Genomic DNA, 520,886 nt, shown 5'->3' with positions numbered 1-520,886 from the left:
AATGAAAGGAGGAACGGGAGAGCCAAGGGATTCGTGGCTTCAGGAAGAATCCGAACTGCTCCTCTGCTTCTCTGTGCTGTGACCATATTATGTGGCACCCACTTAAGGAAGTGGCACAGATGCTTCTCCACTGCATAACAGCTATCACCCCCAAATTTTTACTTTCTTCAGAGTCTCTAAATTTAGAGCTTCAGCTTTCCAAGCAAACTGCAGTCATACAAAGAGGTGGAGCCACGCACTGTCTCTGGGAGAGCTCACAAGTAGAGCAGGGGCAGCACCAATATTTGGACAGGAGATCATCAAGAAAAGACTGTGTCCTGCAGGAAACATTGCTGTCATCTAATGGCTGGCTTTGCTCTTGGGTTTGATCAATGACCCACTGCCATTTGGGGTCTGCCTGGTGCATGGCAGGGAGAGGTAGGAGACAGCTGTGCTTTCCAAAACAGTGCTTTTTTTAAACAACAGGAACCAAGAAAGAAATATCTCAGATCCCATGAAATGCTACTGCTTGCTTGGGTCGGCTTTACTTGTAAGCAGTAATTGCACCATCAGACCAAGACCAAGAAAATCATCCCTATTAGCCATTTATCCAATGACTCCCTTCTTAGTTTCCTGCTCTGAAGTGCTGCGTGGCATTTGACTGTCCTTTTCAAGAGGTTCTTGCATTGCAGTCCTAGTTACTTGGGTCAACATAGCCCTTACAGAGCTGTGACACCAAAGGTCACAGAGGACCTGCCATTTACAAACCTTTCTTCATTCAGGTGAATCTCAAAATACTTTCAGAAAAAAAGAATTAATGAGCTGTGCATCGAAGAACAACCATCCCATCCATGGGATGCAGTCCTCTCTGGGGTGACCTCCCTTGGCCAAGAGCACGGCAGGACATGGGGGAGATAGCAGCTGCCTGAATGCACAAGAGTATATATAAAGGCAGAATTTGCTGGGATTTGGCCAAGATGCTGGGCCTTTGTTATAAGAGTTTTAAGCTCATATCATCCCTTTAAATTAAATTGGCATTCACCAGAATTCACTTGCTGTCCTATGTGGAGAAGGTATGATCCCTTCCACTTTGAGGCATAAAATTATCTCCCCGTGTTGCTAAATTGAATGCGTTTTCCTACTGATTTCCGAGTGCCCTCCCCTCTTCTCTTCCAGTTATGCTTACTTGAAGGTCCAAGACAAACAGAGCAGAATAAATCAGGAAGTCTCTTCTGTGTTTAGAGACAGGTTGAGTAATGATTACTCATGAAATATGAAATTCATCTTTGGGGCTTAATGTACTTATAACGAAGTTTTGCAGGAGCTTGTTGTTGAAGGCCCTGAAATTATTGTGGCGAGGAAACAACATCCTTTATCCTCTGGATCTGATAAGAACTGACACTGCGTCATTGAGCATATTCCCAGCTTCATCCTAATCTGTTGCTTTCAGGGCACCGAAGGACAAAAGTGCTTTCAGACGGCACTGATAAAGGCTGCCATAACATTTTAATCCCTCTTGCCTCACTTTTCTAGTTAAAATGTCATTTGCTAAAGAGACCAGAACCTGAGATGGTTCCAAGCTGTACACACCATTATAACTTTCTGAGCAAACTTAGTGAAAAAACACATTCCTCAGCTAAACTTGCTATTGAAACCTTCTTGCTGTTATACATGCTATTAAAAAAAGGTTTCCCTTTCCACCCTCCTTGTCTCCTGCTTCTCCCAGTGCTATGACCTAACTACACCTTGGTGACTGGATATATCCAAACTGCACTCATCTAGTTTTGGGGACTTTGCACCCATCTCTAGTGATGGGCTGATAGCTGATTTTTTCCCCCCCAGCTTCTGATTTTTTATGACTGCAGGAGTGCTCTGGAGCAGAGGCTGGGCACAAATACAGAGATATTCAGAAATCTTTGCAAGCAGGAGGACAAGCGGCCACATAGGGAGGACATGGGTCTGGATAGGCTGAGACACAGTGGGTTTGCACATCACCCACTGCTTCAGTCTCAGCTCTGTTTGTAGGTGGCTCTCAAGGGAGACCTTCAAGGTGGGGTGTGAGGGAGGCAAGAGAGATGCAGATAGATATCTGCAAATATTTGCAGATAGATTTTCCATCAGGCATCCTTGGAGAAAACACAGAGATGTGGATAAAGCGGTGACCTCGGGGCTGAGAGGCTGGCATGGTGGGCAAGGACACAAGGTGAAGGACCTTGATAGCATAGAGATGGTATCTACACCTCCAGGGATGGAGTAGACAGAAGCGTAGAGAGAAAGATAAGCATGTCAGAGCCTATGGAGACCCCACAGAGATGGAAGGGAGGAGGAGGAGTGATGGAGAGGAGTTGGTCATGATAGCCAAGGACAACACTTCTTATCAGCTGTTGTGTCTATTTGCTTTCAGAGAGTCTCTAGAGAAGGAAGTCATGGAGAAAGATCTTCTATCTTTGTCCCCTAAGTGTTTCCAGCATGGGGACAGGAGACACCAGCTGGCTTTGTGCCCTCAGATGCATCCCACCCTGTGCCTCCCAGGGGTCTGTGACAGAGATGCTGAGGTTGGTCTGGGTGGAGGGAGATGGGAAATGCCTGTGTGTGAAAGCACCTGTAGAAGCACTAAAGCCAGGTGGATAGGGATGGGACGCTGACAAATGGGGACACCATTGAGACAGTGAACAAACTAGGAACACTGGGGAAAGTCGTACTCCCACCCTGCCCGATGGACACACTCCTGTACAGCCCCACACAACCACCCTTTGGTGCAGACCAGCACTGGCAATGGGAGGGTGGCAAGGAGGTGCCAGCTCATGCCCCATGAGCTGCCCTCATCCTGCTGTCCCACTGGGAGACAGGCTGGAGCTGTGCCTAGCCCCAGAGCAAGCAGATGGAGCAGCTTTGCCTAAGATTCACAGATGTCAAAATAAGCAAGATTTTGAGGCAAAAGATACCCTCTACAGACCCCTTTACAAAAAAAGGTTGTTATTGCCAATGAAGAGGAATTCAAGACAGATTGGAAGAACCAGACATTTTGGAGCCTTGATCTTCCTCATTGCACGCAGATGATCCTGAGCAGACTGAGGCAATGCACGCCTTGGCACTGGCAGACACATTGGTAGCAGAGGGTGAGTGGGTGAAATCTAGGAGCAAATAACTGAAACCCATCTGGATTAAAACAAGTATCACCTTCCCTTCCAGAAGGTCTCGCATTGAGTCTTGTTGCATCAATCTCCTACATCCAGAGCAGAAAGGGGCACAGCTCTCGTGACTGTCCCTGCCAGCAGAGATGTGACACAGCCAGGTGTCCCAGGTCTGAGCTGGGGCTCATCCTGGACTGAGGACGTTTAGGCACACAAGGCAACGTGTTGCTCTTGGACCCTGGTGATAATGACAGACAAGCCTGGAGAAAATTACAGCTTTACCGTTTTCAGGAAACTGGAGAAAAGCTGTGATTAACAGCCTGGCGTGCCAATGTCATTCCCTGAAATCCCAGCTGCAAAGTCTCCTGGACTCCTCATACCTCAAGGGAGCAATTGCAGATGTTCTGGGAACAGAGGACGCAGGATTGAGCGGTATCTAAAAAAACCCAGGAGTCTATGGCAGCTCAAGCAAAGTCTCAGCTGCAGGGAGCATGCTGCAAAGCAATAACATCTCCCAACAATGCGATGCCTGATCTCCTGTGTGGTCTCCACCATCCCATTCCCACCCCCCTGGACCTGCCCCTAGGGTACTGGTCTCACACACCCATTTTCCTGAGGCTGGGAAACATTGAAAGTGCAAGCTGTGCACAGAGCAGAGAAATGAGCCAGTGAGTGATGAGGCCCATGATAATTTTCAAGCCACAGGCATCTTTCCTCACCCCCCTATACAGATGCTGGGATACAATTCAGCTTGCACATTAAATCCCCCAAATGCAGACATCCACATGCCTCCATGCGCACCGAGTACTTCAGCTCCCATTACAGCCTAGATTTTGCTATATAAACACAGCTGTGCAGTGTCATTTAAGACACTGGGGTCCTAAATGTTTAAAATATGTTCCTGCATACCCCGTCCAGCAAGAGCATCCCATGGGCTGGCACATCACGGCGGATGCACACAACCTCCCACTGCTGCAGGGCCACCGAGCAGAGGCCACAGAAGAGGTTGTGATGGACCAGGTCAGGTAGCACCAAGATGGTTTCTGCCTTTGAAGCCTCTCTGGGAGAGGACAATGGGAGGAGGATGTACAAGGGTTAATGTGGGGCCTGCCTTGCCCCCTTCCACCAAGAAATTTTATGTTTATTTTCCTCCAGAAATGTAAAATAATAAATGTTTTCCTGGTTCCCAGAGGGAAACAGCTCCTTCCGCTTGTTTCTGGACTGAGGAGTGAGAAGGCTGTGCAGGTGGTAGGAAATGCATGGGAAGGGGCCATTCCTCAGCACATCCCTTTGGGACCAGGAGCACATCCCACTGCGGGGTCCCCAGCCCACCCCTCCGACCCACACAGCCCCCTCCTGCGCTCCCCTTTCCACTGAATCATGCAGGTTGTGAACTATTCAGAGGAGCACAATATCCCTGCAGGCTGCACGATTAAACCCTTCCAGAGATAACAGCCCTGCTGTAAATGTTAATGTTGGCACATACTGACCAAATGGCCAAGTCTTAAAGGACATGGTTCTGTAAAACACTGTGGAACCTGAACGCTCTCGGAACCCATTGTGTTGGGGATGCTGGAAAGCAGCACGCACCAGGGCTGCCCCAAGCCCTGGAAGGTGATGGAGGCTTTCAAACACACCTTTAATCTCTTCTGGTCCACACACAACTGCAGCTTTAATTTAAAAGCATCTTTTGAGCCAGAGGACCCTACCCATAGTCTGGGTATAGTTAAATAATAGAAAAGGACGAGAAATTAGGTAGCAAATGTATATATTAATAATAAATAGAGAAGGAGGAAGAATTTAACAAAAGCAAAGGCAAGAGTGAAACCAACAGATGAAATGTGAAGTGGAAAGGGACCCCGGACACCACAGACAGCTGTGGAGGAGAAGGCTCAAGGTTCTCCTTGGCTTCATCTACTGGGGCTCTGTCATGAACCAGAGAGTCACTGGCTCGATCTGGGGTCAGATGCAGCAAGCACTGTGCACATTACTCCATGGGGACTCCTTGCACGAGACAGAGCAACTTGGGGAATAAAAGCTGGGAAAGCCTCACCTGGCTTTTAAATCCAATGTCTCTCCACAGCTGCGGGATGAGTGGGAAGTTTTCCACTTTGTACAAGTGGTTTTAACTCCATCCATTAATAACCTCCATACGCTGCTGGCTAGCAAAATGTGCTCATCCCTGCAAGGCAGAGCTCTCTGTCTTACACAGCAGGGCAGAAATTTAAGTCATCAGAGTCCCAGCATGCCTGTGTCACCTGGGACCAGCCACTGCACCTCAGCTGGGCTGCAGCATCACCAGCCCTGGGATGACCACATCACCCTCAGCATCCACCTTCATCAGCACCAAAGCATCAGGAACAGCCAAGAACTGCTGAAACATGCACTGCAAACATAGGGCAAAGCAGCCCTTCCGATTCCACACGCTTGGTGCTTTCCACATTAAAAAAAAAAAAAATACAATGGTTTAGTGGGGTAGCAGAGTGATAATCCCTATCACAGGACAATCCATGGGTATAAACAAGCCTGGTCCCCAGGGCACCAGCGCTGTACAGAGTAAAGGGGGACACAGGAGCAGGAATTTGGCTTGGAAAAGTCAGAGAGGAAAAGACTGGGAAGAGAAACCATTGTCCTGACTCCATGAGCCAGCACACTCCGCTCCCTTGGACTGGGGATTCGGGACTCTGAAAAAGGCCCAGAGCACATCTGCAGCACAGCATCAAAGTCACAGCAGGAAGGAAAGCACATGCAAATACTCAAAGCTGCATTTCTGGGCGAGAGGAGATTCTCTGTCCCTGTCTGTAATTCAAGAGAGAAAAGGAAAAAAAGGAAACCGCGCGACTATTTATCTGTGCTGTGGAAGGAAACACTGCTCAACTTCCCCCTTCTTGTTGGGGTTGTTCAGCCTGGAGAAGAGAAGGCTCTGGGGAGACCTTCTTGTGGCCTTTCAGTGCTTAAAGGGGGCTTCGAAGAAAGATGGGGACAGACTTTTTAATAGGGCCTGTAGTGATAGGATAGGGGGTAATGGTTTTAAACTGAAAGAGGGGAGATTCTAAAAGTCAGGGCTTCTGGAGTGGATGGAGAATCATAGAATCACAGAATGGTTTGGATTGGCAGGGACCTTTAAAGTTCATCTAGTCCAACCCCCCCTGCAGTGACCAGGGCCATCTTCAACCAGATCAGGTTGCTCAGAGCCCCGTCCAACCTGGCCTTGAATGTTTCCAGGGATGGGGCATCCACCACCTCTCTGGGCAACCTGGGCCAGCGTCTCACCACCCTCAGCGTAAAACATTTCTTCCTTAGCGCTAGTCTGAATCTTCTCTCTTTTATTTTAAAGCCATTACCCCTTGTCCTATCGCTACAGGCCCTGCTAAAAAGTCTGTCCCCACTTTTTTTTTTATTAGCTGCAGGAATGACAACCCATCGCCAGGGCACTTGCATTGCTTATGATCCCACGCTGTTTCGCAATGTTCCCCTGTTCAATGCAGAGAGTAATTGCAGCTCTCCCGCTTTGCTTTTCGTTCGAGCACACTCCAGCGAAGACTGGCGAGGTCAGTGGGGGGAGAAATGAATGCACGGTGCACGTCGCGCGGCTGTCATAACAAGGATCAATGGTGCAAGCACCATTTATCTAATGCGGCTGTATAAATCAAGCCAAGGAGAAACAGGAACCTTCAGGGAAATCCTAGGCATAGAGTAAGAGGAGATTGGGAAGGAGTACCATATGGCACTGATGTATCATGAAGCCCTTTGTTCAGTAGAGATGGATGAGAGGGAGCAGCAGAGATGCCAGGGGATAAAAGAGAGCAAGCAGCTGATTTGCACAGGAACTCAGAGGAGCACAAACTGTGTTGTGTGTCTGTGTGTAAGTGCCTGCACATGCTGGAGACACCTTCCTTCCCCACCAGACCCCAGTTACTAGTCTTCAGAACCACTCCAGCTTTGGAGAAAGGAACTGTATGAGCCTGAGAAGGACATCAAGAGGAGGAGGGATGCTACTGTGCCTTCTCTGTGCTCTTCAGCCAAGCTTTTGAGGACTTTGTCACACAGTCCTCAGCAAATGACCTCTGTGCCCTCCTGAGCTGCCTGATTACTGTATCGCCTCTAAACCCACATCCTACGGTAGACAAAAGGATTTAGGATCCCTTGGACATGTGCAGAGAAGGCACAGAGGGAAACCTGGGTCTATTCTGCAAGAGAAGTGGTGTAGACAAGGTGGCTTTGAGCCAAGTGATGGGCTGAGCACTGCAATGGCTTGCCAGGGTGACCTTGTCCTCTGGACCAAGGGAAATAGTCATATGCATCAGCGGAAGGGACGTAACAGGGTCTTCAAGACATTCCGACATTCTGAGCAAAATGGTCCACCTTACAGCAAATCCTGGCCCCATAAGCCAAAGGATCTTGGGAAGAACAATTTTTCCTTTCGAGCTAATCAGCATCACCCTCAGTGTATCTGGAGAACCCAGGATCTTTCAGAGAAGGTATGGAACATGCCTGGAGCTTCTGAGAGATGCTGGGAATCTGATGAGTATCCGCTGCTCCCAGTAAGCTTCAGCAGCCAAAAGCTGAGGTCCTTGTCCAGACACTGTAAAAACCAAACTCTCTGAAAACAAAGGTAAGGCTGAATTTCTTGTGCTGTGCAAGGCTTCAGCTATATTAAATACTCAATAAAGGACTCAGGACTCAATCTTGGAGCTTCCCAGAGAAAAGTCACTCATCATGGCTGAGGGTCCTGTGAGCTCTTGTTTGCAGAGGGCAGGCTGGGATGCTCTGCATGTTGCTTGGAGATTTACTATGAAGAGCAGTCGCTTGAAACCAGCATGCCCTGGGTAGCCTGAATCCACCTGCATTTGACGTTAATGTGGCCACAGTCAGAGGCTTTGAGGCCAGGGCAAAAAATATCTTTTTACTTTCTGCTAGATTAAGCAAGCAGAAATGCAGTTTGATCAGCTAAGGCCACAATTAAAATGTTGGACGGATGACAGAAGGAGCAAGCCAAGTGAAACACAGGCAGGTCTATAAAGATTTCTCTATCTATCAATTACCAGCACCTCTCTGGATAAGGACTGATGGGTTTAATGTTGTGACTATGGGAAAAGTTGGTTAAAAATTAATCCCTTCTGTGATTCTGTGTAAAAATCCCTGATGGGGGTGGCTCCATGGCAAGGAGCAGAGAGAGGCTGTCACTTCTCTGCTGACCCCTCTGGTGCCCCTTCACTCCCAAGACCATCTGGGCTGCTGCCTTTGGGTCTATTCATCTCATAGCATGGATGGTGGGATGGGTCTGCTGCAGACTCATGAAGGCCATGGGTCTTCCCAGCCTCCACCAGGGCCTGGTCCACCCTCTCTCATCACGCATACCACCAAACAAGGATTGCTGCTTGCTCTTCTCAAATGCTTCAGACCTCAAGAGTGAGGACATTCAGATACAAGCAAAAAAGCAACACTCACACAATAAGAAGTCTCCCTGTTGATGGCCTCATCACTTCTTTCTTATATCACCCTTTATCCAGAGGAGAGCCAGACAAGCAGTTTCTCATGCCTATAGATCATGCCAGTAAAAAAACCCCTTTCCAGTTCTTCTAGGCTAATGCATATATGGTGTTTATATAGTAGGAGAGGAAACCCAAGTGGAAAGAGATTGTGGTTGGGTGGATGCCTCAGCCAATACTGCCTCAAGCTCAGTGATGTACCTGGCTGCATGTTCAGTATCTGATAAACTAGGGTCAAGGCTTCCCCTATAGTCTGCAGGGAGGGATAGGCAGAGGATGGTCTACACACACGATCTTGAGGCAGGATGAAGTGGCCTCCAGACCTCTCTGCCCCTCCCCATGCCCAGGAGAAGAAGCCAGATGAGTCGAGATGCCAGCACTGAGGTGGCCCAGATCTCACTGGATGTTCACAGAACAACATCTCCATGGTCTATATTTTGCCTGAACAGGTTTGAGTGACCCAAAGTGTGAAATACCCAGAAATTCCCTGAGAAAAACATTTCAGAGCTTTATTTAGAGTTTCCCTGCTCCCTTCCAGCACTCAGCTGCAAGAGGACTTGGGGCTCCATCTAGAAGTGAATATTGCCAGCTGCTTCCCAGTCTCTCTATCAGTCATATACAAGTCATCATTAAGTCTCAGCATCCATCAAGTGAATGGGCTATAATAAACCGAGATGGCCGTGAGAGCAGAACACGCAAGCAGCTTGTGGGAGAAGGACTCAGCAGAGAAGGCAAGAAAGGAGTTGGGATATTATTAATTGTACTCGGATTTCTTTACAGATAGCAATGAGAAAATAAACTCTCAGGGAATTATTGATAATGGCTCTGCAATCATGGCATCGTGGTTCACAGCAATAATGACCCTTCACAGGTCAAGAGCAAGGGCTTTGTGGGGCTGGAGGGACTCATGGGTAAGGGGTGGACTGGGTCTCTGTCCCTAGCTGTATCGATGTCACCTTGTCATTGGATAAGTCACTTCATCCCTGATGGCTCCAGAGCCTCCTGTGTAAATGTGGAGATAACAGTTCTTCCTCAGTCCTGCGGCACCTTCTGGGTGAGCTAGACAATCCAGGCTTTTTGAAAACTAGATCATCCTCATGAAAATAGATCCTCAGGTCTGGGTATCCCAAGCCCACCTGCCTGGCCGTTTCCCACTGTGTCCTGGTCTGTGTGAAGGTGGGCACCTGCCAGATGGTTTCTCCATCTCCCAGGGGTATCACATACACTGTCTTGCAAGCGACAAACTCCAAAGGAGCCTTTAGGGACCAAAATACCTTGCTGCAGCTTTAACGAGACTGATTGAGCTTAACTAGTGGGGAATTGGACCCCTTTGCTCTTGACTAACCTCTTCTATCACTCCAGCTGTGGTGCTGGGCACCTGCAAACTCACCATCAAAAGAGAAGATCTGGAGCCCTGCTCTATCAGGAACTGTGCAAGCCCCAGGGCTTATCTTCTAGGAAGGAAGCCCAGATCCCATTGCTGCCTTGGTGCAATATCTATGAGTAGACAGGGCTGCAGACATCCATCCTTGACCTTGGCTGGGGGAAGCTCATGCCCAAAAAGCTGTCATTCTGCCATGAGATTATTTTCTCTCCTCTGCTGGCATTTCTTAATGGCTATTTTATTCTTTCTTGTCCAGAGGCACAAAATGCAAATAAAAGTGCCGGTGTGCTGGGTCCAGCCCCTGAGGAAGGGCAGATTTATAAGGGGTAGTATAAATGTGTGCATGTTCCTATGAAGGGGGAAATAGCCTTTTCCATCACATAACACAGCCAGAAGTCCGGTGGCCTTCCTTTTTCCCCCTTCCCCAAATTTCAGCTGTGGCTAGCCCTCACCATGACTGCAGGGAATCACTGTAGTGCTGTGGCTGCACGGACCTTCTCGGTGCTGTGATTTATGCATGCATGTGCAAGAAAACTCTTACATGAACACGAGCGTGCATGAAAAGCTTTATGTAAGCACAGACCAGCTTGGAGCAAGAGTGAATCCTCTTGAATGGAGCAAGCAGCCAGGATATGGGACCTACAAGAAGCCTCTGCCCTTGGTGGCTGGCAGATGGGGACCTGCCAGGATGCTCAAGGGCATCTCAAACTGCACTGGACACCTCTGGTAGGACACTGGACTGGTATTGTTTATGCAGGGGAATCTGAGGCCCCAAGGGTTAAATGCACATGCTTGGTAGTTACAACCCGAAAGCAGCATTGGAAACTTCTCCACAGCCCTCTGCCTCTCAGCCCACAAATTTATGATCTTTCTGCAGCTCGTTTTCACTGCAACCCACTTCGCTGCTCAAGAATGGTTGTCTGAACTAAATCATACAGCAAACTGTTTAATCTGTGGTAAACCCCTGTGCAACTGCACTTACTCACTGCTAAAGGCTGTGTCTCTTAGTAAATAAGAGGAGGGTGAGAAGCACAGCCTCCGCATGTCTGCAGAGATGAACTTGCTTCCTTCCCTGGCTGACAGGCTGCTTCCAAACTGCTTATCTGGCTAAGACGTCTGGCCCGTGCTGTCCTCCAAACCACGCTCAGGCATGGTCCAGAAAAAACACAACAGCATTCCAGGAATCAACTAACAATGAAGCAATCTAGAAGATAATGAGCAAAGCTTGGAGCTCGTGGCTCAGCCCTGGAGCCCTGGCTAGTTGCTAGTGCAGAGAGCGCTACAGGGTTTTAGTTTTGAGATAGTATATTTCACTTTCACGTTTGTTTTCCATGAAGGGAAGAAGCTAGATCAAGGATACCTAACTTCGGGGCGGGGGGGGGAAGAAAGGAGATGCTTCTGTTGTGCCCTGAAACCAATGTGTGTCTTTTAGTCTTCCAGACTGCAGCATTGGTTCCTCTGGGAATCACCTCCTTCCCAAAAGTAAGCTACAGTCTCCCTCCAAATCAAGCAAAATTAAGTCTTTTGGTCAGAACAAAATCATCAGCTGCAGGTGGGATTAGACAGCATGGCCACAGCATTGCAGGGAAATTCATCTGAACAAATACATCATGGAAACATCTCTGTCAGGGCCACTGTCCATGGGGCAGCCTGCAGTCAAGGAGAGGACATGGACATTTCTAGGTTGGGATTAGCATCCTCCCAAAGCAGGAGTCTCAAATGATGGCTCAGACCTCAGGTTGCCCTCATCTCCCTTGACCACAAGGACCCAGCTGAGAGTTTGACTTGTCCTAAAGGAGTTTCCCAGCATGTAGGACATGTGCATGGCCCCCTCTCCCTCTGGGCAACGTTCCCACATCCTCATCCGTCAGCCATCCAAGAATTCAGAGAAGGAAGTGTTTCCTGGCACATCTATTTGTGCCCCATCGTTGCATCCTGGAGAGGAGGATGAGGAGGGTTGGAGTGCACACAGAAGGAACAGGCGATGCTGAAGACAGTCTGATTCTGCCAAGACAGCTTTGGCATGGCTGCCTGAGCTGGTTTCCAATCCTGTACAAAACAACCTCTTCTCTTCATGACTTCCGTAATCATCTTTTTTCTCTATACTAAAATGGGGATGTGAAAACCCACAGGGAAAAGTAATTTTCTTTTTTGCTTAGTCTCCTCATGTACCATGGGGAGGGCAGGGAAGACTTCCCAGTAAGCTGTTAAGTGTCTAGTGTCTGTCGGCTTGCAAAAGCATCGGGATAAAACTCTCAGCTGGTGAATCTCCAGAGATAACAATTTGGGGCTGCTGGAGACAGGGTATGCTACTCTTTGGGGTGCTTTCTCACTGCGATCCAATCCTGTGTGCTTAATTCCCCATAGACTTCTTCAGACACAGAAATAATAAGCGAACTCAAAATCCTGAAGCCAGGAATAAATTGTGACATGGGCGACACTTGTAATTGAGATTTTCTTATTTGCTGTGTTTGATTAAAGAGAGCTGTTAGTTTTGGGCATAAAAGGTAGGGACTCCAAAAACCCAGGGGGGGAAGAAAAGAGGATAAGAAGATGATGGGAACAGAAAAACACAAGATCAAGGAGAAGAAAGACACAGGAGAAATCTTGTTCAAGTACCAGAGATAAGAGAGACAGAAAAAGAACGAGTGGTTTCACTTATGACTACATCCATGTTTATTTCTCCCCTTGTGGGGCAGAAATACGGGGATTTGCACCCTCCTGGAGTGAAACGTGGCAGCTATTTAACGCCATAAAGTACCAAAGAGGAAGGCAGCATGTCAAGAAGAACTAAAACTGACTAGGAAACTGCTTTTTTGTTGAAATAAAAACCCAGGGAAACACAAAACTTTTCATTAGAACTTACACGGCTGCACTGCCAAGAGGTTCATGCTCCAAAAAGTCATGAGCCTGCAGCCCAGGGCACCCCCTGTGAGTCCCATGGGTGCATCCTGTTCCTGCAGGTCCAGCCTGAAGGACTCCATCCAAGGCCAAGCAGACATCCATGTGCCATCGCAGGTGGTGCCAGGTGTGAACGGGACCCTGCTGGGACAGGAGCTCAATCTCCTGCCCTAAGATGTCTTCCAGGGACATTCCTAACATCTGAGAGGGGTTCATGGGGAAATCCAAGTCAGCAGGCCCCAGGGCAATGATGAGTGTAGAGAAGAAAAAGGAACAAGAGGAATGGGGAAAGATTCCCTTTTTGGAAGATATAGAAGAAATGTGTGTCCTTGCTCCCTGAGATATTATTCACTCACATCAAAGCATGATGCTCTTTGCCAGCACGCAGTTGCCTGGTGATTTCTGAGTGCAGGGTTATGGTAAGCAGTCGTTGAAGAGCCTTTCTCCTGACTCAAGGGATGAAGGGAGGGGGTTCCAGCCATTTTCCACTACCCTTTGGTGCAGGTTTTGGGCTGGGCAATCTCCCAGGGTCCCCTCAGCTCTATATGCATGCGGTGCTACGGTCACAGGGATGTCCTTCCCACTGCGTTGGGCTACCTGGGAGAAGGTATGGCGCTTTTTCCTGCTGGTTTGGAATCGTCTTTGTCTCAGCTGCTGTGAAATGGGAAATTTTTTGTGTCCAGCTTTAAGGAGAGAGGTTGTCACAGGGTATATGCACTCTCCTGAGACTTTACCTTGTTCTTTTTCATCATTTTTTTTATTTCCAAGTGAATCACACAGAGCAGAGCCTGGCTATGGTGCTCATGGTTGGATGGGCATGAACAGGAATGGTGATGATGCTAGAGGCTGTAAGGTCAAGGCCAGTCTAACTAAATCCTCAATCTTGTACAGACTTTTCCAACTCAGGTGACCTTTTTGTCTTTGTATGAAATCCTTAAGACCGACCTCATTGCTTCCAGGTGGAAGTTAGAGGCTTTGCGACACTACAAGAATAAAAATACTCCCTCTGCTTCCTCAGCCAGCATTTCCACCTGCTTTCATTATCTTCCTGGCTTCTCTCTATCATGTCTCCAGCCAACTCTGAGCAAGTCTGTTCTCTGAATGCAAACAAGATCTCTGTTATAGATTAGTGGAAAGAAAGAAGAAGGAGAAATCTTGGTGCAGAAGAGGTTTGTAGGGGGTTTTGTGTCTGGGCACTGGCCTGTGTTGGGGCCAACATGTCAGCTATTACGTTAGGAATTTCCAGAAATAAATGCATGGTTTCAGCTGGAGCCAAAATCTTCAAGAGCCCCCTGAGATGGCTGCTTTGCACAGAATGATACTGGGGCTTTTACCGTATTGTGAATGCACCACAAAGAGCTTAGCTTATATGTAAATTTTGTCCCTTAGAAATCTTAGTCTTGAGAGAAAACAGACTGAAGACTATAAAATTTGGTGCAGTTTGTAAATAGCTTTTTTTTTCCCTTTAGATATCTTCAAATATATGGTATGGTTGTAATGACAAATGGTATATCCTCCCCAGTAATCACCCTGCTCCAGCAGCCCGGGCAGTTGCTCATAAAACTTCCAAACTCATTAGTTCCTTCTATCATCACCAACAAAACTTGGGTTCAGTGATTTCTAATGGTTTCCTTTGTGAACAGAGACTTGAATCTGACCTGCTTCGTTTGTACAACTGTCAATTGCTTCTCACTGATGGTTTTCTCCTCCAGGTCACTTATGTCTGATTCTCTTTAAGCTTTGACAAATGCGAGGGCTTCTGGCACAGATGAATGGTGCATCACACTTTCGGATAACTCGGGAGCATCTTAATTGCCTTCCTCTTGTCATACATCCTCAGTCTTCCTTTCTGTGACAGCAACGTCCTCAGTAATTTCAGGACTGTCACTATGGCTCCCCAAGTGAAACTGGTTCTGGAGAACCACAACCCATTTATCTCCATGATCTTGCAGCATTAAGCCTTGCTGGGAAACCTGTACAGTGCAATTCCCAGAAGCAGCATCCTCTTGGCCTTTCACTACTTAAAGGGGGCTTATAAGAAAGATGGGGACAGACTTTTTAGTAGGGCCTGTTACGATAGGACAAGGGGTAATAGTTTTAAACTAAAACAGGGTGGATTCAGACTAGATATAAGGAAGAAATTCTTTATGATGAGGGTGGTGAGGCACTGGCACAGGCGCCCAGAGAGGTGGTGGAGGCCCCATCCCTGGAAACATTCAAGGTCAGGTTGGTCGGGGCTTTGAGCAACCTGCTCTGGTTGAAGATGTCCCTGCTCATTGCAGGGGGGTTGGACTAGGTGACCTTTGAAGGTCCCTTCCAACCCAAGCCATCCTATGATTCTATGATTCTTGCAATATGGCTCCTGGAGTGCAAGAGCAATACCACCCTGTGGCACCCATCAGGCTTTATTTACCCTTTTCAGGCATGCACAGACCTCTGGGTGATCCCTCTGCGGCTGACACAGTGAGGAGGTGACAGCAGAAGTGGCACTTTGCCTCTTCCATACTTACAGACCACAGCTGGACCGCTGGGTCCAGTTTCAATGTCTCACTTCAAGGACAACCCAAAGAGCATTCGTGTGACAGTAATAAGAATAATCAGAGGCAGGGAAAACATGAGCTATTGGGAAGCAATTGGTGTCATTTAATCTGGAGGAAGGACGGCTGCAAGGAGACACAATAGCGGTCTTAAATTATGTAAAAGGTCATTGCAAAGAGGGGGAGAATAAATCCAGGGACAGGACAAGAAGTCATGGACTGATATTATAGCAAGGGAGAACCAGCTAGAAGGAGAACACAGCCTCGGGCTGAGTGCTTGTAGAGGGAGGGAGGTTTTTAACCAGGTGTCAGCCAAGAGGGGTTTCATTGCATCGACCCTCTTTTTGGGACAGTGAGCGTCTACCTGAGGTCTCCCAGTCCCTCCCAGTCTTGTTTTCTGCTAGTCTGGCCTCACACATCCCAAACACCCATAATGGTTTGCACTATGTTTGTTACAAACAGCCCATGAGCTGAGCACCATATATTTTGGGGTGACCCAGCCCTGGGATGTGCTAAGAGGAGAAAGTTGTGCAGGAGCCTGGAGGTGCTGTCAGCTGTAGCTGCACTCTTTGGAAAGTAATTTTGAAATGATGGATCTGTTCTTGTGTCCGGGCTCTAAAAGAGCAGAGAAATAAATGGGAGAGGCTGCAGGGAAGAGTTATACAGATGATTCAGGAGCTAGAAAAGCATGCACTACCGCAAGAGATGAAAGAAGTCCTGGCTATGGAGATTATTACAGTAAAGGTTAAGAGGCTGTTAAATTGCTCTCTGTGCTTGCCAACGAAGACAGAGGATGCCTGATATGAAGGGAGGCTTACCTCTAGCCAGCTAATGGCTAGCAGATAACAAGGGCCAAATACTGCATGTTCAAACTGCAAAGAAGCCACGTTTTTAACATTGAGGGTAATTAGCCACTACAACAGATTACTGAAGGATGTGGAGATTTTCCATTACTTTGAAGAATTATGCATTGCTCTCAAAATGCCACAGGCACCCTTCTTGATCGTAACAGCTCCTCGTGGTCTTATGAAAATCACCGAGGCCATGAGCACCTCGAGGCAGGAGGAGGGAGTCTCCGCCGCTGCCTCTCCCATGCTAAACCCATTGAGATGCTCTCCAGCCGCAAGGGCAGGCAGCATGGCACAGTGGTGCCCACGCCGCTGAATCCTCTCCTCCCCAAAACCTGGAGGGTTCGTCCACTTTGCCACCCAGGAGCAATCCCTGGTCTGTGCCATCCTGCTCTGTGTCCGAGCATTATTTGGAGAAGACCTGGCTGGCACAGGCTGGAGGGGAGCTAGCAATTAAGCAGCGTGGATAATTGCGGATTGCATTTCTGAGAAGTCTGTAAGCACTCACTAACCCTGAAGGAATTGGATATTTCAGCATCGTTTCAGTCACAGACCTACACATGTCCTCCCTGCTTCCCTGAGGATCCTTCTCAAGTCTGTTTTTGGTTAAGCACAGATGTTGGAAGCTGCAAGTGATGGAAATCCCCCATGGAGGAAGAGGAGGAGGTGGGATTTGCCTCTTCAGGGAAAGGCAGAGGAGAACCAAGGGGTAAAGGGGCAGGGGATGGGACAGATAACAGTATGTCTGTTTTGGGGCAGTACCGCTGCATTCTTGCCCTCTTCTTCCCTTGGCATCTCTTTAAACATGGAACATTGGGCTGGGAAGACCTTGGTCTCAACCATGCAGTTATGCCTACAGGGCAGGGTGGGACAGAGTGGTGTGGTGAAGATGGGGATGTCCTAGGATGAAGAATGAGCTTGGACAGAGGAGCAGGACTGCAGGGCAGAGCAGTGGGAAATGAAGGACAGGGGACACATTGGGGGATTTGAGCTCTGGGGCAGGACAGATAAGAGCTGTGGGCTGCAGCTTTGGTGGGGATTCAGGTAGGAGAGGTGCAGAGTATTAGCAGATGGCTTCCTACCCAGCAGAGATCATCAGCTAGTGATGGACATGTACAAGGCTCCTGCTTTCCCCTCTCCCCACTGCCAACACCAGCTCCCCTCTTCTTTCTGTTGGAAATACAGCAGCCTCGCTCCAACACAGTGGATTAAAGAGCCACACAGCAAAGTCCTGATGCGAGTTAGATGGAGAGGGGCCATCTGTCCAGCTGGGCTTTTTTGCCAGCATTAATTGCACGGCTTACTTACCTTTTTTACAACTGACATCTCAGTTTTGAGTCATTCCAGCCACTCTTTTTCTCCGCATCCAAAGCCAAACTGGATGGCCCTGCCGCAAAAGGCAGAGCACAACTTTGCTTACAACTTCTTAACCAGGTTTCGACTGTGTCCATCATCAATTAAAATGGAGATGAAACCCGCCAAAAAAGTCATTAGCAGTTTAGCAGAGGGTCAGAAAACAGGTCATTGACTTGCTTTATCATGGCTCCGAAATTCTCCTAAGAATAGAGCACTTCAGATTAATTGGGGGAAAAATGGATTGGAAAGTTGCAATTAAGTTGATGTCATAATTTTGAAAAAATCAGGTGCTCTGCTACAGCTGTAGTTGTCCTCTCCCTGACTTCTAATTGGTGTTCCAGTCCCAGTTGGCTGTATTGATAAAATGCTGCCCATACGAAAAGTATAATTAGCATTGGTTTAAAAGGTACAAACTTCTTAAAGAAAAAATGATTAAGAACTAGACTAACTGCAACACTTTTTTTTTTTAACCTTCTAGAAGCTTTGGGTAATTGTAGCAGCTCTATGCAAGAGTGAGGTCAGATAAACAGGGGAGAAGAGCATGATACTTAATTGCACAGACACTGGAATAGTTTGGCAGCGACCTCTCAGCTACCTCTGGTGACACCAAGGAACTCATTAGCTGGGTTATCATTTAACCTTGATCTGAACAGTGCATAAACATTTTGCAGCCCTCTAAGATACAGAGGTGAACGCAGCTAGGAGGCAGACAGGGAAACCAGTATTGCTGGAAGCAAGTATTTCTGTAAGACAGGAAACAAGAATTTCTCATGGCAAATGGGAAGGAAACACAGCCCATCCATAGCTCCTTTGGATGGATCTTGCTATTAACAACCCTGCGTGAGAGGCTTTTTCCAGCCTGGATAACTTATAGCTTTCCAGCACCGCATTTACCTTGCTCTGCAGAGACAGCATCTGACCAACACATACAGATTGAAGTTTCTCATCAAGCAAGTCTAAAATAGCAAAATATAGTGCTTCAGAGGAAAGCAGACATTGCTCTCTGTGCCTCTGCTTTGACCAGCATTTGCAATATGTGGCGGCACAGGACAAGTCTGTAAGGTCCTGGAATGGGTCCCTGCTTCCTCGGTGCTTGGAAGATGGAGCAGTGCTGAGCACAGAGCAATTTGAGGCACTGAGGAGCCTGTGCTGGGGAAAAGGGAGGAGAAACTGAGATTCTGGGCTTTTAACAATGTCACTTTGCTCCCTCTGCATTAGAGACAATAATCCTTAATTGCATTTAAATTAAAGGAGTGAATCTGGAAGTGGTCTGTGTGGACCCTGATAACTGCAAGCTTGCAGAGAGAGATTCCCTTTGCTTGCCCTGAGCCTTCCCCAGGGGCTTTTGCTGAAATGGCCCATCTCAGCAATGCCACCACTTCTTTGGGGATGTTTATACCCTTCAAACCACTCTGCACAGGCATCAGATTCTCCTTTGCCATCATTCACTTGAGCTTTACATATTTAACTCTTTTAATCTTCCGCCGATAAATCACTCCCTTCTAACTCTTAATCATTTTCAATGCTGTCCTCAAAAATCCCTTCAGCGTGATGACACCCATCGGGTACCGAGTTAATTAATAGATGGCAGATCTCTTCCAGCGCTGAGCTGCACTTCTGGAAAACAATCCGAAAAGTGCAAAGGAAAGACAAGATCAGGTTTAACTGTTGGATGGGGTAGCCACATCTGTCTCAAGAGGAGAAGCTGAGGAACAAGTGGAAGAGAAGAAGCCTGTATTCATCTTGGAAGTGGCATGACCAAAGGGGCCATAGGCTCTTGCTGGCATACAAGTGGATATGAGCTCTCTGGACCTGGGGCAGCCCCCTAAGTTGAAGGTCAGACCTGTGGTGCAGAGGTAGTGGAGAGATCTTTTTGGGACAGCAACCGTAACACCACTCAAAGTTTTTTGTGGCACGGAGCAGGCTAGGGGATCTCATTTTGGTGGAAAAGATGGGTACAGTTTGGGTCTAGTGTGTAGGCACATCAATGGAGGTGTCTAAGAAGAAGTGCCTGTGTGTGTGCTCGGTGTCTAACCTCCTGTTGTACTCAATGCAGATATAGTCTGCCCAGAAGAGGGCCACAGAAATAATCAGAGGGCTGGAACACCTCTCCTATGAGGAAAGGCTGAGAGTTGTTTAGCCTGGAGAAGAGAAGGTTCCGGGCAGACCTTATTATGGCCTTTCAGTACTTAAAAAGGAGTTTATAAGAAAGATGGGGACAGACTTTTTAGTAGGGCCTGTTACGATAGGACAAGGGGTAATGGCTTTAAAATAAAAGAGAGAAGATTCAGGCTAGATATAAGGAAGAAATTATTTGTGATGAGGGTGGTAAAACACTGGCCCAGGTTGCCCAGAGAGGTGGTAGATGCCCCATCCCTGGAAACATTCAAGGTCAGGTTGGACGGGGCTCTGAGCAACCTGATCTGGTTGAAGATGTCCCTGCTCATTGCAGGGGGGTTGGACGAGATGACCTTGAAAGGTCCCTTCCAACCCAAACCATTCCATGATTCTATATAGTCATTGCTGGAGTCTGGAGAGCAATTCTGCTCACCCTAAATTAAGCACCTACCTCCCAATAACCCTGTCCTCCACTGGACTCAATTCAGCTGCCCTTAGCATCCTGCTTTGCATCCAGGTCTCTTGCACACCTGGGGCATCTCCAACACAGCTCTAGACACCCATGGATGCCATTAAACCCCTTGGCTCAGTCCAGCTGCCTGTACATGAGCATCTGAAACCATGTGAGACCCCTGGGGTATCTCAGCCATCCATCCGCACAGGGCTGGCAGAGAGGACACATGACCTCTGGCGACATGCGCCATGCTAGACTGGCTGGAGGCCAGGTGGGACGCAGGAGAACATCTCCTGTTTCGGTGTCTGCAGCTGGGAGCTCACTGCCAGCCTCAGGTGGGATGCAGCTGCCTAAAGCCAGGTACCCAGCATCACTCATGGCCCCGTGGAGTGTCCCATAGCCCCTCTTTCCCTGCTGCTGTCTCAGATGCCCTGGCAGGTTCACTTTGGCTTAATCTGGGGCACTGCCCTCACCTCCCTGGAGCTGAGCTGCTGTGCATCTACACGGTGCAATGAACAGCAGTGTGGGGCTGCGCTGAGCACAGGGAGCAGAGGGTCAGAACTGGGAGCCTGATCAGATTTCCCCTGCGATAACTCATCCTTGGAATGATTCCCTTTCTCCCAATACATATCCACCTCTCCTTCCTTGAGAAAGAGAGGAGGGAGCTCAAAGCAGGGCTTTGCACCGTGGCCAAGGAATAAGTGGGTGTCACATCTCTGTGTAAGGCCAGGAATGGGGTAAGGACACTGGAACAGATACTGCTAAGAGGAAGATTTATTAACCTCTTGTTTCCTTTTTTCAGCACTCTCAAAGTCACCTATGCGCTTCTGTATCACTTCCAAAAAAAAGTTGCAGGTGCTGATAGCATCTGACATCTCTCTGATTTAGTGACAAACTGCTGGGGAAAGAAAGCAGAGATAAAGAAAGCCAATTCATCCAGCTATCCCATGCAGGTAGGTCCTCTGGAGACTACAGAGCTTCATACCCTTTGGTGAAAATCATCCAAGCAGCCTCACCTGCATCAGGACCTTCAGGGCAGAGCTCTGTTATAAGCCCCTTGGCTGCAAGGAAAGTCCCTGCTCGAGCTTCTGGCCAACATCTCCGTGGCCTGACTCAGCCCTGCCTTCCCTCTTGCAAGGTGCAGCTGGGAAAAGAGGGGCTTCTGCTATGCAGTGGGGGTCACAGCATGGGGAGGAGGCTGTGGATGAGCTTGCTCCTCACATTTGCACCACGTGGTTGTCCGCAGTGATTTAAATGCCGTGGATCTGGCCTCAAATTGCTTGGTGCCTGGTATCAGGCAGGATGGGGAGGTGGAAGGAGATAAGCAGGGCAGTTTTGTGCATTGGGGGAGTTGCGGCTGCACCAAATGCTTTTACCCCTTGAGTCCAGGATGCTTGTTGGGCTGTCCATGGTGGCCACCACCAGCTCCAAGATATAGATGGAAATCTCCCTGATCTCTCCCCAGCATCCGCCACCTGTGCTTTGCTAAGTCCCTCCTCAGGCTCCTTCGAGCTTGCCGTCCACCCCCAGCTTCCCTGCCCACGCAGGCAAAGGAGCAGCAGGCAGGTCCTGCGTCTGCATCCAGGCTCTGCTTGCCAGTCCCAGGGAGGCCCCTGGGTGGGCAGGTAAGATTCAGGGCAGGGCAGGGCTGAGCAGATGCTCCAGCCAGCTCCTGGGATGTGCCAGAGGTGTTCGTGGCTTGACAAGACACTGACAGGGAGAGACAACAGCAGAAACAGAGCATTCCCATCTTCTGGTAGGTTCATTAAGGAAAATTGCCCATACTTCGGGGGAGAGAGCCAGTCTGGTGGCTGGTTTCACAGCTAACTAGCTGACAAGCAATTGTAGAAACATCTGACAGCATCTCCACATGTCCCTGTAAGATCCCTACTGTCATTCCAAACCTTTTACCCTTTGATGAGTATGAGAGGAGGAACATGTCCATGCAGATGTTATCCATATGAATAAGACTGTTGACCTTGCACTTGACAACTATGCAGGCATTAAGTCCATATACTTACTCTGTGGGCTCAAACTGGTACAGATTATAATCTTCAGAAACCGTGTGTGAAGCAGTTATGCTTTTTTCTGGTAAAAGGAAAAAAAAAAATTCCTCAAATAATAACAGCCAGGAGAAAAACTCCATGGAGAGGTCAAGGACGGGGAGTTTTGCCGGGGACTGAAAGCAACCACAGAGGCTGAGTAGGTGTAAGCAAGGCTGCAAGGCACTTGAGAGCTAAGGACAGCCAAAAAACCCACTTAGAGCACACTCTGGAGAGAGCTGTGGGAGAGCTTTGGGGATTCAGGACTCGCTAGTACTGAATACTGTGCAAGGACTTTGCCTTCAATATTCAAGTTGAAAGCAAAGGATATTTAGGAGGTCCTCCTCTGCTTGGCTCTTCTTGGTCACCCCTTCTTTGCAGCTCACCTCTCATGACAGCAAGTCAGTGCAGTGAAAAAGAAAATGATCCAGGTTAAGAGAAATCCAACCTCAGTAATCTGATTTTCAGCAGGAAAATAACTCTAAGGGGGGTATGACACCCTCAAAGGTTTACTGGGCCAGCAGTGGGCTGGTGAGATAAGGGTGCAGGGGCGGTCTGCTTTAATCAGCCCCTGGACAAACTGCGTGTGTGCTCACACCCGTGCAGAGGAAGAAGATGGGCTTTGCAGGCAAATGGGGTTACATCAGTGGCATGCCTGGTTCTCCCATCAATCTTCCCTCCTCTCAGAAAATAAACACCAAAGTAAATATTGGCTCACTGGTCAAATGGAGAATGGGGCTGTCTGGGCGTATTGCTCCTGTTTGCGTTGTATTTTTTAAAGAGATATGTCATGATGCCATCAGAGAAAGCCAGAAATAGAGCAGGAGCATTTCAGGTAGGCCCGGGTCGATGCATGAGAGGTCTTGAGAGGGGATAAGCAGGGGATCTCAGCTGGTGGGAAGCAGGGAAGATGCATGCTCAAGGAAGGAATAATTATCTATCCTGCAGAAGTTAAGTGCTGTGGCATGGACATGGCTCAAGGCGGCCGTTCCCAGAGATTCCCACTTCCACTTGCACCTCCAGATTCCTGAGCCCGCTGTGGACTCTGGCTGCTCATTGGGAATATCTGCTCTGAGGGGAACGAGGAGGCAGGAGCTGTGTCCTCTCCTCCTGGGCCACTGCTGCCCTGAAGGGTGATGTCAAGCCTGGTTATATCTCATTTAGCTGTTTCTTCTCCACTCTTACCTTCTGTTTCTCTCCACTTTAAGACCTACATGGCAGGTGGTGGCTGCTTCTTTTACTCCAGATAGAGTATTGGGGCAAAACCCAAAGAAAAAGCCTGTTAACAGCTTTTGGGATGGAAGCTGCCAAGCTGATGGAAAAGACTGCAGGACTCCTTGCAGGAGTGGGTGGACAGCCATCCCTGCCGGTGCATGCTGCTCCGAGGATGCACAGCACCTACATCCCAGATGGGATGTGCACTTGGCTGCTTCAACACCACGATCTTAACACTTGGCTCCCAAGAATCCTCCTGATCTCTTGATTTCACAAGGGATCACTGTTTTCCACAAAAATGCTATTGCTTTTGCTAGTGTTCCCTGACTCTGACACTATTTTCTCCTTTCTCTGGGTACCCTCCAGCCTCGTACCTGGTGGAAAGCTTTCTTGGTAGTATCTGCTATAGAAATGCTCCTGCCTTTACACACTGGGATCTTAAAGTGTCCGGGAGAAACTCTTGAGGACTGGCAACTGGACCGTCCTCGAGCCCCTTTTCGGACACCACATACCTTACAAATACGTCCAAGCCAGACATGCACACACCTTCCTCCTCTCCCAACAGTGTTTAACCAGGACAAACCCTCCCTGGCTTCTGTCACTAAAGAGGGCAGCAGGTCCACATGCGCTCTGCTGTTTGTATTTGACTCTGACCAATATTTGCACATGGCTGCATGACGTCTCATCTGTTTAACCCTTGAGCTGTTGCAATTGGTGCTATGTCTCAATGGTGGTTTAGAGGCAGACTTGGTCTCTGTCCAAAGCAGAGCCGTGGCTTTTGCAGGGACGCTAGCCTGTTCTCCCCAGGGAAAAGACAAAAGATGAAGACAGAGATGGTGATTGGTTTTGTGCCGGCCTCTCAAGTTATGATATCTGAGTAAATCACTTCCTTCCTATCTGCAAGGTTTAATGAGAAAGCAGGCAGCTAAACATCACCTCTGTTCACCATGCAGGGCTGGCAGGTGGGGTACGCAACCCAGGGGAAGCCTGTCTGCTCCTGGAGTGTCTGCTGGGTGGTGGGCTGGATGCTACAGGGCATCTCAACCAGCATCAGGTACTGGTGTTTAGACAAGGAAGACCCAGGATGAGGTGTGCCAGTCCTCAGCCCACCTGCACACACTGCGTACCGTATAAAACAACCCCATCACCTCTGTTAAAACTTTTGCATTTGGGTGCCCACCCTTGGTTTGCATTCGCCTCTCCTCCCGTCTTCTGGGAGGCACCAGAGGACGATGCTGCAGCCTTGGAGCACTGCAGTGCAAACCCTGCCCTGGGAATGCAACACCCTCTCCCTCCAGTTTATTAAACACAGGGCTGCTTCAGTGCTGTGCTTTGAAGAAGGTGGCTTAATCCTTATCAACAGAGGAGAATTTCATCAAACAAGCAGCAGTGGTGAAATGGAAATGCAAAGATACATAATTCATGATGGAGCGGACACAATTTAATAGGTGTGCTCAGTGGCAGCCAGGCTTGCCATCTTGTTCTTCACGCTGAGGATGATGTCAGGTCATATGGGATTAGCCAGACACAAGGTTTTTTGAAAGCTCTTTGTTCTCCCAAACTCCCTCTGCACATTCAGAGCCCTCAGCTCACAGCCCTGGTACAGGATGAGCTCCGTACCCAGAGTTACTTGCAGAACTTGCTCCGTGTCAGAAAGAAAAGGGCTTATTTACACATAAATGAGAAAGGCAAATCTCCACAATAGATGCCAGCGGTGTCAAGGAGTAAGGTGTTATTGGCAATTTCCTTCCCTGCTTTGCAAAGGCGGAGATAACTCTCAGCTTCTCCCACCCTCACCCCACGAGGGCAGGGATATGGCCAAGAGAAATGGCATGAATCTACACGGTCTCTGCAATCTCATCACACGGGACAGCTTTATTCTGGGACTGGGATGTGCACAGAGAATACGGCAGAGCCTTGGTGCTGCCTATGCTGTGGGTTCAAGGGACTGGCAGGCATCCGTGAGCATTGCACAGGGCAGAGCATGCACAGAAAAGTGCCTAATTCCTGTCTGGCCTTCCCAGTTCCTTCTCTTGGCTTCCTAAATAGCCATTGCCATTGAAAAAAGAGCAAATGTCTCCTTGTCCTCATCGCATAGATGGGACCCAAAGCACGGTGAAGGTGCAGGATCACAAGGGATGTGGATGACCCCATGGAAATGTGAATCCCAGGGGAGTTAGCCCTCCCAAGCCCTGTATGGGAGACCCACCACTGCTTCTTTTGGGCATCTTTCCTGCATTAGGGGAGGCAACCTCTGGGTTTTTTCCAATGGAGAATGTGGGAAGGATGAAAAACCCAGTTTGGTATCCTCCCCCCTCGTCTCCAGTTTGAAGTACCAAAATAACCTTCCAGGTTCTTCCCGACCCATCCCGAGGGAGGAGGGTTTCTCCTTCCCCTGCTTAGATTCGAGCCAAAGGCAGACTGATGACAAGTCCCTGCAGGGAGGGACGGTGGGGTGGGAAGGGGAGGACCCAGCACAAGCCACCCCACAAGAGCTTCCCAGCACTTCATCACCCTCAGCACTGCTCCCCGGAGACAGGTTCTCTGCACGAGACAACAGAGCTTTTTCTTTTTTTCCCCCCTTTTTATCTCCAAAAGGTGCTTAATTCCTCAGGTAGTTATTGAGAAAAACTTTAGCAAAACAGCCAGGCAGAAGTGGAGCCAGCAGGGAAACCTGGCCCTACTTAATCACACCACACCTTTTTGGCAGTGACAGGGGTGGCATTTCTTTGGGGAACGAGCTTCCTCCACAGCAGAAGTAAATTCCTGTTAACACTATCGCTGTCTCCAGCAGCTGATTCATTGCAGCCTGCCCAAATGAGTTTCACAGAGTGGCCAAGCGCACATCGAGCACCCTCCCAGCTGGGTGTCTGTTCTTGCTGAGGGCTCGAGAGCCCTCTGCTGTCCACCCATCCAGCCCCCTGGACTTGTAGCACATGGGATTGGGGGCTTGCTGCTCCTCACCAGCCCTGGCCACCTCTCCAGAGCCTAAGGCTGAAGGTCTGGGGCTGACATGGTCAGTGGAGATCGGTGTGCTAGGAGAGATTCATCAGGTCCCCAGCAGTGCTGCTTTAAAAATGAGTTCATGTGGCTTCAGGACATCTGAGGATTTGGCAAAGGCAGGGAAGGAGACTGATGGGGCTTTCTGGTGTCCAACAGAAAACCCTCCAAGGCCACCGAGGTCCAGGTGGTTCTTTCTGCTGCACAAGCATCATGTTCCTATGTACCCAGCCAGTCTCCACCGCTAATCATCTGCAACAGCTACATTCCAGCCAACAGGATCCTCTACAACAAAGAGCTGATGAGCCTCTCTGGGCCATCAAGATCATCCTGGACTTGGCAGACACTGTAAGGCATTCTCCTTTGGACATGCAGAAAGGTCCCTCTGGAAGGCAAGAATGCTTCTGTGCTCCCCACCTTGCTCCAGTCACCAAGGCTTTCATGGCTGGGAGTCTGCCCCCAATGTCAAGACTCAACTGGAGTACTCTCCATTTTGCCTTCTGCTAGATTATCTTAGAAATTATATATGAATATTGAATACACTATTTATCTACAGCATAATAAATGTGTATAAAATGCTCATATTACATGTAGAGGTGCTATGAAAGTTGGATAATCTACACAGCACAAAGGTTGTAATCTCATTCTGGTTATTATATATAACATTTTAGCTCATTTATATACACACAGAAACCCTACAAGACTATTATTGCTGTGGATGTACTAGTGTTACTACAAGTCTTCAGCAACGGAGATCATGGCTAGCTGGAGGGCAGGGCAGGTTTGGCTGGATTCAATAATTTATGTCTGTATAAAACTGGCCTAAATGGTGAGAGGGAGGATTAAACACAAAGTCGTCCCCAGAGCCAAAATTACTTGCTCATGCTGGCTGCGTTACCTTAGACAGCAATGAGACTTTCACTGTTTGTTTTATTAGTAGTCCATAAAAGCCTCATTATACAATTCCACTGGTAATACATTATTTATATATGACACCTCCTTATTTGGAGCGATTGGCTCCCTTTTCTGGCCCGTTTTGGGTGCGTGGGGTTTCTGTCCCTCTGGAGCTGGGGCTGCTCCGTGGGTTGAGAGGTGATGTGCCCTGCTATGCCCAGAGAGACCTGCGACAGGATGCAGATGCTCCAGCCCCACGGCCAGGACACTTCCAGAGCCCACATCTCCCCAGCATCAGTAGGAAGATGGCAGGAAGGACGCAGGGACAACCCCTGTGAGATCCCCTGGCATCTCCTTTCCCCCACGCTATCACTGGGCAGGCTGCAGTGAGTGGATCCTCGCAGAGATGCTTTAGGAAAAGGAAATATCCACATTCCTATGTGAATAGCAGGGTTTGCTGTTGTTTCCAACTAGACATGGAGTAGCCCTTCATTTTTACTAGGACATTTTTTTGTATAAGTAGCAACAAACTGGACCCCATGGCTGAGGTGACTCATCCAGACAAATGGGCAGCCTATAGGTAGAGTGCTTCCAGAGCCAAAATCCTCCCATGCCTTTGCTCGTCTCTCAAATCCCAGTCTTGGGAAGATGCCGGTTTCTCCATCTCAGCATCTCAGCATCACTTAGTCATTTGGGTCAGTGATGGGAGCAGGAAGGGGGTTCCCTACCATGGGAGCAGTGACAGGTCTGATCTCTGGGGATCTACCGGGACCACCCCATCAGCCAGTGGGGTTGTGTCCCTGTCGGGAATTGGGGAGGGAGTATGGAGCTATATGGAGGGGAAGGAGAGTCTGGGGTCTCCTGTACAGGCACTGGCCACTTGTGCATCTGGGATCCAGTGCCTGCTTTTTGGTGGGAATCTCATTTCATTAATCCAATGGTACTGAGATCTTGCAAAGCTGGTACCTGAGTCTGGGCTTAGGTTGGAGCAGACATCTCCACGCCAGCAACAGCTCTGAACATCCAAGAGCCCCTGAACTTCACACTTGCTTAAAAATCCAGCTCTGCTTGCAGTTTTCCTGGCCAAACCCAGCTTTTCCTAGCAGGTCAAGGACACCTTTCCCACTCACATTGGGCCATGTGCTGGGCCACCATTTCTGAGGTCTGGAGTCAGCCAAACCAGGCTGAACAAAGGGAATTTTGTCTCTCCTGCCTCTTGCCCTGCCACAGATCACATCCTGAGTGCTAGCCAGATACGTCCCACTGATCCCAATTACAGTCACTTCTCCAGCCTTGCACCAAATCCAAGCTTGTGCCTTCACTTTCAGGTGCTGCCTGGTCCATGGCATGCAATTTGCCCTCTCAAAGGTCAGTTCCTACCCTCCTTCCTCCTCCTCTTTCTTCCCCTGCCCCTGCTCTCCATCACCCACCACCTAGGGAGACCATCCACCTTGTTGCACAGTGACTCACAGCTGTGTTTGCACCCCAGCTAGCACAAGGTTTTGTGCCTTTCCCTTCGCCCATCCCCAAGGATGCATTTAACGCTGTTAATAAGAGCTGGGATTAGAGTACTGTGAATGAACAGGATATTCCCCCTCACCTGGGAGGTCCTGAGTATCTTTCCTCAAGGAAAAATGAAGCATATTGCAAAACAGACACTGTTTTGGGCTCTGCCCTCATTGAGATGCCCCCACACCAGATGCCACCAGGCAAGAAGCAGGTCTCCAATGTTGGAGCCAGGCTGTGGCTTTGCTTCGGCTGCAGAGAGGAGAGGAAAAGGGGTGAGTAACTATGTTTTGCCTCCTCTGAATTTTGCTGATTAGCATTCAAAATCTAATGAAACTGGAACGAGGATCTGCTCTTGCTTGTACGTTGTAATGGATCATGATGCCGAGGTGGCTGGACTCTGTATGTGGAAATGGAGGGTTGTGGTAATGTGACAAGAATTAATGAAATGTAACCAGACTTTCATATAATTAAAATCAGGAATTGCTGGAAAGATGGCTCATGCAAAACGATGGGCTGGGGGTGGGCAGGGTTGATTAAAACGGGTGACTGGCTACAAATGATTAGATTAAAATCAATTAACTGTAGAATTGCTGTCTGGCATATGGAAGGATAATTCAGTTACATAACTGGCAGCGGGATTTGCACTTTGCAAATGTTGTTTCAGTACATCAGACCAAGCTTAGGCAACCTGGTCATTTAACAGGGCACACTTCTGATTTCTGATTTTGAGGGTGGGATTTGCTAATGCAATGCAAGGAAGAACCCACAGCCCCGGGCTGTTGTCTCAGCAACAGTGGGCGAAGAGCGAGAAAGTCCGAAGATGGCTACAAAACCCTATGATGCCCTGGTTATTTGTAAACAGGAGCTCTTTTCATTACACTTTTAAAGACTGGTTGGATTAAGGAAGCATTAGAGGAATTCAGTGCGGGTCGGCTCTCTATCCTCCCTCCTCCAGAGAGCCTGCTGGTGGTGGTACCCATTAGCGCTAATGCAAGCGCATTAGCACATTGAAAGGATTCCTGTGTTACAACATCCCTGATGATTTCATTTCTTCTTCCTTCTTTAAACCTGCAAAAGTAAGGGGATGAAAGCCTGCAGAGTGAAAGCAAATAGCTGCTGGCTGCAAAGCAGCAGTGCCGCAGGGTGAGTCTCGGTCACCGGTCCTGATATCCTGCCAGGAGCACTGCAGGCGACCCTGTAACACCCTCCTGCTTTGGGGTTTAGAGATTGATGGTTCAAATAAACCCTACATCATCTGTGCCTGAGGAAGGTAGCCTCAGATCCTGTCCCACCTCTAAGGCTCCTCATGGCACTGTGGATGAGCAACCAGGACTGGAAATAAACCCCTGGAGCTACCTGCCCAAAAAGCAGTGCTTGTAGACAAGAAGCATTAGATTTTAATAGGTTTTAAAGTTCCTACTGAGATCATGGCTTTGCTCATCTTGGATACAGCGGCACTGAAGTCGGAAATACGCCTTTGTCATACATATCTGGCTTTTAAGCAGACATTTTCACCAGGTGCTGATCTGAGCTTCTCTGTGGCCAGAGCAAAGGCACTCTCACATCATGACATATCTGTCATCGACATTGCTATGGAGGTGCACGTGCAGGGACAAATGTAGCTTCACTTCAGCTATTTCTGGTGAGCTGGACTCCAAACACATTTTGTTCCCAGAGCCCTGAGCTGCACCCTAGAAATGGCTACCAAAGCATCAAAGTGGTGCAGGAAAATGTTCAAGTGGTGCAATGAATTTGGCCCCATTGCACCTACGTCCTCAAGAGGGGAAAGCCATTGGCCCTACTAACTGCAGAGCACCCGGCATGGTCTCTGGGACGGGTCATTGTCCTGCCAGGGGATGGCAGTGGGTTTTGCCCCCTCCTTTCCCAGAAGATCTGTCCTGGAAGAGCTCTGGAAATCTCCTACACCAGCAAAAATACGTGTGCTTTGTGTAGAAGAGGCAAAAGTAGATTTAGGTCAAAAATTACTATGTATAGAGCAGAGAAACATCTCCTGAACCATCTGCCATGCACCAAAGCCAAACTCTGCTTAGAGCCCGCTGAGGCTTTAAAAAAAAAAAGATTGACTGGCTGTCATTCAGAGCTTTCAAACCACTTCTGTTCTTTATAAGGCTGTTTAAACATGGCTCCACTAAGCTGCTGTCCATCATAAATAAGCTCTTGGTTCTTGCTGTCAGAAAATTAACCCTACTTCTTCCTCTGTACTCCAGGAAGGCTGTGTCCAGCGTGCGAAGAGCTCCTTGGTTCAGGTCCTCATGTCTAACCTCAACTTTACCAGCCTGAGTTGAGCACATCTTCCATTTTCTGCTGCACTGCCCAAAGGTCCTGGGGAGACCTTTGCAAAAGGCACAAAAACATTTTATTTAATGAGATTAATGAGTAATCTCCAAACAAATCCTGCTTCTCTGCCCTTTGCTTATTCTTGTGTTTGATTATTATGCATTGGTGCAAAATCCCTCTTTTCCCAGCTCTGTGGCCAGCATGCTCTCCACTTTATCTCTCCGTGCCTCATCCCTATCCCATCTGTTTCTAGATCTCAGCTGAGATCTTTCTTCTTGCTTCTTTTTCTCTTTCCTGTGACCAGCATCAATGCAAAATCATCTGGATGCCTTTTCGGGGACATCAAGTGCCACGCAGCTGCACCCCGACGCACAGCCGTGTTATTGCTGTATAAATCCCTCCCCGCCGCGTGGAAGGTCTGCAAATCACCAACACTGCAGGCTTCAGAATAAAATCTCTTCCATTATGGAGAGATGGACAATCATTTCCCTTCCTGAATGAGATGCAGCAGATTTATTGTCCTGACTCAGCTGGCAAGTTTATGTGAAGGAGGTAAGGTCAGGACAGAGTTTATAAACTCTGTCGATATTCCTGCTCTAGGAGGTTTTCTTCTCTCTGACAAAATAGTTCAGCAATGCTGGTTCCTTATTTGATGCCTTTAATAAAGCCAGAAGGACACAGATGTCTTGAGATAATGCACTCTTCTGCATTGAATCAAGTAGCGATTCACGCTGTGGAAATGTCCATGTGGTCTCGTGGTTGATGCTGGAAAATCACTCAGTTCTCCCCATCGCATGGGTCATACCCAACCCCAGATCTGGACAAAAACTATTTTCTTTTCTCTTCTGAAATTCTATATATCTGTAGTTTTTCCTGTTCAGAATAATTTCTAAAAATTTGTCAGGAAGCCAAATGATCTTGTTCTGCCTTTGGTTTAGGGAGGACAATACTCTGGCCTGGTTTGGGACTTTTTTTTTTTATTATAACATGCTTAAATTAAAACCCTCAAAAGCAGTTCCAAAAGGAAAAACGAGCCTGTTCCATTTCAACTTTACAAGAACACTCCACTCTGGGGATTTTTCAATGATTTGTTGAAATTAAACTTATCTGTAAAATGTTGCTCATTGAATGAGCCCAAATTCCCCTACAGGCACAAGATTGTTATGAACATTTCTGATTAGCTCTTTCACATAGCCGTATTTAGATGTAGCTGGCATTATCATGGAAATAGGTCCTGGAACATCTCCTACCAGGGATGGCAAAGCTCCAATGGGTCACCTTGTCTCCCTCTCCATCTTTCAGTCCCTTGTCCTCCCCCACAGAGGAAATCCATGGTCATTTTGATTCTGCAATCTCTTGGTCACCTCCAGGTGGGCAGACTTATGCTACATCTTTTTCCCAACTACAAGGTGGCTTGTAGAGGATATCTTCGCTCTGGCCAGGACATTTGCAGGGCAAAGACCACTTCTAAAGGCAACCGGGCTTGATTAAGTTGATGGGCTTCAACCCAGGTGGAGGGCCAAGGAGAAGGTTCCTCTGTGTCCATGATACTCCAAGGTAGATGCCGTGCATGGGCTCTGCAGGTTGCTATTTCCCAGACAACCTGATACCCCAAGAGTCCCATCTGCCTTCTGTTCTACCCCTCTCCTCTCCATGTGGCTGCCCAGGAACCTGCACCACAGAACTGTGTCTGAAAATACCCTCTGCGAAAAATACGGTCTCTTGCCAAATTGGGTCATGCAACCAAAAAAAACCCTTCACCAGACCAGGGACTGGGTGGGAGGCATGGCCAGGGCATGCCGGGATAGGAGATTTTCCAAAGGCTGAGTCCATTGCTCACCCTGTACTGCTACCATTAGCTCAATCTGTCTGTGAAACCTCACCGGCAGAAATTAAGGTCTTCTTGCAAAGCTCACAACAGTCAGCGAAAGGACTTCCCTCTACTAAGTGGCTTTGGGCCAGGCTCTCAGCTTTAGCCCCAGTTTAGTCAGGGAGCCACCACCATGGACATCTAGCATGCTTTTTGCTCTTGGATCACCAAACCATGGGTATTTAGCATCCCTTTGCTCTCAGGTCACCCAGTCATGGACATCTAACATGCTTTTGCTCTCAGGTCACTTTGGAGCACACTTTCTATTTATAGACATCCCAGAACAGCTTGTGGAGAAATAAACACCTGACACCTTCCAGTTTCTGATGTTTGCTAATGATACTCCAGCAGCTCCATGCTGAACAGCTCAGCCAAGGAGAAGCACACCTCTCTCCAGATGGTGAGAGCTGCTGTCAGCTCAAATAGGGAAATCGCAGCTGAAATGAAGATACAAACTGGCATGTGGCAAGGTAGACATCGAAATTATTTGTGATCGGTGAGGTCTGTCACTACCTATGAGCAACAGCCCAGTGATTACCTGTCATAAACCAGCCCTTGCTGAACTTAATTGCAAACCTGTTCTAACATGTTTTGAACACGGCTGTTGGCAGGAACAAGGAAACAGGCAGTTGCACAGAAGGGCCAGCAAGCTTTCCGGAATTAGGGGACACCGGGTTTCCGAGAACTACAGGAGGTCCTGTGGAGGATGTCAGGTCCTGGGTAAACACAGGGCTGAGTCAGTGCTGGTGGCTTTGAGTTGGCAGTGCAAGGGGGCTGGTGCCAGCTCAGCATAAGCTCAAGCTCTTGGGAGATCTCCTCTTCTTGTCTTTCTTTCATCTAGGGTGAATGAGAAGCAGAAATTAAGCAAAGCTCGGTTCTACTTTTGTCCTGGGAATACCTGTAGCTTGTGTTCAGCATGCACCTGGGATGTTGGGTGAAGCACAGGGCTATGATTTCCCACCATGATCCCAGGGATGGCCTATGATGTTCAAGAAAACACTATACCCTTCTGACCACCTGATGTGCTGTGCTATCATTTCTGCTTTCTTCTGCGGATGTTTGACTCCACAGCAAGTTTGAGCCTTTGGCACTACTTCCAAAGCAAAGATGCAGGTAATCATGATACCGTAATCATGATACCATCATTAGGGCAGGTCTCACCCAAAAGAAGTAGCCACAGCTGCACAAGTCACCCTGTCACCAGGCAAGTGCTTGCAGAGAAGAGCACACACATGGGGAAGCGCAGAGCTACAGCCAAAGAGGTCAGCACACGTGAGATGTCCTACCATGTCAGCCTGGTTGCACAACTCCTTACTTAAATAACCACGATGAAAAAGAACAAGTCTTTTTCTTGCTACTGTCTTCATCTTCCTGCAGAAGGTAAACTTCCCCAGGTTTCTTGCCCAAGATTGCCTGTATCCCTGGAGGTAGGTACTACCAGAACTAGCTGCTGCCCGTGGCACGGCCAAGATGCATAGTGCTTTCATTGGCCCCATACTTGAAAACATGCCCATTTCACATACGGCTTGAAACCCCCCCAGTCCATCTCTGTCTGGCATGATGGCTCGTATCAGCGAACAGCCATCCAGCAGGAGATGGGGCATCCCAGGAAGGCTCTGTTTATGGAGATGCGCTCATCTCCCCTTGGCAGATAGGCTCAGCAGTGTTTGGAGAACATTGCCACTGGCAAGCCTGCAGGTTTGGGGACCAAACCACTCACCAGCCATGATCACAAGCCTGTTCCCCCATCTGGTGCAGGCAAATGAAAAAGACACTCGTTCAAACCATCTGTGGAGCTTGCAGAAGGGAAAGCGCTGGTACGAAAGGGCTTACAGTAAGTGTCATCCAGCTCCAACTCTTCTAAGAGAGAATAGGTTCTTTATGGGATGGAGAGCAACTCCCCGATACCGTGACTCACCAACCCTCATGTTACGCTTCTTATTTACACTCCCCAGTGCTAATGTTATCATACTTAATGGCTTACAAGGTACTATTTCATCTCCTAAATATACACCCCCATTGTACTGCCTGAACTCCCTTCATTATATCATGAGCTGACTGCAGGCATCAATCGTGGCTGTGATAAACAGAAACTGCCCTAATATAATTTCACAGGTTGTGAAGAGTCTGATCTCAGCTGTGCTGGAGCCAGATGGAAGAGGGAGTGTGGAATAGAGACTTGCGCTCTGTTAAATATATGTGACATTTAATTATGATTGCAACAGCTTCTCTCTCATCCAGGGTAACAGGAGACTGAATTCTGCAAATAAGAGGAAAAATCTAGATAATACAAGCTGTGCTGCTTCCAGACCCAGGCTGGGCATTCACTGGTGCATTCTGCAGCACAACCCTGTTCCCAGGGGATTTATTATCTCAAATGCTGCATCATGCAAACACAAGAGGCTGCTCAGGTTCAGAAATAACCTGAGTCCCTGATGAGTGTGTCCAGCTTTGTAGCCCTTCCAGGACGTGGTGCATAGATCTCCAGGTGGTCTGGCCACAGAGGCCTCCAGAGCCATGCAAAACTGCTGGGAGCTTCTGCATCGCCTCTCCAGGCTGGGGCTGCACCGTAGCCAGACCTGAGCAGGTCCCAGATGGAATAGCTGCCTGTGGGCAGAGAAAATCGGCCCTCCCGGACTCAAAATGGCATGCACATCTCTTCACCTGTGACAGGGTTTAGCTTCAAACAAGACGAGCTGCCCATGGACAACGGGGGGTCAACTGTATTGCAGTTATTTCTGTTGTTGCAGTGCTGAGGAGCTGCCCTGGGGACTCGATCCCATCACCGCATGTTGTACAAATGCTGGATGGAAAAGTAGTGTTGTTTTAATGGGCAGGTAATGTCCCAGATGGATGGAGGTGGCATCTGCAGCCAGGTGGAGCTACAAGGAGACAGTCTTGGTCATTGGTGGGAGCTTTGGTCATGTATCCCTGAGAACCCAGCTGCTGTCAGGACTTCAGGAGGCATCACAGCTCAGGACTCATCCAAGGAGGGACTTAGAAGAGACCAAGGATGTGGCTGCACTGAAGTTTATGCAGAAAAGTGAAGGAAAGCATGGAAGAAAGCATGGAGGAAACTCCAGAAACTCAACCATGCCCACCACCTCCCAGGCCAAGCTGAGCCAGGCTTTCCATGCTGGAGAAGCAATGGTATGCAGAGCAGGTATAGACAACAAAGGGGCTTAAACCAAGGAGGAGCCGCTCACGGTGCTTTGGCAAGGCAGAGCAGTCAAATCAGAGCTTTGGGAAATGGTGCAGCAGCGTTATGGGTTGGCTCAGGCATGGTGCACCCTAATTGCTGTTATGAAAGTGCAAGATGATTAGACCTTGATACAGCTCCAAATGGTGGGGAAAGACGTTGCAGAGAATGAGTGTGTGAGAGCAAGGCACTCCTGGAGGTGAGAACTCAACTTTTCTGTGGTCTGGGGTCACAAACCCCTGAATAAAGGGTGATACTTTCTCTGAATAATATCTTCAATTATTAATGTAGTTCTTGACTTCTTTGTTTTAGGGCAAAAGCAAGACCAGTGACTTCTTGTCTCCCAGCTTCTCTCAGCCTGCCCCATCTTGGTCACCTGCTTGCAGTAACGTATGTTTAATGAGAGGTTGGGTGCTGGGTAATCAAAAGGAGCACGCAGCTAAAAATCTTATTGACGAGTTTATACTTTGTACTGATATCCTTTGTTAAATTGAGGTCTTTTTTTGCCAGGTGGAAAGCACGAATATCAGTAAACAGAAGCCCATTTAATACCAGACTTTTAGCAATGGATAAGTTTCTATCCAGCTCTTGAATTCTGATAATGATCTCCTCCCCAAAGCCCTGCTTTCCAAAATAATAAAGCCCTTTTCTCCAACAGCACGGAGCTTTTAGGCAGCAAACGATTGCTTTATGGGTGGAGGGTACATAAATAGGACCAATTTGTTTCATGCCTGGAGGTATATTTCTTTTCTGGCAAACAAATGTCAGAAAGGCAGTGTGTGAAAATACAGTTTTCCCGCATGTGGGCTGTTTCCCTTCCAGCCACCCCCTGCCCCCGCCCTTGCACTGCATACATACTAACAGCCCAGTCCGCTTTTGGAGCAGGTACGACATCGTATTTATGGGAAACTGGAGAGAGAGAGAATTTCTCCATAGAACAAGGCAGAGAAGTCCTGGAGGAGCTTTTCCTGTACAGGAGGTCATTAAAACCAGCCTGTTCCCACAAGCATTCGTGCCTTGGGTGAGCCCCTGAATACAGGATAAGCTTTCTCTGACTGTGGAGTAGTGGGATCACAGAAGGCGAGGGGCCAGGGTTGTTGCTTGCCACCCAAGGGCACAGCATCTTGCATGGGAGGGACTTGAGCATGGTAGAGACTTTGCAGTGAGCTGCTAAAAATCAGCGTGATGGAGAGAAATAGCCCCATGCACTCGTATCGGGTGCTGCCTGTGCTGATTCCCCGGCTTGATGAAGAAAAGCTTCCCCATTACCATCTGACTAGCATATACTGGTAGATCAGAACAATACCCAAAGTCAGAAATAAATGGGTTGAATAATTTAGTGGTCTCTGGAACATGGGAATGGCAGAGCGCATCGCCAGAAATAGGAAATCACGGCTAATAAAGGCAAGTGAGAGTGGAAAATTCATTAAACGTTTTTCAGACAAGAACATTTTGCCACTCGCAAAAAAAAAAAATTAAACTAGAAATGAGAGAAATTTTGTTCTACAGATGGGTTTTTTTGATAGGAACTATACAAAAAGCTGAAGAAACATTTGATTAAAGATTGGGAGAGAAAAGCTATAAAAAATGAAAAGAACAGTCTCTAACCTTAATTTCAATTTTCTGAGGCCCAAATCTATTCCTTTGGGTCCTGCCTGTGTAAACAAGCCTGGGAGTGGTGACTTTTGGGGTGCAATGAATTCCTAACCCTGAAGGTAGCTCACACCTGGGGGGTTACCCTGCTTGGGTGACCTACCTGGGGTGTGTTTGAAGTTGGGCACTCTGCACGAGTCTCAGAGCCATCATGTCCTTCTGGAGTCCCGGTCTGCTCGCTGTGATTTATCAGTTGTCATCTCCCTCCATCCCTCTGCCCTTCCCCAAGCTGTCTCTTTGCTGTCTCTGCAAGGGAGGTTTTGCAGATTTTCTACCACTGCTGCACCCTTAGAGAAGTGGGTTAGACTCAACCCGTGCTGAGCAGAGTCACATTTGCTCCCACATTTTGCAAAAAATGCAATAGAGAGAGGGAAGAGGAGTTGTCCCTCTGCCCTTTAGCTCCCCAGGACATCTCGCATCCTTACCCAGCCCTGACCTTGGAGCCAAAGTCCTGTTTTCCACGTTCATAGCACCTATTACCTGCACATCCCCAAGTGCTCCGCTGCATTAGTTATTAACCGCAAGCCACTCACAGTGATGCAGCATTTTGGGCTGATAAATCAAATGTCAGGAAGCTCTAGGAGACCCCGCAGTGCTCCCTCCACCATGCAGCACTGCTGGGAATCAGGGCAGCCAGATTTCATAGTGTGGTTTAATGGGGACTGAATGGGAAGACTTAGATTTTTAGAGGTAATGAGGCTTCTTGGTGGTAACTTAACCCAGAGGCTGCTGATGCTTGTGGTTGTTGACTAAAGTCAATACTGGAGGTATATGCAAGGGATACATGTTCCTCCTTCTCCATAGTGAGAAAGTCCTTCATAAAATCACCCAAGATTTTCCTCATCCAGTAGCCCACCGTAGCCCAATGCCATATTGTAAGGTGAATTGTGCTGGTAACATCCCCATGTCCATAGCTGTCCTCTCCTAGCAGGTTCTCTCTCCTAGCAGGACCAGCTGCACCATTTTCCACTCTTCAGCTGCCTTGGAGATCTCCAGGTCTCTTGTTTTCCCATGCTGGGCATAGTAAGTCCATTAAATCTAAGTGAATTCAAGCCACAGCGGCAATTCCCCTTGAGACCTTTGACAGGGAATGTAGTTTCGAAGGGGAAAAAATGGATTTAAAAGCAAGCAGTGTGCCCACCTATCCCCCACAGCTCATGCTGCATCCTTCGATCCCCCACCACCACGGATGGGTGCGGAATGTCTCTGCCTGCTTTCCTAGCCCACCCAGCTTCCCTCCTGCACCCCTCCTTCTGCACAGGCAAAGCTCCTTCCCTCATTTCTAAAGCAATGCAGGTTCTTCTCGTTTCCCATATTCCTGGGCTGATTCCTGTCCCTGCGGTTGTTTCCTAACAACTCCCTTGCCAGATTTCTTTCTTTCCCTTATTGTTTCTAGAGGTCCTTACCTATCCTCACCCTGTGCAAGCCAAACATCAGAAAGGTCTGAAGTCACCTGCAGTCAATCTCACAAGGGGACAGCTTGTGCAGCACGTCCATGACCACCCAGGAAGACCTGGGGAGGTGGATGGTTGGGCAGAGTGAGGGTACCCATCTGGCATTACTGTTTACTTGGAAATAAGGGACAGGTTTGAAATCCTTCAAACATGAGACTACCTGACACTGTGACAGAGCTGACAGCCATCCATTGCCTCAAACCTGCTCATCTGTGTCCCTGATGTTAATAAAGCGTATGGTCCCCATCCATCTTTCTAACAGCCCAGGTCCAAGCTGACTGCCTCACCAAATCCTTTTAGTTCCTGAGCAGCCTCCATGAGCTCCCGTTTGCAAGCTGAAGGAGCAGTGCATGGGTCAGGTTCATCCTCTTCTTCCCATGCTTGCTACAGCGTTGTTTCTGCCCTGGGATGGCCACACGCTGCTGGTCTCCCTCTGGGATGACACAGCCTCGGAAATGATGACAGTTCCCTATTGGGATGCATCTCAGTTCCTGATTCTCTGCAAGAGGGAGGTATGGCTTTTCTCCTCCAGATGATGACCTTGAGACAAGATATCAACCCAGGATGAACCCCAGCTGCTGCTTCAGCCCTGAGAGGGATCTCTTAGGTTTACCTGCAGAGGCTATGCATATGCAGAGGTATTTGCTAGGAGGATTTGGATAAAGAGATGTCATCAAGCAATCAGTTTCCAATGCAGGGCATTGAGTGTCTGAGGCTCATGAATAGCGCCTTACAGACCTTACAGACCCTTTTTCATGTATTATTTCTCCATTTTCTTGTGCTTCTTTTTTATCAGTAGCTCTCCCTGCTCGCCCATAACCTCCATCCCAATCGCTGACACCTCTAGCACCGGGGAGCCAAAAGTGATGGCAGGACCCTCACCACCTATGCACTATGCATCTATATTTGCCATCAGCATGTATGCGTATCTGTTCCAGCTCCGTCACTTGATGCTTTTGGGGCATTTTGACACAGGTCTCACCTCACCGTTGTCCAGGAGCAGAGCACTGGTGTCCGCTGAGTACAAGCTTGCTGAGAACTTGTTAACAGGAAAATCCCTCATTAAGTGCAAAGATCATAAGGATCCTTCTCAAAGTGCCAGGGGGTTTACTGGCATACCTAGCAATTATCTGCACTGTATTCTGTTGTAGGAAACTTTCTCCACGTCTCTATCAGATACTACCACCATTTCTCCTCTCTCTTGTCCTCTTCTCACCCACAACCCTTTCTCTGAACCTGTAAGTCTCTAAATTTACTTTCAGTTCCTGGCTTTAACATCAGGATGGGCCATTTGTACCACCCTTTCCCTCTCTGTGTTTGCAAACTCTACTGATGCTGACATTTATAAAATAAACAAACCTGGCTAAAAGCTTCTGGTCCTTGCAAGAATAATGATTACAAGGACCTGCCTGTGACCAAACTAACCAATGTTTGCAAGCAAAATACCTGTGAATAATCCAGAGTGCTTGCTGGCAGCTTTGTAAAGACAAACCAGAGCAGTCGTGGGCTAGAAACGAGAGGTGGTACAATTAGACCAGGTAAAAGCCTGGAATAAAATCACCAAAAGACATGAAAATGGGTCCCCTAGGGGCAACAACTTCTGCCTTTGCAGTGAGAGGAATGGAGGAGCTTCATCTCAGCTGGGGCCATGAACTTCCAAGAGGTCATGGTTTGTGGTATAGGAATGAGTGGGAGGTTTAATTGGTTGCAGATTTATTTTTTGGGCTGGCCTGAGGGAAAATGAGAATTTCCATCCCTCGGGAAATTCCGACACCCACCTTCATCCCTTATGGAAATGTCAAAATAGAGAAACTCCCCATGGAGCATAAGGACAAAGACAAAATATTAAGCAATAGCAGAAAGTCTAGTTGTTGCTTATTTGGTCCTGAATGAAACCAGTCTATCTGCTCCAGCAAGTCATAGGAGTAGAAACTCAGGTGCTTCATAACTTTTTCTGGGCTTTTCTCTATTTTTCAGAGCACCCCACATAGTCACATGGAGCTCGCTGCAGACCAGCCAGGTCCCCTTCCTGGTCTGCAAGAGGGGAAAAAGAAGAGCACCAAGCTCTTCATCTCCTCTGATGTCCTCACAGCAAATATTGCTGATAAAAGTCAAACCGACCCAAAACAAAGGACTGTGATTCAGCAGGCAGAAGTGACTCAGGTTGGGTCACCTCAGCCTGCAGTGAAAAACTTCACTTCTCTTTCCATGCTAAAAGTGAAAACATTTCAGCACAACACAAGACTCCGCAGGGACGGATGGGATGTTTCCCATCAGAAACGTCTCTGGTGGCACCATGGCTGAGGGGCTCTGCAAGCTGAGCTGCCTTGTGTCTCCAAGGCTGTTGGTGGGCACAGGTCATGATGTCTACACGCACCTCTTTGGCTTCCTCCTGACGGGTGACCCTGAGACCTTTCCACCTGGAGGACAGTTCACCCGGGGTAGCCCCATGGTGGGGTGTTGGTAGATGGAGCAGTGGTGGCATTCTCCCCATGGGACGGTGGAGAGAAATGAGCTCTGGTGCATCCATTCGCCTCTCCAACATGCTCCCAGCGTTCATCCACGCAAATGCAGTGAGTCCTTGGGCTGGTTGCATTTCCACCAAAGAGAGATTAAATAGGTCACATCCCCTGCTGAGCTTCATTAATATGCACAAGGAGCACAGATCAAAAATAGCCTTCTCCCGACCCCCCAGCAAGGACCTGCCCCTCTTGGGCAGCGGTGGCTGGTAAGTGACAGCAGAGCTGTGGGGAGCTTCATTAGTTAATGAGGCTGAAAGCTGAACTCTCCTCCTTTGCCTGGCTTTTAAGTGAATATTCAGGGCCTGGAGCAGTTTCGGGATGAAAACCATCCTTTTTTTTTTTTTTTTTTTTTGTAAAACTTAAACTGAGGAGGATTTACAAGGTAGATTGTACTCTCTGCTCAGCTCTCTGAAAGAGAGAGGAAATGAGAAGGAGAGCTATTTCCCCAGAAAACTGACCCAAAATGGTATAGATGTGCTAAAGCCAAAGCAGGTCCCCAACCCATCCCTCTGCTGTGTCCCCAAATTTGGAGAGACCCGTTCTGCTCCTTGAGCGGCTGCAGGAGGGGGAGCAGGGTGTCCGAGGTCCCTCTTTCTACCCCACCTACTGATGGAGAAAATAGTACATCTTACATTTTTGACCTTTTTCAAGGAAAAGTGATCTCGTGGTTAAAAAGACATGGGGAATGAGGGAATTAGGGTTTTGCTCTCAGCTCTGCTGCTGGCACTGGTATAGCACGGAGCTCTCCTGTGCCCCTCAGCAGTAGGGCTGTCTGCTGATAGCTCCACTTCCAGCCAGCAGGTCTACAGGTGATAATGATTCCAATTTAACCCAAACCAACAATGACACTTTTTTTTTTAATAAAAAGGGAGCTGCATCTCCTAGATGTTCCCAGGAAAACATGTTCTGGGGACAGGACAGGACAGAGGAGGATGCTCTGGGGGAGACAGAGCAGCTGGAGTCCAAACAGTCCAAGCCTGTGGACTCTCCATCCCTGGAGATATTAAAACCTGGGCAGGACAAGGTCCTGAGCAGCCTGAACCTACCTTGTCCTTCATTATTTGGTGATGCTGTGATATTTCCACCGGGGTCCCTGCCAGGTTCCCGGGAGCTGGTGGTGCCCAATGACCTGGGCTGGAGATGGCACCTGAGTGTTTGCAGCACTCTGCAGCCCCAGCCATCAAATGGGACCACTGTAGGTTTCCCTTGGAGAAGGCGTTCACAGAGCAGAACAAACCAAGTTCATATGAGCTGGGTGGAAAGTGCCTTCTGGTTTCTATCATCTCCTGGCAAGTTTGTGAGATCTTTTCTCTCCCTGGTGCTGGATGGGGCTGTAGATCACCTGAGGCTGTTCTGGGTTTTTTTGCAGGCAACTGGGCAACTTTCTTTCTAGGCAATACTGAGCTCTTCATTATGTGCAGCCACCAGGAGTGGGGTGAACCAACATGTGCCCTATAGCATCCCCAGCTGCACCAATCTGCCTTCATCTCATGTGGCCCTGGAAACTGCCTCTGACAAAGTGCATTGCTGTATTACAGGGGCCAGGCAACAACAGCGGTGTTTTCCACCTTCAAAGGACTTTATTTGAATCCAGGAGCAGAGTCATCCCTCCCTTCAGGTGAGCTCTGGTCAAGCATTCAGCACTCCTTTCCTGCCCTGACATATGAAGTGACTTAAAGGTCCTGGTTGAAAAGAAAGTCTCTTTTCAAATAAAAAGTGACCTCTTCTTGTCTTTCCTCCTCCCCGCAGGACCTGAGCAAAGACAAAACCTTCTGATACCTCAGCAAGCCTTGACCTGGAAACCAGCAAGAAAATGCGTTTTGCATGCAGCAATGCCTTGAAGGATCAGTTACAGGCATTGGAAAGAAATGGGGGGGAGGAATCGAATGGTTAATGTCTCTCTCTGAGCCAGTTCCCTTTGCAAATAGCTATTTGCACACTGATGGAGGTGGAAATGAGAGCTCTTCATCAGCAGTCAGCAAAGCATCCTCTTCCCTTGGTCGAAATGCTCCTAATTTCTAAGCAAGGCTGGTGCTGTGGGTGTAATTTTCCTGGCAATGCTGCTGTCACAGGGTTGGTCTGACCTATCTCAGACCAGTTTCCCGCCTAGAAGAGGATGGAGGGGATGGGTGAGAGCTGGGCACTGCTTGCACTGTAGGCCCTGGTGGTGGTTCCCATCGCTGGCACTAAATGACACCAAGTGGGTGATGTTTGCCCCATCGCCTTGCACGAGCTCAGGGTGGACTTGAGCAGTGCAAAGGCATGTGCCAGCTTTATCCGGGGCCTTGAGCATCTGCAGGCAGTGCGGATGGCACAGCCCCAGGTCTGGGTAGCCCAGGAGCTGGTTGAGCTTTCCTCTGTGTGGAAACTGCTGCCATGACTGTCAGTCTTTACTCAGGAGCTTGAACACCAGTGTTTTGGGGAGCTAGATGCTTTGGGCACCCTCCCTGCTGGCAAACACAATGCAGAATATGGATGTATTGCCGCTGCATCCTCTAAAGTGCACATCAGTCCTTTCTCTGCCTCCTGAATCCTCTGGAGATGATGCATCTCCATGGTTGTCCTCCTCCCTCCTCAGTGCTTCTCCCTCACTGCTCCCTGCCTCATTCCCTATGCTGAACACGCATGTCAGCTCTCCACCTCGCTTGTCATTGCAAACACACCAGCGACCCACTGGGCTCCCCCACCACATGGGCTGGATGGAGGAGAGCAGAAGAGTTTGATCTGCCCTGGGAAGTGAGGGATCTTGCAAGTGCTTGTGCAGCCCATGCACGTAGAGCTCCACCAAACCACTCTGCAGAGGCTGCTGGCACTCCGTCAGATAATGAGGATTTCCTGCCTGGGTTATCAATAACTCCAAATAGCTTCTGAAGAGTTCCCCCTCACGCTGCCTCAGAAACACACCAGGCTTGTTCAGCACCAGGAATCACACAGGGGTGCTTCCAAGGACCACGTGTGAGCTGGATGCTTCACAGACCTCTTTCTTTGACGACAGCATCCCCAGGTCTGGGAAAGGGAGGGAGCCCCAGGACAAGGTCAGGGAAGGAAAACCAGCCTCATCCAGCACCTGCTTTCACTAGCAGATGCAAAGCAAATTGGTGGGACCAGTAAGCAGGGAAATTCAGCCTGGAGAAGACAGACCAGGCTGTTGCATGACACCTTGCTGAGGCCAACATTGGAAATGATGCTGCGTTCACCAGGATGTGCAAAGCATCAGGTAGACGAAGGGTGGTGACCCCCTCCTCCTCCATCCCCGTGTACCACCACAGCTGTCCCACATTGTTTCTAGGAATAGATATGAGCCTTGGCAGAGCTAGCCATCAGAGAGGTGGTGAAGCAGGGTTTACTCATTCCAGCTGAGCAGGGCTGTTTGGGCTTTCAGCTGCTTTCAACCAGGCTCAGCAAAAAAATTAGAAGTCTGTGTTTGTAATTACCTGGGCTTAGCATGCCAGTGTTCACAGCAAGTCATAGATCTGTGTATAGGCAGAGTTATGCCTTTATTTGCTCCATTCTCTGAATTAATGTCACAGTCCATTCATGCCGGGGGGGAAAGAAAGAGAAAAGCAATGCTTCTATCCAACCAGCCCAGTTCAGCTGGGCTAAACACCTTCCTTCCATCAACTCAATTCAAAGCCTTCACCTGCCATAGACAGTTCAGGTGCAGACTTCAGATTTCCTGCAGGGTGAAAGGGACCAATTTTGGCAGGGAAGACAGATTTTATCCCAAGTGAAACCCCTCTGAAAAGCTCACCCTGGGGCCAGGTCTGTGTGCACCCTGCTAGGTCTAGGCATGTTTGCCACCAGGTCCAAAATACAGGTGCAGAATCAGGGGCAGAAGAGGATGGAAGAAGATGCTCACGCAACCGCTTGGATGCTGCACTCCAAGCTGCTCTGTGCAGTTTATCCGTGCTTTTGCCAACCCCAATGAATGCGGTTTTCCCAAAGGGACAAGTATTGGATTTGTGCTGCTCCTCAGCCCCTATAGGTGATCTCCCTGGGACTGCTGTTCGCATGGCGATGTGCCTCTAGCTCCAGATGGGCAAGGTCTTCCACCGGCATTTTACAAGGAGAGGGAGAGACCCTGCCCTACACAATATCCAGTCATCTTCCTCTTCTCCCCTTGTTTTTCCCTGATCCAATCAATGATGTGCAATTTTCTCCTCTTCCTTCAGTTTGGTCATGGCAAACAAGTTTCTTATCCAGGCTAGTGGTCTGCAGCAGAGCAAGGAAAAGGCACCTGGGCTTGCTGAAGCTGGGAATGGAAAGCTCGGGCAAGCGTCAGCTGAGCAGCTAGGTCCAGGCAAATGCATTTCATGGACTGCTCCATGTCATGCAACATATCTGGGCTCAGGGACAAGATAGGGGCAGACCTAAGGAGAGGAGAGATGCGATCTGTGTGTGTCTGTGGCTTATGGTTTGGAAGATGTGAGGGACCAGACCAAAGGGACATCAATCCCCCACTCTCCATGTGCCTCCTGGACCAACCTGAATCTCCATGCGGGAGCGTGAGACCACACACCTGGACTGTCATAAGCTGCATTACAAAAACTTGGCTTAAAGCAGCGCTCTGGGAGTCAGGGGATTATATGAGAACAGCGGTCACCATGCCAAAACTATTATTCTCTCTAGTCCTCCTGCTTTCAGAGGAAAGCCTGAGAGCATGAGACACAGAAGTTACAAATTGGAAGTCAGCAAGAATTATTTCTTCAGTTTTCAGGCCAGGCTGGTGGCGGCAGGATATGCTGCCAACTCCTGTCTGTGCCTTTGGGGAAATGTTTGCCTCCAAAATTTATTGTCCAACGTCCCCAGGAGTGCCCAAGGTCACATCAAGTCTCCACGCTGCCCCGGGAGCCCAGCAGCTTCGTTGCCATCCCTCTCTGAAGGCAGGTAGGGGTCATAAATTAAACCTTGAAATGAAATGAAAAACTAAACCAGGAGCAGATCTATGGTGAGTGTTGGGTCTGTATTTGCTTTATTTTCAGTGATTACAAGCAGCCACCCCAAATCCTGACCCTTCCCTGCAGGACAGAAACCCCCAGCCTGGCCCAGCACATCAATAGCTGCATACAACCACACCTGAAATGACCATCAGTAAAATCACTTCTCACCCAACTCCCTCCCAGTTACCCTCCAGCTGGGGACTGCAATGAACATTTTGGGAATTGGCACCTTGCACCAGGGAATGGAGACGATTCCCAGCTCCAGCTCATCACTGAAATTCCCAAGGGAGCAAGGTCAGCACTCGATCCTGGCCCCAACACACCAGAGCAGATGGCCCAACACCATGGTCACCCTGCCTGGCTTTATCCTTCTTGATTTATCACCTAAGTAATATTTCTTCCTTCACTTTCTGTCTAGAAAGCTCTTTCTGGTCACTCCTGCAACTGACTTTTGGACTTCACCCCCCAGGTCTCATATTGAACCTTGCTGTTCATCTCCCGAGCCAATTCCTACCTCTTGAGCCACCAAAAGTCAGACAAAGCCTGAGGGCACAAAGCCTGGCAAAGCCCCTGAGTGAGGTGCACCAAGAAATTATTGCCTTAAGTGCTGCCAGCTCCCTTCTTGACAAGAAGGAGCTCTTCCAGCAGCTTGTTTTCATGTTTCTTAGTTCCCAGCTAAATAAAGCAGCAAGAGGCATCACGTGCATCCACAACACATTGAGGTCAGGCTCGTTGCTGAAGACCATCCTGGGAGCACTACAGTGATGCAGTGCAGAGAGCCCCAGGTTGTCCCCAGTGCTGCTGGTGGCACCAGTGCAAAGCCTGACTGAGATGAATAGACCCAGTCCACTTGAGAAAGGAAACCTGCAGGCAGCTCCATCACAGATGGGTCACCATGCAGGTGAGAAAAGGCCTCTGATGTTTCCATCATCACTGAGATTTCCCTCAACTGTGTGAATCCTCTTGCATCAGACTCCAAGAGTGCAGCACCAAATGCACCAGCTTTGGATCAGAGGAGAAAAGTGGCCAGATGCCTCTTTAAGCTCTCTTGGTATGAGCATGTGTTGCTTCCAAAATGATCTTTGCGGAGTCCCATGGACATAACGGAGAGCACAGTTTAGCCCCTGTGTGTCCAGCTGAAATATGTGTTTGGCTCTTCGACTTTCCTAGAAAAGTTTTTTTAGTTTCTTGACTAACCACCTAGCTGGTAGGGAAGGAGCACAGCTAAAAATGGAGACAAGAATTTTCCACAGCAGGTACATTTAAATGTAATCTTCCAAGCCATAAATCAAAGTTTAATCCGACACGAGAGTACAACTCAAGTGCTCATCAATTCGCCTTCCTTGGTTACACGTGAACGTGAATAGAAAGGGCTCCTTGATTTATCCAGCCTGGAGAAGCTGTACGGTGTTTCTTTTAATAGCTGATGCTTTATCTATCAATTCCCCACTCCCCCATGTCTATTCCTGAGCAGTTGATGAGAATTTATCGAGATCTATACTCCACCGCAAAGCAGACCCACTTCCCATTACAGTTCTAATGCACTGGCTTTTGTCAAGGGAAATGCGAATATTTATCAGCCCCCAGATATATAGACATCAGAAAAATAAGCCATTACATTTTAAAGCTTCTTTTCATTGCCTTTTTTGTGCCACCTTTCTGAGAAACCAAGAGCAACAGCCTTCTCGCACAACCGTGCTGCTTCTGCAAAGCAGAAGGAAGGGCTGATCGTACCCGGACCTGAGCACAATTCCCGGGGGTCCCATCAAGAGGGAGGGGGCTTGTAGGAAAGTCCTCACTGGAGGGGATTTTAGCTTCAAGGGACCTCTTTACAACATGCAAAGCCAATTAACCAATTAGCTGGGCCAATCTGCTAGCGGAGAGTTACCATTTGAGGCTCACCTCACAGCCAAGGTGCAAAAGTTGTTTTGGGGGCTGTAGCTCCATTTCCCCCTTTAGCTGTCTGAGCTGTACCAACAGCTCCTCCAAAGCCCAGCACCTTCCTCACTAAACTTTGACTTTAGATTAAATATAGGAGCTAAGTATCATCAAAGTCTATCAAGTATTAATTGCCCTCTGGGGATGATGCCATTTCTGTGGCCATCCATCACTTCCCTACATAATCTCAGCATGTCCTTTGATTTCTTCAGCTTGCATTTCCAGTCCCTGGCCACCTGCCTTATCTTTCTCTTTGCCCATCTTCCTCCATCCCCATCTTTTTCATTAGCAGCACATTGCAAACATGCTGAATTCCTCCACCTAACTGCCTGTTGCACCCTGCTGTGCAGTAAATTGCCTTTGGATGTGGGATCCCAGGGACATATCTCTCCCAGAAGGGTCATGGTGCAGCTCTTTAGGGGCAAAGCACAGCACATCATCCCCATTTCTGGGACGGTTTCCATCAGGGCACCTGCCAGCAAGAGGTAAGATCACTGGGCGCTTCATAATGAGTCCCCTGCGTCCCATCTGTGCATCAAAATCCAGTGTTCAGCTGTTATTTCTATTACCCAGCATTTAAGTTCCTCATTAAGACATGTTAACTCCCATTTAATTCCCTCTCAGGATGGCAAGTGCTCATGTTTAATGAACTCTCTGCAGAGCCATCTGGGGAGATTTAAAACAAACCCTCCAGCAGCTGGTCAGGGTGTGATTAATGATGGCTGTGGACTCAAGAAGAGCAGAACCAAGGGAACAAGAGCTGCAAGACTTCCAGAAAGAGGTGCCTTGGTGAAGTTAGCTTGTTCCTTCCAAAAACCAGGACAGCTCATAGTGAGGGATACAGCAGCATTGTGCACCATCTCTGGCTGCTTGCACCGAAGGGTGAGGAGCTCCAAGCAGAAATGATGACCTAGGAGGAGTGGATGAAGCCCCGCAACAACTTATTTGGGGACTGGACACACAAGCATTTTCAAGCAATTGAAATAGGCAGACTGGCTTCTGTGGTCCCCCTAAACCATGAAAGTCTTTTTCTACGGCCACCCTCAGAGAGGAGGATACTCTGGGGTATATACCTGAGCCACAGTGCCATGGGATGTCCCTGGGAGGGAATCCTCACCTAGATGATACTCTCATTTCCACCGCCTAAACTCCTGAAGGTATAAAGAAAACCCAAAGATGCCTCCAAACCTTTTCTCACTTTGTTCTGCTGTTAAGTAGTTAAATCTTTACATCCTCCACAATATCCCTGAAGGGTCCCTAATGCATCTGTCTCAGGAAGAAGCCTGTACTGAAAAAATCGCTGTACTCTTCCATACCTGTACTCAGGTCCATAATCAGTAATCCCCTCTGCTATGTGACTGTCCCTGCCGTGTCCGCTTCCTGTCAATTAGCCAGGGAGGAACCAGGGTTCACTGAAAACATCTTCCAGCTTCGCGCTTGCCACCGTTCGCAAGGAAAGCTCTGACAGCTCAGGAGCCATCAACAGAGCAAGAAATAATTTGGCAATAATCCTATGTCATGAGCAAAGATGACAAAGCCGCAGTCAGCTCCTGACAGATAATGTAGAGAAATTCATTTAACAACTCATGGCTGCTTACAAATAACTTTCCTAGCACCTGGGGCACACTCCATATCTCTCTACATGCACACTAGGCATTTATCAATTTTATTCCCTTTTTTTTTCCATGTTAAAACATTCTTCCTGGCTGTTTCTTGCTGCACTATATTGTCTGTACAGCAACAGACCATGACCATGCTCCTCTCCTGCTGTTCCCTAGCCACAGTCTTCAGGGGCTTGCCGCGTTCAGCTGGTAGCACGGGGGCACTGGCTGGGACATGGGACATTTGCTTTTCAATATGTAGTGGTCTGAATTTGGTCCTTTGCTGCATGGATGAAGCTGTTAAAAATCCTCCTCCAAGTGAAGACTGCCCCTCAATTTCCAGAGAGGTCATTAGACTTTACTAGCAATGGCATTCACCCAGCACTTTGCCGGGGAATACTGAAGGTCCAGAATGTCAGGCCATTATGTTAAGGCCATAAAAATACGGCTTTCCCCCAGATAAATCGTATTTCTATGTCAGAAGCCAGCAAGCAAGGGAAGTTGTTTAACTCTGCAGTGCCTGGCAGCTGGGTCACCTTCCCGCAAGTCCAGCTGCAAAGCCAAGTGCAATCATCCCTGCCTTTTCCCTTGTGACCCCAAAAAGTTTTCCCCCCCATTCTTGTGCAGGAGCTGTAAATCCTTTCGATCCACTTATCTGCTTCTTCTTCCCCTTTGTTATCTCTCCCTTGTGTAACCCAGGCTCCAGGGGAGGAGGCACTTCCAGGCGTGCCCCTCGCATTGCAGCCATCCATCACCCACTGGCACTTCTGGCTCTCCTCCCCTGATGCCCATCAGCATCAGCTCTCCCTCAATACACAAACACTCTCCTTACTGTCATCATCTGTTTTCAGAGTCCAAAAGACTCCTCTTAAAGAGCAGCAACCACTGGGAAAATGGCCAGCACAAAGCAGGGATGGGATGGACAGGAATAATCCAGAAAAAGACGGGAAGAGGTGGACCACAACCGTGAAATTCACAGTGCTGTACATGTATACAAGAACCTTAGTATGAAGGTGATGCTTAGGTATTACTCGAATGCAGCTGTGTCCTCCTTGTGCTCCTCCTTCACTGCTCATGCTATAAGGGAACACGACGAATGAGGCTTAATTATGATACCGACCCCAAAGAGTTTCCAGTCTACATAAGACAGTCAAGGAATAAGAGAGCAGAATTATCTCCATTTTACAGTTTGGGAACTGAGTCCAGAAAGATTGCACAGTTCTGATCACACCGTACCCCACTGACAGAGCTGGAAATTGAATCGTATCTCTGGAGTCTCCAGGCAGTGCTTTACCTGCAATTACCCTCCCTTCAAGTGTCTGAATATTTGTTTCAAGTCCTACCTCTAGAGTTCAGCAATTGAACTCGTGGTATCACTGAGACTTGCCGACGGTTTTCCTCCAAGGCAATGGAGGTCTCAGGGCTAAAGCTACAGTCTCTTTATGTCTGCTCATGCGTGAATCCAAAGGCAATTCTGCATTAAAGGGGTGTTTTTGCCAAGGCAGAACTCTAACTTGCAGATTGACATCCTCATTCATGGCATAAACCTCTTTGCTTTGAGGCTGTTGGCTGATGCAAGGGGTCTCATGGACCCCTTGGATGAAACCAAAAGGAATCTGTTGTCTAATCCCAGCTAGGAGATGGCCTCCTTGCTCCTGCTCTTGCCTTCCCAGCTGCTTTCCACTCCACAGGCTGTGCTCTCAGTCTCTCCCAGACCGGAGTGGAAAGGTGCTTATTTGGCTGCTCTGTTCCCATGAAACACACCTAATACAGCTGGGTAGCACTTCATACACGATGTGTGCTGGATAGGAGTGAAAACTGAGAGCCAGGGAAGCTGGAGGACATTGGGAACAAACCAAAGGAGCCTCATACTTCCCACGGACCCACAGGCATGCCGGCCAGGGTGATGGAAACCAGCCTATCTGGATCATCTTCATTATTTTGCAACTGTCTGCTGTTAAAATCTCCTTATCCGTAGATCTCAGAGGCCAGCCAGGACTGGAAAAACAGTGCACCGTGTAAACAAAAACACATAATCTCCACCTTGGAGGTTTTCTGCATCTCAGGCTGGATGTGACAGTGTGCAATCAAATGTGATGGGGAAACAGAAGGACGTAGTCATCAGGCACGGGGACATGAGGATGCACAAATCAGCTGTGTCTACAGGAGGAAACCAGATGGGCTGTCTTTTGCATCTCTTAGAAGGTAGCGTATGATGGGACTGAACGTGTTATGTTAGGAAAATACTGGGCAGAGCTCAGTGTCTGGGAAAAAATCCTGCACAGCCAAGGATCTTCTGGGAGCCCTCCATCCCCGATGTCCCAGCCAGGCTTGGCTGGGGTTTTAGCAGAAGTCCATGGGAACAAAGAAATGGAGCTCTAAGTCAGCCAGGAAATCCATGCTGGGATAAACGGGCCAACACGCCACCATTGACCCTGTGCTGGGAGATCCTTTCTGCAGAGGGGTCTGTTCACACCAGTGTGCCCAGGGAGGAGTTTTGCACCTGGTAGGTTTGCACCCAGTCACCCCCACAACTCAGGAGAGGGGGTAGTGACCAGGAGAGCACTGGAGAGACATCATTTGAGGTGGTGGCATGTTTCCCAGCATACATACAGATCAGTCCCTCTGGCTGTTGATGGAGCCATCAGACTGATGCAGCACTTTCATTCCCTACAGTTAATTACTCCCTTCTTCCTCATCCCTCTTTATAATATGGAAGCCTTTTTTTTTCGCCTCGGTTGCTTATTCATACCTTAATGGCACTTGATTTTCAATGGGCTCTTAGAGCCCTTTTCTGTGCATAGTCTGCAATGGTATTAGGCTTTTCAGCACTCCTTTGTTCTTTAAACAACCTTTGCCTGCTTTTCCTGCAGAGGCATCTAACTGTGCCGGGGTTACACGGCTCCTGTTAGTATTACCATCCAGCTGAATGTGGCCATTCTCAAAACGAAACGAGAATAGCAGCAAAGTCTTTGGAATATATAAACACGCTGAGGTGAGCCCCTCTTGGTTGCTGCTCAAAAGCATTTGCGTTGGTGTTGCATGCACTCAACAGGGGAATCGGTCTTCAGTGTTTATGGCTGAGCAGTAGACCAGCCATGGCTTCGGTCGGCCCAAAATTGCTTTCCCCTTCCAAGGACTTCACAGTGAAGCTCAGTGCCGTTTAATTTCACAACGCAGTGTTCAACAGGAAGGTGTAAGTGCAAGCAGAGGCAATGAGGGTCAGTTAATAATAGACCTTGATGGGAAAGATCCCAACAACCTCCTGAATGGAGGGTTTGTGAGCTGGGTCTGATGAGATTGGACTGGCAAGGTCCTCTGTGCCCGGACCCTTCCCATGCAGCCCATTTGGATGCAAACAAGGCATCTCTATTCCTGCCCAGCTTTTTGCACGTCTGCTCTGTTCATCTTCCCTCTCTCAGAGGTGTTTTCTGAAGGGATCTTGTTTGTTAAGCCTCTACATTTCCTTCCTTCTTTATATCAGATGTTCTGCCTGACTTCCTTTCCTGGATGACAAGGAAGAAGTGATAGTGAGCTCTCTAGTGAATATTGATACTGGTATTTGTTATTCCATTTAACAGGCAATCTTTCTTTGAGACATTTGTTTCCAAGGCAGTTAGCTGTTGCTGTAAGGCCTGGTGCACCTCCAGCTTTCACATCCACCCGCTAAAAAAAGCAATAGCGTTTGAGTCTCATTCATCAATACTTTGTTGGGTTTTTCACTGATCGGCTCTTTCCTGCAATGGCAAATGCACCTGCAGCCCTGCAGGTAGGTGTCAGTCTCTCCTTCACCACGTCCCTGTTAGTTTGCACTGTGGCTCCTCTGGTCTCCTTCCACGTGTTGCCTGTGAGCCTGGTGGCAACCAGCCCCAAAACATCTGCACCGGTGTCAGGAAGAGCCATGTCTGGGGTATCTGCAGGGCTGCAGCCTGCTCTGCCCCACCATGCCCTCTCCATCCAGACTGGATGAAAAAAACCTTCAGTCTTGGCTGAGCCAGTGCCGGTGACCAGCCTCATCTGCTCCTGGATCTCCTGGAGCTCCTCAACTCCAGCTGAGACAGCCACTAAGCATAGGTCTGCAAGATACAGGGGGGTTAATGGGTGAGTTCAGACCTCAGGTTGAGCTTGGACCTTTGTCTGCCTGCCAGTGTAGACATACATACGCTGTGCGTGAATTTAGAAACCTCCCGTGCGAGCAAGAATTGAGCCCTAAATCTGCCTTTGCACGTACCCATGGATGTTGTTAATTTTCAGGGGGGCTGACACAAGACACGGGTGAAGAGGCAAATCCTACAGGGACAGCTGAAAGGCCCATCGAGACTAATGCGATCTTAAAGCTTACTCATTGAGATTGTTTTTCAGTGCCCAAAGCACAGATATTTTAACTTGTTCCTCAATTTGTTCCTTAAAGCAGTTAGCAAAATTCCTATTATCAATCAGTCCGTGGCAGCCTATCCAAAAGGCATGGCCAGGAACTGCGCATTAATTGTGAATGCTTTGCTGAATTTACTGCATGGCAGGACTGAATTTTTCACTCTGAGATGAAGCATGAATACGCTGTTTGGCAGAACCAATACTTTTCTAGATTGCTAAGAAATTGTCGGGGCTACAGAACCCATGTGTGGAGTATTACCACCTCTCTTGGGCAATGCACAGAAATATATCAGCTCTTTTACTGTAGTAGAGCATCCGTGGATCAGCATGGGAAATAGTCTGGGGATAAAATGGGACTACTCTGTGCCTGCAACAACACCTCTGCATTTGCCACGCCAGCTCCAAGGAGACCGTTGTCCTTCCCAGAGATGTGCCCACAAGATGTGCTGCAGTCAAATTAGTTTTCATTAGTTTAATGGGAAATGAGGTAACTGGGCAACACTGTAAGCGAGAGGTAGAAAGTCAGAGAACCAGCTTGATCATATAGTAGGGATAATTTTTACCTTGCTTAGATGCAGATGGGACGTACAGTGAATATCTGGTTGCCCTATAAGGATTAAGATTATTATAATAGCGATTAGGAGGAAGGAGGATTTAGCTTTCCTGCAGCTCTGAACCCAATTTCAAGCAGAGGCTCCCACCTGCGGATGCGCAGATTTTACCTCCTAGTAGGCTAACTCCTTGTCAGGCCTCTGCAATAATCTTTTCTGCTAATTCAAAGCATCTTTTCCTTCTTTTTACATTTACTCATTGCTTTCCTGCAGTTTCCATATAAGGATCAAATGCAAACGTTTCATACCACTGTATTACATGGATTTTCTGTGGTCTTTATTTGCTTGTGGTATTGAAAACTCACTGTTTTAGGCAAAGTTCCTTTTAAGGGACCATCTTGAACTCCCTCAGTTTGCAGATCAGGCCTAGGGGACACAAGGGACAGAAGAAGTAATAAATGGGAGACATAGGAAAGAGGGAAACTTTGGGATATGGAAAGGGAATGGTTTGGGTGGAAAGATCCTATTACATCATAGTACAGCTAATTAGTACCTGGATACAATAAGCTAAACTGACAACCAGCATTCTCTTAAACACCTGCAGCTAGCTATGCCTCACCTCTGTTGTCACCATCACTGGAGCTTTCCTGGCTCCCTCCTTCCTCAGCACAGCAATAAATCAAAACTTGCTTTTAACACACCCTCCTCTCCACAGCCCCCAGCAGAAAGAAAATGTCGAGGATTGTTAATGCACCCGTCTTGGCAAGGCTTTCGTGCCTGCAGTGTTGCACCTCAATGCAGGGAGAGGTGGGGAGGAGGGCAGCCACCTCCCAAGGACACTTCTGCTGTCACTTGAGGGCAGGTGACCGCTCTGCCAGGATGCCGAGCCTGGGGATGCATAGGAGCATCACCTCCTCCACATCACGTGGAGCAGAGCAAACCGTGGCAACACTGGTCACCCTCCCCATTCCTCTGTAGGTCTGGGAGACATCCAAAATGAAACAAGGGTGGGTTGGGGTAAGATACCCCCAGGGAACCCGAACTGCATGGGGCATATCACCTCTCTTGAAGCAAGGGAAGCAGGACAGTGCCAGCCAGAAGAGCCTGGCCCACCAGATGCACCACCATGGCCACCATCATGTCAGTCCCAGCACAGCCCAGCTCGGAGCAAGGCCACCCCTCTTTGTAACCTGCCCTCTGCAAGGGCAGCTGTGGCTGTCTTATAGCCAGGGGACTCTGCTATAATATATTACTGTGTTCAGGTTACTGCGTTCAGTTTTGGGCCCCTCACTCCAAGAGAGACATTGAGGGGCTGGAGCGTGTCCAGAGAAGGGCAACGGAGCTGGGGAAGGGTCTGGAGCACAAGGCTGATGGGGAGCGGCTGAGGGACCTGGGGTTGTTCAGCCTGGAGAAAAGGAGGCTGAGGGGAGACCTCATCGCTCTCTACAGCTGCCTGAAAGGAGGGTGTAGAGAGGTGGGGTCGGTCTCTTCTCCCAGGTAACAAGTGATAGGACGAGAGGAAATGGCCTCAAGTTGCACCAGGGGAGGTTTAGACTGGATATTAGGAAAAATGTCTTCACTGCAAGGGTTGTCCAGCATTGGAAGAGGCTGCCCAGGGAAGTGGTGGAGTCACCATCCCTGGAGGTATTTAAAAGCCGTGTAGATGTGGTGCTTAGGGACATGGTTTAGTGGTGGACATGGCAGTGTTAGGTTTGTGGTTGGACTCGATGATCTTAAAGGTCTTTTCCAACCTAAATGATTCTATGATTCTATGTACATACTCTTGCTATAACATATGCAAACTGGGTCTGGGTGAAGAACTTTCTCAGCTCAGAGGGACACCATGTGCTTAAAAGCCCTTCAAAGACATTCAGCTCTCGGGATGGGGATTGTCAGGAGCTGGAGCATCCCTTGGTGATCCCAGCATCCCAGAGTCACAGACAGGTTGAGCTTGGCAGGTACCTCTGGAGGTCACCTTGTCCCCTGCTCAAGCAGGACCATCTAGATTAGGTTGCCCAGGACTATGTCCAGTGTCCCCATGTCCCCTTGCTGTTTTCTCCCAATGTTTTTGTCACCATCTCACTACACCCTGCCCATTTTAATCCCCGGGTTCCTTGTTGCACGGCAGCTCACATCCTTCCCTCTGCTCACCATGCCCACCACACCCCAAGGAGGCACAGCACATGGCTGGAGGAGATGTGGGATGGAGATCTCCTGCACAACCTTTCTTTCACTGTTAAACTGATTTTTGGAAAGTCAGCATGGGCTGGGGTTAGCAGGGAACGCTCAGTGAATTGCTCTCCTTGGAGGTGCCATGACTGCTCATAACAGATTGCTGCATGGGGCTTGCAACATCTCTCCCTCCCACCTCTATCGAAGGATGCTCGGCTGGCTCGCCGTGGCTCTGAGAGGCTCGGACATCATCTTGGAGGAGGCAGGGTGTGTGGTGTGGCACTTGCCCTGTTGGGAGCAGTTTGCTCTAAAAAAAGGTTTAATTAGCAATAGTCATTGTTCATGCTGAGAGGTTAATACGGTCCCTGTATGGGTTATTCATGAGATTTTAGAGTAGCTTCCATCAAAACTTTCTTTTTTTATTTTCAGCTCAGCCTGAGCTAAGATTAGTGATGGCTGGAGAGAGTGGAAATGGGGGGTCGAGGGGTGGCATGGGGCTGCAGAGCAATTCATTACAGCCAGGGTAAGCCTCTGCTCTGTGCCAGGGTGCCAGCCCCTGAAGGAGACATGGTCTTTAGGACACGAGCCCATCTCCCTTCCCTCTCCACAGGCAATGCCCATGTCCCAGACCCTCTCTCCCAGATAAGTGTTACCATTACTTCCATTTTTCCCACATCCAGCATTGCCAATTTCTTTTTCATCCCAAGTGCCACGATAGACGCTTTCTTTTCTCCTCCCAGCCTCCTGGGAATTGCCCACCTGCAACTGCACTCCAAATCCAGCCCTGATCCCCTCAGCCCCGGGACACCCAGCTGAGCCCTCAGCTTGGGACCATCACAGAGCAAACTTCCCTGACAGCTCAGCTGGCACCACGGCACAGGTCCCTCTGGTCAAGAGCAAGCCATACTTTCATGGAGATCCTAAGGTCCAGCGAACACCCTGGCTTCTGGTTTCTGAGCCCCATGGCTGGATCTGATCTTGGTGAAGATCTCATTTACCCAGTTCAAAGTGGGGTCTCAAAGCCCAAGGATGAGCACAGATGGTCATCCTGGATCAAAAGGAGTCCCCCCCACAGCTGCCCATGGAGCCCCAAAACCAACTCCAGTTACTCAAAGCAAAGCACAAGCAAAGACCTAGGAGACAGCATGCATCGTGGGAACACCCTGTCCTCATCCTTCCCTGGCATCAGTCCCTGGTAGATCAGGACAAGCCCAACCTGGTTCCTGCAGCTCTCCATCTTCCTTGCAGCCCTACATCACCCCTGCAGCTGCCACCATTGCCGTGAAGCCTCATTGCAACGCTAAAATCACAGTGAGTCGCTTGGCCAGACCCAGAGCACTGCGCTGAGCAGCAATGAAGCCCTACATCCCTTGGTGGGGGATGCCAAATCCAGGCTGAGTGTGAGATAGCCTGCTCCGGCCTCAGCAAGGTGCAGCTGTGCAGAGGTAGGACTGCAGTCAGCAGCACACGATCCCCTGAGCCAGGGAAATGCAGCACTGTGTCCTTTCACTGCTGGAGAGAGAGCTGGGACCTCTCTGGACACAGAGTCCAAATTTGCCCCTCCCTGCTAAAAGGGGCCCCCGTGGGCTCCAAGCTCTCAGGTGGTAGCACAGAAGCTACCACTGCTGCCATCATGTCACGGATAGGCACCAAGGTGACACCGTAGCATCACTTATTATATTATTACTATTTTCACTATGTGACCCAGTGAATAATAAATCAGCTCTTGGGGTCTGGGCCAGCACTCCTGTGATTCCCATCTGAGCTCTCTACCTCCTCCTGGGCTGATGGATGCTGCAGAGGAGGGGAGCCCAGGATGATGCTTTGCAAGAAAACCCAAGGGGTCTTACCTTTCGTGGGAAAGCACCTTTAAATTTTGTTGTAATTGTACCTCTTTCCCCACCCCGTGTGGCGTACGGCGCTGCTAATGAAGATTGAATAGAGCAGCAGTGTCTGCATGTGATGATGCAGAGGACGGTAAATCTGGCTGCTTGTACTACGCACATGAACAACAAATCTAATTGCCATTTCGGAGCGGTGATTAGCGCTGCAGCAAGCTGTCAGCCATGGATGCCAAATAAACAGGGCTTGGCAAAGCTGCCCTGGGAGGAAAGTTCATGAGGGAGCAAGAGGGGAGGAAGAACGGAGCAGCTGATGAGAGCAGGAGGGATGCGAGATGCCGCAGGGCTGAGAAGCGGTGGCCTTTGCCCATGGTGCCACCTCCCATGGGAAACCTCTCCTAAGGGTGGTGCAGGATCACAGCCCACCCCAACCTCTCTCCTTCCCATGCCGTGCAGCGTTATGGATGCCGATGAGATTTAGCTATCCCTAAACCCAATTAGGGGGAAAGGAAAAGCAGCCCTGGGATGCATCTCCCCTTGAGTCACCACGCTGACCTCAGCCACGCACGAGGCTCTGGCTCCACTCCTCTGCCCCTTGCGTCTCCCCTCTGCCTGCGAAGCATCAGGGATTAAAGGAAACTTTATTAATGGGCATTACAGAGGGCAAAGCATGTGGCAGGAGATGCAGCTAATCCTGCACGGCTGGAGGGAGGAGGGGGCTGTGGCGCACAAATCACAGCATCTATAGCTTTTTAAACTGTTGGATAAAAGATGTAGCCAAGCATGTAACAATTGAGGTTAAAATTTCATGCCATACTCAAGTAAACCACTTTTTCCCCCAAAATAAAGCTTTTACATTTGCAAACCCCTCCCATTCATGTTGGCATTCAAACCACAAGCTGCAAAACTTAAAGTAGGGAAGGGGTAGTGTTTATTTCCCGTAACTCACTGTGCTCAACATCTCCTGCACTTTATCAGCACATAAGACCTTGACATTGGATAAGAGGCTGGACCACAGACTCCCAGTGTGACCCTGGAAAAGGTTTCCGGGCCCAGTTCTTAAAAAGCATTGCTTTGACTGGGGGTGAGTCGGTTGCCTTAACACCTTGAGGATGGGTCCTTATCCTTCATGAGTCTCGCTGTTCTCCAGATATTTCCCCTCCTTCCAGGTTTATGTAGGGTATGCTTTGCTCGTAGCAGTAACACGCCAAGAAAATTCCTGCAGAAGTTAAATTTTGGCACCCAAGCAAAATTTTAGGAAAAGATAGCAGCTCCCCAGTGGTTTTGGTGTGGAGGTGAGGGCATTTTCCCTGCTTGGATGGGCTGAGAAACGGAGATGTTTCAGACGTTGCTTGGTCAGAGTTGCAGGCATGCTGTTTTTTCTAGGAAAAACAACAAAAACTCACCTCCTGGAGACTTTTTTGGGGGTATTGGTGTTTTTCAGTGAGATGTTGCTACTTGTTGCCTGGAAGGGAAAAAGGAGCCACGCTCCTGACTGGCAATGAATAGCTCCAAATGCTGTGTACCTCTACAAATGCAGACAGGTCAGGAACTGAAGGTCTGATCTGGCAAAGTCTGAAGTTTCAAGCAGTCCCACGGCGCCTGGGAAAATTCTTTAGGCATGTGCTTATGTCCCCTGGGTTTTCTGAAGTGTAAATGCACCTGAAGTCAGGCCAGAAAGGGTCCTTCATGCATCCTGGAAATGTGGAAATGGCTCCGTAGAAATGCCCATGCCTTGGCACAGGGACACAGGTGACAAAGGTGACACGGGTCTTTCCCAAACGCATGGGTTTATGCACTTGCACACCCTTGGACCAGCCACAAACACGTGCTACTCCGTTGGAGGATGCTCACGTGTTCCAGAGGCATCGCTCCCTTTTAAGCAGCCTCAGCTGATGGCTAGCTCATTTATTTTTGTTTATCTTAATTGAGCTGCATATGATTGAAGTCAGCTTCAGTTAAAAATATCCCATGTCTTTGATCAGCCCTGAACCGCTCCCTGGCCACCACTGAGCTCTCACTCCCCATGGGTGTCCAGTGTCTCCTGCTTGTGTTGGCATGTCCCAGAGCGAGCTGCATGGTCCTTGGTAGCCCCATCGCAGGTGGCCCCACAGGTCTACTACCACGTAAAAGCGTGGCCAAAGTCCATGACCTCTTGCTCTTCCCCCAAAACCTTGGGCATCAGAGGCTGAGCAGTTTGCTAGTCCCATCTCCAGCACTTCAACTCCTTGCTGCTCAGCCTTACAGGAAAGAGCATGCGTTTTTCGTCCTTTACAGTAAACAGAGCCTTAATCCAGGCCTTTAAGTCTGTCTAGATTTCAAAATAATTACAAGCAGCCTCCTAACTTGTACGAAGTTTGATTTAAGCCTTAATTTAATGGTTTATCTGGAGAGCAGGAAGTAAGCTGGCTCTGCCAATTAGGAGCCATCTGTTTTCTCCTAATCTTTTGCAGGCTTCAGATCAGCAAACAAGAACCACCACAGCTGGACCATCACTTCTGCCAGCCGCAAACAACCCACCGGCTCTCTGCAGGAGGCTGCCTCCAGGGACCATGTCCTGGGGTCTTCAGGAATGAATGGTTCCTTCCAGCCCCGGGGATAGTGGCAGACCATGGCAAGGTGTGGGTGGGTTGCTCTGGAGAGAGGTCAAGGACCGGCATGGGTCGGTGCTGGAGGGGAGGGAGATGCTTCCTCAACAGAGACGATGGAGGTGGTTGCTTTGAGCAGGACCCTACACCCTGATGGTACCTGGAGAAGGACCCTTAGAGGGTGGATGGATGGGACAACTCTGGGCAAAGAGGGATGGACGGATTCCTCCTGCAGAAATAGCTGTTTCACACATTCCTCCTCACAGCAGCCCAAGGAGAAGATGCCAAGGAGCATCTTTCAGCCTGGAGAGGTGATCATGGCTGGGAGAGGAGCAGAGCCGCCAAACACTAAATAAGTCCCCTTGCCCAGAACAAGACACCAGGGACAACCATGTGTCCCCAAAGGCCAGCACAGGGAGGTGGCCTTCCCTGCTCCCATTCCCTATGCGCAGCAGCCTCCAAGTGAGGACAGATACTGGCAACTGGACCTGGCTCTGCTCCCAGGCCAGCTGGTCCCACGCCCTTGGTGCATCACCAGAGTCGAGCGATTCTAGCAGCTCTGAAGTTAATAATAACTCTGGACGTGATCACATCAGGCTTGCTCATCCCTAAAATCTTCTCCACGTAGCAGGGTTTTTTTAAAACCTCTATTCTAAGCCCAGCATAAAAGCTATTTGGGGGTTGCTGAGAGTTATCTGCCCTCCCTGGTGTAGGGACCCTGCGGAGATGACATCTCCCTTAGCTCCAACGTCATCAGCAGAGAGGTCCCCCAGGGAGGTGACTCAGAAAATGTCTTTGAGAAGTCAAAAGTTGGGGGCTCTCCATGCTCCCCCTCCCACGCAGCAGTTTCAGAGCAGCCCTTGCTTTGATTCTCAGAAAGTTTCATCACAACCTTGATGAAGCTTGTTGGGGTTTTATACGCCAACCATTAAACAACAATAAAACAGCAATAACAGAAAGATCATTTACCAGATGTTATCACCTCCCTCATCCGCATTTTCTCCTGCAAAACGTTCTGGCTGCAGCATTTTGCTCAGGTACCACCTCTGCTGCCCTGCTCACCATGGCACAGGTCTCTCCGGTGGCAGAGGAAAGCCCACCCTTCTTGGGTGCAAGGCATGAGGAGCAGCAGAGGGAGAAGAGCCAGGGCTCTGCCCCAGCCCAGGCTCGGGAAGCTTTGGAGGGTGGTTGCCTTGTGGGATGTTCATGACTTTGATTCATGGTGCTAGGGATGCTCCTGCAGGAAATATCAGGTTGCCAGCTCTGCTGAGTCACACCACGGCTTTCAACAGCAATCCCTCCCTGAAAACGCCTTCCCCACCCAGCGGGGAATCCTCTGTCCAACAACACCTCCTACCCACCAGTTTTTGCTATACATGGACAAGGGCGATGGCTATCAAGGGCCCAGGAGACCGGTCAGGGCTCTCCAGCCTGCCGGCTGCCACCATGCTCTCCTCAAGACCTCATAAATGGGAACTCTCGGTGCAATTTGGGCTGAAGGACAAAGACGTTGGCCAGGGACGGTGCAGGAAGGTCAGGGAAAGACTTGCAGGAGGCTTGGAGACATCGTCATGGATGGAGACAGGCAGAAAAGTTCTCCAAGCATGGACAGGGCACAGCCTTCGCCCTGCCGCTCACATCTTGCAGACCAAAGGCAAAAAAGTCCAAGCTCACCACACCTCTGGCTGGTGCTGGCTGCTCTAAGCACGACTCCATGAGTTCCGTGTGGGGTGTCAGGGCAGCTTGTCCACCCCACACCCACCCAGAGCTGTGCTGCAACCACCTGGTGACCACCTCAGGTCCCCAGCCACCCTTTTGGGGCAGCATTTATCCCCCTGAAAGAGTTTGCATTGCTGGGCTGACTCCTGCCCACAACCACGCAAGTCTAACACCTTCTCTTTCCACTCGCACATCGCACCTTTCTCCCAAGTTGCCCCTTGGGGAGGAGCTCCCCAATAACATCCACAAAACCAGCCTGCTGCCCTTCTGAACCCCCCTCTTCCTCGCAGTGCCACCAAGGACAGAGTGTCCAAGGCCACAGCATCACTGGCAGGTCCCTCCCTGTGCCACCTTGCAACGTGGGACAACACCTGGGGTGGCTTCATGGACTGCTCTGCTGGGACACGTTTTACATCACCTTCATTCGAACAACTTGTCCCCTGGGTGAAACTCAGGGGCAGGTCTGTCCTTGCTGGGCTTTAGTTTGTGAGTCTCCTAAAATGCATTTTAAGCCAGCAGATCACTGTGGTTCATAAAAGAAAATGGGATTTATTTTTCTCCCCGGGTTTTTGCTGGGGTTTCAGTCAGCAGCGCTAAGCCAAAGCCCTTGATGTTTTACAGCTCTTACTAATGCACCGGTGCTTCCCAAAGCAAACTATTTATGACCGTGCCACAGAAGGGAAGGTGGAAGGTCCCCACGGCAAGTTATTTATAATCCTGCTGATCGCTGGCCTCTGCTTTCCCCCCAAGCATCCCTTCTGCAGGCAGGAGGCAGGAGGTTTTAAACATTGCAATTAGCTCTGTTGTCACTCCTTGCTCAGAAATCATCATCAAATCTCCCTTAGGAAGAATTTGCCATAAGCCTCATCTGCTGAGCCCAGGTTCATCGCAGGTGAGCTGCTGGATGCTACACTCATCATCCCTCCCAAATTCAAGGTAGCCCTAAATACCATGAAAATCCTGTTGCCCATGGGAGATGAGGAACTATGTCTGAGCTATCATTTAGGGTCTCTGGGGAGTAACGGGACACTTAGGTCTCATGTTCTCCTTTGCAGAGGTCTTACATTAGGTTCTCCTTGTCTCCAAGGAGGCCACGTTTGCCCAGTCCCCATCCAGAGCAGGACTGTCACCGGTGAGGGTCACCCCCCATCACCTTCTTGCAAGAGGGAGTCTCAGCATGGCCATGGCAGCTGAGAACATTTTACACTGCCTTTTTTTTTCCCCTTTCGACTCCGTAGACCACTTATGCTGCCTGAATAATGCAAAACCAGGTCCTACCACAGTGTTTCAGCAGCTGGAAGACAGAAATACCCTGAGGAGGCAGGGTGCAGAGACCTCCTCAACTCATTGCACCCCAGTTTGGGACTGGCCACCAGCTTGCTGGGTGGGAGGAGTCCCTGGAGCCTTTTCCATAGACCCCCCCCTAAGCACCGCTGGACCTGGTGTCCCCTGGAGAAGATCCGGGCAGGACAACGACATCCCCATCCATGCTGTGGGATGCAGCATGGGGCAGATAGGGAAATGTTTTTGCAGGTCTGTAGCACTCCAGGGACACCAAATTTGAGTGGCCACCACTGAGCACCCCAAGGGAAGCCCGGGTGGGACTACACGACACCTTCATCCTCAACTTATGCTAAAACCCAGCTCCATGACCCAGCAAATGCAGCACAGGCAGAGATGGGGGAGGTGAAGCTGCAGGATCCTGCCATGTGCCTCCACTTTTTATCCTCCATTGTTATTTTTTAACTTTTCCAAAGCAGGAAGGAAAAGGATTTGCCACAGCCTCCAGCCCATCTGCGCTCACAGCTCCAAGCACTGATTTCCACGACCCCAGGCGGGGAGGTCCATCGCCATCACCATCATCATCACAGCCCCATGGGGGTCGAGGTCAGCCTCTTCCATGCCATCTCCCATCCTGCAAGGATGAAGAGGCAAAACCCCAGGAGCAGGTTGCACCAAGCGGGTGTCCCCGTAGCAATGTCCCCAGATGACAGCCCTGTCCCCAAGGATGCCCGTCCCTCCATCGTGTCCTCATCACACCCACGGGAGGAGCTTTGAGTTCAGCTCTGCCATCAGACATCGAAACCAGGACTTCCCAGCTCCATGTTCATGGTGCCTGGGAGCCACAGCACCGAGCTTTAATTAAATATTCTCAAGGTACCGTGCGCTATCGCAGGTGAGTGTGTAATTTGTCATGTCTCCATTATTAATTGTCACCTCCGATATGAGTAATGGTGGCCCCCCCAGTCCCAAGCTCGGGAAAATTTATAGCTTTTTATTTGCTTGGTGTAGTGGCAGGAGCTCAGCTGGCTGGCGATGAAAAATATCCAGGGGAAGCACATGCCAGAGCCGCAGAGGGAGCGCGCGGTGGCCCGTCAGCTGCTTGCTCTCTAATTGCATCACTCCCCTGGCTTCCACTTGACTTGATAATTTGGGATGCTACAAGCAGCTTCGCATCAGCCATCGCCTGGGTATAAAGCTCAGCCCGGAGCGGCGCGGGGTAGCAGGAGGTTGGCTCCCCCCATGAGCCCCGCCGCCGTCCCGCTTGCCCTCTCCAGCAGACCACGTCATTAGCGTGGTTTCCAACCCACTCGTTAAACTCTGGAAATGGATTTTGACACCCTGAAAAGCATGAAATAATAGTTCTCCAAAGCAATACAAAAAGATAAACAGCCCTGAAGGGCTCTGGGGGGGGTTTCTGCAACGAGGAGAGAGACGATACAACCAAGGAGCACTTTGGAGCCCTTCGCCTAATTACCCGTCCCGCAGCAGCCAGAAACTGTCGGGCAGATAATTAAACAGCATTGCTGTTATCGGCCAGCTTAGCCGCACCAGGAGAGGGGGAATCGGTGATGGACGGAGGTGGCTCTCCACTGCAGCCCAGCAATCCTATTTATTATCTTTTTTGTATGTATATTAATGGCCTATGTTGCCTTATTAAACATAGCACTCTTACCGATACAGACTGGGCCTGGTCTTGGTGATGGGTGGGAGAGATGCACTAGATAAAATGCACATGAAATTTTATGGGGACTTTTTTCCCCCACTTTTGGCAGCTCAAATACACGAACGGGGTCTGTTTGTCAGGATTAAGAAATTCTTCTCAACACAGAGGTGGGTTAAGACTAACTGGACCCCAACCACACCTCCAACAGCCTTCCCCTCTGCTCCTGCTCCCCTCCAGGCTTTCAGCATTCCCAGATGGGGCCTCCCCTACCTGTGTCTAGGTCCTGCTACAGACCCATCTCATGAGGGTTGGATGGAGATGGGCAGCCCCATCCTCCAGCCAAGGTCCCACCTTGGTGTTTCCATCTCCAGCACACACTGCATCCTCCTACCAGCTCGGGGGCTGCACGGCATGGGGAGATGTAAAGCCTACCCCAAACACGGGGCACCAGAAGTGCCAGCAAAGCAATTTACTCCAGGACACGTAGCTCCTTGGTCCCCAAACCCTCTGGCTCCCTACAGCTCTTTTTAGCAGGTGGAGAATTTATGAGATCCTTGAGATGTATCGCATCTGCATGTCTAGGTCAGCAGCGCCCAGCACCAGCCAGACATCAAGCATCACCTCTTTGCAAGGGAGAAAACCTTGTGATCACCCCATTCCTAGCCGATGCTGCCGTGCCACCTCATTAATTACCTCCTGAGCCCACACTTGCTGTAGGGCTGCCATGGGGCCATGGGACCCACTGGCTGGCCAGCCTGCTCGCTGCCGGAGCCACAGACAAGAGCAAAACCAGAGAAAAGAGCCCAACCAGACCATGACGCACTGGATTTGCTGGTACCTGACCCTGCAAGCCTGGAATCGGGCTGGCACAGCTCCCAAATCACATCTCCGTGGCTCCGCGTGAGGCTCCCATGAAAGCTGGGTAGATGAAGAGCATATCCCTTTCCTCTCTCCTGAAGCAGAGCCACTTCTGAGCTGTTTGCAGCCGGTTCATGTATTAATGCCAAGCTTTGGCAGAGCAAGGCTGCGGAAGGAGAAGGGCTCGGAGCCGGCAGCCCCGTTTTCCAAACCCCAACCAAAGTGTCCTCACTAGGAGGACGGTGGACCCTGGGATGAATCATTTACAGCTGGTAGCAAGAGCGTTTGCTTTTATCTGGGGTTGTGAGGACCCTTTTGAAGCAGCATGGGACCCCCTGATGTGCAAACACAGACTGAATGCCTCTGATCAGCCCCAGCCCACGATTATCCTGTAACCTCGGTAGCACAAGAGTCCCCTCCCTAAATGATCCCATGTCACATCCATAAATTCATTTAATCTCCCTTTTCTCTCAGCACCTCGGGTGGGTGTCCGTGTCACCCCTTGGGACCATGTGTGGGAATGATCCTGTTTGACCCCATCGTGATGGGGACAAGTTCCCCCCCGCCATGCCAGGGATGGGGCCACCCTGGGTCACAGGGCAGTGACTTTTGGGGACCACGTCCAGCTGGCATAGCTCCCCACTTCTCCTACATCTGAGGGGGATAAAACTTCCCAAATCTGGGGGGTCCCAAGCTTTCCAAGGATGGAGAGTGCCGTGGAGAGGACTCTGACTCCTTGGGAGGGTCAGCCCACGCAGGCAGAGGAGCACTGCAGGCAAAAACGCTGATGCAAGCAAATCCAGCACGCCATCGGGAGGAAGACTGTGCCCTCCGGACTATTTTTGTCTTGTTTTTCTTAACTATGGAGCCACTGATCTATGATATTGTCGCTGCTGTGACTCTGCAGTTAGAATTGCATCAAGCCAGAGTTGGAGAGAGGGTTGCGCGTGGGACTCGGGGGACCGGTAATGGGAGAGAGCCCTTCACCTCCTGTTTACACTTTAATGCCCATCCAGGTTATTCATTATTTATTGCTAATGTATTTATAGAGCATTACTAGTACGCACGGTGCTTTGCAGACATTTGGGGAAAAGGTCCTCTCTCCTTCGGATGTCGCGGTATAAATAGAGCGGTTAAACACAACACGGGCTCTGCTGACCCGTTGCCTTTGTACCCAAGCCCTGACGAGCCGGAGGGGCCATCTCTCCCCTCCTGGGTCCTGTGGCTTTTCCATGGGTGCTTTTTTCCCTGCTGGGCTGCTGTAGGATTTGCGCCGTGCATCTGTTGGATCCTGGATACACAGCAAAGCCAAGCCTGGCTGTGGGCACCCAAAGCACCTGCTCCCTGACGCCCATTAATCTGCACCCTTGTTCTCAACCCGGGGGCTGCAACACAGCGAAGCAAGCTGGCCATCACAATCCAGCGCTGCATGGTTTCATTTATTTGGGGTGAAAAAACACCCTGATGAGTCCAGGTCCCATGCTCAGGGGGTCCCGATTCACTGCCTTCACTTGCCCCCTGCCTCTCTCTCCACGGCTCATCAGGAATCATCTCTGCAACCAATTCATACCACGATGACCACGACCAGCCCCAGCAGACCAGCCCATCCGCAGCTGCATTTGCAAGTCCATAATGTTTAAATGCAAAATCTTTGATACCATCTCAAAATATGCACCAATTAGCTCAGCGGGTCCAATTCCACCCTGCTGTCTGGATGCCGATGAATCACTTAGCAGAAGCGCGGCAGGCTGGGACCCTGTGGGACGGATGGTGGCTGCACTACAAAATGACCTTCACCATCCTCTAACCAAGTGGCATACGGGATGGGTGCTACCAGTGGGACATACGGACACGGGAGATGTGGAGCAAGAAAAGGAGGTGGCATGAAGCACCCGGCCGGCGGTGGGTCTTTGCCAGTGACCACCGATCCCGGGGATGAGCTGGTGCCTGCAGCGATAACCACGGCCAGCCACAGCTCGCAGGGACATGCCGTCCCCACCTTGTTTTGTCTGCCCATCCTGGCCTGCCTTTCATTTCCCACTTCTTATCTGCTCGTGCTGAGCAAACAGGATGGGGGAAGGTGGTTTCTGCCGGTTCATGGGGAAACAGCTTGGCCGTGGGACTGGGGAGTCCCAGCCTGACCTCCAGCCCCAGCGCCCATCACGTCTTTGCACCATCCCTGGAGCAAGACACAAAATCTTGGACTTATTCTCTCATTCTCCTGCGTCCTGGGGTTTCTCATTCTCATTCTCTCATTCTCCTGCATCCTGCATTGGACTAAAAGCAGATTTTTACAAAATCTTTTTTGCAATCCCAAGGTGCAAGCAAGGGAGAGAAATCACCTGGGACAAAGCAAAACCTGAAACAGGATCTCTCACTTCAGTGCCAAACCCCGTGCAAATACAGGTGGGAGGATTTTTCTAAGTGAAAGAAGTGTTGTTTCCAATGGCTTCACGTGAAAAATGTCAAATGAAAATATTCCTCATTTTCCAGCATTTTTCCAAGGATCCTCTCACAGAGAAATGAGCAATTCCAGTGTCACAGGCATGAATTTTAAAGGGATGCTGCAGTCGGCTGCTGCCAGCATTTGCTGAGCAAAGGTTAATAGCTGGGTTCAAACACTGCAATTTACGGATTATAGGATTTCTTAGCAGGGAAAGGGCTGCTCTTACACTGGCCAGAGAGCATCAGTCTGCCCCAAAACACATGGCCAGGGCAGAAAACCACCAGTTGAAAGGGACCATGAGGAACAGCAAAAAAAAACCCAAAAGGGACCCAGAAGGGAAGTGGAGATGCCCCATCCAAGACGGCAGAGGAGGCAGAGAACCGCTGCAGGTGGTGAGCTCCACTCTGCTCCTTCCCCCTCCGTCCCGATACATCTCACGACAATATCGCAACCGGCACATCGGCTCTTCCCCACTGCCGATGCCCAGGGCAGCACAAGGCTGTGCAAGAGCATCCCCCTGCAAAAGCAATTCAGCCTTTGCGCTTGCAGAGCAAGACTTGAAAATGTGCCTGGGAGAAGCGCAGAGGCCAGAAAATGAATTTATTTTTTTTTTTCAGTCATCTCTTATGTTTTCAGATCTTCTCTTCTAACCATGCCTGTGTGACGGGGGGGGGGGGGGGGGGCAAAGGGTCGTGGTTTTAGTGCTGTTAATTGCCAGTTTAAGGCTGGTGAGCACCAAAAGCATTTCTGCGCCATCCACGATCTCCTGCTCCGCTGCACCCAGCACTTTCCTGGGACGGAAACGCAGGCAGGGAAACGCTGGGACCTTGGGATGCCTTACACCCGAAGCTGCGGCTTTCATGCTGCCTGCAAACCGCATGGAAAATGCAAGCAAAATCAAGTGGATTATTACAAAGCCTGAGACCCCGGGGCGATATGGGAGGAGGAGGAGGAGAGCCTTCAGCCTTGTTTCACAGCAGCGGGAAACGAGGAGGGATGGAGAGGGAAGGAATGATGCCCTTACCGCAAGAAGGCGCTGGCCAAAGCATTTAATGCCTTTTTGTTCCAGCCTTTGCTAAAAAGCCATCTGCAATCAGCCAACAAGAGCAGCACCAGCGGCAAAGAAACCAGGGCGGGACGTGGTGGGAGAGGAGCTGGGAAGCCCAAAGGGCTTCAGCTCTGAAGCAGAGCTGTGCTTGCACGTCCCCGGGGTGCCAAACCGAAAATAACATGGGCCGCCATTGAAGAGGGGGAAGGAGAAGCAATATCGCGGAGCAGGTGACTTTACACTGGTTACTGAAGACACAGCACAAGTAATCAATTCTCTTTGGAAGACTCCAGAAGATAACGAGGTGATGAGTAACGGTCTGTATTGATTTGTAGGAACAAATCACATCATCCCAACCTAATCTCATCCCGCGACATGGTGATGGACTCCTGGCATCGGAGCGATGCAGACCTCCTTGCCTTTAATGGCAAGAAGTCTTTGAGGCTGCTTCAAACGCAGAATTATGGTCTGGGGGAGATGCTGTAGGAGGACCCAAAACTGATCTGAGTCCAACAGGGGGGCTTGAAGGGGAGCGCATGTTTGAGGGGCTCCAGGATCCAGTGTGACCATTAACAACTGGAAATGAAGACCATCAACCTGGTGGTCAATGCCAAGATGTCAGGACTGAGACTGCAGACTGGTAAAAGGGGTGGAAAACTGATCTGCGGCCATCCAGCAAGGACATGGGGATGTTGCTAGAGGGGAGATGAACACGCAGGACCAACAGGAGGGATGGCAAGAGGAGACCATAAATCCAGAACTGACCCATCCTTTTGGAGATGGAGGAAGATGGGGGTGTCCTTCTGCTCCATGGGGGCTCAGTTTAGGGTTCTGCACTTCAGGAAAGCAATGACCCAAATGGAGAGAAGCCATAAAACAGCGGCTGCAAAGAGAAAGAGGGAAAAAATTGTCCTCGACAGCTGCATCTGAAAGGACAGAGGTCTGGAGCTGGTTTGGGGCTGGACCAGGCTGAAACGAGGAACAGAAATGCTACAAGGTGGAAAGGAGAAGAAGGACAGCAAGGTGCAGGGGAGGAGCAGTTGCAGACCCCAGCACAGCCCCAGCCCCAGCTCCCTGATGGTTCATGGCTTTGCTGGGATGATGGTTGCGTCCAGCTCCCATGCTGGGACTTCATCGGCCCACCCTGATCCAGCACCAGCTGTCCCTGGGGAAGTCCAGGATGTTTGCAGCAGGCAAGGAGGGCACCATCGTCCCACCAGGCAGGAGTCCCCACGTCCCCAAAGCCACTCTGCCGCATTATGGCACCAGAGCACACATCCCCTCCAAACCCTGGAGCATCTCCACCCTTCAAAGTCAAAGGGTTCAGCTCCCTTTCAGCTGCAGAGAGCCTTGTGCTCTCCCATAACCTCTAACGTCACTCACCGACCATGTTTTATGGCTTTTGGAGAGGGAGCGAAGGCGCCCTGCCTCAGCCTTGGCTTTTATGGCAGATCCTCTTTCCCCGAGGAGCCACAGAGAAGGGCTAAAAGGTGCCGGGATTTTTGTAGCTTGGCGGATGAGGGTTTGCCAGGACCTCCACGCAAAGCGGTGGACCTGGCCCACCGCCTGGCTTGTTTTCCAGAGCGCTATTGATTCATTAAATATAGCAATTAAATGTGATAAATGGGCCCCAAAGTGCTATTTTGGGGGAGAGGAGGCTCCATCCATGAGTGCTGCAGCGCTGGCTCAGCACGACCCACTGTCCACATCTGGCTCTCCCCACTCCCCCTCCTTCGGTGCGAGAGTGGATGCTGCCCCACGCTTAAATATTTGATGGCACACAATTATTTGACATATTCCCAAGTCTATTCTTCTCCCCCTGCCCCTCCCACAAGCTCCTTTGCTTTCTCTGGCTGCCGTTAGACACTGTCGCTTTAAATATAGGGTTTGCCCAATTTCTGGGAGCGCAGTAAAGGGTGGTTGGGAGCAGCTCAAGCCATGCAGTCACACCAGCATCCAAAATTTACCTGGTCCCTGCAAAATTCAGGAGAGCTTCAGGGAGGAGGAATCCCAAGATGGGAAAAAAATCCTTTGCGAAAAAGGGCAGGATGAGAGATGAGGGCAGGCAGGAGGAGAAATTCAAGATCTGAGAGAAAATGTGCCGAGGATGGAGTTTATTTAATGCAACCCCCAGCTCAGGTCTGCAGAGGTATTTAGGCACCCAAAGAGGGTCCAGCACCCAAATCCTGCTGCTGACCGTGCTGCTGTGCATCGCTCCAGTGTCCAAAAATCCCATGCCCACCCCAACGCCATCGGCAGCCCCCTGGGATGGCGGTGAGATGAAGGCAGGCTTTGCAGCGGAGGTAATATCTTTTATTAGCCCAGCGGGTACAATAAAGAAAAAATAAAGCCGGGAGCGCACAAGGGGCCAGCGCTGCGTGCCTGATGCTGGTCAGGTTTTTTTCCAAGCCGGTCTAATAAAAGCGATGACCTCTCTGTCCCTCAGCATTGCCTCTCCCGGGAGCACGGGCCATCCCGGTGTCTGGACCCCATGGCTCGCTGCAAAGCCAGGGAGGGGATGGGGACCCACGAGGGATGATGCGACCGAGTCCCGAAAAGCAAAAGCAGCGATAACTTGGAGGCAGCGGTGACAATCCTGCCTGCGCCTCTCTCCAGGCTGTAACACTCAGGGATGCTGCGGGGTGTCCAGCTTGCGGGGCAGGTCGGGGAATGGGGACCAGGGCTGGAAGGGGACTGGGAGAGCCCCTAAATCCTCCCTGGGCTGAAGTGGGGCTGAGACAACCCCCAAATCCTTCCCGGGCTGGAGGGGGGCTGACACAGCCCCAGATTCTCCCTGGGCTGGAAAGGGACCGTGACAGCCCCCATCCAGGGCTGGGGTGGGGGGGACTGCAGCAGCCCCCAACTCCCCCCATGCTGGGAAAGGACCGGGAGAGCCTCCAAATCCTCCCGGGCTTGAGGGGGACCGGGACAGCCACAAAACGCTCGCCAGGGCTGGAGAGGGACCGGGACACCCCCCAAATCCTCTCCGGGGCTGGAGGGGGACCGGGACACCCCCCAAATCCTCTCCGGGGCTGGAGAGGGACCGGGACAGCCCTCAACACCTCCTCGGTTTGATGGGGACCGCGACATCCCCTCATCCCTCCCCGGGTTGGAAGGGGACGGGTACAGCTCCCAACCTCCCTCCGGGGCTGGAAAGGGACCGCGACATCCCCTCATCCCTCCCCGGCCTGAAAAGAGACCGGGACAGCCCCCAACCTCTCTCCGGGCTGGAAGGGGACCGCGACACCCCCTAAATCCTCCCCGGGCTTGATGGGGACAGCGACATCCCCCTAAACCCTCCCCAGGCTGGAGGGGGACGGCGTCAGCCCTCGCCAGCCCCCCGCAGCGGCGGGGGCACGGTGGGCACCGGCGGTGCCGAGCCGAGCCGAGCTGAACCGAGCCGCGCCAAGCCCAGCCGAGCCGCACCCCCCCCCCTGCCCGACGGCAGCTGCCCGCGGCGCTCCTCCGCCCAGCCCGCGGCGCCAGGCAGCCCCAACCCGTCCCCCTTCCTCTTCCTCCTCCTCCTCCTCCTCCTCCTCCTCCTCCTCCTCCTCCTCCTCCTTCCTCCCCCCCCAGCCCGATTTGGGCAGCGGCGCGGCCGGCGCTCCCAGCAGAGCCGCCGTGTGCGGGAGCCGCGCCGGAGGCAGCTCAGCCCCGGGGGGGGCTGAAGGGAGGCAGGTCCGTGTGTCCCCCCTCCACCCCTCCATCACCCACCCCCGCCCCCCATCCGCGCCCCACCGCTCCCCCGACCCCCCTGCCCTCCCCCCCAGCCCTGCATGCCCGGGCAGCGAGCATGGCCCGCAGGCAGGCGCGGGCAGCGGGCAGCGGGCGCTGGCTGCCCTGGCTGGGGCTCGCCTTGCTGCCGCTGGCCGTGCCCCCCGCCGCCGCCGCCCCCGGGGGCTGCCCGTCCGCCTGCTACTGCGTGGCCACCCCGGAGCTGGTGCAGTGCCGGTACGAGAGGCTGGAGGAACCGCCGAGGGAGCTGCCGGTCAGCGTGCACAACCTCAGCATCGTCGGCAGCAACCTGAGCGTGCTGCACCGCGCTGCCTTCGCTGCCCGCCCGCTGCCGGACCTCCGCCTGCTCCGCTTGCACCACGATAACATCCAAACCATCGAGGACATGGCTCTGCAGGGGTTGCCCGCCCTACGCACCCTCGACCTGAGCCACAACCCGCTGCTCTCGGTGGCCGCCGGTGCTTTCGCCGGCGTGCCGCTGCTGCGTACGTTGCAGCTGAACCAGGCGCTGCTGGCTGCCCCGTTGGAAGAGCAGCTCGCCTTGGCCCTCCACAACCTCAGCTTGAGGCGCTTGGAGCTGGCGGGCAACGCGTTGCGGGCGCTGCCGGCCACCCTGCTGCCCACCGGCCTAGAGGAGCTGGACCTGCATAACAACTCGCTGCAGCGGCTGACGGCCACCGAGCTGCGGAGCCTGGATGCGCCGGGGTTGCAGGGGCTGCGGCTCACGTTGGGGGCCAACCCGTTGAGTTGCGACTGCGCCCTGCGCCCGTTCCTCGCCTGGCTGCGTGCCACCACCGCCCGCGTGCCCGATGCCCGCAGCCTGCGCTGCACCGGCCCACCGCCGCTACGCGGGGCCACCCTGCTGCGCCTGCGGCCCGAGGGGCTGGCGTGCTCGGCCACCGAGGGTGGTGAGCCCGGTCGGCTGGAGACAGCCTCTTACGTCTTCTTCGGCATCGTGTTGGCCCTCATCGGCATCGTCTTCCTCATGGTGCTCTACCTGAACCGCCGCGGCATCAAGCGTTGGCTGCACAACCTGCGCGAGGCTTGCCGCGACCAGATGGAGGGCTACCACTACCGCTACGAGCAGGATGCCGATCCCCGCCGTACCAGCACCATCGGCACCCCTGGCCTCTGACAGCATCCCCGGCGTCTGCCCGCCATGCTGCCCCTCGACGCCTCCGCTCCTGGCATCCACCTCGCCCCATCCCCATCCCCATCCCCTTGCCATGGCACCACTGAAAATCAGCTTCTGAGGACGAGCCAGCCTTGGGATGGGTGCTGGGGTGCGTCAGAGTGGGGAGCACCCTCCCCGGAGGGCTCCGGACCGACCGGCTCTCCCTGCCCGTGCCCTAATCACCCCTGTAGTGCTGATTCCCGGCAGGGGACCGGGCTGGATCCGTTCCCCCCATCCCAGCACCTGCGGGCAGGGGGAAGCGCATCCGGATCAGCCCCGCAGGATGCCGGCACACGCGGCCCTGGTGCTCCCGGGAGGATTATGAGCTGCTTCTCGTGCCTCCTCTCCAGCGGCAGGTTTCTTCGGCGGACTGCGGGATGCCACGCTGCCGGCGGGGCTCGGCACCGCGCGCACGTGAGTGTTTGCTTGGCACATCCCGGGAAGCAGCGGGCAATACCTGAAACTGTCCTCCTGGATGTTCCTGGAGCCTGGACTTGACTTTGACCATGTACAGCTCTCTTTCCTATTAGATTTCTATTTGACAGATGCAAAACTTAACTTGATTTCTTTTTTTTTTCTTTTTTTTTTTTTTGTTTGTTTGCTCCAAACACAGAGGAAAACACACTGTCCAGCCGCTCCCCCCGAGAAGCCATGTGCTTTTCCGAGCCCGTTTATCCATTTGGTTTTGTTCGATGACATTTCCAGCTCTTTCCAGGCACAAACCGATGCAGCTGTGTAGGAAACGCCTCCACCGGCTGCGTGCATGTTCCCCAGGGCACGTGGGGGCAGCCCTTTTCTGACTCTAAAATATATCCTAGACTAGGCTGTCTCAGCACTTTGTAATTTAAAACGAGTGAAGCAAAAGCTCTCAACCTAGTTCACCCGCCCGTGTTTGCTTTAGAACCGTGCCTGTTACTATATCCTAGAGCAAATATATTGAAAGCTGCATCCACTCTATCGTCTATTTTCTATAAAGCTTCTTGCAATGATTTCCAAATATCCCTGTCGTGGTTTAACACGCTGAGGCGATGCTATTGCGGTTGGTTTGCCGGAGGAAGGTAGCTGTGGGCTTCTCTGTAGTTTTGCTGGTGCTTAGAAACTTCTTTTCCTGGGCTGATTTGGTGGCCAGGGATGCAGAGAGGTTTTGCACGGCTCATGCACAGAGCTCAGGCTCTGCCAGTCCTGATCCTTGCCTGGTAGCGGGGCAGAGGCTTGGGAAAATTATCCAGGTAATAGGTTTCTAAAGCAGTTTTTATCTCCTGGGTAGTTTGGTACCTAATTCATGAGACACCAGTGCTGAGCATCTACAGATGCGGAGAGAGGCAGCGCGGGGCTGCGATTCGCAGCATTTCCCAAAATGAAGCTGTAGCTTTTGCAACGTGGCATCTTAAAATGCTGAATTTCAGTGCCAGGCTGAAAACTTAAGTGTTGAATTTTGATACATCTGTGTTTGCCTTTCTCCATACCGGGAGGCTGATACAGGCGAGCTGCATCCTCACTGCCCCGCAGCCGTGCTGGGACGAGCGCCGGTGTTTGCCCGGTGCTTTGGGATCCTTGATGCGGGGAGCAGCAGGTACCCGCTGTATCGGGTTTGTAAATGAGAGTTTTCTGGGATTTATGGTCCCCGAGCCTGCGTGTGTGTGTACTCAGCTGGCAGGCGGAAAGCTCTGCTGGGGGAAAGCACAATTATTTCCATCCCAGGCATGCCCGGAGGCCCTGGGAAGGATGCGACCTGGTGCAGGGTCCTTTGCATTTTACCCCTTTACATTTCGTCCCCTTGCAAGCCCAGGGTCAAGGCAGGCAAGCTGGTAGGGAAAGGGGGCTGGGATGTGTGCAGAGCTGTGTGTCTGAGCTGTATTCAGGTCAGGATACGGCACTGGGAGTCAAAATGGGTTTCCTGGGTGCTCTGGGCTGGTCCTGCTGAGCAGGGAGGTGGTTCCCCACCAGAGCTGGGTCCTGACTCTGACCTGGTTCCTGGGGAAGCCCCAGAGACCCCCACGGCTCAGCTTATTGGAGAGGAGTTGCTCTAGCAGAAACCTGTTGCATTTCAGGGACTTCTTCCTGAGGTTTTCTCCCTATGCTAGGAGCTTGTGGCCTCTGGCCCCACCTCACCACCCCACGCAATGAGTTACCAGGCAGGTTTATGGGGGAGAAATCTCGGCCTGCCCCTCATCCTCATCTGCTTTCCCACCTCCTCCTTCAGTTTCCCATCCTCATGCAGCCAAAACACAGCTCCAGAGCAAGAGAAAGGCAAAAAGGGGTGGATTTTACAAGACAGCCACTTCTGGCAGAGCACACGGTGCCGGGAGCGAACGCTGCTGAGCATCGCGGGTCATCCCAGGCTGCGATTCCACTGGAGCAGCATCAATTCGTGGGGATGGTGCTGGGAAGTCCTGGCGAGATTTAACATCTTACAGTGAGGAGAAGCAGCACCTGGAGGGCTTTGCGGGCAGATGGGTGGTTGTTGGACCGGGGAACACAGCACCTGCCTGGCAGCGGCCACCGGTGCCTGGCGATAGATAACGGGAAGGAAATCACCTCTGGGCAGACAGAAGAGTGACCAAACACATCCCGGCCCCGAAGCCCTTTGGGGCAGCCGGCATGGGCAGCGGGTTGCTCTGGCTTTCCCCGAGGCCGAAGGGAGGGATGCGGCAGCTTTTGGTCCCTGGGGATGAGGAAACTCCTCCTTTCGGCACCGAGCAGCGGGAGGTTCAGAGCATCATGCTCCCCATCCTCGCCGGGTGCACCAAGACCCCGGGGTGCGTGCGCCAACCCCCTCCGGGGAGGCAAAGCCCCGTCGGCCTGGCAAAGGCGACGTGCGAGCGTCAGTGGTGGGTGGTCGGGTAGATAACCAGCTGTAGGAGTGTAATTCTCGTGGCTTGTTAATGTTAATATTATTCTGTACAGCACATACCCCACGCATCACACACCAGCAGGATTAGGGAACCTCTGGATTAACAAGACTAAGACTTGCCACTGAGCCGAGACTCAAAATGCGCTTTTTGGGTTCCCAACGACTGCTGCGTGCTTAGAGAAACCCGGCTGCCGTCATGTTTCCGTGCAGTCCCTTTCTGCAAAGGGCTTGGCAAGGGGGATGCAAACCTCCCAGCACCCAAGCCTTCGGCAGCAAGCTGCTGCCTGAGCAGAAAGTTACCCCGACAGCTCCTCGAGCCAAATGAAATGCAGGATATAAACAGCATCTGTGATACGAATCAAGCGAAGGATGCTCAGAGCCCTCTGCGGTGGCTCGTCACCAAAAAACAGGGGAAAAAAACAAAAATGTCTATTTATATGCCCTGCTTATGAGATGCTTATAAGCCACCAGTGCTTTGCAACCCATCATGGTCTTTCAGATCTACTTTTCCTTCCTTATTTTCTGAAGAACTCAGCTGTTTCTTGGGCCGATCCGGCCAAGAGGCAAACAGTGAAATTCAGCCAAGGAGGTGGATGTGGGTGCAGCCGGAGTTGGGCCAGGCAACCCTGCCTGCGTCCATCCTCCTCCTGCACGCACCCTTGTGGGGTTTAGGTGCTCGTGTCGCTGGACCAGGGCATCCTGGGTGTGTTTTGAGAAGCATTTTTGCTCAAGTTTGGTGGAAGTTACTCCGTGGCACCCAGAGCTGTAGGAGAGACACTGAGCACGGTCTCATTTAGCACAGAAGAGGACAAAAATACGGGCATGGCGATTGCTGCCTGATTTATCAAGTGGAAATAACTGTGCTGGAGCATCATCCTCATCCCCGCTGAGCACAGGGCTGCAATGCCCCAGCACTCGGGCAGGGAAGAAAATCAGCCACCGGCTGCCTCCCCCTTCCAAAAATACACAGAATTAATAACAATTAATTCTCCCCCAGCAGCTTCACCCCTGAGAAGCTTCACACCAGGCTCCTTCCTCCTCCGTTAGCAGGGATTAACCCAAACCTACAAAGGGGGGAAAAAAAAAAACAACCCTTCTGCTTTTCATTTATTCCTTTAGGAAGAGCAAGTGGGAGCTGTTACCTTCATGCATTGGGAAAACTGAGGCAAAAAGCAGGGCCAAGTTCCTGATAGCAGGGAAAGGTTTGGGCAGAAAAAACACAGAAATGGATTTCAAACCTCAGCAGAGTTCACTCAAAACCCTGGGCAGCTTTGGGACCTTCAAGCCTGGGATGGTCCCCACTCTGTCTGTCCTTCCTCCGGCTCAGAGGTGACCCCTGCACCTTGCCAAAGAAATTGGGATTACATAGGATCCCACCTATTTATCTGTGAGTGCTTTTAATTAGCTGTGTTGGGATAATGCTGGAGGACGGGGTCTCCCGGCGCAGCTGAGCACTGACCCGCTCAGCGCAGCGATGAGCGGCAGGGAGGGGGCTGGAGGTGGCAGCGCTGCAGGGCTGCCCTCCCTTGCCACACAGGTCCCCAGAGTGGGGCCACCTCGTCCCTCCTGGGGCTGGTTTTTCACGCTGGCATGGATTTTCACCCGAGCCTGGCTCCAGGCAGCGCCGCAGGGAGCTGGCATGGCACCGCCCGGGCAGATGGGGAAGGACGCGTTTCCACTAATCTGCCCCAATGTGGATTATTTTTCAAAATAAACCTGCTTTCCCAGCTGCTTTAAGCAAGTTTTTGGCATGTTGGGGACAGGTGGGATTCTGGGGACAAGGGAGAAGCTGGCAGGGGTGGAGGCGATGGAGGGGATAACATGTCTGGGGGGTGTCCCCATGCCACCAGGCTCCCATCGTTTGCTTGGAGAGTGGGGACCAGAGCAGCTTTGAGGTGGTTTTGGCAGCGCATCACCCAACGCGTGGGGCTGGGATCATCCCATGGTGCTCACTGCGGGTGGGGTGGGGGGGTCTTTGCTGAAGTTTTCCCCTATTAAAAGCCACTGAGAAATAATTTACTTTGAGGGACTGGTGTCAGCCCCAAAGCCCATCTCTCCCCACCCCACCTCCCATCTGAAGCAGAGCTGGCATCTTCTACAGCTCCCATTGGGATAAAACAGCACAGAAAATGCCTCTGGCCATGGATGTCGAGGATGATCCATGTCAGCCGGTTTCTGAGGGTTTGGGGGGGGTCTCAGAGCCAGGGTGAGCAGGACCAACCCAAGGCAGATCAGTATTGGTCCGTCATCCTGCATAAGGATGCACGGGCACAGATAACCCCGCGGAGCCGCTCCATCCTCCCAGCACGTTTCCCAAGCACTCGCCAGCCTGACATTTACAAATACCTATTTTTAGATTATCTTCATCACTTCTAATTGTTCAGGCTCCTCAGCCTCAGAGGACACATTCTCAGCTCGGATAGAGACAAAACCAGTTCCCTCCCTCTGGTCCTTCCCCCTCCTGCGGTTTTACACCGGTGTGACCGGCCCCAGCCCTTGGCCCAGGCCTCGGTAACGCTGCCACGTTACAGCTGCTCACAGCTCCGTTCCCTCCCCATCACGGTACGATTTGCACAAGCCTTCCTGCTTCAAATGAAGCCCCTGAGAAGAGAAGGACCTTTCCGTGATGCCCTTTTGGGGGAGCTTTCCATGTTCTTCACAAAGAGGAGTCAAAACCATCTCTGTAATGCACAAAGTGGAGAACCTGCACCCTCAACTCATGAAGATGCTCCTCTGCATGGGCAGGGGGGACCTCTGAGCCTCCAACCCATGGAGATGCTGCTCTGCATGGGCAGAATCAGCCCCTTTCCCTCCCCATGGGACAGATGTCTGGAAAAGAAGGGCAGTCCTTCGCCTTGGGATGGCCCACACTGACAGCCTCAGAGGTAGGTTTCCATACACCGCTTGCAGCCATTTGGCAGGCTCCCAAGCTCAGGCCTGGGAGAGAAGAGGAGCTGGGGACCATGAGCACCCCGGGAGCTCAGACCCTGTATCCCACTGGTTGGTGACCCACAAGCAAGGTCCATCACCCATGGACCAGAGCTGGTGCTCGGGGGACATGAACTGAATTTGGCTGTACCGCTGGGCTTTTGGGTGGTGTTTCTCTCTTGCTCTGTGCCTCAGTTTCCCTTTCAGGGAGCAGCACAGTTGAGGCCCCCCCCCAGACCCCAGGGAGCGAGTTTTGGGGGCTGCGAGCCCTGCTCCAACCCCAAGCCCTTCAAAGGGACTTCAGGTGCTCTAGTGTGCTCCGTAGGTTGCTGCATGCACATAGAAATCACTCGTTAGCTTTCCCCCATAATGTGATGGGGGGAAGCAACCCTCATCGCTTCTTGCTGCCCTGACCATGGGGGATATACGAATGCTGGCCCACGGCCCCCACACCAGCACCCAGGGCACCAGCTGTGTCCTCCCATGGTGAGATGGGTCCAACCAGCGAGACAAAACCACGAGACACAAGCTCCAGAGACGGCTCACAAACCCTGGGAGAGCTGAGCCCAAGGGACAGGCCACGCGGGCTGGGCTTGGCACCTTGGTAATTAATTTAGTAACTAAATTAACATTTAAATTGACAAGACCTGAATGCAAAGCCAGACACCGCTGTCTGCCAGGACTCACCAGCCTCCAGCGACCACGGCTGCTCCCAGCCTGATGTCCCTGGGTGCCGGTGCTCAGCCAGGAGCATGGATGGACCCCAGAGCCTCCACACGATGCTCTGGTCCCCCAAACCACTCACACGTGCCCCGGAGGAGGCTGCGTCGTGCTGTTCCTGGAAGAGATGTCCCCATTTAGCGGGGATAAGGGCAGCAGAGCCTGGCCCCGGGGTTCTCCTCTCCCTTGCTGAAGCACACCCCGCTGCTCTGCACCCCAGCCCCAAACCCCGGGGGTCCCTGCACCTTGAGGAGGGGTGCAGGAGGCCAGCTGGGGCTCTGTCCCTCTGCACGGGCTTGTGGTGACATCCAGCGCCGGTTCCTGCAATTACAGACTACAGTGGAGCCTACAGAGTCTCAGCCATCAGGTCCTGTCCCTCCTGGTCCCTACCCTGCTGTGTCCGTGGGCGATCCCACTGTTCCTCACCCCCAGCCCAAATAAACCCCTCCATCTCCACGTCCTTCTACTGTTTTCTCATTTAACAACCAGTCTGAAGGCTTCAGGGGTATGGTTAAGTCTCTCCCTGGAAAGCACCATCCCTTGCGCTGTCAGCACAGCACAGGGAATAATTCGGAGGTAATTCTGGTGAGCTGGCAGGAGGAGAGCGGCCCCGATGTGGAGCAGGGGGGCTCTTCAGCCTTGGCAAGGAGGGGGGGCGGGGGGGGGAAAAGAACAATTCACATGCAGACTCCCCTGGGATGAAGCCTGCAGCCATCACTGAAGGGATGCGGGAACCCTCCTGGACACGCTGCTGTCCCCCCAGGAACCGTCTTACATCAACCTTGACGATGCTTTAAAGCAGCCTTTAAAATATTAAAGCGGAGCTGGGGTGAAATCAACTCATCTCGGAGTTTAACAGTGAGCATAAGAACCCCATAAAGTCCTGAGCAGAGGGTGATCTCCTGAGGACAGAGGGACCAGCAAGAGGATGGTCCCTCTCCCTCACCAACTTTGCTGGTGGGACTCTCTATATGGAGCTGAAACTTTTCTTTTGGGCAAGTGCCACCCCTGGGTCAGACCTGCAGGGTCTCTCACCCCAGCTCGCCCGCAACAGCGGCCGCTCCTCCTCTCCCCCAGTCCCCTTTTCCCCACCACGGGCTCACAGAGCGACCCTCTCGCTCCCCTCACCTGCTCCCTTCTGGGCTGTTGCTTTTCCTGAAGCATCTTCACCCTCAAGACACCAGCCTCTCCTCATTCTGGCTCATGTCCGCCTGCCTTATGGCCCCAAACATCCACCTAAACCTGCTTAAGAGTATACCTGTGATGAACTTGCACCTTTCCCGGAGCACGGTCCCCTTTACATCATATCATCCATCTGTTTTCTCTCCCACCTTCATGAAGATGAAGACAAAGTCTGTGTCACCCTAGCTAAAAGATGTCAAGCATAGCCGGGAAGTGTCCCTTGAGGGGGGAGCTGTAGACGTGGGGCACTTTCTTCCTCCGATTCCTGCCTGGCTTAAAAGGAGAAAGAATTATTTATGTACGCGTCACCCATCAGACCCACCCTCCCGTTTCGGGCAGTCGCTCTCTCCTCTAATTCCCCTCTCTGGCTTGCGCAGCAGCAGGTCGCTCCCCAACTTGGTGCCCTGACCTTGGCTCTCTTCCCATCTGCTCCGTGGTGGCATCAGTGGTGACTTCAGGTCACAACTAGCCTGACAGTCCTTGGTGCTCTGCCCTGGGACAACTTCAGTGCTGAGCCCCTTGGAGACAGCGTCACAGTTTGACGTCATAGATGTCATTTAGTGTCATCAGAAGGATGAGCCTCTGAACAGCTTCAGGAAACGCTGTTGTTCCTGGGGCTTTAGGTATCCGAGTGGCACACGGTCGATATTCCTCCTGCACCAAGTCAGGAACAGTTATCCACCAGCTCCGTTTTTGGGGCAACAGTGTTTGACTAAAGAAGACCAAAGAAACATGAAGGATTGCTACTACGAAGAGAATATTTTATTACTTATAACACTTCATTCAGCTAAATCCACATAGCAATACACACAGAAATACTTCAGAAAAGTGCAAATTCTCACTCTGTATTTGTAATATGCCCTAGTTTTACAGAAGAACAGACACTGGGTAAACAAGAGTACAGATCCAGAACTCCCCCAGGATTTCCAGACAAGGAGAACAACCCAACTTCAGACACTTCAAGAGTAGCTTTGTACAAGGTGATTGAGCACGCAAAGGGCGAGGGAGGATGGAAAATGTGCTGTGCACCAGGAATTTGCTATCAGGATGGACTCTGATCATCTAGGCATCACCATCTTACTTGGGGAGAGAAGAGGGCAAAAAGGAGGGGAAAGACAAAATTAAGTGATGACAATAATAGTCTTAAAATTAAAGAGAACATCCAAGTGCTTTCTAAAGCTTTTGGAAATGCTTTCTAGAGCAGACCACATGTTCCACCTTGCCCCAAATGACAGAAACCATCGTTCCACCTGGTGGCTTCTCCCTCAGTACTCTGATAGCTTCACATAAAACACACTCCCTTTAATAAAACAGGAGCTGAAATCCCTAATACTTCAGGAGCCAGACAGAGAGGGGACACAAAGTGCTACCTGAGTACCGCTAAATCAGGGAATAACGCCAGAAATTTCAACATGCAGGTATCCTCCAAGTAAAGATACAGCAACAGCTTGAGAGCAGTCGAGAACTGCCTAAGGCAGGTAAGAGCCCCAGGCAGTGTGTCACCTCAACGTCTGAAACAGAAACACATAGAAATTTAATTCTTAATTTACTCTGTGGATGACACAAATAAGCATTTCCCTTCCTTAGAAGGAAGAGCTGGGTATTTAAAGTTAAGGACATTAGGAGACCTAATCAGGTCCCAGTTCACAGGAAACGTGGTTCCCTCGAGTTGCATCCTGCTGGGGCCCCGGCTGCGGGAAGGGCAGGTAAAGCAGAACTGGCTCACCATCCGAACGGGACACCGTGCCAACAGCAAACAGAAAGCAGGGGCTACGCTACTTTGGGCTATGGCTAGAGCTGTGCTTGGAGCTTCCAGTCGAACCCTCCTGTGTTAAACACGCTCCCTCCTGCTCTTCCACGCAAGAGTTTGATTCACTCGCGCCGTGGCAGGAAGCATCCTTTAGAGTTGCAGGAGGAGAGACATGAATAGCACTTGAAGCTATTTAAACCACAGACTGGATGCTGTATCACAACTAGAGTAAAAAAATTCTGCCACAAGCTCTGTATCGTAGGCATTTAACCTTGCCTGGCAAGTCCCCTGTACTTACAAAGGTCCTATCCTAGGCCCACAGAAACACAACTTTACCACGTATCTGAGTGAGACAGAGATGAAGCCTGTCACATCAAAAAGGGAAAAAAGACAAAAACCAAGCCCTCCTAATTTTATCAAATGCTAAAACCAAATCATTGGCTGTATGATTACAGTTTAAACCAACGACTTGCTGTAGACCAACCTTTGAAAAGGCATATTTTAACTGGAAGCGCCTAGTAAACATCCACAACATACTTTGATCTATTATCTGCTTCCTACTCAAGCTTGAAAAGCCTTTGTTCTTATCTGAAAAGCAGTAAAGAACAGCTGACAACTGAAAGAAGGCTGCGCACAAGCCCAACAAACTCTAACACAATGTATAACAAAGTTACAGGGCGATGAAGTAAGAGAATTACCGTCCTTCACAGTAACAGAAGTAAGGGAAGCAAGATCAGAGGGAGGAGATAAAGGAGGAGTTCCACAAATGGAACAGTATAAATATATCAAACAGTTCAAATACAGTAGGAAAACAACGGTAGCAGCGGTTTAAAAACAGCAATAGTTATTATACCCTTAAGATACATTCAACACATTGTGCCTGTTGCTGTCATTCCAAAAGCACTACTACGTCTATAACTTACTGCTCAAATCTATCGACAAGAAGAATCCCAGGTAGTTAACTCCCTGTGTTTGTTTTTTTATCAAAGATATTTAGACTATGAACAGTTACCAACTTCTAAGAATGCCGATTTGAAAACATAATCACGATTTTCTTCCATACTGCATTTATAACACTTGCCTACTGATATAAAGCAGATCTCTCTGGGAAATTGCAGATCCCTGCTCTTTGTAAGAGCACAAACGTAACTCACAAGACGTAACTCCTAACGCTAACTGCTACAATATACACACGGCTGGCCTCATCACACACACACTACGCTTTTTACAGTGTTTACCTTTGTTCAAAATTATGTTCCAAGTCACTTGTTCTCTTCTGAACTACCGGTAGGCTATTTAAAAACAAAATCCAAAATGCCTAAGGCTTTAATCTGCTGTCAGTGGAACAAACGGCAAGACTTCCTTCAAATTCAGTGCAGTCGGGATCCAGATCTGCACCTTTTCGTGAAAACCGAAGCCAAAGCAGCAGTCAGAAATGCCTTCGCACCTTCTGAGACCTACCCAGCACTGTACAATAACATGAGAATACTCCAAGCGTAAAAGCTTTCACCCATTTTCCCCACCACATCAGTCAAATGTACAATCAAGGAAAAAAAAAGTTTTTTGGCATTAGATACATTTCACTCAACTGCAGAACAATTTGGAAATATCTTCTCTTAAAATAAAAAATAAATAAATATCAGCCGCAAATAAGAATTTGTGCAACACAGACCTTCTGCAGTACACGTACATTCATATACAGCAAAATACTTATCCACGGTCATAGTGCAAAGCTTCTGTCAGCATGAAATACCCAATACCTGCACAGACACAGAAACCGTGGTGCTCTTTAAAGCCGTCTAGATGCAACACATACAAAACCACTCTGCGCGCTCTATGGCATCAAGCTGTAAGGGTATAATAAGATGGAGGACAAATTTTGAGATTTAACAATAGTGGCAAAACAACAGCTTTAACTTAAGTGCATCTTGGGTTCTTTCTCATGTAACCTTCACCACAGAGGTTAAGTGTTCAGTTTCATATATTTCTTTTATCTAATTACTGTAAAGTGATAGCAGGGAGATGTCCACAACATCACTGACTTTATTCTGAAGGCTTATATTAGCAATTTAGCAGCACACATTAACAAGTATTAGTCTCAGTTAATCAATATGCAGTTTTTCTTGAAGTGTTGTTTCAGTTAAAGTATCTTCCACAGCTTTTCTGTGCCAAAACATGGCTTTTATTTTCTGAAATCCTAGATATCTACATAAGAATTTCTGTATTGGTCTATTTTTTGGAAAAAAGTGATTAGCAGTAGCGCTTTCTGCTCAAGCAAAGGTAGGAAACAGGTAATGGGAAGTTGTTAAAAAATTGACCTAAAAAGATAAAGAATAATAGTATTTGCAAACAGCTGTTCTAACAGAAATTAGTTTAAAAGACGTGACCAAAAAAAAATAATGATTTAGTAAAGAAAAAAAAAATCAAGGGTGTCAGCATCTCACCTTCACTTTCTCCCCCCCCCCCTTTTTTTTTTTTCCTAAATACACAGTATGAATTCAAGCCATCAAAACAAAAAAGTCACTAACTGGACTTTTCATACACAGTTACTAAATTTTTGAAACATTCATTAAATAAAAAAAAACCTTAAGTGCCTTCAGGGATGTGGGACAAAAATGGCTACAAAGCCTATAGTAGTTAGAATGAGCAATTTAACCAAGCAACGAACAAGTTTGCTCCTTTGGAAGCCTTGGAAAGGCACTATGTAATTCAAAACCCAGACTGCAAGCGGAACTGCATGTGTTGCCACTATCGTTTCACTGTCAAGTAAATATTTTAAGATAGACATAGGGAAAGATACAATGCAGCAAGAGCACCTTTAACAGGATACTGAAGTAGCTGAAAAATGTCATATTGAACAATTTGCCTAAACAAGAAATGCTAAGCACTGAACTCTACTTCAACATTTTTGGAAATTAAGACCGGTAACAATGATACCTACATTCATGCACAACAGCTTGGGAAGAAGCAGGCTTTGTCATCAGTTTGGAGCGATCACTTCCTTCCAATACTATGACTACCCTGTTTTAAAACCTTGTCACGCAAAAGGTTTTGGTTACCTGAAATTAGTTTAAGACAAGATCTACTGGCTAAGATCAGCTGTCTTAAACCCACTAGGGCAGCTCATTTGCATTGGTGGGGGTTAATTAATCTTTTGGTCAAAAGGACAGGAAATTGTAATAATAAATTCCGTCCTTTTCTCTCACTTCTTCTCCTTATCCCAATTTTCTAGCCCAGACTTTGGTGAAAAGCCTGACAAAAGAATGCTTCTTCGTTAGAGAATAAAAATGTAGCTGTTTAACACACACACACGGATTAAACTGAGTTCTGTTCTTGGTTCCTTTGTTTCACATGACGCAGTGCAGGCAGTCACTTCTTTGAACACCAGGTGCAGGAGATCTAAGCAGAGCGCCAAGTCAGTCCATTCTTATCAGGTTCAAGAAAATTCTCAATCAAAGCTTCAATAAGTTTCTGAAGTTCTTCTTCCAGCATGGTTCTGTCACTAGAGAGAGACCAATACCATGTCAGAGGTTTGATAAACACCAAGCATCTATTAAAAATAAAATAAAAAGCAAGATCTGATGGTGCTGGACTAGCTCTGTTATGTTTCCCACAAGCATCAACGTGTAGAGACTCCAGCCTGCTTGCTTTAACAAGCTACTTTTTGGTAAAGACTATTGCAATATTAATTTAAATCAATTTAATTAAATCACAGAAAAAAATCGCCACTAGAGGGCTATAGGCGAGCAGAGAGGACACAAGAACTAATGACTGCAGAACCAATGCAAGACCAGTCAGGCACAGACTGTAAATGGATTAAAAAGAACGAACGAGCTATTAAGAGAAGAGGTAGATACCCTATATTCTTCTCTACACAGCATCCAGATGCCCATCTAGGGTATCTGATTGTATTTTGACAAAAATGCAATGTAGGGGGATTGAGTAATCAGGCAAAGTGTCACAGCTCACAAGAGGACACTGGAATATACTGATCCTTTCCCTATTTAAATGCCCAGACATTCGAGTAAAAAGACAACATCCACATGCACAAATGCGTTACAACACTCCTTTAAAAATGCATAATCCCTCTCCTACCCTGAAAGTCGCACTGGAAGGAGAGGAACCCAGTCTGTTTTTAAAGTAAATAAGCCTGTTTTGCCTCTTTTCCATTTGCTTTGTTCATTTGTGGAACTGGCAATTTATCACTGCCCTTCACGTCACCACTTCCTTTTAAAAAAAACACCCCAAAAATGGTGCAATAAAACTGACTTTCCTGATGCTCAGCTTTTAAGAATAAACAGCAACTCAGAGAAATATTTGCAAAGCTATCATGGCAAGGAGTGCTTTCTGAGGTTCCTACAGCCCATTTTATGCCCTGAACCAAGGAAGCTTGAAAGCTTTTCAGTTTCATGTTCCAGATAATAACTGCCATTAACCATAGGTATTACTAAAATTAAAGGTCGATGTGTTTTTCTGACTTACCAGAATGAACAGCAGCAGAAGCCCAAATGATGCATCAAAGCATCGCAGGTACTTTGTTTTTCTTCCCACTACTCTTACTCGTCTGGCCCCCACATGTGGTAAGATGAGGTTAAGGGCAATATTTCTAGCATTTATTTTTTCCTTGTTGGTACAGCTGCTTGCCTCAACTATATCTTACCTTTTCTTCAGCATTTACACCAAATGGTACCTTGCCCACTCCCAGGTTTATGGAATCATGTTCCAACTGAAGTGAGAATTTCCATACCCGTGTAAACAAAGAAGTGCATTCACACACCAGACAATCAGAAAGCTCTCCGACCAAATAAATCCAAGCTTCTGGCAAGAGCTGCCATTCAGAAAATTGGGGTGTAGAACTCCTACCACTTCTCTGGCCTGCTGTTATTCCATGGTCAATTCAGAACAATTTAAAAACATGATTCAAAAGATGGGCCGTACATGTGTTAGACACTTCATGTAGCAATAAACCATGTTTTAAAGAATACTTCAGCAACCCATGGAAAGCTGTCTAGGCACAGATCTGCATATCCCCTCATGTGCACATTTTACAAGCAAAGGCAATCTACCACTCACTATCCACTGGCTGCCTAAGTCTGACCTAAATATTCAGTGATAAAAATGTGCTCACCCTGAATTCCTGACAATAAGTAGAAATAAATATCAAATCAGAGGCCCCTTTATGTTATTTTCAATTCTCTGCTCCACAGGAATGTTGGGACATGAGTCTAAAAGGAGGTGTACTCACGCACTTTAGGTTAGGAATCCAGTTTAAGAGCCTGCTTCTCTCCATTAGCTAGACTGAGAACCTAGGCTCCTCATTCGCACTCCTGATTTCAATGGTGTAAACATACCCTATATTTTTTTCCTCCCTTTTAAACTGGAAGCAGCTCAATCCAGGTGGCTGCCAGAAGGGGACAGACCTCTAGTTACCCTCCAGTAGCTCAGAGCAACACAGCAGATTCCCAAATGCAACAGGAATCCACCTGGGTTTAAGCACACTTGCCAGCAGCAGCACAACTTTGTCACTTTTTAATTCTAAGGGAATGAGGAATTGGGTTAATAAAAGAAGTCTCCTATTGTAGCAGATGGTGAAAATTCAATTCTTTGTCTTATCCACTACAGCAGGGATCCCTTATGAGCAGGAATGTGCATCACTCTGGCCAGTTTAACAGGTTGGAACAGTCAGCTGAGGCTCAGGTCTCCAAGGAGGCAGCAGAGGAATCCCTCATCAGGCGGGGAATCGATTCCTGCGTACTGACCTTTCGGCCCAAAGGCATCTTGCAATGCACGCATGCGGACCTGCTACTGACCTCTGTTCAGGCAGCGCGCACATCTCTGCGTAGTACTTGATCTTTGGTTCTGTTCCGCTTGTCCGAAGGGTGGCAACACAACCATTTTGAAATGTAAAAGTGATCATCTGACTGCTTTTACTCACTGGCAACACCTACATAAACAACAACATTTTACTACAAAACACCCAAAATAACACAAAAGTGGGTTTTGGTTTGTTTTTCTTTTAAAATATAACATTCAGTACATACAAAGCTAAATAAACATGCTGAAATCCCTTGCAGTATACATCCACCAGCCAATGCAACAGACCACAACAAGTCATTTCAGCCTGACAGGCCTATCGCCTAGATCAGACTCCATATTTCAGGATAACGGGCCTGCCTTTTACTCCCATTGGAATTCCAACATCTGGAAGCCTGCTAGAGAGCTTAAAAGTTGCAGGAGCATCAAGCTCACTTCAACTAATAAAGTTCATTCATTGTTATATCAAAATAGTCAACACAATAGCCAAGCCATTCCACATTTAAGCAGTTTTCTCCCCAGTAAGTGTTGTTGATGGTAATTATACTGCCATCTTAGTTGACACAGTACTCCTTTCTGCATAGTTCTTGGCGTATTTAACTTTCAGTCTCTTCAAAAACAGAACCTCTTCTGTAAAAATACTTTGTAACTCACCGATTTCTTATTTGGCTGGCTGCTATCATAGCCAGTGGTAATATCGCGTACATGTAATATATTGTAAATACCACAACATTTTGGATAAGACTGAGGGGCATCGAAGTTCCGAAGTTTCTCAAATATCCTTTTGATAGTAGGAGGATCATAGCACAAGAAATAGGAAGTCTTTGATATGTGATATCCATACCTACAAGCAGATTAACATTTTCCGTTACAAGATTCAGAAGTTTTCTGCACATTTGGAATCTAAAAAAAGCCCCCGTTTGGAAAAGCAGTAACAGAAAAAGAATGCAGTTCTCACACCTGTGGAAACAAGTATTTATAGGCAAATGTTTGGACTCTGAAGCAGATTTCACTGCGTTACTCAGATCATCTTAAGCTATTTTTAAATTCAAGCAAAGGTTTCAGTTCCAAAGAAATAAAAGCCAACCATTTGGCTAAGTGCAGCCTTGGTAGCCGTCAGGAAATGAATATGCAGTATCATTCCCACACCATCAGAAATCGCCTGCTGTAGCCACGCGAGCAGCCACAACAACAGATTATTTCAACAACCTCCGAGGAAGGTGACTGATTATTTCATCCAAGTTAAAACTACTATCCCAATCAGACCCAACACAAGCACTCCCTAGGTGCAGCAGCCATGTTTGCACATTGAAATTTAAGTTGTTCTTTACTATATTCCACTCACCCCTCATTCTACGGAGGCCCTTCTCTGCAGCTTAAAAAATTAAGTGTGACTGGAAGATGAATCCTTCTGTTACCACTATCATTGACAGCTTTTCAATTCAGCTGTGCAGAATTGTTTTTGCTACAGTTTGCATACAACAGGGCAAACTCCCAAGAGCCATAAAGAGATAAATGCTGACCATCGTTTCTGCTTCCTCGTTCCAAGTTTCTAAGGGCCACAGTCTGTCTTTCTGCTGGGCCAGCAGGAAAAGGAATGGCATATATAATTTGCTGTAACCGTGCCACCAGTTCCGTTAAAAGCACAGGAACTTCTGCTGATGAACTGGGCTTATTTATACATGACTTAATTCTGACACAAACATGTTCCTCATTTTATTGCAGTGAATTGTGTCCATAGCTATTGAACGCAGGCCATTCCTTAACCTCTGCTCTATTACAAATCTCTGCAAGAACAGCACGTGATCTTCTAACAATCCCCAGACCGTGTTTAAGTGAAAACAGTAAGTGTTTAAAGAGAGGCACACAGATGACAACTAAGATATCGCTACCCGCCAGAAGGTAAGAGAATAACATAGCATGAATCAAATAAGAGAGAAAAGTTTGCCCTGGTGAATCCATATGCAAAATTTGACTCTTTCACAATTTATTGCAGGAACACGATAGAAAGGGCCTCTTCAGTCCTTTGGGAGATATGGTATTCAAGTGGTATCTGTAATACTGAAGTGCGTAGTCCATCATAGCATCAGAAAAAACAACTTACAATGAGAAAACACCTGAGGGACGCATTAAAAGTATTTACTAGATTATTCCCAGCTCCAAAATAGTTAAGTAGAACATACTAAGGAAAAATACAACTTACGTTTCATATATCTCAATGAGTTTCTGTGCTAGTGTTAAGTTCTTGCCCTCCAGGTAGGTTGCCATTTCAGCTATGACCACAGCTGCGCTTACACCATCTTTATCCAACACTGATGTGCCACACATGAAGCCTAGAAATAAAAAATTGATCGTGGAAAAATAACCTGATATGCTATTATACTGATTTACTTGATTGAAGTTTTAACCTTCTTCCTGTAGAAAAAAATTGGCCGATACAGGGAAGCTGGTTTTATTACTGCATATGCATTCCCCTTTTCTAAAAAATCTCATTAACTTAGGGGTTATAGAGCTGGAAAGAGACCTGCTATAATCAGTTAATTCCAGATTGATAACATCTGCTCTCTGAGGAGATCTCTCATAGTACAGTGCTAAACATAAAAATTTGCTTGTTTTGGGCAAGCACACCGATACTGCAAAGAGTCTTGCTAGTAATTTGCATCAAAGGAACCCAGACAGATACAGCCTTGGTAACCCATAAACCAGTGCTCCACAGTACAGCCAAGACGCCTTCTTTCTGAAGGGATCCATGAGCAAGATCTTAACTCCTTATGGTTAAAAGCTTCTTTAATTTTATGAATGAAACTGGGACGGGCACACACCCTCTTCACTGCGTGCTTCATTTTCAAATGCCATATTTACGTGAATACACTGTCCCAGAAAGCTGCCATTTATCCTAAGTAGTGGAGAATTCCTATAGCCGAAACGTTCACTACACAGTTCTGTACAGATAAGTGGTGTCAGCAAGATTACCAAGATAAATAGTGTGCTCAAGGCAAGGTCAGCAAGAATATTCACACACTTCTGTAAGGTATTTAATGCTATGCCTGCACATGTCTGGATTCCTCACATATTGTTCTGAAGTATGAGGTGTACAGCTCCTGGAGGAACTGCAGTACTGGTGCGATGGATAGCGTGACCGAAGCAAGCCATGTCCCAGCTCCACATAGCCATTAATAGCAAGTCCTCAGAGAGAGGGTCTGTAAGATATTAAACTGATTAAGAACAGATCCTGTGCTTAAATCTCAGCTACAAGGCCACAAAACGACAGTAGTTTGGCTCTGTCATCTCAGGAATTTCAACCTGTATCAGAAGAGGGTTGTATCAGGAAACTGCACAAGGCCAATACCAGAACCAGAGATTCATACATCATTTATTATGACAGTTGACAAGTGGATTTGATGAGAGCAAAATACCAATACTAGTAACTACAAGAACAAAAATAAAGTACTTCTGTGTTTCATTTCGTAACTAAGACCACTCCTTTTTAGTCGTATTCCCCCCCACAGTTCTCCACATTTTAAAGTGATGGTAACATACATACCAATAGACTCTTCAAATGCAAAGAGAATTTCTTTTCCATTATCTAGGAGATCTTTTACTCTACTTCCAATCCATTTAAAACCAGGGAGCGTTTCCTGAAATAGAAAAAAAAAAGTGCATTAAATACACATTTTCAATTTAGTTTCAAGTAAAAGAAGAAAGTGTAGCCACTATTCCCTTCACTTCCGGGATGCTTCAGACTCAAAAAAAAAAAAAGGAGAGAGAGAGAGAGAGAGAGAAATAAAGATTATGCATTCTGAATTTTAGGGTCAATGGGAAAGACTGCTGCAGAGTCAAAACACTAAAGTTTAAGGACATTTTATTGATTTTCTTGAAATAATTTCCCTGAATTTAAATCTAATCAATTGACAAACAGAATAGGGATAGCAAAAACAAACATTAGACAAGTCATATCTTCAGTTTAGCTTATGAAACTGAGGCAAAGAGTCACTGGATAGTATTTTACTAGTGAATACTCAACTGGGACATGAATATCAAATCAAGGAGTAGGCGTGCTTGAGAGAGTATGGTTCTCTGAGATCAGACAAGATCTTCTGTGTGCTTATCAGATCAGACAACAGGACAAAGTTATTCAAAAGGAAAAGTTCCAGAAATATAACCAGCAATTTTGGGTGATGGGAGGCAAGAGCACTGCTTGTGCTCTTCAAATCATGGAAAAGCAGTCAAAAGCTTACAAACAGTCCTTCTTGGAGAGAAGGAAGGTACAAAGAGGGGAAGCTTTTAGAGGAGACCAAGGGGTTCTGTAAATTCCTAGCTTTTTTTTCAGTCAAATGTGTCCTTTCCAGGAAAAAAAAAAAAAAAAAAATATATGAACAGTATTTAGTGAGACAATGAAATTCACTACAAGGCAGTGATATTCAACCTGATTAAGCATATCTGGACAGTCACTTCAAAATGGTTTTCAGACCTGCTTTCAATTTTAGTTTTTAATTCCTCGTTGTTTGGCAAAATATTTTTTCCTATTGCATATGGATTTAATTAAGACATGTATTAAACAAGACCTGGATCTTTGTGCTAAGCTTTAGAGCACTTGCATCTCTTATGGCTAACATCCAGTAGTCTCAGAAATCAGAGCAAGTACTTAATTTGAATGCAGGAACTAAAATAATAACTGTCAGTCTGCAGGGGCACCCCCCCATTTTCTTTTTTAGAAAGTCCTTAATTAAACTACATTAAAGATCTGAACATAAGAGTTCCTCTGTCTGTCACAATTTGAAGTAAAACTAAACTTAAAATCTACTAGTGATCTGGGCACCTGAAGGAACACTGTGTAACCTGTAAGTGTTTGTTCCAAATCCATCAAGAAGCACTCCATTTTTGTAGTAAACACACCAAGATACACACACTGTCATTCTCTCACACTGAAGAATTTCCCTCTAGGAAAATAACCAAGACAAAGGCATTTCTATTATATGTAATTTAGGTTTTAATGTGTGTCACCCTGTTACAGCCTCCTTGTGGCTTTGCATAAGTTGATCTCTCAGTCTGTATTCACTGTAACATGCATTGAGAAACACTGCCGATGCTGAAATCAGGCTTGTCTAGCTAAAACAGCATTCCCTGCAAGTTGGAACACATAAAAGCTCCCAGCCAAAAGACTGGAATTCATCTGTCTATTTTTCATTTTGTAAAGTCATAAGTGGGGGGGCTAGATGGAGAACATGGCAATTGGATTTTACTCTGCCAAGAAGACATCATAAAAACCACACTTACTTCAAAGTGAAATCCCTCTTTAAGTGCAATTGCCCTCAAAATTTTCGAGGAGACCGTGGTCGCTAACATGTAAACATTCTTCACATCAGCATCTTCGGAGCAGTTTTCCTTCCAGCAAAAAAACATCCACCACCCAAACAAAGCTGCTAGCTCGTTGCCAGTGAACACCTTCCAGCAACCACTGCAGACAGGATAGAAAATATAAGAGCTCTTTCAGGTTTCCCAGGAGCATCCACTCAGGGGGAGATGTTTTCTGCAGTCACTGGAACAACAGGAATCTGAGCACGCTACTGACAAGCTGCTCTATACAAAGCCACCGTACTAACAGGACTCCACGTCTATCACGTCTCAATGATTTACAAGCCCAGTGCGTTCTGTTAGCAAGCAAAGATACCAATTAATATCCTTACTGTCAGCTTTAAAACAGCTTAGGTCTTTTTAATTTATCAAACAGAAGTACAGCAGTCTATACAGTCTATACATTGCAGTCAGGCAATGCCTGCGCAACTGCGCATTGTAGATAGTTACTTACACAATGATCAGAATTTTGGCCTGTTAGTGGAAGAAAAATAATTTCTATTCAATATGAAGAAGCCACAGAAAAAACAAACAAACAAAAAAACCAAAACAAAAAAGCCCACAACAGCTAACTGTCCCAAGGCAGAATTTGTTTGCCTAATAGAAGTGAAAAAACAAAAACAACAAGATTTTACTGTCTTTAGTAGCCACTCAACTTTTCAGTTAAGTTTTATTTGGCCCTTTACTGTAACACCTGGGAAGTATTTAATCTAATCTTTTCCGAGTTATTAACTGATTTGACTTAACACACATTCTTTCAGGTGGAGCTATACCAAAAGATGAAGCTAGCAAGAGAAATATCCAAATAACTAAGCCACAACAGGAAAGAGTGGGTTGAAGGTGTGTGCCTGTCAACCATTTGGGGGCATTCTGCAATTTTCACTACCTCTTCTGCAGAAAGAGATAAAATAAAGGTCCCATCACTTACTTTTCCTGCTGCTCTGCCACTGCTAGTCTATCTGCGTCTGGATCAGTGGCCACTACTACTTTAGCATTTTCTTTCTCTGCAAGCCTCAGTGACAACTCCTGGTGGGAGAAAAAGAAGGGGGGGAAAATATAAAACCACAAGAGCAAATAAACCCATAGTATTCCTACTTATAACATGCAGCGAAAGAAAAATCTCATATGGATTTCCCACTGTATTAACACAGCTGAAGGCCAGGTACTCCCTGTTCTCTTCCTCTATTTGTTTTTCAACACAGTGTCATAGCTGAACAGAGGAAAGCTCATAGAAGTCTGATGAAGTAGAAACAAAAATACCAGCACAGATTCTCCTTCTTCAGGATTCGGGCATTTGACAGTAGAGAAGTCTGGATCTGGATCTTTTTGTTCAGGTACTGGAATGGGGGGCTGAAAGCCAAATGCTTTGAAAGCCAACTGCACATAGTCGTGTCCAACTCCGTGAAAAGAGGTATGAACAAACTTCAAATTCGTTTGCTCATTTAGCTCCCTGAGAAGGAAAAAAGAACTTCAGTAAGATTTTAATTATTTAACAAGACTAACCCCATGTGGGAAAGCAAAAGCAAAAGAAAGTGCAATTACACTTTGTACTATTCTGCTGATTTCTGCATTAATTTCAAACAAGGAATGAGTGAAAAGTGCTCATTTGGACTTTCACTAGAAATTGCTGGTTTAAAGCTCCTTCTCCTGGAAAAAAAAAAAAGAGATATTTACCTTTTGCTGAATCAGCTGAAAGTCTCCCAAGAATGAACTGTTAATTTCTGCATCAAACTCGAGCTCTTCCACCACCCTGAAGATCTTACTCTGGCTCTACTCTACCTACATTATTCATCCTCCTCCTTTTATTCTTGCCTTCTGCCCCACCTAACCTTTAAGCTTAATCTTCTCACCTCTATTCCATGCATGTACACCTCACCCTTACTTCGAATTTCTGCCTTTTATTCAGAACTCTTTGAGCATATTTGTTTGCATAAAATGGTTCACATCAGGGTGCTTTACTGTAGCCTAGTGTCCAAAGGCAGGCTGCTTTATTGTCAAGAAGCATGGTTTAGTCCTAATGATGGTGACCATCTAATTGAATGACACATCAGAGAAGGGCTGGGGTGAGACAGAATGGGGAGATGACCAAACATTACTCCCACCACGAAGAGGACAGAGCAATGGCCTCAAGCAGACAGTGATGTCTGTGGCAGAGTGGAGCACCCAGCTTCTGTGAACCGTGAAGACAGAAATCAAGTCACTGATTTGTGATGAAAAAAAAAAAATCACTATAGGCAGGTCCAAAACTTAAAATTTTGGAAGACAGCCCAATCCCTACACCCAAATCAAAAATGTTTATGTATGGTAGCATTGCATGTTTTACTATTGAAGTCTATCTGTCAGTCAGTTTTCCACATGTAACCCAGAGCTTAGTTAAAAACACCATTTAAGTACATTTTGTTCTATACAATACCTATGATAACAGATCTTTTTCAGATCCTCCATGTAACAGTCACAAATTTTCTGCAGAGGATCCTGTCTAAGGGGACTGGTGTCCACTAGATTCTCATTCCAAGAGCCATTCCATGGTTCAACGCACTCTTCTATACATTTTATAATTTCCTTATCGTGAGGAGAGGTGATCTGTGCTCCGTTTTCCCAATAAACCTGGTATAAGTTTAAGGAAAACAAGGAAGAACACAGTTTATTTACAAAGATTATCAACTTCATAAATTCTTTTAGCTATAGAATTCTGCATACTTCCTGCTTCTTGAAGTCACACAGAAAAGGCTAGCGTGAGACTGGCTCAATTCTCAAAAATCGTTTGGAATCATATAGTTTACGATTTTAGTTATGTAATGATAGCTACTCAGCAACACAACCTATTTTCAAAAAAGCTGGTATTCAACTATTATGACTGAAATCATCAGGACGTGAGAAACCGAAACTGGGCACTTACATTTGAGAGTGTTGTGCAAACTGTAACAGAAGAAAAACATTACCTTCCACATCGTCTGGCATTCCTTTTGAAAAAGAAGCACAACTTGTTTTTGAAACAGAAGCGAAACAGATAAGCAGTGTGCCAAGGTACATGTTTTTCCATAACTGAACAACCGTAATCTTTCAGCTGGAAACACTATCAAACCCTGAACTATAAAAAGTCTTTGTTAAAGAATTATTTAGATGCCAGTTTTCCCACCGTTTGTTTCCAATAGCATGGTTGAGTTCACATTGCAGACTTTCTAATCGGACCAATGTGTCTCTCTCTTCTTGTCCGCTGGCTTTCATGAAACCCATAGGTACTCAGTATCTTCAAAACTATGGGTTTGTCAAGTTTGGTTAAAATTGTCCAAAACCTTCAGAAGCTGCTGAGTTCACAGCGGAAGTAGTGAAAGATAAAACAATTCTTGTGAAAGACTAGAAAAAACTATATCCTGACAGAAGTAAAATGCTTTGTATCAGAAGACACAAACATAATAGCTTCTTGATAAATGAAGCACCTGGAAAACCGATGTGGCTTATTTTCTTATTCATTGCTATAGCTAAGCAAAAGTAAAGGCTGGTGAAGTACTTTACAACTTGTTCCACAGAGGACAAGTGCAATCACCTCCAAGAGTTATCTCTGTGCAGAATAAGATTGGTTTTCCTATCATTGCCATTACTCACTGACCTGTTCCTAAGCTTCTAGAATGCTAAGTTTAGTTGGAGTTTAGAGTTTAGTTCAGATTCTTAAATTTTAGAAAGGAAATACTGTGTTACAATACTCCATAAGCAGCATTTGCTATTATGGATGGTTATACTGCTCCAAGCTTTCAAAATGAAGCCACCCGCCTCTCTCTCAATGCCCAGAAAAACAACCTTACAGGGAGCAACACACTACGACAAAGTTTTATTAACCAGCTTTTTAATTATTAATTAACTTTATTAATCAAAGTTTTATTAATCAACCATCACCATCTTCAGCACACTTACCTATTGTGTGGATTAATTCACTTAAGTTCTCGCTTAGTTTTAAACCCATTTTTAAGCCTAAGAAGTGAACATAAATTGCTTAAGCATTTCTTCAGCTGCTGATTAGACTCTGTGGAATGTCACAACAGACGTGCTCAAGATACACAAGCAGTGTGGTCTTAAGTTCTAGTCACAGAAGAAAGCGCGTGTAATTCAGGTTATAGAAGGATGAATTACTTGAAATAATTTCTCCTGATGTACACACACGCACGCTCCAGAAGCTGCCAAATGCCAAAGCCACGTAGGTAATACTGAAAAGCAGCTGGCTGCGACATGCTGCGAACTTCAAGTTCGAGCCTTACCTTGTAGCCGTTGTCCTCCTTCCGGTTGTGGGATGCCGTGATCATCACACCAGCCACAGCTTTGAGCTGCTGAACAGCATAGGGCTACAAAGGAAACCCAGAAATGTCGATTTACTCAAGAGTTCCGCAGCAGGCACAAATAACATTATATTATTAGGACAGTTATGCAATAGGATGCTACAGGAGAAGTGGCTCTTAATGCTTCACCAGTTTATTTGAAAATTGTATACATGAATGCTCATCATTCTGTCTCCTGTAGCTAGTAATAGAGAGAAAGCTTGTTCTGTTGCATAGGAACATTATTCTATTTACTAATTACATAAACACAATTAACTGGCCAACTAAAGAAAGCCTAGACTCAGATTACTCTAGTACTTGAGAAAGAGAAAACAAGTTGAAACACAATGAAGGAATTCACCAAAAGGCTTGTTGAAAAACAAGTTACAGGTATTTCCAGCTAAAGAGCATCCAGTCCTTTTCAGTCCTCCCCTCAAAACAAGACCCACAGCATACACAGCACACTAGAAAAGCTTTCAGAATAGAAAACAAGGGTTTAAAACCCTGCAAGAAAAAGCTTCCATGACTAGAACAGAAATGTCTATTTTTTGAGATATTAAAAGTAGAGGCAATCCTTCATTTCTTCCACTATAAGCCATGTAAGTCTTATGTCCAAAAAGACACAGTCCCTATACATGTGCATATACTCACACACACATAAATAGCATCTTTGACCCTTATGACACCCAGGTGTTTAAGCACAGAATAAAAGAATAGCAGACTGCTTCACCTGTAACTAAGAGAGCAAAGCCTGGACTGCAATAACTATTGCCCTCGCATAGCAGCCTAGGGTGAAATGTGATTTTATTGGCTATCCGCACACAGAAGAATTCAGTGACATTCTTCCTACAGCCTCCTTGAAGAGCCAAGCGTACCAAGCAGCCTCTATTTTTCTGTTTAAATAAAGGAATTTGAGTAGAAAATTGCTAGTTCATATTTTTAGTAAACTTCCAAATACTCCCTTAACTGCATGGCTCTAAAATATAAAAGAGAAGATGACTCACCACAAACGGTGTAGGGACATAGGTGGAAAAGAAGTATACAGGTACATCTTTAGCCAGCAGGACTGCTGCAGTGAGCTTTGCAAGTCTACCAACACAAAAAAGAAAACATTCAGTCAACCCAACTCCCCACAACAATCCAATAGCCATACGGCATTACTGTAACCTTCATTTCACTTGTTCCTTAAATCCCTTTATTGTTTTTTTGGCTTACACTAAGAGGAGTGTCCTACAGTTTGTACAGTCAATGTAATACAGCTTTCAGGCTGTAGAATCTGAGACAGCGCTTTTATTTGCTGCTTGAAGAGCACAAGGCACTTCAGTCAACCACGTAAATAAACCAGTGATATCAAAAACAAAGATACAGAACCTACTGGTGTGACACTCGTCCTTCAATCAAGGACAGAACCAATCTCTCAGAAAGTTTAAAGTGCCAGATGTCTGGAAGAGCAGGTTTGGAAAAGAATCTGGTATCCCACACAGCAAAGCTTGTTTGCCAGCCTTGTTCAGCAGCTTCAGACGATATCCATGAAGCAGATCTACTCCTAAAATATACTTCTGCAAACCAGCACACTCTTATTTGAGAAAGTTTAGAAACAGTCACGGCACCCATGTTTTTAAACCTTGCCTTATAATAAACTTTTCCTTTCAAGCAGCAGGGAAACTCATTCTCTTTTGGGTAACTGATATGAAACTGTTATTTTCAAGTCAGGTACACACAGCTCAGCAGTTAATGGGAAGTCTCAGAATCAAAACAGATGAGAGATTAAATAGTGTAAGTTTGCCTTGCTCACTTGCTTTTACAGACAAGCATTAATACTTGCTTCCTTATCTCCCACAATGAGTATACTGTAGTCTAAGTTTCAGTTACTTAGAATTTCACTGTAGCACCTATCAAATGTAACCTGAAACCACTTAAAAGAGTTTGAGAGCTCAGCTTGTAGTTGAAGCTACTGAAATTTTGCTTGTGTATCACATCGGTTCATGTCAATTTAATTACAGGATACAGCCGGATGGTCTGCCATCTCCCTCAGGACTGAACTGATGCAAAGAAAGGGGCGCTGCTGCTCACATAGTACTGGATAAACATGCTGATCCAATTGAAAACACTCTTTCGGAGAGGTTCAATTTGATTTTAGCACTACTGTAACTGCATGTCACCCCAAAGGGACAAAAGAAACATGTAGTTGGGAACTGATTTTCTCCTTTGACATGTGAAACACGACGACTGCACTGCCATCAAGCCTGAATTCCAGGCTTTGTGTGGCTGAAAAGGAATGTTTTTCTTACACTTCCACATTTTTAAGCTGTGCATAACCCAGACAATTTGGGCGACAGCCTTGCAAATGCAGTGTAACAAGTGTTTAAAACCCTTATGCCAAAGCCTGGTGGATAATGTGCCACACACATCTGAAGACCAGACGGGAAGGCATGGAGAGGCAGACTTCAGGGGAATGGGAAACTCCTAGAATACAGTCACTAGATCCTATGCTCTATCATACCAAGAACTTTTACATCCCTAGAATATTAAATGTTGACAAAAATAAAAAAGAAAATGACATTAGTTACAATAATTAACTACAATAACTGCATTAACTACAACGATTAACTACTCTAACTAAATAATAATTAGCTACTGGGTTGGCTTTTTTTGTAAAGCATGCCATTACCACATGCGTTTTGCTCCTGGAATGACAGGGGATTAGGAGTCCTTATAGAATTCAGCAAGCAGTTCTTTTACAGATCCTCTCTCCCCTTTCCTTGCAAAGAGCACAATTTGGCGTCACTGGAAGTTTACATTTTAAGCATTCTGGGTAAAATATTCCCAATGTGGAAATACACTGGGATCGCAGACTAGCATAAGGGTACCAAAATACTGGGTTACAGTAGGCTGCAGGTAGAATTCTTCTCCCCCAAGCAAGCTTAAATCAGATGCGTAATAACAATAGTGCATTAACATTTAGTGATTTCAAGCTAGATGTTAGTATTCTGAATTTACCTTCACATTCAAATTTCTCTCCGGGCATAACAACTTCTTAATGTCTGCCTAATGTTCTTGTGCATTTAGACTGTAAATTCTTTGGTGAAGTGACTAGCCTTACATTCCACATTTGCTGGCAACTGCTATTATAAAGGCTTTAGTCCATGCCTCTCTTCATTACTATTTAAATGGACTAAGGGAGGGGAAAGAGTGTGCACAGTTTATGACAAAAATATTCTGATAGAATGGAATGCATTTAAAGCCACAATTTAATTTCTAGTCTTGCAAATGTAATCAATACTCATACTTCTTACTGCTGCAGTTGCTGGTCACCTGACCTCGTGTGTCATATCCAACAACAAAGCCTCTCTGCTTAAAGTCTGAAAAACACCTCTCAAGATACTTGTAGATACCCTGGAAAGAAAAAAAAAGAAAAAAATGGTAGGTAAGAATTAGCTCTAGTGCAGCACACACAAACATTAAAAATGATCTTTCACATCGGATGTATAATGTCAGTAGGCAAAATACAGCTCAGCAAAAACGTCAATAATTATATGCGCAAAAGCAGCATATTTATTTTTTCCCCAAAGTGTTCACAGAAAGAAAGCAAGCAAAAAGAGAAACAGTTGTGGGAAACAGAAGCGGTACAACAATAAGTGACCAAACAGTATAAACAGAAAGCTCGAGCCAGCAAAATCCTCAAGCAGCAAACACTTGTTTTCAATCCGTACTGTGCTTTTCTGTATTCAAACCATCTTCTTAAAGACCCAAGGGAGAAAAATCCATTTTTTTGAAAGTCCATCCACTGAGGCAAGATAAGGCTAGTGCTGCTGGTCAGTGCTAGTCTTTACCCTTGTGTTCACAGTAAAAGTCAGACACCTTTTCAGCACTGCTTCCAAAGTGTTAGCTCTAAATTTGCATTAACAGGATGCTTCATCCTTACCCACTTTTTCAAACAAAAGTTTATTACTAGTGACCTGCTCCGGGTGGACAGATTAAAGTCCTCGATTGATATACTATGCAGATACAGTAGTGCAAATACAAGCTGTATTCTATACACCAAGGCAGAACATTTCCAATAGCAAGATACCAGAGAAGACCCCTGTGCAGCGAGAAGAAAGGGGAGCAGATGAAGGGAATAAATTTTTAAAACACATTGGGGGTGAGGAGAAATGAGCTGAAGCATACACAGGAGAAAAACAAACAGCCTCTCTGTCAGCCACCCCTTCTTTTCAAAGCAGAAGGAGATAGGCGCTCTTTGAAAGAGAGCATTAGATGGTGTTCCAGCTTCACCTTCCCTGTGGCCTTCACGTCCATTCATTTCCCAGTTAGAATATCTCTGGAGATCCGTCACAGAAACAACCCAGGATGGATCAGCAGTTTCAGACAAAAAGATGGAAGCACTACAGTTAGCAGAAATTTCCAGAGGCTACAGCTCATTACAATCAGAAAGCAGCTTTCCCCAACACAAACACATCACTGTGAACTTACCATAGCCAAGCTTATCCTAAAAAGGCTACCTCCGATGAGGGTACAAGTTTCCTCTTGATAGAAGGAGCGGGGGTGTTTTGTACTAGAATTAAACAGATATTTTTCCCCCCAGTATTAAGTGAAATTCTTTGCAATGTTCTTATCTGGATCTGACTCACTATCACCAATAAGCAATCTCTCAATTGGAAAGCTAGCCTGACTCCTACCCATAAAATTCAGTTGAGCTCAACTTTTTTAATGGTTCTTGCCCTTTCCACCAAAGGATGTGCTTCAAAGCACGAACAAGTGGATACTGGCATCTCTTTGGAGAACTATTTCAGCTGCAGATGCAGTGTGTCTATAGGGGGATTCGCAGAGAGAGAAAAAAAACAACTTTAAAATAAAAATAAATCTTTGAATACCAACAGAACTGGAAGCTGCGCCATGGCGTGATCGCCAGCTGAAGTCACCTTCACGCTGAACTGAAGTGTGTTGATACACAAACCTGTTCACACCGCCCTGACAACTTATCAAGAACTTTCATTCACAGTTGTAAAGAGATAAGAGAGAGAGGAATGGGGAAAACTCGTTCAAGTTTGACTAGAACAGATTGAGTAACATTTAAAGAGATGAACGGCAGATTTCTTGTCAACAGATCTCTTATTTAGGCTAGCGGTATCTTGAGGTCAGAGCACATTGCAGAGTTTTATCTGAACTAGTTCCTCAAACATCAAGAAACTGCACAAAAAAGACAAAATTTATGGAAGATGCAGGACCATATTAGCCAAACCGGTACTGGTTAGAAGCAGAAAACAAAGAGGGGCATATAAATTTTTCAGAAGCAGCATGAATCAAGGTAAGTTCAGACAGAACAACTAATACTCCTGTCCACATAAGAAAGTCAACACATTACAAATCACTCTTTACAAACGTAGAACTGTTACACAGGATTTCCATTTCCCACCTGTGTAATGGAAATGGAAATTCCATTTCCATTACCTTGACAGCGGAGGCATCCCTTGACCTTTTGGCAACCCTGGGATCTCTAGCATTCTGCACATCAAATTTCTTCCTCACCCCTTACTTCCCAATGACAACCATCATAGCCGGCTTGGCTTTTTGGCTCTTTCCTAGGACATCCTCTTAAACCAGCTTCACTGTTTGACACTAGATCAAAGATTTCATATGAATAAAAACTGGAATGTCTTTACTTTCTGCCATGGAGAAGTTTTGCTTGAAATTAAGACAATACGATATGCAGTACGAGAACAAAACACCTTAAGCTTAGCCAAATATCCCACAGCTGAAATTAGTCCGGCCCTACAGGACTTGTTTACTAGGCAAATACCTTTATTAAAGCTGCAGGAAATAAAAATAAATAAAAAATGACAGCAAGAGGAAGTGAATGCTGAGTCTCTCCACTATGTGAACCCTCTACTCAAGTTCACACCTTTTTTTTTTTCCAGGTGCCATTCTCCCTTTCTCAGAGGGCAGTCAGTAACTCCAACACCTCTTGGGATAAGTCCTTTCTGTAATAAGTTTCTCAATTTAAAGAATTCCTATTTCCAAGACTCAGGTTTTGATAGTGTCCCCATCTAATTTCTCCTGGGATAGCTACTGCTTCTAAATTGAAGATATCCACGTCAACATCTTGCCATTACATACTTGGTGATAATTAATAACTTATTAGCAAGTGTCAGCATACAAATGTGTAACCACCTCAGTGGATCCAAAACAAAATTGTCTTTAGGTGCACTGAAGTATTACAAATATTTACACCACTGCACTGCACAGTTCAGGTGATTTCCCTATAGAAAACTCAGACAGATCTAGCCTGCTTCTACTGCCATGTTTTAAATAATCCTCTTGCATCCTCTTATCAATTTCAAAAGAGAAGTGAACGGAAAGTGATGGTATCAAGAATGGGATGGAAAGATTTTTGGTTGGTGAATCAGGAGAGATAGTAACAGCTTTATGAAGCCCAGTGTTTAAATCTTTCAACTATTATCTTTAGCTTTGCTTATATAGCAACAGGAAACTTGTAGCAATGATGCTAAGATGGCTGGTTTTGTCATTGTGGAGGTCAGTGATGGGCTACTTACCTATTAATAAAAACAATTGGTTCAGCAGGATAGAAGCAATACTTGAGCAGGAAAATCCAGGCTTTATGCATAGAGTCAAAAGCAATTTCTGGATGTTCTGTACCTTTCTGGATCTGACTTTTCATGATATCAATAGAATCATGCAAATGAAGAACACAGAATGCGCTGAAGCATGCAACTTAAATAAGGTTTATTTTAATTGAAGGAAATATTTTAATTACACTGAAGTCTACTTTTTTGAATGGCCATTTATTCCTGTAGCAGGTAAGGCCAAATATAGAGACAGGGTTGCCCATTTTCAGATTAGGTTCAGCAAAACTGTTAATGGCCTTAGCTCCTGAAACAAGTGCAGTCAAAAAGACAGACATTAAACCGGATGCAGTTTACTTCAGAAACAAGTTTTAATCTGCTTCCCAGAGACTGTTTTCTCTAACTTGATACCTGGCTTCAATAAACAACTAAAAATAGAAGCTCCACAGAGGGAGCAAATGAATCCAACCCAGTTTGTTACTTTCAGAAACCCGTAGTGCCCATGAAACCGAACTTGCAAACACATTCCCTGCTGACCAAAACGAAACTTTTCACTTTCTGCCAAGAATGCGTATCAGTCAGCCTATCCAAGCTCAGTCACGCTTCCACGAGACTGGAAACACAAAGGCAGCATGCAACATTCAGGCGCTCGGTGCATGAGCAACTCCAAACTCAGACTGCACAGGCCAAAAAGTAGGGTGACTATTATTAACTTCCTCTGCATCATCAAGATGTTTACTCTGCTTCAAAGTGGACTTGTTTAAAGCAACTTCGCTAGTCTTAACAATTCCATCACTGGCAACAAACTCCTAGTTTTTAATTTTTTAGTTTTTATTTTTTTCTTAATCTCTTCAGCTCGTTCCGACTGGATCAGTGGAGACCACCTGTACCACATCAGTAAGTTTTGTTCATACCATTACAGTATTTGTAGCAGATGAGTTTGACATACTCAGATCAGTAAGGCTTGAATTAAAGGAAGCATCATTCTAAGGTGTGTCCAGTTTAGAGGTTAGAAACCTAAAGAAAACTTTCTGTTAGACCCAAGACTAAACTGAGGAGGAAAAAATGGCCAGATATAAGGCTGGGTTTCAAACACTACCAATGAGTTTCAACATATTATTTCTATTCTTTTCAAAGCCTGTAAACAGCTATTGGAATTTGGTTGCACCGCAGAAGTTTGGGCTCCAGTTGTACAAGTCAGACATTATGTCAAACAGCTTAATAAAGTCCCAGCTGTTCCAAGTTTTAAGCACACCACTTCGCCCTGAGCTAACAGAAAACAAACTATTTCAGTCATGTCTACTGAGGGACTTGTATCAGAGCATCAACCTGCAGAGAGACGACTATTTTAAAATGTTTAAGTACACAGTATTAAATGAGAGATTTTATCAACCCTTTGTAAATCATGTAATAAAACACCTTTTATCATATGGCTGAAGCTCCGTTTATAAAAAAAATACTTGACAAAGTAGATAAATTCAGTAGGTTTGTCATAACGAAAACTTTTTATTGACGTTCCAAGTACAATGGTTACAAATACGTCAGTTCATTATGTTTTCAACAGTCAAGACTAAAGGTGGGAACAGATAAGATGTTTAAGTATATTTAATACACACAGTCCAAATCAATTTGTATTTTATATGTTCACAAGGAAAGGTAATACAGAACATCCAGTTTCTGACTCATGCTATTCATTTTCAAAAGGATTCAACACTTCTCTTTCCTTGCCTCCCACTACCTTCACTGGGGTGAGAGAAAGCTATATTTTGCAGATTAAGAATCCAACTGCTTTTTGCTTAATGTTTACCATAATAAAGCATGTGCAAGAATGACTATCAAAGTCAGGAATGATAGTTTAACAGGACTACAGCCCTAGATAAATCAATGTTCAGATGCAGACTCTTCTTTCACATGCTCAAAGTCTAGATAATATCAGATCAATTTCAAATGTACTCTGAATTAATTTCTTATGAAGTTTAATTGTGAAGATTAGCTATTTTATCTACCTGTTTTGGGGCAAAATTGATAGAGGAACACATCACCTGAAAAGTACCCTGGTACTGTACAATAAGCAAATTTAAGAACAAATCCACTATGAGACAGCAATATAGAAAAGGAGCATGGAGCACTTTTGATCAAAAACTAAATCAACATCAACTGTTCCTTCCCAAGGTGTTTACCGAAAAGGTGGGGAAAGAAATGAGACAACAGGGGACCAAGTTCTTTGAAAAAGAATATATCATCTGCCCTTGAACAAAACAGTGCTTCAAAGAAAAGCAGAGATGATTAAGCCTTATATTAATCAACAGGTTGATTCATGCAGACAGTCACCACGCATAAAACTCATTAACACTGCTTGAAGGAGAAGCAGGGAGGGAAATGGAGAAGAGTCCAATTGTTTTCCAGCCCTCTTCTGGCATGCAAGACCAAAATCAACAGAGGAAAAAAAAGAGGGTAACAGATATTGAAGAAACAAGTCCAGAAAATTGTATTTCTGGTTGTTAATCAACTTAAACAGCTAGTCAAAAGAACCTAGGGAATCAAGGAAAAGATGTGTCAGAAGTGAGGAGTCTCTGCCACCAGTCTTCCCCACCACAGCACTGACACCATTCATGACTCCATGGCAGCCTCTATCCAGCTCCTCAACTCCACGTCCCAGCTTTTGTGCCCTTCCAAATGTACATCCAGTGCCACCACCAAGCAGAGCCTAATCTCTGGCAGAGGAGCAGGAAATTAGAACTACAGCCTCCCTGGCCAAAACTTTACCCCACACATGGGGTAAACCCATGCACACCCATCCCATCAGACCCTTTCCAACAACACTAATATACAACTATCAAAATGGCAGTCAAAAGCTACATCTAAGTTCCAAGATCTCCCTGTCTGTATCCAAATCAAGAAGTCCATCCCAAAATACTCTACTCCAAACTTCAAAGAATTAGTCCTCAAAAAGATCAACATCTGTTTCCAATGTTTTCTTAGCAACTAATTCTATAATGATATCTCTAACCCAAATACACAAATATTCAATCATAGAGAAGCCATGAATCATCCACCTCTCTGATACAATATGTAACACAAGATTTGCAGTTTGAGAGTTTAAGTTCGTATCTCAAATTACTTTCTTGCATCTCTACCTAGAAAAGTGCCAAGAGCTACAGTAATGCCAGTGCACTTAACCACAATATTTGCTACAACTATCCAATCCAGTTGTAGGTAACACAGCTAGTGTTACTGGAAGGATTCCCCCGAAGTTAAACAATTTACAATACAGATGTTCTTCACAGTCAGTCTACATTTGCTTTTTCATCTTACTTCCTGTTCATTTTCTTAGTAAAATCTGCTTTTCTGGTATAGTTATTCACAACTTCGGCTAAAAATGAAAGAAAAGGCTTTTCTGGTTGAGGGTGAGTTTGCTTTTTGGGTTTTCTTGGGCTTTTTTGTTTAGTTTTTGACAAATACTAAAAGCTGTTAAGACAGCTAATTATTTCTAGCTTCAGAGCAGTATAATAGACTTTAACTACTGGCCAAATTCCAGTGGAAGTGATTATATTCTGCCTCCTAGGATGTCCAATTAAACCTGTTCAAGCTACTTCGTCTTCCAGCACTAAACATTTCATGCTATCACTCTGCTGTTGAACGGCTGTTGTGTTTCACCCTCAGCTTGTATTTCAGTGGTACGCTATAGGACCCAAACTTTTACTGTGAAACCATTCAGTCGTCTCCTATGCTACTCTTCAGCTTACCTGTGTTGACTGGATCACCGTAAGATCATTAATGTAGCAAAAGCCTGCTCCCATCGCAGAGCGAAGACCAGCAGTCCCAAAGGTCAGCCTGCAGCAGAGACGATCCCGTAACTCTTTATGCTTTCCATTTTGTAACAAGTTTTCAATCTGTTCTTTTGTTTTTTGGTTCTGCAAAAGAGATTAAGGTCTTCATTTAGTTCTTGAAATCAGGGTCGGAACCATATACTTATTGTTTTTAAATAATTCCTAGTTCTGTAGCGCAAGAAGTTCTTCCTAGCCTAAAAAATGCCTGCCTGCACAAACTAGCCTTCATTGTAACTCTCATTTCTATCATATTCTCTTTTCTGTATCATCCTTATTTAGAAAAGATTCAAGAGCTCTTGCTGCCATTGATACGCTGATGTGTTTGCCTAGTCACGAACACACTTTCCAGCTACATGAAGCCTGTAAGTGAGAAACACAGACTTTAGAACAGGTTTTTCCAAGGCAGGTAACACAAGTGAATTCTCAATCTGTGCTGCTGGAAGACAGACAAAAAATCCTAACTTCAAAGCAGTATTTCCTTCCTCCCCACCCACAGGAAAGGTCTGTAAACAGGCACAGTAAAATAAAGCTGACATTGTAAAACCAAAAATAAAGCTGACATTGTAAAATCAAAAATAAAGCTTGTCTTTTCAAGTTACGTTAATTGTTAGTGAGGTAGGCACAAGAGAGTCAAAGCCCCTATTTACCACAAACTCTCAAATAAAGATGGGTATTTCTCTCTGTCGGAGAATCCCAGCCATTTTTGACACTTTCCCAGCTCAGTATATACACTTGATAGGAATGGGTTAAAAAAAAAAAAATAACTCCTAGTCCTGAAAGTAAGTATCATAAGCAGCATTTTAATAGCCACTTTCACTACTCTCCAAACTTGGATTTTTAACTGTACTTAGAAGGTTCTCAAGAATCTTGTCAGTAAACCCCACAGAATTAAAAACAAATTTCTGCAATTACTTAAAAGTTCAGAAAGAACGTGTTTGACACACGGTATGTGATACAGCCACTAAACACAGAATTCTCCAAAGAAGTCACTGGATCTATCTTTAAGAACTAGCATCTTTCTGCAGGAAAAAAAAAAAAATCTGCTCCCAAAAGCAGTCCTCATGTCAGTGAAACATACCTTTATTGTTGGTCTTAGAGAACACAAAGATAGCAGTCGCTTTATGATTTGTCCCCAAAACCAGCAAAAACATACACCCGCTAAGCTACTTGGAGGAAACATTTAAAACCAAAATACTATGTAAATCAGTTAATTCGATGTATGGCAATATATTAACAGTCTTATGGCTCATATGGAAGAGCCAGAGACATTCTCCCTTTCTGGTATCATTGTTAGCTGACTGTTACACCACTTCACCTACACTTGCATAGCTTCTGCAACCAAAAGCTCCCTGCAGTTACGTTCTGATGTTCGTACAGCACGTATCGCAGCAGGGACTTGCGTGTCGGCTGCTCTGCCATTACCTGAAAGAGGCCGTACGAGGTCAGACCAAAGGGCCGGTTAGTCCAGCACCCTGACAGCAACTGTCAGCAGATGCCTAGAAAAAGGCATCAGAACAGCGCAATCACAGCAGGAATCTGGGGGACAAAGGTGCAAGGGTGATCTCAGTATTTCCTAGGTAGGGAGTTCCTGATCTGCATGGGATGGCTCCTTGTACCAACAAAAGGGATACAAACACCAGACAAGTCAGGACAGAACATTTTTTAAAATGTTGTCATCCCAAGCCTTTATCATGTAAAGTCCACGACTAAAATGAATGGCCCCCGACAAGGGAAACGTTTGGCTAAATAGAACAGTAGGGAGCAATTCTGATCTGAAACCCACCCCATTTTAAACAGAGTCATTGCATTTATGAAAGAACGTAAGCGTTTGTCACTTCCATGTATAGAGAAGACATTCACTACCATTCCTCAGTCAGCTGAGGGAGTGATTATGCACATCTCTGACAGGCTTAAATTGAGTATTTACCTTAACATAGGAAATGCTACGATCCTATGAATGTTTTAAAAGTCAATCCTAGGCAGCACACAGTATGTTATGTAGCAGGGTAGGTAAGTGACACTGATTACTGAAGTCTCCCTCTGTTCATTCAGTATTTTCCCAAACTCGCATTACTGCTGAAGCTATGAACTTCCAAGCGTACAAAACGCACATACACACAATTTGTTCTTCATAGTTACTCTGTACCCTTGACTAATATTAAAGCTAAAAAACAATGGGACGAAAAGAGGGAAACTTTCATATTAATTACCTATGATTATTAGAATTATATAGTCGTGGTAATACCAACCACACTATGCTGGACATGCCTGGGGAGACCTGGGGGGAAGTGAGAGGTGGTGAGTCCAGTTTGACAAAGAAAAAGAATGACAGAAGAATATCAATGTCTATTCTTTTACAACATGTACTAATAGGGAGCGATTCACCCATCGGATGCTGTTTTGAAAGAAGTGGATGAGTAAGTACCCATATTTTATAACACAGGGATTTTGAAGGCTTTATAAATTCATTTGGTCATCAAGAAACTCAGCCTGTCTACAGACATCCAGTTTGGACAAGCCACTTCACAGCTATAACAAACACAGCGCAGCCCAGCCAGGCTTGCCAACACCACAGACAGTGGAGAAGGCGATCAATACACAGCTGTAAAAAACAACAACTCCAGCTGTATGTGGTACAGCTCAGGCTGCACAAGTGCTTCTCAGTTTCATCTTACTTCTTGATAGAAATAGCGTAAGTATTAAGACTTACTAATTGTAAGTACTAATAGATAAGTACTATTACTAATAGTCTTACTTTTCAGTGCTTCTTCAGAAGCAACAGTGTTGCTTCAAGCAGGGTCCTAAGAAGGGTTAAAAAAGGCAAATGGAATCTGAAAGGCAAGGGTGAAGCACCCCTGACATTTAAAATAGAGGTCAGCCAGCTTCAGCTCCCGCACTGCTTGCCACAAGGCAGCCTCTGCAGCACTGGGAAACCCGCTCTGCGCAGAGGGAGGATCTTCAGGAGGATCTGAAAATGCTGGGAAAAGCACAACGATATGGGCTGCACCAACTTTCATTAGGGAAAAAATATTCAATAAATCTCGTTCAAAATCTGAAACTATTTCCAGAGCTTGATAACAGATCTTGAACACTAGCAGGATGAGACATGTGAATTTAAAAGAAATTTTAATTTCTTTGTGCCTTAAAATATAAAGGCAAGCCATTCTTGTTCAGGCTCTCAGATGGCTCTGCAACCAAAATGAGCCATTACTCACAACACAGCTAAAAAAGGCCTAAAAATAAAACAAAAACAATGGGGCACAACCAATATTAAATCCCAGAAGTAAAAGCATCTCTTTTAGCTGTTCACAGGCATTCAACCAGAAAACAAATGACTAATCTGAAAAGAGTCTGAGGCAAGAGCACATGAAAACCTCATTTCACACTATCATAACTCAATACATAGTTTTGATTTAAAATAAGGTTATTAAATTACACAGCATCTTTAATAGCTTTTTAGGATATGCTGTATTGCTTGCCTGCAAAAATAGAATAACGTGTAGTACATTACACAGTTTATGGTCTGGAGTTTTGCAAAACTGAGGCAAGACTTTCCTGAAGCAATAGCGCAAACATTTATTTTACAAATAGATTAACATGCATTTTTGATTGAAGCTACCTTATTTTTTTCCTAGGGAACAAAAATGAGTCAGCCCAAAGAGCGTCCAAATAACATTTTAATTTGCTCAGGTCGCACTCAGTTAGCTAAAATTTCCTGCGATCAGAAAAGAAGAAAGGAGGAAAAAAAAAGTTACAAGCTAAAGAAGGAAATATCAAAGCTTTCCACATATGACCTGAAACTCCTGGGGCAACAGAAAGAAGGGATTTTGCAAGACTTGGTATAAATTCAGATGTGGTGATGATCTGTCTCACGCTCTGGGTTATGCATTCAACAGCACGAGAAGAATTACCTCAAGACAGCTGTTAGCACAACCGTCCGTGGCACAATCCTTACTGCTTTTCATTGTTTCCTGCCTTTCATTTTTTTCCGGGTTGGAGCTTCAAAGCCTATGGACCAGTTTAGCTTCTTGCCCCATACTGCTTGGGTATGAACACCATTTACCATGCTAAACTGAGAATTTCGAAAGGCACTGCAGTCAGGTGGGGCTAAAAGATAATGACAGCGTCCACTGCTGAAGTTTAACCCTATTGCAAATTCTCAAAAAGCAGGCTTTTTGCTGTTTTGCTTTGCAGTTATGAAAAAGTAACACACCTGAAGCCCTCTCAGTAACTCTTACAAAGGTTCATTTTTCACAGCGAAATAGTTGTAATGTTAGAACACACAAGAGACATTAATATTAGAGACTGGGATTATGAAGAAGAAAGTCTAGCATGCCTTTACGCAAAGAGTATTTTCTGAAGTCATTAGTGTCACTGCACCGTCACTCTCTCCATCAACACTAACTTTCCTGTCATGTGAAGCAAGAGGCACTAGGAGGGTATATCAGATTAGTCAAGCTACGCAGCATCCTATTGTATTTCTAAATTCCAAGGAAATATCATCAGTCCCACCTATGAATGCAATTAGGTGACACTGAGGCAAGAGGCTTACTAGCAGCTTTAAGTAGTTCATTGATGTATTCAAAAATAGCTATAACAGATCACTGCTTAGAAAAGAATTTCTCAAGCTTTGGAAGCCAAGCAAGGCAGCAGCATGAAGTTAGCGCCAAACTCAATTAGCTTTGAAACACAAAGTCAGACAACTGAAGTGCCCGCTCTTAACCGCTGCCTGGATTAGTATGTCAGTAAGCTCCATTAATCACAACGCAGAAGCCTAGCGTAAGCAAAAGGGAAGTTCCTTAGAGATTATCAACTACAGTGTTTGGACATTATTTTTAATATCCTTAAAAAAAACCAACAACACACACTGCCTAAAGCCTCCCATCTGAAGCAGAAATAAACTAGGCTGTTTCATACAAAAATAGTAATTCCTTAATAAAAGCAATGCTCTAAGGCATCCTTGCATCCCCAATGGCTCTAACAAAGCAATTCAAATTCTCATGGATTTAGTGATTTGAAGAGCCCACAGAATTTAATGCTTCTTCTAAAGTCAAGCAGTACGTGGATGTCAATGATATGAAAACAGCATTTCTTTCAGTATCCGCCAAGCATGCCAAGTCTCTGCACTGCTGGCCAACACGACTTTCTGGAAGAGCAGCTGAAGGACTTGTGGACAGCGGAGCAGCTCAGGGAATGCAGGTCGGGGTAGGGACCCCAGCCGCTGTGCCAGCAAGTGCAGCATCACTGCTGGAGGCACGGAGGGTGGGAGACGAGGGCAAAGGCGCTGTGGTGAGCTCAGTGCCTGGTAGCCTTATTCCACCAATGCGACTTGGGGTCTTTTGTAGGGTCCCCCAGAAGCACGGGTGACTTGTCTGGTATGGATACCCCAAGGGGTTCAGGGGCTGACTGCCAGGTACTGGTTTCTCCCTCATTGACCTGTGAAGCTGAGCAGGGAATACCTCAATAACTAGGCTGAGGTTGCTATCCCACATGAGGAAGTGGTCAGGGAAGGGACCATGGCTTTGGTGGGGTCTGCCTGCTGCGACAGGAATGCACGTGCACAGGCCTGAGCTCAGCACCGGGCAGGATGTCTGGCAGAAGCCGCACTGACTCTTCACAAAGAAGGGAGAGACGGACCCTTCAAAGCCTCTGAGCCCCATGCTGCTACTGGTTTTCAGAGGATTACTTACTGGTGGAAAAAGCATCTGGCAGAGAGCAGGGTCCTTCAAGCCTACAGGGACCAACCTCCCAAAGGCAAAGAGGGCAGCACTGGGGATGGAGGTGAGACCCACCCACAGACCCACACCCTCCAAGCACACAGGGATGGGGGAAGCTCCACTGCCAGAAAAACAGCTTTCCACACAGCTGACAAGCAGCCACCACACCATAGGGCCCCACCTCTTGCAGCTGCACACACACACATATATATATAGGTCCAGAGGCAGGACAAGGCTGCAATCAAGAAGGAACAGATGCTGTTCCTCCTGTGCCGGGTGGGGAAGGGGTCCTGGCCACTGCCAGCAGTGTGCAAGGAGGCAGCAGATAAGGTGACAGTGGCCAGGAGGGCCCTGGAAGGAGAGGCTCATGCTGCCAGAACATACCCTGTTGGGGCCACAAAAGGGACAGGGAAAGAAAGAGGTGCCTCTGGCTGGTGACTGGGCTAGAGTTGGTTTTCTGACTGTGGCTCTCACTTTTCTTTTCCCCTTGGTCCAGCAGAGAGAGGATAAGTAGGAGAAACAGCACCAGTTCCCTTGGTCTCACCTCACGGGGTGAGTGCTCCAGCCTCCAACCATCTTGGAGCCCCTCTGATGAACTTGCACCAGTTTTTCAACACTTACCTTGTACTGGGGGGCCCAAAATCAGACACAATATCTGGATGCAGGCTCACAAGTGCTGAGTAAAGGGAAATAATTCCTTCCCCACAATGGTCCAGGATGCTGTTGACCTCCTCTGCTGTCAAGGGAAGGCCGCTGGCTGCTGTTCAGCATGCTGCCTAGAGACTCCCAGGGCCTCTTCAGCAGAGCTGAGCCCCAGCTTGCATTGCCACAGGGGGTTCCAGACATTAATCTACCATTTTAAGATGTAAATTTGTGAAGCATTCTTCATTTTTAAACAGCTTTGAGGCTTGCCATTTGATACGTGGGAAGTAAAAAGCAACCAGAGGTCAGGCAATGTTTTCCTATCCCCTTTTAAGGAGACTCTACCAAGTCCATTCAGGGAGTCCTCTCATGCTCACAGAGAGCAGGGTTTTACATTACTAACAAGCTGGGACGAGAGAGAATTAGACCATCAGAACCTCCCTTTCAGTACTTCAGATTCACTGTCACAAAGAAATGGAAACAATAAATGTTTGGGACAGAGACAGACAAGCTGCTGCATGGGTAAGAGTCCAAACGTATTTTTTTCTGGTGCTCATGTAAGTGCAGAACTAAGTTCTGCATTATTTTTTCCTATAAAATTATTACACTAATATATATGCATGCCATCTCTAGAAAGCTAGTAATACTTCACCATAAAACAGTCTTTTTGCAAGTTATCCACATTGTTTCTGACTAGTTCTCAATCAGGAGCTTGACATAACCTGTATTAGTGGTCCTGTGGAGTTAAATTTTAAAGTGGTTATAATGGCTTTTAAGCAGAGGGAAGGAGATGAGCCTGTTGGAGATGTGACGTATAGTTTAAACAGCTATGTATAAAAATTTACCACCAGAATCAGAATACGACAGAACTGTGGCGTTATGTCCTGCAGCAATGCGGAGCAGCTGAGACTCTGCAACACCAACACGGTTAAGAAAGCCTTGAGGTTTTGTTAAAAAAAAAAAAAATATATATATATATTCTCTGCTGAATTCAATGTAATGCTGCTTCATCTTCAGTTTTCCATGTACTGCACAGTTGCCTACTGAGACAGAATTACACTTTTTTTGTAGTTCATCAGGATACATAATCTGAAACAACTGGAGAATTAAAGTACAAGGGCATTAGCTGAGTATTTCTTACTGGTTCTTTCACTCCTAATCATGTTAATAATGCGTACTTACTGCCACAGTTAGGTTTCAAAGCTAACATCCTGTCAAAGTAAGTGGCAGTTTACAACTCTCATAGCAATCTTTTTTTTGTTTTCCAGACACTCTTTGCATACGTAGCCTGGACAAAGGGGGGAAAAAAGGTCTCAAATTTGCTTAGAATTCAGCAAATTTGACAGCCACAAATTAAGTGCATCAAGCTTTGCCAGCCAGCCTTTGGTTTTTAATCAGCAATTGTTTTAAGCTTTTTTCCAAATAAAATCAGGGTCAGTCCCTAAGATCCAAAGACATCAGAGTATCTATTTGTAGGAACTCCTAACGAAGGGAAACGGAGCATTGCCCGTGGCATAGCTAATCACCTTATATACACAACTTCAGACCAGCAGTGACACTTGCATCAAGTCCTCATTTACAATTTCTCTTAGAAATTGTAGGTTCTCGTTTCTTCTTGTTAAGCAAGAAATGTTTGTTTTCTAGTCAGCAACTGCACCAACATTTTTATGTTTCTTCTTGCTTGAATGATCCATGTCACAGTGATGCACCAGCCCTGATGATGTCACGGCCATGTCACAGCAGGCAGAACATCGGTGGTGGCCCATGTCACAGGGGAGCTGGTGACAGAGCCAGCCCCAGATGGGCACACCAAGGGCTGTGCCAGGCAGGGGAGGGCAGGATGGCTGTTCCTCCTTTGCTGCTTCTCCTGTGCATCACAGCTGGACACCCAGAGAGGGATGGGACGCTCCTGTGCTCTCCCTCCAGAGATAAGTATCCTGCCTGTATCCCATCCCAGTCACGCAGGGAGCTGGAAGCTCCTCACAGCCATGGGCAGAAGGAGCTCCACATCCTTTTACCCTGGAGAGCTGAGGGCTGGGCCCCACCTGACCTTCTGGCATCATCACTAGTGATGCAGTGGCCAGACCACTTGTGGTGGCCCATGTCACTGGGGGGTGGGTGGCACAGTTGGCCTAGGAGGGGTGTCTCCTGGCCATCTGGGAGACATGGGATGGACAGCCGTGGCAGGAGGCTGGGAGATCCCCAGGTGGGGAGGTCTGAGGTGATGGAATATGACTGCTTTGGTTGTTGGTTCTCCCCTCTGACAGCTGCAGCCCTGGATACGGACATAACCAGACCAGAGCCCCCACTACTCAGCCGGAGAGTGCTGCACCTTTCTACAAGGACATTGACCTAAGGACAAGGAAACGCACACAGCCCCAGTCTGTACTGCATCATGGACCTACAGGCAGCTGGAAGCTCCCCACAGCTGAGGACAAAGGGATCTCTGCACCACTTACCATCTCCAAACTCTATCATGGTCCTACAGGCAGCTGGAAGCACCCCACAGCCGTAGACAAAGGGATCTCCACACCACCCTCCATCTCCACACCCCATTATGGTCCTACAGGCAGCTGGAAGCTTCCCATAGCTGAGGACAAAGGGATCTCTGCACCACCCACATTCTCCAAACCCTGTCATTGTCCTACACACAGCTGGAAGCTCCTCACAGCTGAGGACAAAGGCAGCATCTACATACCCCGTCACCTTCTCCATAACCCATCATGGGCCTACAGGCAGCTGGAAGCTCCCCACAGCTAAGAGCAAAAGGATTTCTGCACCACCCTCCATTTCTACACCCCACTACAGTCTTACAGGTAGCTGGAAGCTCATCACAGTCATGGACAAAGAGAGCACCACACCACCAACCACCTCCACACCCCATTACAGTCCTACAGGCAGGTGGAAGCTCCCCACAGCCACGGACAAAGGGATTTCCATACCACTCACCTTCTCTGTACTCCATCATGGGCCTACAGGCAACTGGAAGCTCCCCACAGCTAAGGACAAAAGGATTTCTGCACCACCCTCCATCTCCACACGCCACTACAGTCTTACAGGCAGCTGGAAGCTCACCACAGTCATGGACAAAGGCAGCACTGCACCACCAACCATCTCTGTACCTGACCACCCACCACCTCCACACCCCATCATGGACCCACAGGCAGCTGGAAGCTCCCCACAACCATGGATAAAGGGATCTCCACACCACCTACCACCTCTGTATTCCACCACCTCTGTACGCCATCGTTGTCCTACAGGTAGCTGGAAGCTCCCCACAGCCACGGACAAAAGTAACCTCCCCACCGCCGTACAACAGCCACGAACAGAGTAACTTCCCCACCACCCACCTTAAGTACATAAAGTTCCTCAAAATAAAGTTCCTGATTCATGAACCCATTGGCTGGTTCTCCCAGTTTGTGCTGTCTTTTTTGGAAACCTTTTGCTGTCCTTGTTTCCTTATATTTATGCATCTTTAAATATGTGTGTGTATATATGTATGCGATATGCACACATATATAAACATACATCTATAAAGTGTACCTATGAATAAATCTGAGAGCTGCACAGAGGAACCTGGGTGGGTGGAAGGCACCAGGGCTGGGTGCTGCAGGGCTCCCCAGGAGCCAGTTCCACAGGCCAGCAGACAAGTCACCTCTTTGTATTGGGCCAATACAAAAACAAGAAACAAAAAACCTTACATAACTGCTTTTTTACAGTCATTTCCACACGTCTTTTTAAATAAACAGGATTGGAACTTACTGTAGTAATGCTTTATAGCTCACTGCTGCTGAGGGAGGCAGTTCTCACTTTCCCCAACTGCTCCCACTAATGTGCTGGCCCCTTTCTTGTGTCAGGAAAAACATTTATGCAGCTGCAGTGAGTCTGATCAATAAATCCACTCCCTTCCCCCCCCCCCGCCACCCTGGATCCAGAACAACTGCATGAATATTGTGCCAGCTCAGGCAGGTAGGGAGGGGAAGTATAGCAGCAAGGAAGGGTGAGACTACCTTCTTTCTGCAATTCTCTCATGATCTGATGCGGAATAAAAGCCATCCATTTCCCCAAACATTTTAAAATCATTAGACCACCCCAATATGTGTAGACCAGCAGTTAAAAAAACACAAGAGATCCTACATCGTATAGAATACTTACATTTATGAACTCAGAGGTACCTAAGACAGGGAAGTTCCAAATTATACAAAGCAAGTCTTAATGCTCAAATCTTATTTCTGATATCTGAAAATTAGAATGTGTAAACACAGAACGGCAATACCCTTTGTCACCTTCATGACAACACAGACAGCAATACAGCTTATTTATCAATACAGACAGGAATGCCATGAAGTATAAGCTTCAAGACTATCATGAAGGACTTCATATAGTTTAACATCTTAGAACAGGCACTAAAGCACAGTACTCGTGTTATTTCATAGCTTCCCCCATTTCAGCAAGTCGTGTATGTGCTCTCAGTAGTCTTGGTTGTACCAAGAGGGGTTTTATGCCCTAGTCCACCCAGAATCAGCTATTTGAATACTTCACAATTTTATCTCCCATGTTTTAATGTTAGAGCTTGCAACACATACATGTAATTTTGAAGAATTTCTCTTCTTGTTTGTGGCCAATTCCTAGACTTTATTTTCCCATTTTTATTCTTAAAAATTCACTTAAGTCTTAATAAGAAAAAATATTGCAAGTTGAATGACAGAAGCAGGTTATTGGTCTCTAACTACCAAGTCTGTTTCTTCTTGAAGCACATCTTAAATGTCACAAAAATTAAAAGAACACTCAGGAACACTCAAAAAAGAAAACCCCAAACCAACTAAGCCACTTCGTTAGCAAGCAGGAAACTATCCATGCTACATCTGCGCACTGAAAATAAGCCCATGAATTAGTATGCTAAAATAAGAGTACAGTGAAAGGGGCCTGCGCACACAGCTCCTGGAGAATTAATTTAAGTTTTTCCCCCATGTGATGTTCTAACAGTGCCTTTGTAATAAGCACAAAACATCCCCTTCTCCCAGGTACGGTCCACCACAACAACCACAGCCCAGGAACAGCCTGTGTACAAACAATTCTCCGTATCTTCATTCAAGATGGGCAAAGCTACGCTACGCTGAGCACGCCCAAGGAACAGGATTCTTGTCAGCCATCCTACAGGGCTAATTAATAAACCAGCAGCAAACAGCTTGAGCTTAAGTGTCATTTTTACAGTGTGAGGACTTACTGAGGGAAAGCGAGAGGGCACCCATTAGCTACTCTGACTTGTAGGCAAAGCTGTGAATCTTTCTTTGGGACTAGGTTTTTGATTAAGTAGACCAGGATCTTAATCATACTGTTCTCTTCCAGATACAGCTGAGCCAGTATCTGACCCTCAGACTTACACCGAAACCTCCTCTGCTGCCAGGTACACCAAACGCTCAGCTACTGTACTGAGCACACCTCATTTTTGTGCCGCTCTGTGTAGCACATTCTTGCTGCTCTATAAAGCCATGTAAGACAAGCACATAAAATCATTACTACAACCCAGGTCCAAAATTCTAACATTTGCTCTAAAGAGAAGCAGTTTTCTGGGAGACAACTGCTCTGACACAGCTTTCTATGCAAGCCAGACTCCTTTAGGAGACTCAAGGCAGATGTGGAAGTACAATAGGAAAGTTAGAGAGCGGATGAAGAGGAATTAAAAGGAGAAAATATAGAACAATGACTAATTGTTCACATAGTTTACCAATGAGGACCAAAGACAGGCGCCTGTCTCAAAGAAAAAAGTAAAGACACAGCAATTAAGGAGAGAGAATAGGAAAAGAGGGAGATTTAGTCAGTGAGCTTCCTTTAAGCCAGTTGCTAGAAGCATTAAGGAAGATGCACAATACTGGGGAGAGAAGGGAGGAAAGCAGAAGGATCATCAGTCAGGTTTCTCCCACCCACCCACACCCCAGCCTGTAATCAGTTACAGTTTTAGAAGAGGTTAACATGTATACCCAAATCAGAAAGGATGAAGAGCACAGGTCTAAGAATTAATTACAGCAAGTAATTTTCAATTAAGTTAGAGGACAAAGGCTCCCCACAGCTAAATACAGCTGTGAATGTAGTGCATAGATTTTTCCTTAATCAGAGGCAGCAAAAATCCCTACGGCCAAGGAAATTGGGGGTGGGAAAGACAGCTCCTTGTCAAGCCATTTGATAAGCAGCAAGCCTACATTTTCTAGGTTTGTGGTGAAATACAAGGGCATCAACCAAATAATCCCTCCTCACGCCGTACTTGCTGGTTTCTCCTCACCTTCCTGTCCCACAACACCTTCACCTCTGATGTTTGCATCCTCTACAGAGCGACTGCGAGTGCTTCTGAACCACCCATGCCCCCAGCCCTGCAGCCCCCACTCCTGCAGCAGCACCACATCCTCCTTCTCTGGGCAACTGTGAATTTTCAAAATTCACAGGAACGCTCTTTGAAATCTCTCCAAGCAATAAGTTCAAGCATCCTTGTAGGAAAGGTCATGATTATCACCTAGGGAAGCAAGGGTAAACAGGTACAATCAAACTGGCTCTTCAGTTTGCGTTTTATTGGTTAATTTTGACCTTAGACAGAGCTATAGAAACAGTAATATTTCACTATTGCTGCTTTTAATAAAAATATTTTTCCCCAGTAACCTTAACATTAAAAAGTTCTCCTACTTCATACATTTTTAGGATAAACATATATTAATTTGTTTAAAAAAAAAAAAACCTTTCAATACACTAACCAGAAGTTACACAAAAAAAATTACTAGAGTTCAATCTGGGTTATCAAGTGTATTCTCAGGAATGCTATTTCCCTTTTCTACTCCTTCCCTTCCCCATGCCACTATTCCCAGATATTTTCACAACAGCAGCTCTGAGTGCAGAACGTGCAGATAGCAAGTGTTAATTCCTGCAAAAATGAAAGAAGAGAGCATATTTCCAAGTAGCAGAAAGCTCATCTAAGGGCTGGCACGTAGAGTTTACTTGTAGCCCTCCTGCTTTGATCCTGACAGGACGAAACTAAAGAGGAAACAAAATAAACACATTGACAATTACTCTCATTAAAGGAAAAAAAAAAAAAAGAAAAAAGAGAAGCCACAGACAGAAACCTAAATCACTGGTGCACAGGTAGTTCACTCTCCCGCATCTCCAAGATATTTTTTAAAGCATAGGCCATGACATTTGGACAAAGCAGCTGAAAAAAAAGAGTAACCCTTTCAACAATGAGTTAAGCAAAATAACCTCCAGTACCATATTATTATGGCCCCAAATTTGCTGTGGATGGTTTAAACTAACCAAGCCTGCAGTCCTCTTGACACCCTGTTGGAGGAGGAAAAGGAAAGGAGCATGCCAGAACTTAAGACCATTGGAGCCCATTTCTTTCCTGGGGATGGTGTTACATTCAGGAAGCTAAGGAAAACAAAATTATACCATTCGACTCTAACTGCATGTTAAGCCATTAAACAATCCTTCCTCTCTGATTTCAGAAGACACGCATTTCTGTCTTAATGAAGAAGCGGTAGCAACACGAAGCAGGTGTCGTACTTCATGTGCCAGTAAGATGACATCATACCATCCCTTCGTCAGGTACAGCCGCTGGATGGCTGCATGCCTCACCTTCCCGCTCTCACAGGTTAAGAATTTCTCAGTCACGGCAGCCTTTTCACATTTAGCCGGATGCAGACAGCTGTTTTTCGAAAGGCACCTGCCACCCCCGATCCCGGGGGAAAGAGCCCCGCCGAGGGAATGCGGAGGGCCTCGGGGAGGGAGAAGGGACCAAAGGCCACCCTCGGCACCGGGCAGGATGAGAAGGCGACGGCATACGCGATGGGACCGATGACAAAACAACCCCGGGAAGGCGGAGAAGCCCCCACCGGGGGGGGGCGGGGGGGGGGGGTGTTCCCGCCGCCGCCCCCCGCCACACACCCACCTTGTCCCAGCTCAGCCACTGCCACACCGCCTTGTCGAGCTGCGCGTCGCCGGTGCTGCGAGCGACGAGTACGTTGGAGTTGACGTCCCCGGGGCCTCCGCACTCACCCATGTCGCCGTCTGCGGGGGTCGCGGGTGGAAGCGGGGACGACGACAGCGGCGGCTTTACGCTTCTTCAATTCGCGACGCCCGCCGCGGCACCGCGCATCGCCTGAGGGAGGGGAAGAGCGAGAGGAGGCGGGCCGGTGCTCCGGCGCACGGGGAAGGCGGGGGGCACCCGGGGCTCCCCGCGGCGGCCGTTATTTACCTCAGCTCAACGCTCCTCAACGGCGAGTAACGGCGATCGCCGCCTCCGCCGGCAACGATCGGGGCGCGTGCCCGCCCCCGCGCGCGCCCAAGCACCGCCCGCCGACGCCGCTCGACAACAACCGTGGCCCCGCCCCCGCGCCGCGGCCCCGCCAATCCCGCTTCGCCCCCCCCACCGGAGGGGCGGGGGAGCGTGTGTGTCGTCCCCCCCACCAGCGGCCGGGAGCGCGGCAATGCATGACGGGAAATGTAGTCCAACCGCCGCCGCGGGATGCAGAGGGGAGGGGCTGGCGGGAGGGGAGAAACTACAACTCCCGGCAGCCCTCGCGGCGCGCCCAATTCGCCTCAGAGTGAGGGGAAGCGGACTGGGCTGAGGGTGCAGCGGCTTTTCTTCCCTCAGCCGGCCCAGCTGCGAGGGGCCCGTCCTCTCCCGCCGCATACCCTCTCCGGTAGCCATGTCTCTCCCTCAGGAGCCCCGGCTCCGTCCTGCCCCCGCCCCGGGCTCCCTGGGGTGGTGGTACCGGCCCCGCGGGCGGGCAGCCGTGGGCGCTCAGTGTCACAGAGCATTTGGCCCTCAGGAGGCCTGAGCAGGGTCAGGGTGGAGGCAGAGAGGGCTGGATGGAGGCTCCTTCCTGTTGCTTGATGCAAACAAAAATGTCCAGTATATCTCTGACCGCTTCACTAAACACGTGCTGTCTGCCTCCTGGATAATCTATATGAGGAAAAGCTAAAAACCTCCCTGGCTGTGCCCCTCCTTCAGCCTCCGAGGCAGCCTTTATGCTGCCAAGTGCATCATCTGTTCCCTCTGAAAGGATAATGGAAACGGCGCTACCCCAGGGGATGAGCTCGTTGTTCAGGAGCATTTCCGGAGCATGTCCAGATGGGCTTCGGCAGCAATTAAGTTGCCATTAGGAGGAAAATTGTAACCCCTGTCTCCCCTTCCTAGGCCCTGCTTCAGTTCTAATTGGATTGCCTGTCCCCAAGCAAAAGGCCACGGCAGTGACCACATCCCGCAGCGCATCCTCATCCCGCAGCGCATCCTCATCCCGCAGAGCATCCTCGTCCTGCAGAGCATCTTCATCCCGCAGAGCATCCTTGTCCTGCAGAGCATCTTCATCCCACAGAGCATCCTCGCAGAGGTTGCCATAGTGATAGCAGGCACTGCAGAGGGATGCAAAGCTTCGGGAAGATGGGCAGAGGATGGTGGGACTGCTGCCCAGGGGACACTGGACATGAAGAGAGGTATAAAACGCCAGGGTTGTGAGCGGCACAGGCTCCTGGGGGAGGTGGAAAGAGGGACTGAACGGAGAGGAAGACACAATGGGGGACGACAAAGACATGGGGAGGCGGTTTGGGATACCCAAGCAGCACAGCAAAGGATGTTGTTGAAAACTGTAAATCCATCATATAAAAGCTTAGAAATCTTGATTTAACATCCCTCGCCTTCGAAGGTCTCAAGTCAATGTCCTGAAGGGACCTCTTTCTTGGCTGCAGACACAAACAAATCCTCCGGTCCAGAGGTCTGACTCAGTGTGGGGAGAGGAACCTTTAAATTGGTTTAGTACAGTAAATTACTGATAGAAGTCAACAGAAGATAAAGATAAGAAGAAGGAAGCAAGTCAACATGTCTTCTGTTATCACTAAAGGACTCTCCTAAGGTGGTTTCTGGTATAGGAGAAGAGTCTGGGCACTGATAAAGTTAGAGTGAGGAAATCAGACATAATAGATGAATCAAACAGCGAGTGGGATACTCTGTCTCTGGATGGATTTGGGGGATCCATCCTTTGGTACTGATGCTTGGAGAAGGAGTGGGCCTGCGAGGCAGTAGGAAGGGCCTCTACAACCAGAGCTGCCATGTCATGGGCCTTGCAGGACCACAAGCCAGAAGTGACCCTGCCAGCCCAACCCGAGAGCAGGACTACACAGCTCCACACTTCCCACCAGCTCTGGCTTCACCCCATGGGATTCTGTACCCGATGCCACCCACCCCCCATGTTGTTTCCTCTCCCATTCTTATTTTTTCTCTTTTTCCCACATCTCCCCATAAAGAGGTGTCATCTGTAGCAGCGCTGATGCCATCCTGTGCCCAGCAGTCTGATTCAAACCATGTCCCAAACAGCCAGATGCTGGCACATTTCTCCAGATCTCAGAATAGCCGACAAGGGTGACTCCTGCAGTGAATTTGCACCTGAGAGTCAGCATGAGGCACAGCACCTGCTTTTCATAACTTTGCTGCTCTTTTCTCCTCCTTTGTGTTTTGTCTTCAAGGAAAGAAGGCCAGAGCCCAGCATAACGGGAGCTTCAGCCCATAAAACCTTTGTTTTCCCCCCCAAAAAGGACAACAGCCATGTTAAATACCTCCAAAGCCCGCCAAACAGGAGCATTTCTTCCAAAAACTCTGTAGCTATTTGGAAAGGCAGTAAGAGATGTTGTTAAAAGGAAACTTCATACTTCAAATGCTTTAGTTCTTGCCTCCTTTTTTTTTCCGATGTGCTTAATGAAAGCTTGAAATTATTCTGAATGGTGATTTTTTTGCCATCAGAGCAGGCAGGCTCTTTCTGCACATGCAACCTTGAACCTCATTAAGTGGTTTCACGCAGGACAGTGGCAGCCATGCCGACACCCTGCGTTATCAGTGCTCAGCTATGTAACTATGATTAAAAGCAGGATTTTCCCTTCAGATATCTATAAAGGAGAATTATCATTCTCTCAGATGTCAATGCTCCTCCATTATTATTTCCCTGAAGAACAGATAAAACAGCCTCATAGAAGATAAAAGTCTCCACCTGTTATTTCTTTACCAGGAATAACCCCAGCGTGGAGGGGTTGAAACTTCTCAGGATCTCGCAAATGCATCCGAAGTCAGAGTGATGATCTGGCTTCCCAATATTTCCCTGTGAGAGGACTTTGGTTAGCTAGCTCTGAGGAACCACAGTGCATATAGCAGATGCCAGGCAGCTCAAGCAACTCCAGAGCAGGGCAATCATATAAAAAGATTATAGGTGATATGGCTTAGATCGTGCTTATGGAGATTTGCTGTGTTTGCCTGGAGAAAACACTGACCTCACGGGAGATGACAACTAAGTCCAATGTATTTGAGGGTTAATCAGCCACCAGAAGATTTTTTAAAGCTGATTATGTTGCTACAAACAGAGTCCCATCTGCTTCCATGCTGTCGCGGAGAGCGATAACGAAGAATCCAGCATGACTCTGGACTGCACTGCACTGGGGCCCGGCACATCATGGCTCTCCCTGGCACTTTGGGGTGATTGCAGAGCCTCCCCACACTCACTGGCCATGCATGTTGCCAGCAGAAATCTCTATTTTAATCTATTACTAATGACAAAACGTCCAGTCCATCTGGCTGTGGAGGAAAGCCACAAAATAGAAAATTAATCTTCAAGTGAAGGAAAGCCAACATTTGTAAGTTTTCACCCTCATGTATCATTTCGCCTAATTGAGGCACAGCATGCTTAGACCAAACTGAGCAGCAGCAAACAGTCTCGGGGGCTAAAAACCACGGGAGAGGCCACATTGCCAGCGATAAATATGAGCCAGGCTGGGAGGAGAAGGGCTGTCAGGCTGCTGGCAGCCGCCAGTTCGTGTGCTGGGAGCTGCCAGAGCCAGCGGGGACCGTGGCGGGGCTCAGCTGGGGGGAATGACTTCTTCCTAGACAAAGCGAGCGTGTGCATCCACACAGGCATATGTATGACTGTGTGCATGCGTTGCTCCTGCCTTCAGGGAAAGGCCAGACTCTCTGTGCCGCTGTTATGAAACCCAGAGTTCCCACGTGTAGCATCATTGCAACCATGAAATGGCAGGTAACTGTCTGTACCCCCAAAACGAGAGTTTTCTTCTCATATAAGCAAAATCATGTGAGTTAATAGAGACTCATTAATAACACGTAGCTCCCGTTTGGGATTTGCAGTTATGCAATGCAGGGGTAAAGAGTGTATCCATTCTCTTTTACATGGTTAAATGTATCCGTCCTCCTGGCAGGGTTGGGTTTGCAGCGTCTCAGTACCCCTGAACAATGATGCACATATTTTGTTCTTACCAATGTGTTTAATGTTTTTTTCCACAGAAGCACTGTGATATCTAAGCACACAGTGATATCACTGAATATCAGAAATAAAAACCATCTGTACGGTCACGTTAGCATCCTCAGCGATCTGGTACTGCAGGCCAAATCCTCACCCACAACAAACCGGATTAGCTCTGTCGATCACACAGCTCTGCTCAGCCCTGTGCCAGAGAGCCTCGGGGCTGAACCCAGCGGGTACAGTGTTTCCATGGCAATTTTACCACACACAGTTTATTCCAGATCTCCTGCAAACGGCCCAGGGCTCCCATGATATTCCAGGTTGTTTTTCTGCCCCCAGTTTCTGCAGTGAGACGGAGTCATGCGGGATGAACCCAGCGCATCCTTCCAGCTCGCTGCCGAGCCTCTCAGCAGGCACTGTGCATGCCCTCGCTCTGCGGCACATCTTTTGTTTTATTATTTATGTATCTTGAACGCCCTGTTCTCCTGTGCCTCTTGGGTTACCTGCTAATAACACAGCAACTCTCATCCTTTCATTTCCCTCTCTCAGAGTAGTGTATTGCCAGAAAGGCAAAGCAACTCTAACTGCAGGCAGGAATGACATCCCTGCCGGTTGATAGCATGCTGCACAGGGAGGGGCGGGTGCCTTTTGGGGCCTGAATGCTGTTTTTAATCCAATCTGGGGTCAAAGCAGCCAAAGTGCTTTGTCCTGAAGAAGCACAGGCGCTCTGCAGGCAGAGCATGAAGAAAGGGAGTGGGCTGGCAGGTGGGAAGGATGCAGCAGGGACTGCTGAGATTAGGAAATGGCTTTCAAATTCTGCAGCTGCCCCTGGCTTGGTGCTTCCCGACATCAGCCCTGGGAAGGCCTGATCCTGCACCCTCCGGCACTGACAACACACTCCTCAGCTTCCTCAGGAGCATAACATCCTAAATATCCACGCTTTAAATGCAGTATGTAATGTGCAGCTCAGAGGTGCTGGAAAAACCTCTGCTGTCAGCCCAAATGGAGGGCAGGGAGCAGCTCTCCTCGCTGTTGCCGCAGTCTCGGCTTTCCGGTTCACGGGCCCCGCCGCAGCTGGCGAACACAGCCAGTGAGATCTTTCATAACGGGCAGCTTGGAGCCAAAAACACACCACAAGTCCAAATTCTGCCTGTGGACACACGTCCGATGCAGCAGCCCTGAGCCGGCAAGCAGAGAGGAACTCTGGCTTGTCACCTCTTCCCACCCTAATCTTGTGTCCTAGCTGATAAAAAACATTTTATAGGCTCCGGTGACTAAGCACTTAATCTAGGACTTAATCACGTAGGGGCAACGGTATTTACCGAGGCCGATTAGCGCAGTGGGTTAGTGTGCCAGGCGTAGATGTGGGAGAGCCGCGGTGAGCATCCCTGTCCCCAGCACCCCTCTGGAGTAGGCACTGATCCAGCCCTCCACGTCCGCCCTTCGCTCAGAGCACGGGCTCCTTCCAGGGCTGCTATTTCCCTGGGGGAAATTTCAGCGCCTGCCACTCACTTGGGCCTGGCTTTGGTCACCAGTCCCCTCGTATACTAACGCCTGTCCTTTACAAACCAGAAACCAAACACAAACCTGGTTATTTTTAATCCTCCCCTCTAGGTATTAATAGCCCATGTGCGTGCTCTGCAGAGCAGTTGTCCACCGGCCGCATCCATCTGCAGAAAAGAGGTGTGATGGGGCGATTACCTCTGGTGAGAGAACAAGAAAGGAGGATGGATCAAGCTTTTCACCCCAATTTATCCCCTCAATTAATCCCGAAGTACGGGGTAAGTTGTGCAGAACTGAGAAAATTTGTACTGACAACTTTCTGCAGGGGGAGTACATGAGATCCCGGGTGTCTGGAATTTCCCGATTGTCAGTAAAAATAAATTATGCCTTGATCTTTACTAAGAAATGCTGCTTTTTTCTTACCGTATGATGCAGGTTTTGTAGGTACCCGTAGGGTAGTCAAGCTGAACTGAACTGCCCCGTGATTGCACAGTCCCAACGGTTACTTTTATGACCAGACTTTTGAGAACATTGCTATAGTTTATCACAAGCACGTGGCATATGATCCTTCAGCTGGACTGACCCCAGATCTCCCTTTCCCCTCACCTCGTTGAGAACAGGGGAGGAAAAGGAAAAAGAGGATCAGAAAAAGGGGACACACAGACCTGTGTTGCTGGAACAGCCATGGTGCAAAGGGGGCCAGGGCCGTGTCTTACCCATGAGCACAAGATATCATGTAGAGAGGGTCCAATGTAGCCCCAAATCCTGACTCTGCCTGCTGAGGGCTCCTCTGCTAACTAATTTGGCAGCTCTCAGTGCCAATTTGGGAGCGCACGCAGGCAGCTGTGCCATCACATGTGCAGGCCACCGCGGTACCAGACACCAGGGAAGGGAGACGGTGCTCTGCCCAGAGGCTCAGAAAATCAAAGTCTCCTGTACACTGCATTTTTCCATCGTGTGCTTTAAAAAAAAGTTTGTAAAATTACTTATCTGGGTTAGGCAAGAGCGGGAGCTACGCCCAGTGCCGCTCGGCGAAGGGCTGTGAGTGAAAAACGTTGCAGCAGCAAATATCAGAGCTGCTTTAGGGAAGAGGGACACGTCAGAGGTGGGTTTTGTGCCAAGCATCACCTGGAGAAGAGCCGTCAGGAACCCGTGCTCCCTGTGCCGCCACAGGGATGCATCCCACGCTGCCAGCAGCATGCAAACCCAACCTCGCAGAGGGGCTGGAGGGGACTAGCTCGGACAGGCAGAAAATAGAGAGGGGCGGAATAAATGTTTTTCATGCCTGTGCATAATTAATTTGGTTTCCCACATCTTTATCTAAAGCATCTGATACCAGCCCAGTGTGAGAGAAGCAACTCGGATGGATAGACATCCATGCAGCAGGATGATAGAAAACAGAGGAAAAGGCCCTCGGAGGACTTCAAGCAACTGATCCTGCATGGCAGTTTCTGCAGAGCTTCCAAACGGGTCAGATTCTTTGGTTTAAGTCACTTTTGTTTCTTTCACCCCTCTTAAGGGTGTCACTCCAGCCGTGATGCTGCAGGGCTATCAGCAAGGCAGGTAGTAGCAACAGGCTGCGTCTTTGGCGAGAGGAACTCGCCAAAACTCGAGAGGAACTTCTTATTTAGAAGAAATGGATGTGTTTCGGACACTGAGGGTTTCTGGCCTGAAGGAAGAGCTTGTGTGTCCAGGAGCAGCTCTGTTCCTGTAATAATGACTTTGTCACCTCCCAGAAAATCTTTTTAAGGTAGCATAGGCAACCCCATCTCTGAGCAAGGCTGATTGAGTTACCTCGCAGGAGGATATCACATCTGCTCTCCCTCCAGAGGAAGGTGGGCAATAATGAATAAGTAATGTCACTGCTTGAAACCGCTCATGTTTCCGTTGGACACTGTGAGCTGTGCCCGCAGGGCTTTCGTCCAACACCCGCAGCACTGAGCCCCATGGCCTTGTACCTGCACAGCCACGACATCGTTACAGCTTCATGTCTGATTTCTTGTGGGTAGTGATTTCCACTGATGCATGAACCGCCCTTAATCCCCTCCCCAGCTTTTCCACCCCTCGCTTTGTAGCATTTAGTTGTAGCTCTATGCATGGAACAAATAGAGCTCGTTAGGACTCCTTAGTAGCTAAACAGTCATTTAATTAGCAAATAAACCTCACCCAGTGGTATCTATGCACCAAACCTATCAGCCAAATTGTGCTGCAGTGTCTGCCCCAGATCACAGCGTGCTCCAGCCAGAACAAGGAGCAGAACCAGCAAGAACGGCCGACAGGGAGGGTGAGAGGGGCCTGGGGAAGTTACCCCGGGAAAGTACAGGGGAACCCCCCACTGCAATGTGGAAGATGCTTGTCCAGCATCCATCTGCTGTAGTGCAAGGGATGCTTGTCCGGCGTCCGTCCGCTGCAGTGCAGGGATGCTCATCCAGCATCTGTCTGCTGCACTGCAGGGGATGCTCGTCCAGCACTTCTCTGCCCTGCCATGAACTGGGAGCGCTTTCCCTTTCCCTCCCCCTTTTTTTTTTTTAATGTTTCCCAAGATTAATTTTCCCCATCACGACTCCTGTCTATTGTGGGCTGCAAATAAGCATTCGTGCATGTGAGCCTGGCTCAGCACACCTGACGGGAGAGCAGCACGCCCTTCCCGGGCCAGCCGTCTGCTCTTCTCCTGCACGCTGGCCCCGCCAGCAGTGCAGGATTCCCACCGAGCACCGACCGCTGTCTCGGAGAAGCAGCTCCCCTTGAACACACCTTCCCATACCTCAGTCCTGCTGTGCCGCATATTCACTGGCCAAAACCAGTATACCACAAACTGCCGGAGGCACCTCATGCTATTAGCTAAACATTTACTGATACCCGCTGGCATCACTTGGTGATACCATCGCTATCAGTCCCTGCGCTGCTACCGTTTCACCTTGCACATTTCTTATCAAAATGCCCAGCATCAAAGCAGTCCCAGGAACAGGCCTCCGCGATTCCCATCACTCCAACAACCCCACCATTGCTTCACTAAGCCAAGGTCAGCCTGAATTTCCTACACACAATGACATTTCGATATCCTTTTCCAAGTATCAGGCAAACTGCTACAGACTTTATCTCACCCGTGATTCATTGCTGCGTGCCAAGGAAAAAAATTTTAAATAAATTGGCCTCCCATGAGCCCTTTTTTTTTTTTCTAGCTGCATTGCTTAAAAACCCAGATGTAGTCAGTTATGGTTTGCACAGTTCGATTTAGTCATTCAGCCAAGGCCAGCGCTTCCCCAGCTCTCCTCTCTGTGTGCCTGGGTGCGTCTCCTCGCTGTGAAAACAAACCGCATGAGCATTACCCAGAAATGGTCTGCTGCTGGGGCTGCAGCACAGGGAGCGAGGCCAGAGCCCCATTGGCTTTGCCGAGGAATCTCTGAGCTCTGGGATGAGCACCTGATTAGTCACAAAATCCTTCCTCCATCAGCTGAAGCAAACCCATTTTGGGAGGCTCCCAAATCTGTCCTTGCTCCCCATATCCCCCTGTTTCCATACCCCTTTGAGCATCCTCAGCAGCCCAGCGCAACCCCCTGCTGAGGATGAGTTTGTCAAGCCAACCTGGAGCCATGGGTCCCAAGGGGACACCAGGCAGCCTGGAGCCATGGGTCCCATGGGGACACCCAACCAGCCCAGAGCTGTGGGTCCCATGGGGACACCAGCCAGCCTGGAGCCGTGGGTCCCATGGGGACACCCAGCCAGCCCGGAGCTGTGGGTCCCATGGGGACACCAGCCAGCCTGGAGCCGTGGGTCCCATGGGGACACCCAGCCAGCCCGGAGCTGTGGGTCCCATGGGGACACCAGCCAGCCTGGAGCCGTGGGTCCCATGGGGACAGCCAGCCAGCCCGGAGCTGTGGGTCCCATGGGGACACCAGCCAGCCTGGAGCCATGGGTCCCATGGGGACACCAGCCAGCCTGGAGCCATGGGTCCTGCAGGGACAAGCCCAGCTGCTTTTGCCTCGGGGGTGCCGGGGTGCCCCAGGGAAGGAGCAGGTGCCCGTGGTGCAGGGACCCCGAGGCAGCTGCCACAAGGTGGCACTGGCACCTTGTCACCCAGCCTGGTGGCATCCAGCCCGAGGCCCCAGGGTGGGGGCACCCAGGGCATCCCCCCAGCCCTGCTGCAGGCTCTGGTCCAAATTTAACCGTGGGGACAGACAGGAGGAGCTGCCGATGGACAGGAAATCGGGTGAATAACGATCACCGCAGGAGCTATGTCTTGCAGGAGCGTTTTCCCCCCTTAGGGTCTTCTCGATTAGGGAAAAGCAGCATTTTACTTTTTTTTTTATGACATTCTACCCTGTAACAGACTTGTCCCACCCCGATTGTAAGCAGCAGAAGGGACTCTGGGGTCACTAGATCCATGCCAGCCTGCCCCTCTCCCAGGAGGGCCGGTGGCCATCGGGAGAGGCAAGAAGACCACATCACCGCGGGGTTTCGGGGTACCACACTCACCGTTCAGCACCTGTCCCATCACAGGGACCCCCATCCTGGCCCTGGCACGAGCGGCTGCTCCACGGCTCATCCTGCCGGAAGAGCCGGTATTAGAAGAGGACAAACACCTCAGAGGTGGAGAAAACCCGAGCGCAGCGTGTGCTTACATAAACCAACCCGGCGGAGAGTTACTGTCTCAGCTGTCCCCACCTGGTCCGATTCCCCTGATTTATTTGCAGGTAAAGGGTTTATTTTCCTTTCCCAGCACTGCAACTGCAAGACAAACACGGTGAAGCCGCTCGAGGTACTTCCCGTTTGGGCCAGGTGCCAGGGGACGTTAGTGGCATTTGCTCCCGCGCCCCCAGAAAGCCCCACCGGCACCGCGTGCCTGGCTTAGAACTCACAGCGGGCTCAGCCCCAAAGCGGGCAGCCCCTGAGGGCTCCCCAAAACCCCCCTGCAATGGGTTTTGTGCCCAAACCAAGGGCATGGAAAATCAGGAATCGGTTGCTGAGCTGCTGCCATCCCGGTGCCTCTGGTGCCAAGATTTCCAGCCCTACCCCAAGCACTCTCACATCCAGTATTATTTTTTGGATTAGGGTTTGGCGTCACTGTTTGGGCTCAGGCATTGCAGTTGTGTTTAACCTTTGAATGCAGGCGGAAAGGCCCCTATGGTTCAGCTAATCTAGCTGCAATTAAAGACATTAATTATGCCATTATTAACAGGTTAAGACGTGCAAGGGACTGGGTCACCGGCACTGTCCCACAGCCTGTTTTGAAGGATGGGGACGTTTACTGTCCTGGCCACTGGCCACTCCACGGGCCAGTCCCAAACCTGGCCAGCTTAATAGCAGAACCAAAGCCAAGGAGCCCAGCAGGACCCGAGAACATCCCCTTCCCGTCCGCCGCTGCGCCCTCGCCCCGTGGAAGACACCTTTGGGACCTGCGGTACAAAAGGCCAAAGCTACAGCCGACAGCAGGAAGGAAGCAGGAAAAACTTCGGCATCACCGTCCGGAGCCCAGAGAGACCTTCGGGGACACACAGAGCCAGATGCCTCCGGCCAGGCTCGGGCCGTGCTCGCAGCGTGTGCCCACAGCTCAAGCGACGCTGCCCGGCCGGCAGCGGGGAGAAAGCATCTCGTGTCCTGGGACAGGGGCTGTGATGCCACCAAGGGCTTGCCCTCGATGCCCCCTTGGCAGCACACAGGGAGCAGGTTTAGCCCTTACAACATCCCCCGAGCTCCGGCAGCCAGGGCAGGGCACCAGCACGGACGGGTGCCCCATGGATCACCACCGATGCCGACTTTGCTCGGAGAAGAAGCAAATGCGACCCCACTGGAAACCGCCACCTCCTTTAATTCCCCGCCAGAAAAGCGGGGCCCAGCCCGGCTCAAAAATTACAGGGTTTTAGCACCAGAAAAGCCCGCTAGCCCATGTCACGAAGCTGCTGGGAGCCCACGGAGGTCAACGCTGGCCAGTCTGAGCAGGGAAACGGTGAATTTTCCTCCTTGAAGGTCCCTGCGAGCCTCAGCAGGCCTCGGTGGGAAAGAAGCTGCCTCTGCCATCCCCGTCCCCCCAGGGCTCAGCTGAGGTGGGTCTGCAGGACCGGGACCTGCCCGTGGGTCGCGCCCTGCCAGCTCCTGCCGGACAGGAGCTGTAGCCCGGCCAGGACACCCCCACGCTGCTCACACCAGGGCTGAGCACCTCCCTGGGGGCACCGGGGGGGTTTCCCCAGCAGCTTTGGGGCCGGGCTGGCCGGCAGCGCTGCCCCATCCCGCGGGCAGTGGGATGCGCAGCAGCGACGTGGCCCCAAACCCACCAGCTCCTGGGGAAAAAAGCGTGAGGGCCGGGTTCAGATCATGGAGACCCTGTTCTTGATGTAGACGTGGTACGGGTCGCTGCGCTTGTCCACTTTGCGGGAGCGGGTGTAGCCAAGGATGAGGCTCCCCACCGTGGCGGCGAAGAGCGTCATGACGAAGAGGATGTACATGTAGGCATTGTCGTTGCGGCTGGGACGGCCGGCACGGGTGCTGGCATTGCGTGTGGCAGCGGCGGTGGCGGCAGAGCGGTCGGCGGGGCAGAGGATGACCCCGTACAGCGTCTGGTTCAAGGCATTAAGCACCGTCTGGAGGCTTTGGTGCCAGGTCTCCGTCCGGTTGTCCTCCTCCATGTCTTCACCCAGCCTGCGGGGAAGGACAGGGGGGCTCAGCCGGGGCTGGCCCCATGGCGGTGGTGCCCCCACGATGATGCTTGGGATGTCCCGCCAGACCCAACGATGACCCCAAGATGGTCCTTGAAGCACCTCCTCTGCCACACAGCAAAGGTACAAGCGGGGGCATCCAAGCCCTTTGCATTCGCGGCAGCCCCCTCCCCAAATTTCACTCTTTCCACAGAGAGAATAAAGCCCCCGGAGCTTCGGGGCAGCTGCCTGCCCCCCTCTTCTCCCCAGGGCTGGGGACAATGGGGGGACACAGCTGTCCCGGGGGGCCGGGATGGTTGAGTTCAAAGCCTGCTTCCCCCAGGGATGTGGGGGGACGGTGGGCACCACCCGTGTCCTGCACCCCTGCAGGGTGCGGAGCCGGCACCCGAGGGACCCCGGGGAGGGGTGGGGGCTGTCTGAGATCCCCCATCCTAAATAACAGCGCCGGGACTGATCCTGCCGTGCATCGACCCCGCTCACTCCAGGCCAGGTCCCCCGGGGTGAGCGGGGACCCCCTTTTTTCCCCGTTGGTCCTAGCCTGGGGCCAGGAGCCGCAACCGCCCTGGCAAGGGGGGGCACAGCTCCCCACGCGCCCCCGTGGACCCATCCCGAGGGATTTCCCTCCCCGTGGGTCCCAGACCCCCTCTGACCCCCCCCCCCAGGACACAGTGCCCCTCTGCCAGCCCACCCTGGACCCCCGCGTGCCTTCTGTGCCCTCGCGCACCCTCGCACCTCGCCGCGGCCTCGGAGTGAGCGTGGACGGGAAGGGACACGGGGACGCGGTGCCCCACGTGTGCCATCCTTCGGGACACACCGGCCCCACAAACCGCTGTCATCCTCCCCGAGCGTCCCCCCGTCCCCCTGCTCCCGAGCACCCCCCGCCCCATCCACAGGCAGCTGATCCCCCCCCTCCCAAAAAGGGTCACCCCAAACCCAGGGTGCACCTCCCAGGACGAGACCCCAGCAGCCAGGAGGAGGAAGGGGCTGAGCAGCCACGAGCCCACGGGGATGGGCTCGGACCTGGCCGTCTTCCTGACTTAGAAACAAGTTTGAAGCAGGAGGAGGCTGAATTTGGGAGATTTAGGGCAAGACCTGGGTTTATTCCCAGGAGGGGACCCACAGACGGGGGGGGACCCCGCGCTAGGGGGGGTGTAGGGCCGGGGAGGGGAAGGGGGGGCCGGAGGGGTGCGAAGGGGGGCTCACACTCACCGGGGTGCCCTCCCTGCCTGCGCTGCTGCCAGGCTGAGCCGGGACTGGAGCATCGCGGGGCGGCGGCGAGGGATGCCGGCCGGGCTGGGAGTGCCGCGCAGCCTCCTCCCCTTCCCGGGGCAGAGCCACCTGCCCAAGCCACCCAGCCCCGACAGCGGGCCACCAGCCTGTCCCCAACCCCGCGGGTCCCGCCGAGGCCCCCTGGCCCCGGCCGGATACCGGAGGCCTTACGGGGCCGGGAGAGCCAGACCCTGCGTTTCCCTCCCGGCACACGCTACCGGTCACGCTTTCCTGTCCCTCCTCTGTCTGTCCCCGCTGGCCCCAAGCCCTTGCACCGGGCACCGAGCCTTCATCCCCGCTCGCCATCCTCTCCTGGAGCTGAGACTGCTCCGTGAAATGGGGTTTTCCTCCCCGTCCCCCCCCGCCCCGAGCACTCTTCCAGCCCCACTGCTCCCAGCTGCACCCCTTCCCCACCCGAAACCCCTGGGGGCTGTGGGGTGGGGGCCTGCAGGCAGGCACCCACGGGTGGCACACAGGGAGCCGTCAGCGCTGCACAGCGGCAGAGGTACCCCAAAGCGCGTGGGGCAGAAAGAAGGCCCAGAGCAGCGGTGAGGGGCTGCGGGTGGGGGTCAGGTCCTGCTCCGAGCAGGGCACGGGGACTTTATTTGCTATTTTCCATTTCTCCTGACCCCAAAGCATCCATCTGGCTGCGGGGCTGCTCCCAGCCGCCCGTGATCAGTGCCTCTGGCACAGGCTTCAGGTCTGCCAGCAACAGGGGACTCAGAAGTGGCCGTGGCCATGCCACGCACCAACGGGGGAAGGTTTTGGAGAGCCCAGACCGGGCGCTGCCCCTCCTGCCCACGCACGGGGAGAGACGCAAGCATCCCCAAGGGGCAGCAGGCAGCTCCGGGGAGCTCAGTCTCAGGTTGGCTTCTTACCCCTTAAGGAACCTGTCGATTAAAATCAGTTTATATGTGTCTACCTATAGGTTTGCATTGATGGGCACAGACCCCGGTGCCATCGGGACCCCAGGGTGGCTGCGTCCTTTCGCCCAGGACGGCTGCTGCGAGCCCACGCGGACGCTGCAGCCGGGGCAGCGATTTCGGAGGAGCTGACGCCACCTGCACGGACCCCGGCGACATCTCCTCCAGCACCACGGACCCGGCAGGTCCCCATCGCGCAGCCGGGACACTCGATCCAACGCCGCGTGGTCCCACGGGGTCCGGGACAGTCATGGCTCCTTTCCTGGGGCACCCCAACCCCTTCCCCTCCTCCTCCCGCTTTCCCACCGCGTCAGCATCGCTCTGGCAGCCTTTTAACCGCCGTTTACAGCCTCTTCTCAGCGATTTTTCCACCCGCCCCAACACCACAGTGAGGATCTTTGCCATGCGAGGATTTCTCCGGGCACAGGGCAAGAAAAAAGTCGTTATTGATAAAGTCTTGGGGTAAATGAGGAAAGGATCAGCAGCCGAAGTTCCCAGCAACTCTCTTTATACAAAATCGGCCTCTTTTTACATGGTGGCGAGGGAAGGACGTTCAACCAACCAGTCCTTCTTCCTCTTGTCCATGAGCGTTCACCCAAATTTTTGAATTTTTGGGGGGAGAGAGGCAGAAAAAACATACAAAAGTGCCCATTTGGGCATTTCCCCAGCAAGAGATGGGGACGTGGTACCCTTGGAGGTCTCAGCTGAGGGATGGAGACCCGCGAGGCTCGGGAGAGCAGCCCCGACGGAGGTTTGGATGTTTGAGAAACAGCCCGAACCTCTGTGCCACCGCTGACGCACAGTCTATAGGCAAAGGCACGAGAGCTCTTGTCTCGAAATACAGCCCCAGGCGGCTGCCGTGCCGTTCATCGGCCGTGCCGAGGGTTTGCCGAAACACCCAGCCAAGGCGCCGTGGCTCTCCTAGTCCCCAGGGTCTTCCGAAAAGACCAAGGTGCAGTCGAACACCTCCTGGAAGGAGTCGAGGAAGGGCTGGAGGACGTGGTCGACGGTGACATGCCGCCCCAGCTCGCGGCTCAGCGAGGTGACGCCTTTCCCCTCCAGCCCGCAGGGGACGATGTGGTCGAACCAGGTGAGGTCGGTGCAGCAGTTCAGCGCCAGCCCGTGAGAGGTGATGTGGTTCCCGCAGTGCACCCCTGCGGGGGCCAAAGCACCCACCCGTCAGCACCCGTCCCCACGGACGCCCCGGTGTGAGATATTTAGTGACCGCGCTGCTCAGGCCACTGTAAACCCCCCCCCACGTGCCGTGCTCCCCACTTCTGCCAGGGAAAACCCCTAACCCCCAGACAGACTCCCCAGATTTGGTGCAGATGGGGTGCAGCGTGTCCAGCTCCCTCCACCCCGGCCCCGCGTCCCCCAGCACCTCCCACCGCTGGAGTTTCAAGTGGGCTCGGACACGGGGCTGCGGTGCAAAGGGGGGGTCCAGGCTGCGGGACCCCGAGACCAGGCTGCAGAGCCCAGCTGGGGGTGCAGGGCTCCAGGAAGGGGTGCGGGACGTGGGGCTGCGGTGCAGGGCCTGCCCGGCTTGCAGAGGAACAGCACGGGCCTGGGGAGGAGGACAGGGGAAGGGGACAAGGCTGGGGACCAGGCTGCAGGCACCTACTCCTGGCTGCAAGGGCCTAGGCGCAGGGGTGCAAAGCGCTGGGCCCTGCTTCTGGGTGCAAGGCCCTGGCTGGGCTGCAGGGACCTGAAATTGTGCTGCCCCCGCCCCCCCCCCTCTCCTCGGGGCATGCTCCCCCGGGCAAAACCCACGCGTGCATGCTTCCCGGTGCACGTCTAACCCCGGTGCATGCCCCCCCCGCTGCGTGTCTCCCCCCGGTGCATGTCTGCTCCCGATGCATGTCCCCCCCGGTGCATGTCTACCGCCGGTGCATGCCCCCCCTCGGTGCATGCCCCCCCCCGCGGAGCATGTCCCCCGGTGCATGCCCCCCCCTGTGCATGTCCCCCCGGTGCATGCCCCCCGGTGCATGTCCCCCGGTGCATGCCCCCCCCCGGTGCATGTCCCCCGGAGCATGTCCCCCGGTGCATGCCCCCCCGGTGCATGTCCCCCCGGTGCATGTCTCCCCCGGTGCATGCCCCCCGGTGCATGTCCCCCCGGTGCATGTCCCCCCGGTGCATGTCACCCCCGGTGCATGTCTGCTCCCGGTGCATGCCCCTCCGGTGCATGCCCCCCGTGCATGGCCCCCCGGTGCATGTCCCCCGGTGCATGTCTCCCCGGTGCATGCCCCCGGTGCATGCCCCCCGGTGCATGCCCTCCCGGTGCATGCCCCCCCGCCCCGCCGCGCTCACCGATGGCGCAGAGCTTGCTGTCGCCCATCCAGACGCCGGTGAAGGGCGGCGGGAGGGCGCGGGCGGCGGCCAGGCCGAGGCGGCGGCAGAGCCGGAGGACCAGCGCCTCCAGCGCCGCCACGTAACCCCGCAGCGGGAGGCGACGGCGGCGGAGATCGAGGACGGGGAAGGCGAGGAGCTGCCCGGGCCCGTGGAAGGTGATCCGCCCGCCGCGCCGCGCCGCCGCCAGCCCCGCGCCCCGCGCCCGCAGCCGCGCCGCCACCTCCGCCTCCGGAGCGCCCCGCAGCCCCCAGACGTAGACGGGCTCCGCCGGCTCGCTCAGCACCACGCTCTCCCCGGGGACGGGGACGCCGGCGACGCCGGGGACGCCGGGGCCGCCGGGGCCGGTCCGCGCCGCCCTCGCCGCCCGCAGGCAGCGCTCCTGCACCCGCAGCGCCTCGGCGTAGGGCCGCAGCCCCAGGCGCAGCACCCGCACCGGGCCCCGCGACATGGCGGCGGGGAGCGGCACCGGGAGAGGCGGGGAGCGGGCAGGCAGCGGGCAGGGAGCGGGCAGGCAGCGGGCAGGGTAGGCCGCGGCCGCCGGGGCCGCCGGGAGGCGGCGGGCGGGGCGGGCGGCGCGGAGCTCCGGGGGCGGTGGCGGAGCCCCGGGGGACGGGGCGGAGGGGCTGGGGCGGGGGACAGCGGGATGGGGACGGGCACGGGGAGAGAGGATGGAGGATAGGGATGGGGGATGGGGACAGGGAGAGGGGACGGAGGTGGAGGACAGGGGACAGGGATGGGGATGGGGACAGGGGAGAGGGGACGGAGGTGGAGGATAGGGGATGGGCACGGGGGATGGGGACAGAGGACGGGGGACAGGGGACAGGGATGGCGCGATAGGGGACAGGGCAGAGGGGATAGAGATGGAGGACAGGGGACAGTCACGGGGATGGGGGAGAGGGGACAGGCATGGGGGATGGGGACAGGGGAGAGGGACAGAGCGATAGAGGATGGTGGTTTGGGGCTGGGGCTGGAGGACAGGGCCTGGGGACATGGGACATGGCCCGAGACAGGGCACAGGGAATGGGGCCTGCGGTGGGGGGTGGAAGACAGGGGATGGGGACAGGGGACAGGAGACCGGGGACAGGGACGATTGTGCCTGGGGACAGGGGTTAGAGATAGGGGAGGGGGAAAAGGCAAGGGGACGAGGTCAGGGGCCTGGGGGTGGCTGATGGGGCGCAGGGCGGCAGGAGGGGCGTGGGGAGGAGAGACAGGGCCCCCCTCGCCGTAGGGTGTGGGGCGCAGGGCACCGGGGGGGGACGGGGCGAGGGGGGGGACAGCGCAGCGGCGGCAGGTGGGGTACGGGCAGGGGGCGAGGGCAGGGCACGGGGACGGGGACGGGGACGGGGCGTGCCGGTGGGGCTGCGTCGGGGTGGGCTGGGCAATCGCAGACCTGCTCAAAATGGGGTGAAATGGGGATTCTCGGGTGGCACCTCAAGGTCGCGGACCGTAAAGAAAGTTGTCGTACTGCTGAAGCGCTGGTGTGCGCCGCAGTCAGTCACCCCGCGACTTCGAAAGTGATAAAATGTTCCCATCTTCACTTTTTATTACAAACGTAGAAAATATGCAAGCCCGCTCGGACCGCTAATGAGTCAGCCATTAAAACCTGAGCAAACCGTTCCCAGCCCGCCGTCCTTCCAAGTCACCGACCGGCTTAAGCGTGTGAAAGCGTGTTTTGATTTTATAGAGCAATCGACTGTGTTAATAAACTCTTGTTTTTATCAAAAATACGCCTCGCTGGTAATCTACCCTTTGTCGCCGCAGGTAATTCAGCTGTCGCCTGACAACAGCGTTAACTTCTGTGCGGGTATTTGCAAGGAAGGGAAGGCGCTTCCCTTTGTTTACTCAGCTTTCTCGATGAAAAGGAGCAAGCGCTTCAATGGATTATAAAATTAATATGGCCTGGGGGAAAACAAAAATGGGGAAAAAAACCCCATAAACCCCACCGGGCTGTTGTATCAGCTGGGAATCGAGCACACGGAGCAGCTTGCTTCGGGTGGGATCATCGCCTCGACCACCGACTTCAGGAGAGCTGCTCCGCGTCTCTGCCCTTGGCAGGAGAGACCCGTATTTTGCACCAACATTGTGCCTGTATCGAGTTATTTCCTTTTTTTTATGATTAAGCATCAACTTCTTGCTGGAGATGAAAGCCAAATGCTCTTCCTTTTTGGCTTGCCGCGACGCTGCATACGTAAGATGAGGAGAGTTGTGTGTAATAGGTCCGGGATCCTCGTAAATAGATGACAGAGATGAGCGTGGTTGCGTCGCTGGGGTATTTACTGTCAATATCCTGCTTTTGAAGCGGGGAGGAAATGTATATGGACGGGAGCCACAGATGGCTCACGTTTTATCCTTCTATCAGGGTTTGAGTATTTCTAAAGTGGGTTTTTTTTCTTTGTAATAGGGTGATTTGCTGCTCTGTCATACCTTTTCCTTTGGGTACCTGAAACGTTAGCCAACTCTCTTGAATCCTCACCGACTCCTTTGATTGCAGAGCCCCTTTTTCTGGCACGAGAGCCTCCCTCGGGGAACTTTAGAGCTAATGGGAGTCAGGGCTTAATGGCAGGAAGGGGAGGGGAGGACAAAGGTGGTGGCTGTGAAACAGGTGCCTGGCAAAAGGGACCGTCACAGCCCACAGAGAGCTGCAGACGGATGCAAAGGGCAACGTCTTGGCTCCGGTGAAGTCCGGGACAAAATTCCTGTTGACTTTGGCAAGGCCAGGATGTCACGGAGAGGTGACGGAGCTGTCCCGGCATCACAGGCAGAGCCAGGAGCGGAGTGCCCGGCCTGGGCTGCCCCTCGCACCTCCAGGTACGGCAACCGCCTCCCCACACAGCCCCACGCCTCTCGGCAAAATCCCATTTTATTTTTTCCAAGCGCGTTGTACTCGAGGGCCACAGCAGCAACGGGGCTAACCGCCGCTCTATGTGCATCTACTAATTACATGACTTATTTGAAGCGTGCAGGAATTCAACGCGTGAGCTAGAGCCCAGAAGAAAAAAGCCTATCCCAAAGACATCGGAGCGTCGCTGGCTGTTTCTGGAACCGTCACCGCGTGCCTCCCTTCTCCCATGGGGCTGGAAGGAGCTCAGAGGTCACCTCCTCCGTCACCCTCACCCCGGTGGGGATTGACCTCCGTCCCTGCTGACATCCAGCTGGGTCTCTAAGACCTCCGGTGATGGAGAGGTCTTCTGGCCTGGTGCGTAAGGAGGTGGTGCTGGGAAGCCTTAAGCTGTGGATTTATTTTTTCTTGATACCTATCAAACCAGTTGCATGCCTGCAGGTTCCTGCGCAATACCTTGGAAGGGTCAGCCAAATTCCCTACGCAGGACACCAGCATCAATCAAGTCCTGCAAGCACCAGCTACCAGTCCTGCAGTTATTTGGAAGGACAAACATGTTCACTGCATCTTATTCCATAATAAACCTTTCCCTGAGGGTGCTGGGAGGGAATCGCTTGGGCTGAGATCTCCAGTTCATTCAGGCAGGATCTCGGTGGATGTGACCCATAGGCAGAACCGCTCCTGCCTCCCGGATCTATTCATTGACTCAAAGAAGCATGTTCCCGAGGCTGTGACGAAGGGGAAGAAAAACAAGGAAACGCACGTGTAAGGCCGTGCCGCGGGCTGCGTGCACCGCGGGGTGCATTAAGGAAGTAGTTAAGGAAGCTCCTTGCTGCGCCTGGGGAGACGGGTCAGAGCTGGTGTGAGTTTCTCTGTTGGTTGTGCTTCTCTCGGTGGTCGTCATCTTTTGACCCATCTTGGAGGCGATGTGGCAGGCAGCTCCGCTCCTCCGAGCTTCCCGTGCCGCTGGGAGCTGGTGTTTCCACTTGCAAAGCTCAGCTGCATCGCTTGGCCTTCACCGACCCCGGTGAAGATGCTCTCGTCTCTGGTTTGTCCCCAGCTGCTGGCCAGCCACGCTGCCAGAGGTCACCCTCCCCGCTGGTCAACCAGCACGACTTCACAGACCTGCCAAAACCATCCCGGTTAGGTTAAACGCTCGTCACAGCATTGTTTTTAAGAAGGATCCTCTGGAAGAGCTCAGTTAGGGAGTGGGCTGGCATGCAGTGGTGTTGGCAGGTCTTTGGGGACAGCAGCCCCACAAGGGACACTGGGGACATGTCCAGGTGAGACCCCCCCTGCAGTGCTGCGTCCAGCTCGGGGGTCCTCAGCACAGGAAGGACATGGAGCTGTGGGAGCGGGTCCAGGGGAGGGCACAAAAATGGTCAGAGGGATGGAACAGCTCTGCTGTGGAGAAAGGCTGGGAGAGTTGGGGTTGTTCAGCCTGGAGAAGAGACGGCTCTGGGGAGACCTTCTTGTGGCCTTTCAGTACTTAAAGGAAGCTTATGAGAAAGATGGGGACAGACTTTTTGGCAGGGCCTGTAGCGATAGGACACGGGGTGATGGTTTTAAACTAAAAGAGGGGAGATTTAGACTGGGTCTAAGGAAGAAATGTTTTACGCTGAGGGTGGTGAGACACTGGCCCAGGTTGCCCAGAGAGGTGGTGGATGCCCCATCCCTGGACACATCCAAGGCCAGGTTGGACGGGGCTGTGAGCAACCTGCTCTGGTTGAAGATGTCCCTGCCCATGGCAGGGGGGTTGGACTAGATGATGTTTGAAGGTCCTTTCCAACCCAAACCCTTCTGTGATTCTGTGATTCTGTGGCATTTCTCCAGAGCTGCAGTCCAGATGTGTAGAGATTAGAGCAAGGCCATCTGCAAGGGACGGCCGTTTTAGTGCACTGAGGGTGTTTTACCTCCTAGTCGTGCTGATTTGAAATCACTACAAACTTCATCTGTCACATCAAATAACTTGTGTCTTGGCTACCCAACCCAAATAACTTCGGTACAAATGATAAGTAGAGCCAAGCCTCAAATTGTCCTAGAGTGGTAACTCTCCAGTGCACTTTCACACGGCCTCTGACTCGAGAGGTGAGAGCAGAAGTTGCTCGGACGGGTTGTTACTCATCTCTGACATCTGGGAGTCAGACCTGCTTGTCGGTGCGTCCTGTAGAAACTCGGCTCTTTTGAAGTAACCTTGTTTTGTTGACTCTGCTTTTCATACCTTGGGGGAGCTGATGCTTAACCTTCAGAGCATTAGCACAACAGAGGAAGAAAAAGGTGGAGTAAGTGGATATTGATAGATCTTGAAATATTTTATCAAGGATATCAGGATCCGTTTTACCAGTGGGAAAACAGGCAGAGAGAAATCATACTGCAATCATGGTTGTGCCACAACCCAGGGCCAGGAGGAGAGCCCAGTCCTGAACCCGCTGCCTGCAGCTCTGTGGACCACTGCCGATGCTGTGCCAGACTACACCGCTCCGGCAATCACAGTACAGGCAGGGACTGATGCAGGCAGGGGCTGATGTGGGCAGAGGATTAATAAAATGAGCACAAACTGGACAGGAGTTAATGTTGCGGAAACAGGAGTGTGTGCTCGTGGCTAGCCTAGCAAGGTGCGGTGCCGCCATCCTGGTAAGTGAAGTTCTTCACACCCCAGTCTCAGCTTCTTCATTTTTATCTCTACCCAACAAGAATTTTGAGGTGCTTTTGATTTGATACTGTTCTCTTCATGCTCTGTGCAAAGAAATGTGAAAAGTGACAGTCGGGATGGTAAAAATTGCTATTCCTTCTGTCTTCTCTTTCTGCTGCCAAAAACCTGCCAGTTCAGAATGTTTTTCAGGGATTAATCTCCCGAGAGAAGTTATTTCTGCTTTGAAGCAGTCGTCTCTTTTAAAAGGTCTTATTTCAGACACCAGACTGGAAAAAAGATCATTTATTCCAACCGTCAGGGACCAGACCTGGTGCTTTTGCTTTCTGTGACAAGGAGCAGATGAACCCATAAGTGTCTGTCCGGGAGCTGCGAGCTGCAGCGGCAATAAGGGAACCTTGTTTCAGAAGACATCTCAGAAACCCACTCCATTTTTTCTGGCACACACAGATTTGCAGCAGTTGCTGTTCTAGTCTTGTTTAAATTAATACTGTTCTTTAAAAATGTAAAAGAGCGTCTGCGTTCTGCTACTCTCAGGTGCAGGTTTGCAGTTTATACTGTCTGTGTATTTGCTATTTGAGTGTCACTAAGGAGAGCGGGGCTGGCGTCATGAGGGACAAGTATGGGTCTGAAAGCACTGCCTTTTTCCCCAAATCTGAGCTAAAGCAGGGCTTAGAGGCCACGAACCCGCCACAGCATCCTTCCAGGTAGCAATGTGATGGCTGCTTCTGTCTTACTAGCTTGAGATGCTGATTTCTCCTCTCTCTTCCTCACCACACCAGGACTTCTGCAGGTCAGGGCCAGCTCCTCTGAATTACGGCCACCTCCTCCCGCCCTCCCCGCTCCCCATCCTCCCTCGCTGACAGTTTGGGGTGGTCTGGGGAATCTTTTCATAGGCATCCCCCCGCCCCAGCAAACCACTGCTTGCTCTGCCTCCGCCAAAGGAGTCCGTGCAGCACTGGGGTGCACAAGAGCCCCAAACGCCATCCGATTTACCGCAGAGCCGGCAGGTCACTCTTGCATCGCCCCTCTCGCGCAGCCAGCCGCAGGCACACGCTGTGCAGCTGGGAGTCAGCTCCTGCGGGAAACGCTGGGATGGATCCCTTTAGGATGACTGTACTTCAGATGATCCTTTTTCCCTGCGCTCTGTGATCTTCTGTTGGAAAACGAGCCAGGAGAGGCGTGAGCTGTGGGAATCCGGGACCCAGACTAGGCAGAAGGCTAATGAGGAGTCAGAAGATGCGAGTAGCCACGTGTGATGTGGAAACAACCGTGTTTGCCTTTATTTGTTAAACCTTTTAGATTCTGAATGGATAGAGCTTTAAAATTTTAAAAATGGTGTTTAGTAGTGCTCGATATCTTCAAGGCCTTTTTAAACTCAGAAGCATAAATCTTCCGGCATTAATGAAGTTCCTACTCTTCTCTTTTCTTCCATACTAGAGACCTGCTGCTTCTCTCATTTCCATGCTGCAAAGCAGGTATCACAGAGGTTTGTAGGATCATAATTCAGGTTGGAAGGGAGGTCGGGAGGTCTCGGGTCCAACCTCCTGCTCAAAGCAGAGTCAGCTCTGAGATCAGGCTGGGTTGCTCGGGGCTTTATCCAGCCAGGTCTTGAAAACCTCCAAGAACAGCGATGCACGACCTCCCCGGGGCCCTGTCCCGCTGCTTGGCCATCCGCATGGAGAAAAAGCTTCTCCTTCTGCCCAGTCTGAACCTCTCTTGTTTCAACTTATCTAGTTACCTCAGAGTATAAAGCAGGGATGAGTGAGATCAGAACCAGATCCCATGGCATTTTCATAAACAGAAAAGCAATCTTCAGCTAGAATAAACTCATTCTTACCCTTAAGCCAACCTGCAATACAACACCAAGACATACACTGTGCCCTGAAGGTGAAAAGTGTAATTTTACGGTTACCAGGCACGTTAACCCAAGTCAGGAAATCACCCAGAAAGCTCAAAGCAGGAAACTTAAAGGAGGAAAAAACAAAAGATGAAGAGACTTTTCTTAAAAAAATGCTGATTAATGTATTAAGACCTGCACACTCCTTCCGTAAACCGAGCGCAAATGTCAAGCCAGGAGCAAAATGTCGCCGAACAAGAATAGCTATAGTGAAACGAAGAAAGAGAGAGAACAAGAGTGTGAGAGAAAGTGCACGGGACTGCAGGAGGAAGAGGATGTATATAATTTTGTTACCAGCAAAACAAACATGATGACAGCTGAGTAATGCGATTGTTGTGACCATGAAAGACTCCAGCACGCTGCGGGGCCACGTGCATCACGTGAGTTTATTTTAACACTTATTAAACGTGTGCAATTTCCTTCCCCGACCTTTGCCAGGTAAAAAATTGATGCATTCAGGTGAGGATCTGTATCCGCCCGGAGTTCTCATGGACTCAGTGGCTTCTCCCAGAGCAAGGTGCACTCCTGCTAAATGTGGCTACCATCTGGTGGCATCGCTGCGTGCCCTCCCCAGCCAGCGGTTCTTCTTTGGGGTTCTGCGCCTGTTGGAGCTGTGCAAGAGCACAGTTGCTCCTGGGATCACACAACCCCGTTCACCCAAAACCCAAGCTATTTGTGTATAACGGGTTATTCTTCACCTTGCTCAGCTCTTTAAGGCATTGCAGCAGGTGATTTCAGAAGTGCCGGTGCACACCATGCAGTGGGGATCAAGGGGAGTGGGCCCATTTCAGCCACAATTTGCATGAGCTGAAGCTGCTGTGAAGCAGCAGTTGTATGAGGTTCAACAAGGCTCAGTGCCGGGTCCTGCACTTGGGTCACAACAACCCCATGCAACGCTACAGGCTTGGGGAAGAGTGGCTGGAAAGCTGCCCAGCAGAGAAGGACCTGGGGGTGTTGGCTGGTCAATAGGCAGCTGAACATGAGCCGGCAGTGTGCCCAGGTGGCCAAGAAGGCCAATAGCATCCTGGCTTGTGTCTGACATACTGTGACCAGCAGGAGTAGGGCAGTGATCGTGCCCCTGTACTCGGCACTGGTGAGGCCGCACCTCGAATGCTGTGTTCAGTTTTGGGCCCCTCACTACAAGGGAGACATTGAGGGGCTGGAGCGTGTCCAGAGAAGGGCAACGGAGCTGGGGAAGGGTCTGGAGCACAAGGCTGATGGGGAGCGGCTGAGGGACCTGGGGTTGTTCAGCCTGGAGAAGAGGAGGCTGAGGGGAGACCTCATCGCTCTCTACAGCTGCCTGAAAGGAGGGTGTAGGGAGGTGGGGTCGGTCTCTTCTCCCAGGTAACAAGTGATAGGACGAGAGTAAATGGCCTCAAGTTGCGCCAGGGGAGGTTTAGACTGGATATTAGGAAATTTTACTTCACCGCAAGGGTTGTCAAGCATCGGAAGAGGCTGCCCAGGGAAGTGGTGGAGTCGCCATCCCTGGAGGTATTTGAAAGACGTTTGGATGAGGTGCTTAGGGACACGGTGTAGTGGTGGACATGGCAGTGTTAGGTTTGTGATTGGACTCGATGATCTTAAAGGTCTTTTCCAACCTAAATGATTCTGTGATTCTATGATTCTATGATTCATGCCACCACTCCATTGACACTAGGGTGTCGATGGACATCCTTATGCCCGTATAGGGCATAAGCCTACAGCACTGTCAGACACAGCAGTGCCACCATCCTGCTGCTCCTCAGCAGCAGTGTTTGTGTGACAGAGTGTCGAGCTGGTTTGGGGGGATTGATCCAGACTAAAATTAGTCCAGGAAAAAGTTTGTTTTAACCTAAGCTGGTTTTTCTGACCCAGTTCCCAGCATGGCTGCACAAACGCTTGTGCTGGCGGTAAGGAGGAGACAGTGGGTGGTGGGAAGCAGGGTGGGAAGAGCAGCAGAAGCTCTGGTTTGCAGAAGCTGAAGAGTAATGTAGCTTTCGCTATTCCCAGCAATAGCAGCAGAGCTTCATCGCCCAGGCTGGCGGCGCGCAGCTCCAGGGCTGCCAGGCAAGCATGGTGTCCAACTGTCATCTGCTGACTCAGAAAGGGAATTGCATGAGAAGAGATGATTTTGGAAACGCGGTGCCCATACCGCGATATGAGATCGATGCATTCACAGACTGCATCAGCTGTCGTTGCTGTTTGGCCATTTGCAAGCTCCGTTAAGTAGATGACCCCTCTCATGACTGTAGTGGGTTTTTTTTCAGAATTGCTGTTTCTTGCTGCCAGTTATCAACCCTGTTATGGGTTATTTCCCCCCAAATCTACTAACCAGCCTTTTTTTGAACTTGAATCTCACTAGCAGTAAAGTAAAGATGTACAGAGCTATCAACGAACCCATCTTCAGCCTATTCCCAGAGCTCAGATCCTGCAGTGCAAGGGGTAGCTTAAATTTTCTTATTACTTTCTTCTCCTAGAGTATAAGAAAGGGAGGAGGGAAGGAGTGGCCCTGTTTTCTCACCCTGGGCACAGTACGTGACGTGGCTGAGCTGACGCCTAAGAGTTTGCTCCCGATATCTCCTTGCCTGCTCGTCCCCAGGATGCTGTAGCTGTGCACTGCCCTGTATTGGGGGAGATGCTTTCCTGCTCATTCTCATCTCTGCTTTATCAGTAGTCATTCTTCAGAGGATTTTCATTATTTCCTAGCAGTTACTCTTGTTTATCTTGTTAATAGCCTGTCTGCTTGTGGAAACAGATCCGCATAGCTGCTAGAACACAAGCTGTTCTCCCACAGCTCCTTCTGTGCCCATCTTACTATTGAATAAATGTCAAATACTCCATGCTAAGGCACACTAATTATCTTGAAATAAAAGACGTCAAGAACAGGAGTCCGTAGGGGAACTATGCCATCAATCTTCCCATGCAAACAGCCCTGAGAACATGCTCGGAATGAGGTGTGGGTATTAGTGAATAACCTAAAGCCAGAAATGCCAGCTCCTAATGTGACTCAACATGGGCAATTTGTCCCGATGCTTTTGAAGACGTTCACGTTCAGTTATCTTTGTTTAGATGTGCTAACATGTGCTTGGTGGTAGCAGAGATTATATTCTTCTGGCTGACACATTCCCAGTTGGTTACGCGTGCCTTTTTCTACTACGGTGCTTAATCCTTGCATTTTTATTTTTTGAGAAGGGACTCTTAATACAAAAGTACAAAAAATCTGGGCACAAAAGACCATACGAGGTATAAAAGTAAATCTATCTGCTCGTACCATTAACAAGGCAACATTTCTCTTCATGAAGGCATGTGTCACTGTGACGTGCCACGAAACATGTGAGCGGTCTGGGAACCAGCTCCAGATTAAGACACTTAAATTTAGGTGTCTCCACACATGCTGGGTGTCTAAAACTCTCCATGTTGCTAGTGGAGACAGCAGTCAGTGCTGTCAGCGGTGCCAGGAGTGAATTTGGCTAACTACGATAGGCAGCGACCGGCTGTCAGCAGTCACGCTGCTGTTCTCCGCTGGTTGGCAGAGGGAAGATGCATTCCTGCTCATATATCCTTCTTCCACCTGAAAACTTATCTTAGTAGTTTCTTAGATGCCTCTCCCTTGTCACTCTTTGAGCATCTCAGGATGTTTTTATTGTGAACACGCACAGAAAAGAACATAGAAAAGACGATTAAGCCATGCAAGCATATGCATCTGTCTCAAATGTAGCTGTCTCCTGAGATATCAGTTTTTATTCTAGTTTATGGACTTGCCTGTACTGATTCTGACCCTTGCAAGCCTAGAAGCAAATTAATTGTGTTAGGTTTACGGTTGGAACTCGATGATCTTAAAGGTCTTTTCCAACCTAAATGATTCTATGATTCTATGATTCTAATTCCCACTGTTTTTTCTGATGGTGTTTGATCCTAAGTCTTCCAGCTATGATTATCCATTTTGTGTCGTTAAGGATGGAGTCATAGCCTTGATTCCTTCCTTAACTACAACTCCCCCATCCCACAGGTTTCCTACTGAAAAGATCCCACTAATTCTACCTGGTTATTTGTAATTCATCTTGGTGGCAGAAAGGACGAGGGTCAGGCTCTGCCTCTCCTTATATATCTGTCTTAGGACTTTCATTTCGTAACTGAAATCCCCCGCTTCTACTCAGATGGGACTAATTTCTGCTCCAAAACTGGATCTTCAGAAGCCTTTAATAGATTTGATAAGCTCCCAAAGGAAATGGGTGCTGGTACCGAGATGATTTTTGGACAGATTCAATTAACTGTGCTTTGGCGCTGGGTTCTCTACATTTCTGTTCTCCCTTCAGCATTGCTCGGTTGCTGAAGGAAGTCCCCCCTCATACGGCATTAATTAAAACTTTAACAGAACTCCTTTCACTCAAACTCCTCCTCAGGCCAATGCTTGCCAGCTACTATATAAAACAGATTTCCAGAGACTCTGCCCATTCTTTTTTGGTTTTTTGGAAAGCATATGTGAAACAACCACTATTATGAATCCTCAGGCTCAGTTTCTGCTGGTGCTGGTGGTTTTGGCTGTGGGCAGCTGTAAGTACAAGACATTTTGTTACTACCAAGCGATCTTTGAAAGAGTCCTTTATAGTGCTTTGAGAAAAAAAGGTTGGGAGTCGGGATACTTGGGCTTTACACCTGGGAGCATTGAAAGATTCTTGGACAAATCACATAACCTCTCTGTCTCCCAGCGTCGTCATCTTTGAAATGGGGATAACACTTCTCTACTTCTTCAAAGAGGAACGTATGTTTAATGTACTTTTTTCAGAACCTAAGAGGGTACTGCAAATCCTATACAAAAGAGTATATCAGACCCTTTAAGGGAATACTCCCAAAGTATTTTCAGATCTGGCATTAGGATTCATACACCCTACCTTAAGCAAGTGCAAGGTTTGATGTCTAAATCTGAGATAGTCGCTCTACATAAATTTTCTGGGCATTGAAGAAAAAGACACTCCTCCAGGGGTAAATAGCATAGATAGGTTCAAGGAAATGCCCCCCGGAAGCACTTTATACATCTCCCATTGTGCAAGAGAAATCCCAGGCACGTATTCTTCAGCATCTGTCAGTTTGCTGCGTTACAATGAGATTATTTCTCTTGTTCCCATTTAGCCTTCTTTTTAAATTACTTTATGTATTTTAGCTGTGAAAGATCATTTACAAGTGTGACCATCCAGGGAAAGGAGATGGGGTAAGTTCTAGTCTTCAGCTCCTCGTTCAAGTTAATGAGCCAGTCTGTAGCTACTCGGCTCTAGTTTAACGTGCAAGCTCATAACATTCACCGCGCGCCAGAAGGCTCTGTGCAGCTCCCCGGTCAACTAGTGCTGTCCTTACGCTATTTCCAAGATTAGTGTAGCATTTGGTAGAGTTATGATGCAAAAAAAAAATGGACAAAGTCATCCAGGTTGCAAGGAGATGTTTTAAAGACCATTTTGTACTGTGACGGGTGTTGGTGCTGGCACTGAAAAGGGGGCTGTGCGTACTACCAGGGTGATTGCTGCACACTCTGCCTTCCTCAGGAGGATTTGCTGGGACCCAAGGACTGCTCTGCAGGGTTTGTGTGAATCCCCACTGCTGCACCTCTTTCCAGATTTCCTTTTCTGGCTTTTTCACAAAAAAAAAAAAAAAAAAAAAAAGAAACCCCGGATTCTCAGAGAATAAACTGGGGCTCCCAAAACCACCAGGGCTGGGAAGGGACTTAATTAATTTACAATGAGATTGCTGCTGTCTACAGTGATATCAGGGAGATGCATCTGGTTTAAACCTTGGATCTAGTATGTACAACCTGAAAAGTGGCAATATTTGCCAGGTTGAAGGGCAAGCGGAGATAAGATCACAGACAACAAGTCAGGTTATCACACCCATCCCTGGTTAGCTTAGCTGGAGCATGAGGTCCACGAGTGTTCAGTTACCAAGCTGTTTGATCTCCACTGATCATAGAATCATAGAATTACAGAAGGGTTTGGGTTGGAGGGAACCTTAAAGACCATCTAGTCCAACCCCCCTGCCATGGGCAGGGACATCTTCAACCAGAGCAGGTTGCGCACAGCCCCGTCCAACCTGACCTTGAATGTTTCCAGGGATGGGGCATCCACCACCTCTCTGGGCAACCTGGGCCAGTGTCTCACCACCCTCAGCGTAAAACATTTCTTCCTTAGATCTAGTCTGAATCTCCCCTCTTTTAGTTTAAAACCATCATCCCTTGGCCTATCGCTACAGGCGCTGCTAAAAAGTCTGTCCCCATCTTTCTTAGAAGCTCCTTTTATATCTTGAAAGGACACAAGAAGGTCTCCCCAGAGCATTCTCTTCTCCAGGCTGAACAACCCCAACTCTCCCAGCCTTTCTCCACAGCAGAGCTGTTCCATCCCTCCGATCATTTTCATGGCCTCCTCTGGACCCGCTCCCACAGCTCCATGTCTTTCCTGTGCTGAGGACCCCCGAGCTGGACGCAGCACTGCAGGGGGGGTCTCACCAGAGCGGAGCAGAGGGGCAGAATCCCCTCCCTCGCCCTGCTGGCCACGCTGCTCTGGCTGCAGCCCAGGATACGGTTGGCTTTCTGGGCTGCAAGCGCACATTGCCAGCTCATGTTGAGTTTCTCATCAACCAACACCCCCAAGTCCTTCTCCTCAGGGCTGCTCTCCATCCCTTCATCCCCCAGCCTGTATTGATACTGGGGGTTGCCCCAACCCAAGGTGCAGGACCCTGCACTTGGCCTTGTTGAACCTTATGAGGTTCACATGGGCCCACTTCTCGAGCTTATTGCAGCTGATGACTGCAATATTTGGATGGCAATCAATGCATTCAGAGCATAAAGTCACAAATGGGATCAGCGCACTTTGGTTCTTCTCCTCCTCCATCCTGATCTGATGTGCAGCCTCAAGGAAATCTCATAACTTACCCCAAGCCTCTTTGTATCCCGCTCTGTGGTGCTATTTTGGGGTTTAAGTGGTTCTGTCTGTCACATTCACCATTTCTTTTTACTTTAACTGTAAGAAAAAATTTAAAAGGGCATTAATATTAAACTGCTCCATGCTTTGGTCACAGGTTGTAGTTTTTATTTCTTTCTTTGTCGGCTGCTGTGTTTCAAGCACTGTTGGGTAGGAACATTTTTGCCCGAGGACTTGATTCACGAGGTGAAATTGCATAATGACTCTTCATCAGCTCTGGGCAGAACTGGAGACGCCTCATACTAGCGACAAGAATAACCAGCGAGTCCGAGAATCTGCAAAAAATCATTGCCTTTTCGTAACGAAGAGCAGTATGTGGGTAATGATTTTGACCTTTCTCCTGCTGCTTTTGAAATCAGAAAGAAAATCTCCGACTTCACGGCGTGAAAGGTTCTTGCTCAGCACTTGCTAATTAATACTTTGCAGCATCACTAACGTTAAGGCCGGTGTCACGACCTCGGGCACCTAGAGGAAGATTACTCCTTCAAGATGTTAAGGCTAATTTTGTCATCTTTCCTTGCAAACCAGCAGAGTCTGTCTCTCTACTTCTCCTCTGTTACAGCTCTCAGCACCAATACAGGAACGCATTCATCTCACACACCCAAATTTCATTTGAAATTCTCCTGACGAGTGGTTCAATCCCATAAGCCGTGGCACTCCATAGGGACCTCTCAGTTTCCCAAAGCCAGTCCTAGAGACAATATATAAATCGGGAAAAAGCCTAATGCTCATCAAGGTAATGTTTCAATGATCTCTTCATCAGAGGAATTCACTTCTGACCCTGAAAGCACACTTTTCATCTCAGCACTGCGGCCCACCTAAAAACGCAGCGAGCAGAGGAAACATGCATCAGTTCTCTCCCACAGAAACGGATGTCGTGGCAGTGTTAGACACTAAGAACTTATTTCTTTTGTGTTGCTTTTACCTAACTGTCAGTAAAATGAAGCAAGCCATCTGCATGCAGTGTCAGGGGAAACAGGTCCCTGCCGTAACAGTTTTATTTTCCCAGTGAAGGGAGAGGTCTATGGGATTGATTCAGGGTTGTTTCATATGTTATAGACTATTCCTGACCATTTAAATCTTAGGCTAATTTGTAGGCAGAACTTTGCTAACCTAACTAGATGGTATATGGAAAAGAAACAATTTATTGAGCTAAAACAAGCTGATAAATGTGCCGGAGACAGAGGGATTCAGGTCGATGAGGTCCAGGGATGGTGGGAGATGCCCAGCCAGCCCCGGCGTGGGACCATGCTATAAACCAGCCAGGACAGGTAAATAAGAAACATGGCAAATAAAATATAGTATCATCCTCACTGAAAGGAAAAAAAAGACAACTCAACCACCTCATAGATTTTGTCAGATTTTAAATTATCTTTATCACAGAGAAGTACTTGGAAAACAATATAGGTATATCAATGAAGTCCTCAGCTTGCTGTGAAGCCATATTAAAAACGGGACGCAAATGGGATGGGATTGGGAATTAAAGATTGGGAATCTCATGTTCCAGCGTTTGCTATTTATCTCAAAAAAAAAAAAAAAAAGAAAGCGTAGAGTAATATTTAGCAGGTGCTGTGAGAAGTGCTGGAAACGGTCACCAGTGGAAATATGGGGACAGTTTAACTGAGAATAAGAACGGTTTTAAATAACAGCTCAACCTACCTTTTAAGAACAACAGCATTTATCTTGGGGAGGGAGCGGCAAGACTCCAATGCCTGGTTTGCCTCTGTGATTCCGGTGAGGATCAAGCAGGGCTGAAAAAAGCTGAAAATGGGAAAAAGGGAAAATTGGTGATTCCCAACAAGCGGGTGGTTTACCCTCCCTTGCTCCGCGCCATGGCTCATCCTGCCCTGGATGTCAGGGACAAGGCGCTGGGTCAGCCCACGGCTGGGAGGATGGAGGTGAGGAGTAGCGGGATGGCGGGAAGGCTGTGGGTCCATGAGGGGACGGCGTGGGGATGTGTGAGGGGATGGTATGGGGCTGTGGGTCTGTGAGGGGACAGCTGGGGCTGTGGGTCTGTGAGGATAGGGTGAGGGGAGGGTGCAGGGCTGTGGGTCTGTGAGGGGACAGCGTGGGGCTGTGGGTCTGTGAAGGTTTGGCGTGGGTCCATGAGGGGACAACGTGGGGCCGTGGGTCTATGAGGACAGAGTGAGGGGACGGCGCAGGGCTGTGGGTCTGTGAGGGGACAGCTGGGGCCGTGGGTCTGTGAGGGTAGAGTGTGGGGACGTGTCAGGGGATGGCACAGGGCTGTGGGTCCGTGAGGGGACAGCGTGGGTCCATGAGGGGACAGCGGGGGGCCGTGGGTCTGCGAAGGTACAGCGTGGGTGTGTGAGGGGACAGTGTGGGGCCATGGGTCTGCAAAGGTACGGCGTGGGTCCATGAGGGGACAGTGTGGGGCCATGGGTCTGTGAGGACAGAGTGAGGGGACGTGCGAGGGGCTGTGGGTCTGTGAGGGGACAGCTGGGGCCGTGGGTCTGTGAAGGTACGGCATGGGTCTGTCAGGGGACAGCGTGGGGCCACACGTCTATGAAGGTATGGCGTGGGTCTGTGAGGGGATGGGATGGTGTGGGGCCGTGGGTCTGCAAAGGTTCGGCGTGGGTCCATGAGGGGACAGTGTGGGGCCGTGGGTCTGTGCGGGCAGAGTGAGGGGATGGCGCAGGGCTGTGGGGCCGTGGGTCTGTGAAGGGACGGCGCGAGGCGGTGGGGCGTGGCGGGCAGAGCGGAGGGGCGTGGCCCGGCCGGAGCGGGGCGGGCACAGGGACCACGCGGCGCACAGCGCGCTCCTTTTTGTCCCCGCGCGGCCGCCGTCGCGCCCGTCCGCCTCTCGGCGGGTTGCCATGGCGGCGGGCAGGCGGCCGCGGCCCTGAGCTGCGCGGGAACGGCGCGGGGCCCCTCCCGCCCGCGGCCTACCCGCCCTGCCCCGCCCCGCCATGGAGGACGAGCTCTACCTCGAGAATATCGACGAGTTCGTCACCGACCAGAACCGCATCGTGAGTCCCGCCGGCGGGGCTGCGCGGGGGTGGGTGGGGGTGCAGGAGGCCGCCGCCGTTGCGCGACCCCTCAGGAGGGAGCGACACCCCTCCCCCTTCCTACCCCCCGGCGGCGTGGCTACTGTTGGGGGAGGGGTCAGCCTACTTGTTTTGGGGGACCCCCTCAGGCTGGGCCCCAAGCCCGGCTCTGGGGGTGCTGGAGACGGGGCGGGGGGGGGTGCAGTGCCACGGCCTGGCACCGTGTCAGCGCCTGGGGCGACACCGGTGCAGGGGCTCCCCCCGCCCTCCCCAGTCTCGGTTCAAACAGCCCAAACCCGCAGGGAGCAGCTGCTTTCCGTTGGCAGTCGGAAGGGGAGGCAGAGGCTGTGCCCCCTCCACCCCCCCCCGCCATCGCACCCACCTGCGGGACACGCGTGGGTGCCCTGCCTCTTCTCGGCAGGCGCAGAAGAAAGGAGGCCTCCGCAGCTGTAGCTGCCTTGCCCCTCAGGGCTGTTTGCTCAAGTTTTACTCATCTTTGGGGTTGTAGGTGCGGTGCCTGGCTGTGTTTGCAGTGTTTGCTTTTCCACAGGTCACAACGTAGAGTTGATACGAGTTTTTTGTCAGGTTGGACAGGAGATGGCTTCCTTGTCAGGATTTTTTTTTTTTCCCCCCTTTGGCTTTAAATTAATTTAATGTCTCTGAAGAGGCTTGGTAATGGTATTAGTTATATCACAAGTAAAGAAGCTCTCCCCCCACATTCCTTACACTCCCTAATAGATGAGCTGGTTTTCCTCAAAAAAAAAAAAAAAAAAAGCACTGTAGTGACAGCAGTGTTTTAGCTCAAGGTATAAATGACAGAAGCATATGAAACTGTTTTTTTCCATGAAAGGTTTAGGCAGTCTGGACCACTATTTCAGCTTAAAAGTAAAATTACTACTTATCGTCTGTAGCCTCTTTTTTAGGACAATTCAGAAAAATGGTAATTGTGCATGACTGTTTCTCTCAAAATAAAGATTTCTGCCTAGGCAGTGATACAGTAAAGTTGGTGCATCTTGTCTGTCAAAGCAGTTGTATTAACGTGACCTGCCTATGTCATTATAGTTTATTTCGGTAAACTGCTAGACTAATAAAAGTTTAATTAAGCTCCTGTATTTGAGACAGGAGAGGCCCTAGCCTGAGGATTAGTTTAAAAAGGCGGGGCGGGAGGAGAAACAGGTATAAAAGACATGTCTTGTCTAAATAATACAGCAAGTCAGTGGCAGGGCTGGGGTTCGAGCTGTAGTCTCCTGCGATTTAGCACACTGTGCTGTCCGACTTGTGATGCAGCCAGACATCCCTGTGACAGATGAGGGAGGCAGAAATCCGATAAATCCTCCGTAGTTGTTTGGGAGAGCAATAAGAGCTTCTCACAATTAAGGATTGCGCTGTTTGATTTTTTTTCTCTCTGTTGCGAAGCTAAGCAGTGGGGGTGTTTTGAATGTTTTTTATTTATGTGATGGCCTTCCAAGAAAGCATTCACACAAACACATCTTTCTGGGTAGGTAGTTTGTTCAGGTCTCAGGGATTCAATCTACTCATTAAGGTACAGGCGGGTGGGTGTCCATGTGCTCTCACTTCTAACAGGTTTTGCTGAGGGTTTCTTGGAGCGGGGGGGGGGTCTAAAGAGTTTGACTTGCCCATGGAACAAGCAAAGGATGGGACATTTAACAAGTCCAGAGACCAAGGTTTTCTTACTAACGTGGGTGGTTTTGTTTCTCTTGTTACAGGTAACGTACAAATGGCTAAGCTATACTCTGGGAGTTCACGTCAACCAGGCTAAACAGTAGGTATTAGTGCATCCCACAAACTTTTTGTTTTGTGGCAAAGCCTTGTTAATTACTGTTTTCATGATTGTGGTTAGTGTATTAAAATTCTCTCTCTGGAAATATTTAAAAATCCTGCATGTCTTCTCAGGTACGGTCGGTTATGTTATTCAACATGCCTTACTCCTGTAGGCAGATCTTGCCTTGACTCAATGGGAGTTGTGCTCTAGAGAGCGGTGCTCAGCTGGACGCCTTATGCTGCTTTATATCATAAATACTGAGGTCAGAATAGATGTTTTAGTATTCTATTACTACAGAAATGTATGTAGCTCCTTTCATCCTGAAATGCGGATGTGTTTTCTGAACTTGTCTTCAGTCCTGCAAACAGAGCTATGCCTTTGTGAGACTCTGCCACTGCATATCCCAGCTTAGGATGCCGTACGTTATCCACGGATATTGCTGGCAGCAGAGTCAGGAAAATGCAGAACAGCTCATATGTGTGGCAAATGCTCGTCCGCTCTGATCACCCTGCTGCGTAGTGCATGATGCGTTATTAACATGTACTGACCAGGCTTGATGGGCACAGGTAAATGTTTGAAGGCTGGGGAAGTCAGCTGTGCTGTCAGACATTTTTGCTTCTCCAAACTTAGTATAAATGTGTAACCTTGTCTTGGTGTATTTTGAATAATAAAAATTACTGTAACCTTTTAAATATCCTATAAAACAAAGAACGAGCTCCCAAGGATTCCGGGGCTGTTGCTACACAGCAAGGTAAAGTTAGGCATAAGATTTGAAGGTTGCATAAGAGTGTCAAGTCCCATAATACAAATATTTTCTCTCCTTGTTTCTGGCTGTAGCTTGGACCTAAAGGGGCATTTGCTGCGTACTCAGCTGCAGTGTACTGAGCCCAGCTTCACCTGTCTTGTCCAAACTACTAGAATATCAACTCTGGCATCTAATGCTATGAAGAGATTGTTTGGTCTCTTTCCTCCGGGTGTGTGTGAACAATTTAGATGATGTGTGAATCTGAGTGTGCTTCAGTGATGGTGTAGACCTGACTGGAGAGCTCTGCTGGGAACAGTTCTTGTCATACAGTAAACTAGAAGGAGCCAGAGAACTTTTTTCTGTGAAGAAGATGGCCCAGGTGAAACGGAGGCACCTTCTCAAACCCTTGAAAGCAACCTGGAGATGGAGAACTCCTGTGACATCTTTGTGCTTAAAACTCTCTCCTAGAAGCTGGAGAAGTGCCTGATAACACAAGTGAATTATTTTAGTGAGTTTTGCTGGCTGTGGCAGCATGGTAATTGCAGTCTGTCTCCGTGGCAATGAGGATCTTCAAGTATTTTTACCAGATAGCATCCTCATGGAGTGTGCGGTGGTGTCTCTGCCCGGTTACATGGGACACTCATCATAAATCAGTGGTATAAGTGGGAGCTGAAAGCTTGAGTCTTAGCTCAATCTCATCATCACTAATCATGCTCTTTCCTCCTGTTTCTGATCTGACCATGTCAGTGGATGTAACTGGGATTGTATATATACACCTGGCAATGTGATTATGTACCAAAAATCACCAGTTCCTCTGTCAGGTGTTCCAGAACGCTGGGTTGTAACGAGGGAAACAGCCTTCTCGAGGGGAGACTTTGGAACAAGCTGCCCAGAGGATGTGAGACCATCTGCAACCAACTGTTAAAGCTTTGAGAGCTTGTATTCATTTCACCTTTGGTTTATGTAGTTGTTGGACTGAGATTCTTCAAAGTGGCAGAGGAGGAAGGTGTCTCAGTAAGATTAAATTAATCCTGGTTAAAATAACTGTGCTTATGTGAAATGTTTCCATGTCAGGCTGGCTTTGCTCTTTTTATGTAAGCTTCACGGAAGGGGTGGTGACGGGCTCTTTCCGTTCTAGGTGATTAACACTGGTTTCTTTTGTGCAGGATGCTGTACGATTATGTAGAGAGGAAACGGAAGGAGAATTCAGGAGCTCAGCTTCATGTCACCTACTTAGTAGCAGGAAACCTCTTCCAGAATGGACACGTTGTGAGTGTTTTATTTCTCAAAGGTGTCTGTGAGCTCTTTGTTCTTGTCTCTTCCATCTTGTTTTGTAATCTTTGGGTCAAAAGCTGAACTTGCTCTCTTTTTCCAGTAATGGGCACAGTGTGCTATGTTTTTTGTACGTGTACAAAACAAGGCACTACTTCTGTCCCAGCATACAAATGGTGGAGAGGAAAGATCAGTTGGTCATGGTTTGGTAATACAGTGCTGAATAATGCACCAGGGTTTTTGTTTAATGAACTTAAATCCTGCTACCAGTCATCTCTCAATCCTATCACTAATATTGGGCAGCAAATTTTCTAAAAAAGTCTGGAGGGGCCCTTGTGAGATCAGCTAATCCGTTTCCCAGAATCTGCTGTGGAGTGGAGAGTAGTGTTTGGAGAGAGCTTGGAATTCAGTTAGAATAGAATAATAATAAATAGAATAATAAATAAATAGCTGAAGTTGTCTTGGTAAATAAAGCAACTTTTTATCCTGGTATACAAGAGAAACATAAATTTATTAACAGTATTTTGTATTTAAAACGCATTGACTTATTAAGCAAAGGAATCACTACTTAATGTATTATTTTTTTTTTCCTTGTTGCTGCTTGTCAGGTTTTCAAGAATGCCATCTAAAATTTCAGACAGATACCTCAGGGGTTTTTGAAAGAAGATGAGAAAACTGAGTGCCTGTTTCCCTTTGCTCTCAGAAGAATTCAATAGCCAAACACTAAATGCCTTTGACGTTCCACTAGGTGTCTATTCGTATCTTTAGATACCCAAATATCTCTTACAATACAATCACAGTCTTCATTTAGAATTAGTACAACTCAGGGCGTCCTGGCTTTTATTTGTAGACTGGAAAAAAAAAAACCCAACAAACCTTTTGTTGTTTTCCTAAATACTAAACTGGTTCACATGCATAGAATATTATCTTTAAATCTCCAAATCTGCCTGAAATTGAAGGTAATTATTTATTGCATTAGTTCTGTATAATGGAATATATTTATTTAAAGCTGTACAGATAGCGTCACATTTATAGCCTGAGTTTAACAGGTTTTCCCCCTGATTTCTTTCGGAAACAACAAGGTAGCATCTCTTGGCTCACTAGAACTGGCCAGAGGTTTGTCAACACATTCTATTATTTTTAAATTTGCCATAATGTGTTTAAAATAAACAAGTGAATTCTGATGTAGGAAGAAATAATATTTTTTTTTAAACAGTGTCTTAGCAGCTTATATATTTTTAAAACCAGGTCTTCCAAGGTAAACATATAAAGGGCACTTTTTTTTTCCTTGTTTTTAAATATCTTATTTTTGAATACTGCAATAGCAGTGCCTGCTAAGAAAGGTGACCTGCAGGTGCAGTAAGTTGTTAGGGGCAGAGATGAAGCAGTGGGTTCAGAGATGAATTCCGGAGTTAGGAATGCCACACAGGAGGAGTTTAAAGTTCCTCAGACTGGGTGTCTGAGGGCTAGCTGGAGCGGGTGGGAGAAGAGGTCAGATCTGGAAGATGCTTCCAGAAGATGTGCAGGCATTGGGGCAGCGGGTGGGTATTATCTGGCACAAGGCAATTTTGGGTAGGAAAGGGATGCGAGTGCTTCAGACGCAACCCTGTGCTTGCTGGTAACGCTGCACTCCTGTCTGCTGTCAGTAGGTGTAGCCACAAGGCTGTGGATTCAACTGCAGGACTCATCTGAAGGGAGGTACAGATAGAAATCAGTGACAAATAAATCTCATCATGTCTTAAGCACTGCACGCTCTTTACTTGTAACTTTTTATCTGCCTTGGTGAGGGACCGAGACTCTCAATCTTTCTTTACTATTTCAGGTTGCCTACATTTTCTTGCCTCTTACTCTTTTGCTGGCTAGTCTGTGGTATCAGTTAAATACAAAATTAATGGTTGGATTTTGTCCAGTCTGTCTCTCTGGATACTCTCTGTATTAACCGCAGCCTGTTAAATGTCATAGTGCAGGTATAGTCCTTGAAGACTGGCTGTAGAGCACATTTCCAGAAACATTCATTTCTGGCTTTTAAATTAATGCTTAAATTCTCATGGTGTTTTGCTTCTTGGGTGCCATGTCTGTGCTACAGATTGCTACGTTAGTTTACTGGCAATCTAAATATACATGGGTGATGTGGGCCAGTGCAGCAGGTTTCTAGCAGTTGGGTCATCAGCGATAGTTTGCTTTTCTCCAGCGTGCTGCGCAGTTGTTTAGTTCTCATTTCATCTGTGTCTCATCTCCCAGTGTCAGGAATGGAGGACAGAGGATTTCTTCAGGGTTGTAGTGATCTCTAAAACAGTCTGTTAGAAAAGTAGGAAGACAGAGCTTTAAAAACTAGTGGCTGATGACTGTTTAAAGGCATTGGCAGTGTTCTTGGCAGCTCTAAAGCCGCACCTATAACGGGTAGACTTTCTTATTCAATAGGTAACTGAAAATATCAGTCTTATGTACAACAGATCTTTTCAGATTTTAAGATTGCAATTTATTTATTTTTGCAGTGCCACAAGGTTGCGGTAGTGAGAGAGGATAAACTCGAAGGTAAGCAGATCATGAAAATTATGGGGTTTTAACTTTTTTCTTTGAAAGAACAGCAAAGTGAGTAAAGCTCAGAACTTGCCAGCTGCACGTAAATGCCTAGTCAGGCTGCTGGGTTCAGGTGTGTACTTCTTGTACTAGCTTTTTCTCAGAATTTTGAATAGCTGAGCCAATGGCTGTGTAACTTAACAGACTTGTGATTTGGGTCTGATTTTCTTTTTTTTTTTTAATGTTGAACTTTTTAGTCAGTGATTCTTTTCCACCTCCCTGCCACTGACAGACAGCTCCTCCTTAAAGGCAACAATATCTGAGTACTGTACAGCAGTGTCTCACAGTGTTTTAGAACAATTATGAGCCTTCAGGCTCCCAAGGATGCTGAAGCAGATAATTCTACTTATTGGTTAAATGCAATTGCAGTCTTTGTTTGCCCTGAGTGATGTGGGTATTAGTGAAATGTCCCACAAGAACGTTCTCACTTTCGTCTGGGTATTTGCTTTCACAGTAAAAGGTGAAAAAACCCACCTCTGTAACACTGCTTCCTGCAACTGTTCTCCATCCACTGTCAGTCGTCTTACCATCTTTCCAGGTCTGGTCCTGCTAATGAGATCTGATCCGTAGGCTCTTCGTTGCTTTCAAATAACATCTTTGGCATTTGAGAACATACTGTGGCATTTGTGACCTTTCATATCCATGCTAATGATCTAACTTTGTTTGAAAGACTTGCCTTATTTTCCTTTTTGAAATCTGAAGTGGATTTCTGGCTAAAGTTGTCTTCATCAGGGTAGTAGATTGTCAAGCAGTGCAACTACTATCTGTCACATTTGTTGAATTATGTGTGCTGCGTAAAACTCTGTTTTGCTGCGGAGGAAAGGGTTGTTCATGGTTTTTGTATTAGACGGCAGGCCAAAGGTATGACTTACATTTGGAAGAGGCTGAGATTTGTGATGGGAGTAGGGCTGCCTAGTCGAGGACTGGCCCCAAGAAATGATTACTGTGTGTATTTTTGCATTGCCTAGAAGCTCTGTCTCAGACCAGGGCTGTGTGGAAAGAATGATATAAGCAATGAACAAAGAATTCCTAAAAACCAGCCCTTATCTCAAGGGGGGTAACAGTCTAAATAGCATAGAAGAGACAAAACATTGATTCCAGCAGACTACTGGAGAAGACACTGTGATGCTAGTTGATACGGTGGACGCTACCTTAATGGCAGAGAGCAGTTCCAGCAGGGTAGAGTTATGACTATATATTTTCTTCCTTAGCTGTAGGTAGTCATATAGATAGTCTGGATCCCAAACACGGGGTACTTTGAAGGTAAACACAGAGAGATTGCTCTTAATTCAGTTGTATAAGAACTAAGAGTGTACCGTGGAAAACATGTTTGACAGGCTTGTGGAGTCTGTTACCTTGAATTCTCAATTAGTGAGCATTGGAAGAAGGTACAATTAGACATTTTTGTATTCAGGTCCTTGCTGTCAAGTGGTCTGTCAGTCTTTCTCCATCCTTGGTAGAGCCTGATACTTAAAGTGGACCCCTGATTCCGTAAAGGCTGTGCTAACTTTTTTTTCTTCCCCCCCCGCCCCCCAGCAATGAAGTCTAAACTAGCCACGATTGCGAGTGTGCATGTCTACAGCATTCAGAAAGCCTTGCTCAAGGACAGCGGACCACTCTACAACACAGACTATGATATTGTCAAAACAAACCTGCACAACTGCAGCAAGTGAGTTGCGTCTTGATTTTTCTTCTTATGTTATGTGATTTGAGACTGATGAGATGTTGCTACATAGTGCACTTCAGCAGAAGTCAATAGTTACCAGATATGCCCGGATTTTTAGAAAGCTAGAAAAAGATACCTTCTAAGTCATGCCAGACCAGTCCCCAGACAGTGCATTGTATGATTGTTTTGTAAGCCAAGCTATTTCCAACTTACAGTTTCCTTGCTCCGTTACTCCAATGGACGGGTGTTCCAGTACCTTTCTTCTCTGATGGCTAGAAACCTTTTTCTCATTTCCAGGCCACACTTCATCATGACCATTTTTATCCAGTTCTCAGTCACACAGGAAGAGTAAATTGAAACAGACTTAACAAAACATGAGTGATGTGCTCAGCAAAGCGCTAACATGAGTTTGCCTTCTGTTTTGTGAGACTGTGTTTTCATCTGCTGGACTCATCCACCTCTCTTGAAGATGTCTTACAGGAACTCATATCTATAAGATGAGAGCTGAGGCGTAGGGCAAGCATACAAAACAGACCAAGCAACACAAGTGCCCTTCATGGTTGAACTAGAGAAAGCTTGTCCTGGAATTCAGAGGGACTTCAGTCTCCAGGGGTCATGGTCTCTCCTCCTGAACAGTGCCTGGCAGCTGTGGCTTTTCATTTACATGTTGTTTTCACCACAACAGCTTCAGCTTGATGTAATCAGTACGTACAGTGCCATGACCAATCTGGTTTAGAAGGGGGATGCCTGAATGTTGTGTCATAGAAAGAGTATAGAATTTGAAAGCAGAAACGTAGCTGTCTTCAAAATGTGGACAAGAGAGTGGCTGAGAAAATGGTGTCCTAGAAGCTGTGTGTTTCAAATGTGAATGTCAATACCATGGTAAGTGCTAGAAAACCCTGCTTCAATGAAGACACGTGCCATAGGTTTGGCTGCAGTTGCCTTGTTCCAATTTGTTTACTCTCGGGCACCCCTGCCTGGTGATACTTGTGTCTTGGAGGACTCTGCCTTTCAGACCTGTACATCCAGAAGGTTTGGATAATTTGGATTCTGAAGTCGCTTTCTGAAGCCTATGTGTAAATCCCTGCCTGGCTTTAGAGCAGAATTTCCCAAGCAAACTAAAAAAATTCAGCTGCTTCATTTGTGACCTGGCTGAACTAAATTCAGACTGACTGTATTCCCTCTCCCTTGTCAACTACAGGAATTGTCTTTTACACTTGGGGCAAGATTCCTGCAGTGCCTGCAAAAGACAGAGGTTTAACTATGTGCATATTTATAGCAAACAGAACCTACTTATAGCAAACAGAGGCTTCTTATACTTCCCTGTCAGTCCATATATCTCACAAGCTCTGGGGCAAGGATCTGTATTCTCTTCTGTGTTTGTATGGGACCTGTTATGCTGTGAAGACGGTGGAGGTGGCTAGATATTGTACTAATATAACGAACTGGATTTAATGCATGTTGCTAATGTCAGCTTTCCAAGTGGAAGCAGCTTCTTGCTTGCAGAGCATAGTCCAAACATTGCTTATTTTTTCAGTGATTATTCAGTGAATTTTTGGATCAAGCCCATAAACTATAGTCACACAGCAGCATTAAGGCAGGCTAACTTCCCAAGCGCCTGGAATGTGTCAGGTTTAGATGTGCTTGCTGCACAGTCAATATAACCGTTGACGATAAAACATTTGTAATCTGGAGGGTTGATGGTGTTGCTTTACGGGTGTGTGTGGAGTAGGAGTGAAAGCTGTCCAGAGGGTGGTGTTGACCATGTTGAAAACAGATTGACAGTGTAAAGAAAGTAGGAATACTTTTCTTCAATGTCTTCTTTCCTTCCTTTAAAGGTTTGAATGTCAAGAGGTGGCTGCTGCAGCCTAGAAATGCTGTAGAGATGGTGTTGTTTTGTTAACATGTTACAGTTCCTGATCTGAGTAGAAGTGGACTGTGCATGTGAGCCACTAATGCTGAGGCACGGAAATTAATTGGCAGAAGACTAGTTTATTTCTTATGCAAATAAAAATACGCTGTGTAATTCAGTGGATTGGAAGGCGTGAGTCTGTGCTCTTTTGTGGCATTTCTGTAGGAAATCTGGAAAGCCTCGCCTGTGATTTGCACAGCGGGGAGTAGAGTTCAGTTATTTTTGGGTACTGCTATTCCTGACTGTCAGGGAATTGTATTGTTAGCTGTGAACACATCATTTAGTTCTTATATCTCCATATCCCCAAACAGTCACGTTTCAGACTATTACAAGCTGAGATGTATCTCTGCCTACTAGTGATTACATGGAAATGACTTTATATAGTTAAGTCTGAATGTCATGGATATCTTCTGAGCCATTTAAGTAGTTTAGTTTCAGTTGTGGTTTACTTACCTGACCAGTATGGTTGTGGCTGCTTGTTGCAGCAGTAGTGGACTCAGTCAAAGCATCTGAAAGTTGTAAATGTTTTGGATCATCAGACAGCCATGCGATTTATGCTGTGAACTTTAGAGAGTGTAACCCGTTTAGGAATAAAATGCAGCCTGCTCCATCTCCACCCTGGGTGTGGAGACGGGCTTTTCCCCCCCATGAAATCTGAACAGCTTGTTTAGCATTTGAATGCTCTTGCTCTTGCTGACAGGTTCAGCTGATCTTTTCAGTAGAGGTCTCCATCGCTCTTGTTCTGTGCCAGCCTTTCTTTCTTGTCCCATGCACAAGTTAAATTGCTCTTTTTCCCATAACAGGAGAACACAGGACCAGAGAAGCAAGGCACTACTGGGGAGGAAGCCGAGGTGAAAAATAAGAAGTTAAAAGGCTAATTAAATTTTTCACTCCATCACACAGGTTTAGTGCCATTCAGTGTGCCGCTGCAGTCCCCAGGACGTCGGCTGAAGTTTCTCAAGCGCAGACGTCTCTGCAGGCTGGTTCCCAGACACAAAGTGACACGGACGCTGTCAGCGTGCCTGTGGTCAATGGCCATGGTCCATCAACTACTAAACAGCCCTCGCAGCAGCCCAAAGGGATCATGGGAATGTTTGCAGCGAAAGCAGCTTCCAAACCCCAGGACACAAATAAAGAAACCAAAGCAGAGGCTAAGGAGGCCCCAGGTGTAAGTTACCTCACACCCTTTGGCAGCCCTCTGGGTTAATAGTTTTAATGAACCGCTCTTCTATCAGGAATAGTGTGGCCAGCAGGAGTAGGGCAGTGATCGTCCCCCTGTACTCGGCACTGGTGAGGCCGCACCTCGAATGCTGTGTTCAGTGTTGGGCCCCTCACTCCCAGAGAGACATGGAGGGGCTGGAGCGTGTCCAGAGAAGGGCAACGGAGCTGGGGAAGGGTCTGGAGCACAAGGCTGATGGGGAGCGGCTGAGGGACCTGGGGTTGTTTAGCCTGGAGAAAAGGAGGCTGAGGGGAGACCTCATCGCTCTCTACAGCTGCCTGAAAGGAGGGTGTAGGGAGGTGGGGTCGGTCTCTTCTCCCAGGTAACAAGTGATAGGACGAGAGGAAATGGCCTCAAGTTGCACCAGGGGAGGTTTAGACTGGATATTAGGAAAAATGTCTTCACTGAAAGGGTTGTCCAGCATTGGAAGAGGCTGCCCAGGGAAGTGGTGGAGTCGCCATCCCTGGAGGTATTTAAAAGACGACGTGTAGATGTGCTCAGGGACATGGTGTAGTGGTGGACTTGGCAGTGTTAGGTTTGTGGTTGGACTCGATGATCCTAGAGGTCTTTTCCAACCTAAATGATTCTGCAATTCTAGCTTTGCTCTTACTCAACTTAAATAACCTTAAACAGCCATAGTGCAGCCTTGTCCGCTGCTTCTAGTGCTAAACTTGCTGTCCCCTGGGAATGCTCAGTCACTGTTGTGTAAGTATTTATATAGTACAGACGTGCCTTCTGTCAGTCATTTTGGGCAAAAATATATTGTGCTGCACTCTTGATCTATCCACGAAAGTGTATTTGCCATAACTTTGATGCTTTGACATTCCTCCTTGAGCCAGATCTCCAGCGAGTATAAACCAGCATAGCTGCATTATTGAGACAATTGTTCCATTGTCTTCAGTTACGCCAGTACATACACCGGTTGAGGATCTTGCTCTCTCCATTGTGCTTAAAAGGATTTGTTTTGAGCAATAAATGAAATGTGAGAAGTCCAGGTCTTAAAAGTAGCAAGGTGTTTAAACTTGATCTGTGAGGGAAGTTTCAGACCTTGACCTGTGCGAGACTAAATTGTTTATCTTCTCAACTGCTGTTTTTTCCAGGATGGGATTATGTTTTAATTTAAATTAGTATGATTGTTTTTAAAGCAATGTGGCCAGTAAAGGGGTACAAAAATGGTAACATTCCCTGCATGTGGTTCGGCTTTTTTTATAACAGCTGAGTAGACCTTGGTTCATTTTTCTGATTTTTATAGTGAATTTAGAACTGGTGAAATATGCGTGTTTGAGTGTTTTGGGAACTTTATTTTCACGCAGAAAAAAGGCAACCAGACACTAAATGGGATTAGGAGGCCAAGCTCCCTTAGGTGGGTTTTTTTGTGTGTGTGATTTTTCACTTTGGTGGCGGCTATATTAATGGAATAAGCAATGATATTTTTTGCAAACAGCTCAGCAGAACAGCGTACGTGCCAGAATAGCTGGATAAATTCTTCATGGTTTGGCCAATCTGTGTTCTTTCCTCTGTCGATTACTGTGAATTGAGGCACTGATAGTTTGCAAAAAGAACAGTTCTTTACTGGGAACTGACCCAAGTCCCAACCACTTATTTCAGTAACACTGTCAGCCATCAGATGGGAACGTGACCCAAGTTAGATTTGAAGGCCTAGCTAAGGAGTTGTAAGTAACTTAGTCTCAACCCTTTGATGCATGTAATATCTAGTATCTTCAAATTCTCCTAAACAGATATTGAAGTCTAAGATGCTGACTACTCAACAAATTATACATATTTATTTTGCTTGTCCAGAAGCAGTACTATGCATATTGAGGGCTGTGTTGCATGATGAATTCCTGTGGTTACTCCTCTGTTTGCTTCTAGGTGTCTGCAGTAAGCAGCAAACCACCAGCAAAGAGCAACATAATGAACAACTTTTTTGGAAAAGCTGCCATGAGTAAGTGCTTTATAACGTGCATCTGTTTTCAGAAACCATTGTGGTCAGGGCCCAGCGTGCTGTAGTTTAAAAAACAAAAAAAATCCTGAGGGATATTGGAATTCTGTCTTTTTTTTGGCTAAGCAGCAATTAAACCCAACAGTGATAACAGGTGTCTTGTTATACAGCTGTGATAGGAGGCATAAACAGAAAGGAGCAGAACTCTTACTTCCAGCTCCGCTAAACTTGTTGGATTTTCTTTATATCCCCTCTTTTCTCATAGTTTTCCATACTATTCTTCTGCTCTTTTGGACTCAGAGGGGTTAATGTTTTTGTATGCAGCTCTTCAGGCAAAAATTAAAAGTTGTAAGTGGAATTTTTCAGACAAAAAGCTTGCTGGATGAAGATCAATTAAAATGACATATTTGTGCAGACTAACCCAGGAAGGATTTTTAGTGCAAAAGAAATCTGATTTAAAGCGAGTACTTCTGGCTGGAAGATTAGCTATTGGTAAAATGTTTGCCAAAACCTGTTGTGCAGGGCGTGTTAATGATGCTTGCTTTTCATCACAAATCCCTGAGGAGTCTATAGTTAGATTTAGGGTTAATTTCTTTACTGAAAACTGAAGAGCTAATAACTGGAGGATAAAAATGAGGGGTGGCCTTCCCCTTTGAGCAAGGGTTTGGACTAGGTGGCCTCTGGAGGTTCCCTTCTGACCTAAATTATCCAAGTCTAAAGAAAATATGCTGAAGCTTTTAAACAGACATTGGAAAAGGATTATAGGACTTTCTTCAAAGACGCCCTTATAATACCAAGTACAAGAGGATTCAAAAAAAGAGTTACTGGGAGAGAGTAAACAGCAAAGTTCACTTTCTAACAGACAGCTGTCAGTTTGCAGGGTACAGTTCCAGCACGGAACACACAAGGCACAGTACGGTTGGGCATCTTTGCATTCCTGTTTTTGTGACACTGAGGGAGCCGGGGACGCTTTCAGCCTAAGCCTCACAAGCCTAAGCACAGTTACTTGTAGTAACTCAAGTAAAATTCTTACGATCTGAGAAGAGCCCTAGACCAAAGTTCATATGCTGAAAACCCAAGAAGTTGAACTTGTGTGGTAAAGATAACCCAGTGGTGGTGGAGAAAGTGTTGTGGATGCATTTCCACGATTTCCAATGGGGTTCACTTCTCTGCTGAGTACTGTCAGGGAGCACTTCAAGGAAACTTGTGAGGTGGCTGCAAGGAAGGAGCAAACCAAGCAGAACTGGAAATGATTATGCGTATAGAAGAGATAGGGTGATTCCAGGAGTAAGATTGATTCCCTACACGTTGTATGCCTCTCCTGGCTTCAAAGATTTCACGGTTGCCAGAAAGTCCTGAGTTAACAATAATTGGGTCCTTCGGCTCTCTGCTGTTGATCATAAATAAGAGAGCTGTCATTCAAGTTCTTATGTATGAGATGTTTTCCCTTGCTCAGTGAAGCAGCCAGCCTGTTCTCCAAGCAGTGTCAGAAAGGCATTGGCGTGAAGTCTTCTAGCCCTCTCGGCAGCCCCCGTTCCTGTCGACAATATAGTTGATCTCATCGTTGAATACCTTTTCTTCGCTTGGGCATCTTGTGCTTGGGATGATACAGGTTTCAAACTTGTCTGCTCCTCTCTTCTGGTGGGGTGGGTGTGTGTGTGTGTAAAGCTGCTGAATGAAGCTCACAGGCTGTACTTAGGTGTTAGTGTGCTAACAGCACCACCTATCAGGTTGATAAATATATTATTTTGCTGTCCACTCCCACCTGCTCTCTCTTCTCTGGTACTAGATTAAGCCTTTTGAAGCAGAATTGTCCTTGTTTGTGGTGCTGTGTAGGCAAAAGAGGCTGGTTCTTGATCATGTTGGGGTTGGGTTGTAATGAGAAGCCACTACATTACTGAAAATGCTAATCATGGGCTCTAATGTTATGCAGGATGGAGGCTGCTCACACCTTCTGTTGCTTTTCATCAGGCCTGATTCTCCTGTTTCTGGGCACTTCTGTGCTTGACTAAACCTCTAATTTAGAAGGGATGAACTGACTATAAAGATGGATGTGGTGTTATGCCAAGGGGACTGTCTAGAAGAGGGGCTCCCAACCCTTCTGTGATGCCTTTGATCCTGGTGACTGTAAGGGGTTCTTCCACTGTCTCCTAGCCCTCTTCTGCAGAGTTTAACTGCTGCAGCACACTCACCTTGCAGTTCAGGAACAGAACCAAACTGGTAAATCAGCTAGAAATTTAAGCATGCCCTTTTTTCATGTATGACACAGCTTGGTCGATCTAGATCCCGTAATGCTTTTATATGTCATTTGTAGTGTTTTCTGTGTTCTTGGTGCACAGTGTTTTGTTTAGCCAACTCCTCTGTAAGTTGTCATTCATACTGAATGCCCAGTGTTTGTTCTTTTTTTAATGGTTTATTCACAGATAAACTCAAAGTCAACTCTGTGCCTGAGCAGCCAAAGGAGGAGAAAGAAGTAGTCAAGCCTTCAGTTCCTGTAGCAGAACCAGAGTCATCCCCTAATACTGTAGTAGAGAAACCTGGGAAGAAAACAGAGCCTGCTAGAATTCAACAAAAGGACAAAAAAAGGTGGGCCACGCCATTCAGGGTGCCTGTAATCTGTTAACCCGCATGTTGATGGCCTGCATGGAGCTGGCTGGTCATACAATGCTGGCTCACCTCCTGTTTCCAGCTACTAAACTGCATTAAACCTGGCTAAAATGATCTCTCTTGGAATTCTTTCCTAATATTTCTTTTCCATTTAGTGCTGTAGGTGCCTCAGGGCCATTTGTGCCATTGCAAATGGGAAGGGACACAGTCCAGGTAGTCTTCAGTGGTAGGGGGTGGCTTTCCATGAGACAACCTCACGCTGTGAGCAGACTTAGTGTAGACCCCGCAGGCAATCTGTGGGGGCTGGCAGGAGCACCTGTACTGCAGGGAAGGTAGTATATTCCCAAGCTTATATGTACACAGCTTCCAGCACACAAAGTTCTGCTTGTTGATTTCCATAGCTAATGTACTGCTGCTTTCAATGCCACTGGTTTACTTTGGGCTGAGACTCCAAGTAAATTTTAAGTTCAGCCCTTTGTGTTTAATCCAACCCAAACTGACAGAGACAAAAAATCATTACAGTCTGATGGCTCTCTGGTGGCCTATGAGTAATTAATTGGTGGTCTCAATCCGTTTCTAACTAACTAGGTAAGCACACCACCCAGCCCACCATCGCAGTTAGTGCTAACTGGTCTTCTTATTGATAGTCTTATTCAAAAAGCCAAGGGCCTGGAAACTGCATGTTGGCAGTGTGGTGTTGGGAAGGCCACTTGGGCTGTACCAGCTCTATGAGGATACGTGGGCCTTTAGCCTCCAGGCTTGTTAGTCTGACACGTCTCGCCAACATTAAAAAGAAAGAAGCTATTTTATTTTTCCAGTAGTCTTTAAAAATGGCTCCAGGATTCTGAGACACTACCTCATAGTCAGTCAGTGGCAAGCAGTCTGTCAAAAGAGCTTCTGAGCGATGCTGTTGGGGACATTAGTGTTTGGGAGCCTGAGCTATAGAGACAAGATCAGAAATGCACTCTTGCCAGGTTGCTGTGGCCAAGCTAGGTGAGGTACTGGGCAAACTGTTGAACTGCAGAGGGGCTAAAGAAATCCTCCTTGTTTTGGAGAACTGGATATGGGTAAGGATGAGAGGCTTGAAAATGCTCATGCACCTATGCCTGATTGTATAGGTGAGTATACTTCAGCATATGTGATGCTCATGTTTTGAAGACATACAGAGGTATTTGATGTCCTTGCTAGCAGTACTTCTATCAGGAACGTGCTTGTCTAAACATGCCTGACGCTTTCATGCATGCACAAGGGATAACACATGTTCATTCCTTTTTTCTTTTCTTTTTGTGGCAGTAAAATGAAGAGGGTGGACAAATCGGATAATGAGGAAGAAAGAGATCCTGAAAATCTAAAGAGAAAGAGGAAGCGAATTAAACAACTTCAGTCTGACAGCAGTGATGAGGAAGGTAAAAAGATGTGTAAACAACCAGGCATGTAGGTCAGGGGCCTGATTTCGACAATATTGCTATCCGAGGCTGTTGGTCAACAATTGAGGGAATAGTTTAGAGGACTAAAGACCGTGCAAATGGCTGTAGCTTGAGCTTTCTGTTTATCTTGTGCTGCAAGCACTTGGGCATACGGTTGAGATGCCTCAGTCATTCAGTCTTTGTTTTAGCTTAGCTCAGATCTGGCTGTCTCCTCACCAAGTGTGCTGCCAGTCACACTGACGTGTGGGAAGGGGGTTCTCAAATCTCTTGTGAAAGGTATCACGCCTTCCAGAATTGTAGGACTGGTCATAACCAGTTTATTTGGTGAGTAAACACTTGCAAAGTGACCTCCCCCCTCCCAGGGTCATTTTTAGTGTCTTTATTCTGTCTGTTTATAGAAATGGTTTGGAAGACAGCATTGGAAGCAAGACTTCCAAAAAAAAAAAAAGATAATAGAGAAACTGGAGGCAAAACAGTTGAGCCATATCCGATGCGACTCTGCGTCTCCTCAGTGGCTGTTGGCTTTGATAGGAGTAGGGTGCCCAGAACGTCGCAAGATTCGGGCTCATAATGAGGAACAGCAGGGCCGGATTCCAAAGAATTTGGATAATTGAGGTGACAAATGCCGTTCAATATAGATAACTGGAAAATAAATTGGGATCGAGCTAGGGAGATGTGCTAAGTGGAACAGTCATCCAACAAGCTGATCAGGCAAAGAATTCGGGGATCATTATGGACAAATAATTGAAACCACCAGTTTGGTGTACAGCTCCAATAAAAAAAGGTGAAACAGCAAATAGGTTGTGTTAGCAAAGAGATGGACTCCAGCAGGAGAACTGAAGCTGTTTGCTTATTTAGTGTGGCTAGCACATGAGAAACAACCATGAAATGAAGAGAATCTGTAATACAAGTTAGAGAGGCAAATGCTGTTGGATATCTGAGCAGTCTCCATGCCACCTTAGCCTATTTTCATGGTTTCTCTTCTGCCCAGCATAATTTCAAGTGATCTCTGTCATCAGGCATCCATCACTTCTATTCGGACTATTCCACGAGATGATAAATCTCTCAGGAAGCTGTTCTTCATGATCAGACTTAATTTCATCACATTCCTGTGTGCAGCTCCTTGTTTGGCTATAAAAAAATATATATATGCCCACACTCTTTGGTATTTATTTCTTTAAATGTTTGTAAGCTATTATCTGGTCTTTCCATTTACTCATCATTCAGCCTACTGACAAGCTGCGTTGTTTAGCTCTGAAGAGGGAAGATTGAAATCCAGCCCGTTTAGCCACTTGAAGCGCTGCTCCTTGCTGGGCTGGAATCTCTCAGCTCATCCGTTCTCTGCTAAGGAGAGCAGGCAGAAATGAGCCCCGTGTTTCAGGCGCGTGGTAGGGCTGTGCGGAGAGGCTGCTCTTTGAAGCATGAAAGCTTGTTGGTTCAGTTGTCTTGTGCTGCCGTGAGTTGGGGACCCCCAGCCTGTGTTCATGACAGTGCTCTGAGCGCACAGCAAGCTGAGAGGTGACCACAGAGTCTGCTTTCCTTATCCATTTCTGTTAGAACTCTTTTCATGTCCAGAGACAGAGCAGTGCCTTAAGACTGTCATAAATTGAGCAGCGCTTTCTAGAGTACTACAAACTCCTGCTTGCTGCATACTCATTTTGATTTTGAATATTAGAGTTCTCTGCTCTTTCGATTAATACTTGTATTACGTTAGTATGTGCTAAATAGTTAATGCCTTTGAATGTGGTGCCTTGTGTTTTCGTTTATTCCAAGGTGTGGTCCAGAGACTGCGCGTGTATTCCTACCTCAGTGCACGCAGGTCTGTTTAGTTGTTCTCCCTTGTTTTATTTGTGCTCTTAAGCACAAGTTAACGGCATTTGCAATTAGAAACCATGGGTCTGGTCCTCTGGTCAGGTTGGGGGCCCAGTTGTCTTATTAACCTCATTCTCAGTAGCTTTAGACATTAAAAACAATACAAGTAAGGCTACCTACCCGCTCGTCTGTGGGGAGGGTTGGTTTTTGGTTTACTCCTATTTAACCTACTGGAGATGTATGCAGAAAGTTTGACTTTCTGTTTGGACAATTTTCTTGTCACTGCTGTTGCTCCTCCTGCATTGTAGTCCTCTTTGTTCCTTCCATTATGTCAAGAATTGGCTCTGTGTTGTGTATTAGAATTGTAAATTTATGCAAATTACAGCTTGTGTATACAAATTTGTATATTACTCAGATTAGCTTAGTACTATTCCCTCTTTCAAAAGGGAAAGATGAGAATCGAGAGAGCTTCTCCCTTCTTCCTTTTTAAGCTAATGGCTATCTGAACCACCCTGATGAGGTCTGCATTCAGCCATTTGGTTCTGCCGCTTGCCGTTCTAAATCCAACCAGATGAAAGCAGATAGATTTGAATTCTTTGAAATATTCATACAGAATCCAAACTGGTAATATTAGATTCAGTATTCAAGTATAAGAATGTAAGTTGGATGAAACAAATAATTAAAAACAAAAGAAAAATGTACAGCAGCTGGACTTTGAGAGCATTTATCCTTGGAAAGGTTGGAAACAGGTTTCTCCAGAGAGCAGGGGCACTTTTAATCGGCAGCATCAGTGAGCAAAATGGGGCGGCCTGGAGTGACATTGTTCCACCCTGCATCCCTGTGGGAGCAGGGAGGAAGGCACCATATGCTGCACAGCATTTGGAAATCGCTGCCAGACAGGGCACGGTTCATCCGCCACCTGCGTAATTCACCCACAGATGATGGAGGGGTAAGTTCTAAATATGCAAAATGCAATATGGGAAGCTGCACTACCAGAGCAGATATCAAAGGCTAACAGTCTAGCTGCTGCTTATGCTAACACGCCGCGCTAACCTGGCTGACCTCCGCTCGAAGCAAACGAGGAGGTGCTTGCCCAGGCTTCTCCGCGCAGCTCGAGGAGGCACGGCCTCGGGCAGGGGTGCTAACCTTTCCTGCGGGTGCAGCTGCAGATACAAGGGGACGCTTGTCCGCAGCCATTGCTGTGATTGGCGTTCAGACAGGGCTCCACCTGTGTAACCGCTAGTAAAACCACTGCCCTTTTTCAGGCAGACTTAGCGACGTTTTGTGGGTTTGAAACTGGGTCCGTACGACTGATGCGAAGCGCTGTACGGGCGCTCTTAACGTCGGGGCAAGTCTTTTGCGTTGTTCTGTATTAGTCTGCTCTTAATGTACTGAAATTAGCCCAAAATAAGCTCTTCTTACATGAGTGTCAGCACATTGTACCAAGTTGAAAATACAGAGAGGGCATAAGGCACAATCCTCTCCATTTAAATGATTTTTCATTAAAAGATTATATTGGTATGAGGGTGCCTTAGTCACTGCAGGTTGTTTTGCTTCCAGTGCCAGAATAAACTACACAAGCGTGTCCACAGAGGACAGGAGGTTTTGGCAGCTTCAGCTATACCAACACAGGCAGCGTTTCGCAGTGTTGACAAATGTTTTACAGCCACTTTGGAGGGTGATTTCAGTGGCACTGTAACCTACAAACTCTATCGGTTTCGGAGAGCCGCAGCAGAAGCACTAAAGCTTCTCACAGTTTTTCCAGGCAGGGTCAGAGCAAACCGAACAAAGCCAGGATTTACATCTTTGGTACATCCAATTGCCCAACTTGTATCCATTTCATGCAGCTGTTGCTGTTGAGTAAACTGTGGGCAGCAGCTAGAGGTTGACTCAGGAGTTATCACATGTCAGAGGGCTGTGTTGGCTAGAAGAGGATAATAAAGTAATAGAGACGCAGCTTGATGGTAGTCTGAAACACTCTGACGTGGGGAGAAGGTGCCTTCTGCCTGCCAAAACCTGGGAGAACTCATTTAAAGGAGGCTGAAGAAAAGCCAAGATTTCCCCCAAGCAAGCATAGTGGAGTTGACGTGCTGAAAATACCTTCAGCAGCCTCCGCTCAAGTACGGCAGAGGTGGCAGTTTTTCACCAGGCTGGTTTTCAGCCCTCTTAGCGTATGCTCTCTTAAAAATATTGTCAAATTGATGTGGCCAGCCTGGGTAGTTTGTGAAGCAGGTTTGGTGCTGTGCAGTATATGGGCGCTTCAGCCTGCAGTTGCTGTGAGACTATGATAAATATTGAGAATTTTGAGTTCCCTGCAGCTCCTCGGCTGCGGTCCTGGCTGCCCCAGCAGTTAGCACCTTAGAGCAGATCCGTTGTTTGGTTTTATCTTTGCACAGCTGCCAGACCCAGCTCTTTGGAGCAAGGTGAAATACCGAGTCATGTTATCCCACTCTGTTTGCATTTCTGTGCCTCGCTTACTGAAGTAGTTAGGAGGCTGAGTCCTTGTTTGAAGAATGTAATTTATTATTATTTAGCCTTGGCAGCCAACCACTGTTTCACTTGAGCCCTTCTTAACCTATGAAGGTCAGTTGGCTGCATGCCTGGCACAGTCATAACTCTTAACACTGACCTAATCTGTTGGGACAGCTACAGATCCAGAATTTGTGTTACAGCGACAGGATGAATGCAGGGCTACAGCCAGCAGAGCTGGGAGGAGAAGCCAAGCAGGCACTCTGTCCTCCCATCCAGCGTCATTGTTGTTATTATTAAGCAATAGGTCAGATGAGGAGTTTTCTTCCCCCACATTCCTAGCTCTCCCCCACATTTGAGGACTTGCATGGCAGCGTTTCTCACTTGGAGTTGGAGAGGATTCCTTAAAGCTGTTTAAATTAGTCACGGTGCCTGCTGTGTGGTGCAAGGTGCTGCTCCTTCCCCTCTTGCCCTGCACTGATTTTTCTTCGCTGTCCAGTCTCTGTCCCTCTGCCAGCCCCACAGAAGAGTGACCCTGGCTTTCTCGTTTGTCTATAAGCCCTGCTAGTCTTGCTAAGGCCCTGTTTGACATTGCTGGTAGAGGCTCCAGAGCTGATTTTGCTCTGTACAAATTTGTGAAGGTGGCCTTGACCGTTTCAGTCAGTTTTGGCATTGAAAGGATTCCACTATCTCTGTCCTTGCACCCAGAGGAGAGCATAGATTATGACAGATGAGAGAATGGGCTGGGTTTGGGGGTGGTTTGGTTTTTTGTTTGTCTTTCAAATGAAAGATTGGGGTCTGCCTTAACAATGTTGCAGGGCGGGTAATAGTATATTGCACTTAGTTCTTGGACTAAGGTGGTTTCAAGCTAATAGCATTAATTGTTTGGGATGTGTAGCACCACCTGTGAAGTAATGACTTTTTACCAATGGGGAAGAGGTAGAGAAACTAAGGTCATCCAGTGTTTCAGGAATATGTAGTCTTAAATCCTGACTCTTACAATTTCTAAACAAATTACAGTCCCTCTTTTTAATGAGCAAGTGAAATATACGGCTAAAACATGCCAGTTTCTGTGCCTCTCTTTAAAGTTTCATTTGGTGGAACTGATTTTGGCTTACCAAGAATCCCAAATGCACTTCTCCCATCCTATCCCACCCTCCACCCTCCTTCCTTTGGGAACTGCAGTGCATAGCACCTTAGCACAGGGTGAGCCGTCTGGCTGGAGGCCGACCGCTTTGAACTATTTGTCCTGACTTGAATTAAACAAATCTGAGTGAGAACTCGTAAACCTTGATCTAAATACAGGTTACAAGCAATTGCTCAGAGTTAAATTAAATGACCTGAGACAAAAAGGTAGCTGCAAGGGTGCATTAGACCCGCTTGCTATCGAGATGTTCATTTTCTTAGCAGATGTCCCACCGTCTCCCACACCTGAGGAAGAGAAAGCTCCATCTCCACCTCCTGTACCTGCTCTGAAAACTGAACTGGAGCCTGCATCCACAGAGGTAAGAGCACATTAGGGTGATTAACTTCTGGTTTTATCCAACTCGATGGGGATTGCCCAACCACTTTTCAGATGCTATAGGGGAGGTCCTGTTTGCTTGTCAAGTCCATCACGTCATCCTGCTTGAAAGAATCCACCATGTTCACTAGTTCATTCATTTTCTAGACCATTATTTAAACTCCAGCTTTTCTGCTGACAGTGCAGTTTTCTGTTTTCTTCTCTTTTTCCCTCCTAATGCTTGATGAATTGTGGCTCGTATTTGAACACTCTTCCCTCTGAATCTTGGCCTCAGGAGTCAGGGCAGGGCCAGAAATGAAACCAGAGACTCTTGGTATTCAACCTTGTATCGCAGGGAAGCTGCTGCGTAAGGGAGGTGGGCTGCGATTGGCAAGAAGTCGACCTCTGAGCTGAGAAAATACATGTAGTTTTACTGAAAGTGCAGCTGTCACGGCAGGAGTTCTGGTGTCTTGCACACCGTGTTATTTCCTCATTCTTCGGAGGTATGATGGCACAACCCTGGTGCCACCTCCTCACATAACTAAACACATTTCAAAATATCACATGCCCCAGAAGAGAAATGTGCCCCCTGTACTGGCAGATGGGAAAGCTTGCTGCCTCATTTAAGTTGTATTTTGTCTCTCTGAAATTTGTCCCGGTAGGATAGGGAGTACTGTGGCATTAGCAAAAATGAGACTAGGATATCCTGCGAAAGGACAGAATTAGTTATCAAATCATGCTCAGCTTCACTAGAAAGACTAGATTTCACCCTTGGGGCTGATGCTTTTATGACCTGTGTACGTGCACAGGGCCTTAACTCTTGATTTCTCACAATACTGCAATGTCCTTCAGGTTTCAGCTGGAGGGAGGAGGAGGAAACGGAAGCGTGTGCTGAAATCCAAAATGTTTATTGATGAAGAAGAAGGCTGCATGGGTAAGACTAGCTGTCTCCTACACCTCAGTGGAACTAACTTTATTGAAGATGTGTTGAAGATTTTTGCAGGCCAGCCTCTCCCAGGCTTAGAAAGAGGTTCACAAAATCACTTTGTTATTCAACTTCAACCTCATGCTCCCAGATTGAGGTAACTGCTCTTTTGGTGAAGGCCTGGGTAGGGAGTCATGGAACTGTGTCTGAATCCTTATTCTTTTTTGATTATTCACAGATTTTCTTTCAGTTCTTCTCCCTTCCCTCCTGCCAGCACGAACACCACCTTCATTTGCTCTCCTCTCCAAAGACACAAACTTTTAAAGATGGTGCAGAGAGAGGTCTGGGTTTTGGGATAAATTCTGGGTGGGAGAAGTTCAGTTTGGGTTTGTTTTTTTTTTTTTTCTTTTGGGGATAAATCCAGAGCTGTGCAGCAGAGCTTGATTATATGTTAATATAAACTTTAAGTATCCCAGATAAACAAGGAATAAGTTGGGGCTTAAATCCTTGAGAGGGTTTCTGTTTCTGATAAGGATTGCTCTGCTTTCAGGAGGGAGGAGAGTCTCTGCAGAAGTAGTAAGAGCCAGAAGCTTTGAATTCCAGCCTGACTGGACACTGCTTCCTCCTGTGACCTGGAGAAAGCTGTGTGACACCACTGTACTTGTTTCCTCCTCTGTGTCCTGACATTGAAGTAGAGCTGCAGGAGTTCAGAATCTTTGTCTTTTTTTTTTTTTTAAAGGTGTTAGAAAATTTAAGAGGATGGAATGTGTTTTTGTAGCACTGTTGTCAGCTCAATTGTATGGGATGCTTAACATTCTCCAGCCTTGCTGATCTGAGTAGATGTCAAGGGAGCTCAGCCAGTTCTAGGAGAAGATCTGTTGCCGTTGTACAGGTTTGTCATTGTGCATAAGCGTAGATAGATACAGACTTGCTTGGCCCAGATTTGGAGCTGTCTGGATGCGAGTCAGCTTGTGTCTGTTTGCACCTGTCTGTATAGTTGTATCTTATGTTTCCTATTAACTTTGTGTGTCTCCTTTAAAGAAATATAAAGCTAGCACTCAGCAACTGGCTATGCTAGTAACTGAAATCTCAAGTACTGGATTTTTGTCAAAGGATTGGACTTGCACAAAGTTATTGACTGCTTTGGCTAGTTATGTTATGGGGTGTTTTGCTCTCCCATCCCAGATAGGACCATTAAAACACTTGGAAGGAAAATGGAACAAAAAAGCATTAGCTGGGGAGTTGAGTTGAACAAGGTCTGCATCCAGAGCTCGCAGTAATGACTGTTCCGGGTTCAGCTTCCAGCAAAGAGTGCTCTTCTCTTTCTGTTCGGCCCTTTCCAAACGTACCGGGGCTGGGAAGATTTGTCTTTCTCTTCTCTTCACCCTCAAGGGGTTTAATAGTCTCTTGTGAAATCCAGACCTTTGGTTTTACAGTTCATATCCACTACGGTTTTATGAAAAGGGAAATGCAAGCCCCTGTTGTGCCTTTGGGAGACAGATCCTCTAGGAAAGAGAAAGGGATGGAGCTGGGATATTGAGGAACTGGGTAGGGAGGAGATGCTGCTTTTCGTACTAAAATCCTACCAGTCTGTTGTGCAGAACTTGCTGTCTGGTTATTGTCTGGTTTCTCTCCTCCCTTCCCTTCCCCACACTTTCCATGCACAGGCCTAATCATTTGAAGGCTAAATAACTTGCAAATCTCCTGGGCTAATGTAAATTGTTGTTATTCTTTGAAATATAAGGGGTTTTTTCCACTTTCCCTGCTGTCGTCTTTTTTTTTTTAAACAAGGACTAGGTTTTAAGAGATATTAAATCCTAATGTTAGGATTAGGCTGTACGTTATATTTCTCCGTGATTTTAAGTGATCATTTTCACAATAGCTGCAACAGCAAGGAATTGGTGTCAAAAAGCCAAACTAATGTAGGGATTAGCCCTGAGGGAAATTGAGCAATTAAAGTATCTGTGGAGTTTAGTACAAGGCATGTTACCATGCATCAGCTGGGACTCAATTGAGTGCCTGCTCTTAGTCTATAGCAAAGGGGAATTACTGAGGTTTAAGCTAGTGTATTTCTACCTTGCACTCTCTAAAGCTTGAAAGGATGCACATGGACTTTGTTTGTTGGAATATATATGTGTACATTGTAAGTAAATTCATCTTACAGCACTGGTTTAAGTTAGAGCTCACGTAATTTGAGTTACCGTGATTTAGTGAGTCTGGCTGTGAGCTGAGCATCAGTAACTATCTGTGTGCCCATAGCTGCCGCAAATACAGAATTTTTAAGTTCAGCTGAGATCTCAGTAAAAGAAAGCTGATCTAAGCTGTGTTATCTTGCAATTGGAGGGGATTCAGTGCACGCTTTTGGAGTTACCAACAATTACTGACGGGGTGACAATGTGATAAGCTTTCAAAGCTCAGTAGGTGGCCGGTGGTCTGTTAAAGCTGCTCACTGAAAAGCCAGTTGCCCCCGAAGGGAGGTTAGCTCGGTTTTACAGTCCCTGTTTGAGCATCCACTAGCACTGTGGGGCAGGATTTCATACCATTCCTCTTCCCGGTCTCCGGTTACGTAGAAAACCTTATTTAATTTGATGCATTAATACAAGTGAAAGCCAATTTCCCAGAAGACGGGAAGTTAGGACATCTGTTTAAAAGAATACAGTTGCTGAAGAAAAATGGCTTACTAGAAGAATACCAGAGCACTGCTGGGAAAGCTGATACAACAACATTTACTAGTATCTTATGATGGCTTTCATCAGTAGAGCTGACTCCAGTTTAATTTCCGTGAGCGTTGTTTTATATCCCTTAGCTTTCCATCACCGGATGCTGACAGCAGTGAGCTGGCAATCCCATTCAGTCATAGTCCTTGATTTCAGTCATGGGTTTGGTTTTATTTTTTTAAGGGATTTCTTTATGATTGCCCTGCTTGCCCACCTGTATAGAAAGCAGCTGCCCCCAAGGTTTTGTGCTCCTTCTCTCATCTCTGAGGTGTGCTACGTTTGCTTCACTCTTCCCTGACCATCTGATACGCGTGGTGCTGGTGAAGGAAGGCTGGGTCTGTCTCTGGGTTGTCTTGTCTGGATTTCAGGACAATCTGATTGATTTGGCCCTTGTGGAAATCAGGCCAAGTCAGAATGGTGGTTTTTAACCGTAAAATAGATGTTCCATCATCTAATGCTAAACTACGGATTCTGATCTCATTCAGATTCGACGCTTTCTGATAGCTGCTTGTCAGCCTCTGCAAGATGAATTCATGGTCTTCAGCACAGTTGGGCCTTGTTTCTAGAAGAGGGCGTCACTTGAATAGCTTTGGAAAGGGAACTGTCCTCTCGAGGGCCTTTCCCAGTGGGGAGCCTTGGGCTGCTGCTGTTTAAGGCGTGCATGTGGCCTGTGAATGAATGTGTGTGGTGCCACCAAGCCATTTTGAAAGAGCTGGATGACACTAAAGCTTCCGAGTCATTAACCTGTGATCTTACACGTAAGAAAGAAGGGAGGCAGTTTGACTCAGTGTATGGAAAGCCAGTCCAGTCATCTGGATCTACTGCATAATCTTGAGCAATGGACTTAATTCCTGTATCTGGCATGTACTCCTTGAACCAAAAATGCTCATTTCCAGAAATGCAGTGGGAAGGCTGCGGTGGGGGAGGTCTCTGCTCTTTGGTACTCAGGCTTAACCTTCATCATCTCTTCTTCTTTTCTTCTAATCAGTGACTGAGAAGGTTTACGAGAGTGAATCCTGTACAGATAGCGAGGATGACTTTGCCAAGTCCAAGCCGCCAGCTGCACACAAACAGCCTGCGCTGCCTATGAAGAAAGAACCAAAGGAAGAAAGGAAGAACCTGAAGAAAGGGGCAGCAACTGCCAACAGAGCCAACAAACAGATCTCCATCACGGGGTTTTTTCAGAAGAAATGAACTGGGTCTTTCTCCCGGTCCTGTTGGCAGCTTGGGAGCCGGGCTTTTTTGTGTGGCTTTCTGAAAGCTGCTGCGTTGGAGGAGAACAACATGCAGTCTTCAGTTATGTAAGATATCTTGCTTACTGTGTAAGTAAGCCCTCTGGACTAGATTTTGTATCGGAGAGAAGCTTTATTTGTTACTGCAATAATTTTGATTGTCTTTACTAAGCAGTATGGGAATCACCAGCTAGAAGCAAAATCTAGAGGAACTCTTGGAAGACTGTTAATCTATTCACATGAAATTTTATTTTTTTAAAACGGCCTTTCACCTGTTCAGTGCTGAAGGCCTGTTCCGTGAGTGGTAGGTGGACTAAATTAGGACTTCAGTTGTGGCATTTTTTTTTCCCTCTTTTTACACCCCCAGCTCTCCAGATTGATCTAAGTGTTCACATTGGTTAGAAGCTGTAATGTAGCAGGTCTTCAGGCATACACACAAATACTGAACATCTGCTTCAGCTTTAACTGAATGAAATGAACTTAATTTTCCCCCTAAGACTGGTAAATAGTTTTTGCTCTGCCTTTCATAATCTTTTTTTGGACAAAGCAGTGCATATAAAATTCTCTTACTCTTTTCTTCCTTGAACATATCCTCTGTAAATTGCTCAGATGCCTAATTATAGACCGGGACACTGTTGGTGCTCTGTCTTTGCAAAAACATCTCGGAGGCTTCCCACACAATTGGCTCCAGTGTAACTGGGGGAAGGCTCCGCTGCTATTGGGAAAGCAACTGTATCTTTAACCTTGAAAGTTAATGAGTCAAAGGGAAGGGTGATTAGAGGGCACTTCTGATAACACCAGTCAGGTAGCTGCTGTCCTTGTCTGTGAAGAATTGCACGCTGCTTTTTGGTTTTGTAGGTTTTGGTTTGCCTGAAGTTTTTTTACAGGCATAAACCAGACAACAGAAGAGTTGTTTTCTAGGACATCTCGTCATCTGCCTGCTGAAGGAAGTGTGTCACAGCATACGGTCCTGAGGAACCAGTTATTGGAGATGAATAAAGCACTGCAGTCCCGTTAATCAGAAATGAGTCGTTGTTTTGGATGCCTCCTGGTTTTCTGGTGCTAAATTTGGTAGAGATATGTAGAAGGCCAGATTTTCCAGAGGATGGGTGCTGAGCATTTCTGAAGCTTGGCCTGGTGAGAGCTCCCAAATGGGCAACTGGTGTCATCAGTGGTTGTTTCTGAGTGGTGTTAGGCCAACGTACGTATGGATATGTATGTACGTGTTGGTTTATAAAGTGTTTGTCGTTGGCAGAAAGGTAGATAAAGTCTGAAGAGTGTGAACCAAGGAAGAAATGTCTTCAGGCACCCAGGTGAAAGTATTCCAGCCTGTGGCCAGTAAAAGGGCCAACCAAGTGTACGTACGCAGTCGTTCTGACCAGGAGATCAGGTTGGTGCCTGAGAAATTTCAGTACACACCTAAGACCAACAGTTGACTCGATTAAGTCACGACACCCTAGGCAGCTTGCACCCTCGGCAGATGCGAGAGGACCTACCTAAAACCAGCAATGTCTCTGGGTTTGTGCCCGTGCTTGTGTCGTAGCGGGGCGGGTTCAGCTGCTCACTGCGTGGATCGCTGGTATGGGGGGTGTTCAACCTCATAGCTGAGCACCCTCCCCATGTCGCTCCTCATAAGTGTTAAGAACTTAAACTCTGGACTTTCTGAGCTGGAGATGTGTAGGAAAAATAATGGGAAGATGGGTGAGGGAAGGCAGAATTGGCACGGTACTCACCAAACACAGAGCTTGCTGCACAAGCTGAAAAAGGTTTCCTGCTCTTGTGGTATGGTGGAGTGACGTGGGCAGCAGAGGTCCATGGGGAAAGAATTAACAACCTTGTTCTGACTTTTATGAAGAAAATTTAACTGTTCAAAAAAAATATTGCTGTAGTATTTCTGTTTTTTCTTGGTACAATTGGGGGTGTGTTTTGAAAAGTAATAAGTAACAAAGCCCATTAAATACAGATTTTTTTCTTTTGTCCTTGGTATTCATTAAATTATGTGCTACATCCTGATTTCCAGTGGTTGCTGTGACACTTGACTGCGTGGAAGAGTTATCACTGGTGAAGTGGGTAAAGAGTTCTTCCATCGAAACCAGGGCTGGAAGCATTAAACGGAGCATTTCAGAGCATCTGAAACGTGGGTGAGAACATCTCAAACTATCAGGATCTGTATCGAATTGACCCCTTGAGTCTTATTTCTATGGCAAATGTTGACAGGACACGGTGTCCCAGTGCTCTTGCACCTCACCTCTACCGTGGTCTAGCAGGAGCTCGCTGCTCCACCCCGACTCCCCCTATAACCAGATCAACGTCATATGCGACTTCCTCAGGAAAATGACTTAATGTCTGAAGAAGCAGGACATAGGCAAACTTCAGACTTCCAAAAATCATGATCTAATACTCCCCCCCCCCCCGCCCCTCTCCTGCACTTCATGGGCTGCCAGCCCCAGGGGGGCCTCAGGTCCCTAGATGCCCCCTTGGCGAGGCTGGAGCATCCCCGGGCGCTGTGTGGGAGCAAGGAACGGGGCTGGGTCCCCGAGCTGCCGGTTAAAGAGAAGGTTCCCTCTTGCTGCCGTGGGCAGATGTCACCCATTTGGCACCCGGTGGCTGGTGGGGGGGGAAATGGCTGTGGTGCGGTGGCAGCTCCAAGCCAGGCACTGGCTCTCGGAGCAAGGAGCCCATCTCCTGCCTCGCAGTTGGCTCAAGACTCGGTATCGGTGGTGCTCAGGGTCCAGAAACCTTGTCCTGGAGATACAGATCTCTTTTAAGGACTTCCTCTCCTCTTCCCCCTGCATCTCCCTTCCAGCAATGTTTACACCCTCAGAAGAGCAATGCCTCAGAAGAGGCAGTGGGAGAGGATGTTTGTCAATTTAATATTCTCTTCTAAATAGTGCATTTCATAGTGTTTCTTTGCTTAGGCTCCCTGAAAGCCTTTTTTTCAGATGGAGGGAGCTTCATCTTTGTTTTCCAGGTGGGGAGAGAAGCTGAAGACATTGCACCATCTGATGCTCTGGGGCAAAACTGTTGATGCACCAGGCTCCTGGTGGCCGAGGTGCCTCTGAACCAGCAACTGTGTCTACCCTGGGAAGGGGACAGAAATGCTTCTCCGAGGGATAAAAAAATATCCCTATCCCTTGTTTGGGAGACAGCTGAGCTGATTTACAGACCTCCCTCCCCCAGGGCAGAGCCTGCTCGGAAAAAACCCTCTGTGTTTCCTGCTCTGGGGTTGCCTGGCCTTTATCTAGTTAAAGAAAAACAGAGGAGGGATCTGGGGAAGAGCTGCTGGGTGCTAAGGTCGGATAACAACCAGCGAGCAGCACGGCCGAGCCGGGCAGGAGGGTGTCCCGGCAGCGTGTGGGGAATTGTTTTGCTCTCCCAACAGGCGATGCCAGCTCGGCTGCAGATACCGGAGAGGGGAGCGCGGAGCAGCAGGGCCTTATAAGGAAGCAAAACGCGGCTCGGCGAGGCTGAGCGCTGGCGGAGGGGAGAGCGGGTGCTTGCCAATACCGTGCGTCAGTGCCTCGCTTCTTCTCGGTTATGGGGAGCGGGCCGCAGCACCCCGGGGTGCACGTAGGGTGCTGCTGGGCTGGATTCGGGGCACCCTCTGCCACACTGGGGCCTGGAGTCACGATGTCTGCAGCCCTCGATGCCGAGATCCTCGTGGAAGCTCGATGGTGGCTCTCGCCCCATCTGTCCCTCCCAAGCGCTGCCCTACGCAGTGGCTGCTTCAGCTGGGGAAGGATTTAAAAAGCATTAAAATCAGTGGTTAAAACCAGCCCCACACTGTGCAATGCCGCTGGCTTTATCTTGCTTTGGGGTTTTTTTCCAAGGCACACAGAGCTGCGGGGAAAAGTGTTTGTGCACAAGACCCTGTGTCTTTTCTACTCTGCTCTCCTGAAATCAGTCCCTCCCCGCTGGCGCAAGGGTTTCAGCCATCCTCCATCGGAGCAAACAGTGAAGCCGCTCGTGGCCGTAGCCAGCGGCACGGGCTGCTGCACCAGCATCCCCATCCCGAGGAAACTGCTGCGGAACCGGCCGACATCGGCTCCTTTGAGCCTTGGAAAAAAGCACTGGAGACATGGGGAGCTTGGAGAGCGCTCCCAAGGAACCATCATTCCCAGCCCCTTAGGGCTTATGATGCTTTAAAGACCTAAAACATCCTTCCCAACACCCAGAGCTGCCGATTCATGATCTGAGGACTATGCAAGGGTAAAGGCAGGTGGCTGAGATAAATTCAGGGTTACAACTTGCTCGTACAAATGTTATTTCAGATATTTCAGTGGCTTCTTTCAAGACGATGGAGATGGTTCTGCTGCTCCCTCTTGGCCGATGGGCAGGGACTGGGTTGAAGGACGAGGTTAAATACAGGGCGGTGGGGCTGAAGTCCAAGTGAGTTATGGAAACCCCTCCATAGGAGATTCTTAATCCTTGTCTCAGCTCCAAGTGTCACACCAGGGCAGGGAAGAGTGGTCAGTGCTGTCCTTGGACCAAGATGGGCCACGTTGGCCTCTGATGAGGTCCAGTTCACCACCCATCCCATGTCTCTGACTATTTTAAGGAAGGCTGTGGTTGATTCTGCCCATGTTCATGTCCCCTGGCACCAGAGATGTTGAGTTTCAGCAGAACTTCTTCCAAGGTTGCTGGTGCCATTATTTGATGTTTTCAGCCCATGTCCTACCATGAACTGTGCACAGATTGCATGCCTTAATGATTTGATTTTTTTTAAAGAGGTTCCCCCTCTTAAACCACATCTTCTGCAGGGCTTGGAGGAGGGGGTTTGGTGCCTGGAAGCTGCCTGGAGCACCCCAAAAGCTCCCAGTTTGGGAACTGGCAGCACACCAGGGCAACTCACCTGCAGGAACCCTGAGCCTCTGCTCTAATTTTGGAGCTGGATCTCACATCAGAGCTGGCCTTGCTTTGGGGCTGTGACTGGAGACCTCGAGGGGTCCCATCCAGCACCCAGAAGTCTGGGAATTAATCTGGCAGCTGGGCAAAATCACGGCAACAATATTTAAGCCCCTGTATGGTGTTCTTTGAGGTGGGGCTCTTCCCTGCGGGGTGTCCGCTGGAATCGCCGCTCTGTTGGGCTGCGGCGTGGCGTGTTAGACGTCTGCAACAGAAAACCACAGCAAATGGTGCCCAGCCGGGGCCGAGGGACGAGTATGAGGGCACAGCCACTAAGAGCCAGCCCAGAGACCATCACCAGGACCTTCAATTTGGTAAAGAGGGGAGTGAAGCCGCAAAATGCGAGGAGAAAAAGCAGCTGTGGAATTTTGGAGATGGTTTTGCCGCATCCCCCTCCCACGGTGGTACCGCATCCCACCCCTGTGGTGGATATCAATTGCAATAGCCAAGCATCCCCTCCCACCCACTGACTCATGAGGACACCAGGACCACGATGCTGGGGGAGATGAGCATCCCCCAACCCCAGTACTGACCTCCCCGGGACCCTCAGGGCTGAGGACCCCCTTGGGTGCAGAGCATCCCCCCTGGGTGCTGAGCACCCTTCCTCATGGCTGAGCATCCCCCAACCTTGGTGCTGAGCATCCCCCTTGATGCGGACCACCTTCCCTCGGCGCTGAGCGGCCCCCCCAGCGCTGAGCCCCGCCGCCCTTTTACGCAACCCCGCATCTCCTTGCGGCCACGTCCGTGGCCTGCGGTGGCCCGTGATGTCCCCGTCCCCGCGAGCATCCTCGCCACCCAGCCCATCCCAGCGCTTGTTTACTCCTCACGTCCCGCCGCGTCGCTTCACCCCAGCGCTTCCTGGGCTGGTGTCTGAAAATAGATATTTTTAACCTTTTAAAAATAGAAAGTCTCGCAGAACAGCAGCTCCTGTTTTTCCATTCCCTTCTCATTTCATCTTACGGCGAAGGAACCCGGGCCGGGCTGCGCCGGGGGTGGCGGGAGCCTGGTCCCGTAAACAGGCTCCTGCAAAACGGGCGCTGGGGACAACACACATGCGTCTTGCGAAGGAAAAGAAAGGAAAAAGAAAAAAAAAAAAAAGAAAAAAAACCCCAAACCTCAATAGAAAAGCCGTCCACCTTTCGCACGGAGCCTTATTTGGTATTTTCATGAAAAGTTATATCTTCACACTGTAAAAAGTGCCACTTATTACTCATGCTTTACTAGGTAAGTGTATTTTCCTTGGCATCAAGTGCACTGGTTTTTTTTGTGTTTTTTTTTTTTTCTTCACTACTCCCGTACAAACTATTTCGAAGGTCTCATTAGTTTCCCCATCAGAACTGGCGCTTTTTGCCGCTGTCTGGAGGACTGGTCTATTAAACCCGAGACAGAACCGCTGTTTGTTCGGTAAATATTAGCCTTGACTTCGCGGGACCGTAAAATTACAGCGCGGGTGTCCCGCGACGGGGTGCACAGGGCAGCCTTTCAGCACCGGTAACCGGCCGCTCCGGTGCCGGCTGCTGCACGGACATGGATGTCACCCCATCCATGGACACGTGGACGTCACCCTGTCCCCGTGGCACTGCTTGTGCATGGGCATCACCCACCCCACGGTCACTATGTACGCGTGGGTGTCACCGTCGCTATGCACGCACAGTCCCCTTGGTCACAACGTGCACATGGACGTCAGCCTGTCCCCATGTCGCTAGTGCATGGACATCACCCCATCCCATGGTCACTACAGATGCGTGGATGTCACCCCGTCCCCATGATGCTGTGTGCATACATGTCACCCTGTCCTCATGGGCACTATGGGTACGTGGATGTCACCCTCTCCCTGTTGTCACTGCAGACACACAGGCATGTCACGCCATCCTTGCTGTTGCAACACACGTGTAGGTGTCACCCCATCCTCATGGCACTGCTCGTGCATGGACATCACCCGTCCCATGTATGGGTGTCACCGTCGCTATGCACGCACAGTCCCCTTGGTCACGACGTACACATGGACATCAGCCTGTCCCCATGTCACTAGTTCATGGGCATCACCCCGTCCCACGGTCACTACAGGTGCGTGGATGTCACCCCGTCCCCACAGTCACTATGCATGCGTAGATGTCACGCTGTCCCTGTGGTCACTGCATACAGGTGGACATCACTGTGTCCCCGTGTCACTACTTACGCACAGACATCACTCTGTCCCTGTGGTCACTATGCACGCATGGACATCACCCTATCCCACGGTCACCACATACACACGAGTGTCACTGTCACCACACACACAACAATGTCAACCTGTCCCCATGACCACTGTGCATACACATGGACATCACCTTGTCCCCATGGTCAATACATACACATGGACATCACCTTGTCCCCATGGTCCCTGAACATACATGGATGTCACCTTGTCCCAGGATGCCTGCATACAGATGGGTGTATGTGTCACCTTGTCCCCGCAGTCACTACGTACACATGGACATGACATTGCCCCAGGATCCCTGCACACGCATGGACATCACCTTGTCCCCAAGGTCACTACATGCACAGAGACATCACCTTGTCTCATGTTCCCTGCACACACACAGACATCATCCTGTCCCCAAGGTCACCACATGCACATGGACATCACCTTGTCCCATAATCCCTGCACACACATAGATGTCACTTTGTCCCCATGGTCACTACATGCCCATGGGTGTCACCTTGTCCCAGGGTCCCTGCACGCATATGGACACCACGTTGTCCGAGGGTGCCCGCATACACATGGATGTCACCTTGTCCCCGTGGTCATTACATACACACGGACATCACCTTGTCTCAGGGTCCCTACGCATGGTCATCACCTTGTGCCCATGGTCACTACATGCACACAGATGTCACCTTGTCCCAGGGTCCCTGCACACGCAGGGGCACCACCCTCCACCTCCATCCCCCCAAGAGCCACGCACCCCTCCTGACCCACCATGGGGGAAAACAAGGAGCCAAAAAGCCTCCCCGCCAGCCCCGTGCCCGTCCTGCTGGCCACCGCTGCCTGCCTCCGCCGCCCCACGGCCGCCTGGCCCCGGGCCCGGGGCTCGGCGCAAGCCGCGGTTCCCAGCCGCTCTAAAAGCCAGCTTTGTGTTTTACAGCCGGGCCCTCGCTTGGCATACGATTTTAATTAGAGTCTGGTTACACGGCTCGGCAGATGTGGAATGTATTTCTTAGCCCAGGTGGAATAAATCTATTGCCATAAAAACCAACCCCCCTGTTATTAAATTCCCCCTTCTAAATAGCCCAGTATTGAGATGCACGGCCCCCCCGGCCCCCCGCCCGCACCCCCTCAATGCAAACCCTTCTCTAAGTGCTTAATGAGCTTTAATTTTATTATATTCCCCGGCTGTATGAAACCAGCTTCTGGTCCCGGTGCAGGTTCCCAGCTACTGGCCCTGCTGCGAGAGGGGGTGCAGGCTGCCATGGAGGACCCCTGCGTGGGGGACCAGTCAGCCCCACGGCCAGGGGGTGGTTTGGGGGGGCTGGCACAAGGGTGTCACCCTGTCCTGCACCCAGAGGGGGATGCTCGGGGCCAGGGCTGGCAGAGCTCAGTGCTGACAGACCATCGTGTCATCCCCCGTGACAGCGATGCTCGTGGGGACTGGTCCCCCCACTTTGGAGACCTGTGTCCTCTGAGGGGGCACAAGGACCGTCTGCAAGGTCCCAGACACCCCAGGGACATCCCTGCTCTTCCCAGGTCCCCTGCGGTGCACAGGATAGCCACGAGTGTGTCCCTGGAGCTGAGCCCCATCCTCATACCAAGGCCTGTCCATGGCCCTTGAAACACCCCAGCGTGGGCAGGGATGCAGGCAGAGCCCCTCGGGGAAGCAGGCAGAGGTGTTAACGGGGAGACTCGGTCCCCCCAAATCTGGAATCTCGGCCCTACTCCCGCTCTCATCCCCCTGCATCCCAGTCACGGTCCCCAATGGCTGCTCCGCCACCCCCAGGCCACCCCCTGCCAAGGGAGGGGACACAGCCCCCGGACAGGGTGCCTGGCGTGGCTGCTGCCAGCATGGCTCCCTCGTCCCTCACCGTGGACACGGGTCTGGCTTGGTGCTGTGCAGTGCTTGCCCCGTGCCAAGGCGCGGGATGCTGGGAGGACCAGGACACAGCATCCCGTCCCCAGGGAATTAAATCTTCTCCACCTCCCCTCTGTGTTGCGGGTGCCAGGGGGGCTGTTTGCAGGTTTTTGGGAGTTGTTTCCACTGGTTTGGCGGCTGCATCCAGCACACAGCCCCCAGTGACACTCGCTGGCATCCCCTGGCACGGCACACCGTCACATAACCACCATGGCACCTGCTCACCCGTGTCCTGCTAAATTTGGGGTCTTGAAGACTTGGGACCTGTTTATCCAAGAGCAGACCTGACCTTCCTCCTCCTCCATCTACTCATCATCATCCTTCTCCTCCTCCTCCATCACTGCTCCTGCTCCAGGTCCTGCTCACCCACCACCACGATGTCTTCTGCTAAGGCAGCCATCCCCACCATACAGTTTAAATAATAATATTTGAATAATAAGATTATTCTTATAATGATGGATTTCTGGCATTCCTCCCATCCTACATGGCCATGCTCAAGCCCAAGGGATCGCATCTCTCCAGCTCTTTACCTGCACTCACCACATCCACCAGTGCTGAGCACAGGGCTGTGCTTCTGAAAGGACTTCAGGAGTAAATTTGGGTGGGATGGGACCCAGCTGAGCCAGCAGATGTGTCACAAAGGAGCCCAACATCACCTTCAGCCATCCTCACCCACTCCCATCCTTATGCTCCAGGGATACCTGCTATAGGGGGTATCCCTCTCGCCCCGGTTTTGGCCATGAGGATGCTAAAGGAGATGATGTCAAAAGCTTTGCTAAAATCCCAGTGAATCCCATCCCCGGCACGCAGCTGGAGGGCGGGTTGGTCCTGATCCATGCTGGCTGTCCCCATCCCCTTCTCACCCTTTGCCTGGAGGTGACGTTCTCCAGCTGGGATAAAGCAGTGGTGGCAGGAGTGGGATCTTCGGTGCTCCGGCCCCAAATGCAAACCCTCTGCTCTGCCCAGGGATGGGGCAGAAAAGGGGTGTCCATGTGTGTATTTGGGGGGGCACACAAATCCCAGCCACCGCTGAGAGAAGGGATGTGCCCGCTCCCACTGGCTCTGCAGTGCTGCCCACCACAGTCCAGGGATGGTCCACCTGAGTCGACCCCACGCCAGCATTGCCGGTTGGGCAGATAAAGCTGCTCTAACCCTGGAAAAAAGGCTTTGCCATGCCAGAACCAGCCAGATCCTAGGTCAGAGAGAAAAATCCTGTTCCTGCGGGGTGGGGAACAGCATTTTGGTCTCTTGGGCCGGTTGGACATCCTGATGCCCCCATGACACCCCACCAGGCTGGAGAAAGCCTCTTGAGATGGAAACTCAGAAACATTGTAAAAAATCCCCCAAACCCCCAAGTGCTACTACCCCAGGGGAGTTCTGGGTGCAAATCACCCACTAGGGTGCAAATCAGGAGTAATCAGGGGCCAAAGGCATTCCTGCAGGTCTGCAGCAGTGAATTCAGACCTTCTGCAAGACTTTGTTGAGGCCAAAATTATGGGTGGGTTCTAACAGGGACCAGGTGAGTACACAGACCTGCTGGTGGCTATTGAGCACGGTGATTTTGGACGTGACATCCACCTCCAAGCCCCAACCCAGCTCCTGTCAGGAAGCATGGGGGACACCCCAAGGAAGGGTCATCTCCCACTCACCCTATTTCTGGTGGACTCCCTCAGTTTGGGGAGATGAGCCTGGCAGGGGGGGTGTCTGCATGCTCCCCTCCAGTGGGCTAAGCAGTGCCATGGCCGGTGCTTGGCAACTTCAAAACTCACTGCAGGGGGAAAAAAACCTCACCAAGAAGCAGCATCTTCTCCCCAGGATCCCACCTCTCCCAGCAGGGACCGTGGGCCGGGAAGGGGAGCAGACTCTGCCCTGCCAGCATCAAAGCAAAGGCTGGAGTCCACATCAAAACCTGGAGAGCTCCATCAACCATCACAACACCCTGTTTGGCCTCTAAAAAAGCTCTAGGATGTATTAAAAAAACAGATTCTAGAAGGGACGAGAGGATGACACAGGAGAGGAACATGCACAGATGCACAGGGCACCCAGGGACCTGCTGAGTCCATCCCATGGGGACACCAGGGTGTCATTTCCCAAAAAATCTCCTGCTGACATACCCCACTGCACCATCCCAAACCAAGCTGTCTGAAGAACAAAATCCCAGGGTTTTTTGGTTGCAAGAGGTGCCTCCTCCCTCTCCTTACCTTGGTGTAAAGGGAATAAAACCACAGGCTCTGTGAAAAGCAGAACCTGAGCCCTCCCCACCAATTCCCGGCTGGGAGACTTGGCGCTGGGCTCACCCATAAGTTTTCCCCCAGCTGGCCTCTCTTCTGGCCTGCTGGCTGGTATTTTGCAATTGCTTTTGTGCCAAGGAGCTGCAGATGACGTTATTCCCTCTTCCCCAGACCAGGTGTGGGGAGCACGGCTGCTCCCTGGGGGTGCAAAACCTCGTGGGGGGTGGGGAGGGACCATCCCCACCACAAACAGGGACCCCGGTACTGGTAAGAACATCACCCAAGGCTTGTTTTGGAGCCCCACGCAGAGATTGGGCTACTCTACTGCTGGTCTCACCAAAAGAAAGAGCAATGAGCTACAACCAAGCTATGGCTGCAAGTCCCATCTCCCACCACTTCTCCATGTGCAGCCCATCATCCGTCTTCTCCTAGGACCTACAACATGACCCCGGGGGGCACCAAGTCCCTTGGAAGCTAGCCAGCAGCCAATTCAACCCAGACATCCCCATCCCAACGAGTGCGTACGCTGCCTCGCCAAGGAAGAGAAGTAAAACTCAAGTTTTGGGTCATGGGAAAATGATTCCTCCAAGGCAAAGACCAGCTAGAAAGGGTTAAATTGCCCTTTCCAAGGCAAAACTGCCCTCAGAATCCTTTTGGATGTGTAGGGTTAAACCCCAGCCATGCCAACATGAAGGACAAAACTCCCTCTGATTCCAGCTTGCCCGATTTTAACCGGAGCTGCTCAGATCTGCAGGGCAGGTTCAAGGGCAAGAGGCACCCAAATGCCTTTGGGGATCTGGTCATCTTGGGCCAGCGGCTGGCGAGGCCGATCTGGAAATCCAATGCCAGTCATATGATCTCTTACTTATTAGCAGATCAACACTGTCTGGAGAGTTTGTTCCGGTTATTTTGGGTATCTATCACAGGCTGGTGGTCATTTAGATGAAGGGCCAAATTATACCCACCTCTAGCTGACTTTTTTTGTTGGTTTTGGTGATTCAGATTCAGCTTCAAATGCCAATAATCCATCTCGGGAAGTCAGCAAAGTAATTTGCAGTTCTCCCCTGGAAACCTCTTGGCCTGGGTAGCAGTCGCTAATAGCTGCATCACGTATTGATGTAGCTATCATCACGTATTGAAAGCCTTCGTCCGCTGTGTAACTGGGTCTTCCTGACTTCCAAGGAAGGTCATCAGGGGAAGGACAACGTGCAGTTCTCCTCTATGTCACGTCTGGGCTGCTATGTCAGTAGGCTCCAGATTCCGTCGCTCCACCGAGGAGAAGGAGCCTGAACCAGTGTCTGCGTAACTTCTCAGGACGTGCTAAAAGCAGCCTGGAAGAGGATCAATGTTTCCGTTCATTATTTAGTGCCGATCCTCCTGCCACATAATGGGAGCCGGAAGCCTGACGGGGCTACGAGGAACCTCAGCAGGTCCCTCTGCAGCCCCCTGCCAAACCCCACTTGCAAACTGCTGTCTCGGGCAGCCCACCGGTGAGCAAAACTCTGCTTTACCAGGTTTTCCTGTGCAAACTGCAGCCTGGAGCACTTGGCATGAAGCGAAAACCTGCCATAGAGACAGACAGAAAAAAAACAACCAACTAAATTTGGCCTGTTTGGATGGACACTGACATGGTAGGTGTTGGCAGTGGGGGATACTTGCCTACATTTCCCATCTAGATAGGTTTTTTGGAGACCTGCCTGTCCATCCACTCTTGACCTGGGGGTTTAATATCTTGTGGTTCCCTTTGTTTGCACAAACACCTGGAGGTTGGAGGACTCGTTGCTGAGGTTGTCCTGGAGTTTAGTCCTTCCTGCATCCCCGACCCATCTCACCACAGCCGTTACAGGGGGAATAACCACCCTGGGTCTCCAGTAGCCAGTGGCTGTGCAACCCAGCATGGGAGAGACATGGAGACTGGCAAGAAGGAGCTCCCAGCCATGGGAGTGGGCTCTCAGGACCTTCCTCCTCTGGGATGAAAACTGGGTTTGTGGTTGGGGCTGGGAACAGGCGACGGGTTCCCACCTGGCAGGAGCCAGCATGCAAGCCCATGGTGACACGTTCAGCTTTCTCCAAGCAGAGCAAAGTCCTAGAAGGCAACCAGCCCAGATCCTTCCTAAAATGTAGGTGAAAGACTTCATGCCATGCAAAAATGAAAGATGCATGGGATAGCAGCACCAGGACCACTTGATGAAAAACGTTTCCCACTCAGTCCTCAGCAGCCATCGTGCTGCTTGGTAGGAGTCCCACGCCAAGAGCACAGCCCGCTCCAACCCCTAGCAGTGCTTGGGAGAGCCATTGCTGAGCACAAACGCCACAAAATGTCTCGTTTTCTGTTGCAAACAGGGACCACAGCAACCGTTTGGGAGATGAAGGCGTCCCCTCCCAAGGGGAGCAGGACTCCCACCGACATGGATCACTCACACGTGTCCTTAGCATGGCCCCTCTCTTAAAAGACAATTTTTTCCATCCCACAGGAGAAGACCTCTCTTGTGCTGCAGAGTAGCTCCAAGATGGTGCAAGAGGGACAAGGGGTTGGGAACGACATCGTTCATGCCCCTGCGGAGGAGAACAAGCTCATCCCAGAGCTGCTGGGTGAGGCTGGTGAGATGCGGTGCTACGGGGGAAGGAAGCTGTCGGGACAGTCGTACCACGAACTAGTGTCCAACGCACACTGCAGCATTCGCCCTGCGGCTCAGGACCTGGGAAGACCCTTGAGGCATGGGTCCCCTGCCTCGCTGGGTGGCCTGGGACACCACAAGTGGGGTCATCCAGCCAAAAAGCACGCCCAAATGCAATGTCCCCCCGCCCCAAGCCGGTCACCTTGGCTTCCCCCAGTGACCCACAGGGAGGAATGGTGCTGCAAAGGCAGAGCTTGTGCCACTGGACATTTCACAGCAGCCCCTTCCATCACTTTGTCACTCTTCCCTTTTGAACTCATATCTATGTTCTTGGCCATCGAAGAAGCCATGGTGCCTGTTCCAGCCCATGGGTTGAACCTCACCACCCCAGCCCGGCTGGGACCTGCACCTTCCCAGGGCAGAGAAGGTTACTTGTCTTCCTCTGACCACCCACAATCCACCCCTCTGGGCCTCCAGACCAAAAGTCTGTCACATAGCCACATTTCAGGGCTGTCCAGTCAATCCCGAGCAGATGTATGGGTGTATGATCAGATGTGAGCACGAGTCACGCTGCTGTCGGGTCACGCAAGCGATTGCCCCGTTGACAAGAGGAGGTCGATGCATCCAGCTGGCAAAGCTCCTGGTGCAAGTTGTGGTGGCCACAACAGTGCCCCATGAAGGAAGATATGCCCCACATCAGTGCTCCTGTGGCTATGTCAGGGTGTAGAGAGCTGGCTGCCCTCTCTGCAGAAGACATGGTGGTATCCATGCTTAGCATAGCCTCCACCAGGCATGGCCAGACACCCAGGTCCCATGGGCACGGCGAGCGTGTTGCATAGCAGTGATTGCAGCAAAAACAGGGCTATAAATCCATGTATTGTTCCCACCCAAGACCCCATCCACACCCAGACACACTCCCAGCCTGGGGGAGACGGGGGACAGTGCATCTCACATGGCTGGTACAAGGTGGTGGTGATGGGGACACAGAAGCCCATGGTGCCACCACTCCTCCTCCCACGATGCAGGAAGGGGTCGATGTGCCCTGGGGATGCATGCCCAGGCATGAGGATGGGGGGAAGGTGCTGGGTCCCCAAGGGGAGAGCATTTGGGGACTGTAGAAGACAATGTTGAGGGTGGGGGACCCCAACTGTGGGCAAAGGGAGGGATGAAGGTGGTCTGGGGAGGAACAAGCATGTGAAAGTAGAGGGATAAGGGGATAAATGGGACGGTTCTGTCTAAGCAGGTGGATGGTCACTGCACTTGTCCCCAGTCAGTGCAGTTTACCTCATTAATTAGACTTAATTTCCTCATTAAGCTCCATTTCTAACTGTTTTCCTGGTTGAGGGGCTCCTCTGCGTGTGCACGTTTTTGGTGGTCTGGGTGCCAGCAACAGAGTCAGACCACAGGTCACAGCCGGGTGTTGAAGATGCCATCAGTCTGGGACGGATACCGGAGAGTCTGGGGGGCTGCGAGTTGGGATTCGTGGGACTGGGAGGTCCAAACCAGCTACTGGAGAGACCATGGGACCTGGGTGTTGGCTGCTGGGAAGGCCATGCAGGGTGCACATGGGCTACCAGATGTGGCATCCCCTAACTTACACGACATGGGGAGACCCACTTCTCGGGTGGCCACCCGGAGATAGACTATACATGACTCTGTCCTGAATTTCCAGCAGGCTTTGAGGTGCAGGTTTGGACACGGTGGGCAACCGCTTGCCCTTAAAAATCAACAGTGCTCCCCGCTGCCTTCTCAAATTGGGGGAAGCCCAACTTGGCAGACCCTCAAATCCATCTTCTGGCACGCACAAGAAACTGCCCAATCTCCAAAGTGGTCCAAGTCCTTCTGAGCACCAGCAGAGACCTCTGCAAACCCCAACCCTTCCATGGGGACGGCTCAAGCTTCACCTGCTCAAACTCAGCCCCCAAAGCTTGAAGAGGAGCATGTCCAGGGCAGAACTCTTTGTTATTTGGACATGTTTAGGTTTAGACTGGATATTATGAAATTTTACTTCACTGAAAGGGTTGTCCAGCATTGGAAGAGACTGCCCAGGGAAGTGGTGGAGTCGCCATCCCTGGAGGTATTTAACAGACGTGTGGATGAGGTGCTTAGGGACATGGTGTAGTGGTGGGCTTGGCAGTGTTAGGTTTACGGTTGGACTCGATGATCTTAAAGGTCTTTTCCACCCTATACGATTCTGTGATTCTGTGATTCTATGTTGGCCAAGCTCTTCTCCCCTGCTCCTTCTAAGGCCACCACCTTCCCATGTGGGGGCACTGACCCGCAGCTCAGAGGGGCACAGCGAGATACGAGGTGATGTTTGCTCCGCAGTCCCTCTCCCTGTGTCTAATGGGTCCATCAGGATTATTTTCATTGTCTGTGCAGCTGGGAGGCAAAAAGGGGTGTCTGGGCCAAGCAATCCTTCTTACTTCATTTTCAACTGTTTTCAAAGCCCCTGATCAGACGACCCAGATGGTGCTAAATGGCCATGAACAACCTTTAAACAGTGGGTTATTGTTGTGCTCATTGAGTTAGATAATTGTGATGGGCCTGAACTAATTAATTTCTACCCAAAAAAAAGCACTGAATCATGGTCTTTTGGCAATGCTGGTGAGAAGGACTCATAAGCAGCTTCCTTCGGATTTATCCAGCCTGTACAAACAGGGATCTCCGCCGGGGGCTGTGTGCTCCCATGGGCAAAAAATAGGAGAGCGAGAAACACCGCACTGGTGCACCGGAGAGGGCAGCCGGAGGCGGCGTGGGCGGCTCTCCTGCATCCCACGGGGCAGGAGGACCACGAGCACCATGGGATGCTCCTCCAGCTCCTTTGTACCGTCGGTCTGTCCTGCCTCCCCTTTGGAAGCCCCACATTTGAGGATGGTCACGTAACATGTACAGGGCAGGGAGGCCAAGCATCGCACCGGAGGAAAGAGCCCCCGGGATTGCAGTCGTGCCGTGCCGGTCACATTTCCTCCACCTCCCTTCAGCTCCAGCCCCGCCAGCTGCAGTCTCCGAGGATTTCCCTGTTTTTCTCATCACCCCTTTCTCGGCACCCGTTTTCTAGGCAGCCAGGGGCTTTTTCCAGTGTCCGGATAGTCCTGACTTGCTGGCAAAGCTTTCCTCTGCAGGGACTTTTTTGTTTCCCAGTTCTGGGGGTGTCAAACTTTGACAAAGCTGGAGGCAGGGAAATGCGATCTCGTTTCCCCAGCAGCTCAGACAACCCGCCAGATTAGGTACATCCTGAGCTGCTCCGGCATCCAAAAAGGTGCAGAAACAGGGGAAAAGAGCGATTACAGACACATTTCTATGTGAGAAGAGACAGGAAATATTAGGACTGTTTAGTCTGGAGAGGAGACAGGTCCGCAGTGGCACGAGAACAGCCTGTGAGCCGTGCAGCACGGACAATCCTCTGGTTTCTCCATTTCTCATCGCCGAAAAAGAAAGGGATGTGCAGGGGAGAGTGGATGCAGGGGAAACACTCACCCAGCACGGTGCGCGGGTCTCTGTGGAGAGCTACAAGTGCTGTTTTAGGAGAAATCCCATCCCTTTGGGGAGAAATCCCCACCTTTGGCTGGGGGAAGGTGATATGAAAACATACATCCCAATTCATTGGGAGATGCTTCATCTACGAGCCAAAAATTCAAACCATCTCCAGAGCCGTGGGCTTCATACAGGGCTTTCAGGGCAGCACCGAACCCAACAAAACCATCTTTTATGTGACTTAATTTTCCCATGGCAGAGCCCTAAGGGTGTAGTGACACCCCAAATAGAGCAGAGCATGTCACCAGCCCCTGCTCTCCCGTCTTGCCCAGCGGGGAACGAGGCTCCAGCGGACGGAGCTGAGAGGTATTGGCTTCCCCTTCGCTCCTGAGCTGCCTGCGGGGGAAGGGGGGCTTCATGCAGATTAAGGTGAAAGTAGATATTTTGCATGACTGAAAATCCGATGCAATGGAAAACAGCAGGAGCCAAGGAAGTGAGTGTAGCTGGCAATTATATAGACATATAGTTTGGAGAAGTGTTTTGACTAACCTGATAATAGAGCATGAAATAGCATGGCTCTGACGTAAAAAAACCCTAAGACCCCGGAGGTAGAGCCAAGATTTCTGATGGTGACTTGCCATCCGTCCCAGAGCACACAGCCACGGGGTAATTCAGGTTGGACGGGACCCCAGGAGGTCCCTGGTCCAACCTCCGGCTCCAAGCAGGGATAGCTTTGAAGTTACATCAGGTTGCTCAGGGCTGCGTTCAGGCAAGGGCTGAGTTTCTCCAAGGATGGAGATGCCCCCCCCTTCCCTTGGTCCCTGTTCCAGCATTTGATCAGCCTGAAGGGGAGAACATTTTCAGCGTATCTTCCAGCTGGGCTGGGTCCAGCCTGTCACTGCCTGCCTGATACTGGGGACCCAAACTGGACCCAGTGCCCAAATGCGCTCTGCAGCCATCAAAGGTGTCTCAGCACAAGTTGCAGCAACCATGGGATATCTAATGCAAGTATTGCACACAAAACAGATCACAGCAAGAGGAGAGAGGGATTGCAGGAGGGCTGGCAGGACATATGGGTCCCATAGAAGAAGCAGCAGGAGATATGGGTCCTGCAGAAGCAGCAGCAGCATGCAATTAGATCATGACATCTTCTCCCCGAGGGCTGAGAAGGGGCTGCGGTGAGGGGACAACTGCCCCAGCCAGGGATGCTGCATTAAACACCCCAGCGTGTTGCTGTTGCCCCATGGAGCCAAATCCCTTCCAACAGGAGAGATGCTGCCGTAGTCCGATTGCATGGATGCACCTGCAAATACGCCGAGGAGCCCACAGCGAGTTAAGTGGAGGAGCTACCCAGCAGCGCTCAGAATTAGCAGCATTTAACCCACATGCAAAATGCTGGCAAAGGCCAGGCAGAGTGGCAAAACCCGTCGATGCCACCTCATCCCTCATGCAAGAGCCCTTCTCCTTGCAGGGCTGGGCATGCTGATGTCCCCCTCATCTCCTGGCTCAGGCCAGGGCTGGTGTCTGGGTCCATGCCAGGTTCTCTAGGACAAGACTTGTGAAGCCCCAAAGTCCTCAGTGTCATACAAACTGCATTTGGGTGTTGGCTCTGAGGTTTTTTTGGCTCTCAAGACATCAGGCAACGTCTATGTGACAGCATCAAGACCCATGCTGCTCCTCCAGCTCGGTGGTGCCACCAATGGGTCCTGGCTTTCTGCTCACGGGTTTTATCCACATCAGCAGAGGTCCAAGCTGGCTGAAACTCCTTCTCATGCTCTGTGGCTAATTCAAGAGAAACATGGGGAAGGCAGTCCAGAGCAGAGGGACATCAGCCAGGTTATGCAGGGAGGTCTCAGAGAGCTTCATCTTTCCCACATCGTGCATCATCTCTGCAACCACAACCTGAGGTTTCTCCTTGCTCATAGGTGCGCAAACACAATCAGGGTTGCAAGGTTTTGTTCCCAGCCCTTGAACCGATCAGAAATGAGTCGCAACCCGCACAACTGGACAATGACAGGGCTGCAAACCCTGTTAAGAAGCTGTAAGGAAGGTGGCCCAGCTGTAAAGAAAGACTACAAAGGTGCTGAGCTACCTCGAGGTAAGGGGAGCAAGTGCAATCATTAGTGAGGGTTCATGGACGCTTGGCTCTATACGTGGCAGGGCAGGGTGGCCTCAGCCCTGCACACACCAGGAAGGACCCCGTCCCTGTTGGTCCCCCAGCCATGGTGGGATGGGCACCCGTGTCGTCAGGGCTGCAGCAGAGGTGACAGTGAGACATGGATGTCCCCAGGGAATGTCCCCTGCAGACCCTGGGAGCAGCCCCCTCAAACCCTCTGCAGAAAGCCCAGCCCTGCCCTGCAAACTCAGCATCACAAGAGATGAAAGGTCCTACGGAGCTGTGCCAGCTCTGCCCCCAAATCAACCCCATCTTCACGGCTTGGGGTGGAAACAGGGTGATTCCTGCAGAGGCAAACGGACGCAGGGAGGAGGAGCAGGGCGAGGGAGGCGATGCCACCGACCGCGAAATGTTGGCTTCTGATCTGTGGCTGCTGATCCAATTAAAAGGGTTAATCCCCAGAGATGCCCCAACGGGGAAAGCAGCCTCTAAGAGGTCCCCCGTTGGGGAGGTAGGGTCATTAGGGCAGGATCCTGGGACGGACGGGTCTGGCGTATCACTGACACGATTGCAGGAGATTACCCACCGCTTGCAGCCCTGTCCAGCCCCACAGCAAGTCCCTCTGCCCCTCCTCAGCCACACGTCACCAGGCAGTGCTACGCGCGGAGGTTGGTCACCAGCCCACGTGGCCCCTGTGCGTGTCCCCAGCGCTCCACTGGGATGTTTTTTAACAGTCCTGGGAGAAACGAAGGTCTCTGAGAGTGGCCAGCACTCAGGGTAAACCAAGGTAAAGCTGATGTCTTCTCCCTCCCATACCACTGCAGGAAAAAAGCCAGAGGGCCCAAAAGGTTATGGCTGGAGAAGGATGGATGGGGAAGGATGGATGGAGAAGGATGGAGGGGAAGGATGGATGGATGGATGGGAAAGGATGGATGGATGGATGGATGGATAAATGAATGGACGGATAAATAGATGGATGGGGATGGATGGATGGGGAAGGATGGAGGAGAAGGATGGATGGATGGGAAAGGATGGATGGATGGATGGATGGATGGATAAATGAATGGACGGATAAATAGATGGATGGGGACGGATGGATGGGGAAGGATGGAGGAGAAGGATGGATGGATGGGAAAGGATGGATGGATGGATGGATGGATGGATAAATGAATGGACGGATAAATAGATGGATGGGGACGGATGGATGGGGAAGGATGGAGGAGAAGGATGGATGGATGGGAAAGGATGGATGGATGGATAAATGAATGGATGGATAAATAGATGGATGGGGACGGATGGATGGAGAAGGGTGAGGAACCCACCTGAGAAATCCGTGGTTGCAGCTCTGCCATCTGAAGGGAGAGCTGAGCCCACCCCTCATATCCCTGTTGGCTCAGGGGTGGGTAAGATGGGTAAGAGCTTCAGATGGGTAAGAGCCCTTCCTGCCTCACTGCAGAGAGCAGAGGGGAGGTTTTTGGGTCTCCCTGGGTGGAGACAAGCTGTCCTGTGCCACCTGTGGCTTGTGTCCCTTGGACAGCAGACACCGGTGCTGCTCCAGGACCAGTGCAAGGCAAGGTGCCTCCAGGCTTATTCCTCCAACCAAAGCAGCAAAAATCAATGTCGTCCCAGTTTTCTCTGCCAAGAACCGGCAGCCGAGATACGGCGCTTGGCTCCTGCCTAACTGGAGCTCGCCCCTTTGGTCTGTGTTGCCGCAGCGAGTGAGGGGGAACAGCAGCCAAGGCGAAAATGTTTTATTGTTCAATATAAAATTTATGGGGTGCCTTTTATGACAGCGTCCCAAAGCAGGGCTGCAGTAAAGGGATAACTAAAAGGCAGCAGAAAACCTGACTTGCAACAACAGAGAGCTGGCAGTGGTGTAATGCCTGTGGTGGGGGAGAAGCTGACACCGGAGAAGATGAGATGCTGCTCGGAGGCAGCCAGGGCCTGGGGGTGCGATGGGTCTGGGAGATAAAGAAAGTTATGGGAGGATGGGACAGTCACATCATGCAAATGGCATCTTCGGAGACTTCCACAGCTTCCTTTCGTGGTGGGTACGCTCAGCACCAAACCCTGTTTGCTAGGACCAACTTCAGTGCAAGGACAACGGCGGCAGCAGGAGCAGAGCATTCCCGATCCATCCCAGCGCATCTGCACTGGTGCAGCAACCAGGGCAATGCCCTCCGTGTTTCCTGGGAAGGGACCAGGCAGCAGCAGCATCTCTTGGTGGGAAGCTCCTTGGGATGGGACTGCTTCACCTCCACCTTGCTTCTCCATGAAACCTCTCTCCAAAGAAAACCGCTCTTGCATATCACTGTTAATCTCCAACTCTCCCTGCCCAAGGCGAAGCTCAGCCAGGGATTCAGGGCGATGCAGCACCGACAGGGGTGATGCCACTCTGTGGTTACTTCAAACATATTTTTTTAGAATAAATATAATGCACCACGCTCTGGGTGGACGTTACTCAGTGAGAGATGGCAGGGACCTCGTCCCAGGCAGGTTCCTCCATCGCTGCTCAACAAAGGGTTTCTCCTGGCCGTGGAGCAGCCGGCACCATCCACCACCCTCCTGGAGATGGTAGAGGAGCTCTGTGTGCATGGCCCTCAGCTGATTTGCACCCAAGAAGTCTCCTGCCTGTGTCTGGGCTCAGTATAACCCATATGGGCTCAGTATAACCTATATGGGGGCTCAGTAACCTATAGATACCTGCAGGAAACCTCGTCTGGGCCGGGCAGCACAAGTTTTGTGCTGGTTTTCTCCAGGCCATCCCTAGGAACCCAACCGGGCAGCTTCATTTCAAATGCCTGCCGCTTCTGGTAAATGAGCGTAAATTGGGCCTCAGCTCTACTTCAATTAGAGCACGCAAGAGCGAGTTAATTAGGCTGACGAGTCAGGGGTCAGGCTCTGCCTGGGGACTGGCAGCATCCTCCCCACTGGGGCACGGCTGCAGTCATGCATACAGCCGTGGGACAAGAGGGTGGCTTTGCCCCTCTCCCTTTACCCCACGCCACGGGGGACACCCTCAATGCCCAAAGCATCACTGGGATTTTTCCTGGATAAATTTAACCAGATGGGCCCTGTCGCCTGGATCATCGCACGGCTCCGGTGAGCAGTGCCGGGTCGGTGCCCACCGGCTGCTCCAGTTATCCCCGGTTGCTCCTTGCTGCAGATCCGCTGGAGCTGTGGACGCTTTGCTCTCTGGCTTCTTTTCTCTGGCTTCCTTTGGCCGTGCACGGACCCAGTTTCCATCCACATCCCGAGCGCGTGGCAGCAACGGCTGTTTTTTTGGGAGCATAACGAACAGAAAGGGAGAAGGCACAGCCATCCCCGGGGTGGGAGCTGCTCATATTGATCCTTTTACAGCCCCACGTGAGCGGCTGCCTGTCCAAAAGAGAGCACCTGTACTCACTTAGCAGCTTGCTTGGGCCCCCGTCCAGCACGCCAGGACCTCCTGTTTCCTGGCCCTGGTTTGCCCCCAGCCTTTGCCTGACCCCCGTGCCCACTGCCAGCCCCGAGCTCCGTTTTCAACCCCAAACCAGCTGTGGACCATAAGCAAGTGGGGCAGGATGATCCCTTGATGATGAGCAAAACATCCGTGGGATGGTCTCTGCGTGCCCCAATCCCGCATCCCAACCCTGGACGTTGCCTGAGCGAGTGCAAGGGGATCAGACCCCACCAGGATGGGGGTCCCAACGAGGCCCCCCCCCAAGTCATAACATGGACCCCATGGGGCAAGGAGAGTCGGCACAGGAGGCTGAATCAAGAAGACGCTTTAATCAGATTTATCAGACAGATCTGGATCTCCAAATAAATAGATTTATCAAAACAGAATAAAACAAGAAACCAGGGATAAATACATGTACCAAAACAACCTGAAAATCCCCCAAAGCTATTTCCAGACAGGGGGAGGGTGATGCTGCTGCACACCCTCCTCCCCACGCTGCAGAAATGGTCCTGTTCACCCTTTGGGAGATGCCCCTCCTGTGAATACAGCCCAGTAGATATTATGTAGGATATATATAAATATATAGCATAATAATATGCTTAGTAGCGACCTTAGTGCAGTGTTTGGGGTCTCAGACCCTGTCGGCAGGTGGGTCCTCCCAAAAACTACATCTTCAAGTGACCTGCAAAGAAGGGAAAAGAATCCTCCCAGCTGAAACAGAGGAGAAAAGACCTAAGATTTTTCAAGAAATACCCTTTAGAGGGTGTTCAGCCAAAGAAACCCTTTGCAGATCACAGGGGCTCCAAGAAAGGAAATAAGGATGATTTTTCTCTCCTTGCAGGTCATCTTTATGCTGGCGGTGGTAAAAAGCATGGTCTTGTCCTGCTTTACTGCTAGCTCCTGATGCTTTTCAGAAATGCCAGGGTGTCGGGGATGTATCACAGCTCTTCACGTCGCACCAGGTCTCACATCTCTGCCACCTCTCCTTCCTCCCTCTGCACACCCGACATCTTCGGTAGCCGGAGATGACAGATGGCCTCTTGTGCTCTCCTGCTGGAGAGAGGCACCTCCACGGCTGTGGCTTCCATGCGGTTCAATTTGGTTTGTTTGCTGGAATTTCTGTAATTTACACTAGTGTATCCTTTATTGCTGTGCCAGTCTATTTAATAATGCAACTTTTTTTTTTTCTTATATATGTGTATGTGTGTATGTGTGTGTGTGTGTAGATAAATCAATAGCTAGGTTAAAGTTTTTGTTCTTTACAAGTTCTTCGTTTCTTTCTCTGGGCTCTCTGTCATCCTCAGCTCTGATGTCTGGGCTCGGAAGATGTTCCAGTGACCTGGATGTGCAGAGATGGACACTCATTAGCAACAACTCTTGGAGCAGGAAAACACAATTTACCCCACACGTAGCACCCTCCGCACTGGAGGACCCACAAGGACCATGCTGGGAGAGAGGTGGGGAGAGAGGTCTGCCCGCAACGCTGGCCGTGGCCAGAGCAGCTCATCAGTGGCCCCGTAATCTGGTTCTAGACTTTGCCATCTTGCAATTAAAATGGTATTTGAGGTCAAGAGGAGCCCTATATACCTCCTGCAATGCAATTAACAGCACAATCAATGGCATTTCCAATGCCTTCCCTAGAAACCACTCACACGCTCTTAAAAGAAAAGGAGCACAGTCTGAAACAGGGATAAATCCCCCTCTCTGCCTCCTCGATGTGAGTGCTTAGGCCCATGTCCTCCCCGGCGTGTCTGGAATTCGGGCTGACTCCCCGCCTCTCAGGGGGAAGAAGCATTTTGCTTGTCCTCTGACTCATCATCAGAAAGCCAAAATTTATGTTTCGTGGGCCATGGGCAGGTATGCTTCTCTCCTCCTTTCTGTCAGCCCCATTTCTTGGGGGTGGGTTGCTCAAAACCCCCACATCTATACTCATTTTTCTGCTGCTGCCCCAGCCTTGGCTTTTTGTGCAGGGCTTTGCAACCATCTACGGTTGGGGAAGGTCCTGCTGCAGAAGGAGAAGAAAACCCCCTAGGTCGCCCCACAGCCTCACTGGTGAGCTGCAGACTCCCTGCAAAACAAATGCATTGGTGGGAGCTGGGCAACACCCCAAAAATGAGCACAAAGCTTCCCGGTCCCTCTCCTTGGTCCCCCAAAACACCAGCATCCCCGAACTTGCAGGAGGTGGCTGGAGGTGCTTTCCCTCTAGGTGGTCGCTTCCCCTGTAATCCCAGCAAGGATTATGCAGCCCTAATGTCGTCATCCCCAGGGGGGGCATATTTTCTAGCTGAATTAATCTCCTGTTGTGAAGAAATCACCAGCCAATGCTTTCCTAGAACTTGCAGCAACGGCAGAGGGATGATTTCACAACAGGGTTGTTTGTCAGGGGAAACTGAGGCAAGAAGAAGGCGGCACGTGCCAGAGACCCCCTCAAGGCGCGAAGCCCAACCTGGGAGCAGGGACTTGAAAATCCCCCAGGGTTTGGTCAAAAGATGTTGTCTTGAACAGATTGGAGGTGAAAACAAATCTCCACCCTCCCTGGGGCACTGGGTGTGCTGGTATGCACTGGGCAGCAGTGCCGTTCCCGGCTGACCCGATGACCTGTGGGTGCTGGACAATAGGGGAATGGCTCCGATCCGAACCTAACCCATTAAACTCTAACCCAGCCTAGGCGAAGAGGCAGCCAGCGGGAAATAGCACAGCAGTTTTGGTCCACACAGGCACTCTCGGCATGTGCATTGGCATTCCTGCTTTTTGTAACATTTACGCACATCCAAGAACATTAAGAATGATTTTTTAAAATATTTCAAGAGTTTATTTTTTTCCCTTGCATCATTTTTTTTTTTCCGTCGTAACGCCAGATGGATTAGATATAAAAATCAAACAGTTTTACGGACTTTGGAGAGACAAAGCCTTTGGATTTCACAAGCGTGCATCCACTTTTAGAAAGCTGGCTGCCCTTTCTGATACCATAAAGTGAAAATGTGACTGCTAACCAGGAGTGTTGCATGCGCGTGTGAAGACAGGTCAGCCCTGACCCAGCTATGTTTTCACAAGCCTTCTCTCTATGGTTTGCTCCCCATGCCATGCCAGGATTTATGCAGCAAAACATGGGGTTGTTTGGGGCAGGATCTGCCGGAGGAGTGGGGAAATGGGATTTTTCTCTCCCTACCTTCATTCGTCCTGGTGATCAGCCTGAAGTTCTGAGCTTCTTGCTTGAATTCCTGTTTGCTGATCTTCTTGGTCTGTATCAGATGAAATATCCCTGCAGAGAGAAACAGAAGGCATCAGACTCTGCGACGCTCAATTTAAGGCTCAGATGGGTTTGGATGCACACTCCTCTGTCCCCTCCTAAGATGCAAGAGGGACACAGGCTGCACTGGATGCCCCAGGGTCCTGGTTTGGTGCAGGACCTGCTGCCAAAGCCTGGTGGGAGTTTGGGAGCGAATCCAGGGCTGGCCAAGGACCAGGAGAAATCTCATCTGAAAACAGTAACTGCTCGTTAAATCAGAACACAGCAGGGACAACACCACGAAGCAGGTGAAAGCAATAAGATTTTGTTGCTCTGAAAAGCATCTCGCACTGGAGGAGGTCTGATCTCCCCCAAAACCATAAGAGAAATTAAGGTGAGACCAACGGGATCCTGGGATCCCCGTCCTCTCTGCTCACTCTTGACCACCTATCTTCCCCAACCGCAGCGACCCCTCCATCCTCGGATGCTTTCTTTTCCTGGAAGCAGCCAGGGACCAATGTTTTCCATCCCTCTGCCCCCAGCCCTGAAACTCCTCCAGGATGGAAAAAAACACGAATGACCTCAGCAGAGATTGATATTTCTGTCTGTGCCAGCATCGTCCCGTTAGTGGAGGTGCCTGAGTCAGACGTTTGACCCAAGAAAACCAGAACCTGCATTTAGCAAAGGAAGCGACCTTTCTGTAGGATTAGGGGTTACGATATTCATATTCGCCTGTGAAGCGTGACAAACCGGGCAAGTATGCCTGGCATATCCTTCCCCACCTCTCACCCAGGCTCCCCGTGCATCCAGCATCTCGCTGCCGGCAGATGTCAGAGGCAACGTGGTCCCCCTTATTTGGTTAAGAGACTCTCCCTGATTCCCAGCAGCAATTACACATAAAAGAGTATGTAACGAATGGGAATCGGCTAGCAATCCATATAAACGAGATGTTATGGACTGTGGAAAATTAATACAGGAAGTCAAAGACATCCAGAGAAATATGTGATATTTGGACTATTAATAAGTCCTTTAAGTGGGTCAGGAAAATAAGTCCTACCAGTAACAAAAGAAGATACTGGATGGAGATAATAAAACTGTTAATGACGCAAGAAAGGCACAAGTGTTCAATAAATCCTTCTGGTCTATACTTAGAAAGGAGCGGGAGGGTGTGCTTATAGTCCCCGTGGCTGATGAAGCACTTTCCAGTACATTAGTAACCAAGAGGATATTTTAAACAAGAGCTACAAGAGATAAACATCTTTTAATCAACCGACCTAGATAATGTTCACCCAAGAGCCCTCGGAGAGCTGGCTGAGACCTTTGGTCCCCCGGACAGTCATTTCTGACACATGCCAGGAGCTGGGAAGCAGCAGAGGAATGCGGATGATGCTCTAGCACGCACAAGGAGAGCATGAGGCGGCACAGATAAGAATAGCCCACTGGGCTTGCCACCCTCCAAAGAGGCAATACGGGATGGAGCTGGTAAAGGGTGATGCCATTTCCTGGCGAGCAGATCCTGTCCAACAGACAGGATCATTCTTTGCAAAGTTTAGGATGAGATGGAGGGAGGTGATGGGGCTCTTGGGCACTTACCACCTTTCTTGGTGCTTTAAAGGGGCCTTATAAGAAAGATGGGGTTTTTAGCAGCGCCTGTAGCGATAGGGCAAGGGGTGATGGTTTTAAACTAAAAGAGGGGAGATTCAGACTAGATCTAAGGAAGAAATTTTTTATGTTGAGGGTGGTGAAACACTGGCCCAGGTTGCCCAGAGAGGTGGTGGATGCCCCATCCCTGGAAACATTCAAGGTCAGGTTGGATGGGGCTCTGAGCAACCTGGTCTGGTTGAAGATGGCCCTGGTCACTGCAGGGGGGGTTGGACTAGATGAACTTTAAAGGTCCCTTCCAACCCAAACCATTCTGTGATTCTATGATTCGGTGCTTTAGGCACTGCCTCAAGACCAAAAAACAAGCAGAGTCCAGTAGAGCACAAGGAATGAATTAAGGACCAGCCCCATCTCCAAGGGAGCAATTCATCTTTCCTAATTTTGGAGAGACAAGGGAGAGACAGGCTCTTCCACAGTGCTATTCTACCCACCCTAAAATGGGTGGACGAGACATACCATAACTGCTTGTCTCTGCTGACTACGTGGGGAACCAACGTGACTCTTCAAACATGATACTTAATGCTGGGCTGGGGAGTGAAGAGAGTCTAATGCAAGAAACTGGTCTCAGGACTTGCTAAATTATCTGCAAAACAAAGGCTCAGCAGGTGGATGGAGACGGGAGCATGGATGCACATGGGTGTATGAGACCCATCCCAGCAGGACACAACCTTTGACCAGAGTCCCACACCCCACTTTGGGCTCCGTACTTCAAGAAAGACACAGAGAGAGTCCAGAGCAGAGCTATGGGAAGGACCAAAGGATCAGAAATTTCTAACATCAAGGAAAGACTGAAAAAACTCAACTGCTTGAACTGTGTAAGAGAGGACAGAGGCAGGAGCTGATGGCATCTTCAGAGGAAAGGAGTCTGCTCTTCACCCCTGTGGTGGAGAGGATGAGAAGCCATGAGCTCGAGCTGTAGGGAAGCTGCACATTGGGAAAAGTCTTCCCTTAGGAAGGGGTTTGTGGCTCTGGAAGAGATCAGATGGGCCGTAGAGTCTCTGTGGCAAGAGATCTTCAAGCACATGCCAGAAGAGCGTGGGGATGGCTGGTCCGGACCCCGTAGGTGTCTTCCAGCCCAGGTGCGAGGGTATACCGGCATGGTGAAACACTGGGGATTGCTGAAGGTCCCAGAGCTGCAGGTTTTCAGGATAGAAAAGAATATTTTAATCAATGTCTAATCAACAGCCTGGCAGGGTACATGTGGGAAAGAGGTCCATGAGGGGACCGCACCTCCGAGTACAGCCCAGGCCTCCAGTGAGGCAAGGTGAAGGGCAGGAGTCAATGACAGAGCCTCCAAACCATGCTGGTCCCTCTCTGGTCCTGCCTGTTCCTTTGTTGTCCTCACTCCCCATGATAATTCCTGCTCTAAAACATCAGAAAGTCACATTTCAAAACTCCTGAGGTGTTCAGACCCCTAAAAACATGAGGAAGCCCCCACTGCCACTCATCTGGGGGCTGGTCGTGCACCACCAGCAAGCTGGGTAAAACTTTTGGCTGGATGTTGGCACCAGTTTCTCTTCCTGCCTCATGGAGGAAACCGTCCCGGCACAGAAATAGATGAGGCCATGTAGGTATCGTAAGCCCATACAAAGGCAGATGGATGGGCTCCAGGCGCGACTTGCAGCCTCTTTTCTCCACACACGCTGCTCTGTTGGTAGAGTGATGGACCATGGAGAGGTGGAATCCATATGTGACTGAGCTCATGTTCTTTCCCAATAGTAACACTTCGCTCTGCCAAGCAAAAGAGCTGTGTTGGCCTCGGGGACAAGGGCCTCCCCTGTCCTTGGCTGGCAGGGCTCGGGAGCTCCGTGCAGACGAGAAGCTTTTGGCCTCAGAAGGTGGCAAGAAGGTCTGGGTGGCGACCTCTGCCAAGGAGCGAGGAGAGGAAACGGTGGGGCCCAGACAGTGCAGGCTCAGAGCTGGCCTCCAGCTACAAGGTGCCATTGTGAAGGAGGCTTTGCTGAGGCGGGGGGGAGGATGGGGAGAGGGGCACCGTGGAGGACAGAGGATGGCAGGGGGAGGATGGAAACATGGTGGCACTCAGGGATCCATCTCTGGAGTTAATTTCTCTGGCTACTGTCCAAGTGTGCCCACCCTTGGTGGCTGGGAAGAGCCAGCCCCAGGAGGGCTGAGGTCTTCTTAGGGACAGAGGTGAGACACAAACATACCCAAGAGACCGGAATATCTGCCTACAGATGTCCAGAAGACACCCAGCTACATGGGCTGAGGGTCACTGCATCCATGGGTAAAGTGCGATCAACCTCAAGTACTCAAGGCACAAGTTTTTGCAAGGGGTAGAGTATGTCCAACGGAGACTTGGGGTTGGGGCAGTGTGATGCTTTCCTGGGCCCCAGAGAAACAAAACACAAATATCTACTGGACCAAGCGTCTCTAGTAGACATAGGCTCCTCTGGTCCATAAGAGTGTTGCAAAGCTAAAGGTACGAGGACAGAGCAAGAGATTGGTGTCATTTGACAGTGTATTTGCCATGCTTTGACCTCTGGAGGACACAGCAACAGGAGCATCCAAATCCACCCATCCAAAAAGTGGGCTGGGGGCAATTCATCCCCCCTGCGTGCACCTTTGCAGCAGCTCTGCAAGCTTTGGTCCCAGTGATGGGTGGACTGGGGGAAAAAAAAAAAGTAAACGCAAAAATATGGAATGACCAGAACAATTTTTTGTGTTGTTTTCCATGTGCATTTGGCATGGAAGCAGGCAGGTTTGGAGGAGCAGTCCCATGGCCCTTGCCTTGTTTGCCCACATGCTGTGCCTCTGGATGGTGTTGCAGCTCGTGGTGGGGCCAAAAGTGTTTTCCAGCCCCTGGTCTGCATGCAACTGCAGCAAAAGAGTGTGAAAGAGGGGGAGTTAGAAAAGCCAACCTGCTGTCAGCAGGTTTCAACCCACTACACAAGGTCTGGAGCACCACAAGAAAAGCCTGAAAAATTGAACAAAGCTTGGAAAGCACCAGGTTTCCACACACACCTCCTCTGTTGCCGGCTGGTTTCATTACGGTACTCACCTTTAATCAGCTTCCAGTTGTAGATTTCCACCTCTTCTGCGGGCTCCTTCTCGATCGCGATCGTCCTGAGGATCTCTTTGGAGGTCTCCGAGCTCGGCGGCACAAACATGTACACCAGGACACGGTTGGGGTTCTTGCCACACCGGGCGGTGACTGTTTCATCAGTGGGTTTGACTCTGGTTTCTGGGCAAAAACAAGGACAGAGTTCATTAAACAGGGGCAGGAAGGAGCTTGGAGGAGTCATCTCAGCACCCAAGTCAAGGAAAAGGCATCTCACTGGGTTTGATGCAATGTGGCGCAGCCGTGTCTCTGAACGGGACCTTGGCTCCAGGGTCCGATCCCCAGCCCCGATATTAGCAGCAAAAGGAGATGTTGATAAAGGATCTGTGGACCTGCTCATCCCCATATTTTCCATTCCCCTTGATTTTGGCAGCCTCTATGTCAGCGGGGATGGGGAAGGGGGATTTTCTCCACCCTGGATCCCCCATACCCACTGCAGGGACCTTGGTGCCATCATCACTGCAAAGCCCAGGCTGGATTCCCTGCTTCCCATCTTGCTCCTGTTGCCTTCCCGGAGGAGCAACGTCAGCGAAGCGAAGGGATGAGCCCGCAGCACAGGAGCCAGCGCCGTGGCAGGGCTGCCTGGGCAGCGTGCCCGGCTCAACCCCGCGGGTGGGCTCAGCCCCAGCCCGAGCCCCCTCCCCACATGGGGTGCAACAGTGGGGAGACCCACACCAGGGGCACTGGCAGGACCCTACGTGACTTTTTCAACATCCTTGGTAAAGGAGAGCTGCTAATTTTTAAATTTTTTTAATTTATCTGGAGTAATTAAGAATCCCCCATGGTTTTGGAACGAGATTTATTGCCTTTGGTTGTGGTCCTTGGAACGCAGAGGAGGCCAGCTCTGCTGAATTTAGCCTTGTTCTCCCCGTCATTTTGGATGCTGAAGCTTTTTACACTACTCGAAAGAAAGTTTGGCTATAAATAGATGCATGGGGCTTATTTTAGTAGGACAGTTATTTTAGGCCTGATTCTGCTCTCCCCCATGCTTTCTGGAGCAGTCCTGAGCTACTTTGCTCAGAGAGGGGATGGAAATCCCAATTTAAAGGGATGCAAAGTTGGGCTTTTTCAGCGACGGGAAGACGAGCGTTCAGCTCTGCAGGCTCAGTGTGATGTGAAGGGGGACGACCACAGCCCACCACCCTCATCCCTGCCACCGTGCGGTCCAGGTGCAGGAAAACCTCCATTCCAGGCCATTAAACTTCACCCACTTCAGGGCTGCATCGATCGAGGCAGCCCCACCTTCACGACAGGGAAGGAACCACATGTCCTCGCAGGTACAACAGGTATTTAACAACCTCGGAGCTTCACGCTGGAACCTGTTCGATGGCCAACAGCATTGGGGAGGAGGAGCAGGGACCCAGGGGTCCCGGCCACCAGCTCTGCCCCCAGCAGCTGCAATGGTTTCCCCATCCGACCAATGCATCGCAGCAATTCCCTTCAATCAGGATCCCTTTTGCAAATAGAAATTGCTCAGCATTTCTCTCCAAGCTACTGGGTACAAAGGAGGAAGAGGATGACAGTCATGGAAACTGCCTGGAAAAAGAAGATGGGTGAAACCTCCATGCAGTGAAACAGAGGACAAGCATGTAGCTTGGCTGAGCAATGCGTATGTGTGTGCGATTGCTATCTGTGAGTACTGGAAAGCAAGAAGAAAATAATTTTGGCTGGGTCAGAGTGTTTAACTGGAAATAAATGAAGACTGAACAGCAGACAAGAGATCCCAGCAGAAAAAGTTGTAGACTTTAAACCAGAAAGACCCGTTATAATGGGAATGCAAGACTGGAAGGGCTCTGCTCAGTCATCACATCCCATTCCCACCCGGCACCACATCATAAATCCTGCTCATAAACATATCAGAAACCTTATTAAAACAAGCTGAGCTTCTGCCCTTCACTCCCCCAGGGAGGCCATCCCAGAACCTCCCTGCTCAGAGGCTGGAAAACCTTGAAAATCACAGCTGAAATTATTTTGCAGCATGTTTGCCACCATTCTTAAATGTGTCAATGCCCCTTACTTGTTCTCCCTGGTGAGACCCCTCCACGAAACCACCTTGAAGATGCACATCAGAAGAGATCACACAGCAATTGCTGCATCTGCAGTCAGGCTCAGAGAGACTCGGGTATCGTTAGTCTCTCTAAGGAAGCAGTGGGTGGTCCATCATCTAAACATCTACTGCTGAATGATAGTACAGAGAGGTATAACCTAGAAAACATTCTCCAGTGGGAACAGGAGAAGATCTCATGCCTTGCCACATCTTTGCCAGGTCTGTGGTTTAAGGTAAACAGCTTTCCAAAGACCAAGAAGCAACTGAGAGACCCAAAACCCATTGAACATGAAAAAAAAGTTGTCCTCTCCACCATGTCCCAGCCCCAGCACCAGCCCAGTTCTACCTGGCCCACCCCAATAGCGGTGTGCCTAACCCTCTCCTTCCAGGGACGGGGACCTCAACTCAAATTCAAACCAAACCATGAGTGTCACAGATAACCCCGCACCCAGAAAGTGTCCTCCTAATCTCAAACCTACATTCCAGCTGCCACAATTTAATCCTGCGACTTCTTGTCCCAGCTGGAGGTCTGGAGAACAGACCATGCCCTCTCCCCAGAAAGCATCTTCTATCTGTCTGAAGACCCTTAGCATGTCCCTCCTTGGGCATCTTTCTCCAGACTACACCTACCCAACAGATGCAACCTTTTGGGATCGGTGCAGCTTCCTCACCTTGGGTCAGTCCTGCTGCTCTCCAAGACAAGCCAACCCTTACATCAGTGCTTGCCCTGCTGAACTCACCTGGTGTGCATTCAAGTCACCAGTGACGTGAACACCTACACATCTGCTCTGGGCTTTAAAACAAGGCTAAAGGAAGGACCTGGAAGGCAGCTGCAGGAGCACGTGGGATCACACCTACCTGGACATATTTTACAGCATTTCCCATCTACTTTCTCTGGATAGTCACATGGATACTCCTTGGGGCACGTGATCTTCTGGCAGTCCTGGACACCATCCCTGCAAGTGCAGAGGATGCAGGGCAGGAGGCCATAGAGCCGGAAGACGGGGTGCCACACTTCCCCGTGGGAGTAGGTCTTCCCGTTGTAAACACAAGCTGGAGGACAGAGAAAAAAAGAGTTGCTGATGGAAATAAATCCTCCTCCTCTTTGTACACCCAAGGCTTGGTGGAGCTCAACACATTTCATCACCTCAGAAACAGGTGGCCCTGCTGTCTTGAGGAGCATGGTCCTCAGGCAGCACATCCAGCAGCAGTGGACACTGAGATATTGCAGCAACCCCACCCAGGAGGTGCCATGGGTCAGGGGACCAGGCTCCAGGAGATGGAGGCTGCTGGAGTCAACCACCCTGGCAGGGACGAGTGCTAAGTGTGGGCAGGACCTCACCTGCCTCCAAGCCTCTGCAAGCCCAGGGTCTCTTCGAGGCTGTCACAGGCATGAAGCACAGTGAAGAGTGCCACCTGCTGACTCCTCCATGAAAAATTCTGGAGGTCCCAAAATTTCCTCCAGGGCTTCATCTCCAAGGTCTGGAAAGAGCCCTTCCGGAGACACAGTGGTGGGAGAGCCCCCAAGAAGAGAAGGGACCTGTCTTTTCCCCTTTGGCTCCATGGGGTTGCCTCCTCATCTCACTTTCCTACTCTCTCCTCCAGGAGGAAGACCACAGTACTGGGACAGACCCAGCACATGGCGGGTAGGCGCAAGGAGGAACATCCTGTCCCTCTGCGGCACTGTCCTGGAAGGACCACATGGAGTCTTCCAGCTGAGCACCTCCCTTCCAGATCTCCAAAACACCCCAAGGACCAATCTTCTTCCAACCCTTTTTGGAAAGCGGTAGATTCATGCAGTCAAGAGGCTATGGGCCATCAGGGCTGAGATAGCTGGGTGAGGCTGGCTGTGGAGGAGTGGGAAGTAGGACTCAGTGGTGGAAACCTGCTGCTGAAACAGATTTCCTGGAGAATTCAAAGTCCTGGAGAAGTCACCTTAGGCCACATACAGGCTGCCTGGCCCCTCCATCCTTTACCTTTCTTGTGCTTCTCTTTCAAGACGATCTTCACAGTGGTGCCACCTCCTCCCTTGGGTTTGAAGCTCCTGGGAATGAACTCCAGGGAAGAACTGAGAACAGTGGACGCGGTGGCTCCAGGTGGCTTCCTGCCCACCGCTTCTCCCAAGCACTGGTCTTGTGAGTGCCTCTGTGAACAGTCAGAGAAAAGAAGGGGACTCAGACCCAGGCCATTGGGTTGTTCTCACTCCAAAGCATGCTGAAAAAAGCCATGCACACCTTCCATCAGGAGTGGAAGGTCCAGAGACCACAGGGATGAGCAATGACCCAGCAGCCATCTCGGTGCCTGCAACCTCCTAAGGGGCGCTGAGCAGTCTTGTGTCAATGCCCCACACTGGTGTCCTCCCTATGCTGCATGTGGGTCCCCCTCATTGGGGCAGCACCCTTCTCATCCCACGCTCAACCCAATGCCCTCAGGTGAGGTCCTACATCACTAACACAGGCAGGGAAATGGGCTGCTCTTTTCTAGGCGTCTGCTGGGAAACTGAGGACTGGCATCAATGCAACCCAGCCAGGATCAGAGAGGTAAGGATGGGCCATATCCTTGCCCTCTCACCTGGCTGGCACCAGAAGGGTTGGTGTGGGGCTGCCAGCCAGCAGGACTGAAATCCTGGGAACACCCCAGGCTTCCAAGAGCAAACTGCTGGGACAAGACATGCAGCACAAAGGGTTCCCTTGTGTCTATTTTTGAGATTTTATAGGTGGTGGAGGTGTGACGCTGGCGTTTCACCCAGCAGTATGGAAAAGGGCAGGGCCAGGAGCTGTAAGTGACCTAATCCCACAGACCTGGCATGGGCCACCCAGCTCTGAAATGTCACCATGAATCCACCCTTGGAAGCCAAGGAGTCACTTTTTCCTTGCTGGTGCTGCCGATAAAAACAGCCTGGAGAAAGCATGCTGGTGGCCAGCTCCAGTGCTGGCTGCTCTGTGGGAGCTACAACTGGGAGGCAGGACACCTTTGAGCCCAGGGTGGAGAGGAGACACCACCTCCTGAAGCAAGAGCCCCCAAAGAGAGATTTGGGCCATCTGACCCTATGGGTAAGGGTCACATCTGGCTGTTGGTCACCTCTGAGTCTGCTCTGTCCATGTTCCTCAGCTGTTTTAACCTACTGGCCAATCTCAGCCAGGTTGGCCAACAAGGAGAAGTGCCCAAGATTTCCAGTTCCCACAGGTCTTTTGGCTCTTCCAAAGACATCAGAGATGCTTCAGAGGAAGAGGACAAGAGTCTTTCCCTGGTGGTCTGAGGTCTCGGCCTATGCTGATAGCCCTCACCTAAAGTCAACTCCCAGACACGATTTGTCTGCAAACCAGGTGTCTGTGGTTCTGCTATCCAAGGAACTGACTGCCCTCCTAGAGCTGCTGTGGGTCATGTCTTTGTAGAAGACTACAGCCAAGGGCAAATGGCTTTCTTTGAGCTGCTTAACGGGGCTGTGCTAGAAGCAGTAATCTGAGTTTTAAAATGCAAACGTCACGTACAACACCTCTGTTTAACTGCAGGTGTTCATCTTCTGTGGACTTCTCATATGAGCCATCTGCAAGGAAAAAACATTGTCCTGTGAAATGCTGCAGGGCTGAATAAGGATTTGCTCTCTGGGGTCCAGCTGACTAAAAGCAGCTCTCTTCAGGGTGCTGGCCCACCTGTGAGGTCTGGAGAGAGAAGAGCTTGGACTATGCAATTCACATCACCCAAAGCAAATGGGAGCCATACCCCAAAAACCCTTTTATCCTCACTGACTATTAACAAGAGCTCAGCTCCCAGAAAGACATGGCTTTGCAGACTTCTGAAATTAGGTGGCATGAAAACACCCCAGAGGTAGAGTATGAGATGATGGGGAAGATCTGGCATTAAAAAGAAATCCAAAGACATATCTCAACAAGTCAATGACATGCCCCAACTGCATCAAAGAAAACTAGGCGAGAGGAGCACAAATTGCCGAAGGGGAGAGTTTGGAGGAGGGACCTGGAGGAGGTAATTTTGTGGCCATGGCCAGGAGACCGCGGCCTTCCAGCTTCATAAATATTTCTCGTATTAAAGAGTCATTTTATGCTGTGCCTTCATTGTCAGCAAGGTGTGAACCTGCCCATTCGCTCTTGAGTCTGTCTCATCTGGAGGCATGGAGCTTGATTCTCTCCTCACCCTCCCAGGTGTAAGTCAGGGGAAATAGCAGCAAATTCAAGAGTTTCTCCCCCACGGAGAGCTGTGGGAGTGAAACTCAGACATGCTGTATGGGGTGGAAGGAGGGAGTTTCCCTGACTGTCCCGGAAACTTCTCTGCAGCAACAGCAGCATGTACCATCTTTACGTGGTCCATACAACCATCTCCATCCTGGTGGGTGAGTGGTCTGGAGGACTTTGCTCTCCATGCAGGTCACATTTCTTGCATGATGCACCAGTGGCAGAGCAAAGAGCTCAGCCTACCCAACGTATGGGCTGCAGGGAGGCAGGGCACAACTAGGTGTGGGAGGGGAAGCATGCAAGAAAAAACCTGAGCCCTCATCTTTTGTTTCCTGGTGCAACCAAGACACAGCAAGTGGCCTGATTTACAGCACAGGCTTCCAAAATCCTGCTAAAGTGGCTTGAGATGGCTCCTGCCAGCTGGTGGCAACCAGATGGGGTTTCCCAGCCCTCGCTCAGGAGCAGCTCCTGGGCCCCTCATTACCTTTGCAGACCTGGCAGCAGGATTCTGGCACGGTTAGGGGAGAAGAGCACAACAGCTCTGGGCAGGTCACCAAGCCGCAGTAAATCTGGCCCTCCTAGGAAGGCAGAAGATAAAAAAAGCATTGTCAGCATTACCAAGGTCTGGACAGGGCTGTATGTCCTCCGTGTTGGGGTGCCAGCACTTCAAATTGGAGATCTAGCATAAATCATAAGCACCCCAATAGTCCATCCTCAAATATCACCAATCATCTAGCAACCGATGAAAGCTGAAGATCTGCCCCTGCCACACTCTCCATCCTGCGCGGTACAGCATGGTGGATGGTGTCCTCTCCTAGCATGGCTGGTTCACTGATTGACAGTCCACATGCTCATGAGTGGAGTGGTCTTCCCCAAAAAGAGGCAGGCATTGCCTTGCTCTCAGGCATTGTTAGTGCTACCGGATGTGAAACAGCCACCACGCACCTGTAAACTCTGCATAACACCCACCAATTAGAAGTGGCACAAAAACCTTTTCTCTGACATCTCCCAGGACAAGGACCTGGAGGAGACAGGTAGAAAGGGGAAGTGTGATGCTGAACCCAGACCCAGGTCCACACCGCAGCTCTGCCCTCCCTCTGTGTCGGGTTATTCGATATCAAGCACACAAAGTCACAAGCACACAGAGTCAAGCACACAAAGACGCTAGGTCGAGAGCTGTGGATGGACGTTCAGGTGTAGAACTTCTTCCACCGGCTTGATAGTTTGGAGAACATCATTGCTGTAGTGATTCAAGCTGAAAACCACAGGCCAAGGCCAGTCTTGACCTTAGTGCATCCCAGTCCCACTTCAGTCAACAGATTTGCACCCGTTTCCTGCAGGGCTCTGTTTTTGCTGCTTTGCAGAAGGGCAGAGAAGGATGTTCAGCAGCCCAGCAGCAGCCAGACCACAACAGTAAGGTCTTGTTCTCCATGCAGCAATTTTCTCTGGGGTATCGCTAAGCTCTCAGTCAACTGAAAACAAGAGGTTAACTAAGGTTTTCCTTAGAAAACCAAACCAAAGCAGCTTCTTCTACCATCAGGAAGCCAAGCCACTGTGCAGGGGACATGAAGAGGAGGAAGAAACTTTGGTAAATGAGATGATCTGGTGGAGGTCACTGCAAACCAAACCCTGCTCTCCACTTCAGGGACCTCCATGGGGTCCAGACCTGCAGGGAGCAGGGTTTGGCCATGGAGCCTCTTCCTTCTTTCTCCTTCTGACTGGCAGCTCATGGCGAAGACCTGCCTCGGGCGGGAAAGAGCAAATGTCATAAAAAGTAGGATTTATCCCAGAGGCTCTGGTCTCAGGGCAGTTTTCAAAGAGGTTTAGACCAGCTGTTCACGCAGCTGTTCTAGCAGCTGACAACATCAGACACAGCCCGGTGAGACCCTGCCGCTGCAAGGCTCCACAGCCATCCTTTTATTTTCCCCTTCGTATCCAAGGCATTATCCTGCCGAATAAACAGAGCCTGAGCGAGAGCCAGTGCCTCCGAGAGGGACACGTAGGTCTGCAGGCTCCCGGGGATGGTGGCAGATGGGGTGGGAAAGCAGGGCCAGGTGGGCACGTACAGTCGGGTTCGAGGGCGCCTTCCTGGCCTTTGTCCCCAGCCTGGTGGGCTGGCATCCAGTTGGGGTCCATCAGAGAGGAACCAGCCTCCAAACTGTATAATTTCTATGTGTAAACTATGCCTCTTGCCACCTAGCTCCAAGCCACCTAGCTCCAAGGCGTGCACAAGCACCAAAGGCTCAGACCAGCTATCCTAGTATCACAGATACTTTACTATCAAGCATCAAGCTGATGGTAACCATGTGCATGCTCTTGGCGTGAGAGAGGAAGGTGGTTTGGGTGCTCTCACCCCTTTTTCTTTCCTGGCCAAGCTTAGTCAAATGATTTGCTGCAAGCAAAGCACAGACCAGTGAAGCCTGGTCCCATTCAAGGGCTCTGTACGACGGGCAGTGAAAGCCAAGTCTGCAACCCTCTTCTTTTTTATGGCAGAGGCTGTGGCCACTGCAAGCAGCTCCCCACAGCATCCAAGTCCAGCGTTGGCACTTTCTATCCCCCTTCCTCGCTCCCTCTCGAGGAGGAGGAGCTGCTCCATTTATCTCCCAACACTCAGCTCCTGGCACGCGCAGCCCCGCACTCCACACACCTTCCCCATTGCCGCTGGCCAGGCTGCTTCACGCCTCCTGAGCAAAGCGTCAGGACTCAGTTTTCAACGGGTTTTTGCAGGATCTCAGCCTGTGGGAGAGGGCTGGGCAGAGTGGAGCCAAGCCCTGTCTCAGGGCATTGCTGGAGGCTCACGGAGGAGGAACATCCCTCTGGTGCTGGCAGATGGGTGGTGGATGGGCAATCCACCACAGGGACGCACACCGAGGACCACATAGCATCCTGGATGCTGTTGCAGCCCTTGGGTAGGGCAGAGCAGATAAACCGATTGGGACCAGCAAGGAAGATGGGCATGCAATGGTCCTGCAAAGGTCGCTGCAACTCAGGGTGAAAGGCAGAAATGCTTTTCATGGACAGCCTGGAAAACACATGCATATCTCCAGGGCACAGCTGTGAACACGATGGCTGGGAGGGCTGGTGAACACACTGCGGGAGTTTCCAGATGAAATCGGCTCCTGGTACAGCCAGGCCACCCAGGTGGTCAAGCATGTCTCAGCCCTGGGTTCAGCTTCCACTTAAATCCAAGCAACGGGGATGAAGATCACCAGGCGCCTGCCCATTGCCTTCCCTGACGGCCAGGCTCTGCTGCAAATGCCCCCATCTCTCTGTTGTCGTTTCCTGGCTGCGTTGGGCGTGAGCTCCAGCCATGCAGGGCAGGAGCTGGCTGCCGGAGGCACCACAAGACCCAAGCATCCAGCAGCGGTTAGGAGCCACCAAATCATTTCTGGAGCTCAGTTCAGTCCCACCAGCTCGGCACGGGGCTCAATGTACCAAGAACTTCTGAAGCCCAAGAGCTGGCATTTGTGTTGCCTTGCAAGCACGCTGAGCTCCCCCAGGTCCTCTGGCTACAAACCTCATCTGCTCTGCAGCAAGTACGTATGGGGAAAGGCTCCTGGTTGTCCTCTCTGCCATCCGTGGGGACAGCACTGGTCCTCGCAGCGGGCAAATGCACTTGTTGGCGTGCTCAGTGGGGACAGGGCTGTCCCCCTGCCCAACCCAAGGACCCCCAGCGGGGTCCACCCAGAACTGGCCTGTGAGATCTCCAGTGAGTAACCCACCCTTGGAGCAGCTTGTTTGTGCCGTTCCCACCAGGGAGGAGATGCAGGCAAGTGCTTTGTGCTCCAACCCCAGGGCCCAGCAGACATTTGCAGCACACCTTACTCTGGGTCAAGGCCAGATAACACTCCTGGGCAGAGGGGGAAGCACCCAGCTCTGCAGTGGTCCTTAGTCGCTGGGCAGGGAGGACCCAGCACCATTTCAGAGGAAGCTCAGAGGAAGATCAATCTCCTGCACTGATAACCTGATCCTGATGATAAACCATCCCACCATGGGCTGGTACCAGCCAATGGTCCTCACGAGGTTTTTGACCTGGTGGGACACTGTTGGGGTGCAGGAGCAGACCCCAAGCCCTCCCCACCTCCCATGGGCTCGCAGGTAGCTTACGGAGCAGCTGCACTGCACACACTGGTTCGGCTGGCGGCTGGGAAAGAGCTCGCTGGTGGTGAACATCTCGCCTTGCTGGTAGGTCGTCCCGTTGTACTGGCAGGACTTGACAGGTGCCCGGAGGCCAGAAGGGGAATGTGGCTCTGGAAAAGAAGATGAGAAAGCAACGGGATAAGAGCCAGCCCTTGCCTGGCCCCGATGTAGCACGGATGCTCAGCAGATTCCCCACCAGCCCAACCCAAAAGGACAAGGAGACCTTTACACACTGCAGTTATCACGAAGAAGTGGCTGGGGCATTGCACAGCCCATGGTGATTTATGTGCCCGAAAGCTTTTGGAGAACACGGCTGCCCTGACCGTGCTGAGCTCAGCACAAAGGTAAAACTGGAAGTCTGACCTCCCGGGGTCTTGGCCCCCGCTGTGCCAGAGCGGTGGCAAAGCTAGTCAAAAACCATCGATGATTTGGAAAATTAGGAAAAAAAAGAGAGAAAAAAAAAGTATTTTTAATTTTTAGCTAATTACCCATGGGAGAAGACCTTTTTATCTGACTCCGTCTGATGTTGGAGGTCATCGTATCCAGGGGAGGGGAAAATTCAAGAATTTTGTCAAAAATCTTCAAAAAAATTTTTTTCCTGTATCTAACACATTTTGCTGGCAAATGATCTGAATAAAGTGCCAGCTTCTGGTTTGTCACTGAACTGTGAACAATCATTTTGTCCCTACAGGGCTTCTTGGGATGGGGAGGGAATTGAAGAAAGTGGTCTGGTAGACAGCCCTTTTCCATCAAAATGACATTTTTTGGGGGAAAAAGCAATGCGAGCAGCCCAAGCTGCCATTGCTGCTGTGACCCCATGAGCAGGGCCAGACCCAGCATCGCTGTGCTGCCCCAGGCATGAGCATTCAAGTGACTGCAGTTGAGGCACACCCTGCAGGATCACGGCCACCCTGTCACCACCTCCTCGTGGGATGTCCACCTACCAAGGCACCGCGGGCAGCACTGCTGGGGGTCGGTGACGGGGCTGGCGCACTGCAGAGCCGGGCACTGGATCCGGTAGCACCTGATGTTGGCGTTCTGGGGAGAGAAAGAAAGAAAGATGGTTCGTTCAGCTACATGTTCACCCCTGCAAGAGGAGGAAGATTTTGGATGATGGCTCCAATATCACGATAGATTGTGCTGGTGTAGCTCACCCAATCAAGGATGTCTCCATCCCTGGCTCAGACCCCGCTGTCAGCCAGCTCATGGTCTCATCTCTTATCATCAAAGACCACCCATGGTCCCACAGCAGCCCTGAGCCACCTCCACCCACAGCCCACCAACGCTACTGAGACAGCTCCCTCACAAGGTCAACCCAACACACCCAGGGGGACATGGGGCTTTTTCACAAGGAAAGAGATTAATTCAACATCCCTATGGGACTGGAAAGGGCTTCTCTGGTCAAATTAGACACCAGAACCAATCTGCTTAAAAGCTGCCAAAGCGATGCCCCAACGCAGCAGCATCCCCACCACCTCCCACAGAACCTCGTGGGGGACATGCCTCAGAGCAGCTGCAGCGGATGCAGTACATCAGCCCCTGCGGCTCCAGGTAGGGGTGCCAGCTCTCACCCGGGCTGTACTTCTTGCCGTTGAAGTCACAGAACACATCTGGCCCTGAAAGTCAACCAGGAGAAGCTACGTGAGAGAAAGGGACTGTCTTTGGGAGAGCTCTCCTCCCTCCGTGATGAGAAGAGCAAGGACAGCTCTGTGCCTTCATGCTGTCCCCCATGAGTAGCTGATGGCCACATCCCACCCACCAGACCCCAGACTGAATACATTCCCCAAAAGCCTCATTTTTGCCGTGATTTGTTTTTTTAGGCTGGGACCCATCTGACCAAATGGCATCACCTCTGAGCAAGCTCAACTCCCTTTGCAAGCAAGGAACAGAATTTTTGAGGAAAAAATTAGAGTTGTCACTCAAAAATAGGTTAGTAGAAATACTCGTTGGAAGATGGACAGGTGATTTCAGGGTGATGCTATGGGACTGAATTTCCCCCAGGGAGACCAGAAGGGCTGGGAGTGGTGGGGGAGATAGGAGAGCCTGAATTTAGGAGACATTTTCACTGTTACCCAAAAAAAGAAGCAGAAGAAAAAAGACATTTTGAGGTAGAAACACATTCTGAAGGAAAACCTTTTGCTCCCCCTAAGAGCTTCAGCTCATTCTCTCAAGGACCCCTGGACAAGCACTATCAGCACACGGAGAGCCAAGCATCAGCCCTGAGGAGCAGGACCATGCAGGCTTGTCCAATCCCACCAGGCTCAGCCCCTTGGCTTTACCAGGCTTGATGTGGCACTAGTCTGGCTGGTGTGGGTTGAACCATGCTCTTCATTTATGGGGCTGTCTATGGGGATAGCAAGTCCACCGTGTCCACTTTTTGCCCTGAAAAGCACAAAACCATGTATTTTTCTATTCCTCTGATCCTATCATCCTGAGAAGAGCCAGTTTCCAGCTGTGCTCCTGAACTGGAGGTGTCTGTCCCAGAAACGATCCAGCCCTGCCTACACTGGGATGGGTTTAACCTTGCCGCGGCACAGGGAGAGAGATGAGATGGTGCCCAGCATGACTGGTGAAGGAGATCCCCTTTGGTGATCCACCCTCTCCCCAGATTTTAGCAGGTCCCTTTCAACCCCCTCCATCTCCAAGCCCTTGGTTACACACCAACCCTTTGGCAGACCAAGGCCAGCCTGCAGTAGGACCTGTGGGACAAACCGTGGCCGTAATCACCAACAACAACCACAGGGCTTTGGCCAGAACACCCAATTCAGTCATCCTTAATGTTCACATCAAAAAGCATCGCCTGGTCCTGCAGGACCCAGCTCTGACCCCGGTCAGACCTGCAGGAACCTGGACCCTGTAACTCCCACCACAGCCCGTCGGCTGCTCCCACTCTCCCATGGCATGTCCCCAAGTCCTGACCAGCCGGAGGGACATGCCGGGACTTAAGCTCTTTCGTGAATAAACACATGCCTGCCTGCATGTGTTATTAGTGGTTTAAGTGCCTACAGCCCCACTAAAAACTGAAGGTGACCTAAAAGGTTATGTCATCGAGGGGATTTGAGGTAGTTTGGGCGACTACGTTGCTTGAAGGCAGCAGAGATATTTATGCTTCCTGAAGCATTTATGGGTCTTTTAAAACCTTGCAACGCCCTGGGGATGCGGTGAGAGGGGAGAGGGCTGTTTTCCAAGGCATGGTGCCCAGGTCCCGCCACCCGCCACATGAAGTCAGGCAAGCTAGTGGGTGCTGACCCCGCTACGCTTCTGGAAGGACTCCTCGATGAATAGCAGAGGGTCCCCAAAACAAGCTCGGTGGCCTTCACCACCCCAATGATGCTAAAAGCCATCCCATGCTCCGCTCTGTCACCTGGGGTAAAGCAGTGGTTTAGAGAGCCTGGCCAGCGTTGTTCCACCTTGCCAAAGCTGGAGATGCCACCTGCTTAATGCAAGTGTTTCTCCCACCAACCAGGCAAAACTCATATGAATATGCTGTGGTGGGCTGCCATCCCTCCTCCAGCTTCTGACCATTCTCAGGATGAACCTAAGTGATGCTCTACCATGGCCGGACCCTATGGCCATCAGGAAGGGCAGCCCTAGGGGTCTGTGATGATCCTTATGCATCCCTTCCAACTCAAGCCCTATGGGTCTGCCAGCAGCCCTGAGCTCCTCATAGAGTTAATGGCTTCAAGCACATGATTCTCCAAGTTGTACCTTCAAAGGAGGTGGCCACCAGCTGTCCAGACTGCCTAGTTCAAGCACAGCGGTGTGGGGCAAGCGTTGCATCTGCAGAGGTGGAGATTTGCAATAATTTTGGGGTGGATGCCATCAGAGGGACAGGCAGGAGGCTTTTCCCTGCTCAGGTCTTTACACCATCCCCATAGCTTGCTCCAAACCTCTAACAAGTCAGCAAACCCATATTCCTGGCCATGCATGACATGAGCTTACAGCAAACCATGCAAGAACGGGGACTGCAAGGCTGGAAATAGCAGAAACCCAGGAGAAAGGGGAAAAAAAAAAAAAGGAAAAAAAAATCATCATTTTGCAAAACAGTGGGAAAATTACTTCATTTTTCCCTGCTTGCAGCATCTTCATGAATTACGCTGAGGGTGAAGAAATCAAGTTGCCTTCATGTGACACGGGCTCGTTCAGCTTGCAGGCTCCCATGCCAGTTGGCTGCTTTGTTCAAACATTTAATCACTTGCTTTTCACAAGTGGAGCCCTGGTTTGGGTCCAGCCCTCGAAAGCAGCCTGATTCATGTCTGCAAAGGGCCCGCTGGTAAAATTAAAGCCGACTGGCAGAACTGGGCAGCAACAGACACTTGTCCACATCTCAGTAGCACTATGCTGCGTATTTGGCAAGAGGCGCCGGCGTGTTTGGTTAAAAGCAAGCTGGGGATGGATGGAAGGAGGAGGCTTAAAAGCTGAGAGCTCTGGATCATTTTTCCCTATGCCAGGCTAATAATTTCATTTTCAGAGGTCAAACTTTGGATATCTTCCCAATTTACTTGGAGTGAAAAGCCATTTGTGGCAGTAAATTGCTCCCGTGCCGTTCAGTCTCCTTATTTATTGCGTCTTCGGCAACAGCACGCTCACAAAAGTCACGTTGTTTTAGTTTTCATTTTCCAGAGAGGGCTCCTGAGCTGTGGAGCATTTTCAAGGCTGCTGTACCAAAAATCCAGATGAAGCCACCACCTTGTTTTCCTTCCCGAGGACCGTGCAGTCTCTGGGCAGGAGAAGACAGCAGGCCAGCCTGGTCCATGCCACCTTGGAGACACGACCAGAGCTTGCTGATGGCAAGCCAGAAGCTCCACACTTGGGGGTGGCCCTATGGGACCTGGAAGCAGGAGCAGAGGTGGGAAGGGGCAAACACCTCCCATTGCAAACACCTCCAAGAACAGATCCCATCTAACCAGTTTGTTCCCAAACACAAGAGGCCCCCAATACAAGACTCTGCTCTTCAGAGTACCATTATGGGTTGTATGAACCAGAAAAAACAGCTGAAAGATGTGGAAATGATTCCTCTGCCACCCACCAGCAAGTCCTGTGGCCTCGTGCCCAGACAGAGGGTGGGAGATGCTGCGGAGAGCAACTCCTCCACGTGGGAGCTCCTCTGCCTTGCCTACCCTGAAGGGCTCTGCTGGGGACATCATGGAGGAGGAAAGTTTCTCCCTGCCTCTCCATCCAACAGCCATTTTCTGCTGTGGCTCCAGGGTTTTCTTGGGTGACTACCACCTGGTTACATCCAAATCATTGAATACCCCAGGCCAGGGTCTGGGGCCAGTGGCCTGGCCTGGGGTATTCAATGATTCGATTTCAACTCACCTGCTGGAACTGCCCTGGCCCCGCTGTCCCCAGGCATTTGGCAAAGCATTGGAAGGGGCTGCCCAGAGAGGTGGTGGAGTCACCATCCCTGGAGGAGTTCAAAAAACATGTAGATGTGGCACTTCAGGACATGGTTTAGTAGGCATGGAGGTGTTGGGTTGACAGTTGGACTAGATGATCCTAGAGGTCTTTTCCAACCTTTATGATTCTATGATTCTATGATTCTAAAGCCCAGGTTGGCACCAGCCAACACCATACTGGGGAGTGCACCCACAGCAAGAATCTGGACAGCCCCGGTCAATGCTCAAGGGTGTGGCCCAGGCGCTGGTTTACTTTGATTATCATTAATCATCATCAATTATCATTAATTGCATCCTGGACAGTAAGGAGGGTATGTAATATGAGATGGAAAGTACGAGGGCGAGGATGAGGCAAGAGAGCACTGTTACAAAGAAAAGGGTGATCTCTAGCCATGGCAGGGACAAGAAGAAACAATCAGCTTGGGGCAAAGCCTGGAAGACTTAGGACAGGTATTGTGAGAAGTTTTCCAGCTACCAGGAGATTTAAATCCCAGAAGAGGCTATCAAGGAGGCTCTGAGACTGGAGCAGCATCTTCATGAGATGGTTTAGAGACATCAGTCCAGGGTGACAAACAGAATGGCGTGGAGAAACCCGTCCTGTGCTGCATTCAGTGACTGCTAACATCTCTCTCATGCCATGAGAATGGCATCGGCACCTCTTTAGGATGTATCTCAACAGCTTCATGCACCAGCCACCAACAAGATTCCATCCTACGTCTTCATGACCTGCTCTAGATCCAGTGAGAGACCATGAACCGTAGGGAGATGGGCAAGACCCCACAGCCTCTTTGTTGAACCATCAAACTGGCTGACGTTGGTCAGACCACCCCTGGACATCTCCTGACCTCAAACGCAGACAAGTCCCCTCAGGTCAGCATGTCCATGAGACCTGTCCCTTGAAGCTCTCCCACCCACTGACACAGCCCGTTTGAGCCAGTTCCTCGCACTCCTCCACATTCACAGTGGACAAGGACGTCCTCACGGGCTTCCCAACACAGTGTGACTCGTGCCGCTGCCTGGGCACTTTGGCCATGGCTGAACCAGGGGCCAAAACAGGTCAGATGTTCTCCTGCAGCGATCCCAAGCCTATCAGCAGGAACCACAGTGAGCTATTAAACCTGCAAGCATGATGGCTACTGAAATACCATGTTCTGCTGCCAAATCCTCCTTTAGCTCAGGTTCAGCCATGCTCACTTCGCCTTCCTCTGGATATAGGGACTGATGCTCAACAAAGTCAAGCCACATACACACGTGCGCGTGCAAGACCTACATCCCCCATCCCACATCAGGGTTTCCCAGACCTGAGCAGAGCGTCCTGATGTGTCATGGGAGGATTAAAGCTGCTTTTACATCACTGCTCCATCAGCCCAGGGAACGGCTCGCATTCGCACACCCATTACCCAGCCAGGTCTCTGCAAGCGTGGCATCACCGTACATCTATCCTGATTCACACCGGAGCTCCTCTACGCTACAGGACACCGAGGAGTCCCCAGAGGTGAGTCCTTGCTGCAGGTAAAGCCTTGACCCGTGGTTAGAGAGGGGCTAACACACCCACAACACCCCAAAGTGTGGAAAGCCCTGTGCCTCAGTTTCCCTAGCAGGAACTTTCACTTCAGGTACCAAACTGGCTCCAACAAGGATGCTACCGAAACATCCCACAGGTCTCACCTGACTTCTCCCTTGTTTCATCTCCTGGCACAGGGGTTTCTCCCATCTCTGTGTCCCTGGGCAATCCCCCTGCAGCTCTCCCCCAAGCAGGGCACGTCTGAGCTGGGCTTCTGGCCCCGACAGCTTTTTCGGAGGTCACACACCTGCCAGCCAGCGCCGCGCCGGGTGTGCAGGAGTGTGTTTATGCAAACCAGTTTGCGAGTTTTAAGAGCAGTCATAAATAAAGTGTAAAAAGCACTGTCTGGTACAGAAAGTCCAGGCACTCCTACGACAGCCCTGTATTTATGAAGGGCTTAAAATGCAACTTAGCTGTGAAGGGACTGGTTAAAACACACCGGGCCCTTGACATGTGGCATCCTAATGACTCCGCTCACATCCAGATCACTTCCCATGCACTCACCTCAGTTCTGGGCTGGGAATTTCTTCTCGAGACTTGGGGAGCCTGGAAAACTCTGCAGCTCTGCAAATGCAGCCTCACGAAGCATTGCCACGCTCCCCAGGGTGGAGAAGCCAAGCAAAGTCCTGGACCCAGAGCATCCCCGTGGGCTCTGCGAGCAGCAGACGGGGCCCTGTTTCCCTCCTCTCCTTCCTAAGGGGATGCTCGGTTGTCTAAAGCGGGGTGTGCAGCCCTCGCCTCTCCCTTACCATGGCCACCAGCAGGATTTGCTTTTCATCCCCGTCCTTCCCATCTTGGACTGAGAGTCCCTCGTCATGCTGGATCCAAACTCATTAGGACAGATACATCCCACAAACCCCCTTTTCTCCAGGAACCACGTTAAAAAGAAATGAAATGGCAACTTCCAAGCTCCTAGGGAAAACGAATGCCCTGCGCTCTCCAGAGATGCTGGTGTTTAAATGCCTCCAGCCAAAACATCGTTGTGTTCAGCTATTGCCACTGAATTACTCATAGTGGCCGGGCTGCAGCACATTCGTCCCAGTAACCTGTGCCTCTGATATTTTTTCAGCTGAGAGTGTAAATCCCCTAAAATAGCCTGTTTCTGTGGGCAAATTCTTCTTTTCTGACTTGCCTTCAAGCCCGAGCATTTCTGCTTCTCACCTATTTTTAGCCACGACACTGTAGGTCTCTTGGCTGATGAGCCTGCTCATAACTAATTTATTCCTGTCTTCATTCTCCCTGGGTGCTTGGCCCCAACAAAAATGTGAGACAGTGAGCTGCAGAGGTGGACGGCGGAGAAAAGTCGACGATTTGATGAGGACCTTGCCACCAAGACCCCCCTGCCCTCGACCATGGGGCACCTGGAGCCCCAACCAGGCCCTCCGCACCGTGGGATGCGCCCGGCAGCAGAGCCAAAGAGATGTGGAGGTGGGGATGATCCCGGCCCTCCCTGCTCCAATCCTGCCCCTGTCCCGCAGTCCCCAGCCCTTTAGCACCATTATAAATCCCTCAAACAGACCCCAGCGCTTTCTCCCAAAGCAGACAAACCCCTACTGTCCCCATTCATCCTGATTTGTGCCCAATTTAGGGGCTCTGCTACCATCGCCTGAAGAGCAAACACCTCACCTAGCATCTGTTTCACCTTCTGGAGATGTCTCCATCCTCCTCCTAACCTGGGTACCATGGCTAACGCAGCCCTGGCAGAGGCAGGGAGTCAGACCCACATCACTCGTGCAAGAAACGGATGCTGTGGTCTGAGCTCAGCGGCTTTCGATGAGCCCAGGGAAGGGAAAGGAGCCAAACTCATCCAGATTTTGCTCTCCAACGCTCTGCACAGCCCCATCCGTCCACCTGCCTTTCCCCCCAAGCACACCCCACCACCGGGACAAGCAATCCAGCGCTCACATTTTGGGTCGGTGCCCCAGGAGGACGATTATTTGCCGAGTGCCTAATGCGCTGCTGGCAGCGGGCAAGTCATAAATCACCCTAATGCAGCCACCAACAGACTCTACTGGGATTTCAGGAGATTAAAGGGGAGAATAAATGTAGGGACACAATGGGTCCTACTCTCGTTTGCTTGGCACTCAGATGGCTTTGCGATGTTGTAGGGGTGCCCAGCACCCGCTGGTGGGGTTCCAGTACTTTGCCCAAGCCAAACTCACCTCCTGGCCCTGATTAACACCTCCAGCACCCTCCAAGCTGCTAAACAGCCCTGGCCAAGTCCTTCAAGCCTTTTTGTACAAGGAAGTGCTGAATCTCCCTTCCCTTCCCCATCCCAAATCTTATCTGTCCCAGTTGGCCAGCTGGGAGGAGGAGAAAGGAGAGAACAAGGGATGGACATGGAGACGGACAAGGGATGGACATGGAGAAAAGCCCCCAGCTTTGGTTTGGGGGGATCATTTCCCCAAATTGCCTGCATCCCCATCCACCCTCAGAGGGGAGATGCACCCAGGTGGGGGGGGATCTGTGCAGGGGACAGGCTGTAACTCAACCTCTTGCCCTATGCAATTTCTAGCCCACGGGAGGGGGGTCCCAGACCTTCAATGTGTCCCTGCCAGCCCACGAAACCCCACAGCCCCCTCACCAGCATAGAGCAGCGTGCTCGGCGCTGTACGTCCCCACAAAGCAGCCGGGGACAGCAGCGGGTGACGGGGGACACAGTCGTGTCTCCAACAGTGCAGGATGGGGACCCGGCTTGCTGCATGGCCTGGGACATCCTGGCCACGGAGGACCGGCACCTGCCATGGCGAGGAACCTCCCCGTGTCCCTAGCCATGCTCGCAAAGCCCCCCTCGCAAATTCTTGGGGACCCCGACGATGGGGAAACTGAGGCACGGAGGGACCCAGAGCAGCCGGGAGGGGAGCGCGGGAGACTTACGAGCCCGGGCTCGGCTCTCGGAGGCGAAGAGGAGCAGCAGGCACCGGAGGAGGAAGGCGAGGGGACCGGCCCCGGGAAGCATCGCAGCTCGGGGGTGCCACGGGGGTGCCGCGGTCCCGGTGCCCGGGGGTGTCTTGGTCCCGGTGCCCGGGGGTGCCGCTGCCCGATGTCCCGGTGCGGTGCCCGGTGATGTCTCGGTCCCGGTACCGGGGAGCTTCGCTCTCGCTGCCGGTGCCCAGCAGTGCTGCGGTCTCCGTCCCGGTGTGCAATGCCTCGGGGCCAGTGTCGGTGCCCGGGGGTGCCGCGGTGCCGGTGCGATGCCCGGGGGTGCCGGTGTCCGGGATGCCGAGGTGCCGGTGCCCGGGGGTGCCGCGGTGCCGGTGCCCGGCGGGGCTCGTCTCGCTCCGATCAAAGGCTCCTCCTTTAGGGAGAGCCGAGGAGTTTGTTTGTTGGTATTAAAGGCGGAGATGGGGGGGCGGGGGGGGGGAGATCCGCAGGGTGGGGTTTTTTTTTTTAATTATTATTATTTTCCCACTTTTTTGGGTGTTTTAGGAAATTCCTCGGCGGCGGGAGGGCGGAGGGAGGGCGGCGGGCGGGGAGGGGGTGCGGGAGCCGCAGGTTTAACCCCTGCCTCCCTGCAGCCTGGCCGGGGCTCCGTGGGGACAGCCCCCCGGGGGGGGGGCTGGAAGGACCTGCCGGGCTGGACCCTGTCCTGGGGTGCTACGAGCCAGGAGGTGAGACAAAAGGGATGTGTCACCCCCCGACACAAGGCCCGGCTGCACCTCTTCTCCCTGTTAAACCCCACCTGGCTGTGAGATGCTTGAGGCCCCCCCCGGGAGAGGTTTAAACCCCCACGCTGAGGTTGAGCCCACGCAGATGCATCTACCCCATCCCGGGGCGAAGCCGGCTCCAGCACAGCCCCGAGCATCCCACGCTCCGAGTGGGGCAAAGCAGAAATCCAGGCTGCAGCCTCCCCTCCCAGGGCTCTGCTCCACCACCGAGGTCTCCCAGTGCCCTGACTCCCTTCCCAGTAAACCCCAGTTCCCTTCCCAGTGACATAGACGGGCTCCTTCCTTCCCGGGGTGTAGCTATCCCCCCTGTACCCACAGCACGTAGGGGCAGAGGTTTCGGCAAGACAAAGCGGTGGAGCTCCCTCTCCTCACCAGCTGCTTTACATTCCTCCAGCTGCATAAAGCCATCTTAAATGACCAGCGTAGCCCCTGCCTGCAGGAACCCCCCCTGGCCCCAGCCACCATCCCAAATCCTCCCGCCGCCACCCCAGCAGAGCTGAGAGCAGCGCTCGCACCTCGGCTGCCCTTCGTCTCCGCAGCATGGAGCTGCTGGGCATGAAACACCATCGGTTGGAAAGCCACCGGTCACGCAGTCACCCCTGGAGAAGCCACCTTGCCTCCAGATACGTTGCTGCTGTTCCCGCTGCTCCCCAAATCCTGCACGAAGTGGTCCAGCTCTGGCTGCCAGCCCTGCTCTGCCTGTCTGTGGGGCTCAGCTTTCTGCGCTCCAGGACCCTCACGGAGAAGTTGGGCAGCACTGGATCCTCCCTGAGCAGCCGGGTCTACTCAGCAGCGCTGCTTCCCACGGCCAGAATAACCCGGGGCCACCAGTTCATCACGGAGATGGGTTCCTGCAGCCTCCTTGGGGGTCTAAGGCCAGATTTTGCATGGTTTTTTACCCATTTCTCCTGCTCCACCTTCACAGCTCGTACTTCCAGGGGTGCTTAGAGCAAGACACCTTATTAGCACAAGAAATACAGGCTTTAACACAGTGCTGAACACCTTCATGCCCACATTCCCTGCCTCAGGCAGGCTTGGACGGAGGTCCCAAACCCTGCAGGAGCCCTGGGCTTCTCCTTTGCAAATGGCTTCGTCTCTACACCACGGGCTCTCTCTCTTCCCCCCATCTCCTTCAGCTTCCTCGCACCACTGGCTGTGGAGAGACTGTCATTGCCTGCGATGCCTTTGGCACCAGCTGACCAGAGATCTCCTCCATCAACCAAGTTATTCATTTTCCTCCATTAATTCAAGCTTGGCATTGGGCTTTCCAGGGTGTGAGATCTTTGTGGCCAACGCCAACCCACTTGAGAGTGGCACCAAGCCACCAGCCTGCCAACAACTCCAAGGTGGCCCCAAACCCCTAATCCTGGTCACATCAGCCACGTTCCCCATTTGGCTCAGAAAGGAAAGCAGTGAAGGAGAATTTCTGCAGCAAAAACTCTTCTTTCCATCCATCTCTTCTTTCTGTCTGTCTCTAGCCCTGCCCCAGGAGCCAAACACATCCCTCTGTACCAAACCATCTCTGTAGGTGCCTGTTCCTGGAGCTGGATATGAGAGAGGGAAATCTCCTTTGTAATAAGAAACCTGTTTTAATAACAGTTTAAATCATCATCATTGTTTTTTTCTCTTTAAGTTCCTGGGAGCAAGAAGTCAACATGCATTTCTGCACCCGCATGGGCTGGACACATCTTTCGGGAAGAAGGTGGCAATCACCAAAGCACAGCTAGCAAATGCAGGCGAGTCCTCACCCCACCTTGACTCTCCCGTACGGGAATATCTGTGATCCTCAAAGAGCACAGCCCTGCGCACAGAGCAGGAGACAGAGCTGGGTCGTCTACAGGGATCGTCACAGGTCTACTTGTTTACAAGCTTTAAAAATAATTTTACCGCTCGGTGCTCTCCCCTGTGAATTGTGAGCATGATTCTGCTGAAGGACCAAGTCACTACAGGGGAATGTAGGAGCCCGTAACCCAGGGCTGCTCTGCACATCATCCGGCACCCACCGTCTACAGAAAGTACAAGCAGTGCCGTTGCTGTTGCATTTCAGGGCTAACCAGAGCAATCCTGACATGACCAGACATCTTCAAGACAAACCACAAAGCTGGTTTTTAGAGAAGGCAGCAACATGCCTCGTGGATTACAGCATCTGATGTGTCAGAGCAACCCAAAGCCCGGGATGGTCCACGCTGCCCACCCCTCCTCTGAGCGATGGGTCAGCACCCCTGCAGCCTCTGTGTAGGTCTGGGCCGGGGATGTCCCACGCTGTGGTTGGAGGACCCGCATTTTTTCCCCATCGTACTGTCCCCCATCCATTATCTGCGCGCTGGCAGCCCCATGCCTCCATGCGGTGCAGGTCCACACCAGCCAGGTTCAACTCACCCAACGGTCCCCAGCGTACCATCTAACCCAGCTTCCCTTGTTGCACCGCTCCACTCATTTCCAGCTCCCTGCAAATTTTGCTAGCAATGACCTTCTATTTCTTCCTATGCCTCAATAAAGATATTAAAGGGTTTTGAGTAAACAGCAGGCTCCTTCCAGCTCCCACCAGGAACAGCCAGTACCTCCTGTTCCAGCTCTTCTCTTGCACAGGGCAGACTTGAAAAGTCCATTGCATGCACACATCTGCGGGCAAGTTAGGAAACTGCTTAGAAAAATGGGGACACGAAGCCCAAGCCAATTAAGTTATTTTGCGTCTCCACTGCAACAGCTGAATTCAAGACTGTAGATCCTGGCCCTGCATCAGGGCTAAAACTTATGGGAAAGTTCAGCCATGTCCTAAGTGCAGACCCAGGAAATAAAGGCCAGCGTTGTCAGGAGCAAGGTGCTGTGTTACATCTCTGTTGAGTCTCATAAAGAATGCATTCACCCTTTGGCAAAAACCGAGGCTCTTTATCTTCGTCTGCAAAGGAATCCGGCTGACAGTTCAATACTGCCAACATCAATCCATCTGCAATCATGAATCAGGCTCCAAAAACCATGGGATTGGCTTGCAAATAATAAACTTGGGTCCTTTATATTTGCCTTCTGGTTCCTGAGCCTTTAGGTCAAACTTGCTTCATGTTTTCTGGGCAATCGAGAAGACGAGACTACTTTTTTTTTTTTTTTCGAATGAAAACTGAGATTCTCCTACAAACTACTGAATAAACAGCGTGGGCTCCAATAACATCCCCCGCCACGCAAGCCTCGTGGCAGGATCGTGAGCTGGCCAGACCGCAGGCTGGAGGAGCTGGCTGCACACCATACCTTTCCCTGGAAGTTTGCAGCCCAGCATCCCTGACGTTTGAGCCGGAGCGTGTCTGTGGGCTGGGAGAAACGCACATCGAGGGCTGCCAGCTGCAGGCGACAGAGCTGGAAACCTGCAGGACTGTGAACTGTTGCAAGCCGGACCAAAGAAATCCGGCTGCAGGAGCGAGCCCTGCCCCGGACACGGAGGAGCTGCTGTCTCACTTGACATCGGGCTGCAAAAAACACGTAGCCTGATGTGGTTTCTTCTGCTCAGGCGTGAAGGCTGCCCATCCTGAGGAATGCAGGAGTAAATCCTGATTACCAGTCATCCCGCAGTGAAAACCACAGTCCCCGTTCAAGCCCCGCAGCCACCCCACCCCACCGACCCTCAGACAGCTACACAATCCAAGCTGGCACCAACTTCCTTTCATCAAGCAGGGAAACTCACCTCCCATGAGTGGATTCTGCTTTTTAAACACAGGCTGTGGCATGAGACCCTGAGGAAAAGTCACAGCCTCAAGGGAACTGTGGCCAGCAGGAGGGCGGATGCGCTGGCACCCGAATTTGGGGTTGCCCAAAGCAGAGGCGAGATTCCTGTTGTAACTCCATAGTCTTCCTCCATCTCTGCTGATGACTAGTGACCATGTCCTTTATTTTTGGCATGCATTCAAGGAGGAGTCGATGCATCCCGCATCAGCATGCCAGAGGCCCAAACTAGAGTCAGCGGAGATGGAGCCCTCCCATCCCAGTGAGATGGACAAGAAATGGGATGACGCATCTCCACTATACTCCACAGGGTACGGCTAAATCGAGCAAAATCCAAATTTTCTTCATACCACAACTTCACAAAACTCCCCTCCTATACCTGGAGCCTCATGGGTTTCCTCTTCTCGTCTGAGGATTTGAAAGCTGGTTCATGCCACTTCTGCAGGGAGACACAAGCTCACGGTACTTCCCTGGCTCCCAGCTCCAGCCCAGCCTCCCAGGAGGACAAGAGTTGTATCTTCAAAGCTCCCCAAGAGCAGAAGACATGCCACCAATGCTGGCAGCCCAGCCTGAGCCCTGCTGCAGAGTTCAAACAGGGCTGAGGCACAGCCCCGACTGATCCCCTCCACCTGCTTTCCCACACCACCTTGTTTCGGTGGGCTTTATCCCTCCCCCCCGCTGCCCTCCTCAAGGAGGGGTCTTCTTACTTTTGTCACTTCTACATTGCACTGCCATTGTGCTCTCTCTGCAGCAGGATGAGGTCCTGCAAAGTCCTGCTTGGAGAGCGTCACTCACAAGCTGGATACCCTGGAAATCCTTCCTATCAGCCCTTTGCCTCTCTTTTTGGCCTTTCCAGCAGACAGCAGCTGTGAATTCTCCTCCAAATCCAAGAGCAGCCACCACAGAGAAGTTGGTCTCCTCCACCTCTCAAAGCCTTGAGCCCAAGCATGGGTTGGGCAGGAGTGTAAGACTCCTACTCCTGGCCCATCCTGCTCGACAGCGCTCCTCCCTGTAGGCAGAGAAGCCACCAGGAGGTAGAGAGGGACATTTGGATAATTGGGGCTGATGGCTTGGGTGGCTGTGTTCCCTGCTGGTCCCTCAGGGCACCATGCAGAGATGGACAGCTGGATGGGGAGGCAAAACAGCACTCTCTGAGCTGCAGAGTCAATCTTGCCTCCCTGCACAATGCCCCAGGAGCTCCTCTCACCGCTGGCTCTGCAGCTCCGATCGGGGTGGGAAGAAGAGAGCTGGCAAGGATCCTTCGGGATGAACGTTGGCCTGTTTTTATGCTGTTCCTTCTCATGCATTAAACCAGCAGTGGAGTAATCTGTAATTCACAGCAGTGAAACCATGGGAGAGGAGCTACGTCCTTCCCATGACTGACAGTGTAACTCTTGAACTCCTTGGTGGGCTCGTTGCAGCCACCTCTGCAGCTGGTCTCCGGTGCCGCCTTGACCCAGGGCCTGGCTTTGGTTCAGTGATGGCAGGAGATGTGCCTCCAAGCTAGAAGTCTGCACTGAGCATCTCCTGGAGCTGCAAGGAGACACCTTGCCTGCAAGCAATCAGCACCTCCTTGTGATGTGGCAGCTTGGGGAAGCTGCCTCCAACTGCAATTCTAATACAGACATCACTTTACCCAGCATCTGATTTCCTGCTCCCATCCTGATGGGTGATTAACGTTGGCGAGAGCTCCTCCTGAAGGTCTCTTGAAGGCAACTGTGTTACTTGGGAAGACAAACGCCATCACTCCTAATGTCCCCCCCTTCCTTCTTCTTCCCCAGCTTTATATACGGAGCATGACGTCATGTGGTATGGAATAGCCCTTTGGGCAGTTTGGATCAACTATCCTGGCTGTGTCCCCTCCCAGCTGCTTGTGCACCTGGCAGAGCATGGGAAGCTGAAAAATCCTTGACCAGTGCAGCAACAACTAAAACATCTCTGTATTATCAACGCTGTTTTCAGCACAAATCCAAAACATAGCCCCATACCAGCCACTATAAAGAAAATTAACTCTGTCTCAGCTGAAACCAGGACACCGGGGAACATTCAAGCAGAGCGTTCACTGTGGAGCAGTCCTGGAGACTGCTCTGCCCAATGGACCATGCGTGAAACTCAGCCTCACTCGGGAGCTTCATCACGTCTCATACCACACCTTGCGCTACAAAGACTGTCTACAGAGGACATCACCCCTACCTCTCCTGAGGACATCACCCCCACCTCTCCTGACTCATGCTCCAGGGAAAGGAAGGAGCAGCCTTTACATCTATCACCCTACAGCAATCTAACGACCTGCAGGACTTGTGCTGGAGGCAACATAATTTGTTACAGCACCTTGAATGCAAAGCTTGTTCCCAAGGGCTTTGTGGAGTTGCAACAGGATCCAGTCAAACCCTGCGAGAGCACGTGCCAGCATCTGAGAACGTCTGTTCCCCACGCAAACTGCCATAACTACTGCAGGCAGCAGTCGTTTTTGCATGAGTCTGAGTGCTGGAAGACTTTCAAGAGCTCTAAAGCTGCACCTTTGGGGGTTTAAGGCAGTCAATGACTGATGAGGCTTAAAAAGATAATTTACCAATGGAATCACATAGTCCAACCTGGAATGTGAAATCCGGTAATTTTTTTAGCATCTGAGTGTGTTGCCAAGCACAAGACCAATGCACGGTAGATAGTCTATACCCAGCGATATAGAGAGGACAGTAAGATATTCCCCTCCAGGGATGGAGATCAGCAACCAAAGATGACAGAGGGGTGAAGAGAGGCTGGGCAAAGCAAGGGGGAAGGACAGAGGAAAAATGGTGGAGCACAGTGCCCTGGGCCTGTCCATATCTCCTGTCTCTGCTGCAACACATCCCCACCTGCACCCCATGGCAAGTGTCTGGCCAGGGCCGGCATCATCGCTGGGAGGGCCACAAAGAGAAACGGCAGTGGCAAAACCCTGCCAGCTCCTCGAGAGAGGTGAGAAGCAGAGAAATGTTCCCCGGCGGGCTGCAAGGCAGAGGTTTCGGCTTGGGGTGGCGGGATGTGAGGCTGGAGCCTTGCACGGGCTTAGGATACCCTCTGCAGGCCAGCGCTGAGCTCCGCACGTCCTGAATCATAGAATCACAGAAGGTTTGGGTTGGAAGGGACCTTCAGAGGTCATCTAGTCCAACCCCCCTGCCATGAGCAGGGACATCTTCCGCTAGATCAGGTCGCTCAAAGCCCCGTCCAACCTCACCTGGAACACTTCCAATGATGGGGCATCCACAACTGCTCTGAGCAACCTGTGCCAGTGTCTCACCTCCCTTGTCGTAAAACATTTCTTCCTTAGGTCCAATCTAAACCTACCCTCCTTCAGTTTAAAGCCGTTGGCCCTTGCAGGAGGTTGGGTTGGAAAACAAGCTGGAGACACAGAAACCAAGTTCTGTCCAGGGTGGGCTGGATGTGCAGGAGTAATTTGGCAGAATATCTGGCAGAGATCCCTTTCCAAATCCGCTGTCACTAGGACCTCTGCAGAGAGCTAAAGCTCTGCACAGCAGCTTGTTCCACAAGTGGCTTTGGTGGGGAACTGCCTCTTCTTCCCATGGTCTCTGTCGCTCCTTGAGGGCTCCCCAGGCCCCAGCTCAGGCTGATCCCAGGGAGCGGGCAGCTTTGGGGGTGGCCAGGGCATCCGTGGGAATAACACGTTCCATCCGACTATCTAGCAGCAGCATCTACAGGACAGGCACCCAAGGTGCTGGACTAAGTCCAGACTCGGCACCAAACCACTGCCTCCTTCATGTCATCATTTGTCTTATTAAAGTTACAATTTTTTTGTTTCCTGGAAATTAGCTTTTTTGCTGACCAGCATTTTGTGGATCCCCACAACCGTGAGGATCGATGCACTGATATCCTTTTAGTCATTCAACAGCTAAACTAGAGACAACTAAAGATAGAAGTGTGGGTGAGATAGCAAGTAAATGATAACCCCTAGCAAGTTCCTGGCACACGTTTACAGGCTGTTCCTTGGGCATGGATCTTCCTTTCCTCTCTCCAACTGCGGGCCTTTCAAGGAGGCCCACAGGTGTAGGGCTTCACCTCCATCTCTGCAGCCACATTTTCTCTGCTGCCTACCCAATGTCTATGGTAGCCGAGAGCCTTCATCAGCACGGGAGCTGACACTAAAATATGGTGAAAAGACAGATTTTTTTTAGTGCCCCAGTAAATAGATGAAAAGCAGAAGAGCAGTACAAGAGATTTCCATAGCAACCGGTGCAGAGGCTCTGCCTCGTCTGATTTTCTCTGATTCACCTTCCCTGCACACAGATAATCCAGGGGTGCTGGTATGATCACTGACCCCACTGGAAAGGGATGGCCTTAAAGGAGGGTGCGGTGAGCACGTGATGGAGCCAGGCAGACAGAAATCCCCTACACCGGCTCCTTCGCCAAAGGAAGCACCAAGTTCCTCTGGAGGGGGATTCTGAACCTAAGGCTTGCTTAAAAATGCCAATAAAAAAAAAAAAATCAGTTCTTCAAGCTGATTCAAGCCCCTGAATGTCAAAACCTGCAAAGCCAAGTCATGCTTGCAGAGCCCTGAGTACAATTGCCGTTACGGTGACATCCAGCCCAAGCACTACTAACATCTGTGTTTCAGACAATACACAGAAAGGTGAGAGAGCTGTTTGATTTTATTTTGAAGTCACACACAGACTCGACGCACCTTTGGTCTTCCCAGAAAAAAAAAACCCAAAAAACCATAAGGTCACCCTGGCCAAGCTGAGGGCTAAGAAAGAAGTTGTTGCACATCTGAAGATGAACCTGGTAGGAAGGAGTGTCCTGGGGGAAGCTGATGAACCAGCTGGGCTGGAGAGCACAGAGAGTGGAGGGGCAGCAACCAGGGGCATCAGAGCAGAACCATGGCTGGGGCAGCCCTGTGAGAAGAAACATTTTCTGAGCCATGCTGGCATTTGAGATTTCTTCCTCTACTTATCATAGAGATATGCAATAGAAAAAAATATTTGTTCAGACAGGATGGCAGGCAGGGGGAGACATCCCAGCAGGACCAGACAAATCACAGGCTTAAATTTCAAGAAGAGAAATTCAGGTAAAAGACTGAGAAACTAGAAGATTGGGACTGATCATTTGGGAAGGCTTCAGGGTCCCCAGTGCTGGAGATCTTTGAGAAGAGGCTGAACGTATCTGTCAGCGAGGACATACACAGAGCTGATCTCACCTTGGACCGAAGCGTAGGAGCAATCTGGATTGCCGTATCCAGCCCTCTGACTGAAGGCTGCCATGCAGCAGAGGTTTAGTTCTGATGGTCAACAGGGCATCCACAGCATGTGCCACACGGGGACACGAAACATCTCACAACATCCCACCTAAGGAACAGATTAACACACCAGGGGAGTGTGTCTCAGCTCAAAGACCTCTCCTGCACCTACAGCCCTAAAGCAGCAGGGACTTTGGGTAAAAATCAGTCCAGCACCCCTGGTTGTCTGGGACTGGGGTGAAATTCCCTTAAACACGTCTGCTGCTGGTTGTTAAGGGCGTTAGGCATCGGAAAGCAGGATGTGCAAACCCAAGGCATAGCTGCTCTGTCCTGCTCAGCACACAGCTTTGCAAGAAAAAATAACTTCCCAAGTAGATGCCCCCAAAACATGCACGAGCTGATGCTTTGGTGGCATTTACTGACACCTCATGCATGTCCCATCCAAACCCTCCGCCCTGCTCCTTCACGATGGCTTCCTGAAGCCTTTGAACGTCCCTGTGTGAGCGGGTGTCTCTCCCACTAGCATTGTCTCAGCAATGTAGAGGTTCCTGGAGGCTCTGCTACCCTTGATCCAAAACCCGAGCGCTCTGCTCAGCTGCAGATAAACAAACTCCAACTACACGGCAGAGATGAGGAACTGCTGGAGGTATCAGAAGGATGGAGAGGCACCAGAGAGATCTGATGGCCACAGTGACCTAAAACCAAGAGAGAACAAATCTCCTGAAAAAATCCCTAAATCTCTATTATACCCATCTTCCCCTCATTCCCAGGGCTCATGAGAACAGTCAAACCCATTGCAGGCGACTGACAAAGTCCAGATTGTCCCATGTTCCCCCTTCCCTAGTCTGGCAGAATAAAAAGCCTCTCCTGCTCCCCGTGTGAGCCCTAACACCCCAACCACAGCTGGTGTAGGAAAGAGCAAACTCACTCCAGGAGAAGTTTCAGGGCAGTATGACCAGGATGGTTTATTCCCCTCTTCCTTCCCTGCTACCTCATCTCCCAGGATGACAGGATGTTACCAAGTCTCCTGTGTGCTTGGCACTGCACAAATATTGAAGCAGGGGTCCAGGATCAGCTTAAGCAGAAAGACAAGACATCTTCCTGACCCAGCGCACGTGATAACCTGGAAAGCAGACGAGCTGGTGAGATGGCCAGGCCTCCTGCCTGCACGGCTGCTGTGCATCTCCCACTCCTCACATTTAACACCCCAACAAGCCGTGCCCCAACCTCACAAGCCTGCACGCAGCCTCGCTCATGCCAGGCCATCTTGGAGGCCGGCTGGTGGGCTTTCCAAGCAGATATCCCCCTCAGACTCATGACAAGGAGCCCAGATTTTGAAGCAATTTAGGTGTCCGGAGAGGGAGACAGGCACCTAGTGGGATTTTGACAGCATGGAGGCGGTGGCAGCAAGGTCCCCAGCATGGCCACCCTCGCTTGCCCACCCGCTCCCACCCCTTTCCGGGGTGCCACGTTGTTTGTGGTATGTGTCACAGCAATTCGTGGCTCCACAGACAGAGCCTGTAGCTGCTAACAAATTAAATAGTCCTTACCCAAGCTAAAGCCACACTACTAAGTGCTTTCTTCCTTCCCAAATAGGGTGGCCGCATCTAAACTACTTTTGAAGAACAACCTGTGGCCCCAGTAACCCCAAAACCATGCCTGGGGTTGGGCTGGGTTAGGATGGGGCTAGCTGTTTGAGGCCAAAACTGTGCCAAGGATCTTCCTAACAATTTACTGGGGACACTTTGGGATGTAACACAAACGCCTTCCCTGGGATCTGGACCCACCCCCCAACCCCAGCACTTCAATTCAGGGAGCAGTTGCACCAAGGTAGCTCCTAGTCTAGACTCCTCTGTTACCAGCCTGAGGCAGGAGGAAGGGATGCAGGTTAACGGGACCAGCAGGGACACCAAGCCAAGAATTATGGAAGATTTATGTCCGACAACAGAAAAACAGCTTTCTGGTGACAGGGATAGGCTCAGCCAGTCACCCCAGGGGAGGTGGGTTGCCAGCACTGGAGGTCTTTAAGAACAGGATGAACAAGCATTGCTCAGGAGCGACTCAGGCTGAGTTGATCCCGCTGCAGGGAAAGGGGGTGACTGAATAACCCCTTGGGAACCTTGCCAGCCCAATTTTCCATGAGTCCTGCACCCCCTTGGGCAATGCTGGGGCGTGATATCACACAGATCAAACTCCACATAGTATTTGCCTTCAATAACCAGCCGGTCAGCTTAGTCCCCTATCACCAGCAACATGGCAGGGAGGTTTGCATTCCCCCAATTACTGAAGAAAGCACGTGCATCTGGATGCCATAGCTCCTCTCCTCATCCCTTCCCTTCTGGAAGAGTGTCCCTCTGCAACCCCTGCCTGGATGAGGAAGGGAAAAAGGGGAGCCACCACGAAACAGATCCCAGGAATCTGCTCCTAAGGTAGCTGATAACCTCACAGGGATAAAGCTGGGGTTCACCATACACACCGAGCTCACCCCAGCCAGCACCCTTGCTCACACCCACACCTCACTGTTTTGGTTATTTTCAAAGCCTGTTTGCCTTGCTGTTCGCTGCCTCCTTTTCCCTGGTCACCCCCACTCTGGATGCACATCCCCTCTATGCCAGCTCTGTTTTGCAACCTCTTTCCCACACCCTACCTTCCCCAAAAAAACCCCACAACTATTAAATGTGATTTTGCATCTCTTCTTCCGAGGCTCCCCCATAGGATGCGGCACCTCCCAGGAGGAAAATAGTTCAAAGCCTTTCTCTCTCAGTAAAAGCCATTGGTTAAATCGTCAGTCTGTTCCATGAGCATTGAAGCTCTCCTCCTCGTTTGCTAATCACTTAATGCTGCAGGCCAAACGCTGTCAGTCTTCCTTCAGAAATGACTGTTCCTCATATTAAACCTCTGAGGAGTATTTGTTAAAGGTTTTTAATGAAAATAATCAACTCTGCATCGCTAAACCTTCAAACACTGCCAGCAGTGGATGTACAGCAGTGCCGTCCCTGCAGCTGCGAGGCTTCAGACTGCACCGTAGGTAGGAGGGCAGCTTCGTAAGATTTTTAGCCCAGTTTCTCAGCTTGGGCTAAGGAAGCCTTGCAGGTCTAATCACTTGTTAATCAGCTGGCCCCTTCCCTGACGGAAAGACAGAAATCTCAAAAATATTCTGTGCAAATACGAGCCGAATATTGAAAAGAAAGGCAAATTAGTGCCCTGCACTAAATTGGGTACACTAGGAGACGCTAGAGAATCCACAAGGAGCAGGGCTTCAGGGGCTCTGTGTGGAAGTGCACCACTGAAATGATGCGATTTACTCAACCTCCCCACCCCTCACCTCCCAGCAGCTCACACCCTAAATTAGGCAAGAGTAGGACCTGCCCCATCACCCCTTTTACCCCTCCTCAGCGAGTTATTTAGCAGACGTGGAAGACTTGTGATGAATTTTAAGCCCCTGTTTCAAGCAGCAATAGAAAACAATGGGTTGGAGGTCACCTGAAATTTTTGGGACATGGGTGCGGGGCTGGGAGGAAGGGGTTAGCTTAAGGCTGCAAGTTGGGGATTTGGGTTCCTCCAAACCCTGTGGCCGTGGAACTGAACACTGCGGTCACAGAGCAAAAACACCAACTGAATACCTACAAGCAGATATTATCCAGAAAGGGTTAAACTAAAGGGTTGATGTGGTACTGGCCCCTGTGCTCTGCCGGTTTATAACCTGTTAATCTCATCTGTGGAGTTTCTGGACCTTTAGAGACAGCCGGAGAGCCGAACGGGTGTCCTCCACAGCTTGGCCTGTTGATGTCTGAGTCAAGCCATGCTTGACAAGCGCTGAGGAGTCCAAAAAGGAGCATGCGCTGTGGCTATAAGGAAGAAAAGCTGTTAAGTAACAGGAAATCAAGATAAAAAAGGATTGTTAGTACATGGGGATTTTGTGGTGTCTTTAAAGACCCAGCACTCAATATTGTAGGAAGAGGGGCAAAGGGGGAGCAGGAGGCTGGAGGGCTGCATCATGCCCCACAGACACGCTCTGGGGCTGCCGAGAGCCCCCATCCAAGAGGGAGGGTCTTAAACCCTCTGTGAAACCACAGGGATTTGAAGCAGCTCCACAAAACTCAGGCCAGCAGGAACAACCTGAGATTACACCCTTCACAGAAGCATCCGGCAAGCCTGAAATAAAAGATATCCCCCCCACAGCCAACTATGGAGGGTCTTCCCTATGGCGGGGCACAGCCTAGAGAACAGCAGTTTGCTGAAGGGGCACACAGCCACCATGCCCTACGCCCTCCCCGGGGCAGTGGAGGGGGCACAGGCCTTCGGGGCCAGTGCCCCTCCACAGGGAGTCCCTCTCCCGCCACGCAGCCCCTCACAGCAGGCCCGGGCTCCGTGAGGGGAGCCGCTGCCCGCACCGCCCGCACCGCGGGAATCGCCTCACGGCTACTGAGGGAACGGGGAGGCGGCCCCTGCTTATATAGCCGGGCGTGGTCTCTCATGAATATTCAACGAGAAGGCGCGGCCAATGGGGAGGCGGGGCTGGTCAATAGTGACGCGCCGCGGCGCTCATGAATATGAAGCGAGGGGGCGGGCCGTCTTATGAATTATGTGGGTAGTGGGCGGGGCCGCGCGCCCCAACGTTCTGTCCCTTCAAAGTGTGAGAAGATGGCGGCGGCGGGCCCCGGCGGCCGGGCCGCGGTGCCGGCGCGGCGGGGGCGGCGGCGGCGGGGGCGGGCCGGGGCGGCGGCGGAGGAGGACGAGGTGGTGCTGGCGGTGGCGGAGTGCCCGGTATGCCGGCAGGCTCTGGTGGAGGCGGTGACGCCGCCCTGCCGCCACTCGCTTTGCCTCGCCTGCTTCCAGCGCTGCCTACAGGGCCCGGGCCTCTGCTGCCCGCTCTGCCGCAGCCGTCTCTCCACCTGGGCCCGCCGCCAGCAGGCCCGCGCCGAGCCCGCCGCGACGACGGCCGCCGGAGGAGGCGGGGAGCAGCGGCCGCCGGACCAAGGTGCGGCGGCGGCGGCAGCGGCGGCGGCGGCGGCGGCGGCGGCGGGCACCTGCCCCTCCCCCTCCCCCCCGGTTCCAACCGGCGGGGGGTGGGGGGGGGCGCGCGGCGCGCGCGGGGGCTCGGCCCCGAGGGGGCGGGGCCGGCGCGCGGGAGGTGCGATGAGCCGGCGGGGGCTCAGCCCCGAGGGGGCGGGGCCGGCCTGGAGGGTGCGCTGAGTTGGCGGGGGCTCAGCCCTGTCCTGCGGGGCCAAGCCCGGAAAAAAAGGGAGGGGGGGGGCGGCGGGGCTGAGCCCACCCTCCTTTGCAGCGGCGGGAGATGGGCCTTGGAGGGGTCGCCCGGCGGGGGGGGGACGGGACATTTCCCCACCTCGCCACGCCCGGATCAACATCTGCTCCGTGCCCTGAGTGCGCCCGGGCTCAGCCGTTGGGCTCCCCTCGCCGACAGCATCAGCGATGGGGGCAGCAGGATGGTGCCCCCCTCCATAAAGCACCGGCGAGATGGCGGGCTGGGGCGGTGCGGAGGCTGGGCGGGAGCGGGCTGCCAGCAGCATCTCGCCCCGTTCTCAGGCCCACATTCATCCACGGGTCTTAACTAAACACCCCGCGTGGGGCAGGTCTGGCCTCTCCTCCGAGCGCCTGCTTGAACCCCGAAATGGCGAACGGCAAATTATTTTTATAAGAACGTTGCCCAAAAAGCGAATGGTTATGACGGTGCTGCCCGTCGGAAGGGCTGGTAGAAGTCAGGCGGGTTTCTGCCGCGTCGAGAGAGGAAAGCTTTTGTGCCGTGGGAAGTCCTGGTCCCTTGTTGACATAAAAAAAAGTCCATTGCTTCTGAGTTCATGGCTTTTTGTCACGCGTTTCCTCCCCGTCTCGAAAGCCGGCTCCTACAAAACTGTTCCCTGCATTTCATTTAAAATAAATCCTCGGTTGAGCCAGCGGCGTTTCTCTTTCCCGGTGGGAGCCGAGGCGTCGTGGAAGATGCCCACCTTGCTGCTGTCAAAACTCCCGACGCGCCGGGATCTTTTGCCGGTGCCGCGTTGGTTGGAGAGGTGATGCGGCAGCGCTGGCAGAGATCGGCCGCCTACGCTGCACCTACACGAGTGCTTCACCGACGTAGCAGCGCTGGTGGGAGCCCTGTAGAGCAGACAAGGCTTTAAGCTACGGATAAACGTCCTTTTAGCCGTCCAGCCGTGCCCTAACCGTTCCTTTTTGAGCGTGTTACTGGTCTCCTGGTTCGTGCTTGTGTCAGCACCCTCTAATTTGCTGCGGGAAAAATTGGCAGGATGAGCTTAAACAGCTTAAATTGGTGGTTTGAACTAACCCCGCTAACCTTTGCTGGAAGCGAATTGGGAAGCCTTTGCACAGAAGGATTTGCTGAATCAATGAACAGACGGGCTTGTCCGGAGGGAGCTGAGCCAAACGGCTGGGAGCGGTTCCTCCTCCCTGGCCCAGCCAGAGGAGGGACAACAGAAACTCCCCGAGTCGATCTCCGCTCCAAGGCAGTGGTGTCAGTCATGCTTAAATATACTTGGCTTGGTCCAGCCTAGCTTGAATGAGAATATCCAGCCATGCTGCCGGAGTGCTTATGCAGTGCCTTGGCTGGTTTGTTTTTGGTTTTTTTTAAATTCATTTTAATTCTCTGCTTGTCTTGAATTGTCCGAGATGTGTATATTTTGCAGCAAGGCACGCGGTCATCGTGTTGGTTGTCATTTTCTGCCAGCTCGAACTTCCTAAAGCTCTGGAAGTGTCTTGGAGAGAATTGTGGAGGGTCTTAGGACTGAGAAATGTGGGGTGTGCCCCCCAAATGCGGTCGGACACCTGCACCTGAGTGTCACCTTGAGTATGGCTTTGTTATGGACACTCTAAATTGGGCTAGACTAACCCCTACTCACTCTGTACTCTGACTGTGTTTCACACCGTAGACCTCGCCACCGTAAAATTGCACTTAAAGCTGTAGAGCGGTTAACAGCTGATGAGGTGAGCTAAAATGAGCTGTACTCTTGAACGACATTTCTGCTGCTTTTCTAGCCTAGGCTCAAGCTTGTCCTTAAGCAGCACTAGATGGCTGCATCGGGCTAAGAGCTGTGAAGGTAATTGGCCACTTATGTTGTAAGTTGGGCTAATAGTGTGGAAATCAAAGGTAGTTGATCCATTACAAATGGTAACCTACTACATGCAGAGAGAGAGCAGTGGATGTGGTTTATCTCGACGTTAGTGAGGCTTATCGGAGAATCACAGCATGGCTGAGGTTGGCAGGGACCTCTGGAGACCCAACCCCTGCTCAAAGAAGGGTCACCAGCAGCAGGTTGCCCAGGACTCTTGTCCAGTTGGGTTTTGACTGTCTCCGAGGTTGGAGACTCCGTGGCTTCTCTGGGCAACCTGTGTCAGTGCTTGACCACCCTGACGGTAAAAAAGTGTTTTCCTATGTTAAATGGAACTTCTTGTATTTCAATTTGTGCTCACTTCCTCTTGTCCTGTCACTGGGCACCACTGAGAAGAGCCTGGCTCTGTCTTCTCTGCTGTCTTCCACCAGCTATTTAAACACGTTGGTGAGATCCCCCCAAGCCTTCTCTTCTCTGGGCTGAACAGTCCCAGCTCTCTCAGCCTCCTCTTGTATGTCAGATACTCCAGTCACTTAATGACCTTCATGGCCCTTCACTGATCAAGATAAAGAGCATCCACTGCTCTCCACTCATCCACTGAGCCAGTCATCTCATCACGGAAGACTACTATGTTGGTTAAGCATGCTTTCCTTTTCATAAATCCAAGCTGACTACCTCCCAGACACCTCCTTGTCCTTGTCTAGAACTGGTTTCCAGGAATAGTTGCTCCATCACCTTCCCAGGGATCGAGGTGGGGCTGGCCCTGTCATTCCTCCTCCTTGCCCTTTTTGAAGGGAGGAGTGACATTTGCTTTCTTCCAGGCCTCAAGAACCTCTCCCGATCACCATGACCTTTCAAAGATAATCAAGAGTGGCCTCACAATGATGTTGGCCAGCTCCTGCAGCTCTCATGGGTGCAATCCATTAGCTCCCATGGACTTGTGTATGTCTGGTTTGTTTAAATGTTTCCTAACCTCATCCTCCCTCCGACGAGGGTGGGTCTTCCTTGCTCCAGACTTTCCCCCTGGTCTCAGGGGCCTGGGATTCCTAAAGCTGGTCTTAGAATCACAGAATGGTTTGGGTTGGAAGACACCTCCAAAAATCATCTAGTCCAACCCCCCTGCCATGGCCAGGGACATCTTCAACCAGATCAGCCTCACCCTGAACACTTCCAATGATGGGGCATCCACAACCTCTCTGGGCAACCCGTGCCAATGTCTCACCTCCCTAATCGTAAAACATTTCTTCCTTAGGTCCAGTCTAAACCTACCCTCCTTCAGTTTAAAACCGTTGTCCCTTGTCCTGTCACTACAGGCCCTGGTAAAAAGTCTTTCTCCATCTGTTTTATAAGTCCCCTGTATATACTGAAAGGCCACAAGAAGGTCTCCCCAGAGCCTTCTCTTCCCCAGCCTGAACAACCAGCCTTTCTCCACAGCAGAGGTGTTCCAGCCCTCTGACCATTTTCGTGGCCTCCTCTGGACCCGCTCTAGCCGTAAAGACTGAGGAAAGGAGGCACTGAACATCTTAGCCTTTTCCATGTCCTTTAGCATCAGGTCCCCTGCCCCACCCAGCAGCAGACCCACATTTTTCTTTTGCTGCTGATGTACTTGTAGAAGCCTTTCTTGTTGCCCATCGTGTCCATTTGCTTTTCGCTCTTTTGACTCTCATCTCCCATACCATCCGCTCTGACACACTGGTGGAGACCTGGGGGGACCTTATCAATGTATATAGATCCCTGAGAGGAGACAGTAAAGGCAGCAGAGCCAGGCTCTTCTCAGTGGTGCCCACTGACAGGACAGGAGGCAATGGGCACAAACTGAAACACAACAAGTTTCACTTACCATAAGAAAAAAACCTTTTACTGTGAGGGCAACCAAGTGCTGGCACAGGTTGCCCAGGGAGTCTCCATCCTCAGAGATAGTCAGAACCCAACTGGACACGGACCTGGCCAGCTTGAGCAGGTCCTGCTTGAGCAGAGGGGTTTGGTCTCCAGAGGTCTTTGCCAACCTCAGCTGTTCTGTGATTCTGTTATCAAACACTGAATAAGCTGATGTATTTAATTAAATCACCTAAAATCTGCAAAATCTTAAAAACTATTTGGTATGACCTCTTGACGTACCTTGATTATTCCAGCTTAAATTGGCTAATTAATCACGGTTTCAAGTCTCAATTTTTGTCATTCACTTTGGGATTCGTACATAATCGTGGACTTAAGGAGCTCTCAGACCTTGGCTGAGGTGGGGGATTCTTCGTTAGGTGCTATACAAATACGTATGAAGACAAAGTCCATGTCACGACACTTGTCAAACAAGACCGGATAGAAGTAAGCGGAGACAACGCATACGCGCTGCCTGTGTTGTGTCTTAGCGTGGGCTGGGTTTGCTTGCCTGCTCCTGGGCATCCGATGCCCTTTGAGCTGCCGTGCTGCCTTCAGCCTGGCCTCCAGCTGCTGCCCCAGAAGGGTATGGGTGGCCCATAGGTCCCACATCCTCTCTGCCTGCTCTGTGGGCATCTCTAAGTACCATATAGCACCTGGAAAGGCACCCTAGCTGCTGGTGTAAAACCAAATTTTGAGCTAAAGATGCAGTACTGGCTGTAATACTTTGCTAAGTAAGGTTTCTTATGTTAAAACAGTTGCCTGGTGAAAGTCTTGGAAGGCAGATAGGTGCAGCAGATGGGAGGCTTGGAGACTGCGGGTATGTGTTTGAGGATTCAGCTAGCCAAGAAGAAGAAAGAACATAACATGTTCACGGCGAGGTGCTCAGCCTGATTTGTAAGAAAATTAGTACATTCGCATTTCTCCCAAGGAAGATGGGAATACCCTATGAATCAAAACAAAAGAAAAGGATCTTGTGAAAAAGGACAAGCAGATGAGATCGTGGCTGTATCTTCTCAGACAGCAGGCAGAAGGCCCACCGTCAGTATGAGATACTCACCGACATTGATAGATTTTTGCCTATCAATCCTGACATTACCATCCCAGATTATAGATGACTTCAGGGAGCTTGGAAAATTGCTGAAGGAGAAGTATTCCCCCATGAACAGGGAAACAGAAATTCAGTTTTCCAAGGAAAGGGCTTGTTAAGCTGGTCAAGAGCTTTAAAATCCTAACATGAAGATGGTCTGGGAGGGACAGAATAAATGACTGCTTTTGGAAGAGACAGGGGAAGTCTGCTCCCCTACACCGAGGTAGGATCGAGTGTACCTAAACCATTCCTCGCAGACATCCGAGTCGTCCGTTCATACACAGATGGCTGAAGGGGATCCCACAGCCACCTTTGTTTCAGCCTCTGAACACTTGGAAAATTTTGCCTAATATCTAATCAAAATCTCCTTTGTTATAAACGCAGCTGATTTCTTTTGTTTCTCTTCTGCCTGGTAGCTATGCAGAACAATTAATAACTGATGCTTTTATAAGAGAGGTGGGGTGTTTTTGCCAGACTTCTAACATGACTTCCCCCTCCTTCCTCCAAGTCTTTTTTTGGCTGTGGTTTCCCTCTTTCCCTGCTGGACCAGACCAGTCTAGTTCTTGAGCATTTCCTGGTGATTCCTTAATTTCCTGTCATTTCTGTTGTTCTGTAGCCTGTCGCCAGTTTTTTTGTCTCAAGACCACAGTGCTAAGAGTTTAGAAACAGCAATCCCAATGAAGCCTTTCCCTGCTATGTGAAAAGCAGTGATTTACTCCCCTCGTCAAACTGATTAAAGTCGACACCACCTCTTTTTTCCTCCTTGTCGCAGCATTGGTGTTGTATGGCTGTTTGATGGGATGGGTTAAATTTAAGATTGCCCAGGAAAATAAATAAGGTAGGGATACCTCTTCAGGGGCAGTAACACCTGTGCCATGAGACTGTCAGAGTGTTTGCACCTCCGTCTCCTCCCTCGCTCTCCTCTCTCCAGTCATCCACAATACTTAAATTATTTTTAATCTACCATTCAAGCCGTTAATGAAGAGAGTGATTAGGACCAGACCCAGAGCCTGCCCCAGTGGCCAGTGTGAGAGGCTGTCCTGGCATGGCAGTGGATCATTAACTCTTGGAAAATAATTTTTCAGCTAGTTGTGCATCCATCTGAATAGTGGTTATACCTAGACTAGCTTTTTTTTTCCTCGCTGTGCTTCTAAGAATGCTTTTTTTATGTGCTTCCAAATGAAAAAGACAAAATATTTGTGGTGTACTGTTACTCAGGGTGCTGAGGACGGGGTTATCCTGCAAAACAAGGATATATCCAGATAATACGGAAAGTAGAGGGTGAGCTGGGAATCGGCATGCAAGGAAACTTCACGGAATGAGCCTGCGTCTGCTGGAATTTCAGCTCCGTCTCGGGACCAGCCCTGCTATGCCCAACCTGGCAGCTCTGCAGGGTTGCATGTGTGTCTCTGGCAGCTCCAGGAGAGCACGTGAGCTTTTGTGTTTGTGCAGTGCTGTGCCTGAGCTGAAATGGTCTCCATGAGCCCAAAGGGCGTTGGCACTAAACTGTACCTAGCAAAATTTCTTAACCTGTCTTTGTGAGGTTAAGAGCTATCGCTCCTTGCCCCACTCCTTACAGCTTCTCCATCTAGGACTCTGAGCTTCTTTCCTCCGATGCCTTCATACCGCACTCCTACCTCCCCACCCAGCTCTTCTCCTTTCTCCACGCAGGCATAAGGGCAGGATTTTGAGTTCCTTTGCAGTGGTTCCTACTCTCATATTTTCTTGCTTTATTTCCTTAGGCATTTCTGTCTAGAGCAAGTTTTGGACAGTGCAGGAGGCAGTTCCTACACGGGCTGCTCAAAAGTACGTGGGTGACCCCTAACACAGCACATCCTGCTAGTCCTTAACTCTCCCCGTAAAGAAAAATTGTGGGTGTCTTGGTCTCTACAGCAGGTAAAATACCCTCTCACCCCCAAGAGATGAATTCATATTACTCATTTTCCCCTCATCCCCTAATTATCCCATCAGAGAAGGAGATTGGATTGAATTAATGCGAGTTGTTCTTGCTTAAAAGAAGAACTTTTAAAAAGAAGTTTTGTTTTGAAAAACAAAAACTTCAGTCACAGAGTTGGTGTTAGTTTGTCGTCTGCCTCTTACCTTCTAGATACTTGCTAATGAACTAACAATTGGTGGTAGCACCCGTTTGCATATTGAAACTAAGCCTGCTGTTTTACAGTTCTCAAGTAGCTGCTTCCCCTCTTGTTCTCCTACTTCTCCATGACCTTAAAGAAAACCCCTTTGCTCCAGGAAGCCTCGAAGACAGCCACAAACAGTTCAGAACTTACCAAGGGGGATTTCACCAGCTTTCTAAAGCCACCTCTTCTCTCTCTCCCTCTCGCATCCCCAGACAGCCTCTCCATCTTCCATCTTCCTTTATTCAAAGCCTCTTCCCAGGCGTTGCTACCAGCAGGAACACATCTTTTGGTTTTATACCCAATATGGCTCGAACAACTCCCATCTTCGCCGAGACTGGCTCTCAGCACACCATGCAGAGGCATCGACCGGTTCTCGGCCACATCCCTGGAGAGGTCTTTCCATTTACAGTCTATTGTATTCTTGAACTTGGTACATTCCTTTTGGCTTAAATGGCCTTTCATCTATTTATATTGCTGTACAACTCACAAATTTTATAAATCCTATCATAACATCTATTTACTGTACGTGCATCGTGTGAAACCCGCAGCCTTGCATCCACTGTTAGCTGTCCATAGAAACAAGGCAAAACAGATCATTCACATGGATGAGAAACAATACTCAAGAGAGTTCTTCCGAAATACTTTTCCTTTGCACTTTTTATGCTATCTTTATTTACTTCTTGTTTCTGCACTCCTGTTTCTTAAAGTACCTGGTCACAGTTAATTTTTGGTAAACACCAAAGCATCACTCTTCTGAACACTTAAGTTTTCACTGCGTCAATTATTTCTCTGCCCTCTTCCCATTAACTAATGGGCTTTTTTGTTTTCTGTCTTGCTTTTAATGCATGTCTAGATCCACTTTTTGGTGGCTTTGTGTGCCTTTTCCCAGCTCCCCAAGCCAAGCTTTTGAAAATGAAGAAAAGGAACAAGAGGTGCAGGGGAAAGCAATGCTTTCTGTGCCCTGGCATCAGTGCTAGGGGAACCGGGTCGCTCCGTTTGGAACATAAATCAAGCAAAATTAGGTGATTCTCCCCCTCTGCTCTGCTCTGGTGAGACCCCCCCTGCAGTGCTGTGTCCAGCTTTGGGGTCCTCAGCACAGGAAAGACATGGAGCTGTGGGAGCGGGTCCAGGGGAGGCCACAAACATGATCCGGGAGCTGGAACACCTCTCCTATGGAGAAAGGCTGAGAGAGTTGGGGTTGTTCAGCCTGGAGAAGAGAAGGCTCCAGGGAGACCTTACTGCGGCCTTTTTACCAAGGTCTGTAGTGACAGGATAAGGGGCAACGGCTTTAAACTGAGAGAGAGTAGGTTTAGATTGGACATAAGGAAGAAATTCTTTACAATGAGGGTGGTGAGACACTGGCACAGGTTGCCCAGAGAAGTTGTGGATGCCCCATCATTGGAAGTGTTCAAGATTGGGTTGGATGGGGCTTTGAGCAACCTGATCTAGTGGAAGATCATAGAATCCTGGAATCATTTAGGTTGGAAAAGACCTTTAAGATCGAGTCCAACCATAAACCTAACGCTGCCAAGTCCAGCACTAAATGTCTCTGCCTGTGGCAAGGGGGTTGGACTAGATGATCTTCAAAGGTCTCTTCCAACCCAAACCATTCTGTGATTCTATGAAAATCTGTTGGGAAGACTTGCCTCGGGGAGATTATTGAAATTAATTGGTACTAGCCTATTTAGGATGTAGCAAGTGAGGGAGAAATGACAGTATGTTAATAGCTATCAACCACATCAACGTTCTTCTAGTGTCATCTCCTGCTTCAGCTGGAACTCCAGGCTCAGAACTAGATTAAATCTGGTTTTGTCCCATTTGGCTATACATGAGAACTGATCTGGAGCCTGTTGTGGTACAGGAGCTGCTTTGGGGTGAAAAAACTGCTTTGGAGGGTGGCATTTTTTTTCGGTACATTGATCTTAGCTTGACTCCGTTTCTGTCTCTGGTTTGCTGTGACCACAGATGCCTGCGGCAGGGCAGGAGAAGTGGACAGGCGATGTTGCGTGTTGTCCTACCGGTATGTGACAGCCCTAAGTCTTCCTACAGCTCCAACCTTACTGATTCTTCCACTTACAAAAAAGTTGCAGATTTATGGCCAAAATGTTCTGAGTTTTAATTTCTTGTTTCCAAATACGCCCCGATCCACCGATGCCAAAGTGTGTGTATATATATATATATACTTCATATATATATGTATATGAAGTATGCCATTGGCATATCTTCATGTAATTTAGTTAACATCCTTTTAAAAGAACTAGAGTAACTACTCTTATTGGAAAACTGTTTCCAAACCTCTCCGCAGTCAGAAAACTTCTAACTTCTTGTTTTGTGTTTTGAAAACATTAAGATCTCATCTTCATCTGCAAGTATAAACACTAACTGCTGGAAGTTAAAAGGAAAAACAGTGAAAACCTCAAGGTTTTGATTATCCCTGCCAGGAATAAAGAGAAGCTACAAAGTCTGCTGAAAGTTTCCATGGAAGCTGGGTGTGAGGGGGGTTCGCTGCTGTGGGTGGCAGAGCTTTGACTTGCCGGATGGCATCGGTTGGCAAAACCCAGGAGCCTCTGAACAACAGACAGGGAACCGAAGGGTTTCTGAATTGAGTTCAACTTATTTTTATTCAATCCATGTTGCTGAATTCACCAGATGGATGTTTCTGAATCTTTCACCAGTAAATATAAAATCTGCTGGTCAGGAGTGTGGATTAACGGTGCCGGTGTGTAATGCACACTTCTGTGTGCTAACGTTGAAAGGATGGAGTCATTCGAGGGGATTGAGGCTACAAGTCAAATGCCTCTTCTAAAGAGAACCAGCGTTAAATAATTAGAAAATCTTTTGTCCTCTCAAATAGTGTAGAAATCAATTGTTTTTTTCAAGATTGAGCACAATAGGATGAAACTCTTGTCTGCCAGCATAAACGAGCAGGATGCCAGGTTTGATCCTGACGCTGCGACTGCTTCAGTGCTATCACCGTGCTCGGAAGGAGCATCCCTGTGCCAGCCTTCCCAACAGCCCTTCCACATCAGCTTCATTCAGAAACCGTTCCTGTTGACCCACAGAGTACTCAAGAGGAAGAGCAAGCAGGAGTTTTGCTGCAAAATCAAGTAAAAGGCCTTTTCTTCCATCATCTTACCCATTTCGTTGTTCTCCTAGGCTGTAGCACACATCGAAACAGCTGAGCAGCCTTGTCCTGGACCTGAACATCCAGAATTAGCACGTGGAGGTGTGCTGGAGGAACATGCGTGATGCTCTGATCATCTTGCCTTCCTCCCCAGCTGCATCCCAGTGCGAGGACCGGTCTGGTTTGATTGGCAGCAGTTCCATGCTGATGGGAGCATCTTGGCTGGGGGCAGCCACCGTGCAGCATCACTCTAACCCAGAAACTATAATGGAGTGTTGTAAACGTAGATATACAGTTGTGCATACATTTTTGGTTTCATCTCTTCTACACAGTTAGAAGTTTGGAGTCTCTCTTTTTTGACACATCTATAAAATATACAAGTTGGTGCATAAAGATGCCACAGATAAAATTGCCTCTGCCTGGTGTTGGACCACTTTAGCTAACCCGGCACAACTTTACAGGTAAATGTTGTTCCATTATTTAAAATCTCTTCTGGCTTGCTGAACCCCTGTAAGCAACGAAACAGTTTATGTGGGTTGTCTTTGCTGTGGCATGCTTCCCTCGGGTTAGCTCATACACTTTTATTGCCCTGGAGGGAAAAAATACACCTTTTTAGCTATGAAGATAAGGTCTGAGACAAGCCTTAAACATTTAGAAGTAATTGAAGGTTGCTGCGGGCGCATTACAGATTGCTGCTGCTCTTGGGACTCTCTTTGTGGAAGCTGAGCTTGATAAAATTCACAAAGAACTGGAACTGCTCAAGGACACAATTGAAAAAACATTTTGAGAAGCTGGTGGAAGGTTTCCAGCGTGGCCGGTTGCAGGCGCAGAAGCAGGAGCGAGGAATGCAGCCTGGCCTCCCCAGCATCGCCACCGCTCGGGATTTTTATCACACATGTTGGGACATTTTGGATGTTTTCCTTTAAAAACAAGCCTGGCTTGCGCAGGCGTGTGAGTAATAGCAGGGAATAAAGAGGGAATAGCAGCTCTTTTTTTAAAAAAAAAAGCCTTATAATCTATATGCTTGATGTTTGATTACAAGAGATATTTTTTCCCCCTTTTAAAGCAAGTATTAAAGAAATACTTTGTGATTTGTTCAGCTCTGGCGTTGGCAGCATTCCCTCTCTGGAGCTCCTCGAGCAGGAAGCTCCAGAGTTTGCACTCACCCTCACCAGTGGGGTGGGAGCGAAGATATGGGGCTTTCCTACTTGCTCGTACCCGTTTCATCCCGAGCGTAGCACGTCAGGATGATGAGCTGTGCTGCACCCTGCCTGGAGTACTGATACGGGCTGAGCCAGGACGGTTGTTCAGGGGTTGTTGTTTTATTCCGGTTGTTGCCTTTTCCATCCAAGCTCCTCCGACTGTAGTGCGACTTGCCCAGACTTGCGCTGCACGGAAGCGGGAGGCAGCTTTGAGGCCGACATAAAGAAGGGAGTCATTTGGGGTGTTACAGACTCCAGGGATGGAGGTTAAACTATATCCCCATGCCAATATGCTTTTGGTGTTTGAATTCCCGAGGGGGAAGGGAGGAAGCGGGAGCAGGATGGGGAATTCCTGCCGGACGGAGCAGCCCGCCCACCCGGCTTCGAAATATTGACCTCGGGGAGCGCGTTGCAAGCAGAATAAAAGCTGTGCTTGTTCCGGACCAGCGGGACGGCACTGCAAACGGCTGTGCAGGTGAATGGGATGTGGAGGAGTAAAACCACTGTTTATATAGAAAACAGAGTGTTCTCGATGTGTTCGTTTAAATGACAGAAGGGCACGGGTGTGAATTCGGGTGTTGTGCTGCTGCTGTCAGCCTGTGTTTCTTGGGTGTCTGGCTGGAGCAGATTTCTAGGACTCAGATTCCCCATGATATCTCAGGGCTGTTATTAACCTCTGTGTTTACATCCTCCTAATACTCCCCTGATTGCTTAACTACTTGTCAAGAACTCTTGAGAATCTCAAAAGAAACTATCGAAGTGCAAAATGGTATGACTTGGCCATCCTCCTCCGAATGTTTCTGTATGTTAAACAAAGCTTTGATTGCAGTGTCGTCATATAAACGTATGTGCTTGCAAAAATGCTGCAGAACCTCTTGTGCAGTCCCTGGAGAGCTTATCCTTTTTGGGAAATAATGGGCAACCCCAATCGTCGTACACTAAAAAGTGTTTCCTTTTTTTTTTTTCCTTCTTTTTCCAGACTTTATATTCAGAGCACCCATTAAATTAAGCAAACCAGGGGAACTCCGAGAAGAATATGAAAGCCAGCTAAGGAAGGTACGGTATTCTGTGTAATTGCGGTTTTTCTTCGAGAATAACTTGGATTTCCTGCCGGAATGCCATCCTGCCTATAAGGAAACTTGAAGGGCTTTTTTTTCCTGCTCTGTAACAAAGGTCATTTATTCCCTTTATGCTGTTCAGCCAGTTCAGGAAAATGTTGGCAGTAATCGAGTATGTAGAAGCCAGATTTTGCTGTCTTAGGCTGCCTTCCACAACATGGAAATGTACCTTCCTTGGTGGACCTCAAGCAACTGTTCGGTTGTACAGGGTTTATTAGAGCATCAGTATTTGTGGATGTAATTCCATAAAGGCTTTTGCAGCATAAGGCATCTCGTGCAGTAACATCCCTCTCAGAAACAATCTATTCCAAACTAGAGCTTTCTGTCTATTTTTAGGCAAGAAAAAAAAGGGCATTTAAAGACAAAAAACTGAGAAGGGAAGAAAAGCTTTTCAGCTATTTTGGAGTTAACGTCTGGGAAAATATTTTCTACATTAAAAAAGGGATTTTTTTTCTTAATCTAAATCATTGAAATATCTCCAGTGGCTAGTCATTTCTGGAAGTTGGCTGCTTTTTAAGTGAGAAACATTACAGTGAAAGCAATGACCGCTGTAGCCGAGCAGGTAATGACTTCCATTGCAACCCCTCTCGTAAGGGTCGCCCGTAACGTGGTAAAACATTCACGCTGCCACTCGTAGCTCCTGCGTCTGTCGTCCCTTCCTCTGCCTGGCCCTGCACACCGTCCTGCCGAAACGTGGACTCTGCCCCGCTGCTGGTGTCTCTGTCAATAGATTTAATCGCTCTCCCGAGGCCTTGATCTCTGTGATGGTGTTTGGCTTTGAGATGGGTCCAACCTCTCGCTGATTAGTTTACCTGCTGGGGAAAAGGAACAGGGGTTTATTCATCGCTGAAGAATTTTCTTTGGGTTTTCACTTGAAGATCTCATAGAAATGGCTGGGAAGCTGATGTTTAGTTAGAAAAATAGCCTTGTCCACTGAGTGATGCTAAGTAGGGAAATGGGAAATACTGCTTAGATGGTATTTAAGGTAAATAACTCATCTGGGAAATGCAGATATGTGAGGAGACAATTAAAAATGGGGAAGGGTCTTCTCCCCTGCTTCTCCATGTGTGGAATTAGCAGTGACACTGATGGGCATGTCACTAGAGGTTATTAGGATAACTTTGGCTGACTGTGACCTTCGTTAAGTGATCTTAAGAAAGGCGAACTCTTCTCCGGTCCAGGTGACTTTTGCTAGGCAGGCAAGCATGCTTTGTGCGTGAAGTCTCGTGACTTGCGGCGTTTTTAGCAATGGTGAGACGCTTTGTTGAGAAGCAGTTGGTTTAGGCAGCAGCATAAGACTTAAGTGCACAGAAATCTTACTCATATAAAAATGTAGTTTATTAATTAGCTTAAATGTGCATTACTGTATTTGGCAATTTAATTTTTTTTCACTGTAACCTTCAGGATGAGTATACTCAGGGTATCTTTGGCTTAAAGAAGAAATAAAGCTTTTCATGTAGGTATTAACTGTAAACCTTCCTAGGGTTTTATAAATCACTCCGTAATAGTGAGTGGGAGACGTTCCATGGCGATATTGGAGCTAACTCATCATTGATCCTGCCAGACTTGTTGCTTGATGTCTTCAGTCCAGCTTCAAGGCCAGAATTTCCCGGGTGTCCAGGGGAGCAGGAACTGCCTGAGTTCACTGAGGCTGGATCTTAGCTCTGCGGTTCTTCCAGGTGCCTCCAGACTGATGCATATCTGCATCTTCTGGAAGGATTAAACCATCTTCTCTCCCATGGTCCGGAAAACTTTTATAGGAGCATTGCATCCATTCAGGACGAAGTGGGTCCTTTATCACCGCTTGCTAATCCCGATTACTCCGTTACCGACTTTAAATATTACATATAAAATTCAAGTAAACACATTTAAAGCTTAGTCAGACTGCAGCTGAAGAGGTTTTTGCATCTACTGCTTGACTTCAGCAAAAAGATACCACGTGCAGTCACTTCCCCACCAGTCAAAAGGAAATACTTTAACATGTTTCTGGCATTTTGGGCATGTTTTTGTCTCGTTCCTGTTCAGCCTGCTGCCTTCCCCTTTTTGCTTGCTGGCAGATGGGAGATAGGTTTCTTTCCCCTGCCGACTTAAACTCATTTTTTATGAACCTCGTCTGAAAGAGCTGGTGTGTGGGGGAGATTCTCTGAATCATCATCTAAGAGGAAAGGGCAATGTAATTTAGCTGACAAAATGGCAACTGATGCTGCACTTGCGCTTTTTCCTTATTCCAGGCAAATTTGTGACTGTTGCCACTTAGTGAGTTTCTTGGTGTCTCTGAACTTCAGAATTAGGCAGGAGGAGACGAGAACTCGGGTTTGGGAACCGAACCTTGTGTATAACTGGGCTTCCCTCTGTGTCTCGAGGCAAGAGATTTCATCTCAGCTTCCCTGCCCGTGAAATGGGGATAACCTGGCTTTCCTCCTGAGGAAGGGAGAGGAGTGTTCAAAAGCTTTTACATCTCCCAGATGTGAGTTGTTTTATATATCCTAGCTCTTGACCTGCTTCCCCGCCTTTTGCAGTTGAAAACAAAAGTAGTTACCATAATTACGTACTGAAGAATTTTTATTTGAAGTGGATAATCTTGTAATGTAATTTTCTCAACTGACTTTCAGAACGAGATGAAACGTTTGCTGTCTGTGCAGGATAGCGAGATTTTTTTTTTTCCTCTTTTACACAGCGCACTTGGTGCTCTTGTATTTTATATTTTTCCAAAGGAGGATATCGTTTCTGTGTACTAAAAACCTAACTCATCCTGTTAAACTGTCTCTCTATCACAAGCAGTCTATTGCTTGTAATCACACGCAATCAGGAGGGAAACTCCTACCTGAGGCATGTGCTGACATGCAGCTTTCCAGCGGCATGGGTAGACGGAGCAGGCTCGGGGAGTGAGCAAGCAAACCCGGACGGTTTATGGAGTGAAGAGAAGATATCAAACGTGAGTTTACCAAACTTCTGGAAATGAATGTTAGTATCAAGAATGATATTCCTGAAATTCTCGTTTCTCGAGCAGTTCTTGAGAAAAAAATTAGCCGTTGCTTGTACAGTATTTTTTTCCTGCAGTTTCAAACGGGATATCCGAAAGGGCTACAGGCAGGTTAAAATGCGTTTTCTGATAACCGTACCGCTAATAGCAGCTGACGGTCCTGCATCCAGTATTTCAAAGATGCTACTCAGATAACGTAAGATACTTCTCCTCAGGTAGATGTTTCACACCAGCTTGTTTCAGTTTCTAGTCCTCATGTCCCAGCACAGTATTGCCACGTTTGTAAGTAAATTCTCTGGGAGATAATTTACATTAGGCTACTGAAAATGATTTTTTTAAAAAATTAGTACAAATTTTATCATTAGAGTTTGCTTTTGTTTGCAACCTGAATTCTGGACCTAAATTCTTTTTTGTATCCTGTTAATTAGGATTAGGATCCTGTTGTTGCTTTTTTCACTGTTCACTGTCAGCAGAGCTTGTGCTTGCACTGTGCCATGGGTTGGCCTAAAATCCTTAAATATTCCTGTGTGTTGTTACATATGCCTGTGGCTTTAGATTTGGGAACTGAGTATAATTTTATAAGTTAGACAAAAAAGTGAAGATTTCCATATAGCTTTCTTCCATGTGAGAAATACGGAAGGGACACAAGTGTTGGGTAGTATTTCAGCTGCCCAGAAAGAGTCATCTTTATGATAAATCTTGATGTGAGCTTGTTTTTCAGATACTTAAAAAAGGCTCCTTACAGTGCAGAAAAATGTTCATGAAACGTACAGCAGACTATTCATCATGTCTGCATCATGTGGCCATAGTGTATATTAGTCAGACACTGTGTTGTAGTCATTGCTTGAGATTATTAATAGATCAGGAATTTAAAGATACATCTTAAAACAGCTCTAAACGAGAAGTCAAACCAGCGTTTGAAAACATTTGCTAAACACCCATAATCAGCCAAACAGGGTGGGGGGGTTCCTGGTTTCTACCTTCTCTCCTCCTCCTCTCTCTCTCTCTCTCTTCCTCGTCTCTGGGGGTTTGGATTCAGGAGGATTCGGGTCCTTCCCAGTCTGAAAATCATGATGTGCTTTTCATGTAATGCATCGTGAACTCTGTTTTCTTTGTCATCCGCATGTCCATGCTTCCCCCCCACCCCCGCAGCAGGGAAGAAAAATACTAAATATTTTTGGAAGGGTGAGGAGTTGTTGCAACGTCGCCCACTGCCTTTATGTGCAGTGCTGTAGGATCAGTGCTCGAGCTGCCCGTGGATGCCTTGAGGGCACCAGGTCCCGCAGCACTGCTCTCCCGGGAGGTGAGGGGGAAACTGCAGCGGTGTGAGGAGGTAGGAGGGAATGTAACAGGGCAGCTTCTTAAGCATCTGAGACGCCTACACTCAAATGTGAGGAATAAACAGAAGTATTTGATTTCTTAGTCCTTAGCCATAGCTGTGATTCATCAGCGTGATGGAGACCTGTCAATGAAAGGTCAGGCTTGTTGTCCCAGACGAGGATAACTTATGCACGGAGATTGGTTGGAGGAAGAATCTGGTATATATATACATAAATAGGTAGACTATTCATGGCCTGTGTGTAAGTCTGAAGTTGAGGAAGAGGTGAGAGACAAGCTGGGTGAATGGCTGGGTGATGAGTGAGAAGGGAGCTGGGTGATGTTATCCTGGGCAGGGACGATCGGATGGGGCTATCTCAAGTACGTACTGCAGAGCCTGTTCATCAGGAAAAGGTGGTGGAAAGGAGGAGAAAAGGGGGTTTGTTGGTTTTGAGTAGCAGGTCTGGAGAAAAGAGGTCCTGGCAGAAATGGGGAGTTTGATTCCTTAGGTAAGGGGAGGCAAAATAATGCAGCAGGACAGGCGGCCCATGGGGGTCGTGGACTGTGCTGGGGATAATCCTTTGGTTCAGGAAGAAAGAAGTCTCTGCAGGGAGAGCCTGGCCAGGAGGAGCTTGTGGACACTGAACATTGACCTTGGTTGGTTAAAAGGGATCACTAAGTGATGGATTTTGCTTTTGGGAGGGAGGGAAGGAAGGAAAGTGTTTGCACTTCCCTGAAATCCACTTTTCTTGTTACCCACTTTCCTTATTACTGGACTTCCACAAGCTCAAGAATGGGTAGGGAAGATAAAGGAGTATATGGAAGTTAATGGAAGAGGGACACTTTAGAAGGCACAGTAAAAAAGCCTTCAGCGCAGAAAAAGGATGGGAAGCGCAGCAAGACATAGCTTGGGGCTGCCCTGGCAGTTCTGTAGGATTTCTTGTGCAGCTTTCAGGTTTGTGAAATGCAGTAGTGCAGCACGTGGATAAAATAACGTTGCATCGTAGCCTTTTTGAATTGCCACCAGCCGGGGTGGTAAAAAGTAGCAAGAAAACATCTAAGAACGCATTGGAATTGGAGACAAACAAAAGGAAGTATAGGGGAAGTGTTCCTCATAGGAGGTGATACCAAAAAGGCTGAAAGTGCTTGGTGCCTTCTTTGGATCAGACTTCTTAAATTGCAGGAAAGTATTAAAAAAGCAAGGGGATTTCACTAAGGGGTTAACTACGTGGGGCAGAGTAGGAAGCCAGGAGGTAAAAGCAAGTCTGTCCAGCATGGTGCACAGGCAGCGGCTGTTCGATGTCCAGCAGGCAGGATCCCGTGGATCCATGTACCTTGTGTCCTCGATCCTGGCATTCACTTGCACTTCTCATCCGCATTTGCACTTCAGCTGATAAACTGAATTCAAGCTTTGGGCCTCCAGTTGGCCATCGGAGGGCTAGGTAATTTCTCTGGATCTTCTCCATCCCAACGCGTCAGTGAAACAATAGATTTCATATAGCGTGTAGGTTTCAACATGAGAATTGCTGTATCTAATCCATTTTAATTTAGGCGATGCTGTCTATGTGTCTGCCAAATTGTGTATACTGTGTTGGAGTCCGTTTGAAGACTACAATTGAAATGTCATAGCTTGCATGAAACTACTGTTTTGCACATTTTTATTTGTAGTATGATTATCTACAAGTAGACAAAAGCTTTTGTCTCTCTATTTTAGAAAATGGTGTGGCAGAGAAGTCTTTGTCAAACCCTGGACCTAACAGTGCCTTTGCTGTTTTGCAAAAAAGAAAATATCCATGGTTTTTGTGTAGAGTGCACGTGAAAGCGTTGTAGAAACAAATCAATCTTCACATTATTGCTAGTGAGGGAGGCAGTGGCTCTACTCTAGAGTAGAGAAATGAAGACACAAAGTTAAATTATGTGGCCAGACTCTTGGAAAATCACTTGTTGGCCACCAAGTGTAGGACTTAAGACATTTCAAATACTCTGTCTCTTTTGTCATTATTTTCAGCTGAGGGAAGAAAAACTACAAGAAGAAAAAGCTTCTGAGGATCTGATTCACAAGTTCATTCTAGATGACATGGACGTAGGAAAAAGAAAAATGGAAGAACAGCAGAAAAAAGATGAATCTTTAGTGCTTAAAGTGAACCAAGAGTGTGTAAGTAAGCTCATGCTTCTCTCCTGTCCACATCATAGACACTGACTGGTAGGTGAAATGCTGCTAAGACTCAGTCCTGGAATAAGAACTAGGTTTTTTTAAGACCTTGACTAGTTGAGTATCTCCTGTTCCTGCCCAATGAAACTGGGAGCTTTCATCCTTTGACACAGGGAGCTTTCCAGGATTAGTTGATTGACTTTGTTATAGCCCTTGAAGGCTATGAGCTGTCAGGGGCTATAAAGAAGTCAATCAACTAATATATCAACTATAAATACAGATTATAAAGATCCACGTTAATGAGAGCCATCTTCTAAGGTTTGTTATGACTACAGATGTTCTTCTAGAGGTTTCTGTCCCCCCTTTTACCCACTTTACTCATGACTGAAGGTGCAGCTCTTCCAAACGTATCAGTTAAATCTGTAGACATAACCACTCTGCTTTGTGTATCCTTGGTCTTCGGGCATATATGCATTTCCATGAACATATCTCCCTGAATCTTCTGCAGTGTAGGAGTACGATACTGTACAGATGCTTCTTGCTGAGTTTCGCCTATTTCTCATTTCAGTTGTGAGACTCCGCAGGAAATGCTCTTAAGATTTAAAGACTGATAGGCTGATATGTGGGCACTGAATAACGTCCCGTAGTACCTTTCTTGTAGGATTTTCTCACGTTTCCTTGATCAATAAATTAACTTTCTGCAATGACTGACAGCTATACGTAGGAGCTGCGTGCTTATTTTTGCATTATTTACGTTTTGGGGGCCAGCCTCTGAGCTGTTACAGCTCCAGTGAAGAGAGCCACACGAGCAAGTGTATCTGCTGGCAGGTTGCATTCTCAGTTTACGTCCTCTAGGTGTAATCAGAACGGGGGCTTTTGGAATCTTTAATATCTTTGCAAGAAAGAGCTTTATTTTCCAAGTGATTCTTTTTGTTGTACATGTCAGCTAACTCTTCCTTGATTGACTTCAGTTTCCTGAACGTCTCTCGGATTCAGAGAATGAAGAACCATTCCAGGGCAAGCAAACACATCGGTCGGCTTTTGTTTCCAAGACCAGTGCCTACTCCTTTGCTTTCCTTTCAGGGTAAGATGCTGAGACTTGACTCAAGCTGATTAATGTTCGTTAGAGATGTAAATCTCACATTCTTTTGACTGTTGTTCTACCTGAGATGCTTTAAATTCAATTAAAATGGTTGTTCCAATCCAAAATAAGTAATAATTTTTCTGGAATTTTAGAACAGACTAATTGGTAGCATATAGCATCTGCCTGATTACCTTCTACCTGTTATAAAACCCTGGGGGTTAACGAAGTTAGTGTCGATCCCATGAAGCAGAAAAATCATTGCCTGTAGATTTAAATGACAGAAGTCATTAAAGTACAAAATTCTGTGTGATGAACTCAAGAGCGCTGGATCCTTCTCCAGCACAGACATTAAGAGATAACATCAGCCCCAAACAGCTTATCAGTGAAAGCCATTGCATGATGCAGTGGAAGCAGCAGAGCAACTAAGTGTGTTTTCACATGAGAAGCACCGAGGTTTCCATAGCATCATCATTAGCTCTGACCTCAATTAGTTATAGGCCGTAGGTGGAGGTGTCAGGGTGTTTAGTGCGGAGCCCTTGAACACAGACCAGGGCTCTGCGGCAGATCCAAGATTCCTGGATCCCTTTATCCCACAGGCGTAGGAGGCATCTCGTACAGCCGGGCGCTGCCAAGGCTGATGCCTCCCCCACAGGTAGCTGCTGCCAGGGTTGTTGGGCTGGTTGTTCCTAAGGTCATGAACAATCTCCTCTTTTCACACATCCGCTTTTCAGGAACCTAACCGCCAAGGTGGAAAGGAGTCGGAGCTGCAACGACACCATTCAGGAGAGATCAAAGAGCAGGCAGAGATCAGCCCCAGCCAACAAAACAAAGGTACCGGCTGCGTCTGGAAACATAGGGTTTCTATGTGTAAATGTTCTTATCTGAGGTTACACAGCGCCAGTAATCTGGAGATATCAAATACTGTGTTTGTGGCGCTGCTGGTGCTGTGTTATCGCCATGGGGCCAATCGCTTCCTTGCAGCTCACAATAAAAACCTGCTAGGTTAGAAATTACTGAGCAGAAAAGTAGACAGCTTACAGAGTTGTTTGTTAGCATGGGAGGATAATTGGAAGTTGGAAGGGTACTCATCATGCTTTTGTTTTGTAATTAATTTTCTTTTCAAGGCTGAATCCCCAGCCGATTAAAGAAAAATCTTTTAGAAGTTTAGAAAAAAATCCTCTCTTCCTCCCCCTTTCTCTCTCCTTCTTTCCAAAGCTGCTTAAACAGAGCAAAACTCATTGCTCTCCTGATGTTAGGATACTTTCTTTTGCACTTCCACGCTAGGGGAAGAGCTGGCCTGATCTTGCTTCCCCTCACATCAAGCGGACCAAGTGAATTAACCGTATTACCTGTGTAACAGGCCTGACTTTTCAGTTCAGTTCAAAATGAGCAGTGATCACGAAGCACCGCTGAAAATCCAAGCCGGAGGTTTTTCAGGCTTTTCCAGCAGTAATCGCTGGGTGCCTTCCACTCATTGGAGATGACCTTTACAAACGCCTTTCCTTGCGCCGTGCCTGGCAGCACCCCTGACCCCTCCGTTTGGCCCTGCCAGCAGATGCAAATTTTGCACGCTCGCTCTTGTACTAATCTCTGTCTCTGAGGCCGTACTCTGCCTCCTTTCCGATGTGCCTCTCTGGCCCGTGGGATCCTGGTGGCTGGCAGCAGCAGCTTCAATCATGAGAGCTGTAAGTTCTCAGCCTGGAACAGCTCCAGCGCTGCTCCACCGGGACCGCTTGCTAGGACGTTCCACCTCCTTCTGCTGACACCCCTCCTTCTTGGGCTCAGTTTCATCCCAGATGGAGAAGGGGAGGGTTCAATTCCAGAGATCCCATAAGGAACAAAAGCCTCTGCAATCTGTTGGAAGGTCAGTTTGGTCGGTGCATATTGCTTGGAAAATGGTAAAATCCCCATTGGGCACACTAAGTTGACCCCAGTGGTCGCCTAGCTTGACATCTCTGAGGTTATGGGCACGGACCATGGTCAGAGAGCCTGTATCTAAAAACCTGGTCCAGTTCCCATCTAAGCTGATAGGAGCTGGACTGAGCTCAAAGCAAGGCTGGACTGACCTGCCTCCTCTAGACTTGTTTTTTTAAGTAAATGGTTTATGGACCTGGCCAATTAAGACTTGCACTACCAGGGTATTCCACAGATTTGTTTTGACCCTAAAATAAGCTAGTAGAAACAACTCTCTTTCGGGCTAAGCAGGGAAAGGCTATCGCTGTCTCAAACCAGTTGCTGGATAAAATAATTTCATCTTAGAGAAGAAGAATATCATTTGCAATTGTGTATGTGCAGCTTTTATTTCTGATTTGTGGCTGGATTCTGGCACATTCCAAATGTAACAGCATTAGGGGATGGTCTTGGAGATGACAAGAAATGCTGCTCTTAAGCTCTGCTAGAGGCTGTCTCAGGCCGTGTCCAGTGTGCTGGGACCACTCATCAAGGTTGTTCCAGCAGTCTGCCTCAGGCACGTACACACCTTTTCTCATGACGTTTTGCAGCGCTGTGTGTTAAACCTGGGCCAAGTATTTATTCTTTCTCTCCTGCAGCTTGGTAGGGAGCAAAAGATCCTTTGGAGATCATTTCCCTTGAAGAGCGTGGCTTCCTTCAGCCATGGTACTGCGGTGCTTCTTGGCTTCTCCTTGTCTTGCCTTGCTTCAAGCATTTTGCCATCGGAGTGGTTGCCACTTGTGGCAAGAACAGCTCTTACACTGAAATAAATTTGAGACCCAGATCGTGCTGGACTCCGGTGTCCTCTGCTTATGTTATATATTGGCCATGAAACATGCCGTGACCAGCAGAGGCTGCCACGGCTGTTCCAGAGAGCTCTCCAGCTGGTCTGCTGTAGGAGCTGAGCATGGTAGCCACACGTTCTCCTTTTCTCCTGTTCTCCTCTCGCGTGCTTGTCCGTATTCTTCTCAATGACAAACTTTTTGAGCTGTGGTGCCTTGCCTTGCAGGTGCCACCCGTCAGCAGCACGTCAACACCGCTGGTTGGAGTTTTGTCGTCCACCCAAAACAACCGCTGCCTCTCCGCTCCAGACCTGACAGCAGAGAAACGCCTGGTTCTCAACCCTGTTTCGTCCCTCTCGGCCCTGCACAAGCCAGAGCGATCCATCAGCCCCGAGAGCAATGACAGCATCTCGGAAGAGCTCAACCACTTTAAGCCTATTGTCTGCTCCCCATGTACTCCTCCAAAGAGGCTTCCTGACGGCAGAGTCCTGAGCCCTCTCATTATCAAGTCCACCCCGAGAAACCTGAACCGGAGCCTGCAGAAGCCAACCACCTATGAGGCCAGTCCTAGAATACTAAAAAAATGGGAGCAGATATTTCAGGAGCGCCAGATCAAAAAGACTCTCTGTAAAGCAACCCTTACGTCCTTGGCTTCGGAGCCCGTGGAAGACGTTATAGTTCCTGACATCACCAACTCCAGCAGTTGCACTAAAGAGCAGCCACAAGTGCAGGATGATCACCTTCCACCGGACACAACGGGAGATCCTCGCCCCGAGCTGGATTTCTTTCCTTCCATCAGTGAAACGAAGCTGGGAAGAGGGAGTGAGAAGAACAGAGATTCACAGGCATTAACAACAGATGACAGCGCTGCTGAACCAGATGCGAGATCAAATGTAACCTCCCTAAACACACGAGTGTCCGAAGTCCCTGACCTAAAAGTGAACGCGTTCATGGACAAATCCTGTCTTAGTCTTGGCCCGAAAATGATGAGCAGAAGACTCATGGGCGTCAGTGCATCGCTGCCTGACAACAGCACACTAGGAGTCCCTGTCAAGACATCGGGAAAAAAGCAGTTGAAATACCTGAACAACAGCGAATTGATCAACGTGCAGAACAGCACCTGCAATTCCGTTGAGAACATCATCGGGGAACAGCCCCCGTCGCTGAGACGGGGCCGGAAGAGACGCTGCAAAACGAAGCACTTGGAGCACAACGGCTCCGTCAAAAGACTGAGGCACGCGGCAGGGGAGGTGGGCTTGCCTCCAGAGGATCGCTTGGTACGGGAGATGGAGCAGAAGCTCCAGCAAGAGGAGGAGGACAGGAGGTTGGCCCTGCATCTGCAGCGGATTTTCGACAGCGAGAACAGGACAGTGGATAGGCGGAAAGTCAGAGTCGATCGGTATCTGCTGCGGTCGAAGAGCACTCTGGGTGCTAAGTAGCACTGGTGGACGATGTTGCCTTTCTAGAGGACGATGAGGTTTATCAGATTATCTTATAGGAAAACTATTTTTTGTCATACTTCCACCCACAACAATTGTTTTTTCATTTTGGTGGTAAGACATTTGTAGGTCCAGTTCAGAGAGAAGCCAGAGTCCTTTCAGATTAACGAAAAAAAAAAGAGAGAGAAAAAAATCCTCCAGCTTTCTGGTCCATTGGTCTGAAAGAAGTGTCCGTCGTCCCCGTGAATACCCTGCAACGTCTCTACATGCATTCAGTGACATTTGGGTTCCCCAGCTGGGAGGGTTGTGTGAGCAGCACGTGGGGTATGGGATAAGGACCTCGTCCGTTCCTTGCCTTACCGCCTCAATATGCCGCGAGAAATCGGAGCTCTGCTCATGGAAAGTAGGCTTTTTCTGTCCTAGAAACAGTCTTCTCCTCTCTGCCTGCCCTGTTTTCTTCCTTAGGCTGCAGCTGGCTGTGGTGGTCAGACTGTTACCGGTGTCAGCGTGTTGGAATGACCTGACTTGCGGGTTGTTGGGGAGGGAGGCTGATCGGTATTTCTGCTAGGAAGTACCAAACAGATCCACCCGTAGTACTTATAAATGAATGTATCTCACTGTCTGCACCAGTAGTACAGATCATAGGTTACTTTCTTTAAGTAGAAAGCCAAATGTAGTGAAGAAAGACATAAAATAAGGATTTTACTGAAAAGCCTCATGTTAGTGACACGGCAGAGAGCTCGGGTAGAGCAGCTGGGAGCTGTGCTCTGGGCACTGTGACCCAGGGAGCAAATGCAGCTTTTCTCCCGGTCCCTGCCTCTTCCAAGGCAAGAGGGTTTCATGTTCTTCCCACTAACATAGAAATCTAGAAAGGGAAAAGCTGGCTGGGTGATTTCGGGAAGGACGTTCTCCCTGCTGACACGTACCCTGCAGGTTCTTGCTCAGTTAAGAGATCTCTCAGCACACCTAAGGCCTGTCGTTACATGTCCAAGAGCGGCCCGAGGAGGCATCCCGAGGTATCTGACGCATCGCCGTTCTCTCCCAGACACCCGATGGGTTGGCGGTAGAGTTGGGACAGGAGCCCAGCCCTCCCGGCCCGCGGGCACACGGATGTGGGTGCTCGGGGCGATGCAAGCCTGCCCTGCCCCTGCTCCGAGCTAGCTGTCTTCAGGTTCAAACCACTAAGAAAGCTCAGGTGAGCGATGCACTAAAAATTTCCACTTAAAGGCATGAAGTCGGGCACGGCAGCCTGGACCAGAGCTAGCTCGGAGCCTGGGCTTGGTGGAGCACGTGTTGTCTGCCCAGATGAGGCCTTCAGCAGCAGCCCACCCTCCGGGCTCTTCGTGTTTGTAACGCTCTTCCCCATCATCCATTAACAGCACAAGAATTTCGTTGATTATTTCCAATAATTGGGCTCAAAAAACCATCGGCTCAACTTGATACTTGAAAGCTGCCTTGCAGAGTATTCACTGGGGACCCTCGGTGCCCGCAGGGACCTTCGTCCAGGGTGGAGGCTGCGGCGTTAACGCTCTTGCTGACCCGTGTGCCGGATGACGAGTGGTATTTTCAGGATGTCACTGAAGCACAGTGCTGGGGCAACCTTACCGTGACCCATGGCGTGAAGGGAGGACAGCCAGTGCATTTAAACAGATGGATCTGATCTAAGAGAACAGTTGTTGCCCGATTTCCTCTATCTAAAAAATGGTTACATTTCTCCCTCCATCTTGAATGGTTAAAAAAAAACAAACCGGAACTGGTTTTCTTTTTCTCTCCCGGCATGCTTGTGTAACTGCAAGGACCCTGGCGCATTTTTCCTAATTGAACTGGATTTTTTTTAAAAAAAAGAAATCTTATATTTTAATGGATAAAATTTATATATTTTAAATACTATATTTCAACAGATTGACACTTTTGTTTTGAGAAATCTTATAGCAATGATTCCGTAATATATATATATCTATCTCTGTATCTCCTTAACACACAAACTACTGGATGTTTAAAGTCGTACCTAGGGCCGGCTAGACCTGGCCTGCTCTGCCTACCCGCTGCGGCTCATGGGCGATGGCTTTCCGTGCCCTCTCACGCGCCGCAGCCTCATGAGGTGCTGATTGAAGCAGGCGCTTTGGACCCAAACCGAATCCTGCTCCTGTACCCAGCTGTGAATTGAAAGGAAGTTAAGTAATTAGAGCCTTGACCGGACCTACAAGAGCAGCGCAGCGAGAAGTAGCGATGGCCTGGATCTGCCCTTTGCAGTGAAATAAGTTCAGGAGGGAAACCCACAGCTTTTACTCAGAATGCATAGCATTTTTTGCCAACATTTTGAGCTAAAGCATGCACTTCTCAAGTGCATCTAGGTTTATAATTATTTTTACAGGCCCCCTTCTCCCGGCCCCTTCCCCACGGTTAATCTCTTGAGCCCGGATCAAACTTCCCTAAACGGTTTCCTTCTTTCTCGCGGCGCTTGTGTGGGTTTCATCCAGGCTTGGGCTGGCGGGCGCTCTCTGAGCAAGCCTACACCACAAAAAACTAGATTTACACGCTGAATGTATCCTTTCTTTCCGTCTTAAAATAGATTTCACAGTCCAACGCACCAGGCCAGTGTCTTAAATATCTTCTTTTTAAAAGATTACATAAATATTTAGTTTTTTGTGTGTTAATTTCCTCTTTCTAAATCCGAGCTGGGCGGAAGTGAAGGAGGCAATGCCTGAGCTGGAGCTTGTCCCCAGCCAAAAAAAGCTTAATGGGACCCCTCGCGCCCCCGGCTTCCCAAACCTGCCTTCACTGGGCAGCCGGCTCTCCCCAAAACAGAGAGCCCACGTCCCGGCAGCGCTGCTCGGCCCCCTAAGCGTCACGCCCGGTCCATTGCATCTGCATTGAAGGAGACCTTTGGACGTGGCATCGCAATCATGTCGTGGAAGGGTTGTGGTCGCAGCAGCTTTCGGTAAAGCATCAGGGTGGGCTCGATCTTTTCTCACTGTGTGCCCACAGGTTTGTAGTCTGATGAAGCTGCCAGCTGCATTTCTACGTTCGCTTCTCCATCTAGTTGCTTAAGGACTGGGGAAAACACGGGGTGTTTTCCAGCCGGCTCCCCTGGATCCTCTCGCCTTCTTCCTGAGCTAGCGAGAGCGCGACTGCCCTCGGCTGCGATCCACCCGAGGCGGTGTCGGGTTCGAGACTTGAGGCGATGTGAAGCTAGGATGAATGTTTTATTAATTTAACACTCTGTAAGTTTGTGTAAGCTTGCACAAAAAAAATAATTGTATATAATTACACTTAAAAGAGCAGGAATTCCCAGCCTCTACCCTTTAAAGGTCAGGTGTGATGCTACCTTTGCCACAAGTAATGCCAGCTGAGAAGTAAAATACCTCTTGCTGAACAGTGGATGCAGCACAAGATCTGCAGAGGCTCTAAGATGAAACCAAGTATTTATTTACACTTCTATGAAAGTCATTTCTAACCCTCCTCCTTTCTGCAGCCACCTTCTCTCCGGGATGAAGGCAGTCCTTGCTGGCTGTGGGACAGCGCAGGCATGCGAGCATCCTCCCAAAATGTGAAGCTGTCTTCTCTTGTGAGAAAAAAAAACAGGTCAAGAGATTGCACTGCCGGTAGCGCTGGAGGGGCTGGGGTTGGTTTGACGACAGAAGGACCGTGTCTGCCAAAGATGCCACCGACTCTGGAAAGTTGCTTTCTGACTCTCCGGAGCTCTCTGCCCGGGAAAAGCCGTACGGAAAGGTCCGTGTTTGGAGTCAGTGAGATCAGATAAATGAAGGAAAAGTGCCAAAAGAAGGGATCATGCCAGATGATTGTATAATGTTGTTCTATATCGTCAGTATTTTTCTTCAAATGCTATTGTACATGCAGTGCACAGTAGTCACGAAGTGTAGCTTGAACAAGCGCTTCTTTGTATTTTCTCGATGAAAGCAAAGGGGGAGGTTGAAGCCTTAAAGACTATCACTGATTTTAAAAACAAGCCTTTAGCAATGCTCCGAGGACAGACCCCAGGGCTCCGCCTGGACCCTCCAACACCCCTGTGCCATCTCCCAGTTGTCCGGCGAAAGGTTGGCAAGGAGCTTGTCCCATGCGTGGGGGGAAGCGTTTGACGAAAACCCGGCCACTCTCACCCGTTAGACGAAAACTAACGACGGTTGGATGCAATGGTCTCGCGTGGCACCGTGATGGAGACCCGTGGCACGTCCCCGTGGGCGGCAGCTGGGTGGAACTGGGACGTGCCGCTGGTTTGAACTACAGCGCGGAAGCTGGGATGATCCCCCCCGTGTCACACGCATCTGACACAAACCTTTCTCTTCCCCGTGTCTGTAAAACACCGCGAAGCATCAGCTCTAGAATTAGCTCTTCACTATGCAAACGGGAAAACCTTCAGCTGGTCACAAAGGGGGTTTGTGTATGCCTGGTTTCCTTGGTGTTTACTGTCAGACTGTTTAAAACAAATCTAGATGTTGCTACACTTTTTTTCCTGATAATGCTTTAAATCGTTGTGCTTTCGTGTTCTCAGCTCGCCAGCGGAGCACTGGGGTGGTAAAAGACTTACGGTCGTTTTGGGTCTCAGCTGAACCACCGTGGCTTCATCCAAATGTTTTAAAAAGCAGTGGAGGTTACTGAAGGACTGTTGACTTGCATGTGTAAAATGTGTGGGTAAAATGACATGCAGGCGTCTGTCATGTTGTGGCTTCTGTTATTTGGAACAGAGTAAATCCTGCTTGTGAAACAATTGTCACAAACCAGAAATATGCCAACTGTGTACAAATAACATGTACATTTTAACAGCAACGAGGACTTTAACTGCAGGACAAAGGCCGAGGTTAAAACAGAATAAAACCAGGTTCTGACAGTGAACTACCTGTTTCTGATGAAGTTGCTGGGCTTGGAAACAAGCAGGATCCTACTGCTGCCTGTCCCGAAGGGGCTACAGGCTGAATGAGGTTGTTGATTAATGTTTTGCAGGGGAGAAAAAAAAAAAAAAGGTGAAGGTGAGTATAATGACATATTTTTCATGCAGGTAAGCAGCCAGTGGGAGGTGAGCATCCTCCGTCGCTCCCTGTCGCTTGTGCCAACCCCTCCGGTTGCACTGACACAACTGTTTTTAGGGGTGCCAGACCGGGGGATGGATTTGGGTTTTTAATAACTATTTTGTGCCCAGCTCAGCTCCCTGAGCACGCTCGGGTCCGGCTGGGCAGGCACGTACCTGCGGCGGGATGGGGCTCCGTGCTCAGAGCTGCCGCGAGCAGCGCTGGCAGCACCGCCCTGGCGCGAGACGGATTTTCCGCAGCGCTTGGCTGCGGGACAGACCGATGCTGGGACAGCGGGCAAGAGCCGAGGGAACCAGCTCGTATTAGCTTGCCACTCCGTGTTCGTCACGGGACGGGGCGGTCACAGCGCTCTCTGCCCTGTTCATTGCTGGCCAAAACCTCCCTGCAATGCCCAGAGGGTGCAGCAGTTTTTCTTACAAGTCGGTTTTTGTGCAGGGATGGGTGAGCACACACCTTATTTTCCAGGAACTGCAGAGCACAACAGCGAGCAGACATGGTTTTCATGTCCTGTCATGGCAGCGTTGTGGCTGTATCGGTGCTTTCAAGCTGGAAGTCGCTGCCTGAAAGCCTGAGATGAATCTTGTCACCGCACTCCATTTTCCAACCGCAGGAGGGGAAAAATGGCTCCAAACAAGTTACAAAATAACGTACATTTTATCCAAGAGGACCAAGGTGTGGGATGCTTTATTAAACCCCTGGCTATACTGCGGACTAAACTTTGGGCACCTTCTTGGCCACTCTCTTCCCTGGCAGCTGTAGCTGTTTGGGGCTCCCCTGCTTGGATGTTGCCTCTGCAAGAAGGGCTTTTACCACCTGCACCTCATCCGACGGCTTGGCCATCTCCTCGCCGACAGTTGCAGGGGGGATCTCGAATACCTCCCGGAATTCCTCCATCAGCCTCCGTGCTTCCCGGTGCACCTTGGAGCTGGATTTCCTCTTTTGCAAAACAGACGCTGGAAAAGGCCAGGGGTGCGAGCGGAGCGATGGGACGGCTCCTTGGCTGCAATATTTGATCTTCCCTCCCTTGCCTCCTCCTGCCAGCGGCCCCAGCCCTCCCGTCCCTGCAGCATGGGGCATGTCACCGTGGCAGGGGCACAGAGGCGGCTGTGGGGATCGAGCTCTGTCCTGGCACCCGCGTGAAACACGGGAGCCCCAAAAAGGCACCGGTGGTCTTGAGTGACTCGAGAGTGAAGACAGATGTGCTGGGTTCAAGCCTGGGCAGTGGCTCTTAGTGTAGGTGGCAGAAAGGAAATTAAGTTTCCTTAATTTCTTGCCTCTCTTCCTCTGCTCTTCCCTGGTCAGTGCAGGGAAAAGAAAAAGCACCGGGGAGTAGCTGGGTCCTGCTTGCACTAGCAGTTCAGGATTGTACCACCATTGGGGCGGGGATGGAGATAAAACATGGCCAGTGCTCGGAGACCCAAGTCCTGCTTCATCTCAGGGGCAAAACCACTTTTATTCTAAGGCCGTTCTCCCACCAGCTGGGTTTGGGGTGCCAAGGGACCCCAGCAGTGTCTGCGTTGCATTTACCCCTCTGTTAACCAGCAGGCAGAGCATCGGGGTCCAACCTCGTGGTGGGCTGAGGGCGTTCAGCAGGCGAAGCCCCTGTCCTCTCCGCAGGGATATGGGGTGAGGCTGCTGGAACGGGGGGACCCTCCGTTCCCAACTCCGCCGTACCCCAGGACCCCGCCAGCTCAGGGACACCTTTATGCTCAGATCCTGCCCCTGCCTGTGCGGTGCCCTCAACAGGAGAGACTGGGAATGCAGGAACGTACCCAAGGGGACTTCAGTGATGGTGGAGGTGTTTCTCATGGCCATCAGGGTTCCTTCCAGGACCTCTGCTTTTGTCTTTCGGGCAGGAGGGCCGGGCATCCTCCCATGCTGCAAGGAAGACCAGGAGGCTGCAGCGAGCCTCCCCTCCACCCTCCAGGCCGATGATCCTCCAGCTCCTTTTCCTGCCCCCTCTCCTAAACTAACATGGGCCCATGCTCCTGCACGAGGTAGGTGAGATGGTCTCTTTTGGACGAAGCTGGTCTGGTTTAGACACCAACTTACGATTATTGAGCAACACTGGATCAGCTTTCCACAACCCCAGAGCAGCGCAGCGGATTCCAGGACCGTAGTTCTACTACAACCCACCCCGCAGACCCTGCTCGGGTGCCGTTTCCTCCACCTCCCGTGGGACGTGGGACGGGGCTGGCTTTCTCCAGCTGGCTTTCTCCAGCTCGGTGACAAGCGGTTCCTCCCGCGCTGCCCGGGGGCTAGGACGGCTCTTGGCCGTTTCCCAGCCCCAGTGTGCTGAGCTGCCCCATCCCTACAGGTCGGTTCCCACGGGGGCTGCGTGCACCACGCCACGGGGGAGAGAGAACAGGGAGGCGCTGGGATCGGGAACTGGGGCCAAGCCCACACTCAGGCTCTGAGCATCCATCCAGACACGTGGGCTGATCCAGATACAGACACAACCGTTTTCCCTTCAGAGCTTTGACTCGTTACCTTTTTCCGAGGCACGTAGGGCTTCTGTACATTGTCCAGTCGTGGCTTTGTGTCCCGGTAAACCAAGGGGTGTTTCAGGATGTAGTACAGCGCTTGCACGTTCTTCTGTATCCCTGTGAACCAGAGGGAAAACAGGCCAATAAAAGCCTTTGCTGCTTCTTTCTTGGTCAGTGGACCATACTGTTCATCAATCTGCCAAGGCTTTTCTAAGCAAGAACCCTCTGCTATCTTCACTCACCGACTGGCTCAATAAAATCTGGGTCTGTGTCTCCACCGAGCAGCTCCTCGTAGCCTTTGTATCGCTCTGGAACCACCTGGGAGCTTCCTTCCCCCCTCTGCTCACTCCTCTTCTCCAGCCCGCCCCCTGCCACAGGTCTCAGCAGGGGTCTGGACACATCCTCCACCTCAAAGCAGCAAAATAAAGGAGTTCACAGCAGCCCTTTCTTACCAGTCAAGCTGATGGAGTCAGCCAGAGCCTGTCCTGCAGTGGACAGAGGTCTCTCCCAATGGCACTGAGCCATGCAGGCACCATTTCATCCCATCTCTGCTCAGCGGGACTGGGCACAGAGGAGAGAGGGGCCATCCCCATCCCAGTGCAGACTTTTTTTGCCCTAATAATCCCAAGATTTTCAGGGAAATCAAGTCACAAAGCTGCCCTCGTGAGCTCTAGGAGGGAGTTTTCCAGCAGATGCTGCAGGCACAGTGCTGGACTAATGAGCTCCTGCCGTTGGGGCTACCCACCAAGCCAGCACAGCCCCGTGCCACCCTGCAAAATAGGCCACCAATTCTTGGTCACAACGTTGCATTTGTGCTTCTTGCTAGTGCTTCCTTCCTTAAATCCCTTGCAGTCAAAGGAGGGTTATAACCACTGGTACCCACAGCACGTGCACACGGTTCATTCACGTAGGAAACAAAGATCCATCTATGGACCATTTCTGGACAAGCCCTGCGGTCCCAAACGTTTACAGCCTGGCCTCACCTGCGTCATGAAGAAGGATGCAACGTCCTCCTCGGCTGAGCCAGGAGGAGGTCTGGAGTCACCTTCTCCTTCCCCCAGCGCCGTCCGCTGGTTGCCGGCTGGAGTCACGGAGCTGGCAACGGGCAGTGGCTGGGCCGGACTCGGAGGTGCAGCATCTCTTGGAGCCTCCACCACAGCTGGGAGCTGTTTCCACAGAAAGGTCTTGGCAGGAGCTTCCAGCATCAGCGGCCGCTTGGTGACTTTGGGGAGACGCAACGTGACCTATGGGGGACACGATGGACGTCCATGCACGCTGCCACGAGTGTCAGCGTAGGGTCGGGTCCGGCGGCTGGAGGCTGGTCCTTACAGTGCCAGGGCAGCCCTGGCTTCAGGGACACCCTGGCAGCAGCTTCAGTCCCATAGGATCCCTCAGCCAAGGCCGATGAGCAGGGCCGAACCCAAAAACCCAGGGACAAACCCTGCCTGGGGCAGCAATAAGGGGGTGCTTGGACTCCCCAGCCTCATCCCAAGCAAAATACCTCCAATCCTTCCCACCCTTCCCTCCATCCTTCCAACCCCGCTGGGATCCGTGTGTCCCACCAGCTCTTCCCGTGCTCCCCAGCAAGTCGGTTCCTGGGCAGTCCTGCCCTGAGTATTGCAGCAAGGGTTTCATCCCTGCCTTAGGCAGGAAAGAGCCCATGCTCCCGAGGCGCGTCCCTCCTTACCTTGCGGCTGGCTTTGAGCGGGATGGAGAAGTGCCACCTCTCCACAGATAGGCTCTTCTGTCGGACAAGTTTAATCCCCAGATTGTGCTGGAGGAGCCGGGTCAGCAGAGGTGGCTGCCCTGGAGGAGCAGAGGTTCACCAGAGCTGCAGGCAGCTGGTGGAGAGCCCATGCCCTGCTCCTTCACCGGCAGCACACTGTGCCAGCTAACCCCAGGCTCAGCTCAGAGCATGGCACTGCCCAGGGACCAGAGCAGAAGCCACCCTGTTTTGTAGGGAGATGCTTTAGCCCTAAGGACACACGCCGGACTGGGCTACGTGCCACCAAGGCCAGAAGAGCAGTCCTGACCTGTTTTATTTACTAGTCTACGCATAGCTCCTGCAGGGAGCAACACCATTGCAACGTTTCATCAGCGTCCTTCTGGCTACCTTCAAATGTTGCCTGTGGAGGCCACGGGCACGTTTGGGGTTTATCCCCCCTGCTCAGAAAGCTGCTGCAGGAGGAAACCTGGAGCAGCTTCAGACAAGCCCTCTGTGGGATAAACACCACTTGGGGAGCAAAATTTACCCTGAGACTGCGCTGCTGCAGTCACGGATGGGTTGTTACGGACTTCGATGGGGCCAGGAGCAGCAGCAGGGCATTAACAGCGTTTGCAAGAGCAGTGCTCATCCGCGTTGCTCTTTAGAGAGCAGCAATGATTAAAGCACCTTCCTGAGGGCCTGGACCAGGGCCAGCATGGCAGGAATGTCCGAACACTGAAAGGCAACATGGTCCCTGTCCCAGAGAGCTAACCATGAAGGAGGGACAAAGCAGAAGTCCCCCCACAGAGCTGGGCTCATACTGTACCACTGCGGGTGGTGGTAAGAGGGTTGTTGTGAAACGTCAGCTCCTTCAGGCACAGGAAGAAAGCCACAGGTAAGAGAGCTGTCTCATCTGCGATCTGCAAGATAAAATAGTTTACTGTTTCTAAGCACTGAGTCATGCCGGAGGCTGTAGAGTTTCAAGAGTTTCATCCCAACCCTCCCACCAAAGGACGTCCCTCCAATGCGTGGGGACCTTGGCACTGGGCAGGTACTTGCAGTGGGGAGGAGGAGGAGGAAGATGGCATCCCTTAACCAGTGATGCCCACGCGAGTACTGAGGGCAGAGGCAGCACTCCTCTCTCCCTCCTGCCTGCTGCAGTGAGAGGACTGGTGCCTCCAAGGCTCAGAAGAGCTGCAGGGTGGAGAAGCAGCTCCTCTCCACCTGCCTCTCCACCCCGTGGTCCAAACCACAGCCTGGCCAGGGCATGGCAGCTAGAAACCAGCTCACCGACAAGGCAGTGACCTAAAACAGGGTGACGACACATGGGGAACGGCAGCAGAGCTCACTTTGCAAGCGGGCAGAGCCACACCATCACACCCCAGGGTGCTGAGCAGCGGTAACTCGGCACTGTCAGCTCGCCCGGCTGGGAAGCAGCGTGAGTTACGCCCTGGGCAGGAGCCAAAAGCACCAGGAAGAGGAGCTTAAATATTGTTGTGTGTTTCTTGTCCATTGGGGCACACTGAGAACCCGATGTGGCTCAGCAGACAAGTATAGCCTGGCACTAAAGTCTTCGATGAGACATCACTGTCCACAGGGCAGCTCCAGCAAAGGATCAGTCCAGGGGGAGGGCAATCCTTCATATATTCTCTGATGAAATCCCCGAATTTGCAGGGGTTTAGACAAGCTGGGTGCAATTCAGCTGCCTAAATAGGCGTCCTGTCCCACCCGAGAGATCCTGGATATCTGACACATCCCCGTGGGCTGGCAGTTGGATGCTGAAGCCTGGGAGAGCTACGCCCTTTTGCAGTGGCAGCTAAAGGCCAGGGTGTCTCCCAGGGCAGTAACGCCAAGCACAGGCAGCTGAATCTTTATACCTATCCGGAGCCACAGGACCCAGATCACCTTGTTGAAGGCCAGGCTGAGACGCTTCAGTTCAGGAAAGGGAGCACGAATGTCCCTGCGCGTGGAGGGAGCCAGCAGAGTCTTCGAGGCAGATGGTTCTCCCTCCCTGGGAACAACCTTAAAGAGAGGAGGAAGAGCGTGAGCAGAGACACTGCTCCAGAGGCTCCGGTGGCAAGAGACACCTCCAGTGGCAGGATACCACCCTCCTGAGCCCAAACGCAGCTGTAATTTGAAGATCTTTTGGTTCAGACCCGCTTCAGAGGTTGTCTCGTGGCAGCTTGCTCTGGCCTCTGCGTTACTGTGGGAGCCCTCCAGGCAGTCACGCCAAATGCACCAAACTCCATCATCCAGCACTGAAAATGTGCACAAGCCCAGGGAGAAGCAGCCGTGCTCTCAGGGAGTGTGCATGCACGTGTGTGTTACACTAGAACATGCTGCAAGTGCTCAGCACCTCTGAAGGGCTCAGCCCCTTACTCAAGTTTTAATAAAAATCAGGGTCTTTGGCTTCAAACATCTGATTCTGAAGAGCATCATGTCAATAAATGTGGGGGAAAAGATGACAGTGCTAAGAATGAACGAACTCCCAGCTCCTGAGCTTCAGTCCCCACCTGAGCCGCAGAACACACTTCCCCATGCAGGGAGGGCACACAGTCACGAGCAAGCAGCAACTCAGCTTTTATTTGAAAGTGATGTAAGTTTAAGCTCCAGTGTCTCTTGGTTATGGGAAAATTTGCTCCTGATCTCCCTGATGAGAGACAATACTCACTGCAAGCCTTGTAGGCACCCAGAGTCCCGGCTGTACCCAGGGGTTTATTGAAACTCAGCTGAGAGGCTTGGGGAAGGAAAGTTTTGGAGCTCACACCCCAAATCACAGATCAGCTAACGGTTCTTACCAGCGCTGGATGTTCCCGAGAGCCAGAATTAAAAACGACTTCTGCAATGAAACACAAGCAAAGTGAGGGTTTCTACGTGAAGCCGAGCGCTGGGCCAGCCCCAGCCATGGCAAGGCTGGATTTACCCTGGAAAAGCAAATCAGCATCAGGCAGGATCTGGCTCAACGGCAAGACGTGCCCAAGGTGAGGGGGGGATCAGACCCACTGTAGCAGGCTTGCTGACAGCCCCATCGCTCCAGGTGAGGTCCACATCCCTTAAACATAGCAGAAACCCTGCTTACTGGCCTGAGGACAGCCAGGAGCTCCCTGCAGGTAGATTTTGGTTTGGAATCTCGCCCGTGAGCACGATGCCTTTCCTACATCATGCTGCTACCGCCAGGCCAGCACCAGAAGTTGCAGCGTTGCCTGCTCCACAAATACCTAACAACAGGGACCGCTGCAGCGAGCCAGGGGACAGGAGAAGTGCTTGGAGGAGCCCCACCGGCAGCCTCCGTCACAGCCCGATCCACGCAGGAGACACCAGGCAGCCTCTGGATCCATCCCACCGCGTGGCCCAGCATGGTGTGTGCATCACGCTTCAGTAAGGACATCCAGAGGGGAGAGCTGACCTACCTACCCCAGAAATGAAGACCTGTGCGTGGGCTACCTACTCATACAACCTTCCTGCCCTCTGCTTGTCCAGGATCCACACTAATCCACTTCCCAACCTGAATTTTTTCCCTATTTTTGCCAGTTTTCCTCCCAGCCAGCATGCAATGTCTCCTTTGGAGCAAGCTACCCTGGAGAAGTCCAGGAGAGAGAAAGGAGCACTTCTGTCTGAACCATGGGAGATGTCTGCTTTAGGGTGATTCATGTCCAGTAAGCTCCCGGTAATTATAGAGGGTCTGTAGAGGTTAGCTCAGATGTCTAAAATGGTCCCATGTATCCCTCCCTCACTGTTTTAATTTTGTCAAGCTGCTTCACTCACTAGTAAGCATCCAGCAGATCCTCAGCCTGACATAACGGAGCCCTCTCCCACTGAAACACCCCATGGTTTCATTACGGGCCGGGAGAGGCAGGCGCTGCTCACCCGTCCTGTCCGGATCCCTGTCGTTCTGTAACATGACATATTCAAGCTGTCCTTTCTTTGCTTCCAGCTCTGCTGGCACCTCCATGTCCTCCTGCTGCGGCAACCGGGGCTGCTGCCAGAGGCTGCTTAGGGACTTGTACCACTCTGCCCTGAAGCTGTCGCCGTCCAGCGCGGGGTGGAGGAAGAACTGCCTGCTCTCTGCTTGGTGTAGGTAGGGCACAGCCGAAATCCCGTTCCTGTCCAGATTCAGCTCCCTCAGGCTATTGGAAAAGGAAATGCGTGAGAAACTCCATGATTGCGATCGGTGTAGGCACCAGGCCATCTGTTCGCTCCGGCACCCGCAGGGCAGGGAGCTGGCCCTCGACCTGCCTCCTCGCTGAGCTTCCCAGCAGCAGAGCGGAGGCATCCGTGACACCCGCATCTCGCTGCCCTGTTCCCCCTCCTCTCCAACCCCCCACCACAGGTTCAGTTCTTGGCACAGCCTGGCGTCGCCCCTGAAGGCGGTGACTTCGGTCCCCCACACCAGCCTGAGGGTCACCTAGCTCTAAGTTCACCTCTTGATGAGAATTTCATGGACAAGGAGACATCCTGGCAGTTCATTAAATCACCCAGGGCTCTGACAAGCTGCGGTCCTACTGGGATTCCCTAACAATGTTCCACCTTCCCATGGAAGTATAACATCACCAATGCGCTTGCCCAAGGCCACAAGACAGCTTAGGGAAGAGCGGAAACCCAAACCTCTGCACTCCAGCCCTGCAGTCTCATGCCTAAACCTTGCTCGCTCCCTCTCCGCTCTCACGAACGCTGCAGACAATGTGCAGTTTCCTCCAGGAATGTCTTGGCAGAGCCAGGGCAACAAGCCAGACCCAATTCCCACCTCCAGTTCACAGCACTGGAAGCACCAGAGGAACATCAAAAGGTCTCTGCGCTGTCCCCAAAGCCAGCACAGCCCAGCTGAGGGGCATGTGAGCTGCCCCCTTTCCTAGTGACTCCTCTCTAGCTGAATCACAAAAGCCCACGTTAAACAGAGGGAGCTGATCCACAGCCTTTCCAAGTGCTGCTGCGCTGAAATAATGACGAATCTGGGACGAAGAAGGGAAAATGGAGAAAGCGACTGCCATTTCTCAAATCAGACCTGGAGATGAGCGAACACCCAGGGCAGGAGCTGAATTACCAGCCACCTGCCGGGTTTGGCCAGCTCGTGCTTTGCAGCAGGCTGTTTGCTTCCGTTCAGTCCCATTTGCAATACTAGAGAGACTAAAGAGGGAAGTATCCGAGTGAATCTCAAAGATTTTGTTTTTCATTTTAAGCCTGTACTGTGCAACAGCTGACGGAGGCAGCTGCCAGCCCCCAAAAACCAGAGCCGTCTGCTGCCAGGTGCTTCCTTACCTGCAGAGATGAGACAGGCTCACAAAGACGCTCGGATCTGACAGATGATTGTCATCCAGCGACAAGACCTCCAGAGATGGAAACCTTAAATGAGCAGAGCTGCAGATACAAAGAGGCTCATTAATAACAGACTCAAGCAAAGACAGGTGAAAAACACATCATTTGCTGTCACCGGGGGGAAGATGTTTCCACTGGGAGACTGGGCTAGGGCTGTTTTCATTCTTTAAATAGAAAACCGATTTCCTACCTCAAAGCAGCTAAATTGAATCCGTCCAAATGACCATCTAGCTCAGCGTCTTATCTCCAACAATGGCAAACGGTGGATACCTTGGCACGGCGACTGTGGCTAAGCTATACGTGAAGGGTCTAATTAACGACGAATAAATAGCATCCTACTCACATGGCTCGGCCACCCGACAGGGCTGCTGAATCACTGTCCAGAGGTTCCTCTCTAGCTGCTGGTGACAGCAGATGTCCTGGGTGATCTGGGGCTGAGCTGGGATAACACTTGCCAGCACCGACCATTAGGTTATTTGATCTTCCAGTTTGCAAGGGAAGAGTTTGCTGCCCAGTTTGCTGCCCAGTTTGCTGCCCAGACTGATAAATCCCAGGCTGCCCACCCTCGCCGCTCACCACTGCCTTTGCCATCCCCACTGCTCCATCACCCTGCCTGCCTGCCCGCTGCACCCCACCAGCATGCCGGCAGCTCCCCACCAAGCCGAAGCAGCACTTGCTGTGTGCACTTACTCCCACGAGCCTGCCAGGTCTGGAGGCAGAGACCGAAGCCCGTTGGCCGTCAAGCGAAGGACTTTGAGCTGGAACAAATCTCCCAATGTCCGAATGTCCTGGGGGGACAAGTTATTGTAGGAGAGATCCAGATCCTGAAGGAAACAGAAGAAACAATCCCCTGGAGCAAAGAACAATCTCTGTTGGCTTTCCCCAGGTAGATATTAAGTATTTACAGGAGACTTTCAGTCATGCTACTGCCCACCCTAGAGTGATGCTGTGAGCGTCTCTGACTTGCAGGGACTTCACTTCCAGTGGTGGGACTCTGCACCTTGGCAGGAGTGCTCAGGGCTGATCCCCCACTCGCACGTGTGACTCACGGGAGAACAGGCAGGAAAAAGCCAGGGAGCAGACCCTGCTGGGAGCGAGGGTTTCTAGGATACGTGAACAGGAATAGCTTTGCTGGGGCATTACAATAGGCTGCATTTCCCCAGGAGGAGCTCAAAGCACTTTCCAAATCAATTTAATACAAATTTCCAATCAGCCTTCCCAGGGCTGATTTCTCCAGGCTGTCAGCAAACAAGATCCCGGACATTGGTCATGGATGAAGCTGGGATCCACGGGGGCATGGCAGGAAGGGGAGTTTAGGTGGGTCCCATCCCCACCTTTCGTAGCTGACGCCAGTGACAAGGCTGCTCACACAGAGACACACAGGGATGGACAGGATCAACCCTGGCCTCATGAGCCTTGGAGATTTGGTTACCCATCACCTGGGCACGTGCCCACTGAGTCAAAGCCTGAGCAGGTCACCAACAGTGCATGGGAGAAACACGGGAGAGCTTCGTGGGTTTGGGGACCTTCCAAAGCCTGCAGGCAGGAGGGGGGCCAGGATCCGAGTGTACAGAGCTGACAGCTGAGCCACCAACAATTCTTTGAATGAGACAAGCAGAAAGAAGCCTTTTAAGATGAAACTTTATATCCAGCAGCAATCAGAAACCGTGTGTACAGTGAAAGAGAGAAATTCAGGCAAGGACACCTCCTCAAAGAGAGCAAGCCTAGATAAGGTCAGTATAGCTAAGCCAGCACCTGAGCTCTCTGTGGCAGAGACCCACTCCAAGCTGGATGGAGAGGACGACTAAAGCCATCACCCCAGGCACAGTTGCTTGTTCTTAGGATCCACTTTGTCTCTTTTTTAAAGAAAAAACAAACTGACCCCATTGCTGTGTTAGAAAGGCAGCCCATAAGTTGGGGAAACTGCAGACACCTATCTGGAGAGGAGGAGGACGGGATGCAAAGAGGGAGAGCACAGTGTGGAGGAGGATGGGGATCTGCCAGGGCATCAGGGAGGTGAGAGATGCCACAGGTGACTGACAGACTGCAGGGAGAGGATCCTACAGCAAAGGGGGTGGCTCATCACAGGGGAAACAAGGAGTCCTGTGGCAAGGGGCTGAGCAATGGCCATCTGTGAAGGATTGCTCTGCGGGAAGAAGCAAGATGTGAAGGTCCTTGAGGGACACAGCAGAAAGGACATCCCAGAATCAGAAGGAAGCAGGAAGAGAGAATGACCCTGCAGTTTCAGAGAACTCACACTGCAGGGACACACGTCAACGCTACGTGTAGGCTTCAGCGTGACAGTTTGGAGGAGAGGGATAAGGTCTCAGATCCCCCTCATCTTACTTCCAAATGCAGGAAGTCTCCAGCGGTGATTTTCAGATTTCTTAGTCCATTCAAGGAAAGTTCCAGTTCCCGCAGCCCTGGAAACTTCCGAAACGGCTCTGCAAGGTTGGAAAAGGAAACGCTCCAGTGAGTGAGGAATAGTGGTAACAGAACAAGCCATGTGTCACCCGGGTCTGGAATGGACCAAAACCAGCAAGAACGAGAGCACTAGTATTATCATGTTTGAAAGAAAATGCCAGCTCAGTTAGATGGTTTTCTGCACAATAGATGATGCCCCACCAGCCTACTCCTTAGACATCTGGTTTGCTTTCATGCATTTGCCCCCACCCCCAACTGGATTATTGCTTGAAGCCACTGATGGCACATTTAGCTTATATGTTTTACTACTTATAAACGGATTTCCTTTTTTCTTCTTCAAATTAACTGAGCCCATGACACTGGATTTGGATTCACCTCCCAGCTCTACTATTAACCTCCTGAGCCTTTGGGACAAGTGGTTTCATTATTCCACGCTTCTATATATTACATAGGGATTTTCTTTGTGAAGAGCTTTGTGTTCTAATAATGAAAAGGATACCACAGTGGCACACAATTATCGTTACAATAAAGGGAATTAGCGCAAGGATTTCAGCTCAGTAACAGGAAGGAAGCAATTCTGCAAAGAAGTGCTGCATGCGTATCTTAAACCTCTTTGTAAAGCTCTAGACCTGTGTTCAGACAAGCATAAGCTTCCCTGGGTTGAAAAGCAGCATCTATTTTTTGGTAACGCAATCCCTTACCTAGCGTCAGCAGGTTCTCAGCAGCATTTATAAAAGCAACGCAATCAAATTTCTCAAAATCATCTTCTTTAGCCTGAAAAATACAGAAAAAAAAAAAATCATTCCACTCCAGCCCTAAACTGATCTGAAGCAACTGGATCTCTCGTTTTCTCAGCTTGCCTAAATCACAGCATTTCCCATAATTAGGTCTTCATTTGTTTTTCTGACTATGGAGAGCACCCCTCAGAGTATGCGCTTAATGCGCAGCTGCCTCAGTGACCAACATCCAGAAGACCCAGATTAGTTGAGCCCCAAAGCAAAGCCCCCTCTGTGTCCTCACTGCTGACCTTGCTCCCCTGTGTGTGTCGCAGGGCTCCTGGGCCATATCTCATACCTACGTGTGACCCAGCAAACGTAGCCACCCTACGATTTAGTACATCTGTCCTCCACAGCACCAGGAGGGAACCCTAAAAAGACACTAAAAACCTATCAGCACCTCAGCTCGTTTTCTCTTTGCATTGCAAGTTAGTCAGGAAGCCAAATAAAAGTCACTTCTCAAGCTGAAGTTGAACTCCTACCATAGTTGAGATAAACATCCCTAAACTCGAACAACAGGGGATGTAAGTGGGGAAGGGTCTACAACCAATGAAGACCAAGTTAATTTGGTTATGAAGACACAATCCGAAAGTTTGTAGGACAAATCCTCCAAGCCTGTTCACAGCTGGCTGGCTGACCTTCCTGTGCAGGAAATATGCCTGCTTCTAACGTGTGTCTTCTCTGATTTCTGGACACTCATGTACTAACGTGGTAAAGTTGTCAACTTTTAAGGCAGTTCCCTGATACTTCTTGAGTCTCTGATACTCACAGAGACCAGATTTTGGCCACTTATGTTCACAGAGCACAGGTCAGAGGGGTTCTTCAAACAGTGGTGCTTCATCTGAGGAGGGAAAAAAAAAGAAAAAACCACAAATGGTGAGTCCTACAGCAATCCTGTATGTCGTGTCCTGGGACCTGAGCCCCAAAACCAGACCTCGGCTGCCCCCAGGTGAGGGGGGCACCTGGTGCCTTGGATCATGGGAAGGGGGGAGAAGGTGGCACGGAGATGGGGAGGGAGAGGCAGCTACAGAGTCCATCCACCAGCAGGATCTCTGCAGCTCCACAAAGCGCTATCAGAAAGTTTAGGCAATAACAGAGGAAAACTGCACTCACCAGAAATGGCTCATCCAGGACATTGTCTTCATTATTTTCTTCCATGGAGGCAGACTCTGGGGGCTTTCTCCCCTGCTGTGGTGTCTTCCCAGTGGTCCCCTTCTCAGTCTGAGCCCTCGGGGTAGCTCTGCATGCCAGCGCCCAGCGCCCAGACCCTGGCACGATGATGGACCAAGGCAGAGGAGATGGCAAGGTGAGCACAGAATCACAGAATCGTTTAGGTTGGAAAAGACCTTTAAGATCATCGAGTCCAACCGTAAACCTAACACTGCCAAGCCCACCACTGCACCATGTCCCTAAGCACCTCATCCACACGTCTGTTAAATACCTCCAGGGATGGCGACTCCACCACTTCCCTGGGCAGTCTCTTCCAATGCTGGACAACCCTTTCAGTGAAGTAAAATTTCCTCATATCCAGTCTAAACCTCCCCTGGTGCAACTTGAGGCCATTTCCTCTCGTCCTATCCTTGTTACCTGGGAGAAGAGACCGACCCCACCTCTCTACACCCTCCTTTCAGGCAGTTGTAGAGAGCGATGAGGTCTCCCCTCAGCCTCCTTTTCTCCAGGCTGAACAACCCCAGGTCCCTCAGCCGCTCCCCATCAGCCTTGTGCTCCAGACCCTTCCCCAGCTCCGTTGCCCTTCTCTGGACACGCTCCAGCCCCTCAATGTCTCTCTTGGAGTGGGGGGCCCAAAACTGAACACAGCATTCGAGGTGCGGCCTCACCACTGCCGAGTCCAGGGGGACAATCACTGCTCTAGTCCTGCTGGCCACGCTATTGCTGATACAAGCCAGGATGCTTGTATCCCAGCCAGCACATGACCCTCCAAATGTGCCCTTCTCAAAGTAGCTGCACTCTGCCTGGTGTTTCAGCCCAACACTGAAATCCATCATTTTAAAATCCCCTATACAGGGAAATATGAAGTATAAAATGATAGGTGACCATGAATTTAAGATGGGAACATTAAAGCTACAGCCAGAGCCATGGAAGAGGAGAAACGTGCTACTTCACAGATGCTAATGGAGCCATAGGTTGCAGACATGGAAGTGTGGGCTGGAAGAGCCTTCTGGACATCTCCAATCCAACCTCCCACCCAAAGCAGGACCATCAGCAACGTTCAGTCAGTCAGTCATGGCTTGTCTAGCAATTCCACCACCTCCCAGGGTAACCTGGCCCAGGGCTGCACCTCCTCCCTGTGAAGAAGTTCCTCCTAACGTCCAACCTAAACCTGCCAAGGTGAAATTTTTGGCTTAGTTATGCTGTCTGCCACTGTTAAGAGTTTGTAGCTGTCCTTCAGGTAGCTGTAAGCCACAATCTCCCCTTGGACTCCTCTTGGCCTGATAAAAAACAGGCTCAGCACCCTCAATCTCCCCTAGAAGGTCCTGTGCCCCAGACCCCTGACCAGCCTAGTAGACCTCTCCACCACTTCTCAAATGTTAGAAGACATTTCTGCCATTTCTAAGCCTTTCACGGATGCGACTCTTAAAGCCCAGCGAAAAAGGAGAAGCTCTAGCTCAGAATAGCTGCTGGAGAACCACACTGTGCTATCCACGTGCCTGCCTGAAGCTTCCCTCATGCAGAGATGCCTGCTGGAGCCCTCGTTTAACGGGTGCCCTAGACATCCTGCCCTCTTCATTTCAATGACGTTTGAAACAATTTTAAGACTTTCTGGGCACTGTTTTAAGTTCTGTTATCAACTGTTAATCTGTGTTATCAGCTGTGAGGTTGGTACAGGAAACCACAGCTGAATGTACCCTCCGTCCGGCCCAACAACAGGGTGGACGGTGGACCTGCCCCTATGGACACGACATTATTCTGCAGGGAGACTTCACCAGGAGCACTCAGAGAAGTGTCACCTTCTTTACTTGCACGTAAAATGTTCCTGGCAGGGAAGCAGTTAGTTGCATGGTTGCTTCCATCACCCATTTTATACAGTCCTGTCGTAGCCATCTTGACTGCAACGTTCCTGGGGAGAGCAGGAAACAAATAAATGGGTTAAAATTTTCATTGGGTCTAACGTGACTTTGCTTTAAACAGCTCTTCCCACGGGGAGCCACAAATGAAATGTCAGCCTGTGGGCAAAGGAACATTGTCAAGGACACAAGGAGCATCACCTCTTAAAACGGAGAAGTAAATGAGATGCCAAGAGTACGCACATTATTTTCCAGATCAAGAGAGCAAAACGCAGACACCGGCGTGTGTGTGAGTAGGACTGCGTGGACGACAACTCACGGGATTTCTGCTTTACCCCTCATTCCTCCTTCCCCTGTCTCCTTTCCCTTGTCACTTGTGGAGGCTCCGGGAAAAGAACCACACCGGTCACCGCTCCCCAAACCTCGGAAATAAACTTTGAAGGCGCTGCATTGCTCTTGTCCCAAGCCCTGTAGCAGGAGATGGTCTCCCAGTGCCATCTGATGGTGTCTCCAACACTCAGACACCGCTCTGACATACTACAGCACAGTTTGACTACGGTGTTCACGCACGGTGCCGGTATTTGGGGTAGCTCTCCCCTGCAACAGGCACACACCGTGTGTTCATGCACCGATATAAGCGGGAGGGCAGCTGTGTGCAACGTTGCCACGGCACGTCACCGAGACGGTGACGAGATGCTGCTTCGCCACCACGCAGCGATGCTCAGTGCAGTGTGGATGCTGGCACTGCCGGTACACCGAGATGGCAGCGGCACGGGGTACACCAGGACACCGGCCAGGGTACACACCTGCAGGTCCTGGTACACGCTCTGACACACACGCAGAGCCCAACATCTACGCCCGTCCGTACAAGCCCTACACACACGCTCCCCACACGTACCCCACTCACACCCCACCGTGAAGACGCACCACCCTCGCTCCTGACACCCCCCTCCGTACCTGTTCCCCTACACCGACACATACAACCATCGCACGTATACACGCATACACCCTCACGTGAGCACCCATGCGCACACCAATCGTACACCGCCCCACACGTACTGGCTACAGCCCCACACGTAAGTCCATACACCCACGCATCCAACACGTACTCCTGTAACTACACCCCCCCAACATACACCCATGCACCCCAGCTACCCACGAACACCTTCACACGCCCCGCTTCCACACACGCTCCCACTCATCCCATCGTATAACACACGCAAACACTTAACACACCCTCCTGACGTGTACCCCTACATACACACCCACACCACCACCCCCGATAGCCCACACCACTGACACAGCCCCCCAAAAAAACACCCACGAACACCCTCACACGCCCCGTTCACACACACGTACGCACCCTGTGCACACCCAACACGTAAACACCCCCTGCTTCTCACTAGGCCTCCTAAGCACACCCCAGCATGCACACGGCCCATGCCCTTAACACCCCAAAACACCAACACCCGTGCACGCCCCACACGAACACCCGCGCACACCCTCACACCCCCCCCCCACGCTAACAGACACCCATGTACCCCCACACGGACACCCTCGCACACCCCCACGTACACCCACACCCACCCCTCACATACACCCCACGCAGACACCCCTGGACACCCTCCCACACCCCACTCGCACACACATACACCCCCGCACACCCACCCACGACACCACAGACACCCCCACTCCTCACACACCCCCTCGCACCCCCTCACACCCACCCCCCACCTTCCCCCTCGGCGACCATAGAGTGCACGGTCCTCCACGGCACAGAGGGGTCCCGCACGCCTCTCCCCTCACCCTCCCCGGGCCCCAGACCCCGGCAGCCCGGCCGGGCGGCGCTGCCCTCCCCTCACCCCGCGGACCGGAGGCCGCCCCCGCCGCTCGCCCGTTGCCGCTCCCCGAGCGGGCCCGGCACCGCGGCCGCCGCCGCCACCGCCCCTCCGCGCCGCCCCGTCACCATAGCAACGGGGAACGCGGGCGGGACGGACTACACTTCCCAGCGTGCAACGCGGCGGAGGAGGCGTGGCTTTTCCGCCCGCCCGCTCCCGTCGGCCCCCGCGCGCGGCCAATCAGGAGCGAACAGGTTGCGCGGCGAGGGCGGGGGCGGAGGGCGGTGAGAAGATGGCGGCCAAAGGCGGCAGGAACGGGCTGCTCGATAAGGTACCGTGCCGCGGGCCGCCCGGGGCCCGGCCCTCCCCTTCCCGGCGGCGCCGTCGTCCCCCGCCTCAGCCGTGTCCCTAGAGCCGTCCCAGCGCTGGGCCGAGCCGCAGCCGCCCCGAGCTCGGGCCTTAGTGCCCGCCTCCCCACCCCCCCGCCTTGCTGAGGGGCTTCCCCCGCCTCAGCCGTGGGGCTGCGGGGAGCTCCTCCGCCCGGCACCAGCGCGCCCCGTCGCGGCCACCCGCTGCTGCCTCCTTGTAGGAGCCGGGCAGTACATGGCAGAAGAGGCCCCGGAGGAGAGCGGGGAGGGAGGAAGCGTCCCGCGGGCAGGCTGGGCCGCGGCGCCGGGCGAGCACGTCCGGCCGCGAAAGCAGCAGCAGCCGCCTGTGAGACCGCTTCTTTTTTTATTTTCCTGCCAGCGTGGCTGGTTTTAGCCCAGCCGTCCTGACCAAAGCCCGGCTAGCGGTACAGCTGCGCTCCTCCCGGTGGGTGTTTTGCCAGGAAAGTGAGGCTGGGCATGGCAGAGACGTCAGGTGGAGCAGAGCATGCCGTCAGAGTCTGCTGATAAGCCCAGTCTTGTCTCAGTAGTTTAAAGGAACTCGTTTGTAGAGTGGCTTTGATCTCGGCTCAGTTTTAAGCGGTCAGGTGTTTGTGTCACAGCTCCTTGCGGTATTTGGCAGTCTGGTAGCTGAAACTAAAGACCTGGAGGCATATATTTATTTTTTTTTTCCACAAGGAGATGGAAACAGTTGTGTCTGTATCTCTGGGTGCAAGAGGGTGTATCTTCAGAGTGGTGTATTTGGCATCTTTCACTGAACTTCAAAATACAGATGACTGCAACTGAAAACGCTTTGGTTTTCATTGATATACGTATATTCATAATTTCTAAAGAGTATAGCTTTCGTGCATCTGTTTGAGATGACATTAACCTTACTATCCCTAAGAATTTGGTGGTTTTTTCTTCAGAACAGTCGATTAAGTTGTTGCGCGAATGCTTTTAGGGGAAGGGTGTGCTAATGAAATATTTCTGGATATCTTCTACAAATGCGCTCAGCTTTCGGTTTTGAAATGACGGTGCTTTGTGGTTAAACTTCAAGAACTCTGGAAAGCGTCGTGCTATCGAGGCGTTCCCGCTCCTCCTGACACGTTCTGTGGATGCTGAGGTGTAGTTATTTCAGAAGGAAAAGGAGTTGTTGGTAAGGGAAATACGCCGTTGGTGTGGGAGCTGAATCCTTTAGTGAGAAACCATTGAATAGTTTCAGCAGGGCTTCTACCTGAAGGACATACACACACTCGATAATGTTCTATCTTCCTTTCCCTCTCTCCCCCATGCTGATCTCTGTGCCTTTGTTTCCTCCCCCTGGGTGACTTAAATGAAATCTGGTTGTTTCTGCAAACTGGTGTATGTATTGCTGAGGTGTCGTCTGGAGAATTTTGGTCTTAGGTCCATAATTTGCTCAAATATTTCTCAAACAGAAAAATAATGGGTTATCGCCGAGGCTTTAAAGTCTTAGGACAGGTTGCATGTTTAGCGTATCTTTTCTTACTTCGCTAGTAAGCAAAATCAGGGTGAGTTTAGGGAGACTGGCATGTTAACTATCCTTTTTTTTTTTTTGTCCTTCTCATGTTCTTTCAGTGTTTGTGAAAATCAGGTGGCTCCTCCTGACCTCTCCCCACTTAACCAGGAGCACCTAAGCGTGCACACTCACTGACTTCAAAATGGCGTGCAGCAGCAGCTACAGTCCTCTCGAACTAGAGATTTCACCCATTTAGCACAAAACTAAGTTATTAACCACACTCTGCCCCTACTAGAGCAAAACCTTCTAAGGTTTTGCAAGCTCTGGGACTAAAACCACTTCCTGAGTACCAACTGCTGCGACTGCCCCAGAAGGAGCTCTCTGGGACCGGGGAACGTTGATTCTGAGTACAGTCAGGCAGCACTGGTACTTTGGGGAGAGTGAGGCCCAGAATTCTTTCCTCCAAGGCAGAGGCTGAGCTAGTCGGAGCTGAGAACAGCCACGCTGACTCGCTGGAGTTTGCTACAACTCTTTCTTCAAGAAGAAGAGGAAGGAACTGATGTGCAGCGAGGTGTCCCTGGACTCTGCCGCTTGCAAATCCTGCTTCTGCCAGGCTCGTGGTGTGCAATGTCACCGTTATTTTAGAATTTATGTTGGGGGGTTGGGGACCTGAGGTTTGGGACTCGCTGCTGTCGGCTGCAGCCAGACCTACAGGAAAAGGCAATCAGCTGCTGCGTGCCTTGGGTGAGTCGATGTGCATCATCTGCTGAGGCTCTTCCAGCCTCCCTCGGCTGCAGCATTGTGGGTTCCAGTTTGAAGAGTTTCTGATTGTAGGGTTTAGGAAGGGGAGGTTACATTCTTTTCATCGTTGTAATAGAAAACACAGATTAGATGCAGAAACATTATTCCCCTTGAAGAGTTTATATAGTCTACAACTGATGCTTCTCTTGCAGGAGCAACAAATCTTTTTTTTTTTTTTTTTACTGTACGACTTGATTATTTATGTTTGTAATACCCAAAGTGCGCTGCAAACTTCAGAGCAATATTCGAAGAGACAAGCCAGCTACCCAGAAGATGTTACAGGCTAAAATTGGACATGATGTAACTCGCTGACAGTAGCGGCAGAAGGAATAAGGCAGGGGGAAAAAAGGTTAAGTTTGTGCCTTGTCTTTCTTCTGAGATGTGAACATCTTGAAATTTCTCCTGTAGGATTTTTCCGTGCCTCCTCCTTATGAGGGAGTTTTGTGAAGGGATTTAAATGAAGGTAGGTGATAGCTTGACAAATGAGCGTTGAGAGCGCTCAGATCCTGCGGTGTCTGCTGTGAAAGCAAGCACTTGTCTTGCTGTCCCTTTTTTTGGAGCTAACAGCAGAATGCTCCCCTGCTGCTGTGCTGCGATCCAGCTGCAGGCAGCATCTTTACTTGGGTGTGAAGAGCTGCGGCCTTCGTGTTCTTCTAGTGTAAAGTTGGTTTTGCGGCTGTCTGAAATTGAATCTCTGATTTTCTTCTTTGTTTTTAACTAAGGTAACTGCTGGCTATATTTCAGCCTTCATTCTGAAGCCTTGTTCTTACACAGGTACACTTGCAGGTACCAAATCCACTTCCTAGGTGTGCCTGGCTGTAGAACACCGTATTTGCTTCCCATTCATAGTTGGGATGTATTCAGGACAAGTATAACAACATTTCACTTGGTTTTTAAAACGAAGGAGTCAAATTACACCCAAACTAAAAAACTGTTTTGAACTGGTTGGGTTTTTTTTTTCCTGCGTCAGACTGGAACAAAATCTGAGCTCTTTTTTCTTTTTTTTTTTTTTTTTGAAGCCTTTGGAGCCCTTGGAGCTTGCACCCAAAGTGTTCAGAATGCCTAACTGGTTGAAAAATACCATCCGCTAGCTGGAGGAGCAGACATGTTTGCATCTGCCAGGCTCCACAGCACATCGGTGCAGCTTCACCTTCCCTCCCCAACGTGTGCAGGCAAGGCACAGACAAGGGGCTGTTGTGCAGACCCGAGAGCGGGTGGAGGCTTCCCCCCCTGTTTGAGGGTGAGCGCTTGGTGGCAGGGGCCGAATCTCTGGCTCTCTACCAAGCTGAACATGGGGATGGCCAGCAGTCGAAGGGTTTGCCCGGCGTTGCGCTGGTATATAGACATCAATGTACAGATGTGCATATGTTTCTGTGCACATCTGGACACAGAGATAGCGTTGGGTGTTGATCGTTTCCTTTGAGCACCTCCGTCTGCTCCTCTTCCACAGCACTGGCACTCCGGGTGCCAGCGCAGCGTCCCAGCCTCTCCCTAGCTCTTTGGTCCTGCAGATCAGCCTGGAAGAATTAAGAGAAGCAGCAGCAGCGCTATGGTGCTGTACCGTGTTAGGAAAAGTAACCTCGTGGGAACGTCAAGACCAAGGTAAAGGGAGGGCTAAAGCTTCTCCCTGGCTGAAGTCCCAAACCGCAGATGTGTCCCCGTTACAAGGTCCCTTCTGATATGAACCGCCCTGGGATTATCAAGCTGTTAGTGTCTTGAAGCAGACCAGCCTCAGTCACAGGGAAGCCTGAACAAGAACTGAAGAACTGCTGGTTCAGCTTTAGACAGTCTTAAGATTAGGTTGGGTTTTCCCCCCCCCCAGTAACAGCTTTATTTCAAAAAATGTGTTGTGGGCTTTACATCTACCCCTGAAAGTGCTGGTTCTCCGTTAAAGATTGGTATCAGTTAAATATCACTGCTGTTATCTGGCAAGTCCAGTGTCGGGTGGTTCGGGACAGAGAGCAAGAAATGAGAATCCAGTTCTTGCTCTGTCACAGGCTTCTTGGATATACGTTATTATGGCAGTGCCTCGACTCGTTACACATACAGATATTCCCCTGTGTGCAAATCCCTTCTGCAAGTGAAGTGTTAGCAGTCCTGTGCCTCCAGGGTGCCTATCAAATACTTTAAAATTTTGAGGTTTTTTTAAAAAGAAAAAGCCTTGAGCTTTATTTTCATTTATTTCTTGATTCCTGAGCTTTTCGCAATGGTGTTTTCCAGCTATTCTGTCTTCAAGTATATCTAGAAAGCTGATGGTTTTATTTGGGAGGAGAAGAGAAGAAATGTTAGCGTAAGCCTTGATTCCATACTCACGGGCTTTGGGAAGAAAAACCAGACATAATAAGATTGATTAAAAACTTGAGCGTTGATGATGGGATGGATGCAACACCAGGTAAACCACGCTGTTGCCAAAAGCAAAGATTCCAATATTAAATATTTAATCGTAAAACTTATCACAAAAATATCACTTGAGTGATGTCTTCTCAAGTATCTCTGGATTCTTGCTCTCACTTAGGAACAAGCTGGAGAACGCTGTCATATTTTATACTACGGATTGTCTTGTTTTAGCCCTAGAAATGTGGAAAACTGTTATTCAAAGTATTTGCTCAGATATATTTCTTTACTTCTTCAAAAGGATTCCTTTAGTGGCCTTTGTGGAAAAAAAAAAAATCACAACCGTACTTAAAGGCAGCTCTGGTCTGAAGGAAGGCTTCAAACAGCCTGCAGAGGTTCCTTGTGGTGTTAAAAACTTCTCATTCATTTTGTTCTTTATTATTTGTAAAAAGCAGCAGGGGGAAGGCTTGACCAGCTATAAAAACTGAGCCTTTTCAGGGATTTTTATCGGTAACAAAAATAAACTCTGCAGGCTGAATGACGCCGTCCCTCCTGGGTAAGGCTTGCCTTCACTTGAGCTGTACGAGTACAATAAAAGCCAGAATATTTCCCCACAGTCACGTCTCTGAGTTCAAGGTTTGGTTGCTGGTGTACCCAGTAGCAAATCCAGCTGTGCTGCGTCTTGCACGTGTCTTACTAGTCACTATTTTTGTCTTTAAAATAACAGGACTTTTCTGCACCCTACAAGAATAATTCTGTCGCAGAAGTAGCTGGTGCTGTTCCAGGAAAGTACTCTGGTTTAGGGGTTTGCTAAGCAGAGTACGTTTCCACATCGACAGGCTTGTTGGCTTTCCTTCCTCTCCCTCGCGAGGAACGGAGGCTGCGCCTGGGAGCGGTGAGGTCAAGTCCGAATGGGTTTCTTCAAAGCTTTTTTGATTTATCTGTGGGATAAGGAAGGAAGGATTGGGTGTTGGTGTTATTACTTAGAGTCTTCTGACTTCCAGTTCACTAATTAGGAAAAAAAGGGTGGTTTTTTTCCTCTCCCTAGGTCTAGCTCTTGATACTTTAATCTTTGGGAATCCCAAAGGGCAAGAAAACTGTTGTAGATGCTTTTCTAAGGAAAAATGAATAGTTGAAAGAATTCTTCTGTATTCTTTCATGGTAAAAGGTTTGGCTTTCAGTTGTCATGTGTGCTAATTAACCCTAGAAAAAAATGCTACAAAAAAGTAGCCACCTAAAATATTTTGTAACTTACACTGATGTGAGAGCCTCTTTCCCAGTTGTCCCTGACTTTCAAATGCTTCTGGCTGTTGCTGTTGTCCCTCGTAAACCAGCTACTGCATGTGCACGCACCGTGACGTTTACTGTGCACCTAATAATTCATACCTGCAGAGCCTGAAGGAGAATCAGGCTTTTTTCCCTGTGCGAGTGTAGAGGAAGCAGATCAGGTTTTACATCTTACTTTAAAATGGTTTCATTCCTGCCAGAGAAGGGAAATGAGCTCTTCTGACAGGTAGTTAATAAATCCAACTTGTGAGCTTCAGGAGCGGGAAATAACACGAGTGAAATTGCGAATCACTTCTAATGGCAGGTAAAATTTGAGCTCAAGTCACTCAACTGTTTGAAATAATTGACGACGTAGAATACACAGGGCTCAAACTCTGGCCAGAAGGAATAGCATCATCTAAAAATCGTATCACTCAGAGGAAATTTAACCCCTTTGAAAAGCTGAGCTGTTGTATCTGAGATTCATTATTGATGAAGGAGCAGATCCTCAGGAAAACCTGAATATAAAAGAATGACAGAGTCTTTCGGTTTCATTCTGGAGGATGGTCTGCCTGAAACTTCATTTCTTGGTCGTGCTTTTATATTCTCCCCTTGTACCCAGATTGTTACAGGTGCCTTGAAATTTTCTTCCTCTCATCAATCCCCAAAGAGTCTGTTTGTAACAGCTTGGCTGAAAAGTGTGAATACCTTCAAAGAATTAAGTCGTAACTGACAGGTTCTGTGGATGGCAGCAGGAGCAGCAAACGCAGAATCGAAATTAGGATAAAACTGATGTAAAAAGTCACTTCACCAAGTATCTTCAGTACCCCTGACAAGATGTGTAAGCTTAAATCTGCAAGGGTAATGGGTACGTTGGTGCTGAGGTGACTTTTGGTGCGATACAGCTGTGTAACAGGCCCCAGATTCCCTCCGTCTCTGATCAGGTTTTCCCAAACAGGTAGATGGTTTCTGGGTCGCCTCCTATCTTTGTGCTCACGACAGGAACAAGCGTGTGAAAACGAAAGGCTAACCCATGCCAAATTCTCTTAACTCCGTTTGGTTTTCATTGCAGTGGAAGATCGACGACAAGCCGGTAAAAATTGACAAATGGGACGGTTCAGCTGTGAAAAATTCTTTGGACGATTCTGCCAAAAAAGTACGTTCTGCGAGTGCTGATTCCTCCCTCTTGGGAAACACTCTTATTTTCTTAGGTTTCTACATTGAGTTTAAAAACTCTGTAAACTTTTTTGGTTTGATTGTGAAGTGCCCGTAGCCATGCCGGTTCTGTAGCGTCTCTTGTGATTCCCGTGGCTAGAGCAGTGTTTGGGCTCGGAGTATCAGCAATTATGATGATGTCTGATGCAGACGTTAATTTGGTATAAAGTTTCTGCTCAGTTTTCCCGTAGAATCGAGGTGGTTTTATCTAAATCCTTTCCAGAAGCAGTTTGTAAAATGTATGAAAAGCCCAAAATAAACTCGGCTGCGTGTTTCTCCCGCAGGTTCTCCTGGAGAAGTACAAGTACGTCGAAAATTTCCGTTTGATCGACGGTCGCCTCATCATCTGCACAATCTCTTGTCTCTTCGCGATTGTAGCTTTGATTTGGGATTACCTGCACCCTTTTCCTGAATCCAAACCTGTTCTTGCCTTTTGTGTTGTATCATATCCTTTACAGATGTTGTCTCATTTATACCAAAAGGGGTTTTATTTTCCCCATAAAGCACAACAAAACCCTTCTCTGTATTCCCACTTTCAGCCCTGTGGGAATTTTACTGCCCATGGTGTGGAGATCAGCTGATAATCACATGAAAACTCTCTGATGGCAAAATTCCTGCCTGTCTGGGTGTAACGCACCTAAATGCGGGTGATCTGGGGGTCCAGCCTTCCCCTGCGGCAGCGCGGAAGCCTGGACAGCAACTCAGCTCACATCAGAGGAGTCAGCAGCTCCCTGGGCAGCTGATCTGCTCCCCAGGCTCCTGACTGCGTTGAGGTGATGTCCCAGATCTCGGACACCGACTGCGCAGAGAATTCTCCGCTTAAGTGTGTTAATCTCAAACTAAAGATCAGCCCTTGAAAGCTTCGGGGATTTGTTTTGTGGTTTGGTTATTTATTTTTTTTTAATTCAACCTATAGCCTGGTTACAGAGACGTCTGCTCTTTCCTAATGTGACAGATCAGATACCAAGAGTGAAGAGTAAAACGGAGGTAATTCTCCGCCGAAGAGGAGCAGACGCCGCATTTAGAAGCGTAGCGCTACAGATCAGGGTTTAAACATTTAGATGTCCGCTCTATTTAGAAGTCAACTCTAAGATTTCCAGTATTCCACCACAGCTGGGCTGTTTGTTTTTTTTCTGTTTGGGCTCAGAGGGTCAGCGTGGTGCTGATTTCCCTGCAGCTCCTCTAGCAAGATAGATGCCTGCAGAGGTTTTATAACCCAAACGTACGGGACAGATGAGCGGTGCTTTCCAAGAGCTGCCGACGGGCCCGCTTTCAAGGGTGGTTTTGGTGGCACCAGCGAGGCAGCGTGACCTGGTAGCCTGGAAGCTTACTGCCAGCCTGGGAGTCGCCGTACTGCGAACGGCTGCGTGATCTTGGGCGAGTCATTTCGTTGTTCCAGGCTACGGTTCTTGGTTGGCTTTCAGCACGAACGTTGAGATAATTCATCTTGCAGCACTTAAAAATTATTTCATTCCAAAAATGAGAAAGCTTAATTGCTTGATCTGTGCTTTGGAGGAATGCGCAGCGATTAATTCTGTGGCTCGTTTGGTCTCACGTTTTCCCCCCTATCTCCCAACAGATGTTGCTCCAAAAATTTAGCAAAATAATTGAAAACCATATTTTGTTGTTGTGATTTCCGCTTTACTTCATGGTTTCACGAACGAAGCGTTTTATGTGGCTGGAGAAATCCCTTTCAGGAAAGCGTGTTAGGGAGCTGTCGCTTTCCCCACCGCTTCCAGGCATCGATTAATGCTCTCGTGCAACAGCAAAGAGTTAAGAAAGTGTCCCAATAATTATTTAATTTCTCATGCTAACGAGGCATCAGCCAAGCATCCTGTTTGGAATGATAATGTCATGAGAGGTGGTTAAACGATGGCCTCTGAGGGGATCCAAGCAATTTCTCTGCCTAATTTCTACTTCTAATTGCAACTTCTTCATTTCCTTAACTTTTTTTGGCACATATTTTGTGATGATGGGAATCCTAACTATCTATACCTCATACAAAGAAAAGAGTATTTTCCTCGTAGCTCACAGAAAAGACCCCGCGGGGATGGACCCCGACGACGTTTGGCAGCTCTCCTCCAGTCTCAAACGGTATCGTTCGCTCCGGCAGCCCGGGCTTAGCGAGTGGGAGGGAGCGCGGCGGCCGTGCTGTACCGGCACGGCTTCGGTTTGTCTGTGCCGCGTCCGTCTGTAGCTACCGCACGCTCCACGGCGGGGCAGAAAAGCTGCATTTTGGATAACTCGTAAAGAAAATGGAGGAAAAAATTGGTGTCTCTGCAATATTGGTGTCTCTGCACCGGGGACGTGAGCTTTCTGCAAAGGATCGGCTGCCGTGCCGTGATCTTTGCGGCTTCCCAGGCAACTCATGATTAATATTCACCGCAGAATATTATTACTCTGTGGACGAGCTCGCTGGTCTTGTGTGCACTATTGCCATCCGTATGTCTCCGTAGGATCACCCTAAATATTTTCCTTTATTTTTATACCTACAAATCTCTTTCACTTCGTCAAAATCGACATCCCAGTCTAGAAACGGGAGCGAAGGCAAGCGATCATCTGCCACAAATGTTCACGTTTCACTTCTCTTTAAATGGGGGGGGAAATTAATCATCAAGAGTATAAAAATCTTTAATTGTGTTATAATTAACGCCTGCGTATCGTGGCTGCTGGGGTACTGTGTGTGGGGACCCCCGCCCCTGGGGGGTTAACCCTGAACAAAGACGAAGATTTCTCGTCAGCTTTTCGTTGGCGTCTCGGCTGAGCCAGACTTAACAAATTCTGCTCTGAAATCTCTCTGCCCTTCCTGCAGGTTTGATGACAAGTACACCCTGAAGCTGACTTTCATCAGCGGGAAAACCAAACAGCAGAGGGAAGCCGAGTTCACCAAATCCATCGCAAAATTCTTCGATAACAACGGGACGTTAGTCATGGAGGCCTACGAGCCAGAGGTGTCCAAGCTGCACGATAGTCTGGCGCTGGAGAGGAAAACCAAATGATTTCTGACACCGCCTGCCTCCTGGGAACGTGCTAAATTAACACCAATAAAGTAAAATAGCAAAGAAAGTGAATCCTTGCCTCTGTTTTTGTCCTGAAATCCTATTCCATTTTGGAGAAGCGGGATTTTTAATTTTGGATCCAAGATTTTTGGAAACTACAGTAAGCCTTGGCCTGTGTGCCTGCCTTGCTGGTTCTGCCACCTCCGGGGCAGACCTCGGAGGAGGATTTGCCCGTGGGGACCCTCAGGAGGGGACACTTTGTCACCGACGCTGCCCCGGCTTCCTCCGTTTTTACCTGGCAGTGCTTTATCAAACAGCTCCGTGCCATGTAGTGTCGGGTGGGGAGGGGGTTATCATTCACATTTCACCTTTCCCTTTTGTGTTAGGAATTCAGGACAAAATCCTTCTGTAAAACAACTCACAAACAACTTTTCTTTATTTTTGTATTTATCTAATGGGGGGGTATAGAAGAGCCTTTTATGCATTGCGGGGGGGGATAAGACAAATCTATTTCTGTATGTTCGGCCACGAAGCTTATCTGCAAGGTGAAAATAGGGAAAGCGAAGGCCTTTTCCGAGCTGTGACCGTCCCTCTTTGTCCCCCGGCCTGTTCCTATTGACATCTCTCGCCCCACGTGTCCCTTGATAAAATGATATTTTCTAAAAAAAAAAAAGATTTTGCGGGGTTTTGATTTTTTTTTTTTTCAATAAAAGGGAAGAACAGACATAAAACGTGTTCCCGAGCATCTCTGGGGTGTTTCCGGCTCAGGGCCGGGGGGGGAGTCCCCTTAAATCGCTCCCCCCCCCCCCGCTCCAGCGCCGGGGCCGGGCCGGAGCTGCCAGGAAGGGGCGGAGCGGGGCGGCCCCGGCGCGGCGGCGGCAGCGGCCGGTGGAGCGGGGGGGAGCGGGGCTGGGGGGAGCGGGGTGCGGGGGGCGGTGGGTGCGGGGGTGTAGGGAAGGGGTGCGGGGGGGTCTGGGCATGGGGGGCGCCGGGGGGATGGGTGCGTGCAGGGAGTGGGGCTGGGGGGTGGGGGATGTATGGGGGGGCCGGGCATGGGGGCACGCGGGGATCGGGGCATGCAGGGGTGTAGGGGGTCGGGCTATAGGGGAGCGGGGGGTACATAGGGAGTCGGGCTATAGGGGTGTGGGGGGTACATAGGGGAGTCGGGCTATAGGGGTGCAAGGGGGTACCCGGGGGTCCGGGCATTGGGGGTGCACGGGGAGATCGGCGCTTGCAGGGGTGTAGGGGGGCAGGACATGAGGGGTGCGGGGGTATGCACGGGGGGCGTCCCCGTCATGGGGGATGTGTGGGGGGTCGGTGCATGCAGGGGTGTAGGGGACTGGGGCTACGGGGGTGCAGGGGGATCCAGGCAGGAGGGGATGCATGGGGGCATTGGGGGTGCATGGGGGATGGGGGCCTGCGGCGTGCACGGCACGGGGACTCTGGGCTGGGGACACCGGGGGGGCTAAAGGGGATGGGGGCTTGGGGGCCCTAGGGGTGCAGAGCCCTTGGGGACAGCCTGGGGGGTGGCACTGGGGGGGACGTAGGGTCATGGGCAGAGGGGAGCCCCTGCGGGACAGAGGGACAGAGGGACATGGGGACACCACGGCCAGGCAGGACAGCGGGGTGTGACCCCCCCGAGGGGCTCCGCTCTCACCCCCCCCTTCCTCCCGGCTCAGGCCCCAGCGGGGACCTCGGGGAGGCCACCATGTCCCAGGCCATCACCTGCCTCAAGGTGAGCCCTCGTCCCTCTCCCCCCACGCTGGGGAGGCATGAGGCCCCCCCCTCGCCCCCAGTTTTGCAAGCGTTTAACCCTTTACCATCTGACCTTCCCACCCTGCCCGCAGCGGGGGGATGGCGGGGAGAGCCCCCCCCCCCTGCCACCGGGATCCCCTCTCATCTTCCCGCGGGAGACGCTATTTCGGGAGGCGAGCGGGGTCACCTACCGCATCCCGGCTCTGCTCTACATCCCCCCCGCCGCCACCTTCCTGGCCTTCGCCGAGAAGCGCTCCTCGGCCAGGGACAAGGACGCCAAGTACCTGGCGCTGCGGCGGGGCCACCGGCACGGCTCCTCGGTCGAGGTAAAAAAACAGTCCGGGCTGTAGGAACAAGCTGCGGCCTCCATCCCCGGGAGCAACGCCGGCTGGTTTCGGGGTACAGCGACACCGGTGCATCCCGTGGCTGAGCGCTGTTTTCCTCCTTGCCGGCAGTGGGGTCCGGTGGAGGAGCTGTCGGCGTTGGCGCTGCCCGGCCGCCGCACCATGAACCCCTGTCCCCTCTACGATGCGACGAGCGGCACCGTCTTCCTCTTCTGCATCTGCGTCGAGCGGGGAGAGACGGAGCGATGCCAAATCTGGAGGGGCTGCAGCGCCGCTCGCCTCTGCTATGCCACCAGCGCCGATGGTGGCCACAGCTGGACCCCGCTGCGGGACGTGACGGACGAAGCCATCGGCACCGACTTGTCCCGTTGGGCCACCTTCGCCGTGGGGCCGGGCCACGGGGTACAACTGGATTCGGGCCGCCTGGTCGTGCCGGCGTACACCTACTACGTGCACGGGTGCTTGTGCGGGGTCGTGCCGCTGCCTTGCTGCACCCGGCAGCACGCCCTCGTCTTCTACAGCGACGACGGTGGGCGCAGCTGGCACAAGGGTGCCCTGGTCGGCGGCGGGCAGACCGGCGAGTGCCAGGTAGCCGAAATTGGTGGGAGCGATGCCCACCAGCCCTTACTCTACTGCAACGCCCGAGCGTTGCGGGGTTGCCGGGCCGTGGCGTTCAGCACCGACTGCGGACTGCGGTTCGAGCGCTCGGCGCGGTGCAAGGCGCTGGGCGAACCGCCGCGGGGATGCCAGGGCAGCGTGGTGAGCTTCGCCGCGCCGACCGGCACCGGGGATGCACCGACTTGGTTACTCTACTCCCACCCCACCGACCGGCACCGCCGGCGTGATTTGGGCATCTATCTCAACCCCTCGCCGCTGGACGGGGCGGGTTGGCGGCACCCATGGGTGCTGCACCCAGGGCCGGCCGGCTATTCTGACCTGGCCGTCTGCCCCGGCGGCGTTTTCGGCTGCTTGTTCGAGTGTGGCACAACCAGTGCCTGCGAGGAAATCGCCTTCTGCCTCTTCACCCTGGAAACCTCCGACCACGGCGAGCAGAACCTCAAAGCTTTTTAAAATGGAGCCATTTTAGGGGGGGTCACTCCCGACCACCGGCAGCCAGAGCCGGTGCGCGTGGCAATGCCGGGACCTCACCGGCGACATTTCGGATGCGCAGCAGGCTCAGCATCACGTAGCTTTTATTTAATTAACACTTGTTTTTTAATCACCCGTCAGATAGATGTTGGTGGTGACCTGGGGAGGGGGTGGAGGATCTGCTGTGCGTTGGTCGGGGGGGATGCCGGCATGGCACCCGAAACGCCGCTGCTTCACCAAAACCCAGCATTTTTCACCCGGTAGCAGCAAAAAAGCAGAAGGTGCCACTGAGAGCAGCCAGTCCCCTGGGGAAGAATACCCAAAAGTAGTGATTTAGTTTAAAATATCAGCGATTTCTGCCTCCACCCCCCGTGACAGAGAGAGAATTCCCCTTTTTTACCATTTTTTTAATCCTGTTTTCTTCAGTTTCCTGGTTCAGGCGGAGTTTCGCCCCATATTCCCATGGGAAAAAGCACTCAAATGTTGGGGGGGGTTTACTCCGCTCCATAGGGGACAGGTTGTGGCGTCCCGACGGTGACGGCCACCTCACGTCCCCATGGTGCTGCCAAATAAAATCCTCCCAAAACGGGTGAAATCCAGCCAATATTGGGAAAATCCTGAGGGAGATGACCCTGCTGGGGAAGGATACGGGATGGCCCTGAGCATCGTCGCCTCCCGGTCCATCCTGCTGCTACATTTTGGGCACGCAGCACCTGGAAGAGAAGAAGACACCCCCCCACCAAGGTCATGGGGGGGTTGGGGGGGGAGGGGGGGCTCTCCCGGCGTCCCCGTCTTACCGGTAGCGCCGAGGACAACCAAAATGTCCCCGCTGGGTCTCATGGGCGAAGCAGACGCGGCGGCAGCGGCCGGTGTGCTGGGCGCAAGGGCGGGCGCTGGCAGGGACGGCATCGGCGGGGGGTCCCCAGGGGATGGCGGCGGTGGGGGGCCGGGGGCCGGGGGCCAGGAGCAGGGCCAGGAGCAGGGCCAGGCGCGGGACGGGCATGGTGTGGGGACGCCGGTGTCACCTGGGGTTGTATTTATGGGGTTTGGCACCGGGGAGGTGGGGTTTGGGGGTGGAGGGTGCTGCTGGATGGGGTTTAGCGACAGGCGACGGCTTGGCCTGCTGCGGCGGCTGCCGGCGGGGACCCAGGGGACAGGGACGGGCCCCGTGCGAAGGCGGTAGGGGGTGAGGGAGGTTGAGGAGTTGGGGGGCGGGGTGTTTGTCCGGCTTCTTGGGGTGACTGGTGGGGTGGGGAAGAATGGGGGGGGGGAATGATGTGGGGACATGGGCAAAGACTGATGGGGACATGGGACATGGCTGAGTGACGGGGACAGGGGACATGGAGTGATGGGGACGTGGGACGTGGCTGAGTGATGGGGACGTGGGACATGGCTGAGCAATGGGGACATGCGACATGGACCGATGGGGACATGGGACGTGGCTGAGCAATGGGGACATGCGACATGGACCGATGGGGACATGGGACGTGGCTGAGCAATGGGGACATGCGACATGGACCGATGGGGACATGGGACGTGGACCGATGGGGACATGGGACGTGGCTGAGCAATGGGGACATGCGACATGGTGGAGTGATGGGGACATGGGACAGAGCTGAGTGACGGGGACACGGGACATGGCTGAGCGATGGGACATGGAATGATGGGGACATGCGACATGGTGGAGTGACGGGGACATGGGACATGGCTGAGTGATGGAACGTGGCAGGCAGACCCCGGAGTGGAGGATCTCAGAGCAATGCTCGCCCCAAGCTCTGCACCCATCACGTCCTCGCACCCATCACGTCCTCGCACCCATCCCCCCCGCCATGGTGCAGGACAGGGCTGGACCCCCCTGGCCCCTTGGCGCGGGTGCACCCACATTTCCCAACTTCTCTTGGCCTTTCCTTTGGGAATTCAGCTGGTTCTGGCCCATTTTCCCCGGGAGGCTCCAGGGGGGCTGAGGACTGGGGACACTCGGCTGGCGGGGGGGTGTATTTTGGGTTGCCATCGTGGTGCCGTCCCCACAGATGGGGCACCTGAGCGCCCGCTCCAACGAGGTTTTCTGCAAAAAGGGGTTTTTCCAGGGTGTGAAAGCGCCCGCAGTGTTGGTGGGAACCCAGCGGGACGTCCCCGACCCACCACCCTCACCCCACCGGGACAGGCGGGATGGGGACAGGACGGGATGGGGACAGGACAAGACAGGACAGGGACAGGCAGGATGAGGCCAGGGCAGGATGGGGACAGACAAGAGGGGGCCAGGCAGGAGTGGGACAGGCAGGATGGGGACAGGGAGGATGGGGACAGGGAGGATGGGGACAGGAGGGGATGGGGACAGCGATAGGATGGGATGGGGCCAGGCAGGATGGGGCCAGACAAGAGGGGGACAGGCGGGGGGGAATGGGCAGGATGGGGACAGGAGGGGACAGGGGCAGTGATAGGATGGGATGGGATGGGGCCAGGCAGGAGGGGGACAGGAGGGGACGGGGACAGGGATAGGATGGGATGGGGCCAGGCAGGAGGGGGACAGGAGGGGACGGGGACAGGGATAGGATGGGATGGGGACAGGCAGGAGGGGGACAGGGAAGATGGGGCCAGGGAGGATGAGCCCAAGGCGGGATGGGGACAGGCAGGAGGGGACGGGGACAGGATGGGATGGGGCCAGGCAGGATGAGTCCGAGGCGGGATGGGGCCAGACACGATGGGGACCGGCAGGATGGGGACCAGCACCCCCCACCCCCCCCCACCCAGCGTGGCGGGTCCGGGGCAACCCCCTTCCCCGCCCCCCCCCCCAGGCGGGGCCTGCCCGCCCCTCCGCCCTCCCCCGGCCTCTCCCGGCGGCGCGGCCGGATGCGGGGGCTGGGGGTGCCGGGGGTGCCGGGGGGGCCGTGGGTGCTGGGGCTGGGGGTGCTGCTGGCCCTGCTGCCGCCCCATGCCCCGGCCGAGACCTACACGGCCATGCTGAGCGTCCGGAGGGCGCTGGGCTCCGAGGGCCGCCTGCTCCGCCGGCTCCGAGCTTACCTCAGGGAGGAGAGCGCCCGCCTGCGCCGCCTCGCCAGGTACCGGCCGCCCCCCAGCCCTCACCGCCCCGCCCCACGGGTGGGTGCTGCCCTGGCAGGGACAGGGGGGGTAACCCACCTCCCCAGGCACCCAATTTTTGGGGGTGCCCCTAAATAGGAGCTTGGGGCATCGGGGGGGGGGGGGGGATGAGGAGCACAGCCCGGACGTCGCCCATGCCTCCCCCCCCCCCCGCCATGTCGCAGGAGGGGGCTGTGGGTCCCCCCAAGCCTAGGGTGGGGACTGGGGATGTGGGTCACAGCACCGCCGAGGGCCATCCCCACGTACCCACCAGGGATGGCGTCTACCGACCTTCATGGGGGTTTCCCCGCTTTCCGGCTTGGCCAAAAAGCGGGCGCTGGGGCAAAGCTGCCCAACTATGGGGGGGCTCAGGCCCCAGACCCCACCCCGGGGGTGTCACCAGCCAGGAGCATCACTCAAAGTGTCACCCAGTGGGTGCCTTGTAGGTTTTATGAGAAGGTCCAGGCGCTGCACCAGGACCCTGAGGCCTCGGTGGACAACCCCTTGCTGGCCTTCAGCCTCATCAAGCGTCTCCACTCCGACTGGCCCAACGTCGTCTACAGCGACGAGGCCACCGAGAACATCCAGGGTATGGGGGGGATGCCCGGCTGCATGTCCTCTCTGTCACCTGGGGAGAGCCGGGAGGTGACGGGGACCGGGTGGAGGAGCGGGGGAATGGATGGAGGAGCAGAGGAACGGGTGGAGGAGCAGGAGAATGGGTGGAGGAGCAGGGGAATGGGTGGAGGAGCGGGGGAATGGATGGAGGAGCAGGGGAACGGATGGAGGAGCAGAGGAACGGATGGAGGAGCAGGAGAATGGGTGGAGGAGCGGGGGAATGGATGGAGGAGCAGGGGAATGGGTGGAGGAGCAGGGAAATGGATGGAGGAGCGGGGGAATGGATGGAGGAGCAGGGGAATGGATGGAGGAGCAGAGGAACGGGTGGAGGAGCAGGAGAATGGGTGGAGGAGCAGAGGAATGGGTGGAGGAGCAGGGGAATGGATGGAGGAGCAGGGGAATGGGTGAAGGAGCAGGAGAATGGGTGGAGGAGCAGAGGAATGGATGGAGGAGCAGGAGAATGGATGGAGGAGCAGGGGAATGGATGGAGGAGCAGCATGTGGGGTCCCCGGGAATGGAGGAGGGCTGGTAAGGGCGATTGCACCCCAAAAGCTCATTAATCCCCCTCCGTGCACCCCATTACCCATCCTCAGCACTCCATGCTGGCTTCAAGGAGGTGGAGCAGGAGCTGCCTGGAGCCGAGGACCTGGACGGAGCTGCCCGGGCACTGATGCGGCTGCAGGATGTCTACGCGCTCAGCGTCAAGGGCATGGCCAACGGCATCTTCCAGCGAGCCGGCACCGGCCCCCCACCCCTCTACAGCCCCGGCCGGCGCGTCTCCCTCTCTGCCGATGACTGCTTCCATGTGGGCAAGGTGAGGGCAAACCCCATCAGCCCCCCACAAAGCTTTTCCAGCCCGGGATGTTGCTTCCATAGGGATAGACGTTGGGTTTTCTTCCCACACGGATGCGGAGGGGCCCCTCTGACTCAGCCCACAGGCATCTGCCCGTCTGCCATCGCCTCTGGGCTCTCGCCCAAATAACGGGGCTTCTTGCTGCTTCGTGGCTCGGGGAAGGGAAGAGCCAAGCTGGTGGCCTGGGGGAGACCTCCTGCCCCAGCATCCTGGTTGGGTATGGGGTCAGCCCCTGCCCGGGGGTAAAAGTAGGTCCGTAAATCCTGGGAGGGGATTTGGGTGCTTTGATAGAGGTTGGTGTCCAGGGCAGAGTGCTCCGAGGGTCAACTGTAGAGCTGGGATGGAGTGTTAGAGCGTGGGATAGGATGGGACAGGGTGGGGTGGGGTGGGATGAGGACTTCCCTAGTCCTGCGTGGGCAGCAGAAACACGGCAGTGATCGTGCCCCTGTACTTGGCACTGGTGAGGCCGCACCTCGAATGCTGTGTTCAGTGTTGGGCCCCTCACTCCAAGAGAGACATGGAGGGGCTGGAGCGTGTCCAGAGAAGGGCAACGAAGCTGGGGAAGGGTCTGGAGCACAAGGCTGATGGGGAGCGGCTGAGGGACCTGGGGTTGTTTAGCCTGGAGAAAAGGAGACTGAGGGGAGACCTCATCGCTCTCTACAGCTGCCTGAAAGGAGGGTGTAGGGAGGTGGGGTCGGTCTCTTCTCCCAGGTAACAAGTGATAGGACGAGAGGAAATGGCCTCAAGTTGAGCCAGGGGAGGTTTAGACTGGATATTAGGAAATTTTACTTCACCGAAAGGGTTGTCCAGCACTGGCACAGGCTGCCCAGGGCAGTGGTGGAGTCGCCATCCCTGGAGGTATTTAACAGACGTGTGGATGAGGTGCTTAGGGACACGGTGCAGTGGTGGGCTTGGCAGTGCTAGGTTTACAGTTGGACTCGATGATCTTAAAGGTTTTTTCCAACCTAAGCGATTCTGTGATTCTGAGATGGGACAGGACAGGACGGGATGGCATGGCATGGCATGGCATGGGATGAGATGGAGGTGGAGATGGGGCTGGGGATGGAAATGGGGATGGAGCAGGAAGGGATGGAGATGGGGATGGGACAGGAAAGGAAGGGATGGGACAGGATGGGGATGGCATGGGAGGGGACGGGAGTAGGAAAGCAACAGGATGCGATGAAACAGGATGGGTGGGGATTGCAATGGGATGGGATGACAGGGGATGGGGATGGGACAGGACAGGGTAGGGACAGGATGGGAGGGGGTAAAGGTGGGATTGGGATGAAGATGGTCATGGGGATAGGCTGGGATGAGAAGGGGATGGGATGGGTCGGGATGGGATGAGGGTGGGGGTGTGGATGTGGGATGGGATGGTACAGGAGGGGAGGGGACGGCATGGCATGGCATGGGACAGGGTGGGGACGGGCGGTGCGCTGCCTCGCAGGTGGCCTACGACACGGGCGACTACTACCACTCCATCGCCTGGCTGGAGGAGGCCGTCGGCCTCTTCCGCCTCTCCTATGGCAGCTGGAACCCCGAGGACCGGAGCAGCCTGGAGGATGCTCTGGACCATCTTGCCTTCTCCTACTTCATGGTATGGCCGTGAGGCCCATCCCCATCACCCAGGTGCCCAGTGGAGCCGAACCATGGGCAGGGGGATGCTCACGGGCTCCGCTCCCCCCATGCAGGCTGGAAACATCTCCCACGCCTTGAGCCTCTCCAGGGAGTTTCTCCACTACGGTACGTGGGGCAACCTCGGATGCAGCAGGAGGAGGTGAGAGGTTTTGGGATGTCCCCATCACCTCTGCATGGCACCAGCCTCCTTCACCCCATTTCTTGCCCCCACGTGGGGTAATTCTCCAGGGACCGATGTCAGGGAAGGGGGGTGATGGGGACACAGTGTTTTGGGTGACACCACTTCTCCGGCAGATCCCAGTAACCAAAGGGTGGTGAGGAACGTGGCCAAGTACAAGAAGCTGCTGGAGATGGGGACGGCGGTGAGCACTGGACCCCTGCGACGCCCCAACGGCACCCGTCTGCAGAGCCGTGACGCCTACGAGGAGCTGTGCCAGCGCCCGGGGGGGCAGGTGGGGCTGGCAGGGGGAGTGCCATGGTCTCCCACCCCACTGCTGTCCCACCTCTCACACCCTCCTTGGTCCTCTCTCTCCCCAGCCAGCCCCAGAGCATCTCCCGCACCTCGGCTGCTCCTACGAGACCAACGGCAGCCCTTACCTCCTTCTCCAGCCTGCCAAGAAGGAGATGGTCCGGATCCGACCCTACGTGGCGTTGTACCACGATTTCATCAGTGATGCCGAGGCTGAGACCATCAAGGGGTTGGCAGGGCCCTGGGTGAGCTGGCCCCGTCCCCAGGGATGTCCCTCTCCTGGAAGAGGGTGCCCCAAGAGCTGGTGGTCCAGGGTGGACCACCCTGAGCATGCAGAGATAGGAGGGGTTTTAAGGCAGGGCTTAGCCAAAGCCTTCTGCAGCGAGACCCTGGGGGGGGGATGAGCTCCATCTGAGCCCCCCCAAAAGATTCTGGGGAGAAACCAGGTCCATGCATGCACCTAAACCCCTTCCTAGCCAGGCTTGACTTGGTGACACCCAACCGCATTGGATCCAACTGCTATCACTGCTTCCATCACCCTGGTGGGACACCTTGGGGTGGGGATGTTTGGCAACCAGCTGGTAAAACCCCCCCCAGTTTAGACCCTGACTGGGGTCCCTGCTTGGTGTGGGGGGTCCCCATCTGCAGCAACATCCAACCCCCACCATGTGTCCTCCAGCTGCAGAGGTCCGTGGTCGCCTCTGGGGAGAAGCAGCAGAAAGCCGAGTACCGGATAAGCAAGAGGTAGAAGCCACCCCATCCCTTGGCCTCCAGCCAGCGGGACCACCATGGCCCCATTGCCACCACCGAGGTGGCAGTGACACCATGCTGGGGAGGCCTGGGTCCTCCACACCCAGCCACGTGTGAATTTGGGGGGGCTGAAGGTGGGGTGCTCCCGCAGTGCCTGGCTGAAGGACACGGCCGACCCGGTGGTGCGGGCGTTGGAGCAGCGCATCGCTGCCGTCACCGGCCTGGACTTGCGGCCACCCTATGCCGAGTACCTACAGGTGGTCAACTATGGGTTGGGAGGCCACTACGAGCCACACTTCGACCACGCCACGGTCAGGGAGCTGCCTGGGTGGTTCATGGGGTGGATCATGGGGTGGTGCGTGGGGTGGTGCCCAGGGTGGTTCCTGTGGTGCTCTTGGGATGGTCCTTGGGATGCTCCTGGGATGGTCCCTGGGGTGGTCCCTTGGATGTTCCTGGAGGTGGTCCATGAGGTGGTCTCTGGGGTGGTCCCTGGGATGTTCCTGGAGGTGGTCCATGGGCTGGTCTCTGGGGTGGTCCCTCAGATGTTCCTGGAGATGGGCCCTTGGTCGCTCCCCGTGGTGCTCCTGGGATGGTGCCCAGGGGAGGTCCCTGGATGGTCCCTGGGGGTGTCCCCATGATGATCCCTGGGATATTCCCTGAAATGTTCCTGGAGGTGGTCCCTGGGATGGTCCCTCAGATGTTCCTGAGGTGGGCCCTGGGATGGTCCTCAGGGGAGAGGTGGGCGGTCCCGGGATGGTGATCCCTGGGTTGGTGCCTGGGATATTCCTGGGAAGGGAGGGAGGGAGCAAGGAGGTGGGGGAAGAGGGAAGGAAGGAGGGAGGGAGAGAAAAGAAGGGAGAGGGCGGGATTTCCCTGGGGGCAGCTTGGAGCTGTTGGGCGTGAGGTGCCTCCAGGCCGAGCCGCGTCAGCAAGGGACTGACCATCCCCACCTCCTCGCTCTTGGGGCAGTCCAGGAAGAGCCCCCTTTACAGAATGAAGTCAGGCAACAGGATCGCCACGGTCATGATCTACGTGAGTCCTCCCTCATTTCCATGCCCAGAGAGAGTGTACTTGCTTGGTCATCAGTAGGGTTCAGAGTGAACAGGGTTTGAGATGGGTGAGGGCAACGATGGGTGAGGGCAACCCTAAATCAGACCGTGGTGGGGTGTTAAATGCCAACGTCTGTAGAGTATTTTAAGAGTTTGTGCCATGCTGTAGCGAGGGAAACGTGGTTGGGGACACGGGGAGGTTTCATGCCTCAGTTTCCCCATGCAAAGCAGCCATATCACAGGGGGGAGAAGGAGACCCATGGCTCATATTTCTGCTCCTTTTCCAGCTGAGCGCAGTGGAGGCTGGCGGCTCCACCGCCTTCATCTACGCCAACTTCAGCGTGCCCGTGGTTAAGGTGAGGGGGACCCGCACGAGCCCCCCAAGAGTGGGGAAGGGGGGACACTGCTCGCTTGTGTCTCGTCTCTCACGGGGAGTTGTGGCCAAGCCTGTCCAGATGCCAAATCCCAACCCTGGGGCTCCCTGATCTGTTTTCGGGGTGCCAAACCCCAGCCCTGGGGCTCCTGGCTCCCTTCAAGGGGTGCCAAACCCTGATCCCGCAGCTCCCAGCTCTGTTTTGGGGTGCTAAACCCTAACCCTGGGGCTCCCACCTGTGTTTTGGGATGCCAAAATCCAATCTTGGGGATCCCAGCTCTGTTTTGGGGTGCCAAAACCTCAACCCCAGGGCTCCCAGCTGTTTTAAGGGTGTCACACCCCAGCCCTTGGGCTCCTGGCTCTGTTTTGGGGTGCCAAACCCCAGTTCTGGGGCTCCTGGCTCTGTTTTAGGGTACCAAACCCCAACCCCAGCACTCCCAGCTCTGTTTTAGGGGTTCCAAGCCCCAACCCTTGTGCTCCTGCCTGTTTTGGGGTGCCAAACCCCAACCCCAAGGCTCCCAGCTCTATTTTGGGGTGCAAAACCCCAATTCTAGGGCTCCCAGCTCTGTTTTAGGTGTGCCAAACCCCAACTCCAGGGCTCCCAGCTCTGTTTTGGGGTGCCAATCCCCAATTCTGGGGCTCCCAGCTCTGTTTTAGGGGTGCCAAACCCCCAATCCCAGAGCTCCCAGTTCTGTTTTGGGGTGCCAAACCCCAATTCCAGGGCTCCAAGCTCTGTTTTGGGGTTCCAAACCCCAATTCTGGGGCTCCCGGCTGGTTTTGGGGTGCCAAACCCTGGGGTTCCCACCCCCTCTCTGCTCCGCAGAACGCAGCTCTCTTCTGGTGGAACCTGCGGAGGAACGGGGACGGTGACGGGGACACCCTGCATGCCGGCTGCCCTGTCCTGGCCGGGGACAAGTGGGGTGAGCGACGGTGCCCGGTGTCACCCTGGGGTGACACGGGGTTGGAGGGGCAGCTCTGGGGAGGCGAGAGGTGCTGGGAACCCAGAAAAATCCGGGATAATAGGGAAAAAACGTCACCGATACCGGAGCGGGGTCGGAAAGGGGTGCAGGGGGACAGAGGCAGACGGGAGTCCTTGTCCTTGTCCCTTCCAGTGGCGAATAAGTGGATCCACGAGCACGGGCAAGAATTTCGGCGGCCGTGCAGTGCTGACCCACAAGACTGAGCCGCCGTGGGCTCAAGGACGTGGCACCCATGGGTGGCAAAGGCACCCCGGAGCAGCAAGAGGAGGGAGGGAAGGGGGTGGCAGCGGCACGGGGTGGCACTTGCTCAGCCATGGCTGAATCCGGTGCAAATAAAGTCAAAAGACACTAAACTGGAGTCTGGGGGAAATACCTCGGTGCGGTACCTGACGGGATGATGTGGGGGTGTGTATGTGTCTGCGTCCCCCCACCCGATTCCAGCCTGGACCCTAAACGTACCCTCAAGCTCCCTCCTCCAGCCCTAGATGAAAAGTCTCTCTGCTAAAAGAACTGGCAGTTAGCGACATGACATTTCTACAGTAATCAGTAGGCTTCAGAGTGAACGGACCGGTCATACAAGACCCGAGCAAAGACAGCGTGCTCTCCTTCCTCAAATAAACCTGCTGCAGTGCCTGGCTGTATCTTGGGCCCGATTGTGCAGCCCTCCCCACTCCGCTCTCATCCCGACACCAGCACGGGGCCCCCCTCCTCTGCACCCCAGCCCGGCCACGCTCGGACCACGCCTGTGCAAGCACCGCTCCCCCGGGGCTCCGCGGACAAGCTCCCTTTCTCCAGCCCGACCGCAGCACCTGCGTGACTGGAAGGCAAAAAGAGGCAAGCAGGGTTCTCCGGCAGCGCCTGGAGATTGGGCGGGCAGCCCACGCTGCTCTCCCCGGGCGCTTCCGCTGGGGAGACAGCCCCGATGAAGCGAGGGTCAAGCCGGAGGACACCGTCAGCCCCTTGCACAGAAAATTCCCGACTCCGCATCCATCCAGCCTCCTCGACGCGATGTTTGGATGCGATTAAAATCCTCTGGGATGGAGAGGCAGGGGGTAGCGCAGCCTGGGGAGACCCGTCACCTCTCAGCCTCTTTGTTAGCTGGAAGGAAAAGGAGAAAAAGTGAGGAGGGGGATAGAAACACCAGGCAGACCTCTGGCAGGGCTCTCCTGCTCGTTTTGGGTTCAAAAACGTGCAATTTATCACTCCGGGGCTGTGTTTATCCAGCCCCACATTAACCCTTCTGTAGGCACACAGCAGCATTTGGGCAGGGGAGCCGGAGCACCGGGAGGATGCTACAGGAACATAAACCAGGCTGCAAAATTTCAGAGCAAATTTCCCCCAAATTCCTGCTCTTCAGCTAGGAACAACCACCCCAGCGTTCAGGGTGTTATAAAACAGATGGTCCAACACAGCACAGGTTACTTAACAGCCAGAGCGCCACGATTTATTACTTTCAGATGTTTCTGTACACGTGGGAGGCATCGGTCAGGGAGAGGAGGGGAAAAAGCAAAAGCTGTGGCTAAAGCATCCCCCCCTCCTCCCCACACTGGAGCGTGGAGAAGGGATGGAGGAATATTTCGGATGACGAGAGGCTTCCGTTGAGTCACCAGAAAAACGCAAGGCTTGGGTCTGGCGCCGGGGATGTCCCAGGAACAGCCGGATCGACACCCTTTCTCCCCTGGCTGCTCCGAGGAGCCCGAGTATCACAGCTGAAGGGAAAGAAGGAGTTCCTACCCCAGGCTTTTCACAAATGCTTTATTTGTAGGCGAGAGAAACGGACACGGAACAAAACACGAACAGGATGAGGCTGACACGGGACACAGAGCGCGGTCTCCGGAGAACTGACATACACACGCACACACAGAGACACATTTTCCTTTTGGAAACAGCAGCACGTGGTAAGAGATCACCCCGCCAGACTGGTAAAGCTTGGCCTAAACCGGCCAAGCATCCTACAGCAAAGCTCGGAGCAAACACCCAAGCACTATCCCGCAGGTTTCGGATGCCTTACGGACGAGGTGTCGAGGGTGCAGCGTTACCGGAGGGATCCGGGCAGACGATACAGCCAAGGGAGACGGGTTTGGGCAACGCAAATGGCAGTTTCAGGTTGTGAGCAGAGCTGCAGGCTCAGAGACGGGTGTTATAATGCACCAGGGCCAAGTTTTCTTGGAAACAGCAACTCAAACTATTTTTTTTTATTATTTTTTTGACCTTACCCGAAGATCTAAGGTCTAGATTTTCAGGAGGGTTGAGCACCGCTTCAAACCAGTGAATAGCTGATTGCCAGCCACCTCCGAGCATCTCTCCTCCCAGGCCCTTCCACACCCAAGATAAAAGGCAATAGCGGAGGGGAGGAGAAACGTCAGTGCTGAAGTCGAGGAGGTGGAGAACATCAGCACAAAGCTGTTTGCTCTCTCTGTCCCCATACCTGCCGGCTGCTCCCCTGTTCACTGAAGACCCTGTTGAATGTGGCAGCACACCGATAAAAGTTTTCAGAGTCCTGGGATGGTCTCGCTGAACGAAAAGCCAGCACACGGCTTTGCCCTACTGCAATCGCTCAGCCCTGCCCTGCAGAGAGAGGAAAAGCAAGGAGGTTCACTCTGAACTGCCCCAACGTGGTATTTACCGGGCTACTGGTGTTACCAACGGGATCTATCGCAACACCACCACCTCTGAGAGCTCCCCAACCGTGAGCTCAGTTCAGAAGTCACTCTGTGCTTTACTGTCGTGCTTATTTTTTGTTTTAGAGGGTGTCTCGGTTGCACACAGAGTGACCTCCAGTCGCAATAAACATCAGTATTTTTAATTGGCTTTGGTATCACCTCCCACTCACCTCACATCTGGACCAGGGCAGGCTGAAGACAAAAAAAAAAACCCCAAGGCTCCAAAGAAAAGCGAGCTCCGTACAGCAACGCGATTCGGCAACCACTTCAACGCCAAGTGTCTGCGTCTGTACGTATCGATCGCTCCGGTCGAAAACTAACAGCGTTTTCAAAACACCAGCACAGAGGAACTGCGCTGGCTTAAGCATGTGCAAAGACAGGCAGCCGAGCTCTGCGTTCGCAGGATCTGTATTCGAAGCAAAACTATACGCTTCAGCAATACAGGGAATATCTTTTTCCAACAATCTCAACGCTCCTGAAAATCTACAAGTCACCGAGGGTTTTGTCTGGTGCATATAACCCAGGAGCTGGCAAAACCCGTCCTGGGTCTGATTTGAAAAATTTAAGAAGTGAACCCTGCAACAAACCAGTCTCCCAAACTGCATCCTCTGCTCCTGCCAAGCCTTGGGTTTTTCCATCGTGAAAGTTTCCACCGATCCTCAATCCAACAACTGGAACAAAAGCAAGAGAGATTTCTAAAGAATCAAAAGCGCCGGCGTAAATGCAGCACCCTTTCAATTCAGCCTCCTCCTGTTTATCTGCTTTTACACAGAGACAGTACTATGCTGCAGGCTGTGGAAAAAAGCAGTGAAAAGCTGGTAGTTACGGGGGGATTTTCTAGATGTCCCCTTTTTTCATGAGTCAAAGAGAACATTTCTTCTCTCTGCAGCTACTTTTACCATGGTCTGTGCTATCCTTCACCTAAATACCATTTATCTCTGCCTGTAGCTCCCTGAGAAGGGAGAAGAAACTGCGACAGGAGCATTAATATTTTTCAGACAAAAGTACAGTCTCAAAAATGTATGTGGCTTGACACAGCCAAAAGGAATTCCCCCTCCACCCACCCACCCGCTATTGCTGCTGTCCCTGTAGTCACCTTTTTTTGAAGCCAGCACTACACGAGTCCCTGAACGGCTGCCTATTCTGTGCAAGTCAGGACTGAGGACTTGGCACGGAGCAACGCCACATTAAAGAGGCTGTTGAAATATTTATTTTTCCACTCACTTCTCAAACGTTAACAACAAAATATAATTCTGGGGAGCGCGCAGGATTCAGAAACAGTCAATCATTTTCCAATGGTGCTTCTACAGAATACAAAACTGATTTTCTTTTGCTTTCCATGGAGGCTTTTTTTTTTTTCTAATATCTCGCAAACTGTAAAAGCAAATGAAAGGGATAACATGAGGGGCAAATGCAAGGAGTTACGGCAACGGATCATTCAAAGGCAGATCCTCCAAGTTACTTCAGCGCGGAGGAATGTGACTTTACCGAGATCATTCATGAGTATGACAACAGGCATATGCTTAACTATTCCGTGAAGTGAGACTCTGGACACACACTATTATTTTAGTCTCTAACAATTTGAACGCAGGAGTCATCTGGAAAGGACCGAGAATTTTGCCAGTCTTCAGGATACAGCTGGGGAAAGTGCTATTTTGCGTCTCAGCTACCGAAGATTCGTTTAATCCATCAGCAACTAAACCAGGGGTGGACGTTACATCACGGTCACAGTAAACTAATGCAATAATTAACACGGTGACTTACGGAGGGAAGTGCCAGGAGCCAGCAGTTGCTCTTTAACACCTGAGTGCCGATGGCCGAAGTGCCAGGAGAGAGGAGAGCTCTCTGGAACGAGGCTTTCTTGTCTCTAATTCAGGCATTTCCCACCCTGATGTGTCGGGGAAGGGACACAGAGCAAGGCCAAGACTGCTGTGTCCAGGGCTCACATGCGAATGAATCAGAGGAGATGAGTGGCTCTCCATCGGGGTAAACGCCAAAGTTAAACCGGGCTTTGCCAGCTCTTCACACCGTCTCCCTTTGCCCCACCTGCACCTCTCCAACGCCAAGAATTCATGATGGCTCTTGTCACAGGACGTACGCATAGATGCGCATCACAGCTCCCAAATCAGGCCAACAACAGAACTCTGCCTCAGCAAAACAGCATTAAAATACTGTTTTCATCATACAGCAACAAGGGGTTATGGACACAAGGCAAAAAAAAAATATTTCAGGCATCCACCAGCAAAATATTGAGGAAAACTGCTCCAAAACGTGTCTACTCTTACACTCAAGAGTGATTCCTAGGCGAAAGCAATCTGACGAACTGTCTGTGGATAATTTAACCCTGAAGAAAAGCTCTCCGTGCAACTACAGCGTTTACATGGAAATATGGAAGGCAGGCAGCGAAATGATCTAGGAAGTGACAGTGAAAACAAGGTCTTTCTTCCAATACTGGGGGGAGCATAATGCAGCAGCAGCTGCCTACACCTCTATTTCAACATCAGCAGGAGCGACTCCAAGCTCTTCCAGGGTTTTACCTACTGCACTTGTGGCATTTTTTCCATCCCAAAGGCGCTGATCTCTGCTCAGTTGCGTGTAGCAGCTACAAGAAGGGAAGCATAAACACATTCCAGGCACAGAGAACAGCCAAACAGGCAAACTGCCTGCAGACCAGGCTACTACTGCTGCTCTTGGGTCTTCCCCATAAACGCAGGCCCAGAGTCCCCTGCCTGTGATGTGTCTGCAGCAGACGGAGTTATCCAGGCTATTTTTCTCAGTGAGAACTTGAAACAAGTATTAAGAAAGCCGCAAGACTCTGAAACGGAGCTCGTGGTCCCCTCTCGCCTTTTTGCTTTACAGTCCTGTCCAACTTTACACAGGAAAGTAGCATCTAGGCTGTTCCTGCAGCTTAACTCATAAGGCTGGCACCGGTGAGACGAAACCTGAGCTCCCAATGAAGCCGATTCCTCGTCTGCTTTCGGGGAAAGAAACGTGTATATAAAAAACAAACCTAAGGGGCACTTCAAAGACAATTAGACGATTCCATGGAGAAATCCTGAAGCCTTTGGCTATGCTGCAATGCCCTCGGTGGATCTGGACTGCCAACGGCGCCTTTGCCGTTGGGTCCAAGGAAGCCTGAGAATTGATGGAGATCGGTATGATCGACTACTTGGGATTTCAGGAGGTCTTTCCTTGTGGCAGCAGAGAGGAGCCCACTTCCAAGGGCTTGAAGAGCTTTTCATGGTCTTCAGTACAAGCTGCTTCCCAGCAAGGAAGTTCCTAAGCATTTACACATTCTGGAGAACTAGTTCTAGGGGATGAATCTCACACCAACTTCTCACTGCTGCTGAACTGGAGAGATGAAAGGATATGGATACATCACAGTGGCCTCTGGTGCAGTTTATTTACAACAGGACTCAGTGCTGGAGAACACCAGGGTATTAACAAGCAGGAAACACACTAGGAGGGAAAAAGGAGAGTGGAAGAAAGGTCACACGTTACAATCAAGGTATTCTCTGCAGATATTTGACTCTGCAACACCCTAAATTTAGTTGATTACCCAAGATCAAACAAGGCCAAAAGGAGTCTACCATGCAGGTTAAAATCAGCATTGACGCATTCAACAATAACTTGTAAGCTACGTAACGGTGAGAAGCATAAAAGCTTAATATGTTGCTGTCTATGGCTTAAGGGCACAATAAGGCCAGCAAGCCACCTCACTGCCTCCAAGCCTCTTGTTTTAAAGCTGCTTTTGCTACAACCGTAATAGCAGGAGCAACAGGCTAGCGCCTTCGAGGACTCACAGGGACAGCACAGCTTGCCAAATAGCTGGTGGAGATTCAACATTACGATGCAGTACAGTCCTTCGGTCTTCTCCCTCTCTCACCATTTATACATCAACCTACGCTATATCCTTTCGATGGATTTAAAATATGCAGTCCGCAGTCCTGCATTTCTACTGTTTCATCCCCGAGGGCAGAGGATAAAGGGGGGAAAAAAAGAAAGAGATCATCCAGCAATACCTCTTCCGCATTGCCAGTCCTACAGCATCACACATTTTGGGACTTCTAGCTTTTGTTGAAGAATTCTTAGCTAAAAGCAGGAAGACTTTCCAGGACTGCTTAAGAAACATGTTTATTTTAGGATCACCTTTCAGGTGAATGGTAAAACAGATTAGCACTTTCTATGAGGTCTAAGCATTGGTTTAGTTATTAGCTTTATGGTACCGTCACTAAGACTGGGAGTTTTTCCGATCAACTTTCAGTCACAACCTACTCTCACTGCTGTGTGGCTGATTGCAGAGGCCTGGCTTCTACAGTTCATTATGATATGAAAACACATGAGATAAGCATGGGAAGTCGACAAAGTGAAGCACACAGCTTTACCTGTCTAATTGCACCAGTATTTCTTGGCCAAAGAAGTGCGGTCCAAGTTCTTTCCAAAACACAGGGCCTTGATTACTTAAATAAAATCCTATTTAAACTAAATACCGTAAAGCTTGGAATTCTGCCTTGTGGTAGGCTATAAAGAAAGGAATCAGCTAGGGAGGATCTGCTTCACTCCAAGGAAGGAGGTTTCATTAACACAAGTTAATACGCGAGAAGTTTAGAGAGAACACATAAACATCAAATATATTACTGGCTGTGACTCAAAGCTGTTTGTTTACATGTGGTTTTTAGCGTTACACTAAAACTCCAGCCTCCCACATTGAGAGCCAAACACGCAGGCAGTAAGAGCAAGAGCTCTGCCCGAGGACTGCACAGCTCTAGCACCCGCAGAGCCTTACCACTGGAATCCACCGATGGGCTCTGTAAACCTGTGACGGATCAGGAACGTCGCAACAGCTTCAGCAACCTGAGGGAAGGAAAAAAAGCAGTCAGAATTCAAAGGGACATGAAGAGAACAAGAAATCCAGTCAGTTTTCAAAGCCTGCAGCATTTCCAACAACAGTTCGTGTCCTCAGGACCCTCTTGCTGAATCAAGTTTGCTCCCTTGAAACTAAGAGCTCTTTATAACGGGCTTATATATAAAAGAAGGAACTACATGCTTCCACCTTTACTCTGACACTGACCACACAATCAAGAACTGACAAAACTTTTTCACTGCCTCTTTCAGTAATTCTTAAAACAATGCCTAAGTTTAGCAGGTAAAAAAGGTCTGGCAAAATCGCGATGCAAGTTATTCCTATAAAGAATAAATCAAGACAGTAACCTGACAGTAATAATACCGCTTAGAATTTATATTAAAAAGAATAACAATGTAAGAACTCAGTACATTTAGACAAAAATGCCTATTTCAGATTGGTAAAGTGAAGCACAAAAAGGCTGAGTTTTACACTCGCAGCGGTCAGTGCAGAACAAGCTTTAAAACCAGACGTGTTTCCAACCACAGGCTCCACTGGCTGCACCACATTCCTGCCTCTATCTGGACACTAACTTCATCAGTACCCAGAAGCAGCACTGCTCGGTCAGCCTGTAAGCTGTTTCAGTAACATTTGTTTTGTATTTGGAAAACATAAGCCACCCAACTCAGCAAAACACAGACCAACCCCAAAAGCTGCAGTTTAGTACAAGGGAGAGTGGAGAACTTCATGAGGAAAGGCAGGGAGGATAAATCCACACTCCACATGGTAAGAGTTAGTTATATCACCACCAGCCTGAGAGTTAAATCTGTAACCTAGCCAAGCCCTGTCTCACGTAACATCTTAGCCCAGGCTTCCCAGACAGCTTAAAAATCCAAGCTGTTTTGCGAACAGCCAGTTAAGATGTCGTGCCAAAAACCGCCCCTGAAGTATAATCTCTGCTTCATAGTAAGCAACGGACCCCTTTTGCATTTAAGCTGTGAAGACCGTGACTTATCTAGCTTCAATCCCACAGCGGGGCTCACCTTGTCTGGAGCATCTTCATGGACTGCATGGCCACACTGAGGGAGGACCTGCATCTGAAACTTCCCTGCGGATCAAGAGAGTCATCACTGGAGCTGCTTTTTAAGTGGTCTTGACTTCTAACAGCAATGGTTTAGACAAGCAGTTCTTGTGCACACAGGAAACAGCAGACACTACACCCTTAAAAGCACTGTGAATTTATGAACTCTTCTAACAAGGATCTCCCATTCTTTACAAACAAACCTCACTAGACCTCGCTATATGCATTGGGCAAAGAGGGACCAGGAAAGGCACAAGAATCTAAACCAAACCGTACAATACACAGAGCAGACAGTTTCAACAGAAAGCAAGAACTGGCTGCTTAATTCATCTTCCCCAGGTGTAACTAGAGGAGGTTCCCAGGAGTTAAAACAAAGCTAAACTTTTTAGAGCTTCTTGACAGAGGAGAGACTACCTTTCAGAGCTGAAACTGTTATCAGATCTACCTCAATATAACGTTTAACCTGCTACCCAGTGCTACTTTCCAGTACTGGTTGTGCTGGAAATCAATGAAGCTGGGATGGGGAAAAAAAACCCAACAAACCAAAACATTAATGCAGATGCTGAATCTTGGTCTGTTGTCTGCTGGAAACACTGGGAGATCAGACAGTTTTGGATGGTCCCAAGTGTTCCAGCTAGGAACATCAGGAATGTAGTTAGAAAGGGAAAAAACAGATTAGAAAGAAATCCTCACAGACAATCATTCTGATTCAAGAGAAGTGTGTCAGCCCCGTTGCTGGAAACATTGAACACTAGACTGAACAAAAACCATGGCAACAACCCTTTGCAAGTTCCCATTCAACATTTCCCTTCTCAACTTCTCCACCTTTCCTCCAACCACAGACAGTTAGAGAACACTTTGGGATGGACTAATTCTCTACTGTACATTTGTTTCGATATAGACTGCACCTGGTAAGAGGCCATTCCAGCTACCTCTCGTTCATGTACCCATAGCAACAAGCTATCATCCAAAAAGAGCATTACAGTAAGGATAGAGTAACAATATCAAATATTTACCTTGCATCTGTCCAATTGTTAGGTCTTTATCCAGTCTGTCAACACCTACAATCAAGTAAACAGATGTGTTGGAGAAAAGCCAGAGAACATGACTGTCTAAGCAGGGCTTTACTCGACATTTTGAGAGAGACATTTGGCTTGAAAAACTCAAAAGAAACATCATCTCTGACACCCACAAGGCCTTTCCACTGCTGCACCTCAAGAGAGTAAAGGGACAGGAAAGAATCCCAGCCAAAAATGCAAGAACACATCCTTCCCTACAAATTAAAAGGGTATTTTTCTTGTTTAACTTGGTTACGCACTTAATTTCCTATCAAGGCACAAGAAGGGCCTACAGCTGGCTCTAGAACATCGATAATTTGACTTTCAGTTGAAAAGTTCAAATCGCGCCCATATCTGTAGGAAAATATCATAGTAGTGGAGGCTGAAGGGCAGCTTGGATCTGTCCTGTTTGCTCTTCTTCCACGTCATACAACAAAAACACCCATCCAACAGCAGCAATACATGTGCTATTTTGATATTGGAGACTCTGAACTAATTCCAGATCTGCACAGATCAAACTGTCTGGTTTATGACATTTCAAGATACACAGAAAAGTCAAGGCGGAAGAGACAGATCTGCTAGTCTCAGAGAAAGACATTAGCCAAACGCTGACCCTATGCTTTAAAATACAAGTAGGACATCACCGAAGTGAACAGCCACTGAACCTAAACAGGACTGGAAGAGACACGTACCAGCTAAAAGCAAAAGCTTTGGAGTTGGACAGCTTAAGAAGAGGTTAGATAAACCCCTGAACCAGCCATCCCAGTACTTTTCTGTTTTCGCCAGTTCAATTCGCCACGTGTATAAGTGCTCCTTCTTTGTCTGCAGGGAGGAGAGAGAGCTCTGCGTTAGTGATCAGTAAAATAGCTGAAATAAAATGAACTCAGAGTGCCACTTGGAAGTATATATAAAAAATACTGGCTCCCTCTGGTGGCTTACACACTTCCAGGGGATGACCCTCCTTGCTCCTAAATTTCTCTCCAAATCGCAGCCAAAGTACACAAGTAGGGAACAAGAAAGTCAGAAGGAGCTACACCTATAGATCGAGAGAAGGCTGCAGTATTCAGGGCACTCAATTTGCTATTTTTTACCAGCACAAATAGCTCATAAGTTGTCTGAAAGTCCAGACTTGGCTCTTGCTTAGGTGACACAGTAAAAGGGGCTAAGCTGGCTACAATGATTTTCCTCAAGGAATTTACATTCCTAGGTTGCAATTGCCTGCATGACCTCCTGAACGCTACCGTGCCATGGAAACGAACGGAAATACCACAAAGACTCAGAAAAGAGCATTCCTCATTCAGGCCAGAAGCCCCATTTCAGGCCATATGCACTAAATCTGTGAGCATCTGAGGAAAGAAAACACACGCTTTCAAGTGACAATCCAAGACAGAATCAGTGGCACGAGACAAAGAAGAAAAACAACAGTGACAATATAAAATTTTTGGTCCCTGGAGTTCCTCCCTTTTATGTTAGAATGATTTGGATAACTACTGGCTACTTCTCTTGCAGGGGAGCATCCTGCAGACACAAGCTGAAAACACAGCAAGAAACCTCCTACCTCTGTGTCATCTTCTTTCTTCCTTTTGTTGACAGAGCCTCCCCCTTCCTCATCCTCATCCTCCTCCTCCTCTTCAATAATACCCTCCACTATGGCTTTAGGACATTCAGGACTGGCAGCCCCTTCGCACCTGTGAAAATAAAACCAGAAACTGATTCCCTGCCAAAACAAAACAAAAAAACCCCCAACCAAACAGTTTTTAATCTAAAGTAGTCAGCAATTTCTCAGATACTGGCTGAGAAAAATCCCCCCAAGTTTAAAAGTAGCTGTGGATGAAAAATACAGTCATGACTAGTCATGGGACTGAGTGCAGCACATAAATCTCAGTGCAAATATAAATGCAAACAGCTACTTAAAGGAGGCAGAAGTGGTGAAACAATCAACACTAGCTTTTTTTTAAGGGAGCACAAGACATTTGCAAAGGCTCCAGGTATGGTAAGGATTAGAGTGGCACAAGCAGGTTACTCTGATCCCCCCAAACCCACCTCAGATCACTCCTGAAATGCAACAGATAATTAAACAATTTCTAAAAGGAAGTGAAAGATACCATAACCAGAAGGCCAACCCGACTTAGGGCAAAATTTCTGAAGAGGCATCAGACTAACACTTATTTCTTAATGTGTGCAGAAAGGCAGACAAACCAAGGAATACACAACCAGCAGTAGTTAACTTTTTAAAACATGGCTCTTGGCAAATTTTGTCCCAGGGAAATTTTGACCAGGTTTTCTCCAAGTGCCATGGTTATGATTCAGTGCTGCTGCCGGTATCAACTGTGATCAAGTGATAAGAAATTTGTATTTGCTAGAAGAAATTTTCACTTCCAAGTGCGTTCATGCTCTGTAGCAACAGTATTGTAAAATAGACAAGAGGATTTTAAGAACTTTAAAAAAAAAACAAAAAACAAACCACCTACTGTTTGACTTGACCAACCATAGAAACTCTGGCAGATTCAAGATTTCTTATTTGTCCACTTTTTACACTAGGGGAAAAAAAAAAAAAAAAAATCGGAAGAAGAGCAGAAATAGTTACTAACCAGAATCAGTAACTGGCAGGCCCAGAAACAGGAGCAAAAGCCCTTTACCGCTCACAATTTCCCCAAACCATTCCCAAACCTCCTGTTTTCAGAAGGCGTTCGGAGTGGCTCACGCTACATGCCGACTTACTTGAAGCTCCCGTTGTCACTGTAACTGTGAATTTAAGAGACACGTGGGACAAGTGCTGATGGGGAAACAGTGACATAGGGTTATACCCATTTCATTGCAGGGGACAGGGAGAGCTCAGAAACTACATGGGCATTTGGTAACAGAACTGGGCTTCCTGTAGTCCAGTCTACAAACTTAACCACGAGGCCTCTCCCTTTCAAACTCAGCTGCCAAATGTCTAAGTGATTCTTGCTGAATCGGAAATAAGTCCTGTTTCTTACACATGGGATGGATGTCTCAAGCTTCTTCTGTAACGGTTGGGACACTTACAAGGAAGCTGCAATTCATACCATGAAGTTTTCCATTAGTTGAAGCTCTTAGAGGATCCTTCTCCAATGCCTAGCCAGCTCTCCCAGGAAATTAATTATCTTTGAGACCTCTCTCTCCCTGTCAAATTAGCCAACGAATTGGTGGCAATAGTTGGGGAAGTGAGCACGCAAGGAGAAAACAGACAAATTAGATAAACTTTGTTTCCTTCAGGAGTCAAACTACAAGGACAAGTGATTTTGGAGACTCTGTAAGCCCATCCATTACCTCCACTCAATGGCATTCTCAAGTGACTTGAATGTTTTGGGACGACTCCTTAAGAAGTTCTGCATGCTGTTCAACGCATCCATGGCTGTACCTAAAACCAAGTATTTTAACTTTATGTCATCCGATGAAATAATTGCCATGTCCCTCTATACAGAACTGGGGAACACTCTCAGAGAGAGCTGGAGCTCACTGGGGATTTAATGCCATTACGGAAAGTACAGCTTAGTACTCCTAAGCCCACAGTCACACCTGCTCCCACATTAGAGAATTAATATTTGAACAGGTAGGACATTCAGATAGTAAGAGAAGGCAGTAACCACTCATCAGCACCATGCATTATATAAAAAGCCACCCTTCTCCCCACTAACAAGAAAGTATTGCAAAGAAATTATCAGGAAAATAGCAAACAGAGAGCTCATCTGGGAAAAGCAAAAGGAGGGGTCACACTAGAAAGACTTTTGTGTAGGTAGCATCTGTTAGGAGGATGGAATTGGCCTTGGTTTAAAAAACAGGCAAAACTTTCTGTATTCAGGGATTTGGGGATTAAAAAAAAAAATAAATAAATCAACGTTGAAGACAGAACCCCGTCCAAGGGTACAGAACCCCGTCCAAGGGTACAGAACCCCGTCCAAGGGTACACACACTTACCTTCCACAACATCAATCATGCACAGACCCAGTAAACTTGGCACCAAATTTGCGACCGCCGTGTGCACTGCGATGGCACCCCCCATGCTGTGCCCAATCAGCATAATAGGGGGAGGAAGGTCCCCATACAGAGCTTCAACCACGTTTCCAACATCTCTGCCAAATTGAGATAATAGCATGGTTGGCATCTCTACCTTGATACATCTCTGAAGCAGATTTGTACAATGGGAGGAGAAAGTACAGACCCAAGATAGATGTTCGGCTCCAAATCCTCTCTGAATGCTCGTTTAACCCACAAGTAATTGAGACAAGTTTATTCTCTTATCACTGTTTCATCTAGGCACCAATACAGGAAATCGCTCAAGCCAATACCTTCCTGAACAAGCATGTAATTTCCCTTTTTATTAACAGAAAGCGCTCATTTAAAAGAAATCCCCGAAGAGAACCTTTTACATTGACATTAGCCGGTAGGAATTTTAAATAAAAGGTGAGAAAGCTGTCAAATCCTCTTGCATGGAAGCGTAGACTAAGAAATTCACCGTTCTGAAAGGAGAAACCTTCTGCAATTAAAGAGAGAAAATAGCTGAGCCCTACTGACCAAGGCAAAGATAAATAGCACTGAGCACAAGCAAAAAGATCCAGACTCCCTATGAGCACAGATACTACAAGGCAAGGGGCAATTTCCCTGTCCTTTCCATAAGGCACCTCCTTTAAACTGAAGCTGTCACTGCAGTACGTGAAAGCTGGCTGGTGCGACTCACAAAAACCAAAACAACAGCAGAGCTAATGACTGAAATCTACTGAAGAGCACTGTAGTTCAAGACACCCAAATTGGCTTTCCTGACGAAAACCATTCAGAGGAACCAGAGATCTGAGCAGTATTGCAACTAGAAAATGAAAAACAAGTAAAAAAAAAAAAACAAACCCCAAAACAAAAAGGTTGACCGGCTTGTTTGCTCTGTCAAAGAAAATTGCTTGAGGATTTGATCAAAAAAAATGAAAACCAGCTATAATTTAAGGCTCCCATTTAACAGCTATTCAGGAATCACTTTCAAGCTCTTTGCTAAGAGGAGAGGAAGGTTTCAAAACAAAAGGAACTTGTTTTCCCTGCACAGTAGTGCTGCTCCAGATCTAAAAAATTCTAATCATTTCATACAGCATCTCCTCAGGACACTAACATATCAGGATCTGACAAGCCATAAGCAGTAGCAATAAGGTATACAATGGAAGTCAGAACACATTTCACACATGGCCTCCTCACAACAAACCAAGTGGATTTGTTCATATGAAGGTTACAAAATCCTTCATGATTTAATTGTAGTCATAGCAAAGACTCTCTTTGTACTAAACGCAGACATAACGTAATTTGCTTAGCAGTAGGTATTTGCTTTTCTTACAGCTTTGTCAAGAGAGGGATTTGCATCCCAAAGCAGGTCGTGGTAGTTTGAAAAAGCAACTCCCTCCACGCTTGAAAGTCTCAGTCTGTGACCCACACTTTGGGGATGCTGCCAGTCCAAGGGGAGCATGCTCTGAACGCTCGCTCGAGGAGTGGAGGAAGAACCAAACTGGTGATTTCAAGCTAAAATGCCCCAGCCAGTTATGTCCAAGGAAAGCATTCCCCTTCTATTAGGAAATCTCCAGCAAGTGTTATAGCGTGTTGCAGGTTTAAAGTGTTCACTGCAATGAAGTCACTGATCTTTAAACCGAGTTTAAAAACTGAGGGCATCTAGAGAACGACTCCAGTTTGGAATCTGACTCAGCTGGAAGAGTCAGGTATAGTTTCAAATAAACTTCAAACTGTCCCAAAATGGAAGGAAAAGAAGGGATAACTACTAGAATCACATGAAATGAAACTATCTTCCAGCTCCCCTGAATGAAGGTTGTGTGTCCTCAAGTAGTTGTTCAATCAGGGAAAGAAAATAAAGGTTTGTGAAAAGAGAACTACTGAAGGGAGAGCATAAGCTTCCTTACTTTGACATAGTCTCTGCAGACAGATCTTCAGGATTCCTAACTTTTGTTTCTCCTGAAAGAACAAAAAAAGTTAAGTTCACGTAAGCTGGAAACCTTCAGTCCCCTCAGGACTTAGAACAGCAACTGTACAAAGCTTTTTGGCACAGTTATTAAGAGCGAGCCTACTGCAGTTAACATGAATAATTAAGAAACCTGGAATTAATAGGAACGGCTGGTACTTTATCGCATTATAGCTTACGGGTAGGAAACGCTCCCCATAACTGTTCCATATTTGCAATGTATCTTAAAACTAAAGAACAGACTTTATTTCTAGTGGTAAAGACCACCTATAGGTTATGAAAATATGAAGGAGGGGGTTGGTGCCAGTACGTAGGAAGGAACGAGTCCACCACCACCTCGCACAAAGGCGCGGGGAGTCTCAGCTTCTAGCACGTGAGGACAGGTAGCTGTGGAGCTCTAGAAGCCACTTTTCCAACCCTGCTTTTGAATAAAAATTGGGATGCCTTAAGGATGCTTTCTTAGTCATCTTGGGAGGGATTCATTATATCTTCTTTAAAAAAACGAGAGCGTGTTAACATGCTTATGTGATTTTAAATTTATTTATTTTACTTACCGTGGCCTCGGAGATCTAAAGCCACAATCCTACACTGAATCCTGTTAATGATTGCAGACTGCAAGAAGGAACAAAGATAATATAATTTGCAAAGTGCCACACCTCATCTACAAAAGGATTAGCAACATTAAGCACTCCCTGAAACAACAGCAAAGGCTCAGCTGGTGCGACAAAAACCCTCTACTGTCATCAAAGTGGCTGAACCTGGATTGCAGGAGGTGTCACAGAAAGCAAGCAAGAATATTCCATATAAACTATCCTTAATTAACCAAAGCTTCGTCCTTTCTACCGCTGTTAATGCTGTCTCCGAGGACATTTATTTCACTGTGCATAAGACATTATGTGTGTTTCCTAGGATAATGAATTCAAGCTCTGTAGCAGCTCTGAAAACTGAAATGCAGCAGTGGGATTACAGACACGAAAGTAATGCCCCCCTTCCCCAAACCCCACACGTTACAAAATTAGCCTTGGCTATACAGCAGACATGAAGATGAAGCAGCTGCTTTGCAGCACACATTCCATTTGCTCTCAAAGAACAGAATTTTACAGGAAGGCTGCAACGTACAAAAACTGATTAGTCCAAAGGGGTCGGGGGGAACAAGTGAGGAATCTTTTTAAAGTAAGGGAGGGCTGCAATACGATTGTGGCTCTATTTGTCCCTGACAGCTCAATTTACATAAGTTATTTCAGGCATCACAGTGATTAAGTGGCATTCTTTGTTGAAAGGAAGACTTTTGTGTTAAGGAATCATTGATTATTTAAATAACAGCCCTGCAGGAGTGGGGGAATTTGTTGAGGCGTTCTTAATAGAACCACCTACATTATGGGCAGAGATCTGAAAGCTACCCAGTCCTCATATTTTGGTTGTTCAGCTATTCAACTCTTAAATGACTGTAGCAGTCACTCTCCCAAAAACCACTGAATCCACAAGTTAATATTTCAGAACCCCTAAAGACACCCTGAAACCTCAATCTGCGAGGCGCATACGCACCTAAGCAATAATTTAACTAGTCAGAGGAGCAGCCTGCTGCTAAAAATCAAACTATTGTCAGTAGGGAGTGAGGGAAGAAGATCATCAACATGATGCGAGAGAATGGGAAGCTTTCCAGTGCCCCGAGTTTTATCCAAATAGGAGTTCTTTGGCCAAGAGAAGTACAAACACATCACCCAGGAAGTTACCAGGCCAATAAGCAACAGAAGAAAGGAGCACGCCACTCCTGCAGGCTGTTATTTTATTTATAGATGGTTACTCTCAATGCTTGCCCATTTGGGTTTCTTCTTGGTTTTTTGGGGGAGGGGTGGTTGGTTTGGTTTTTTTTTTAAGTTTGGGTTCATCTCAAACATTTAACACTTGATTGCTTGGGACAAACTTTCATTTCAAAATGTACAAAGGAAATTATTCTATAAAAGCCACACAAAGGCATGAGCTAATTGTTTATTCCAATATGGAGTACTGGAATATTCAATATTTAATATCCAATAATTCAATATATAATATTCAATATAATATATCCAATATATATCTATATAATATATATCCAATATAATATATCCATATAATCCATATAATATATATCAAATATTAAATATCCAATATTCAATATTATATATAATATTCAATGTATAATATAATAAACAATATCCAATATTGTTCATTCCATTATGGCAGTTTATTCCTCCAGATGCAGTCTCAAGTGCAAGGCATAAATCTATGTGAATCTTGTATATGATCAAACTTTGTTAATTGCTAACACTAACATGAGCAGCTAGTAGCTGTAAGGTACAGCGTTATAACTGCAATCACTCCGCTAAATTCAACTCTGGAGATTTTTAAATGTAAAAATGGTATTGGTGAGGCTATTGGAAATGAAGAGCTCTAGAGAGGGTGGAAGTGTCTTGTAAGAAGCCCTTAACTCAGAAAAACGTGACTTCATACCTCTGCCTCCCATTAAAAGCAGTGACCTTCACTACATCTGTTTAAGGCACTTGTAGACGATAACAAACCCACTGAACTAGCAGAGGAAAAGACATCCATCCATCTTGGCAACTAATGAGCTACAAGCAAATAACTACAGCATTTAGTAAGACAGAGATTTGAGATTTCAAGTTCAACAGTTTTAAGACCCAGATCTGCACCAGTCTCCGGGTCAGCTCAAGCTACAAATGAACTGTTAGGTGTAAAACCACTATTCAACACCAAAATTACAGCCTGGTTAGCAAAGTATTTTTCTAATGTGTCTCATCATAATGTAAGATGGTTTATGATTACACCATCAGGATTACTCAACAGTAGTCATGTCAGGAATTCAAGAGCAGTTGGAGGTGACTCTTGTAAAATGTTCATTCTTGTTACTCGTTTGAATCTCTGCTTAAAGGCTAAGTGATCTACAGCCCACCAAACTGCTAAAAGGTAGCAAATACGACGCAGCCAAAGGCACAGGGGAGACGTACAGACTTCATCTCTCCAGTCGCACTTCCATGAAAGTCATCCTATAGCATCCTGCTGTTAAGGGCACTAGACGGCTCAAAGAGTTCCTGGCTTAAAAAGGTCCCCAATAAAAATCACACCCTGCAAGCAATTTTACTTTACTTGAAATCCTTTAAAAATCTTTTCTTCCTTAAATCCCTTTATTTTTTTAAAGGGAATGGGTGGGGGGAGGAATTTTGGTTTGGTCAGTCCCCACGCTCGCTCCTATTGACACCACCTCAATTTGTGTTTCAGAGTTGCTTGAGCAGCAAATGAGATTTCTCGACAAGTCAAACAGGACCTCAACCATGCAAAGATAATATTGTCATGATGAGATAAAGCTGTTGAACTTTCACCGGTCATCATGGAAAAACAGCCTTCCAAAAAAAAAAATTTATATGCTATGATGAGAAATGTCTCGGCGCTTCATTAAAACATGCAAGCTATTTGGCAGATGTAGTTTTGGTTACTGCTGATAATTAAAACCTAGACGATAAACCTTTGCATGTGCTTTGCCTATTTATTAAAATACACTGACAGTGAAATATTTAGAAGACTTGAGTCAGGTGCGCACCAGGAGATTATAAGACAGTTTTCTGAATTGATTTTGCTGTGCTTAACACAGCTGAACGGTCAGTTGCCTTCCACACTCACATGACTATATTTGCATCCATATACACTTCTATAAAGCAGCAGCTTACTTACAGTAAACACAGCCCAGGAAAGAGCAGAATGGCCTCCACCGTGTAACAGCAGTAAGACAGGCCCCTCCAATCCGCTTTTGTAAATTCGAAAAGTGTACGAACAGTTAAGGACATATCATAGAGTTATTTGAAGTAAGTTACTTAGCTGAATGTATTTTGGAGCCAACAGTGTTTTGTTTCTACCCTTGTGTATGTACCCAAGGCCTCATTTCTGTCTCTGATCAACGGGCATGTGCAAGCATAACCTCGACGAAACTTAATTCCAGTTTCAAGAGTTGTTTTCCTGCTGTCCAGGTCTCCTGCTCCCTGTAATCCACGCATCTCCTGCCTGCACCCTTTTCCCCGTGCACAACAGTGAATTGAACAACTACGAGAAAAACCAAACCAGGATCAGCATGCACGTCAGAGCATGTACTTTTGGAGTATTTTCCTATTATTTCCAAGGAAAAATGTCAGATAAGCCACTAAACAAGATTTTTAGGGCAATATAATTACTCTCTGGAACATACACAGCAAAGACGCTTCATTATGGTAGCTGAAGTCCCCTTGCAGTATATATGTAGACACTGAAAAATCAGTTTAACTATCACTAAAAATGGTGTCACTTCAGGAAAGGCACAGAACCGGGAGTTGTGAGAGCTGCGTTCAGTGCCCCAAACTGTCACCAACAGATCAGACAAGTCACTTCACCCTCTTCCGCTGTTCTCCCTCTCTTCTTGAGGTGGACAAAAGCATTCCTGTGAATCTAACCATGCTAGCTGCGGTTACTGACCGAGCTGTTCATCGTTTTTCTGCTGAATAGTGCAGTGCCCTTCAGATCTGCTGGTTACAAACAGTTCATGCAGGTGTTCCCTATATAATTTCAGTTACAGTGAGCTGTGTCAGCTTAAATAGTTTCATCAGCTGGGGTTTGTTCACACAAGGAGATCTGATGGAGCAGTAACACGTAGCTGGGGCAGAACAGGGGGCACCAACGCCATTCGTTAATTGAGCTGCTTCCACAGTACACATCTGTCCACAAAGTTTCACATGGGAGCTCAAGCTTCTGTTAAAGGTCATAGGTAACAAAATAAATCCCAAATAACTAAGATTTGCTTAAATTTGGGATGCTTATGTACACCACCTATCCAAATAGGTCCATTTTCCTTTTTATTTTATTATTTATGAAGCCTCAGGTGTGTGCACAGCCCTTACATCAAAGGCAGACAAGGTACACATCATGAAGAATTCACAGGATCAACTGGACAAATGCAGTTAATAAACACAAAATAATGACAAGCTTAGCAAAACAACAAGGAGAGAGAATTTTCTCATTTCAAAGCAACACATGCTACTGGCATTAGAGAAGTAATTACTAAATTGGTATTTGGAGAGAAATAGCTTGAAAGCTTGGTTTTCCTAACGGCCAAGCTAGAATATGCATGCTTAAAAACTATGGAACTATTTAAACTACAAGGTTGTGTTATTTAAACACAGATTAAAATGGTTTCATTTTGTATTTAGGTCAAATGACCTGGAAGTACCTCTCAAACCTGCTTTTGTCAGAGCTGTAGGCAGAGGTAGGACCGATGGGAAGTCCTGTCCCAGTACCTTCACACACTGTACTTGTTGGGACACTCCCAGTTAGCAAATGGCCTGGATACAACCAGCAGTTTGAGCATGGCAAAGAGGATGACTGCCATCAGCTGGATTAAACAGTAACTGGAAGACTGGCAAAGAGGAGTCAGCTTGAAAAGAAGTATAAAAGAAACATGAACATTTGCAAAGGGGGCAGGGATCTTGGAGAGGGACCAGCTGCAGTCAAAAACTGGTTTGACGCTGCCAGAAGAACCCCTGATGGCATCACCGCCTCCGCCTTGGCCAGAGCGAGAAGCTTCCCCGTCTGCACACCAGCTAGTGGACTGACAATTTGGGGTGCAACAAGTAGGGACCCACACCTCAGGTGTACGTATGTACCTCATGTGGTGCTTTCTCAGTGTCATTCGCGTCAGTGGGAGCAGCGCGATGTGCACAAGCAGGAGATGTGCACAAGCAGGAGATCCTGCGATCCCAGAAGAGACCATGTGCGTTTGTCACCCACACTTTTTGGGGGTGCATATGACTGTGCACATGTTTGTTTGTGTGTGTACAGGAACAGAACTTCCTGGGATTACTTGCAGAAAGGCGTTTAGAAATTTGCAGGTATTTATTAACATCTAAGTGTTTAGTGTTGAGGTTTATCTGTTGTACTGCTGATAATTCTGAACATACAGTTCGCTGATTGCCAGTTAACTACCTGTGGTTAATTAAAAAATAAAATTAAAAAAAAATCAATAAACAGCTTTGATCCTGATATGGTTTAAACTATGGGAACTGATGAGTATTTCCCTGCAAAATATGTTATTGAACTGTTGGCAACACTTTTAAAAATTAATTATTAGTAAAGAAGCAATACCAGCAACTGACCTTGCTGGGTACATCTTAACTGTCAGCTTAGAAGGGATAGCTCTAGTTACTGATAGTGATCCCTACAAAAGAAAAAAATGGAAGAGGAGAAGAAATACATGAAAAAGATGACGAGAACCCCAATAAACTCAATGATAAACTTAAACGTGATAATGCCCCAGTCACTGAGAATAAGAAAAGTTCAATCTAGAAAAAAGGATATATCCTTGCCAGTTTCATTTTCTACCACAACGTCCTCCATAGATTCAAAGTACTGGCTCCAAAGCACTGGTGAAAAATCACGCTTTCTTCCAGGGCTGCAAGACAAAAAAAAAAAAAAAAACCAAAATCACTAAGAGGTATTTTTAAAATCTTTCCTTTAAATTGGCATACGGGCATCATTACATACATTGACGAGAATACACCAGTGTAACACAGCAGTTTAGGACTGGAAGCGAATGATGCATCAGTGAAAAGTCCCATACGACTACAATATTAAGCAAGTTTATGGTCAGTAAAGAAATCCTCCTTCTCCCCCCAGCTCCAATTGTTGCTCCTATTGAGGAGATCACAAAGATGCATAGGAAAACCAGTGGAGACACAAAGAATATTTTCCTTGTAAAGCAATACCAAGGAAGACTGAACAATGGCAATTTAGACTACACAGACCTAAGCCAAGGGAAAAGAAAAAGCACAGGGTGCACAGTGATACTGTCCCAGTACAATCTCCCAATTTGCAGTGACCCACAGATCAGGCACTTCAAAAGTCAGAGTCAAAAGTCATTAAATACCTTTGTATTTAATGGTCTTGTTCTAGCCTTAAAGCAAGCCTGATGCTGACATGACTGGGAGCACTCCAGTGCCTGGAACACAGGAAGCCATCCTAAATTTATGACTCAGCCCATGAATCATAATTAAAAAAATAATATATCCCTCTCAGAAGTCACCTTGACAAAAGAGTATTGAAAAACAGAGTGTCAGCTATCTACTGAAGGTTACTACTAATTTACCATGTACTACTTGTCATGAGATTACAACTTTCCTAGAAATCTCCTCTAATTTTTGGAAGAAATATCATTCAAACAGAAAGTCAACCTGTCCCAATGGCTGAGTGGCTGGTAGAAAAACTATGGAGAGAATTGAACAGCGTGGTCTATAGAAGAAACTTAGAAACACTGCAGAATAAATAAAATCCACCAGGTTTAAGTTGACGGCAGCAAGTTTTAATTACAGCTCAAATTTCCTCGAATTTATTGCAACGGTTAAAACTTTAATGTATTTGTAAATAGATCCAGTATTTAAATACTGTATGTAGGGCAACATCAGGACTGTGAAGGAAAAGAACAAGACGAAATTAATTCGGTATATGCTTCCATATCTATCCTGCCTCAGTTAAGTATAAGGACCACGAGAACAGCATCACAATAAAGATCAATAAACACTCCTCAAGCTGCCTTCCTCCATGTTCTTAGAGCTACACAGGCAACCGTCTGTGATTCTGAAAACATCCTATAATAAAACCATTTCGTTAGGAAGGATGCTAGCAAGTCCACCAACACAAGTAAAAGGTAGTGAGTCGAAAAGGCTAAAGTTATTAAAAAAAAGATTAAAGAAAAAGAAAGGCAGGATCTTTAAAAGCTGTATTTTAAATTAAGGATCATAACAACAAGACTGCGTAACACAGATGCCACACGAGAATGGGCTTTCAGGCTGCCATTTGCTCCAGGCTTTGCACTTATTCCCAGGTTGCTGTAATTCCTTTAGAAGTCATAATCTACCCATACAGAAACACTGCTTTACTGTCATAAAAAAAAAAATATATATATATACACACCCCAGGAAGAGAAAATCTGGCCAAACGCATTCCAATCACTGGAGACTTCTGGATGCCCAATTCTACCCAGCACAAACTAGGGAGCTAGTGCCCAGAAGCAAGATTTCTTTTTCTGTCACATCATTTGCCAAATACTGATGAATGAGCAGCACACAGGCAAGAAAATCGTAACGGTGCACACCGGGGGAAGAAAAGGTGCTTTGGAGATGGACTAAAACTATTGTGTTAAAAAAGGAATCAGTGTGATGAAAGATTCGGACATCAGTGCTACCTGTGGACTGCTTCGTGTCTAGTAAGTACTTCTACCTGGAGAGGTTTCCTCCTTTTGTATAAGCTGGCATCTTCCTGCCAGGGCTCCCCACGCCCAGGAAATCATACCTGAACAGAGGCAGGGAAGTAAAGCCTGGTTTTCCCAGTCACACATTTCCAAAAGGTGAATCACAGTCGTTATTCCCCATAAGCAGTGAGACTCATCTCCTCTTTATAATAAGGCTAATTTCTGCCGCGGTTTGTTGACAGGTACATCGCAAAGCGCTGTAACAAATTATACCTTAAATTAGCTGCTCCTGTGGTACTAATGTCAGGTCGCATCCAGCACTTTAGGGAATGCAATTCCCCTAAATTATTGGGTGAATGCAGAAGACCTGTTCTGCGGACATCGTATAAACCAGCACTCTCAAAGGTGCCCAGTTGACAAACCAATTTATTTTTTGCTTCCATCAAAAGGTGCAGCTGTACCCTCTCCTTGTATCTCCATTACTAACAAAAGGCTCCGCAATCAGAATTTTCCTGATGACTCAGTTGATGCAAAATCTGTTTCTCAGGCTGATATTCACTCAGGAAGGCTAAAAGAGTAGTGCTTAATTTTGGCAGTGACATAATTAGGCTAGATTTGAGCCCAGTATACAGGATGAGTAACAGTGCACCATTTTAACAGGCTTTTTGCACTTCACCTCTTCTGGGGGAGGCAATCAGCACAGAATATTAAAATCAAGCACGGGCGTGGGGGGTGAAAGACCTTCACAGAAGAAAAATCTCCTCTGTTGAGGGAAGTTTCTCCTGAATTCTTGGCTTCCTAAAGAAATAGAAAGGAACAGACAAAGCAGCTTTTCAATTTTGTAGAAACAAAACTCCTATTTCCCCCCAATATTTCTAGAATATGAAACATAAAACAACCACCCCCTGAATGGTCCAAATTCACTTCTGTGGGTTTCCAGACTGTCAAATTTAAATTAAATAAAATGAGATGTCGCACTCCTACATAAATCCAGAAAATATTAATCTCTTTTACTGCCTCAGATTAATCTCATTCTCTGATTAAAGAAAAAAAATATCACATTCAAACCTTTGCCTTTTAAAGAATGCTGTAGATCCGGAAGAACAGAGCAATAGAATATCAAGATGACGAGCTGTCACAATATTGGGAAGAACCAAGCACACCTGCATAGGTGTCCAAGTATCCAAGGAAGGGAGACAACATTTGCTGCGACACTGATATAACGTCCTGCTAGGAAAAACATAAACACAAAAACTCCCAGTGCAGGTCAAGATTCAAGAAACAACTAATGCTGAATTTCATAAGCAAGAACTTGGTATGAAACACAGCAAACTCATATTATTGATAAGAGCTTCAAGCTACCTGACTTACAATTGGTTTATCTTCTAGGACCACAAGAATCGGTATGATGAGAGACAGCAAATGTCCATCCAGCTCTGCAACATGTCACCGAGAGATGCCAGCACAGCAAGTGCTCTGGAAAGGGTTAAGTAGGGAATAAGATATGACCTGCCTCCAGATTTTCATTATAAGCAGGATGGGGATCTCCAGAGGCTGCATCCTCAGCACTGTGTTGCATTAAGGGAGGACGGTTTCCGTTACCTCGTCACATAAAATACAAGCTGCTTCCAGCCAGGGCTACTTCCACAACATCTTTGACAACAGTGCCATGATTTAATTAGGCTTTGAGCAAAAAGGAGTTCTGTGACGCTATGATAACGGTTGCCTGTTCTTGACAATATTAATGACTGTATACGCCCCTATCATATTTCCCTTGCCTGGGCCATGTATTTTTCAAGCCAAGAGTCCTACTCTATTGATTGTCTCCTTGCCTGGAAGCCATCCTAGCCCTGATCACACTCGCTCTCCATATCATTTCTGGTTCTTTCTGGAGATGGAGAGAACTGCTCACAGCTTGGATGATTTCCCTTCTCCGCTCTTTGAATAGGTAGGATGTGCAGTTAGCGACAACAAATTTCATCATCCTTTTAAAATGCAGCATTTCAACGCAGTCAGACTTTTCCACAGCATGTTACGGCTGGTTTTAGGTTTGATTGTCCTGAGTAATTCCAGGTGATTAGCAAATATTGTCATCCGCCTGGCTATATCCCTTCCAACATAATCCATAAATCTGGTAAACGGCAGGAACTCCCTGTTAACCTCCCCTTTATTGTGAGACCAGAAAGTTTGTGAGTGGACTCTCTTACCCATAAGGGAGGCAGAACATGGGGAAATCCCGGAGCAAGTTGCTGATTAATTGGATCATGCCAGATGAAGAGTTTTGGTTGTGTGACAAATTAATCCACTTTTGTGAAAGCAGGGTTACAGGACAGACAGCCACTATTCCACAAGGCAAGGGAACGCAGTAGCCTGTTGACTAGTGCAAGGACATTAAACCCATATTGTGTAGGAGAGGTATGAAATCACATGAATCATCAGTAGCACAAGTTTGGGATATTTAGCATCCAAATTAATCATAACAAAAAGCAAGAAATGAACTTCTCGCAGCTGCATACCAACGCTACAAGCCCAAGCTGCAATAACGTGAAATAGCTTGAGCTGTCTCTGATGACACCGGCCTCAGGATCTGTCACAAACAGCAAAACAGAAACTAATGACATAGTTTCTACCAGTAAGCACAGATTTTTAAGTATTCAAGACTGCCAGAGGGAATATTAAGCACAGCACTAACCAAAATCAGCTACCGATAGCCAAGCCACACAGAAAACGTTGATTAATCCTGCATGGGCAAGAGCAAGTATAGAGGGACTCGGCATTGTTCCTTTTCTGACAAATGAAGACCAGATCTCAAAACCAACAAAGCCAAGTCACGTACCCAGGCACAGGGCAAGAAACTGCATTAACAGGACGGGGCACGCGGTCCTGTGAAGCGCGGTCTCCGGAAAGCTGGCGGTTTGTCAGCTGACTGCATACGCCAAAGTGAGAGCGCGGTGACCCCGGTCGTGGCGTGATTCTCAGGCATCTAAGGACAATCTCAACTTGGAGCACAGACTGTACTACTACTGCACAAGGCACTGGTGCCACCATGTCTGGAATACTGGACCTGCAGCTGGATCAATAATTTAAGGATATAACTTAAGAGGATTCAAAGAAGTATAGGAATAATTAAGACTGGAAAACAGGGCATATAGCAAGAAGCTTTACAGAGCCCGACCTGGTTAAACACAACGCCAGGACTGATGTGGGGTGGGGTGGTGGGGGAGGAGTAAAAGGGTAAACTAAGTTAACTTCATCTCAATTACTCAGATTGAAAGGGATTTTTAGCTCGTTTTCTCAAGCAGACGTTTTCATGAGATCAGATGAGACTGATACCAAGTTCTCCAGGTTAAGCCTCTTAGGTTGACCTGATGCAGCTCTTTCTCCTGGAACTGTCAGACAAACAGAAAAGGCAACGCTCCGGTTACTGAGAGCAGTGATACACAGTCACTGTAACGCAGCATAAACCTGCGGGGTTAGTGAAGAGGACATCTCCTTCCTTCCCCATTCCTCCAGATTTAACCACTCCCTGTGAACAGATCTAGCTGAAAACAAAAACGGTTTTCACAGAATCACAGAATGGTTTGGGTTGGAAGGGACTTTTGAAGACCATCTAGTCCAACCCCCCTGCCATGGGCAGGGACATCTTCCACTAGATCAGGTTGCTCAGAGCCCCATCTGACCTGGCCTTGAACACTTCCAATGATGGGGCATCCACAACTGCTCTGATCTTTCCCAGATCTTTCAGCCAGATCTGGTCCCTACCCGGCTAACTGCAAGGCCACCCAAACACATTCCAATGGAGAAGATGAAGAGAAGCAGGACAGTAGCCTCCAAACAATGCTTAGGAAAATGTAAGTGACCTCTGATTTAATAGTGAACCCGAAAAAGGTCAGAAGAAACCTTGTAGTTTTCCACAAAACACCTGGTGACCACAGGAAGGTGGGCAGTGGCTGATGACAGAGAAACATTTCTCTGAAGAAAAGAATTAGTATCTTTGATTTGTTATTTTTCCTAGAGCTTCTTTTTTTAGCGATACATCAACACACATTCAAAATTAGAAGCAAGCCCAATAAACAGCAGCTGTGATTTTGCACCTTCCTGTGCTGAAGCAGTATTCTGCTGACCAAATATTTAAACTGACAGAACTAATTACTGCTTTTTAAAGTATGCGGCAGACCAAAACCGAAATGGATACAACATAATAACTTTTCTAGAATGATCCTTAAACTCCAAGCCAGCCAGCCCATATTAAACTGGAATCACCAAACAAATTCTGGGCACCCTCTACAGCTAGTTTTATCCTATTGTGCAGTTTGTCCTCTTCATCACGTACTGAAAATGTGCACATACTGCAAGCGATGCCGGAGCAACAGGAGCCCACGCGGCTCAACAAATCTCTCACCAATTTTTAAAAGGGTTTTCTTTCAGGTATTTTCCTAAAAAGAAAAAAAAAAAAAAAAAAAAGGCTGTACCAAGCAGGGAGAACCATTTTTAGAAATGCCTTTTTTTTGCGCTGAGTGTCCATATTTAAAACTACTAATGCAATTAAAGAACATCACATGCATCAATCAAGATACTTAATTCTTGTGCCATATTTGAACCTGACCAAAGCAAATCAAACACAATTTATATGTAAGAATTGCCAAGGTTGACAAGTTGTATTTAAATATTCTAAAAATTGACAAGGACGGTATTTTAAGCTCTGCCTTAAAGATACTGAATACATAAAACATTTCTTTATTTTAAAAGTTTCAGGGGGAAAAAATTGTAAAAAGGAAGAAATTAGTTGTAATTGTCATGATCGAATTACACAGATCAGATTCAATCAAGGCCGTCCAGATAATTAAAAGATCTAGGAGATCATACGTAATTTTTATTCACACATTGGAAAAGAACAGCAAATTCTTCTTCATTTCCAAACCCCATCGGGATCCTCAACTCTGAAGAAGCTAGTTCTGCAAGCAAACTAGTGAAAAACTTAAGACAAAATAAGACAGCACATGCATCAGCTGTTACAGCTGTCAGGAGCTGCTTCTGCGGGTCTCGGTCCTTTTGCTTCACTAGGGATTTTGCAAACTCCATTATTTGATTTCCCTAAAGAACTCTGACCATAAAGTTTGATTGTATTTCCATTTCAACCGAGCGATTCAAACAAATTGCTTTCAATATGCAGGCAATTTCAAACACAACCTTAGACATATTTGCTCCTTAAAATAAACGGACATTGAAAAATGAACTTCAAGTTCCTCTCAGTGGTGTGATTTTCATGTACTGCTCGAGTCGAAGAGAGGCACCATCTTCCTTAAATAGAGGCAGGAGAGCGCTACGCTAGCAAAGGCAGGTATTGCTGGAACGGCGCACACACACGTGTGTGTCTGCAGACAGGAGGGGGCTGTAATTTAGAGGAAGCAAGGTAGCAGAAATCAATGCGACGTGCTGTGAAACACGACGAAATTCTAAGCGTACATCTTGTGCTACCGCAAAAGCCAGTCAAAACTATGTTGCAGCAGCCATTTTAGCTATTCAGTGGTTTTACTTAAACATTAATATCCGTGTTCCACACAATCAAGGATTCAACATCCCTACTGTCTGCATTTTCACATGCGTCATTACTTTGATATACAACTGGAAGCGTGGAAATCTGCAGCTGCAAGCAGAGCTAAGATTCACAGTGATGGAGCAGAGCACTCGGCCCCATGTGACAGTTCCACGAGCACAGCACAGCTACTTGCTTTGGTCACTTTGACTTCTCGAATGAGACTCTCCAGTAAAGAGACATAAGGAAGCCATCGTGCTGGAAAATGGCAAAAAAGAATTAAAAAAATAAATAAATAAAAAAGAGAAACGAGTCTATTTTCACCTATTTCAATGCAGTAATAGGTGACATTTTATTACAAACTACTGAAACATGGATTAACCTTTTAACAGCTTACTACCAAAAAGATGTAAGACTTTATTTTGGTTCAGAAGTCTTCAGTATAAATGGCAAAAGCTTCTTTGCAAAACAAATAATCTCAGAGTAAGTTTGAAAACGATGTTTTGAAGAAAGCATCCTACCCTGTAACTTAACTTTCCCATCAAGGATGACTGAAGCTTGAGAAATCTCAGTGCTGCAGTAAATTATTTTTCTGTTTTCCTACAGCAATATCGCTTGCTCCACCCTCTGCTTCTTATGATCTGCTTTCAACCACACCATACAGTCACATTAACCTGGCCTGCCTCGTCAATAAAAAAAGAAAGAATAAAAATGAGAGTACCCAACACGCTAGTCAGAGGATCGGTGCATACGAAGCAAAGCATTTAGCCGTGGAAAAATCAGCTTGCCAGCACTGTTCGATATTAAGTTTAAACCCATTTTAATGGCCCTGCTTCCAATTCAAGAAATTCAAAGCACAGAAATAAAACAGATTTATAAACACGAGATGCTTAACAGAGCAAACTAACATTTCTCTAAGTTTAATTATTTTTGCTTCCTGTAAAAGTCTGAATTTTAAAGGACTATTTCAGTATAGCCTTGTACATTTGCCAGCACCATAAGTCACACTCTAATTTTTCTCTGAATAATTAATCACATTCTCTTTCCGTGGCCTGACTATGGAATCTTGCACTTGTTTGTACTTAACTGCAACCTGCTAAGGCTAAACTTAGCTAAGCCTAAGTTAAGCCCAGGTAGCAATAATTTACATGAATGCAGACAAGATGCAAGCAGCCACACAGCAGAAACGTAGCCCACAACCTGAATAGGGAGGCAGAGTCATACCACCAAAAAAAAAAACAACCCAGTTCTGCTGAGATGTATGAATGAAGTTGTCATCTACGAATGTAAATGAAATAATCTTCCCAGTTCACAGGTGTGTGAAAGCCTCTGTTGAAGTTCCACATCCAGTTTTGGGCACTGCTGTCCAAAAATGATAACACAGCTTAAGATGAGGAGACGTCAGAGATCTTGGGGGAAGAAGAAAAGGTTAAAGGAACAAACTATTGAGTCTACAGACTGATCAGGTTCAGAAGCAAAGGTCTAGATGATGTTGACATCCAGCCACCCTTATCTCCTGCGACATTCATCAGCAACCAGAGACAAGTAAATGACACAATCGCACAAATAGGTTGACAAATTCAATTCCATGCAGTTCTGGCATTTGAAAGCGTTGACTAAAAATCTGAGCCGCGGTGCCTGCTGCATCACTAAAACCAGCATCCGTTACCCACGCTCCATCTTCAGACCAATGTCGGAGCTCTCTGATGCACCACCCTATTTAAAAAGCCACCTCCCCACCTTGCCAGATCTGCCTTCCAGCCCTCCTTTGCAACACCACCAGAAAAGTGTCTACAGCATGACAGCTTCACCTCACCGTTACTTGTACTTTGCTGTCTCCGTATTCCACTTCTTGTCTCCTTTTTACGCTTAAGTCGCAAGTATCTCCGGATGATGCCGTTCTCATGTCAGATGTGCAGTGCCTCACACAACAGGAACGTGACCCGTAAAGGGATTTACTCGATGTCAAAGCAGTAAACCAAAAATACAACTGTGCCATGCAACTACAACGTGATTATGAACTATTCCCTGCTGCTTCAAAGGGGAAGGACAGGGGAATTCTTGATCCTTAACCGCAACGCTGTATTGCGTATCAGTGCTTTCAGAAGGTATTTGAAAGGGAAAAAGAGAGGTTTATAGCATTATAGAACAATAGAAAAAAAACTTCCCTTCATAATCATTTCCTTAACAGAGAACGTTCAAAAACCCTCCGAAGATCAACAAGATAGGAAGCATTATATAAATTACCATATAGGATTGCTACTAATGAGCGCTGCATGAGCATAAATATTACCGAACTGCAAAAATACCCCACAGGCATACATCATAAAATCCATTTTAAAATCCCTGGAAATGCTTAATTGTAATTTGTTTGTTTACCTGTGATGAGTAAGTGAAGCAACAAATATCATGGGGGTTTTGTCAGCACCTCATTAAGTTAGTAACTTAATAGCCTTTACTTTTGTCTATTTGTCTAATAAAAATTAGCACGAGGATGGATTTTCAGAAACGACAACACTGACGTGGAAAATACATCCTGCAGCATGGCATCATTTTGCAAGAACACAGCCAATTAGAGGCACATGAAAAACACATCAGCTCCTTTAGCTCACCAACTCTGAGGCCTCGCAGCAGAGTGCAGATCACCCTATGTTGCAGGAAATTAATTTTTGGCTTTTTATTTAACATGGAGACACCTGCCTTCAGGAAATACCTGACAGAAGTTGACACCAGAAGCAAGACAAACTGCAAACTGATTTTCATCCTGTTTAAGGCCACCTTAACACCAATGTTGGAAGTTTTTATATTTATTATTAAAGTAGGAGTACCTAACTGAACAAGCAATGCGTCATGGTGTTTGTTCACAGTGCCGTCGGTGTACACACTGCTGTATGGAAAGAATTAGATAGGGTGCTGACAAAGTTTACAATGCATGAAACTGGTATAAAGCACATTCAAAATTACACAAAATAACCGCAAGGGATGAGACTCTGAAGTTAAACCGGATAAAACAAGAGGAAGAAATAAAAAGTTTATTTCTTCACCTAAAACAGAAAACTTGTGTGTTTGGCAGACTTTGCACAGCACAAGGCTTCGCTTGGTTAACTCTGTTCTGAACAGAGCCAGCATAATTAAATAATATATTTGACATTACATCTAGCCGTGTATATACCATGTAACCTTCAGCACACTCCTGTGAAATACAAGACTCTCCACACCACAAACAGGTGAACTAGTGATTTAGTGACTTGCTTATAACCCCACGGTTCCACACAACGTCAGGAAACAGAGCCCATGAGTCCCAACTCTCCATTTCAGATAACCAAGAGATACAGGAGAGCAGACAGCAGTCCTGAGAGACAGAACCCCCTCTGAAAGTCATTCAAAACTGTTTCTTTCTAATTTCTATGCCTATTTCTATAATAATAGTACAAATTAATCCTTAAATACAACTTTTTTGCTTAGCCTCAAAGCCATGCCATTAAACACTTACATGAAACTTAGCTTTAAAATAATTCACATTAAAAGAAGTATTTGATGAAGATTTGTTAGTATTAGCTCATATACTAACTACATCAATTGTATTATATCTATGCAAATAGAATATAAATAATAAGATGTGAGATAAATGCTTTAAAGGAGAGAAGAAATAGTGCTCTCCCATCTGTAAATACCTAAACAGTTTATTTCAGTCACAGTGGAGTAGCTGTCTTTTTCATTATTTCTTTTAGTTATCTGATTTCATGCATCAAGGCAAAGGAGATTTCCTGTAGGAATTGTAGGATATTTTTATCCTCCAAATAGAGCACTTCGTATCGCGCAGGAATCGTGCAGCGCGCAGCTGGACCTCGCAGAGGCTAGCTCTCGCGCAAGAGGCTGGCGTTCTTCCAGAGGCTCAACCCCTGCTCTTTGTCACAATCCAGACCTCATATTTTAACAACCACCTACGTACGAAAAGTCATACAGCCCTGAAAACGCATTTTCTCCAGATTTTGTAAAATGTCCATGTTTCTGCCATTCTGCTCAAACCTACGCCCTCCCCACCTTTGCGCAGGGCTGCCCAAGTGTTCTGTTCAGCATCGCAGACCGTGCCTCTCCTCAGCCCAAGCCCCCATGATTATTGCCAGCTTCCTTTGTTTCACTCTGCAACTATAACTCCCCTCCCTACAATCTAGCCGTAACCCTGCTGCAAGATCATCTTGCTCTCCTTTAAGCATAACTAGAAACCTGCTTGGAAGACAAGCTTCTCCCTCACACCTTTGGAGGTGAAATTACTAAGTTCCCTTCAAAGCCATCCCATTTGCAACCCATTTTCTCCCTCTGATTCATCGCTAGAGAATAAAGCTTTTGCCGAGGTTGGTCTTGTCCAGTCAGTCCTTTTTAGTTGCCATCCACACAGCTAGACACCGGTCAATCTTCTCTCACAGCTTCCAAAACATGTTCTCACTCCTGCTTAAAAGATTTGACATCTGTACCAGACTATCCCAGATTTTCCATCATCTGAAGCAGCGACTTAAGTCACTTGGCAGAGCTCACCTACTGTACAGCTTCACATAAGTGTCTGCTGCTGAGAAATAACATTTAAATATACCTCTCTCCCCCAGCGATGCTTCCACCGACTTTGCGGTGCCACCTAGATAAATCACGACGCATTAGAGCCTCCCTTCAAACACAGATGGCAAAAAGACTCAGAGAAAAGGGCTGCTGAAGAGCAATCCCAGCACCAGCCACCTTGCCCCAGCACTGAAGCTACTCTTCGTGCAGTAACACCTTTGCCTCCCTCCTTGCCAGGGAGAGGCGGCTGGAGAAGCCCCGTCCAGATGCGGCTCTCCTGGGGCACTGGGAAGCAATCCAGCACACAGCAGGGCCAGCCCGGGGGCTTGCTGACTTCTCGCATCATGTCACCGTCCAGGGAGACCCACCACGCTGTCTGCCACCTCCACTGGGCTGCCAGCCCTGCACAAAGATCCCCTCACCCTAAACCCCCCAAGAAATAGCACCCGCTTTTCTGCTTTTCCCTGTCAACTCCCCCAGGAACGAGCACCCCACCCACAGCCCCCCCCCTCAAATACCCCAGCAGCAAACACCCCAGCCCCCGATCCCCCCCCAGCAACAAGTAACCCATCCCCCAAAGTACACCCACAGCTCCACTCAGGACAGAGCATCCCCTTTGCACAGGGCACCCCAACCTGCCCACCCAAGGGTGGCCCCTCTCTCCTCTGCTGCCACCTTCCAGCGAGGAGGACCTCCCACCCCTAAACCCCCCCAATAACGAGTACCTCTCCCTCCAGACCCCCAATAACGAGCACACCTCCCTCCAGACCCCCCAATAACGAGCACCCTCTGCCTCCAAACCCCCAAAAACGAGCACCCCCTGCCTCCAGAGCCCCCCCCCCCAAACTGCCAGCGAAACCCCCAGGCCCACAGCAACGAGCATCCCTCACCCCCCAGCACCAAGCATCCCTCCCCCACCGCTGTTAGCCTCGTTCCCCTTCTGCCCCCCCCCCCCCCAAGAGCCCTCCCCACCTCCTCCTCCCCCCACCTCCTCCTCCCCCGCCGGTCCCTTCAGCCGCCCCCACCCCTCCCCACCTACCCCATGCGCATCTTGGAGCCGGACTGGCCGCCGCCACCGGGCAAAGGAGGCCGCGGCGGGAGGCGGCCCAGGTGCAGCTGCTTCTCCAGGGCCGACATGACGACGAACGAGACGCCAACACACAAGGACACGACACGAACCCCCCAAACCAGCCCCGCCGAACGCCTCGGCCGCCGCCAACCCCCACCCCGCGCCGCCCCACCGGAAGCGGCCTCCCCTCACAGCGCCGCCGCGCGGCACCACGGGAAACGCAGTCCGCCGCCGCGGGCATCCGTAGCGCTCTCCCGTGGCCTTCTGGGAAATGTAGTCCGCGGCTCCGTAGGGTGCCGCGGTGCATGACGGGAGTTGTAGTCCCGGAAGTGCGGCTCGGCGCCCCCTGGGGGTGCGTCCCGCTCCCGCCGAGGCGGCGGTTGCCGGGCGGCGGCGCGGCCTGAGGCGAGGCGGGATGCGGCAGAAGAGGCCGAGGGCGGTCGCCCCGGCGGCGGGGGGTTCCCGGCGGCGGGGAGGTGGGCCGCTCCCGGGCGGGAAGGAAAGAAGGGTCGTGGGGTGGGAGACTACGGCGACGGTTGGGAGCGCGTCTCAGCCCGTGGTTTGCGTCGTGCCGGGCCGCTGACGCCGCTCGGTCCCTCGTCCCCGCAGGTCTCGGCGACATCCCCGCTTCCACCAGCCTCCCGCCGCTCGTGGAGGGCCCGCTGCGCTGCTTCCTCCGCTGCACCGTCTCCCGAGTCCTATGGACCATCCCCAAGCCGCCCACCGCCGCCGCCCTCGTCCGCCTGAGGTGGTGGGGAGAGACCTCCGACGGCACCGTCTTCCAGCCCGCCTCCCGGCCCGGGCAGCCGGCGGGGAGAACCACCGCCCGCTACGCTGTCCGCTGCGGGCCCAGGCAGTTCGCTGCCTACCTGACAGGTAGAGCCGCTTCACCTTGGTCAGGCAGATCAGGGCCGGAGCTGTGGGGAGACCCGTGGAGGCCGAGGAGTTATTTCCCCGCCAAGTAACCCCAGTCCTGTGTTCACTTATGGCTTTTTAAGTCGTTTTCCTGATTTGGGAGGCTTTTGATCTCAGCCTGGGATTGCTGACATCAGTCTCTCTAATAGGTTTGGCGCTCAGGTCTGCAAACTATTGAGGTCTCCTCTAGTCCCCACAGTGTCAAGATCAGATGATTTTTGGTACTATACTTATATTAAATAGGCGTTTCAGTGTTCTAAGGGCATGAAGAATAAAAAGATACTCAGAGAGCTGGTAATGTTATTTAAGGTTATATGTTATAGGTTATATATATGTTATAGGCAGTTTAATGTTATAGAGGTACTTAATTTAGTGAAAGATATGCAGGAAATTAATGCAAGCCTGATGTCTAGAGTTTGTCTGTAAAACCTGTGTCTGCTATTGCTACTTGTAGAATCACAGAATGGTTTGGGTTGGAAGGGTCTTTTAAAGGTCAGCTAGTCCAACCCTCTGCAAGAGCAGGGACATCTTCCACCAGGTCAGGTTGCTCAGAGCCCCGTCCAACCTCACCTTGGATGTTTCCAGGGATGGGGCATCCACCACCTCTCTGGGCAACCTGAGCCGGTGTCTCACCACCCTCAGCTTAAAAAATTTCTTCCTTAGATCTAGTCTGAATCTCCCCTCTTTTAGTTTAAAACCATTACCCGCTTGTCCTATCATAAGTAGTCCTTTTGTGGTAGACTGGATATCTTCTACTTATTTATCATAATTTATTATCAGTATAACACTTCTTTACCTGCTGCCTCATTATCATAATTTCATGATACGACATTATGTTAACCTCTAGTATCTCTGTCATTTTAACAGAAAAAATTAAATTGTGTTCAATTGTGACCATGTTATGTGAGACTGAAAGGAAGCTGTTCCTAATTTTTGCAGATATGGGTGTGCTTGTCCTGGAGGTAATGACCAAACTTGACCATCTTCCACTTGGCAGAGTGCAAATCACCGGACTGTCCCAGCTCTCTCCCAGCCATCCGATCAAGGGGTTTTTCACCGTAGTTTCACCAACATCTGATAAACTAGGAGAGCTGCAGGTAGTCCGTACATCTTTGTTCTTTATTATAAATTGCATTGCTGTAACGCTTACTGGTATGATCAGGTGCCAGGATCAAGCTGTGCTACGTACACTGCAGACCTGGTCTCTGTCCAAGGCATTCGTGAAATTAGGTAGCACATGAAAAATGAATCCTGATGGTGTTGACTCTGTTTTTGTTTAAAAGGATGTGTGGCATTGGTAGTTCAGCTACAAACTTTGTAGTCTCTATGCTGAGAGTGAGTTTTAACAGTGGATTTAAAAACAGATACTCAGTTCTAATGCTTCTCCACAGCCACAGTGGGCTGAAATAGTAGAAGATTTTGAAATCTGGGGTTAAGAAGGTGGTGTTCTGTTTTGCAGCCCTGGCTCTGGGCAATTTATGCTGAGAGATAGTTGCCTGCGATTTGAAAACGTGGAATGTGAAATAAGTAGTTGTAAATGTGTCAGAGTTTTACGATGTTACATAACTGTACGATATAAACACTGCTTTGTGTATAAGAGCAACACTTTTCCATAGCGTGAAACGTAACATTGAATAGAGCATGTGTTGCACTTAATTAAGAAAAGAACGAAATCCTATTTTCACATTCTGTCTTTCAGGTCTCACTAGTTCTAGAACCTCTGCCAGAATCGTATGACACCAGCAGCTCTGCCCCAACCACAGATGCAAGTTTAGATATCGCTCCTGCTCAGGGAAGCAGCAAGCCCCAGTTTCTTGCTCCATCACAGCAGTCCAGGCAAACACGGGTGACTATTGCTGACCAAGAGTCCGTTAACTGTAGCAGAGCCACAACTCCCAGGTATCTTTTTTTCCCCATGACAAAAACCTGGTTTATTTTGCAGTTCACGTGCTTTTTTTAAGTAATGGCTATACACTTGTGAGTTATGGAATACTTGATCTTTTTGAAGGTGCATTTTATATGAAATCCAGAACATTTTCAGAGCTTACAGGGACAGTTTCTCATCTGATATATATTTGCATCCTACATTAGTTCAAGCTATGCTAGTTGACACAAGAGGTGTCACAAATCTTTTCCTTACAGCTTGAGTCGGTCTCTCTGGTGGTATAAGTGGAAGATGAGGAGTCATTAAAATAATGTGTTGTGTTTCTTTTTGGAGCATGTGCTGAAGGGGGGCAGCTGCAGTGCTAGGGAGAATTTGAAGAGGTTTGAATCCCTTTACCAATCCACTTTAGTTGTTACTGAAATAATGTTTCATTTTTCAATAGGGGAAAGGATCGTTTGCTCTTTCAAGAGAACTCTGAAAACATAAAGGACACTTTTTCTGCTTCTCAGCACCGTCTGATTTTACCAGATGAACGTTTGAAAGTCAATCTTTCAAATCGGCAAGTGTCATTTCCCACCAGCACTGATCCCGAAGCACCTGCTAGAACAAACATGCGGGTGCTCTCTTTGCATAATCCAGCTACAAAAGACCTGCTTTCAGGTTTGTATGCAGTCGGCATCATCTTTTAGATTTCACGACAAATAGCTCTCGATAATATTTCAGGTGCCTATCTAGAGATAAAGACTTAAGGAAAAGTGATACTTTGCACGCTCTCACTATATTATTTCAAACAGAAAATTATAACAAAAAGGTCTTTACTTAAAAACTACTGATTCGGTCTTGTTAGAAGGTGGCTTGAGTATCCAGATCAGTCAAAACATGCTGTCCTAGCAGTATGCCTGAGCTCTGACCTGGAGGGAAAGGAAGCTCAGCTCCACAGGCTGTTTAATCATTGACATGTCTTCCGAGATGTCCATCAAAGGGGCCACTCGCATTCAGATAGGCCTTGGGAGGGTTTCTATGCCGTTGGCATTTTCAGATGGAGAATGATTTCTTTTCCATCACCTGCCAGTTAGCATCCCTTTTAGATCACAGACCGCCTGGACTGGATTCAAATGAGGATCAAAGTAGGGCAGATTTCCGTATGTCTTGTCTTTTGAGTTATTTTTTATATTTACGGAGAAGACCTAAAATTAGACTGCTGTTGAGACATCCCAAGGTGACAAGCTACTCTTCCATAAATTCATCTTGCTGCTCTATCTTAATGCCCCTCTAATGCCTGACTCGGTGTGTGCAGATGAGTTATTTGTACAGCTCTGAGTGGGAGACTGATAGAGGATTCCTCTCACTCCCTCTCAGCTGTGCTATCTGTTTTATGACATATAGCACGCACTTAATCTCCAGTATGTCAGGACCTCTTTATAATAGCAGAAAACAGAAGTTTCTTGACTGTAGCTGGCACATTTATTGTGTTTACACATTGCTTTTAAATTGCATTTGAACGCTGAGATTTAGCCCTTCTGCTTATTTCTCAGCTCTTTTGGATCAAGGCAATAAACTCCGTGATGCCATGGTTGTTTCTGCAATGAAGTCTAGCCCGGACATGGAGATTGAACTGAATGAAGTGCCTCCTTTTATGGGGAGAGACGATTTCAAAGCAACAGCAAAGTGAGCTTGGGAAAAGGGGAAGTGAGACTAAGTTCCAAACCATAAATTTTGAGGCCTTATCAGGAAAACTTTAAATACTGAGATTCATGTGATGTATTTTAGGATTCCCATTCAAATGGGAAAATAATTTCTACTTGTGAATAAAAGGCTAAATTTTGTGAATTGATTTTAATCATCATGACTTAAAGCCTTGATTTCAGTCATTGATTTTAATTTTGTTTTGCGGTATATTTGTATTTAGTACAGAGTTATTTGATAAGGAAATATTAAATGTTGATAATGAATAAGAGTAGTGTAAGGAACATGGCAAATTAAATGGTACTTCATCACAGAGAACAGGTTTTCAAAGAAATGTAAGTAATTACTGACATAAATTGAGTACTTTTGCATATTCTAGTTTGCATCTCTTGATGCCAAAATACCCATGAAAATTTGCGTCTATAACTGTGTTCTCAGAATTAGTAGTCATTATCTTCTTCCACGTGATCTTTCTTAGCAGATTGAAAAAAAGACGTGTCTGTGCCTTTTCAACTTCTAACTCCAAATTTGTTTAGTACTAGGCTTAGTAAATGTTCTCAATTCAGTGAAATTGGAATTTGGAAGTATTAAGACAAATGCATGTTTTTTACAGGAGAAACTTCAATTCTTTATTTTTTTGAAAAAGATTAACAATGTCTTTTGTTCCACCATAAACCAGAAAATAATGTCATTGTCTTTGGCAGTTGATGCTATTGCAAACACAATTTAAATTATTTCCGCTCAAACTATTCCAATTTGTTTAAAAGTAGATGATTTTGGACTTTCCAGGAAAAATTGATAGAACATCATTTATAAATACCTTGCTTGTCTTTCTCAGGCCCTCTGTCGTCTTGTTTGCAGCAGCTGTGCTTAAACCGCAAGACTGGGCCAACCTTTATGGTTGGACTCGATGATCTTAAAGGTCTTTTCCAACCTAAATGATTCTATGACACATTGCAAAGTATAAGATTTTAGGTGTGACTTGCAGCAGACTGCAGGGTTGCAGAAAGTTTTTGTGTATCTAGAGATTAAGCTACAAACTGGAGAAGGCTTTACATAGCCTTTGATTTTTATCCTTGATGGATTAATCTTGAACGTGCCTTAATATCTTTATTTTTCCTTTTACTGCTCTCTCTGCTGCAATCGCTGTTAACCAGGAGCCCCAAAGGCTTGAACTCAGATTTTGCGCCTGCTCCTGAAGATCCCCATCTCTTCGCATCTGAAGTTTCAGGTCAGCAATTTGACCTAAACTCTGAAGAGAGAGCAATACAGTTACTATTGGGCAGGTGAGTGTAATGCACCAGAGGTTACTGCAAAATTGTCCTTATTTGACCACTTTATACTGAAAAATGTCACTTTACTCTTCAAGTTCTCCATGTTTCTGGAAAGGTAACCAGGAAATCATACATGCAACTGATGGAGGTGTTTTATACCTCAGCTTGCACTCAACTTGAATGCGTGACAACCTGGATAGCTCAAAGTCCCTTGATGTAAAAGTGACGTCAGAAAGATTAACCGCGATCTTTGATAAAATTAAGTTATTTAATAGTTGTAACTGTTGTGTCCTAAAATGTTCAGAAGTACATAAAATAAATACAGTGTTTCTTTGAAGAACTTGCAGTCTGTAACTTAAAAATAGAGAGGACCAACAGTTATTTTTAATCTTTCTCCAAATATTAAATTGACCTCTTTCTCTCATTTTGTGTAGCAAGAGCATAAATGATGCTTACGTTGTCTGTGTCCAAATCAGGAGTATGAAGCATACAGCTTCTGTGTCAGATACGGTTCAGAATTTCGGCTCATATGTCTTGTGCCCTGCAATTTATCACTAACACTGAAGTGTTTGCAGATCATAAGGTGGTTTTGAACTCACAGCACAGATAGAAAACCTTTAACCAAACAAAACCCAACTTGCTCCAACCGTGGTCTAAAGATACTTGTATTTACCTACTCAGACATCGTTTGTATTTATTTTTTGTTAAACTGTCCTTAAGTATTACTGATATCCTAAAGCATTCCAAAAGTACTTATGGATAAATATTATAGATAGATATTAATAGATATATTTTACAATGAGGGTCATCAAGCACTGGAACAGCTTGCCCAAAGAGGTTGTGGAATCTCCAGCTTTGGAGAGGTTCAAAATCCGACTGGATGATTTTCTTATTTGCATCCTCTGCCTTTGAGCAGGAGTTGGACTAGATGATCTCCAGAGATCCCTTCCAACCTCAACTGTTCTGTGGTTCTATGGATATACATTCACACACACTGTTTTCATGTCGGGTCCAGAGATGTTTTCACAAGATAACCCATCAGGTTGGGTCACAGACATGTATTAGGTTGGGCACAGTGCTACGTAAGCACAGTTTGGCTGCATCTGGAGCCAATATAGCACAAATCCAGTGTAGAATAGACAGGATTGTCAGAATTTATAAGATATTAACTGCAGAACTTGCCACACTAAGTTATGTTTCTTTCTCTTGCGTCCACAGTGCTGATTTATCTCCTGTGCATTTCTGGGATCGGACAGGTTCCCTTTTGGATTCTCTCTCGCTCGGAAGTGAGGTGTATGACAGTGAACTCAATGATCCCCATTACGACCAGAGTCTGCTAGAGAGTCTTTTTTACACAGCTCCTGTAAGTGGAGATCAAAAGGAAGGTCCTTAATATGTAGTCCCTAAGGTGAAGAAAATCAGAAATCTGCATCAAAAAAAAAGGCTACAGATTTCAGTCTTAGTAAGGTTTAATAAGTATTAATTATCATACAGAAGCTTGTGAGAACATTGCTTAAAATTAATATTATTAAAAGAATACTATTAAGACTACAAAGGCAAGCAGTGAGTTTGGAAGTTGCTAGAATTGAGGCTGTCCATGAAGACTTATTTTTTATACCTCTATGAGAAATATTGATACAACTTTAATTGTTTCGAATTACGCAATCCACAAGTTGTTTTCCTTTTTTCTTTATTTGTCATGACCATTATGTATCTTTCTTGGCGATGACAGTTAACTTCTTATTTTATGTGCGTTATTTCTGTTTCAGAAATCTGATTCCAGTTTAAGTGATTTCCTCAGTGACGATGATGTTAACTCCTCCAAAAAAGTAACCAAGACAGAAACTCTCAAGAAAGCTGATCCAATGAATCCACAGAAGGATTCTAATGCCTTTGATCAGGATCAGAAGGTGACAGATACTAAACCCAGGTAAATAGTTACATTAGTGACTTGTTTTGCAGCATCTTGCTCATTGTAAGTTAGTATTAGCCAGAATCACACTCTCTTACCGTGCTCCGTCGTTATCACACAATTCACTGAATAACTGTTTTGGTGGGGAATTTTCATAGCGTCTCTGGGAATGATGAAGCATCAGCATCACCCAGGGATTGCTATATATTGTTAAAGAAACTATTGAGATGCAATGTTAAAATCACAAGTTTTTTTAAAATGCAATAAGCTGAGTAATAACGTTTTGAACTGTGGAAGCAGAAATGCTAAGGCCTGAGTGGGCCTCTTGCCCTGTCTCCTGAAACAATAATCACTGTATAACCTTCATGCTAAATTAGTCCCTGTGCTGAAAAAAAGCAAACTCCAGACCAGCTTTGTGCAGTTCTGTGGCCTTGTGTATGTAACAGATACGAAAGAACTCGCATCCTGTTATCTGTCTTTGAACAATGTCTCTAAGTGTATAAAACTTGTATCTGCTTTACGGGGACGGAGTTCACATCAGCAGAGTCTGTTTCTCTGCTGATTTGTGTTCTCTCCTATAGCTATAGTAAATAAACTTCTGTTCTGACCTGATCTAAATTGTATTCCCTTTTTTCCATGACAGAACCAATAAAACAGTGTCCCTAAAAATCCAGTTATCAAGCTTTACTTGTACAATACCAGTTAGTATTCAGGTTTTATGACTTTTTTTTTTCCTAATTCAGCTCCAAACAATTATTTCTGAAACTTTTCTTACAAATACTACTATTTTTACATTCAGGTAAAATTCATATCTCCAGAGGTACCAACACAAAACCATTTACAAGTCAAGTCTTACAAATAAAGTAGAAGTGATATTTTAAATTATGACAGAAATCCTATTGCTGTTCCTCTGCAGCAGTGACTTGTCAATGTGTATGACTGTATCGTCTCCTTTTTTTGTATATGACATTAAATGAAGCTTTTCTTTTTGAAGAGTTAGACTGCATAAGATTTTTTCAAATCTCCAACAATGTAGATGTGCTTTTTTTTTTTCAGTTATGTACCCTAGATATTGTATATTCTAAGATTTCTGTTACAGAGATGACCAAATTTGTTCTAAAAAATACATTAAAAATGTGCATTGTAGTGGACCATGAGCAGTTTTTAAATAATATCCCACCAAGCTACAATTTTCCCTTCATGTGGTTGTGTTAAGAATGTCCGTGTCATCCTGATTCTCAGTTTTACCTCTGCAGCTGCTCTCCTACTAGACCACTTCCTCCTCCAGAAGATCGCACAGAAGAAGCTCATGTCACATCCTTGAGTGCAGACAGGTTGGCATTGCTGGGGCGAATACACCTAGCCAGAGTCATCATTGAAAGCTTGAAAATCCCTCCGGAGAGCATCCAGATTACACCAAGGAAGAAGGGCTTAAAGGGGAGGCCTCCAAGGCCTGCATCAGTTAATAAGTGGTAAGGAGGATTGTTTCTCACCACTTGTTACTTGTGCCTTCAGGGTAGATTTCTCTGAGGTCCGTTGTGTAGTCCAGCTTACCTAAGCTCTCCAGGCTTCTGAAGTCTTCCCATTTCTCTGCTCCTCTCGGGAAATTGTATACCATAGACTTCTGAAAGTTAGAGATGGGAATAACTTATCCTGATGTGGGCTCGCTGCAGGCTGTGCTTTTTCTGGGGTTTTGGGGAGGTACAAATGTGCTTTGTGCATGGCAGTACACTGAAAACAAAAGGGGGTTTTTTGGAGGAGAATCTGACATCTACGTAATCTATTGAAAGAATTCATAAAATAGATCGTTCAATTAGTCTAAAAAAATAGAGTAACTTAATAAATTGTGACTATGAAACTTGTCTGCTATGTTCAGTTTCATTATGTACGTTAGATTTTTGATGGATTGTGATCATCTAGTAACTTTTTTTTTCATAGTACCTTCTTTGTTGAGTACCACTTTCCTGTGGGAGCCTCCAAGGATGCAAAAGGACAGGTCTCCATAACAACAGAAGTAATTCGAATAGCTTCAAGTAAAATCACAGATGATGGTAAGAGCATTATTTTCCCCCTTGTATTTAGTTTTGTTGACTCCTTCATCTCTTAGAAATTATTTAGTAGCATTTGCTATGTATTTTCTTTGCTGCCTGAAAAATACAGTATGATTAGTGGCACCTCTGCCACCGGAGTTGCTGCACTGCAGGTAGTGGAATGCTCCTCTCAGGGAGGAGGAAGCCAAGTGATTTTTTTTAAATTTTTTTTTCTTCCAAGAAGTATTCATATTGGGATTTTCAAATTTCTTTTCCTAGGGACATAATAGCAGGTCAGTAAGCCCATGCCTTCATTTCAACATAAAACCAATATCCTTTCTGCAATAGTATGAAGATGATAAAGTACTTTTAGAAATATCAGAGATACTTATATCTCAAAAGAAATAATTTTTCCAGATGCTGAAGTATGTCACGTAATATCTGCAAGAGCTCAAAAAGTCTGCTGAATCCAAGGGATCTTGAGAAGTCCTGTGCTCAAATCAGGAGACATTAATCTCTTTCCTGAGACCCACCAGTGTTTGTGTCCCTGAGAACAATTCATGTTATGTTTCCCTCCTCAGTGAGCAGAGAATGCTGTATGAAAAAGATCCCCTTCTGCCCGGTCTTCCCAGAAACCGGAATTCCAGAGTGACTTTCAAATGCCTCTCCCATACGGTCATTCATTGGCTTTGCATCTTTCTGGGTGGTACTTGAGAGATCTGGGGGTAATTCTGAGTTCTCTCGTATATTCTCCATTTGTGTCCAGACAAAATATCTAATTCTTCTGAACCTTAGCTCTTTGTAATACAAAAATAATACAGCGTCCTGCACCTTGTCTTGTGTAGTTAGATTCCAGCTCTTTGGAACCTGGAAAAATAGATAGGGCTGAAAATAATCTGAAGGAGCCGTCAAGTCAATCCACTGTACGGCTATCTTTCCTGAGAGCTGTTTATCTCATTTATTAAAAATGCCCAATGGGAAAAATTCCATAGCCATCCCAGGCAAGCTGTAGAAGTGCTGCACTTCCTGTTAGAAAAGTTTCCTTATGTCTAACCTGAGTTTTTGTCATCACAAGAATACTTACTTTATCCATTGTGAACAAGGAAAGCATACCACTTCAACACTGTTGTTGTACTTTTCCTTGTTCTTCTCTTTTCTAGACTAACTGCCAATTCATTCAGTCTTTTCTTGCAGATATTACTTTTCTCCTGAATCTGCGATTATTCTTGCAGCTCAGCTTTGGCTCTCTCAAGATAGGTCTTGAACTATATTGCTGAAAATGAGACAGGGTTCTCCTGCTGAAGATGGGAAAGTCTTACTGCGTGCTAGGATGACAGAGACTTGGTATCAACTGCAGCCTTTAGATGCTGTTATAATATTAATTTTGTCGTGCTCCCCTCCCACTGCTTTCTGGCCTTGGAAAATGAAGAACAGTTTACTTTGGGCTTGATGTTAATAGGTAATGCAAAATTAAATGATTATGTGTGTAACAGAGCAATCTCCACAGGAAAGTTTATTTATATTCAGTTAATTTTGAATATTTGTTGCTTATGTGAGCAACAACAACAAAGTAGTAAATTACCTGCAGAGTTGTAACATAATTTAGTAGGTTGAAACCTTGAGAGATTCTTGTTGAGGGTTCCAGCGACAGCCCTTCCCCCTTCAGCTCCCAGCCTTGCTTGATCTCCAATTCTGGCAGACGTGCAAATGCTCTCTGTGTGTTTGTCCATCCTTCTCAGAAGCGCCGTCGCTTTCCCCTCATAGCTTCTCAACTTCATACGTCTCTACTCACCCTGCATGTTCTCTGCAGAGACTGAAGATTTCTCTGTTCCTGATCAAGCTCAAAAGGCAGGTTAGCTCTGAATCCAGCTAAGAGCTCACCAGTCTCTGTCTTCCTTGCAGTGGTGAAATTTCAGCAGCGGTTTGTGTTCCCTGTCCGTTTTGGTGGAACGATGATAGAGCACTGGTGGAGCTCTGACCTTGCTTTTAAAATCTACATGAGAAAAAGCACACAGAAAAAGGTACTTACTGAAAGCTGTTTATACTCTGTGTATTGAAAAGCAAAGAAATTATTTGCATTTTTGTTTCCTCCAAATACTGATGCAGACAGCAGTGGCTTTTCTAAGTCTGCTGCAATGCTTCATTGCAATTGCTGCCATCTCAACCATCGGAGACAAAACAAAGTAGCGTGGCTTGCCTGAGCCACTTCTTAATCGACCATTGCTGGATATTATGAAGGGAAATGACATTATGTGCAGATACTGTAAGTTGAACTAATTGTGGTTCAATCTTGTCGCCCAACTAAATGATTTTCTGAGTTTGAGACTGACGGGCAAAAAAAGTTGTCCTTCCCACAGCTTTAGAACTGATCTCTTGCTGTTTAAGCATATTGGATCAATTACAAGCACAATGAGAACACAGCTTGTTTAGCAATATAGAATGAGTTACTGTGGATGCAGTTGATACATTACTCTGCCTAGGGTCACGGGAATAATATGAGGTGTGAGAAGGTGGTGTAACTTGTGGATTTGGAGGAGAAAAAAAAGTATCTTTCCTTTGGCTAAAAATATTTGCACAATCATCTGCGTGTGATGAAAGTGAGAGGTGTTAACTCAGCTTACGTTTTGTTTTAATCAACACCGAGGATATCTGCCCATCTGTTCTAATATCTCTTTTAATGGGTGAATAAATTACATCTTGAAGTATGGAAATTTTGCTCAGTTACTACGATTTGGGGTGTTCATTTTTTTGCATTAACCTGGAATTATTTACTGTAGGTGCTGGGAGAATTTTCCTTACTGCTGCTCTAGTGATACTTGAAATTGGAACTAAGGGAAACTTTCCTACAAATCCCCATTGGTAAAACTAGTGGTATAGGAGTGGGGAGGGTGCGTGGCTGACCACGGCTTCCCAGAAGGCTTTCATTTCACGATATGCCCTTAGTTCTTTAAACCTGACAGAAATCTTGCAAAATGGATTCTTTTTCTGCCTTCAGCCAGTGGCCATTGGCTCAGCAGCGCTTCAGTTATGCAAGGTTATTCAGTCTGAGTTGCTCACTGTCAGCTGTGAAATACCTGTGGAAAAAGAGGGAGGTCAGACACAAGTTGGACCACTAAAGGTATGTGTTTTACCATACAGGGTCTGAGTTAAACAACCTGTTGTTACGAATTTTCGCTGGATGTTCTCTCTCTCCCTTTGCCCCCCCCCCCCCAATTTTTCCTCCTCTTTCTTTTCTCTCTTTGTTTTAATTTGCCAGGTCTTGGATATGAAGGTTTGTAAGACAAATACAAGATAACATGAACCTTTTTTTTCCCTTAGAGTTTTGGAGAAATATTGTGAAGCTCCTGCATGTCTAAGGATGTTGCTGTGTGAAGTTCCCCTGGCTGCAGGGTAAAACGAGGGTCAGTAAGCCAGGGCTTGGATACAGAAACCACTCTACAGGCAGATTTTGAGTGGCTCAGGGCTGGGAGCTTTGGCTTCTGCTCCACACGTGACAGGAGCTGAGGTCTCTCCTGCCACAGAGGCCTGATGCTCCCTGTCACTGGTACCACCTTGTCACTTCAGGAGTTACCTTCTCCAGCCAAAGTTTCTACCAGCATGCTCAGCTTCTGATTGAGAAGGATTAACAGTCCTGCACAGCACGTTTAGGAGATTTGCCAGTTCTGAGGATAAACAACTCTCTAGATTAGCAAGCGAAGGTTTAAGAGAGTGTTTGGGAATTTTACATTCAGAGCTCCTAAATTGTTCCCAGAGAACGTGAGCGTGGACTGCTTCTGTCCTGTTGTAATTCATGGGGTGAGTGATGTTCTCTGTCATAGGGGCTGTGAAACTTCTTGCAGAGAAGCCATTCAGTGGAGCTGCAGAAGGGTGAAACATAAAATGTAGAGGTTAGGTGAGGGAGGAGTTAATTGAAAGCAGGGAGGAGAAATGGTGTGTTGTGCAGGAGAGAGTGGAGTGGAACAGGATCTGAGAGGAGAAAAGGGCAAGGAGGTGTTGTGGGGAATTAATTAACGGAAGTTCAATGCAAGAACTTATGGAAGGGGAAGCTAATACTTAAAGAAAACTGATTTTGGTTGCCCTGTCTCTTAGGTTTCACTTGCTCAGTGTAATACCTGCCTATCAGCAATACCTGTGTGGCCAGGTATTCTGGCCAGGGCAGGGAGGATAAGGGATGTCAACTATTGTGACCACTTTGCATTTCTTGGGTTCTTTCTGACAGATGGCCTTGAACTCCTCATCGTTGGATGTGTCCTTTATACCCTTCAGGAGTAGATATTGTTTGGGATCTTTTGCCACAATATCTTGTCTCATCCCTCCTAAGTCATAGGCAAAATTCTTGAGTTGGATTGTTTTATTTTCCTTATTTGGGCATTTTATGGCTCCAATCCTTTTCTTTATCCTGTTACCTTATCTTCTGGGCTTCAGTTTGTTCCTCTCCTTCTTGCTGTCTTGTCATGTGAATGAATCCAACTACAGAGCATCTGTGATGCTACAGAGCATGATGCTCTGTAGCAATTAACACTTGCAATTTCTTTAACCCTTGTTCTGGTGTTTCTTTCATTGCTTTCACACACGCATTTTCATTCATACCAATCTAACTATTTATCTTGCAAATCTTGGCAACATGAAGAGGCAATTCAAACGTAGGACAGAGTGCTCAAAACCACAGCAAAAGCCAAAAAAACCCAACCTCAGAAAAAAAGAAGGCAAATGCAGTGGAATATGTAGACCATTAGAGAGAAAAAGAAAGGAGCCCACAGAAGGGAGAGGAGTTAGTGACAGCTAAAGTCAGCAGGGAATGTAAAAGTGAAAGAGCAGTGAAAGAAAACATTTAGAGAGAAACACTTCTTTTTAATAATTTTTCTCAAGCAGCAAGTGCTGTAGCAAAGTGGCGCAAATGACAGTTGTGGTGCTTTGCCACAGTACTTTTCACCTTTGCTACGTAGGTGTTCATTTTTCAGTCAGCTTTGTGACTGGTTTTAATTTTTTTCCTTTATTTAGCTGTAATTGTATGTTTTGGTACTTGAGTTACTGCTTTATTTGATAAAACCGCATGTGGTTTAGTTTGCAGTGACAGTTGTAGCTTGTAACCAGCATGTGTAAGGTAAGCCTTCTGGGTGATGATCTAACACAGTTCTTGAACAAAACATGCGATGCATTTTCCTGAGTTTATGTTGCGGTCTCTTGTCTTTGTATGGGGCACGTCTTCTGATCAGCTCGCCTTGCTTTGCACAATTCAGGTTTCCTTAGAGCTCGCAGCCGACAACAAAGACTTCACTCGCACCGCTGCCAGGTCAGCTATGGCTGTGCAGCAAGTCCCAGCTCATGCTGTAAGAAGTCCCCGGCTGGAATTCCAGGAGCCCAACAGGAAGAGCATAAATGCAGAAGGCCCTCGCTGCTTGAAACTTAACAACTGCGAGGACGCGCAGAAGACACGAGCAGCCAGCGTAAACATCGTGCAGCCACCACAGGCTGTACCAACCTCTGTAGCCCGTAATCTGATGACACAAATAACTGCCTCTGAAGAGGACGGGTTATTACTCCATGTGCTGTTGATGGTGCCTGATGGAAAGGATTTTGTTGCTGAGGAGTATGGGCTTCACAGTTCTTGTAATGTGTATTTAAACTGCAAGCTGCTCAGCACTGAGGAGGCAACGAGGTCTGCTGTCATATGGGGCACAACAAAACCTGCCTTTCATTTTTCTCAGGCAAGTCATGAGTCTTCCGCTTAACGCTGATTGAAGTGTGCTATTCCGCACTGACAAACATATTTCAAGGATAACTAACTGTTACATATGTAGGAACCTCTCTGCTGGGCTCTGTCCAGTATATTAATATTAAAAGTATTTTCAGTATTCTTTGGCTGCATCGCACAGTTTGAAATGCAGTTCCTTGAATCATCCAAAGAATAAACAAGACTTGAAGTACGAAAGAAAAACAGTCAGAAAAGTTTAGGTTAAAACTTAAAAAGAGTTTACTTCTTTCTTCCGTTTTGGCAAGAAAACATATTGTTGATGGCATCCTAATAGGTAGATGTAAAATATTTTGGTTTGTTCCATTGCTCGGTGTTCTTTTTCTTCTCAATGGATATATCAGCACAGAAGTGTGGGTTACTGTCCTAATATAGGCCAGAGCCTTCCCCCGGCAAACAGCAGAATTTCAGGCATTTAATAATGTTACGAGTTTGTAATTTTTTTAACGGACATTTTTCTTTGGAAATGTCAGGATGCTCAGATGCATTTGTTTTACTTTTAACAATACCAAGTGATTTGTGAGACTCCTTAGTCTTCAGCTGAAAGAGTGAAATGTAAAAACGTAGCAAAAGACATCTCAAACAGTTGTCTGAAATGATTTATCTGTTGTTTAGTAAACAGGCATTTAAAGATAAAAGCAATGTTTTTTAAGGTAGCATAGGATCTTATGTTAAAATTTATCTAAATTGCATTTATTTTCCTGGCTAGCTCTTTTCCAAGCCTACCAGTTTTCTGAAACTTGTTAGGCAAGTATGTATTTAATTTTTAATTTCCGTTTCTAAAGAGCACAATTCTGTAGACTGGAATAATGTAGCGTTACCAGAATGCTCTGTACTTAGCAAATAGCTTCCAGTGTATTCTGTGTACTAATTCTGCATTAAACTCTTTCAGGTGATGCCTTTTTCATTGACTTCCAAACACTTGGAGCGGCTGAAAAACAACGTCATGATTATTGAAGCGTGGAACAAGATGGGAAGCCCTGGCTGTGACAAACTGCTAGGATTAGTGAAACTTCCTCTGCATCAGTTTTACATCTCATTCAAGTAAATGTCTTTGTTCTTATTTTATTGGGTTGGGATATATCCTAACTGATGCTCAGAGAAAGAAGGGAAGGATGGTGTCTGGGGTTTGTGTGGGAGCGTTCTTAATTATACTTTATAGCAAAAGGCATTTTTGTCCTGCCAGGCTTCCTCTGGCACTTTCCTACACTGAGCAGTATATGGGTAAGTTACACTGTCCTCATACGGAAATACAAGTAGACTGTGAGAAATAAAGACACTGTGCTGCATCAGGTTTGGAGCCGGGTTAACTTATGGTCCTGTGGAAGAGTAAAACTCTAAGAGATCAAAGTGACTGCACGGGAAAAGTAAGTGTGGCTTTCCATTGGTGATTTTCCAAGGTTACGACTGATCAAGTGATTTTGTTCCTGATTATGCTCTGCGTAGATCCCATTGCTAGGGATGCTGTCAGTTGGCACAGCACAGGATAACGCTTGTGGTATCAAAAAGGTCTCTAAATACTTCATGTTTTAATTGTCGTCTTATCCGATCTGGGTCTCTCCAGAGCTCGTTGTTCTTTTTGGTTCGGTATTTTAGCTTCTTGTTCAGTCAAGTAATATACCTGCTTAAAACAAGTTAAATTAATGGAAATACTGGACAGAGATCCTTTCTAATGCAGAGGATTAATTCCTTTTATTTTGGTCAGACTAGTGATGGGTGGAAATCAGATGGTGCTGGAACTGACTGGCCACTACTTTGTTAATTATTAGTGTGTCATTTGTAGAACTTCTTCAGTAATCCACCGTAGTTTACTTGCGTATATCTTCTGTGTATTGTTAGAGGTTTTTACGTTTCTCTGGGAGACTGTCCCTCTTCCTTCTTTTCTTCCTGCCCAAGTCCGTCCCCAAAGGTGCATAACTGCCTCATAAAAATATAATATGGCTACAGTATATTAATAGGAGTCTTGTCCCAGTTCATCACCTCGCTCACAGATTTCTAGGCTGGCTTATAGCTAAGGCCATGTTAGTTTTTGGAGAGCTGTGCTTTCTCATTGCTGAAAATAGCTCATGGATCTGTGCTTTGTGGAGACTAATGTAATTGAGATGGATTTTGGAGGAATGGAGATAGATTGGTTTCTAACTGCATTGAAAGTCCCGTCTAAAATGAGCTTTGTGCGATCGTGTTCATATTCAGATGGCTCATTCTCTTGCTGGGGCTTTTTTTGTTTTAATCTGTTCTAGAGATCCAAAGATTTCCCACCTGCTTCTTCAAGCTCAATATCCAGTGGTTGCTGTGGACAGCTATATGCCTGTGATAGATGTTTTTACTGGCAGTAGAAGTGGAAGCCTGAGGGTCATTCTGGCGATGGGGTCAGCTGATCAAATAGTGGCACTGCAAAGGCTAAAAAATGAAGAAGGAATGGTACCTCCCGTGACACAGCGCCCTTCCCACTCTCTGGACCCTCCTCCTACAAAGCCCACAACGGTATTGTTCAATAAATTCCCGTTCTTGTCGTTAGGGGCACATGAAAAGGATTTTACCAGTGGGTTCACTAACAGACCAGTGATCCCCAATCTCTTTTGATGCTGTAGCCAATTTTGTTATAAATGATCACGTTCTTTGCAGAATTATATTGTTTGTACTCTTTTCTTACCCACTTTCCCTCACCAGTCTTGACATTATTGCCCTTTTTACTGCCCTGCATATCCACTGCTTCAATCTACATGACAAGTGCAGTAAAAAAAAATAAAATTCTAGAAAATCTTAACTCTCTCAGGCTTATTCTGTACCATACAGGTTCTGCCACTACTGCTGAGTTGGATATGTATGAACTTTAATGCTTTTTATGTGCTGTGGTTTTTTGCTTTTGCAGGAAAAAAAATTGCATTTCAATTTTTTCCAAAAAAATTGGCTTTCAAGGTTTCTGTGAACTTTAGGGAGAAAATAGCAGATAGTGGTTCTGAGCCCCCCCGTCTCAGGCTTCTTAGAATCTCATGTTCCCGGTCCTCTTGCATGCTGTTTCCTAAAGAGTCGTCCTTTCCATGTGGATTTCCTTTGTTTTATTAGCAGTTTGACCAAGAAGGGGAAGACCTGATGGAGCACGTGTTTGAGATCCACGTGGAGAGTGTGAAAGGACTCACTCCCTTACAGTCCACTGTCTGGGGAGAGGCTGACTGCTATGTACAGTACTATTTCCCAGTTCAAGAGGCTGGTTGTGGTGCCCTGCAAGGAACTGAATTGCACGAGGATGGTAAGTTTCTTTTATAATCCGTTCTTATTTAGAGCATTGCTTTAGTTAAATATTGTTTAGTAGTGTTCGCTTTGCTTAAGTAAGAGGGGGTGTGTTTTTCTGAGCTTTCATGCAGCCAGTGCTTGCTTTCCTCAGAAGATCTGCTTACTACGTGGGCTGCGTCAGTAAATTAAAAGCCTGCTTTGGCTGAGGCAGACGGCAAAATTCCTAGCAAAAAAAGATACCTAGTTCTGAATCTCTTCACGTGGTACCTTTTTGTTAAATATCCTAGAGGAGTTCACCAGCTGATCCTGCAAAGATCCAAGAACAGATTCGCAGGGAATACTAAGACTGTATACAGTTAAATTCAACGAAGGCTTTACAGACACAAGCCTTTCAAGATGCTCCTTTTCATGGATACACCAAGAGAAGACTTGCCTGGTTTAGATCATTGGGATTATAAAGGAGTATTTAAATAATTGCAATTGTAGGAAAGGACGTAGTGTTGACTTTGAGTGCTTTGAATCACTAATACATATTTCCTCTGAAAAATGACAGTCAGTAACATTATTCCATAGAAACTCCTGTGGACTATGTCAGCTTCCAGCCACATGTAACAGTAGTTTTCAGCCTGCGGCTCACAGGTTCATGGGACTGCATGAATTACTTGTAAAAGATTTGCAAAGTGAAACTCAGAAGAGCAAGCCTTCTGGCAGGAGGATTTAACTTATTGTCCACGGGTCCTGCCTCCTGAAGGACTGCAAAGAGAAAAAGGTTGAAACCCCCCAAATGCAACCATTTTTAACCAACTCTGCTTGACTTGTAGGCATCAAATTAAAGCCGTTTCGCACAGCAACCACTTTATGTGTCCCTGATCCCGTCTTTAACGATGAGCATCATCATTCTTTGTTGGTTCCTGCTGATGTCCCAGTCCAGAGGCTCCTGGTCAGTGCATTTATGGCACCAGGAGCGGCTGGAGGAGGAATCCAGTTTGAAGTCTGGTGCAGGTACAGAATAACATCCTATTCTTTGTAGATGTCAGAGCGATACAGATAGAGACGTATCTGGTATTGAAAAATCTCTAGCTGTGGGATGGATATTTAATAATACGGGAAAAAATGGTCAGCTAATCAACATTTGGTGATGAATATCTGCATTTAAGATTTCATTTAAGACACGTGAGTCTTCCCCCCCCCCCCCAGGAGTGCTGATTTCTCTTTTCTTCTCACAACTTCATTAGAAAGTGTGTGCTCTTAGTTTGCTTTCTTCCACATTGGTATCAGCATAGTGATCTAACAGTAGTGTTTAAACGCTTGGCACATCTAAATTTTACTTAATAGCACCCTGGCAGTATAATTTCATTGTTTTGGGGTTTTTTTTCCCCCTGATACAAGTCACCAAGTACAAAAGAATATACTATAAAATGTTTGTAAGTTCAAATTGTAGTTTCTTTGGCAACTGAAGCTTATTACTAGTAACGGAAAGCAGAGACTGTGAAGACAGTTAGCTTTAGAAAAGCATAATTCTAATAATGACAATGTGTTCATTCTGTAGTAAACAAACCAAGCTATTTAACATTCACAAGTTCACATGAGAATTATTATATGCTGGATGTGTTTATGTTAATGTTGGTAATGACCAGAGCAGTTGAAGTGACCAATTGTTAGTACCTGGCATTTCAAAAATGTGCTTTAGCTCAGTTTCCTGAGGACGACTGGACTTTGGTTTAATCTGGCTGACCACTCACTGATAGTAGCTGGTAAATTTAGGTTATTTTGGGTGAAAGGAGCAAATTACTGAGCCGGAAGCCTTTTAGGAATTCTGTAAACATGCTCTTGCCAGTTTGCAATATTTGAAATGGAAAAAGCTTACCAACAGATCCTTGTAATTAGGAAGGAGATTAGATACTGACTGCCAGATTCCCAGTCAAGAGCATTCTTGCTATGATGCTGTCAGCATCTTGAAATACTCCTAGAAGTGTATGCAGAAAAAGTAGAAACCAACAGGGGTAATACTCCAAGATGTTGGGAGTACTATTCAGGCAGTGCTCTACCCAAGACTCAAACCGTCAATTAATGTTCAGGATTTGTCCCAAAATGGAAAGAGAAATGCAAGTCTGTATAGCACTACCACGTTACTCAGGCGTCCACAGGGTTTTCAGCAGCAGTGACTTTCTCCTGGACTATCTGTTGTTCATTAGATACAGAGCCAAAACTCATTTTAGGATGAGTCTGAAGCCAAGTAGTACAGTAAGAAATGGTTTAGAGTCATTTTTTTACACTCACAAACTGGTACCACAAATCTGATCTGCAAGTAGCATTTTTATTTATTAATGGAAATTGAGAGCGGAGACTATTTGGTGCCAGATCCTTCTCTTGTTTTTCTTTGGGATGCCAATTTTTAGTAGAGTTTCTGCTAGTTGACTTGCTAGGACTGGTGCAAAAGTATATTTGTAGCATTATCTACTTGAGCACTTGTTTTCTTTTTTTTCCTGTGGAAATTCATTTACTTGAGTTTATCCCTTAGCTATTGGGAGACTAACTAGTGTTTGAAGACACACAAATTAAAGTTGACTTACGTGCAGTCGTGAGAGAAATGATGATTGTTTTGTCATCATCAAAACAGCATGATTGATGCTGCTTCTTTATGTCTTACCAGGTATTATTACCCAAATGTCAGAGACCAGATGGTTGCCAAAGGGACCTTGCCTTTGTCACGGCTATGTGCCATGGTGACTATGCAGCATCGTGAAGAAATAGGAATACAGACTTTTAATCTTCCATTGGTCCCCAGGACTGATTCCTCAGAGGAATTTCATCTGCGGTCTTCAGGTAAGAAAGGCTTGTGGGTTTTCACTTTATGTGTATGTCTTATGTGTCTGTATATTTGCTGCCAAGGGAAATAAAAATAGTATTTGTGTTGGAAACTGATACCAGCTGTGAGTGTTTTTCCTCCCAGCTTTCACTATCACCATACCTCGTGAAGAATCGGTGATTGAACATGAGCAACCCTCCAACTCCTAACAAGTTTGTGTATTGAACTGCTCTGTGTATTGAACTACTTAGTTGCCAAATAAGCCACAGTCTGTAGCTAAGCTTCCCACATAAGGAAGGGAATGGGAGATCTGAAGAAGGGCTGTTTATGGTACGTGGTGTGGGCAGAGACGTATTTCTGTTCTGCTGTGGCTCTTTCAAATGATACAGACATCAGCTCTGAGAAGGCCACTGAGGAAATCTGAGGCAGCTTCTTGGAAAAAATGGCCATTAAAAAAGCTGGGGCTGGAGAGTGAGTTCACTAGGGTTCAATTATTTTGTAATAGGTTAGCCACGTGCGGCAGCAGGAAATCTGTCTCTCTGAAGATTTCGTCACTGCAGTGCTATAAAAAAGATGTGTTGAAATACTGCAGTAGGATATTTTCAAAGTATTACAATGAATGCACACACGAGGGCGCGGCTGGGTTGAACAGCCTCTCCTAGTTTTACTATGCCATACATTTGCCAAGGAGAAGGAGCCGTTACGACCGTCTGATCTGACTGCCAGTAGGTCAGGATGCAGGGTGCAGTCCTTAAAATTTCCTTCTGTGCCTCCTGTATCAGGCCGTAACTTCTGGCTGCAGTACAGCATCTTGCACGGTCAGTCTCAATGGATTTCATATGGAATTATTTTTTGAATTAATAGACTGAGTTTTGTATTAAGAGGTATAACTAAGTATTGGTTGGATTGGATGTAACTGTATAAAAAGATCACCATTTCTTTCCTTTCTTTCTTTCGTTTAATCCAGGCTTGCTTGATGTGAGTGTGAGATACCAACGATCCATGAAAATAGCAGCAGGAATAACTGCTCAAGCTGTTTCTCTTTCTGTACAAATACACAGAGCAGCTGGTTTGCAAGCAGCAGCTAGGTAAAGCCTAATTCAAAAAGAAAGATTTTTCTCTTAAAATAGCTTTATCTGGAGGCAGCAGGCTGAGATATTAGATTAGAACAAGTTGTAACTGGCCAACTTTCCCTCTGCAGAGACCGAGATTCAACCTGGGTTCTGATCAGAAATGAAAATAACTTTTTATAAAGAACATCAGTGGTTATTTTTGTCCCTTAAGCTGCAGTACAGTGTGGTAGCATTCATTCTGCAGAAGGGTCGAGACCGTAAGGGCACATTTTTCTACATTTCCACATTTTTCTACACCAAAGGATGATATAAAACATGGCTGATATAAAATGGTACCTATGGGGGCATTGGATCGTGATGCTACTGATGCTATTTAAAAGCTAGCTGAGATTTGTTGTCTTGAATTTCACTGTGGAAACATTGATAAACTAACTAGTAAATGAAACATGTTCCTTTTCAGCAGAAGGCTGCTGCTCTAAGTGCACGGTATCACCTGAGCTTAGTTCCAATATGCAATTTTCAAGAATTAAGAAAGAAAGGGCTAGAAGAGAGGGAGTCAATTCCATAAGAGAAGAACGGCTCCTGTCATTCTAGAGCAGTGCTCACTGACCCTTTCTCAGTGTTGCTGAGCTCCTGATCCATCTTAATTCAAGTAGACTCTGTAAGATGAGGATCACTACTGTATGGTGCTTGGACAAAAGTTAAGAAAGTGGAATGACCTCATCCTTCAGGTGTATGACCTGAGTAGTACCTGGGTCTGTTTTACTTGTAAATAATTCTGTCTGCTAATTTCACCTCCTTTTGCTTGTCAGTACTAGTCTGTAAAAATAATTTGGCTTGGCCTTTTGCTTCCTTCTGGAGCAAGTTCTCTGGGAAGTTATCCTACAGCTTTTTCTACAGTATGGGATATTTTTAAAGGTGCTGAGTACTTTATCCACCACTTTGATCTCAGATCCTGACAATGATAAGAGCACAGCCACCAGTGATGGACCTTGTGATAGCTACTCTCACCATTTCATATCTGTTCCTATAGTACGTTCAGATGAAAAAAAAATGGTGAGAAATAATATGCAGCCAGAACCCACATCTATTTTGACTTACAACATTCACTGTTTTGTCCAATCTTTTCACTATGAAGACTTGAAACTTTTGCTTTAATTGCGTTGGTTCCTAGATTCCTTGTACCTTATATTCATTCTCTCTCTTCTTTTCTTTTTACATACTCAATGAAGAGCTGTGGCACAAAAGAACCCTTCAGTCCAGTACTATGCAGGTGTGGGAGTTAATGCTTATGTCTCTGTGCACCTCTCCTTCCTACCTGAGGCAGAGAGACGCAACACTCGAGCTGTGGCTCGTACTTTCTGCCCAGAGTTTGAGCACCACGTAGAGTTTCCTTGTAACCTCGTCATTCAGAAAAGTAGCGGAGAAGCCTCTTGTCTGGGGGAACTCTTGCAGTCTGCCAATATCGTCTTCTCTGTCTACCATCAGAGCACCAAGTCAGGTAAGGAGAGCCTGTAATTACAATGACTGAATGCTGTTGCAGAATGATCCGGTCCCCTTAATTTTTCATTTAGAAGAGAGACTATTCTGTGCAGTTGCTAATAGATGTGATAACCTGAACTGTCTTCAGAGAAGGCTTTGGGAGATACTTTCACCTTGTGCAAAGAGTTAAGGTTTCTAAGACTCCAGGTGATCAAGATCACCTTTTAAATGAAAAGCTAATGCCATTAACAGTAATAATGCTTGACTCTTGGAGCACCCTGTCTTTGTATGTGCATGCCTTATTGCCTCCATTTCATGAACGAGGTAATGGAGGTTCAGGGGAATGATAGCTTAAAATCCTCCAGTGATCCTGTGGTAGATAGGCAGGATTCTTTTACAACATAACAACATGTTGTAGAATTATTTTATAAACAAAATTTATCTAAAGATGGCATTGTTTTTTACTCCTGGGGGAGAAAAGTCAGGAGTGGCATGTTGTTAGGGTAACTGACCACTAGCTCCCCACTGGTTACTTAATGTTCATCTGTGGAAGTATTCCCTAAAAGTTTCTCCAAATTCAGCGGTGGTGGAGCATGTATCCTGTAATGAATGTGCACTGGCAATGCCTACAGACAGGTTTTGTTCACACCCCTGTTTCTCAGGGATTTTGGCCTGATATGTACTGGGCCATTGGTTTTGACTTTGTCCTTTTTTGGGGGTTAAAAGTGTTTTCAGTATGACAGCTGAGCTATTGGCTGCTGAGGCAATACAGCTTTCTTTCAAAGGAGATACTGTCTGAATCACTTTTAAATCTTGCATTCCAGTTTGGTGTATTTGCAAAATGATTTCTTTTCCAGCCACTGAGACATTGGCAGCTCGGACATCAAGAGATTATCTTCTTGGGACAGTCACAATTCCAACCAGGGACCTGCTGAGAAGAAGATCAGGTAATACAGCAGCGTTACGCTGCTGACGTTCTGGGTAAATGCTATAGTAATTGCTTAAAACAATTTTCATTCCCATTTTTGGGGGTTTGGTTTTGGTTGTTTTTTTTGACCAAAGTTCTCTCAGACATTGCACATGCCTTCATTAAAAATCTTGTATTAGAAAACTCATATAAGGGTTGTTGTCTGAAGGTCAGTTTTCAGGGCGCAGGATGTGTAGTAGCCGAATTAATATTAACCTCCTTAGTATTTTATTCAGTGCCATTTATTTTCTACCTTAAGATAGAAAGTCCAAGAGTAGTAGTGTTCGGTGGAGGACCAATGATTGCTTTTGAGATGTCAAAGCTGGAAACAAAGGCTTAAATAGGTTAGAAAGCAGTTGGATTAACTTTTTTTAAACTAAATGTAAAATATCTCCTCTATCTAGTGTTAGTTTGTGATTATAATGTCTTGTAATAATAATGTTGTCATTACCATCTTGGTTATTTCTACTTTAATCTCAGTATAGCGCTAGTTTTCTCCAACATGAAGTTTGGGTTTATTTTTAATGGGAAGAGAGGAGGAAAAAACTGAGAATGCCTAATTTTATAATTGGAGATTCATGGGATATAGTTTTCTTGTAAAATGAGTGTCATTCATGAAATGGAAAGGAAAATGCCTTTGGGATCAGAACTACCGGTGAGGTTTTCTAAGGTCTAACAACTTGCTGCTTTTTCAGGTTAGAAATCATTTGACAAATTCCAGACTTTCACAAGAAAGAAACACTTCAAGTACTGGTCCTTGACTAATGACCAGAGAGCGGAAAATTCTTTACTGATGTTTTTAAAAGGTAGGATAAGTCTAATTACGATCTTTTCTCCTGCAGGTATTACAGGCTGGTACCCAGTTACCCTCCCTGAAGATTTAATGCCTTCCCACTGCACAAACGTCATGCAGGCCGTTGTGGGAGGACTGGAACTTTCTGTTACCTTTGCTCATCAGGATGACAGAGAGCGTGTTTTGGAGGCTGCTAAGCTCTTAGGATGGAACAGTGAGGAGAGCCATGAAGACAGCATGGATGATAGCGACGAATGGGAGCAGAGTGACAATCCAGCGACTGTGACCATCTCAACTCCGAGAGTATGGCTGCCAGTCCACTGTGTGCTGCTTGCAGGCCAGACACATCTAAATAAAAGCACTTATTGCTACCTCAGGTATAAGCTATATAATCAGGAAGCCACGTGGACTTTGCTTCGGAGGCCAAAATTGAGTGATGACACAAAGAACGTTACAGTGAACTTTAAGAAACTGAACAAGGTGACTCTCAGAAGGAGCCAAGGACTGCTTTGGTTCTTCAGAGAGGAGAAATTAGAAATCCAGGTGTGGTGGGCATATGGTAAAGAAAATGATGTGGAAAGACCACTTGATACAGATCGTCTTATTGGATCTGCCTATGTCGACCTCGCAGCATTAGCAGAGAGGTCAAGGAAACCACTAAGTGTTAGTGGTAAGTTCCTAAAGAACATTGTCCTTTCATTCCTCTTTATTGACGTTTCAGTTTGGTTACTTCTCTGGTCACTTTAAGCAAAACATTTACAGTTTTGTTTTGTCCTGTATGCAGCCTGCTCTCAGCTCCTCCTTTCACTGAAGATAGACAAGGTTAAAATGCTTGCTTCACCGAATTCAAAACTTAGCAAGTTTAAATGGGTGAAAAATTGGCAGTAACGATCAGTGATAGGGAGAGCAATTAGCCTATGTGGATTGATGAAGAACATTTCTTCAAAGTTACGGATTTGGCATCATAATAGAGTGAGAAGGAGTAAGAATAATGTCTCTCTAGGAGGCTGAATGCCTGCAGTCAGAGCAAAGGACTAGACAGCAAGAAGGTCGTGGAAACTTCCGCTTTGTTCGGTTACTTAGGCTTCTGTCATCTACGTGGTATCCATCAGCGCCCAGCTTGCAGGCGGATTTGTGGACAGGTTATTGGCTCTTCTTTGGAGTATGCTTAGGGAAGGGAGAAGGAACAAGAGTTAAAAGAAAATTTTGTGCTGCGTCTGTATTGTATTTTCCATATATGTGTATAAAATTATGCAGAGGCGCTATTCCCAGGACTCTCAGGAAGTTGATGCGCTTTAGAATAGTAATCTGAGCTGCCAGTGGGAAAATGTACCCAATTTGGGGGATTGGTTACCTGTTTTTAACCTTTACAAGCTGATGTTTCTAACAGTGCACTGGGTGATACCTTGCATAGAAATTATATTGAAAACCAAAATTCATTCTGCTGGTCTGATGTGAGATCTTTACTGTAATGAACTCTACCAGCTATTTTCCAAGATCCTAGTTTTGCTTTGCCTTGTTTAGCTGGTTGGTTGTGAATTCTCTTACAGGGGTTTATCCATTGTTCAGATGCAATGCTGCAAACCTAGCAGGAGCTGCTGTACGCGTTCACATCGTTCTTTCTTCCACTTCTGCTGCTCTGCCCAGCAGACTTCACTTTGCTGAGGAATACAGCAACAGTGAAGATGAAGGCACAGAGAAAGCACCTGATCTGAGCCAACAGGTCTCTGAAAATCAGAGTCAGAAACTGGATATCGTAAGTTCAGAAATCACCGATGGCAAACCACAAGAAGAAGACATGATGTTTCTGGAAAACACAGTTGCTGTCAATATCCTTGTGGAAAGAGCAATGCATCTAAGTTTAAAAGGTAACACCGCCCCTCCCCCCCCACCTTTTTTTTTCTTTCTTTCTTTTTTTTTCCCCTGGGATCTGTTAGTAACAGGTACTGCATGGAGCAATTTAAAAACAAATCCTCAAAATTCCTCCGGCACGGTGAATGGATGTGATGGGTTTTGAACTTGGCCTTGTAGTGGTGCAACCCCGAGAGCATTGCATCATTGTATAAGTACAGGGGAAGCAGGAGGTTAAACTATTCAGCCTATCTCTTAATAAAATCCAAAATATAAATAATATAATGTTCACTGTTACAGATGACAGCTGAATTCTGAAGTTAAGCATTATCTGAATAACTCAACCCCAAGACACTCGTATCTCAAAGACTCTTGCGAATTAGCATTTTTAGCATATAATGAATTTGTAAAGCTGGCTTACTCATGCTATCTGGAGACTGCCAGACACAGCAGTGAGGAAGGGCAATGGAAGGGCAGAGCAGCCTCAGCTCACCCAGGCTTGACACACTGCTTCCCGCTCTGTAGAGTGAGCATTACAGTTTGGTGGCTAGTCGCTATGCTGAGGGTCACCAAAGAATTGCTCTTTGCTTTTAAATTGATGCTAAGAGTATTAAAATATTCCTTCCTAGCAGGTGATGTTTGGTTCTTGATGTGCAGCAATGTAACACACTTGGTGAATTTGCAGGTTTTTGGAGCCTTTTGTTTTTCCCTCAAGTTGCAGTCTGTAAGTGAATCTCTTGGTTAAAGATGAGTTAAACCCTTTAAAGCATATCAGGTGCTCTACCCTTCACCATGGGCACCTCTAGCGCTGCATGACGTGATCACTTTGTGTTTGCTCAGCTCTTGGAGTGATCTGACCTTGTTTGGGCCATTGCAAGCTACCTAAATACAAATAGGAATAAGGAAACGACCCGAGGTGAGTTTACTGGCAACATCTCTGTTGAGATCAACTGTTTCACCGTCCAGGTGATATGCCAGAAAGAAACACTCAGCATTTTATGGCGTGATAACACAACTAAAAGAGTCAAATATAAGCCATGATTTAAGTGTAAGTAATTCTGATACATATTGAGCCCCACAGATGGCTTTTTTATAATGATTCTATAATCTTCTGGAATTCATAGTCTTTGGGAACCTGCTGTAACATTGCTCCTGCGAAGTTTTTGATGGGGTAAAGGAGGTTTCTTTTGATGGTGTACACTATTGCAATATTTCCATCTTCAAACGACTTATCATTTTAGGGGATTTTTAGAAGTAACTAACTGAGAGGCAACTGATACACTGAAACAAATGTTATATAAGCTGGTTTCAAGAAGGATTTTCATTCTTCATGATAACAAATTCATTATTGTGTTACAGATAAAAAGGCTGGAATACATTTCCAGTCCACTATGTTATGGATGATAAACTTCCTGCAATTTTGGAAGAATTACTTAAGATACAAAATTTTTAGAAACTGAATGAAGATACAAAATGTTTCCTCAAGCCTCTTCGTATTTCTTGTGGTCTAAAGTCAATTTTCCTGTTTTCTTTTGCTTCATCTTCCAAATAATATAAAGAAAAGAAATAGCCTAAATTTCATAACATTGGAAAGGAATGAAATTAATTCTATAAAAGCATAGAAGTTCTACAAAATGCAGACATTCAAACCAACAAGTCTTTTCTCTAACTTAGTTCTAACTGTTTTGAGCACTGTTTCGAACAATATTAGAACAGAACTTTCCACGTATCTTTTAAGGACTGAAGTCACTTTAATCTGCAGTCGCTAACCTCTTCCTGCCATGTTTTTCATCTTCTTCTGTACAGTTCTCGCTTCCCCAGGGAATAGATGTCTGTTGATTTTCTTCTGCCTGTGGTGGTCTTTTTTAAAGTTAAGCTTCACCACTGGTGAACGGCTGCTGGATTGGCAGGCACGGAGCCTATGATTCTCTCCCCACAGAGCAGCTACAAAACAGAAGCGTAGGAGCTCAGGCTTCTCCATGGACCTCGCTGGGATGTAGGTCCGTGTATTTATCAATGGAAGATCATCCCTAGCAAAAGGGGTTTCCCTTCCCACTCTTGGCTTCTCTGCCAGGATGCTCCTTAGAGAGATTTTTGTCATATGGACAACTGTCCTTTCAGAATAAAGTAAAGAACGTGTTTCCAGCAACCCTTCAGCCATATAAACCCTTAGTTTATAACTAATATTTCTAAGCGTAACTTCTTTGCAAAGTTCAAGCATTGGGAGTCACTAGGCTAAATCAGGCTCTGTAAGACTCCTTTGATTACGGCTGACCTTTCTTATTAGAGCCAGCAATTCTTTCTATTATAGGCTTTTCTTTTCCTGGAGGAAAAGCAAGCTAACACTTGAGAAATGCTGGTTTTGCCTTTGACTCCAAAGATTGATTTTAGGTCTGCGTTTACATGCAGGAGATGGTGAGCTAGTCTGGACAGATCTTGCTCATTTCTCTCAAGCTGAGCTCACATTGCCCACATCTGTGTTTGAATTGTCATATCTATGGTCTTATCAAACTGCAAAGAGTTTTGTGTGGCATGTTGTAACTGAAGTCGTTGCGGATATTAAAAAAAAAAAAAAAAATCTCATTCTCAAGCAAATCCTCATGGTCAAGGCATAAATAAGCAGTAACTCAATAAGCTACTGTAAATGAGTCACATTTGATTGTATTTTCCACAGAGAACCAGACTTCAGGAGAAAAGATAATTATTTTTAGTTAAATCAGATTCATACTCATCAGTTTTGATCATTCTGGCCAGCAAGGTCTTGGAAAAGTCCAAAGCCGCATGCTGAGCCCTTGGAAAGCAGAAAGGAGGAAGCAATCTGTAATAACTGAGTGATAGCTGGTTGCAAAGTCTGATCTTGTTTCCCCTTGGCTAAGTCCATTTCTCCTAGCAGATTTTGCCAGCTACAAATTCACCATCTGAACAGCTCTGTAAGCAGTAAAATGCTACTACAGCTTTACAAGCCGTGATGCACTGCAGCAAATTAATCTCACTAATGTGAACATGACCGGAAGGGTCACATACAGAAGGGAAGAGGCCCTAAGCATCGCTCCTCCTTTTTGGGCTATAATTCAGTGCAAGTGATTGTATAATTTCTGCAGCTTTCATTCAACAATCTCTAATCCATAATATTCAGCAGTGTCTGGGGAACATCTAGCTCCATCCCTTAATTTGACCTTGTGTTCCTCTGATGATAAACTATCTGCCTTTAAGTGCAAACATACCCAATTAAGTCAGACTAGTTAATTTGTTACCTGTTTTCTCACAAACCTTTTCCCAGGTTATTTCAGGATGAATGAGGGAGAAAATGCTTGTGGTTCCAGCCCTGAACTGTGTTTACGCAAGGAGCCTTCTAAAGGTTTCACTGGTGCTTTGCAGAGCGAATGCCTAGGTTGGCAATCACAAAGGTCTAGTTTGTGCATAGATTAAAAATGGTATTTCCTGAAGCTACTTAAAAACAATTTCAGCAAAGCCTACCTGCTGCCCCATGTGTAGCTCCCCGGACTAGGACATGAAGGCAATTGACTTTTCCCTCCCTAACTCTGATACAAACTTTGATGTTTTGGCCAAAATGTTAAGGCCTCATCTACACTAGACTTTCTCCTCTCAAATTTCCTGCTGGTGCAGGAGCAGGGCTGGTGGGAGTACAGGTGCACTTAATAGTGAGTGGTATTTTACTTTCCATGTGCTCTATCCCTGCTCAAAGCATGTACCATGGGAAAATACAGGGAACCATGGCAATTTATCTGTAACACAATCTCCTACTTCTACAGTAGGTATGAAGGGCGGTGGGAAAAGTTGGGAGGGAAGCCAGCAACAATTTGAAATAAAATTGTATGTATTGCTTTTTGCTCTTTAAATCTTCAGAACAGATGAGAGTGGTACTTGTTTCTACCCTGCAGGGATGTTAAGTTTCTCTAATTATTTCAGTCTTTCTAAGATGAACTAATAGAGGCTATAAAAATGTTATTTATCCTTGGGTATTGTTAACACCAGCTGTGCATTTTCTTATTCAGTCAACACAAGTGAGCTTCCTCTCAGCAATCCAGCTGTTAAGTCAAACTGCCTTTTGTAACACTGGGTATTTTCTATGTTTGCAGCTAGGATTGCCAAACTCTGTGGTCCAGCACTGAGGGTAACTCAAGCACTGGAACATGGTCCTGGAGACCTGGGGTTTATTCCTAGCTTTGCCTCTGACTTCTCAGATGATCTTGGGCAAAAGGTTTTTCTGTTTGTCCCTTGAATATTCCAGTTTCTGCTCTGTAAAAGGTTCAAGTAATATTTGCTCCCATTGTAAATGTAAAGTATTTTCAGCTCCACCAATGAAAAGGGGTATTTCCTAGATGGTGGATTTCTTTGTTAATTATCTGGTTTTAATTGCTGAACTGCCTTTAGATTTTTTTTTTTTAATTATTAATAACAAATCTGTATTGAATTCTGTATCATTTTAGGGAGTCCTTTGACAGAACGTGAAGTAACAGCACCCAGTAGCTGCGTATCATTTGCTGTTGCTGGTGCAGATGCTCCAATAACCACTTCAGTAATAGAAAATACAGACTCACCGGTCTGGGACTTTCAGCAACAAGCAAGGTAAGCGATGTGGACTCGCACAGACACGCTTTGGATCTGACAGCCAGGCTGGGTGTGAAAAGGACATATGCAGTTTGCAGGGGGAATGCTTTTCTACTTACCAGGCCGGTACTCAGCTAAAAATGCTTGTTTCCATGTTTTATGATGACCATGTGCTCCTATTGGGTGAAAAGTTGTTTGAGGAGGCTTGGTCTTAAAGCTAGCTTGAGGAAGGATGGTTTGACATGCACGGAACCTTGGCTGCATTGTATTTTGGCTTAAGACCTTGGGTGAGTCAGTGTATTTCCACTCATCTGTAGTTTCCTCGTCTAGAGGAAGGGGCTGCTAATTGCTAAAGGACTCTTGGCAAGGTTAAGTAAAACTTGATCCAATTTATTGGCTTTTTTGGTATGTTTTACTTTGTTTCATGCTTAGAAATTATGCCCTGGTTCAGGACCAGAGCTCTAAGTTGGGATTCACCTACTGAAACTTTATATATCTGGAAGTTAGGTTTCTGACTCAGAGCTGTTCAGCCGTGGCTTCCTCTGCAGTCACTGGAGAGACGCAGGCACCTCCAGACGGTGAGTCACTTGACCTGTGTTAGAGACCCAACTTAGGACAAAATTCCTTAAGGATGCCTGTTTCTCTCTAGTGACTGCCAAAATAGTGTAGGGAACAGAGCTCAGACTTAGATATCTGAGCCTAAATTAGAGCAGATGAATTGACCACTCCAAGGAACCTCAGCAGATCAAGTCATTCGGTAATAAACCTGTGTTTGCAGTCTTGTGGTTTCCCCAGTGTTTCTATACCAGAGTTTAAATTAATTCCAAAGCAGTAGCCAGAAGCGTTTTCTAAACTAGGTGAAATATGTCTGTTACAGGCAACAAGAAAGCATACTGAATTTATTTTGTCCATCACAAAATGCATGCAAATACATACCAGTGCCTGCACAGGAGTGGGCTTTTCTGCCAGACTGCTGAGTTGGGCTTTTGGCTTTAGGGAATTTGTAAAATGATGGTGAAACCATTGAAAGACTGATAGCTGAAGTTTAAAAGTTTTGTTTCAGAGGTTGCTTATGCTCAGAGTCATATCTGAATTGCTTCAAGCAACTTAAAAGCTGTTCTACATTTGACACTTCAATTGTCAGAGTGTTTTTTTTCCAGAAATCAACTTCACATATTACAGCTTTCAACCATAACCCCAGTGCTTTGCTGTCACTGTATTATTGAGTCAAGAAATAAAGCGTATTTCCATTTCTTTGTGGATCTATTGTCCTATCCTTTAAATTTAGAACAAGAGCGAGGAGAGGGAAATACTTCTTGAATAAGCAAAAGCCAAAACCATGTAAAGACAGTTATGCTTTTGAGGGCTCAATGATCTTGGGTTTTGTTGTGTTCCCCCTCCCCCCCCATCATTCCAGAAGGAAACTGATTTGTCTGGGTAAATACAATGGCATTGAATCTTCAGAGGCATTTTACTGCACTTGCTCTTTTTCCTGACTTTGCATAACAAATTATGATTTTGTTCTTAACAGATTATCCAAAGAACTTCTACTGGATCCACAGCAAACCTTGGTCTTCAAAGTGTGGCATAAAGCAGGTAAAGTTTGTAGTGCAGTATTTGAGGAGTGTCTTTTCTGCATCCCTTTCCTTGGGTGATTTTTATTTAAAACAAGTAAAGTAAATTCTGTTAAGTAAATTGGAGAGTAGAATTGTAAAGACAGATCCTCCAGTATTTAATTGGTACCAAGCAAGTGCAAAAATCTATGTGTTTGTTGTTGGGAAGACAGCCCTACTTCTTCGATTCAAACTGCTAGGATATGATCTTTAAAATACTGGGGTTTTTTCTTCCTTTTTACATACTAAAGTTCAGCTGACTGATTTCTTGTTTCAAAAGTAAACTTCCTGTGTAACTCAGCCTTTCTTTGTATTATAGAGAGTACTGTGTGTACACATTGATTCTCGTGCCAGTCCCTCTCCCTGCCCTGCTCTTTCATTTTCTCAGCAGGGACATTTTTAGCTGAATGTAACTGCTACGGTAATCCAAATAATATCCTCTTCTTGGATAGGATTGTTTGTTCTGTACTGCAGATAAATTTGCAAGACAGAAAAGGTAAAATGTTGCACAAAAATGCAACGGTGTAATGACATTTTTGAAAGTTTTGGCAAAGTGAAAAGGGAAGAAACAGGAGTTTCTGAAGTGAGAATGTAATTCTGGAGGCGGAATGCATTTGCTGAGGTCCCCGGATTGGCCTCCAGGTTCATTTTTTCATGTGTCTGTCTCTTATTTCTAGCCCATTTTCAAGCTGAATATTTTTCCCTTTATTACAACCCTTGTCTAACTAGTTCTTCTGATTAAGAACTGCATAGGGTACATAACCCTCATGTCCTTTCTTACACCTGCAGCAAGGCCCTCATTCTGCTGTGAATTATTACCAACGTAGGTGTTCAGGTTATCAACAGTTGCAATAGGGATGGCTATTTTGGCAAATCCGTAGGGAGGGAGCTGGTTTAATTGCTCGAAACAAATTTTCCTGCTTCTCAATCAGGCACCATAACTCTCTTAGTATGAAACATGTTAACAACCAAAATCTAAGTCTCATTTCTCTTGTCTTAAACTCCATTTTCTATTTCCTCCACTTTTTTTGTTCCACTCTTTACTTGCTCTTTCCCTCATGAGAGCTGCCAGCTTTTAAACCATTTTTTCAGTGTTATAAGATGTCTTTCCTGTAAAGTCTAGATGTATTTCAAGGGCTGTATAACTGGCTGATTTTTAGCATTCCTGAAAATGTTTTGTGTACATGCAGTTTAAATTAATATGTGCTTTATATTCTTCTTCCCCAGAGACTGAGCGAGTGATAGGATTTGCATCAGTGGACCTTTCTCCTCTTCTTTCTGGCTTCCAGCTCGTGTGCGGGTGGTACAATATCACGGACTTCAGTGGACAGTGCCGAGGACAGATCAAAGTAGCAGTTTCCCCTCTTCAAAACATAAATAATCTCAAAGAAGAAAGGCAGGCAAGGATCCGGACCCAGCCAGCAAGTTCTTCAGTACGAACTTCAGTTTCCTCCCTTGTGCATATCTGATTAGATTCCTAATAATCAGCACTGACTCTGTGGGTTACTGAAGTAATGAGCAAACATAGCAAATTCGCAGCACTGTAATGGATCAGTCTGTGTAAATATATCCGAAACACTTAATTCCTTGTTTAAGAATGCTGCTCTGTGTTTCCATGGTAGCTGCAGGCCAACACTAGTTACAGCGCTCATTCAAACCTAGATCATTAACATCTCCAGTGGCTTCTATCACTGGTGTTTCGTTGTGCATGTGGGGGTTTTTACTGTTAGGAGAATATTCTGTGGGTTTGGATGTGTGCCATTGTTCTGTTTGCTGCTTTGGGTGGCAGCTGATGCCCAAAAACATACTGTAAATTCAGCCTTTCGTTGGTTAGGAACTTTCTAGTTTGGCAGAAATCTATTTTTCTGAAAGATTTGCCGTTTCTTGTGTGTGTTTTATTCTCTAGACTTTCCAGTTACGCTGGGGTGTGATATACACATGTAACGGAGCCCCTATACCCTACTGTCCATCAGTTTACTCTTCGGTAGTGTGGGAGGAATTAACAAATGTTTCTGAAATAAGAGTGTTGTTAAATGGTACTTCAGCTCAGTGCTGGAAAATCCTTTGCAAGTTTAAAGCTATTTAGAAAACTTAAGGTTTTGTTTGCTAGCTCAGCAAGATACTACTTTAATTTCTCTATTTTCTTGCTGTGGAAGGTTCATGTGTGGTGTTCCTTTTTATTCTAGGTGAAGGCCAGCTTTCCAACCTTTCCCAGTAATGCTACAAGCTTTTCCAAGCAGATGTTGAACACCTTGTCAAAGGAAGTCAGTGTTCCTACTCGAGAGCGGTAAGTCAGCTGGCTATCGGTCATTTTGATCGTTTTCAGGGCTCAGAAATCTACCTATGTGAAGCCTATTGACTCTACCAAAAAAATAAATCAAGCCCTGTCAAAGTTCTTACCCTGTGTTTGGGCTTAAAGATTATACCAAATTCCCTTTACCAGTGAGAGGGTGGCCCAGGAGATAGCAATCCTGAGACAGGTTCCTTTCTGCAAAACCCAGATGTTCTTTTTCTTCTCGCTGATGTTTCTTTTGTTTCATTACACCCTTCTACATTAGGATTTACACTATGCCACTGCTAAAACTGGCAGATACTTCTTCCAGGCCTTTATAAGAATCAGGATTGCGTTTGTGTTTGTTTTTATTTTTAGTAAGGATAATAAGCGTAAGTTAGAATAGAGTATTACTGATATATCCCCTTTATTTTGCCGTAACTCCTGTCCATGGCCAGTGAATGACAGCTGGTGAAATGCTGTAATATTGCACATTCCAGGACTAGGACTGTTGGATATCCTGCAGCAATTCCTGCTTTTTGTCCCTTAAAACAAGCGCCGATGTTTATATATTTAACTAGCGACATGTGAGAGAGCATTTTAATTCATGGTTTGTTTCTTTAGCATACACAGGAGATTATAGTTTTCCTGTATGTGTCTTTGACGTTTAGAGGGACCATGGGCCACCGTTATGTGGCCTGAACAGCTGGCTTGGCAGCTTCCAGCAGACATTGCAAATTCCCTATCAGCCACACGGTTAACCAGTGCGGAGAGGGTAGTTGCAGTTTAATTTAGTGTAAATCTGAAACAATAAATGCCATTCTTGATGACACTTGAAAGAGCTCGTTTCATCCATCAGTGGCTCTTTAATGCATTTAAAGATGTTGGATATTCTTAGTTGGCAGACTTTTGACAATTAGAGATTTCAAACTGTTTTCTGTTGTTAAACGTAGGGCTGTTTCTAGCAGAATTAGTCCCCCTGGAACACACACGCCTCGCCATGAAGAGCATATGCAGAACGTGCGCAGATTTCACGAATCCCTGCAGCAAGCAGAAGGAAACGCGCACCGGGCAGCAAAGATGGACTCGTTATCGCTGTCATCACGCGCTTCTCTTCTAACTGCTCTCAGGTAAAGCAGAGCTATAGCCAACAAGGTAACTCAAAGCTGGAGGTTTGCAAAGCAGAGCTTGAAACTGAAGAATTCTTGCATCCAGTTTTAAAGGAAATGAAAATATACAATAACCGATTAAGAGGATCAGTGGGATATCAGTGTAATTCACAGCAGGATGAGACTGAGACTGGAAAAGCAGGGATTAGGGGCAACTCTGCGTTAGGACTGAGGCTCTAGCAATGCTGTGAGTCTCTGAAGGGAAACAGCAACAGCAGTGTTTCCAAATCTGGATTGAATCCTTTGCTTTACCCGTCTTTGTACACCTATAACACAACACACGCTATTAAGCCAGCAGTCCTCTGCTCTGAGTTGGTTTCCACAGATGCAAGAACAAGCCTGTAAGCATTTTCATGGTGCATGGAGCAGGATGTCCTTTCCCAACAGGATGCCTTTGTTCTTACTAGAAGCACTTTTCTTTTGACTAGATTCTAGATTTAAATCGGGTGTAAATTTTAGGAGAAGAATATTTATTATCCATAGGAATATAGGACTGAAATAGACTTTCTGAGTCATTCCATCCCTTCCCCTGCTACCACAAGCAATATATCATAAAATCCTTAGATCTTAAGCAGGTAGAAATCCTCAGATTTTTATCAAGCTCAGTCATAAAGTCAATTAATATTCTTGGCTTTGTGACTTCTATTGGAAGGTCATCTCAAATCCAGCTCCTTTGATTAAGTAAGTTTAAAACTAGCTTGTTTTTTTAACTTCCAGCCTAAGTTCCAGCCTAGTAAAGCCTTCGACACTGTATCCCACAGCATTCTCCTAGAGAAGCTGGCAGCTCATGGCTTAGGCAGGTGTACTCTTCGCTGGGTAAAAAACTGGCTGGACAGCCGGGCCCAGAGAGTTGCGGTGAACGGAGTTAAATCCAGTTGGCGGCCGGTCACAAGTGGTGTCCCCCAGGGCTCAGTTTTGGGGCCAGCCTTGTTTAATATCTTTATTAATGATCTGGACGAGGGGATTGAGTGCGCCCTCAGTAAGTTTGCAGATGACAACAAATTGGGCAGGAGTGTCTATCTGCTGGAGGGTAGGAAGGCTCTGCAGAGGGACCTGGCCAGGCTGGATCGATGCGCCAAGGTCAATTGTATGAGATTTAACACGGCTCAGTGCCGGGTCCTGCACTTGGGTCACAACAACCCCATGCAATGCTACAGGCTTGGGGAAGAGTGGCTGGAAAGCTGCCCGGTGGAAAAGGACCTGGGGGTGCTGGTCGACAGCCGGGTGAATATGAGCCAGCAGTGTGCGCAGCTGGCCAAGAAAGCCAACAGCATTCTGGCTTGTATCAGGAATAGTGTGGCCAGCAGGACTAGGGAAGTGATTGTTCCCCTGTACTCAGCACTGGTGAGGCCGCACCTCGAATGCTGTGTTCAGTGTTGGGCCCCTCACTCCAAGAGAGACATGGAGGGGCTGGAGCGTGTCCAGAGAAGGGCAACGGAGCTGGGGAAGGGTCTGGAGCACAAGGCTGATGGGGAGCGGCTGAGGGACCTGGGGTTGTTCAGCCTGGAGAAAAGGAGGCTGAGGGGAGACCTCATCGCTCTCTACAGCTGCCTGAAAGGAGGGTGTAGGGAGGTGGGGTTGGTCTCTTCTCCCAGTAACAAGCGATAGGACAAGAGGAAATGGTCTCAAGTTGTGCCAGGGGAGGTTTAGATTGGGTATTAGGAAAAATTTCTTCACCGAAAGGGTTGTCAAGCATTGGAAGAGGCTGCCCAGAGAGGTGGTGGAGTCACCATCCCTGGAGGTATTTAAAACACATGTAGATGTGGCACTTCGGGACATGGTTTAGTAGGCATGGAGGTGTTGGGTTGATGGTTGGACTAGATGATCCTAGAGGTCTTTTCCAACTGTAATGATTCTATGATTCTATTCTAAGTTTCATAGCTAATTCAGCATTTGTTCTTGAGTGTTATCCTCTTGCTTAGACAGAGCAACCTCAACACTTACCTACTGATGTATTTTTTTCAATAATAACCCTTAATCTTGTAATTTGCGTATTTACGTGCTGTTGACTAGAATGATACAAATAGAACCAGTCTGCCACAGGCTTATTTTTTCCTCTTACCAAATTTCTTACCACTGCTTACAGAAAAAACTTGAGTGAGCTGGATGAGGTTCAAAGATACTTCAGTCAGAAGCTGACCAGGTCTTTTCCTGACTTCAGTTATGGTAACACATCCAAACCAAGTCATGAGGAGCGGCAGAATGATCATCGGGGCTTGATAAGCAGAGAAGTGGATCCCAATGGATGCCATCTTTTGGAAAAATCTAGTCAGTTGGTGTCTCAGGTCAGCAGCCTCATCAATGGTAAGTTGTCACTTGGTTTGGAATCTTTTGTCAGAAGCTGCCTTAAAGTATCTTCAAATTTCAGTACGTGTTGGTCCGTTGGGAGGATGCTTCAGAGAGACTTTCAAACCCCTGTCAGTAATGATAGTGTTGAACTGAAACATTCAGAAGGAAGATTAGGTAGGAGTTAAGGCCCTCTCAAGATAGCCTAAATTCTACTGAAATTTCAGTGTCTTTTCAGTAGAAAAAGGGCGTTCTTGCAGAAAAACAATTGATTCTGTGATTCTGTGACAGAATGGTACTGAGCTGTCTGTGGTTCTTTGCTAGTAGGAATTGGCATATCTCTGTTTTCAGGTGAAATTTATGCGCTACGATGAATAGCTAAAATAAAGCCTTTTTAGGATGGGAAAGGCAAAGCTCTTAGTAAGCAGCTTCTCTTCTGTTTTTTCAGTACATTTCCTCTTTTAGAGGCATCAGGGCAATTAATTTTCCCTGTCGTTAGTGCTGTTGGACACAGAATGACATCCTTAATAAGGATCGAGTATGACACAACAGGGAAGGAAACCATATCTCTTTGTACACCTTGTTTTCAGGCGTATGTTTTTTCACTCTGCCTGGCATTTCTAACAGCTCCGTTGTAACCGCTCTTCATCTCAGCGCTAGCCTGCTCACTGATTGCAGTTAATTTAATGTTAGCTTAACTGTTCATACCACTCTCATCTCATACGAGAGAGGTGCTGTGAGTAGCAAAATGACTAGGAAATCAAATCCATGCTGGTGCTTTTAAAGTACTTTATCGGAGTAGAGAATAAACTGTGGCTCGGAGCGCTGCCAGTTGAAAAGTTATTCTGTGCTGTTTCTGCCTGTGGCTACCTACAGGGAAGCAGCACTTCCAAGAGATGGAGTTGAAGTCTATTATGCCAGAATTTGCCATTCTTGTATCACCACCTTGATCTTCTCTTTTTTTTTTTTTTTTCTTTTTCTTCTCCAAGGTTCTGCTCTTTTTGTTCCCCTTCTCATCTTTATTAACTGTTTTTACTGCTTCTTTACATGCTCTCTTCTACAATCTGTCTCAAACTCTTCCTTCTCCTTTTCCAAATGTCCTCCACCATTACCTTATAGCAAGACTTTTTCTCTTGCCTCGGAGTAACAGTAGTTTGCCATTTAACCTAATACTGGTGAACTAATTTCTCAAAGAATGCAAGAAATGAATAGGATCTGCTAACTAGGAACCAAAAATAGGTGATTGTGGCTTTTTAAAGAATTTGTAAAATCCCCAGAGATTTTTCAGGATTGCATAGATTTTATTAATGTTTAGGTTCCTAATCCAAACACCTATTTTCAGAGCCTGTGTTAGGAGCACAGGCAGCTCTTTGTTTTCAGACTTTACAATTTTACCACCACAACCGAGCAATAGTCCTGAGTGAATTTCTGTTTTACAAATATTTAATTAACAATTGTCTGTCATTCGATTCAAGTTGCTAAATCGAACTGAAAACTGGAGAATATCAGTACCAACTGTGTCTGCTGGGCCCCTACGTAAACGTGGGGAAGCTATGCGAGGAAAAGGTGGTTAGATTATCCATCATTCCTGTCTAGATTATTCCTCTCTCCTTCCCACGTGGTCTGAACTGGCCAAACTGTTTTTAGCCACTCCAAGCAATAGGTATTTTTTCCATTTGCTTTAGGTGTACTCTGTATATCAGAGAATTTTCACTGTTCAATTTTTTTTTCTTTACATTGATGTAGGTATTCTTAGTTATTTCCCAGTAATTTCATCCTGAACATTTCCTTAGCATTTCTGTCCTTCTCCTGGCCTTGTCAATGGTAAAGAGAGCAGAATGTGATCACATCAGCAGAGTGTTTGACAAAGCTGTGCATGTTTAACTCCTAACCATGCTTGCATATATGATTTTTCTACAAAAAACTCAAATAAATCAGATAAAAGGTGAATTGTTGCTCTGTGCATTTCCTGATGCTGTTTTCTATTGATCAGATTTACAGACTATAACTAAAAATAGTAAAGAATCTTCTGATGTGCATCAAGACAACAGCAGAAAGCTGGGTGCTACACATGTACCCAACCAGAAGGATGAAGAAGCCAGAACCGAAGTATGTCAAGGCCAACTTGAGTTGGACTCACCCAGCGTTCGCAGTGATACACAGCAGCCATGCTCTTTTGGGAAAGCGGTGTTTGAGAGACACATGTTGCATGAATTTCTAGAGCAAGCTGTCCCTGAAGATGAGCATCCCTTGCCAACAGACTACAACCAGGAAGGTGAAGATGCTTTTGCCATCCAGCCACACAGTGAAGAAGAATATGAAGTAGACATTATAGAACCACGAACTCTTAACGAAATAACCACCGTAACGGACAAAACTAGTCCCTGGTCCAGTGTGCTATCTGAAGTGGAGCAGGGTGCTGACCAGCAGCCCGTAGATTTGGGGCCTGAAGATCAGCACTCAGTGGATATAGACTGTTTGCAAAGAGGAAACAGCAGACGGAGCAGTACCTTCTCCAGCATACTACAAGGTGACAACCAAAGCATGCTCACCGCCCTTAGCCCATGTGTTAGCCTCCACGCAGACGAGGGTAGTCCTTGGGCAGTAACAGAAGGCTTTCAAAGCTTGAATAGTGGCAGAGAAACAACGGAGAAGGAGCTGTTTCAGCCTGCTCATGTATCAGAAATGCATCAAACAGCCAACAGCCCTGTAGAAAATGGAAATTGTGACTGGGATAGAGCATTTAACACTAAACCAATAGAGCAAAATGTAGAGTTTCACGCAGCCTCCAAAGAACTACTGGCATTTCCGGGAGATGTTGGTTTGACCAATCCAAAAACCACAGAAAGAGAGAAGGAGGAAAGCGGTGAGGTTGTAAATGAATATCGTCAAGACGAGGAAGAAAGCGGTTCCGATGAGATCTATGTTAAGAGTGTATCCGCCCGAGCAGGCTTGGAAGGAAATAGTGAAAGCTTTTCTGATGACAGTAGTGAAGACCCACTGGAAGAGTCAGAAAAGTCTAACAAACCAAAAATTGTTTTGTATCCTTCTTTTCTCTTTTCTTAAACACACATTGCATTCAAGGAGCGTGGCCTATTTCTTGGTTAGAATCTCACTGGCCTCAGGAGAGAGAAATTCCTTGTGTGGAGCTCTTGCCTGTAAAATGAGTCTAGAATTGGTGACCTGAGAAGGTGTTGGAAGACCCTGTTATGTTGTGTTTCACACAACGTAGTGATGACTTCCTTACCATTTGTAACCAATATATTCTGTGATCCGTGAGAGTTACTTCATTTTGGGTAGTTTCAACATGTTGTCTTGCATTTTTCCCCCATGTTGTTTTTCTCCGTGTATTATAGCTCTTATGTTTCTTCTGTATTAAAAGAAACATAGTTTATTTTGCTTTTAAAATACTTTCCCGCGTTTCTTGCACGGATCCCAAATCTCGCATTCAGTTTCACTAAGTTGTGTTGGAATTTTTGCAGGATGAAGTACTCGACAAATACGCAAGGTATTACTGTAAAGCAAGTTGGTGTCCCATGCTCTGTGAGGCCAAGGTGAGAGAACCAAGTGTTCAGAACAACAGAATATTAATTAAACTGAATGAGACTCACCATCTGGGATCCATTAACAGCTGTTACAGTGAGGCTTATTCCACATCTGCAGCTCCTGTGGAGCTCTGGGCGACTACATGCTGCCAAAGGTTGTTCCTTAACAGCTCTGCTCAGATCTCATCCTGTTGTTGTTCCCAACTTCTTCCTTCCACCCCAGCAGATGGAAGCTTCCATGAGGCTGCTCAGCATTTCTTCTCATCCTTCCACAGCTCTGAAAGTAAGTATGGGACATCCTTTCCTTTATTGTCCCGGCTTAGCGGAGTCCCTTCGTTAAAGCAGGAATGGAAGTACTTTTCCCTGTCTTTGCCTGTCAGCACTCAGGTTAGAGGTGATGGCTTCCAAATCAAGTCAAGAAGAGTCTTTCTGATACCTCTTCTCTCTGTGAGAATCATTTTCAGCATTCACGGCTGCATCGTCTGTGATACTTATGCGTTTATGTGAACCAGTTTGTCTATATACGCAGTGAACGTTGCTCTTCTCCGTTGGGGTCGGGGAAGTGGCAGGTGCTCACTCCACCCTTCTTTGTGCTTTAATGTGAGGTAAGGTGCGTAATTTCGAGGACGCAAGCTGTAACTTGTAAATATGACTGCAATTTTATATCTTTTAGATAGACAGATAGAGATCTTTTAGAGTTTGCAGCAGAGAGCCTCTCCTTGAGAGATATCAAGTAACTGTTCTTCAATGGAGGGAGTAGTAGAATAGTTGGAGTCGTCGTTACTCGTACAGGAAAGCTGTTGATTTGCTTTTGCTGTTTCATAGATGTTTTTATGTGCATAAACATTTATTTACTGCAAAAGGTTAGAGATAATTTTATTTCCAAAAGTTTGTGGCTCAGTTGTTTTGAGGTCTACATATTATTCTTTTCCAGCCACAGCTTTGCTATGGATGTTGATGTGGCTCGGGGTACTGCAGCGGCTGGGCTGTTTGTTTACCACTCCCAGAAAAGATAATGTGTTGGTTCCCCTCCTTAGGACCTATGAAAAAAAGGCTCTAAGGAACATTTATGTGATCGGAAGCAGCTTGCTTAATTAAACAGCACAGAAACAGGCAGGATCTAATAGCTCTGAAGTAATGGAAACTAAATTAATAAACATGTTCACAGCTCAAGTAAAATACCTTTTTGCTGTTCTGTGTTGTAAAAACGATTTTTTTTTCTCATTTACGTAATATTATCTTTTCCTACAGCCCTTGAAACTTGTTCCTGATGAAAGTAGAGAACCTCTGTCAGAGGAGTCTTGGGCATAGCATGCTTCAAGGATTCTAAGATATATCTTGATTATAACACCTGGACTGCAGTGTGTCTTAGCGCTTGTTAAGCATACTTTCCATGCTGTGTCTAAACATTTTGGATTAAATCAAAAGCAGAATCTCAAGTGTGTTTCTCCTTTGGAATCTCCTTCAAATTGTCCTTGTTCCCTTCTGTCCATCGCTGATATCCCCTTCCCCTCTGTCTCGCTGCCATGCCCCCGCTTCTAAGTTTTGCTTTCGCTGCAGAGTTAGCTCTGGTTCTTCCTGTGGAAGCTCCGTGTCTTTCTGTGCATCTGCAAATCATCACTCAAACCTACGGTTTAGTATTAGTATCAGCTTTACTTGAATTCCCTTTCTCTGCAGTGCTGAGCTTAGTGGCTAGAAACACACTCCTGAAAGTGATTAATAATTAGGGAGCATATTAGCAAGGCACGATTTGGATATAGCTGACCTTAAACCAGCTTAAATCCAGGATTAACTACAGCTAATCCTTTGCAGTAGCACTTGTAGGCTTCTGTTGAGACAGGACTCAGTTGTGCCTCGCGTTGTGTACCCAGCATCAAGCAGCCTGTGTGAAGAACAAGTTTCTCGCCTATGCCGAAGGTAAAGTGTAGTTCAGGAAAACTGCTTTCTCATAGGTTTGTTCTTAATTAGCCTTAAGAACATCAGTTTCTAAATCTGGGTTTGTTTGGTTTCTGCACAGTTCAGCAAACACGGAGTGTGACAGCAAGGCTGAAATCCGAGCTGTTCTCATCTGAAGATCAGCAGTCCGCTCCCACTCACGTGGCAGCTGGCAAACTTCCCTCCTGGCCTTCCTAGTGTTCCTGCCACCTCTCCCTGTCTTGTCTGACTGCCTGCTTTCCCTGTCTTCCTATGCAAAATGACGAAGAAACGGCAAGAAGGTGAAGCGGGCAGTCATGTCAAAGGAGTTGGCAGCATTTTGAGACAAAAGGGTCGTCTCAGCTCCTGCTGCGAGGACACGGGGATCTGAGAAGGTGCTGCAGCAGCTCAGGCCTCAGCCTGGGTGCTGTGGTCACCTTCCAGGGACCCGAGTTCTACAAAGCCTCACGAAATCTAAAATTTTTTTTACCTTTTTTCTCCATTACATCAGACTCAGGTTTCCAGTTCTTGAGGTCCTTCCCAGCTCTCCTCTTCCACACTGGTCGCCTGCTGTCCTGTCTGATCCAGCAGTCCTGGTTCCACTTCTGCCACTGTTCAAGTTCAGCAAGTAGCTTTGCACTTTTCTCCTCTCAGTCTTTTTCCAGGCAGTTCCTGATACAACTTAGGGAAAATTATCCAAGTTCCTGGCTAAGCTTAACAGCATCCAACACTGTATTTACTGTAAGCTACAAATATTTTTTAAATGAGTCAGAGCCATTGCATAGGTGGCCCGGATTACTATCCAAATCTTATTTCTGACCGTTGCCCCTGGCCTCCCTTCTCCTCCCTGTGTGCCTTTACTGCGTTCGTGTGTTCCATGTTATTTTATATACTATTGCTGATTTTTCAGGGCAAAAAATTTAACCTCTTTAGGTGTGTCGTTTCACACAGACGGCACTGCAACACTGATTCTGGTTAGGGTTTGGGGCAATCATCTGCTAGAGTAAAAACATTCAAATGTGATTCCAGCAAGATGCTGGCTGGGAAACCCATATTAAGGCTCGCTGCCTTTCAGAGTTGGCCCAGTCTACTGGTGATGAAGCTGGGTTTTTGGGGGGCAGGAGGAAGTATTTAAAAAATTGGAGAGTTAATAAACTTTTCATTAAAAGATCTTGATTCCCCCCCCCCTTCTGTGAATACTTCAAAAGGATAAGAAACTTGGATGGAAACCAGTTTTACTCAGAATAATTAATATTTGTGTATCCATGGATTTACCTTCAGTGTAAATTAGAAATAACACTTTTATAACACAGGCTTAGGCAGATTCGGAATAACAGGCTTTTATCTGTTCTAACAATGCAGATGGTTAGCAACGGTCCAAACATCCTTTCTTGGTTGTAATGTTTCTTCTTGATCTGCTCCTGTTTCAGTTGCAGCCACTAAAGCTCTTCTCTTTCCTTACTCAGCTTACCCAGAGAACAGAGTTAAGGCTTTCACTTACTAAATTTGTCCTCCTAGCCTGCTGAGCAGAAATGCTGACCTTCTCTTTCATTTTCACCATCAGAAAAAGAAGAAAAGGTGGCTGTATTCTTCACTCTGTCCCTTTCAGAGTTGCTGGCTGTGGTCCGTGATTTGTTATAAACCTTTTCCTGTCCAGAAAGCAGAAGTAGGTGCAGGCTCACTCCAGGTTGTAGCCTATTAACACAGATCTCTTTTTCACTCCTTCATCACTGCACAAACAAAACTAGCCGTCAAACTTGCTGCGCCACGGGGCTGAAACGTTCTCCACCCCCGTTACCAGAATTCTTTGACCTTGAAATAAGCCATCCCTCCCAAGACCTATAAAATGCTCTTAAATCTGTTTGCTTTACTCCAATCCCTGGCACACAGCATTTAGATAATCCTCGGCTGGGTTAAGTGTCCTGCCGTATCGCTGCCATTTCTATAAAAAGAGAAGTGAAACGTGATCTTCTGTGCCTAAGTCCTCTTTCCTCTTGCATCTTTCTGATTAAACGTGTGTGCTTCATGGCTGAGCGTCAGATACTCGGAGTCTGTGACTGCATTGGCTTAGGGACGGAGAGGGAGAAACCCAGGACAAGCGCTGCTTGTGCTCAGGTCGTAGTCTGAACTGGCAAAGCCTGTTTTGGAGGCAAGGAATGGTGTAAACACGACATTTCAGATGTGTGCTCTCGAAACTACGCAGAAGGTTAAAACTGTGACTGTTTGAAACTGCCTGTTTGATGTATCAAAGGAGCATCTTAAAAACGCAGCATCGAGGCTAGAATGTCTTGCTAAACATTACATGCGCGAGGAATTTGCGTAGTTCAAAGAAAAATAGCTTTATACAGAGGGAAGTATAGACGTGTAGCTCTTTCCCGTAGCCGTATCCCAAAACCGGCAGTGAAGCTAAACCTGCAAATGTAATTTCATAAGGCTTCTGATCATCTGTGCGAGCTGGGAGCGTTAACTGTGCTTTTAAACTTCTCTCTTTTTGATTCACACCTGTGCATGTAGAATAGCAGCAAGGAGAGCTGCTAAACCTTTCCTACAGCTGGAAGCTCAGTTTTAGGAAGGTCCTTGGGATAGATACGTGCATCTTAACACCTCTGCATTGCTGCAAATGGACACAGCGCTATGAAAATGGGAGGGAGGAATATTTTAGCCACTTCTATCTGCAACAGCGTGCCAGGGGTATGTTTTCCAAGCACACCTCGTTTACTGACAGTCAGGAGCATACAAACTGCTATCTGTCGCCTCGGTGTCATCTAATAGCAGCAGACACCTGCTCTTCTGTCGTATTTTCACTTCTAGAGTGCGGTGCTCTTTCGGGGTATGTAATTGCCCTGATGGCAAAATGTAAGCGAGGGGCAGCATTTTCTGCAGCAGCCTCTCCGGCCGACCAGACCAGATCAGGAACAACTCGGTTTGTGATGGGCCCTTAGCTTCACCTGAGGCAGGAGAAGTACCGTGGCACCTCTGGATTGTGAACTCTAAGAACAAAGGAGAAAATTTCATTTAATTTCTCCTTTAGAATCAAATTTAAACATTCTCACAACCAGGGTAAGGTTATTTTACAGCTATTTTGGGTCACTGGGTTAGTGCAATCCAAGAAAAAGTCCTTTCCTTTCTGCAGAAATACTCAGCTGTGCTGCTGTCTCTGGTGGATCTGGGATTCTCAAGGCAATTTTGTTCTCTTTTGCTTTATCTTATCCCACACGATATGTTACCTTCCTTTCTGAGTTGCAGGACTTGCAGCTGCTCCCCCTGAAATTCATTAGAAATGTCCTGTTGGGTCAGTGAAAGCCATCTGCCTTTATTCCTTACATTCAAAAGGTGAGTTGCTGTGTCTCGGTTCCTGGCTGTGCAGCACAAGTACCCGTGCGAGGGGAATCGTGAGAGGTAGGACATGCCGTTTCGTGACCCTTTGAAAGAGGGTTAATTGGATGATTTGGGGAATTTGAGAGAGCACCATTGCTACAGTGTAAACCTGCTTCTGTTTTAATACTGCAATTAGCTCCTGCAAGCCTTTCACGTACAAGTAGTCGTGCAGACGATCTTTTTTAGGTACTTTAGTGGTGTAGCCTCCTCCAGGGTAGAACAAGGGCGCTTATTAGAGAGCAAACAGCATCATGACAGCTTGCTGGAAGGAAAAGAGAGTTTCTGAAGTACAGCGCCGGCGCAGAGAAGCGGCACGGGGTTGTCTAGCTGCAATTTGGCCAGCGTATTGGATTTAAGAGCCAGAATTTCCTTGTTTTTTTGTTTTTGTTACAGTTACAGACCTTCCTGGGCCGAGAGATGGGACGGTCCATACCGATTCTTTGCAAATACATAAAACCAGTGTTCAGAAGCGAACGCTGCTAGATGCACTGAAACCAGAAGCCTTTTGCCAGTCCCCTGAGCTTTCACTTTGAACATTTCTCTCTATGAACTGCTTGCAAATGCTGCACAGAGATCAGGGACCAGCACCGAGCCAGCGTGAGCTGGTTACTGTCCGCCTCCAGCCAATACTAATGTTTCAACTGTTTCATAGACAGTTGGCACAGAAAACAGCGTGGGAAGAATAAGCTAGTGACCCGGTCTTCTCTGGACAACCTTGAGCAGAACGTGCTGTCAAAGGGAGGTGGTTTGGCCAGCAAGCATCTCTCTCCGCTGGTTTTTAAGCTTCCAGTGTTGCCAGGTCTGCATTTAATCTCTCTCAGCTTCTTACGTTTTGGTTTAGGAAAAATCATCCTAGAGCAGCGTTAAGGAGAAAGAAAAACAAAGCAAGGATTCTCATAAATATAAATATATGTTTTTTTCAGTACGATAAACGTGGGCAGTGTTTTAAAGTATTATAAGCCAAAGCAATTTTCCTGGATGCAGTCTGAAGTCTTTTACTGAAGCCTTTTCCCATAATTTACACAATTAGCCGTGTGAAACTGGGTATTTAGGGTATAGGAATTTACAGTTAGCTTGTCGTAAGCCTTTTCTGCGCTGTTGGACGTGAAAGCACGTGAGCTGTTGGACGCGAAACCACGTGAGCTGTTCCCACCCTTGTCGTCCTTCTTATTAACCAGCCAGCCACCAAAACCATCGTCTTTGCGAGCATTGATCCGTCCGTCTCCCGAATCCGGCTGCGCAGCAGCAGGCTGGGTCAGCGTGTCTGAAAATCATCCTTTAGGAAATCTTGGCCTGTGGTTACAGCCCCTCTTGGTCTTGTCTGTTTGAATAATTGTAGCTGATGTTCAAGTAGCTTACAGCTCGCCTCTTGTGCTTTGCCCTGCCTCTAGCAAACACAAGCATACCCAGGATGTATAGATCAGGGTGTGTTTTTTATCTACAGGCTGTTTTCCCAGAAGGGTCGTCACCGGCGATGCTGTCGCAGAGCTAACATTCAGCGTGCTCGTCATCTGAGCCTGTAAAGCGCGGGTCACCAACCACAAGAAATCTCCAAACCCACTTATTCCTAAAAAAGCCATTTCCCTCCCCAAAGGGCGCACGTCAAAGCGGGGAGCGCACAGGAACGGGGGGATCCTGGCGCCGTTTTGCTTGGGCGGGAGCTGATCACCTTAGGAGACCTTTCCATCGCAACCGTGCCCAGCGGGGCTGAGCCCAGCTCAGACGGAGAAGCAGCCCAGCGATGTAGGTGAAAGGCCGGCCCGGCGTATCGGCTTTCCGAATCAAACCCCGCTCTCTAGGAGCCCTTCCTCGGCCCCGCAGCTAACAAGCGGCATGGCCTAAAACAGCGCCGCTTGCTTCACCCGGCAGCTGAAGCCGGATCTTTTCTCTCTCGGTGCTTCACGGGCACGAGCTGGCTCTAAACTCGCTGGGGAGAAATGCGAGTTTCTTTGTACGCTGAAATTATCCATCTTTAGTGCTACCGTAACATCTGGGAGAAAGCCTGACTGCTGGGAGGATGCATGCAAAGCGAGGATGATGATAAAATGCTTAAAAATGGTGATTTCCATCTCGTGGGCTGCTGCTTAGGGCTTCCCGCAAGTAGCTGAGAGTGGCCAGTCGAATTTGTCAGCAGGTTTGGATTTGTCGTGTAGGAGCCTTGCCTCTCCGTTGCAAGGTGGTTTGGTTTTTAGGGATCTGCAAATGTAAAAACAAAGTAAGAATTGAAAAGCAAAATTCAGAGAGTCAGAACCCGGTGAATCCACTGGTGTAATTCTTTTGGCTTCATAAAAGGCAACTTTGGCTGAGGGTAGATAGTCACAAATTGAGAGTTCGCTTGCCAGAGCAAAGCTGCATGGTTTGGACCTTTCCAATTCTGGCCTTCAGCTTTTGCTTTCTGCAGCACTGAGGAGGAACAGCATCGCAGCATCTCATCGTGGGTTGAGCAGGGAAATATTTCACCACCGTGGGGTTGGTTTTTTTTTTTCCAAACAATTGGAACAAACAGGTTTTTTTCCAAACAGTTGCCTCACAGTGTGCGGAACAAGAGAAAAACCCCTCCGAGGAGAACGGGTGCGCAACAGAAAACGCATCACGAGGGTTGTGGGGTTTTTTTTTCTGTGTATCCGACTTCTCGCACGCTGCACGACCCTGCGCTTTGCCGCGATCAGAAAACAGGCGCGGGGCAGAGCTGGCAGGGCCGTCACGTCTTGTTCCTTCTCTCTGCAGAGCAGAAGCGGAGCAGTGCCGGGCGGCATCCCGTACCGAAGGCCGAATCGTCCCAGGCCCACGGCTGATCTCTCGGAAGAGGAAACCAAAAGAATCGCCAGGATCTTCTCTGCTCGGCTGTCCAAGAAGGAATAGCGGTGGCGAGAGGCCGTCTGCGGCGGCTGCTTCCCCAGCCATGGCCTGACGCATCGACAAAGGCCGGGTCCTGCAGGGAAGAGGAGGTGGAAGCTGTAGGTTTTGGGCTCTGATTTTTAATTTGCCTAATTGATATATCCCGTTAGCGGGACTTAAACCAAGAGGAGCTGAGAGACCGAGTGTCTCGCAAGGGCAGGTCCCCGATGAGACTCACCGCTTCGGGTAACCGCTGAGCTGTTACCTGGTCTCCAGATACTCCATTTTTGGGGATTTATTCATGTGAAATTAATTAACCTTTTTTTTTTTTGCATCCCATTTCGAGACAGCTCCTTTTTCTTCAACCAAAGGATGGAGAACGTTAAGAAATTTGCCATCCCATTGGCAAGCGGAGAACTATTGCCTCCCTGCCGGCCTGTGCTCGTGGACGGGGAGGGAAGACAAGCTCCCCCTCCAGTGGCCTTTCAAGAATAGTTGGTGGGAAGCACAATTTTCTGCGCAATTTTCTGCACAATTCACAAGGAATGTGGTGGTTTAAATACAGGCCAAGCGTACTGTAAAATACCGATGTGTGTACAAAAGGGTTTTCCTAGAAATACGGAACTTTTATATTCTAAATTATTTTTGTACATTTTTATGTCGGGTACCTTTTGGATAACGGACATCGATGCAAACCGAGCTAAGTTATTTTTGTACTGCTCTCCCGTGTTTGTGTTTCAATAAAATTCCCCTGGTTTCTTTTCATCTGCAGCAAAGCCTCTCCCGCTTGCCAGGTCACGAGTTAACGGGCGGGAGAGGACGTCGTAGAAATGCTGCCTGGAAGACGGTGTGCCTGGGGGCACACGTAAAGGTCGCTGCTTTGCACAGTAATTAAATATCGCCGTATAGCGCAGCCCCTGCGGAACGAGTCGGAGCTCGGAGGCGAGCGAAGGCTCCAAATCAGAGCTGCTTTTCAAACCCCCCTTTGAATTCAGGAGTTAAGGAACCAACGTCTCAGTGCCCTTTTTTCCTCCCACCTCTGCAGTTTTGTTTTTCACAGGGGAAATCCTAACCCTGTTAATTCACAGCTGACACAACTTGTCTACGCTGGAGAGCTAAACCCGAGCCGTAAAATCTGCTCAGGTCTAGCAGATCAGGTCTAGCAGATGTGCTCAGGTCTAGCAGAAAACTACACGTCCCCTTGCCCTGCGCTGGCCGGGTGAGGGTTGGGAGGTGAAGGTGCCACGTGTCCCCCTCCCGAGTGTCCCCCCTGCGACGCACGGGCTTCCTTCTCCCGCTGCTGATCCCGGTGGCATCCCCAAAAATCCCAGGCGGGATGCTGGCTGGCTCGGGAACACGGTGACAGGGGAGGTGATGATGTTGACTCCTGAGTTATATCTCAGGCATGAGATAAACAGTTTCCTCCGGTGGAGCGCGGTCCAGCCGGCCGGGTAAACAAGGTGGCAGCCAGCTGGAGAGGGGTGTCGGGACCGAGCACCGGACGAGCTTCTGCCTTGAGCCTGATGGACGGAGCAAGGTGGCTTCGGGCTGTGAAACCAGCTCGAAATCCCTCTTGCGTGCAAGAGCAGAGGCTTTCTGCACATCGCCAGGGATGTGCCATCTTCCGCCAGCGCGTCCCTTTGGGCTTTGCGCGCGCGGTGCTGAATAGCACACGGGGTTAAACGCAGAGCTCTGAGAAAATGGAGGAAAAGGGGCATTTCTTGAGCTCTCGCCCCACCCTCGGCCTCCAGCCTTGTCCTGAGCCCCGTCCCTCCCGCCAGCGCCTTCGCCTCGGCTGCGGACCCAGCGCACGGCCACGCTCGAAAGGACCTCGTGGTTTTCGTCGTGCGGAGCGCGAACGCGGGAGGGATTTACCTCCGAGCCACGCACGTGGCCCCAGCCCTCGGGGTGCTCCACGTGAGCTCGGGGGCCACGTTACACCCTGCGGAGGAAATCCCTCCGGCGAGCTCGGCAGCTGCCCGCGATGAATTACGGCTGCGTGGTCCGTGCCAGGGGAAAAGGGATCTGCCCTGCCCCGCGGGGGGAGCGCTGGGTGCTGCTCTGCCTCCGAACCGCTCGCTTTTAAAGCCTTGGACGAGGGTTTTTCTGCATCTTTTCTCTGCATCTGCTTCCCAAGCGCGTTTGGGTTAAAAACCACAGCGAATCCCCCGTCCCTGAGGTCCCAGCGGCCACCAAACGGGCAGGCCCACGTTGCTGGGTGCTGCTGCCCCACAGCTTTGCTCCGATGGGTGCTGGTGGTTGGGCAGGACCCCCCCACCCATGCTTGAGCCCTGCAGGGGAGCAGAGGGCTGAAACACAGCCACCCCGTCACGGGTGCTGGGTGGCCCCACTCTCATCGGCTCAAATGCCAGCGGGGGAACGGGGTTTCGCTGTCACCCGATCCCCACGGCCGCTGGAATGTCCTCCCGGGTGCTATATAAGGGGGGGCCAAGGAGCCGGCTCTCAGGGCGATGGCTGCGTGGACGGGGGTGTAAGGCAGGAGCCGGGACGTGGTGCCGAGGTCCCTACGGTGAGGCCATGGGGGACCTGGGCCTGGGCAGGTCATTGTGGGGGGGGAGATGCTTTCACCGAGCACCCCAGGTTGGCCTGGGTGGGATTTGGGGGGGGTGGGCATTGGTGAATCCCACCCCAGCCCCGGGCTGAGCGAGGAAGCCCCGTGCCTCGGTTTCCCCAGGGATGCAGGCGAGGAAATGGGGCCAGGATTTGGTTTTCGGGGTTGGCCAAAATCAGCCAGAGCCACCGTGGCACATCGTCACCTCTGTCCCTAAACCGGACGCCGGCTTGAAGCCCTGTCCGACGCAGCATCAGGGCTCCCCCCCCCTTTCCTTCCAGCCCCTCCACCACAATGGTGGGTCTGAAGCCCCCCGAGGTGCCCCCGACGGCCGCCATGAAGTTCGTCAGTGCGGGGACGGCCGCCTGCATCGCCGACCTCTGCACCTTCCCCCTGGACACCGCCAAAGTGCGGCTGCAGGTACGATCTGCTGGCCCCCCCCAAAATCCCACGGCCGGAGGGAGCACCCCGCACCAGCAGGGACCCCCCCCCCCGCCCCAGCTCCACCCCAGAGCTGGCGGCAGTTTTGGGAGGGCCGGAGGGCAGGGTGACGCACTCGGCATCCCACAGATCCAAGGCGAGGTGCGGATCCCCCGGAGCACTGGCACCGTGGAGTACCGGGGTGTTTTGGGGACGCTGAGCACCATGGTGAGGACGGAGGGACCCCGCAGCCTCTACAGCGGGCTGGCGGCCGGGCTGCAGCGGCAGATGAGCTTTGCCTCCATCCGCATCGGGCTGTACGACTCGGTGAAGCAGCTCTACACCCCCAAAGGTGCCGAGAGTGAGTGTCCGGGCGGCTGGGGCAACCCAACCTGACGTGCACAACCCGCCCCAAGATGCCCCCTCCGCTAAACACCCTCCCCCCCGCCCCAGCCCAGGCCACTCGCCCTGGGGTCCCCACAAGCCAGGGGTCCCTGCAGAGCCGGGGGTCCCAGCGCCCGTCCTCTCCAGGCACAGGGCTGGCAGCACGGGTGCTGGCGGGCTGCACCACGGGGGCGGTGGCGGTGACGTGCGCCCAACCCACCGACGTGGTCAAGGTACGGTTCCAGGCCAACGTGGTGTTGCCGGACGGTGCCCGCCGGTACAGCGGCACCGTGGATGCCTACCGCACCATCGCCAGGGAGGAGGGCGTCCGCGGGCTCTGGAGAGGTAGGGGCGGATGGGAACAGGGATGGGGACGAGTACGGGAATGGGGAGAGGGATGGGATGGGGATAGGGTGAGGTTGGGGACCGGGATGGGTTGGGGACAGGCATGGGAACGGGGACAGAGGCGGGAATGGAAATGGGAACAGAAATGGTAATGGGGATGAGGAAGGGGCCAGGGATGGGGCCAGGGATGGGATTGGGGATGGAGGCTGGGACAGGGATGGGGCTAGGCTGGGGGTGGGGACAGGGATGAAATGGGATGGGGATGGGGCCAGGGATGGGGCCGGGGACAGCAGGGCTGCGGCACCCATCCAGGATGCTCCAAGAGGGGATGCGACCGCCATGCCCGATGCCACCACCCTCCTGCACAGGGACGCTGCCCAACATCGCCCGCAACGCCATCGTCAACTGCGGGGAGCTCGTCACCTACGACCTCATTAAGGACGCGCTGCTGCGGGCGCAGCTGATGACAGGTGAGGATGGTGCAGGGGGGACGTGGCCGGCAGGGCACCGTCCCCGTCCCCGTGACGCTCAACAGCCCCGGCTCTGGCCCGCAGACAACCTCCCCTGCCACTTCGTAGCCGCCTTCGGGGCCGGCTTCTGCGCCACGGTGGTGGCGTCACCGGTGGACGTGGTGAAGACGCGGTACATGAACGCCGGCCCCGGGCAGTACCGGAACGTGCTGAGCTGCCTCCTCGCCCTGCTCATGCAGGACGGCCTCGCCGGCTTCTACAAGGGGTGAGCCTCCGCTTCACACCGCGGCATCGCCAAATGTCCTAACCCGCGTGCCGCCACCGAGGCACCAGGCAGGGCTTTGGGGACCGCAGGGATGTCCCCGCGATGTCCCCTCCAGCGCTGCTTTTCCCGGCGCAGGTTTGTCCCCTCCTTCCTGCGGCTCGGCTCCTGGAACGTGGTGATGTTCATCTCCTACGAGCAGCTGCAGCGCGTCGCGGTGCTGGCCCGGCCGGCTCAATCCTGATCCCCCCCCTCGTCCCTCTCGTCAGCGTTGGCGAGTCACAGGAGTAAATTATATTAATTGCTGAAGCGGGGGGGGAGCAGCGATACCGCACGCCCCCAGCCCGATGGGGACCCCCCGGGAGGGACCGGCGAGATGGAAGGAGAAACGACGCTGTTTGTAGAGAAACGTGGGCGAACGGAGGTTTCCAGAGAGAAGTTTAGGGAGGAAGAAAAAAAATGTTTATAGGGCTTTTTCCAGCCAGGAAGAGCATCACTTCCCGGCAACGGCGGGAACAAGGCGAGCGGTGTGGGCAGGCGGGACCGGGTCGAGGGCCGGGGGATGCGGTGATTCCTGTTCTCCTTTACTGACGCTTCCAATAAACCGCCCCTATGGGGTCTGAGCGCAGCAGGGCTCCCTTGCTTTTTTTTTTTTGGGGGGGGTTAGGGTCATTCTCCCGACCCTGGGGTGCTGCTGGAAAAGGCAAACTCAGGCCTTATCCGAAAGCAAAAGAGGCGTTTGGCTTCGCAGGGTGCCGCGTGCCATGGGGGGGATTGGCTTTAGCGGAGATGATTTCTGTGATTTGGGGAAAAAAACCTGCAAGCATTGAAGCTGGGCGTGCGGGTTGATGGCCGCCTGTGCCACCCGTGGGTGTAAAGACCTATGTCATGGTTTAACCCCAGCCGGCAGCTAACCCCCCCAGCCGCTCGCTCACTCCCCCCCGGTGGGATGGGGGAGAGAATCAGAAGGGTAAAAGTGAGAAAACTCGTGGGTTGAGATAAAGGCAGTTTAAGAGGGAAAGCAAAAGCCGCGCACGCAAGCCCAGCACGACGCCCTATGGTGTGGGATGTCCCTTTGGGCGGTTGGGGTCAGCTGTCCTGGCTGGGCCCCCTCCCAGCTTCTTGTGCGCCCGGCAGAGCAGGGGAAGCTGAAACGTCCTTGACGAGTGCAAACATTACTCAGCAACAACTAAAACATCCCTGTGTTACCAATCAACGCTGTTTTCAGCACAAATCCAAAACAGAGCCCCATACCAGCCACTATAAAGACAATTAACTCTATCCCAGCCAGAACCAGCACAACCTACTGCCCCGCTGCACGTGGGAGACACCCCCACAGCCCCGAGGAGGGCTCCGCCACCTGAGAGGGGCTGTGCAGCCTGGATGCCACGGTGATGGCCGCGCCCAGTCCCCAGTCCCTCACGGGGGAGACCCTCACCTCAGTCCAACCTGCCGTCACCGGGACTCGAACCCGGGTCTTCCCGCGCTCCCTCCCGCCGCCGCCGGGACTCGAACCCGGCTCCTCCCGCCTCGGGGCGCAGCGGGGCCCCGCGGCCCCTCCCGGTCCGGCTCCGCGGCAGCAGGTGAGTCCCCGGGGTGTGCTGGGGACCCCCATCCCCGGGGGGACCCCCCGTCCCTCCCGGGCTGTGCTGGGGGGACCCCTGCACCGTCCCTGGTGATCCCCAGGTCCTTGCTGGGGGACACCCCCCCTCACCCCTGCATAGGGTCTGCCGGGGACCCCCGTGTCCTCCCCCGGGCAGCCCCAATCCCCTTGCCGGGGCTCCCCCACCCCATCCCCGGCTGCCCCAGGGAGCCCCTGTCCCCTCCCAGCAGCCTTGGGGTCCCCTATCCCCAGCCCCCTCCCATCCTCCTCCTCGCTGCCCCTGCTCCATCAGCCCTGAGTGGGGTGCAGGCGGGGGTCCCCCTTCCCCAAGCCCCCCCGTGCAGTCAGGTGTGTGCGGGGTGCCTGGCCCCAACCACCCCCACAATCCCTGCAGGTGGGGACCCCAACCTGCATCCTCGCACCTCCTGAGGGGATCGTGGCACCCACAGCGGGCAGCCCCCACCCCTCTCTTCCCCCCCTCCCGGGACTGGCGTGAGCCCGAGTCGTCCCCTGCCTCCACCAATGCTTCCCATGGACGGGCAAAATCGGGGAGCAACCAGTGCGTGGTCCCCCGGAAACTCTGAGCGGTGCCTAGACGGGACAAACACCCTCGATTTTTTTGTCCCTTCCTGCACCCAACCCCTCCTTGCTCCTCTCAGCCAGCCACCTGCACCATGGGTGGGTTCAAGCCCCCCGAGGTGACCCCAATGGCCACCTGCATGGCCGACCTCATCCCCATCCCCCTGGACACCGCCAAAGCGGGGCTGCAGGTGAGCCAGGCTCCCCTGCCCTCCTTCCCCAAATCCCACAGCCCCAGGAGGGGGCTGTGGTCGCGTAAAGCCTCTTCACCCCGTTTTCTCCCCACACGGATCCAGGGGGAGGCGAAGCTCACGGGTAAGGGGCCAGCGGCACAGTGCAAGGGGCTTCGGCACCACGGTGAGGACGGAGGGACCCCGCTGCAGCGGCAGATGGGCTTCGGCTCCATCCGCATCGGGCTGTACGACTCGGCGAAGCGGCTCTACACCAAAGGTAAGTCCGTGGGCGCTGCCGGGCAGCCCCTTCACGGGCAGGGTCTGGGTTCAGTCCCGCTGGGGTTGCAACTGTGCGACAGAGCACTTCAGCGTGGGGTGGGTGATTTATTCTTTTTTAAATATTCTTTTTTTTTTCCCCTCCCTGCCCTGTACTCCCTCCAGATGCCGGGCTGGGGAGGCGGCTGCACCACGGGGGCCACGGCGGTGGCCTTCACCCAGCCCACAGACGTGGTGAAGGTACGTTTCCAAGCTACCAGGGCACCGTAGATGCCTACAGGACCATGGCCAAGGAGGAGGGTGTCCACGGGCTGTGGAAAGGTGGATGCGGCCCCTGGGAACCCCTCCGGGCCAGCTGCTCCAGCACCGCAGCCCCCGTCGCTCTGGTCCCCACAGGAACGGCCCCCAGCATCGCCCACGGCGCCGTGGTGAACTGCACCGAGCTGCATCGAGGACGCGCTACTCAAATCCCACCTCGCAAGCGGAGGCACGGCCGGGGCTGCGGCTGATTTACATCCCGAGCATCTGCCCGGGGAGGGAGCCCCTGGGTTGCGCCCCTAAAATAATAGGGGCTCACACCCCTCCTGCGGCTCTTGCTGGGCAGACAACCTCCCCTGCCACTTCACCTCTGCCTTCGGGGACGGCTTCTGCGCCACGCTCGTTGCCTTCCCCGTGGACGTGGTGAAGATGAGGTACGTGAATGGCGCTCCGGGGCAGCACAGCAGCGTCAGGAGCTGTGCCTTCGCCCTGCTCAGAAGTGAGGGGGCCGAGGCTTTCTACAAGGGGTGAGTAGGGGTTCGCTACCGCCTTCCATCCTCTTCCAAAATGCAGTCGTTTCTGGGGTGGAGGCACAACGGGATGTGCTGACTCCGATCCTGGCCGCCCTGGCAGGTTCCTGCAGCTCGGCTCCTGGAACATCGTGATGTTTGTCACTTACAAGGAGCTGAAATAGGGCCCGATGGCCGTGCACGGCTGGCGGGAGGTCCCCTTCTGAGCCTCATGGCCATCGCCACCTTCCCGTGGGTGCCTCGCTCGCCGACACTGAAGGGGATCGCACCTGCCAGCCCCCCGCCAAGGAGAAAGCTGTAGTGAGCGCAGCGAGGCTTTGAGTAAATCCTGTGGTCTTTTCTTCCCTGGTTTTGGTCTTTCCCTCACCACCCTGCGCACAGTCACCCCCAAACCATCACTGTTCCCACGCACGAGCTAAGCTGTGAGTACTCCAACCCCCCCAAAATCCTCCATCGCCCTCCGCAGCGCTGTGGTGCCACTGTTGCAGGGTGGCAGCTATGGAGAAGAGTCTGGGAAGTAAGGTGGATCCGAGTCCCAGGGGAAACAGCCTCAAGGGTGCTGCGTTTTAGGGTGCTCGGTACTGGGAACAACCTCTAGCGGCTCACAGTGCTGGGTCCAGAGCTTTATTGGTGGGAGGAGAGCGGGAAGGTCATTGGCCCCTAGGACAGGAGGGCGCTTTTCAAGAGCATTTTCTTGTCAGGCGTGAGCTTCTTGGGAAAGCAGATGTTGAAATATATGAGGAGGTCACCCTTGCGCCGGGGGTCCCGGAGCAGCGGCATCCCCTCCCCTGGCACCACTTTACAGTACTTGGGGCTGCAAAGCAAAGGAAGGGGCTGAGAGGAGCCACGGGATGATCCCGACACGAGGGCCACGGCACCGAGCCCCGACGTGTCCACATGCAGAGCCCCACGCAAGCTTCTGAGCGGGTTTCTTAGGGCAAGTTTGCTCCTCCAGCTTCAACTGGCAGCCCACCCTCCTCTTCCAGCCTTGTGTTCCCAGGTTCCTTGCCCATCCAGTCCCCCACCTCACTCCTGTCTTCCACCCACCCATGCCAAGCCCTCTCCCTGCCTCTGCTACCAGCAACGCAACCCCAAACCAAAAGAGTAGCCCACGGTGGACATCCTCCTTCTCCTCCCCCAGTCCCAAACCTGCTGGAAAAGGTTTTGAAGCACCCCCATAATACAAGCAACGGGGACGTGCTTGGGAAGTGCCGAGCTCTTGCCGAGGAGGACCAGGCCAACGCTGAGGTTCCTCCCAAGCACCCGTTCACCTCCTTGGCCACCAAGCTCTGCAGAAAGGCCCCGTCCGACCGCCTGAGCCCACCAGCCGTTTGCCCCACGGCACTTACTCCACGATGTCGTTGATGGGGATGTTCAGCAGCCTCCCGTCCAGCGTCCTCACGTCCACCGTGCAACCGATCAGCGCCTGCAAGGCACGGAGCGGGACCCAGAGCTGCATTTGCAGCCCCAGAGGGCAAAGATAAGCTGGGGCTGGCTCCGTCCCCTCGCTTTACCTTTCCCAGGGGGATGGTGGCGACGTAAGTGAGGTCGTTGTTGGCTCTTTTAAATCTCGGGTGGAGTTTCTCTTGGACGACGAAGATGATGTCAGCAGGAATGACGTTTGGGCCCTAAAAATCGAGGAAAAAAAAAAAAATAAAGATACCTGGAAATGGTTCGGTGTAACACAAATTATTTTACACAGGGAAAAGTGACACCAATGCCTGTCCCTTCGTTGCTGCTTTCAGCTGGCTGGGGAAAAAGGCAAAATATTTTCTTCCTTTAAGGATAAAAATAGTCTTTGATAAGAGACTCCTGCTAAGCCAAGGGAAATCAGACTGGGTTTTGCAAAGGTGATGACAGGCAGAAAACCATTGCTTTCAATTATTTTTATCTGTCTTAAGGCAAATCCAGGCAGGGAGGGCTCTTTAGAGTGTTTCTGAGCAGAGTACCACTGAATTTCTCCATTAGCCATGCCACCGACTGCCCACAGCCTGCAGAAATGGGAAACCTGCACAGAGTGTGCGGTCGATCCCGAGGAAACCTGGCCCAGAACTTCACACCACGGTCATTACCTGGTCTCCTTCCTTCTCAAAGGTGATCCTGGTGCCCTGCTTCCACCCCGGCTGCACATCGATCGTTAGGATCTTATCTCTGATGGTGCTCGTTTGACCATCTTCATTCATCACCTGGGGGGTGGACAAGGGGATTATAAGAGCTGGGTCCTGTCCTGAGAGGTGGGACTGCAACCAGGTGGGAGCTCAGCTCTGCTCCAAGGATCACGACCCTGCGGTGCCAGACACGGCCACACAGATGGGGCAGGCAGCCCTGGGCAGCTACCCAGTCTGTCATAGAATCATAGACAGGTTTGGGTTGGAAGGGACCTTTAAAGGTCATCTAGTCCAACCCCCCTGCCATGGGCAGGGACATCTTCAACCAGATCAGGTTGCTCAGAGCCCCGTCCAACCTGGCCTTGGATGTGTCCAGGGATGGGGCATCCACCACCTCTCTGGGCAACCTGGGCCAGTGTCTCACCACCCTCAGCATGAAGAATTTCTTCTGTATATCTAGTCTGAATCTCCCCTCTTTTAGTTTAAAACCATCACCCCTTATCCTGTTGCTACAGGCCCTGCTAAAAGGTCTGTCCCCATCTTTCCTAGAAACCCCCTTTATATCTCAAAAGGCTGCAAGAAGGTCTTCCCAGAGCCTTCTCTTCTCCAGGCTGAACAACCCCAACTCTCTCAGCCTTTCTCCACAGCAGAGCTGTTCCATCCCTCCGATCATTTTCATGGCCTCCCCTGGACCCGCTCCCACAGCTCCATGTCCTTCCTGTGCTGAAGACCCCAGAGCTGGACGCAGCACTGCAGGGGGGTCTCACCAGAGCGGAGCAGAGGGGGAGAATCCCCTCCCTCGCCCTGCTGGCCACGCTGCTCTGGCTGCAGCCCAGGATACGGTTGGCTTTCTGGGCTGCGAGCGCACATTGCCAGCTCATGTCCAGTTTTTCATCCCCCAGTACTCCCAAGTCCTTCTCCACAGGGCTGTCATCCCCCCAAGGGACAACACAGAGAGGTGATCTGTGACACCGAGGTGCCCAAAGAGAGAGGGTTATAACTGCACTGCTCATCCAGCTGCGTGCGAGCCAGCAGAGAAGAGGGTGAGGACAGCTCATGCTCCACAGCAAGGCAAAGTAGGAGAAACTCGGGGCTGAAACCAGGAGATTGGGACAATGAGAGGAGGGATGGAGGTCACTGAGAGCAGAAAGGAGACGCAGTCCTTTTGTATCAGGAATAGTGTGGCCAGCAGGAGTAGGGCAGTGATCGTGCCCCTGGACTCGGCACTGGTGAGGCCACACCTCAAATGCTGTGTTCAGTTTTGGGCGCCTCACTACAAGAGAGACATTGAGGGGCTGGAGCGTGTCCAGAGAAGGGCAACGGAGCTGGGGAAGGGTCTGGAGAACAAGTCTTATTGTTGTAATAATCAAATCTGAGTATACAATTCACACAATGTTGGTGCTGCTATAGAAATCCGTTGTAGAGCCCTACCCTATCTCCATCGGAACTTAGACAATGTACCTTTGTCTGATAAGCAGGATGTGGCTGTCGAAAGCAGAAGTCTCACTGATGTATTACTAGCCGAGTTAGTAAACCATGAAGAACCGCTTAGATCTGCCAAAAAAGTAGGAAACTAGGGGAAAGGTAATTCTGGCAAGGGGGAGATCGCGACCACCAACCCCAGTTACACCACCGACTCAAGTGATGAAGCTGAAGAACAACTAAGCACGCGTACTAATTTACATGCTGGGCAAAGAGATTTTAACCAATCTTTTAATAGAAGAATACTGCATATGTATGAGGAGGTTGAATATGTTAATGCTTTGTGTATAAATGTTAATTTGAAAGCTTGGTGTGCTGTCTTGAGACAGACACCCATGTCTGGGCAAATATGCAAATAAATACCTCTGCTCTGTGCGTGTACTGGCATTTTGCACACCGGGTAGAAGAACCCTGGTTTTTTTGGACAACATTACGAGGAGCGGCTGAGGGACCTGGGGTTGTTCAGCCTGGAGAAAAGGGGGCTGAGGGGAGACCTCATCGCTCTCTACAGCTGCCTGAAAGGAGGGTGTAGGGAGGTGGGGTCGGTCTCTTCTCCCAGGTAACAAGTGATAGGACGAGAGGAAATGGCCTCGAGTTGTGCCAGGGGAGGTTTAGACTGGATATTAGGAAAAATTTCTTCACCGCAAGGGTTGTCCAGCATTGGAAGAGGCTGCCCAGGGAAGTGGTGGAGTCACCATCCCTGGAGGTATTTAAAAGACATTTGGATGAGGTGCTTAGGGACATGGTTTAGCAGTAGACTTGGCAGTGGTGGGTTAATGGTTGGACTTGATGGTCTTAAAGGTCTTTTCCAACCTAAATGATTCTATGAAAATGAAACTCTGGGAGCCCAGGAAACGCTGTGCTCCCTCTCTGCCCCCCTCCGAAATCAGTCCTGCCTTCCCACCAGCTTTCACATCACCTCTCATGCTGAATTCCCTTTGGCAAGCCAGAAGAGAGGAGGCTACCAGTTCAGATCCTGCCGGCGTTTGTGCTTGTGCTTGGTCTGTGCCTCTCCACGGCACAGAGTGCTGTGGTCCCCCCCCCCCCCCCGAGTGGGACGAGCCCTAAAGCCTCAGGCTGAAACATCCTACGCCAAAAGCAGAGTCCAGCCCAAAATTCCCCACCCTGGCAAGCATGATCCCCCTTCACCCCCACTGCCCCTACCCTGCGGGAGATCTTAATCTTCTTGGTGCAGCCGTAGAACAGGTCTTCAAGGGAGAGGTAGAGATCCCGCACGATCGGGGGGTCTTGCTTCATCGCTCCTCGTCCTCGCAGCCCCCCAAAGGGCAGGATCAACTCTGAGCCATCCTCGGCAAAGAACTCTGCATGAGCGAGCAGAGGGGGGTCACCTCACTCAGATCAGAGGCAGGGTGGGTCCCCTAGGGTCTCCTTATGGAAGCTGAGCACCCCAAATATGCCACCCAGAAACCTCCCATCTGCTTCTGCCTGGGACCACCTTCCTCCTCCAGCTGGAGTGTTTTTATCTTGCTCACATGTTTACGGCAGCCTCGCCAACCTGACCCCTCTTTTTGATGGAAATCCTCCAAGAAAAGAGTCACAACGGTAGCTGGGGAGAGCCGACAGCCTGAACATGCACCCCTGGGCCCCTCGCCCACCCGAGACTGGGGCAAGTCAGGATCTAACCTCCAAACACTGGGGACCAGCAGCACCAGAGGGACCTGAGAGTAGCTGGGCAGGGAAACATCCCCGTAAAGCTTAAAGCTCAGAGCTGGCAGTGGCCATGGCATCACAGCAGCCACAGATGGGGCCTGGGTCACCCCCCAGAGCCCCCCCACCTACCCGCAAAGGGGTTGTCTCCACCAAAGAACTCCCTGAAGACTTTGTCAGGGTTGTTGTGAAACACGTAGCCAACGGTCCAGGGGTTCTCGCCACCGAACTCCGAGGGGATGCCACCTTTGAGACCCTCTTCTCCAAACTTGTCGTAGATGCCTTTCTTCATGGCTTAGGGAACAAGGAGGAGTTGGGAATGGCCATGCTCTCCCATGCTGGGTGAGAGCCTGAGATCCAGGCTTTGCTTGGGCAGAGACTGGAGAGGGGGGTCCCCCACCACCTTGAGAACAGCAGATTGGGATGGAAGCTGGAGTACATGCCAGCAATCAGCCTGGCTGTGGGTCACAGAGCTGATGCCACCTCCCTGGGTGTGCCAGTGACCGGGGGTTCAGACCTCAGCACACCTCTGGCCAGACCAGAGACACTTCACCCCCGGTCCAGCCCATCCTGCCCCTAAACTCCGTGGAAGAGATCCATCTCCCCACTTACGGTCGCTGAGCACATCGTAGGCCTCCGCCAGCTGCCTGAACCTCTCTGGCGCCCAGGGTTCCTTGCATTTTAAAGGATGGTTCTTCAAGGACAGTTTCCGATAGCTATGAAGGGGAAAGGAGGGGAGAGCCCAGCCTCACAGCCAGCTCCGGGGTGCCAGAACACCCCCAGCCTAGGCTGCTCCCTCACAGCTTCTCCCAGGTCCTTCCCGCCCCTGCTGTGGAGAGCAGGGGGGAGACAAAGGGCAGCCATGCACGGGGCTGCCCCCATTCCCAACACCACTTCCCAGCCTCCCAGGCCGCTCCCCGACCCCGGCAGGCCCCGGGGCTCCCCCCACAAGGCCAAGGCCCCTCACGCCTTCTTGATGTCGGCGTCCGTGGCGCCGCGGCCCAGCTCCAGCACGGCGTAGTAATCCTGCCCCATGGCGGCCCGCTCCCCCGTTGCTATGGTCACCGCGTCGGGGGGCAGGAGGCACTTCCTGTCTCTCCCGCGCGGGGCACTATGGGAGCTGTAGTTCTCCCCGCGCACTTCCGGACTCCAGCCGCCCCTCTAATTCCCTAGCCACTGCCTCCCTCGTCTCTATTTAAAAAAAAAAAAAAAAAAGAAGAGTTTTCTTGAAAAATTTCTGTTCCACACAGGAGTTATCAAAGCAGCTGCTTTATTTCACTCCATACCGCGGTACAGTCACCTTCATCGCCCCCACCTCCAACATATTTTTATTTCCCGCCCCTCCACCCTAGAAAGAGCAGTTTTCAGCAGTGAAAAAAATTGTTGCCATACAAGATCCTCTCTAACGCCTCGGAGCCGCTCGCCAAATGAAAAATGATCAAAGTTGTGTTATAGTAAGAAATATTACCTGTCACCAAAAACCTCTGTATAGAGCCTGGTCATCACAAGAGCCTCAGAAACTTCTATATACACCACTCAGACACGCTGTACAGGAAAATAAGCTTGAAAGAGCTTATCCTCAACACATCTCTCCACTATTCACCCGATCCAAGCGCTTAAAGGTCAGAAAGTTGGTATCTCCTCACTATCCCGTCTCTGCAGCACGTGTAAATTTGCTTCTCCCAAGAAGCCACCTGAAAAAGAGGGGGAGAAAAAGCAGTATTTAAGCAGAGTCTCTCTCAAGGGACAGTTATAAGTAAAATTCAGGTTCTTATTTAGAGAGATCAGCTTTCTTTTCGGACTTTTACAGAGGGAAGAGGAGGTGGGTGTCTCCTAAAACAGCCTTCGCAGGTTTTAAAGGCCAGTTCAAGGTTTTACCAGGAGCTTAGGGAGCAGGTAAGGGCTCACACAAGGGTCCTTCTGTTAGATCCGAAAGGAGACATGACTGTGTTTTGTTCACGCCAATGAGTTGTGCAGGTTAAATCTCAGCCTCCGTGCGAGGCCGAGCGTTACCTCAGAGAGGGAGAACTGGAGCGGGTTAAAAACAAGAGCTAATTTCCACCAGCACCACCAGGTTGAGAGCCCAAGGAACCCAGGTCACACTCCCCGACCCGCGCAAGCGCAGCGGGGCGTCTGGAAACACAACAGCGAGACCCACTTTCTGGTCTCAAGTCACCAGGGGACAAGACAAAACAGGCAGCACTGCGCAGCCTGCTGTTGCTTTTACCCCGATGATCCTCCGAGCACAATTAATTCACACTTCTTTACAGAAACACAGTTCTGCCAAAGCTACTCCAACAACCAAGCTACTCCGCTGCTTCAGTTTTGCTCCTGTACGATGGAGATAACGCCAGCGAATACCGCAGAGGATTTGTTTATGCAAAACATTAAGATTATTCAGGTAGGAAAAAAAAAGAGCTTAGAAGTCAGCTGTGTGAAGGAACCCATCGTGCAGGCTGCCAAATCCCGAGATAAAGGCAGGTGCCTGCTACCTGGCATCGCCTTTCCCTACACCCTTTGTCTCGGGCGATACACCATTTTCCTTACCTTGTACACAGGGTCGCAGTCAGCTTCTGTGAGATCGAGGACATAATCGAGGTCTTGCTGAACGATAAAGCAAGTTCCATCACCTACATGACCAGAACAGATACCAAGCAAGGAATATCAGCAAATTAGTGAAATAAGCCATGCTCTTAATTACTAACAGGCACTAACAGGTCCATCAGAAGCACCTGATCACGGGGCATGAAGCTCTCAGGAAGAGGGAAACATGCTGTGGGGATGTCAGAGAGAGGGGAAAAGGCTCTAACAGTCAAGATGCACCTTGGAGGCCCTATTCTGGAGGAACACAGGGAAGGTGGGGAGTGGAAAGCACAAGGCAAAAAGCAACCATGTAATACAGCTCCTATTACATCACTTTTTGCCACGGACACTGTCTGGCCCTCTTCCACAAGGCAGCCAGCACTTGTACGCAAGAGGGCAATACCCAAAGACCACAAAACTCCTCGATTCGGTTATACAATTTCTACTGGCACAACACAGCACTCGAATTACCTTGGCTGGCGATAAATCCATCTCGGTACGGGAGCAGCGAAAGCACCGGTGCTCCTGATCTATGGATGACCTGGATTGGAGCGCTAGAAAAAGAAGCGGAAACAAGGGATGAGTATTACGGTCTATAGTCAAGAGCCCATTCCAACGTGCAAACACTGAAAGAAGAATGTGAACTCGTGGTTAAAAGATGCATGAGGAGAACATACAGGACATGGGGACTGGATCAGTGGTTAGCAAAGAGTTTCTGTCCTCTAGAAGAAGACCGAAGTCAGCGTTGGTTTTCCTGCGGATGTTGCCAAAGGATCAAAGTGGGAGTAAAGTGTTAGCAAGCAGATGAACACCAGTAAACCTCCATGCTGGATTACAGACACAGATTATCCTTACCAAGACACAGACAAAAGCTTGGAGCTCACCCAGCCTGAAAGACTCTTCAGACTTTGGTGCCAACCTCTCCAGCCCCCCCCCAAAAGCACCATCTGGATGCCTCCCTCCTCAGAGCTCGCCTACGACACTCATAAAAATCAACTTAGAGCAGCTCCTGCCCTCAGCAACAGCTCAGTTCCAGTCCTACACTGGAATGAGGATCAGGGTAAATGTCAGGATCCCACAAAGACACTTAAGTCTCACCGGTGAAGGAGAGGAAGGGGCTGTGCTTTTGGTGGGAGGAATACTGCTGTTAAGAAGTCTTCTGCTAAATCTGTCTACATATATATGTACACAGATTATATACAGTCACGCAGATATTCATATATAACATTATGTTCACGTACTGTGCATATTATTTTATACATATATATTTAAAAAAGCAATAATCTGCAAGGTAAGGCTACACCAAGAGCACCCCTGGTCACAGATGAAGACTGAAAAGCTTTTCAGTAACTAAGGAATCTGCACAGAGCCTATAGTCTTCTAAGAGACACTTTCCAGAGAAGATCCCATTAGATCACCAACCTCAGCAAAAGTATCCTCCCCAGTGCTCCCCGAGAGAAAGAAATGGCTGCAAGAGGCTCAGAAGCTCACGGTGACATGGCTTGGGCTGTATCCACCCTTTAGAAGGGGCACTGTCTGCCAGCACCCTCAATCTGGCTCTCTTTCCCAGCCAAAAAACTAACTGTCATTTAAATACTTGCAGCCCCAGGCACTCACTCACTTTGTGTTTCTCACATCCAGCTGATATATGTTCCCATCCTGAGTCCCTGCTAGGATATAGGTACTTGAGAGGAATGTGCAGCAGTTGAACGCATCGGATCCGACGAAGAGGAACACCTGAGAATATAGGAACAAATGCAAGCGTCAGACACTCACAGATGAGGACACAGGACACCCAGGAGAAGAAAGCAAGAATTTATTTAGAAGTCAGTACAGTCCCTTCCATGAGCCATGGCATAAACTGGCAAACCTAGAGCTAGGTTAATAACTCCTCAGCTCTGCTCCAAGATGAGCAGAACAGTGCTCCAGGATCAGTTTTGCCAAGTCAGCAGAGACAGTGCAATCAGCGAATGCTCCTGGGTCTCCTTTGGAGAAAGGGTGTGTCACACAGTGACAGGCGAACCGATGCTGAGCTCAAACTAATCTTCAGACACCCACGGAGCAGCAAGGCCAGATCTGCGTGGCAGGTTGGCAAAGACCACTCCTTCCTCCCAGAGCTGCAGTCATTGCTACAGAGGCTGTGAGCTTTTTCCAGGTGAGCCCTTGCCATCTCACTGACCAGCCTTGGTTAGCATATCTGTTCCACCCAAATTTTACTCTCCACAGTTTCATCTGCTACATCGCCAGGAGCTCCTGATAAGATCTTCAGTACCTGAGATCTACCAACTCCATCTCCCTTTGCCAAGAGGATGGAGATGGACTGGTGACCACCTGAGGTCCCCTTCATCCCCTACTTAAATCACCTGCCAGAATAAACAGCAACTTTACACCTTGGCTGGATGAGGCAGCCTGCAGTTCCTGCTTTCCCGATGACATCTACTGGCCGCTGTTTAAATTGTCTTCCCCAAACCTGGGTTAAACTCATGAGCAATTGATACTCCTCAAACCCCTGCATACAAGTCCAGCCAGTAGAAAGGAGAGAAAGCATCCCTTTATTGTACCAGGTTTTAGTCTTTCCTCCACAGAATACACATGGGGCAGAAAAGTGCAGTGTAGGACCTCAGCCAAAGGCAGGCAGATCAGCCCTCCCCTGCCTCCAGCCTGGTTCTGTTCCTTTCTGTGCCCCGTGGTGAATCTCACCAGGGGAATGGAATGGGATTAACACTAACCAGTTCACCCATCTAGGTTAGTTTTAACCTGTCTCAGTTCCTCAGCTCAGTGGTCTGCACAGCCGCATGAACAGCAGCTTACAAACTGAGGAGCTGCTGCAGCAACGGAAACGAAGGGACTGGGGCCCCAGAGCTGATTTTACAGCAGCATCTCCGAGCACTCTCCCAGGCAAGTACTTCGGATAGTCTCAGACTCCTTACCGGCTGCCTGCTCTGCAGTCCCACTCCTTGAAGTTTCTTGTCTTCTCGAGCCAGCAGCAGGATTTTCCCTTCTGTCCCAACCTCACGTTCACCTGACAAAAGGACAATAATTAACTCCAGCAGTGGCTACACAACAAGCCTTGACAGTATCGAAACCTGACAGCTTGGATCATGGTTCAAAGCTGTGCCAGAGGAGGTTTAGACTGGACATTAGGAAGCATTTCTTTACCGAGAGGGTGGTCAAACCCTGGAACAGGCTTCCTGGAGAGGTGGTCGATGCCCCAAGCCTGTCAGTGTTTAAGAGGCATTTGGGTAATGCCCTTAACAACATGCTTTAACTTTTGGTCAGCACCGAGTTGGTCAGGCAGTTGGACTAGATCTTGTTGTAGGTCCCTTCCAACTGAAATACTCTATTCTACCCCTGCTGAACCTATAAGAGCATTCCTCCATACCCTAAGGCACCAGATGCAGCAAGGCAGGCCAGTAATCAAAGAGATCCCAGTCTTAAACTGCTTGATAAGGCTCAAATCCTCCACAGGACTGGAGTGCTCTATTCTGGTGACCCTAGTTCCCTTCCCTAGGTGGCACAAAAGGGCACACAGCAGCATGCCACGCACTCAGGATTATTGGTGACAAACCTAAGTGGTTTGGGACAGGGGAATGAAGATGAATTTTAAGAGTGAGAGCCTTACTAGGAGCTTTTTCAGGCATGCCCAGGTTCAGGGAGCTGTCAGCAGTGCCCACGGCAATGCCGTTGACAGGAGAGCCGCAGTCAGCGATGACACCCAGGCAGGCGGATTTTCCACAGTCCCAGAGGCGGGCAGTGCCATCTCTAGAGCAGGAAAGGACATTTCTTCCCCGATCCACAATGGCAGTGTCCAAAATACCTGCCATCAAAGCAAACGCCATGTTCAGACAGACAGTACAGAAGTCAGATAGACAAAGCATCTAATTTCCCAAGGCGAATTCAACTACAAGCCCCAAGCCACTGTCCCCAGAGTGCCACCAGTCACACAGCCTAACTATGCGGCATGCAACGCGGGGCAGGGAGCCATGGCATCTAGAAAGAGGTGTATGTGGAAGGCAGCAGCTCCCAGCAAACCACAGGCCAGAGTGGGAGCCACAACCCAGCACAAAGGTGAGGTATTAGCAATAAAATGATCGGCAAAACCTCACCTCAAACTGAGCCGATAGCACAGCTGCTGCCGAGTTTCCACCTCCATAATTAACCTCTAACTTGGGCACAAAAGAGCCTGGCCCAGCATGCTTAGAACATTGCCAATTCCAGCTCCGGATAATCCCCAAAGTTGTGTGGGGCAAGCAGCATATGCATTATCCAGCTACAGAAACACTGAAAGAGCAGTCTTTGCAGGTGCTAACAGCCCCTAACGACTTTATTTCACTACGGGCTGTTGAGTCTAGATCTGAAAAATGATGCAGTGTTTTTTTGGAAGGGAACGGTCAGATGGTTAGGAGATTTAATTGACACTTTCCCTACAGAAGCAGTCATTAAACATGACAAGCTCAAATGACAGGACAAGCCAAGCAAAGTGACTGCAGCAGTTTGGGCTGGAGTTATAAGCAGTGAATAAACTCAACTTCAGAGACATCAGGAGCCAGCCAGCATCATTCTGACCAAAGCTCTGTTACACCGCCTGCCACGTTTTGTTTACAGGATACTTGTGGAAAAGTATTTTGAACCCACACAAAGAGATCAGATGAGAACAATGGCAGGTTCAGTGCAAGACAAGTTTTAGAGTTAATCAAGTTTTGGCCAGCCAGCCACGTGGCTTATTAACCTTTTCAATAAAGCCTTGCACCTCATGAGACAGGGAAAACAAGAGCCTGTACAGAGCAGCTGGTTGCTCAGGGAGGAGAATAATTTGGGGCAGGGTTTTGGGCATCTGATGCCACATCCACAACTCACTTGGACTTGCTCACGATCACCCAAGTGTTCAAGTTGGCATCCCTTAGGAAGCAATGACCATGACAAGACAGCACCAGTGGCCACTGTGCTCTGGGCCAGGTGTAAACAAGAGTAAAACGGGAGCCTGCCTAAGCATCATGTATAAATTCACACCACTTCTGAACAAGGGGTCCTGGAAACCAAATCTTCTTTCCAGAGATTAAAAGAGGATCTGTCCAGAAACTTGCTTCATTCACAGCTCTCAGGAACCTTTCTGGGTAGCTCATTTTACATCCCTTGCAGTTCTTCCCTGGGACTAAGACAGTGTCAACTGGAGGAGTTTGTAGTGACCCTGAACGCAAGGAAAGGCACCAAACTCACTGCATATGGTGGCCAGTGCACCCTCTACATGATGACACAAGGAGGGTGAAGAATTTACTCTTTCAGCAGCAAGACCATCAGCAGGGGCAGAGCTGAACATCTGCCCTCGGTACAAGGGTGAACAACTCATTCCAGCCCTTCTTAAGAAAATCACTTAAGTATCCTTGCAGCTGCTCTCACTGTGCCTGCCTCACTTTCAACAGCACACATCCTCGGGGGACGTAACTGCCTGCCTGAGTCCTGCAAGTCCATAATAAACTGCTATATGCTTTTCTGGGCAAGAAAAAAAAAAAAAAGGAAGAGGCTCTGGAGCAACTGAAGGTGAGCAGGATGATCTGGGTGCAAGCAGGAAGCATTCCCAGTGCAGGCAGCAAGGTTACTGAATGCAGGTCAGAGCTCTGGAGAGCTGAGACTGCCCTGGAGGAGGAGAATGCCCTCTGCCTCCACCTCCAGCACTCACAACAGGTTAATGGACTGCATCCTCCCTCTTTTTACCTTAATTAATGAAGAAAACACAGGTCAGTGAGAGAAACCATTTCAGCTGTCTAATACAGCAACCACTGATCTTTTTATTCAAGTTCTGGGAGCTTGAAAGAGATACTCTGGTCATCTAATACAAATGCGCAGCGCAAAGTGCAGCAGGCTGGTGACTGAACATTAGCCCTCGGGTGCAACACAATTATACACATGGCAGATCAAGCATTTTAAAGGCTAAGTACTCTGTACCTCCTTTGTGACCTTTAAACGTTACTACGCAGCTGGCATCTTCTGCTGACCAGATCTTTAGCTGGGCATCCATTCCCCCACTCAGAACCACGAGGCCCGATGGGAAAAACCTGCAACAATTCACATCATACACATGGCCTTCCAATAGTCTCTGGAAAAACAAAGAACTACGTGCTAGTTCCATTGTTATCACCCTTATGCCAAGCAATTTTTGAGCTATGACACTGGAAAACTTGGTGTTTCCATGGGGACAGAGGATTAAGCTCAAATCCTCTGGGTTTGCGTTCCTGCAACGGACTCGACTGAATTCAAGGCAGTCAAAGAGGTAGCAGGTACACTTTGGGCCTTCCTCTGCCATTTGAGTAGCTAATTACATACCAAAGGATACTACATTTGTTTCTAATAACAGGTTAAATGTCTTTATCCTCTGCCAAAGAAGCAGCTGACAGGTCAAGCTCCACAAGAAACACCTTAACTGGGAAGGCAGCTAGCCATGACATGGCTAATCCATCACAGGCAGGAGTCTTTTCTCCTCACCTCTTCTCTGCTGCAGAATTCAGTGCTTGTACCACACAGGTTAGGAGCTGTCAGCTACCTTCTGCACTCCAGCTGTCATTCCTAACTACCCTTTCCCATTTTCACTCTGGGACTCCTCTCCGGATTGCTGAGCACCATTTCCCTTGGGAGAAGTCATGCTTTCCAATAGATTTGACTTAAAACCTCCGAGATGTCAAATTTCAATTAGCTTTTCAATCAAAAGCCAGATTCTCGCCTGCCCTAGACCATAGCGTGCGGATAGCCTGACCAAAGTCACAGCTGAATGACTTCAGTAATGTCACAGACAACACACAACATCAAAGCTAGATGCTCTTACTCTTATTTCTCCATTCGCAGCCTGCCAGATTTTCATGGTCCCATCTGTGCTGGTAGACACGCCAAGCCCTCCACCACTGGAAATATCAAGACAGGTAATCTGCAGGAGGGTAAAAACACCAAACATTAGCTTTATATGACCCTATATATAGGTATTTCTGCTCAAGAGCCTAACTTTGTACTGGGGGAGGCCTGCCAAGTACATCGTTCAGCACTATTATCTCCCCAAGACTCGTTTAAAACAGCCAAAAGAGCTTCCATACTCCTAGCTAAACTGTTTCAGCCTGATAATATCCTAACATTTAAGCAAGGACTTCACAGGCTTTGTCTCCTCACACTCTCAATATGTTTTATGAGATATTAATTAAGCCCTTAAGAAATCAAAAACCAAGTGGATCCTGAACAGCAGGGTTTTTCTAGAGGACGAGGGCAGCATAAAAATAAATTCTTCTCAATTTATCTGTTTACACAGATTGCTGCATTCCTCCTTCAAGAGCGAGCTGCTGATCTGGGCTGACCCGCAGCCAGGGCTCAGACAAGTTGGGTGACTGGAACCTGGCACGAAGCACCCCAGATTTCTTCTAACCGCCACCAAATTTGACAGAGAAATTGTTATTCTCTGCCTGTGACTCTGCAGAGATCTGCAAAGCAGGGAGAAAAAGAAATGCTGAGTCAGAAGCCTGCACAGACAGCAGTTGTATTTCGGGTTTACCCCAGGTGAAGCAGAAATCTGGATTTTTCTAGCAACTCCTGTACACAGATAAGAAATTAGGCCAAGCTGTTCCACACTAGCCCGAGATAACTGGCCAGCTTGAGAGCGCCCTGACTCACAAGCCCACAAGACATTGAGATATTTATGAAGCCAACGGTCCAGCCTAAATTTTCTGAAACACTGACTCAAAACTAGTTCCTTCTGCAGGCAGGCTAACTCCTTATACAGCCTGTCACACTAAGTTATTAACAACTGCCTACTTGGCATAAACACTGGGAGAGCTGAATACTTTTAGAGAGCAGATGTTGAGCTTATATTCTTGCAAAAGGGTAGCCTTTCCCGTGGTGCCAGACATTATTGCTGCCTTTTGGGAAAGGCAGGTGCATTTTAGTTGTGGATAAATGCAGTTGGACTAGATGATCATTGTAAGTCCCTGAAATGTTACATTCCAAAATAATTTAAGATAAACCGGTATTCTAGCCTTGAGTGAAACGATTACAGTTTCTAAGTGACAGAGGTATTTCCAATATAGATCGCAGCAACTCTTAAACAGGCGAAAAACACAACTATATAGATTTTGTTAGAACAAAGGTTAACGCTAGTGTTGCATCCTGAAAAAAAAAACCCCACTAAAACTATCATAACTACATAGTGGAATAGGTGCCTTGTCTTGCAAGATTTGGATACTGAAGTCAGGCTCTATCACCTCCAAAAGCTTCCTAATAATTGTATTTGCACTCCATGGATTAGAAAAAATCACTTCAGTGCAAAAAGCACTGACATGAGAGAAACGCAGGTCCACCATGAGAAATGGAGATCACAGTTCCGTCACCATTCCAACCCCTCACCACCACAACAAAGCAGTTTCCAGCCTTAACTTGCACAGTCCGTCAGTGCGCTTGCACGTCCCAACCACCTGGTCAGGTATGTAAGGGATGAGACTGCTCATCTTCATCCCAGGCTTCAGATTAAATGCTTTTCTGAACAATTAACTATTCTCAAACAGGTCTGGGCTTTGTTGATCCTCTTGCACGTGCTCAGCTTTAGCCAGCCTGAAGAGACAGTTGGATTTAGTACCATGTTCACAGGGAAACCCAAAGATACGAGTAGATCGAGAGACCTTGCCACGAAAGATGACAGCTAGAAGCCTGAGATTTATGGACGATGCCCTCAGGCAGACCAAGTACATAACAGACCTGCATCAATCTCCAGCTGCTTCCAGATGTTAAGGAGGACATCCTATGGCATCCTATTGCTGCATGTGCGTCAGCCAGGGCTTGTGGGGACATGATATGCCACACTTCAGTCATAAGTTCTCCTATCCAAGCAAGAGTCAGAACAAACCAGTCTCCTGAAAAGCTCTGACAGCTCAAGCCACAGCTAATTTTAACAGGGAATCAATACTCAACCTCCGCTTGAAAAAAATAATTGGGAATTAAAACAGGAATTAAAAGATTTAAAGAAGAGCACAAGGTAACAGTTTAGTCGTTACAACAGCCATTAAGTACATTTACGTAGTGGTAATGTGAGAAATACACTGGTAACATGAGTGGCATTTTATATAACCAACCAATCTGTGGTAATCTGCTCCCTAGTTTAAAAAAAAAAAAAAGCCTCTGAAGGTCATTCAAGCAGGAACAAAAAGCCTCACTGACATTTGACATATCCCCAAACTTTCAGGAGGGATACATAAACAGGCAAGGCCAAGCACGAGTGCTCAGAACAAGAGGCAGCAGGTAAAAAGGGATCACTGGAGCTTAGTCCACAGCAGCTTTACTCTCATCTACATATTAATAGATATTGCTTCAGCTGCTTTCCAGAGGAGAGATCTGCAGTGCAGCTGTAAGCTATCACACCCGTTTGACAGCAGACTAAACACTTACGCCTGCATTTCCATTTTGCTGTGCTTTGAATGTTGATTCCATTTATCACACAAAAGGGCAGCTGGGGACTCTTAAGTAGCACAAAGCTCAGAGAAGTGATTCACCTCTGTCTCCGGAGCTGCCTTAGTGCCAAGCTCCGTTTCTCAGCAGAGCCCCGCTTCCTCTTCAAACAGCTGTAGAGATGCGGAATTGCCTTTCTGTCAAAAAGCACCTTGATTTATACCACTTTTGAGCTTCATTAACAGAGACTGACTTTTCAGCTGGGTTTATCACAACAATTTACTCAATAAATCATGAGACAAGTGTACTAAAACATCTCCAGAAGCGCTCAGGGGACTCCCTTTAGGGCAGCCGGCTGTACCTGCAGGCTACACACTCCCTAGTTTCTTGGATCATTTCCACGTAGGGTTAAGTGTTCAGCAAAAGCAGAGACTACTTTCCAGCAAAGCCAAGCTATGCGCTTCTCTTCAGTGAAGGAATGAAATTTCAGGTCAGAGCCAGCCTTTCTGTATCACCGTTCAGTGAGAAGCTGTACTTGTTGCACCCCCAGATTGATGGGGGTGCAATAAGAAAGAAGATTATTCAGCAAAATGAGCAGGACTGCTTTTAAATAAGTAAGAAGTTCATGCAATTTATTTATTTTTTAAATACAAGCTGGGCGTTTCTGGTCTCTGAATTCCCACTAGGTGAAGACAAGTTTATGACACATTCAATTCCCAACCCCGCAAACAGAAATTTATATGGCAAATAAAGACAGACAGCTTTGTTACATGGGAGCAAACAGCTGCTACAAACCGGGGATAGATTTGAACCAGTCAGAGATGAAGAGCTCAGTGCCTGGAACCTCTTATTTTTACCTTGGTGTTTGACACACTAATTCACACATCTTATTCCTTTGCAGAAGGATCTGTCATGGGCCTGAAGTGAGCAGAATTTAGATCACTTGCAAGAAAACAGTCTGAAGAATTTTAGAGATTATTTTTTGGGTGGTAAACTTAACCATGATCAAGTTTCCCAAGTTTCTATGACCTGATATGTTTTATTACCTAGCTCACACACAAAGTCATGCTGCAGGCCACCCCTCAGAACAGGCACGCAACAGTCGGACACGTTGCGAAGTTCACGGTCGCTTCCAGTTATTTCCCACTCACTTCGCAAGGTTACTTACACTTTTCTGATGAATTCTACAAAAAGTTGTGTATGGGGCCAGGAACTTTGTGGACACATTTTCGTGAGGACAAGAAATGAGAATGCTTTTCTAGAGGAGGAAAGAGGAGAAAAAGAAGTGCTGTTAGTCCTACTGAAACACAGAGGCTGCCAAGGCAGAACCACGATCTGGACCTGGCTGTGGTCTCTCACAGCCTGAAGACTGATAGAAGATGCAGTGTTGCGCTCATCTCCTTACACCTCCTCAAGATGCAGGCCCCAAGTGGCAAGCGATGGCCGCTATGGCCTGGCCACCCATGACATGCAACCCCAGCCTGACTATGGGATGCTACAGACTAGCCTCAGGGCACTGCACAAGTGAGAGACCCACGATAACCAGATAGGACCATGCAGGGAACTGGGGGACAGCTTTAGGCTGCTATTTTGACTGGCATAAGAGTATCCCTCCTTCATGTGTGGAAGGCGGTTACTGACCCCCCGCTGCACCCCAGCCCTGGCACCTTGGTGACTTCCCCAACCATGAAGCCCTCGGAGGCAGCGATGTCAGGGACGCCCTCGGTGCTGAGCCCGCGGCGGGTCAGGCTGCCGTACAGGGTCGGCTTCCCTGTGGGGAGAGCAGTCATCAGCTCGGCCACCCCTCAGACCCCAGACCCCCCTCAGCTCACCTTCCCTTCACCCTCCCCTAATCCACAGGGCACCCATCAACCGCCCTCACCCCCTCCTAACCCACAGGGGTCCCCCTAACTGTCCTGACACTCCCCTAAACCACAAGGCACCCCCACAACTGTCCTAACTCTCCCATAACCCACAGGGCAACCCCCAGCCGCCCTCACCACCTCCTAATCCACACTGCATCCCCCCAACCGCCCTCACCCCCTCCTAACCCACAGGGCACGCCCCCCAACAGCCTTCACCCCCTCCTAACCCACAGGGCACCCCCCAACAGCCCTCACCCCTCCTAACCCACAGGGCACGCCCCCAACAGCCCTCACCCCTCCTAACCCACAGGGCACCCCCCAACAGCCCTCACCCCTCCTAACCCACAGGGCACGCCCCCAACAGCCCTCACCCCTCCTAACCCACAGGGCACCCCCCAACAGCCCTCACCCCTCCTAACCCACAGGGCACCCCCTCAACAGCCCTCACCCCTCCTAACCCACAGGGCACCCCCCAGCCGCCCTCACCCCCTCCTAACCCACAGGGGTCCCCCTAACTATCCTGACCCTCCCCTAAACCACAGGGCACCCCCCAACCGCCCTCACCCCTTCCTAGCCCACAGGGCACCCCTCCAACTGCCCTCACTCCCTCCTAACCCACAGGGCGCTCTCAAGCCCCCCAGACACCCCCTCAGCCCGCCTCCCTCCGAGGCCTCCTCAGGCCCCTCAGCACTCACCAGGGCTCCGGCAGCTCAGCCAGGCCTCACCCTCATCCCTCCTGAGGAGAGAAAGAGCGGCGATAAGTGCGGGACAAGGGAAGGGGACCAGGGCTAGGGGAAGGGGACCAGGAGGCCGTGCCCACCTCAGCGCCTGACTCCAGTCACTTTGGATCCGCAGCGTCGCCGCCATCTTGCCGAGGCATCCGCACCCCCTTCCGCCTCCTTCCTTCCCGTCAGCCCCCGCGGGGCGGAAGCGGAAGGGAAAGGCGCCCTCCAATGAGCGAGCGCTCCCGCTGCCTCGCCCCGCCCCGGCAGTGCCTGTCCCGACGCCAGTCTTAAAGGGGCCGCGCTGCGCTGCTGGGCTGGTACGGGGGGGCTGGGTACGGCATCGGGAGGGCATGGAGGGTGCTGGTGAGATGCATGAGGGAGGTGCTGGGCACCCACGGGAGGGGCACGGAGGGTGCTGGGTGCCCATTGGAGGGGGGCATGGTGGGTGCTGGGCACCTATTGGGGGGATGGGCACCCATGGGAGGCCGTGGGGAGTGGGCAGGTGGGTGTCGGGAGGGGTGGGGGGCACCCGCGGGTGGTGGTGAGATGGGTGGGGGAGGTACTGAGGGCCCATGGAAGAGGCATGGAGGGTGCTGGGCACCCATGGGTGGGGGTAGGGTGCATGGGGAGATGCTCTGAGCACCCATGGGGGGTGGGATGAACAGCTATGGGTTGGGGAGGGTGCTGGGCACCCATGGGTGGGGGTAAGGTGCATGGGGGGTGCTGGGCACCCGTGGGAGGATGCATGGGGGGTGCTCGGCACCCATGGAGGTGTGGGGGCTGCATGGGGGGTGCTGAGCTCCTCCTGGGGGTGCACGGAGCATATGGGGGCACCCATGGGGGCATGGAGGGTGCTGGGCACCCATAGCGGTGTGGGAGGGGGGTGCAGAGGGTGCTGAGCACCCATGGAAGATGGGGGTGCCCCCGAAAAAGGGGGCAGTGACCCAAGCAGAGCTCTCAAGGGGAAGGCAGCGCCCTGACCCCTGCCACCTCCCTCCAGCCCGGCTCAGCGATGGCGAGGCCCGGACACGCCAGGAGCCATCCGTCGTTGAAGGAAGATGAGGATGAGGAGGCCGAAGACCCGGTGGACGCCATGATCTCGCGGACGGGCTGCGCAACGCAGCACCGGGAGCTGCAGGAGTGCATGGCGGTGCGGCAGGACTGGCGGCATTGCCAGCCCCAGGTCCGGGCTTTCGGCGAGTGCATGGCCCGGCGACAGCGTGCCGAAGAGCCGCGCCGGGCATCCGGCTCGCACCAAGCCCACCCCTCGCCCACTGGGGACTGAAATCACCAGGGACCCCCACTCCTGGCACCGCCGGCCAGCCCCCCATCAGCACCCCAGGAAGGGGGCGGCTGCGCCATTTGACCCTTTTTTGGTGTTATTTTTTATTCAAGCAATAAATGTGCTGGTAAATCCATGCTACGTTGTTGGGAAATTAAATGCGGTGGTGTTTGTTGTCCTGGCCGAAGGGCTCGTCTACCGTCTGCGCTGCTGGGGATAACTGGGAGCTCGGAGGGGACGGTTGTGGGGTCGGATGGAGATTTCCAGCCCAAAATGTCACAAATCAGGAGCATTCAGGGCACCCAGGCTGGATCTCGGCTCTGTGACAGCCCTGCTGTGGATTTCCACTCAGTGTCCTTCCCTGGGCCGTCCCAAAGCTTTTCCCGGCCGTGATAACCTCATGGCCCACAGGACAGGACTTTGCAGGGAAAATTTATCTCCTGGGAAGCCCCAGGAACATTAGGTACAGGGGGAAAAGGGGGCTGTCATGAGGTGGGATGCTCATCTGAACGCCACCTCCTAGCAAATAAGCTACAAAAAATAAAATAAAATTGCTTTTTGTGGGCTGGAAAGGGAAGGGTACCTGTGTTTTTTGCCCGGGGGGAACTTTCCAGGCTGTCTCCCAGGGAGAGGGGTGCAGGGGCTGCCAAAGGGCTGGGTTTTGGCACTGCCAGCCAAAAATTACAACCGGTGCAGGACCACGAGTGAATATCCAGCAGCCCCTGTTTGGGGGAGAGCGCTAATGAGTTATTTTCCCTCTTTTAAAGAGCTAGTGCTGAGAAAGGTGGCGGGGGGGAACCCAAATAAGCCAGTTTTGGGGCAGGAACAGAACCTCCTCTTAGCACCCATCAAAACAGGGCTCAAATGCGGTTCTAACATAACTTCCTAATAGGATGGCGTGATCAGGTGTCACCTCAGCTCCAGCCTAAATAAAAACATCTGTGTGCATCCAATCTCAGAATTTGAAAGAACGAGGACCAGAGCAAAACCCCATTCAACCCAGCGCCCGAACATGCACCCAAATGCCACAGCTCCTGCGGGCTCTGGGTTTTGCAGGATGGCAATAAGCAGCCGAGCAGCCCGGTGAAATTCAGTCCCACATCACTCGAGAAAAGCGGCAGTCGTAGGAAAAGCATCTGGCACCATCCTGGGAACCACTTTGCACTTCCGAGATTTGTCCTTTCAAGGCACAAGTAGTTTCTCCCTTTCCAAACAGCTGTTGTTAAAAGTAGATTGACTTTGGGGATCCAGGGGAACATTTATCCTTTATGGCTTGAAAGGCAAATCAGAAATTAAGGAGAAATTTTGCGTACACTGCCCGACACACAGCTCCAGCCTTCCCGCCTCCACCCTCCAAGGCTTTTTTCTGTCAAGCAGCGGTTGTTCAGCTGCTCGGGGACCATCATCCCCAACCGTCCCAGGGCTCTGAAGCTCCATTCATGTTGGCAAAGCTCTGATTTAAGCAGCTCTACGAGAAGAACGCATTGCTCGAGCCTTCAATTCAAGAAAGGAGCAGGACGGTCACTTCCACATCAGTACCACCTGGGAGAGTTGCAGTACAGTATTATTAACTTGCAGAGATGAAAACTTACAGAAATCCTTATATACCAAGAGTAAAATATACAGGAAAATGAAAAAAAAAAAAAAGGGAGGAAGAACCGAGAAAAGACACATTTCATTGTGGACCCCCTTCACTCAGTGTACAAATCAGTCAGATACAAACACATGTATTTGTCTTTATTAAGACAAACCTCTCGACGACAGTGGAAGTTTCTTCCAATTCACCAAATTATCAGAACAGCACTCGTGAAGTCGCCTTCTGGAGGCTTGAGCATCCATGGAGGAGAAGCCTCGCTCTCCCAGGGGTGGCTCTGAACTGGATGAAGCATTCTTCCTCATCTCAGTTCATCTGCGCTAGCAGCTCTTCAAGTTCTGGTCGAGACTTTAATCGGCTCTTGAAGTCAGCTTCTGTGTGCTGCAGAGGGAGGGGAAAAAAAAACCTCAAGCAAATCAGAATCACCTCTTGAGTACTCCCAAAGAGAATCACTTAAGAGTGGAAAAACAAAAGACTCAAATGTCCACTGAACCCAGGGAGTGGGAAGCCCCAGTGGAAAGTCACTGCAGGCTAGGATCTCACGGGCAGCTCCACCTGGAAGCTGGTGCCAGAGCTCTAAGCCTCCTCTTTTACATCCAGCCTCCAAAAGGACAGCTGCTGGGGGTAAAGCATAGAGGGCAGACAGAAAGCTCCTGGCAGCAAGCAAGCGTGGCAGCCGTGGACACACCTGGTCACCACACGGGCTCTAAAATTCAGCCTTGTAGGCTCCTCCTCACCTGGCTAACTGCTTTTGGAAGGGTGAGCAGTGGCGTTGTGCTCAAGAAGTCAACCGGACACCCCCAACTCTGCCACTGCCTACCTACTTTCTCGAGGAGACCTGCCACTTTCTCCAGAACTTTGCAAGAGCATCCCAAAGCTTCAATCTCTCTTCTGCACTGCCAGTCGTATGAAGCCAGCTTGGGTCTCTCCCCTGGGCTTCCTGCATCAGACTGCAATGACTTTGCAAATGGCACAATGTCACAGTTTTCCCTCCAGAGACAAAGCCATCAGCCAAAGTTAAAAAGAAAAGAAATGGCAGCCCTAAAGCAGAGACGGGACTGTGACCAAAGCAGAGAAGATTACTGGGCTCAAGAGACCTTCTCCCATATTCCTTCTGGTTTTGCAGAGCTGGAGATAACTAAACATTTTTCAAAGGCCACTTAAGCCATGCGTGTTTTCATATTTGAGTTTACTGTATTGCCTTCCCTGTCAAGGCACAAAAATCTTTCGTCCCTGAATAAATAGGGCTTCCTGGGACTGTTTTGTCTGAATGTAAAATGACAGAAGTGTAAATATCTCCTTATGCCTGGTCCACCAGTGAGCGGAGTTCTGTCCTCAGTGATGAGAAAACTGTTGGGCCTTTCTGCAGAAAACAAGCTGAACCCCTCCCAGAGCAAATTCCATCAAAACAGGGCACGGCATTTGGGTTTCCAGTCTCAGCTTTGCTACCAACTGCTCCATGAAGTTCCTGGTGATTCCCAGATAAGAGGCAGTGAAGCACGGCTGAAGGAAAGCGTTCCCTTCCGAGTCGCAGGGAATCTGCGGCAGCAAAGGAAAGCAGCTTGCAACCCGCCATCTCCTACAGATCTATAGGACTGGCTGGGAAGGTACCTTCTGTGGCACTAATTGTAGGAGGCTAAATGGAAAATGAAACACTCATCAAGAATTAGCGGTAATGGTTTTTCATAGACCAAGTGAGGGCCAGGTTCTGGGAGATCCTGGGTATCCGTAAGTCTAGAGTAGATAGTAGCCTCAGGACCAGGTTTGTATTTTCAAAGCAAATTCATGTCATGCATCATATCTGCTTCCTAAACGCAAAGGCATTGGTAAAAGTAAGCATACCTCTTTCACTAACAGATGGACCCCTTCAGGCTGATTACTCTGAATAATTTCCAAGAGTATCGGAGCGAATGTTGAACTCAAACCGCTGATCTGAAAGAAGAAACAGAAATGCTGCAGGAGCAGAACACCACGGACAAAACGGACCCGTTATACTAATGGCACAGAAAGAGAGTCCATTTCAGTGTGAGCCTGTGGCAGTCAACCACTTCATTAGAGAATCACACTCTGCTTCGTGCGCGCGCCTCTCGCATACAGCACGGCCCAGAGCTCTCGTTTCGGCTCTTCTCTATGAACACCGTGCTCCCCGTCCCTGCCTGCATGCTCTCCTGCATGTAAAGAGGCTTAACCATGCATGAAGATCTTAATTTAGGTGAGACTCTAATACAAAGGCAAACCTGCAAGCCCCAGCGTTAACCACACAACCAGCTCTCTCCAGTGGAAAAAGTCTACCTCTAGGTTTAAAAGGTAATTCAGCAGAGGTTTAGCATATAGCAAGAGACACACTATAGAATAGGAAAAAGTCACTTAAGAGAAATACCTGTTTGCCTCAATCAGTTGTACGCTTTTGAAGCTGGCCCTGATACTAATAGTATTTTAAAATTTCATCGAGTTTGTCCGTTTATTCTTCCTTAAACATGACACTTCTACCCCTTGTATCAAGTATTCTGCATAAAATAGATAATAAATCTTCTGGCTGAAATACAGAATCCAGGAACCCCTCCTCTGCTTTTACTTTGTGAGTAAGCTTTAGCAAGAAATCTAATTAGACCTCTTTGTGCTTCAATTTACGCACAAATTATGCCTTTCATTTGTTCAAGGGACTTAACTCCACCTGTTAAGGGATTTTGAGAGCCTGAGATAGGAGGTGCTGCACAAGAGCCGCAGCACTATCGGCGAACGTCAGCTCGTACCTGGACAACCCTCTGGTGGGTAGTAAGGACCGCATCCAGCTGCATTTTGGAACCTCGCTCTTCCAAGAACAGCACTTCGTTGGTTTTGGTGGGCATCGCGTAGCTGCAGAAACCACAGGTCAGTGCTTAAGGACAGGGAGGATAGATTTGCACTACTTTACAGGAATGACTCAATCTCCAGCAGCAGAGAATGTGGAAGGAGATTAACTTTTCATGAGAAATTAATTATGCAAACAATGTATCTTGCAAATCAAGCACTGGCAGAAGCGGGGTGTTTTACTGGAAAGAGATAAGGGAGAAGCTTGCAGCACTACTGCCAGCAAAAACCCGTTTCAGCTACAAACACCAGCCTGGGAAGAGAACTTTTAACTTCTTTATAGTTGAAGGAAAGCTTTAAAGCAACAGTTCTGACTTATTTTGTAATCTGTTCTTCGGGAACAGAGCTAAAAACCACTGCTGCAACACACCACTCAAGAGACATTATTTTCACCTCTGAATTTAACAGGAGTACGATCAGGCACTGGATCAGATTCTGCTCTCCGGTTAGCGTTACTCCAGAGACCTCAGCCTCCCCATCTCCATTTGCACAGCATCAATAACAACAGGCTACGTCCTCCTGCCCGTGTTTTACTCTACAAATTTTTCTCTTAAAGGGCAAATAATTTCTTTCTGTACATACTGAACTCTGCACACCAAGTCCAACCTCAGAAGGCACAAGTATGATACAAGGTAATAACGCTTTACACTAAAAGTGCTATCAACAGTCTCAGGCTGTGGGATTTCTCCGTGAATGCTTTCCAGTGCATCACTGCTGACAGAATTGTAATTTCTTAGTGTCATCGGGTATCCTTCTCCAAACAAACACCTATCGTCACAGTTTTTAGTGCTGTTTGGTGCAAAAGACATCACAGAGAGACTACAAGCGACTGATCTGCGGGCACAGGATTTCAGATCCACGGCTGATAGTTCAGCAAAGTGGATGAATGTAAAGAAAACGATTTTTGATAGGTTCAATGGGCACAAGCAGGAACCGGTGTTTATACTCAGGGGTACAGTTAAAGATACACATTTCAGATAATCACTATTAAGTGTTTTTACTTCCTTACAGCAACGCAGTGCTTCTCCAGTGACTACAGCTCCTCGGAGCTGTATCGCATTCCTCAGACTCATTAAGACCAGCAAAGCTGCTTTCAGGGGTACACCTGCTTTGGGGATCTAGTATGCAACTGGAGCATCCTCTACTACTAAACTAAAGTAGCGGGTGGCTCTCCCACAGTCTTCAGGGGTTTCCCAAGCTCATTCTAGTTTGTATATTCAGTACCACTTGCTTACTCCGCAATGTATGTGCAGAGGAAAGAGCCTGGATAAAACACTATAAAGAAAAAACAGCAGCAAAAGTCAGCAATACGTAAGCCTACGTTCCCGGGCTCAGCACCCACAGGCCTAAGCCTTTTTCTCAAAGGAATGAAAAGTAACAGCTACTTTTTTTCCCTTGAGATCTGTCCAGTCAGTGCCTGAACAACTCAATTTCAGCCTTTCTTATACGAATAAAGCATCCAAAAACCATACAGACGCACAAAAAGAGAACACCAGGCAGATGACAGAAGATTTGGATTTACACGTAAGAATCTAACAGAGAGATTAGATTGCGCCCTGGTCTGCAAGGTATCATCATCTACGAGCCTCACACGGCCTAACGCAACACGATTGCAAGGGAGGACGAACGCAGAGCCACGTTCCTTGTACCTTTCATTCACTCTAATGGAGAATCGGTTGCAGAGTTTATGCACGTACTGAGCAAAATGCTCCACGAGACACATATCGTAGGAAGTCATCTGGATGTTGACATCTCCATACTCATGTTCGGTTCCAACATTTATCTCTTTCATCTGTACTTTATCCTTCCTCCTCTTTGGAGCCTGTATTTAAAAAAAAAAAAAAAAAAGAAAGAAAGAAAGAAAGAAAGAAAAAATAGAAAGCATATCTGTTTTGAACAAAGCTGGAAATAAAAACCAGTAACTCTTACCCACACAGCAGACCATGCTAGGGTACTCTCCTCTGACAAAGGTTTGCTGAACTATGTTGAACATATCACAGCCCATCTGTGCACACTTTCCCCGACTACAAAACTGGGATGACATTATCTTAACAGATGTTCTCAAGTTGAGCAGTTCAATTCTTGGATGGCAGCACCACAGAAGTCACACAGAAGATACGTGCATACCATGATTAATTTCTTCCAGAAGAAACCAAGGAGTAGAAACCAAACTGCTTTTTGTTTAAGTTCCTGCCTTCGAGGCAGCTGTCTAAGATGAGTTATTGTTTCCTCCTTCCACAAAAATTGTTGTCTTTCCAAATTTCAGGGAATGTAAAAAGTTTAAATGCAAATAAGACCTGCTCACAATATTCTGCAATAATTTGAAGTTGGAGTGTTCAATTCAGCATCAGGAAGAGATTCCTCCCTCCCAAAACTACTCATTAATTTAAACGAGAATGTACTGGACAAAAAAAAGTATTTATGCAGTGTTGTGAGTGGCTACTTCCTGTAACATAACACTCTCTACCGAGAAAAGTAGCAGTAAACAATTACATTATTCCTTTTTAATATGATTCATCAGCCATGGAATTAATACTACCAACATTTAAATCAGACTGTAAAAAGATGGGTCAGCTGAAAGCAAGCACAGTAGGGGAGTTCTTATGCCTACCTCCTTTGGGAGCAGGTATTTAAACCTCCCAATACCATGCGTGGGACGGGATCTGTAGTGTCTGCGGCAACTCACGAGTGCATCACCTTAAAATCAAAGCAGAGCAAACGTGTTTCCAGCTAAATGGCAAACAGCCCTTCTTTTAACAAACATACACGGGTGCTTTGAGAGCCCAAAATCCACACCAGGAGCAAGAATTTATCCTCAGTTCTTTGACAGAAGGCAAAGGCAGGCTAAGGCTTTGGCCGATCTCTGCCCCACGCAGGCAGCCTGTGCATCACAGCAAGCCCGTTACAATTCACAGTTGGTTACGGTGAGCAACAAATAAGGGAAGAAGAGATTAAAGGTGACTCATTTCCCAGGAGAATTCTCATGCAAACAAAAAAATCCCAAAAAGACAAACTTGTCAGCACCAGTGGATGGTGAGGATACTGATTATTGATGAAATGTTACATCTGTCTCCTCTTATGTGACAGCAGTGATGCTACTATGATGGATCTGAGCCCCACTTAATTTTAAATCCAGCCCTGTTCAAATATTCATGTGCTAGGAAGCCAAATCAAAATGGCATTGGCTTTTATTTATACTTCCTTCTCCAGGGTAAAATGAAACCCTCAATAACCCTCATTTTAATAAACAAAGTGCAGAACACCAAAGAGAAACTGAACAGCAAGAATCTAAGCCACTCAGTTATACTTTGCCCCCACATCAAAATAAAATTCTATTTTAAATTGCGACAGTGGACTCCACCAGCTCAATAAATGTTAAAGTGGGACCTCACAGGGGTGTAAGTCAGTTCCTGGACAGTAATATAGCAAATAGCATCAGGCTGGTATCACTCCACAGTGTAAGACCATGACTAGGAGTACCTGCTCAGCCAAGAACAGGGAAACAGAAGAAAAGGTTAGAAAAAAAGTACGGAAGTGGAAAAGCACCTGCTCAGGTTATTTAACCAGCCCAAAATTGGCTAAAAAAATTTAAAAAGGAGACACAAACGCTGAAATGGGTAATATTTATTTTGAGTAAATGAAGTTTTGCCTTGCATTGGATTAATAAGAGGCCTTACCTGCAGCACACAGACAGCTTTCTCTGGGTGTTGCTGCTCTGCAAGAAGCAAGATAGTTGTTAAAAGCTCTGATTTCACCCACCTGTGGAAACACAACATATCTGGCCAATGTCCTTGAACAAAGGCTCACACCCCAAGTCCCTCAGACACAGACAGATCCTGTTAGCAAAGAGAGTTTCTCTTCTTCACGTCCTACAGCCCTTTCAGCTCCCACACATCAGCTGAAAGTCTTCCCCCCACAATTAAAAGACTTTCCTTGGCAAAAAGTACTTTTTTTTTTTTGTCATGCATGTTTTCTGACACTGTCAGTAGAAGCGACAGAGTGTTTTTAATGCCTTATACTGCGTTTTACTTGTTGGGTTTGATTTCAGAGCACTCACCTGCCGAGCGCAAACACCTGCTTTAGCAACGTTCCCTTCTTCAAGCACAGCACCTGCAATGAGCCACTACAGTCAAAATGCAAACAGTATGGCAGATGCTCAGTGAGTTTTCCCCAGTGCTTGCCAGAATACAGCCATCAAAACAACACCTGAGACCCTCCCAACATCCCAATAACCCTCCCAATTGCTCCACAGCCTCCAGCCACTGTCACTCCCCAGAACATCACTGCAACACAGAGGAAAGAGATGAAGCGGGAGGAAGATGACGACTGCAGTAACCTTTTCTTGCACCGCCTCGCTTTGCTTCAGGATCCAACAAGTTGGGGTAGGAGGCCCTCCTCCCCTCGGTTACAGATCATATTCATCCCTCGCACCGTCCCACCGCCTCCAGGTTACAACAGCCTTGTGAACAACCCTCGTGCTTGTTCCAGCTCCACGGGGATGGAGAGAAATGCAGCTCATCCATCACCAAGGCAGCGCAAAGCATAGAGCTCTACTGTCACCACAACCCTGGCAGGCAGGAGCTGCATCATGCCAACTGAGGTGGCGGGGATAATTACCAATGTCCCCAAAAAGCGACCAGAGGGACAGGGAGGACCAGGGATCTGCCGGTCCCTGAGGGCAGTGACAGGGTGGGGGGTGTAATGGACCCTGTGTGGCTGGGGTGATCGCCGGGTGCCTTAGGAGGGGTGGGGGGGGTATCTGCCCCTGGCTTAGGTACACCAGGCTAGGCGACCCAGGGCATTAACTCAGGGTCAGGCCTGTGTCCCCCCAAGAGACACAATCCCACCCCAATCTAGCCCCAGGGTCGGATCAGGCCTGTCCCTCCCCAGCAGCAGGGCTGGGCCTGACCCCCCTGTCCCCAGTCCCAGAACCAGGTCTGTCCTTCCTCTTCCCTCCCCCGGGGCCGGGCCTGTCTCCCACCCCCCGTCCTCCGCCGGGGCCGGCCCTGGTGTCCCCCACAGCCGGTCGCGGCCCGCCGGTACCTTCGGCAGCGCCATGCTCATCCCTGCGCCTCGGACGGAGCTGCGTCCGTCGCTCAAAGCATCCCCCCGCCGCACCTCGGTGCTCCCCCGCCCGTGTCCCCGCGGCCCGCGGCTCCCGCCCCGCGTTCCGCCCACCGGGGCCTCCCGGGTGAGGGGGGGACGACACAATTTTTGGACAACCCCCCGCCCCCGGTGCTTGCAGGGCCCCGGTCTCCTGAAGGAGGGGGTGGGCAGGGCCCGGAGGGGGGGGTGGCAATGGAGGACACCTCGTCCCTGCTGCCTCCCACCGGGGCCGCCCCACGGAGCAGCGCGACGTGGCAGCGGCTGCGCGGCGCACCCAACCCTGAGCGCGGCACCAAGCACCCTGCTAGCCGCGGCCGGCCCTCCGTTCCCTCCTCCTCGCACGCTGATTGGCCTTCCGCCGCGTCCATCGAGGCACCGCGCGGCGGCCATGTTGAGCGTGGCCTGCCTGGAATCGCACCTGCGTGGTGAGTGCGCTCTGTCCCACTCCGCCCCAGCGTGGTGTGGTGGCCATCTTGAGTGTGGCCTGCCCGGCCCCGCCTTGTGGCGGCCATGTCAGTGCGGCGCGGGAGCGCTGTGAGGGGGAGCGGGGATGGAGGGCGCCCGGGGCCAGGGCCAGGGCCTAGGGCCGAGCAGGCTTCAAGGCGGGGTGATCTGCGTTCAGGAGCCCTCAGTCAGCGCATGTTATCCTCGCTGGCTGTGGGATCGAGGCAGGGACCCAGCAGGGGCTCAGCAGGCCCCTGCTCCAGCCTGGAGACAGGCCCCACCGGGCCTGTGGGGTGTGAGGGTGTGCAGAGCTGAAGCGGGGCCAAAGGGTTTGGTACTAAAGCTGCCTGGTTTGACCCTGCCACCTGGCATGAGCACTGTGAAGGGTTTGTTTTTGCGGTTGTAGAAGCAGGGCTGGACCTTACCCTGTAGTCAACAGCCATGTTATGGTCCAGGGTCAGCTGTGTTCATGCTGGCAGGCCGCCACAGGCCTTGAAAATGAAGGAGTGTGTCAGCAGGAGGTGTTTGGGCCCCACGGCAGGCGCGCTTTCGGCTTGTGGGGGAAGCAAAACTAAACTCTTCTTTCAGGAGCTGGCTGCTCCCTCTGAGGACATGAATCCTGCCTTACTGCCAGCACTTTGATCCCAGCTGCTGTCTGGAGGCAATTCCCTAAAACATATTAAGTGGGAAGACTGTAGGAAGAATGGACTGACAGGGACCTCCCTGATTTGCAGCATGTGTTTCCCAGTGGGAGTGGAGGTGGGCCAGGGGGTCTGCCTGGCAGGCCACAGTGGGAAGAGATGGGCCCTGCACCCCCCAAACCTGGCAGTCTGCAGTTGGCTCAGGAAAAAGCATCCCTTTGCAAACTGCCCCCTCGGGTCTTTTCTGCATTCCTCTTCTTTACCAGGCTATCTCCAACACAAACCTTCATTTCACCTAGGCTCTTCCCCAATGCCTTCTCTCCTACGTGGCCCCAGCTTCCCCCTTCTTGTGTGGCAGATGCTCCTATCTGCTTCCCTGAGTCCCTGTCTTAGGGCTCTCCATCTTGGGCATCAGCTGCCTGGCAGCTTGATTTCAGGTCAGGATTTCCAGCTCTGCTGACTGATTGCTGCTCCGATTGCTTTTGGCTGGAGCTGTCAGGGCTCATGATGGACTTTCTCTCTCCAGTTCATCTGCATTAATTGATGTGGCAAGTCTCCTCCACTGCAGACCAGACTTGTGCGTTTGATTCCTGCTCCGTGATCCACCCTGCCAGGCCCTGTCCTGTATTTCCGAGTGCCTGGAGCTCTCGACACACACCTGACACCCCAGATGTTCATCCCCATTGCGATCTGGTGCATGGAGGGGAGAGAAGGAACGTGAGAGGACAAGGTTTGCCTGAAAGAAGAGCCCAGGTGGGCTCTGTGCCATGCACAGGGCTGTGCTGTCTCCTCCACCCGCTCAGCGTATGGAGGAAGCAGAGGGGATCTGCGCCACCTTTGCTCTCTCCTCTACGCTTCGCAAGGACACGGGCTCCCAGCTCTGAGCTGTGTTTTCGTGGTGCTCCCCCAGACACAACAAAACTGCTCATGTGGAACGGATGTGGTACTGCCCTTTGATCTCGCTTCATGAGCCACAGGCATGGCCACCGTGGCAATGACGTTTGTTTGATAACTCCAGGGCACTTAGAGCAAGGAGCACTGGGGGAATCTGAGCTGTCTGAAGACTGGCACTCCTGTTCCAGGAAAGCCAGGCTTCTCTTCCTGTGAACTTTGAAGCTCTGGAGGATATTCTCTGCTTGAGGAGGGGCTGCTGTGACTGGAGGGGGACTGGCTGGTCCTGCATTTGTCGGGGGAGACCGTGACAGGCACCACAATTAAGAGTAGGTCATGCTCATGACGACTCCTTGTTCCATGACCTCAAACCCTGTGTGCTCAAGGAAGGGGAGCTACACCCCCTAATTCCCTCTGGCCCTGATGGGGACTCATCTTTCAGCACCCACAAAATATGGCTGAGGAGGGAGCATTGCCCCAGACCGAATTTGGGGTACAGCAGTCACTGCTAAACATATGGCAGGAAGCCTCGTCCCAGTGACCGTCGTTGTCCTACATGTCTCAGAGAAAAACGAATCCGTCTCTTCATGGCGGAGTTTCTGCGACATCTGTCATAGACAGATACATTTTAAGTCCAAAAGGGACTGTTAAATCACGTCATTCAGTCTCCTGCACGTTGCAGGCTATAGATTTCCGCAGACCTCCAGCTGTATGGAAGCAGATCATTCCTGTTTCGATGAAAGTATCTTTCTCATAAAGGCTCCTGCCCTTGATTTTCCCTGGATACAAAGATAGCGCTGCTCTTGGCAGCTTGTTCTGGCGGCTGAGCACCCTCGCTGTTAAAAACGTGGACCTTCTTTCCAATTTGAATGTGCCTCGGCTTCAGCTCCCAGCCGCCGGTCCTCGCTGTGCCTTTCTTTGACTAATGAATCGTTTCACAGCCAGGTAACCGAATCCCTGTTTGCAGGAGCACAACCTGCCTTTTTGTGACATTTAGAAAAAGAAGCAAAGGTGTTGCTTTGTTGCTTTCCCTTTCAGCCACAGAAACCCAAAGCACTCCTTTTCTGTGCTGCGCTAAAAAAAACCCAGAGCGCTCTTCTTCCTCTCAAGGCTCCCCCGGCTGCTGAGAGGGCCAGGCCTTGCTGGAGGGATTATTTCATCCATCCTCGTCTGCTTTGCTGCTGATTTCTCTCCCCGTCACGTAGCTGGATGTGCCCTGTCGATGACCCAGCGTGGTGCACAGCACAAGTGCTGGCAGAGGTGATGCTCGAGCGGTTTGCGACCTATGCAGAAGGCTGTTGCAGGCTCCCTGCCCCTTCTCAATCCGCTCTCAATCGTGCTATCCGGAGGAGCAAAGTGGTCCTAGGAGAGTTGAGATCCAGCACCTGAAAGTCTCCATTTCTTTTCAGACTTGTCCAATTACAAAACCAATCAAAAAGCGTTTAAATAAACCCTAGAAGAAAACCTCTATCGTGCGTGTCTCCTCTTCTACCTTCTGCAGCGCTTCTTAGGACTGCGCCTAAGGCCCGCAGGAGTCGGTGGGATGATCTCCCCTGGCTTCAGCGAGCAGAGGCAGGTCCCTCAATTGCTTTCTCTTGAAAGCTTCATCCATATCCCCTGCCAGCTCCTCAGGCTGAAACCGCTTTGGCAGACAACGCAGAAGTGTTTCCTTTGCCCAGCGCGAAGAGATGCTGAGCCTGAGCAGAGCTTTTGTGATAAAAATAATTGTTACTAACAGTCAAGACTTCTCCCTGGTAGAGAGCCCTTGTTTTCTTTGGGATCAGCGGGAAAGATCCCTGAATCCATACTGACATCTAAACACAGACAATATATGTATTTAAAGTGATGTTGGAATTATTTCATTCAGGTCTCTGCCAGTCTGGATTCCTTTTCCCTGTGGTGTAGGAGAGCAGCTACACAACCAGTGCCACAGCAAGGGGGAAGCACTTCCAAATGCCGGGTGCAAACCTAAATGCGAGCTCCTGCTCATATCTTTATTAAAACTTATTTAAATTTGATCACCTTATTAAAGACACGTTTTCTCTTTCAGTTTACTGGCAGTTCAAGGCCTGGGAAAAAAAAACCCTTGGAGAAGCAGTTAATCATGTTGAGGGAGTACAAATGAAATGATCAAAAATAGAAAGCGTAGACTGCTTGGTTTTCAAAATGTCATCTAATTCTGCACCTGGGTTGCAGGCGCTGGTAGGGGTGAGCCTCGTGTCCGAGGACAAGATCCCTGGAGCGGGAAGGTTCAATGAGCGTTTCCGTTCACCAGGCAGAGACGGAGCACAGAGACCACGGCTGGAGACACCGAACAAAGGACGTTCACGGCCGAGGGTTGACCTACCTGCAAGCAAATCCTTGCCGAGAGCCCGTGCCCCCTTCAGCTACATGGACCATTTACAAATCCAGGCCAGCGGATCACATGGAGATGGAATAATAGTCGTTTCAACCCATGATCTTTTTCAAAGAGGAGATGGAGTTGGGGTGTGGTATCCCCTTAGCAAAAGAGATGCGGTGCTGAGACGTAGCCCTCGGGCCTTGGAGAGGAAGGTGTTGAGATGTGGGAGAGCACGAGAGAACAAAATTCACTGGTAGCAAATATATTTAGGGGGACTAAGCGAGTGGTGGGTGCCATTTCATAAGAAAGATGGGGACAGACTTTTTAGCAGGGCCTGGGCGATAGAACAAGGGGTGATGGTTTTAAACTGAAAGAGGGGAGATTCAGACTAGAGCTAAGGAAGAAATTTTTTGGGATGAGGGTGGTGAAACACTGTCCCAGGTTGCCCAGAGAGGTGGTAGATGCCCCATCCCTGGAAACATTCAAGGTCAGGGTGGACGGGGCTCTGAGCAACCTGATCTGGTTGAAGATGTCCCTGCCCATGGCAGGGGGGTTGGACGAGATGACCTTTAAAGGTCCCTTCCAACCCAAACCATTCTATAATTCTACGATTCTATGATTTCCCTGACCATCAGAGCAGAGAGGCTCTGGAGCAATCTCCCAGATGGGAAAACAGTGGAAAACCTACCTGTTTCCAGGTGGAAAACACCCCATGGAGCATTATTTGGACTTTGTTGAGTGGATTCGCAAGAGATTTACACCACCATCAACATGAATACAACCATGGGGCAGGAGCTGCAGATCCTGGAGGGCTCCGTCTCGTTCCAGGCAGCCAAGCTGAGATATTCCTGGGAACAGCAGGCGATGCCAACGCCAGCTGAAGCCCGGGGGCGGCGAGCGCTTCTGAAAATCACATTTTGTGTTCAAATTCAAGCAAGGGAGTATCGATCGGTGTGGGATTGCACCAGCATGGGAGAGGAGGGAGAGGAGGAAGGGGGTTCTGGCCTCTCCACCAAGCAGGGAGGGAGCACTGAGCCTTTTCTGAATGACAGCCCCAGCGACCACGAAGGGGAGACAGGGGGAATCATTGCCCTCGCTGGGAAATGTCTCCCCACTGTGGGGGATCCGCTGGGGCCGTCGTGGAGTGAGTGTCCCCAAGAGATGCTCCTCTGAAAGGAATATCCGTATCAGTTTAGGATTAAGCCTTTGGTCTTAAGGACTTTGCTTGTTCCTCACACCTTTGGGGTCCCCCCCCTCACAGTTCAGTGATTTCAGCAGGCAGGATTTCACCCCAGCGCCCAGGAAACCCACGCAGCCATCGTTAGGCTCCAGAGTGAACGGCCCCCGTCCCCCCCGCCAGCTCGGAGGCAGAGGCCGGCAAGTCCCGCCCTCTCCCGCGTCGCCCCGCCCCTCCCGCTGTGATTGGCCTGCCGCCGCGTCGGAGGGGGAGGGTAGGCGGGGCGCACGGGGACGCAGCGCGACGTGCAGCGAGGGGCGGGGCAGTGGCGCGCCTGCGCGGGGCGGGCGGGGCAGAGCGGAGCGCGCGGCCGCGGTGTGAGGCGCCGGGAGCGCGGGGGAAGGAGCCCGGCCCTGAGGGCAGCGGCAGCGGTAGCGACACCTCACCCAGCCGGCTGCGCCTCGCCGGGGCTACGCGCCCGGCCACACGCCCCTGCCCGCCGCCCGCAACCTTCACCGAAGGAAGGGGCAGGGAAAGAAGCGAGCGAGAGCGGTCGCGGGTCCCGCCGCGGGGAGCGGAGCGAGCGCGGGGCGGCGGCGGCGGCGGCGGCTCCTCCATCATGTCGGCGGGCGGGGACTTCGGCAACCCGCTGCGGAAATTCAAGCTGGTGTTCCTGGGCGAGCAGAGCGGTGAGTCACACCGCCCGGCCCGGCTCGGTCCGGGTCTCCCTCACGCAGCGGCGGCGGGGCGGGCTCCTCCCTTCCCCCCGTCCGCGGCGGACCCACCCTTGTGGGAGCTGGGGTCGCTCCTGAGGGGATCCCCCCTCTCCTCACCCTCCGTGGGGGGGGTCGGCTGTGTCATAACCCCACGTTATGAGGGGAAAAGGGGGTCTCCCGCCCCTTCCCCGCCGCTTTCCGTGGGGTGGGGGGCTGCCTCGGGGCGTTTGCCTCCCCCTTGCAGAGGCTGTTCTGCCTTGTGGTCGCTGCCCCTTCGGGGACAGGGAGGGATCGAGCGTGGTTCAGCTATGGCTTAAAAAAACCCCCAAAAAACAAACCACCAAAACCCCAACGGCCACATCTCCAGAAACAGTTGCTGATTCATTTGATCTCAGCTCCTCTGTTTTTTTTGGGGGGCAGGAGTCTCAATTCGTGGTGTTTGCTATGTAAATATAGCATTTTTCGAAAATGGAGTTAATGTCTTGGCAAAACGGATCCAACGCTCTAAATATTTAATTCAGTCAATGAGATTTTTCTTCCCTGTCTTTGGAATAAAAAAAAACCCCAGACCAACCCAAACGATGTCTCCTCCTTCCTCAGTAGAAGGCCTCTATCTCCAATACTGCATTTCAAATCTTTCACTTCGGAGAGTTTTCTGAAAAAAAAAAAAAAAGAAAAAAAACTCATTTGGTGGATGCTTTGTGTAATCCTGGTCAGATATCGAGCGATCTTTGACATTTGCAAAATATTTTCTGTATCAGGGTGGGGTATTTGCTCCCTCAGCCACCTTTGGTCTCTCTGTGGTAGGAGATGATGAAATACTAGTGTTTCCCCCCCCCACCCCCCCCAAATGACTTGTATCTTGGTGTTTCCTCACTTGTATGTAGATGAGCTTGGCGATAAGGCTGCTATTAAAATTATTTACCTATACATTGGTGGTTTCCTTTAGTCTGTTCCTTTCATCTTTTTTCATTTATTTTATTTGTGGGTGTTGGAACAGCTCGTCTTCATATGAAGGATTCAGGGAGCACAAGTTCAACTTGGGGTTTTTTTTGGTTTTTTTTTGGGTAAGTCACCTGATCTACTTGGTGAGGTGCTATTTGGCCAGCCATTTTATAAGGGTTTTGGAAGAGGGTCAATGTGTAGAAGATGCTGTTTGGGGTTTTTTTCTGCCCCCCCCCCCCCAAGATATTTGATAACAGGAATCTTAAGTATTAGCTATGTATTTGCAAAATGCTTGGCTTGTTTTACTCTATTTCTGAGCTTTGATTTCATGAAGCTGTTCAATACCTCCATGGAAGGTTGTAGCACCTGGTGCAGATCTTAAACCTCAGCAGCTCTTGCTTTACACGTGGATTTCTTGTCTAGTCTAGCAGACATAACATCAGATATCTGCTTCCTCTAGTCTTTTGTCATTTGTTTTCCCTCTCAGCTAATCATCTGTGTTTATACTGGAAGGTTTTAAATAATTCCTCTTCACAGCATCAAATCTGGGGAGGAGAGAAGGAGTTTTACGGGTACAGCATAGCAAAATACTCCTAACTAAATATACATAGCGTTGCAACGGCTGTCTGGACTGTGGCTCATGGATGTGTTCAAGCTGATTTGAAGCTAGCTGGTTAGGGCCTGGCTAGCAGCTGCAGTGTGGGTTTCAGCCCTGCCTTTGTCTTGGATCCTGGGCGATGACTCCGTGACTGATCTGCGCTGAACTCAGTGCTAAACACGGCGATGCCGATGGCAGCGTAGCCCTCGGTGTGTCCACGCAGCCCACGGGTGCTGCAGCGTGGGCATGCTCCAGCACGGTGCTCGGATGATTCTTGGCTGTGATGGAGAAACGCCTTTTTCTGAATTCAGCTTGAATCTCTTCAGATATTGCTGTCATTATGTCATTCTCTGTAATTTTTTATTTTTTTACTGTCCAAAGGGTGAATAGCTCCCATTACAAATGGCTCCTGGAAGAATAAATGCCCTAATAATGTTCTTCTGTATGATGGAGATAATTACAGAAGCATCTCTGATGCTGCAAAGGGAGTTCAAGTGGGCTTTGCTTACATGTAGCTTCCTTTGTCATTCTTTGTTTTGAAGGTTAAGGGAAACGTAGAAATAAAGTTTTTATACTAGCAGCTTTCATAAATGAGAAGATCTCTTTGTACAACTGTTGCGCTGGATTGCTGCATTTGCTTCCCATTTAGCTAAAAGGTTGTCTGCCCTGTTGGAAGGCCATAATTAACGATACCCTACTGCTGCTGGTGGGGAGGCTGAGTGCTTGTTTCATTTACATTCAGGGACTTCACAATGACAAATGAAATATTATAAAGGGCTATGACATCGATTAGCTGCTTCAGCAGCCAAAGCTAGTTAATACCAGACTCTCTGTGCTGACTGTATACAGTCTCTTCAATAAATGTGTATGTTATGGCTAAGAAATTCTTAACTGGAGTTCATTACTGTGTGGGCTTTACAGCCCTTCCATGGCATTGTGTGAGCGAAGGCACTATCATTCCATGTGAGATCTGCAAGCATCTCTAGATGTTTTATTCTTATTTGAAAGTGGGATTGCACAAGTGGATGCAGTCGGTGATTTTTTTTTTTGCTGGTATCCTCAGCCATATTGTGGGAGTTCAATGCTGTATACCTAGGCGTTCGTATGGACTGCAGTGATTCTTCCTGGTTACACCGTTCATCGCTAGCTGCAGGTTCCCCTTCCTATGCTAAGATGCTGATTTTTTTTTTTTTAAAAGCCCCTTCTTTTCTTCCTCCCTGATCCCCAAAATCTTGTCTCCCGTGTCTGTTACTCACATCGTCTGCCTTTTCCGTTTTTATTGCGCCAGCTCCTCAAGCGCTTGGTGCTGTGGCACGCAGGCTGGCACACTGCTGCAGCTCTGTCCATGGGTCCTGCGTGTGCTGAGCAGTCTGTCGGTGGTGCGCCGTGACATCAGGTCCGACTGATTTACTGGATTTTCTGATTTTCAGGATTTACTGCAAGTCATTGCTTCTCAATAGCAATATGGTTGTTGTGTCCCCCACGCCCCTCCCCAGACGAGCCTGACTACTTGTCGCATGTACTGTGGATTCATCACAAGCCTGCAATATAATCCATGTCCAGCCAGAAGAAGCTTCTCTTTCTTTCTCTCTAATTTTTTTAACTTGTATTACAAGGATATAGCATTGGGTGGCTAGGAAGAAGGCAACTTCACCAGTGCTTGCCTTAATTGAATTACTTTTCTCAATGATTGAAGATTATACAGAGTTTAGCAGTTTTAAATATGCTAATCTTTACTGAAAAGGCAGAGAGAGCTCTGTGCTGAGGGATTAGAGCGAGCTATTGTGTTGGGGGGAAGTATGCTTCTTACTGCCTTTGATCTTGTTTTATCAGGTGATTTTCATAAGTCCTCATACCTCAAGTGTAAGAAATTCTGATTTTTGCGTCACATCAGTTAGTGTACATATCACCTGTGTTATAGGGTAGCTTGCAGTAAATATGGTATCTATTTGAATACTAATAACATCTTTAGTTTTATCTTGCATAGGAGCACCTCTCCTAGTTAATACATCGATTTTTTGATTGAGTGGGCAGAACTGAATGCTGGGGCACTGCAACAGAAATATTCTTTCATCACGTGGGTTTATGCTGCAGCTTTTATTGGCGAGCAAGTCTGAAGGGCATTAATACGTACAGAAAGCAAAATAAGTCCCTGTTGTCTCTTTCTGCTGGCATTTCTGCATTGCATAAGATCTTAAAAAATGTTAATTTGTTCTAATTTTCTTTATCAGGAACTGAGATGTTTCATATTGAAAAACTGATACTCCTCAAGTTATTATATTGTACTTATAACTGTTTCGAAACCACTAATGAACTATACTGTTGCATAACGATGTTGGTACAGCTGAACAGTGTGATATGTCTTATTAGATAACTGGAGAACTGCAGGTGGTTCTGGTGTAACACGAAGCTGGTGCAACACTGGTCACAGTTCAGCCTGTCTGCAGAGACTGGCATCCCTCTGCAACTTAAAACTCCCTTCTTTTTAAGGAATTATCTTCTTTACGAGCTCCAGAGCACTATTAACTAACTTAACTGTAAACCATCGGTGGTTTAAAATCTTGTCCCCTTCCCTCCCATTAATTTCCTAGTGTATTGGTTTTCCTGTGGCTGGGTCTTCAGATATTTGGGTTTATATTCGGACTATATGCATTTTCCACGAGTCGCTGAACTTAATTTTCTTGGGTACATCTGGAGGCTGAATATTGTCCCAGTTCTTTCTCCTCTCCATCTCTGAAATAGCCTTTCCTATAGCAAAGTCTGGAAGAAGCACGTCAGACTTGGAGAAAAAGGCCTAAATGTTTTGTGGTGCCTGTTCTCATGGTGCGTTTTGATCCCCGTCTATTTGTGGAAGCCTCTGAAGGAGCTAGATCTTCCCTTCAAAGGAAGGATAACTGTGCCTTTCTGCACTTTGGTATGTTTTTCTGTGTGTATCTGAAGAGTAATTTGTGAACTTGGTAGAAAGAATCTTCTTATCCCTTGATTTAAAATAATGGATTCTATATCTGCAGCTGTTGGGGTGTTTGGTGGTACTTGACACTTTCTTGGCAGCTGATCCAGGTTCTACAAAGGTGGTGTCTAAGGCTTTTGCTGAAGCTGTAAGTGGGACTAACAGAGAAACAAAGGTGAGGAACCTCATTTGAGGCCACCTTAGCAGAAGATCTAGCATTTGGAAATTATCAGAGCCGACAGTTGTCAGCCATTCTTCTCGACTTCACTGATAGTTAAAAATCTGTCTTCTGTAACCAGTTTGTGAGGAAGTAGCTATCTTCCTTATTTACCTGATAATTTAGTCCAGGTGTTTAAAGGTCTCTGTTGTGTTCACGCATGTACAAGTACATGTACAAGAACCCCAAACCAGTGAACCAAAACTAGCAAACAGAAACTCTCAATGGTTTGAAACGTGGCTCAGAAGAAATCTAATTTTGCCGTCTCTACATGAACGCCATCAGATTTTTCAAGACGACCTCCAAAACGCTCCTGTGAGTCCTGTAACCTGCAAGAACAGTTACCTTGTGACAGACGGACATTTCTGAAAGGGTATGGGAGCTCTGATCCATCTCTTCTGGTATGGAGCAGGATAGAACAAGACTAAAAGCACTATTTTGAAAATGAACTGATATAATCAAAATGATTACAAGTTTGACACATTAGTATAAATTATTTATGGAAGTAGTCTAAGTGAAAAATGTGTGTCTCTGCAAACAAACGGCAGTCAAAATAGGGACTGGCAGTGAAAGTAGAATTTTTCAGGTCTGTTTTCTTGATTTATTTACTGATCTTACACAAAGTTGAAAAGCTAAATGGATTCTTTGTTTTCCCCTCAGCATAAAACAAACCCTTCTGGCTCTAATATATTGAAGGGTGCAGGGACAGTGAACAACTGAATCACTTACTTTACATCAGATATTTTCTTTTTATGTTCAAAACATGATGGGCTAAATCTGTTTTGGAATATTTGAGTAATATTAACTGAAAAAAAATGACTTTGTGTGTTTCAGTAGTATTTAACTCTTACCCAAATGCAGCCTTAGTGTATCACAAAAAAAAGCTAATCTGGGAAGCAAATATTATATGAAACTAAATCTAAATAAATTCTTTTCATCCGTGTGAACTATGTAATAAATAATGGGTCAGGAAATTTGTGTTTGTGGGTATGTACATATATTATACTTAGAAAATATCAAGTGGCGGGGATCCTTTTGAGACGGAAATCACTTCTCGTTGGTTGTCAACCAGTAAAAAAATACCAGCTTAAGAAAATAATCAACTCTAAATGCAAAGCAGGATCAAAATTGGGGGTTTAAGTGGAAAGACTTCCTACTCCTGATGTTGCAGGCAACTCAATGTGATTATAAAATGTGCTACTGAAACCTCCCCTTGTTGGATACATGGACCTATTTTTTGCATGCCACCGAGTTCTTGAGCCCCTTGCTTGCTTCGGGCTGCCTCCTGTTGAGTCTGTCAAACAGAGTTCAGTCTTCAAATTAGGAAGGAAGTCCTTACTCAGCTGTACAGCACAATAGTGGTATTTGTTTAATTTGACTTTTTAGCACAAGGGTGTAACTTTCCTTTCTTGTTCCCTGTTAGCATGTTCTTTCTGCTGGACTGCTGTAAACCGCACTGAGTCAGTGCTGCCACAATGCCAGGGCATGGTTTCCCAGTCCACTGTATGTTTTTAAAAGACTTCTTGGGCTTCTGGCATACCCAGTGTGATGCTAACTGGTTTAGTTACAGTGTGCACAAGGGAAGCTGAGGAATACGATGTCCTGAAGTTTGACTTTTAAAGTATTTTTACAAAGCCAAACACAAAATCCTTGAGACTCTTGATAGAGGTGAGAACCAGTTAAAGAGAGTATGTGCTCCAAAGTCCCTTTCCTTCTCTCAGGGCATTTTTATCCACATTGTAACTTCCTCCTTTAGTCCCATTGCAAGGACCAGAGCTGGAAATGCCACGCTGGAGTCTAACTGGTAACTCTGCAAGCAAATCCTGCTTGACCTTGGCTGCTTTCACGAGTGCAGGTGCTTGGCTAAGTACAGGTGCGCAGTGGTATCGCCTATGGTAGCTGCTTCCATTTTAGTGCACAGAGTTTGGGGCATGCTCTTAAGAGTTTCCATGACTTGACTAGCTGCCAGTATCCCCTGGAGATGCCACACAGCTATTCTGAGATTTGCAGGCTCGTAGTGTTCTCTCATCCAGACATGTGTAGGTGTCATCAACACACAGAATTAAGGCTTTGGTTTAAATCTAAAAGCATACTTGCCCAGAACAAAAAGAATTGGGAAGAAATATTGGAACAATACTGATGAGCAGGTAGCTATTTGTCTTCAGACATGGCCAGAACCAGCTGCGCTGATGGAAGGTGTGGGTAAACCTGCTAATGAGAAAATGTTCTTAACTTTCACTTGGTCTCTTTTATGTCTTGAATTGTGACCACTGTGCTATTAACATTTGTGACCATATAAATGAATGCCATTTATCCTGCTAAGTGACTTTTTTTAAATGATTTGCTTCTAGGAGAGCAATTGGCAATTGCTGCAGCAAAAAAAAACCCAAAACCCACTCCAGCATTTCTGTAATTAATGCAGAGGCCAGTTTATTCCATTCCTCTAAATGTTTCCTGCTAAGCTTCCTGTACTTGCCTCTGTCTAGGTTTGAGTTGCAGCCAGTTAATTTTCTTAATGTTCTTGATATGTGCAACACAAAGGGAAGGGAAATTAAATCTAGAATAGATGTGTAGCTAAAAGGAGCGCGGCCCTCGGAGGGTGCAGTCTTGCTGGCAAAGCTCCAAGCAGTGGCTGATGCAGGATTGACAAGATTCCTGTCAGTTTGATCTCTGCCAAGGGGTCTAAGTAGCTGCTGCTGGGAGTCGGGGAGAGTGAATTCCAGCTAACCAGCCAAGAGTTCGGCCCTGCAGAGGCTCTGGAGCTGTCTGCTCAGAAATGGGCAGGCAGCATTGTGTTCATCTGAGCGCAGAAGTCTTTCTCTGCAGCTTGTAGGGCCAGCACTTCATTTGTTTTAATGAAGATGTTGCCTTCTCTGGGAGTAGAAAATATTCACTCATTACCGACTCTGTCCTCTTCTGCCAGCGCGGAAATGGCTGTGAGAAACCCTACTTGTCAGTGATGGGAGGATTCTTGTTTTTATGGCCTGACAGAAGGAAGGCTTAGCAGAGGAATCTGAACTAGATGGGTGATTGAATCATCCAGTGGATGTCTGAGGTGGCAGAGGAAATGGACAGAGCAAAATTTATTGTAAAAGCTGCGAGCAGAAGCATACTGTGCACACAGAGATCAATAAATCTTGGCGAGAGCAGCATGAGCTCAGGATAGAGGGCATTCAGTTAGGAAATGCAGGTAAGTGGAGAACACTTGCTTCTGGAAAAGCAACCGAATCTGCAGGTAATGTTTCCTGATGGATGCAGTCAGTATTGTGAAAATAGATGAACAGGGCTTAACTTTCATGTATAACAGAATTAATTGGCGGTGAAACGCTGTGCTGCAGTGTCTTCTCTTTCAAAAGAAGTTCTGACCCCTTCTTGACTTTACTAGGCAGCAGTAGGCAGATCTTCATGCTAGAGGTTTGATGCCTTATTTGTCTTGCCTATATTACCTGACTTTTATTTTTTTTTTTCCCTTCCCTTGATTTCAGACTGATGCATTTGCTGCTGAAGCAGTTTTTGAGTATTGTGTCCTTGGCTCACTCAAAATGGCTGAAAAATCACTTGTGTCTGCATAAAAGCTAAAGGCTTTACTAAAGCTGAGCTTCTGCTGCTTATTTGGATAAAGCTGTAGGTGAATCTTTCAGCACAGCAGCTGAACACAGCCAGAGGAGGCTCAAATTAAAATGGCTGAAGAAAGTTTGAATTTGGTGTATCATCTCAAGGAAATCCTAAGCTTTTTTTTGTTGTATTTCATCCTGACCTCGGAATGCCTTACAAAGAGGTCTTCACAGGGTCCGTCTCTTCCAGCCCCTTGTTTCCAGACCCACCTGCCAGTTTGGGTTCTTGTAATTCCTTCTCAGCTTTCCAAGCTGCCTCTTAATATCAGTCCTTCATGTATTCAAGTCATAATTACGTTCCTATTCTTTCTGTTCTTCCAACTTCCCATTTTTCTCTCCTAGTTGAGTTATCTTTTGCCTTTTTTTTTCTGAGCAGTCTTTGGAGTGGCTTTTATCCACCATCATGTAATTAACTTTGTGACCATAGTTCTTTTCCACTTTTTTATTTTTAGTTGCTCTTAAACCTCAATGTGACTTGAAGAAGGGGATAGTTTTTTTTCCTGAAACTGCCTAAACAGTAGGCAGATGAAAAGCTTGTGTCCCATAAAATTTACCTCTCTATTTGGATGCTGTAGTGTAATAGCAGGCTTGAAAAAAGCTTTTCCCCGTGCAAGTGTCACAATCTTACAATCATCTGCTGGTTTGGTGTTAAAAATTATTTTTCCCCCTTTCTGTTCAAGAGTGCAAAGGACTGGTAGGCTGCCTCTGTTTATATCCGTAGGCTTGGGTGGACTGTTTATGCTGTCACAGCAAGTAATTTACAGTTAAATACAGTCTTGGCCTTAGGAATTCTACAATTTCGCTTAAAAATACAATTTTTTTTTTTTCTTCTGGAAGAGAGCTGGGTTTTTCCCCAGATCATTAAACTGCAGAATATATAGTAAACTCAAGAGGAACCGTGTGTGAATTACTACATGCATTCCCTCCAGTAAATCCTGACATCTAGAGAAAAATTTCCCTACGGAATTGTGCGGATGATGTTTTAAATGGTCTTGTAGCCTCTGCAAGACTTGCACAGCTAAGAATGAGCCAAAGACTTGAGATCTGGCTTTGCCTGCTTGGTTTCAGGTTAAATCAAGCCTCGTTGTTTCCAGCATGTCACAAGTCAGAGCCGTGCCCCTTGGAAGGTAGAGGAGCCAGGTACCCTGGGCTGGGGGTGTCTCTGGAGCCTTGATCCCAGGAAGAGCAAAGGCTTTCCAGCTTTACCCTTTGGAAAGTCAAGGGAGGGAAGAAGTGTCCTACATGAAATGTTTTTAAGGAGTTTCAAAACAGCTCCATGCTTTTTCCCCAATTTGATGCTTCTCAAATGCTTGCCTAAAATACCTGACTCAAGAATCTGCTTTTACATTATAACGCCATGCTGCTTTGATTTCAGTAGACGATTCCCCGCTGCCACCGTCAGCCACACAGCGGAAGAAGATGGCAATCAGGTGTTGTGTAGTATTTACTGCACTCGGTGGCATCTCTTTTATGAATCTTAATGGCAAACAAATGTGGCCTTCTGTGTTTGGTCGTATGTCTTTGAGGTCCTCGAAGAACCTGGTGGTGCACTCAAAGCTGGCTTTGTAGGTATGACAGCCTGAAGACCCAAAACTACCTCCTGTGCACATTTACACAGGGACTTGCTAGAGTTGGAAATAAGTCTTTTCTGTGTATCTTGGAGAGTAAATATTATAGTTAAATAGAAACTTAACTAGTATGTGTCCTTAGAGCCCTTATATGAAGGGATTGTTCCTCTGGAAAATGCTGCTGGAGGAGAATATTTATTTCAAGATATTGTATCCCAGCTGGCATGTAGATAATTATTCTCTAAAGAATTTTCTGCTCCAAACCTGATTTCTCATATAAGCGCTTTCTTTTTTTCTATAGTTGAACCCTACAGTTCTTTTTGGAATAGCCTTTTTTTTAGAAGAGGTCAGAATAAAATAAGAAAAAAAAAAACCAACCCCAAAAAACTTGTTCTATTGACTATTTGGAACCAAATTCCTGTCTTAAGTACTAACTTTTTTGTTTTTTTAAATTCTTCTAGATGAGTATTAAACCTTGGGTCTGCAGACCCCTCAGGCTCCATGGCCTCTTTCCAAGGCATTTATGAAATGCAACTGCAAAAAAACAAGCTTATTGTCAGCTGGCTTAAACTCCCTACAGAGAGGTCTGTGTCTCAGGAAGTTTATAGGGGCCTGTACATTGAAAGGCTGAAAATCGTTGTGCTGGATTACCATTACTTAGTTTGCCAGATTAACTTCATTTGAGTTTGAAGTTCTTAATTTGCAGTGTGGGTGGAGCAGGCAGCAGGAGCGTCAAGTGTCCATGCTGGTGGCCTCTGTTCTGTCCCGATCCCCAGGAGGAAAGCTGTCACAGCTCAGGATCAGAGTTGTGAAGGAGAAATGGGTAGTGTGATGTCAAGATACGCTTATCTTGAATTCTTAATGTAAGACCGTTAGGAGGCTAGGCAAGTGTAGCTGTATGTTTCCTGGACTCATACGAGTGTCTGAGGAGACCAGGGTGTACAACTTCTTAAACTGTGCAACTCAAGTTCTACATGGGTTTCGGTTTCTGTTGCTAAAAAAATAAATTGTGGTTGGGTTGTTTTTGGTACTGAAAAACGGGGTTCTGTGCTGTTTCTGTAACAACACACACTGGTATACATGTTCTACTCTATTTTGATATCAGCTGTTTTCCTCCTGTGTTGCTGTGAAGTTGCATCATATAGGCTAACCCATGTGTATTGTTGTGCAGAGAGGATTGTGTACATTTCTGGCTATTTTTGCACCAGTCCCCAGGTATTCTTCACAGACATCCCTGTCAACTTGGATCAGCAAATGCTGACTGAATTCGCACTGTGCTTTGTGGAGAGGTGTGCTTAATGAAAGCACACAGAATGTACTCTGTGCGTTTCTTTTCCTTACAAGCTGCCTCCTCAGAAGCCAGGCTGCATTGACCTTAAATCGGGACTATTTTAAGAGCTTGTTTGAGCTTTGTTCTCAAGAAGTACTCACTCACTGTGTTTCCTTCTTTTTTTCTCCTTCCTCTAGGCAGGACAAAAGAAGTTGCTACAGTGTGAGAGGGCAGAATTTTGTTTGGGGCAGCATAGGATAGGTAGTCATGAGAGGAGGGAGCAGGAAGAAGTATTTGCTTGTTTTGCCAGGTGGGTAATGGTGCTGGGGAAACATTAGGCAAAATTTAAATTAGTTAAAGGATGGAGGGAAGGGAAGTCGGTAGTAATCCCTACCATTTTAATAGGTCTCCTGAAACTTCTCTAATTCGTCGCTTGAAAAGGCTGACTTAGTATTGCTTGTTGTGCTTTCAAGGGCAAAACATATTTAGGAAGATAGCGATAGCTCGTTTTAAGGACTCCATTCAGCATGTGGTACAGGGAAACGACGACTGGATTCCCTGAGCTAGATGATAGCATATGCTCGTTTAACTTGCATCAGAATAATGTTTAGTGCTGAAAAGAGTAGAAGCTATGAATGTTTCAGTCCAGAAATGTATACTCAGGTGGCCGTCCATTTTACCTCCTCCCTTCTGCTGCAGTTCTCTGCCTGAGGATATTGCCATCTTAACATTACTTTCTGTAGCTATAGAAAGTCTTGCATGTTGTATACCATGACACCATGAAGGAGGAATTTCTCCTGTGAGACAGACTTAATCTACAGTATCTTCTCTCTCCCCACTACAATCTGCTGCATGGGATTTTATCTAGTTTTCTCTAGATCGCCAGCGTTGCTTGCATCTTATAATACAGTTTCTTGGGTTTATCTGACTTTAGCTCATTAAATTATGCAAGTAATGCTTAATATGGGGCAGAGAGGAGATTACATGGAAACAGAGGACAAAGACGGAAGTTGTACTCTGCATGCTTATTTAGAAGGGAAATTGGAAGATAAACATTTGGAGTCCCATAGTGGACTTGGATAAAGGCTGTATGCTTTGTAACAGTTATCAAGATTTTTGTGTCAAACTTCCTGTTTACACAGATAGCTCCTGGCAGGAAGAACGGCGGTATCCATATTTGCCTAGCTTGCAACTGGGCTGAAGAAGTTGTCTACCTGAACTACCAGCACTGTAAATCAAAAGATTTATTAGGAGGGGATCCAGCTGTGCCTAGGCATTGTGGAAATACGGTGTCAGGTAATTGTAGCTCTAAAGAACTTAAATGAAGCCATGTGGCTTAGGAAGAAAGGACGAGAATAGATCATGTTCAAGCAGAATGACAGATGCAGTGGCGACAGATGTCCTAATGCTATATTTCTTTGTCACTGCAGAGAGCAAGGTTTAATTAGGAAGGCATCATCTATGGGAAAAGGTGATGAACCAAACTTCAGATAACCAAATATTACAGAAAAAACTCAGGTCAAAGAAGCACATTCAGCTGCTCTTGTTTGCAGAAATAGGACTTCTTCGCCATGCTCTCTCCAAAGGCAACAGGATAAGGAGAAATAGGTGGGCTGTTTTTGGAAAATTCAGATTATTCCTATCACAGTGGTGAATCTGGCTCTTACCTCAGAGAGAAGATAGCGGAGACAGAACAGGTTTGGTTTTTTTTTTTTCCATCCAAGGTTAAGAGTTAGTCATAGTGGTATAGAGACCTTTTCTGGATGGCAGAGGGTGGAGACACATTCACACCACCAGTGACCATACAGTCTTGAGGTGTGGGGAAGAGGTGAGCTTTGGATAACCAGGTAGGGGTTTATAGGTGAGGTCTAAAAGAAAGACTTGCAAACCCCAAAGAAACTTCTGGATACTTGAAACAATTAAAAAGCTAATGGTTTAGGGAGAGGGAGTGCTTTTGTTTGGCTTTTGTGTGTAAGGTTATATACCTAATGTATAAAGGGATGTTGCAATATAAAAAGTGAACCTGCAATGCACTGAATTCTTCCAGCTATTCAGGCAGAAATTACATTAGAACCCCTTCAGTAACACTTTCAAAATTAATAATCCAGATGGTTCTCTCAGCTGACAAAGATAATACTTTACAAGTCTGTATTGTGCTCTTTCATTACAGGCTTCATTGAAATTCTTCTCCGGTTTACATTAAGAGGCCAGAATCTGAGACTTCTGCAATATGGATATTTTGAATAAGAAAGAGGAGAACATTGGCTTTTTCTCATAGGGAACTGGAACCCCTCTGAGAAGGGCATAGAAGGCTGTATGGGTGTTTAAAGTGGAGGAGAGGAGGAGTTCCCTGTTACAGACAAGTAAAAAATAAATCTACTCAGATTTTGTACTGACTAGATTTGAAGCTGAGAATGCAAGGGGTAGATGATTAATCATTTTAAGTGTATAGGTGTTCCCATAACAATATGGACTATCTTCCTGAATTAGCACTTTTAGAGGTGCTTTGGGCAGCTAGTAAGCAGGAAGGATGAAGTTTAAATTCTATAAATGAGTAGTGTTTTGCTGTGAAGATCAGGGTCTATTTAGGCTATGTATTTTAGGGCAAAGTGTGGTAAGAATCCTCAAGTCTTGTGGTCTAACCCTGTACTCTTTTCTCTGTTAGAGCGTTCATGACTCATTGTGACACAGCTGGTTGTAAGGTTACGACAGCCTTCACGTAAAGCTGATGTAGAACCGTATATCCATCTTTAGTAAAATGGATGCCACTGATGACAATGGGAACCTTGGGTGACTCGCTTGGATATAATTTAATATCAGGCATTCGCGTTAGCGTGGGTTAATGTTACCCTGACTTATCTGCATCTGTAATGGGGGCAGAGAATTACTGTGCTTTATGCAGGTGTTAGGAGGATGATGTTTCCCATAAAACCTAGGTGGTTTTACTAATTTAAAATAAGAATTCCTTAAGCTATGGGCATCCTTCTAATTAACTTTCTCAAATCTCCTTCCTCACTGGAGATGTGTTGTCCATAAAGGTGGAAAAATTCAAACAACTTATTTTTTTTGATGAATCATCCTAGCACTCCCTCTACAAAGATCCCTGAAAAAAATATTCCCCCCAAAAAAGTATAAGCTTACTGTTTTATATTAGTGAGGTCCTGTCTAACCATGGAGTCTTCCAGAGTAAGTGAAGCGAATGAGAATGATGTGTTGAGTGATCTGTTGGCTTAGAAGCCTCTTGGTTTGGTTTAGTTTGTCTGGCTAGCACCTTTCCCTAAGGGTTGTTCACTTTTGCTGATTTGATTCTTGTAGTTATCAGTTTCCACACTAATGTGGCAGAATTTTGAGGGTTTGAAGCTGTGAAGGAGATAGTGAGGGATGTTTCATGGTCTAGAAATGATGCAGGTGATTCAGCTAAATGTAATGAAGGCAGGCAATAGCTCACCTCTCCTTCTGTAATTTATATAATGACCTGTATGTATGAGAATTAGCTAATGAAAACTAGTTTTCTCCCTGTTTCTCAATAGTTCCAGGAGAGGAAACCCACATCTGCTGTCTTGGAAGAAGTGTGAGGCTTGCCATGGGTCACGCATCATCTGAAACAGGACAATCCTATGTTTCTCTTTTTGCCCTGAGATTACTGGAACTGTTCTGAATGGAAGCTGAATTATCCAGATTTCCTCTCTTCCATTTTGTCTGAGCATGGAATACCAATTAAAATGTTAAGTTAACATGATCACAAGACCCATTTTGATATTGTGGAGGTGTCCAGACGTTTGAACCACCTTGCTTACACTGAGCTCTTCCAGGTTTTTATTCATGGCATTCAATTTCCTAATATATTTGCTATGTCTAAATAGAATCTGTCTTGGTGTTTTGTAGTTGAAAACACCTCTTACAATGAGTTAACCACTGTTAAGATGTTTTTAAATAGAGGCATTTTACGTGTTGTCCTGTTTGCAGTATTTAATGAATACTTTCTGTGGGACTCTTCCTTAGACAGATTAGTCAAAACCTTTGAATCTTGTACTTCAACTGCTGTATTATTGCTGGAGCCAGTCTGCCTGGATAGTTCCTGAGAGGAAAAACTTTTAAATTCTTTTTTTTTTTTTAAGGAAAGGTTAAATAGCTTAGTCTAGAAATTTCTTTACAGTGCCTTAAGAACTTTGATAAAATTTCATAAAATCGTGCAAATAACTGTGAGATACTTCCTTTTTTTCCCAAAAAACTAATTTTTTTTGGTGAAATCTATATAGTTCAGGAGCAATCCTGAAGGCTGTACCGTTCTGTATCGCTAGTGTCTAATAAATGAACTTATTTTTCCTTCTTTAAGATGATGTATAGAGTACTCTTAATGGACTGCTCTAGAACCAGGGATGAGGCATCTCCTTGTTTCAGCAACTTTGTGGGCCATCATCACTTTGTGTCCTATCCAGTTACATTTCCAAGTGGGAAGTATAACAGCTCAAACTAGAAAGAAAAAACAGAAGCTGAAGGTTAAAACTTGACTGCTCCAAGTCAAGTGACAGGAATTGGGGTGTTCTGGGATGTCTTTGCTGTGAGGAGCTTTCAGATGTGCCAGCTCCTCAACTTGGCTCAAATAGTTTGCTTTTAATAGGCAGCATTATCAATAACATTGGGATGTTTTCATCTGGGTTTTGGGTGTCTAATAATTTGACATTTTCCTCCTTTTTTTCCCCCTAAACTTCCTTGGAAAGTTATAATATGGCCACCAGTGTAGAGTTCAGTGTTGCACTTAAGTGAAAATTCAAGATTTTATGAAGACTCAAGTTATTGTAATAATGTTTATGCAGGGTTGAGGCGTGGCGGGGGGCATGCCAGCCTTCAAAAAATGAACTGATTTTGAGGCATTCATGCTGCGGTAGTAAAACATGCAGAGGGAATTCAATTTTCTTCTGGTGTACCTGCAATGACTTCACATTTTTGTAGTATCTGTTTATGTGCTAAACTTAGCAGGACTCTGTCCATGTAACCTGTTCAGTGAAGTGCTTGAATTACCATCTTAATTTGGGGCTGCTCCTGAATGAGAGGAGATTCTGGTTTGCTTCAATAGTTCCGAAAGCTAAAGTTAACGTATTTTACTTAGCAACGACTATTGAACTTCATCCCAATCTCAGTGTTGGTTTTATGTAAGATTTTTTTTGTCAATTTCTTGAGAAAAATATGATAAACATTGTATTAACTTTATTGATAGACTGAATTAAAGCTTCACGCCTAGTTAAGCAATGCAGTTACTTGAAGCAGCTGAACACATCCTCATCAAGACTTTCCACGAATGTCGAATCAGTTAAATAGCATTCACTGACTTTCACTATCAATAAATGTAGGTTAAAGAAATTTCTTAGGGGGCAGTTTGGTATGCCTTCGTGACTACAAAAAACTTGAGAACTAATATTCTTTTAAAGTTGAATAAAAGAGCCTTTTCCTCTTATAGCTATCCAAACTCTTCCATCCTTTTCTTCATGTGTTGATTTCTGCCTATATTTTCTGCTCTCTGTAGATGTGATTCCTTTTGTATCTGGTGAATACAGCTTTTCATGCACATTAATGCAATCCAAGTAATATCTATAACTGATGATACTGTTGCTCTTACATTACATTCTCAAAATCATCAACATCTAGAGAATATTGGATTGACCATGTACGTTTAGGCAAGATTTTTCTTGTGTACATATTCTGAAGTAGTAGGAATATATTCACGTCTCAGTCTCCGGCAGTCGCAGTACACGAGCAAACTGCACGGGTAATTTTTGATCAAGACTGGTTTTAAGGAAGAAGCATCAAATAACGCTTCACTGAAGTTCAGTTTTGTAACCAGTTTTAAATTGTAATTAAACATTAATGTAAAATGATTTGGTTCTGTTCTTAGACTGTTTACTGTTAAGTTGCTGTTAATCTTTCTGAATCTTACTCTCAATCTGTAATTTAAGAATAATCTTAAATTAAAAGATGCAAGACCACTGGAATTTGAACGCTCTGAAGGTTTGAGTGAAAAATAACCCATCACAATCCTGGGACTCTGTACCGAAGAAGAAAAGGAAGATAATCTGAGGTTATCCAGGAAGGAGCCTAAGTAGCAGCTGAACTTGGTGCTTTCAGGTAGCAAATCATTAGACATGGCAACAAGTCTTTTCACTGATGTAATTTCTAGTGTGTGTATTACGATTGTCATTGAGAATACTCAAATCTCAGGAGAAGGTGAATGATGCAAAGAAAAATTCAGGATTTCTGAAAGTTTAAGTGGTTTTGCGTAGGGAAGAGAAATCTCTCTTGTTACTGTATTATCTTCCTCAGATATTAAGATTTGTTTTTGATAGTGGCAGAGAAACGGACATGACTCTTTTTGGTGCCTTACTGCAGAGATAATGAAATGCATAATTCTGCAGGGAATTGTCACCAGCGCAATATAATTCTGAAGAATCCAGAAGAGTATTCTCATATTAGATGATGCATTAGCCTATCATTTTTAGTTTCTCCTGTTTTAACAAGTTATTTTTGGAAAACATTATGTTTGAGGATTTATATGCAGGTTCCTGTGTAAATTGCCCATGAATATGGTTTGTTCTGGAAACAGATACTGTGTTAAAGATATCTAAACCAGAAATTCATTATTATCTTTTGAATGTCTGCCTCTTGTTTTCAAAATATTTCTGTGATGATTAGTTTCTCATTCGAACTGAGAACTGAAAGTGGCAGTAAAATCTGGACATCTAGTTGAAGGGATATCTCTTCTTGCCACTTTCTCACTTCTTCTTCAGTAAATACGAGCAAGTGCTTCATAAGAGCATGGATCGTACTTTTTGCTCATATTCACCTAACGCTTGATAATTTTTGAGAAGTGGAATCAAGTCCTGAATACTTATTTTTGATCTTAACGTGCTCATTCCAAAAGCAGTTGTAATGGCAAGAGAGGGAAACAATTGTGTTGATTCTGACTTTATGCCAGTATAAAATATTCAGAGCAGTCTTCTGAATTTGGAAATGTCATTTTTGTAATAACTGTTTTTGCTTGAATCTTGTGGTCTAGGTGATAGAGGAGCTCGTAGCTCCTTCCCCTTTCGCAGGAGGCGCTCAGTGCGGAGCAACAGTTGCACTTACCAGAACCACTCCTTAAAGGGCAGATCCACCCTTCCAGCGTAGTGTCTGTCCAAAGTGGCTTAATTACTTTTGATCTGTGTATGTAGCATTTTACATCTTCCAAGTCTTTTACAAGCAGATAATTAGGTATTTAAAAATGAAATACTGGGTTGTAAAAATTGGGTCTTATGAATGATTAATTACTGATGGTCTCCTTGTGGATTTTTGCTGTACACTGCACTTGTTTTTAATGGGGTGTCTGAATGATACAGCCTATATGTAGTATATGCTTCAAAAAGTGAATTAATCCTCAGGCTTTAACTGCCAGCATATATAAAGTGAATATTAAGCTACCCTTGCATGACAAGAACAGAATTTAAATATTGGTCTTTTAAACTCGATGGGTTCACATTTTTGTGTAAGAAGCAAGTAGACCATTAAAGCAGTTGAAATAATAGAAACAACCCCAACCAAACCACCAACCAGTTAGTAAACAAGCATGCAGTTAAAATTAAAGGCAGAGTAAATAGTTAATGGTTCAAACTTTCCTCCTTTTGGCTTTATTCTATGAATCTAGCTTAGAAACCATTGATGGGGCTAGAAGTGACTTGGCATTCAGTATGTACTGCATGTCTCAATAATAAATGTGTTGCTTCACTGAAATGTTTAGCAGTATAACTTTACAAGAGCTCTTTTTGAAACAACCTGACCCAAGGGCTAAAGCTTGTTGGCAAAGACAAAGTTGTCTTAGCATTTGCAATGTGTGCTAGTGGGTTTACATTGTAAAAATACACATAAATTTGAACTGAAATTCTATCTGAAATTTTGTGTAACATTAGTGTATAAAAGTAGAAATCCAGTGAGTAGAAATTGTCTGTAAGCTATTATATAAACAACCACCACTTTTTTTTTTCCTTTGCTTGTACTCCAAGTGCCTTATGAAGTGTTAATGTAACTTTATTTCTGCCTGGACTGAAGATGATGTTGTAAGGATGAGGTGTCTCTAAAAGCATTTAATTTGTCTGAATGTGCTCACAGCAAAGCTGTGTGTGTTATCGTTGAGTAAACTGGAACAAAGTTAAGTAGAGTTGTTCCGAAATGTCAACCTGCACACCACAATCCAAAATTGATTCTTTGTCCAAAAATTGCATTATTAAGGAAATGTTTAGCCAGAGTGTTGTGGAGACTAAACAGGGTGTTTTGATAAAAAGCAAATAATAAATGTCATCTGTTCTGACTCTTTAAACTCCTGTTTACTACCCAGCTTCAGCTCAACCCTTACCACCACTTTGAGGACACTTGAATTGGAGCCCAAAGAAGATAGCTCTGTAGTATGAGCAGTCTGCCATATTTTGCCTAAGCATGTGGGTGTCATGTTAGAGCCTGAATTAACGTTTAGTCACTGACCTGCTGAGAATATGAAATTCATTTAATCTTTCTTCAATAGGACTTCCTAGAACCCTATTCTACCTGCTTACCTCAATACCATCCTGTCTTTTATAATGAGATTATACAAGATCTATTCATTCTCTGATTTTTAAGCTGAATCTTGTAAATCCTCATACTCTGGCTCAGGGAAAGGCAGCCATTCCCAACTAAACTGCAGCTGGAATGAAGAGGCCTTTTCTATCCAAGATCTAGTGCTGTTCCTCCTCCTTCCCTTCCATCATCCTCCACCTCCCCTGCCTCCCAAATCTGGTCTTACCTGTTTTTTTCCACAGAAGTGTACATATAAATATAACTTAGCTTAATATTGGAGATGGTTGTACAGTCTCATAGTGGAACACCTCTCCACGTGTTGGGTGAAATCCAGTGTTTAAAAGCAGAGCGAGGAGTCCAGAAGGCATGACTTTGCAAGAACGACTGCTGCTGTTCATCACCTTTTAAAAGAAACATTTCTGAGATGGAGGAGGAGCTTCCCAATAACACCTCCTGCATGGGAAGTCTTGTGCTTTCCCAGCTGTTCTTGCCTCTTTCTTGCCAGCTGAGTTGGTGATAAGGTCCATGTGAAATTCTCTTCCTTGCATTGGCCTGCAGCTGAGAGCTCCTGCCTCCACTCACTGTGCCTCGCTGCTGAGTAGTTTTGGATAAAGACTGTGATCTCATGGACTTCTGTACTACTGAATCTTTCCTCTTCCTTAGCTTCATGGTCATCCAGACTTGATCAGAAGATCCTTGGGACACATTCTACAGTGCTCTTATAGTTTCATAGAAGTGCTGCTTTGTGTTATCAATATGTATGCTGAGGCTTGAAGAGTCTTATTTCTGAGGCATTTTGTGAGCAGTCAAAATAATAAAGTCCTTTGGAGAATATTTTAAGCCTAATTGGAAACTTGTTTTAAAAAGCTTTAACCATGTAAGATAAGAAAGAAAGCTAAATCTTCAGGCTGTGGTGAAAAATATCCTCATGAGACTGCAAATGCTGGGGATTTTTTTCATTCCTGGCGAATAAGAAGAGACTGTGCAGCAGTCTTTGAAATGTAAAGGTGACCTGTGAGTACCTTTAGTTAATTAACGAAGCTTAATACCTCTTTTTCCCCGTTTTCCTGGATATCTCGTACAGCAAACATGAGTGTATCATTCATGCTTCCTGTTCTCTGGTTGGTTTTAAACTCCTCTGCGTGACAACTGCCCCTTCTCTGCTGTGGGCAAGAATAGTTACTCTTTGGGATCTTGTTTTCAAAACACTTAAAATGAAACACTTAAAATGAACACTTAAAAACACATCAAAAGGTGAAGATTTTCCTTTTAGAAATATGTAAAGGGTTAATATTCTCATACTTGGGACTCCTACGCATGCTCTTGAAATACGGGGGCTTTTTTTTAACAAAAATTGTGATGACTATATATGAAAGGCAGCCCCGTATCTTACTGCTGCTTCTAATGTAGTGAACCAGGGCTTAAGAAAGTCAGGAATAGAAACCAGTTGCCAGAATCCATTCTTGAGAGTTATAGCATTGAAAAAAAAAAAATAATAGTGTAACAACACTCAGTGCAAGCCCTTATGGAAGTGAAAGGAGTTGTTTGTTTCCAGTTGAACAGGTTTCACTCAGTCACCCCAGCGTAGATTTTACTTGCCTGCGCTCTCATCCATGTTCTCAAAAGGATCAAGATGTGTGCCCCTATGCTGTGGCCGGAGTTGCTTAATGTGACAAAGGATGGGACACAGTTGAGTCCTCCATCATGTCTCTTGGATTCTTTTTGATTTTGTGATGCTTAACTGGTACTTGTGGGCTGTACTCGTGTACCTCTTAGGAGCTGAAACTGTTCGGGACCTTTCCTCTAGGTATTTTGTCTCATCCCTCTTATGGCTTGGGCAAAATTCCTGAGTCTTCTTGTTCTTTTGTTTTCCTTATCTGGGGACTTAGGGCTTCAGTTCTTGATCTTCTCCTTACCTTATCTTAGGTTTATTCTTCCTCTTCTTGCTATCTGGTCATTTGAATGAAACCACATTTACCACACTATGTAGCAATTAGCATGTGCAGTTCCGTTAATCCTTCTTCTGTTGTTGCACGTGTTCACATGCATATTTCATTCAAACCATTTTAGCATTTTTGTTACAGTTCTTTACAAGATTGTAAGACTCTCTTCCCCCAAGGAAAAGCTCCTACGTTGGTCTGCTGTAGACAGTAGAAGACAGTTTCTGGCTTCCACACCAGCTTAAAGGGTGTCCGTCATTCAGAAATGAGCAGGATTCTTCTTCTTCAAAACTCAATTCAAATTCCATCTTCTTGACCTCTGAGGGATGGTCCATGCACCTGCAACACACTTGGCTCAGGACACAGCAGAATATTTGGCCTTTCTGTACAAGATGATGGAAGATTCAAAGCTCTGAACATGAAAGATGACAGGTATTCTCGCTAACAGAAAACTAGAAGTACTTCTCATAAAGTGGCATTGTGTAACTTCCCAGATGCTTGATGTTACACCAGATGAGGAAAACTGAAATTGCATGAAGGTCCTCCTGTTGTGACACTAATTTTGGCTCTGTGTTGTTTTTAGAAGTCTTTTAAACTGTGAAAATAGCGCTGGTTATGTTATGTGGTTGACTTGGAACTCCTCTGCAGAAAACTAGACAAGTGGCTTCATCTTCAGAACAGAAGGCCTATATTTTAAAATGAATTTTTATAGCTGTGCTTAAGAGGTAACATTTCCATGCTTTTTTTATTTTACTATCTTGACAGAGTAATCAAACTATCATATTTTGCTTTATATAATTTTAATAGACTTGCTCCTTCCTGCTCAGTAGTGAGGGGCTGACTCTTGTTTATTATTTTCTACAGGTTAGTGAATGTGGTGGAAAAAAAACAGCTTTTATATGAAAACTTTGCAGGGTGTAACTTAATTGTTTTTAAACAATCACAGCTGCCAAGTCTGTAAACTGAATGGTTATGAGATGGAACTAGGAGACTGACCCATGTTCAGTGTTTCATTTCTTCGTGGCCAAGACTGAGCAAATAGAACAAGATGTTTTTGTATTGTGCTCTGTCATATATTTCCTATTTTGGGAGGAAAAGTAAAGCTAATTACTGACAAAACCCACAAGAGTTAATGAAGCTATTTATCACCATGTATTTTTGTCACTGTCACAAGACTTGGTGTGTATCCCAAAGGAAATCTTGCCCATGCATTAATAATCAGTCATATTGTTCTACTTTTATCAACTATGCCACTGCTGATTAGGATTTACTTAGTGGAAAAGAGTACCAAGTTTAAGTCGTTAAAGCTGTGATTAGTCTCCACAAATTTTTATTGATTTGTGTGAACCTTTCATATCCCGAAATACAAAGGGGGGCTTTGTCCAGCTTTACGTCTCCCTACTCTGGCCTGCTACAGGCCATTAATGATCAGTCTCAGTATGTGGCTTAGTTTATTACTGATAACTAGAGATACCAAACTCCAGGTAAAACTAACTTGCATCTCCCTCAAGAAAAAAGTGTAGTACTAAATAAAATAGGATTCTAACATGCCTAAAGAAAGCAAGCAGGCTAATGTTGACTTAAAAAAAAGATTGATAATAGAAAATACCTTTTTCTGCCTCTTCCTTTTCCCTTTAGCTACTGCCAAATTTTAAATGCAAGTGACAATGCTTTGCTTCTCTTGCTGGTCTTAAAATGCCTAGAGACCACATAAAATACATCCATATGGCACTGAATACTTAGATCAGTGGCACGGCAGGCTTTTATCCAGTTGTCCTTCAATATCTAGCTGTCAGCTGTAAAACTCCCCCCGTCCCGTCCCCCCCCTCCAGTGTGGCATTTGGATCTTGGTGGAATGGTTGCATAAAAGGTAGGATCCTTGGGGATGATTGTTACTCTGCTTGTTAGAGGCAATTTCTTGTCCATTTTCTGTCCCTCAGGAATGTGTATGTGAGGTTTAATACAGGCTTAACATTACTTCAGAGTGCATCATGTGATTGGGTAGCACATGCAGTTTTTCAGGAGCTGCGGCGTCATGGACGCTGAGGCTAGCTGAAGCAAGATTTGGGGAGTGCTGCTTGAAAGCAATTAGCACAGATGCTAATGAGCATGTTCTGGCAGGTGTTGTGCAAAAGGACCCTGGTGCCAGAAGGACCTGTGTTTTGTGTTCAGGAGAGCTAGGCAGGTTCTTCTCTGGCCTGTATAGGGAGGCTGTTAGTTTTTATACAGTACAATTGTGCTTTTAATATTTTGGGCTCTGCCTTGTGATGCAGAGGATGTTCTCTCAAGTGTTTCCTGTTGGCTGAGAATTGTCTGTTCCCTCCCCGTTGCAGAGACAGTCTGTTGAACAAGCATTTCCCAAGGTCTGTGTCCCCCCACTGCAGCTTGAAGTCAAGAGAGAGGCTCAACAGCCAGTTGCAAGGACAGCGTTTTTCACACCGTTCCTGGCCCACACTTCCCCAGAAGTCTTCCAGAGGTATTAGTAGATGATCAGCAGAGCCTAGTTCAGGACACAAAATACTTGAACATACGCTTCTTTAAAAGGGCGGTGTGAAAATTTGAGCAACCTGGAGATGCTAAACTGTTAAATATAACAGTGAGCCAGCTCAGCTGTCAAAGTGGAAGGAGGAATCTTCTAGCGAGATGTGACCATAAGACCTCTCCCAACGGAACAAGGGGCTTTTCCACTTGTCGGTGTGTCTGCTCACATCTTTTTGAGTTGCAGAAATGATACTGTTGATGGTTCCTCTTGAGCTTTTTTTCTCAGCGTTAAGAGCGAGTTCCCTTGGGGAGGGGAAGTCTAACCTGAGATTTTTAGAATGAAAACCAACAAAGTTGGTACTAACCAATATCTAGTGGAAGATGTCCCTGCCTGTGGCAGGGGGGTTGGACAAGATGATCTGTAAAGGTCCCTTCCAACCCAAACCATTCTGTGATAACTGTTTTGCCAAATATATGCAGGAAACTGAAATAGTGTACAATGGGAATTAGACTGGGAAAATTTACAGTGCAAGATTAGGAATAAAATGAAAACTTTTTAATTTAAGAAGAAAGAGAGCAGTCTTTTAATAGCATTCACTGACTAGCTATGCATTCCCTGTTACAGAGACTGAGATATTAACAGTGGTCAGCTAGGTTTAATCCCAAGTGTGTGTCTATATCCAGATGTTTAGCTAATCTAAAGTAAGGCTGAGAACTTCAAATTTAAGACATGAACCAATCTTGAACTGCTAGGTTTTTGGAAAGCTCCTCCCTCTCTTTTGGAGAGAGAGAATAAATCCTCAAGTTCTACAAAATTTCTCTGCATTGGATTGTATTGACTTTTACTTAAAAACAAGATTGGGAGTGTAGTTTCACAGAGCTGATGTTTCCTGTGTATCTCCTATAGTAATATTAGAGAGTTAAAAAAAAAAATAATTTGGAGCAGAAACTTGACACAAACTAATACTTCAGTTAATACCGATGCGGAACCTCTCAAATCACCTTGAATATATTCACAGTTGTCTTGTGGCAGACTGAACTGGAAGGACAATTTACTCACGGAGTATGATACTCCCGATAATTTAATACTTATGCCATAATCTATTGCAGATTCCTTCTGGAAGACAAGTCGCTATAGCCAGGGCAGCTTTTCAGTCCTTAGTTCCGCCAGTCTTTACTTCAGTCCTAATCCCTCTGAGTGAAGGACCTAAAGCAAGCGGCCGTGTGTCGGCATAAATAATCTATCTGCAGCGCTTTAACTAGTGAATAAGAGTCTTGTTCCTATTCAGCGGGCCAAATATTAAGTATATATTGTCAAGGACAGCCTGGCTATCAAAGATCATGTTTTACTGTTGAGACAGGATCCTTTCCAGTTGAAGTCTGAGCTTGTCGAACCAGAGCTGGTTGTTTCCTTAGCAGGTATATAAGAAGCCGGTTTGGAAGAACTGATGTTACTTAAGCTTCTGCCTTTGTGTAACACCAGCGTTCAAATGTTACAGGCCTTGCTGGGTATGGCTGTTAGCAAGACCCAGGGAAAAAATACTTTCTAGGTCAGATAAGTATATCGACCTCAATTTCCTTCTGTCGTGGGTGAAGTATCGTGGCACAAGCAGGGCCTCATCGCTCCTGTTACAGCATGGTGTACGTGCTCTTCTGAGGTACTCAAAGAAAAGACTGACTGAAAATTAGTGTTAATGAGCTTTTCAGACTAACATGTATTTTCATAGTAATCTTTTTTATAAGGCAGTTACTGAAGTGTTAATCATTTGATTACTGGTTGTTGTAGATAAGGGAGTAATTGGTCCCTTTTTGTAAATTATGGAAATACTTGACAGGAAGGAGCAGTCGGCCAGGCAGCAGGCATGAAAACTCTTGTTTGTGTGGGTTATTGCCTGGAGAGATTGACTGGAACTAAAACCCGTTTGCTCTGATGACATCTGGGTTGTGACAACATTGTATTTCCTATTTGCTTCTCAGTAGCAAGGGCATGTCTTCCAGCAAGGTCTCAAATGCTTGTGAAACTTGCATAATTTTGGGCATCGCTTGAAATGCATATTCACCAATTTCTGTTAGAAGCCATTAACAAATTAATCTCTGGCTATGGCCAGGGAGAACAGTTGAATCTTTGCCTCCTGAGTGACAAACAGCTTTAGTGGGGTCTAGTGTTTGAAGACGTTTTACTGAGACTTAAGGAGCTGCCAATTTCACTGACTTCCTGGGGCTATAACAAAAATACATATAGTAGATATTTTTGCTCTAACTCTTTAGAATCCTTTAGGAAAATCATGTTATGCTCTCTGTCTCTGAAAGGAGAGCGTCGGGTGAACAGCAACGCATGTGAAATGCAGGATCGTTGCATTTTTTTCATACACTTGGTGTTTAAAATGGTGCTACTGTGAAAATGGGCTTGCTGCTTTTCTTTGTGTCCCTGTTATTGTGGCATGTGAGAATAAGCCGCAGATTATATCAGCCATTCACATAATAGCTTTATGTGTGCTCATCTGCTAGGTAGGTGTCATTCCTTCTTATATCATGCTAGTTCACTCGACTCTGTTGCTTCCCTTCCTGCTGTTCTGCACCAGACACTCATAAATATTCATGCCTGCTTCCTACCATCCATTTAGGCTTGTATACCTAGCTTATGGTCTGTTCCAGTTTGTTAAATGCAGGCTTTTTTTAACACCGGGGTGCTGAAGGCTGTCTAGTGAGCTAAAAGGCTGATGTCACAGTTTCTGGTTTGTGAAGTTGCTGGGAACTGCTGAGATATTGAGGCTTTAAAATGGTTTGCTTGGAAAGTCTTCCCTCACAGAGTCGACCAAAGTTCAAGGCACTTGATTGTTACACGGTAAAATGCAAATGGACATTTCCTCAGCAGCAAACATTCTGGCCATGCTGTTCTTACTTAATTGTAATAATGAATAAAACTTGTCTTTGCACCTTAAGCAGGTGCTCAGCTGTAATAAAACTGTCTCAACTTGCCTTGAAAAGTCCAGTTTGGATAGAATCTTTGTAAGGACTAAGGGAATCTAATTTACAATGAGAAAATAAGTAACTTTTCCTCAGTATCTTTCAGTACTTTAAAATACTTGGGGCTCTGTATAGAGGCAAGGGGACAGGGTGTGTTTCTGAGGCCACTTACTGTGTTGGTCATTTCACTGGTTTGTTGGTCGATGGTGTATCTCATTGAATCACAGAATCATAGAATGCTTTGGGTTGGAAGGGACCTTTACAGGTCATCTAGTCCATCCCCCCTGCCATGGGCAGGGACATCTTGCACTAGATCAGGTTGCTCAGAGCCCCATCCAACCTGACCTTGAATGTTTCTAGGGATGGGGCCTCCACTATGTCTCTGGGCAACTTGTTCCAGTGCCTCACCACCATCATTGTAAAAAATTTCTTTCTTAAATCCAGTCTAAATCTGCTCTCCCTTAGTTTAAAACCATTACTCCTTGTCCTGTCACAACAGGCCTTGCTAAAAAGTCTGTCCCCGTCTTTCCTGTAGGCCCCCTTTAAGTACTGGAAGGCTGCTATAAGGTCTCCCCGCAGCCTTCTCTTCTCCAGGCTGAACAACCCCAACTCTCCCAGCCTTTCTCCACAGCAGAGCTGTTCCATCCCTCCAATCATTTTCCTGGCCTCCCCTGGACCCGCTCCCACAGCTCCATGTCTTTCCTGTGCTGAGGACCCCAGAGCTGGACGCAGCACTGCAGGGGGGTCTCACCAGAGCGGAGCAGAGGGGGAGAATCCCCTCCCTCGCCCTGCTGGCCACGCTGCTCTGGCTGCAGCCCAGGATACGGTTGGCTTTCTGGGCTGCGAGTGCACATTGTTGGCTCATGTCCAGCTTTTCGTCCATCAGTACCCCCTAGTCCTTTTCCGCAGGGCTGCTCTCCATCACATCATCCCCCAGCCTGTATTGAAGCTGAGGATATCATCACCATTTTGTGTAGAGCCCTTGCTCTCGGTTTTCTTAACTAGGGCAATGCTATTACTGTTCATCGGGGAAGGTGTTAAAATGTGTGTTTAAAAAAAAAAATAAATGACTTTTTAAGAGGATCAACCCTCCTCCCACCATCTTACCTGAACAGGAACTAGATGATGAGCAGCACATCTTAACCTGAGCCAGAGGATTGGGCACTGATATTAATTCACACGATGAATTTGAGACTTCAAGGTTTGTAAAGATGTTAAGGTTCTATGTAATGTCCAATACTATAGCCTGGGATAAAAAAAAATAATAGTTGATACGCTTCAGGATTACCTCGGGCTTCCAAAACTCTCTCATACTTTCCAGTCAATTAATTTCTGTGGAGTTATTAGTTTTGATTGCTTCTAATGTAAGTAGTCTTTGAACAAATGCGGTGATGGCTGTGGTCAGTTATTTCTTACTGTTTTGTCTACTGGTGACTAACAAATGTAGATAGAAAATATGAAAATGCAAAGCACGCCTTTCCCTGTAATTCACTCAGGCTGGACAGGCTGCTATGGGAATGGAATTGGACTATGGGAATCCTCTGCTGGGAATTCCTGGGGATTCATCCGTCTTAAAACTTCTGATAAGAAACAATGCCCGGTCAGTCCAAGCTGTCGCAACCGAGTACGATGTGAAACGTCTCTGCCGGTGCTGGAGCCCACAGGGGTAGGTGTGAAAAATGCATAAGGGTGGGACCTTCAGCTGGGAAGGGTGATGCATCTTTTCAAAGGTGAGAAAGGAAGAGGTGGTGGAGTTAGAGAAAATCCTGGTGGACCTTACGCTAGGGAATTTTAGCATGTGTTTGCCTGTATTTTACTGTCTTGGTCGGTCGCTCTGTTTTTATTTGGGGAGGAAAAAGGAAGAGAGGAGGCGTCAGAACAGGGTGCTGTTGATGGCAGCTTGAACTTTCTCCTTTCCTCACCTCCAGTTGTAAGAGGCTACTGAATGGAGATACTATTTTGTATGAAATAACACTCTAAAGTGACAGTTCTTCCTTAGGCTCCTGCTTCCTCTGAATTTGAATCAAAAGGAACCCATTGCCATATACTTGCTGCCTTGTAGGCATTATGGTGCTGGTTTCATGCCTTTTTGCAGACTTGTAACTGCTGATTTTGATAAGCATAGTGCATGTCCCTGGCATTATTGAGTAGCATGATACAGACATCGCAGTGTGTGTATTTTACAGATGTGTGGATTGGTACAGCTATGCTAGCGACATGCACGGTGTAAGATGTGTACCCCAGGAGTGGTAAGCTAACTTCCCTACTCTCCTTTGTGGGCACAAGCCACTGATTCTCAAATTGATGGCTATAGACTACTGGCAATCCCTGAGGTCAAAGTAATTGATCCAGGACTGTATCAAACAGTTTTCAATAGTGCTTTTAATGAAAGGAGAAAAAAAAGCTTTGTTGTGGGTGGTGACCTGAAAAGAAATTAAGGATTGGCAGGGATTCATTGGCCTAAAAAGGTCAACTACAGTTATTTGACATTATTATTGATTGTGTCTGCCTTTCTAGAATTACTTTGAGGCAGGATGCCATAAAACCTACACAAATGAACTGCCAAAAAACCCGTTCTGAACTGGTTGCTCTGTTGTCTGTCCTTCTTTCCCCCCCTCAAGCATGTACGAACTGCCGGCTGCTGCCAACGGCATCTTTGCTGCTGTTTTTCACTGTGTGGTGATCCGTTGTTCGCAAAGCAACAGTTGGTTTCCTGTGCCGCTGCCTACTATTTGCTGTGCATGAGGACTCTGAGTGCGGAGGTTTGTGGACTTCAGTCGTCTGCAGCCTGTAGAACCTGCTTTTAAGTTCTTGAAGGACTTTGACTTATTTTTTTTGCATTTTAGAAGTATCCTTATGATGGACCAAAATGTCTACTGAACTGCCAAAATATAGATATCGACATTTTGCATCAGCAAGTTATCTGCAGATCTTTACTGGCCCATAGTTCCTGTGTAGAGCAATGTAGCTGCAAATTTCCTTTGTCAAAGAAGTTGCAACTAAAATAGAAGTGACAAAACTGCTGGAAGTGTATTAAATGGACTTTCTATTCAGAGTATGCTCCTTGCTCAGGGCTCCCTATGCTTCGCTCGATCTGAAGTTGACGGATTCACTGTAGGTACTTTAATTTCCTTTCATCTTCGTGTGTTTGATCTAGGCTGCAAGCTTTAGTCCATTGTTAGTTCTATTTCAAATGAATATGAAAAATATAATCAGTTAAAATCAAGGTGAGTTGCTTCTGTTCTCTGGGATGAATGAAATAAAATATATTTAAAGTAGAAAATGATGGAACATCTCTTTAATTACTAAAATTATTTAAAACAAAACAGAAGTGTTCTTTGGTTTTCTGGGTCTTTTTTGTTTCCCTTTAACTCTCTGGATATTTTACATTGACTTCCGAAACAGAATCTTAAATTCCTTCTTAAAGGAGCAAATCTGTTTAAAAGGACAAGAGTATAATTTATAACCTAGATCTTTAACTAGGCTGGGAATAAATTATCTTAAAAGAGGCTATTTGGACCATTTTGTTTGTACATAAAGAAGCCATTAGTGCTTTGGTATAAGGCAAGAACCACTGAAGTAGCACAAAAGCGACTTGCACAATTTTTGTAGTGTTAACAGTACAAAATATTCTTATTTCTTGGAATCAATGGGGGCAGCCGTTCCATTTCAGCAACCAGGCTGGGAGGGCATTCTGCAGCCAGCTTTATCCTGGGTAGCCAAAACATGCTTCAAAAATGTCTGATAAATCTCCATTTACTATTGTACTTTGCTCTTAAAAAAACCTAAAAAATATTTATAGCCACACTTTTGAAAATTAAAAAAACCTTTTTTTTTTTTTAACCAGACTCCATAATTTTATTTGTAAATAAAGCTACTTACAGAGAGTAGAGCCATGGTTGTATTTCAAGAAGGTTTATTCTTTACAGGCTTTCTTGTGATATATCCCCCCCCCCCCCCCCGCAGCTGGTGGGGGTTTTTTGTTGTTGGGGTTTTTTTCCTCTCTTTTTGGAGACTTAAGGATGCAGAGTACTGGCTCAGATGGTCCTTTGGTCTGATCTCATCTGGCGTCTTGCATCAGGAAAGAAATGGCAGAATAGAAGAGGTTTGACAGTAGAGCAGAAGTGGAATCAATGGGGAAAAAAAAACCTTCAGGGTAAAAAATTCTTTAATTAGAGGAAGGAGGCGAGCCACATTGACTCTGCCTTTTACTTCTGCTCTCTGTGACTAGACTTGATGCTGTCCTCAGAGTTCCTCAGCTGCGACCATGGAGAAACTTCATCTTGCTGAGAATTTGTTAGAGAATGCAGTCTGGCTCTGTCAGTGTCTTTGGGATAATGAATGAGTTCTGTTTCTTGCTTTGGGGGAACTGGGTGAAATTGCCATAGCTTGACAGTGAAGAGCAGAGGAGGATTTTTTTTTTTTTTTAAATAACCTGCTTTAATGACTTTAATACAGCATTTCTGTTTTAAGAGCTGAGACTGACATACCTAAAAATACTCTTCTTGATTACTGGCTCACACAGATCATTTTAAGTCAACTATGAGCATCCTCCTTTCGGGGCTTCTTTTTATTTAAAAACCTAAAAATGGTTTTCATGCATTCATAATTCAGTATACTGTTCTTAGCAATGCCTTTTCCTCCTGTTGCCTTGGGTTGTTTTTTCCAGATCTGGACTAGCAAGTTCACTGATCCTCAGTATTACATCTTTGAGTTTCAGCAACTCTTTTAAGTATTGGGTCTCAAGTACCAGCAAACCTGAGCATGAAGCCTGATGTGAGGCCGGTGGTTGGAAGATCTTGGAGCTGTAACTTGCAACAGGACTCCTTGAGCAGTATCAGGTCATCTGTTTTGAGAGTCGAGGGCAGAACAGAGTTTGACTTCTCAGTAAGAAATGCTGTTCCTTGTCAGCACCTCAGTTATTGCTGGATTAGCTGTGTTATGGTGTGTCTAGTAAAGAAAATAACTTCCAGTGAAGATTTTGAGGTGAGCTTATCTGTGAAAGAAAGTTGTAGTGTCACTGGGATATATCCTTCAACCAAATCTTAAAGGAGTCTTGCAAAGGGCAAGTGAAAATTTGGGATTACACTATGATTTATCTGTATGTGTCATGAGAAGGCTTTCTTCATCTTCCTCTCTAACTTATGCTTTTAGCAAGCTGGATCTCTGTTAACCAAGTCTGCCTCTGAGAACTGGAAGAGGTCAAGTGGACTTTTTTAGCTTTACAATGAAAAAGCTGGATAGATTGATTATTTTTAAGATTATTTTGCTTTGCAGATGTTTCTTGGTTTATTTTTTATTGCTGATGCTTTGAAAGTGCTAAACAACAAATAGCTCAAACTCAGAGATTTAAGTGTGGCTTTTCTGGAAGAATCCTTGGACAAGATGTGAATCTCTAATACAAGAGAGGCAAGCACGTGCCTCCTAAGAAAATGAAATGGGGGAGGTAAGGCCTGCTCCCCCTCTTGTATGTCATAACAGTAGAAGTGGCACAATCCCAATTACTTTTCCTTTGTAGGTCGCTCTTGACTGTTGCCTGAGCCCTTTGCCGACTCTGCCTGGCAACAAATGACCTTCTCATCCCGGGCTGGCAGGGAGATGGTTTGTGTTATCTAATGGGTCTCTTCCATCCCTGGCTCTTGTGAGAGTCTTCCCAGTGACTCGTTACAGCACCCAGCACGGAATGCTGCTTGCAGTGCTGCCAGCGGTAGCCGGTAGCACGTATTCTGCACGCGCTGGCACGGAGGAGTTGTTGGTACTCACCATTAATCAATGTCATTAGTGGTGGCTGGTATTGGACATACAAGTCTCCAGCACGCAAGGCCCCAGAATCAGGACAAGGCAGTCTTCAAGAATCAGATGAACGACCTTGAAATCTCTCCAGTCGCTGCTGTCAGATCAAAGTTGCTGGAACTATGAGATTAGCGTATTGATTTCATCTTGCAGATGAATGCTCTTTCTGAAATAAGTGCTAGGCAGTGGCTCAAGGCTTCCAGACAAAGAGTATCGATCAGGTTGACTCAATTAGCTGTTGAAGGCTTTGAAATTGGGCCCTCATAGTTAATGGCAATTTTGCTGATAGGAACTTCACAAGTTCACATCTTTTAACTCGGTTGTGTGTCTTGGATACTTTGCTGTTTGCTGCCACTGATTCAGTTGCTGATTTAGGAGGATGTTAGTGTTTGGGCATCTGCTTGTTTCTGCGCTGAACCAGTGATCAAACCTTTCCTCTTAGGAGTTTCCTATTTTTATATATCGGAACAGCCTACTTCTTTCTGTCCCATAGCATATTAAAACATTGCAGCTTATCAGAATTCATGCAGATGAATGCTTCCACTTATTCCCTTGTACAGCAAAACACTTCTCTCTCTGCTCTTCCCCCAGAAAAAAACACCACACAAGCCCTGTGGCATGCATTAACGTGTGCGGTTCAGGTTTGATGGTTAGGAGGGTGAGTGCAGTTGCAGCTGGTGAGTAGCCAGTTCAGTATGGGAGCCACCAGTGATCTCTAGGTCCACATTCTTCCAGAGCTGGTATAGCTGAAGAAAACCATCTGAGCAAAGTCAGATACAAGCTTAAAAATTCCCGTTGGAGCTGGTTGCCTTCCCTTCCAGGAGTGTACATTGATAATCTGTGCACTTCAGCAGTGGTGTCTGAGCCACAGCTGTGTGATTAGGAGCTGGTTAATATGGACTTTGTTTTTGTTGGATTAAAAGCTTGAAGGAGCCAAAAACTCATCTAATGAAACCCACTCCGCTACTGTTGTTCATCCACTTAACTTCAGAAGAGTTTCCAAAAATTGATGTTCACATGCAGTGTTGGAACAAAAGGTTTCTTTGGTTAACCACTTATTTTCTTAGCTTCCCTCTGCTTCAAAAAATTCTAGGATGCCTTGCATGTAAATTCCTACACTGGAATAACATCCGACAACTCTGTGTGCCAAGGAACGGAGGAGAATCCACTGCCCAGCTGACTAGGTTATTTCAGAGTTTAATTACCCTCACTTTTAAAATTGCATGCCTTTTCTGGTAGGACTTTGTTTGGAGTTGGCTTTCAGCTGTTAGGTCTTGATCTACAGAAAGAAAAGAAGCTGGAGACCACCTTTCCTTATCACTAAGTTACTTCTCTGCTGTCTGTCACCTTTCAGTTGTTCTGGTAAACTACGCAAGCTTTTTTTCTTGCCAAAAAGCTCCTTCGCAACTTCTGAATTGTTTGAGGTTTTTCCTCGCTTGCTGTCAGCGTGTCCGGCAGAATCCCCCTTGCTGCTCCAGCCAAAGCTGCGCACTGCAGTAAAACCCCATGCGCAGCATTTCCTCCCCCACCTTTATTCCTTCAAGGTTAATGTTAACTTTTTTTTTTGTCCCAGCAGCATACCAGAAATATTTTGGCCTAAAGGATGTTGTATGCTACTGCATCGCTGACTAATGCTGCCCTGGACGTATTTGTGTGTTGAAATTTTTCCAAGAGATTAAATTAACCCAGCAGATTTAAAAAAAAAACCTGCTTAATGAAACAAGGCTGAAGTCTTGCCTGTCTTATGTGCTTCCTTTGGTTATAAGCCCCAGATTGCTTACCCAGTTGTTTGCAATCTGTATTTTAAGCAGCCAGTTGTTCTTGTCTGTGTGTATTACCTTGTGCTACTTCTCCCTGCTGAGCTTCATTTTCCTCTTGAGGTCAGTTCTGCATTTTTTAAGATTATTTTGAATTCTGATTCTGTCCTCTAACTTGCTTGCAGTCACTGCCAAATTAATGCCTTCTGTGAATTCGATGAACATACAGCCAGCAAGACAGAATAGAAAGCAAGTGAAAATACGTAACAGAGTGGGATTCAAACTCTCCTGCAGATCCTCAGTCAATAAGTTGGTTCTTTTTTTGGCAATGTTCTTTATTATTGTTATATTTATTTCTTTTTAAAGTCATGCACAGGGGCACAACACTCCGTTGTGACGTTCCAAATAAAAATTGATGTAAAAATAAAACTCACCCCAGAGCGCAGGGCCTTGACTCCACAAGCAAATGGTGAACTGTGGCTCAATGGCCCTGCGTTGTTGCTCTGCCAAGGGAGGGGAAAAAGATCAGCTATTTCTGCAGGTTGTGGTCTGCTAGCTTACACGATGGGGTCTCCCTTCGTAAGGGATTATCCTTACCGGGAATTTAGTTTGTAACTGTTGTGTTAGGTCCGTCATAAATACAGTCAGCATGTCGAAGTACTTGGTGTACTCACAAAATCACGTGTGACGGTGCTTTAGCTATGACTAGCCTAGGGGCCCGTGCTGTGCTTCCGTATGGGAGAAATCCGATCAACATAATTGACAATAGATTAATTTCTGTGTGTTTTCGTTCCCTGTTCAAGCTTTCTGAAACGGGGCTTATAGCAGCACGGCTTCCACAGGAGAATCAGCATATGCATCCACATCACTTTAGTGTGCAACAGATGGTATATGAATCCTAAGGTGATTCATCCCGCTATTTTTTTGTAGGGCTGGGGATAGTTTCTGTCGTTGGCAGGCAGGGCGGTGTGTGTGGGGAGGCTGGGGAGAGGTGAGATGGTGTTAAGTATTAGGAGTGGCTCTTTTAAAGAGGGAATATTTAAAGCCTGTAACCCTCTGGACAAGGTGTCTGTTTATATAATCTAAACTTGTGAATTTCTGAAGAGAAGATTCACTGACTTTTCCTTTTAATTATAGATACAGTGGGAATTGTGGGCTTTCACTTCTGCCAGGATTTTTAAAGCAAGGTTGTTTTTTTTTAAAGGAGAAGTGGTGATGCTTAAGTAGTCATGGTGGAATTAAAACTGTAAGTAGTTGGTATTAATACTAACTTGATCTGGTGCCTGTTGACATCCTATGTAAAGAAAACCTTGGTCTGTTTGGAGAAGAAATGTCTTGGAACTGAAGTGCATTAGGACGCTTTATCCAAATGTTGGTTGAAGCAGATATTTAAATTTAAGCAAGCCAAGCAGCACCTTATTTTTCCCCTCTTTTTGTAAAATGAGCGAAGGTAGGGTAGGGAAGCTCCAGGAATATGAAACAGAAAATCTTTTCAGATTTTGTAGTTTCTAGACAGACTCCCTCCCTCAGTGTATAGTGGGAAGGGAAATGATTTGCAAGAAGGCTTCAGTGTTCTTCAGGGGTTGTGACTTACCAAAGCAAATTATTTCATGGGTTTGATTACATCCCCTTGCACCTCTAAAAGAATTAAATTTGAGTGTTTGCATCAGTGGCCACATGAGGAAAAGCCAACTTGTTTGTGGTGTCGCAAACCCGTTACTGGGATTTATAGTGTGTGCTGCAGTGGGAAGGTATTGGATTTGCTCATCTCTGTCCCTTGAGGACTGTCACTGTTGCTGGGTCTGGAATGAAACCCTCCTCCCTTTGCAGCCCGTGGCTGTTTGTCCTGCACCAGCTTGTGCTGTTGTTCCACGCATCCGTGGGGCCCTAGGACAAATTTGAATAAAGGATTCAGGAATCCTGCCCGTCTGAGATGCCTTGCTTCTGAAAACCTACTCACCGAAAGGAGTGTTTGCTCTGCCTTTGCAAAGGCAGCTTTTTAACTTTGTGGGAAACCTGATTATGCCTGTGGAGCAGAATATGTTAAAAATTCCCACAGGAATTCAAATTTTCACTTGGGAAAATATTTTTCTCAGGGGCTGTCTACTGGATTCCTGTTAGTTTAGCGTTTCTACAGAGTTAACTGAAGTTTGCAGATGGATTAAAATGCCGCTTATGTACGATACTGGAGATTTTGTTGAAAGTTTTATACTAACATTTAAAAAACAAAATCAAAACAAAACCTACCCCCGCCCCCAAAATCTTGGCTTAAATTCCCCTACTCTCTTGATGGTCACCCTTGTAGAGAACTAACATCTCTGGAAGTTAATTTGAAGAAGACAAGCTTTGGCTTGTGCACATCTAACTGCCTTTTATCTGTACCTGCAACGTGTGATGGCTGACGTTAAGTCATACAGCTCTTCTCCCCTGCCAGTGGGAGATGGCAAATTCCAGCTGCAAGGAGGTTAGAAGAAAACAATGGGAGGTGATATATTCTTGAGTAACTTCAGTTGCTTCCTAAATAATTTGTCTACAATTACGAGTATTTAAACATATTGAAATGAGGCAGGTTGAGGTGTGCCAGTTCCTGCATATCTTGCTGGTCCCCTCCAGATGAAGGTGGCATGGAGCAGGAAGAAGTCGTCCATTGGGTACGAGTTAGGCTGTGTCCCAGCTCAGCTGCCTCGTTGGTCTTGCAGGTGTAGAAAGCAACTGTTGTGACAATGATTGTTTTAAAATGAACCTCTTATTTGTCCTTTAAGGAAAATGAGATTACAAGGTAGTCTGATACCTGGCTGGAATGCTGTGATACACACAGTTTATGTTGATCTCGGTTATGAAATGAGGGTCTTGATGTAGTTGGACATACCTGTGATTTAACCTGGCCAAGCTGAGTCGTGATTACAGGGGAGCTGCAGCATCAGAAATGGCTGCATGAAAAAGGCTTTGCCCGTGTCTCTGTGACAATCAGGTATGCCTGCACATGCTGCAGTGACACCTTCTGATTGCAGTGCCGACTGACTTCCTAATGCTGAACAGCCGAGCAAATATACTGGTCGTGAGCTGCAGCCATCGCTGGGGTGGATAATGGCATTTTTAACAGCATATGAAACTGCTTATACAAAAAGGTAGAGTGAGTATGTTGTCAAAGGAAGGGTGAAGTTAATGGGAGTGATGAGGACTGCAGGCATTTTGGGCAGATGCTAAACGAGCCTCTCAACAATGATGCTCTTCAATCTTGTCTTACCCTACAGTGATGCTACAGCAGGGACTGCCATTTGTGTGACAAATATGGAGAGTGTGACATTGAGGAGATGTATTTTGAAGTGACGTAGCTACCTTGTTTTATGGGCGAGAAGAGCTGTCTTGTTTAGCATAATTTGTTGTAGGGGTTGTCAGACCTATGACATTTGTTCATTTAGTTCAATTCAAATTTTTGAATGAATTGGTAGAAACTGGACCCCTCATTATTTCAATTTTTCGTCTCAAATCGTGAATGTTTAAGAGTAAAACTGATGCTCAGGAATGATACAGGAGCCAGCCTTTTTCAGAAAAAAATGTGCCTGCCAGTGACTTCGCAACTGTAAAGTCAAATAACTGCTCTTTTGCTTGTAGGAAGTTTAATTGCATAGTACAGATCTGTTGGACACAGGGTAAAACTCCTCCTGAAACCATTTTAAAATCACTTGCTTAAAACTTGTGCTGAAACTCTTCCTTGAATCTGTGTTTTTTTTCTTCTTCTTTTAGTGGGGAAGACTTCCTTGATCACCAGGTTCATGTACGACAGCTTTGACAACACCTACCAGGTAAATTAATCCATATTACTGTCTTCTGTAAGGCCCCTCTGTTGCCGTGTCTTCTATTGCAGGTAGAATCCATTTGATTGCAGCGGATAAGAGTTGGTACACTGACCAAATTCTTAACTGTAAAATCTTTAAGCTTTGTGTTTTAATAACCTTTCAGAATGGCATCTCAGTGTTGGATTCTGCTCGAGTAGCTTATCTGCTGCTTGCACCAGGATGAGCTGTGGTTCGAAAAGACAGGCTTCTTGGGTGTACCCAAGGAATAGCAGTTGTTAAGTCTACCAGGTTGGGGGTTTTTTTCACCATTTGCTACCAGACCATCACAGATCTAATGCCTCCGTGGGGAAAATGTAACAGGCACCTGGCTCTCTTAAAAAAAGAAGCAAGCTGAGCTGCAAGAGGTTCTGCGGTGGGGTGAACAAGGACTTGTGGAGCAGAAAGCAGTGGATTGTAGGGCTGGGTGTGCTTTAGGACGCTATTTTATGCTGTCTGCTGGAACAAAGACCACAAAACTGGTTGTTGTGCACGTCCCCATCCTGTGACTGCTTATTTATGCTTATTTATTTATTATTTAAATGAGATTGGGGTTGGCAAGGTTGGGGCTGAAGCAGTGGTTGTCTTTTATTCCAATTGGTCCTGCAGCCCCCTTGCTACTTTATGTTTGGTGACAAATCAGTTCAAGTTGACGCAAGCTAACTTTTCTAAATTCTCGGAGAACAATCATTGTTGCCCACTCCCAGAATTTAGGATGAGCTTGAAAAGGTGGCAAGCTGTAAAAGTACTTTAGTTTCATGAAGTCTGTCTTCTCCAAGCAGAACATGTTTCCTGACTTGGTTACAGTTGGTGACGTTCGAATACACTAAGCTGAGAAAAATCTGTTCCCTGATGAATGTGAAGGGCTTTTTAGGGGGGTGGGAGGAGGAGGTAATGGGGAAAAAAAGAAGAAAAATGCTGTGACTCTTCTGTTACTTAGTGTGTATCCAAGTATCTCGTTTAAATCTCTTCACCCCTTAATGATTTCCTTCCTGCCTCCTCAGTAATTCCTTATTGCTGCTGCTAGGCTAGTTGGATAGAATGAGATGTAAGTTCTCACTTAACTACAGGAGAAGCAAAGCTTCTATGGTGTAGGAGGGCTAGAGTACACATCATTGCTCCCAAGGGAGCAAACATCCTTTCAAATTCTACCCACTGTAATTACATGGACATGTGAATGCAGTTCTTTTATTTAATCTGGTCCCCCCCCTCCCCCAGTATTTTTCTTTCAGGTCTGCTCCTTTTCTCTACGGAGCTTGCGTCCTAGTTCTTTCCTGAAGAGGTTTGACCCTCTGTGCTTTATGATAATATAGTTGTCTCCATGGGAAGCTGGTCTGACATAATATACTAAATGATTGCAAAATGAATGAGTGGGACTTAAAACAGTAAGAAACCTTAAGGGCTTACAAGATAGCTTCAATTTAGCCATCACTGATGCATGCCTAGTTTGGTTGTCAATGTACGTGGTATAGTGTCATTCATCCAAAGACCTCTATTTTACTGAAGTCATGACAGAGGTAGGGCGATATGTCCTATTTTGCTGTAGCTGGAAGAAAGAATGAGTCATAAAAGCTCCAGTAATTTGGCCAAAATCACACCACATGTTAGTGTCAAACCAGAATATAAATGTCTCGATGCCCAGGATTATACAGAGACCTCTCAAAGCCAAGTACTTGAATGATAATGCATATCAAACCGTGTACGTGGTTAACTGTAGCTGTAGGTTAGTTGATGGATGATTTGTTCGTTCTGGACATTTCTGATAAATTTTGAATGCATATTTTCTGAAAGCTGCCACAACCTATCATTTGAACAAGGTTTTTTGTGTTCAGTTGGTAAAAATAGAAACCTGCCGTTGAATAAAATCTGTGCTGTGCATTAGTTTTCCTTGCTGCTAGATAAGAGGAATTCAGCTGTTGCCCCTGTAGCTTATTAATAAGCTGTTTTCATGAAAGTGGCATTTGTGAATCAAGAACTCACTGTACTGTGTCAAGGAAACCCAAACACCTGAAATAAAATTGTGCCACTGGTGGTGTATATTTTACCAGGAGTTATTCCTGTCCATGGACATGCTAGGAAAGATTTTTCTTGTTCCGTGGCACCTTATGCGATGTCTAACGAAAGACCAACGTTGGCAACGATGATTCTGTGTGTGTTATGCAAGAGGAGAATTATAGGCCACGCTTCCCTTTAGCTGCAGCCTCTTGGAGGAGGGGAGAGGGAGGACAGTGTTGAGTTGAAACGCTGGCCTGTGACTTGAAAGATAATTCAGGTTCTTGCTTTGCCTCAAGGTTCCTTGCATAGTCTTGGGTAATTCTGTGTAAGTATAGTCTATAAAATGTGGTAACAACAGTTCCTTATTAGACAGTAGTGTTGTAAGGACGGATGGATTAAAAAATGTTCTCATACGCAGCCCCATCCGTAGTGTGGCCCTCTTGAGCTTTTTTTGTTCTGCTTGTCTTCTTTAAACTTGCAATTGGGACTTACAGTACCTCGCATCATCTTCAGAGCATGCCTAGTTCCTGCTTGTTCCATGTGATGCACAGCATTTCACAAGCGGGTCAAACCTGCCTCCACCTTAATTACGGTAATTAGCTTTGTTTCATGTCCCTGTGTTTTTCCCCATCGGTAAGCAGACTTTTCCTCTGCTCATACATTGCACAGCTCTTTACAACTGATCTGTAAAGATCCCCCAAGCTTTTTTGCTGCTTCTGTCAGAATTGTGACAAAATGCCTCTTTGTAGGTTACCTATTTTAGTAAAAGGCTGGGATCTAGAATGCCTGAGTCCGCTCCTTGACATCTGCTGCTTCTCTGTATCGTCGTGATATGATCAGAACAATACAGGTGGACAAATACGTTATTCCATGTAATTCTTAAAGCTTGTGGGGGCTTAGGTCAAGAGCCGTTTCACAGCTTGAAAGTAACAGACCTGCCATACGTTCTTCTCAACATGATTAATAGAAATATTTTCATCGCCCAGATCTAAAATAAGTTTTGTGCTTGGCCTTTCTCTCGCATTTCCCATGCCGTGAGTGTTCAAGTGCAGGAGTCTCACTGAGCCGATGCATTTCTTGCGTGGCACTTGCATTTCCATCCGGCATCCAGAAACTTCTTACGGCAGCGAGTGAGCTTCAGAGCTCCTGCTGCCGTGCAGCTGTGTGGGAGGTATGGCATGAAGTACAGGCTGAGGCAGGTTTCAGGCTTTGCAGCTCATGTTCCAGCTCTTACTGAGAGCAGAGAAAATCTGAGTCTCCAGCAGTTTGTCAGCCAGAATGGGATCCTGACTTGTATATATGGTATGAGATCTTAGGGGTTTTGTAGCGTTTCTTCTGTAAGGCAAAATCAAATAGACACGAGGGAAAATAGAAGCGACTTTGAGGCAATCTTCCGCGGAGTATCCTTTACCAAAACAATAGAAAACAAAAGCAGAAGGGAAGCATGTTGTTGCATTAGTCTTTTGAGGCTTCTCATATCCGCCTTACAGTTTCAGTATCATCTCTCTGAATGGGTAATGTCACGGTTGTTGATGGCAGGTGAAAATCACTGGGTAGCTGCCTTGGGATCCACCACTATTTATTTTTCCCGTATGCATCTCTGGTACTCCAAATCTGCTGTCCTGATCCAGGAAGGAAAGTTCATTTTCTGCTGTGTTGTTATATTTAGTTGCAAACAGAAATTCAGTTTGGATTGTTCAGTTCTGCGCTTTTTTTTTTAATTCATTTGCAGCTGGTTTTCATGTATTGCTCACAAGCAGGCTGGCTGGCTCTATTCTTTATTCCTACTGTGTAAAATATCTGGCAGAATACAAGGAATTAATTATAGGGATATATAGTGAGGGCATAATAGCAGTCTAACAATATGGAGCAGGTACAGTAAAATAGACTCTCCATTAGAAATACCTGCTTCAGCGTGGGAGAGCAGGGAAGAGATTGTATCAAACCTCTTTGTCCTAGCTGAGAGACTTACCTCTTATCTGTTGTGTGCGTGTTTTTCTTTTTTTTTTTTTTTCTTTTTAAATCAATTTGTTTGGAACGTTTTCCAGGCTCTATTGATGTTGCTGAGCAGTGCAGCTGCTTGAGATGCTCAGTGTCCTGCTGAAGCCAGGGCAGCCTTATAGCCCCAACAGGTCAGCTCAGTCGTATCCCTGCTGCAAACGAGCTCCTAGAGCTTAGATTCACCCTCACTGCAGCCTTGAAAAATGGGGTGAAGATCATGTATTCAAGAAGCAGCTCTTGATAGCGCTTAGTAATGCTTTGCTCTTTCTCTTAAATACATATGAGGAGGTTCTATGTGAAGCTCCCACTAGCGTCTAGAAACTTGGATGCAGTTATGCTGCAGTGAGCTTTAGTATTAACTGAGCTTTAGGAATTGTTGGGGGCCATGTGTGCACGTGCTCTTGTGTTGCAGCAGATGTGAAGGTGTCCACCTTAGCCTCAACGAAAAAGGCTTAAAGTTAAGATACATTAAGATACTTGGCAGTCGGTAAGAATACAGCGTGCCCAGATATCCTGGTTCAGCTGATGGGCACTAATTTAGGTCATATGGATAAAAGTCCTTGCTGATACCTGTATGACTGTATGGATTAAACTGTCAATATGCATAAACTGAAGTTAAGGTTAACAACTTTTTGTGCTCTAAAATATTGTTATGGATATTAAGGAAACTGCTTATTGAATCTTACTTACAGGTAGAGCTATGTCTTGAAAGTACGAAAACCAGCATATTTTTCTTGGAGATGCGCTACAGGTGCTGAATTCTGACGTGGCAGTAATGCTTTCTCCCCTGAAAATCACTACAGTTGTTCTGATGTTTTATTTAAGAGGTGTTGGTTTTTTCACTTTTTTACAGGCAACAATTGGCATCGACTTCTTATCGAAAACCATGTATTTGGAGGATCGAACAGTGAGTAAGATTTTTGTTGCACTTCTCTATGTACAGTAGGAATGAGGAGCAGCATCTGTTGTAATTGTGCAGCCCACAGCTCTGAGATCACTTGGAAGTACAGACTGAGCCTTTATCTACCAGCTGCTTCCAGACTGACAAGTGCTGTGGAGAGAGCTCCCTTCTCTGTTTGGGGAAATGGGAAATCACCCTTTGGTTCACCTGTGGAGGGCTCATGAATACCATTTTACAAGCGGCAGAAGGTGCTATGGTATCATCCTCTTTGAAGAAAGGTAGTTCGAGGGGTGCGTAATGGTGGGAATTTGGAGAAGGGGACCATGCTTAACCCCTTCAGTTTTTGATGTCACAAGACAAAGATAAAATATAAATTGCCAAATGTTGCCAGTTAATAGCTAGCTCGATATTCTTAATATTACTTGTTTAAAAAGAAGGTTGCCTTCAGTAATCATCCACAAATGATACTTGTTTCTTAGCTTGGTGCAGTTCTAGTTCCTGAAATGAAATCCCTCCTCTGTGGAAGCAAGCCTGTGGTTTAAAATGAGCTCAGATTCTTAATTAAGAAATTCAGCCATTGAGCTATTTGCAGAAGCAAATTGTGCAGTGCCGCATAAACTTATGGTATTGTATAAACCTGCAATAAATGTGACTGCATTGAAAGTGCTTGAGTGATGAGATGTTCTTTCCATAGCAAAACTGGCCCTTGCGCATCTTGCCGTACATGTTGCTTTTAGTACACCTTGCCTTTTCTTTCAGAACCTTGATGGTAAGAGACATTCAGCCTCATCTGGGTGCATGTTACTTTGCAGCGTGGCTAAGGCTTAAATATAGAGTCATAACTAGCATTTTATCCTCCTGGAAAAATTCATATTAGTAGCTTTTCCAGTGTTTTGACAGCAGCTGAAGGCTCTTCCTTTAGAATTACAGTGTGTGGTCTGATTCTTCCACAAGCAACCATCCTCCAGGCTGCTGGAGGTTTCATGTGTGAGTCCTGAGGAAAGGATAGCAGCAGAGCATGAAAATCTTGTGTAGGCAGAACTGCAGGTGAACGTTTGCCTTAGTTTTCCTGTTGGTCCTCTCAGTTTGAAAGCTGAGCAATTCTATTTCTCCCCTTTTGGAAGGGAAGTATTTTTTAAAAAGGAAAGACAGCAGAAAGCCAAGATAGGTGCACATATACCAGTTTGGCTACTACTAGTGCTTGGGAGAGATTGCTGTAAAGGAGACAGTATGCTGCTGCTCCCAGTCATCTCCTGCATGAGTTTATAATTTTTATTTAGCTTTTTTCAAAAAGTAAAATTTATTTACTCTTTTATTTTTAGTGGCAGTTTGGCTTTTTTAATTTTCTCCCACCCACAGATCAGGTTGCAGCTGTGGGATACTGCGGGTCAGGAACGTTTCCGTAGCCTCATTCCCAGTTACATCCGTGACTCTGCTGCTGCTGTAGTAGTTTACGATATCACAAGTAGGTATATTGCACTGGGTTTGACCTTTTTCTTATTTTTCTTGCTTGTTTGACTGATTTTGTTAGGTACGGTTGCAATTATGGGACACAGCAGGTCAAGAACGGTTCAGGAGCTTGATTCCTAGCTACATTCGTGACTCCACTGTTGCAGTTGTTGTTTATGATATCACAAGTGAGTGGGGGGAATTCTGCATTTCTAATACTCTGCCCCTTTCATCCTTTAGCCTAGCTTTGCATGTCCTATCACAGTCATCTGCTTGTTCTTCATTCTGGCATGAAAAAAAACATGTTTTCTTTTATTGTAGTCAAGTTTTAAGCTAGCCACCTGATCGCTGCTGTTGTAATGTATAAACTGTCTTACAAACGACATCATTTTGTAACCCTTTCCTATTGCATTCTCCTGAAGCCTTGAGTCCTGGCTAGTCTCGTTGCACTTTACCCTCTTTCATCTGCTTTTTGATCGTAATATCACTTATGACTTTTGGTCTCAAACACCTGAATCATGTTCATAGATATTTGAATTCTTAAATTAGAGACTTTGCACTGATAGCTGTAGCTTGCTTCACTCCATTCACCCTCCCCCCCCCCCAAAAAAAAAAATAAAAAAAAAAATCTGGGCATGGGCTGGGGGGAAAATGCATTAACATCGCATTTTCATTTGAATCAGTCACTTTCACATTTTGCAATATGTAAAACTTACCACTAAGCCCTTATCCTTTAACAATTGCTCTTTCATTTCTTACTAAGGTATGTACATTTTTGTGAACTAAAATATTAGTGCTTTTTCAACCCTTCTCCTTCTGTCCCTCCCCTCAGTCCAGAGACCCCTAACTTACTAGCTTTCTGTATTTACAAAGAACAGAAATTTTGTTTTAGGAGAACTAAACCTTCAGACACTTTCAGTTCTAAACCAGAATTGACTGAGAGCAATGGCCTAATTCTATATGAATGTAAAAGCGCTCGTCCTTTGATTTATAAATTCTAGAAGAGTACAGCAGGAATATGGGCTTTACCTATAAAAGCTTTAATTGTTCAAAATAGCACTTTCATTTGAGCTAAAATTACAGGTTAGCTGTGAACTTCGAAATTTTTTTACTGACCTAGCAAATTCAATATTACCAAGTAGTAAAGAGAAGAATTAAGACGCTGGCAAGTGATCAAGTCTTGACTGTCTAGCATACGATATATTACTATGCAGTAGAAGCCATTAAAAAAATCAATACTTGTCAAGAACTGCTGCAGAGCCCCCCCCCTTTTTTAAGTACTGAAAACTACTTTGGCGACTCAGATGCTCTTTGTGTAGCTAACTGGCAGATGCTGAGCTCCATGGCAGCTTCTACAGAACTCGTTTTTCCTTACGGGATGCAACTTTTCAAACAAGATAACTGATTAGATCAGGATAGCTTCCTAAAATTCTTCCCTTGCAGCTTTTAAGGACGTATCATTAAGAAAGAGTGTCTGTGGATAGGCTAAATTTGTATTTCTGGTTCTATGCAAATGATTTGGAAACTATTTGGAACTTGGTGTTCAATGATACAGGAGTTGCTAATATGTTGTATAACCCTGATATTTCCTAGAGAAAGTCCTGAACCTAGCAAGTAAAAAGTGATTAAGCTGTACAAAATGTGTAGCTGGTATTAAGTACTTTTGAAAAGCAATGAAACTGTAGGAACCTCTTGCTGTAGATGCACAAGTCATGAGCAGTGTAGAATGCAATATCGCATTAATCCCCGTTCTCTATAGAAAATATTTTACATTGAACTAAAAAACAAAAAGGGAACTGGTCTAAAACACAGTGATAAGACTTCTCATTTTAGATGCTGTCAAAAACAAATTATAGAGCAACTCAGTGCACTCCCTGGCTTTGAATTCACCTGTAATGAAGTACTAGTCTATTTTAAGTTAATGCTAAAGTTTTCATTTACTTCAGTGTGGGAGACGTAGGGTTTCACTTGCTGATTCTTCATCACCCTATTATGCCAATTCCAGAGAATATCAAGCTTTTATTTGAGACTTAGATGTATTGACCAGTGATCTGTGAAGAATACCTGCAGTGATAATCCTCTCCACTGTTCTCTGTTAGATGTAAACTCGTTCCAGCAAACAACAAAATGGATTGATGATGTCAGAACGGAACGGGGCAGTGATGTCATCATTATGCTGGTGGGAAATAAAACAGATCTAGCAGATAAGAGGTATGGAGGAATAACTTATTTTTCAAATGTTTTTCTTAATCTGCTGCTGTTTTCTCCTAGACAACCGTTTTAAAAAGAAGACTTGGATTCCCCCCCCCCCCCCCCCCCCCAAAAAAAAAAATAAAAAATGCTCAAGCTTGTTTTACCTATGCTGGAGATGGCTGTGACTAGAGAAATCTCAATTTTAAAATTTCTTTCATTTGGTTAACCATGAGTTTCCAGCACAATGCTGTGAATGAGTTGAGAAACTGTCACCAACTTCTTTGGATGTCAGGAGAAAATGGAGTGTTAACTACAACCTGCATCAGTGAATGAATAAGCTAAAGTCGTTAGAAATATTCATGCTTAATAGATTTGCTCAGATACAAATGATAGGTGCAGGTAATCTTCCCTTTTAAAACTCTTTGGGGATTTTCATAAGTTGGCAAACTTAAATATTTTTATTAGAAGTTGTGCATCTTCAGCTTTTGCTGCATTGTGTACTCTGCTTATTCTGGGTTTATGGTGTTCTTAACACAAACGAGTAAAAAGCCACAAAGGGAAAGCAAAAGCGTGAGGGAAGTATTCGGGATTTGATTGAAATCCCTGTTTCCACAGAATAGCTTCACTTGTGACCCTTACTTCAGATTTACAACATCCTCTTAAGAATTGTTTATGCACACATACACCCCTCATATACCTCATGTTTTTTGTTTGGCAGTTCTTGAATCAAAGTTTCCCCCAGTTTTTGCTGTAGCGGACTGCTTAATGAGTGGGACACCTAGCCAGGGGCAAACAGGGCAAAATTCATTTGGTAGGAGGTGGTTACGCTTGGTCCTTTGTTAAAATAGTTTGGAGGACTGCAAGTTGACAGTTATGATTGGATATTAAAATCTATTGGTTGCTAATTGTTCAGACATAAAAGCATAGCTTCCTGGACAGGGATTTGGGGGAGTCTAGTTGGCCCACTTACCTGTTCCACTGGAAAGCTGAGTTCTACTTTTGGAGCCAGGTGTGCCGTAGAAGTCCATCTGGTACAATGAAATTGTGATACTTGTCTACAGCTGTGCTCGGTATGTGGCGTCTGTGTGCAGGGAAAAAAACATGAAATGCTTTCAGAACTGTAATGGAGCAGTCACCTCCTTGGGTTGAAGATGAAAATCTTAGTTTTCAAGGTGTTTGGTTTTTTTTTTTTTCCTAATTCTGTGTTCTCTTCCCCAGACAAGTGTCCATCGAGGAAGGAGAAAGAAAAGCCAAAGAGCTGAATGTAATGTTCATTGAAACTAGTGCAAAAGCAGGATACAACGTAAAACAGGTGAGTAACGTGTTGGCTGCAACCAGCCCTGAAACTACTTCTGTTAGTGCAGCGTTGTGGAAATAGGACTTCCCTAGACATTGGGAAGCCTTTGCAAAGGGTAGCAGAGGGACATTTGTAGTCCGTACGCAGCGAGCAACATCTTGGAGTCGACTTGTTGGCTGAGGTTCAGAAGGATCCCTGACCTCACAGCAAATTACTTGAAACTTCTTTCCCCTTAGAAAAGAGGAATTATTGAAAAAGCTTGGTGGGTACGGAATCATACCTTCCTGGATTCTTGATAATCCAGATTTGGTGTTTAGATTGAAGGGATTAAGGCATGAGCCAAAAAGTTGGGGAAACACAGGTCTGAGGACTGTTTCTGATATGGATTCAGTGAAAGAATGTGGGCAAACCAGTCAAGGAGGAATGCGATGGCTTAAAATGCTTCCACTGTACAGTGAGACAGTGTAAACTCGTGTTCCCACTCTGTTGGAAGGCACTGAAAGCGTGAGCAAATGTTCTTGGGCAGCTGAAGCTATTTATTTCTGGTAGATGATGAGTTGCTTTTGAATTAGGGAAAGCAGTGAAATGTCTTTTGAGCTGATGCAACTGCAATGAAATTAGGTTTTATGTTGTGAGATGAGCTGTGGCTCTTTAAATTCTGACCTGCTAGATGAAGTTTTACCACTTGTGTTAATGAAGATAAATCACTTGGCAAACAGTGAACTGGTGAAAGTAGTAAACGCTGCGGAACTGATCTGGTGTTTACATGAAAGAAATTTTGTTTGAGCTTATTTGTTATGAAATCAAATATGCTTCCTAGCAGATCATGAATAGAGAGCTAGAGCTGTACATCCCTACTGACTCGGTGCGTAATGGGATACTGCTTTTTCATTGATCTAGCAATTTCTCATATGGAGTCGTGACTGCTAAAGCATTTGGCAGCTGGTCTTATGGTAGGAGGGAAAGCAGTAGTGCAAGACGTAGAAGACATTCATTCTTGAGTGTCTCTGCAGAGCAAACACGTGCGCACACATGTGTATGTATATAATCACATGTATATTTTATAGCTAACACAAATAGTTTGCATGCAGAATTGTATCAGAGGTTGCTAAAACAGGGTTATAAATTACTTTGTATGTTACAGGCAGGACTAAAGGGTCCGTTCTTAAAATATCCCTTGACTTTGTATATTAGTAGCAAAATTATTCCCTATATAATGGAATAATTAGATGTGTTAACTTAGCACTGCATTTTAGTGCATTAGCAAGCATAAAAGTGTTTGGTTCCAGGGTCCACCAATTATCCTGCCACAACACAGAGGCTGGCTTGTAATTAAGGCTTGGATTCTGTGCTGGAATCCTTAATGTTTACTTAGACTAGAGGGTGTGCGCTTGAGAGCAGTTGCCTCGCTGAAAGGAATGATGATGATGATGAAGCTCTATACTCCCTCTTTCCTTGAGGGAGTTGCTGTGCAGCTGACACGTTTCCAGGAGTCCATGTCCAAACCTGTAAGGTAGCTTGTGGCTTTCAGGGCCAGTTGGAACCCTAATAATTTGAGATGTAAGTAGGAAAATCTTGTCTGGTATGCCTGTAGTCCGTTTTGGCATAAGATACTGTCGTTTAATAAAACATATGCTTTGTAAAGCTACCACAGCCTTCATCATGAAGGATGGTAGCTCCATTTAATACATTATGAAGGAACAAACTTCGTCTCTTTGTATTTTACACTGAAGCTGTTCAGGGATTGTACTAATGAGATTGTCAGAGCATAAAGCCATTTCTGTAGCTGTAGCCTCGCTTGCATGCTCACTAGAGAAAATTCTTAGTTGTATAACGGAGGTCTAGACAAATTATGCCTCTGATTTTAATTGCCAGGTTACATGCCGTAAGACTACTTCTGTAAGAAAATAGATTTGGTAATAAAAAGTGGTGGTGGGAACCTGGGGGCTAGTTCCCTCTGTATTAAATGGCAGATTTGGTGTTCCGAGACATAATACTTGTTCTTCACTAACATCAATAAACAGTTAATATCTCAAAAACTTGGGGCTGTTGCATATCACTGCATCATAATCCGAGTGGGTACTTCATGCAGTGTGAAGTCTTCTCAGAATTGGCCAAGAGGACAGATTTTTAAGTTACTTCATTCTCTGTTGAAAATATCAAAACAAGAGACACGAGTGGTTATTAAAAAAGAACTAAAAATGGATTTTTCTTCTGAGTTTTGATCCTTGTGTTGCAGGCGTGGACTGGGATTCTCAGGAACTTCAAAACTATTCTATACTGCAGAATATTTGAAATTCTCATTTTTTTATTATTTTAATAAGTAGTTGTTGAAACAATTCTCAAAGGATAAGACTTTCAATACCACTAGTTATCTAGCTCTCTCTTTTCTTTGCAGCTTCTCTATTGAATGGTATGAATTTATTTTACTAACTTGTCAATAAATTCTCCCCCAATGAAATGGAAAGCGTAGGGTACAACTGCAGAATGGGTACCCTTCCCATAACCTGTATAAAATCTTTCTTTAATAAGCTGAATGCAAATTTGACCTTCCCGTAACTAATAACTTCTATCCGTAATATATTCTGATTCTGCAGAACAATTACTGTCCAAGTTAATTTTCATACAGGATTTTTAATTCAAGTGTCAAATTATTTTAGATACAAAGTCCATATTTTGACTACATATAATGAAACACATTTATGTAACAATTAAGATCACTTAGTGCCGGATATTAAATATTAATGTAAAGGTGAATCTTGGACTAGTGACGAGTCATTGGTCTCTCCATTAGGTTCAGATTTAGCAATTACCATGCAGCTTTGATACTGCGTTTGACTGCAATTGGTACATTAGGGAATATGAACTATTTAGTTTTGTTTGGTTTTTTTTCTTTTTCTTGCACACACGACTCTCGCCTCCCAGTATTAAAACTTCTCAGGTTGTGATTGCTTCACTTGGCAGCCTTGAGCAGTTCAGAAAAGCTGACAATACACTGTTGTTTCCCCTGTCCTCTCTTCCTGGCACAAAATTTGTCTCCTGGATCTAAATCCTGTGCCCTGGGTTAAAGGTAGGGAATGGCACAAGTTAATGCAGAAGGAGACTTGGCATGAAGTGGAACCCTCAGTCCTCCATTGTTGGCTTCTTTGCATTTCCATCCCTTTCACATTAAGGTTTTGGTTTCTGTGTGGTGCCGGATGTAGACATCTTGATGTTACCAATTCCAGAGTGAGCTCTGTACTAATGCCTCGTGTACAGCCCACCAGAGCTTCCTTGCTTTCTTTCCATCCTCTCTTTCAGGTCAGAGATGTGAATTCCAGTGTCACTTGTGTGCAGGCAAGTCCTGGAGACGTGATTTGCAACCCACCTGCCTTCACTGCCCTAGGTCTGACTGCCAGGCAGGGTTAGCCAGAGCAGAGGCAGCCATCAGGCAGCTTGGGAGGTGCTATGGGGCACTAGCCAGCACGCTAACCTTGTTCCAGTCTTGGTCAGATGTTGAAGAATAATGTCATCTCACAGGTGGTGAATCTTAGTGCTGTTTGTATGGGCCCAAGCACTAGGGTTCTCCAAGGGATGCTGTCCACAAGGCTTCAAAAGGAGTGTTTGCCCCATTAAGGCTACAGAAGAAGCTTAAGTTCTTGTCCTGCTTGGGGAGGGTAATGGCTAAGACTTTTTCACCTCCTCGGCCATGTCACTTGTTTGCTAGCTGTCAGTGGGAAGCCAGGGTACTTTTGAACTTGTGTGCTACTTTTAGCTTCTTGTTCATCCTTTTCTGCTGGAAGGCAGCACTGATAAGAGGAAAGGGCACTGTCTTCAGCTCTGCTCACTGTAGCTATCCTACAAATCCAGAGTGCCTGGCTTTATAGTGTGACCCCAGAAGGTGAGTTGCACCGTACTTCAAACAGCATGTATTTCAATGCCAGGCTCTTCTACCAACAAAGAAATAGAGGGGAACATACTGCTGACAGGCTTTTTTTTTTGCCATTCCCCTGAAAGGGGACAGCTCAGAAGACGGCACCTCACCTAACGCAGTACTGGGGAAGTGAGGTGGAAGTGAGTAACCTGTGGCTTGATTTAGAGGCTCAGAGGTGGATCTCCGTGCAGTCGCTACAGAGAAGTACAGAGGATTTTCAGCCTATGTACATGCTGGCTGAAACCTGGACACGGCAGGCTTTCGTTTTATGACTTCTCTGGCATTTCTTTTCCCCGAGGACTGATCTGATGAGCTGCTGGGGCAAGCCTCATCTCTTCTAGTTGCACACTGTCAAACCAGATTGTACGTACAGCTGCTGTGTGCTGTTGGATCTGTTAAGGTAGAGCTGTCTCCAGTCACCAGGGTCCTATACGCTTACTGTTCCTTGTGGCTTTGGGGAGGGGGTGTTGAAGGAAAAATGAGTGGATGATATTACGGAGTAAAAATGGTGATAGTACTATTCTGGGGTTAAATTGATGCAATAGAGGGGAAAAAATTGGCTTTTGGATACTGCAAGTTTCAGCAAAGACTGATTGCCAGGGGAGCCTGAAGACTGAGGAGAGAAGTAGATAGCTTGCTTCAGTTAATGCAGAGAATCGTAGTCTCTGATTCATTTTATTTGTCAGCCCTGAATAAGCTTTAAAAGACTCTGAGATTCATGTTCTATCTCAGCAGTCTGTATTTCAGGGCATCTTATTATGAGTCTGTGGATTTCATGCCCAGAATATGTCAGGGTTCATTTTGCTGTCTTGTAGAAAGAGAGGGGAGGGAGAGCCCTGAAGACCTCCTTACAGCGGTACCTGGCACACTTCACATTTGCTCTCAAAGAGCCACAGGCTGAATATGGTATTTGGCAGAAAAACTTTCTCACGGCAGTAGCTAAAGGACCATGGCCCCTTGAGTAACCCTGTTTTCACAGAGCTGGCTGCATCTAGCAGCTTGGCTCTTTCTCCTGTCTTTTGATTTTTGTCTATCTGATGGGCAAGAATTATTCTTTGAGTTGCATGGCTCTCCTTGGAGAATGAGAATTAGGGAAACATTTTTGTTTGCTTTGCGTTGGGGAACAGGTTTCTTGCCTGGCTTTTCCATCCGGACAGTGATCCTCCTGTCCTTTCCGTATTGCTGCAGGAGTGTTACAGTGAAAACTGTTTTATCCCTACAGTCGTTTGTGACACTGATCTGTTGGGGATTTATTGGCTGGAGCAGTAAGAAAGGCACAGTTTGGCAAATGAGTTGAAACTAATAGTGAGAGATGAGGGTTTTTTTCAGAGTTTAATCAGGAAGGAGATTGGAGGGTTGAATGCTGAAAGAGACTTTGTGTACCTCAGTCTTTCAGATGGCTGCGTTTAACTCCTGCCTAGGGAAGAAAGTCCTGAATGCTCACCCATACACGTGTGTTTACACACACACGCACACACAAATACATGTACATATATGTGTGTGTATATATACACTATATTATATAGGCATATATATATGTGCAACTGCCTGCGACTTTTTTCAGTGAGATAAGACTGCTGGCTTGGCTCCTGAAGGCGCTGCGAAGCAGTAAGGTCCCTGCGTAGAAGGCTGCTTTCTAACCATCGTGAAGCTTCCGTAATTGGATTTGTTCACATATGCTGTGGATGATAAGCAGAAGGTTAATAAGAAAGAAAGTTGATTTTCTTAGTTGCCAAATTCCTTTTTTTAGTCAAATAATTTAGGGGAGAAATACCGCTAAAGGCATAATTTTATTCCTGGTCTTAATGTAAAGAAAGGATTACTGTATTTTAAACACTTAGCCTTTCTGTCAGCAGCTTGGTTTAAATGCAGTAATTCCAGTTGGTTCCCATCAGCTGAGGTTTTTTTGAGACTCCCCACCCCTCCCCTCTATAAACTGCATCCCTCGCTTTCTACGTATTGTACAAGGGAGAAATAAATAGCAATGCCACAGTTTAAAACAATTTTGGTTTTTTTTCGTAATGCTGTTTCCACCCAGGATCTCAAAGTGCATGACATCAGCAAAGAGCTGTATGAAATGGTGCATTTCCTTCTTTCTAGGAGAGCAAAGATGTCAAGTGAGCAACCTAATTTAGGCACGATCTGGTAGGATTGTGCCACACTCTGTTGCATATCCATCCTTAAAACTGATGGGAGGGATTTTTTTTTTTCTCCCCCAAACCTTCAGTGCCAAGAACTGGATCAAAATTACTCTTAAGACTGAAGTATAAGAGCAAAAAAAAAAAAAGCAAGCAGTGTACCGGAAGGGTAGGTGAACTAATTTGCTCCGTTCTCTACCTCTAACGTATCACTTGCATATCAGCAGGGAGTGTGTGTTGGAGGGGTGAGAGGTTTAACAGATCTTCCCCTGCAGAACTAATAGGGATAGGTGTAGCTATGAAGTGGTGTGCCAGAGAGGAGCGGAGTTTACCATATCATCTATTTATGCATTGACAAGACACTAGTATGCTTCTGAAAGCGTAACTGTAGATGGTATTTGAATATTTTGCAATGCAGTCTGGTGGCTGTCCAGTAAGCCTTTTTTCTTTTTTGCCCAGAAGTCCCAAAGCTGTTTTCCTTCATAAAATTGAAGTTGATATCCGTTGATCAACCCGTGAAAGCTTGCTGAATATTGAACGTTTTGAGAGTAGAAGTAATTTTAGGGACAAAGCCCAGCAAAGAACGAGAGTCAGAACCTTCTGTACCCAAGTGTGATCGAGTCGGGAAGTTTATTGAAGACTGTTAAAGACAAACAAAGCATCGAGACTGCAAAGTGCTTATGGATTCAAATATAGTATTAGAACTTTTAAGGCTTCCAGAGGAAGATGAGATTGAACCTCAATTACTTCCTTGATCATCTCCAAGATGCAAAAAACCTTATAATGAATAGTCTAGTGCTATACTGAGTGAATGAAAAGCCTTTTGAAAAGTAATAAAGCTAAGAAGGTTGGCAGCGCTGTCCTCTTGTCTGATTGGAATGGCAAGGAAAAATAATGCTGACCATGAGGATATGATGGGAGATTGCTCTGAAAGTCCGCAGCTTCTTTCTTCTCCCCCATTTCACTCTTATAAGCCAAAGTGGTCATGTCTGACTAGTTTTAAAATGCTTGGAAAATGGTAGTTTGCTTTTACAGGCAGAGTTACCTTGCTTTTACAGGCAGAGTTAAGAGTGGTGGTGAGATGAGGCAAGCAGATACAGTAACAAGAAGTGGTGAGCTCAATTGATAGAATATTTTTTGTACAAGGATTACAATTAGATCAATGTCTAGCTTCTCCCTCTGTCAAAATTACCTTAATTCTGACCAGGAGGTCTCTCTTGCTTTTATACTTTTGGGTGGTCGTGCATTCCTGCTGTCTGTTCAGCGTCGGTGGCTAGTACAGTGTAGCATCTGGAATTTTGACATGCTCTTTGTTACTTCGTTGTTGACATAGGAGAATGTGCCTGAACTTTTCAGTGAGGTTGGGAGGCTCAGGATAATGGCAGAGGTTAATGGAAACTTAGATGGGGATACTAAGTGTTTTTGCTTTGAAGTTTTTGGCTCAAATCAGTGAGATACATCAAGAACTGACTTGCTAGACCCAGTGTATGCCCACAAAGTGGTGTTGCTGTTGGTGAAAAAGGGATGAGGATGCTGGAGATGGTTTCTAGAGTGGTTATGAGGGACATGATGGGAATTGCAAAGGAATGCAGCTTTGCTGCCTTCTACCTGTCAGTTTTATCCTCTCCTCACGTAGTAGTCTCTTCAGTCAGTAACAAACAGTGGTGACAGCAAAGGTCAGACACCAACAAGCATAGTGTGTTTGTACTCCTGCCCTGCAAAGGTCACAGCTGCACCTGACAAACCTGGGGGCTTGTTCCCGATTAGCTTGGGCAGTACTTGTCAAGCCGACAAAGTTGTCTTAATGTCTTCCCAGCATCATTTGGATGCTCAGGGCCAAATTTGCAAAAGCACTTGGGCATTGATCTGCAAAGCTGTTCAGGTACCTACAGTCGTAATAGAAACAGACTGACAGGGGCTTGGCTCAGTTTTCAGTGGAAAGTGGGTCACTGGGAATAAGTGGTTTAGCTTTGTGTCATTTGAGGAGAGGACTGAGATAATGTGTAGTAATATCAATTTAACACATTAAGGCTGACGTCAGACTTGCACCCAAGCGTTTTGGGACTCCCGAGCTGCTGTCAGGCATGCAGTGGGGTGATTTTAACACACCGATGGACGGAGGTGTTGAGCGCTTGGAAACATCTAATGTCCTGGGTGCTTGATGACATGCAGGCAAGAAATACATAGTAGTAAGAACGTCTGTAATGGTGTAAAAACATTAATGCAATGTATGTCATCTGCTTTTCTATCTGTGTGTGTGCTGAGCGCATCAGCATGCGACCAAAACTCTACTAGGGCTGTTCTCCAAAGGTAAGAAACCATTAGGTGATCATTTGATAACCCTGATGAACAGCAAAGGCTATTCATCCATCCATCAGATTTGTCCTGTCCTCTCCTCCTTCTGCGCACACCCTCGCTGAGGGATGCAAAAAAAGAGAACGTTACTGTTGAAACTGGTGTGGTTCCTACCAATTGAAGATGGCAGCTTCTCAGAGAAACGACACTCAGCTGAAGGACAAGCCTTAACCGTGCTGTTCCTGTGCGGGAGAAGACTATTGTGGGCTCAGGAAATTCAAGTGAATTCTCGTGCAGTAACAGTGAGCAAATCTGTAGGCTCCTCGCCCAGAGGGTTGGGGAAATGCCACGTGGTGGGAACCGAAAGTCTGAGCCTTGGGGGCAAAGGTAGGAAATGTGGGAGAGGGAACTGCTCCCGTTCAGTCTTACCTCTCAGCCTCCTTCAAGTTGAATAAAACTATGAAGAGAGTTTGGAGTGAAGACCTTGCTGGGAAACTGGAGACAGCGTCCAAGCAAGAGGTAGAACAACTGCTTTGGGATTGCAAGTGCACTTGCCGCATGTTCCTGTTTGGTGTTTTATACCCTGTGTGTGGGCTGAACATACGATAAGGATGGATTGGATACCAAAAGTTGAGGGCGCTCAGAAAAGGATTGGGTAAATGCCTGAAAGAAAGATCCTTTGTCTGGGTTCACAGGGAGCCTGAGCCACAGATACGTGGAGCCTGGAAGAAGATGCTTAGGGGATGTCATTACATCCATGCCCTATTCTGACGCTCTTCTGTACGTGCCAGCTTGGCCAATATTGGTGACAGACTTCTGGATGTTGTCTTTGACTTTATCAGTGTGTCCATGCTCCTGTGTAACTAATACTCTGTGGAGGTGTGAAGGTTGTGTTTCCACCTGACGTGGGGAAGTTGTTGGGGTCTGTGGACTGTGACAGGTGTGAGGTGGAAATGCTGGATTCCAAACAGAGCATATTTGCAGAGAAGGTGATAGAAGGTTTGCTGCTTGTAGCCAGTAACATTTGATCTTCAATAACCACAAAAACGTGTTTTGCCATTTCCTAAGAATAAAGGTTATATTTGGTGTCAGGCTTTTTGGTGTAAGCAGTGTAAATAGTACCAAAGGATGTATTGAATCATTGTTTGAACTGTATCAACTGGGGTGTGCGCTCTTTAAAGTACGATTGTTTTGATCTGTTCCCTGTGTGTTTTTTGCAGCTTTTCCGACGCGTGGCAGCTGCCTTGCCTGGAATGGAAAGCACACAAGACAAAAGTAGAGAAGACAGTATCCTTTATGCGTCTGTGCTGCGATTCAGCGGTGGCAAAGTGCTGCCAGGCATTACTGTGGACGAGGAAAATGCAGGCCCTGAATAACAAGGAGGAAGGAGGGAGCGGTATTTCTCCTGCAGCCCTCAGTCAGCTTATGGACATCCCCAAAAGAGGCCTGAGAGGGGGAATAGGGGCAGGTAACCTTTGAGCTTGAAGTACTGAGCAAGAAGGCTTGGTGGGATAGAAGGCTGGGACTAGGGGTGTTAAGGGTGGAAGCATCTACTGTAAAGCAGGGGAAGTAGGGATGCTTAGGGCTATGAGGTAGTATAAAAGTGAGGACAAGTGAATGAAAGCTGAAGGGAGGACAATGGGAAGGTGCAGAAGAGTGTAAACAGATCCAGAAAGATTCTTTGCTTAGTGTTTGAGCAGGTTGGATGTGGGGAGGGAGGGGGAGACTGTGAAGTGGGAGAAAATGGCTGCAAAGATGCCTGAAAAATCTCTGTGGCTTTTGCAGAGCAGACACTCAGATCTGACTTGCAGTATCCTAGAATAAGCTAGGTTGGAAGGGACCTCTATAGGTCCCTTCTCCAACCCTCCTGCTCAAAGCAGGGCTAACACCAAAATCAGGCCACTTTTTCTCAGGGTCATGTTCAGGGAAACTTCAGACATCTCCAAGGACGGAGATCCCGTAACCTCCCAGGGCAGCCTCTTGCAGTGCTTGACCCCAGGCAGCTCTGGGCAGGCATCGGTGTGGTGCGAGGGAGGAGAAGACTCAACTGAAGGGATCAGTCTTGGGCAAGGGAAAAGAGGTGGCATGAGGGATGGAAAAGGGATAAAGCTTTCCAAGCAGTATGGCTAAATCTGAATTGCTTACCTGGCCAGCTGGGTGTGTTTGGGGAGGGCAGTTAAGCCCATGCGGGTTCTTTTGTGGGTGGCTTGTGACAAAACTGTAGGAGTGGTTGTGGTTGTTCAGCACAGCTCTGAAGGTGTGAAAGAAGTTCCGTGATAACCGAGCCACTTCTTACAATCTCACCTGACTCGCCATTTCTGCTCGCTTGGAGTAGAGAGGAAAGGTAACGTAGAAGGTGGAGAGAGAGCTGCCTGCCTCTGCGCGCAGCTCCTCCTGCAGCAGGAGTGCTGGATGGGAGGCGGATGGACAGAGTGGGGGAGATCATGGTGGGTACTTCCAGGTTGCTTTGCATCTTGATTGAAAGAGTGGATGAGATGCTAGAAGTGGGTGAGCTTTTTTGAGGAGAGGAACTTTTTCAGGGTTGTCAGTTTTATTTGCGGCAGGGATCGCGTAGCTGGCAGCTGGTAAATGGAGGAGAAGCGGTGCTTTGGAGGAAGGATGCGGCAGGAACTGTAGGAGGGGACGAGCCTGGTGCTGAAACTACATCTCCTGTCGAGTGTCTTACTGCTTAGGGGAAAGGAGGATTTGGGAAGCTGTGGATTGCAACTGCTAAGGCACAAGCTTTGTGTGATATGGACTTGATTGATCAAAAATATTTTGTTATGCAGGTCACCAAAAGGTTAATGAGCAACAATCTTATTAATAGAGAGGAAGGTGGTAGAATGCACTGGCTGATGGGCCTGCGGTTTCCCTATCAGTGAGTTTGATCACCGGTCTCTAAATGGGAGCACAATAAGGGCACTTTGAATTTGACTTCCTGCAGACTGCAGATAGCAGACATTGAATATGATTGTCTCCCAGACAGCTGCGCTAGGATTAACGGTGGGGGATTTTCCGTAGGCTTTTTTTGCAGAACGTTGAGGGTTCAAGGATCTTGAACTGCTCGTGCTTGGTGATGAAGCTGGCAAGGCTCATTTCAAGCATCTCTGACTCTTCGATGTGTATCGAGGTTTAGATCCATGAAACAAACAGACCAAATATTTGAGATGAATTATTGGTCTTTTTGTTTCCCTTTTTGTGTTTATTTTCTCCTAACCTCTGTAAAAAGCAACTTCAACCCCCTAAAGAAATAAGTCGGAAGTACCAGCTGTGTGACCTATTTGCCTCTGTGTTAACTGATAAGAGAAACGCTTGAGACTTGTGCTGAACTGCCGTGAGTCGGATTTGGGGATTAACGTTCAAAGCTCCTCCTGTGAAAGGCTACGTAAGCGTTGTAACTCCAGGGCATCACTTGGGAATTGGAGTGCCACAAAGGGAGTAGCTTATCACAGGCTGGTTCAGAGCAGCAAGCTCTCCAGCGACCTTATGGTCTTGTTGGATGTTAGCTGTCGTTGCGAGGGGTGAGTTCAGGGAGACGGCAGGGGTTTTGTTGGCTGGCGGTGGGGTGAGCAGAGCGGTTTAACTAGAGGAAGGATTGATCGGAGAGTTTAGGACGGCGCGTATGGAGCATCGCATCTGTGAGCTGCGGGTGGTGTGAGTACTCGGGGGTTAGTGATGCGCACAGCGTGAGAAGGAATGGCCTAGCTAGAATATGCTGCTGGGGGATTCTCTTAGCAGAGCATACGCTGCCATCTGTATTCACAGCCCTTTTTCAAAGCCAGACAGGCTCTCCTGCCTGCCCCAAAGCTGAGTGCAGAGAGGGGAGTGAGAGGGAAGTACTTGCCAGTTGGCTGTGAAGTGTAGAGGAGCAGGAGTTTGCAAAGGAAGCGAGCTGTCCTTCCATGGGTTCCTCTGGGTTCCTGCTCTCTCCGGGGCTTAGCTGTTCTTGGAGCCAGCAGGCTGACCCCCTCCTGGGTGCCCAGCAGCTGGAGGGGCTGCTCTCAGTGCTGGAAGACTGAATCTAGCATTGATTTGAAACCGTGGGTTTCGGAGCTGTTACTGGTTCCCTCTGAAAATGGCAATTAGACCCTTCAGCGTATAGATCTTTAATTACTCCAGCAATCGCTTTGGAATAAGAAGAGATCGCTGGGGAAGAGCAGACTCTGGTTAGAGACAGACATGTGGGGTCTGACGTTGTTTCTGCTACGTACTTAAGAACGTGCCGATGCCAGGGCAAGAGGGGCTGCTGAGAAACCTGTATCTTGACTTTAGTGTGAAGCTGGTCTTTTCAAGAGCTTTTGAAAGACTTTTCAAGTACTTTGGGAAGTACAGAACTGAAAAAGCACCGCCCTACCTGTGCTTGGCAGGGAGACCGAGTTGGATATGTGTTTGCCTTAACTTCTTTCTTCCAGTGATTGACATAAAACTGGAAAAGCCTCAAGAGCAGCCTGTCAGTGAAGGAGGCTGTTCCTGCTAATACCACGTGGCTTCTACCTTTCTCCAGAACATCACTGCTTTCCCTCCCTTTACTCTTCATTGACTGCAGTGTGAATATTGGCTTGAACCTTCCCCTTTCAGTAATAACGTATTGCAGTTCATCATCGCTGGCTGTCTCGTGGAGATGATCTATTAGCTTCACAAGCACACACACACACAAAGAAAATGTCAGTGTCCTCATTATTTATAAGAAAAAAAAAAAAGCCAAAATATTCCAGCATATTCTAGTTATAACTTTAAAAAAAAATAGGTACAATTTCTTAATATTTGTTCCTTTTTTAATATGTTATGATATTGCACTTTGAAATGATGGAAACTGAGTAAGTTTTGAATTGGACTTAGACGAGATGTATGTGCAGAAGAATGCTTGCAAATCTTACCCACTTGATTTCTCTAACAAACTGGAAATGACTAGACAGCAGTCAGAAATGCAAGCGGAGGTGGCGTATGCCGAGGGTTAAATGCTTATCCTTACAATAATAAAAAAAAAAAATCTAAAACCAAGCTCTTGATCTTTTGAGCAGAGATAGTCTGACTGGTTTTCAAACCCCCAAACGTTTTTGGAAACCAGCCTTTGCGGGGGTTTCGACACCACGAAAGGCTACTGGATTTTTTAGTTCTTGCAGAGGCAACGTGAACACATTTCCAAGAAAGCATACTGAGAAATACAAGGTGTCTTTCTGAACGAGATGAATGGCTTCTGGAGGATTTGGGGGGGGAAGGAAAGGGTGGATGAGCATTAGCAAAACACTTGCAGGAAACAGGGAAATATGTTTTGAGTGCAAGATGAGTTTTAAGAGGTCGTTTTTTTTCTTTTTTCCTTTTATGTAGAACACCAATGAGGTAAATTATTACTGCCCGAGAGATGGGAACGTAACGTTTCAGCTGTTTGGAGGAGAAAGCGTTTTGCTTCTTTTTTTTTTTTTTAGGGGAAATACTAAGTGAATTCAGGACTGGCACTAAAACCTGCCGAAGCGGATTGAAACCTTTTAAATTTGGCAGAAAGAGGAAAGAGCAGCCGGATTACCCAGTGGAGATGCTGTCTTCACAGGCCAGTTCACGGCTGGGAGAGAGGGGGTGGCGGAAGGGGGAATTGCACCCGCTTTTCCATAGCGTGGTCGTAGGTCGACTGGGGAAGGGCTGTTTACTTTGATCATACAGAAATCTAGTCAAGAGATCTTAGATGGAAAGGAAGGGAGTGTGATAGGATGGAAACCAACTTACGATTATGCAGATTTATGCCTTTATTTTTTAGCATTTTTTTTATGTTCAGTCTTCCAAGTTGGTTTAGTTTGGTTCACTAGAGCTGTATAGTTTGGTTAAACGATGAGTAATTTAGTTTTCTATTTAACTAGGCTTACAATTAACCGTTTTTCTTCGATATTTATTTCTTGGCTTAATTTTTTACTATTTTCAGTAATTTTCTGGTTTGTTTTGCTGCGGAATCTGTTTAGAGCTTTGCTGATGTCGCGAGATGTAGCTACCCGAGAAACACGGAATCGAACACACTAGAAGTGCACCCTTTTAATCTTTACTAGTCATTGTGAAGTTGCTGTGTAAGTTAATAAACACAATTGTAAATACATTGTTTGCTGGGCGAATATGGCTGAGTTACAGTGCAGGAAGGAATTCTTGAGTCTGTGTTGCGATTGCTACTTAAATGAACAATTGCAAGCAAATATTCAGGCTCCTCCTTTGTTCTCTTCTGCCCCTCTACCATCTAAAATAACCAACCGGGGAAGAGAAAGGGAATCGTCCTCACCACCACTTTCACCAGGAAACGGGCATAAAAGATTTGGAATTCTTCATTCCTGAAATGAATGCTAGACTCGTGCCCTGCCCTGGGTTTATAGCAACTCTGCACAACGATAACTTAAAGGCAGAATGAGATGTAAAGTGCTTTTATAATGCAATATTAAAGGCAAGTTTTTTTGACGTGGCATGTCTTGAAATAAACATCAATGATATGTGACAAAGGATCATTCTTTATTTAAAAGAAACTCTTGGGGGGAAGGAAACCTGGCTACTTTTCCTGTATCGTACTGTTCTTAACTGTGCAAAAATGGTTCATCTTGCTGCTTTTTCGTTTTGGTTTGGGTTTTTTTTTTTCCCTTCGGTTCTTCATGCAACTTACGTTGGTCATCATTTGTCTCTTTTCCACAAGCACATACTTTTTTTTTTTTTGCTTCTGATATCACCGAACCCCTACGTTTCCCATAGTTACGAGCTTTAAGCACTGGATTTGCAAGGAGCTGGCTTAGCACCTACGGGTTACGGTGGATGAGCAGCTCGGCTGCTTTTCATGGAAGCCGCTCGTGGAGAGCGGCTGCACATCTGGGAGCAGGTTTGTTCAATGGGCCCGTTAGAACTTGCTCTAAAAAAAGGTCTCGAAAGGAGCGTGCCCACGAGCTCTGTGTTTGGTGGTTGCAGGAACAAGGACAACTCGTCCGTTGTTTGGCACTTATCGCCCAGGAGGGCCCTGAGCTCTGCTCAGGACAGCCGGGTGCGTTTAACGTATGTATGTCCTTGCTGATAGTCAGTGCTTAACGTGACGACAGGACTCAATCCTGTCCTAATCCCAGTTTTCCAGAGAAAAGACACTTCCAAAGTGAGCGCAGGAGCAACACAGTCTTAATTTTTTTTTTTTGCACCATAATTCCTCGCGCCATCTGTCTATCAGCTTTTAGGTTTTAATTTTATTTTGCTCCATCGACATGGCCAGTAGAACCACGGGAACAGACTTTTTTAAATGATGATTTTGTAAACAGTGAAGGTTTCTGCTCTGTTTCTTTTCTCCTCCCCACTCTGGCTTGATTGTTGTACAGTACATTACGCAGCTATTCCATGACTCACTTTTTGTCTTGATACAAGTAGTTGAAGAAATTGTATAAGGGGAAAAAGGTTCCTTTTCTTCATGTTGGAATGTCACTGGTACCTCAGCTCTGTTTGATAATATGAAACAACAACAACAACAACAAAATCTTTAGCGCTTGAACTAAATAAATACCTGTCTCATTGGAAAGCTCTGGGTCTCTTCTCTAAGTATGTCCATCAGAACGCAGGTTCGTGGGGGTGCAGGACGTCAGGCTGCTGCTTCTTGCTCGTGCTTTTTGGGTTTGGAGTGCTGCAGGAGGCTTTTTTAAGGGCAAGAGTAAGCTTTTTCCTTTCTTTTTCTTGGAGGAAAGATGGTGGAGTTGCGTGCTTACCGTTCCTCCGGTTCTATACGGTCTCTCTGCGATTGTTTCCAGCGATCGACGAGTGATATCGAGGACAGAGAGCATGTCCTCTGCCTGCTGCAGCTGTGCCTTTCCGGTCCTTTCTCGCTCTTGAAATCCAGCCGTTTCCTCCGTCCCCTGTCACAAAGGTGATTCGGGCGCGTTGCGCGGCCTCACCGCTGCCTGCTTCAGCTTCCCTGGGTGCTGGCTCTGCGATACCCGCTGAGCGAGGGTGGACCAACCCCACCTTCCTTGAGGAGGATCCTCCTTATGCCTCCACCTTGCTGGCGATGGCAGACGAGGGCTGCGGGGATGGGTAGGTGAGTACCAGTAACCGACGCTCTTTGACGGAGTTATCCTTGTCTAGTGTTCTAGGGAAATTAACTGGTCTGGTAACAGCAGCAGCCTAACCTCTGTCACTTGTTCAAACTCTTGGATATTAAAAGGAGCGTCGATAAATTGGTCGTTAAATTTAACAAGGAAGAAACTTGAACGTAGTCTTGTAGCTGTGGAGATGTGCTGGAATTAGCGTTATGGGAACAGCCATATGGTGAGGCCGTATGGGGACAGGTCACTGGGGGGAGCTTCTGTTCCTTGTACCTGGCACCTCCACCTCCCGTCCTGGGTGGGAGCACAGCCGGAGAGCTGCCCGAGGGCTTTAGGGAACGGGAGGACGCACCTGAAAACAACACGTTCACCTCTCAAAAGTGAGTTTAGGATTAATCTGTTGGAAGGAGCTGAACTTAATATAAGCGGGTGTTGTCTCCTGAGTAGCACTGAAGCGTGATGGTCTCCATTCCTCCTTGCTGCTCCCCGTTGCTGTTGAATTACCTTAATGTTGCTGTTGTATGTAGCCTGCGGGCTGTCTCCTCAAATACTGGTATCCCAATTTCCCACCTATAGAAGGGGGCTGGATTAAACTGGAGAAACGAAGGGGCTGTCTCTGGGCAAGGCATGGTCTGGGGGCACCCATCGGCTCCGGCATGGGATGCTGGTCCTGGCCGCTAACTCATGGCTGCAGCGGGTCAAGCCCTCTGCTCCCAACCTTCCTGGTTTTTATTAGCTATAAAGTCAGCTAGGGAGTGTCTGGCTCGGATTAGAGGGTGCCTCACGCTGGCGTTTGCTGATGGCTTCTTTGTCTGCTCTGCTGGTAGGGTCAGCCCTGATTTTGCCGGCAGCATCCTCCTAGCAGCGTCTGCAGAGCTGCTGCAGCAGCAGCCGCCGCCGTCCCCTCGCTGCACGGTGTCGGTTTTGCTCCCAGCGCTGAAATCTTCAGCAGATGAGACCGTGAGAGGGCTCTACCTGATGCAGCAGCACCTTTTTCCATGCTGGGCATGTACCAGCCCTGAAAGGAAGATAAAATGGGGGGTGGGCAGGCTGCTTCTCGCCGTGCTACCTGCAACGTGGCTGCGGCAGACGCTGCCAAAGCTCCTGCGGTCAGGAAAGCAGCTGCAAACACCCGGACCTCAAAACAGCCTCTCCCGTCTGCGCTGCTGTAGCGCTTGGTGCTCAGCCTCCTCCTCTGCTGCTCTGTTGTTGCCTGAGCTGGGCTTTCCAGGCTTGCTGGCCTTGGTTTTTCATCGATTTGCAAAAGGACCCATTTCCTCCCCCCCCGCC

General features: G+C 48.2%; 20 protein-coding genes and 6 long non-coding RNA genes across 58 annotated transcripts; 15 read left to right on the top strand and 11 right to left on the bottom strand.

The window, feature by feature from the left end:
• The first annotated feature begins 74,675 nt into the window (after positions 1–74,675).
• TPBGL (trophoblast glycoprotein like) lies at positions 74,676–77,449 on the top strand. The gene has a single exon (XM_072855517.1). The coding sequence runs from the start codon at positions 74,676–74,678 to the stop codon at positions 75,750–75,752; it is 1,077 nt and encodes a 358-aa protein (XP_072711618.1). The 3' UTR covers positions 75,753–77,449.
• A 6,785-nt stretch (positions 77,450–84,234) lies between these two features.
• Positions 84,235–125,817, bottom strand: PGM2L1 (phosphoglucomutase 2 like 1). Of its 3 annotated transcripts, none has more exons than XM_072851001.1 (15): positions 125,714–125,817; positions 125,408–125,617; positions 111,035–111,202; positions 103,994–104,100; positions 101,709–101,793; positions 100,648–100,731; positions 98,808–99,001; positions 97,655–97,844; positions 97,323–97,420; positions 96,317–96,497; positions 94,584–94,677; positions 93,243–93,372; positions 91,694–91,883; positions 91,036–91,169; positions 84,235–88,727 (listed from the first exon to the last, which is right to left on the bottom strand). In XM_072851001.1, the coding sequence occupies exons 2-15, from the start codon at positions 125,516–125,518 to the stop codon at positions 88,625–88,627; spliced, it is 1,869 nt and encodes a 622-aa protein (XP_072707102.1). In that variant the 5' UTR covers positions 125,519–125,617; positions 125,714–125,817; the 3' UTR covers positions 84,235–88,624. The 3 variants fall into 3 exon arrangements, with proteins under 3 accessions (XP_072707102.1, XP_072707104.1, XP_072707103.1); XM_072851003.1 differs by lacking the exons at positions 125,408–125,617; positions 125,714–125,817 and adding exons at positions 104,980–105,025; positions 105,178–105,259 and having other exon boundaries at positions 111,035–111,169; XM_072851002.1 differs by lacking the exons at positions 125,408–125,617; positions 125,714–125,817 and adding an exon at positions 104,980–105,025 and having other exon boundaries at positions 111,035–111,174.
• Positions 125,818–126,056: 239 nt separating this feature from the next.
• Positions 126,057–140,605, top strand: LOC140646673 (uncharacterized). 2 transcript variants are annotated; one of them, XR_012040521.1, is made up of 7 exons: positions 126,057–126,161; positions 126,659–129,135; positions 129,797–129,991; positions 131,370–131,536; positions 132,585–132,728; positions 135,589–135,952; positions 136,438–136,985. It is a non-coding gene; the product is annotated as an uncharacterized lncRNA (long non-coding RNA). The 2 variants fall into 2 exon arrangements; XR_012040522.1 differs by lacking the exons at positions 135,589–135,952; positions 136,438–136,985 and adding an exon at positions 140,109–140,605.
• On the bottom strand, positions 137,070–140,403 carry KCNE3 (potassium voltage-gated channel subfamily E regulatory subunit 3). 2 transcript variants are annotated; one of them, XM_072850998.1, is made up of 2 exons: positions 140,103–140,403; positions 137,070–137,894 (listed from the first exon to the last, which is right to left on the bottom strand). In XM_072850998.1, exons 1-2 carry the CDS (start codon positions 140,294–140,296, stop codon positions 137,564–137,566), a joined length of 525 nt encoding a protein of 174 aa, XP_072707099.1. In that variant the 5' UTR covers positions 140,297–140,403; the 3' UTR covers positions 137,070–137,563. The 2 variants fall into 2 exon arrangements, with proteins under 2 accessions (XP_072707099.1, XP_072707100.1); XM_072850999.1 differs by lacking the exon at positions 140,103–140,403 and adding an exon at positions 139,121–139,173.
• Positions 140,606–141,024: 419 nt separating the features above from the next.
• On the bottom strand, positions 141,025–143,027 carry LIPT2 (lipoyl(octanoyl) transferase 2). Its single transcript, XM_072850997.1, has 2 exons — positions 142,411–143,027; positions 141,025–141,257 (listed from the first exon to the last, which is right to left on the bottom strand). Exons 1-2 carry the CDS (start codon positions 142,898–142,900, stop codon positions 141,025–141,027), a joined length of 723 nt encoding a protein of 240 aa, XP_072707098.1. The 5' UTR covers positions 142,901–143,027.
• Positions 142,847–144,177, top strand: LOC140646674 (uncharacterized). Its single transcript, XR_012040523.1, has 2 exons — positions 142,847–142,975; positions 144,009–144,177. It is a non-coding gene; the product is annotated as an uncharacterized lncRNA (long non-coding RNA).
• Positions 144,178–145,419: 1,242 nt separating this feature from the next.
• LOC140646669 (uncharacterized) lies at positions 145,420–160,389 on the bottom strand. 2 transcript variants are annotated; one of them, XR_012040519.1, is made up of 4 exons: positions 160,173–160,389; positions 158,445–158,546; positions 156,737–156,824; positions 145,420–146,416 (listed from the first exon to the last, which is right to left on the bottom strand). It is a non-coding gene; the product is annotated as an uncharacterized lncRNA (long non-coding RNA). The 2 variants fall into 2 exon arrangements; XR_012040520.1 differs by lacking the exon at positions 145,420–146,416 and adding an exon at positions 150,272–150,452.
• Positions 159,563–189,570, top strand: POLD3 (DNA polymerase delta 3, accessory subunit). Of its 2 annotated transcripts, none has more exons than XM_072850996.1 (12): positions 159,563–159,772; positions 161,518–161,573; positions 163,485–163,587; positions 166,086–166,125; positions 167,707–167,839; positions 170,652–170,916; positions 172,840–172,912; positions 175,333–175,495; positions 176,810–176,922; positions 182,635–182,729; positions 183,578–183,659; positions 187,356–189,570. In XM_072850996.1, exons 1-12 carry the CDS (start codon positions 159,713–159,715, stop codon positions 187,559–187,561), a joined length of 1,389 nt encoding a protein of 462 aa, XP_072707097.1. In that variant the 5' UTR covers positions 159,563–159,712; the 3' UTR covers positions 187,562–189,570. The 2 variants fall into 2 exon arrangements, with proteins under 2 accessions (XP_072707097.1, XP_072707096.1); XM_072850995.1 differs by having other exon boundaries at positions 182,632–182,729.
• Positions 189,571–210,807: 21,237 nt separating this feature from the next.
• CHRDL2 (chordin like 2) lies at positions 210,808–248,453 on the bottom strand. The gene is made up of 13 exons (XM_072850991.1): positions 248,375–248,453; positions 247,960–248,072; positions 238,685–239,105; positions 230,348–230,460; positions 229,789–229,882; positions 228,812–228,954; positions 225,189–225,282; positions 224,006–224,061; positions 222,491–222,659; positions 221,373–221,567; positions 218,408–218,590; positions 213,667–213,759; positions 210,808–211,836 (listed from the first exon to the last, which is right to left on the bottom strand). Exons 1-13 carry the CDS (start codon positions 248,436–248,438, stop codon positions 211,757–211,759), a joined length of 1,818 nt encoding a protein of 605 aa, XP_072707092.1. The 5' UTR covers positions 248,439–248,453; the 3' UTR covers positions 210,808–211,756.
• A 4,604-nt stretch (positions 248,454–253,057) lies between these two features.
• Positions 253,058–282,597, top strand: RNF169 (ring finger protein 169). 3 transcript variants are annotated; one of them, XR_012040518.1, is made up of 7 exons: positions 253,058–253,394; positions 265,904–265,980; positions 272,351–272,497; positions 273,466–273,578; positions 274,310–274,409; positions 276,538–280,973; positions 281,225–282,597. XR_012040518.1 is itself a non-coding variant. In XM_072850988.1 (6 exons), the coding sequence occupies exons 1-6, from the start codon at positions 253,058–253,060 to the stop codon at positions 277,747–277,749; spliced, it is 1,986 nt and encodes a 661-aa protein (XP_072707089.1). In that variant the 3' UTR covers positions 277,750–282,597. The 3 variants fall into 3 exon arrangements, 2 of the variants coding, with proteins under 2 accessions (XP_072707089.1, XP_072707090.1); XM_072850988.1 differs by having other exon boundaries at positions 276,538–282,597; XM_072850989.1 differs by lacking the exon at positions 253,058–253,394 and adding an exon at positions 265,192–265,399 and having other exon boundaries at positions 276,538–282,597.
• A 539-nt stretch (positions 282,598–283,136) lies between these two features.
• On the bottom strand, positions 283,137–299,371 carry XRRA1 (X-ray radiation resistance associated 1). The gene is made up of 18 exons (XM_072850987.1): positions 298,771–299,371; positions 298,471–298,580; positions 296,615–296,769; positions 296,271–296,342; positions 295,427–295,499; positions 294,648–294,745; positions 292,992–293,125; positions 292,245–292,343; positions 290,856–291,115; positions 289,787–289,827; positions 288,894–289,010; positions 287,815–287,908; positions 286,971–287,089; positions 286,267–286,527; positions 285,526–285,691; positions 285,288–285,400; positions 284,570–284,675; positions 283,137–283,750 (listed from the first exon to the last, which is right to left on the bottom strand). Coding segments are annotated over exons 1-18 (2,262 nt in total). The 5' UTR covers positions 298,773–299,371; the 3' UTR covers positions 283,137–283,508.
• A 1,208-nt stretch (positions 299,372–300,579) lies between these two features.
• Positions 300,580–311,257, top strand: SPCS2 (signal peptidase complex subunit 2). Of its 3 annotated transcripts, none has more exons than XM_072850992.1 (5): positions 300,580–300,696; positions 307,684–307,767; positions 308,111–308,275; positions 309,790–309,920; positions 310,639–311,255. In XM_072850992.1, exons 1-5 carry the CDS (start codon positions 300,658–300,660, stop codon positions 310,823–310,825), a joined length of 606 nt encoding a protein of 201 aa, XP_072707093.1. In that variant the 5' UTR covers positions 300,580–300,657; the 3' UTR covers positions 310,826–311,255. The 3 variants fall into 3 exon arrangements, with proteins under 3 accessions (XP_072707093.1, XP_072707095.1, XP_072707094.1); XM_072850994.1 differs by lacking the exon at positions 300,580–300,696 and adding an exon at positions 303,453–303,474 and having other exon boundaries at positions 310,639–311,256; XM_072850993.1 differs by lacking the exon at positions 300,580–300,696 and adding an exon at positions 305,244–305,403 and having other exon boundaries at positions 310,639–311,257.
• Positions 311,258–311,661: 404 nt separating this feature from the next.
• On the top strand, positions 311,662–314,415 carry NEU3 (neuraminidase 3). Of its 2 annotated transcripts, XM_072850970.1 has the most exons (4): positions 311,662–311,713; positions 312,505–312,560; positions 312,673–312,906; positions 313,036–314,415. In XM_072850970.1, exons 2-4 carry the CDS (start codon positions 312,534–312,536, stop codon positions 313,993–313,995), a joined length of 1,221 nt encoding a protein of 406 aa, XP_072707071.1. In that variant the 5' UTR covers positions 311,662–311,713; positions 312,505–312,533; the 3' UTR covers positions 313,996–314,415. The 2 variants fall into 2 exon arrangements, with proteins under 2 accessions (XP_072707071.1, XP_072707070.1); XM_072850969.1 differs by lacking the exon at positions 311,662–311,713 and having other exon boundaries at positions 312,350–312,560.
• On the bottom strand, positions 314,182–317,796 carry LOC140646662 (uncharacterized). 2 transcript variants are annotated; one of them, XR_012040517.1, is made up of 5 exons: positions 317,383–317,796; positions 315,896–316,078; positions 314,811–315,038; positions 314,414–314,726; positions 314,182–314,318 (listed from the first exon to the last, which is right to left on the bottom strand). It is a non-coding gene; the product is annotated as an uncharacterized lncRNA (long non-coding RNA). The 2 variants fall into 2 exon arrangements; XR_012040516.1 differs by having other exon boundaries at positions 314,811–316,078.
• P4HA3 (prolyl 4-hydroxylase subunit alpha 3) lies at positions 316,813–324,166 on the top strand. The gene is made up of 13 exons (XM_072850968.1): positions 316,813–317,072; positions 317,538–317,680; positions 318,300–318,520; positions 320,007–320,156; positions 320,251–320,302; positions 320,492–320,649; positions 320,735–320,911; positions 321,346–321,410; positions 321,568–321,727; positions 322,386–322,448; positions 322,753–322,821; positions 323,662–323,758; positions 323,951–324,166. Exons 1-13 carry the CDS (start codon positions 316,864–316,866, stop codon positions 324,019–324,021), a joined length of 1,635 nt encoding a protein of 544 aa, XP_072707069.1. The 5' UTR covers positions 316,813–316,863; the 3' UTR covers positions 324,022–324,166.
• A 1,080-nt stretch (positions 324,167–325,246) lies between these two features.
• PPME1 (protein phosphatase methylesterase 1) lies at positions 325,247–359,007 on the bottom strand. Of its 15 annotated transcripts, XM_072850984.1 has the most exons (21): positions 352,028–352,111; positions 350,958–351,083; positions 350,531–350,764; positions 349,066–349,170; positions 348,763–348,924; positions 348,371–348,492; positions 345,993–346,070; positions 345,807–345,900; positions 343,161–343,253; positions 339,989–340,046; positions 339,376–339,427; positions 337,406–337,560; positions 336,758–336,848; positions 335,935–336,000; positions 335,022–335,151; positions 334,156–334,285; positions 333,422–333,466; positions 332,368–332,432; positions 331,268–331,335; positions 327,578–329,940; positions 325,250–327,152 (listed from the first exon to the last, which is right to left on the bottom strand). In XM_072850984.1, exons 7-20 carry the CDS (start codon positions 346,064–346,066, stop codon positions 329,922–329,924), a joined length of 1,140 nt encoding a protein of 379 aa, XP_072707085.1. In that variant the 5' UTR covers positions 346,067–346,070; positions 348,371–348,492; positions 348,763–348,924; positions 349,066–349,170; positions 350,531–350,764; positions 350,958–351,083; positions 352,028–352,111; the 3' UTR covers positions 325,250–327,152; positions 327,578–329,921. The 15 variants fall into 15 exon arrangements, with proteins under 15 accessions (XP_072707075.1, XP_072707079.1, XP_072707074.1 ...); XM_072850985.1 differs by lacking the exons at positions 350,531–350,764; positions 350,958–351,083; positions 352,028–352,111 and adding an exon at positions 358,824–358,897; XM_072850983.1 differs by lacking the exons at positions 350,958–351,083; positions 352,028–352,111 and having other exon boundaries at positions 350,531–350,818.
• Positions 359,008–359,204: 197 nt separating this feature from the next.
• C2CD3 (C2 domain containing 3 centriole elongation regulator) lies at positions 359,205–410,868 on the top strand. Of its 5 annotated transcripts, XR_012040515.1 has the most exons (34): positions 359,205–359,329; positions 359,463–359,729; positions 360,708–360,865; positions 361,468–361,667; positions 362,096–362,313; positions 363,189–363,321; positions 364,497–364,625; positions 365,832–365,976; positions 366,383–366,543; positions 367,782–367,997; positions 368,464–368,576; positions 370,458–370,576; positions 371,551–371,673; positions 373,796–374,263; positions 375,200–375,351; positions 376,548–376,791; positions 377,374–377,557; positions 378,363–378,543; positions 380,195–380,367; positions 381,318–381,438; positions 382,656–382,924; positions 383,763–383,852; positions 384,715–385,335; positions 386,216–386,533; positions 390,968–391,106; positions 392,620–392,684; positions 393,929–394,134; positions 394,888–394,988; positions 395,927–396,103; positions 398,229–398,446; positions 400,422–401,469; positions 402,154–402,256; positions 407,659–408,064; positions 409,993–410,094. XR_012040515.1 is itself a non-coding variant. In XM_072850965.1 (33 exons), exons 1-33 carry the CDS (start codon positions 359,269–359,271, stop codon positions 410,125–410,127), a joined length of 7,053 nt encoding a protein of 2,350 aa, XP_072707066.1. In that variant the 5' UTR covers positions 359,205–359,268; the 3' UTR covers positions 410,128–410,868. The 5 variants fall into 5 exon arrangements, 4 of the variants coding, with proteins under 4 accessions (XP_072707066.1, XP_072707067.1, XP_072707065.1 ...); XM_072850965.1 differs by lacking the exon at positions 407,659–408,064 and having other exon boundaries at positions 377,377–377,557; positions 409,993–410,868; XM_072850966.1 differs by lacking the exon at positions 407,659–408,064 and having other exon boundaries at positions 395,942–396,103; positions 409,993–410,868.
• A 2,086-nt stretch (positions 410,869–412,954) lies between these two features.
• LOC140648965 (putative mitochondrial transporter UCP3) lies at positions 412,955–414,800 on the top strand. The gene is made up of 6 exons (XM_072855503.1): positions 412,955–413,095; positions 413,246–413,456; positions 413,627–413,824; positions 414,193–414,294; positions 414,379–414,559; positions 414,695–414,800. Exons 1-6 carry the CDS (start codon positions 412,970–412,972, stop codon positions 414,798–414,800), a joined length of 924 nt encoding a protein of 307 aa, XP_072711604.1. The 5' UTR covers positions 412,955–412,969.
• Positions 414,801–415,950: 1,150 nt separating this feature from the next.
• LOC140650635 (dicarboxylate carrier UCP2-like) lies at positions 415,951–418,238 on the top strand. Its single transcript, XM_072859272.1, is given in 8 exon segments — positions 415,951–416,139; positions 416,819–417,236; positions 417,369–417,437; positions 417,440–417,508; positions 417,584–417,632; positions 417,634–417,668; positions 417,789–417,972; positions 418,079–418,238. Coding segments are annotated over 8 exon segments (1,074 nt in total). The 3' UTR covers positions 418,140–418,238.
• On the bottom strand, positions 417,333–424,488 carry DNAJB13 (DnaJ heat shock protein family (Hsp40) member B13). Its single transcript, XM_072850962.1, has 8 exons — positions 424,201–424,488; positions 423,846–423,949; positions 423,366–423,527; positions 422,730–422,887; positions 420,048–420,161; positions 419,490–419,603; positions 419,325–419,401; positions 417,333–418,789 (listed from the first exon to the last, which is right to left on the bottom strand). The coding sequence occupies exons 1-8, from the start codon at positions 424,266–424,268 to the stop codon at positions 418,636–418,638; spliced, it is 951 nt and encodes a 316-aa protein (XP_072707063.1). The 5' UTR covers positions 424,269–424,488; the 3' UTR covers positions 417,333–418,635.
• Positions 424,489–424,506: 18 nt separating this feature from the next.
• PAAF1 (proteasomal ATPase associated factor 1) lies at positions 424,507–438,000 on the bottom strand. Its single transcript, XM_072850961.1, has 12 exons — positions 437,913–438,000; positions 437,788–437,828; positions 436,895–436,998; positions 436,396–436,485; positions 432,634–432,732; positions 431,760–431,910; positions 429,439–429,633; positions 428,747–428,838; positions 427,438–427,553; positions 426,288–426,370; positions 425,781–425,863; positions 424,507–424,927 (listed from the first exon to the last, which is right to left on the bottom strand). The coding sequence occupies exons 1-12, from the start codon at positions 437,957–437,959 to the stop codon at positions 424,850–424,852; spliced, it is 1,179 nt and encodes a 392-aa protein (XP_072707062.1). The 5' UTR covers positions 437,960–438,000; the 3' UTR covers positions 424,507–424,849.
• Positions 438,001–438,041: 41 nt separating this feature from the next.
• COA4 (cytochrome c oxidase assembly factor 4 homolog) lies at positions 438,042–439,236 on the top strand. 2 transcript variants are annotated; one of them, XM_072850959.1, is made up of 2 exons: positions 438,042–438,134; positions 438,818–439,236. In XM_072850959.1, exon 2 carries the CDS (start codon positions 438,830–438,832, stop codon positions 439,100–439,102), a length of 273 nt encoding a protein of 90 aa, XP_072707060.1. In that variant the 5' UTR covers positions 438,042–438,134; positions 438,818–438,829; the 3' UTR covers positions 439,103–439,236. The 2 variants fall into 2 exon arrangements, with proteins under 2 accessions (XP_072707060.1, XP_072707061.1); XM_072850960.1 differs by having other exon boundaries at positions 438,079–438,180.
• Positions 439,237–440,691: 1,455 nt separating this feature from the next.
• MRPL48 (mitochondrial ribosomal protein L48) lies at positions 440,692–448,739 on the bottom strand. Its single transcript, XM_072850958.1, has 8 exons — positions 448,587–448,739; positions 447,601–447,653; positions 447,221–447,258; positions 446,155–446,240; positions 445,193–445,365; positions 443,447–443,549; positions 442,536–442,625; positions 440,692–441,074 (listed from the first exon to the last, which is right to left on the bottom strand). The coding sequence occupies exons 1-8, from the start codon at positions 448,605–448,607 to the stop codon at positions 441,000–441,002; spliced, it is 639 nt and encodes a 212-aa protein (XP_072707059.1). The 5' UTR covers positions 448,608–448,739; the 3' UTR covers positions 440,692–440,999.
• Positions 448,740–454,466: 5,727 nt separating this feature from the next.
• RAB6A (RAB6A, member RAS oncogene family) lies at positions 454,467–516,211 on the top strand. Of its 2 annotated transcripts, none has more exons than XM_072850954.1 (8): positions 454,467–454,832; positions 493,287–493,345; positions 498,225–498,278; positions 499,804–499,909; positions 501,821–501,932; positions 503,133–503,226; positions 512,778–512,844; positions 515,970–516,211. In XM_072850954.1, exons 1-8 carry the CDS (start codon positions 454,763–454,765, stop codon positions 516,032–516,034), a joined length of 627 nt encoding a protein of 208 aa, XP_072707055.1. In that variant the 5' UTR covers positions 454,467–454,762; the 3' UTR covers positions 516,035–516,211. The 2 variants fall into 2 exon arrangements, with proteins under 2 accessions (XP_072707055.1, XP_072707053.1); XM_072850952.1 differs by lacking the exon at positions 499,804–499,909 and adding an exon at positions 499,632–499,737 and having other exon boundaries at positions 454,469–454,832.
• Positions 466,166–471,512, top strand: LOC140646650 (uncharacterized). The gene is made up of 3 exons (XR_012040513.1): positions 466,166–466,331; positions 467,164–467,317; positions 469,552–471,512. It is a non-coding gene; the product is annotated as an uncharacterized lncRNA (long non-coding RNA).
• Positions 483,518–485,126, top strand: LOC140646651 (uncharacterized). Its single transcript, XR_012040514.1, has 4 exons — positions 483,518–483,655; positions 484,176–484,238; positions 484,611–484,751; positions 484,836–485,126. It is a non-coding gene; the product is annotated as an uncharacterized lncRNA (long non-coding RNA).
• Positions 516,212–520,886: the final 4,675 nt, after the last annotated feature.

The sequence above is a fragment of the Ciconia boyciana genome, chromosome 1 (assembly GCF_034638445.1).
Source record: "Ciconia boyciana chromosome 1, ASM3463844v1, whole genome shotgun sequence".
In the NCBI taxonomy this organism is placed as follows: domain Eukaryota; kingdom Metazoa; phylum Chordata; class Aves; order Ciconiiformes; family Ciconiidae; genus Ciconia; species Ciconia boyciana.
This window is presented reverse-complemented; position numbering and strand designations above follow the sequence as displayed.

Coding starts and splice junctions, on each gene's coding strand:
- TPBGL (XM_072855517.1), top strand. CDS start 74,676: ATGGCCCGCAGGCAGGCGCGGGCAGCGGGCAGCGGGCGCTGGCTGCCC.
- PGM2L1 (XM_072851001.1), bottom strand. CDS start 125,518: ATGGGTGAGTGCGGAGGCCCCGGGGACGTCAACTCCAACGTACTCGTC. Junction 99,002..100,647: donor AGGAGGACAACGGCTACAAG/GTAAGGCTCGAA, acceptor AACTTATACCAG/GTTTATTGGGAAAACGGAGC. Junction 97,845..98,807: donor AAAAAGATCTGTTATCATAG/GTATTGTATAGA, acceptor TTTCCTTCTCAG/GGAGCTAAATGAGCAAACGA.
- KCNE3 (XM_072850998.1), bottom strand. CDS start 140,296: ATGGGGACCTGCCGGGTCCGTGGTGCTGGAGGAGATGTCGCCGGGGTC. Junction 137,895..140,102: donor CCATCAATGCAAACCTATAG/GTAGACACATAT, acceptor CCTTCCCCGCAG/GCTGGGTGAAGACATGGAGG.
- LIPT2 (XM_072850997.1), bottom strand. CDS start 142,900: ATGTCGCGGGGCCCGGTGCGGGTGCTGCGCCTGGGGCTGCGGCCCTAC. Junction 141,258..142,410: donor CAGCAAGCTCTGCGCCATCG/GTGAGCGCGGCG, acceptor TGGCCCCCGCAG/GGGTGCACTGCGGGAACCAC.
- POLD3 (XM_072850995.1), top strand. CDS start 159,713: ATGGAGGACGAGCTCTACCTCGAGAATATCGACGAGTTCGTCACCGAC. Junction 161,574..163,484: donor CACGTCAACCAGGCTAAACA/GTAGGTATTAGT, acceptor TCTTTTGTGCAG/GATGCTGTACGATTATGTAG. Junction 176,923..182,631: donor TGACAGCAGTGATGAGGAAG/GTAAAAAGATGT, acceptor TCATTTTCTTAG/CAGATGTCCCACCGTCTCCC.
- CHRDL2 (XM_072850991.1), bottom strand. CDS start 248,438: ATGGCAGCCTTCAGTCAGAGGGCTGGATACGGCAATCCAGATTGCTCC. Junction 230,461..238,684: donor CGAGAGCCGAGCCCGGGCTC/GTAAGTCTCCCG, acceptor GTTGACTTTCAG/GGCCAGATGTGTTCTGTGAC. Junction 224,062..225,188: donor CTGCTGCCAGGTCTGCAAAG/GTAATGAGGGGC, acceptor TTTTCCTTGCAG/ATGGCTCATATGAGAAGTCC.
- RNF169 (XM_072850988.1), top strand. CDS start 253,058: ATGGCGGCGGCGGGCCCCGGCGGCCGGGCCGCGGTGCCGGCGCGGCGG. Junction 265,981..272,350: donor ATGAAAGCCAGCTAAGGAAG/GTACGGTATTCT, acceptor CATTATTTTCAG/CTGAGGGAAGAAAAACTACA. Junction 273,579..274,309: donor TCCTTTGCTTTCCTTTCAGG/GTAAGATGCTGA, acceptor TCCGCTTTTCAG/GAACCTAACCGCCAAGGTGG.
- XRRA1 (XM_072850987.1), bottom strand. Junction 293,126..294,647: donor GAGACTTCCTGCATTTGGAA/GTAAGATGAGGG, acceptor TGTTTCCTTCAG/GATCTGGATCTCTCCTACAA. Junction 291,116..292,244: donor AGCCTGTCTCATCTCTGCAG/GTAAGGAAGCAC, acceptor CTTTTCCAATAG/CCTGAGGGAGCTGAATCTGG.
- SPCS2 (XM_072850992.1), top strand. CDS start 300,658: ATGGCGGCCAAAGGCGGCAGGAACGGGCTGCTCGATAAG. Junction 308,276..309,789: donor CCTTTTGTGTTGTATCATAT/CCTTTACAGATG, acceptor TTTGGCACATAT/TTTGTGATGATGGGAATCCT. Junction 309,921..310,638: donor CTCTCCTCCAGTCTCAAACG/GTATCGTTCGCT, acceptor CCCTTCCTGCAG/GTTTGATGACAAGTACACCC.
- NEU3 (XM_072850969.1), top strand. CDS start 312,420: ATGGGGACACCACGGCCAGGCAGGACAGCGGGGTGTGACCCCCCCGAG. Junction 312,561..312,672: donor AGGCCATCACCTGCCTCAAG/GTGAGCCCTCGT, acceptor CCCTGCCCGCAG/CGGGGGGATGGCGGGGAGAG. Junction 312,907..313,035: donor GGCACGGCTCCTCGGTCGAG/GTAAAAAAACAG, acceptor CCTTGCCGGCAG/TGGGGTCCGGTGGAGGAGCT.
- P4HA3 (XM_072850968.1), top strand. CDS start 316,864: ATGCGGGGGCTGGGGGTGCCGGGGGTGCCGGGGGGGCCGTGGGTGCTG. Junction 318,521..320,006: donor ACTGCTTCCATGTGGGCAAG/GTGAGGGCAAAC, acceptor GCTGCCTCGCAG/GTGGCCTACGACACGGGCGA. Junction 323,759..323,950: donor CCTGGCCGGGGACAAGTGGG/GTGAGCGACGGT, acceptor TGTCCCTTCCAG/TGGCGAATAAGTGGATCCAC.
- PPME1 (XM_072850974.1), bottom strand. CDS start 358,921: ATGTCGGCCCTGGAGAAGCAGCTGCACCTGGGCCGCCTCCCGCCGCGG. Junction 336,849..337,405: donor CATGATTGATGTTGTGGAAG/GTAAGTGTGTGT, acceptor ACTTGGTTTTAG/GTACAGCCATGGATGCGTTG. Junction 333,467..334,155: donor AAAGCTTTTGCTTTTAGCTG/GTACGTGTCTCT, acceptor ACTTGATTGTAG/GTGTTGACAGACTGGATAAA.
- C2CD3 (XM_072850964.1), top strand. CDS start 359,269: ATGCGGCAGAAGAGGCCGAGGGCGGTCGCCCCGGCGGCGGGGGGTTCC. Junction 368,577..370,457: donor AAGTAAAATCACAGATGATG/GTAAGAGCATTA, acceptor TCTTCCTTGCAG/TGGTGAAATTTCAGCAGCGG. Junction 394,989..395,926: donor AGTGTTCCTACTCGAGAGCG/GTAAGTCAGCTG, acceptor TGTTAAACGTAG/GGCTGTTTCTAGCAGAATTA.
- LOC140648965 (XM_072855503.1), top strand. CDS start 412,970: ATGGTGGGTCTGAAGCCCCCCGAGGTGCCCCCGACGGCCGCCATGAAG. Junction 413,825..414,192: donor CGTCCGCGGGCTCTGGAGAG/GTAGGGGCGGAT, acceptor CCTCCTGCACAG/GGACGCTGCCCAACATCGCC. Junction 414,295..414,378: donor GCGGGCGCAGCTGATGACAG/GTGAGGATGGTG, acceptor TCTGGCCCGCAG/ACAACCTCCCCTGCCACTTC.
- DNAJB13 (XM_072850962.1), bottom strand. CDS start 424,268: ATGGGGCAGGATTACTACGCCGTGCTGGAGCTGGGCCGCGGCGCCACG. Junction 423,528..423,845: donor CTACGATGTGCTCAGCGACC/GTAAGTGGGGAG, acceptor TTGTTCCCTAAG/CCATGAAGAAAGGCATCTAC. Junction 419,402..419,489: donor CCACCATCCCCCTGGGAAAG/GTAAAGCGAGGG, acceptor CGTGCCTTGCAG/GCGCTGATCGGTTGCACGGT.
- PAAF1 (XM_072850961.1), bottom strand. CDS start 437,959: ATGGCGGCGACGCTGCGGATCCAAAGTGACTGGAGTCAGGCGCTGAG. Junction 437,829..437,912: donor GACTGGAGTCAGGCGCTGAG/GTGGGCACGGCC, acceptor TTCTCTCCTCAG/GAGGGATGAGGGTGAGGCCT. Junction 436,486..436,894: donor TGGTTGGGGAAGTCACCAAG/GTGCCAGGGCTG, acceptor TTCCTCCTCTAG/AAAAGCATTCTCATTTCTTG.
- COA4 (XM_072850959.1), top strand. CDS start 438,830: ATGGCGAGGCCCGGACACGCCAGGAGCCATCCGTCGTTGAAGGAAGAT.
- MRPL48 (XM_072850958.1), bottom strand. CDS start 448,607: ATGAGCATGGCGCTGCCGAAG. Junction 447,654..448,586: donor TGAGCATGGCGCTGCCGAAG/GTACCGGCGGGC, acceptor GGCTCATTGCAG/GTGCTGTGCTTGAAGAAGGG. Junction 441,075..442,535: donor TCCATCTGTTAGTGAAAGAG/GTATGCTTACTT, acceptor CTCCCTCTGCAG/CACACAGAAGCTGACTTCAA.
- RAB6A (XM_072850954.1), top strand. CDS start 454,763: ATGTCGGCGGGCGGGGACTTCGGCAACCCGCTGCGGAAATTCAAGCTG. Junction 493,346..498,224: donor GCTTTGACAACACCTACCAG/GTAAATTAATCC, acceptor ACTTTTTTACAG/GCAACAATTGGCATCGACTT. Junction 499,910..501,820: donor TGTTGTTTATGATATCACAA/GTGAGTGGGGGG, acceptor GTTCTCTGTTAG/ATGTAAACTCGTTCCAGCAA.